Here is a 576,716-nt window from a genome sequence, read left to right as displayed (position 1 = left end):
GAAGCCATCGCTAAAGCCCAAGAGGACAGTAAAAGGGCATTCGACAGAAAGAGAAGAGGAGAATTACTGCTTCAACCAGGGGATCAGGTTTGGCTAGCAACAACCAACTTGAAGATGCTGTGTCCTTCAAGGAAGCTGGGACCCAAGTACATTGGCCCATTTCCGGTAAAACGAGTAGTTAACGAGGTGGCCTACGAACTCGAGCTTCCGCAGACCTTCAAGATACATCCTGTGTTCCATGTATCTCTCCTGAAGCCATCCAGACCGGATCCCTTCCCGGACCGTGAATCCAGACCTCCCGAGGCAGTCACCATAGGTGACCAGGAGGAATATGAAGTGGAGACTATCCTCAGTTGCCGACGGAGGGGGGGCCAGACACAGTTCCTGATAAAATGGAAGGGGTATGGTCCTGAGGAGAACTCATGGGAACCCGCCCAGAACGTCCACGCGCCCAGGCTCATCCGGGAATTTTGTCGTGCTCACCCGCGGTGGAGAGATCAGTGGGGCTCCCGGAGGGTGCCCATTGGGGGGGGGGCAATGTCAGGGATCGCGGCTCCGTGCTCCGTTTTTGGAAAATGAAGAAAAAAAAACATTTTTTCTTTTCTTTTTTATATTTCAAAGCCTTGTGAGAAAAAATGAGATCTGCAAAATACTCACTATGCCTCTTTTTAAATTCCTTGGGGTGTCTATTTTCCAAAAAGGGGTCATTTTGGGGGGTTTGGTGCTATTCTGGCATTTCAGGGCCTTCAAAACTGTGATAGGTAGTGAGGAAGTGAAATGGGGAAGTTACGCACCTTCAGGCTTTCAAAGTGGTCATTGGATTTCAGGCTTTGTCATTTTCCAGAAACTTGTAGAAAAAAAATAAATCTTCCATGGACTCAATATGGCTCTCAGCAGATAGCTTAGGGTGTCTACTTTATGAAAAGGGGTCATTTGGGGGTGTTTGTACTGTCCTGGTATTTTAGCACCTGTCAGGGATCGCGGCTCCGTGCTCCTCGATCGCGGCTCTGTCCCCCGCGCATGCGCATTGGCGGCAGATCGTGCCGGGACACAGGCACTAGGTCCCGGCGAGCCGCGGCTGACAGGACGCCGCGCATGCGCAGTAGGTGCCGGGGGCGCGCCTGAGGCGCCCAATGACAGCCGGGGGCTTGTCCTAGCCGGCCAATGACAGTGCAGGGCGCACTATTTAAAGATGCCCTGCACTGTCACAGATTGCCGCAAGGTCTTCCTGTGATCCCGAGTTCCTGCACCTGTCTAGTGACCCTGATTGACCCTGACTACGCTGCCTGCCCCTGTGATTGACCCGGATTGCCCTGACTATTCTGCCTGCTCCTGTGATTGACCCGGATTGTCCTGACTACTCTGCCTGCTCCTGCATTTGACCCGGATTGCCCTGACCATTCTACGGATTGACTTCCCTGCTGACCCTGCGTGTGACCCGACTACTCTTCGCCTACCGATTCTGTACCCCGCTTACCCTCACGGGCCCACGATCCGTTACTACCCTGCTGGGGCCGCCATCCTCTTCATATCTGGCTCTCCCGGTACCTGTCCCCAAAGGTCTCCTCAGCCACTGGTGGGCCTGCTCGGAGGTCGTGACCTGGCCCGGGACTGTTTCAAGTCCATCCCCACCATCAGGGGCTCTGGTGAAAGCACAGCCCGGGCTTAGGCCCCACGCTCTGAGTAGGTCTGTCAGTTGGCAGCCTGAGGCACCACCTGGCGGATCATAACAGCACCTCAAGAAATGTGATGAGCAGTCAGAAAGTAAAAGCTGTGTAAATTCCATTATCTATACCATAGTTTGTAGACGCTATAACTGTCACACAAAGCAATCAATATACAATTATTGGGATTTTTTTAACCAAAAACATGTAGTAGAATACATTTTGGCCTAAATTTATGACGAAATTTTAGGTTTTTTTTATATTTTTTATGATAGAAATGAGAAAATATTGTTTTAAAAAAAAAAAATTCTCAAACGTTTGTTTATAGCGCCAAAAATAAAAAGCGCTTTTTGATAGCCGAAAGTAAAAAATATAGTTTTTCTTCAAAATGTTTCTTTTTTTTATTGTTTATAGCGCGAAAAATAAAAAGTGCATAGGTGATCAAATACCAGCAAAAGAAAGCTCTATTTGTGTGAAAAAAGGACGTAAATTTCGTTTGGGTACAGCATTGCATGACAGCGCAATTATCGGTTGAAGTAGTGCAGCGCTGAGTAGCAAAAAGAGGCCTGGTCATGAAGGGGGGTAAATCCTCTAGAGGGCAAGTGTTTAACTGAGCAACAAAGCAAGCGGGGAGTGTTTAGGTTTGGACTGTACTAACTAGCACCAACAGGAGAGGGAACATAGCAAAGGCACAAAATTAAACAGACTGCTGTGGCAGCACACTCCCCACCTGGTGTCAGTAGATGCCACTATCAATTAAGATGCAATACCAATAATGAAGTCCATGCCTTGTAATAAAGCTGACCTCTGGACCTGAAATACATAAAAGTAAGAACATGCAGCATACTGTATATAAACATTTTCATAGGGGAGGGGTGAAGTCTCAATTATTATTTTTATTATACAGGATTTATTAAGCGCCAACAGTTTGCGCAGCGCTTTACAATATAAGGGAGACAGTACAATTACAATACATTTCAGTACAGAAGGAATATGAGGGCCCTGCTCGTGGAGCTTACAATCTAAAGGAAGGGGGAGATGATACAAAAGGTGATAGCTGCGGGGGATGATCTGGTGGAGGTGATTCAAGTACAGTTCTTAGGTGGAGGTTGGGTAGGCTTCCTTGAATAAGTGAGTTTTCAAAGATCGCCTAAAGGTAGACAGGGTGGGGGCTGACCGGACATACTATGGTAGGGAGTTCCAGAGGATGGGGGAGGCTCTGGAGAAGTCCTGGAGGCGAGCGTGGGAGGAGGTGATGAGGGAGCTAGAGAGGAAGATATCTTGGGAGGAGCGGAGTGGGCGATATCTGCGGATGAGGTTGGCAATGTAGCTAGGGGCAGTGTTGTGGATGGCTTCGTAAGCTGTGGTTAGTATTTTGAATTTTATACGTTGGGTTAGTGGAAGCCAGTGAAGGGATTGGCAGAGAGGGGCAGCAGTCGCTGATCGGTTGGTAAGGTGTATGAGTCTAGCAGCAGAATTCATAATAGACTGAAGGGGGGATAACCTGTGTAACGATAGACCAGTGAGGAGGGAGTTGCAGTAATCAAGGCGGGATATAACCAAGGTGTGGATAAGTTGTTTTGTGGTGTCACTGGTTAGGAAGGGGCGGATTTTGGAAATGTTCCGGAGGTTGAGGCGGCAGGATTTAGCCAGTGATTGGATGTGGGGCCCAAAGGAGAGGTCAGAGTCTAGTCAAGGTGCTAGGCGTACCTTGGCATAAGGGGAAGGACCAGTGGTTGTGCTGTTGATCTTAATGGTAAAGTCTTAAGTGGGGGGGTCGGGGAGGAGGAAATATTACAACCTCGGTTTTGGAAAGATTGAGTTTAATCTTTCAGATGAGTCTGAGATAAAGTTGGCACATCCTGGGACAGTCTATGAAGACACCAGGCCACTTCTAAAGATCCCCTGTGGGTGGATGTAGAATATTTCAACCACAGCACCATCCGCCTGGAGTTTGCATGTTCTCCCTGTGCTTGCGTGTGTTTCCTCCGGGTACTCCGGTTTCCTCCCACACGCCAAAGGCATGCTGGTAGATTAATTGGATCCGGTGTAAATTGGCCCTAGTATGTATATGAATGAATGTAAGTTAGGGACCTTAGATTGTGCACTCCTTGAGGGTTAGGGACTGATGTGAATGCACAATATATATGTAAAGCGGTGCATAAATTGACAGAGCTATATAAGTGCCTGTAATAAATAGTCTCTTTAGTTGGTTGAAGGAACTTCTTGACATATCCATTTTTAAGAGGCTCCACTTCCAGATTGGGAGGAAAAGGACCTTGCACGGTGACTGGTGAAGACAATTCTAATGAGCTTCTTAGGCCCCCTGGTGTGCTACCTGAGCTGTCAGTCATGTTAACTTGGGTCTTGATGGACAGTTCTGCAGCTGAATTAGAGTTTAGGTCAAGGCTACATCGCAGGAATGTAGGCTCAAAGTCTTTGGAGCTCTTGGGATATTTTTGGGATCGTTAACATTTTTCATTCAGGTCGCTGGCTGAATGAAAAACAAAAGAGAACAGATTCTTCCATCTACACAAATGAGGTGGATATAGGAGCGTCTTACCCTACTGTGACATAATATTCTGACAGTAGGATTCTGTCAGAATACACTCATTAGTGGATACAGCTGCTGATACACAAAGGTTTTCCAAATCCCTTTCCAATCCCCTTATCACTCTTCCCAATTTACAGGTGATGTTGGATCATTTCTTAGCCATCTCGGGACTCCATATTAACCTGTCCAAAACTATGACGTTGAATATCACTCTCCCTGATGACTTGGTCACGCACCTATAGACACAATTCCCTACTGTTAGGCACCCCATTCCATAGATTACTTGGGGATTAAATTTACATCTTACGCCACATTTTTCTCGGCCAACTACTATCCTCTGGTATGCTCTCTGACCTCTCTTCTTCACTCCCAGCAATTCCCTTCCCTCTCTTAGATATGCAGGATCTATGCAGTCAAAATTACAATTCTGCCCAAAGTCCTTAATTTCTTCTGGACCTTGCCTATCCACGTTCCCTCTTTCTTTTTGTCTCTTGCAGGCCAGAATCCTCTGGTTTATCTGGGCCAACAAATATCTGAGAGCACGTTCCCTTAAAGGGCCAGAACGAATGAAGTGGCTACTAAGGATCGGCAGTGGATAAGCCCAATCTGGTTTCATCCCTAAGCGTGTATGACCTATCTATTAGGTCAGGGAAGAAGGTGAGTGCATGGTGCACCTAGCTGGTGATGGGAACTACCACAGCATAGTCGGCACGGTGGAGCAATGCATATATGTTCACCATAACTCGGAGTCACATATAATTTGTCTAATGTGAGAGGATACTGTGACACGTTTCATTTTTGGTTATATAAAACAGTGTTGCACTGTGGTATGTTTTTGTTTTATTTTGCACGGATCTGGAGTTTAAAGAAGCATAATACGTGGAAGGAACACGTCACGGATCAGGAATTTGGAGACACGTTTCCTTATAAAGTGTGCTTTTGGCCTATTATAATTTATAGGTCAATGGTCAAAGTGAACAGGGAGTGGGGTCATAAGTCAAGCACGGTGTTGATTATGGCTTGATGATAACGCAACATATACTAGATTGGACATTTATTATCTGTTACATTTTATTTGGACTGTCACTTTATGTTTCCAAAGCACAAAATTTTTGAAAGTCTGGGAACTGTGGATAGGTTCATCCTTCCCATCCTTGCCCCTGACTAGTCCTGGTCGACTATAACCCTAGCTCTTACATTTCCCACATCTGTGGCACTTGCCCTTTCCTGGTTCTCCTCCCTCCTTCTCTCTCTTTCTTTTTCTTCTTGGTTTGCTCTCTCTCTTTTTCTTTTTCAATATGGAGTTTAGTTCTCTGTCCTCTAGGGAATGATGCAGTGTAATTTGTGATATTTATTTCTTTACCTGGCCCTTCCTGGACCTGGTAATGGTTCATTGTTTTGATACTCATTTACGTATATACTCTACCTTATGAACCTATTTGATGTTGCCCTTGCATGGGCAAAACTTGGCTTGTTATAACCTCTCAAAATTTCAATAAAAACATTGAAACAGAAAAGTTTTAACAGAAGTCAATAAGACAACTGACTTCTGTTGAACACGGTTAGCCATAGGGAATAATCTGTTTTGTTTTCATTCGGTAAGTAAATTGTTTTGTCATAATCATTATTGTTAGAATTATTTGTTTTCAGAATTTTTGTATATTTGGATTCAATTTGTACATTCGTTGTTCAGAACACGTCGAATTTTGAAGTTTCTGTCATTCCTTTGTTATTTCAGAAGATTAGATATATACCTGCTAGTCCAACCCACAAAGAAAAATGGAATGAGCCGATTGGATGATATTGATTGCAGTCGCGTGCATCCGAAAGTAATGAATGGAACTAAATTAATTTCAGATTCATTTGTTATGTTGTAATTCAGAGATTCTGATAGATCCACCTCCATCCAACCCAAACACAATAAGTAGGAATCATCTTAGTTCACGTTTATACCTTAATGTATTTATTGCATTATGTTTCCATTTCATATGTAGTACATTTTTTATAATAATGAAAAATGTAATGCAAAAAGAATTAGCTTGTTATACAAGAGTCAAAAACTACCACGCCACTCTCATCAAAATAAAACAAACACATCCAAATTAATTTGTTTTCATTCCCTATGATGTTAACCTCCCTAGCGGTCTGATTATGTGCTTAAAGCGGTACATTTTTTATGCATGGAAATATGTTGATTTTTTATTGTAGGTATGTAATTTTTAGGAATAATTCACTGAAATCTGTCCGAACTAGAGTCTAATATACATCCCGGGTATGATAAAACTTGAAACACGAAATCATAAATTATAATTTAATAAATAATCATAAAAAATAATAATAATATAATAATAATAATAATAAATTTATTTCAATAATATAATCCAACCAAAAACACTGAAATTTTAAATACAGCGCCAAGTTCGTACATCACTGAGCAAAGTCGCAAAATCATTTTCAGTGTCTGATGATGAATTTCCCCACAAATCATTATCACTCAATTCTGCAAGTAGTTCTGATTTACTATCGCTGTTCTCTAGCTGGTCTAAAATTGATTTTGACCTAAAAGGGACGCTTTTTGGACGCCATGGACGTTTCTCAGTTTCCAGGCAGAAAGAACAGTAAAATGCAGGCAGGGCACAGGACAAAGCACTCGGGACAAAATGTATATGAAATGGTTTGATACATTAATGTTTAACTATGTGATTTTAGTGGATTTATTGAATGTCACTTTTTGACATTTTCAAATTTCCCGCTGTTCCATCCCCCGTACGTCCTGACGCTCGCAGGGGATGGAACCCAGATGACAGATGCTGGCATCCGCTGGATTACATTGCCGGGGACACTGCAGGAGGGACATCACGGGCGTGAAGGACAAGGTAAGGGAAGAAAAGATCCCGGAGCAGCGCTGCAAGGTATTCCCGAGTGTAGCTCGGGGTTACCGCTTGTGGTACTGAAACTTTACCCAGAGCTACACTCGGAAATACCACCAGGGGGGTTAAGTTGAATTAATTTCCCCATTCCCAAATTACTTTGCTTTTTGGGCCGCATACATACAAATCAAATGAATGGTGTCTCAAGTTCAACCCCAATAAAAAAAGATTATTACAATATTCACGCTGCACTCACTGGAATAAAAATCAAACGGTTCCAAATCAATTTGGATCATTCTTTATAGCGTTACATTATTTGGGATGCATCAAACATGTAATCTGAATGAGACAAATTAATTAGTTGTCTTGTTATAATTTGTTTTGGATTCGCTGAAATTCATTACTATTGTGATTCGGATATACAGTTGTGTTCAAAATAATAACAGTCAGACATCACTAACCTGGTCAGTCACTGTTTTTGGTAGAAATGATATTTCTACATGGCAGATAATTTACTAGCAGGTGTAGTAGAGTAGTAGAAATCCAACAGACCCAACAGTCATGACATGCATGCTGCTGATTCTGTGTAATCGAATCACTAATTGAAAGGGGCACGTTCAAAATAATAGCAGTGTGGAGTTCTATTAGTGAGGTCATTCATTCTTTGAAAAACAGGTGGCAATTATTGCCCTTATTTAAGGAAGGAAGGCAGCAAATGTTGTACATGCTGGTTACAGTGCATTTCTCTCTGAAATTCTGAGGAAAATGGGTCGTTCCAGACATTGTTCAGAAGAACAGCGTACCTTGATTAAAAAGTTGATTGGAGAGGGGAAAACATATAAAGAAGTGCAGAAAATGACAGGCTGCTCAGCTAAAATGATCGCAAATGCTTTAAAATGGCAACCAAAACCTGAAGGACGTGGAAGAAAGCGAAAAACTACCATTCGAATGGATAGAAGAATAGCCAAAATGGCAAGGACTCAGCCAACAATCAGCTCCAGGAAGATCAAAGAAGGTCTAAAGTTACCTGTGAGTAATGTTACAATTAGAAGATGCCTATGTGAAGCCAAGCTATCTGCAAAAAGCCCCCACAAAGTCCCACTGTTGAAAAAAAGACGCGCTGAAGAGGTTACAATTTGCCAAAGAGCACATTGACTGGCCTAAAGAGAAATGGCGCAACATTTTGTGGACTGATGAAAGTAAGATTGTTCTTTTTGGGTCTAGTGGCCAGAGACAGTTTGTCAGGCGACCCCCAAACACTGAATTCAAGCCACAGTACACTGTGAAGACAGTGAAGCATGGTTGTGCAAGCATCATGTTATGGGGATTTTTCTCATACTACGGTGATGGGCCTATTTATCACATACCAGGGATTATGGATCAGTTTGAATACATCAGAATACTTGAAGAGGTCATGCTGCCTTATGCTGAAGAGGAAATGCCCTTGAAATGGGTGTTCCAACAAGACAACGACCCCAAACACACCAGTAAACGTGCAACATCTTGGTTCCAGACCAACAAGATTGACGTTATGGAGTGGCCAGCCCAATTTCTGGATCTTAATCCAATAGAAACCTTGTGGGGCGACATAAAAAATGCAGTTTCTGAGGCAAAACCAAGAAATAGAGAACTGTGGAATGTAGTCCAATCATCCTGGGCTGGAACACCTGTTCACAGGTGCCAGAAGTTGGTTGACTCCATGCAACACAGATGTACAGCAGTTCTCAGAAACAGTGCTTATACAATGAAATATACATTAAGTGACTCAAAGGAAAGCAAAATCTACAAACAGTTTTCAGTTTATATAGTGAATGTTTGAGTTTGTAAAGAAGAATACAAACACTATTATTTTTTTGAACAGTCTAATATTCACTTTTCTTCAATTTTTTTAGAGGAACAACACAAATTTGATATATTTTTCTTCATGTTTTGATTTGGAATAGAATGTGCAGTGTTCCCAATGCATTTGTGTGTATGGAAATAAAGGCTATTAGAAGGATTTTGAGCTTTATTCACTTTTACCAGCAGACTGCTTTTATTTTGAACACAACTGTATCTGCAAATTTGGTCTGACTTTTGATTCGTAATAAAATGAATTGCACATGTCTAGTTAGCCACACATTGATCAAAATTCTGCTGGTAACTGCTAAATTAGCTGAATTTGATCTATCTATGGCCACCTGTAGGGTCGCTAGTTACACAGCCATAGACACAATATTAGATTCTTGGTGATCTATTGAAGGTTCAGTCCTACTGCTGTCAGAAGTTGGAGTTGTTGTTTCACTGACACGACTGTAAGATAATTCTCCCCTTTAGACATGATTGCTCACAAGAAGTCCCATAGTTGACCTCCTGGCAGTGGTGTACTTAGGTTTTGTGCTGCCCTAGGCAACACAAAAATTATGCGCCCCCCCAATGAGAGAGCGCAATGAGTGTGTTTGTATATATATGATTTTCTCTCTCTCCCCTCTCTCTCTCCCTCTCCCCTCTCTTTCCTTGCTCTTCTCTCTCTTTTTCTCTCTCGCTTTTCCCCTACTAGCACATATTTCCCCCATTCCTCCTAGCAAATACCACCCCCCTTCCCAAAATCCACAACTAGAAAAAGTGGAGAGGAAAGAGCCGGGAGGAGGTGAGCTGTGTTGTGTTCTCTGGGCTCTCCCTCCTGTCATCCATCCAGCACATGATACACAATCACTGATAGATTGTGTGTGTGTGTGTGTGTGTGTGTGTGTGTAAAGTCCCATACACACACACTGATTACCTCACCTTCTCCAAGGGCTGCTGATCTCTGGGCAGCAGGATATGTGGGCAGGGGATGGTAATCATACTGTGTGTGCAGTCCCATACGATCTATCAGCAATCCTGTCTCATGTACTGGATGGACGACAGGAGGGAGAGCCCAGAGAACACAACACAGCTCACCTCCTCCTGGCTCTTTCCTCTCTGCCACTTCTTCTTTCCCTGCTCCAGGCTTTCCCCTTGTGCCAGCTCTGAGTGAGGGCAGGGGAAGGAGCTCAGCAGAGAGCGGCCACTCAGGGACACCAAGGCACCCCCTCCATCCAGCCATGTCTGTGTCTCCCTCCAGCAGCAGAAAGCTGGCAGGAGGGAGAGGGGGAGACACCTCAAACCGGCTTTCAGCTGCTGGAGGGAGAGATACACAGTACATCCTTCTGCAACTGCTCTCCCCTGACCCACCAATCCTCCTGCTGTCTGGGCCACCTATAGGAGTACTTAGATGGCAGCTCTGCATGGCTCTGTCCACTAGTGCTTACGGGGTCCCTTTTTCCGGGGGGGGGCAGTGCTGCCCCCCTAAAAATTGCCACTCATAGGCAAATGCCTTGTTTGCCTCGCGGTAGATATGCCCCTGCCTCCAGGAGTACTGAAGTATTATTGTTAGGGTTGCCACCTCATCCCTTTAAAAGTGAACACATATTAAAGTGTTACTAAACCCAGGACCCTGCATTCACTATATCTGGTCTCTCACAGTACACAGAACATGGAAATGCAATTATTTTAGTAAATATAAACTGCTAAATACCTTTTTTTCCATTGGCAATTAGAGCAGTCTGGTGACTTCTATCAGCGCCCAGCAGAGCACCACTTGTAAGGGGAGTTTTCATTCTCCCGATTGTCCTATGAGGCTGCATAGCCTCTGACCCTCTGTCTGGACAGCACTGATTGGCCCTGTGCTGATCACATGCACTCTCCCATAGGAAAAAAAAAACTCTCTAACAATACACATGAAACTAAGCGTGTGCAGAGGGTCTCCTAGGGCTCTGTACTATCAGCAGTTGGATTGGGGACAGTAGAAGGGGAGGATCAGAGAAGACAGGATGAAACAGCCTCTTTACACAATGCAGAGGATTAACCCCTTAGGTTCCACAGTGAGTATAACAAGCATGCTTTACTGCAAATACAGACTGATTTTACTTCTAATTTATTGCAGATAAGGCACTGAGTTTAATTACCACCTTAATCAGCCACAGAAACTGTGTAATTAATATGTGTTTGATAGGTGGCAAACTTAATTATTGTTTGTCCCTAGGTTGACTGTATACACACACATACCTCTCCTGCCCACCTCTGTCTGGGACCCCAACCACACTGCTTCTTCCCATTGACCAAACACTGCCCCACTTTCCCCCTGATATCACCTCTCCATTGATTGGCTGACAATGTGGAAAGCTCAGGGGTTGACTGTCCGGATAGGCCGATAAATAGACCTCTGAACCAACAAACAGGGAAAAGAACAAGCTTGCGTACCATGCTACAGTGGTCAGGGGGACCTGATAGGTGATAGAGATTAGACATGTGCAGATGATCCTTTTGTTATTTGGAGAATTGGATGAATTTCCAAATTACAACTTGTCAGGGATCGCGGCTCCGGAGTCCTGTGTCACGACGCCGTCCCCCGCGCATGCGCACTGGCGGCGGATCGCGCCGGGACACGGGCACTAGGTCCCGGCGAGCCGCGGCTGACAGGGAGCCGCGCATGCGCAGTAGAGAGCCGCGGGCGTGCCTCAGGCGTCCAATGACAGCCGGGGGCGCATCCTAGCTAGCCAATGACAGTGCAGGGCGCACTATTTAAAGATGCCCTGCACTGTCACCAATTGCCGCAAGGTCTTCCTGAGTTCCTGCACCCGGTTTGTGACCCTGTTTTTGACCCTGACTACGCTGCCTGCCCCTGTAATTGACCCGGCTTGCCCTGACTATTCTACCCGCTCCTGTGATTGACCCGGCTTGTCCTGACTATTCTGCCCGCGCCTGTGTTTTGACTCGGATAATCCTGACTATTCTACGGACTGATTTACCTGGCTGACCCTGCATGTGACCCGACTACTCCTTGCCCGCCGATTCGGTACCCCGCTTACCCCCACGGGACCACTATCCGTACCACCCTGCTGGGGCCGCCATCCTCTTCATATCTGGCTCTCCCGGTACCTACACACATCCCCGGAGGCCTCCTCAGCCGCTGGTGGGCCCGCTCAGAGGTCGTGACCTGGCCCGGGACTGTTTCAAGTCCATCCCCACCATCAGGGGCCCTGGTGAAGGCACAGCCCGGGCTTAGACCCCACGCTCTGGGTTGGTCTGTCAGTTGGCAGCCGGAAGGCTCCGCCTGGCGGATCATAACAGTACCTTGCGGCCATGACAGAGCCAGGAAGTGGACCGGCGTCCCTAGAGGACATTTGCCAGCACCTGGCAACTTTGACCCAGGCTTTCCAGAACTTCCACAGTCGCTGCGCCCGACTGGAGGACCGCATGGAGACGTTAGCCCCCCAGACTCCCCCTGCTCAGAGTCCTCCATCTGGGGAACCTCCCGCTACCCCGGCATCCGGAGCGGTTGCCACACCCTTAGCTCCTGAGCCCCGCGTTCCCCTGCCGGAACGGTTCCGTGGTGACCGGAGCCGCTTCCGAGCCTTCCGAAACGCTTGCACCCTGTATTTTGACTTGCAGCCCCGCACGTTCTCCACCGAGACCGTCAAGGTGGGGTTTATAGTCTCTCTCCTTCAGGATGAGCCCCAGGATTGGGCTCACCGTCTGATGGAGAGGCGCGACCCCCAGCTTGACTCCATGACCGAGTTCTTTCAGACCATGGCGGTATTGTATGACGACCCTCAGCGGGCTGCCTCCGCAGAGGCTACCCTATACTCTCTGTGGCAAGGCCGCCGGGCAGCCGAAGAATACGCATCCGATTTTAGGCGATGCATGGGAGACACCAGATGGAACGATGCGGCCTTATGTCACCAGTTCCGCATCGGACTGTCTGAATCTCTCAAGGACGAACTTGCACGAGTAGGCCTACCTGACTCCCTGGAAAAACTGATTGAGTTGGCCATCCAGATTGACCGTAGGTTAAGGGAACGTCGGCTGGAAAGGTGCAGCCAGGGTCAAAGGGTGGCATGGATCCCACCAAGAGACACAGCTCCAACCCCAGGGAACCATCCCCGAAGCACGGAATCGGGGGACAACCCGGAACCCATGCAACTGGGACTGGCCCGTTCCCACTTATCGGTCGAGGAACGTCAAAGGAGACGATCGCTGAACCTATGCCTGTACTGCGGGGAAGCTGGTCATCAGGTGCGCTCCTGTCCTGCAAAAATGAGTAAGTCCGCTTCCTTTTCTTTTACCTTACCTGCAGGAAGGGATGATCAGTCAAATTACCTGGCCATACCTGTGTCTTTACAGCTCCCGGGAAGAACACTGTCGGTGACCGCAATCGTTGACTCAGGAGCTTGTAGTTGTTTTATCGACCTGACTTTTGCCCACCGGCAAAAAATACCACTTCAGACCAAAGAAAGGGCGTTCAACATCTTCTTGGAAGACGGGTCCAGTATAAAATCAGGGGTGGTGGACCAGGAGACACCACCCATTTTCACCACAATGGCAGACCATCACCAGGAGTTCCTCCGTTTGGATGCCATCGCATCTCCCCTATTTCCAGTCATTCTGGGGCTCCCTTGGCTGCGGGCCCATAACCCCCAGATTGACTGGGAAAGGGGAACGATTCAATTTAGGTCACCTTACTGTTTGAATCACTGCCACGTCGCAGGATCCGTGGGTCCCCGGTTCCTCCTGTGCGTGGATGGCGATGTCAATCTATCCCAGACTATTCCCCCGGCCTACCATGACTTCTTAGACGTTTTCAGTAAGCGAGGAGCTGACGTTCTTCCCCCGCACCGTTCATACGATTGCCCCATAGACCTCCTACCCGGATCTGAAATCTCATTCGGCCGTATCTTTCCTTTGTCAGAAACGGAATCGGGAGTACTGAGGGAATATATTGACGAGAACCTTAGGAAGGGATTTATTCGTCCATCCACATCCCCAGCCGGGGCCGGGTTGTTCTTCGTAGAGAAGAAGGACAAATCGTTACGGCCCTGCATAGACTACCGTGATCTGAACAAGATAACGGTAAAAAATCGTTATCCCTTACCACTAGTCCCCGAGCTCCTCCAGAGATTAAGATCAGCAATGATATTTACTAAACTAGACCTGCGGGGGGCCTATAACCTTGTCCGTATCAGGGAGGGGGATGAGTGGAAGACGGCCTTCCGTACGAGATTCGGTCACTATGAATATTTAGTGATGCCGTTCGGGCTCTGTAATGCACCGGCAACTTTCCAGCATTTTATTAACGATGTTTTTCGCAATTTCCTCGATGTTTTTGTGGTGGTTTATTTGGATGACATCCTAATTTTCTCCCCTTCACTGGAGGTTCATCGAGGTCACGTATTACGGGTATTAGAACGGTTGCGTCAACACGGGCTATACGCCAAGGCAGAAAAGTGCTGTTTCGAGCAGCGCGAAATCACGTTCTTGGGACTGGTTCTCTCTTCCGCGGGGGTCGCGATGGATCCCCAGAAGGTCACGGCGATCTTAGATTGGCCAATACCCGCCGATAAAAAGGGGGTACAGCGTTTCATCGGCTTTTCTAACTTTTATAGAAAGTTTGTTAGGAACTTCTCCGGTCTTGTCTCCCCGATCACGCAACTGACGAAACAAGGGGTCCGCTTTAAGTGGACTTCCGAAGCTCAGACGGCATTCGAGAAGCTCAAGAAATTGTTCACTTCTGCTCCTATTCTCTGCCACCCGGATTCTTCTCTCCCATATGTCTTGGAAGTGGACGCCTCCAAGAACGCGGTAGGAGCGGTTCTGTCCTAAAGAAATGGAACCAAGGAGCTACTGCACCCCGTGGCGTTCTTCTCCAGGAAGTTGACACCGGCAGAACGTAACTATGATATTGGAGATCGGGAGCTCCTGGCCATCAAATCCGCTCTAGAAGAATGGAGGTACTTACTGGAAGGAGCCACACACCCAATCCTAATATTCACAGATCACAAAAACCTTGAATATTTAAGAACAGCAAAACGACTGAGACCTCGCCAGGCAAGATGGGCTCTTTTCTTCTCGCGATTCACATTCCATATAACGTACCGACCCCGTACTAAGAACACAAAACCAGACGCTCTGTCCCGCATGTTTGAGGACCCCAACGACGCAGTGGTACCTGACACCATCTTACCTTCCGGAAGTTTCCTCGCTCTACAAACGGAACTTCGTTCCAGACTTCTCGACGCTTCTATAGGACTACCAGTTCCGTCTGGGTCACCCCTCCTGAACCACGGTGGGCTGTTTTGGAAGGAAGACCAGATCATGGCCCCAGAAGAAGTGCGAACCTTGGTCCTAGGGCACTGCCACGACCATCAAATGGCAGGTCACTTCGGGGTTGCAAAAACTCTGGAACTACTACGGCGCTCGTTCTGGTGGCAGAACATGAATAAGGACTGCGAGCGTTACGTCCAGACCTGCTCCACCTGTCAAAGGAACAAGCCCTCCAGGAGCCGGGCATGGGGATTGTTATGTCCATTACCAATACCCAAGCGGGCCTGGCAAATGATAGCCATGGATTTTGTGGTCGAACTCCCACCATCCCAAGGCTACACAGCAATAATGGTGGTCGTGGACCGCTTCTCAAAGATGGCACATTTTATACCCCTGGAGAAGACCCCATCGGCACCAGAAACGGCACGAATCTTCATTAAGGAAGTAGTGAGGCTTCATGGGGTTCCCGAAGATATAGTGTCAGATCGGGGAGTCCAATTCACCTCCAGGTTCTGGAACGCCTTGTGTAAAGCACTGGGAATCAAGCTGTCGCTTTCATCCGCCTACCATCCACAGACCAACGGCCAAACCGAGAGGACCAACCAAACGCTGGAACAATACTTACGATGTTACACGTCCTACCTTCAGGATGACTGGCTGACGTTGTTGCCATCCGCAGAATTCTCGTACAACAACTCAAGTCACTCAGCAACGGGGCAATCCCCGTTCTTCTCCAATTACGGGTATCATCCCACGTTTCTCCCTGATCTGATGCCTGAAAATCCGGTACTGGCGTCTCAAGACGTCTTGAACTTCTTTTCTGTCAATAACAAAACAATTCAGGAAGCCATCGCTAAAGCCCAAGAGGACAGTAAGAGGGCGTTCGACAGGAAAAGAAGAGGAGAATTACTGCTTCAACCAGGGGATCAGGTGTGGCTGGCAACGACCAACTTGAAGATGCTGTGTCCTTCAAGGAAGCTGGGACCCAAGTACATTGGCCCATTTCCGGTAAAGCGTGTAGTCAACAAGGTGGCCTACGAACTTGAGCTTCCGCGGACCTTCAAGATACATCCTGTGTTCCATGTATCTCTCCTGAAGCCATCCAGACCGGATTCCTTCCCGGACCGTGAATCCAGACCTCCCAAGGCAGTCACCATAGGTGACCAGGAGGAATACGAAGTGGAGACTATCCTCAGTTGCCGAAAGAGGGGGGGCCAGACACAGTTCCTGATAAAATGGAAGGGTTATGGCCCTGAGGAGAACTCATGGGAACCCGCCCAGAACATCCACGCACCCAGACTCATCCGGGAGTTTTTTCGTGGTCACCCGCGGTGGAGAGATCAGTGGGGCTCCCGGAGGGTGCCCATTGGGGGGGGCAATGTCAGGGATCGCGGCTCCGGAGTCCTGTGTCACGACGCCGTCCCCCGCACATGCGCACTGGCGGCGGATCGCGCCGGGACACGGGCACTAGGTCCCGGCGAGCCGTGGCTGACAGGGAGCCGCGCATGCGCAGTAGAGAGCCGCGGGCGCGCCTCAGGCGTCCAATGACAGCCGGGGGCGCGTCCTAGCTAGCCAATGACAGTGCAGGATGCACTATTTAAAGATGCCCTGCACTGTCACCAATTGCCGCAAGGTCTTCCTGTGATCCTGAGTTCCTGCACCCGGTTTGTGACCCTGTTTTTGACCCTGACTATGCTGCCTGCCCCTGTAATTGACCCGGCTTGCCCTGACTACTCTACCCGCTCCTGTGATTGACCCGGCTTGTCCTGACTATTCTGCCCGCTCCTGTGTTTTGACTCGGATAATCCTGACTATTCTACGGACTGATTTACCTGGCTGATCCTGCATGTGACCCGACTACTCCTTGCCCGCCGATTCGGTACCCTGCTTACCCCCACGGGACCACTATCCGTACCACCCTGCTGGGGCCACCATCCTCTTCATATCTGGCTCTCCCGGTACCTACACACATCCCCGGAGGCCTCCTCAGCCGCTGGTGGGCCCGCTCAGAGGTCGTGACCTGGCCCGGGACTGTTTCAAGTCCATCCCCACCATCAGGGGCCCTGGTGAAGGCACAGCCCGGGCTTAGACCCCACGCTCTGGGTTGGTCTGTCAGTTGGCAGCCGGAAGGCTCCGCCTGGCGGATCATAACACAACTGTAATGAATTTCTACGAGTCTGAAATATAGTTTAACAAAAAAACTAAATTAATTTGTTTTATTTGGAAGTTTGAAGCATCGGAATGAAACAAATGATCTGAATTGATTCAATAAGAGCTGTTGTTGAGGATCAGGGTGACCAGCCTGGTTGTCCTTGACAACCGTAACTCATATGCTGTCAGGGGTAATAAATGAACAAAACAAATGCTGGTTTAAAAAAAAAAAAAAAGAAAGAAAAAAAATGGCGTGGAATCCACGCATTATCCTTACCAGACACCTATCCGTACATGCAACCTGGAGCGCCCTCACCCTCCCCCCGAACCATAACAGGCCATCTGCCCTCAAAATTGAGAGGGTGCTTTAGGATAGGGGGAAACCTGCTAGGGCCTACAGTCTCACATTTAAAAAATGGCACCTTTTTTCACCACACAGACATGGGAAGATCCAGGAAGAACCCTCTGCACACTGCTATATATCCTTTCCAGCAAACTTTGCCATAAACGTATAGATTTTTACTTCACACATATTGCAATACATGCTTAAGCTGGCCAACTGCATCAAAGTAAACCTTTCTGGCCAGTCCTACTCTACCAATGCAAATGCTACTGTAGACACAATGCCAACATGGGGCAAACACACAAAGTGGGGAGAGAGCTACTAGGTTTAGGCCTAGCTACTGACCTGCAAAACAGTAGGGGATCTGAGAAGCATGCTTCACTAAGGCATCCTGCGCTGTTTGGCAGCAGCTTCTGGCCGGTCGGTTTGCCATTAATCTGGATGAGACACTGGGCTCATACCCCATATTCAGGGCTTGGCACTCCTCTGTATCTGTGGGCCTACGACATTAGAGTGGAGTTCATTCCTTATTTCAAGGCCTCTCACACTATCTTTTGGGGCCTCCAACATTAGCGTTTAGTTCATCCCCTATTTCAGGGTCTCGGACGCTGCTGTCTTGGACACTGGTGTTGAGCTAGTTCCCTGTCTCAGACATTGGCTTTGGTACCAAGCTCTCCTCCTCTCTAGAACAGATTATCCAGAGAAACATCCAACCTTTAGAGCACCTCTAGAGGCTACAAACGAAAACTTGACTTTCATCTTCAAGGAATCCCAACAAGTAGCCCAAAGAGGACTCTGTCAGAGCTCCACTAGGGCCTACAGTGCAACCGATGTCACATTTGTAAAATAGCACCTTTGTGCGCCACACAGACACGGGAAGATCCAGGAAGAACCCTCTGCACACTGCTATATATCCTTTCCAGCAAACTTTGCCATAAACATAGAGATTTTTAGTTCACACATATTGCAATACATGTTTAAGCTGGCCAACTGCATCAAAGTAATACCTTCTGGCCAGTCCTACTCTACCAATGCAAATGCTACTGTAGACACAATGCCAACATGGGGCAAAAAGACAAAGTGGGGAGAGAGCTGCTAGGTTTAAACCTGGCTATTGACCTTCAAAGCTGTAGAGGATGTGAGAAGCATGCTTCACTAGGGCATCCCACGCTCTTTGGCTGCAGCTCATGGCCGGTCAGTTTGCCATTAATCTGGACCAGATACTGGGCTCGTACCCCATATTCAGGGCTTGGCACTCCTCTGTCTCTGCGGGGCCTCCGACATTAGAGTGGAGTTTATCCCCTGTTTCAGGGCCTCTCACTCTTGTCTTTTGGAGCCTCCGACATTAGTTCATCCCCTATTTCAGGGCCTCGGACGCTACTGTCTTGGACACTGGTGCTGAGCTGGTTCCCTGTCTCAGACATTGAATTTGGTACCAAGCTCTCCTCCTCTCTATAACAGATTATCCATAGAAACATCCAACCTTTAGAGCACCTCTAGAGGCTACAGGTGAAAGCTTGACTTTCACCTTCAGGAAATCCCAACAAGTAGCCCAAAGAGGACTCTGTCAGAGCTCCACTAGGGCCTACAGTGCAACCGTTGTCACATTTGTAAAATGGCACCTTTGTGTGCCACACAGACACAGGAAGATCCAGGAAGAACCCTCCGCACACTGATATATATCCTTTCTAGCAAACATTGCCATAAAAATAGGGATTTTTAGTTCACACATATTGCAATACATGTTTAAGCTGGCCAACTGCATCAAAGTAATCCCTTCTGGCCAGTCCTACTCTACCAATGCAAATGCTACTGTAGACACAATGCCAACATGGGGCAAACACACAAAGTGGGGAGAGAGCTACTAGGTTTAGGCCTAGCTACTGACCTGCAAAACAGTAGGGGATCTGAGAAGCATGCTTCACTAAGGCATCCTGCACTCTTTGGCAGCAGCTTCTGGCCAGTCGGTTTGCCATTAATCTGGATGAGACACTGGGCTCATATCCCATATTCAGGGCTTGGCACTCCTCTGTATCTGTGGGCCTATGACATTAGAGTGGAGTTCATTCCTTATTTCAAGGCCTTTCACACTTGTCTTTTGGGGCCTCCAACATTAGTTCATCCCCTATTTCAGGGTCTCAGACGCTACTGTCTTGGACACTGACGCTGAGCTAGTTCCCTGTCTCAGACATTGGCTTTAGTACCAAGCTCTCCTCCTCTCTAGAACAGATTATCCAGAGAAACATCCAACCTTTAGAGCACCTCTAGAGGCTACAGCTGAAAGCTTGACTTTCACCTTCAGGAAATCCCAACAAGTAGCCAAAAGACGACTCTGTCAGTGCTCCACTAGGGCCTACAGTGCAACCGTTGTCAAATTTGTAAAATGGCACCTTTGTGCGCCACACAGACACGGGAAGATCCAGGAAGAACCCTCCGCACACTGCTATATATCCTTTCTAGCAAACTTTGCCATAAACAGAGAGATTTTCAGTTCACACATATTGCAATACACGTTTAAGCTGGCCAACTGCATCAAAGTAATCCCTTCTGGCCAGTTCTACTCTACCAATGCAAATTCTACTGTAGACACAATGCCAACATGGGGCAAACACACAAAGTGGGGAGAGAGCTACTAGGTTTAGGCCTAGCTACTGACCTGCAAAACAGTAGGGGATCTGAGAAGCATGCTTCACTAAGGCATCCTGCGCTCTTTGGCAGCAGCTTCTGCCCAGTCGGTTTGCCATTAATCTGGGCAGAAGCTGGGTCTAAGTCTGGTTCCTCAGGGTGCGGGGTCTAAGTCCCAATCTGCTTATTCACCAGGGCCCCTGATGGTGGGGATGGACTTGGAGCAGACTGAGACCAGGTCGCGACCCCTGAGTACGTCCGGCAGTGGTAGAGGGTACCGACAGAGGTGTGCCGGGAATAAAGCCTGATGTGAAGAGGCTGGCAGGCTTGGCAGCAGGGACTGATCAATGCGGGATGGATGGATGGACGGTCAAAGTAAGGTAAGGCATAGTCAGGCAGAGCGGGTCAACAAACTGCGGGAAGCAAGGTACCAGAGGAGCAGACAGAGAATGGTCAGGGTCATGAGTCAGGTTCAGCAACTAACGGGCAGGTAGGTACCAGAGGAGCAGGCAGAAGAGTGGTCAGGTCAAGCCAGGGGTCAAGCAGGAGACAATCAGCAGGGTCAGGATCAAGCAGAGGTCGGCAACAGGAAGCTTCACTAATCAGGTCACAGGAACAGATAACAAGACCAAACGGCAATGCACATACCTTCTGTCCCGTTTAAATAGCGCACCCTGCGCTGTCATCGGTGCAAGGCGCGTGTCCATGATCACGAGTGCGTGGCCGTCGCTGTTGCCGTGATCGCCCAGGTCCTGCTGCCCGCCAGCTAGAGCGTGTCGGTATTCTGCGCATGCGCCGCCCGGCGTATCGCTGCAGAACACTGGATCCCTGACACCTTCACTCAAAAAGCTGAAGTGAGAAGTTGATTGCTTACGATGCACAACTACTCCGGATCCTGTCTGCACCCATTTTAAGTAAATTCCCCTCGAAGTAGTCCAAAGGAGGACTGTCTACAAGCTCTCTTTAGCCCATTGCACAGTAAGTCCATGAACTTTACAAGCTATTTAACCACGGTAACCTACGGAAAAAATCAACAGTAGGGATCGAAAGTTTGGGCACCCCAGCTAAAAATGTGTATTAATGTGCATAAAGAAGGCAAGGAAAGATGGAAAAATCTCCAAAAGGCATCAAATTACAGATTAGACATTCTTATAATATGTAAAGAAAAGTTAGATTTTATTTCCATCATTTACACTTTCAAAATAACAGAAAACAAAAAAATGGCGTCTGCAAAAGTTTGGGCACCCTGCAGAATTTATAGCATGCACTGCCCCCTTTGCAAAGCTGAGACCTGCCAGTGTCATGGATTGTTCTCAATCATCCTCTGGGAAGACCAGGTGATGTCAATCTCAAAGGTTTTAAAGGCCCAGACTCATCTGACCTTGCCCCAATATTCAGCACCATGGGTTCTTCTAAGCCAGTGATGGCGAACCCGTGGCACGCGTGCCACAGCCGACATGCCGAGCCTTATCTGTGGGCACGCCAGGAGAATACCGTATTTTTCGCTCCATAAGACGCACTTTTTTTCCCCCAAAAAAGGGGGGAAAATGTCAGTGCGTCTTATGGAGCGAATATAGAGCGGCCGGTCCGGTATTTCCACCGCCGCCGTGTCAGAATACCGGGCCGGCCGCTCAGCTCTGCAGTGGGACCTCACCTGTCCCTCTATCCAGCGGCGCACTGTCTTCCCGGCTTCTGTAGTGTGCATGACAGCCGGGTCCCAAGTGCGCATGCGCAAGAAGCAGTGCTCTTTGTGAATGGTAAGGCGGTACCTGGGACACATGACAGATCCCAGAAGCCGCCGGACCAATCACAAAGCGCAGCGCTTCTCGCGCATGCGCACTGGGCATCCGGCTGTCCGACGAGCACCCACACTACAGAAGCCGGGAAGACAGCGCGCGGCTGGATAAAGGAACAGGTAAGATAAAAAAAAAACTCTGCGGAAGTAAGAGCGGGTACCTGTCAAATTCAGGTACCCGCTCCCCCTCCCTCCCCAAAGGTCAGCAGTCATCTGTACTGTCCGCAGTCTCTGGTCATCTCCTGTACTATGTCCGCAGTCTCTGGTCATCTCCTGTACTATGTCCGCAGTCTCTGGTCATCCCCTGTACTGTGTCCACAGTCTCTGGTCATCTCCTGTACTGTGTCCGCAGTCTCCGGTCATCTCCTGTACTGTGTCCGCAGTCTCCGGTCATCTCCTGTACTGTGTCCGCAGTCTCTGGTCATCCCCTGTACTATGTCTGCAGTCTCTGGTCGTCTCCTGTACTGTGTCCGCAGTCTCTGGTCATCCCCTGTACTGTGTCCGCAGTCTCTGGTCATCCCCTGTACTGTGTCCGCAGTCTCTGGTCGTCCCCTGTACTGTGTCCGCAGTCTCTGGTCATCTCCTGTACTGTGTCCGCAGTCTCTGGTCATCTCCTGTACTGTGTCCGCAGTCTCTGGTCATCCCCTGTACTGTGTCCGCAGTCTCTGGTCATCTCCTGTACTGTGTCCGCAGTCTCTGGTCATCCCCTGTACTGTGTCCGCAGTCTCTGGTCATCTCCTGTACTATGTCCGCAGTCTCTGGTCATCTCCTGTACTGTGTCCGCAGTCTCTGGTCATCTCCTGTACTGTGTCTGCAGTCTCTGGTCATCTCCTGTACTGTGTCCGCAGTCTCTGGTCATCTCCTGTACTGTGTCCGCAGTCTCTGGTCATCCCTGTACTGTCCGCAGTCTCCGGTCATCCCCTGTATTGTGTCCGCAGTCTCTGGTCATCTCCTGTACTGTGTCCGCAGTCTCTGGTCATCCCTGTACTGTGTCCGCAGTCTCTGGTCATCCCTGTACTGTGTCCGCAGTCTCCGGTCATCCCCTGTACTGTGTCTGCAGTCTCTGGTCATCCCTGTACTGTGTCCGCAGTCTCTGGTCATCCCTGTACTGTTAATTAGTTTGCACTACTGTACGAGTTGTTTTTTCTAAACCAAAAGCTCGATATTCAGGTTTCATTGCAGTGTTGGCACTTTGAAAGAAATAAGTTGGTTTTGGGTTGCAGTTTGGGCACTCGGGCTCAAAAAGGTTCGCCATCACTGTTCTAAGCAGTTGTCTAGAAAACTGAAACTGAAAATAGTTGACGCTCACAAAGCTGGAAAAGGCTATAAGAAGATAGCAAAGCGTTTTCAGATGTCAATATCCTCTGTTCGGAATGTAATTAAGAAATGGCAGTCATCAGGAACAGTGGAAGTTAAAGCAAGATCTGGAAGACCAAGAAAAATATCAGACAGAACAGCTCGCAGGATTGTGAGAAAAACAATTCAAAACCCACGTTTGACTGCACGATCCCTCCAGAAAGATCTGGCAGACACTGGAGTTGTGGTACACTATTCCACTATAAAGAGATACTTGTACAAATATGGTCTTCATGGAAGAGTCATCAGAAGAAAACCTCTTCTACGTTCTCACCACAAAAATCATCGTTTGAACTTTGCAAATGAACATATAGACAAGCCTGATGCATTTTGGAAACAAGTTCTGTGGACCGATGAGGTTAAAATTGAACTTTTTGGCCGGAATGAGCAAAGGTACGTTTGGAAAAGAAGGGGCACAGAATTTAATGAAAAGAACCTCTGTCCAACTGTTAAGCATGGGGTTGGATCAATCATGCTTTGGGGTTGTGTTGCAGCCAGTGGCACAAGGAACATCTCACGAGTAGAAGGAAAAATAGATTCAATAAAATTTCAGCAAATTTTGGATGGTAACTTGATGCCATCTGTGAAAAAGCTGAAGTTAAAGAGAGGATGGCTTCTACAAATGGATAATGATCCTAAACACACCTCGAAATCCACGGGGGATTACATCAAGAGGCGTAAACGGAAGGTTTTGCCATGGCCTTCACAATCTCCTGACCTCAACATAATTGAAAATCTATGGATAGACCTTAGTAGAGCAGTGCGTGACAGACAGCCCAGAAATCTCAAAGAACTGGAAGACTTTTGTAAGGAAGAATGGGCAAAGATACCTCAAACAAGAATTGAAAGACTCTTGGCTGGCTACAAAAAGCGTTTACAAGCTGTGATACTTGCCAAAGGGGGCAGTACAAGATATTAACTCTGCAGGGTGCCCAAACTTTTGCAGACGCCATTTTTTTGTTTTCTGTTATTTTGAAAGGGTAAATGATAAAAATAAAATCTAACTTTTGTTGACATATTATAAGAATGTCTAATCTGTAATTTGATGCCTTTTGGAGATTTTTCCATCTTTCCTTGCCTTCTTTATGCACATTAATACAAATTTTTAGCTGGGGTGCCCAAACTTTCGATCCCCACTGTATATCTGCTCATATAGATTTTAGTTGCAGACATTTGCAAATGTATGTGGAAGCCGCACTGCTTTACCAAGGCTCCTCTGTAAAGTGTGGTCCAACTCATTATTATTTATTTCAGGTACTTATATAGCGCCGTCAATTTACGCAGCGCTTTACACATATATATATTGAACATTCACATCAGTCCCTGACCCGCAAGGGGTGTACAATCTAAGGTCCCTAACTCACATTCATACATACACATATTAGTTCCAATTTAGACAGGATCCAATTAACCTACCAGCATGTCTTTGGAGTGTGGGAGGAAACCGGAGCACCCGGAGGAAACCCACGCAGGCACAGGGAGAACATGCAAACTCCATGCAGGAGGCGCCACGGTCGGGAATCGAACCCATGACCCATTTTTACTGCAAGGCAGATGTGCTAACCATGTGAGAGTCTTCCTGTTGGAACGTTCACAACAGAAGAAAAAATGGAACCAAATGGAGCGATATAATCACGTTTCCGCCAACAATCCTGTCCTGCATGTTCTCCATCTTCATTGGCTGGCGTGAGATGACATCACTTCTGCGCATGCACAGGAGCTATTCATTCTGACACACAGAGACTGGCCCGGAGCTGTAGGCTGAACTGTGCATTTGCAGATCAGGTTACAGAGCTGGAGATGACATCGAGAAGGCAGGTAGGGGCATTTAACTGCTTGCCATCCAGCCACTGTGGAAAAACAGCCACAAGGTGGCACCGCTGGGCAAAATCATGTTTAAAACATGATATTGCAAAATAAGTAGAGGGCACGTGTGAGGCACGCACCCGTGCTTCAATAAAACAGCCAGCGGTTTGTCGCTTGTCTGGCAAACTTTGACCACCCACTTCTCTAACAACAGTGGCTGTTGTGTAAAGAACAATGGGTTGACCACGCCCATGGGGAAACCACACTTTAGGCAAACAGGTCCTTCTGTCTATCCTCCTTAAAGGGGTACACCTTCTTCCAGATCTTGGGTGGAGTTTCCTCGTCCCCGGTGTCCCGCAAAGATAAACCGCTAATCACCGTTGTCCTCTCTTGGGCGGAAGGCTCGGTGACGGCCCAGGCGTTGGTAGACTCTGGTGCTGGCGGGTTGTTTATGGATAGTTCGTTTGCTGCTCAGTACTCCATTCCTCTGCAGACTCGAGTTACTCCACTGGTTCTCGAGGCGATAGATGGCAGACTCCTGCAACCGCCGCAGGTTACCCACGAGACCCTGCCGGTTGAAGTAGCTATTGGGGGTGTTCACAGGGAGTTGGCCTTTTTCCAGGTAATTTCTTCTCCGCACTACTCCGTGGTTTTGGGATATCCCTGGCTTCAGAAGCACAATCTGACCTTTAATTGGCGGTCGGCCGAGATTCTCTTGTGGTCTCCACAGTGTGGGTCCGGTTGCATCCGTGGACCTGTTAAGGTGTTGTGTGCCTCCTCGGACTCTGTGTTGCCCACTGACTATGGGGAGTACCTGAAAGTGTTTGACAAGGTGCGCGCCGGTGCTCTGCCTCCTCATCGTCCATACGATTGTGCCATAGCCTTGCAAACCGGTGCCACTCCTCCTCGTGGCAGGGTGTATCCTCTTTCAGTTGCGGAGAATCAGGCCATGGAGGAGTATGTTGCGGATGCGCTTTCCCGGGGGCACATTGACAAGTCTACTTCCCCAGCAGGAGCTGGCTTTTTCTTCGTGAAAAAGAAGGACGGTGAATTGAGGCCTTGCATTGATTACAGGGGTCTCAATCGAATCACGATTAAGAATGCTTACCCAATTCCATTGATTACCGAGTTGTTCGACCGCCTCAAGGGAGCAACAGTCTTTACTAAACTCGACCTTAGGGCTGCGTACAACCTCGTACGGATCAAGGAGGGCGACGAGTGGAAGACCGCGTTCAACACCAGAACCGGCCACTATGAATCCCTGGTTATGCCCTTCGGGTTGTGTAACGAGCCCGCGGTCATTCAGGAGTTTATTAATGATGTCTTTCGGGACTTGTTGCAGCAGTGCGTGGTGGTTTACTTGGACGACATCCTGGTTTACTCTGCGTCTATGAAGTGTCATATCCAGGATGTCAAGCGGGTGCTGCAACGGTTACGTGAGAACAAGCTTTTCTGTAAGCTCGAGAAGTGTGAAATTCACCGATCCCAGGTTGCCTTTTTGGGCTATATCATTTCCGCTGTAGGATTCTCCATGGACCCTCAAAAGGTTTCGGTGGTTCTGCAGTGGCCTCGTCCCAGTGGTCTTCGGTCCATTCAGCTCTTTTTGGGATTCGCCAACTATTATGGGAAGTTTATCAGGAACATCTCCACACTGGCCAAGCCTCTCTCAGATCTGACCAAGAAGGGAAGTAATCCCCATGAGTGGTCATCCGAGGCCAACTTAGCTTTCGAAGCTCTGAAATCCGCCTTCGCTTCGGCTCCGATACTCTCTCATCCCAATCCTGGGTTGCCCTTTGTCCTCGAGGTCGATGCATCTGAGACGGGAGTAGGCGCCCTCCTGTCTCAGCGTTGGTCGCCCGATGGACCCCTACTTCCCTGTGGGTTCTACTCCAGGAAGCTTTCCTCCGCAGAATGCAACTACCAGATTGGAGACAGGGAGTTGTTGGCCATTATTCAGGCTCTCAAGGAATGGAGGCACCTGCTCGAGGGTTCTGTGGTTCCGGTTCTCATTCTCACTGTCCACAAGAACCTGACGTATCTCTCGGAGGCTAAGAGGTTGACGCCCCGTCAGGCCAGATGGGCTCTGTTCTTGTCGCGTTTTAACTATGTGGTCTCCTAGTTGCCTGGCTCCAAGAATGTCAGGGCTGATGCCTTGTCACGGCAATACTCTGAGTTGTCCAGGGAGGACTCTGAGCCGACCTCGGTCATTCCTCCAGATCAGAACCTGGCTGCCATTCATACCAGCCTGACTTCTCCCCTTGGGGAGCAGATATTGGCGGCTCAAACTGATGCTCCCGGTCATCTGGGGAGGAACCAGTTGTCCTGGGTCGTTTCTCGTCTATTCTGGTGGCCATCTCTCCATTACGACATTGCCTCATATGTAGCGGCATGTTCTGTCTGTGTCATCTGGCCTGACGGGGCGTCAACCTCTTAGCCTCCGAGAGATACGTCAGGTTCTTGTGGTCAGTGAGAATGAGAACCGGAACCGCAGAACCCTCGAGCAGGTGCCTCCATTCCTTGAGAGCCTGAATAATGGCCAACAACTCCCTGTCTCCAATCTGGTAGTTGCATTCTGTGGAGGAAAGCTTCCTGGAGTAGAACCCACAGGGAAGTAGGGGTCCATCGGGCAACCGACGCTGAGACAGGAGGGCGCCTACTCCCGTCTCAGATGCATCAACCTCCGGATCAGATCCTGGCTGCCATTCGTACCAGCCTGACTTCTGCCCTTGGGGAGCAGATTTTGGCGGCTCAAACTGATGCTCCCGGTCATCCGGGGAGGAACCAGTTGTCCTGGGTTGTTTCTCGTCTATTCTGGTGGCCATCTCTCTCCGTTCCGACATTGCCTCATATGTAGCGGCATGTTCTGTCTGTGCCCAGAATAAATCTCCTCGGCATCTTCCATTTGGCCTTCTGCAACCCATTCCCAATGGGGAGCGTCCCTGGTCACACCTGGGCATGGATTTCATTGTGGACCTCCTTGCGTCTCAATGCCATACGGTCATTCTTATGGTCATTGATGATTTCTCCAAGATGTGCCATTGTGTTCCCTTCAAGAAAATTGCCGACTGCGCAAGAACTGGCTACGGTTTTCGCCAGGGAGATCTTTCGCTTGCATGGGTTGCCTAAGGTGATTGTCGCGGACCGGTGGAGCCAGTTTGTGTCCAGGTTCTGGCACGCCTTCTGCTACCTGTTGGGTATCAGGCTCTCCTTCTCTTCGGCCTACCACCCGCAGTCCAATGGGGCTGCGGAGCGTTCCAACCAGGCCCTGGAACAATTCCTTCGCTGCTATATCTCAGACCATCAAGACAATTGGGTCGATCTCCTGCCATGGGCAGAGTTTGCGAGGAACTCGGCTGTCAACTCCTCCTCCGGGATGTCTCCCTTCATGGCCAACTATGGGTTCCAACCCGCTCTATTGCCTGAGTTGTTCTCGCCACAGGACATTCCGGCTGTGGAGAACCATCTTGCTGCCCTGCGTTCTTCATGGAGGCAGATCCAGAGGTCCTTGAAGGACTCAGCACAGTGCCAGAAGCTCCAGGCTGATCGTAGACGGTTGCCCGCTTCTTTCATACCAGGTCGGAGATCGGGTGTGGTTGTCCACTCGTAACCTCAATCTTCGGGTGCCCGCACCGAAACTGGCTCCTCCTTTTGTTGGTCCTTTCCCCATCCTCCGCAGGGTGAACCCGGTTGCCTATGCCCTTGCTCTATCTCCAACATCTTCCACGTATCCCTGTTGAAGCCTCTGGTCTGCAATCGCTTTACTGCCTCGGCCCCCGTCCTATCCGGGTGGACAGTCATGAGGAGTATGAGGTGAGCCGCATTCTGGAATCTCGGTTGGTCCACATGCGCATGCACAGGAGCTATTCATTCTGACACACAGAGACTGGCCCGGAGCTGTAGGCTGAGCTGTGCATGTGAAGATCAGGTTACAGAGCTGGAGATGACATCGAGCAGGTAGGTAGGGGCATTTAACTGCTTGCCATTCAGCCACCGTGGAAAAAACGGCCACAAGGTGGCCCCCGCTGGGCAAAATCACGTTTAAAACGTGATATTGCAAAACAAGTAGGGGGCGCGCGCGAGGCACGCAACTGCCCTACCCGTTCTGCAATAAAACAGCCAGCGGTTTGTCGCTTGTCTGGCAAACTTTAACCACCCACCTCTCTCACAACAGTGGCTGTTGTGTAAAGAACGGTGGGTTGACCACGCCCATGGGAAAACCACACTTTAGGCGAACAGGTCCTGCTGTCTATCCTCCATAAAGGGGTACACCTTCTTCCCCGTTTTACAGTCGAGCGTGCACACACAGACGGGACAGCAGTAAAGAGCTTTGTAGTATTTTGAGGGGGAGTTTACTTAAAAGGGAGAAGACAGAATCTGGAGCCACTGAGTATGGCAACCACTCAGCTCCTTGTGTCCATTTCAAACCTTCACTCAACAAGCTGAAGTGAGAAGTTGATTGCTTACGATGCACAACTATTCCGGATCCTGTCTGCACCCATTTTAAGTAAATTCCCCTCGAGGTAGCCCAAAGGAGGACTGTCTACAAGCTCTCTTTAGCCCATTGCACAGTAAGTCCATGAACTTTACAAGCTATTTAACCATGGTAACCTACGGAAAAAAATCTATATCTGCTCATACAGATTTTAGTTGCAGACATTTGCAAATGTATGTGGAAGTATCAAGGTCCTACCTTTCCTCAGGGCTTGTGCTGCTCCATGTGCGAGCAGCACAAGATTGCAGCCAAAGAACTGCCTGTGGAGCTCGAAGCACTCATTTCCTTCCTAATCCTGATTGACACCAGGCTCAGGGTGAGGCCTTCACTTAAGGAGCGTCTGCGGAGGTCTCCTAACCGATTGGCGCCTACGTTTTCTGTCCCACCCGTTCCTCCCACGCCTCCTGGGGATGGCTTGTCTGGCGGTGAGCCCAAGCAGCTAGGGTTTGCTCGCCTTTCCGAGGTGGAGCGGGCCTCTCGGCGTCGGGAGGGTCGCTGCCTGTACTGTGGTCTCGGTGGGCATTTTCGGCAGTCCTGTCCGGTCCGTCCGGGAAACGCTCACACCTGAGATCCTGTCGGGGGCAGATCCTGGGTGGAGTTTCCTCGTCCCCGGTGTCCCACAAAGATAAACCGCTAATCACCGTTGTCCTCTCTTGGGCGGAAGGCTCGTTGGCGGCCCAGGCGTTGGTAGACTCTGGTGCTGGAGGGTTGTTTATGGATAGTTCGTTTGCTGCTCAGTACTCCATTCCTCTGCAGACTCGAGTTACTCCATTGGTTCTCGAGGCGATAGATGGCAGGTTACCCACGAGACCCTACCGGTTGAAGTAGCTATTGGGGCTGTTCACAGGGAGTTGGCCTGTTTCCAGGTAATTTCTTCTCTGCACTACTCCGTGGTTTTGGGATATCCCTGGCTTCAGAAGCACAATCCGACCTTTAATTGGCAGGCCGCGTAATCCTTCAGCTATGAAACATCTACCAGCCGGTCTCTCAGAGGGAGCATCAGTTTGAGCCGCCAAAATCTGCTCCCCAAGGGGAGAAGTCAGGCTGGTACGAATGGCAGCCAGGATCTGATCCGGAGGAATGACTGAGGTCGGCTCAGAGTCCTCCCTGGACAGCTCAGAGTATTGCTGCGACAAGGCATCAGCCCTGACATTCTTGGAGCCAGGCAAATAGGACACCACATAGTTAAAACGCGACAAGAACAGAGACCATCTGGCCTGACGGGGCGTCAACCTCTTAGCCTCCGAGAGATACGTCAGTTTCTTGTGGTCAGTGAGAACGAGATCCGGAACCGCAGAACCCTCGAGCAGGTGCCTCCATTCCTTGAGAGCCTGAATAATGGCCAACAACTCCCTGTCTCCAATATGGTAGTTGCATTCTGCGGAGGAAAGCTTCCTGGAGTAGAACCCACAGGGAAGTAGGGGTCCATCGGGCAACCGACGCTGAGACAGGAGGGCGCCTACTCCCGTCTCAGATGCATCAACCTCCGGATCAAATCCTGGCTGCCATTCGTACCAGCCTGACTTCTGCCCTTGGGGAGCAGATTTTGGCGGCTCAAACTGATGCTCCCGGTCATCCGGGGAGGAACCAGTTGTCCTGGGTCGTTTCTCGTCTATTCTGGTGGCCATCTCTCTCCGTTCCGACATTGCCTCATATGTAGCGGCATGTTCTGTCTGTGCCCAGAATAAATCTCCTCGGCATCTTCCATTTGGCCTTCTGCAACCCATTCCCAATGGGGAGCGTCCCTGGTCACACCTGGGCATGGATTTCATTGTGGACCTCCTTGCGTCTCAATGCCATACGGTCATTCTTATGGTCATTGATGATTTCTCCAAGATGTGCCATTGTGTTCCGTTCAAGAAAATTGCCAACTGCGCAAGAACTGGCTACGGTTTTCGCCAGGGAGATCTTTCGCTTGCATGGGTTGCCTAAGGTGATTGTCGCGGACCGGTGGAGCCAGTTTGTGTCCAGGTTCTGGCACGCCTTCTGCTACCTGTTGGGTATCAGGCTCTCCTTCTCTTCGGCCTACCACCCGCAGTCCAATGGGGCTGCGGAGCGTTCCAACCAGGCCCTGGAACAATTCCTTCGCTGCTATATCTCAGACCATCAAGACAATTGGGTCGATCTCCTGCCATGGGCAGAGTTTGCGAGGAACTCGGCTGTCAACTCCTCCTCCGGGATGTCTCCCTTCATGGCCAACTATGGGTTCCAACCCGCTCTATTGCCCGAGTTGTTCTCGCCACAGGACATTCCGGCTGTGGAGAACCATCTTGCTGCCCTGCGTTCTTCATGGAGGCAGATCCAGAGGTCCTTGAAGGACTCAGCACAGCGCCAGAAGCTCCAGGCTGATCGTAGACGGTTGCCCGCTCCTTCATACCAGGTCGGAGATCGGGTGTGGTTGTCCACTCGTAACCTCAATCTTCGGGTGCCCGCACCGAAACTGGCTCCTCCTTTTGTTGGTCCTTTCCCCATCCTCCGCAGGGTGAACCCGGTTGCCTATGCCCTTGCTCTATCTCCAACATCTTCCACGTATCCCTGTTGAAGCCTCTGGTCTGCAATCGCTTTACTGCCTCGGCCCCCGTCCTATCCGGGTGGACAGTCATGAGGAGTATGAGGTGAGCCGCATTCTGGAATCTCGGTTGGTCCACATGCGCATGCACAGGAGCTATTCATTCTGACACACAGAGACTGGCCCGGAGCTGTAGGCTGAGCTGTGCATGTGCAGATCAGGTTACAGAGCTGGAGATGACATCGAGCAGGTAGGTAGGGGCATTTAACTGCTTGCCATTCAGCCACCGTGGAAAAAACGGCCACAAGGTGGCCCCCGCTGGGCAAAATCACGTTTAAAACGTGATATTGCAAAACAAGTAGGGGGCGCGCGCGAGGCACGCAACTGCCCTACCCGTTCTGCAATAAAACAGCCAGCGGTTTGTCGCTTGTCTGGCAAACTTTAACCACCCACCTCTCTCACAACAGTGGCTGTTGTGTAAAGAACGGTGGGTTGACCACGCCCATGGGAAAACCACACTTTAGGCGAACAGGTCCTGCTGTCTATCCTCCGTAAAGGGGTACACCTTCTTCCCCGTTTTACAGTCGAGCGTGCACACACAGACGGGACAGCAGTAAAGAGCTTTGTAGTATTTTGAGGGGGAGTTTACTTAAAAGGGAGAAGACAGAATCTGGAGCCACTGAGTATGGCAACCACTCAGCTCCTTGTGTCCATTTCAAACCTTCACTCAACAAGCTGAAGTGAGAAGTTGATTGCTTACGATGCACAACTATTCCGGATCCTGTCTGCACCCATTTTAAGTAAATTCCCCTTGAGGTAGCCCAAAGGAGGACTGTCTACAAGCTCTCTTTAGCCCATTGCACAGTAAGTCCATGAACTTTACAAGCTATTTAACCACGGTAACCTACGGAAAAAAATCTATATCTGCTCATACAGATTTTAGTTGCAGATATTTGCAAATGTATGTGGAAGTATCAAGGTCCTACCTTTCCTCAGGGCTTGTGCTGCTCCATGTGCGAGCAGCACAAGATTGCAGCCAAAGAACTGCCTGTGGAGCTCGAAGCACTCATTTCCTTCCTAATCCTGATTGACACCAGGCTCAGGGAGAGGCCTTCACTTAAGGAGCGTCTGCGGAGGTCTCCTAACCGATTGGCGCCTATGTTTTCTGTCCCACCCGTTCCTCCCACGCCTCCTGGGGTTGGCTTGTCTGGCGGTGAGCCCATGCAGCTAGGGTTTGCTCGCCTTTCCGAGGTGGAGCGGGCCTCTCGGCGTCGGGAGGGTCGCTGCCTGTACTGTGGTCTCGGTGGGCATTTTCGGCAGTCCTGTCCGGTCCGTCCGGGAAACGCTCACACCTGAGATCCTGTCGGGGGCAGATCCTGGGTGGAGTTTCCTCGTCCCCGGTGTCCCACAAAGATAAACCGCTAATCACCGTTGTCCTCTCTTGGGCGGAAGGCTCGGTGGCGGCCCAGGCGTTGGTAGACTCTGGTGCTGGAGGGTTGTTTATGGATAGTTCGTTTAATGCTCAGTACTCCATTCCTCTGCAGACTCGAGTTACTCCATTGGTTCTCGAGGCGATAGATGGCAGGTTACCCACGAGACCCTGCCGGTTGAAGTAGCTATTGGGGCTGTTCACAGGGAGTTGGCCTGTTTCCAGGTAATTTCTTCTCTGCACTACTCCGTGGTTTTGGGATATCCCTGGCTTCAGAAGCACAATCCGACCTTTAATTGGCAGGCCGCTGTCATGGAAATTTTGTATTGTTGGTCGAACTTTAAATGTGTCATATATTCGTGTTATTCATATGTCTCTCGTGTGGCTTAATTAAAGCTCTGAAGGCTGCAATTGGGCCATGCGCATGTACAATGTATGTATTACAGTACTCAGCTTGGTAATGGATGAGATGGCAGATCTGCGCTTATAGACCGGCGGGTATACCACCACAGCATTCGATGCGAATGCTGCTGTCAGTAGACCGTGGGCCTGTATCCACATATCAGCAGCATAGTACCACGTGGGCTTCATAACGCAAGGCGCAAGCGGTGTGAACTCCACGTGTAGGCTTATGCATATCTTACAACCCATTACTAATCTGAACTGTATCTTGGATGGATGTGTTTTAATAAAGATCGTATCGGGCCCATCCAGGTACAGACTGATATTTTTAGGAGATGCTTGTGCAGAGAATTTACATACCAATAGAAGCTAGTAGGACAGGAAATATGACCTCAGATGGCTCATGGGGGGGAATGGGAGGAAGTCTGCTGACCTCAGAAGACTCATGGGGGAGGATCAGTGATAGATAATAGGAAAGGCTATGCTCCAATTGGAATGTACATCCTGTGTATAGGCAATCCCCATTGCATTGTTCGGTGGGAGGGGATTGACTTTATTCATGTGGGGGGCATGTGTGTATTTTTAATAAAACAGAGAGCTGAGCCTGAAGCCGGCCCTTATGTGGATTGCAACCAGCCTTAGAGTGTCGTGTGATCATTCTAGGGTAACGGAGCTCCAATCACCTACATTTCAACAGAACCAAAGTATTTGGATGGGCAGGAATCGTGTAGTTTAGCTGCAGTCGTGGTAAGCGAGATTCGCACAGCTTTATGGGGGATTTCTGCGCATCCAACTGCAAGTACTCACGGTAAGGAGAAATTCGTTAAAGCGAATTTCCAAGACAGTTTGGCGAGCCTGGTGGATACTAACGCGTATTCTTGCGTAGCTAACCAAGAACGAGGGGGGAATGAACTATCATGAACTAGCAAAAAGTATGCCGGCACATTTCAGGTCTCTCTGCCATTAAGAGGATCGCTTTTTGCGTGTTCGTGTGGCTGATTTCGCTCTCTGTTAGCTAACAAGAAATACCGCTTAACAAGGACCTCGTTTTTTGTCCTAAACTCTTGATTTGTGGGTGAAAGACAAGGGTTTGTCTCTGCGGAGAGCAGCAGAGGGGTGGGTTTGGTTGGCTGGATTTGGTCAAGTTTAAAAATCTTCCAACCAAAAATTAAACGGGTATATGTTTTAGCGGGTAAAAGTTGTTGCATAGTGTTAGGTAAGTATTTGTGGGCTGTAGGTACTGTGGTAATTGCTTTACCCCCCTCCACGTGAGGTCATTATTACAGTGCTGAAAGGTTTAGGTTAATTGTTAACTGCTGTAAGATCTCTGTATGTAGTCTGTGCAATGTTTTGTGGTACTACTGCTCCCAGCAAGCATGCAGCAGTGGGTCCTTTCTGTTACATGTGCATGTTAGTGTGATATGTTGGTGTTTTATGTCCGTTCTGTGATTGTGCCCAAATTGTGTTGTATGTGTGCTGTATATTGTTGTGTAATTGTCCAGTGTATGTTCTGTCTAAAAGTCTGTTTTATGTAAGGGGTTAGAGGCAATTTTGAGGCTAGAGTCTGCCGTGTGCTTCCCTGTGGGGGGCCATTCTAGTGTTACCATGTGCTTCCCTGTGGGGGGTCATTCTAGTAATGACCATGTGCTTTCCCTGTTGGTGGCCATTTTGTTGGCTACCATGTGCTTTCCCTGTTGGTGGCCATTTTGTTGACTACCATATGTGCAGTAATCTCTATGCAATGTGTATGAAGTTTCCTATATGCATTTGACCCATATTGTGTTTTTAATCCAAATTTTTTACAGTTTCATTTGTTTGCTTTTAGCTTTAAATTTGCGTATTGCCAGCCAATTTAAAGTGTGTTAAGCGAGTTTTACCTTCACGTGTTCCACATTTAGTGAGCGCAGTGAAGTCTGGGTTTTTGCACATAGATTTCTTGTATAGTGATTATGTTTTTCTTGTGTTTTTCCTGTTAAAAGTAGTTCCTTATTGTAAAGCGGGTTTGTTTTAAGCTGCTGTGTCGCGTGTTTCACGTCCAGCAGACTTTTTGTGTAAACGGTTCTAGGTGGTTGCAGTGAAGATTGCGTGTGTAGCGCAGATCGTTTAGCGGCGCTGATAGGAGTGATTTTTGCGTCAGCAACAAGGTTACTTTTGGCGCAGTTTTTCGGTTTACCTCTGTGTAATTGTTTTACTGTGAAACGTCCCGTGTTTTTCATAAGGATCCACTTTGTCCTTTTTAACAGTTTTTCAGGTTGAAAAGAGTTTTTTTCTGTGTGTATTAGGAAAGTTTTTTTCTTTACACAAATTTCCTAAAGGTCAGTTAGCAGGTTTCTGCCCAACCAGTGACCCCTAAGTAACATCCAAGAACCCCTCTTTTTGTTTTGACTTGTGTTAGCTACTGTGTGCAGGGAGAGAAAAGCCACTTTCATCATTGTGCGGTGTGGCCTGCCAAACACAGTGGGTGATGAGAACCACATAAATTACGCTGTGGGAGTGGGCGGTCCAGGGAAGTAACACTTAGCCTGGTCACCACAAACACTTCGGGTGGTCAGGATCGCATAAATTGCGCTGTGGGAGTGGGAGGTGTGCTCTCAGTCTGACCGCCACTTGATGCGCTTCGGGTGATCGATAAGTATCACATAAATTACGCTGTGCTGGGAAAGTGGTGGAATCAGGCCTCTCGGTAGGATCCCACCGAGTGCTCCAGGGGGTAAACAGGTACCCGGACGCGGGATATATACCAGTGACTAGTCACGATGGGCAGTAGTCAGTCCATGAAGAGAGAGGGGGAACCAGCCCTCTTCAGGGTAAGGACAGCTGCACAACTGATGAAGGTGAGTTTGGGGGGGAAGTCTACAGAACCCCTCAAAAGGTGGAATAAATGGTCGAAGGGTACCAGATGGGAAATTCCCCGGGAAGGTACATTTGACGCATGGAGGTGGGAAAAATTCATCTCTGAATTTGAACCACGGATGCAGGCGTCAGAACTAGAGATCGCACAGCTATGGCTTCACAGGTCAATCCGATTAGGGAAGCAGGGCATACATAAACTGGTGTCTGTCCGGAAGAACCAGGTGATGTATACCTGGCCTCCAGAGGGAATAAAACAGGAGGATCCAGTGTCAGAGGTGGAGGAAGCTCTTTCAGGGCTGACTCTACTAAGGCAGGCAGGATCAGGGTCTGCTGGGGTTCCCCAACAACCAACAGTGGCTGAGATAAGTATAACTGCACCTGTCTCTTCTGTTAGTGACGTCACTCTTGATGTACCTTCTGTGTCTTCTGTATCTATGCCTCAGCCTCTGCCTCTACCTCTCCCTTCTCCCTGCTTCACCCTAGCTCCTTCTGTTTCCAACTATGAAGCCTACTCAACAACCGATTTGCAGACTATCTGTGAATCAAGGGGAATAGACACCCGGTTAAGAAACAGGGCGGATTGCATCAAAGCGCTACGAACCACTGATCAGACCCCTGCCCCCCAGCTATACCCTGATCTGAGGGACCTCAAACCTGAAGGTGCAGTAAGCGAGGTGGTTAATCTAAGCCCACCGATGATGCTGGGTCAGCCCTTGCACTCTTCCCGGACCGAGGCCTATCCAGTCAGGGTGCAGCAATTTGAAGGCCCTCCCAATGCACAGGGGGAACGGACTTTAGGGGAACGGGTAGTTTGGCATGTCCCCTTCACCCCGGCAGAGATCCGCACTATTCTGGCTGAGCTCCCGGACTATCGAGTCAATCCGAGAGGATTTGCTCGAATGTTTGGACAAAACCAGTTCAGCTATGGTATGAGCGGGTCAGATTGTGCACAGATCCTACGGGCAAAGGTGGGCATGGAAGTGGCCAGTACAGTGATTGCAGGGTGCTCTATAACCACGCATGAGGAGATGACTTCAGGGGGCAAAGAGTTCTGTACACAGCTAAAGGCAAAGCTTCCAGAAATGTATGGTGCTACCTCTACTATGGACATGATGAAGCTCACCCAGGGTCCTAATGAGGAAAGCGCCTGCTTCTGGCGCCGTCTCAAGCAGACGGCACTGGATGCGGATCTGGAAGTTGGACCTGATGCTCCAACTGAAGGGGTAAAGGTGACCGCGACGCACATTCTGTTGCGGGCCAAATTTTTGGAAGGCATCAATATTAAAATTCGGGAAAGGCTGGTTCTGGCCCGACCCGAATATAATGAGATGTCTATCCCTGCTATCCTTTCCACTCTTGCGGCAATAGAGAGGGAAATGGATAGAAGAAAACAAGACAAGGCCAAAGTTCTTATGTCCCAGACCCCACACGAAAAACCAAGGGATCTTGGTCACAGGAAGGATAGGCCCCCACCCAGGTGCTTCCAGTGCCACCAAACGGGGCACATGAGGAGGAGCTGTCCCCAATTACCTAAAGGTCGGTGGCAGTTCATTCCTGATGAGTCCTCCGCCCCTATGACCACCATGGTAAGTAACTCCTATGAATCCTCATAGGAAGTTGGCAAATCGGTGTCGGCCCAGATCCATCTTTTTCTAGAGGAATTAAAATATCCCCTCCCTTGCCTCACCGACACCGGTGCAGCAAGAACGGTCCTGCGAAAACAGGACATCCAAGGCAAGGTACCCCTCTCAGGGGAAAGCCCTCCTAACCCCTACTAACCTCACTATCAAACGATGCACTATTCTTAACCCAGCTTCTATTCTTCCTGTGTTGGAAGATGAGAAGGGGGGGGAGGACAGCAATGACAGTGCTGAATTTTGCAACACGACTAACAATACTAACACCTCTTCTGCTAACATGTCTTCTTTGTCCACTACTAACCTCTCTTCCAAAGGACACGACTGCATTTCTTTGGTGGAACTGGAGTCAGCGGCGACACACCCCATATCACCCCGAGAGTAGCGGTAAGGTTGAACGTCTTCCGATACCCAAAAACCTTGGCCTGAGTGTCTCCCCATTGCCCCCTATTCCATCTGGAATGCCCCTCGGCAACCACATGGGCTGTCACCCTACGAGGTGTTGTTTGGGGGACCTCCCAAAACAGGGTTGTACTTTCCTCAACAGTTGTCGTCTTTGCATTCACAGCTTACAGGTTATGTGCAATCTCTGCAACGGGAGCTGCAGAAGATACACCATCGGGTTCGCGAATCGCTCCCCGATCCAAATACAATAACAGGTGTTCTTTCTATTGAGCCAGGTGATTGGGTCCAGCTGACGACACCTACCTCACTCAAACTCGAGGGACGAGACAACTGGGTGCACGCAAGCCACTGCAAGAAGCTTTTCAGCTACACCAGAGAATGAGGGGTGTCATTTTCCTTTTTCTTTTTGTTTGTATGTCTTACATGTGTGTGAATGGAGGAAAAGACGGCAGATACCCCAACCTTTTATTTAAAATGCACCTGCGTTTAGCCAGAACCGCCAACAAAACCAACTGTTGGGTATGCTCTAAGCCCCCACCCAGTCATCACATGTCCGCAATGGCCGCTGTTCATGCCCTATATGACATCCGCGTCGGCATGAAAAAGCAAGGGACCCCTGGTCAGCCCCCACGTAGACATTTGTCGGTAGAACTTAATGACACATTTTTAGCAGGTAACATCAGTTTCAGCACCAATATTAGCTCTAGCTCCTGTAGGACCCTCGTCAGTCCATTATGGGTAACTGGGCAGCTAGGCAGCCCTCAGGTGTGCTTTAACATCAGCTTTGGCACAGGTAACAAGTTTGTTGGGACTACCACCTGTGAGGGAAGTATAACTGTCAATCTGACTAACCAGACTTCCTTTCTGAGTAACCACACTGACCGACCAGACCACGTGTGTTGGAAGGACGGATGTGATGTGCAGACTGAGGGAGCAATCCCCCAGTCTGTGCAACTGTTGCTCAGTGCCAGAGGCCGAACGAGGAACTCCTCCTGTTCTGCTCTGACAGGTCCATACTATTTTCTGTGTGGTTCGGCAGCCTATAGAACATTTCCCCAGAACGCGAAAGGTTTGTGTGCCCTCATAAAGCTAGTCCCCGCATCCTATGTAGTGATGGATCATGAAGAGTTGATGGTCCACAAGAAGGTAAGGATGGCAGGGAGAGTTCGCAGGGAGCTGTTCTCTGAGGGCGACCAAGCATGGGCTTGGTTCCCCTCATGGACAGGATGGGGAATAGAACTTATGAAGCGCCTGAACAATTTTTCTGTCATCGTGGATAGTATGTTTAACGAGACCGTAGAGGCTGTCAGAGAAATTGCCCAAGAACAACGGCAGATGGGAATTTTTGTGCTTCAGGAGAAGATGGCCCTTGATTATCTTTTAGCCGCCAAAGGGGGGTTCTGTGAGTTCATCGGAGAGGATTGTTGTACTTGGATAGAAGACACCGATGACAAGGTCCAGGCCCATATGGACAAAGTTAGTGAACTACAGGGAAAAGCTAGAGCTATAGCTAGTGAGGGTTGGAATCCGTTCAAGGGTTTGGGAGGATTGGGAGATTTCCTGTTCTCCATCGGATCTTGGTTGAAGGAAGTGGGAGTGTATATCCTGATGCTTCTCTTTTTCATCTGCCTTTTATATGCCGCGGTGAGATGTTCCTGTTGCCTCATCGACCGTGTAAGCCAAGCTCGGGCAGACGACCACATCTCCATGCCCGCTCCGGGGATCCCACTCCAACCACTGATCGGAGGAAGACCTCACCAACCAACCACCTTCTCTACAGATTACGTCCTGGCTTCCCTCTAATTTATCTCTCTGAAGACCACATTCTCCAAGACCTTCAAGCAAGCTTCAGGCCTCATCATGGTTTGTGTCTGCGATTTGGAAAACCGTCTGGGTTGAGACCAGCCTTGTGTGGCCCCGTCTGCAGGGGCAATTTGAGAATCTATTGCTGGATCTCCCCAGACCACCGTGGGATCACAAGCTTTATTCATACCACAAGTCTGTTTGTGGTTTTTGCAAGAGCCTTCCTGTAGTGAAGGTTCCAACGCTCTTGAGGATCATCGCTTCAATCAAGCCTGTTTGCGTCGAGTCTTGTTGTTTCAGGTACCCCGTGGAGCTTTTATTCTCAGGGACAACTACAGGAACTCTTTGAAGTTTGAGACTACACCCATCAAGCTGAAGAAGATCAAGAAGGGACACGAGGAAAATATGATAAAACAGGAGGGAATGTCATGGAAATTTTGTATTGTTGGTCGAACTTTAAATGTGTCATATATTCGTGTTATTCATATGTCTCTCGTGTGGCTTAATTAAAGCTCTGAAGGCTGCAATTGGGCCATGCGCATGTACAATGTATGTATTACAGTACTCAGCTTGGTAATGGATGAGATGGCAGATCTGCGCTTATAGACCGGCGTGTATACCACCACAGCATTCGATGCGAATGCTGCTGTCAGTAGACCGTGGGCCTGTATCCACATATCAGCAGCATAGTACCACGTGGGCTTCATAACGCAAGGCGCAAGCGGTGTGAACTCCACGTGTAGGCTTATGCATATCTTACAACCCATTACTAATCTGAACTGTATCTTGGATGGATGTGTTTTAATAAAGATCGTATCGGGCCCATCCAGGTACAGACTGATATTTTTAGGAGATGCTTGTGCAGAGAATTTACATACCAATAGAAGCTAGTAGGACAGGAAATATGACCTCAGATGGCTCATGGGGGGGAATGGGAGGAAGTCTGCTGACCTCAGAAGACTCATGGGGGAGGATCAGTGATAGATAATAGGAAAGGCTATGCTCCAATTGGAATGTACATCCTGTGTATAGGCAATCCCCATTGCATTGTTCGGTGGGAGGGGATTGACTTTATTCATGTGGGGGGCATGTGTGTATTTTTAATAAAACAGAGAGCTGAGCCTGAAGCCGGCCCTTATGTGGATTGCAACCAGCCTTAGAGTGTCGTGTGATCATTCTAGGGTAACGGAGCTCCAATCACCTACATTTCAACAGAACCAAAGTATTTGGATGGGCAGGAATCGTGTAGTTTAGCTGCAGTCGTGGTAAGCGAGATTCGCACAGCTTTATGGGGGATTTCTGCGCATCCAACTGCAAGTACTCACGGTAAGGAGAAATTCGTTAAAGCGAATTTCCAAGACACCGCGCAATCCCTCAGCTACGAAACATCTACCAGCCGGTCTCTCAGAGGGAGCATCAGTTTGAGCCGCCAAAATCTGCTCCCCAAGGGGAGAAGTCAGGCTGGTACGAATGGCAGCCAGGATCTGATCCGGAGGAATGACCGAGGTCGGCTCAGAGTCCTCCCTGGACAGCTCAGAGTATTGCCGCGACAAGGCATCAGCCCTGACATTCTTGGAGCCAGGCAAATAGGACACCACATAGTTAAAATGCGACAAGAACAGAGACCATCTGGCCTGACGGGGCGTCAACCTCTTAGCCTCCGAGAGATACGTCAGGTTCTTGTGGTCAGTGAGAATGAGAACCGGAACCGCAGAACCCTCGAGCAGGTGCCTCCATTCCTTGAGAGCCTGAATAATGGCCAACAACTCCCTGTCTCCAATCTGGTAGTTGCATTCTGCGGAGGAAAGCTTCCTGGAGTAGAACCCACAGGGAAGTAGGGGTCCATCGGGCAACCGACGCTGAGACAGGAGGGCGCCTACTCCCGTCTCAGATGCATCAACCTCCGGATCAGATCCTGGCTGCCATTCGTACCAGCCTGACTTCTGCCCTTGGGGAGCAGATTTTGGCGGCTCAAACTGATGCTCCCGGTCATCCGGGGAGGAACCAGTTGTCCTGGGTCGTTTCTCGTCTATTCTGGTGGCCATCTCTCTCCGTTCCGACATTGCCTCATATGTAGCGGCATGTTCTGTCTGTGCCCAGAATAAATCTCCTCGGCATCTTCCATTTGGCCTTCTGCAACCCATTCCCAATGGGGAGCGTCCCTGGTCACACCTGGGCATGGATTTCATTGTGGACCTCCTTGCGTCTCAATGCCATACGGTCATTCTTATGGTCATTGATGATTTCTCCAAGATGTGCCATTGTGTTCCGTTCAAGAAAATTGCCGACTGCGCAAGAACTGGCTACGGTTTTCGCCAGGGAGATCTTTCGCTTGCATGGGTTGCCTAAGGTGATTGTCGCGGACCGGTGGAGCCAGTTTGTGTCCAGGTTCTGGCACGCCTTCTGCTACCTGTTGGGTATCAGGCTCTCCTTCTCTTCGGCCTACCACCCGCAGTCCAATGGGGCTGCGGAGCGTTCCAACCAGGCCCTGGAACAATTCCTTCGCTGCTATATCTCAGACCATCAAGACAATTGGGTCGATCTCCTGCCATGGGCAGAGTTTGCGAGGAACTCGGCTGTCAACTCCTCCTCCGGGATGTCTCCCTTCATGGCCAACTATGGGTTCCAACCCGCTCTATTGCCTGAGTTGTTCTCGCCACAGGACATTCCGGCTGTGGAGAACCATCTTGCTGCCCTGCATTCTTCATGGAGGCAGATCCAGAGGTCCTTGAAGGACTCAGCACAGCGCCAGAAGCTCCAGGCTGATCGTAGACGGTTGCCCGCTCCTTCATACCAGGTCGGAGATCGGGTGTGGTTGTCCACTCGTAACCTCAATCTTCGGGTGCCCGCACCGAAACTGGCTCCTCCTTTTGTTGGTCCTTTCCCCATCCTCCGCAGGGTGAACCCGGTTGCCTATGCCCTTGCTCTATCTCCAACATCTTCCACGTATCCCTGTTGAAGCCTCTGGTCTGCAATCGCTTTACTGCCTCACTGCCTCGGCCCCCGTCCTATCCGGGTGGACAGTCATGAGGAGTATGAGGTGAGCCGCATTCTGGAATCTCGGTTGGTCCACATGCGCATGCACAGGAGCTATTCATTCTGACACACAGAGACTGGCCCGGAGCTGTAGGCTGAGCTGTGCATGTGCAGATCAGGTTACAGAGCTGGAGATGACATCGAGCAGGTAGGTAGGGGCATTTAACTGCTTGCCATTCAGCCACCGTGGAAAAAACGGCCACAAGGTGGCCCCCGCTGGGCAAAATCACGTTTAAAACGTGATATTGCAAAACAAGTAGGGGGCGCGCGCGAGGCACGCAACCGCCCTACCCGTTCTGCAATAAAACAGCCAGCGGTTTGTCGCTTGTCTGGCAAACTTTAACCACCCACCTCTCTCACAACAGTGGCTGTTGTGTAAAGAACGGTGGGTTGACCACGCCCATGGGAAAACCACACTTTAGGCGAACAGGTCCTGCTGTCTATCCTCCGTAAAGGGGTACACCTTCTTCCCCGTTTTACAGTCGAGCGTGCACACACAGACGGGACAGCAGTAAAGAGCTTTGTAGTATTTTGAGGGGGAGTTTACTTAAAAGGGAGAAGACAGAATCTGGAGCCACTGAGTATGGCAACCACTCAGCTCCTTGTGTCCATTTCAAACCTTCACTCAACAAGCTGAAGTGAGAAGTTGATTGCTTACGATGCACAACTATTCCGGATCCTGTCTGCACCCATTTTAAGTAAATTCCCCTCGAGGTAGCCCAAAGGAGGACTGTCTACAAGCTCTCTTTAGCCCATTGCACAGTAAGTCCATGAACTTTACAAGCTATTTAACCACGGTAACCTACGGAAAAAAATCTATATCTGCTCATACAGATTTTAGTTGCAGACATTTGCAAATGTATGTGGCAGTATCAAGGTCCTACCTTTCCTCAGGGCTTGTGCTGCTCCATGTGCGAGCAGCACAAGATTGCAGCCAAAGAACTGCCTGTGGAGCTCGAAGCACTCATTTCCTTCCTAATCCTGATTGACACCAGGCTCAGGGAGAGGCCTTCACTTAAGGAGCGTCTGCGGAGGTCTCCTAACCGATTGGCGCCTACGTTTTCTGTCCCACCCGTTCCTCCCACGCCTCCTGGGGTTGGCTTGTCTGGCGGTGAGCCCATGCAGCTAGGGTTTGCTCGCCTTTCCGAGGTGGAGCGGGCCTCTCGGCGTCGGGAGGGTCGCTGCCTGTACTGTGGTCTCGGTGGGCATTTTCGGCAGTCCTGTCCGGTCCGTCCGGGAAACGCTCACACCTGAGATCCTGTCGGGGGCAGATCCTGGGTGGAGTTTCCTCATCCCCGGTGTCCCACAAAGATAAACCGCTAATCACCGTTGTCCTCTCTTGGGCAGAAGGCTCGGTGGCGGCCCAGGCGTTGGTAGACTCTGGTGCTAGAGGGTTGTTTATGGATAGTTCGTTTGCTGCTCAGTACTCCATTCCTCTGCAGACTCGAGTTACTCCATTGGTTCTCGAGGCGATAGATGGCAGGTTATCCACGAGACCCTGCCGGTTGAAGTAGCTATTGGGGCTGTTCACAGGGAGTTGGCCTGTTTCCAGGTAATTTCATCTCTGCACTACTCCGTGGTTTTGGGATATCCCTGGCTTCAGAAGCACAATCCAACCTTTAATTGGCAGGCCGCGCAATCCCTCAGCTACGAAACATCTACCAGCCGGTCTATCAGAGGGAGCATCAGTTTGAGCCGCCAAAATCTGCTCCCCAAGGGGAGAAGTCAGGCTGGTACGAATAGCAGCCAGGATCTGATCCGGAGGAATGACCGAGGTCGGCTCAGAGTCCTCCCTGGACAGCTCAGAGTATTGCCGCGACAAGGCATCAGCCCTGACATTCTTGGAGCCAGGCAAATAGGACACCACATAGTTAAAACGCGACAAGAACAGAGACCATCTGGCCTGACGGGGCGTCAACCTCTTAGCCTCCGAGAGATACGTCAGGTTCTTGTGGTCAGTGAGAATGAGAACCGGAACCGCAGAACCCTCGAGCAGGTGCCTCCATTCCTTGAGAGCCTGAATAATGGCCAACAACTCCCTATCTCCAATCTGGTAGTTGCATTCTGCGGAGGAAAGCTTCCTGGAGTAGAACCCACAGGGAAGTAGGGGTCCATCGGGCAACCGACGCTGAGACAGGAGGGCGCCTACTCCCGTCTCAGATGCATCAACCTCCGGATCAGATCCTGGCTGCCATTCGTACCAGCCTGACTTCTGCCCTTGGGGAGCAGATTTTGGCGGCTCAAACTGATGCTCCCGGTCATCCGGGGAGGAACCAGTTGTCCTGGGTCGTTTCTCGTCTATTCTGGTGGCCATCTCTCTCCGTTCCGACATTGCCTCATATGTAGCGGCATGTTCTGTCTGTGCCCAGAATAAATCTCCTCGGCATCTTCCATTTGGCCTTCTGCAACCCATTCCCAATGGGGAGCGTCCCTGGTCACACCTGGGCATGGATTTCATTGTGGACCTCCTTGCGTCTCAATGCCATACGGTCATTCTTATGGTCATTGATGATTTCTCCAAGATGTGCCATTGTGTTCCGTTCAAGAAAATTGCCGACTGCGCAAGAACTGGCTACGGTTTTCGCCAGGGAGATCTTTCGCTTGCATGGGTTGCCTAAGGTGATTGTCGCGGACCGTGGGAGCCAATTTGTGTCCAGGTTCTGGCACGCCTTCTGCTACTTGTTGGGTATCAGGCTCTCCTTCTCTTCGGCCTACCACCCGCAGTCCAATGGGGCTGCGGAGCGTTCCAACCAGGCCCTGGAACAATTCCTTCGCTGCTATATCTCAGACCATCAAGACAATTGGGTCGATCTCCTGCCATGGGCAGAGTTTGCGAGGAACTCGGCTGTCAACTCCTCCTCCGGGATGTCTCCCTTCATGGCCAACTATGGGTTCCAACCCGCTCTATTGCCCGAGTTGTTCTCGCCACAGGACATTCCGGCTGTGGAGAACCATCTTGCTGCCCTGCGTTCTTCATGGAGGCAGATCCAGAGGTCCTTGAAGGACTCAGCACAGCGCCAGAAGCTCCAGGCTGATCGTAGACGGTTGCCCGCTCCTTCATACCAGGTCGGAGATCGGGTGTGGTTGTCCACTCGTAACCTCAATCTTCGGGTGCCCGCACCGAAACTGGCTCCTCCTTTTGTTGGTCCTTTTCCCATCCTCCGCAGGGTGAACCCGGTTGCCTATGCCCTTGCTCTATCTCCAACATCTTCCACGTATCCCTGTTGAAGCCTCTGGTCTGCAATCGCTTTACTGCCTCACTGCCTCGGCCCCCGTCCTATCCGGGTGGACAGTCATGAGGAGTATGAGGTGAGCCGCATTCTGGAATCTCGGTTGGTCCACATGCGCATGCACAGGAGCTATTCATTCTGACACACAGAGACTGGCCCGGAGCTGTAGGCTGAGCTGTGCATGTGCAGATCAGGTTACAGAGCTAGAGATGACATCGAGCAGGTAGGTAGGGGCATTTAACTGCTTGCCATTCAGCCACCGTGGAAAAAATGGCCACAAGGTGGCCCCCGCTGGGCAAAATCACGTTTAAAACGTGATATTGCAAAACAAGTAGGGGGCGCGCGCGAGGCACGCAACTGCCCTACCCGTTCTGCAATAAAACAGCCAGCGGTTTGTCGCTTGTCTGGCAAACTTTAACCACCCACCTCTCTCACAACAGTGGCTGTTGTGTAAAGAACGGTGGGTTGACCACGCCCATGGGAAAACCACACTTTAGGCGAACAGGTCCTGCTGTCTATCCTCCGTAAAGGGGTACACCTTCTTCCCCGTTTTACAGTCGAGCGTGCACACACAGACGGGACAGCAGTAAAGAGCTTTGTAGTATTTTGAGGGGGAGTTTACTTAAAAGGGAGAAGACAGAATCTGGAGCCACTGAGTATGGCAACCACTCAGCTCCTTGTGTCCATTTCAAACCTTCACTCAACAAGCTGAAGTGAGAAGTTGATTGCTTACGATGCACAACTATTCCGGATCCTGTCTGCACCCATTTTAAGTAAATTCCCCTCGAGGTAGCCCAAAGGAGGACTGTCTACAAGCTCTCTTTAGCCCATTGCACAGTAAGTCCATGAACTTTACAAGCTATTTAACCACGGTAACCTACGGAAAAAAATCTATATCTGCTCATACAGATTTTAGTTGCAGATATTTGCAAATGTATGTGGAAGTATCAAGGTCCTACCTTTCCTCAGGGCTTGTGCTGCTCCATGTGCGAGCAGCACAAGATTGCAGCCAAAGAATTGCCTGTGGAGCTCGAAGCACTCATTTCCTTCCTAATCCTGATTGACACCAGGCTCAGGGAGAGGCCTTCACTTAAGGAGCGTCTGCGGAGGTCTCCTAACCGATTGGCGCCTACATTTTCTGTCCCACCCGTTCCTCCCACGCCTCCTGGGGTTGGCTTGTCTGGCGATGAGCCCATATAGCTAGGGTTTGCTCGCCTTTCCGAGGTGGAGCGGGCCTCTCGGCGTCGGGAGGGTCGCTGCCTGTACTGTGGTCTCGGTGGGCATTTTCGGCAGTCCTGTCCGGTCCGTCCGGGAAACACTCACACCTGAGATCCTGTCGGGGGCAGATCCTGGGTGGAGTTTCCTCGTCCCCGGTGTCCCACAAAGATAAACCGCTAATCACCGTTGTCCTCTCTTGGGCGGAAGGCTCGTGGCGGCCCAGGCGTTGGTAGACTCTGGTGCTGGAGGGTTGTTTATGGATAGTTCGTTTGCTGCTCAGTACTCCATTCCTCTGCAGACTCGAGTTACTCCATTGGTTCTCGAGGCGATAGATGGCAGGTTATCCACGAGACCCTGCCGGTTGAAGTAGCTATTGGGGCTGTTCACAGGGAGTTGGCCTGTTTCCAGGTAATTTCTTCTCTGCACTACTCCGTGGTTTTGGGATATCCCTGGCTTCAGAAGCACAATCCGACCTTTAATTGGCAGGCCGCGCAATCCCTCAGCTACGAAACATGTACCAGCCGGTCTATCAGAGGGAGCATCAGTTTGAGCCGCCAAAATCTGCTCCCCAAGGGGAGAAGTCAGGCTGGTACGAATGGCAGCCAGGATCTGATCCGGAGGAATGACCGAGGTCGGCTCAGAGTCCTCCCTGGACAGCTCAGAGTATTGCCGCGACAAGGCATCAGCCCTGACATTCTTGGAGCCAGGCAAATAGGACACCACATAGTTAAAACGCGACAAGAACAGAGACCATCTGGCCTGACGGGGCGTCAACCTCTTAGCCTCCGAGAGATACGTCAGGTTCTTGTGGTCAGTGAGAATGAGAACCGGAACCGCAGAACCCTCGAGCAGGTGCCTCCATTCCTTGAGAGCCTGAATAATGGCCAACAACTCCCTATCTCCAATCTGGTAGTTGCATTCTGCGGAGGAAAGCTTCCTGGAGTAGAACCCACAGGGAAGTAGGGGTCCATCGGGCAACCGACGCTGAGACAGGAGGGCGCCTACTCCCGTCTCAGATGCATCAACCTCCGGATCAGATCCTGGCTGCCATTCGTACCAGCCTGACTTCTGCCCTTGGGGAGCAGATTTTGGCGGCTCAAACTGATGCTCCCGGTCATCCGGGGAGGAACCAGTTGTCCTGGGTCGTTTCTCGTCTATTCTGGTGGCCATCTCTCTCCGTTCCGACATTGCCTCATATGTAGCGGCATGTTCTGTCTGTGCCCAGAATAAATCTCCTCGGCATCTTCCATTTGGCCTTCTGCAACCCATTCCCAATGGGGAGCGTCCCTGGTCACACCTGGGCATGGATTTCATTGTGGACCTCCTTGCGTCTCAATGCCATACGGTCATTCTTATGGTCATTGATGATTTCTCCAAGATGTGCCATTGTGTTCCGTTCAAGAAAATTGCCGACTGCGCAAGAACTGGCTACGGTTTTCGCCAGGGAGATCTTTCGCTTGCATGGGTTGCCTAAGGTGATTGTCGCGGACCGGTGGAGCCAGTTTGTGTCCAGGTTCTGGCACGCCTTCTGCTACCTGTTGGGTATCAGGCTCTCCTTCTCTTCGGCCTACCACCCGCAGTCCAATGGGGCTGCGGAGCGTTCCAACCAGGCCCTGGAACAATTCCTTCGCTGCTATATCTCAGACCATCAAGACAATTGGGTCGATCTCCTGCCATGGGCAGAGTTTGCGAGGAACTCGGCTGTCAACTCCTCCTCCGGGATGTCTCCCTTCATGGCCAACTATGGGTTCCAACCCGCTCTATTGCCTGAGCTGTTCTCGCCACAGGACATTCCGGCTGTGGAGAACCATCTTGCTGCCCTGCGTTCTTCATGGAGGCAGATCCAGAGGTCCTTGAAGGACTCAGCACAGCGCCAGAAGCTCCAGGCTGATCGTAGACGGTTGCCCGCTCCTTCATACCAGGTCGGAGATCGGGTGTGGTTGTCCACTCGTAACCTCAATCTTCGGGTGCCCGCACCGAAACTGGCTCCTCCTTTTGTTGGTCCTTTCCCCATCCTCCGCAGGGTGAACCCGGTTGCCTATGCCCTTGCTCTATCTCCAACATCTTCCACGTATCCCTGTTGAAGCCTCTGGTCTGCAATCGCTTTACTGCCTCGGCCCCCGTCCTATCCGGGTGGACAGTCATGAGGAGTATGAGGTGAGCCGCATTCTGGAATCTCGGTTGGTCCACATGCGCATGCACAGGAGCTATTCATTCTGACACACAGAGACTGGCCCGGAGCTGTAGGCTGAGCTGTGCATGTGCAGATCAGGTTACAGAGCTGGAGATGACATCGAGCAGGTAGGTAGGGGCATTTAACTGCTTGCCATTCAGCCACCGTGGAAAAAACGGCCACAAGGTGGCCCCCGCTGGGCAAAATCACGTTTAAAACGTGATATTGCAAAACAAGTAGGGGGCGCGCGAGGCACGCAACTGCCCTACCCGTTCTGCAATAAAACAGCCAGCGGTTTGTCGCTTGTCTGGCAAACTTTAACCACCCACCTCTCTCACAACAGTGGCTGTTGTGTAAAGAACGGTGGGTTGACCACGCCCATGGGAAAACCACACTTTAGGCGAACAGGTCCTGCTGTCTGTCCTCCGTAAAGGGGTACACCTTCTTCCCCGTTTTACAGTCGAGCGTGCACACACAGACGGGACAGCAGTAAAGAGCTTTGTAGTATTTTGAGGGGGAGTTTACTTAAAAGGGAGAAGACAGAATCTGGAGCCACTGAGTATGGCAACCACTCAGCTCCTTGTGTCCATTTCAAACCTTCACTCAACAAGCTGAAGTGAGAAGTTGATTGCTTACGATGCACAACTATTCCGGATCCTGTCTGCACCCATTTTAAGTAAATTCCCCTCGAGGTAGCCCAAAGGAGGACTGTCTACAAGCTCTCTTTAGCCCATTGCACAGTAAGTCCATGAACTTTACAAGCTATTTAACCACGGTAACCTACGGAAAAAAATCTATATCTGCTCATACAGATTTTAGTTGCAGATATTTGCAAATGTATGTGGAAGTATCAAGGTCCTACCTTTCCTCAGGGCTTGTGCTGCTCCATGTGCGAGCAGCACAAGATTGCAGCCAAAGAACTGCCTGTGGAGCTCGAAGCACTCATTTCCTTCCTAATCCTGATTGACACCAGGCTCAGGGAGAGGCCTTCACTTAAGGAGCGTCTGCGGAGGTCTCCTAACCGATTGGCGCCTACGTTTTCTGTCCCACCCGTTCCTCCCACGCCTCCTGGGGTTGGCTTGTCTGGCGGTGAGCCCATGCAGCTAGGGTTTGCTCGCCTTTCCGAGGTGGAGCGGGCCTCTCGGCGTCGGGAGGGTCGCTGCCTGTACTGTGGTCTCGGTGGGCATTTTCGGCAGTCCTGTCCAGTCCGTCCGGGAAACGCTCACACCTGAGATCCTGTCGGGGGCAGATCCTGGGTGGAGTTTCCTCGTCCCCGGTGTCCCACAAAGATAAACCGCTAATCACCGTTGTCCTCTCTTGGGCGGAAGGCTCGGTGGCGGCCCAGGCGTTGGTAGACTCTGGTGCTGGAGGGTTGTTTATGGATAGTTCGTTTGCTGCTCAGTACTCCATTCCTCTGCAGACTCGAGTTACTCCATTGGTTCTCGAGGCGATAGATGGCAGGTTACCCACGAGACCCTGCCGGTTGAAGTAGCTATTGGGGCTGTTCACAGGGAGTTGGCCTGTTTCCAGGTAATTTCTTCTCTGCACTACTCCGTGGTTTTGGGATATCCCTGGCTTCAGAAGCACAATCCGACCTTTAATTGGCAGGCCGCGCAATCCCTCAGCTACGAAACATCTACCAGCCGGTCTCTCAGAGGGAGCATCAGTTTGAGCCGCCAAAATCTGCTCCCCAAGGGGAGAAGTCAGGCTGGTACGAATGGCAGCCAGGATCTGATCCGGAGGAATGACCGAGGTCGGCTCAGAGTCCTCCCTGGACAGCTCAGAGTATTGCCGCGACAAGGCATCAGCCCTGACATTCTTGGAGCCAGGCAAATAGGACACCACATAGTTAAAACGCGACAAGAACAGAGACCATCTGGCCTGACGGGGCGTCAACCTCTTAGCCTCCGAGAGATACGTCAGTTTCTTGTGGTCAGTGAGAATGAGAACCGGAACCGCAGAACCCTCGAGCAGGTGCCTCCATTCCTTGAGAGCCTGAATAATGGCCAACAACTCCCTGTCTCCAATCTGGTAGTTGCATTCTGCGGAGGAAAGCTTCCTGGAGTAGAACCCACAGGGAAGTAGGGGTCCATCGGGCAACCGACGCTGAGACAGGAGGGCGCCTACTCCCGTCTCAGATGCATCAACCTCCGGATCAAATCCTGGCTGCCATTCGTACCAGCCTGACTTCTGCCCTTGGGGAGCAGATTTTGGCGGCTCAAACTGATGCTCCCGGTCATCTGGGGAGGAACCAGTTGTCCTGGGTCGTTTCTCGTCTATTCTGGTGGCCATCTCTCTCCGTTCCGACATTGCCTCATATGTAGCGGCATGTTCTGTCTGTGCCCAGAATAAATCTCCTCGGCATCTTCCATTTGGCCTTCTGCAACCCATTCCCAATGGGGAGCGTCCCTGGTCACACCTGGGCATGGATTTCATTGTGGACCTCCTTGCGTCTCAATGCCATACGGTCATTCTTATGGTCATTGATGATTTCTCCAAGATGTGCCATTGTGTTCCGTTCAAGAAAATTGCCGACTGCGCAAGAACTGGCTACGGTTTTCGCCAGGGAGATCTTTCGCTTGCATGGGTTGCCTAAGGTGATTGTCGCGGACCGGTGGAGCCAGTTTGTGTCCAGGTTCTGGCACGCCTTCTGCTACCTGTTGGGTATCAGGCTCTCCTTCTCTTCGGCCTACCACCCGCAGTCCAATGGGGCTGCGGAGCGTTCCAACCAGGCCCTGGAACAATTCCTTCGCTGCTATATCTCAGACCATCAAGACAATTGGGTCGATCTCCTGCCATGGGCAGAGTTTGCGAGGAACTCGGCTGTCAACTCCTCCTCCGGGATGTCTCCCTTCATGGCCAACTATGGGTTCCAACCCGCTCTATTGCCCGAGTTGTTCTCGCCACAGGACATTCCGGCTGTGGAGAACCATCTTGCTGCCCTGCGTTCTTCATGGAGGCAGATCCAGAGGTCCTTGAAGGACTCAGCACAGCGCCAGAAGCTCCAGGCTGATCGTAGACGGTTGCCCGCTCCTTCATACCAGGTCGGAGATCGGGTGTGGTTGTCCACTCGTAACCTCAATCTTCGGGTGCCCGCACCGAAACTGGCTCCTCCTTTTGTTGGTCCTTTCCCCATCCTCCGCAGGGTGAACCCGGTTGCCTATGCCCTTGCTCTATCTCCAACATCTTCCACGTATCCCTGTTGAAGCCTCTGGTCTGCAATCGCTTTACTGCCTCGGCCCCCGTCCTATCCGGGTGGACAGTCATGAGGAGTATGAGGTGAGCCGCATTCTGGAATCTCGGTTGGTCCACATGCGCATGCACAGGAGCTATTCATTCTGACACACAGAGACTGGCCCGGAGCTGTAGGCTGAGCTGTGCATGTGCAGATCAGGTTACAGAGCTGGAGATGACATCGAGCAGGTAGGTAGGGGCATTTAACTGCTTGCCATTCAGCCACCGTGGAAAAAACGGCCACAAGGTGGCCCCCGCTGGGCAAAATCACGTTTAAAACGTGATATTGCAAAACAAGTAGGGGGCGCGCGCAAGGCACGCAACTGCCCTACCCGTTCTGCAATAAAACAGCCAGCGGTTTGTCGCTTGTCTGGCAAACTTTAACCACCCACCTCTCTCACAACAGTGGCTGTTGTGTAAAGAACGGTGGGTTGACCACGCCCATGGGAAAACCACACTTTAGGCGAACAGGTCCTGCTGTCTATCCTCCGTAAAGGGGTACACCTTCTTCCCCGTTTTACAGTCGAGCGTGCACACACAGACGGGACAGCAGTAAAGAGCTTTGTAGTATTTTGAGGGGGAGTTTACTTAAAAGGGAGAAGACAGAATCTGGAGCCACTGAGTATGGCAACCACTCAGCTCCTTGTGTCCATTTCAAACCTTCACTCAACAAGCTGAAGTGAGAAGTTGATTGCTTACGATGCACAACTATTCCGGATCCTGTCTGCACCCATTTTAAGTAAATTCCCCTCGAGGTAGCCCAAAGGAGGACTGTCTACAAGCTCTCTTTAGCCCATTGCACAGTAAGTCCATGAACTTTACAAGCTATTTAACCACGGTAACCTACGGAAAAAAATCTATATCTGCTCATACAGATTTTAGTTGCAGATATTTGCAAATGTATGTGGAAGTATCAAGGTCCTACCTTTCCTCAGGGCTTGTGCTGCTCCATGTGCGAGCAGCACAAGATTGCAGCCAAAGAATTGCCTGTGGAGCTCGAAGCACTCATTTCCTTCCTAATCCTGATTGACACCAGGCTCAGGGAGAGGCCTTCACTTAAGGAGCGTCTGCGGAGGTCTCCTAACCGATTGGCGCCTACGTTTTCTGTCCCACCCGTTCCTCCCACGCCTCCTGGGGTTGGCTTGTCTGGCGGTGAGCCCATGCAGCTAGGGTTTGCTCGCCTTTCCGAGGTGGAGCGGGCCTCTCGGCGTCGGGAGGGTTGCTGCCTGTACTGTGGTCTCGGTGGGCATTTTCGGCAGTCCTGTCCGGTCCGTCCGGGAAACGCTCACACCTGAGATCCTGTCGGGGGCAGATCCTGGGTGGAGTTTCCTCGTCCCCGGTGTCCCACAAAGATAAACCGCTAATCACCGTTGTCCTCTCTTGGGCGGAAGGCTCGGTGGCGGCCATGGCGTTGGTAGACTCTGGTGCTGGAGGGTTGTTTATGGATAGTTCGTTTGCTGCTCAGTACTCCATTCCTCTGCAGACTCGAGTTACTCCATTGGTTCTCGAGGCGATAGATGGCAGGTTATCCACGAGACCCTGCCGGTTGAAGTAGCTATTGGGGCTGTTCACAGGGAGTTGGCCTGTTTCCAGGTAATTTCTTCTCTGCACTACTCCGTGGTTTTGGGATATCCCTGGCTTCAGAAGCACAATCCGACCTTTAATTGGCAGGCCGCGCAATCCCTCAGCTACGAAACATCTACCAGCCGGTCTATCAGAGGGAGCATCAGTTTGAGCCGCCAAAATCTGCTCCCCAAGGGGAGAAGTCAGGCTGGTACGAATGGCAGCCAGGATCTGATCCGGAGGAATGACCGAGGTCGGCTCAGAGTCCTCCCTGGACAGCTCAGAGTATTGCCGCGACAAGGCATCAGCCCTGACATTCTTGGAGCCAGGCAAATAGGACACCACATAGTTAAAACGCGACAAGAACAGAGACCATCTGGCCTGACGGGGCGTCAACCTCTTAGCCTCCGAGAGATACGTCAGGTTCTTGTGGTCAGTGAGAATGAGAACCGGAACCGCAGAACCCTCGAGCAGGTGCCTCCATTCCTTGAGAGCCTGAATAATGGCCAACAACTCCCTGTCTCCAATCTGGTAGTTGCATTCTGCGGAGGAAAGCTTCCTGGAGTAGAACCCACAGGGAAGTAGGGGTCCATCGGGCAACCGACGCTGAGACAGGAGGGCGCCTACTCCCGTCTCAGATGCATCAACCTCCGGATCAGATCCTGGCTGCCATTCGTACCAGCCTGACTTCTGCCCTTGGGGAGCAGATTTTGGTGGCTCAAACTGATGCTCCCGGTCATCCGGGGAGGAACCAGTTGTCCTGGGTCGTTTCTCGTCTATTCTGGTGGCCATCTCTCTCCGTTCCGACATTGCCTCATATGTAGCGGCATGTTCTGTCTGTGCCCAGAATAAATCTCCTCGGCATCTTTCATTTGGCCTTCTGCAACCCATTCCCAATGGGGAGCGTCCCTGGTCACACCTGGGCATGGATTTCATTGTGGACCTCCTTGCGTCTCAATGCCATACGGTCATTCTTATGGTCATTGATGATTTCTCCAAGATGTGCCATTGTGTTCCGTTCAAGAAAATTGCCGACTGCGCAAGAACTGGCTACGGTTTTCGCCAGGGAGATCTTTCGCTTGCATGGGTTGCCTAAGGTGATTGTCGCGGACCGTGGGAGCCAGTTTGTGTCCAGGTTCTGGCACGCCTTCTGCTACCTGTTGGGTATCAGGCTCTCCTTCTCTTCGGCCTACCACCCGCAGTCCAATGGGGCTGCGGAGCGTTCCAACCAGGCCCTGGAACAATTCCTTCGCTGCTATATCTCAGACCATCAAGACAATTGGGTCGATCTCCTGCCATGGGCAGAGTTTGCGAGGAACTCGGCTGTCAACTCCTCCTCCGGGATGTCTCCCTTCATGGCCAACTATGGGTTCCAACCCGCTCTATTGCCTGAGTTGTTCTCGCCACAGGACATTCCGGCTGTGGAGAACCATCTTGCTGCCCTGCGTTCTTCATGGAGGCAGATCCAGAGGTCCTTGAAGGACTCAGCACAGCGCCAGAAGCTCCAGGCTGATCGTAGACGGTTGCCCGCTCCTTCATACCAGGTCGGAGATCGGGTGTGGTTGTCCACTCGTAACCTCAATCTTCGGGTGCCCGCACCGAAACTGGCTCCTCCTTTTGTTGGTCCTTTCCCCATCCTCCGCAGGGTGAACCCGGTTGCCTATGCCCTTGCTCTATCTCCAACATCTTCCACGTATCCCTGTTGAAGCCTCTGGTCTGCAATCGCTTTACTGCCTCGGCCCCCGTCCTATCCGGGTGGACAGTCATGAGGAGTATGAGGTGAGCCGCATTCTGGAATCTCGGTTGGTCCACATGCGCATGCACAGGAGCTATTCATTCTGACACACAGAGACTGGCCCGGAGCTGTAGGCTGAGCTGTGCATGTGCAGATCAGGTTACAGAGCTGGAGATGACATCGAGCAGGTAGGTAGGGGCATTTAACTGCTTGCCATTCAGCCACCGTGGAAAAAACGGCCACAAGGTGGCCCCCGCTGGGCAAAATCACGTTTAAAACGTGATATTGCAAAACAAGTAGGGGGCGCGCGCGAGGCACGCAACTGCCCTACCCGTTCTGCAATAAAACAGCCAGCGGTTTGTCGCTTGTCTGGCAAACTTTAACCACCCACCTCTCTCACAACAGTGGCTGTTGTGTAAAGAACGGTGGGTTGACCACGCCCATGGGAAAACCACACTTTAGGCGAACAGGTCCTGCTGTCTATCCTCCGTAAAGGGGTACACCTTCTTCCCCGTTTTACAGTCGAGCGTGCACACACAGACGGGACAGCAGTAAAGAGCTTTGTAGTATTTTGAGGGGGAGTTTACTTAAAAGGGAGAAGACAGAATCTGGAGCCACTGAGTATGGCAACCACTCAGCTCCTTGTGTCCATTTCAAACCTTCACTCAACAAGCTGAAGTGAGAAGTTGATTGCTTACGATGCACAACTATTCCGGATCCTGTCTGCACCCATTTTAAGTAAATTCCCCTCGAGGTAGCCCAAAGGAGGACTGTCTACAAGCTCTCTTTAGCCCATTGCACAGTAAGTCCATGAACTTTACAAGCTATTTAACCACGGTAACCTACGGAAAAAAATCTATATCTGCTCATACAGATTTTAGTTGCAGATATTTGCAAATGTATGTGGAAGTATCAAGGTCCTACCTTTCCTCAGGGCTTGTGCTGCTCCATGTGCGAGCAGCACAAGATTGCAGCCAAAGAACTGCCTGTGGAGCTCGAAGCACTCATTTCCTTCCTAATCCTGATTGACACCAGGCTCAGGGAGAGGCCTTCACTTAAGGAGCGTCTGCGGAGGTCTCCTAACCGATTGGCGCCTACGTTTTCTGTCCCACCCGTTCCTCCCACGCCTCCTGGGGTTGGCTTGTCTGGCGGTGAGCCCATGCAGCTAGGGTTTGCTCGCCTTTCCGAGGTGGAGCGGGCCTCTCGGCGTCGGGAGGGTCGCTGCCTGTACTGTGGTCTCGGTGGGCATTTTTGGCAGTCCTGTCCGGTCCTTCCGGGAAACGCTCACACCTGAGATCCTGTCGGGGGCAGATCCTGGGTGGAGTTTCCTCGTCCCCGGTGTCCCACAAAGATAAACCGCTAATCACCGTTGTCCTCTCTTGGGCGGAAGGCTCGGTGGCGGCCCAGGCGTTGGTAGACTCTGGTGCTGGAGGGTTGTTTATGGATAGTTCGTTTGCTGCTCAGTACTCCATTCCTCTGCAGACTCGAGTTACTCCATTGGTTCTCGAGGCGATAGATGGCAGGTTACCCACGAGACCCTGCCGGTTGAAGTAGCTATTGGGGCTGTTCACAGGGAGTTGGCCTGTTTCCAGGTAATTTCTTCTCTGCACTACTCCGTGGTTTTGGGATATCCCTGGCTTCAGAAGCACAATCCGACCTTTAATTGGCAGGCCGCGCAATCCCTCAGCTACGAAACATCTACCAGCCGGTCTCTCAGAGGGAGCATCAGTTTGAGCCGCCAAAATCTGCTCCCCAAGGGGAGAAGTCAGGCTGGTACGAATGGCAGCCAGGATCTGATCCGGAGGAATGACCGAGGTCGGCTCAGAGTCCTCCCTGGACAGCTCAGAGTATTGCCGCGACAAGGCATCAGCCCTGACATTCTTGGAGCCAGGCAAATAGGACACCACATAGTTAAAACGCGACAAGAACAGAGACCATCTGGCCTGACGGGGCGTCAACCTCTTAGCCTCCGAGAGATACGTCAGTTTCTTGTGGTCAGTGAGAACGAGAACCGGAACCGCAGAACCCTCGAGCAGGTGCCTCCATTCCTTGAGAGCCTGAATAATGGCCAACAACTCCCTGTCTCCAATCTGGTAGTTGCATTCTGTGGAGGAAAGCTTCCTGGAGTAGAACCCACAGGGAAGTAGGGGTCCATCGGGCAACCGACGCTGAGACAGGAGGGCGCCTACTCCCGTCTCAGATGCATCAACCTCCGGATCAGATCCTGGCTGCCATTCGTACCAGCCTGACTTCTGCCCTTGGGGAGCAGATTTTGGCGGCTCAAACTGATGCTCCCGGTCATCCGGGGAGGAACCAGTTGTCCTGGGTCGTTTCTCGTCTATTCTGGTGGCCATCTCTCTCCGTTCCGACATTGCCTCATATGTAGCGGCATGTTCTGTCTGTGCCCAGAATAAATCTCCTCGGCATCTTCCATTTGGCCTTCTGCAACCCATTCCCAATGGGGAGCGTCCCTGGTCACACCTGGGCATGGATTTCATTGTGGACCTCCTTGCGTCTCAATGCCATACGGTCATTCTTATGGTCATTGATGATTTCTCCAAGATGTGCCATTGTGTTCCGTTCAAGAAAATTGCCGACTGCGCAAGAACTGGCTACGGTTTTCGCCAGGGAGATCTTTCGCTTGCATGGGTTGCCTAAGGTGATTGTCGCGGACCGGTGGAGCCAGTTTGTGTCCAGGTTCTGGCACGCCTTCTGCTACCTGTTGGGTATCAGGCTCTCCTTCTCTTCGGCCTACCACCCGCAGTCCAATGGGGCTGCGGAGCGTTCCAACCAGGCCCTGGAACAATTCCTTCGCTGCTATATCTCAGACCATCAAGACAATTGGGTCGATCTCCTGCCATGGGCAGAGTTTGCGAGGAACTCGGCTGTCAACTCCTCCTCCGGGATGTCTCCCTTCATGGCCAACTATGGGTTCCAACCCGCTCTATTGCCTGAGTTGTTCTCGCCACAGGACATTCCGGCTGTGGAGAACCATCTTGCTGCCCTGCGTTCTTCATGGAGGCAGATCCAGAGGTCCTTGAAGGACTCAGCACAGCGCCAGAAGCTCCAGGCTGATCGTAGACGGTTGCCCGCTCCTTCATACCAGGTCGGAGATCGGGTGTGGTTGTCCACTCGTAACCTCAATCTTCGGGTGCCCGCACCGAAACTGGCTCCTCCTTTTGTTGGTCCTTTCCCCATCCTCCGCAGGGTGAACCCGGTTGCCTATGCCCTTGCTCTATCTCCAACATCTTCCACGTATCCCTGTTGAAGCCTCTGGTCTGCAATCGCTTTACTGCCTCACTGCCTCGGCCCCCGTCCTATCCGGGTGGACAGTCATGAGGAGTATGAGGTGAGCCGCATTCTGGAATCTCGGTTGGTCCACATGCGCATGCACAGGAGCTATTCATTCTGACACACAGAGACTGGCCCGGAGCTGTAGGCTGAGCTCTGCATGTGCAGATCAGGTTACAGAGCTGGAGATGACATCGAGCAGGTAGGTAGGGGCATTTAACTGCTTGCCATTCAGCCACCGTGGAAAAAACGGCCACAAGGTGGCCCCCGCTGGGCAAAATCACGTTTAAAACGTGATATTGCAAAACAAGTAGGGGGCGCGCGCGAGGCACGCAACCGCCCTACCCGTTCTGCAATAAAACAGCCAGCGGTTTGTCGCTTGTCTGGCAAACTTTAACCACCCACCTCTCTCACAACAGTGGCTGTTGTGTAAAGAACGGTGGGTTGACCACGCCCATGGGAAAACCACACTTTAGGCGAACAGGCCCTGCTGTCTATCCTCCATAAAGGGGTACACCTTCTTCCCCGTTTTACAGTCGAGCGTGCACACACAGACGGGACAGCAGTAAAGAGCTTTGTAGTATTTTGAGGGGGAGTTTACTTAAAAGGGAGAAGACAGAATCTGGAGCCACTGAGTATGGCAACCACTCAGCTCCTTGTGTCCATTTCAAACCTTCACTCAACAAGCTGAAGTGAGAAGTTGATTGCTTACGATGCACAACTATTCCGGATCCTGTCTGCACCCATTTTAAGTAAATTCCCCTCGAGGTAGCCCAAAGGAGGACTGTCTACAAGCTCTCTTTAGCCCATTGCACAGTAAGTCCATGAACTTTACAAGCTATTTAACCACGGTAACCTACGGAAAAAAATCTATATCTGCTCATACAGATTTTAGTTGCAGATATTTGCAAATGTATGTGGAAGTATCAAGGTCCTACCTTTCCTCAGGGCTTGTGCTGCTCCATGTGCGAGCAGCACAAGATTGCAGCCAAAGAACTGCCTGTGGAGCTCGAAGCACTCATTTCCTTCCTAATCCTGATTGACACCAGGCTCAGGGAGAGGCCTTCACTTAAGGAGCGTCTGCGGAGGTCTCCTAACCGATTGGCGCCTACGTTTTCTGTCCCACCCGTTCCTCCCACGCCTCCTGGGGTTGGCTTGTCTGGCGGTGAGCCCATGCAGCTAGGGTTTGCTCGCCTTTCCGAGGTGGAGCGGGCCTCTCGGCGTCGGGAGGGTCGCTGCCTGTACTGTGGTCTCGGTGGGCATTTTCGGCAGTCCTGTCCAGTCCTTCCGGGAAACGCTCACACCTGAGATCCTGTCGGGGGCAGATCCTGGGTGGAGTTTCCTCGTCCCCGGTGTCCCACAAAGATAAACCGCTAATCACCGTTGTCCTCTCTTGGGCGGAAGGCTCGGTGGCGGCCCAGGCGTTGGTAGACTCTGGTGCTGGAGGGTTGTTTATGGATAGTTCGTTTGCTGCTCAGTACTCCATTCCTCTGCAGACTCGAGTTACTCCATTGGTTCTCGAGGCGATAGATGGCAGGTTACCCACGAGACCCTGCCGGTTGAAGTAGCTATTGGGGCTGTTCACAGGGAGTTGGCCTGTTTCCAGGTAATTTCTTCTCTGCACTACTCCGTGGTTTTGGGATATCCCTGGCTTCAGAAGCACAATCCGACCTTTAATTGGCAGGCCGCGCAATCCCTCAGCTACGAAACATCTACCAGCCGGTCTCTCAGAGGGAGCATCAGTTTGAGCCGCCAAAATCTGCTCCCCAAGGGGAGAAGTCAGGCTGGTACGAATGGCAGCCAGGATCTGATCCGGAGGAATGACCGAGGTCGGCTCAGAGTCCTCCCTGGACAGCTCAGAGTATTGCCGCGACAAGGCATCAGCCCTGACATTCTTGGAGCCAGGCAAATAGGACACCACATAGTTAAAACGCGACAAGAACAGAGACCATCTGGCCTGACGGGGCGTCAACCTCTTAGCCTCCGAGAGATACGTCAGGTTCTTGTGGTCAGTGAGAATGAGAACCGGAACCGCAGAACCCTCGAGCAGGTGCCTCCATTCCTTGAGAGCCTGAATAATGGCCAACAACTCCCTGTCTCCAATCTGGTAGTTGCATTCTGCGGAGGAAAGCTTCCTGGAGTAGAACCCACAGGGAAGTAGGGGTCCATCGGGCAACCGACGCTGAGACAGGAGGGCGCCTACTCCCGTCTCAGATGCATCAACCTCCGGATCAGATCCTGGCTGCCATTCGTACCAGCCTGACTTCTGCCCTTGGGGAGCAGATTTTGGCGGCTCAAACTGATGCTCCCGGTCATCCGGGGAGGAACCAGTTGTCCTGGGTCGTTTCTCGTCTATTCTGGTGGCCATCTCTCTCCGTTCCGACATTGCCTCATATGTAGCGGCATGTTCTGTCTGTGCCCAGAATAAATCTCCTCGGCATCTTCCATTTGGCCTTCTGCAACCCATTCCCAATGGGGAGCGTCCCTGGTCACACCTGGGCATGGATTTCATTGTGGACCTCCTTGCGTCTCAATGCCATACGGTCATTCTTATGGTCATTGATGATTTCTCCAAGATGTGCCATTGTGTTCCGTTCAAGAAAATTGCCGACTGCGCAAGAACTGGCTACGGTTTTCGCCAGGGAGATCTTTCGCTTGCATGGGTTGCCTAAGGTGATTGTCGCGGACCGGTGGAGCCAGTTTGTGTCCAGGTTCTGGCACGCCTTCTGCTACCTGTTGGGTATCAGGCTCTCCTTCTCTTCGGCCTACCACCCGCAGTCCAATGGGGCTGCGGAGCGTTCCAACCAGGCCCTGGAACAATTCCTTCGCTGCTAAATCTCAGACCATCAAGACAATTGGGTCGATCTCCTGCCATGGGCAGAGTTTGCGAGGAACTCGGCTGTCAACTCCTCCTCCGGGATGTCTCCCTTCATGGCCAACTATGGGTTCCAACCCGCTCTATTGCCCGAGTTGTTCTCGCCACAGGACATTCCGGCTGTGGAGAACCATCTTGCTGCCCTGCGTTCTTCATGGAGGCAGATCCAGAGGTCCTTGAAGGACTCAGCACAGCGCCAGAAGCTCCAGGCTGATCGTAGACGGTTGCCCGCTCCTTCATACCAGGTCGGAGATCGGGTGTGGTTGTCCACTCGTAACCTCAATCTTCGGGTGCCCGCACCGAAACTGGCTCCTCCTTTTGTTGGTCCTTTCCCCATCCTCCGCAGGGTGAACCCGGTTGCCTATGCCCTTGCTCTATCTCCAACATCTTCCACGTATCCCTGTTGAAGCCTCTGGTCTGCAATCGCTTTACTGCCTCGGCCCCCGTCCTATCCGGGTGGACAGTCATGAGGAGTATGAGGTGAGCCGCATTCTGGAATCTCAGTTGGTCCACATGCGCATGCACAGGAGCTATTCATTCTGACACACAGAGACTGGCCCGGAGCTGTAGGCTGAGCTGTGCATGTGCAGATCAGGTTACAGAGCTGGAGATGACATCGAGTAGGTAGGTAGGGGCATTTAACTGCTTGCCATTCAGCCACCGTGGAAAAAACGGCCACAAGGTGGCCCCCGCTGGGCAAAATCACGTTTAAAACGTGATATTGCAAAACAAGTAGGGGGCGCGCGCGAGGCACGCAACCGCCCTACCCGTTCTGCAATAAAACAGCCAGCGGTTTGTCGCTTGTCTGGCAAACTTTAACCACCCACCTCTCTCACAACAGTGGCTGTTGTGTAAAGAACGGTGGGTTGACCACGCCCATGGGAAAACCACACTTTAGGCGAACAGGCCCTGCTGTCTATCCTCCGTAAAGGGGTACACCTTCTTCCCCGTTTTACAGTCGAGCGTGCACACACAGACGGGACAGCAGTAAAGAGCTTTGTAGTATTTTGAGGGGGAGTTTACTTAAAAGGGAGAAGACAGAATCTGGAGCCACTGAGTATGGCAACCACTCAGCTCCTTGTGTCCATTTCAAACCTTCACTCAACAAGCTGAAGTGAGAAGTTGATTGCTTACGATGCACAACTATTCCGGATCCTGTCTGCACCCATTTTAAGTAAATTCCCCTCGAGGTAGCCCAAAGGAGGACTGTCTACAAGCTCTCTTTAGCCCATTGCACAGTAAGTCCATGAACTTTACAAGCTATTTAACCACGGTAACCTACGGAAAAAAATCTATATCTGCTCATACAGATTTTAGTTGCAGATATTTGCAAATGTATGTGGAAGTATCAAGGTCCTACCTTTCCTCAGGGCTTGTGCTGCTCCATGTGCGAGCAGCACAAGATTGCAGCCAAAGAACTGCCTGTGGAGCTCGAAGCACTCATTTCCTTCCTAATCCTGATTGACACCAGGCTCAGGGAGAGGCCTTCACTTAAGGAGCGTCTGCGGAGGTCTCCTAACCGATTGGCGCCTACGTTTTCTGTCCCACCCGTTCCTCCCACGCCTCCTGGGGTTGGCTTGTCTGGCGGTGAGCCCATGCAGCTAGGGTTTGCTCGCCTTTCCGAGGTGGAGCGGGCCTCTCGGCGTCGGGAGGGTCGCTGCCTGTACTGTGGTCTCGGTGGGCATTTTCGGCAGTCCTGTCCAGTCCTTCCGGGAAACGCTCACACCTGAGATCCTGTCGGGGGCAGATCCTGGGTGGAGTTTCCTCGTCCCCGGTGTCCCACAAAGATAAACCGCTAATCACCGTTGTCCTCTCTTGGGCGGAAGGCTCGGTGGCGGCCCAGGCGTTGGTAGACTCTGGTGCTGGAGGGTTGTTTATGGATAGTTCGTTTGCTGCTCAGTACTCCATTCCTCTGCAGACTCGAGTTACTCCATTGGTTCTCGAAGCGATAGATGGCAGGTTACCCACGAGACCCTGCCGGTTGAAGTAGCTATTGGGGCTGTTCACAGGGAGTTGGCCTGTTTCCAGGTAATTTCTTCTCTGCACTACTCCGTGGTTTTGGGATATCCCTGGCTTCAGAAGCACAATCCGACCTTTAATTGGCAGGCCGCGCAATCCCTCAGCTACGAAACATCTACCAGCCGGTCTCTCAGAGGGAGCATCAGTTTGAGCCGCCAAAATCTGCTCCCCAAGGGGAGAAGTCAGGCTGGTACGAATGGCAGCCAGGATCTGATCCGGAGGAATGACCGAGGTCGGCTCAGAGTCCTCCCTGGACAGCTCAGAGTATTGCCGCGACAAGGCATCAGCCCTGACATTCTTGGAGCCAGGCAAATAGGACACCACATAGTTAAAACGCGACAAGAACAGAGACCATCTGGCCTGACGGGGCGTCAACCTCTTAGCCTCCGAGAGATACGTCAGGTTCTTGTGGTCAGTGAGAATGAGAACCGGAACCGCAGAACCCTCGAGCAGGTGCCTCCATTCCTTGAGAGCCTGAATAATGGCCAACAACTCCCTGTCTCCAATCTGGTAGTTGCATTCTGCGGAGGAAAGCTTCCTGGAGTAGAACCCACAGGGAAGTAGGGGTCCATCGGGCAACCGACGCTGAGACAGGAGGGCGCCTACTCCCGTCTCAGATGCATCAACCTCCGGATCAGATCCTGGCTGCCATTCGTACCAGCCTGACTTCTGCCCTTGGGGAGCAGATTTTGGCGGCTCAAACTGATGCTCCCGGTCATCCGGGGAGGAACCAGTTGTCCTGGGTCGTTTCTCGTCTATTCTGGTGGCCATCTCTCTCCGTTCCGACATTGCCTCATATGTAGCGGCATGTTCTGTCTGTGCCCAGAATAAATCTCCTCGGCATCTTCCATTTGGCCTTCTGCAACCCATTCCCAATGGGGAGCGTCCCTGGTCACACCTGGGCATGGATTTCATTGTGGACCTCCTTGCGTCTCAATGCCATACGGTCATTCTTATGGTCATTGATGATTTCTCCAAGATGTGCCATTGTGTTCCGTTCAAGAAAATTGCCGACTGCGCAAGAACTGGCTACGGTTTTCGCCAGGGAGTTCTTTCGCTTGCATGGGTTGCCTAAGGTGATTGTCGCGGACCGGTGGAGCCAGTTTGTGTCCAGGTTCTGGCACGCCTTCTGCTACCTGTTGGGTATCAGGCTCTCCTTCTCTTCGGCCTACCACCCGCAGTCCAATGGGGCTGCGGAGCGTTCCAACCAGGCCCTGGAACAATTCCTTCGCTGCTAAATCTCAGACCATCAAGACAATTGGGTCGATCTCCTGCCATGGGCAGAGTTTGCGAGGAACTCGGCTGTCAACTCCTCCTCCGGGATGTCTCCCTTCATGGCCAACTATGGGTTCCAACCCGCTCTATTGCCCGAGTTGTTCTCGCCACAGGACATTCCGGCTGTGGAGAACCATCTTGCTGCCCTGCGTTCTTCATGGAGGCAGATCCAGAGGTCCTTGAAGGACTCAGCACAGCGCCAGAAGCTCCAGGCTGATCGTAGACGGTTGCCCGCTCCTTCATACCAGGTCGGAGATCGGGTGTGGTTGTCCACTCGTAACCTCAATCTTCGGGTGCCCGCACCGAAACTGGCTCCTCCTTTTGTTGGTCCTTTCCCCATCCTCCGCAGGGTGAACCCGGTTGCCTATGCCCTTGCTCTATCTCCAACATCTTCCACGTATCCCTGTTGAAGCCTCTGGTCTGCAATCGCTTTACTGCCTCGGCCCCCGTCCTATCCGGGTGGACAGTCATGAGGAGTATGAGGTGAGCCGCATTCTGGAATCTCAGTTGGTCCACATGCGCATGCACAGGAGCTATTCATTCTGACACACAGAGACTGGCCCGGAGCTGTAGGCTGAGCTGTGCATGTGCAGATCAGGTTACAGAGCTGGAGATGACATCGAGTAGGTAGGTAGGGGCATTTAACTGCTTGCCATTCAGCCACCGTGGAAAAAACGGCCACAAGGTGGCCCCCGCTGGGCAAAATCACGTTTAAAACGTGATATTGCAAAACAAGTAGGGGGCGCGCGCGAGGCACGCAACCGCCCTACCCGTTCTGCAATAAAACAGCCAGCGGTTTGTCGCTTGTCTGGCAAACTTTAACCACCCACCTCTCTCACAACAGTGGCTGTTGTGTAAAGAACGGTGGGTTGACCACGCCCATGGGAAAACCACACTTTAGGCGAACAGGCCCTGCTGTCTATCCTCCGTAAAGGGGTACACCTTCTTCCCCGTTTTACAGTCGAGCGTGCACACACAGACGGGACAGCAGTAAAGAGCTTTGTAGTATTTTGAGGGGGAGTTTACTTAAAAGGGAGAAGACAGAATCTGGAGCCACTGAGTATGGCAACCACTCAGCTCCTTGTGTCCATTTCAAACCTTCACTCAACAAGCTGAAGTGAGAAGTTGATTGCTTACGATGCACAACTATTCCGGATCCTGTCTGCACCCATTTTAAGTAAATTCCCCTCGAGGTAGCCCAAAGGAGGACTGTCTACAAGCTCTCTTTAGCCCATTGCACAGTAAGTCCATGAACTTTACAAGCTATTTAACCACGGTAACCTACGGAAAAAAATCTATATCTGCTCATACAGATTTTAGTTGCAGATATTTGCAAATGTATGTGGAAGTATCAAGGTCCTACCTTTCCTCAGGGCTTGTGCTGCTCCATGTGCGAGCAGCACAAGATTGCAGCCAAAGAACTGCCTGTGGAGCTCGAAGCACTCATTTCCTTCCTAATCCTGATTGACACCAGGCTCAGGGAGAGGCCTTCACTTAAGGAGCGTCTGCGGAGGTCTCCTAACCGATTGGCGCCTACGTTTTCTGTCCCACCCGTTCCTCCCACGCCTCCTGGGGTTGGCTTGTCTGGCGGTGAGCCCATGCAGCTAGGGTTTGCTCGCCTTTCCGAGGTGGAGCGGGCCTCTCGGCGTCGGGAGGGTCGCTGCCTGTACTGTGGTCTCGGTGGGCATTTTCGGCAGTCCTGTCCAGTCCGTCCGGGAAACGCTCACACCTGAGATCGTGTCGGGGGCAGATCCTGGGTGGAGTTTCCTCGTGCCCGGTGTCCCACAAAGATAAACCGCTAATCACCGTTGTCCTCTCTTGGGCGGAAGGCTCGGTGGCGGCCCAGGCGTTGGTAGACTCTGGTGCTGGAGGGTTGTTTATGGATAGTTCGTTTGCTGCTCAGTACTCCATTCCTCTGCAGACTCGAGTTACTCCATTGGTTCTCGAGGCGATAGATGGCAGGTTACCCACGAGACCCTGCCGGTTGAAGTAGCTATTGGGGCTGTTCACAGGGAGTTGGTCTGTTTCCAGGTAATTTCTTCTCTGCACTACTCCGTGGTTTTGGGATATCCCTGGCTTCAGAAGCACAATCCGACCTTTAATTGGCAGGCCGCGCAATCCCTCAGCTACGAAACATCTACCAGCCGGTCTATCAGAGGGAGCATCAGTTTGAGCCGCCAAAATCTGCTCCCCAAGGGGAGAAGTCAGGCTGGTACGAATGGCAGCCAGGATCTGATCCGGAGGAATGACCGAGGTCGGCTCAGAGTCCTCCCTGGACAGCTCAGAGTATTGCCGCGACAAGGCATCAGCCCTGACATTCTTGGAGCCAGGCAAATAGGACACCACATAGTTAAAACGCGACAAGAACAGAGACCATCTGGCCTGACGGGGCGTCAACCTCTTAGCCTCCGAGAGATACGTCAGTTTCTTGTGGTCAGTGAGAATGAGAACCGGAACCGCAGAACCCTCGAGCAGGTGCCTCCATTCCTTGAGAGCCTGAATAATGGCCAACAACTCCCTGTCTCCAATCTGGTAGTTGCATTCTGCGGAGGAAAGCTTCCTGGAGTAGAACCCACAGGGAAGTAGGGGTCCATCGGGCAACCGACGCTGAGACAGGAGGGCGCCTACTCCCGTCTCAGATGCATCAACCTCCGGATCAAATCCTGGCTGCCATTCGTACCAGCCTGACTTCTGCCCTTGGGGAGCAGATTTTGGCGGCTCAAACTGATGCTCCCGGTCATCTGGGGAGGAACCAGTTGTCCTGGGTCGTTTCTCGTCTATTCTGGTGGCCATCTCTCTCCGTTCCGACATTGCCTCATATGTAGCGGCATGTTCTGTCTGTGCCCAGAATAAATCTCCTCGGCATCTTCCATTTGGCCTTCTGCAACCCATTCCCAATGGGGAGCGTCCCTGGTCACACCTGGGCATGGATTTCATTGTGGACCTCCTTGCGTCTCAATGCCATACGGTCATTCTTATGGTCATTGATGATTTCTCCAAGATGTGCCATTGTGTTCCGTTCAAGAAAATTGCCGACTGCGCAAGAACTGGCTACGGTTTTCGCCAGGGAGATCTTTCGCTTGCATGGGTTGCCTAAGGTGATTGTCGCGGACCGGTGGAGCCAGTTTGTGTCCAGGTTCTGGCACGCCTTCTGCTACCTGTTGGGTATCAGGCTCTCCTTCTCTTCGGCCTACCACCCGCAGTCCAATGGGGCTGCGGAGCGTTCCAACCAGGCCCTGGAACAATTCCTTCGCTGCTATATCTCAGACCATCAAGACAATTGGGTCGATCTCCTGCCATGGGCAGAGTTTGCGAGGAACTCGGCTGTCAACTCCTCCTCCGGGATGTCTCCCTTCATGGCCAACTATGGGTTCCAACCCGCTCTATTGCCCGAGTTGTTCTCGCCACAGGACATTCCGGCTGTGGAGAACCATCTTGCTGCCCTGCGTTCTTCATGGAGGCAGATCCAGAGGTCCTTGAAGGACTCAGCACAGCGCCAGAAGCTCCAGGCTGATCGTAGACGGTTGCCCGCTCCTTCATACCAGGTCGGAGATCGGGTGTGGTTGTCCACTCGTAACCTCAATCTTCGGGTGCCCGCACCGAAACTGGCTCCTCCTTTTGTTGGTCCTTTCCCCATCCTCCGCAGGGTGAACCCGGTTGCCTATGCCCTTGCTCTATCTCCAACATCTTCCACGTATCCCTGTTGAAGCCTCTGGTCTGCAATCGCTTTACTGCCTCGGCCCCCGTCCTATCCGGGTGGACAGTCATGAGGAGTATGAGGTGAGCCGCATTCTGGAATCTCGGTTGGTCCACATGCGCATGCACAGGAGCTATTCATTCTGACACACAGAGACTGGCCCGGAGCTGTAGGCTGAGCTGTGCATGTGCAGATCAGGTTACAGAGCTGGAGATGACATCGAGCAGGTAGGTAGGGGCATTTAACTGCTTGCCATTCAGCCACCGTGGAAAAAACGGCCACAAGGTGGCCCCCGCTGGGCAAAATCACGTTTAAAACGTGATATTGCAAAACAAGTAGGGGGCGCGCGCAAGGCACGCAACTGCCCTACCCGTTCTGCAATAAAACAGCCAGCGGTTTGTCGCTTGTCTGGCAAACTTTAACCACCCACCTCTCTCACAACAGTGGCTGTTGTGTAAAGAACGGTGGGTTGACCACGCCCATGGGAAAACCACACTTTAGGCGAACAGGTCCTGCTGTCTATCCTCCGTAAAGGGGTACACCTTCTTCCCCGTTTTACAGTCGAGCGTGCACACACAGACGGGACAGCAGTAAAGAGCTTTGTAGTATTTTGAGGGGGAGTTTACTTAAAAGGGAGAAGACAGAATCTGGAGCCACTGAGTATGGCAACCACTCAGCTCCTTGTGTCCATTTCAAACCTTCACTCAACAAGCTGAAGTGAGAAGTTGATTGCTTACGATGCACAACTATTCCGGATCCTGTCTGCACCCATTTTAAGTAAATTCCCCTCGAGGTAGCCCAAAGGAGGACTGTCTACAAGCTCTCTTTAGCCCATTGCACAGTAAGTCCATGAACTTTACAAGCTATTTAACCACGGTAACCTACGGAAAAAAATCTATATCTGCTCATACAGATTTTAGTTGCAGATATTTGCAAATGTATGTGGAAGTATCAAGGTCCTACCTTTCCTCAGGGCTTGTGCTGCTCCATGTGCGAGCAGCACAAGATTGCAGCCAAAGAATTGCCTGTGGAGCTCGAAGCACTCATTTCCTTCCTAATCCTGATTGACACCAGGCTCAGGGAGAGGCCTTCACTTAAGGAGCGTCTGCGGAGGTCTCCTAACCGATTGGCGCCTACGTTTTCTGTCCCACCCGTTCCTCCCACGCCTCCTGGGGTTGGCTTGTCTGGCGGTGAGCCCATGCAGCTAGGGTTTGCTCGCCTTTCCGAGGTGGAGCGGGCCTCTCGGCGTCGGGAGGGTTGCTGCCTGTACTGTGGTCTCGGTGGGCATTTTCGGCAGTCCTGTCCGGTCCGTCCGGGAAACGCTCACACCTGAGATCCTGTCGGGGGCAGATCCTGGGTGGAGTTTCCTCGTCCCCGGTGTCCCACAAAGATAAACCGCTAATCACCGTTGTCCTCTCTTGGGCGGAAGGCTCGGTGGCGGCCATGGCGTTGGTAGACTCTGGTGCTGGAGGGTTGTTTATGGATAGTTCGTTTGCTGCTCAGTACTCCATTCCTCTGCAGACTCGAGTTACTCCATTGGTTCTCGAGGCGATAGATGGCAGGTTATCCACGAGACCCTGCCGGTTGAAGTAGCTATTGGGGCTGTTCACAGGGAGTTGGCCTGTTTCCAGGTAATTTCTTCTCTGCACTACTCCGTGGTTTTGGGATATCCCTGGCTTCAGAAGCACAATCCGACCTTTAATTGGCAGGCCGCGCAATCCCTCAGCTACGAAACATCTACCAGCCGGTCTATCAGAGGGAGCATCAGTTTGAGCCGCCAAAATCTGCTCCCCAAGGGGAGAAGTCAGGCTGGTACGAATGGCAGCCAGGATCTGATCCGGAGGAATGACCGAGGTCGGCTCAGAGTCCTCCCTGGACAGCTCAGAGTATTGCCGCGACAAGGCATCAGCCCTGACATTCTTGGAGCCAGGCAAATAGGACACCACATAGTTAAAACGCGACAAGAACAGAGACCATCTGGCCTGACGGGGCGTCAACCTCTTAGCCTCCGAGAGATACGTCAGGTTCTTGTGGTCAGTGAGAATGAGAACCGGAACCGCAGAACCCTCGAGCAGGTGCCTCCATTCCTTGAGAGCCTGAATAATGGCCAACAACTCCCTGTCTCCAATCTGGTAGTTGCATTCTGCGGAGGAAAGCTTCCTGGAGTAGAACCCACAGGGAAGTAGGGGTCCATCGGGCAACCGACGCTGAGACAGGAGGGCGCCTACTCCCGTCTCAGATGCATCAACCTCCGGATCAGATCCTGGCTGCCATTCGTACCAGCCTGACTTCTGCCCTTGGGGAGCAGATTTTGGTGGCTCAAACTGATGCTCCCGGTCATCCGGGGAGGAACCAGTTGTCCTGGGTCGTTTCTCGTCTATTCTGGTGGCCATCTCTCTCCGTTCCGACATTGCCTCATATGTAGCGGCATGTTCTGTCTGTGCCCAGAATAAATCTCCTCGGCATCTTTCATTTGGCCTTCTGCAACCCATTCCCAATGGGGAGCGTCCCTGGTCACACCTGGGCATGGATTTCATTGTGGACCTCCTTGCGTCTCAATGCCATACGGTCATTCTTATGGTCATTGATGATTTCTCCAAGATGTGCCATTGTGTTCCGTTCAAGAAAATTGCCGACTGCGCAAGAACTGGCTACGGTTTTCGCCAGGGAGATCTTTCGCTTGCATGGGTTGCCTAAGGTGATTGTCGCGGACCGTGGGAGCCAGTTTGTGTCCAGGTTCTGGCACGCCTTCTGCTACCTGTTGGGTATCAGGCTCTCCTTCTCTTCGGCCTACCACCCGCAGTCCAATGGGGCTGCGGAGCGTTCCAACCAGGCCCTGGAACAATTCCTTCGCTGCTATATCTCAGACCATCAAGACAATTGGGTCGATCTCCTGCCATGGGCAGAGTTTGCGAGGAACTCGGCTGTCAACTCCTCCTCCGGGATGTCTCCCTTCATGGCCAACTATGGGTTCCAACCCGCTCTATTGCCTGAGTTGTTCTCGCCACAGGACATTCCGGCTGTGGAGAACCATCTTGCTGCCCTGCGTTCTTCATGGAGGCAGATCCAGAGGTCCTTGAAGGACTCAGCACAGCGCCAGAAGCTCCAGGCTGATCGTAGACGGTTGCCCGCTCCTTCATACCAGGTCGGAGATCGGGTGTGGTTGTCCACTCGTAACCTCAATCTTCGGGTGCCCGCACCGAAACTGGCTCCTCCTTTTGTTGGTCCTTTCCCCATCCTCCGCAGGGTGAACCCGGTTGCCTATGCCCTTGCTCTATCTCCAACATCTTCCACGTATCCCTGTTGAAGCCTCTGGTCTGCAATCGCTTTACTGCCTCGGCCCCCGTCCTATCCGGGTGGACAGTCATGAGGAGTATGAGGTGAGCCGCATTCTGGAATCTCGGTTGGTCCACATGCGCATGCACAGGAGCTATTCATTCTGACACACAGAGACTGGCCCGGAGCTGTAGGCTGAGCTGTGCATGTGCAGATCAGGTTACAGAGCTGGAGATGACATCGAGCAGGTAGGTAGGGGCATTTAACTGCTTGCCATTCAGCCACCGTGGAAAAAACGGCCACAAGGTGGCCCCCGCTGGGCAAAATCACGTTTAAAACGTGATATTGCAAAACAAGTAGGGGGCGCGCGCGAGGCACGCAACTGCCCTACCCGTTCTGCAATAAAACAGCCAGCGGTTTGTCGCTTGTCTGGCAAACTTTAACCACCCACCTCTCTCACAACAGTGGCTGTTGTGTAAAGAACGGTGGGTTGACCACGCCCATGGGAAAACCACACTTTAGGCGAACAGGTCCTGCTGTCTATCCTCCGTAAAGGGGTACACCTTCTTCCCCGTTTTACAGTCGAGCGTGCACACACAGACGGGACAGCAGTAAAGAGCTTTGTAGTATTTTGAGGGGGAGTTTACTTAAAAGGGAGAAGACAGAATCTGGAGCCACTGAGTATGGCAACCACTCAGCTCCTTGTGTCCATTTCAAACCTTCACTCAACAAGCTGAAGTGAGAAGTTGATTGCTTACGATGCACAACTATTCCGGATCCTGTCTGCACCCATTTTAAGTAAATTCCCCTCGAGGTAGCCCAAAGGAGGACTGTCTACAAGCTCTCTTTAGCCCATTGCACAGTAAGTCCATGAACTTTACAAGCTATTTAACCACGGTAACCTACGGAAAAAAATCTATATCTGCTCATACAGATTTTAGTTGCAGATATTTGCAAATGTATGTGGAAGTATCAAGGTCCTACCTTTCCTCAGGGCTTGTGCTGCTCCATGTGCGAGCAGCACAAGATTGCAGCCAAAGAACTGCCTGTGGAGCTCGAAGCACTCATTTCCTTCCTAATCCTGATTGACACCAGGCTCAGGGAGAGGCCTTCACTTAAGGAGCGTCTGCGGAGGTCTCCTAACCGATTGGCGCCTACGTTTTCTGTCCCACCCGTTCCTCCCACGCCTCCTGGGGTTGGCTTGTCTGGCGGTGAGCCCATGCAGCTAGGGTTTGCTCGCCTTTCCGAGGTGGAGCGGGCCTCTCGGCGTCGGGAGGGTCGCTGCCTGTACTGTGGTCTCGGTGGGCATTTTTGGCAGTCCTGTCCGGTCCTTCCGGGAAACGCTCACACCTGAGATCCTGTCGGGGGCAGATCCTGGGTGGAGTTTCCTCGTCCCCGGTGTCCCACAAAGATAAACCGCTAATCACCGTTGTCCTCTCTTGGGCGGAAGGCTCGGTGGCGGCCCAGGCGTTGGTAGACTCTGGTGCTGGAGGGTTGTTTATGGATAGTTCGTTTGCTGCTCAGTACTCCATTCCTCTGCAGACTCGAGTTACTCCATTGGTTCTCGAGGCGATAGATGGCAGGTTACCCACGAGACCCTGCCGGTTGAAGTAGCTATTGGGGCTGTTCACAGGGAGTTGGCCTGTTTCCAGGTAATTTCTTCTCTGCACTACTCCGTGGTTTTGGGATATCCCTGGCTTCAGAAGCACAATCCGACCTTTAATTGGCAGGCCGCGCAATCCCTCAGCTACGAAACATCTACCAGCCGGTCTCTCAGAGGGAGCATCAGTTTGAGCCGCCAAAATCTGCTCCCCAAGGGGAGAAGTCAGGCTGGTACGAATGGCAGCCAGGATCTGATCCGGAGGAATGACCGAGGTCGGCTCAGAGTCCTCCCTGGACAGCTCAGAGTATTGCCGCGACAAGGCATCAGCCCTGACATTCTTGGAGCCAGGCAAATAGGACACCACATAGTTAAAACGCGACAAGAACAGAGACCATCTGGCCTGACGGGGCGTCAACCTCTTAGCCTCCGAGAGATACGTCAGTTTCTTGTGGTCAGTGAGAACGAGAACCGGAACCGCAGAACCCTCGAGCAGGTGCCTCCATTCCTTGAGAGCCTGAATAATGGCCAACAACTCCCTGTCTCCAATCTGGTAGTTGCATTCTGTGGAGGAAAGCTTCCTGGAGTAGAACCCACAGGGAAGTAGGGGTCCATCGGGCAACCGACGCTGAGACAGGAGGGCGCCTACTCCCGTCTCAGATGCATCAACCTCCGGATCAGATCCTGGCTGCCATTCGTACCAGCCTGACTTCTGCCCTTGGGGAGCAGATTTTGGCGGCTCAAACTGATGCTCCCGGTCATCCGGGGAGGAACCAGTTGTCCTGGGTCGTTTCTCGTCTATTCTGGTGGCCATCTCTCTCCGTTCCGACATTGCCTCATATGTAGCGGCATGTTCTGTCTGTGCCCAGAATAAATCTCCTCGGCATCTTCCATTTGGCCTTCTGCAACCCATTCCCAATGGGGAGCGTCCCTGGTCACACCTGGGCATGGATTTCATTGTGGACCTCCTTGCGTCTCAATGCCATACGGTCATTCTTATGGTCATTGATGATTTCTCCAAGATGTGCCATTGTGTTCCGTTCAAGAAAATTGCCGACTGCGCAAGAACTGGCTACGGTTTTCGCCAGGGAGATCTTTCGCTTGCATGGGTTGCCTAAGGTGATTGTCGCGGACCGGTGGAGCCAGTTTGTGTCCAGGTTCTGGCACGCCTTCTGCTACCTGTTGGGTATCAGGCTCTCCTTCTCTTCGGCCTACCACCCGCAGTCCAATGGGGCTGCGGAGCGTTCCAACCAGGCCCTGGAACAATTCCTTCGCTGCTATATCTCAGACCATCAAGACAATTGGGTCGATCTCCTGCCATGGGCAGAGTTTGCGAGGAACTCGGCTGTCAACTCCTCCTCCGGGATGTCTCCCTTCATGGCCAACTATGGGTTCCAACCCGCTCTATTGCCTGAGTTGTTCTCGCCACAGGACATTCCGGCTGTGGAGAACCATCTTGCTGCCCTGCGTTCTTCATGGAGGCAGATCCAGAGGTCCTTGAAGGACTCAGCACAGCGCCAGAAGCTCCAGGCTGATCGTAGACGGTTGCCCGCTCCTTCATACCAGGTCGGAGATCGGGTGTGGTTGTCCACTCGTAACCTCAATCTTCGGGTGCCCGCACCGAAACTGGCTCCTCCTTTTGTTGGTCCTTTCCCCATCCTCCGCAGGGTGAACCCGGTTGCCTATGCCCTTGCTCTATCTCCAACATCTTCCACGTATCCCTGTTGAAGCCTCTGGTCTGCAATCGCTTTACTGCCTCACTGCCTCGGCCCCCGTCCTATCCGGGTGGACAGTCATGAGGAGTATGAGGTGAGCCGCATTCTGGAATCTCGGTTGGTCCACATGCGCATGCACAGGAGCTATTCATTCTGACACACAGAGACTGGCCCGGAGCTGTAGGCTGAGCTCTGCATGTGCAGATCAGGTTACAGAGCTGGAGATGACATCGAGCAGGTAGGTAGGGGCATTTAACTGCTTGCCATTCAGCCACCGTGGAAAAAACGGCCACAAGGTGGCCCCCGCTGGGCAAAATCACGTTTAAAACGTGATATTGCAAAACAAGTAGGGGGCGCGCGCGAGGCACGCAACCGCCCTACCCGTTCTGCAATAAAACAGCCAGCGGTTTGTCGCTTGTCTGGCAAACTTTAACCACCCACCTCTCTCACAACAGTGGCTGTTGTGTAAAGAACGGTGGGTTGACCACGCCCATGGGAAAACCACACTTTAGGCGAACAGGCCCTGCTGTCTATCCTCCATAAAGGGGTACACCTTCTTCCCCGTTTTACAGTCGAGCGTGCACACACAGACGGGACAGCAGTAAAGAGCTTTGTAGTATTTTGAGGGGGAGTTTACTTAAAAGGGAGAAGACAGAATCTGGAGCCACTGAGTATGGCAACCACTCAGCTCCTTGTGTCCATTTCAAACCTTCACTCAACAAGCTGAAGTGAGAAGTTGATTGCTTACGATGCACAACTATTCCGGATCCTGTCTGCACCCATTTTAAGTAAATTCCCCTCGAGGTAGCCCAAAGGAGGACTGTCTACAAGCTCTCTTTAGCCCATTGCACAGTAAGTCCATGAACTTTACAAGCTATTTAACCACGGTAACCTACGGAAAAAAATCTATATCTGCTCATACAGATTTTAGTTGCAGATATTTGCAAATGTATGTGGAAGTATCAAGGTCCTACCTTTCCTCAGGGCTTGTGCTGCTCCATGTGCGAGCAGCACAAGATTGCAGCCAAAGAACTGCCTGTGGAGCTCGAAGCACTCATTTCCTTCCTAATCCTGATTGACACCAGGCTCAGGGAGAGGCCTTCACTTAAGGAGCGTCTGCGGAGGTCTCCTAACCGATTGGCGCCTACGTTTTCTGTCCCACCCGTTCCTCCCACGCCTCCTGGGGTTGGCTTGTCTGGCGGTGAGCCCATGCAGCTAGGGTTTGCTCGCCTTTCCGAGGTGGAGCGGGCCTCTCGGCGTCGGGAGGGTCGCTGCCTGTACTGTGGTCTCGGTGGGCATTTTCGGCAGTCCTGTCCAGTCCTTCCGGGAAACGCTCACACCTGAGATCCTGTCGGGGGCAGATCCTGGGTGGAGTTTCCTCGTCCCCGGTGTCCCACAAAGATAAACCGCTAATCACCGTTGTCCTCTCTTGGGCGGAAGGCTCGGTGGCGGCCCAGGCGTTGGTAGACTCTGGTGCTGGAGGGTTGTTTATGGATAGTTCGTTTGCTGCTCAGTACTCCATTCCTCTGCAGACTCGAGTTACTCCATTGGTTCTCGAGGCGATAGATGGCAGGTTACCCACGAGACCCTGCCGGTTGAAGTAGCTATTGGGGCTGTTCACAGGGAGTTGGCCTGTTTCCAGGTAATTTCTTCTCTGCACTACTCCGTGGTTTTGGGATATCCCTGGCTTCAGAAGCACAATCCGACCTTTAATTGGCAGGCCGCGCAATCCCTCAGCTACGAAACATCTACCAGCCGGTCTCTCAGAGGGAGCATCAGTTTGAGCCGCCAAAATCTGCTCCCCAAGGGGAGAAGTCAGGCTGGTACGAATGGCAGCCAGGATCTGATCCGGAGGAATGACCGAGGTCGGCTCAGAGTCCTCCCTGGACAGCTCAGAGTATTGCCGCGACAAGGCATCAGCCCTGACATTCTTGGAGCCAGGCAAATAGGACACCACATAGTTAAAACGCGACAAGAACAGAGACCATCTGGCCTGACGGGGCGTCAACCTCTTAGCCTCCGAGAGATACGTCAGGTTCTTGTGGTCAGTGAGAATGAGAACCGGAACCGCAGAACCCTCGAGCAGGTGCCTCCATTCCTTGAGAGCCTGAATAATGGCCAACAACTCCCTGTCTCCAATCTGGTAGTTGCATTCTGCGGAGGAAAGCTTCCTGGAGTAGAACCCACAGGGAAGTAGGGGTCCATCGGGCAACCGACGCTGAGACAGGAGGGCGCCTACTCCCGTCTCAGATGCATCAACCTCCGGATCAGATCCTGGCTGCCATTCGTACCAGCCTGACTTCTGCCCTTGGGGAGCAGATTTTGGCGGCTCAAACTGATGCTCCCGGTCATCCGGGGAGGAACCAGTTGTCCTGGGTCGTTTCTCGTCTATTCTGGTGGCCATCTCTCTCCGTTCCGACATTGCCTCATATGTAGCGGCATGTTCTGTCTGTGCCCAGAATAAATCTCCTCGGCATCTTCCATTTGGCCTTCTGCAACCCATTCCCAATGGGGAGCGTCCCTGGTCACACCTGGGCATGGATTTCATTGTGGACCTCCTTGCGTCTCAATGCCATACGGTCATTCTTATGGTCATTGATGATTTCTCCAAGATGTGCCATTGTGTTCCGTTCAAGAAAATTGCCGACTGCGCAAGAACTGGCTACGGTTTTCGCCAGGGAGATCTTTCGCTTGCATGGGTTGCCTAAGGTGATTGTCGCGGACCGGTGGAGCCAGTTTGTGTCCAGGTTCTGGCACGCCTTCTGCTACCTGTTGGGTATCAGGCTCTCCTTCTCTTCGGCCTACCACCCGCAGTCCAATGGGGCTGCGGAGCGTTCCAACCAGGCCCTGGAACAATTCCTTCGCTGCTAAATCTCAGACCATCAAGACAATTGGGTCGATCTCCTGCCATGGGCAGAGTTTGCGAGGAACTCGGCTGTCAACTCCTCCTCCGGGATGTCTCCCTTCATGGCCAACTATGGGTTCCAACCCGCTCTATTGCCCGAGTTGTTCTCGCCACAGGACATTCCGGCTGTGGAGAACCATCTTGCTGCCCTGCGTTCTTCATGGAGGCAGATCCAGAGGTCCTTGAAGGACTCAGCACAGCGCCAGAAGCTCCAGGCTGATCGTAGACGGTTGCCCGCTCCTTCATACCAGGTCGGAGATCGGGTGTGGTTGTCCACTCGTAACCTCAATCTTCGGGTGCCCGCACCGAAACTGGCTCCTCCTTTTGTTGGTCCTTTCCCCATCCTCCGCAGGGTGAACCCGGTTGCCTATGCCCTTGCTCTATCTCCAACATCTTCCACGTATCCCTGTTGAAGCCTCTGGTCTGCAATCGCTTTACTGCCTCGGCCCCCGTCCTATCCGGGTGGACAGTCATGAGGAGTATGAGGTGAGCCGCATTCTGGAATCTCAGTTGGTCCACATGCGCATGCACAGGAGCTATTCATTCTGACACACAGAGACTGGCCCGGAGCTGTAGGCTGAGCTGTGCATGTGCAGATCAGGTTACAGAGCTGGAGATGACATCGAGTAGGTAGGTAGGGGCATTTAACTGCTTGCCATTCAGCCACCGTGGAAAAAACGGCCACAAGGTGGCCCCCGCTGGGCAAAATCACGTTTAAAACGTGATATTGCAAAACAAGTAGGGGGCGCGCGCGAGGCACGCAACCGCCCTACCCGTTCTGCAATAAAACAGCCAGCGGTTTGTCGCTTGTCTGGCAAACTTTAACCACCCACCTCTCTCACAACAGTGGCTGTTGTGTAAAGAACGGTGGGTTGACCACGCCCATGGGAAAACCACACTTTAGGCGAACAGGCCCTGCTGTCTATCCTCCGTAAAGGGGTACACCTTCTTCCCCGTTTTACAGTCGAGCGTGCACACACAGACGGGACAGCAGTAAAGAGCTTTGTAGTATTTTGAGGGGGAGTTTACTTAAAAGGGAGAAGACAGAATCTGGAGCCACTGAGTATGGCAACCACTCAGCTCCTTGTGTCCATTTCAAACCTTCACTCAACAAGCTGAAGTGAGAAGTTGATTGCTTACGATGCACAACTATTCCGGATCCTGTCTGCACCCATTTTAAGTAAATTCCCCTCGAGGTAGCCCAAAGGAGGACTGTCTACAAGCTCTCTTTAGCCCATTGCACAGTAAGTCCATGAACTTTACAAGCTATTTAACCACGGTAACCTACGGAAAAAAATCTATATCTGCTCATACAGATTTTAGTTGCAGATATTTGCAAATGTATGTGGAAGTATCAAGGTCCTACCTTTCCTCAGGGCTTGTGCTGCTCCATGTGCGAGCAGCACAAGATTGCAGCCAAAGAACTGCCTGTGGAGCTCGAAGCACTCATTTCCTTCCTAATCCTGATTGACACCAGGCTCAGGGAGAGGCCTTCACTTAAGGAGCGTCTGCGGAGGTCTCCTAACCGATTGGCGCCTACGTTTTCTGTCCCACCCGTTCCTCCCACGCCTCCTGGGGTTGGCTTGTCTGGCGGTGAGCCCATGCAGCTAGGGTTTGCTCGCCTTTCCGAGGTGGAGCGGGCCTCTCGGCGTCGGGAGGGTCGCTGCCTGTACTGTGGTCTCGGTGGGCATTTTCGGCAGTCCTGTCCAGTCCTTCCGGGAAACGCTCACACCTGAGATCCTGTCGGGGGCAGATCCTGGGTGGAGTTTCCTCGTCCCCGGTGTCCCACAAAGATAAACCGCTAATCACCGTTGTCCTCTCTTGGGCGGAAGGCTCGGTGGCGGCCCAGGCGTTGGTAGACTCTGGTGCTGGAGGGTTGTTTATGGATAGTTCGTTTGCTGCTCAGTACTCCATTCCTCTGCAGACTCGAGTTACTCCATTGGTTCTCGAAGCGATAGATGGCAGGTTACCCACGAGACCCTGCCGGTTGAAGTAGCTATTGGGGCTGTTCACAGGGAGTTGGCCTGTTTCCAGGTAATTTCTTCTCTGCACTACTCCGTGGTTTTGGGATATCCCTGGCTTCAGAAGCACAATCCGACCTTTAATTGGCAGGCCGCGCAATCCCTCAGCTACGAAACATCTACCAGCCGGTCTCTCAGAGGGAGCATCAGTTTGAGCCGCCAAAATCTGCTCCCCAAGGGGAGAAGTCAGGCTGGTACGAATGGCAGCCAGGATCTGATCCGGAGGAATGACCGAGGTCGGCTCAGAGTCCTCCCTGGACAGCTCAGAGTATTGCCGCGACAAGGCATCAGCCCTGACATTCTTGGAGCCAGGCAAATAGGACACCACATAGTTAAAACGCGACAAGAACAGAGACCATCTGGCCTGACGGGGCGTCAACCTCTTAGCCTCCGAGAGATACGTCAGGTTCTTGTGGTCAGTGAGAATGAGAACCGGAACCGCAGAACCCTCGAGCAGGTGCCTCCATTCCTTGAGAGCCTGAATAATGGCCAACAACTCCCTGTCTCCAATCTGGTAGTTGCATTCTGCGGAGGAAAGCTTCCTGGAGTAGAACCCACAGGGAAGTAGGGGTCCATCGGGCAACCGACGCTGAGACAGGAGGGCGCCTACTCCCGTCTCAGATGCATCAACCTCCGGATCAGATCCTGGCTGCCATTCGTACCAGCCTGACTTCTGCCCTTGGGGAGCAGATTTTGGCGGCTCAAACTGATGCTCCCGGTCATCCGGGGAGGAACCAGTTGTCCTGGGTCGTTTCTCGTCTATTCTGGTGGCCATCTCTCTCCGTTCCGACATTGCCTCATATGTAGCGGCATGTTCTGTCTGTGCCCAGAATAAATCTCCTCGGCATCTTCCATTTGGCCTTCTGCAACCCATTCCCAATGGGGAGCGTCCCTGGTCACACCTGGGCATGGATTTCATTGTGGACCTCCTTGCGTCTCAATGCCATACGGTCATTCTTATGGTCATTGATGATTTCTCCAAGATGTGCCATTGTGTTCCGTTCAAGAAAATTGCCGACTGCGCAAGAACTGGCTACGGTTTTCGCCAGGGAGTTCTTTCGCTTGCATGGGTTGCCTAAGGTGATTGTCGCGGACCGGTGGAGCCAGTTTGTGTCCAGGTTCTGGCACGCCTTCTGCTACCTGTTGGGTATCAGGCTCTCCTTCTCTTCGGCCTACCACCCGCAGTCCAATGGGGCTGCGGAGCGTTCCAACCAGGCCCTGGAACAATTCCTTCGCTGCTAAATCTCAGACCATCAAGACAATTGGGTCGATCTCCTGCCATGGGCAGAGTTTGCGAGGAACTCGGCTGTCAACTCCTCCTCCGGGATGTCTCCCTTCATGGCCAACTATGGGTTCCAACCCGCTCTATTGCCCGAGTTGTTCTCGCCACAGGACATTCCGGCTGTGGAGAACCATCTTGCTGCCCTGCGTTCTTCATGGAGGCAGATCCAGAGGTCCTTGAAGGACTCAGCACAGCGCCAGAAGCTCCAGGCTGATCGTAGACGGTTGCCCGCTCCTTCATACCAGGTCGGAGATCGGGTGTGGTTGTCCACTCGTAACCTCAATCTTCGGGTGCCCGCACCGAAACTGGCTCCTCCTTTTGTTGGTCCTTTCCCCATCCTCCGCAGGGTGAACCCGGTTGCCTATGCCCTTGCTCTATCTCCAACATCTTCCACGTATCCCTGTTGAAGCCTCTGGTCTGCAATCGCTTTACTGCCTCGGCCCCCGTCCTATCCGGGTGGACAGTCATGAGGAGTATGAGGTGAGCCGCATTCTGGAATCTCAGTTGGTCCACATGCGCATGCACAGGAGCTATTCATTCTGACACACAGAGACTGGCCCGGAGCTGTAGGCTGAGCTGTGCATGTGCAGATCAGGTTACAGAGCTGGAGATGACATCGAGTAGGTAGGTAGGGGCATTTAACTGCTTGCCATTCAGCCACCGTGGAAAAAACGGCCACAAGGTGGCCCCCGCTGGGCAAAATCACGTTTAAAACGTGATATTGCAAAACAAGTAGGGGGCGCGCGCGAGGCACGCAACCGCCCTACCCGTTCTGCAATAAAACAGCCAGCGGTTTGTCGCTTGTCTGGCAAACTTTAACCACCCACCTCTCTCACAACAGTGGCTGTTGTGTAAAGAACGGTGGGTTGACCACGCCCATGGGAAAACCACACTTTAGGCGAACAGGCCCTGCTGTCTATCCTCCGTAAAGGGGTACACCTTCTTCCCCGTTTTACAGTCGAGCGTGCACACACAGACGGGACAGCAGTAAAGAGCTTTGTAGTATTTTGAGGGGGAGTTTACTTAAAAGGGAGAAGACAGAATCTGGAGCCACTGAGTATGGCAACCACTCAGCTCCTTGTGTCCATTTCAAACCTTCACTCAACAAGCTGAAGTGAGAAGTTGATTGCTTACGATGCACAACTATTCCGGATCCTGTCTGCACCCATTTTAAGTAAATTCCCCTCGAGGTAGCCCAAAGGAGGACTGTCTACAAGCTCTCTTTAGCCCATTGCACAGTAAGTCCATGAACTTTACAAGCTATTTAACCACGGTAACCTACGGAAAAAAATCTATATCTGCTCATACAGATTTTAGTTGCAGATATTTGCAAATGTATGTGGAAGTATCAAGGTCCTACCTTTCCTCAGGGCTTGTGCTGCTCCATGTGCGAGCAGCACAAGATTGCAGCCAAAGAACTGCCTGTGGAGCTCGAAGCACTCATTTCCTTCCTAATCCTGATTGACACCAGGCTCAGGGAGAGGCCTTCACTTAAGGAGCGTCTGCGGAGGTCTCCTAACCGATTGGCGCCTACGTTTTCTGTCCCACCCGTTCCTCCCACGCCTCCTGGGGTTGGCTTGTCTGGCGGTGAGCCCATGCAGCTAGGGTTTGCTCGCCTTTCCGAGGTGGAGCGGGCCTCTCGGCGTCGGGAGGGTCGCTGCCTGTACTGTGGTCTCGGTGGGCATTTTCGGCAGTCCTGTCCAGTCCGTCCGGGAAACGCTCACACCTGAGATCGTGTCGGGGGCAGATCCTGGGTGGAGTTTCCTCGTGCCCGGTGTCCCACAAAGATAAACCGCTAATCACCGTTGTCCTCTCTTGGGCGGAAGGCTCGGTGGCGGCCCAGGCGTTGGTAGACTCTGGTGCTGGAGGGTTGTTTATGGATAGTTCGTTTGCTGCTCAGTACTCCATTCCTCTGCAGACTCGAGTTACTCCATTGGTTCTCGAGGCGATAGATGGCAGGTTACCCACGAGACCCTGCCGGTTGAAGTAGCTATTGGGGCTGTTCACAGGGAGTTGGTCTGTTTCCAGGTAATTTCTTCTCTGCACTACTCCGTGGTTTTGGGATATCCCTGGCTTCAGAAGCACAATCCGACCTTTAATTGGCAGGCCGCGCAATCCCTCAGCTACGAAACATCTACCAGCCGGTCTATCAGAGGGAGCATCAGTTTGAGCCGCCAAAATCTGCTCCCCAAGGGGAGAAGTCAGGCTGGTACGAATGGCAGCCAGGATCTGATCCGGAGGAATGACCGAGGTCGGCTCAGAGTCCTCCCTGGACAGCTCAGAGTATTGCCGCGACAAGGCATCAGCCCTGACATTCTTGGAGCCAGGCAAATAGGACACCACATAGTTAAAACGCGACAAGAACAGAGACCATCTGGCCTGACGGGGCGTCAACCTCTTAGCCTCCGAGAGATACGTCAGGTTCTTGTGGTCAGTGAGAATGAGAACCGGAACCGCAGAACCCTCGAGCAGGTGCCTCCATTCCTTGAGAGCCTGAATAATGGCCAACAACTCCCTGTCTCCAATCTGGTAGTTGCATTCTGCGGAGGAAAGCTTCCTGGAGTAGAACCCACAGGGAAGTAGGGGTCCATCGGGCAACCGACGCTGAGACAGGAGGGCGCCTACTCCCGTCTCAGATGCATCAACCTCCGGATCAGATCCTGGCTGCCATTCGTACCAGCCTGACTTCTGCCCTTGGGGAGCAGATTTTGGCGGCTCAAACTGATGCTCCCGGTCATCCGGGGAGGAACCAGTTGTCCTGGGTCGTTTCTCGTCTATTCTGGTGGCCATCTCTCTCCGTTCCGACATTGCCTCATATGTAGCGGCATGTTCTGTCTGTGCCCAGAATAAATCTCCTCGGCATCTTTCATTTGGCCTTCTGCAACCCATTCCCAATGGGGAGCGTCCCTGGTCACACCTGGGCATGGATTTCATTGTGGACCTCCTTGCGTCTCAATGCCATACGGTCATTCTTATGGTCATTGATGATTTCTCCAAGATGTGCCATTGTGTTCCGTTCAAGAAAATTGCCGACTGCGCAAGAACTGGCTACGGTTTTCGCCAGGGAGATCTTTCGCTTGCATGGGTTGCCTAAGGTGATTGTCGCGGACCGTGGGAGCCAGTTTGTGTCCAGGTTCTGGCACGCCTTCTGCTACCTGTTGGGTATCAGGCTCTCCTTCTCTTCGGCCTACCACCCGCAGTCCAATGGGGCTGCGGAGCGTTCCAACCAGGCCCTGGAACAATTCCTTCGCTGCTATATCTCAGACCATCAAGACAATTGGGTCGATCTCCTGCCATGGGCAGAGTTTGCGAGGAACTCGGCTGTCAACTCCTCCTCCGGGATGTCTCCCTTCATGGCCAACTATGGGTTCCAACCCGCTCTATTGCCTGAGTTGTTCTCGCCACAGGACATTCCGGCTGTGGAGAACCATCTTGCTGCCCTGCGTTCTTCATGGAGGCAGATCCAGAGGTCCTTGAAGGACTCAGCACAGCGCCAGAAGCTCCAGGCTGATCGTAAACGGTTGCCCGCTCCTTCATACCAGGTCGGAGATCGGGTGTGGTTGTCCACTCGTAACCTCAATCTTCGGGTGCCCGCACCGAAACTGGCTCCTCCTTTTGTTGGTCCTTTCCCCATCCTCCGCAGGGTGAACCCGGTTGCCTATGCCCTTGCTCTATCTCCAACATCTTCCACGTATCCCTGTTGAAGCCTCTGGTCTGCAATCGCTTTACTGCCTCGGCCCCCGTCCTATCCGGGTGGACAGTCATGAGGAGTATGAGGTGAGCCACATTCTGGAATCTCAGTTGGTCCACATGCGCATGCACAGGAGCTATTCATTCTGACACACAGAGACTGGCCCGGAGCTGTAGGCTGAGCTGTGCATGTGCAGATCAGGTTACAGAGCTGGAGATGACATCGAGTAGGTAGGTAGGGGCATTTAACTGCTTGCCATTCAGCCACCGTGGAAAAAACGGCCACAAGGTGGCCCCCGCTGGGCAAAATCACGTTTAAAACGTGATATTGCAAAACAAGTAGGGGGCGCGCGCGAGGCACGCAACCGCCCTACCCGTTCTGCAATAAAACAGCCAGCGGTTTGTCGCTTGTCTGGCAAACTTTAACCACCCACCTCTCTCACAACAGTGGCTGTTGTGTAAAGAACGGTGGGTTGACCACGCCCATGGGAAAACCACACTTTAGGCGAACAGGCCCTGCTGTCTATCCTCCGTAAAGGGGTACACCTTCTTCCCCGTTTTACAGTCGAGCGTGCACACACAGACGGGACAGCAGTAAAGAGCTTTGTAGTATTTTGAGGGGGAGTTTACTTAAAAGGGAGAAGACAGAATCTGGAGCCACTGAGTATGGCAACCACTCAGCTCCTTGTGTCCATTTCAAACCTTCACTCAACAAGCTGAAGTGAGAAGTTGATTGCTTACGATGCACAACTATTCCGGATCCTGTCTGCACCCATTTTAAGTAAATTCCCCTCGAGGTAGCCCAAAGGAGGACTGTCTACAAGCTCTCTTTAGCCCATTGCACAGTAAGTCCATGAACTTTACAAGCTATTTAACCACGGTAACCTACGGAAAAAAATCTATATCTGCTCATACAGATTTTAGTTGCAGATATTTGCAAATGTATGTGGAAGTATCAAGGTCCTACCTTTCCTCAGGGCTTGTGCTGCTCCATGTGCGAGCAGCACAAGATTGCAGCCAAAGAACTGCCTGTGGAGCTCGAAGCACTCATTTCCTTCCTAATCCTGATTGACACCAGGCTCAGGGAGAGGCCTTCACTTAAGGAGCGTCTGCGGAGGTCTCCTAACCGATTGGCGCCTACGTTTTCTGTCCCACCCGTTCCTCCCACGCCTCCTGGGGTTGGCTTGTCTGGCGGTGAGCCCATGCAGCTAGGGTTTGCTCGCCTTTCCGAGGTGGAGCGGGCCTCTCGGCGTCGGGAGGGTCGCTGCCTGTACTGTGGTCTCGGTGGGCATTTTCGGCAGTCCTGTCCGGTCCTTCCGGGAAACGCTCACACCTGAGATCCTGTCGGGGGCAGATCCTGGGTGGAGTTTCCTCGTCCCCGGTGTCCCACAAAGATAAACCGCTAATCACCGTTGTCCTCTCTTGGGCGGAAGGCTCGGTGGCGGCCCAGGCGTTGGTAGACTCTGGTGCTGGAGGGTTGTTTATGGATAGTTCGTTTGCTGCTCAGTACTCCATTCCTCTGCAGACTCGAGTTACTCCATTGGTTCTCGAGGCGATAGATGGCAGGTTACCCACGAGACCCTGCCGGTTGAATTAGCTATTGGGGCTGTTCACAGGGAGTTGGCCTGTTTCCAGGTAATTTCTTCTCTGCACTACTCCGTGGTTTTGGGATATCCCTGGCTTCAGAAGCACAATCCGACCTTTAATTGGCAGGCCGCACAATCCCTCAGCTACGAAACATCTACCAGCCGGTCTCTCAGAGGGAGCATCAGTTTGAGCCGCCAAAATCTGCTCCCCAAGGGGAGAAGTCAGGCTGGTACGAATGGCAGCCAGGATCTGATCCGGAGGAATGACCGAGGTCGGCTCAGAGTCCTCCCTGGACAGCTCAGAGTATTGCCGCGACAAGGCATCAGCCCTGACATTCTTGGAGCCAGGCAAATAGGACACCACATAGTTAAAACGCGACAAGAACAGAGACCATCTGGCCTGACGGGGCGTCAACTTCTTAGCCTCCGAGAGATACGTCAGGTTCTTGTGGTCAGTGAGAATGAGAACCGGAACCGCAGAACCCTCGAGCAGGTGCCTCCATTCCTTGAGAGCCTGAATAATGGCCAACAACTCCCTGTCTCCAATCTGGTAGTTGCATTCTGCGGAGGAAAGCTTCCTGGAGTAGAACCCACAGGGAAGTAGGGGTCCATCGGGCAACCGACGCTGAGACAGGAGGGCGCCTACTCCCGTCTCAGATGCATCAACCTCCGGATCAGATCCTGGCTGCCATTCGTACCAGCCTGACTTCTGCCCTTGGGGAGCAGATTTTGGCGGCTCAAACTGATGCTCCCGGTCATCCGGGGAGGAACCAGTTGTCCTGGGTCGTTTCTCGTCTATTCTGGTGGCCATCTCTCTCCGTTCCGACATTGCCTCATATGTAGCGGCATGTTCTGTCTGTGCCCAGAATAAATCTCCTCGGCATCTTCCATTTGGCCTTCTGCAACCCATTCCCAATGGGGAGCGTCCCTGGTCACACCTGGGCATGGATTTCATTGTGGACCTCCTTGCGTCTCAATGCCATACGGTCATTCTTATGGTCATTGATGATTTCTCCAAGATGTGCCATTGTGTTCCGTTCAAGAAAATTGCCGACTGCGCAAGAACTGGCTACGGTTTTCGCCAGGGAGATCTTTCGCTTGCATGGGTTGCCTAAGGTGATTGTCGCGGACCGGTGGAGCCAGTTTGTGTCCAGGTTCTGGCACGCCTTCTGCTACCTGTTGGGTATCAGGCTCTCCTTCTCTTCGGCCTACCACCCGCAGTCCAATGGGGCTGCGGAGCGTTCCAACCAGGCCCTGGAACAATTCCTTCGCTGCTATATCTCAGACCATCAAGACAATTGGGTCGATCTCCTGCCATGGGCAGAGTTTGCGAGGAACTCGGCTGTCAACTCCTCCTCCGGGATGTCTCCCTTCATGGCCAACTATGGGTTCCAACCCGCTCTATTGCCTGAGTTGTTCTCGCCACAGGACATTCCGGCTGTGGAGAACCATCTTGCTGCCCTGCGTTCTTCATGGAGGCAGATCCAGAGGTCCTTGAAGGACTCAGCACAGCGCCAGAAGCTCCAGGCTGATCGTAGACGGTTGCCCGCTCCTTCATACCAGGTCGGAGATCGGGTGTGGTTGTCCACTCATAACCTCAATCTTCGGGTGCCCGCACCGAAACTGGCTCCTCCTTTTGTTGGTCCTTTCCCCATCCTCCGCAGGGTGAACCCGGTTGCCTATGCCCTTGCTCTATCTCCAACATCTTCCACGTATCCCTGTTGAAGCCTCTGGTCTGCAATCGCTTTACTGCCTCACTGCCTCGGCCCCCGTCCTATCCGGGTGGACAGTCATGAGGAGTATGAGGTGAGCCGCATTCTGGAATCTCGGTTGGTCCACATGCGCATGCACAGGAGCTATTCATTCTGACACACAGAGACTGGCCCGGAGCTGTAGGCTGAGCTGTGCATGTGCAGATCAGGTTACAGAGCTGGAGATGACATCGAGCAGGTAGGTAGGGGCATTTAACTGCTTGCCATTCAGCCACCGTGGAAAAAACGGCCACAAGGTGGCCCCCGCTGGGCAAAATCACGTTTAAAACGTGATATTGCAAAACAAGTAGGGGGCGCGCGAGGCACGCAACCGCCCTACCCGTTCTGCAATAAAACAGCCAGCGGTTTGTCGCTTGTCTGGCAAACTTTAACCACCCACCTCTCTCACAACAGTGGCTGTTGTGTAAAGAACGGTGGGTTGACCACGCCCATGGGAAAACCACACTTTAGGCGAACAGGCCCTGCTGTCTATCCTCCGTAAAGGGGTTCACCTTCTTCCCCGTTTTACAGTCGAGCGTGCACACACAGACGGGACAGCAGTAAAGAGCTTTGTAGTATTTTGAGGGGGAGTTTACTTAAAAGGGAGAAGACAGAATCTGGAGCCACTGAGTATGGCAACCACTCAGCTCCTTGTGTCCATTTCAAACCTTCACTCAACAAGCTGAAGTGAGAAGTTGATTGCTTACGATGCACAACTATTCCGGATCCTGTCTGCACCCATTTTAAGTAAATTCCCCTCGAGGTAGCCCAAAGGACGACTGTCTACAAGCTCTCTTTAGCCCATTGCACAGTAAGTCCATGAACTTTACAAGCTATTTAACCACGGTAACCTACGGAAAAAAATCTATATCTGCTCATACAGATTTTAGTTGCAGACATTTGCAAATGTATGTGGCAGTATCAAGGTCCTACCTTTCCTCAGGGCTTGTGCTGCTCCATGTGCGAGCAGCACAAGATTGCAGCCAAAGAACTGCCTGTGGAGCTCGAAGCACTCATTTCCTTCCTAATCCTGATTGACACCAGGCTCAGGGAGAGGCCTTCACTTAAGGAGCGTCTGCGGAGGTCTCCTAATCGATTGGCGCCTACGTTTTCTGCCCACCCATTCCTCCCACGCCTCCTGGGGATGGCTTGTCTGGCGGTGAGCCCATGCAGCTAGGGTTTGCTCACCTTTCCGAGGTGGAGCGGGCCTCTCGGCGTCGGGAGGGTCGCTGCCTGTACTGTGGTCTCGGTGGGCATTTTCGGCAGTCCTGTCCGGTCCGTCCGGGAAACGCTCACACCTGAGATCCTGTCGGGGGCAGATCCTGGGTGGAGTTTCCTCGTCCCCGGTGTCCCGCAAAGATAAACCGCTAATCACCGTTGTCCTCTCTTGGGCGGAAGGCTCGGTGGCGGCCCAGGCGTTGGTAGACTCTGGTGCTGGAGGGTTGTTTATGGATAGTTCGTTTGCTGCTCAGTACTTCATTCCTCTGCAGACTCGAGTTACTCCATTGGTTCTCGAGGCGATAGATGGCAGGTTACCCACGAGACCCTGCCGGTTGAAGTAGCTATTGGGGCTGTTCACAGGGAGTTGGCCTGTTTCCAGGTAATTTCTTCTCTGCACTACTCCGTGGTTTTGGGATATCCCTGGCTTCAGAAGCACAATCCAACCTTTAATTGGCAGGCCGCTCAATCCCTCAGCTACGAAACATCTACCAGCCGGTCTCTCAGAGGGAGCATCAGTTTGAGCCGCCAAAATCTGCTCCCCAAGGGGAGAAGTCAGGCTGGTACGAATGGCAGCCAGGATCTGATCCGGAGGAATGACCGAGGTCGGCTCAGAGTCCTCCCTGGACAGCTCAGAGTATTGCCGCGACAAGGCATCAGCCCTGACATTCTTGGAGCCAGGCAAATAGGACACCACATAGTTAAAACGCGACAAGAACAGAGACCATCTGGCCTGACGGGGCGTCAACCTCTTAGCCTCCGAGAGATACGTCAGGTTCTTGTGGTCAGTGAGAATGAGAACCGGAACCGCAGAACCCTCGAGCAGGTGCCTCCATTCCTTGAGAGCCTGAATAATGGCCAACAACTCCCTGTCTCCAATCTGGTAGTTGCATTCTGCGGAGGAAAGCTTCCTGGAGTAGAACCCACAGGGAAGTAGGGGTCCATCGGGCAACCGACGCTGAGACAGGAGGGCGCCTACTCCCGTCTCAGATGCATCAACCTCCGGATCAGATCCTGGCTGCCATTCGTACCAGCCTGACTTCTGCCCTTGGGGAGCAGATTTTGGTGGCTCAAACTGATGCTCCCGGTCATCCGGGGAGGAACCAGTTGTCCTGGGTCGTTTCTCGTCTATTCTGGTGGCCATCTCTCTCCGTTCCGACATTGCCTCATATGTAGCGGCATGTTCTGTCTGTGCCCAGAATAAATCTCCTCGGCATCTTTCATTTGGCCTTCTGCAACCCATTCCCAATGGGGAGCGTCCCTGGTCACACCTGGGCATGGATTTCATTGTGGACCTCCTTGCGTCTCAATGCCATACGGTCATTCTTATGGTCATTGATGATTTCTCCAAGATGTGCCATTGTGTTCCGTTCAAGAAAATTGCCGACTGCGCAAGAACTGGCTACGGTTTTCGCCAGGGAGATCTTTCGCTTGCATGGGTTGCCTAAGGTGATTGTCGCGGACCGGTGGAGCCAGTTTGTGTCCAGGTTCTGGCACGCCTTCTGCTACCTGTTGGGTATCAGGCTCTCCTTCTCTTCGGCCTACCACCCGCAGTCCAATGGGGCTGCGGAGCGTTCCAACCAGGCCCTGGAACAATTCCTTCGCTGCTATATCTCAGACCATCAAGACAATTGGGTCGATCTCCTGCCATGGGCAGAGTTTGCGAGGAACTCGGCTGTCAACTCCTCCTCCGGGATGTCTCCCTTCATGGCCAACTATGGGTTCCAACCCGCTCTATTGCCCGAGTTGTTCTCGCCACAGGACATTCCGGCTGTGGAGAACCATCTTGCTGCCCTGCGTTCTTCATGGAGGCAGATCCAGAGGTCCTTGAAGGACTCAGCACAGCGCCAGAAGCTCCAGGCTGATCGTAGACGGTTGCCCGCTCCTTCATACCAGGTCGGAGATCGGGTGTGGTTGTCCACTCGTAACCTCAATCTTCGGGTGCCCGCACCGAAACTGGCTCCTCCTTTTGTTGGTCCTTTCCCCATCCTCCGCAGGGTGAACCCGGTTGCCTATGCCCTTGCTCTATCTCCAACATCTTCCACGTATCCCTGTTGAAGCCTCTGGTCTGCAATCGCTTTACTGCCTCGGCCCCCGTCCTATCCGGGTGGACAGTCATGAGGAGTATGAGGTGAGCCGCATTCTGGAATCTCGGTTGGTCCACATGCGCATGCACAGGAGCTATTCATTCTGACACACAGAGACTGGCCCGGAGCTGTAGGCTGAGCTGTGCATGTGCAGATCAGGTTACAGAGCTGGAGATGACATCGAGCAGGTAGGTAGGGGCATTTAACTGCTTGCCATTCAGCCACCGTGGAAAAAACGGCCACAAGGTGGCCCCCGCTGGGCAAAATCACGTTTAAAACGTGATATTGCAAAACAAGTAGGGGGCGCGCGAGGCACGCAACTGCCCTACCCGTTCTACAATAAAACAGCCAGCGGTTTGTCGCTTGTCTGGCAAACTTTAACCACCCACCTCTCTCACAACAGTGGCTGTTGTGTAAAGAACGGTGGGTTGACCACGCCCATGGGAAAACCACACTTTAGGCGAACAGGTCCGGCTGTCTGTCCTCCGTAAAGGGGTACACCTTCTTCCCCGTTTTACAGTCGAGCGTGCACACACAGACGGGACAGCAGTAAAGAGCTTTGTAGTATTTTGAGGGGGAGTTTACTTAAAAGGGAGAAGACAGAATCTGGAGCCACTGAGTATGGCAACCACTCAGCTCCTTGTGTCCATTTCAAACCTTCACTCAACAAGCTGAAGTGAGAAGTTGATTGCTTACGATGCACAACTATTCCGGATCCTGTCTGCACCCATTTTAAGTAAATTCCCCTCGAGGTAGCCCAAAGGAGGACTGTCTACAAGCTCTCTTTAGCCCATTGCACAGTAAGTCCATGAACTTTACAAGCTATTTAACCACGGTAACCTACGGAAAAAAATCTATATCTGCTCATACAGATTTTAGTTGCAGATATTTGCAAATGTATGTGGAAGTATCAAGGTCCTACCTTTCCTCAGGGCTTGTGCTGCTCCATGTGCGAGCAGCACAAGATTGCAGCCAAAGAACTGCCTGTGGAGCTCGAAGCACTCATTTCCTTCCTAATCCTGATTGACACCAGGCTCAGGGAGAGGCCTTCACTTAAGGAGCGTCTGCGGAGGTCTCCTAACCGATTGGCGCCTACGTTTTCTGTCCCACCCGTTCCTCCCACGCCTCCTGGGGTTGGCTTGTCTGGCGGTGAGCCCATGCAGCTAGGGTTTGCTCACCTTTCCGAGGTGGAGCGGGCCTCTCGGCGTCGGGAGGGTCGCTGCCTGTACTGTGGTCTCGGTGGGCATTTTCGGCAGTCCTGTCCGGTCCGTCCGGGAAACGCTCACACCTGAGATCCTGTCGGGGGCAGATCCTGGGTGGAGTTTCCTCGTCCCCGGTGTCCCACAAAGATAAACCGCTAATCACCGTTGTCCTCTCTTGGGCGGAAGGCTCGGTGGCGGCCCAGGCGTTGGTAGACTCTGGTGCTGGAGGGTTGTTTATGGATAGTTCGTTTGCTGCTCAGTACTCCATTCCTCTGCAGACTCGAGTTACTCCATTGGTTCTCGAGGCGATAGATGGCAGGTTATCCACGAGACCCTGCTGGTTGAAGTAGCTATTGGGGCTGTTCACAGGGAGTTGGCCTGTTTCCAGGTAATTTCTTCTCTGCACTACTCCGTGGTTTTGGGATATCCCTGGCTTCAGAAGCACAATCCGACCTTTAATTGGCAGGCCGCGCAATCCCTCAGCTACGAAACATCTACCAGCCGGTCTATCAGAGGGAGCATCAGTTTGAGCCGCCAAAATCTGCTCCCCAAGGGGAGAAGTCAGGCTGGTACGAATGGCAGCCAGGATCTGATCCGGAGGAATGACCGAGGTCGGCTCAGAGTCCTCCCTGGACAGCTCAGAGTATTGCCGCGACAAGGCATCAGCCCTGACATTCTTGGAGCCAGGCAAATAGGACACCACATAGTTAAAACGCGACAAGAACAGAGACCATCTGGCCTGACGGGGCGTCAACCTCTTAGCCTACGAGAGATACGTCAGGTTCTTGTGGTCAGTGAGAATAAGAACCGGAACCGCAGAACCCTCGAGCAGGTGCCTCCATTCCTTGAGAGCCTGAATAATGGCCAACAACTCCCTGTCTCCAATCTGGTAGTTGCATTCTGCGGAGGAAAGCTTCCTGGAGTAGAACCCACAGGGAAGTAGGGGTCCATCGGGCAACCGACGCTGAGACAGGAGGGCGCCTACTCCCGTCTCAGATGCATCAACCTCCGGATCAGATCCTGGCTGCCATTCGTACCAGCCTGACTTCTGCCCTTGGGGAGCAGATTTTGGTGGCTCAAACTGATGCTCCCGGTCATCCGGGGAGGAACCAGTTGTCCTGGGTCATTTCTCGTCTATTCTGGTGGCCATCTCTCTCCGTTCCGACATTGCCTCATATGTAGCGGCATGTTCTGTCTGTGCCCAGAATAAATCTCCTCGGCATCTTTCATTTGGCCTTCTGCAACCCATTCCCAATGGGGAGCGTCCCTGGTCACACCTGGGCATGGATTTCATTGTGGACCTCCTTGCGTCTCAATGCCATACGGTCATTCTTATGGTCATTGATGATTTCTCCAAGATGTGCCATTGTGTTCCGTTCAAGAAAATTGCCGACTGCGCAAGAACTGGCTACGGTTTTCGCCAGGGAGATCTTTCGCTTGCATGGGTTGCCTAAGGTGATTGTCGCGGACAGTGGGAGCCAGTTTGTGTCCAGGTTCTGGCACGCCTTCTGCTACCTGTTGGGTATCAGGCTCTCCTTCTCTTCGGCCTACCACCCGCAGTCCAATGGGGCTGCGGAGCGTTCCAACCAGGCCCTGGAACAATTCCTTCGCTGCTATATCTCAGACCATCAAGACAATTGGGTCGATCTCCTGCCATGGGCAGAGTTTGCGAGGAACTCGGCTGTCAACTCCTCCTCCGGGATGTCTCCCTTCATGGCCAACTATGGGTTCCAACCCGCTCTATTGCCTGAGTTGTTCTCGCCACAGGACATTCCGGCTGTGGAGAACCATCTTGCTGCCCTGCGTTCTTCATGGAGGCAGATCCAGAGGTCCTTGAAGGACTCAGCACAGCGCCAGAAGCTCCAGGCTGATCGTAAACGGTTGCCCGCTCCTTCATACCAGGTCGGAGATCGGGTGTGGTTGTCCACTCGTAACCTCAATCTTCGGGTGCCCGCACCGAAACTGGCTCCTCCTTTTGTTGGTCCTTTCCCCATCCTCCGCAGGGTGAACCCGGTTGCCTATGCCCTTGCTCTATCTCCAACATCTTCCACGTATCCCTGTTGAAGCCTCTGGTCTGCAATCGCTTTACTGCCTCGGCCCCCGTCCTATCCGGGTGGACAGTCATGAGGAGTATGAGGTGAGCCGCATTCTGGAATCTCGGTTGGTCCACATGCGCATGCACAGGAGCTATTCATTCTGACACACAGAGACTGGCCTGGAGCTGTAGGCTGAGCTGTGCATGTGCAGATCAGGTTACAGAGCTGGAGATGACATCGAGCAGGTAGGTAGGGGCATTTAACTGCTTGCCATTCAGCCACCGTGGAAAAAACGGCCACAAGGTGGCCCCCGCTGGGCAAAATCACGTTTAAAACGTGATATTGCAAAACAAGTAGGGGGCGCGCGCGAGGCACGCAACCGCCCTACCCGTTCTGCAATAAAACAGCCAGCGGTTTGTCGCTTGTCTGGCAAACTTTAACCACCCACCTCTCTCACAACAGTGGCTGTTGTGTAAAGAACGGTGGGTTGACCACGCCCATGGGAAAACCACACTTTAGGCGAACAGGCCCTGTTGTCTATCCTCCGTAAAGGGGTACACCTTCTTCCCCGTTTTACAGTCGAGCGTGCACACACAGACGGGACAGCAGTAAAGAGCTTTGTAGTATTTTGAGGGGGAGTTTACTTAAAAGGGAGAAGACAGAATCTGGAGCCACTGAGTATGGCAACCACTCAGCTCCTTGTGTCCATTTCAAACCTTCACTCAACAAGCTGAAGTGAGAAGTTGATTGCTTACGATGCACAACTATTCCGGATCCTGTCTGCACCCATTTTAAGTAAATTCCCCTCGAGGTAGCCCAAAGGAGGACTGTCTACAAGCTCTCTTTAGCCCATTGCACAGTAAGTCCATGAACTTTACAAGCTATTTAACCACGGTAACCTACGGAAAAAAATCTATATCTGCTCATACAGATTTTAGTTGCAGATATTTGCAAATGTATGTGGAAGTATCAAGGTCCTACCTTTCCTCAGGGCTTGTGCTGCTCCATGTGCGAGCAGCACAAGATTGCAGCCAAAGAACTGCCTGTGGAGCTCGAAGCACTCATTTCCTTCCTAATCCTGATTGACACCAGGCTCAGGGAGAGGCCTTCACTTAAGGAGCGTCTGCGGAGGTCTCCTAACCGATTGGCGCCTACGTTTTCTGTCCCACCCGTTCCTCCCACGCCTCCTGGGGTTGGCTTGTCTGGCGGTGAGCCCATGCAGCTAGGGTTTGCTCGCCTTTCCGAGGTGGAGCGGGCCTCTCGGCGTCGGGAGGCTCGCTGCCTGTACTGTGGTCTCGGTGGGCATTTTCGGCAGTCCTGTCCGGTCCGTCCGGGAAACGCTCACACCTGAGATCGTGTCGGGGGCAGATCCTGGGTGGAGTTTCCTCGTGCCCGGTGTCCCGCAAAGATAAACCGCTAATCACCGTTGTCCTCTCTTGGGCGGAAGGCTCGGTGGCGGCCCAGGCGTTGGTAGACTCTGGTGCTGGAGGGTTGTTTATGGATAGTTCGTTTGCTGCTCAGTACTCCATTCCTCTGCAGACTCGAGTTACTCCATTGGTTCTCGAGGCGATAGATGGCAGGTTACCCACGAGACCCTGCCGGTTGAAGTAGCTATTGGGGCTGTTCACAGGGAGTTGACCTGTTTCCAGGTAATTTCTTCTCTGCACTACTCCGTGGTTTTGGGATATCCCTGGCTTCAGAAGCACAATCCGACCTTTAATTGGCAGGCCGCGCAATCCCTCAGCTACGAAACATCTACCAGCCGGTCTATCAGAGGGAGCATCAGTTTGAGCCGCCAAAATCTGCTCCCCAAGGGGAGAAGTCAGGCTGGTACGAATGGCAGCCAGGATCTGATCCGGAGGAATGACCGAGGTCGGCTCAGAGTCCTCCCTGGACAGCTCAGAGTATTGCCGCGACAAGGCATCAGCCCTGACATTCTTGGAGCCAGGCAAATAGGACACCACATAGTTAAAACGCGAGAAGAACAGAGACCATCTGGCCTGACAGGGCGTCAACCTCTTAGCCTCCGAGAGATACGTCAGGTTCTTGTGGTCAGTGAGAATGAGAACCGGAACCGCAGAACCCTCGAGCAGGTGCCTCCATTCCTTGAGAGCCTGAATAATGGCCAACAACTCCCTGTCTCCAATCTGGTAGTTGCATTCTGCGGAGGAAAGCTTCCTGGAGTAGAACCCACAGGGAAGTAGGGGTCCATCGGGCAACCGACGCTGAGACAGGAGGGCGCCTACTCCCGTCTCAGATGCATCAACCTCCGGATCAGATCCTGGCTGCCATTCGTACCAGCCTGACTTCTGCCCTTGGGGAGCAGATTTTGGTGGCTCAAACTGATGCTCCCGGTCATCCGGGGAGGAACCAGTTGTCCTGGGTCGTTTCTCGTCTATTCTGGTGGCCATCTCTCTCCGTTCCGACATTGCCTCATATGTAGCGGCATGTTCTGTCTGTGCCCAGAATAAATCTCCTCGGCATCTTTCATTTGGCCTTCTGCAACCCATTCCCAATGGGGAGCGTCCCTGGTCACACCTGGGCATGGATTTCATTGTGGACCTCCTTGCGTCTCAATGCCATACGGTCATTCTTATGGTCATTGATGATTTCTCCAAGATGTGCCATTGTGTTCCGTTCAAGAAAATTGCCGACTGCGCAAGAACTGGCTACGGTTTTCGCCAGGGAGATCTTTCGCTTGCATGGGTTGCCTAAGGTGATTGTCGCGGACCGTGGGAGTCAGTTTGTGTCCAGGTTCTGGCACGCCTTCTGCTACCTGTTGGGTATCAGGCTCTCCTTCTCTTCGGCCTACCACCCGCAGTCCAATGGGGCTGCGGAGCGTTCCAACCAGGCCCTGGAACAATTCCTTCGCTGCTATATCTCAGACCATCAAGACAATTGGGTCGATCTCCTGCCATGGGCAGAGTTTGCGAGGAACTCGGCTGTCAACTCCTCCTCCGGGATGTCTCCCTTCATGGCCAACTATGGGTTCCAACCCGCTCTATTGCCTGAGTTGTTCTCGCCACAGGACATTCCGGCTGTGGAGAACCATCTTGCTGCCCTGCGTTCTTCATGGAGGCAGATCCAGAGGTCCTTGAAGGACTCAGCACAGCGCCAGAAGCTCCAGGCTGATCGTAAACGGTTGCCCGCTCCTTCATACCAGGTCGGAGATCGGGTGTGGTTGTCCACTCGTAACCTCAATCTTCGGGTGCCCGCACCGAAACTGGCTCCTCCTTTTGTTGGTCCTTTCCCCATCCTCCGCAGGGTGAACCCGGTTGCCTATGCCCTTGCTCTATCTCCAACATCTTCCACGTATCCCTGTTGAAGCCTCTGGTCTGCAATCGCTTTACTGCCTCGGCCCCCGTCCTATCCGGGTGGACAGTCATGAGGAGTATGAGGTGAGCCGCATTCTGGAATCTCGGTTGGTCCACATGCGCATGCACAGGAGCTATTCATTCTGACACACAGAGACTGGCCTGGAGCTGTAGGCTGAGCTGTGCATGTGCAGATCAGGTTACAGAGCTGGAGATGACATCGAGCAGGTAGGTAGGGGCATTTAACTGCTTGCCATTCAGCCACCGTGGAAAAAACGGCCACAAGGTGGCCCCCGCTGGGCAAAATCACGTTTAAAACGTGATATTGCAAAACAAGTAGGGGGCGCGCGCGAGGCACGCAACCGCCCTACCCGTTCTGCAATAAAACAGCCAGCGGTTTGTCGCTTGTCTGGCAAACTTTAACCACCCACCTCTCTCACAACAGTGGCTGTTGTGTAAAGAACGGTGGGTTGACCACGCCCATGGGAAAACCACACTTTAGGCGAACAGGCCCTGCTGTCTATCCTCCGTAAAGGGGTACACCTTCTTCCCCGTTTTACAGTCGAGCGTGCACACACAGACGGGACAGCAGTAAAGAGCTTTGTAGTATTTTGAGGGGGAGTTTACTTAAAAGGGAGAAGACAGAATCTGGAGCCACTGAGTATGGCAACCACTCAGCTCCTTGTGTCCATTTCAAACCTTCACTCAACAAGCTGAAGTGAGAAGTTGATTGCTTACGATGCACAACTATTCCGGATCCTGTCTGCACCCATTTTAAGTAAATTCCCCTCGAGGTAGCCCAAAGGAGGACTGTCTACAAGCTCTCTTTAGCCCATTGCACAGTAAGTCCATGAACTTTACAAGCTATTTAACCACGGTAACCTACGGAAAAAAATCTATATCTGCTCATACAGATTTTAGTTGCAGATATTTGCAAATGTATGTGGAAGTATCAAGGTCCTACCTTTCCTCAGGGCTTGTGCTGCTCCATGTGCGAGCAGCACAAGATTGCAGCCAAAGAACTGCCTGTGGAGCTCGAAGCACTCATTTCCTTCCTAATCCTGATTGACACCAGGCTCAGGGAGAGGCCTTCACTTAAGGAGCGTCTGCGGAGGTCTCCTAACCGATTGGCGCCTACGTTTTCTGTCCCACCCGTTCCTCCCACGCCTCCTGGGGTTGGCTTGTCTGGCGGTGAGCCCATGCAGCTAGGGTTTGCTCGCCTTTCCGAGGTGGAGCGGGCCTCTCGGCGTCGGGAGGGTCGCTGCCTGTACTGTGGTCTCGGTGGGCATTTTCGGCAGTCTTGTCCGGTCCGTCCGGGAAACGCTCACACCTGAGATCGTGTCGGGGGCAGATCCTGGGTGGAGTTTCCTCGTGCCCGGTGTCCCGCAAAGATAAACCGCTAATCACCGTTGTCCTCTCTTGGGCGGAAGGCTCGGTGGCGGCCCAGGCGTTGGTAGACTCTGGTGCTGGAGGGTTGTTTATGGATAGTTCGTTTGCTGCTCAGTACTCCATTCCTCTGCAGACTCGAGTTACTCCATTGGTTCTCGAGGCGATAGATGGCAGGTTACCCACGAGACCCTGCCGGTTGAAGTAGCTATTGGGGCTGTTCACAGGGAGTTGGCCTGTTTCCAGGTAATTTCTTCTCTGCACTACTCCGTGGTTTTGGGATATCCCTGGCTTCAGAAGCACAATCCGACCTTTAATTGGCAGGCCGCGCAATCCCTCAGCTACGAAACATCTACCAGCCGGTCTCTCAGAGGGAGCATCAGTTTGAGCCGCCAAAATCTGCTCCCCAAGGGGAGAAGTCAGGCTGGTACGAATGGCAGCCAGGATCTGATCCGGAGGAATGACCGAGGTCGGCTCAGAGTCCTCCCTGGACAGCTCAGAGTATTGCCGCGACAAGGCATCAGCCCTGACATTCTTGGAGCCAGGCAAATAGGACACCACATAGTTAAAACGCGACAAGAACAGAGACCATCTGGCCTGACGGGGCGTCAACCTCTTAGCCTCCGAGAGATACGTCAGGTTCTTGTGGTCAGTGAGAATGAGAACCGGAACCGCAGAACCCTCGAGCAGGTGCCTCCATTCCTTGAGAGCCTGAATAATGGCCAACAACTCCCTGTCTCCAATCTGGTATTTGCATTCTGCGGAGGAAAGCTTCCTGGAGTAGAACCCACAGGGAAGTAGGGGTCCATCGGGCAACCGACGCTGAGACAGGAGGGCGCCTACTCCCGTCTCAGATGCATCAACCTCCGGATCAGATCCTGGCTGCCATTCGTACCAGCCTGACTTCTGCCCTTGGGGAGCAGATTTTGGCGGCTCAAACTGATGCTCCCGGTCATCCGGGGAGGAACCAGTTGTCCTGGGTCGTTTCTCGTCTATTCTGGTGGCCATCTCTCTCCGTTCCGACATTGCCTCATATGTAGCGGCATGTTCTGTCTGTGCCCAGAATAAATCTCCTCGGCATCTTCCATTTGGCCTTCTGCAACCCATTCCCAATGGGGAGCGTCCCTGGTCACACCTGGGCATGGATTTCATTGTGGACCTCCTTGCGTCTCAATGCCATACGGTCATTCTTATGGTCATTGATGATTTCTCCAAGATGTGCCATTGTGTTCCGTTCAAGAAAATTGCCGACTGCGCAAGAACTGGCTACGGTTTTCGCCAGGGAGATCTTTCACTTGCATGGGTTGCCTAAGGTGATTGTCGCGGACCGGTGGAGCCAGTTTGTGTCCAGGTTCTGGCACGCCTTCTGCTACCTGTTGGGTATCAGGCTCTCCTTCTCTTCGGCCTACCACCCGCAGTCCAATGGGGCTGCGGAGCGTTCCAACCAGGCCCTGGAACAATTCCTTCGCTGCTATATCTCAGACCATCAAGACAATTGGGTCGATCTCCTGCCATGCGCAGAGTTTGCGAGGAACTCGGCTGTCAACTCCTCCTCCGGGATGTCTCCCTTCATGGCCAACTATGGGTTCCAACCCGCTCTATTGCCTGAGTTGTTCTCGCCACAGGACATTCCGGCTGTGGAGAACCATCTTGCTGCCCTGCGTTCTTCATGGAGGCAGATCCAGAGGTCCTTGAAGGACTCAGCACAGCGCCAGAAGCTCCAGGCTGATCGTAGACGGTTGCCCGCTCCTTCATACCAGGTCGGAGATCGGGTGTGGTTGTCCACTCGTAACCTCAATCTTCGGGTGCCCGCACCGAAACTGGCTCCTCCTTTTGTTGGTCCTTTCCCCATCCTCCGCAGGGTGAACCCGGTTGCCTATGCCCTTGCTCTATCTCCAACATCTTCCACGTATCCCTGTTGAAGCCTCTGGTCTGCAATCGCTTTACTGCCTCACTGCCTCGGCCCCCGTCCTATCCGGGTGGACAGTCATGAGGAGTATGAGGTGAGCCGCATTCTGGAATCTCGGTTGGTCCACATGCGCATGCACAGGAGCTATTCATTCTGACACACAGAGACTGGCCCGGAGCTGTAGGCTGAGCTGTGCATGTGCAGATCAGGTTACAGAGCTGGAGATGACATCGAGCAGGTAGGTAGGGGCATTTAACTGCTTGCCATTCAGCCACCGTGGAAAAAACGGCCACAAGGTGGCCCCCGCTGGGCAAAATCACGTTTAAAACGTGATATTGCAAAACAAGTAGGGGGCGCGCGCGAGGCACGCAACTGCCCTACCCGTTCTGCAATAAAACAGCCAGCGGTTTGTCGCTTGTCTGGCAAACTTTAACCACCCACCTCTCTCACAACAGTGGCTGTTGTGTAAAGAACGGTGGGTTGACCACGCCCATGGGAAAACCACACTTTAGGCGAACAGGTCCTGCTGTCTATCCTCCGTAAAGGGGTACACCTTCTTCCCCGTTTTACAGTCGAGCGTGCACACACAGACGGGACAGCAGTAAAGAGCTTTGTAGTATTTTGAGGGGGAGTTTACTTAAAAGGGAGAAGACAGAATCTGGAGCCACTGAGTATGGCAACCACTCAGCTCCTTGTGTCCATTTCAAACCTTCACTCAACAAGCTGAAGTGAGAAGTTGATTGCTTACGATGCACAACTATTCTGGATCCTGTCTGCACCCATTTTAAGTAAATTCCCCTCGAGGTAGCCCAAAGGAGGACTGTCTACAAGCTCTCTTTAGCCCATTGCACAGTAAGTCCATGAACTTTACAAGCTATTTAACCACGGTAACCTACGGAAAAAAATCTATATCTGCTCATACAGATTTTAGTTGCAGATATTTGCAAATGTATGTGGAAGTATCAAGGTCCTACCTTTCCTCAGGGCTTGTGCTGCTCCATGTGCGAGCAGCACAAGATTGCAGCCAAAGAACTGCCTGTGGAGCTCGAAGCACTCATTTCCTTCCTAATCCTGATTGACACCAGGCTCAGGGAGAGGCCTTCACTTAAGGAGCGTCTGCGGAGGTCTCCTAACCGATTGGCGCCTACGTTTTCTGTCCCACCCGTTCCTCCCACGCCTCCTGGGGTTGGCTTGTCTGGCGGTGAGCCCATGCAGCTAGGGTTTGCTCGCCTTTCCGAGGTGGAGCGGGCCTCTCGGCGTCGGGAGGGTCGCTGCCTGTACTGTGGTCTTGGTGGGCATTTTCGGCAGTCCTGTCCGGGCCGTCCGGGAAACGCTCACACCTGAGATCCTGTCGGGGGCAGATCCTGGGTGGAGTTTCCTCGTCCCCGGTGTCCCACAAAGATAAACCGCTAATCACCGTTGTCCTCTCTTGGGCGGAAGGCTCGGTGGCGGCCCAGGCGTTGGTAGACTCTGGTGCTGGAGGGTTGTTTATGGATAGTTCGTTTGCTGCTCAGTACTCCATTCCTCTGCAGACTCGAGTTACTCCATTGGTTCTCGAGGCGATAGATGGCAGGTTACCCACGAGACCCTGCCGGTTGAAGTAGCTATTGGGGCTGTTCACAGGGAGTTGGCCTGTTTCCAGGTAATTTCTTCTCTGCACTACTCCGTGGTTTTGGGATATCCCTGGCTTCAGAAGCACAATCCGACCTTTAATTGGCAGGCCGCGCAATCCCTCAGCTACGAAACATCTACCAGCCGGTCTCTCAGAGGGAGCATCAGTTTGAGCCGCCAAAATCTGCTTCCCAAGGGGAGAAGTCAGGCTGGTACGAATGGCAGCCAGGATCTGATCCGGAGGAATGACCGAGGTCGGCTCAGAGTCCTCCCTGGACAGCTCAGAGTATTGCCGTGACAAGGCATCAGCCCTGACATTCTTGGAGCCAGGCAAATAGGACACCACATAGTTAAAACGCGACAAGTACAGAGACCATCTGGCCTGATGGGGCGTCAACCTCTTAGCCTCCGAGAGATACGTCAGGTTCTTGTGGTCAGTGAGAATGAGAACCGGAACCGCAGAACCCTCGAGCAGGTGCCTCCATTCCTTGAGAGCCTGAATAATGGCCAACAACTCCCTGTCTCCAATCTGGTAGTTGCATTCTGCGGAGGAAAGCTTCCTGGAGTAGAACCCACAGGGAAGTAGGGGTCCATCGGGCAACCGACGCTGAGACAGGAGGGCGCCTACTCCCGTCTCAGATGCATCAACCTCCGGATCAGATCCTGGCTGCCATTCGTACCAGCCTGACTTCTGCCCTTGGGGAGCAGATTTTGGTGGCTCAAACTGATGCTCCCGGTCATCCGGGGAGGAACCAGTTGTCCTGGGTCGTTTCTCGTCTATTCTGGTGGCCATCTCTCTCCGTTCCGACATTGCCTCATATGTAGCGGCATGTTCTGTCTGTGCCCAGAATAAATCTCCTCGGCATCTTCCATTTGGCCTTCTGCAACCCATTCCCAATGGGGAGCGTCCCTGGTCACACCTGGGCATGGATTTCATTGTGGACCTCCTTGCGTCTCAATGCCATACGGTCATTCTTATGGTCATTGATGATTTCTCCAAGATGTGCCATTGTGTTCCGTTCAAGAAAATTGCCGACTGCGCAAGAACTGGCTACGGTTTTCGCCAGGGAGATCTTTCGCTTGCATGGGTTGCCTAAGGTGATTGTCGCGGACCGGTGGAGCCAGTTTGTGTCCAGGTTCTGGCACGCCTTCTGCTACCTGTTGGGTATCAGGCTCTCCTTCTCTTCGGCCTACCACCCGCAGTCCAATGGGGCTGCGGAGCGTTCCAACCAGGCCCTGGAACAATTCCTTCGCTGCTATATCTCAGACCATCAAGACAATTGGGTCGATCTCCTGCCATGGGCAGAGTTTGCGAGGAACTCGGCTGTCAACTCCTCCTCCGGGATGTCTCCCTTCATGGCCAACTATGGGTTCCAACCCGCTCTATTGCCTGAGTTGTTCTCGCCACAGGACATTCCGGCTGTGGAGAACCATCTTGCTGCCCTGCGTTCTTCATGGAGGCAGATCCAGAGGTCCTTGAAGGACTCAGCACAGCGCCAGAAGCTCCAGGCTGATCGTAGACGGTTGCCCGCTCCTTCATACCAGGTCGGAGATCGGGTGTGGTTGTCCACTCGTAACCTCAATCTTCGGGTGCCCGCACCGAAACTGGCTCCTCCTTTTGTTGGTCCTTTCCCCATCCTCCGCAGGGTGAACCCGGTTGCCTATGCCCTTGCTCTATCTCCAACATCTTCCACGTATCCCTGTTGAAGCCTCTGGTCTGCAATCGCTTTACTGCCTCACTGCCTCGGCCCCCGTCCTATCCGGGTGGACAGTCATGAGGAGTATGAGGTGAGCCGCATTCTGGAATCTCGGTTGGTCCACATGCGCATGCACAGGAGCTATTCATTCTGACACACAGAGACTGGCCCGGAGCTGTAGGCTGAGCTGTGCATGTGCAGATCAGGTTACAGAGCTGGAGATGACATCGAGCAGGTAGGTAGGGGCATTTAACTGCTTGCCATTCAGCCACCGTGGAAAAAACGGCCACAAGGTGGCCCCCGCTGGGCAAAATCACGTTTAAAACGTGATATTGCAAAACAAGTAGGGGGCGCGCGAGGCACGCAACTGCCCTACCCGTTCTACAATAAAACAGCCAGCGGTTTGTCGCTTGTCTGGCAAACTTTAACCACCCACCTCTCTCACAACAGTGGCTGTTGTGTAAAGAACGGTGGGTTGACCACGCCCATGGGAAAACCACACTTTAGGCGAACAGGTCCTGCTGTCTGTCCTCCGTAAAGGGGTACACCTTCTTCCCCGTTTTACAGTCGAGCGTGCACACACAGACGGGACAGCAGTAAAGAGCTTTGTAGTATTTTGAGGGGGAGTTTACTTAAAAGGGAGAAGACAGAATCTGGAGCCACTGAGTATGGCAACCACTCAGCTCCTTGTGTCCATTTCAAACCTTCACTCAACAAGCTGAAGTGAGAAGTTGATTGCTTACGATGCACAACTATTCTGGATCCTGTCTGCACCCATTTTAAGTAAATTCCCCTCGAGGTAGCCCAAAGGAGGACTGTCTACAAGCTCTCTTTAGCCCATTGCACAGTAAGTCCATGAACTTTACAAGCTATTTAACCACGGTAACCTACGGAAAAAAATCTATATCTGCTCATACAGATTTTAGTTGCAGATATTTGCAAATGTATGTGGAAGTATCAAGGTCCTACCTTTCCTCAGGGCTTGTGCTGCTCCATGTGCGAGCAGCACAAGATTGCAGCCAAAGAACTGCCTGTGGAGCTCGAAGCACTCATTTCCTTCCTAATCCTGATTGACACCAGGCTCAGGGAGAGGCCTTCACTTAAGGAGCGTCTGCGGAGGTCTCCTAACCGATTGGCGCCTACGTTTTCTGTCCCACCCGTTCCTCCCACGCCTCCTGGGGTTGGCTTGTCTGGCGGTGAGCCCATGCAGCTAGGGTTTGCTCGCCTTTCCGAGGTGGAGCGGGCCTCTCGGCGTCGGGAGGGTCGCTGCCTGTACTGTGGTCTTGGTGGGCATTTTCGGCAGTCCTGTCCGGGCCGTCCGGGAAACGCTCACACCTGAGATCCTGTCGGGGGCAGATCCTGGGTGGAGTTTCCTCGTCCCCGGTGTCCCACAAAGATAAACCGCTAATCACCGTTGTCCTCTCTTGGGCGGAAGGCTCGGTGGCGGCCCAGGCGTTGGTAGACTCTGGTGCTGGAGGGTTGTTTATGGATAGTTCGTTTGCTGCTCAGTACTCCATTCCTCTGCAGACTCGAGTTACTCCATTGGTTCTCGAGGCGATAGATGGCAGGTTACCCACGAGACCCTGCCGGTTGAAGTAGCTATTGGGGCTGTTCACAGGGAGTTGGCCTGTTTCCAGGTAATTTCTTCTCTGCACTACTCCGTGGTTTTGGGATATCCCTGGCTTCAGAAGCACAATCCGACCTTTAATTGGCAGGCCGCGCAATCCCTCAGCTACGAAACATCTACCAGCCGGTCTCTCAGAGGGAGCATCAGTTTGAGCCGCCAAAATCTGCTTCCCAAGGGGAGAAGTCAGGCTGGTACGAATGGCAGCCAGGATCTGATCCGGAGGAATGACCGAGGTCGGCTCAGAGTCCTCCCTGGACAGCTCAGAGTATTGCCGTGACAAGGCATCAGCCCTGACATTCTTGGAGCCAGGCAAATAGGACACCACATAGTTAAAACGCGACAAGTACAGAGACCATCTGGCCTGATGGGGCGTCAACCTCTTAGCCTCCGAGAGATACGTCAGGTTCTTGTGGTCAGTGAGAATGAGAACCGGAACCGCAGAACCCTCGAGCAGGTGCCTCCATTCCTTGAGAGCCTGAATAATGGCCAACAACTCCCTGTCTCCAATCTGGTAGTTGCATTCTGCGGAGGAAAGCTTCCTGGAGTAGAACCCACAGGGAAGTAGGGGTCCATCGGGCAACCGACGCTGAGACAGGAGGGCGCCTACTCCCGTCTCAGATGCATCAACCTCCGGATCAGATCCTGGCTGCCATTCGTACCAGCCTGACTTCTGCCCTTGGGGAGCAGATTTTGGTGGCTCAAACTGATGCTCCCGGTCATCCGGGGAGGAACCAGTTGTCCTGGGTCGTTTCTCGTCTATTCTGGTGGCCATCTCTCTCCGTTCCGACATTGCCTCATATGTAGCGGCATGTTCTGTCTGTGCCCAGAATAAATCTCCTCGGCATCTTCCATTTGGCCTTCTGCAACCCATTCCCAATGGGGAGCGTCCCTGGTCACACCTGGGCATGGATTTCATTGTGGACCTCCTTGCGTCTCAATGCCATACGGTCATTCTTATGGTCATTGATGATTTCTCCAAGATGTGCCATTGTGTTCCGTTCAAGAAAATTGCCGACTGCGCAAGAACTGGCTACGGTTTTCGCCAGGGAGATCTTTCGCTTGCATGGGTTGCCTAAGGTGATTGTCGCGGACCGGTGGAGCCAGTTTGTGTCCAGGTTCTGGCACGCCTTCTGCTACCTGTTGGGTATCAGGCTCTCCTTCTCTTCGGCCTACCACCCGCAGTCCAATGGGGCTGCGGAGCGTTCCAACCAGGCCCTGGAACAATTCCTTCGCTGCTATATCTCAGACCATCAAGACAATTGGGTCGATCTCCTGCCATGGGCAGAGTTTGCGAGGAACTCGGCTGTCAACTCCTCCTCCGGGATGTCTCCCTTCATGGCCAACTATGGGTTCCAACCCGCTCTATTGCCTGAGTTGTTCTCGCCACAGGACATTCCGGCTGTGGAGAACCATCTTGCTGCCCTGCGTTCTTCATGGAGGCAGATCCAGAGGTCCTTGAAGGACTCAGCACAGCGCCAGAAGCTCCAGGCTGATCGTAGACGGTTGCCCGCTCCTTCATACCAGGTCGGAGATCGGGTGTGGTTGTCCACTCGTAACCTCAATCTTCGGGTGCCCGCACCGAAACTGGCTCCTCCTTTTGTTGGTCCTTTCCCCATCCTCCGCAGGGTGAACCCGGTTGCCTATGCCCTTGCTCTATCTCCAACATCTTCCACGTATCCCTGTTGAAGCCTCTGGTCTGCAATCGCTTTACTGCCTCACTGCCTCGGCCCCCGTCCTATCCGGGTGGACAGTCATGAGGAGTATGAGGTGAGCCGCATTCTGGAATCTCGGTTGGTCCACATGCGCATGCACAGGAGCTATTCATTCTGACACACAGAGACTGGCCCGGAGCTGTAGGCTGAGCTGTGCATGTGCAGATCAGGTTACAGAGCTGGAGATGACATCGAGCAGGTAGGTAGGGGCATTTAACTGCTTGCCATTCAGCCACCGTGGAAAAAACGGCCACAAGGTGGCCCCCGCTGGGCAAAATCACGTTTAAAACGTGATATTGCAAAACAAGTAGGGGGCGCGCGCGAGGCACGCAACTGCCCTACCCGTTCTGCAATAAAACAGCCAGCGGTTTGTCGCTTGTCTGGCAAACTTTAACCACCCACCTCTCTCACAACAGTGGCTGTTGTGTAAAGAACGGTGGGTTGACCATGCCCATGGGAAAACCACACTTTAGGCAAACAGGCCCTGCTGTCTATCCTCCGTAAAGGGGTACACCTTCTTCCCCGTTTTACAGTCGAGCGTGCACACACAGACGGGACAGCAGTAAAGAGCTTTGTAGTATTTTGAGGGGGAGTTTACTTAAAAGGGAGAAGACAGAATCTGGAGCCACTGAGTATGGCAACCACTCAGCTCCTTGTGTCCATTTCAAACCTTCACTCAACAAGCTGAAGTGAGAAGTTGATTGCTTACGATGCACAACTATTCCGGATCCTGTCTGCACCCATTTTAAGTAAATTCCCCTCGAGGTAGCCCAAAGGAGGACTGTCTACAAGCTCTCTTTAGCCCATTGCACAGTAAGTCCATGAACTTTACAAGCTATTTAACCACGGTAACCTACGGAAAAGAATCTATATCTGCTCATACAGATTTTAGTTGCAGACATTTGCAAATGTATGTGGCAGTATCAAGGTCCTACCTTTCCTCAGGGCTTGTGCTGCTCCATGTGCGAGCAGCACAAGATTGCAGCCAAAGAACTGCCTGTGGAGCTCGAAGCACTCATTTCCTTCCTAATCCTGATTGACACCAGGCTCAGGGAGAGGCCTTCACTTAAGGAGCGTCTGCGGAGGTCTCCTAACCGATTGGCGCCTACGTTTTCTGCCCACCCGTTCCTCCCACGCCTCCTGGGGATGGCTTGTCTGGCGGTGAGCCCATGCAGCTAGGGTTTGCTCGCCTTTCCGAGGTGGAGCGGGCCTCTCGGCGTCGGGAGGGTCGCTGCCTGTACTGTGGTCTCGGTGGGCATTTTCGGCAGTCCTGTCCGGTCCGTCCGGGAAACGCTCACACCTGAGATCCTGTCGGGGGCAGATCCTGGGTGGAGTTTCCTCGTCCCCGGTGTCCCGCAAAGATAAACCGCTAATCACCGTTGTCCTCTCTTGGGCGGCAGGCTCGGTGGCGGCCCAGGCGTTGGTAGACTCTGGTGCTGGAGGGTTGTTTATGGATAGTTCGTTTGCTGCTCAGTACTCCATTCCTCTGCAGACTCGAGTTACTCCATTGGTTCTCGAGGTGATAGATGGCAGGTTACCCACGAGACCCTGCCGGTTGAAGTAGCTATTGGGGCTGTTCACAGGGAGTTGGCCTGTTTCCAGGTAATTTCTTCTCTGCACTACTCCGTGGTTTTGGGATATCCCTGGCTTCAGAAGCACAATCCAACCTTTAATTGGCAGGCCGCGCAATCCCTCAGCTACGAAACATCTATCAGCCGGTCTCTCAGAGGGAGCATCAGTTTGAGCCGCCAAAATCTGCTCCCCAAGGGGAGAAGTCAGGCTGGTACGAATGGCAGCCAGGATCTGATCCGGAGGAATGACCGAGGTCGGCTCAGAGTCCTCCCTGGACAGCTCAGAGTATTGCCGCGACAAGGCATCAGCCCTGACATTCTTGGAGCCAGGCAAATAGGACACCACATAGTTAAAACGCGACAAGAACAGAGACCATCTGGCCTGACGGGGCGTCAACCTCTTAGCCTCCGAGAGATACGTCAGGTTCTTGTGGTCAGTGAGAATGAGAACCGGAACCGCAGAACCCTCGAGCAGGTGCCTCCATTCCTTGAGAGCCTGAATAATGGCCAACAACTCCCTGTCTCCAATCTGGTAGTTGCATTCTGCGGAGGAAAGCTTCCTGGAGTAGAACCCACAGGGAAGTAGGGGTCCATCGGGCAACCGACGCTGAGACAGGAGGGCGCCTACTCCCGTCTCAGATGCATCAACCTCCGGATCAGATCCTGGCTGCCATTCGTACCAGCCTGACTTCTGCCCTTGGGGAGCAGATTTTGGTGGCTCAAACTGATGCTCCCGGTCATCCGGGGAGGAACCAGTTGTCCTGGGTCGTTTCTCGTCTATTCTGGTGGCCATCTCTCTCCGTTCCGACATTGCCTCATATGTAGCGGCATGTTCTGTCTGTGCCCAGAATAAATCTCCTCGGCATCTTCCATTTGGCCTTCTGCAACCCATTCCCAATGGGGAGCGTCCCTGGTCACACCTGGGCATGGATTTCATTGTGGACCTCCTTGCGTCTCAATGCCATACGGTCATTCTTATGGTCATTGATGATTTCTCCAAGATGTGCCATTGTGTTCCGTTCAAGAAAATTGCCGACTGCGCAAGAACTGGCTACGGTTTTCGCCAGGGAGATCTTTCGCTTGCATGGGTTGCCTAAGGTGATTGTCGCGGACCGGTGGAGCCAGTTTGTGTCCAGGTTCTGGCACGCCTTCTGCTACCTGTTGGGTATCAGGCTCTCCTTCTCTTCGGCCTACCACCCGCAGTCCAATGGGGCTGCGGAGCGTTCCAACCAGGCCCTGGAACAATTCCTTCGCTGCTATATCTCAGACCATCAAGACAATTGGGTCGATCTCCTGCCATGGGCAGAGTTTGCGAGGAACTCGGCTGTCAACTCCTCCTCCGGGATGTCTCCCTTCATGGCCAACTATGGGTTCCAACCCGCTCTATTGCCTGAGTTGTTCTCGCCACAGGACATTCCGGCTGTGGAGAACCATCTTGCTGCCCTGCGTTCTTCATGGAGGCAGATCCAGAGGTCCTTGAAGGACTCAGCACAGCGCCAGAAGCTCCAGGCTGATCGTAGACGGTTGCCCGCTCCTTCATACCAGGTCGGAGATCGGGTGTGGTTGTCCACTCGTAACCTCAATCTTCGGGTGCCCGCACCGAAACTGGCTCCTCCTTTTGTTGGTCCTTTCCCCATCCTCCGCAGGGTGAACCCGGTTGCCTATGCCCTTGCTCTATCTCCAACATCTTCCACGTATCCCTGTTGAAGCCTCTGGTCTGCAATCGCTTTACTGCCTCACTGCCTCGGCCCCCGTCCTATCCGGGTGGACAGTCATGAGGAGTATGAGGTGAGCCGCATTCTGGAATCTCGGTTGGTCCACATGCGCATGCACAGGAGCTATTCATTCTGACACACAGAGACTGGCCCGGAGCTGTAGGCTGAGCTGTGCATGTGCAGATCAGGTTACAGAGCTGGAGATGACATCGAGCAGGTAGGTAGGGGCATTTAACTGCTTGCCATTCAGCCACCGTGGAAAAAACGGCCACAAGGTGGCCCCCGCTGGGCAAAATCACGTTTAAAACGTGATATTGCAAAACAAGTAGGGGGCGCGCGCGAGGCACGCAACCGCCCTACCCGTTCTGCAATAAAACAGCCAGCGGTTTGTCGCTTGTCTGGCAAACTTTAACCACCCACCTCTCTCACAACAGTGGCTGTTGTGTAAAGAACGGTGGGTTGACCACGCCCATGGGAAAACCACACTTTAGGCGAACAGGCCCTGCTGTCTATCCTCCATAAAGGGGTACACCTTCTTCCCCGTTTTACAGTCGAGCGTGCACACACAGACGGGACAGCAGTAAAGAGCTTTGTAGTATTTTGAGGGGGAGTTTACTTAAAAGGGAGAAGACAGAATCTGGAGCCACTGAGTATGGCAACCACTCAGCTCCTTGTGTCCATTTCAAACCTTCACTCAACAAGCTGAAGTGAGAAGTTGATTGCTTACGATGCACAACTATTCCGGATCCTGTCTGCACCCATTTTAAGTAAATTCCCCTCGAGGTAGCCCAAAGGAGGACTGTCTACAAGCTCTCTTTAGCCCATTGCACAGTAAGTCCATGAACTTTACAAGCTATTTAACCACGGTAACCTACGGAAAAAAATCTATATCTGCTCATACAGATTTTAGTTGCAGACATTTGCAAATGTATGTGGCAGTATCAAGGTCCTACCTTTCCTCAGGGCTTGTGCTGCTCCATGTGCGAGCAGCACAAGATTGCAGCCAAAGAACTGCCTGTGGAGCTCGAAGCACTCATTTCCTTCCTAATCCTGATTGACACCAGGCTCAGGGAGAGGCCTTCACTTAAGGAGCGTCTGCGGAGGTCTCCTAACCGATTGGCGCCTACGTTTTCTGCCCACCCGTTCCTCCCACGCCTCCTGGGGATGGCTTGTCTGGCGGTGAGCCCATGCAGCTAGGGTTTGCTCGCCTTTCCGAGGTGGAGCGGGCCTCTCGGCGTCGGGAGGGTCGCTGCCTGTACTGTGGTCTCGGTGGGCATTTTCGGCAGTCCTGTCCGGTCCTTCCGGGAAACGCTCACACCTGAGATCCTGTCGGGGGCAGATCCTGGGTGGAGTTTCCTCGTCCCCGGTGTCCCGCAAAGATAAACCGCTAATCACCGTTGTCCTCTCTTGGGCGGCAGGCTCGGTGGCGGCCCAGGCGTTGGTAGACTCTGGTGCTGGAGGGTTGTTTATGGATAGTTCGTTTGCTGCTCAGTACTCCATTCCTCTGCAGACTCGAGTTACTCCATTGGTTCTCGAGGTGATAGATGGCAGGTTACCCACGAGACCCTGCCGGTTGAAGTAGCTATTGGGGCTGTTCACAGGGAGTTGGCCTGTTTCCAGGTAATTTCTTCTCTGCACTACTCCGTGGTTTTGGGATATCCCTGGCTTCAGAAGCACAATCCAACCTTTAATTGGCAGGCCGCGCAATCCCTCAGCTACGAAACATCTACCAGCCGGTCTCTCAGAGGGAGCATCAGTTTGAGCCGCCAAAATCTGCTCCCCAAGGGGAGAAGTCAGGCTGGTACGAATGGCAGCCAGGATCTGATCCGGAGGAATGACCGAGGTCGGCTCAGAGTCCTCCCTGGACAGCTCAGAGTATTGCCGCGACAAGGCATCAGCCCTGACATTCTTGGAGCCAGGCAAATAGGACACCACATAGTTAAAACGCGACAAGAACAGAGACCATCTGGCCTGACGGGGCGTCAACCTCTTAGCCTCCCAGAGATACGTCAGGTTCTTGTGGTCAGTGAGAATGAGAACCGGAACCGCAGAACCCTCGAGCAGGTGCCTCCATTCCTTGAGAGCCTGAATAATGGCCAACAACTCCCTGTCTCCAATCTGGTAGTTGCATTCTGCGGAGGAAAGCTTCCTGGAGTAGAACCCACAGGGAAGTAGGGGTCCATCGGGCAACCGACGCTGAGACAGGAGGGCGCCTACTCCCGTCTCAGATGCATCAACCTCCGGATCAGATCCTGGCTGCCATTCGTACCAGCCTGACTTCTGCCCTTGGGGAGCAGATTTTGGCGGCTCAAACTGATGCTCCCGGTCATCCGGGGAGGAACCAGTTGTCCTGGGTCGTTTCTCGTCTATTCTGGTGGCCATCTCTCTCCGTTCCGACATTGCCTCATATGTAGCGGCATGTTCTGTCTGTGCCCAGAATAAATCTCCTCGGCATCTTCCATTTGGCCTTCTGCAACCCATTCCCAATGGGGAGCGTCCCTGGTCACACCTGGGCATGGATTTCATTGTGGACCTCCTTGCGTCTCAATGCCATACGGTCATTCTTATGGTCATTGATGATTTCTCCAAGATGTGCCATTGTGTTCCGTTCAAGAAAATTGCCGACTGCGCAAGAACTGGCTACGGTTTTCGCCAGGGAGATCTTTCGCTTGCATGGGTTGCCTAAGGTGATTGTCGCGGACCGGTGGAGCCAGTTTGTGTCCAGGTTCTGGCACGCCTTCTGCTACCTGTTGGGTATCAGGCTCTCCTTCTCTTCGGCCTACCACCCGCAGTCCAATGGGGCTGCGGAGCGTTCCAACCAGGCCCTGGAACAAGTCCTTCGCTGCTATATCTCAGACCATCAAGACAATTGGGTCGATCTCCTGCCATGGGCAGAGTTTGCGAGGAACTCGGCTGTCAACTCCTCCTCCGGGATGTCTCCCTTCATGGCCAACTATGGGTTCCAACCCGCTCTATTGCCTGAGTTGTTCTCGCCACAGGACATTCCGGCTGTGGAGAACCATCTTGCTGCCCTGCGTTCTTCATGGAGGCAGATCCAGAGGTCCTTGAAGGACTCAGCACAGCGCCAGAAGCTCCAGGCTGATCGTAGACGGTTGCCCGCTCCTTCATACCAGGTCGGAGATCGGGTGTGGTTGTCCACTCGTAACCTCAATCTTCGGGTGCCCGCACCGAAACTGGCTCCTCCTTTTGTTGGTCCTTTCCCCATCCTCCGCAGGGTGAACCCGGTTGCCTATGCCCTTGCTCTATCTCCAACATCTTCCACGTATCCCTGTTGAAGCCTCTGGTCTGCAATCGCTTTACTGCCTCGGCCCCCGTCCTATCCGGGTGGACAGTCATGAGGAGTATGAGGTGAGCCGCATTCTGGAATCTCGGTTGGTCCACATGGGCATGCACAGGAGCTATTCATTCTGACACACAGAGACTGGCCCGGAGCTGTAGGCTGAGCTGTGCATGTGCAGATCAGGTTACAGAGCTGGAGATGACATCGAGCAGGTAGGTAGGGGCATTTAACTGCTTGCCATTCAGCCACCGTGGAAAAAACGGCCACAAGGTGGCCCCCGCTGGGCAAAATCACGTTTAAAACGTGATATTGCAAAACAAGTAGGGGGCGCGCGCGAGGCACGCAACTGCCCTACCCGTTCTGCAATAAAACAGCCAGCGGTTTGTCGCTTGTCTGGCAAACTTTAACCACCCACCTCTCTCACAACAGTGGCTGTTGTGTAAAGAACGGTGGGTTGACCATGCCCATGGGAAAACCACACTTTAGGCAAACAGGCCCTGCTGTCTATCCTCCGTAAAGGGGTACACCTTCTTCCCCGTTTTACAGTCGAGCGTGCACACACAGACGGGACAGCAGTAAAGAGCTTTGTAGTATTTTGAGGGGGAGTTTACTTAAAAGGGAGAAGACAGAATCTGGAGCCACTGAGTATGGCAACCACTCAGCTCCTTGTGTCCATTTCAAACCTTCACTCAACAAGCTGAAGTGAGAAGTTGATTGCTTACGATGCACAACTATTCCGGATCCTGTCTGCACCCATTTTAAGTAAATTCCCCTCGAGGTAGCCCAAAGGAGGACTGTCTACAAGCTCTCTTTAGCCCATTGCACAGTAAGTCCATGAACTTTACAAGCTATTTAACCACGGTAACCTACGGAAAAAAATCTATATCTGCTCATACAGATTTTAGTTGCAGACATTTGCAAATGTATGTGGCAGTATCAAGGTCCTACCTTTCCTCAGGGCTTGTGCTGCTCCATGTGCGAGCAGCACAAGATTGCAGCCAAAGAACTGCCTGTGGAGCTCGAAGCACTCATTTCCTTCCTAATCCTGATTGACACCAGGCTCAGGGAGAGGCCTTCACTTAAGGAGCGTCTGCGGAGGTCTCCTAACCGATTGGCGCCTACGTTTTCTGCCCACCCGTTCCTCCCACGCCTCCTGGGGATGGCTTGTCTGGCGGTGAGCCCATGCAGCTAGGGTTTGCTCGCCTTTCCGAGGTGGAGCGGGCCTCTCGGCGTCGGGAGGGTCGCTGCCTGTACTGTGGTCTCGGTGGGCATTTTCGGCAGTCCTGTCCGGTCCGTCCGGGAAACGCTCACACCTGAGATCCTGTCGGGGGCAGATCCTGGGTGGAGTTTCCTCGTCCCCGGTGTCCCGCAAAGATAAACCGCTAATCACCGTTGTCCTCTCTTGGGCGGCAGGCTCGGTGGCGGCCCAGGCGTTGGTAGACTCTGGTGCTGGAGGGTTGTTTATGGATAGTTCGTTTGCTGCTCAGTACTCCATTCCTCTGCAGACTCGAGTTACTCCATTGGTTCTCGAGGTGATAGATGGCAGGTTACCCACGAGACCCTGCCGGTTGAAGTAGCTATTGGGGCTGTTCACAGGGAGTTGGCCTGTTTCCAGGTAATTTCTTCTCTGCACTACTCCGTGGTTTTGGGATATCCCTGGCTTCAGAAGCACAATCCAACCTTTAATTGGCAGGCCGCGCAATCCCTCAGCTACGAAACATCTACCAGCCGGTCTCTCAGAGGGAGCATCAGTTTGAGCCGCCAAAATCTGCTCCCCAAGGGGAGAAGTCAGGCTGGTACGAATGGCAGCCAGGATCTGATCCGGAGGAATGACCGAGGTCGGCTCAGAGTCCTCCCTGGACAGCTCAGAGTATTGCCGCGACAAGGCATCAGCCCTGACATTCTTGGAGCCAGGCAAATAGGACACCACATAGTTAAAACGCGACAAGAACAGAGACCATCTGGCCTGACGGGGCGTCAACCTCTTAGCCTCCGAGAGATACGTCAGGTTCTTGTGGTCAGTGAGAATGAGAACCGGAACCGCAGAACCCTCGAGCAGGTGCCTCCATTCCTTGAGAGCCTGAATAATGGCCAACAACTCCCTGTCTCCAATCTGGTAGTTGCATTCTGCGGAGGAAAGCTTCCTGGAGTAGAACCCACAGGGAAGTAGGGGTCCATCGGGCAACCGACGCTGAGACAGGAGGGCGCCTACTCCCGTCTCAGATGCATCAACCTCCGGATCAGATCCTGGCTGCCATTCGTACCAGCCTGACTTCTGCCCTTGGGGAGCAGATTTTGGCGGCTCAAACTGATGCTCCCGGTCATCCGGGGAGGAACCAGTTGTCCTGGGTCGTTTCTCGTCTATTCTGGTGGCCATCTCTCTCCGTTCCGACATTGCCTCATATGTAGCGGCATGTTCTGTCTGTGCCCAGAATAAATCTCCTTGGCATCTTCCATTTGGCCTTCTGCAACCCATTCCCAATGGGGAGCGTCCCTGGTCACACCTGGGCATGGATTTCATTGTGGACCTCCTTGCGTCTCAATGCCATACGGTCATTCTTATGGTCATTGATGATTTCTCCAAGATGTGCCATTGTGTTCCGTTCAAGAAAATTGCCGACTGCGCAAGAACTGGCTACGGTTTTCGCCAGGGAGATCTTTCGCTTGCATGGGTTGCCTAAGGTGATTGTCGCGGACCGGTGGAGCCAGTTTGTGTCCAGGTTCTGGCACGCCTTCTGCTACCTGTTGGGTATCAGGCTCTCCTTCTCTTTGGCCTACCACCCGCAGTCCAATGGGGCTGCGGAGCGTTCCAACCAGGCCCTGGAACAATTCCTTCGCTGCTATATCTCAGACCATCAAGACAATTGGGTCGATCTCCTGCCATGGGCAGAGTTTGCGAGGAACTCGGCTGTCAACTCCTCCTCCGGGATGTCTCCCTTCATGGCCAACTATGGGTTCCAACCCGCTCTATTGCCTGAGTTGTTCTCGCCACAGGACATTCCGGCTGTGGAGAACCATCTTGCTGCCCTGCGTTCTTCATGGAGGCAGATCCAGAGGTCCTTGAAGGACTCAGCACAGCGCCAGAAGCTCCAGGCTGATCGTAGACGGTTGCCCGCTCCTTCATACCAGGTCGGAGATCGGGTGTGGTTGTCCACTCGTAACCTCAATCTTCGGGTGCCCGCACCGAAACTGGCTCCTCCTTTTGTTGGTCCTTTCCCCATCCTCCGCAGGGTGAACCCGGTTGCCTATGCCCTTGCTCTATCTCCAACATCTTCCACGTATCCCTGTTGAAGCCTCTGGTCTGCAATCGCTTTACTGCCTCGGCCCCCGTCCTATCCGGGTGGACAGTCATGAGGAGTATGAGGTGAGCCGCATTCTGGAATCTCGGTTGGTCCACATGCGCATGCACAGGAGCTATTCATTCTGACACACAGAGACTGGCCCGGAGCTGTAGGCTGAGCTGTGCATGTGCAGATCAGGTTACAGAGCTGGAGATGACATCGAGCAGGTAGGTAGGGGCATTTAACTGCTTGCCATTCAGCCACCGTGGAAAAAACGGCCACAAGGTGGCCCCCGCTGGGCAAAATCACGTTTAAAACGTGATATTGCAAAACAAGTAGGGGGCGCGCGAGGCACGCAACCGCCCTACCCGTTCTACAATAAAACAGCCAGCGGTTTGTCGCTTGTCTGGCAAACTTTAACCACCCACCTCTCTCACAACAGTGGCTGTTGTGTAAAGAACGGTGGGTTGACCACGCCCATGGGAAAACCACACTTTAGGCGAACAGGTCCTGCTGTCTGTCCTCCGTAAAGGGGTACACCTTCTTCCCCGTTTTACAGTCGAGCGTGCACACACAGACGGGACAGCAGTAAAGAGCTTTGTAGTATTTTGAGGGGGAGTTTACTTAAAAGGGAGAAGACAGAATCTGGAGCCACTGAGTATGGCAACCACTCAGCTCCTTGTGTCCATTTCAAACCTTCACTCAACAAGCTGAAGTGAGAAGTTGATTGCTTACGATGCACAACTATTCCGGATCCTGTCTGCACCCATTTTAAGTAAATTCCCCTCGAGGTAGCCCAAAGGAGGACTGTCTACAAGCTCTCTTTAGCCCATTGCACAGTAAGTCCATGAACTTTACAAGCTATTTAACCACGGTAACCTACGGAAAAAAATCTATATCTGCTCATACAGATTTTAGTTGCAGATATTTGCAAATGTATGTGGAAGTATCAAGGTCCTACCTTTCCTCAGGGCTTGTGCTGCTCCATGTGCGAGCAGCACAAGATTGCAGCCAAAGAACTGCCTGTGGAGCTCGAAGCACTCATTTCCTTCCTAATCCTGATTGACACCAGGCTCAGGGAGAGGCCTTCACTTAAGGAGCGTCTGCGGAGGTCTCCTAACCGATTGGCGCCTACGTTTTCTGTCCCACCCGTTCCTCCCACGCCTCCTGGGGTTGGCTTGTCTGGCGGTGAGCCCATGCAGCTAGGGTTTGCTCGCCTTTCCGAGGTGGAGCGGGCCTCTCGGCGTCGGGAGGGTCGCTGCCTGTACTGTGGTCTCGGTGGGCATTTTCGGCAGTCCTGTCCGGTCCTTCCGGGAAACGCTCACACCTGAGATCCTGTCGGGGGCAGATACTGGGTGGAGTTTCCTCGTCCCCGGTGTCCCACAAAGATAAACCGCTAATCACCGTTGTCCTCTCTTGGGCGGAAGGCTCGGTGGCGGCCCAGGCGTTGGTAGACTCTGGTGCTGGAGGGTTGTTTATGGATAGTTCGTTTGCTGCTCAGTACTCCATTCCTCTGCAGACTCGAGTTACTCCATTGGTTCTCGAGGCGATAGATGGCAGGTTACCCACGAGACCCTGCCGGTTGAAGTAGCTATTGGGGCTGTTCACAGGGAGTTGGCCTGTTTCCAGGTAATTTCTTCTCTGCACTACTCCGTGGTTTTGGGATATCCCTGGCTTCAGAAGCACAATCCGACCTTTAATTGGCAGGCCGCGCAATCCCTCAGCTACGAAACATCTACCAGCCGGTCTCTCAGAGGGAGCATCAGTTTGAGCCGCCAAAATCTGCTCCCCAAGGGGAGAAGTCAGGCTGGTACGAATGGCAGCCAGGATCTGATCCGGAGGAATGACCGAGGTCGGCTCAGAGTCCTCCCTGGACAGCTCAGAGTATTGCTGTGACAAGGCATCAGCCCTGACATTCTTGGAGCCAGGCAAATAGGACACCACATAGTTAAAACGCGACAAGAACAGAGACCATCTGGCCTGACGGGGCGTCAACCTCTTAGCCTCCCAGAGATACGTCAGGTTCTTGTGGTCAGTGAGAATGAGAACCGGAACCGCAGAACCCTCGAGCAGGTGCCTCCATTCCTTGAGAGCCTGAATAATGGCCAACAACTCCCTGTCTCCAATCTGGTAGTTGCATTCTGCGGAGGAAAGCTTCCTGGAGTAGAACCCACAGGGAAGTAGGGGTCCATCGGGCAACCGACGCTGAGACAGGAGGGCGCCTACTCCCGTCTCAGATGCATCAACCTCCGGATCAGATCCTGGCTGCCATTCGTACCAGCCTGACTTCTGCCCTTGGGGAGCAGATTTTGGCGGCTCAAACTGATGCTCCCGGTCATCCGGGGAGGAACCAGTTGTCCTGGGTCGTTTCTCGTCTATTCTGGTGGCCATCTCTCTCCGTTCCGACATTGCCTCATATGTAGCGGCATGTTCTGTCTGTGCCCAGAATAAATCTCCTCGGCATCTTCCATTTGGCCTTCTGCAACCCATTCCCAATGGGGAGCGTCCCTGGTCACACCTGGGCATGGATTTCATTGTGGACCTCCTTGCGTCTCAATGCCATACGGTCATTCTTATGGTCATTGATGATTTCTCCAAGATGTGCCATTGTGTTCCGTTCAAGAAAATTGCCGACTGCGCAAGAACTGGCTACGGTTTTCGCCAGGGAGATCTTTCGCTTGCATGGGTTGCCTAAGGTGATTGTCGCGGACCGGTGGAGCCAGTTTGTGTCCAGGTTCTGGCACGCCTTCTGCTACCTGTTGGGTATCAGGCTCTCCTTCTCTTCGGCCTACCACCCACAGTCCAATGGGGCTGCGGAGCGTTCCAACCAGGCCCTGGAACAATTCCTTCGCTGCTATATCTCAGACCATCAAGACAATTGGGTCGATCTCCTGCCATGGGCAGAGTTTGCGAGGAACTCGGCTGTCGACTCCTCCTCTGGGATGTCTCCCTTCATGGCCAACTATGGGTTCCAACCCGCTCTATTGCCTGAGTTGTTCTCGCCACAGGACATTCTGGCTGTGGAGAACCATCTTGCTGCCCTGCGTTCTTCATGGAGGCAGATCCAGAGGTCCTTGAAGGACTCAGCACAGCGCCAGAAGCTCCAGGCTGATCGTAGACGGTTGCCCGCTCCTTCATACCAGGTCGGAGATCGGGTGTGGTTGTCCACTCGTAACCTCAATCTTCGGGTGCCCGCACAAAAACTGGCTCCTCCTTTTGTTGGTCCTTTCCCCATCCTCCGCAGGGTGAACCCGGTTGCCTATGCCCTTGCTCTATCTCCAACATCTTCCACGTATCCCTGTTGAAGCCTCTGGTCTGCAATCGCTTTACTGCCTCACTGCCTCGGCCCCCGTCCTATCCGGGTGGACAGTCATGAGGAGTATGAGGTGAGCCGCATTCTGGAATCTCGGTTGGTCCACATGCGCATGCACAGGAGCTATTCATTCTGACACACAGAGACTGGCCCGGAGCTGTAGGCTGAGCTGTGCATGTGCAGATCAGGTTACAGAGCTGGAGATGACATCGAGCAGGTAGGTAGGGGCATTTAACTGCTTGCCATTCAGCCACCGTGGAAAAAACGGCCACAAGGTGGCCCCCGCTGGGCAAAATCACGTTTAAAACGTGATATTGCAAAACAAGTAGGGGGCGCGCGCGAGGCACGCAACCGCCCTACCCGTTCTGCAATAAAACAGCCAGCGGTTTGTCGCTTGTCTGGCAAACTTTAACCACCCACCTCTCTCACAACAGTGGCTGTTGTGTAAAGAACGGTGGGTTGACCACGCCCATGGGAAAACCACACTTTAGGCGAACAGGCCCTGCTGTCTATCCTCCATAAAGGGGTACACCTTCTTCCCCGTTTTACAGTCGAGCGTGCACACACAGACGGGACAGCAGTAAAGAGCTTTGTAGTATTTTGAGGGGGAGTTTACTTAAAAGGGAGAAGACAGAATCTGGAGCCACTGAGTATGGCAACCACTCAGCTCCTTGTGTCCATTTCAAACCTTCACTCAACAAGCTGAAGTGAGAAGTTGATTGCTTACGATGCACAACTATTCCGGATCCTGTCTGCACCCATTTTAAGTAAATTCCCCTCGAGGTAGCCCAAAGGAGGACTGTCTACAAGCTCTCTTTAGCCCATTGCACAGTAAGTCCATGAACTTTACAAGCTATTTAACCACGGTAACCTACGGAAAAAAATCTATATCTGCTCATACAGATTTTAGTTGCAGACATTTGCAAATGTATGTGGCAGTATCAAGGTCCTACCTTTCCTCAGGGCTTGTGCTGCTCCATGTGCGAGCAGCACAAGATTGCAGCCAAAGAACTGCCTGTGGAGCTCGAAGCACTCATTTCCTTCCTAATCCTGATTGACACCAGGCTCAGGGAGAGGCCTTCACTTAAGGAGCGTCTGCGGAGGTCTCCTAACCGATTGGCGCCTACGTTTTCTGTCCCACCCGTTCCTCCCACGCCTCCTGGGGATGGCTTGTCTGGCGGTGAGCCCATGCAGCTAGGGTTTGCTCGCCTTTCCGAGGTGGAGCGGGCCTCTCGGCGTCGGGAGGGTCGCTGCCTGTACTGTGGTCTCGGTGGGCATTTTCGGCAGTCCTGTCCGGTCCGTCCGGGAAACGCTCACACCTGAGATCCTGTCGGGGGCAGATCCTGGGTGGAGTTTCCTCGTCCCCGGTGTCCCGCAAAGATAAACCGCTAATCACCGTTGTCCTCTCTTGGGCGGCAGGCTCGGTGGCGGCCCAGGCGTTGGTAGACTCTGGTGCTGGAGGGTTGTTTATGGATAGTTCGTTTGCTGCTCAGTACTCCATTCCTCTGCAGACTCGAGTTACTCCATTGGTTCTCGAGGTGATAGATGGCAGGTTACCCACGAGACCCTGCCGGTTGAAGTAGCTATTGGGGCTGTTCACAGGGAGTTGGCCTGTTTCCAGGTAATTTCTTCTCTGCACTACTCCGTGGTTTTGGGATATCCCTGGCTTCAGAAGCACAATCCAACCTTTAATTGGCAGGCCGCGCAATCCCTCAGCTACGAAACATCTACCAGCCGGTCTCTCAGAGGGAGCATCAGTTTGAGCCGCCAAAATCTGCTCCCCAAGGGGAGAAGTCAGGCTGGTACGAATGGCAGCCAGGATCTGATCCGGAGGAATGACCGAGGTCGGCTCAGAGTCCTCCCTGGACAGCTCAGAGTATTGCCGCGACAAGGCATCAGCCCTGACATTCTTGGAGCCAGGCAAATAGGACACCACATAGTTAAAACGCGACAAGAACAGAGACCATCTGGCCTGACGGGGCGTCAACCTCTTAGCCTCCGAGAGATACGTCAGGTTCTTGTGGTCAGTGAGAATGAGAACCGGAACCGCAGAACCCTCGAGCAGGTGCCTCCATTCCTTGAGAGCCTGAATAATGGCCAACAACTCCCTGTCTCCAATCTGGTAGTTGCATTCTGCGGAGGAAAGCTTCCTGGAGTAGAACCCACAGGGAAGTAGGGGTCCATCGGGCAACCGACGCTGAGACAGGAGGGCGCCTACTCCCGTCTCAGATGCATCAACCTCCGGATCAGATCCTGGCTGCCATTCGTACCAGCCTGACTTCTGCCCTTGGGGAGCAGATTTTGGCGGCTCAAACTGATGCTCCCGGTCATCCGGGGAGGAACCAGTTGTCCTGGGTCGTTTCTCGTCTATTCTGGTGGCCATCTCTCTCCGTTCCGACATTGCCTCATATGTAGCGGCATGTTCTGTCTGTGCCCAGAATAAATCTCCTCGGCATCTTCCATTTGGCCTTCTGCAACCCATTCCCAATGGGGAGCGTCCCTGGTCACACCTGGGCATGGATTTCATTGTGGACCTCCTTGCGTCTCAATGCCATACGGTCATTCTTATGGTCATTGATGATTTCTCCAAGATGTGCCATTGTGTTCCGTTCAAGAAAATTGCCGACTGCGCAAGAACTGGCTACGGTTTTCGCCAGGGAGATCTTTCGCTTGCATGGGTTGCCTAAGGTGATTGTCGCGGACCGGTGGAGCCAGTTTGTGTCCAGGTTCTGGCACGCCTTCTGCTACCTGTTGGGTATCAGGCTCTCCTTCTCTTCGGCCTACCACCCGCAGTCCAATGGGGCTGCGGAGCGTTCCAACCAGGCCCTGGAACAAGTCCTTCGCTGCTATATCTCAGACCATCAAGACAATTGGGTCGATCTCCTGCCATGGGCAGAGTTTGCGAGGAACTCGGCTGTCAACTCCTCCTCCGGGATGTCTCCCTTCATGGCCAACTATGGGTTCCAACCCGCTCTATTGCCTGAGTTGTTCTCGCCACAGGACATTCCGGCTGTGGAGAACCATCTTGCTGCCCTGCGTTCTTCATGGAGGCAGATCCAGAGGTCCTTGAAGGACTCAGCACAGCGCCAGAAGCTCCAGGCTGATCGTAGACGGTTGCCCGCTCCTTCATACCAGGTCGGAGATCGGGTGTGGTTGTCCACTCGTAACCTCAATCTTCGGGTGCCCGCACCGAAACTGGCTCCTCCTTTTGTTGGTCCTTTCCCCATCCTCCGCAGGGTGAACCCGGTTGCCTATGCCCTTGCTCTATCTCCAACATCTTCCACGTATCCCTGTTGAAGCCTCTGGTCTGCAATCGCTTTACTGCCTCGGCCCCCGTCCTATCCGGGTGGACAGTCATGAGGAGTATGAGGTGAGCCGCATTCTGGAATCTCGGTTGGTCCACATGGGCATGCACAGGAGCTATTCATTCTGACACACAGAGACTGGCCCGGAGCTGTAGGCTGAGCTGTGCATGTGCAGATCAGGTTACAGAGCTGGAGATGACATCGAGCAGGTAGGTAGGGGCATTTAACTGCTTGCCATTCAGCCACCGTGGAAAAAACGGCCACAAGGTGGCCCCCGCTGGGCAAAATCACGTTTAAAACGTGATATTGCAAAACAAGTAGGGGGCGCGCGCGAGGCACGCAACTGCCCTACCCGTTCTGCAATAAAACAGCCAGCGGTTTGTCGCTTGTCTGGCAAACTTTAACCACCCACCTCTCTCACAACAGTGGCTGTTGTGTAAAGAACGGTGGGTTGACCACGCCCATGGGAAAACCACACTTTAGGCGAACAGGCCCTGCTGTCTATCCTCCATAAAGGGGTACACCTTCTTCCCCATTTTACAGTCGAGCGTGCACACACAGACGGGACAGCAGTAAAGAGCTTTGTAGTATTTTGAGGGGGAGTTTACTTAAAAGGGAGAAGACAGAATCTGGAGCCACTGAGTATGGCAACCACTCAGCTCCTTGTGTCCATTTCAAACCTTCACTCAACAAGCTGAAGTGAGAAGTTGATTGCTTACGATGCACAACTATTCCGGATCCTGTCTGCACCCATTTTAAGTAAATTCCCCTCGAGGTAGCCCAAAGGAGGACTGTCTACAAGCTCTCTTTAGCCCATTGCACAGTAAGTCCATGAACTTTACAAGCTATTTAACCACGGTAACCTACGGAAAAAAATCTATATCTGCTCATACAGATTTTAGTTGCAGATATTTGCAAATGTATGTGGCAGTATCAAGGTCCTACCTTTCCTCAGGGCTTGTGCTGCTCCATGTGCGAGCAGCACAAGATTGCAGCCAAAGAACTGCCTGTGGAGCTCGAAGCACTCATTTCCTTCCTAATCCTGATTGACACCAGGCTCAGGGAGAGGCCTTCACTTAAGGAGCGTCTGCGGAGGTCTCCTAACCGATTGGCGCCTACGTTTTCTGTCCCACCCGTTCCTCCCACGCCTCCTGGGGATGGCTTGTCTGGCGGTGAGCCCATGCAGCTAGGGTTTGCTCGCCTTTCCGAGGTGGAGCGGGCCTCTCGGCGTCGGGAGGGTCGCTGCCTGTACTGTGGTCTCGGTGGGCATTTTCGGCAGTCCTGTCCGGTCCGTCCGGGAAACGCTCACACCTGAGATCCTGTCGGGGGCAGATCCTGGGTGGAGTTTCCTCGTCCCCGGTGTCCCGCAAAGATAAACCGCTAATCACCGTTGTCCTCTCTTGGGCGGCAGGCTCGGTGGCGGCCCAGGCGTTGGTAGACTCTGGTGCTGGAGGGTTGTTTATGGATAGTTCGTTTGCTGCTCAGTACTCCATTCCTCTGCAGACTCGAGTTACTCCATTGGTTCTCGAGGTGATAGATGGCAGGTTACCCACGAGACCCTGCCGGTTGAAGTAGCTATTGGGGCTGTTCACAGGGAGTTGGCCTGTTTCCAGGTAATTTCTTCTCTGCACTACTCCGTGGTTTTGGGATATCCCTGGCTTCAGAAGCACAATCCAACCTTTAATTGGCAGGCCGCGCAATCCCTCAGCTACGAAACATCTACCAGCCGGTCTCTCAGAGGGAGCATCAGTTTGAGCCGCCAAAATCTGCTCCCCAAGGGGAGAAGTCAGGCTGGTACGAATGGCAGCCAGGATCTGATCCGGAGGAATGACCGAGGTCGGCTCAGAGTCCTCCCTGGACAGCTCAGAGTATTGCCGCGACAAGGCATCAGCCCTGACATTCTTGGAGCCAGGCAAATAGGACACCACATAGTTAAAACGCGACAAGAACAGAGACCATCTGGCCTGACGGGGCGTCAACCTCTTAGCCTCCGAGAGATACGTCAGGTTCTTGTGGTCAGTGAGAATGAGAACCGGAACCGCAGAACCCTCGAGCAGGTGCCTCCATTCCTTGAGAGCCTGAATAATGGCCAACAACTCCCTGTCTCCAATCTGGTAGTTGCATTCTGCGGAGGAAAGCTTCCTGGAGTAGAACCCACAGGGAAGTAGGGGTCCATCGGGCAACCGACGCTGAGACAGGAGGGCGCCTACTCCCGTCTCAGATGCATCAACCTCCGGATCAGATCCTGGCTGCCATTCGTACCAGCCTGACTTCTGCCCTTGGGGAGCAGATTTTGGCGGCTCAAACTGATGCTCCCGGTCATCCGGGGAGGAACCAGTTGTCCTGGGTCGTTTCTCGTCTATTCTGGTGGCCATCTCTCTCCGTTCCGACATTGCCTCATATGTAGCGGCATGTTCTGTCTGTGCCCAGAATAAATCTCCTCGGCATCTTCCATTTGGCCTTCTGCAACCCATTCCCAATGGGGAGCGTCCCTGGTCACACCTGGGCATGGATTTCATTGTGGACCTCCTTGCGTCTCAATGCCATACGGTCATTCTTATGGTCATTGATGATTTCTCCAAGATGTGCCATTGTGTTCCGTTCAAGAAAATTGCCAACTGCGCAAGAACTGGCTACGGTTTTCGCCAGGGAGATCTTTCGCTTGCATGGGTTGCCTAAGGTGATTGTCGCGGACCGGTGGAGCCAGTTTGTGTCCAGGTTCTGGCACGCCTTCTGCTACCTGTTGGGTATCAGGCTCTCCTTCTCTTCGGCCTACCACCCGCAGTCCAATGGGGCTGCGGAGCGTTCCAACCAGGCCCTGGAACAAGTCCTTCGCTGCTATATCTCAGACCATCAAGACAATTGGGTCGATCTCCTGCCATGGGCAGAGTTTGCGAGGAACTCGGCTGTCAACTCCTCCTCCGGGATGTCTCCCTTCATGGCCAACTATGGGTTCCAACCCGCTCTATTGCCTGAGTTGTTCTCGCCACAGGACATTCCGGCTGTGGAGAACCATCTTGCTGCCCTGCGTTCTTCATGGAGGCAGATCCAGAGGTCCTTGAAGGACTCAGCACAGCGCCAGAAGCTCCAGGCTGATCGTAGACGGTTGCCCGCTCCTTCATACCAGGTCGGAGATCGGGTGTGGTTGTCCACTCGTAACCTCAATCTTCGGGTGCCCGAACCGAAACTGGCTCCTCCTTTTGTTGGTCCTTTCCCCATCCTCCGCAGGGTGAACCCGGTTGCCTATGCCCTTGCTCTATCTCCAACATCTTCCACGTATCCCTGTTGAAGCCTCTGGTCTGCAATCGCTTTACTGCCTCGGCCCCCGTCCTATCCGGGTGGACAGTCATGAGGAGTATGAGGTGAGCCGCATTCTGGAATCTCGGTTGGTCCACATGCGCATGCACAGGAGCTATTCATTCTGACACACAGAGACTGGCCCGGAGCTGTAGGCTGAGCTGTGCATGTGCAGATCAGGTTACAGAGCTGGAGATGACATCGAGCAGGTAGGTAGGGGCATTTAACTGCTTGCCATTCAGCCACCGTGGAAAAAACGGCCACAAGGTGGCCCCCGCTGGGCAAAATCACGTTTAAAACGTGATATTGCAAAACAAGTAGGGGGCGCGCGAGGCACGCAACTGCCCTACCCGTTCTACAATAAAACAGCCAGCGGTTTGTCGCTTGTCTGGCAAACTTTAACCACCCACCTCTCTCACAACAGTGGCTGTTGTGTAAAGAACGGTGGGTTGACCACGCCCATGGGAAAACCACACTTTAGGCGAACAGGTCCTGCTGTCTGTCCTCCGTAAAGGGGTACACCTTCTTCCCCGTTTTACAGTCGAGCGTGCACACACAGACGGGACAGCAGTAAAGAGCTTTGTAGTATTTTGAGGGGGAGTTTACTTAAAAGGGAGAAGACAGAATCTGGAGCCACTGAGTATGGCAACCACTCAGCTCCTTGTGTCCATTTCAAACCTTCACTCAACAAGCTGAAGTGAGAAGTTGATTGCTTACGATGCACAACTATTCCGGATCCTGTCTGCACCCATTTTAAGTAAATTCCCCTCGAGGTAGCCCAAAGGAGGACTGTCTACAAGCTCTCTTTAGCCCATTGCACAGTAAGTCCATGAACTTTACAAGCTATTTAACCACGGTAACCTACGGAAAAAAATCTATATCTGCTCATACAGATTTTAGTTGCAGATATTTGCAAATGTATGTGGAAGTATCAAGGTCCTACCTTTCCTCAGGGCTTGTGCTGCTCCATGTGCGAGCAGCACAAGATTGCAGCCAAAGAACTGCCTGTGGAGCTCGAAGCACTCATTTCCTTCCTAATCCTGATTGACACCAGGCTCAGGGAGAGGCCTTCACTTAAGGAGCGTCTGCGGAGGTCTCCTAACCGATTGGCGCCTACGTTTTCTGTCCCACCCGTTCCTCCCACGCCTCCTGGGGTTGGCTTGTCTGGCGGTGAGCCCATGCAGCTAGGGTTTGCTCGCCTTTCCGAGGTGGAGCGGGCCTCTCGGCGTCGGGAGGGTCGCTGCCTGTACTGTGGTCTCGGTGGGCATTTTCGGCAGTCCTGTCCAGTCCTTCCGGGAAACGCTCACACCTGAGATCCTGTCGGGGGCAGATACTGGGTGGAGTTTCCTCGTCCCCGGTGTCCCACAAAGATAAACCGCTAATCACCGTTGTCCTCTCTTGGGCGGAAGGCTCGGTGGCGGCCCAGGCGTTGGTAGACTCTGGTGCTGGAGGGTTGTTTATGGATAGTTCGTTTGCTGCTCAGTACTCCATTCCTCTGCAGACTCGAGTTACTCCATTGGTTCTCGAGGCGATAGATGGCAGGTTACCCACGAGACCCTGCCGGTTGAAGTAGCTATTGGGGCTGTTCACAGGGAGTTGGCCTGTTTCCAGGTAATTTCTTCTCTGCACTACTCCGTGGTTTTGGGATATCCCTGGCTTCAGAAGCACAATCCGACCTTTAATTGGCAGGCCGCGCAATCCCTCAGCTACGAAACATCTACCAGCCGGTCTCTCAGAGGGAGCATCAGTTTGAGCCGCCAAAATCTGCTCCCCAAGGGGAGAAGTCAGGCTGGTACGAATGGCAGCCAGGATCTGATCCGGAGGAATGACCGAGGTCGGCTCAGAGTCCTCCCTGGACAGCTCAGAGTATTGCTGTGACAAGGCATCAGCCCTGACATTCTTGGAGCCAGGCAAATAGGACACCACATAGTTAAAACGCGACAAGAACAGAGACCATCTGGCCTGACGGGGCGTCAACCTCTTAGCCTCCGAGAGATACGTCAGGTTCTTGTGGTCAGTGAGAATGAGAACCGGAACCGCAGAACCCTCGAGCAGGTGCCTCCATTCCTTGAGAGCCTGAATAATGGCCAACAACTCCCTGTCTCCAATCTGGTAGTTGCATTCTGCGGAGGAAAGCTTCCTGGAGTAGAACCCACAGGGAAGTAGGGGTCCATCGGGCAACCGACGCTGAGACAGGAGGGCGCCTACTCCCGTCTCAGATGCATCAACCTCCGGATCAGATCCTGGCTGCCATTCGTACCAGCCTGACTTCTGCCCTTGGGGAGCAGATTTTGGCGGCTCAAACTGATGCTCCCGGTCATCCGGGGAGGAACCAGTTGTCCTGGGTCGTTTCTCGTCTATTCTGGTGGCCATCTCTCTCCGTTCCGACATTGCCTCATATGTAGCGGCATGTTCTGTCTGTGCCCAGAATAAATCTCCTCGGCATCTTCCATTTGGCCTTCTGCAACCCATTCCCAATGGGGAGCGTCCCTGGTCACACCTGGGCATGGATTTCATTGTGGACCTCCTTGCGTCTCAATGCCATACGGTCATTCTTATGGTCATTGATGATTTCTCCAAGATGTGCCATTGTGTTCCGTTCAAGAAAATTGCCGACTGCGCAAGAACTGGCTACGGTTTTCGCCAGGGAGATCTTTCGCTTGCATGGGTTGCCTAAGGTGATTGTCGCGGACTGGTGGAGCCAGTTTGTGTCCAGGTTCTGGCACGCCTTCTGCTACCTGTTGGGTATCAGGCTCTCCTTCTCTTCGGCCTACCACCCACAGTCCAATGGGGCTGCGGAGCGTTCCAACCAGGCCCTGGAACAATTCCTTCGCTGCTATATCTCAGACCATCAAGACAATTGGGTCGATCTCCTGCCATGGGCAGAGTTTGCGAGGAACTCGGCTGTCGACTCCTCCTCTGGGATGTCTCCCTTCATGGCCAACTATGGGTTCCAACCCGCTCTATTGCCTGAGTTGTTCTCGCCACAGGACATTCCGGCTGTGGAGAACCATCTTGCTGCCCTGCGTTCTTCATGGAGGCAGATCCAGAGGTCCTTGAAGGACTCAGCACAGCGCCAGAAGCTCCAGGCTGATCGTAGACGGTTGCCCGCTCCTTCATACCAGGTCGGAGATCGGGTGTGGTTGTCCACTCGTAACCTCAATCTTCGGGTGCCCGCACAAAAACTGGCTCCTCCTTTTGTTGGTCCTTTCCCCATCCTCCGCAGGGTGAACCCGGTTGCCTATGCCCTTGCTCTATCTCCAACATCTTCCACGTATCCCTGTTGAAGCCTCTGGTCTGCAATCGCTTTACTGCCTCACTGCCTCGGCCCCCGTCCTATCCGGGTGGACAGTCATGAGGAGTATGAGGTGAGCCGCATTCTGGAATCTCGGTTGGTCCACATGCGCATGCACAGGAGCTATTCATTCTGACACACAGAGACTGGCCCGGAGCTGTAGGCTGAGCTGTGCATGTGCAGATCAGGTTACAGAGCTGGAGATGACATCGAGCAGGTAGGTAGGGGCATTTAACTGCTTGCCATTCAGCCACCGTGGAAAAAACGGCCACAAGGTGGCCCCCGCTGGGCAAAATCACGTTTAAAACGTGATATTGCAAAACAAGTAGGGGGCGCGCGCGAGGCACGCAACCGCCCTACCCGTTCTGCAATAAAACAGCCAGCGGTTTGTCGCTTGTCTGGCAAACTTTAACCACCCACCTCTCTCACAACAGTGGCTGTTGTGTAAAGAATGGTGGGTTGACCACGCCCATGGGAAAACCACACTTTAGGCGAACAGGCCCTGCTGTCTATCCTCCATAAAGGGGTACACCTTCTTCCCCGTTTTACAGTCGAGCGTGCACACACAGACGGGACAGCAGTAAAGAGCTTTGTAGTATTTTGAGGGGGAGTTTACTTAAAAGGGAGAAGACAGAATCTGGAGCCACTGAGTATGGCAACCACTCAGCTCCTTGTGTCCATTTCAAACCTTCACTCAACAAGCTGAAGTGAGAAGTTGATTGCTTACGATGCACAACTATTCCGGATCCTGTCTGCACCCATTTTAAGTAAATTCCCCTCGAGGTAGCCCAAAGGAGGACTGTCTACAAGCTCTCTTTAGCCCATTGCACAGTAAGTCCATGAACTTTACAAGCTATTTAACCACGGTAACCTACGGAAAAAAATCTATATCTGCTCATACAGATTTTAGTTGCAGACATTTGCAAATGTATGTGGCAGTATCAAGGTCCTACCTTTCCTCAGGGCTTGTGCTGCTCCATGTGCGAGCAGCACAAGATTGCAGCCAAAGAACTGCCTGTGGAGCTCGAAGCACTCATTTCCTTCCTAATCCTGATTGACACCAGGCTCAGGGAGAGGCCTTCACTTAAGGAGCGTCTGCGGAGGTCTCCTAACCGATTGGCGCCTACGTTTTCTGTCCCACCCGTTCCTCCCACGCCTCCTGGGGATGGCTTGTCTGGCGGTGAGCCCATGCAGCTAGGGTTTGCTCGCCTTTCCGAGGTGGAGCGGGCCTCTCGGCGTCGGGAGGGTCGCTGCCTGTACTGTGGTCTCGGTGGGCATTTTCGGCAGTCCTGTCCGGTCCGTCCGGGAAACGCTCACACCTGAGATCCTGTCGGGGGCAGATCCTGGGTGGAGTTTCCTCGTCCCCGGTGTCCCGCAAAGATAAACCGCTAATCACCGTTGTCCTCTCTTGGGCGGCAGGCTCGGTGGCGGCCCAGGCGTTGGTAGACTCTGGTGCTGGAGGGTTGTTTATGGATAGTTCGTTTGCTGCTCAGTACTCCATTCCTCTGCAGACTCGAGTTACTCCATTGGTTCTCGAGGTGATAGATGGCAGGTTACCCACGAGACCCTGCCGGTTGAAGTAGCTATTGGGGCTGTTCACAGGGAGTTGGCCTGTTTCCAGGTAATTTCTTCTCTGCACTACTCCGTGGTTTTGGGATATCCCTGGCTTCAGAAGCACAATCCAACCTTTAATTGGCAGGCCGCGCAATCCCTCAGCTACGAAACATCTACCAGCCGGTCTCTCAGAGGGAGCATCAGTTTGAGCCGCCAAAATCTGCTCCCCAAGGGGAGAAGTCAGGCTGGTACGAATGGCAGCCAGGATCTGATCCGGAGGAATGACCGAGGTCGGCTCAGAGTCCTCCCTGGACAGCTCAGAGTATTGCCGCGACAAGGCATCAGCCCTGACATTCTTGGAGCCAGGCAAATAGGACACCACATAGTTAAAACGCGACAAGAACAGAGACCATCTGGCCTGACGGGGCGTCAACCTCTTAGCCTCCGAGAGATACGTCAGGTTCTTGTGGTCAGTGAGAATGAGAACCGGAACCGCAGAACCCTCGAGCAGGTGCCTCCATTCCTTGAGAGCCTGAATAATGGCCAACAACTCCCTGTCTCCAATCTGGTAGTTGCATTCTGCGGAGGAAAGCTTCCTGGAGTAGAACCCACAGGGAAGTAGGGGTCCATCGGGCAACCGACGCTGAGACAGGAGGGCGCCTACTCCCGTCTCAGATGCATCAACCTCCGGATCAGATCCTGGCTGCCATTCGTACCAGCCTGACTTCTGCCCTTGGGGAGCAGATTTTGGCGGCTCAAACTGATGCTCCCGGTCATCCGGGGAGGAACCAGTTGTCCTGGGTCGTTTCTCGTCTATTCTGGTGGCCATCTCTCTCCGTTCCGACATTGCCTCATATGTAGCGGCATGTTCTGTCTGTGCCCAGAATAAATCTCCTCGGCATCTTCCATTTGGCCTTCTGCAACCCATTCCCAATGGGGAGCGTCCCTGGTCACACCTGGGCATGGATTTCATTGTGGACCTCCTTGCGTCTCAATGCCATACGGTCATTCTTATGGTCATTGATGATTTCTCCAAGATGTGCCATTGTGTTCCGTTCAAGAAAATTGCCGACTGCGCAAGAACTGGCTACGGTTTTCGCCAGGGAGATCTTTCGCTTGCATGGGTTGCCTAAGGTGATTGTCGCGGACCGGTGGAGCCAGTTTGTGTCCAGGTTCTGGCACGCCTTCTGCTACCTGTTGGGTATCAGGCTCTCCTTCTCTTCGGCCTACCACCCGCAGTCCAATGGGGCTGCGGAGCGTTCCAACCAGGCCCTGGAACAAGTCCTTCGCTGCTATATCTCAGACCATCAAGACAATTGGGTCGATCTCCTGCCATGGGCAGAGTTTGCGAGGAACTCGGCTGTCAACTCCTCCTCCGGGATGTCTCCCTTCATGGCCAACTATGGGTTCCAACCCGCTCTATTGCCTGAGTTGTTCTCGCCACAGGACATTCCGGCTGTGGAGAACCATCTTGCTGCCCTGCGTTCTTCATGGAGGCAGATCCAGAGGTCCTTGAAGGACTCAGCACAGCGCCAGAAGCTCCAGGCTGATCGTAGACGGTTGCCCGCTCCTTCATACCAGGTCGGAGATCGGGTGTGGTTGTCCACTCGTAACCTCAATCTTCGGGTGCCCGAACCGAAACTGGCTCCTCCTTTTGTTGGTCCTTTCCCCATCCTCCGCAGGGTGAACCCGGTTGCCTATGCCCTTGCTCTATCTCCAACATCTTCCACGTATCCCTGTTGAAGCCTCTGGTCTGCAATCGCTTTACTGCCTCGGCCCCCGTCCTATCCGGGTGGACAGTCATGAGGAGTATGAGGTGAGCCGCATTCTGGAATCTCGGTTGGTCCACATGCGCATGCACAGGAGCTATTCATTCTGACACACAGAGACTGGCCTGGAGCTGTAGGCTGAGCTGTGCATATGCAGATCAGGTTACAGAGCTGGAGATGACATCGAGCAGGTAGGTAGGGGCATTTAACTGCTTGCCATTCAGCCACCGTAGAAAAAACGGGCACAAGGTGGCCCCCGCTGGGAAAAATCACGTTTAAAACGTGATATTGCAAAACAAGTAGGGGGCGCGCGTGAGGCACGCAACCGCCCTACCCGTTCTGCAATAAAACAGCCAGCGGTTTGTCGCTTGTCTGGCAAACTTTAACCACCCACCTCTCTCACAACAGTGGCTGTTGTGTAAAGAACGGTGGGTTGACCACGCCCATGGGAAAACCACACTTTAGGCAAACAGGCCCTGCTGTCTATCCTCCGTAAAGGGGTACACCTTCTTCCCCGTTTTACAGTCGAGCGTGCACACACAGACGGGACAGCAGTAAAGAGCTTTGTAGTATTTTGAGGGGGAGTTTACTTAAAAGGGAGAAGACAGAATCTGGAGCCACTGAGTATGGCAACCACTCAGCTCCTTGTGTCCATTTCAAACCTTCACTCAACAAGCTGAAGTGAGAAGTTGATTGCTTACGATGCACAACTATTCCGGATCCTGTCTGCACCCATTTTAAGTAAATTCCCCTCGAGGTAGCCCAAAGGAGGACTGTCTACAAGCTCTCTTTAGCCCATTGCACAGTAAGTCCATGAACTTTACAAGCTATTTAACCACGGTAACCTACGGAAAAAAATCTATATCTGCTCATACAGATTTTAGTTGCAGACATTTGCAAATGTATGTGGAAGTATCAAGGTCCTACCTTTCCTCAGGGCTTGTGCTGCTCCATGTGCGAGCAGCACAAGATTGCAGCCAAAGAACTGCCTGTGGAGCTCGAAGCACTCATTTCCTTCCTAATCCTGATTGACACCAGGCTCAGGGAGAGGCCTTCACTTAAGGAGCGTCTGCGGAGGTCTCCTAACCGATTGGCGCCTACGTTTTCTGTCCCACCCGTTCCTCCCACGCCTCCTGGGGATGGCTTGTCTGGCGGTGAGCCCATGCAGCTAGGGTTTGCTCGCCTTTCCGAGGTGGAGCGGGCCTCTCGGCGTCGGGAAGGTCGCTGCCTGTACTGTGGTCTCGGTGGGCATTTTCGGCAGTCCTGTCCGGTCCGTCCGGGAAACGCTCACACCTGAGATCCTGTCGGGGGCAGATCCTGGGTGGAGTTTCCTCGTCCCCGGTGTCCCGCAAAGATAAACCGCTAATCACCGTTGTCCTCTCTTAGGCGGAAGGCTCGGTGGCGGCCCAGGCGTTGGTAGACTCTGGTGCTGGAGGGTTGTTTATGGATAGTTCGTTTGCTGCTCAGTACTCCATTCCTCTGCAGACTCGAGTTACTCCATTGGTTCTCGAGGCGATAGATGGCAGGTTACCCACGAGACCCTGCCGGTTGAAGTAGCTATTGGGGCTGTTCACAGGGAGTTGGCCTGTTTCCAGGTAATTTCTTCTCTGCACTACTCCGTGGTTTTGGGATATCCCTGGCTTCAGAAGCACAATCCGACCTTTAATTGGCAGGCCGCGCAATCCCTCAGCTACGAAACATCTACCAGCCGGTCTATCAGAGGGAGCATCAGTTTGAGCCGCCAAAATCTGCTCCCCAAGGGGAGAAGTCAGGCTGGTACGAATGGCAGCCAGGATCTGATCCGGAGGAATGACCGAGGTCGGCTCAGAGTCCTCCCTGGACAGCTCAGAGTATTGCCGCGACAAGGCATCAGCCCTGACATTCTTGGAGCCAGGCAAATAGGACACCACATAGTTAAAACGCGACAAGAACAGAGACCATCTGGCCTGACGGGGCGTCAACCTCTTAGCCTCCGAGAGATACGTCAGGTTCTTGTGGTCAGTGAGAATGAGAACCGGAACCGCAGAACCCTCGAGCAGGTGCCTCCATTCCTTGAGAGCCTGAATAATGGCCAACAACTCCCTGTCTCCAATCTGGTAGTTGCATTCTGCGGAGGAAAGCTTCCTGGAGTAGAACCCACAGGGAAGTAGGGGTCCATCGGGCAACCGACGCTGAGACAGGAGGGCGCCTACTCCCGTCTCAGATGCATCAACCTCCGGATCAGATCCTGGCTGCCATTCGTACCAGCCTGACTTCTGCCCTTGGGGAGCAGATTTTGGCGGCTCAAACTGATGCTCCCGGTCATCCGGGGAGGAACCAGTTGTCCTGGGTCGTTTCTCGTCTATTCTGGTGGCCATCTCTCTCCGTTCCGACATTGCCTCATATGTAGCGGCATGTTCTGTCTGTGCCCAGAATAAATCTCCTCGGCATCTTCCATTTGGCCTTCTGCAACCCATTCCCAATGGGGAGCGTCCCTGGTCACACCTGGGCATGGATTTCATTGTGGACCTCCTTGCGTCTCAATGCCATACGGTCATTCTTATGGTCATTGATGATTTCTCCAAGATGTGCCATTGTGTTCCGTTCAAGAAAATTGCCGACTGCGCAAGAACTGGCTACGGTTTTCGCCAGGGAGATCTTTCGCTTGCATGGGTTGCCTAAGGTGATTGTCGCGGACCGGTGGAGCCAGTTTGTGTCCAGGTTCTGGCACGCCTTCTGCTACCTGTTGGGTATCAGGCTCTCCTTCTCTTCGGCCTACCACCCGCAGTCCAATGGGGCTGCGGAGCGTTCCAACCAGGCCCTGGAACAATTCCTTCGCTGCTATATCTCAGACCATCAAGACAATTGGGTCGATCTCCTGCCATGGGCAGAGTTTGCGAGGAACTCGGCTGTCAACTCCTCCTCCGGGATGTCTCCCTTCATGGCCAACTATGGGTTCCAACCCGCTCTATTGCCTGAGTTGTTCTCGCCACAGGACATTCCGGCTGTGGAGAACCATCTTGCTGCCCTGCGTTCTTCATGGAGGCAGATCCAGAGGTCCTTGAAGGACTCAGCACAGCGCCAGAAGCTCCAGGCTGATCGTAGACGGTTGCCCGCTCCTTCATACCAGGTCGGAGATCGGGTGTGGTTGTCCACTCGTAACCTCAATCTTCGGGTGCCCGCACCGAAACTGGCTCCTCCTTTTGTTGGTCCTTTCCCCATCCTCCGCAGGGTGAACCCGGTTGCCTATGCCCTTGCTCTATCTCCAACATCTTCCACGTATCCCTGTTGAAGCCTCTGGTCTGCAATCGCTTTACTGCCTCGGCCCCCATTCTGGAATCTCGGTTGGTCCACATGCGCATGCACAGGAGCTATTCATTCTGACACACAGAGACTGGCCCGGAGCTGTAGGCTGAGCTGTGCATGTGCAGATCAGGTTACAGAGCTGGAGATGACATCGAGCAGGTAGGTAGGGGCATTTAACTGCTTGCCATTCAGCCACCGTGGAAAAAACGGCCACAAGGTGGCCCCCGCTGGGCAAAATCACGTTTAAAACGTGATATTGCAAAACAAGTAGGGGGCGCGCGCGAGGCACGCAACTGCCCTACCCGTTCTGCAATAAAACAGCCAGCGGTTTGTCGCTTGTCTGGCAAACTTTAACCACCCACCTCTCTCACAACAGTGGCTGTTGTGTAAAGAACGGTGGGTTGACCACGCCCATGGGAAAACCACACTTTAGGCGAACAGGTCCTGCTGTCTATCCTCCGTAAAGGGGTACATCTTCTTCCCCGTTTTACAGTCGAGCGTGCACACACAGACGGGACAGCAGTAAAGAGCTTTGTAGTATTTTGAGGGGGAGTTTACTTAAAAGGGAGAAGACAGAATCTGGAGCCACTGAGTATGGCAACCACTCAGCTCCTTGCGTCCATTTCAAACCTTCACTCAACAAGCTGAAGTGAAAAGTTGATTGCTTACGATGCACAACTATTCCGGATCCTGTCTGCACCCATTTTAAGTAAATTCCCCTCGAGGTAGCCCAAAGGAGGACTGTCTACAAGCTCTCTTTAGCCCATTGCACAGTAAGTCCATGAACTTTACAAGCTATTTAACCACGGTAACCTACGGAAAAAAATCTATATCTGCTCATACAGATTTTAGTTGCAGATATTTGCAAATGTATGTGGAAGTATCAAGGTCCTACCTTTCCTCAGGGCTTGTGCTGCTCCATGTGCGAGCAGCACAAGATTGCAGCCAAAGAACTGCCTGTGGAGCTCAAAGCACTCATTTCCTTCCTAATCCTGATTGACACCAGGCTCAGGGAGAGGCCTTCACTTAAGGAGCGTCTGCGGAGGTCTCCTAACCGATTGGCGCCTACGTTTTCTGTCCCACCCGTTCCTCCCACGCCTCCTGGGGTTGGCTTGTCTGGCGGTGAGCCCATGCAGCTAGGGTTTGCTCGCCTTTCCGAGGTGGAGCGGGCCTCTCGGCGTCGGGAGGGTCGCTGCCTGTACTGTGGTCTCGGTGGGCATTTTCGGCAGTCCTGTCCGGTCCGTCCGGGAAACGCTCACACCTGAGATCCTGTCGGGGGCAGATCCTGGGTGGAGTTTCCTCGTCCCCGGTGTCCCACAAAGATAAACCGCTAATCACCGTTGTCCTCTCTTGGGCGGAAGGCTCGGTGGCGGCCCAGGCGTTGGTAGACTCTGGTGCTGGAGGGTTGTTTATGGATAGTTCGTTTGCTGCTCAGTACTCCATTCCTCTGCAGACTCGAGTTACTCCATTGGTTCTCGAGGCGATAGATGGCAGGTTATCCACGAGACCCTGCCGGTTGAAGTAGCTATTGGGGCTGTTCACAGGGAGTTGGCCTGTTTCCAGGTAATTTCTTCTCTGCACTACTCCGTGGTTTTGGGATATCCCTGGCTTCAGAAGCACAATCCGACCTTTAATTGGCAGGCCGCGCAATCCCTCAGCTACGAAACATCTACCAGCCGGTCTATCAGAGGGAGCATCAGTTTGAGCCGCCAAAATCTGCTCCCCAAGGGGAGAAGTCAGGCTGGTACGAATGGCAGCCAGGATCTGATCCGGAGGAATGACCGAGGTCGGCTCAGAGTCCTCCCTGGACAGCTCAGAGTATTTCCGCGACAAGGCATCAGCCCTCACATTCTTGGAGCCAGGCAAATAGGACACCACATAGTTAAAATGCAACAAGAACAGAGACCATCTGGCCTGACGGGGCGTCAATCTCTTAGCCTCCGAGAGATACGTCAGGTTCTTGTGGTCAGTGAGAATGAGAACCGGAACCGCAGAACCCTCGAGCAGGTGCCTCCATTCCTTGAGAGCCTGAATAATGGCCAACAACTCCCTGTCTCCAATCTGGTAGTTGCATTCTGCGGAGGAAAGCTTCCTGGAGTAGAACCCAAAGGGAAGTAGGGGTCCATCGGGCAACCGACGCTGAGACAGGAGGGCGCCTACTCCCGTCTCAGATGCATCAACCTCCGGATCAGATCCTGGCTGCCATTCGTACCAGCCTGACTTCTGCCCTTGGGGAGCAGATTTTGGCGGCTCAAACTGATGCTCCCGGTCATCCGGGGAGGAACCAGTTGTCCTGGGTCGTTTCTCGTCTATTCTGGTGGCCATCTCTCTCCGTTCCGACATTGCCTCATATGTAGCGGCATGTTCTGTCTGTGCCCAGAATAAATCTCCTCAGCATCTTCCATTTGGCCTTCTGCAACCCATTCCCAATGGGGAGCGTCCCTGGTCACACCTGGGCATGGATTTCATTGTGGACCTCCTTGCGTCTCAATGCCATACGGTCATTCTTATGGTCATTGATGATTTCTCCAAGATGTGCCATTGTGTTCCGTTCAAGAAAATTGCCGACTGCGCAAGAACTGGCTACGGTTTTCGCCAGGGAGATCTTTCGCTTGCATGGGTTGCCTAAGGTGATTGTCGCGGACCGGTGGAGCCAGTTTGTGTCCAGGTTCTGGCACGCCTTCTGCTACCTGTTGGGTATCAGGCTCTCCTTCTCTTCGGCCTACCACCCGCAGTCCAATGGGGCTGCGGAGCGTTCCAACCAGGCCCTGGAACAATTCCTTCGCTGCTATATCTCAGACCATCAAGACAATTGGGTCGATCTCCTGCCATGGGCAGAGTTTGCGAGGAACTCGGCTGTCAACTCCTCCTCCGGGATGTCTCCCTTCATGGCCAACTATGGGTTCCAACCCGCTCTATTGCCTGAGTTGTTCTCGCCACAGGACATTCCGGCTGTGGAGAACCATCTTGCTGCCCTGCGTTCTTCATGGAGGCAGATCCAGAGGTCCTTGAAGGACTCAGCACAGCGCCAGAAGCTCCAGGCTGATCGTAGACGGTTGCCCGCTCCTTCATACCAGGTCGGAGATCGGGTGTGGTTGTCCACTCGTAACCTCAATCTTCGGGTGCCCGAACCGAAACTGGCTCCTCCTTTTGTTGGTCCTTTCCCCATCCTCCGCAGGGTGAACCCGGTTGCCTATGCCCTTGCTCTATCTCCAACATCTTCCACGTATCCCTGTTGAAGCCTCTGGTCTGCAATCGCTTTACTGCCTCACTGCCTCGGCCCCCGTCCTATCCGGGTGGACAGTCATGAGGAGTATGAGGTGAGCCGCATTCTGGAATCTCGGTTGGTTCACATGCGCATGCACAGGAGCTATTCATTCTGACACACAGAGACTGGCCCGGAGCTGTAGGCTGAGCTGTGCATGTGCAGATCAGGGGTACAGAGCTGGAGATGACATCGAGCAGGTAGGTAGGGGCATTTAACTGCTTGCCATTCAGCCACCGTGGAAAAAACGGCCACAAGGTGGCCCCCGCTGGGCAAAATCACGTTTAAAACGTGATATTGCAAAACAAGTAGGGGGCGCGCGCGAGGCACGCAACCGCCCTACCCGTTCTGCAATAAAACAGCCAGCGGTTTGTCGCTTGTCTGGCAAACTTTAACCACCCACCTCTCTCACAACAGTGGCTGTTGTGTAAAGAACGGTGGGTTGACCACGCCCATGGGAAAACCACACTTTAGGCGAACAGGTCCTGCTGTCTATCCTCCGTAAAGGGGTACACCTTCTTCCCCGTTTTACAGTCGAGCGTGCACACACAGACGGGACAGCAGTAAAGAGCTTTGTAGTATTTTGAGGGGGAGTTTACTTAAAAGGGAGAAGACAGAATCTGGAGCCACTGAGTATGGCAACCACTCAGCTCCTTGTGTCCATTTCAAACCTTCACTCAACAAGCTGAAGTGAGAAGTTGATTGCTTACGATGCACAACTATTCCGGATCCTGTCTGCACCCATTTTAAGTAAATTCCCCTCGAGGTAGCCCAAAGGAGGACTGTCTACAAGCTCTCTTTAGCCCATTGCACAGTAAGTCCATGAACTTTACAAGCTATTTAACCACGGTAACCTACGGAAAAAAATCTATATCTGTTCATACAGATTTTAGTTGCAGATATTTGCAAATGTATGTGGAAGTATCAAGGTCCTACCTTTCCTCAGGGCTTGTGCTGCTCCATGTGCGAGCAGCACAAGATTGCAGCCAAAGAACTGCCTGTGGAGCTCGAAGCACTCATTTCCTTCCTAATCCTGATTGACACCATGCTCAGGGAGAGGCCTTCACTTAAGGAGCGTCTGCGGAGGTCTCCTAACCGATTGGCGCCTACGTTTTCTGTCCCACCCGTTCCTCCCACGCCTCCTGGGGTTGGCTTGTCTGGCGGTGAGCCCATGCAGCTAGGGTTTGCTCGCCTTTCCGAGGTGGAGCGGGCCTCTCGGCGTCGGGAGGGTCGCTGCCTGTACTGTGGTCTCGGTGGGCATTTTCGGCAGTCCTGTCCAGTCCGTCCGGGAAACGCTCACACCTGAGATCCTGTCGGGGGCAGATCCTGGGTGGAGTTTCCTCGTCCCCGGTGTCCCACAAAGATAAACCGCTAATCACCGTTGTCCTCTCTTGGGCGGAAGGCTCGGTGGCGGCCCAGGCGTTGGTAGACTCTGCTGCTGGAGGGTTGTTTATGGATAGTTCGTTTGCTGCTCAGTACTCCATTCCTCTGCAGACTCGAGTTACTCCATTGGTTCTCGAGGCGATAGATGGCAGGTTACCCACGAGACCCTGCCGGTTGAAGTAGCTATTGGGGCTGTTCACAGGGAGTTGGCCTGTTTCCAGGTAATTTCTTCTCTGCACTACTCCGTGGTTTTGGGATATCCCTGGCTTCAGAAGCACAATCCGACCTTTAATTGGCAGGCCGCGCAATCCCTCAGCTACGAAACATCTACCAGCCGGTCTCTCAGAGGGAGCATCAGTTTGAGCCGCCAAAATCTGCTCCCCAAGGGGAGAAGTCAGGCTGGTACGAATGGCAGCCAGGATCTGATCCGGAGGAATGACCGAGGTCGGCTCAGAGTCCTCCCTGGACAGCTCAGAGTATTGCCGCGACAAGGCATCAGCCCTGACATTCTTGGAGCCAGGCAAATAGGAGACCACATAGTTAAAACGCGACAAGAACAGAGACCATCTGGCCTGACGGGGCGTCAACCTCTTAGCCTCCGAGAGATACGTCAGTTTCTTGTGGTCAGTGAGAACGAGAACCAGAACCGCAGAACCCTCGAGCAGGTGCCTCCATTCCTTGAGAGCCTGAATAATGGCCAACAACTCCCTGTCTCCAATCTGGTAGTTGCATTCTGTGGAGGAAAGCTTCCTGGAGTAGAACCCACAGGGAAGTAGGGGTCCATCGGGCAACCGACGCTGAGACAGGAGGGCGCCTACTCCCGTCTCAGATGCATCAACCTCCGGATCAAATCCTGGCTGCCATTCGTACCAGCCTGACTTCTGCCCTTGGGGAGCAGATTTTGGCGGCTCAAACTGATGCTCCCGGTCATCCGGGGAGGAACCAGTTGTCCTGGGTCGTTTCTCGTCTATTCTGGTGGCCATCTCTCTCCGTTCCGACATTGCCTCATATGTAGCGGCATGTTCTGTCTGTGCCCAGAATAAATCTCCTCGGCATCTTCCATTTGGCCTTCTGCAACCCATTCCCAATGGGGAGCGTCCCTGGTCACACCTGGGCATGGATTTCATTGTGGACCTCCTTGCGTCTCAATGCCATACGGTCATTCTTATGGTCATTGATGATTTCTCCAAGATGTGCCATTGTGTTCCGTTCAAGAAAATTGCCGACTGCGCAAGAACTGGCTACGGTTTTTGCCAGGGAGATCTTTCGCTTGCATGGGTTGCCTAAGGTGATTGTCGCGGACCGGTGGAGCCAGTTTGTGTCCAGGTTCTGGCACGCCTTCTGCTACCTGTTGGGTATCAGGCTCTCCTTCTCTTCGGCCTACCACCCGCAGTCCAATGGGGCTGCGGAGCGTTCCAACCAGGCCCTGGAACAATTCCTTCGCTGCTATATCTCAGACCATCAAGACAATTGGGTCGATCTCCTGCCATGGGCAGAGTTTGCGAGGAACTCGACTGTCAACTCCTCCTCCGGGATGTCTCCCTTCATGGCCAACTATGGGTTCCAACCCGCTCTATTGCCCGAGTTGTTCTCGCCACAGGACATTCCGGCTGTGGAGAACCATCTTGCTGCCCTGCGTTCTTCATGGAGGCAGATCCAGAGGTCCTTGAAGGACTCAGCACAGCGCCAGAAGCTCCAGGCTGATCGTAGACGGTTGCCCGCTCCTTCATACCAGGTCGGAGATCGGGTGTGGTTGTCCACTCGTAACCTCAATCTTCGGGTGCCCGCACCGAAACTGGCTCCTCCTTTTGTTGGTCCTTTCCCCATCCTCCGCAGGGTGAACCCGGTTGCCTATGCCCTTGCTCTATCTCCAACATCTTCCACGTATCCCTGTTGAAGCCTCTGGTCTGCAATCGCTTTACTGCCTCGGCCCCCATTCTGGAATCTCGGTTGGTCCACATGCGCATGCACAGGAGCTATTCATTCTGACACACAGAGACTGGCCCGGAGCTGTAGGCTGAGCTGTGCATGTGCAGATCAGGTTACAGAGCTGGAGATGACATCGAGCAGGTAGGTAGGGGCATTTAACTGCTTGCCATTCAGCCACCGTGGAAAAAACGGCCACAAGGTGGCCCCCGCTGGGCAAAATCACGTTTAAAACGTGATATTGCAAAACAAGTAGGGGGCGCGCGCGAGGCACGCAACTGCCCTACCCGTTCTGCAATAAAACAGCCAGCGGTTTGTCGCTTGTCTGGCAAACTTTAACCACCCACCTCTCTCACAACAGTGGCTGTTGTGTAAAGAACGGTGGGTTGACCACGCCCATGGGAAAACCACACTTTAGGTGAACAGGTCCTGCTGTCTATCCTCCGTAAAGGGGTACACCTTCTTCCCCGTTTTACAGTCGAGCGTGCACACACAGACGGGACAGCAGTAAAGAGCTTTGTAGTATTTTGAGGGGGCGTTTACTTAAAAGGGAGAAGACAGAATCTGGAGCCACTGAGTATGGCAACCACTCAGCTCCTTGTGTCCATTTCAAACCTTCACTCAACAAGCGGAAGTGAGAAGTTGATTGCTTACGATGCACAACTATTCCGGATCCTGTCTGCACCCATTTTAAGTAAATTCCCCTCGAGGTAGCCCAAAGGAGGACTGTCTACAAGCTCTCTTTAGCCCATTGCACAGTAAGTCCATGAACTTTACAAGCTATTTAACCACGGTAACCTACGGAAAAAAATCTATATCTGCTCATACAGATTTTAGTTGCAGATATTTGCAAATGTATGTGGAAGTATCAAGGTCCTACCTTTCCTCAGGGCTTGTGCTGCTCCATGTGCGAGCAGCACAAGATTGCAGCCAAAGAACTGCCTGTGGAGCTCAAAGCACTCATTTCCTTCCTAATCCTGATTGACACCAGGCTCAGGGAGAGGCCTTCACTTAAGGAGCGTCTGCGGAGGTCTCCTAACCGATTGGCGCCTACGTTTTCTGTCCCACCTGTTCCTCCCACGCCTCCTGGGGTTGGCTTGTCTGGCGGTGAGCCCATGCAGCTAGGGTTTGCTCGCCTTTCCGAGGTGGAGCGGGCCTCTCGGCGTCGGGAGGGTCGCTGCCTGTACTGTGGTCTCGGTGGGCATTTTCGGACGTCCTGTCCGGTCCGTCCGGGAAACGCTCACACCTGAGATCCTGTCGGGGGCAGATCCTGGGTGGAGTTTCCTCGTCCCCGGTGTCCCACAAAGATAAACCGCTAATCACCGTTGTCCTCTCTTGGGCGGAAGGCTCGGTGGTGGCCCAGGCGTTGGTAGACTCTGGTGCTGGAGGGTTGTTTATGGATAGTTCGTTTGCTGCTCAGTACTCCATTCCTCTGCAGACTCGAGTTACTCCATTGGTTCTCGAGGCGATAGATGGCAGGTTATCCACGAGACCCTGCCGGTTGAAGTAGCTATTGGGGCTGTTCACAGGGAGTTGGCCTGTTTCCAGGTAATTTCTTCTCTGCACTACTCCGTGGTTTTGGGATATCCCTGGCTTCAGAAGCACAATCCGACCTTTAATTGGCAGGCCGCGCAATCCCTCAGCTACGAAACATCTACCAGCCGGTCTATCAGAGGGAGCATCAGTTTGAGCCACCAAAATCTGCTCCCCAAGGGGAGAAGTCAGGCTGGTACGAATGGCAGCCAGGATCTGATCCGGAGGAATGACCGAGGTCGGCTCAGAGTCCTCCCTGGACAGCTCAGAGTATTGCCGCGACAAGGCATCAGCCCTGACATTCTTGGAGCCAGGCAAATAGGACACCACATAGTTAAAATGCAACAAGAACAGAGACCATCTGGCCTGACGGGGCGTCAACCTCTTAGCCTCCGAGAGATACGTCAGGTTCTTGTGGTCAGTGAGAATGAGAACCGGAACCGCAGAACCCTCGAGCAGGTGCCTCCATTCCTTGAGAGCCTGAATAATGGCCAACAACTCCCTGTCTCCAATCTGGTAGTTGCATTCTGCGGAGGAAAGCTTCCTGGAGTAGAACCCACAGGGAAGTAGGGGTCCATCGGGCAACCGACGCTGAGACAGGAGGGCGCCTACTCCCGTCTCAGATGCATCAACCTCCGGATCAGATCCTGGCTGCCATTCGTACCAGCATGACTTCTGCCCTTGGGGAGCAGATTTTGGCGGCTCAAACTGATGCTCCCGGTCATCCGGGGAGGAACCAGTTGTCCTGGGTCGTTTCTCGTCTATTCTGGTGGCCATCTCTCTCCGTTCCGACATTGCCTCATATGTAGCGGCATGTTCTGTCTGTGCCCAGAATAAATCTCCTCGGCATCTTTCATTTGGCCTTCTGCAACCCATTCCCAATGGGGAGCGTCCCTGGTCACACCTGGGCATGGATTTCATTGTGGACCTCCTTGCGTCTCAATGCCATACGGTCATTCTTATGGTCATTGATGATTTCTCCAAGATGTGCCATTGTGTTCCGTTCAAGAAAATTGCCGACTACGCAAGAACTGGCTACGGTTTTCGCCAGGGAGATCTTTCGCTTGCATGGGTTGCCTAAGGTGATTGTCGCGGACCGGTGGAGCCAGTTTGTGTCCAGGTTCTGGCACGCCTTCTGCTACCTGTTGGGTATCAGGCTCTCCTTCTCTTCGGCCTACCACCCGCAGTCCAATGGGGCTGCGGAGCGTTCCAACCAGGCCCTGGAACAATTCCTTCGCTGCTATATCTCAGACCATCAAGACAATTGGGTCGATCTCCTGCCATGGGCAGAGTTTGCGAGGAACTCGGCTGTCAACTCCTCCTCCGGGATGTCTCCCTTCATGGCCAACTATGGGTTCCAACCCGCTCTATTGCCTAAGTTGTTCTCGCCACAGGACATTCCGGCTGTGGAGAACCATCTTGCTGCCCTGCGTTCTTCATGGAGGCAGATCCAGAGGTCCTTGAAGGACTCAGCACAGCGCCAGAAGCTCCAGGCTGATCGTAGACGGTTGCCCGCTCCTTCATACCAGGTCGGAGATCGGGTGTGGTTGTCCACTCGTAACCTCAATCTTCGGGTGCCCGCACCGAAACTGGCTCCTCCTTTTGTTGGTCCTTTCCCCATCCTCCGCAGGGTGAACCCGGTTGCCTATGCCCTTGCTCTATCTCCAACATCTTCCACGTATCCCTGTTGAAGCCTCTGGTCTGCAATCGCTTTACTGCCTCGGCCCCCGTCCTATCCGGGTGGACAGTCATGAGGAGTATGAGGTGAGCCGCATTCTGGAATCTCGGTTGGTCCACATGCGCATGCACAGGAGCTATTCATTCTGACACACAGAGACTGGCCCGGAGCTGTAGGCTGAGCTGTGCATGTGCAGATCAGGTTACAGAGCTGGAGATGACATCGAGCAGGTAGGTAGGGGCATTTAACTGCTTGCCATTCAGCCACCGTGGAAAAAACGGCCACAAGGTGGCCCCCGCTGGGCAAAATCACGTTTAAAACGTGATATTGCAAAACAAGTAGGGGGCGCGCGAGGCACGCAACTGCCCTACCCGTTCTGCAATAAAACAGCCAGCGGTTTGTCGCTTGTCTGGCAAACTTTAACCACCCACCTCTCTCACAACAGTGGCTGTTGTGTAAAGAACGGTGGGTTGACCACGCCCATGGGAAAACCACACTTTAGGCGAACAGGTCCTGCTGTCTGTCCTCCGTAAAGGGGTACACCTTCTTCCCCGTTTTACAGTCGAGCGTGCACACACAGACGGGACAGCAGTAAAGAGCTTTGTAGTATTTTGAGGGGGAGTTTACTTAAAAGGGAGAAGACAGAATCTGGAGCCACTGAGTATGGCAACCACTCAGCTCCTTGTGTCCATTTCAAACCTTCACTCAACAAGCTGAAGTGAGAAGTTGATTGCTTACGATGCACAACTATTCCAGATCCTGTCTGCACCCATTTTAAGTAAATTCCCCTCGAGGTAGCCCAAAGGAGGACTGTCTACAAGCTCTCTTTAGCCCATTGCACAGTAAGTCCATGAACTTTACAAGCTATTTAACCACGGTAACCTACGGAAAAAAATCTATATCTGCTCATACAGATTTTAGTTGCAGATATTTGCAAATGTATGTGGAAGTATCAAGGTCCTACCTTTCCTCAGGGCTTGTGCTGCTCCATGTGCGAGCAGCACAAGATTGCAGCCAAAGAACTGCCTGTGGAGCTCGAAGCACTCATTTCCTTCCTAATCCTGATTGACACCAGGCTCAGGGAGAGGCCTTCACTTAAGGAGCGTCTGCGGAGGTCTCCTAACCGATTGGCGCCTACGTTTTCTGTCCCACCCGTTCCTCCCACGCCTCCTGGGGTTGGCTTGTCTGGCGGTGAGCCCATGCAGCTAGGGTTTGCTCGCCTTTCCGAGGTGGAGCGGGCCTCTCGGCGTCGGGAGGGTCGCTGCCTGTACTGTGGTCTCGGTGGGCATTTTCGGCAGTCCTGTCCGGTCCGTCCGGGAAACGCTCACACCTGAGATCCTGTCGGGGGCAGATCCTGGGTGGAGTTTCCTCGTCCCCGGTGTCCCACAAAGATAAACCGCTAATCACCGTTGTCCTCTCTTGGGCGGAAGGCTCGGTGGCGGCCCAGGCGTTGGTAGACTCTGCTGCTGGAGGGTTGTTTATGGATAGTTCGTTTGCTGCTCAGTACTCCATTCCTCTGCAGACTCGAGTTACTCCATTGGTTCTCGAGGCGATAGATGGCAGGTTACCCACGAGACCCTGCCGGTTGAAGTAGCTATTGGGGCTGTTCACAGGGAGTTGGCCTGTTTCCAGGTAATTTCTTCTCTGCACTACTCCGTGGTTTTGGGATATCCCTGGCTTCAGAAGCACAATCCGACCTTTAATTGGCAGGCCGCGCAATCCCTCAGCTACGAAACATCTACCAGCCGGTCTCTCAGAGGGAGCATCAGTTTGAGCCGCCAAAATCTGCTCCCCAAGGGGAGAAGTCAGGCTGGTACGAATGGCAGCCAGGATCTGATCCGGAGGAATGACCGAGGTCGGCTCAGAGTCCTCCCTGGACAGCTCAGAGTATTGCCGCGACAAGGCATCAGCCCTGACATTCTTGGAGCCAGGCAAATAGGACACCACATAGTTAAAACGCGACAAGAACAGAGACCATCTGGCCTGACGGGGCGTCAACCTCTTAGCCTCCGAGAGATACGTCAGGTTCTTGTGGTCAGTGAGAATGAGAACCGGAACCGCAGAACCCTCGAGCAGGTGCCTCCATTCCTTGAGAGCCTGAATAATGGCCAACAACTCCCTGTCTCCAATCTGGTAGTTGCATTCTGCGGAGGAAAGCTTCCTGGAGTAGAACCCACAGGGAAGTAGGGGTCCATCGGGCAACCGACGCTGAGACAGGAGGGCGCCTACTCCCGTCTCAGATGCATCAACCTCCGGATCAGATCCTGGCTGCCATTCGTACCAGCCTGACTTCTGCCCTTGGGGAGCAGATTTTGGCGGCTCAAACTGATGCTCCCGGTCATCCGGGGAGGAACCAGTTGTCCTGGGTCGTTTCTCGTCTATTCTGGTGGCCATCTCTCTCCGTTCCGACATTGCCTCATATGTAGCGGCATGTTCTGTCTGTGCCCAGAATAAATCTCCTCGGCATCTTCCATTTGGCCTTCTGCAACCCATTCCCAATGGGGAGCGTCCCTGGTCACACCTGGGCATGGATTTCATTGTGGACCTCCTTGCGTCTCAATGCCATACGGTCATTCTTATGGTCATTGATGATTTCTCCAAGATGTGCCATTGTGTTCCGTTCAAGAAAATTGCCGACTGCGCAAGAACTGGCTACGGTTTTTGCCAGGGAGATCTTTCACTTGCATGGGTTGCCTAAGGTGATTGTCGCGGACCGTGGGAGCCAGTTTGTGTCCAGGTTCTGGCACGCCTTCTGCTACCTGTTGGGTATCAGGCTCTCCTTCTCTTCGGCCTACCACCCGCAGTCCAATGGGGCTGCGGAGCGTTCCAACCAGGCCCTGGAACAATTCCTTCGCTGCTATATCTCAGACCATCAAGACAATTGGGTCGATCTCCTGCCATGGGCAGAGTTTGCGAGGAACTCGGCTGTCAACTCCTCCTCCGGGATGTCTCCCTTCATGGCCAACTATGGGTTCCAACCCGCTCTATTGCCTGAGTTGTTCTCGCCACAGGACATTCCGGCTGTGGAGAACCATCTTGCTGCCCTGCGTTCTTCATGGAGGCAGATCCAGAGGTCCTTGAAGGACTCAGCACAGCGCCAGAAGCTCCAGGCTGATCGTAGACGGTTGCCCGCTCCTTCATACCAGGTCGGAGATCGGGTGTGGTTGTCCACTCGTAACCTCAATCTTCGGGTGCCCGCACCGAAACTGGCTCCTCCTTTTGTTGGTCCTTTCCCCATCCTCCGCAGGGTGAACCCGGTTGCCTATGCCCTTGCTCTATCTCCAACATCTTCCACGTATCCCTGTTGAAGCCTCTGGTCTGCAATCGCTTTACTGCCTCACTGCCTCGGCCCCCGTCCTACCCGGGTGGACAGTCATGAGGAGTATGAGGTGAGCCGCATTCTGGAATCTCGGTTGGTTCACATGCACATGCACAGGAGCTATTCATTCTGACACACAGAGACTGGCCCGGAGCTGTAGGCTGAGCTGTGCATGTGCAGATCAGGTTACAGAGCTGGAGATGACATCGAGCAGGTAGGTAGGGGCATTTAACTGGTTGCCATTCAGCCACCGTGGAAAAAACGGCCACAAGGTGGCCCCCGCTGGGCAAAATCACGTTTAAAACGTGATATTGCAAAACAAGTAGGGGGCGCGCGCGAGGCACGCAACTGCCCTACCCGTTCTGCAATAAAACAGCCAGCGGTTTGTCGCTTGTCTGGCAAACTTTAACCACCCACCTCTCTCACAACAGTGGCTGTTGTGTAAAGAACGGTGGGTTGACCACGCCCATGGGAAAACCACACTTTAGGCGAACAGGTCCTGCTGTCTATCCTCCGTAAAGGGGTACACCTTCTTCCCCGTTTTACAGTCGAGCGTGCACACACAGACGGGACAGCAGTAAAGAGCTTTGTAGTATTTTGAGGGGGAGTTTACTTAAAAGGGAGAAGACAGAATCTGGAGCCACTGAGTATGGCAACCACTCAGCTCCTTGTGTCCATTTCAAACCTTCACTCAACAAGCTGAAGTGAGAAGTTGATTGCTTACGATGCACAACTATTCCGGATCCTGTCTGCACCCATTTTAAGTAAATTCCCCTCGAGGTAGCCCAAAGGAGGACTGTCTACAAGCTCTCTTTAGCCCATTGCACAGTAAGTCCATGAACTTTACAAGCTATTTAACCACGGTAACCTACGGAAAAAAATCTATATCTGCTCATACAGATTTTAGTTGCAGATATTTGCAAATGTATGTGGAAGTATCAAGGTCCTACCTTTCCTCAGGGCTTGTGCTGCTCCATGTGTGAGCAGCACAAGATTGCAGCCAAAGAACTGCCTGTGGAGCTCAAAGCACTCATTTCCTTCCTAATCCTGATTGACACCAGGCTCAGGGAGAGGCCTTCACTTAAGGAGCGTCTGCGGAGGTCTCCTAACCGATTGGCGCCTACGTTTTCTGTCCCACCCGTTCCTCCCACGCCTCCTGGGGTTGGCTTGTCTGGCGGTGAGCCCATGCAGCTAGGGTTTGCTCGCCTTTCCGAGGTGGAGCGGGCCTCTCGGCGTCGGGAGGGTCGCTGCCTGTACTGTGGTCTCGGTGGGCATTTTCGGCAGTCCTGTCCGGTCCGTCCGGGAAACGCTCACACCTGAGATCCTGTCGGGGGCAGATCCTGGGTGGAGTTTCCTCGTCCCCGGTGTCCCACAAAGATAAACCGCTAATCACCGTTGTCCTCTCTTGGGCGGAAGGCTCGGTGGTGGCCCAGGCGTTGGTAGACTCTGGTGCTGGAGGGTTGTTTATGGATAGTTCGTTTGCTGCTCAGTACTCCATTCCTCTGCAGACTCGAGTTACTCCATTGGTTCTCGAGGCGATAGATGGCAGGTTATCCACGAGACCCTGCCGGTTGAAGTAGCTATTGGGGCTGTTCACAGGGAGTTGGCCTGTTTCCAGGTAATTTCTTCTCTGCACTACTCCGTGGTTTTGGGATATCCCTGGCTTCAGAAGCACAATCCGACCTTTAATTGGCAGGCCGCGCAATCCCTCAGCTACGAAACATCTACCAGCCGGTCTATCAGAGGGAGCATCAGTTTGAGCCGCCAAAATCTGCTCCCCAAGGGGAGAAGTCAGGCTGGTACGAATGGCAGCCAGGATCTGATCCGGAGGAATGACCGAGGTCGGCTCAGAGTCCTCCCTGGACAGCTCAGAGTATTGCCGCGACAAGGCATCAGCCCTGACATTCTTGGAGCCAGGCAAATAGGACACCACATAGTTAAAATGCAACAAGAACAGAGACCATCTGGCCTGACGGGGCGTCAACCTCTTAGCCTCCGAGAGATACGTCAGGTTCTTGTGGTCAGTGAGAATGAGAACCGGAACCGCAGAACCCTCGAGCAGGTGCCTCCATTCCTTGAGAGCCTGAATAATGGCCAACAACTCCCTGTCTCCAATCTGGTAGTTGCATTCTGCGGAGGAAAGCTTCCTGGAGTAGAACCCACAGGGAAGTAGGGGTCCATCGGGCAACCGACGCTGAGACAGGAGGGCGCCTACTCCCGTCTCAGATGCATCAACCTCCGGATCAGATCCTGGCTGCCATTCGTACCAGCCTGACTTCTGCCCTTGGGGAGCAGATTTTGGCGGCTCAAACTGATGCTCCCGGTCATCCGGGGAGGAACCAGTTGTCCTGGGTCGTTTCTCGTCTATTCTGGTGGCCATCTCTCTCCGTTCCGACATTGCCTCATATGTAGCGGCATGTTCTGTCTTTGCCCAGAATAAATCTCTTCGGCATCTTTCATTTGGCCTTCTGCAACCCATTCCCAATGGGGAGCGTCCCTGGTCACACCTGGGCATGGATTTCATTGTGGACCTCCTTGCGTCTCAATGCCATACGGTCATTCTTATGGTCATTGATGATTTCTCCAAGATGTGCCATTGTGTTCCGTTCAAGAAAATTGCCGACTGCGCAAGAACTGGCTACGGTTTTCGCCAGGGAGATCTTTCGCTTGCATGGGTTGCCTAAGGTGATTGTCGTGGACCGGTGGAGCCAGTTTGTGTCCAGGTTCTGGCACGCCTTCTGCTACCTGTTGGGTATCAGGCTCTCCTTCTCTTCGGCCTACCACCCGCAGTCCAATGGGGCTGCGGAGCGTTCCAACCAGGCCCTGGAACAATTCCTTCGCTGCTATATCTCAGACCATCAAGACAATTGGGTCGATCTCCTGCCATGGGCAGAGTTTGCGAGGAACTCGGCTGTCAACTCCTCCTCCGGGATGTCTCCCTTCATGGCCAACTATGGGTTCCAACCCGCTCTATTGCCCGAGTTGTTCTCGCCACAGGACATTCCGGCTGTGGAGAACCATCTTGCTGCCCTGCGTTCTTCATGGAGGCAGATCCAGAGGTCCTTGAAGGACTCAGCACAGCGCCAGAAGCTCCAGGCTGATCGTAGACGGTTGCCCGCTCCTTCATACCAGGTCGGAGATCGGGTGTGGTTGTCCACTCGTAACCTCAAGCTTCGGGTGCCCGCACCGAAACTGGCTCCTCCTTTTGTTGGTCCTTTCCCCATCCTCCGCAGGGTGAACCCGGTTGCCTATGCCCTTGCTCTATCTCCAACATCTTCCACGCATCCCTGTTGAAGCCTCTGGTCTGCAATCGCTTTACTGCCTCGGCCCCCGTCCTATCCGGGTGGACAGTCATGAGGAGTATGAGGTGAGCCGCATTCTGGAATCTCGGTTGGTCCACATGCGCATGCACAGGAGCTATTCATTCTGACACACAGAGACTGGCCCGGAGCTGTAGGCTGAGCTGTGCATGTGCAGATCAGGTTACAGAGCTGGAGATGACATCGAGCAGGTAGGTAGGGGCATTTAACTGCTTGCCATTCAGCCACCGTGGAAAAAACGGCCACAAGGTGGCCCCGCTGGGCAAAATCACGTTTAAAACGTGATATTGCAAAACAAGTAGGGGGCGCGCGCGAGGCACGCAACTGCCCTACCCGTTCTGCAATAAAACAGCCAGCGGTTTGTCGCTTGTCTGGCAAACTTTAACCACCCACCTCTCTCACAACAGTGGCTGTTGTGTAAAGAACGGTGGGTTGACCACGCCCATGGGAAAACCACACTTTAGGCGAACAGGTCCTGCTGTCTATCCTCCGTAAAGGGGTACACCTTCTTCCCCGTTTTACAGTCGAGCGTGCACACACAGACGGGACAGCAGTAAAGAGCTTTGTAGTATTTTGAGGGGGAGTTTACTTAAAAGGGAGAAGACAGAATCTGGAGCCACTGAGTATGGCAACCACTCAGCTCCTTGTGTCCATTTCAAACCTTCACTCAACAAGCTGAAGTGAGAAGTTGATTGCTTACGATGCACAACTATTCCGGATCCTGTCTGCACCCATTTTAAGTAAATTCCCCTCGAGGTAGCCCAAAGGAGGACTATCTACAAGCTCTCTTTAGCCCATTGCACAGTAAGTCCATGAACTTTACAAGCTATTTAACCACGGTAACCTACGGAAAAAAATCTATATCTGCTCATACAGATTTTAGTTGCAGATATTTGCAAATGTATGTGGAAGTATCAAGGTCCTACCTTTCCTCAGGGCTTGTGCTGCTCCATGTGCGAGCAGCACAAGATTGCAGCCAAAGAACTGCCTGTGGAGCTCAAAGCACTCATTTCCTTCCTAATCCTGATTGACACCAGGCTCAGGGAGAGGCCTTCACTTAAGGAGCGTCTGCGGAGGTCTCCTAACCGATTGGCGCCTACGTTTTCTGTCCCACCCGTTCCTCCCACGCCTCCTGGGGTTGGCTTGTCTGGCGGTGAGCCCATGCAGCTAGGGTTTGCTCGCCTTTCCGAGGTGGAGCGGGCCTCTCGGCGTCGGGAGGGTCGCTGCCTGTACTGTGGTCTCGGTGGTCATTTTCGGCAGTCCTGTCCGGTCCGTCCGGGAAACGCTCACACCTGAGATCCTGTCGGGGGCAGATCCTGGGTGGAGTTTCCTCGTCCCCGGTGTCCCACAAAGATAAACCGCTAATCACCGTTGTCCTCTCTTGGGCGGAAGGCTCGGTGGCGGCCCAGGCGTTGGTAGACTCTGGTGCTGGAGGGTTGTTTATGGATAGTTCGTTTGCTGCTCAGTACTCCATTCCTCTGCAGACTCGAGTTACTCCATTGGTTCTCGAGGCGATAGATGGCAGGTTATCCATGAGACCCTGCCGGTTGAAGTAGCTATTGGGGCTGTTCACAGGGAGTTGGCCTGTTTCCAGGTAATTTCTTCTCTGCACTACTCCGTGGTTTTGGGATATCCCTGGCTTCAGAAGCACAATCCGACCTTTAATTGGCAGGCCGCGCAATCCCTCAGCTACGAAACATCTACCAGCCGGTCTATCAGAGGGAGCATCAGTTTGAGCCGCCAAAATCTGCTCCCCAAGGGGAGAAGTCAGGCTGGTACGAATGGCAGCCAGGATCTGATCCGGAGGAATGACCGAGGTCGGCTCAGAGTCCTCCCTGGACAGCTCAGAGTATTGCCGCGACAAGGCATCAGCCCTGACATTCTTGGAGCCAGGCAAATAGGACACCACATAGTTAAAATGCAACAAGAACAGAGACCATCTGGCCTGAGGGGGCGTCAACCTCTTAGCCTCCGAGAGATACGTCAGGTTCTTGTGGTCAGTGAGAATGAGAACCGGAACTGCAGAACCCTCGAGCAGGTGCCTCCATTCCTTGAGAGCCTGAATAATGGCCAACAACTCCCTGTCTCCAATCTGGTAGTTGCATTCTGCGGAGGAAAGCTTCCTGGAGTAGAACCCACAGGGAAGTAGGGGTCCATCGGGCAACCGACGCTGAGACAGGAGGGCGCCTACACCCATCTCAGATGCATCAACCTCCGGATCAGATCCTGGCTGCCATTCGTACCAGCCTGACTTCTGCCCTTGGGGAGCAGATTTTGGCGGCTCAAACTGATGCTCCCGGTCATCCGGGGAGGAACCAGTTGTCCTGGGTCGTTTCTCGTCTATTCTGGTGGCCATCTCTCTCCGTTCCGACATTGCCTCATATGTAGCGGCATGTTCTGTCTGTGCCCAGAATAAATCTCCTCGGCATCTTTCATTTGGCCTTCTGCAACCCATTCCCAATGGGGAGCGTCCCTGGTCACACCTGGGCATGGATTTCATTGTGGACCTCCTTGCGTCTCAATGCCATACGGTCATTCTTATGGTCATTGATGATTTCTCCAAGATGTGCCATTGTGTTCCGTTCAAGAAAATTGCCGACTGCGCAAGAACTGGCTACGGTTTTCGCCAGGGAGATCTTTCGCTTGCATGGGTTGCCTAAGGTGATTGTCGCGGACCGGTGGAGCCAGTTTGTGTCCAGGTTCTGGCACGCCTTCTGCTACCTGTTGGGTATCAGGCTCTCCTTCTCTTCGGCCTACCACCCGCAGTCCAATGGGGCTGCGGAGCGTTCCAACCAGGCCCTGGAACAATTCCTTCGCTGCTATATCTCCGACCATCAAGACAATTGGGTCGATCTCCTGCCATGGGCAGAGTTTGCGAGGAACTCGGCTGTCAACTCCTCCTCCGGGATGTCTCCCTTCATGGCCAACTATGGGTTCCAACCCGCTCTATTGCCTGAGTTGTTCTCGCCACAGGACATTCCGGCTGTGGAGAACCATCTTGCTGCCCTGCGTTCTTCATGGAGGCAGATCCAGAGGTCCTTGAAGGACTCAGCACAGCGCCAGAAGCTCCAGGCTGATCGTAGACGGTTGCCCGCTCCTTCATACCAGGTCGGAGATCGGGTGTGGTTGTCCACTCGTAACCTCAATCTTCGGGTGCCCGCACCGAAACTGGCTCCTCCTTTTGTTGGTCCTTTCCCCATCCTCCGCAGGGTGAACCCGGTTGCCTATGCCCTTGCTCTATCTCCAACATCTTCCACGTATCCCTGTTGAAGCCTCTGGTCTGCAATCGCTTTACTGCCTCACTGCCTCAGCCCCCGTCCTACCCGGGTGGACAGTCATGAGGAGTATGAGGTGAGCCGCATTCTGGAATCTCGGTTGGTCCACATGCGCATGCACAGGAGCTATTCATTCTGACACACAGAGACTGGCCCGGAGCTGTAGGCTGAGCTGTGCATGTGCAGATCAGGTTACAGAGCTGGAGATGACATCGAGCAGGTAGGTAGGGGCATTTAACTGCTTGCCATTCAGCCACCGTGGAAAAAACGGCCACAAGGTGGCCCCGCTGGGCAAAATCACGTTTAAAACGTGATATTGCAAAACAAGTAGGGGGCGCGCGCGAGGCACGCAACCGCCCTACCCGTTCTGCAATAAAACAGCCAGCGGTTTGTCGCTTGTCTGGCAAACTTTAACCACCCACCTCTCTCACAACAGTGGCTGTTGTGTAAAGAACGGTGGGTTGACCACGCCCATGGGAAAACCACACTTTAGGCGAACAGGCCCTGCTGTCTATCCTCCGTAAAGGGGTACACCTTCTTCACCGTTTTACAGTCGAGCGTGCACACACAGACGGGACAGCAGTAAAGAGCTTTGTAGTATTTTGAGGGGGAGTTTACTTAAAAGGGAGAAGACAGAATCTGGAGCCACTGAGTATGGCAACCACTCAGCTCCTTGTGTCCATTTCAAACCTTCACTCAACAAGCTGAAGTGAGAAGTTGATTGCTTACGATGCACAACTATTCCGGATCCTGTCTGCACCCATTTTAAGTAAATTCCCCTCGAGGTAGCCCAAAGGAGGACTGTCTACAAGCTCTCTTTAGCCCATTGCACAGTAAGTCCATGAACTTTACAAGCTATTTAACCACGGTAACCTACGGAAAAAAATCTATATCTGCTCATACAGATTTTAGTTGCAGACATTTGCAAATGTATGTGGAAGTATCAAGGTCCTACCTTTCCTCAGGGCTTGTGCTGCTCCATGTGCGAGCAGCACAAGATTGCAGCCAAAGAACTGCCTGTGGAGCTCGAAGCACTCATTTCCTTCCTAATCCTGATTGACACCAGGCTCAGGGAGAGGCCTTCACTTAAGGAGCGTCTGCGGAGGTCTCCTAACCGATTGGCGCCTACGTTTTCTGTCCCACCCGTTCCTCCCACGCCTCCTGGGGATGGCTTGTCTGGCGGTGAGCCCATGCAGCTAGGGTTTGCTCGCCTTTCCGAGGTGGAGCGGGCCTCTCGGCGTCGGGAGGGTCGCTGCCTGTACTGTGGTCTCGGTGGGCATTTTCGGCAGTCCTGTCCGGTCCGTCCGGGAAACGCTCACACCTGAGATCCTGTCGGGGGCAGATCCTGGGTGGAGTTTCCTCGTCCCCGGTGTCCCGCAAAGATAAACCGCTAATCACCGTTGTTCTCTCTTGGGCGGAAGGCTCGGTGGCGGCCCAGGCGTTGGTAGACTCTGGTGCTGGAGGGTTGTTTATGGATAGTTCGTTTGCTGCTCAGTACTCCATTCCTCTGCAGACTCGAGTTACTCCATTGGTTCTCGAGGCGATAGATGGCAGGTTACCCACGAGACCCTGCCGGTTGAAGTAGCTATTGGGGCTGTTCACAGGGAGTTGGCCTGTTTCCAGGTAATTTCTTCTCTGCACTACTCCGTGGTTTTGGGATATCCCTGGCTTCAGAAGCACAATCCGACCTTTAATTGGCAGGCCGCGCAATCCCTCAGCTACGAAACATCTACCAGCCGGTCTCTCAGAGGGAGCATCAGTTTGAGCCGCCAAAATCTGCTCCCCAAGGGGAGAAGTCAGGCTGGTACGAATGGCAGCCAGGATCTGATCCGGAGGAATGACCGAGGTCGGCTCAGAGTCCTCCCTGGACAGCTCAGAGTATTGCCGCGACAAGGCATCAGCCCTGACATTCTTGGAGCCAGGCAAATAGGACACCACATAGTTAAAACGCGACAAGAACAGAGACCATCTGGCCTGACGGGGCGTCAACCTCTTAGCCTCCGAGAGATACGTCAGGTTCTTGTGGTCAGTGAGAATGAGAACCGGAACCGCAGAACCCTCGAGCAGGTGCCTCCATTCCTTGAGAGCCTGAATAATGGCCAACAACTCCCTGTCTCCAATCTGGTAGTTGCATTCTGCGGAGGAAAGCTTCCTGGAGTAGAACCCACAGGGAAGTAGGGGTCCATCGGGCAACCGACGCTGAGACAGGAGGGCGCCTACTCCCGTCTCAGATGCATCAACCTCCGGATCAGATCCTGGCTGCCATTCGTACCAGCCTGACTTCTGCCCTCGGGGAGCAGATTTTGGCGGCTCAAACTGATGCTCCCGGTCATCCGGGGAGGAACCAGTTGTCCTGGGTCGTTTCTCGTCTATTCTGGTGGCCATCTCTCTCCGTTCCGACATTGCCTCATATGTAGCGGCATGTTCTGTCTGTGCCCAGAATAAATCTCCTCGGCATCTTCCATTTGGCCTTCTGCAACCCATTCCCAATGGGGAGCGTCCCTGGTCACACCTGGGCATGGATTTCATTGTGGACCTCCTTGCGTCTCAATGCCATACGGTCATTCTTATGGTCATTGATGATTTCTCCAAGATGTGCCATTGTGTTCCGTTCAAGAAAATTGCCGACTGCGCAAGAACTGGCTACGGTTTTCGCCAGGGAGATCTTTCGCTTGCATGGGTTGCCTAAGGTGATTGTCGCGGACCGGTGGAGCCAGTTTGTGTCCAGGTTCTGGCACGCCTTCTGCTACCTGTTGGGTATCAGGCTCTCCTTCTCTTTGGCCTACCACCCGCAGTCCAATGGGGCTGCGGAGCGTTCCAACCAGGCCCTGGAACAATTCCTTCGCTGCTATATCTCAGACCATCAAGACAATTGGGTCGATCTCCTGCCATGGGCAGAGTTTGCGAGGAACTCGGCTGTCAACTCCTCCTCCGGGATGTCTCCCTTCATGGCCAACTATGGGTTCCAACCCGCTCTATTGCCTGAGTTGTTCTCGCCACAGGACATTCCGGCTGTGGAGAACCATCTTGCTGCCCTGCGTTCTTCATGGAGGCAGATCCAGAGGTCCTTGAAGGACTCAGCACAGCGCCAGAAGCTCCAGGCTGATCGTAGACGGTTGCCCGCTCCTTCATACCAGGTCGGAGATCGGGTGTGGTTGTCCACTCGTAACCTCAATCTTCGGGTGCCCGCACCGAAACTGGCTCCTCCTTTTGTTGGTCCTTTCCCCATCCTCCGCAGGGTGAACCCGGTTGCCTATGCCCTTGCTCTATCTCCAACATCTTCCACGTATCCCTGTTGAAGCCTCTGGTCTGCAATCGCTTTACTGCCTCACTGCCTCGGCCCCCGTCCTATCCGGGTGGACAGTCATGAGGAGTATGAGGTGAGCCGCATTCTGGAATCTCGGTTGGTCCACATGCGCATGCACAGGAGCTATTCATTCTGACACACAGAGACTGGCCCGGAGCTGTAGGCTGAGCTGTGCATGTGCAGATCAGGTTACAGAGCTGGAGATGACATCGAGCAGGTAGGTAGGGGCATTTAACTGCTTGCCATTCAGCCACCGTGGAAAAAACGGCCACAAGGTGGCCCCCGCTGGGCAAAATCACGTTTAAAACGTGATATTGCAAAACAAGTAGGGGGCGCGCGCGAGGCACGCAACTGCCCTACCCATTCTGCAATAAAACAGCCAGCGGTTTGTCGCTTGTCTGGCAAACTTTAACCACCCACCTCTCTCACAACAGTGGCTGTTGTGTAAAGAACGGTGGGTTGACCACGCCCATGGGAAAACCACACTTTAGGCGAACAGGTCCTGCTGTCTATCCTCCGTAAAGGGGTACACCTTCTTCCCCGTTTTACAGTCGAGCGTGCACACACAGACGGGACAGCAGTAAAGAGCTTTGTAGTATTTTGAGGGGGAGTTTACTTAAAAGGGAGAAGACAGAATCTGGAGCCACTGAGTATGGCAACCACTCAGCTCCTTGTGTCCATTTCAAACCTTCACTCAACAAGCTGAAGTGAGAAGTTGATTGCTTACGATGCACAACTATTCCGGATCCTGTCTGCACCCATTTTAAGTAAATTCCCCTCGAGGTAGCCCAAAGGAGGACTGTCTACAAGCTCTCTTTAGCCCATTGCACAGTAAGTCCATGAACTTTACAAGCTATTTAACCACGGTAACCTACGGAAAAAAATCTATATCTGCTCATACAGATTTTAGTTGCAGATATTTGCAAATGTATGTGGAAGTATCAAGGTCCTACCTTTCCTCAGGGCTTGTGCTGCTCCATGTGCGAGCAGCACAAGATTGCAGCCAAAGAACTGCCTGTGGAGCTCAAAGCACTCATTTCCTTCCTAATCCTGATTGACACCAGGCTCAGGGAGAGGCCTTCACTTAAGGAGCGTCTGCGGAGGTCTCCTAACCGATTGGCGCCTACGTTTTCTGTCCCACCCGTTCCTCCCACGCCTCCTGGGGTTGGCTTGTCTGGCGGTGAGCCCATGCAGCTAGGGTTTGCTCGCCTTTCCGAGGTGGAGCGGGCCTCTCGGCGTCGGGAGGGTCGCTGCCTGTACTGTGGTCTCGGTGGGCATTTTCGGCAGTCCTGTCCGGTCCGTCCGGGAAACGCTCACACCTGAGATCCTGTCGGGGGCAGATCCTGGGTGGAGTTTCCTCGTCCCCGGTGTCCCACAAAGATAAACCGCTAATCACCGTTGTCCTCTCTTGGGCGGAAGGCTCGGTGGTGGCCCAGGCGTTGGTAGACTCTGGTGCTGGAGGGTTGTTTATGGATAGTTCGTTTGCTGCTCAGTACTCCATTCCTCTGCAGACTCGAGTTACTCCATTGGTTCTCGAGGCGATAGATGGCAGGTTATCCACGAGACCCTGCCGGTTGAAGTAGCTATTGGGGCTGTTCACAGGGAGTTGGCCTGTTTCCAGGTAATTTCTTCTCTGCACTACTCCGTGGTTTTGGGATATCCCTGGCTTCAGAAGCACAATCCGACCTTTAATTGGCAGGCCGCGCAATCCCTCAGCTACGAAACATCTACCAGCCGGTCTATCAGAGGGTGCATCAGTTTGAGCCGCCAAAATCTGCTCCCCAAGGGGAGAAGTCAGGCTGGTACGAATGGCAGCCAGGATCTGATCCGGAGGAATGACCGAGGTCGGCTCAGAGTCCTCCCTGGACAGCTCAGAGTATTGCCGCGACAAGGCATCAGCCCTGACATTCTTGGAGCCAGGCAAATAGGACACCACATAGTTAAAATGCAACAAGAACAGAGACCATCTGGCCTGACGGGGCGTCAACCTCTTAGCCTCCGAGAGATACGTCAGGTTCTTGTGGTCAGTGAGAATGAGAACCGGAACCGCAGAACCCTCGAGCAGGTGCCTCCATTCCTTGAGAGCCTGAATAATGGCCAACAACTCCCTGTCTCCAATCTGGTAGTTGCATTCTGCGGAGGAAAGCTTCCTGGAGTAGAACCCACAGGGAAGTAGGGGTCCATCGGGCAACCGACGCTGAGACAGGAGGGCGCCTACTCCCGTCTCAGATGCATCAACCTCCGGATCAGATCCTGGCTGCCATTCGTACCAGCCTGACTTCTGCCCTTGGGGAGCAGATTTTGGCGGCTCAAACTGATGCTCCCGGTCATCCGGGGAGGAACCAGTTGTCCTGGGTCGTTTCTCGTCTATTCTGGTGGCCATCTCTCTCCGTTCCGACATTGCCTCATATGTAGCGGCATGTTCTGTCTGTGCCCAGAATAAATCTCTTCGGCATCTTTCATTTGGCCTTCTGCAACCCATTCCCAATGGGGAGCGTCCCTGGTCACACCTGGGCATGGATTTCATTGTGGACCTCCTTGCGTCTCAATGCCATACGGTCATTCTTATGGTCATTGATGATTTCTCCAAGATGTGCCATTGTGTTCCGTTCAAGAAAATTGCCAACTGCGCAAGAACTGGCTACGGTTTTCGCCAGGGAGATCTTTCGCTTGCATGGGTTGCCTAAGGTGATTGTCGCAGACCGGTGGAGCCAGTTTGTGTCCAGGTTCTGGCACGCCTTCTGCTACCTGTTGGGTATCAGGCTCTCCTTCTCTTCGGCCTACCACCCGCAGTCCAATGGGGCTGCGGAGCGTTCCAACCAGGCCCTGGAACAATTCCTTCGCTGCTATATCTCAGACCATCAAGACAATTGGGTCGATCTCCTGCCATGGGCAGAGTTTGCGAGGAACTCGGCTGTCAACTCCTCCTCCGGGATGTCTCCCTTCATGGCCAACTATGGGTTCCAACCCGCTCTATTGCCCGAGTTGTTCTCGCCACAGGACATTCCGGCTGTGGAGAACCATCTTGCTGCCCTGCGTTCTTCATGGAGGCAGATCCAGAGGTCCTTGAAGGACTCAGCACAGCGCCAGAAGCTCCAGGCTGATCGTAGACGGTTGCCCGCTCCTTCATACCAGGTCGGAGATCGGGTGTGGTTGTCCACTCGTAACCTCAAGCTTCGGGTGCCCGCACTGAAACTGGCTCCTCCTTTTGTTGGTCCTTTCCCCATCCTCCGCAGGGTGAACCCGGTTGCCTATGCCCTTGCTCTATCTCCAACATCTTCCACGTATCCCTGTTGAAGCCTCTGGTCTGCAATCGCTTTACTGCCTCGGCCCCCGTCCTATCCGGGTGGACAGTCATGAGGAGTATGAGGTGAGCCGCATTCTGGAATCTCGGTTGGTCCACATGCGCATGCACAGGAGCTATTCATTCTGACACACAGAGACTGGCCCGGAGCTGTAGGCTGAGCTGTGCATGTGCAGATCAGGTTACAGAGCTGGAGATGACATCGAGCAGGTAGGTAGGGGCATTTAACTGCTTGCCATTCAGCCACCGTGGAAAAAACGGCCACAAGGTGGCCCCGCTGGGCAAAATCACGTTTAAAACGTGATATTGCAAAACAAGTAGGGGGCGCGCGCGAGGCACGCAACTGCCCTACCCGTTCTGCAATAAAACAGCCAGCGGTTTGTCGCTTGTCTGGCAAACTTTAACCACCCACCTCTCTCACAACAGTGGCTGCTGTGTAAAGAACGGTGGGTTGACCACGCCCATGGGAAAACCACACTTTAGGCGAACAGGTCCTGCTGTCTATCCTCCGTAAAGGGGTACACCTTCTTCCCCGTTTTACAGTCGAGCGTGCACACACAGACGGGACAGCAGTAAAGAGCTTTATAGTATTTTGAGGGGGAGTTTACTTAAAAGGGAGAAGACAGAATCTGGAGCCACTGAGTATGGCAACCACTCAGCTCCTTGTGTCCATTTCAAACCTTCACTCAACAAGCTGAAGTGAGAAGTTGATTGCTTACGATGCACAACTATTCCGGATCCTGTCTGCACCCATTTTAAGTAAATTCCCCTCGAGGTAGCCCAAAGGAGGACTATCTACAAGCTCTCTTTAGCCCATTGCACAGTAAGTCCATGAACTTTACAAGCTATTTAACCACGGTAACCTACGGAAAAAAATCTATATCTGCTCATACAGATTTTAGTTGCAGATATTTGCAAATGTATGTGGAAGTATCAAGGTCCTACCTTTCCTCAGGGCTTGTGCTGCTCCATGTGCGAGCAGCACAAGATTGCAGCCAAAGAACTGCCTGTGGAGCTCAAAGCACTCATTTCCTTCCTAATCCTGATTGACACCAGGCTCAGGGAGAGGCCTTCACTTAAGGAGCGTCTGCGGAGGTCTCCTAACCGATTGGCGCCTACGTTTTCTGTCCCACCCGTTCCTCCCACGCCTCCTGGGGTTGGCTTGTCTGGCGGTGAGCCCATGCAGCTAGGGTTTGCTCGCCTTTCCGAGGTGGAGCGGGCCTCTCGGCGTCGGGAGGGTCGCTGCCTGTACTGTGGTCTCGGTGGGCATTTTCGGCAGTCCTGTCCGGTCCGTCCGGGAAACGCTCACACCTGAGATCCTGTCGGGGGCAGATCCTGGGTGGAGTTTCCTCGTCCCCGGTGTCCCACAAAGATAAACCGCTAATCACCGTTGTCCTCTCTTGGGCGGAAGGCTCGGTGGCGGCCCAGGCGTTGGTAGACTCTGGTGCTGGAGGGTTGTTTATGGATAGTTCGTTTGCTGCTCAGTACTCCATTCCTCTGCAGACTCGAGTTACTCCATTGGTTCTCGAGGCGATAGATGGCAGGTTATCCACGAGACCCTGCCGGTTGAAGTAGCTATTGGGGCTGTTCACAGGGAGTTGGCCTGTTTCCAGGTAATTTCTTCTCTGCACTACTCCGTGGTTTTGGGATATCCCTGGCTTCAGAAGCACAATCCGACCTTTAATTGGCAGGCCGCGCAATCCCTCAGCTACGAAACATCTACCAGCCGGTCTATCAGAGGGAGCATCAGTTTGAGCCGCCAAAATCTGCTCCCCAAGGGGAGAAGTCAGGCTGGTACGAATGGCAGCCAGGATCTGATCCGGAGGAATGACCGAGGTCGGCTCAGAGTCCTCCCTGGACAGCTCAGAGTATTGCCGCGACAAGGCATCAGCCCTGACATTCTTGGAGCCAGGCAAATAGGACACCACATAGTTAAAATGCAACAAGAACAGAGACCATCTGGCCTGAGGGGGCGTCAACCTCTTAGCCTCCGAGAGATACGTCAGGTTCTTGTGGTCAGTGAGAATGAGAACCGGAACCGCAGAACCCTCGAGCAGGTGCCTCCATTCCTTGAGAGCCTGAATAATGGCCAACAACTCCCTGTCTCCAATCTGGTAGTTGCATTCTGCGGAGGAAAGCTTCCTGGAGTAGAACCCACAGGGAAGTAGGGGTCCATCGGGCAACCGACGCTGAGACAGGAGGGCGCCTACTCCCGTCTCAGATGCATCAACCTCCGGATCAGATCCTGGCTGCCATTCGTACCAGCCTGACTTCTGCCCTTGGGGAGCAGATTTTGGCGGCTCAAACTGATGCTCCCGGTCATCCGGGGAGGAACCAGTTGTCCTGGGTCGTTTCTCGTCTATTCTGGTGGCCATCTCTCTCCGTTCCGACATTGCCTCATATGTAGCGGCATGTTCTGTCTGTGCCCAGAATAAATCTCCTCGGCATCTTTCATTTGGCCTTCTGCAACCCATTCCCAATGGGGAGCTTCCCTGGTCACACCTGGGCATGGATTTCATTGTGGACCTCCTTGCGTCTCAATGCCATACGGTCATTCTTATGGTCATTGATGATTTCTCCAAGATGTGCCATTGTGTTCCGTTCAAGAAAATTGCCGACTGCGCAAGAACTGGCTACGGTTTTCGCCAGGGAGATCTTTCGCTTGCATGGGTTGCCTAAGGTGATTGTCGCGGACCGGTGGAGCCAGTTTGTGTCCAGGTTCTGGCACGCCTTCTGCTACCTGTTGGGTATCAGGCTCTCCTTCTCTTCGGCCTACCACCCGCAGTCCAATGGGGCTGCGGAGCGTTCCAACCAGGCCCTGGAACAATTCCTTCGCTGCTATATCTCCGACCATCAAGACAATTGGGTCGATCTCCTGCCATGGGCAGAGTTTGCGAGGAACTCGGCTGTCAACTCCTCCTCCGGGATGTCTCCCTTCATGGCCAACTATGGGTTCCAACCCGCTCTATTGCCTGAGTTGTTCTCGCCACAGGACATTCCGGCTGTGGAGAACCATCTTGCTGCCCTGCGTTCTTCATGGAGGCAGATCCAGAGGTCCTTGAAGGACTCAGCACAGCGCCAGAAGCTCCAGGCTGATCGTAGACGGTTGCCCGCTCCTTCATACCAGGTCGGAGATCGGGTGTGGTTGTCCACTCGTAACCTCAATCTTCGGGTGCCCGCACCGAAACTGGCTCCTCCTTTTGTTGGTCCTTTCCCCATCCTCCGCAGAGTGAACCCGGTTGCCTATGCCCTTGCTCTATCTCCAACATCTTCCACGTATCCCTGTTGAAGCCTCTGGTCTGCAATCGCTTTACTGCCTCACTGCCTCGGCCCCCGTCCTACCCGGGTGGACAGTCATGAGGAGTATGAGGTGAGCCGCATTCTGGAATCTCGGTTGGTCCACATGCGCATGCACAGGAGCTATTCATTCTGACACACAGAGACTGGCCTGGAGCTGTAGGCTGAGCTGTGCATGTGCAGATCAGGTTACAGAGCTGGAGATGACATCGAGCAGGTAGGTAGGGGCATTTAACTGCTTGCCATTCAGCCACCGTGGAAAAAACGGCCACAAGGTGGCCCCCGCTGGGCAAAATCACATTTAAAACGTGATATTGCAAAACAAGTAGGGGGCGCGCGCGAGGCACGCAACCGCCCTACCCGTTCTGCAATAAAACAGCCAGCGGTTTGTCGCTTGTCTGGCAAACTTTAACCACCCACCTCTCTCACAACAGTGGCTGTTGTGTAAAGAACGGTGGGTTGACCACGCCCATGGGAAAACCACACTTTAGGCGAACAGGCCCTGCTGTCTATCCTCCGTAAAGGGGTACACCTTCTTCCCCGTTTTACAGTCGAGCGTGCACACACAGACGGGACAGCAGTAAAGAGCTTTGTAGTATTTTGAGGGGGAGTTTACTTAAAAGGGAGAAGACAGAATCTGGAGCCACTGAGTATGGCAACCACTCAGCTCCTTGTGTCCATTTCAAACCTTCACTCAACAAGCTGAAGTGAGAAGTTGATTGCTTACGATGCACAACTATTCCGGATCCTGTCTGCACCCATTTTAAGTAAATTCCCCTCGAGGTAGCCCAAAGGAGGACTGTCTACAAGCTCTCTTTAGCCCATTGCACAGTAAGTCCATGAACTTTACAAGCTATTTAACCACGGTAACCTACGGAAAAAAATCTATATCTGCTCATACAGATTTTAGTTGCAGACATTTGCAAATGTATGTGGAAGTATCAAGGTCCTACCTTTCCTCAGGGCTTGTGCTGCTCCATGTGCGAGCAGCACAAGATTGCAGCCAAAGAACTGCCTGTGGAGCTCGAAGCACTCATTTCCTTCCTAATCCTGATTGACACCAGGCTCAGGGAGAGGCCTTCACTTAAGGAGCGTCTGCGGAGGTCTCCTAACCGATTGGCGCCTACGTTTTCTGTCCCACCCGTTCCTCCCACGCCTCCTGGGGATGGCTTGTCTGGCGGTGAGCCCATGCAGCTAGGGTTTGCTCGCCTTTCCGAGGTGGAGCGGGCCTCTCGGCGTCGGGAGGGTCGCTGCCTGTACTGTGGTCTCGGTGGGCATTTTCGGCAGTCCTGTCCGGTCCGTCCGGGAAACGCTCACACCTGAGATCCTGTCGGGGGCAGATCCTGGGTGGAGTTTCCTCGTCCCCGGTGTCCCGCAAAGATAAACCGCTAATCACCGTTGTCCTCTCTTGGGCGGAAGGCTCGGTGGCGGCCCAGGCGTTGGTAGACTCTGGTGCTGGAGGGTTGTTTATGGATAGTTCGTTTGCTGCTCAGTACTCCATTCCTCTGCAGACTCGAGTTACTCCATTGGTTCTCGAGGCGATAGATGGCAGGTTACCCACGAGACCCTGCCGGTTGAAGTAGCTATTGGGGCTGTTCACAGGGAGTTGGCCTGTTTCCAGGTAATTTCTTCTCTGCACTACTCCGTGGTTTTGGGATATCCCTGGCTTCAGAAGCACAATCCGACCTTTAATTGGCAGGCCGCGCAATCCCTCAGCTACGAAACATCTACCAGCCGGTCTCTCAGAGGGAGCATCAGTTTGAGCCGCCAAAATCTGCTCCCCAAGGGGAGAAGTCAGGCTGGTACGAATGGCAGCCAGGATCTGATCCGGAGGAATGACCGAGGTCGGCTCAGAGTCCTCCCTGGACAGCTCAGAGTATTGCCGCGACAAGGCATCAGCCCTGACATTCTTGGAGCCAGGCAAATAGGACACCACATAGTTAAAACGCGACAAGAACAGAGACCATCTGGCCTGATGGGGCGTCAACCTCTTAGCCTCCGAGAGATACGTCAGGTTCTTGTGGTCAGTGAGAATGAGAACCGGAACCGCAGAACCCTCGAGCAGGTGCCTCCATTCCTTGAGAGCCTGAATAATGGCCAACAACTCCCTGTCTCCAATCTGGTAGTTGCATTCTGCGGAGGAAAGCTTCCTGGAGTAGAACCCACAGGGAAGTAGGGGTCCATCGGGCAACCGACGCTGAGACAGGAGGGCGCCTACTCCCGTCTCAGATGCATCAACCTCCGGATCAGATCCTGGCTGCCATTCGTACCAGCCTGACTTCTGCCCTTGGGGAGCAGATTTTGGCGGCTCAAACTGATGCTCCCGGTCATCCGGGGAGGAACCAGTTGTCCTGGGTCGTTTCTCGTCTGTTCTGGTGGCCATCTCTCTCCGTTCCGACATTGCCTCATATGTAGCGGCATGTTCTGTCTGTGCCCAGAATAAATCTCCTCGGCATCTTCCATTTGGCCTTCTGCAACCCATTCCCAATGGGGAGCGTCCCTGGTCACACCTGGGCATGGATTTCATTGTGGACCTCCTTGCGTCTCAATGCCATACGGTCATTCTTATGGTCATTGATGATTTCTCCAAGATGTGCCATTGTGTTCCGTTCAAGAAAATTGCCGACTGCGCAAGAACTGGCTACGGTTTTCGCCAGGGAGATCTTTCGCTTGCATGGGTTGCCTAAGGTGATTGTCGCGGACCGGTGGAGCCAGTTTGTGTCCAGGTTCTGGCACGCCTTCTGCTACCTGTTGGGTATCAGGCTCTCCTTCTCTTTGGCCTACCACCCGCAGTCCAATGGGGCTGCGGAGCGTTCCAACCAGGCCCTGGAACAATTCCTTCGCTGCTATATCTCAGACCATCAAGACAATTGGGTCGATCTCCTGCCATGGGCAGAGTTTGCGAGGAACTCGGCTGTCAACTCCTCCTCCGGGATGTCTCCCTTCATGGCCAACTATGGGTTCCAACCCGCTCTATTGCCTGAGTTGTTCTCGCCACAGGACATTCCGGCTGTGGAGAACCATCTTGCTGCCCTGCGTTCTTCATGGAGGCAGATCCAGAGGTCCTTGAAGGACTCAGCACAGCGCCAGAAGCTCCAGGCTGATCGTAGACGGTTGCCCGCTCCTTCATACCAGGTCGGAGATCGGGTGTGGTTGTCCACTCGTAACCTCAATCTTCGGGTGCCCGCACCGAAACTGGCTCCTCCTTTTGTTGGTCCTTTCCCCATCCTCCGCAGGGTGAACCCGGTTGCCTATGCCCTTGCTCTATCTCCAACATCTTCCACGTATCCCTGTTGAAGCCTCTGGTCTGCAATCGCTTTACTGCCTCACTGCCTCGGCCCCCGTCCTATCCGGGTGGACAGTCATGAGGAGTATGAGGTGAGCCGCATTCTGGAATCTCGGTTGGTCCACATGCGCATGCACAGGAGCTATTCATTCTGACACACAGAGACTGGCCCGGAGCTGTAGGCTGAGCTGTGCATGTGCAGATCAGGTTACAGAGCTGGAGATGACATCGAGCAGGTAGGTAGGGGCATTTAACTGCTTGCCATTCAGCCACCGTGGAAAAAACGGCCACAAGGTGGCCCCCGCTGGGCAAAATCACGTTTAAAACGTGATATTGCAAAACAAGTAGGGGGCGCGCGCGAGGCACGCAACTGCCCTACCCATTCTGCAATAAAACAGCCAGCGGTTTGTCGCTTGTCTGGCAAACTTTAACCACCCACCTCTCTCACAACAGTGGCTGTTGTGTAAAGAACGGTGGGTTGACCACGCCCATGGGAAAACCACACTTTAGGCGAACAGGTCCTGCTGTCTATCCTCCGTAAAGGGGTACACCTTCTTCCCCGTTTTACAGTCGAGCGTGCACACACAGACGGGACAGCAGTAAAGAGCTTTGTAGTATTTTGAGGGGGAGTTTACTTAAAAGGGAGAAGACAGAATCTGGAGCCACTGAGTATGGCAACCACTCAGCTCCTTGTGTCCATTTCAAACCTTCACTCAACAAGCTGAAGTGAGAAGTTGATTGCTTACGATGCACAACTATTCCGGATCCTGTCTGCACCCATTTTAAGTAAATTCCCCTCGAGGTAGCCCAAAGGAGGACTGTCTACAAGCTCTCTTTAGCCCATTGCACAGTAAGTCCATGAACTTTACAAGCTATTTAACCACGGTAACCTACGGAAAAAAATCTATATCTGCTCATACAGATTTTAGTTGCAGATATTTGCAAATGTATGTGGAAGTATCAAGGTCCTACCTTTCCTCAGGGCTTGTGCTGCTCCATGTGCGAGCAGCACAAGATTGCAGCCAAAGAACTGCCTGTGGAGCTCAAAGCACTCATTTCCTTCCTAATCCTGATTGACACCAGGCTCAGGGAGAGGCCTTCACTTAAGGAGCGTCTGCGGAGGTCTCCTAACCGATTGGCGCCTACGTTTTCTGTCCCACCCGTTCCTCCCACGCCTCCTGGGGTTGGCTTGTCTGGCGGTGAGCCCATGCAGCTAGGGTTTGCTCGCCTTTCCGAGGTGGAGCGGGCCTCTCGGCGTCGGGAGGGTCGCTGCCTGTACTGTGGTCTCGGTGGGCATTTTCGGCAGTCCTGTCCGGTCCGTCCGGGAAACGCTCACACCTGAGATCCTGTCGGGGGCAGATCCTGGGTGGAGTTTCCTCGTCCCCGGTGTCCCACAAAGATAAACCGCTAATCACCGTTGTCCTCTCTTGGGCGGAAGGCTCGGTGGTGGCCCAGGCGTTGGTAGACTCTGGTGCTGGAGGGTTGTTTATGGATAGTTCGTTTGCTGCTCAGTACTCCATTCCTCTGCAGACTCGAGTTACTCCATTGGTTCTCGAGGCGATAGATGGCAGGTTATCCACGAGACCCTGCCGGTTGAAGTAGCTATTGGGGCTGTTCACAGGGAGTTGGCCTGTTTCCAGGTAATTTCTTCTCTGCACTACTCCGTGGTTTTGGGATATCCCTGGCTTCAGAAGCACAATCCGACCTTTAATTGGCAGGCCGCGCAATCCCTCAGCTACGAAACATCTACCAGCCGGTCTATCAGAGGGTGCATCAGTTTGAGCCGCCAAAATCTGCTCCCCAAGGGGAGAAGTCAGGCTGGTACGAATGGCAGCCAGGATCTGATCCGGAGGAATGACCGAGGTCGGCTCAGAGTCCTCCCTGGACAGCTCAGAGTATTGCCGCGACAAGGCATCAGCCCTGACATTCTTGGAGCCAGGCAAATAGGACACCACATAGTTAAAATGCAACAAGAACAGAGACCATCTGGCCTGACGGGGCGTCAACCTCTTAGCCTCCGAGAGATACGTCAGGTTCTTGTGGTCAGTGAGAATGAGAACCGGAACCGCAGAACCCTCGAGCAGGTGCCTCCATTCCTTGAGAGCCTGAATAATGGCCAACAACTCCCTGTCTCCAATCTGGTAGTTGCATTCTGCGGAGGAAAGCTTCCTGGAGTAGAACCCACAGGGAAGTAGGGGTCCATCGGGCAACCGACGCTGAGACAGGAGGGCGCCTACTCCCGTCTCAGATGCATCAACCTCCGGATCAGATCCTGGCTGCCATTCGTACCAGCCTGACTTCTGCCCTTGGGGAGCAGATTTTGGCGGCTCAAACTGATGCTCCCGGTCATCCGGGGAGGAACCAGTTGTCCTGGGTCGTTTCTCGTCTATTCTGGTGGCCATCTCTCTCCGTTCCGACATTGCCTCATATGTAGCGGCATGTTCTGTCTGTGCCCAGAATAAATCTCTTCGGCATCTTTCATTTGGCCTTCTGCAACCCATTCCCAATGGGGAGCGTCCCTGGTCACACCTGGGCATGGATTTCATTGTGGACCTCCTTGCGTCTCAATGCCATACGGTCATTCTTATGGTCATTGATGATTTCTCCAAGATGTGCCATTGTGTTCCGTTCAAGAAAATTGCCGACTGCGCAAGAACTGGCTACGGTTTTCGCCAGGGAGATCTTTCGCTTGCATGGGTTGCCTAAGGTGATTGTCGCAGACCGGTGGAGCCAGTTTGTGTCCAGGTTCTGGCACGCCTTCTGCTACCTGTTGGGTATCAGGCTCTCCTTCTCTTCGGCCTACCACCCGCAGTCCAATGGGGCTGCGGAGCGTTCCAACCAGGCCCTGGAACAATTCCTTCGCTGCTATATCTCAGACCATCAAGACAATTGGGTCGATCTCCTGCCATGGGCAGAGTTTGCGAGGAACTCGGCTGTCAACTCCTCCTCCGGGATGTCTCCCTTCATGGCCAACTATGGGTTCCAACCCGCTCTATTGCCCGAGTTGTTCTCGCCACAGGACATTCCGGCTGTGGAGAACCATCTTGCTGCCCTGCGTTCTTCATGGAGGCAGATCCAGAGGTCCTTGAAGGACTCAGCACAGCGCCAGAAGCTCCAGGCTGATCGTAGACGGTTGCCCGCTCCTTCATACCAGGTCGGAGATCGGGTGTGGTTGTCCACTCGTAACCTCAAGCTTCGGGTGCCCGCACTGAAACTGGCTCCTCCTTTTGTTGGTCCTTTCCCCATCCTCCGCAGGGTGAACCCGGTTGCCTATGCCCTTGCTCTATCTCCAACATCTTCCACGTATCCCTGTTGAAGCCTCTGGTCTGCAATCGCTTTACTGCCTCGGCCCCCGTCCTATCCGGGTGGACAGTCATGAGGAGTATGAGGTGAGCCGCATTCTGGAATCTCGGTTGGTCCACATGCGCATGCACAGGAGCTATTCATTCTGACACACAGAGACTGGCCCGGAGCTGTAGGCTGAGCTGTGCATGTGCAGATCAGGTTACAGAGCTGGAGATGACATCGAGCAGGTAGGTAGGGGCATTTAACTGCTTGCCATTCAGCCACCGTGGAAAAAACGGCCACAAGGTGGCCCCGCTGGGCAAAATCACGTTTAAAACGTGATATTGCAAAACAAGTAGGGGGCGCGCGCGAGGCACGCAACTGCCCTACCCGTTCTGCAATAAAACAGCCAGCGGTTTGTCGCTTGTCTGGCAAACTTTAACCACCCACCTCTCTCACAACAGTGGCTGCTGTGTAAAGAACGGTGGGTTGACCACGCCCATGGGAAAACCACACTTTAGGCGAACAGGTCCTGCTGTCTATCCTCCGTAAAGGGGTACACCTTCTTCCCCGTTTTACAGTCGAGCGTGCACACACAGACGGGACAGCAGTAAAGAGCTTTATAGTATTTTGAGGGGGAGTTTACTTAAAAGGGAGAAGACAGAATCTGGAGCCACTGAGTATGGCAACCACTCAGCTCCTTGTGTCCATTTCAAACCTTCACTCAACAAGCTGAAGTGAGAAGTTGATTGCTTACGATGCACAACTATTCCGGATCCTGTCTGCACCCATTTTAAGTAAATTCCCCTCGAGGTAGCCCAAAGGAGGACTATCTACAAGCTCTCTTTAGCCCATTGCACAGTAAGTCCATGAACTTTACAAACTATTTAACCACGGTAACCTACGGAAAAAAATCTATATCTGCTCATACAGATTTTAGTTGCAGATATTTGCAAATGTATGTGGAAGTATCAAGGTCCTACCTTTCCTCAGGGCTTGTGCTGCTCCATGTGCGAGCAGCACAAGATTGCAGCCAAAGAACTGCCTGTGGAGCTCAAAGCACTCATTTCCTTCCTAATCCTGATTGACACCAGGCTCAGGGAGAGGCCTTCACTTAAGGAGCGTCTGCGGAGGTCTCCTAACCGATTGGCGCCTACGTTTTCTGTCCCACCCGTTCCTCCCACGCCTCCTGGGGTTGGCTTGTCTGGCGGTGAGCCCATGCAGCTAGGGTTTGCTCGCCTTTCCGAGGTGGAGCGGGCCTCTCGGCGTCGGGAGGGTCGCTGCCTGTACTGTGGTCTCGGTGGGCATTTTCGGCAGTCCTGTCCGGTCCGTCCGGGAAACGCTCACACCTGAGATCCTGTCGGGGGCAGATCCTGGGTGGAGTTTCCTCGTCCCCGGTGTCCCACAAAGATAAACCGCTAATCACCGTTGTCCTCTCTTAGGCGGAAGGCTCGGTGGCGGCCCAGGCGTTGGTAGACTCTGGTGCTGGAGGGTTGTTTATGGATAGTTCGTTTGCTGCTCAGTACTCCATTCCTCTGCAGACTCGAGTTACTCCATTGGTTCTCGAGGCGATAGATGGCAGGTTATCCACGAGACCCTGCCGGTTGAAGTAGCTATTGGGGCTGTTCACAGGGAGTTGGCCTGTTTCCAGGTAATTTCTTCTCTGCACTACTCCGTGGTTTTGGGATATCCCTGGCTTCAGAAGCACAATCCGACCTTTAATTGGCAGGCCGCGCAATCCCTCAGCTACGAAACATCTACCAGCCGGTCTATCAGAGGGAGCATCAGTTTGAGCCGCCAAAATCTGCTCCCCAAGGGGAGAAGTCAGGCTGGTACGAATGGCAGCCAGGATCTGATCCGGAGGAATGACCGAGGTCGGCTCAGAGTCCTCCCTGGACAGCTCAGAGTATTGCCGCGACAAGGCATCAGCCCTGACATTCTTGGAGCCAGGCAAATAGGACACCACATAGTTAAAATGCAACAAGAACAGAGACCATCTGGCCTGAGGGGGCGTCAACCTCTTAGCCTCCGAGAGATACGTCAGGTTCTTGTGGTCAGTGAGAATGAGAACCGGAACCGCAGAACCCTCGAGCAGGTGCCTCCATTCCTTGAGAGCCTGAATAATGGCCAACAACTCCCTGTCTCCAATCTGGTAGTTGCATTCTGCGGAGGAAAGCTTCCTGGAGTAGAACCCACAGGGAAGTAGGGGTCCATCGGGCAACCGACGCTGAGACAGGAGGGCGCCTACTCCCGTCTCAGATGCATCAACCTCCGGATCAGATCCTGGCTGCCATTCGTACCAGCCTGACTTCTGCCCTTGGGGAGCAGATTTTGGCGGCTCAAACTGATGCTCCCGGTCATCCGGGGAGGAACCAGTTGTCCTGGGTCGTTTCTCGTCTATTCTGGTGGCCATCTCTCTCCGTTCCGACATTGCCTCATATGTAGCGGCATGTTCTGTCTGTGCCCAGAATAAATCTCCTCGGCATCTTTCATTTGGCCTTCTGCAACCCATTCCCAATGGGGAGCTTCCCTGGTCACACCTGGGCATGGATTTCATTGTGGACCTCCTTGCGTCTCAATGCCATACGGTCATTCTTATGGTCATTGATGATTTCTCCAAGATGTGCCATTGTGTTCCGTTCAAGAAAATTGCCGACTGCGCAAGAACTGGCTACGGTTTTCGCCAGGGAGATCTTTCGCTTGCATGGGTTGCCTAAGGTGATTGTCGCGGACCGGTGGAGCCAGTTTGTGTCCAGGTTCTGGCACGCCTTCTGCTACCTGTTGGGTATCAGGCTCTCCTTCTCTTCGGCCTACCACCCGCAGTCCAATGGGGCTGCGGAGCGTTCCAACCAGGCCCTGGAACAATTCCTTCGCTGCTATATCTCCGACCATCAAGACAATTGGGTCGATCTCCTGCCATGGGCAGAGTTTGCGAGGAACTCGGCTGTCAACTCCTCCTCCGGGATGTCTCCCTTCATGGCCAACTATGGGTTCCAACCCGCTCTATTGCCTGAGTTGTTCTCGCCACAGGACATTCCGGCTGTGGAGAACCATCTTGCTGCCCTGCGTTCTTCATGGAGGCAGATCCAGAGGTCCTTGAAGGACTCAGCACAGCGCCAGAAGCTCCAGGCTGATCGTAGACGGTTGCCCGCTCCTTCATACCAGGTCGGAGATCGGGTGTGGTTGTCCACTCGTAACCTCAATCTTCGGGTGCCCGCACCGAAACTGGCTCCTCCTTTTGTTGGTCCTTTCCCCATCCTCCGCAGAGTGAACCCGGTTGCCTATGCCCTTGCTCTATCTCCAACATCTTCCACGTATCCCTGTTGAAGCCTCTGGTCTGCAATCGCTTTACTGCCTCACTGCCTCGGCCCCCGTCCTACCCGGGTGGACAGTCATGAGGAGTATGAGGTGAGCCGCATTCTGGAATCTCGGTTGGTCCACATGCGCATGCACAGGAGCTATTCATTCTGACACACAGAGACTGGCCTGGAGCTGTAGGCTGAGCTGTGCATGTGCAGATCAGGTTACAGAGCTGGAGATGACATCGAGCAGGTAGGTAGGGGCATTTAACTGCTTGCCATTCAGCCACCGTGGAAAAAACGGCCACAAGGTGGCCCCCGCTGGGCAAAATCACATTTAAAACGTGATATTGCAAAACAAGTAGGGGGCGCGCGCGAGGCACGCAACCGCCCTACCCGTTCTGCAATAAAACAGCCAGCGGTTTGTCGCTTGTCTGGCAAACTTTAACCACCCACCTCTCTCACAACAGTGGCTGTTGTGTAAAGAACGGTGGGTTGACCACGCCCATGGGAAAACCACACTTTAGGCGAACAGGCCCTGCTGTCTATCCTCCGTAAAGGGGTACACCTTCTTCCCCGTTTTACAGTCGAGCGTGCACACACAGACGGGACAGCAGTAAAGAGCTTTGTAGTATTTTGAGGGGGAGTTTACTTAAAAGGGAGAAGACAGAATCTGGAGCCACTGAGTATGGCAACCACTCAGCTCCTTGTGTCCATTTCAAACCTTCACTCAACAAGCTGAAGTGAGAAGTTGATTGCTTACGATGCACAACTATTCCGGATCCTGTCTGCACCCATTTTAAGTAAATTCCCCTCGAGGTAGCCCAAAGGAGGACTGTCTACAAGCTCTCTTTAGCCCATTGCACAGTAAGTCCATGAACTTTACAAGCTATTTAACCACGGTAACCTACGGAAAAAAATCTATATCTGCTCATACAGATTTTAGTTGCAGACATTTGCAAATGTATGTGGAAGTATCAAGGTCCTACCTTTCCTCAGGGCTTGTGCTGCTCCATGTGCGAGCAGCACAAGATTGCAGCCAAAGAACTGCCTGTGGAGCTCGAAGCACTCATTTCCTTCCTAATCCTGATTGACACCAGGCTCAGGGAGAGGCCTTCACTTAAGGAGCGTCTGCGGAGGTCTCCTAACCGATTGGCGCCTACGTTTTCTGTCCCACCCGTTCCTCCCACGCCTCCTGGGGATGGCTTGTCTGGCGGTGAGCCCATGCAGCTAGGGTTTGCTCGCCTTTCCGAGGTGGAGCGGGCCTCTCGGCGTCGGGAGGGTCGCTGCCTGTACTGTGGTCTCGGTGGGCATTTTCGGCAGTCCTGTCCGGTCCGTCCGGGAAACGCTCACACCTGAGATCCTGTCGGGGGCAGATCCTGGGTGGAGTTTCCTCGTCCCCGGTGTCCCGCAAAGATAAACCGCTAATCACCGTTGTCCTCTCTTGGGCGGAAGGCTCGGTGGCGGCCCAGGCGTTGGTAGACTCTGGTGCTGGAGGGTTGTTTATGGATAGTTCGTTTGCTGCTCAGTACTCCATTCCTCTGCAGACTCGAGTTACTCCATTGGTTCTCGAGGCGATAGATGGCAGGTTACCCACGAGACCCTGCCGGTTGAAGTAGCTATTGGGGCTGTTCACAGGGAGTTGGCCTGTTTCCAGGTAATTTCTTCTCTGCACTACTCCGTGGTTTTGGGATATCCCTGGCTTCAGAAGCACAATCCGACCTTTAATTGGCAGGCCGCGCAATCCCTCAGCTACGAAACATCTACCAGCCGGTCTCTCAGAGGGAGCATCAGTTTGAGCCGCCAAAATCTGCTCCCCAAGGGGAGAAGTCAGGCTGGTACGAATGGCAGCCAGGATCTGATCCGGAGGAATGACCGAGGTCGGCTCAGAGTCCTCCCTGGACAGCTCAGAGTATTGCCGCGACAAGGCATCAGCCCTGACATTCTTGGAGCCAGGCAAATAGGACACCACATAGTTAAAACGCGACAAGAACAGAGACCATCTGGCCTGATGGGGCGTCAACCTCTTAGCCTCCGAGAGATACGTCAGGTTCTTGTGGTCAGTGAGAATGAGAACCGGAACCGCAGAACCCTCGAGCAGGTGCCTCCATTCCTTGAGAGCCTGAATAATGGCCAACAACTCCCTGTCTCCAATCTGGTAGTTGCATTCTGCGGAGGAAAGCTTCCTGGAGTAGAACCCACAGGGAAGTAGGGGTCCATCGGGCAACCGACGCTGAGACAGGAGGGCGCCTACTCCCGTCTCAGATGCATCAACCTCCGGATCAGATCCTGGCTGCCATTCGTACCAGCCTGACTTCTGCCCTTGGGGAGCAGATTTTGGCGGCTCAAACTGATGCTCCCGGTCATCCGGGGAGGAACCAGTTGTCCTGGGTCGTTTCTCGTCTGTTCTGGTGGCCATCTCTCTCCGTTCCGACATTGCCTCATATGTAGCGGCATGTTCTGTCTGTGCCCAGAATAAATCTCCTCGGCATCTTCCATTTGGCCTTCTGCAACCCATTCCCAATGGGGAGCGTCCCTGGTCACACCTGGGCATGGATTTCATTGTGGACCTCCTTGCGTCTCAATGCCATACGGTCATTCTTATGGTCATTGATGATTTCTCCAAGATGTGCCATTGTGTTCCGTTCAAGAAAATTGCCGACTGCGCAAGAACTGGCTACGGTTTTCGCCAGGGAGATCTTTCGCTTGCATGGGTTGCCTAAGGTGATTGTCGCGGACCGGTGGAGCCAGTTTGTGTCCAGGTTCTGGCACGCCTTCTGCTACCTGTTGGGTATCAGGCTCTCCTTCTCTTTGGCCTACCACCCGCAGTCCAATGGGGCTGCGGAGCGTTCCAACCAGGCCCTGGAACAATTCCTTCGCTGCTATATCTCAGACCATCAAGACAATTGGGTCGATCTCCTGCCATGGGCAGAGTTTGCGAGGAACTCGGCTGTCAACTCCTCCTCCGGGATGTCTCCCTTCATGGCCAACTATGGGTTCCAACCCGCTCTATTGCCTGAGTTGTTCTCGCCACAGGACATTCCGGCTGTGGAGAACCATCTTGCTGCCCTGCGTTCTTCATGGAGGCAGATCCAGAGGTCCTTGAAGGACTCAGCACAGCGCCAGAAGCTCCAGGCTGATCGTAGACGGTTGCCCGCTCCTTCATACCAGGTCGGAGATCGGGTGTGGTTGTCCACTCGTAACCTCAATCTTCGGGTGCCCGCACCGAAACTGGCTCCTCCTTTTGTTGGTCCTTTCCCCATCCTCCGCAGGGTGAACCCGGTTGCCTATGCCCTTGCTCTATCTCCAACATCTTCCACGTATCCCTGTTGAAGCCTCTGGTCTGCAATCGCTTTACTGCCTCACTGCCTCGGCCCCCGTCCTATCCGGGTGGACAGTCATGAGGAGTATGAGGTGAGCCGCATTCTGGAATCTCGGTTGGTCCACATGCGCATGCACAGGAGCTATTCATTCTGACACACAGAGACTGGCCCGGAGCTGTAGGCTGAGCTGTGCATGTGCAGATCAGGTTACAGAGCTGGAGATGACATCGAGCAGGTAGGTAGGGGCATTTAACTGCTTGCCATTCAGCCACCGTGGAAAAAACGGCCACAAGGTGGCCCCCGCTGGGCAAAATCACGTTTAAAACGTGATATTGCAAAACAAGTAGGGGGCGCGCGCGAGGCACGCAACTGCCCTACCCATTCTGCAATAAAACAGCCAGCGGTTTGTCGCTTGTCTGGCAAACTTTAACCACCCACCTCTCTCACAACAGTGGCTGTTGTGTAAAGAACGGTGGGTTGACCACGCCCATGGGAAAACCACACTTTAGGCGAACAGGTCCTGCTGTCTATCCTCCGTAAAGGGGTACACCTTCTTCCCCGTTTTACAGTCGAGCGTGCACACACAGACGGGACAGCAGTAAAGAGCTTTGTAGTATTTTGAGGGGGAGTTTACTTAAAAGGGAGAAGACAGAATCTGGAGCCACTGAGTATGGCAACCACTCAGCTCCTTGTGTCCATTTCAAACCTTCACTCAACAAGCTGAAGTGAGAAGTTGATTGCTTACGATGCACAACTATTCCGGATCCTGTCTGCACCCATTTTAAGTAAATTCCCCTCGAGGTAGCCCAAAGGAGGACTGTCTACAAGCTCTCTTTAGCCCATTGCACAGTAAGTCCATGAACTTTACAAGCTATTTAACCACGGTAACCTACGGAAAAAAATCTATATCTGCTCATACAGATTTTAGTTGCAGATATTTGCAAATGTATGTGGAAGTATCAAGGTCCTACCTTTCCTCAGGGCTTGTGCTGCTCCATGTGCGAGCAGCACAAGATTGCAGCCAAAGAACTGCCTGTGGAGCTCAAAGCACTCATTTCCTTCCTAATCCTGATTGACACCAGGCTCAGGGAGAGGCCTTCACTTAAGGAGCGTCTGCGGAGGTCTCCTAACCGATTGGCGCCTACGTTTTCTGTCCCACCCGTTCCTCCCACGCCTCCTGGGGTTGGCTTGTCTGGCGGTGAGCCCATGCAGCTAGGGTTTGCTCGCCTTTCCGAGGTGGAGCGGGCCTCTCGGCGTCGGGAGGGTCGCTGCCTGTACTGTGGTCTCGGTGGGCATTTTCGGCAGTCCTGTCCGGTCCGTCCGGGAAACGCTCACACCTGAGATCCTGTCGGGGGCAGATCCTGGGTGGAGTTTCCTCGTCCCCGGTGTCCCACAAAGATAAACCGCTAATCACCGTTGTCCTCTCTTGGGCGGAAGGCTCGGTGGTGGCCCAGGCGTTGGTAGACTCTGGTGCTGGAGGGTTGTTTATGGATAGTTCGTTTGCTGCTCAGTACTCCATTCCTCTGCAGACTCGAGTTACTCCATTGGTTCTCGAGGCGATAGATGGCAGGTTATCCACGAGACCCTGCCGGTTGAAGTAGCTATTGGGGCTGTTCACAGGGAGTTGGCCTGTTTCCAGGTAATTTCTTCTCTGCACTACTCCGTGGTTTTGGGATATCCCTGGCTTCAGAAGCACAATCCGACCTTTAATTGGCAGGCCGCGCAATCCCTCAGCTACGAAACATCTACCAGCCGGTCTATCAGAGGGTGCATCAGTTTGAGCCGCCAAAATCTGCTCCCCAAGGGGAGAAGTCAGGCTGGTACGAATGGCAGCCAGGATCTGATCCGGAGGAATGACCGAGGTCGGCTCAGAGTCCTCCCTGGACAGCTCAGAGTATTGCCGCGACAAGGCATCAGCCCTGACATTCTTGGAGCCAGGCAAATAGGACACCACATAGTTAAAATGCAACAAGAACAGAGACCATCTGGCCTGACGGGGCGTCAACCTCTTAGCCTCCGAGAGATACGTCAGGTTCTTGTGGTCAGTGAGAATGAGAACCGGAACCGCAGAACCCTCGAGCAGGTGCCTCCATTCCTTGAGAGCCTGAATAATGGCCAACAACTCCCTGTCTCCAATCTGGTAGTTGCATTCTGCGGAGGAAAGCTTCCTGGAGTAGAACCCACAGGGAAGTAGGGGTCCATCGGGCAACCGACGCTGAGACAGGAGGGCGCCTACTCCCGTCTCAGATGCATCAACCTCCGGATCAGATCCTGGCTGCCATTCGTACCAGCCTGACTTCTGCCCTTGGGGAGCAGATTTTGGCGGCTCAAACTGATGCTCCCGGTCATCCGGGGAGGAACCAGTTGTCCTGGGTCGTTTCTCGTCTATTCTGGTGGCCATCTCTCTCCGTTCCGACATTGCCTCATATGTAGCGGCATGTTCTGTCTGTGCCCAGAATAAATCTCTTCGGCATCTTTCATTTGGCCTTCTGCAACCCATTCCCAATGGGGAGCGTCCCTGGTCACACCTGGGCATGGATTTCATTGTGGACCTCCTTGCGTCTCAATGCCATACGGTCATTCTTATGGTCATTGATGATTTCTCCAAGATGTGCCATTGTGTTCCGTTCAAGAAAATTGCCGACTGCGCAAGAACTGGCTACGGTTTTCGCCAGGGAGATCTTTCGCTTGCATGGGTTGCCTAAGGTGATTGTCGCAGACCGGTGGAGCCAGTTTGTGTCCAGGTTCTGGCACGCCTTCTGCTACCTGTTGGGTATCAGGCTCTCCTTCTCTTCGGCCTACCACCCGCAGTCCAATGGGGCTGCGGAGCGTTCCAACCAGGCCCTGGAACAATTCCTTCGCTGCTATATCTCAGACCATCAAGACAATTGGGTCGATCTCCTGCCATGGGCAGAGTTTGCGAGGAACTCGGCTGTCAACTCCTCCTCCGGGATGTCTCCCTTCATGGCCAACTATGGGTTCCAACCCGCTCTATTGCCCGAGTTGTTCTCGCCACAGGACATTCCGGCTGTGGAGAACCATCTTGCTGCCCTGCGTTCTTCATGGAGGCAGATCCAGAGGTCCTTGAAGGACTCAGCACAGCGCCAGAAGCTCCAGGCTGATCGTAGACGGTTGCCCGCTCCTTCATACCAGGTCGGAGATCGGGTGTGGTTGTCCACTCGTAACCTCAAGCTTCGGGTGCCCGCACTGAAACTGGCTCCTCCTTTTGTTGGTCCTTTCCCCATCCTCCGCAGGGTGAACCCGGTTGCCTATGCCCTTGCTCTATCTCCAACATCTTCCACGTATCCCTGTTGAAGCCTCTGGTCTGCAATCGCTTTACTGCCTCGGCCCCCGTCCTATCCGGGTGGACAGTCATGAGGAGTATGAGGTGAGCCGCATTCTGGAATCTCGGTTGGTCCACATGCGCATGCACAGGAGCTATTCATTCTGACACACAGAGACTGGCCCGGAGCTGTAGGCTGAGCTGTGCATGTGCAGATCAGGTTACAGAGCTGGAGATGACATCGAGCAGGTAGGTAGGGGCATTTAACTGCTTGCCATTCAGCCACCGTGGAAAAAACGGCCACAAGGTGGCCCCGCTGGGCAAAATCACGTTTAAAACGTGATATTGCAAAACAAGTAGGGGGCGCGCGCGAGGCACGCAACTGCCCTACCCGTTCTGCAATAAAACAGCCAGCGGTTTGTCGCTTGTCTGGCAAACTTTAACCACCCACCTCTCTCACAACAGTGGCTGCTGTGTAAAGAACGGTGGGTTGACCACGCCCATGGGAAAACCACACTTTAGGCGAACAGGTCCTGCTGTCTATCCTCCGTAAAGGGGTACACCTTCTTCCCCGTTTTACAGTCGAGCGTGCACACACAGACGGGACAGCAGTAAAGAGCTTTATAGTATTTTGAGGGGGAGTTTACTTAAAAGGGAGAAGACAGAATCTGGAGCCACTGAGTATGGCAACCACTCAGCTCCTTGTGTCCATTTCAAACCTTCACTCAACAAGCTGAAGTGAGAAGTTGATTGCTTACGATGCACAACTATTCCGGATCCTGTCTGCACCCATTTTAAGTAAATTCCCCTCGAGGTAGCCCAAAGGAGGACTATCTACAAGCTCTCTTTAGCCCATTGCACAGTAAGTCCATGAACTTTACAAGCTATTTAACCACGGTAACCTACGGAAAAAAATCTATATCTGCTCATACAGATTTTAGTTGCAGATATTTGCAAATGTATGTGGAAGTATCAAGGTCCTACCTTTCCTCAGGGCTTGTGCTGCTCCATGTGCGAGCAGCACAAGATTGCAGCCAAAGAACTGCCTGTGGAGCTCAAAGCACTCATTTCCTTCCTAATCCTGATTGACACCAGGCTCAGGGAGAGGCCTTCACTTAAGGAGCGTCTGCGGAGGTCTCCTAACCGATTGGCGCCTACGTTTTCTGTCCCACCCGTTCCTCCCACGCCTCCTGGGGTTGGCTTGTCTGGCGGTGAGCCCATGCAGCTAGGGTTTGCTCGCCTTTCCGAGGTGGAGCGGGCCTCTCGGCGTCGGGAGGGTCGCTGCCTGTACTGTGGTCTCGGTGGGCATTTTCGGCAGTCCTGTCCGGTCCGTCCGGGAAACGCTCACACCTGAGATCCTGTCGGGGGCAGATCCTGGGTGGAGTTTCCTCGTCCCCGGTGTCCCACAAAGATAAACCGCTAATCACCGTTGTCCTCTCTTGGGCGGAAGGCTCGGTGGCGGCCCAGGCGTTGGTAGACTCTGGTGCTGGAGGGTTGTTTATGGATAGTTCGTTTGCTGCTCAGTACTCCATTCCTCTGCAGACTCGAGTTACTCCATTGGTTCTCGAGGCGATAGATGGCAGGTTATCCACGAGACCCTGCCGGTTGAAGTAGCTATTGGGGCTGTTCACAGGGAGTTGGCCTGTTTCCAGGTAATTTCTTCTCTGCACTACTCCGTGGTTTTGGGATATCCCTGGCTTCAGAAGCACAATCCGACCTTTAATTGGCAGGCCGCGCAATCCCTCAGCTACGAAACATCTACCAGCCGGTCTATCAGAGGGTGCATCAGTTTGAGCCGCCAAAATCTGCTCCCCAAGGGGAGAAGTCAGGCTGGTACGAATGGCAGCCAGGATCTGATCCGGAGGAATGACCGAGGTCGGCTCAGAGTCCTCCCTGGACAGCTCAGAGTATTGCCGCGACAAGGCATCAGCCCTGACATTCTTGGAGCCAGGCAAATAGGACACCACATAGTTAAAATGCAACAAGAACAGAGACCATCTGGCCTGAGGGGGCGTCAACCTCTTAGCCTCCGAGAGATACGTCAGGTTCTTGTGGTCAGTGAGAATGAGAACCGGAACCGCAGAACCCTCGAGCAGGTGCCTCCATTCCTTGAGAGCCTGAATAATGGCCAACAACTCCCTGTCTCCAATCTGGTAGTTGCATTCTGCGGAGGAAAGCTTCCTGGAGTAGAACCCACAGGGAAGTAGGGGTCCATCGGGCAACCGACGCTGAGACAGGAGGGCGCCTACTCCCGTCTCAGATGCATCAACCTCCGGATCAGATCCTGGCTGCCATTCGTACCAGCCTGACTTCTGCCCTTGGGGAGCAGATTTTGGCGGCTCAAACTGATGCTCCCGGTCATCCGGGGAGGAACCAGTTGTCCTGGGTCGTTTCTCGTCTATTCTGGTGGCCATCTCTCTCCGTTCCGACATTGCCTCATATGTAGCGGCATGTTCTGTCTGTGCCCAGAATAAATCTCTTCGGCATCTTTCATTTGGCCTTCTGCAACCCATTCCCAATGGGGAGCGTCCCTGGTCACACCTGGGCATGGATTTCATTGTGGACCTCCTTGCGTCTCAATGCCATACGGTCATTCTTATGGTCATTGATGATTTCTCCAAGATGTGCCATTGTGTTCCGTTCAAGAAAATTGCCGACTGCGCAAGAACTGGCTACGGTTTTCGCCAGGGAGATCTTTCGCTTGCATGGGTTGCCTAAGGTGATTGTCGCAGACCGGTGGAGCCAGTTTGTGTCCAGGTTCTGGCACGCCTTCTGCTACCTGTTGGGTATCAGGCTCTCCTTCTCTTCGGCCTACCACCCGCAGTCCAATGGGGCTGCGGAGCGTTCCAACCAGGCCCTGGAACAATTCCTTCGCTGCTATATCTCAGACCATCAAGACAATTGGGTCGATCTCCTGCCATGGGCAGAGTTTGCGAGGAACTCGGCTGTCAACTCCTCCTCCGGGATGTCTCCCTTCATGGCCAACTATGGGTTCCAACCCGCTCTATTGCCCGAGTTGTTCTCGCCACAGGACATTCCGGCTGTGGAGAACCATCTTGCTGCCCTGCGTTCTTCATGGAGGCAGATCCAGAGGTCCTTGAAGGACTCAGCACAGCGCCAGAAGCTCCAGGCTGATCGTAGACGGTTGCCCGCTCCTTCATACCAGGTCGGAGATCGGGTGTGGTTGTCCACTCGTAACCTCAAGCTTCGGGTGCCCGCACTGAAACTGGCTCCTCCTTTTGTTGGTCCTTTCCCCATCCTCCGCAGGGTGAACCCGGTTGCCTATGCCCTTGCTCTATCTCCAACATCTTCCACGTATCCCTGTTGAAGCCTCTGGTCTGCAATCGCTTTACTGCCTCGGCCCCCGTCCTATCCGGGTGGACAGTCATGAGGAGTATGAGGTGAGCCGCATTCTGGAATCTCGGTTGGTCCACATGCGCATGCACAGGAGCTATTCATTCTGACACACAGAGACTGGCCCGGAGCTGTAGGCTGAGCTGTGCATGTGCAGATCAGGTTACAGAGCTGGAGATGACATCGAGCAGGTAGGTAGGGGCATTTAACTGCTTGCCATTCAGCCACCGTGGAAAAAACGGCCACAAGGTGGCCCCGCTGGGCAAAATCACGTTTAAAACGTGATATTGCAAAACAAGTAGGGGGCGCGCGCGAGGCACGCAACTGCCCTACCCGTTCTGCAATAAAACAGCCAGCGGTTTGTCGCTTGTCTGGCAAACTTTAACCACCCACCTCTCTCACAACAGTGGCTGCTGTGTAAAGAACGGTGGGTTGACCACGCCCATGGGAAAACCACACTTTAGGCGAACAGGTCCTGCTGTCTATCCTCCGTAAAGGGGTACACCTTCTTCCCCGTTTTACAGTCGAGCGTGCACACACAGACGGGACAGCAGTAAAGAGCTTTATAGTATTTTGAGGGGGAGTTTACTTAAAAGGGAGAAGACAGAATCTGGAGCCACTGAGTATGGCAACCACTCAGCTCCTTGTGTCCATTTCAAACCTTCACTCAACAAGCTGAAGTGAGAAGTTGATTGCTTACGATGCACAACTATTCCGGATCCTGTCTGCACCCATTTTAAGTAAATTCCCCTCGAGGTAGCCCAAAGGAGGACTATCTACAAGCTCTCTTTAGCCCATTGCACAGTAAGTCCATGAACTTTACAAGCTATTTAACCACGGTAACCTACGGAAAAAAATCTATATCTGCTCATACAGATTTTAGTTGCAGATATTTGCAAATGTATGTGGAAGTATCAAGGTCCTACCTTTCCTCAGGGCTTGTGCTGCTCCATGTGCGAGCAGCACAAGATTGCAGCCAAAGAACTGCCTGTGGAGCTCAAAGCACTCATTTCCTTCCTAATCCTGATTGACACCAGGCTCAGGGAGAGGCCTTCACTTAAGGAGCGTCTGCGGAGGTCTCCTAACCGATTGGCGCCTACGTTTTCTGTCCCACCCGTTCCTCCCACGCCTCCTGGGGTTGGCTTGTCTGGCGGTGAGCCCATGCAGCTAGGGTTTGCTCGCCTTTCCGAGGTGGAGCGGGCCTCTCGGCGTCGGGAGGGTCGCTGCCTGTACTGTGGTCTCGGTGGGCATTTTCGGCAGTCCTGTCCGGTCCGTCCGGGAAACGCTCACACCTGAGATCCTGTCGGGGGCAGATCCTGGGTGGAGTTTCCTCGTCCCCGGTGTCCCACAAAGATAAACCGCTAATCACCGTTGTCCTCTCTTGGGCGGAAGGCTCGGTGGCGGCCCAGGCGTTGGTAGACTCTGGTGCTGGAGGGTTGTTTATGGATAGTTCGTTTGCTGCTCAGTACTCCATTCCTCTGCAGACTCGAGTTACTCCATTGGTTCTCGAGGCGATAGATGGCAGGTTATCCACGAGACCCTGCCGGTTGAAGTAGCTATTGGGGCTGTTCACAGGGAGTTGGCCTGTTTCCAGGTAATTTCTTCTCTGCACTACTCCGTGGTTTTGGGATATCCCTGGCTTCAGAAGCACAATCCGACCTTTAATTGGCAGGCCGCGCAATCCCTCAGCTACGAAACATCTACCAGCCGGTCTATCAGAGGGAGCATCAGTTTGAGCCGCCAAAATCTGCTCCCCAAGGGGAGAAGTCAGGCTGGTACGAATGGCAGCCAGGATCTGATCCGGAGGAATGACCGAGGTCGGCTCAGAGTCCTCCCTGGACAGCTCAGAGTATTGCCGCGACAAGGCATCAGCCCTGACATTCTTGGAGCCAGGCAAATAGGACACCACATAGTTAAAATGCAACAAGAACAGAGACCATCTGGCCTGAGGGGGCGTCAACCTCTTAGCCTCCGAGAGATACGTCAGGTTCTTGTGGTCAGTGAGAATGAGAACCGGAACCGCAGAACCCTCGAGCAGGTGCCTCCATTCCTTGAGAGCCTGAATAATGGCCAACAACTCCCTGTCTCCAATCTGGTAGTTGCATTCTGCGGAGGAAAGCTTCCTGGAGTAGAACCCACAGGGAAGTAGGGGTCCATCGGGCAACCGACGCTGAGACAGGAGGGCGCCTACTCCCGTCTCAGATGCATCAACCTCCGGATCAGATCCTGGCTGCCATTCGTACCAGCCTGACTTCTGCCCTTGGGGAGCAGATTTTGGCGGCTCAAACTGATGCTCCCGGTCATCCGGGGAGGAACCAGTTGTCCTGGGTCGTTTCTCGTCTATTCTGGTGGCCATCTCTCTCCGTTCCGACATTGCCTCATATGTAGCGGCATGTTCTGTCTGTGCCCAGAATAAATCTCCTCGGCATCTTTCATTTGGCCTTCTGCAACCCATTCCCAATGGGGAGCTTCCCTGGTCACACCTGGGCATGGATTTCATTGTGGACCTCCTTGCGTCTCAATGCCATACGGTCATTCTTATGGTCATTGATGATTTCTCCAAGATGTGCCATTGTGTTCCGTTCAAGAAAATTGCCGACTGCGCAAGAACTGGCTACGGTTTTCGCCAGGGAGATCTTTCGCTTGCATGGGTTGCCTAAGGTGATTGTCGCGGACCGGTGGAGCCAGTTTGTGTCCAGGTTCTGGCACGCCTTCTGCTACCTGTTGGGTATCAGGCTCTCCTTCTCTTCGGCCTACCACCCGCAGTCCAATGGGGCTGCGGAGCGTTCCAACCAGGCCCTGGAACAATTCCTTCGCTGCTATATCTCCGACCATCAAGACAATTGGGTCGATCTCCTGCCATGGGCAGAGTTTGCGAGGAACTCGGCTGTCAACTCCTCCTCCGGGATGTCTCCCTTCATGGCCAACTATGGGTTCCAACCCGCTCTATTGCCTGAGTTGTTCTCGCCACAGGACATTCCGGCTGTGGAGAACCATCTTGCTGCCCTGCGTTCTTCATGGAGGCAGATCCAGAGGTCCTTGAAGGACTCAGCACAGCGCCAGAAGCTCCAGGCTGATCGTAGACGGTTGCCCGCTCCTTCATACCAGGTCGGAGATCGGGTGTGGTTGTCCACTCGTAACCTCAATCTTCGGGTGCCCGCACCGAAACTGGCTCCTCCTTTTGTTGGTCCTTTCCCCATCCTCCGCAGAGTGAACCCGGTTGCCTATGCCCTTGCTCTATCTCCAACATCTTCCACGTATCCCTGTTGAAGCCTCTGGTCTGCAATCGCTTTACTGCCTCACTGCCTCGGCCCCCGTCCTACCCGGGTGGACAGTCATGAGGAGTATGAGGTGAGCCGCATTCTGGAATCTCGGTTGGTCCACATGCGCATGCACAGGAGCTATTCATTCTGACACACAGAGACTGGCCTGGAGCTGTAGGCTGAGCTGTGCATGTGCAGATCAGGTTACAGAGCTGGAGATGACATCGAGCAGGTAGGTAGGGGCATTTAACTGCTTGCCATTCAGCCACCGTGGAAAAAACGGCCACAAGGTGGCCCCCGCTGGGCAAAATCACATTTAAAACGTGATATTGCAAAACAAGTAGGGGGCGCGCGCGAGGCACGCAACCGCCCTACCCGTTCTGCAATAAAACAGCCAGCGGTTTGTCGCTTGTCTGGCAAACTTTAACCACCCACCTCTCTCACAACAGTGGCTGTTGTGTAAAGAACGGTGGGTTGACCACGCCCATGGGAAAACCACACTTTAGGCGAACAGGCCCTGCTGTCTATCCTCCGTAAAGGGGTACACCTTCTTCCCCGTTTTACAGTCGAGCGTGCACACACAGACGGGACAGCAGTAAAGAGCTTTGTAGTATTTTGAGGGGGAGTTTACTTAAAAGGGAGAAGACAGAATCTGGAGCCACTGAGTATGGCAACCACTCAGCTCCTTGTGTCCATTTCAAACCTTCACTCAACAAGCTGAAGTGAGAAGTTGATTGCTTACGATGCACAACTATTCCGGATCCTGTCTGCACCCATTTTAAGTAAATTCCCCTCGAGGTAGCCCAAAGGAGGACTGTCTACAAGCTCTCTTTAGCCCATTGCACAGTAAGTCCATGAACTTTACAAGCTATTTAACCACGGTAACCTACGGAAAAAAATCTATATCTGCTCATACAGATTTTAGTTGCAGACATTTGCAAATGTATGTGGAAGTATCAAGGTCCTACCTTTCCTCAGGGCTTGTGCTGCTCCATGTGCGAGCAGCACAAGATTGCAGCCAAAGAACTGCCTGTGGAGCTCGAAGCACTCATTTCCTTCCTAATCCTGATTGACACCAGGCTCAGGGAGAGGCCTTCACTTAAGGAGCGTCTGCGGAGGTCTCCTAACCGATTGGCGCCTACGTTTTCTGTCCCACCCGTTCCTCCCACGCCTCCTGGGGATGGCTTGTCTGGCGGTGAGCCCATGCAGCTAGGGTTTGCTCGCCTTTCCGAGGTGGAGCGGGCCTCTCGGCGTCGGGAGGGTCGCTGCCTGTACTGTGGTCTCGGTGGGCATTTTCGGCAGTCCTGTCCGGTCCGTCCGGGAAACGCTCACACCTGAGATCCTGTCGGGGGCAGATCCTGGGTGGAGTTTCCTCGTCCCCGGTGTCCCGCAAAGATAAACCGCTAATCACCGTTGTCCTCTCTTGGGCGGAAGGCTCGGTGGCGGCCCAGGCGTTGGTAGACTCTGGTGCTGGAGGGTTGTTTATGGATAGTTCGTTTGCTGCTCAGTACTCCATTCCTCTGCAGACTCGAGTTACTCCATTGGTTCTCGAGGCGATAGATGGCAGGTTACCCACGAGACCCTGCCGGTTGAAGTACCTATTGGGGCTGTTCACAGGGAGTTGGCCTGTTTCCAGGTAATTTCTTCTCTGCACTACTCCGTGGTTTTGGGATATCCCTGGCTTCAGAAGCACAATCCGACCTTTAATTGGCAGGCCGCGCAATCCCTCAGCTACGAAACATCTACCAGCCGGTCTCTCAGAGGGAGCATCAGTTTGAGCCGCCAAAATCTGCTCCCCAAGGGGAGAAGTCAGGCTGGTACGAATGGCAGCCAGGATCTGATCCGGAGGAATGACCGAGGTCGGCTCAGAGTCCTCCCTGGACAGCTCAGAGTATTGCCGCGACAAGGCATCAGCCCTGACATTCTTGGAGCCAGGCAAATAGGACACCACATAGTTAAAACGCGACAAGAACAGAGACCATCTGGCCTGACGGGGCGTCAACCTCTTAGCCTCCGAGAGATACGTCAGGTTCTTGTGGTCAGTGAGAATGAGAACCGGAACCGCAGAACCCTCGAGCAGGTGCCTCCATTCCTTGAGAGCCTGAATAATGGCCAACAACTCCCTGTCTCCAATCTGGTAGTTGCATTCTGCGGAGGAAAGCTTCCTGGAGTAGAACCCACAGGGAAGTAGGGGTCCATCGGGCAACCGACGCTGAGACAGGAGGGCGCCTACTCCCGTCTCAGATGCATCAACCTCCGGATCAGATCCTGGCTGCCATTCGTACCAGCCTGACTTCTGCCCTTGGGGAGCAGATTTTGGCGGCTCAAACTGATGCTCCCGGTCATCCGGGGAGGAACCAGTTGTCCTGGGTCGTTTCTCGTCTATTCTGGTGGCCATCTCTCTCCGTTCCGACATTGCCTCATATGTAGCGGCATGTTCTGTCTGTGCCCAGAATAAATCTCTTCGGCATCTTTCATTTGGCCTTCTGCAACCCATTCCCAATGGGGAGCGTCCCTGGTCACACCTGGGCATGGATTTCATTGTGGACCTCCTTGCGTCTCAATGCCATACGGTCATTCTTATGGTCATTGATGATTTCTCCAAGATGTGCCATTGTGTTCCGTTCAAGAAAATTGCCGACTGCGCAAGAACTGGCTACGGTTTTCGCCAGGGAGATCTTTCGCTTGCATGGGTTGCCTAAGGTGATTGTCGCAGACCGGTGGAGCCAGTTTGTGTCCAGGTTCTGGCACGCCTTCTGCTACCTGTTGGGTATCAGGCTCTCCTTCTCTTCGGCCTACCACCCGCAGTCCAATGGGGCTGCGGAGCGTTCCAACCAGGCCCTGGAACAATTCCTTCGCTGCTATATCTCAGACCATCAAGACAATTGGGTCGATCTCCTGCCATGGGCAGAGTTTGCGAGGAACTCGGCTGTCAACTCCTCCTCCGGGATGTCTCCCTTCATGGCCAACTATGGGTTCCAACCCGCTCTATTGCCCGAGTTGTTCTCGCCACAGGACATTCCGGCTGTGGAGAACCATCTTGCTGCCCTGCGTTCTTCATGGAGGCAGATCCAGAGGTCCTTGAAGGACTCAGCACAGCGCCAGAAGCTCCAGGCTGATCGTAGACGGTTGCCCGCTCCTTCATACCAGGTCGGAGATCGGGTGTGGTTGTCCACTCGTAACCTCAAGCTTCGGGTGCCCGCACTGAAACTGGCTCCTCCTTTTGTTGGTCCTTTCCCCATCCTCCGCAGGGTGAACCCGGTTGCCTATGCCCTTGCTCTATCTCCAACATCTTCCACGTATCCCTGTTGAAGCCTCTGGTCTGCAATCGCTTTACTGCCTCGGCCCCCGTCCTATCCGGGTGGACAGTCATGAGGAGTATGAGGTGAGCCGCATTCTGGAATCTCGGTTGGTCCACATGCGCATGCACAGGAGCTATTCATTCTGACACACAGAGACTGGCCCGGAGCTGTAGGCTGAGCTGTGCATGTGCAGATCAGGTTACAGAGCTGGAGATGACATCGAGCAGGTAGGTAGGGGCATTTAACTGCTTGCCATTCAGCCACCGTGGAAAAAACGGCCACAAGGTGGCCCCGCTGGGCAAAATCACGTTTAAAACGTGATATTGCAAAACAAGTAGGGGGCGCGCGCGAGGCACGCAACTGCCCTACCCGTTCTGCAATAAAACAGCCAGCGGTTTGTCGCTTGTCTGGCAAACTTTAACCACCCACCTCTCTCACAACAGTGGCTGCTGTGTAAAGAACGGTGGGTTGACCACGCCCATGGGAAAACCACACTTTAGGCGAACAGGTCCTGCTGTCTATCCTCCGTAAAGGGGTACACCTTCTTCCCCGTTTTACAGTCGAGCGTGCACACACAGACGGGACAGCAGTAAAGAGCTTTATAGTATTTTGAGGGGGAGTTTACTTAAAAGGGAGAAGACAGAATCTGGAGCCACTGAGTATGGCAACCACTCAGCTCCTTGTGTCCATTTCAAACCTTCACTCAACAAGCTGAAGTGAGAAGTTGATTGCTTACGATGCACAACTATTCCGGATCCTGTCTGCACCCATTTTAAGTAAATTCCCCTCGAGGTAGCCCAAAGGAGGACTATCTACAAGCTCTCTTTAGCCCATTGCACAGTAAGTCCATGAACTTTACAAGCTATTTAACCACGGTAACCTACGGAAAAAAATCTATATCTGCTCATACAGATTTTAGTTGCAGATATTTGCAAATGTATGTGGAAGTATCAAGGTCCTACCTTTCCTCAGGGCTTGTGCTGCTCCATGTGCGAGCAGCACAAGATTGCAGCCAAAGAACTGCCTGTGGAGCTCAAAGCACTCATTTCCTTCCTAATCCTGATTGACACCAGGCTCAGGGAGAGGCCTTCACTTAAGGAGCGTCTGCGGAGGTCTCCTAACCGATTGGCGCCTACGTTTTCTGTCCCACCCGTTCCTCCCACGCCTCCTGGGGTTGGCTTGTCTGGCGGTGAGCCCATGCAGCTAGGGTTTGCTCGCCTTTCCGAGGTGGAGCGGGCCTCTCGGCGTCGGGAGGGTCGCTGCCTGTACTGTGGTCTCGGTGGGCATTTTCGGCAGTCCTGTCCGGTCCGTCCGGGAAACGCTCACACCTGAGATCCTGTCGGGGGCAGATCCTGGGTGGAGTTTCCTCGTCCCCGGTGTCCCACAAAGATAAACCGCTAATCACCGTTGTCCTCTCTTGGGCGGAAGGCTCGGTGGCGGCCCAGGCGTTGGTAGACTCTGGTGCTGGAGGGTTGTTTATGGATAGTTCGTTTGCTGCTCAGTACTCCATTCCTCTGCAGACTCGAGTTACTCCATTGGTTCTCGAGGCGATAGATGGCAGGTTATCCACGAGACCCTGCCGGTTGAAGTAGCTATTGGGGCTGTTCACAGGGAGTTGGCCTGTTTCCAGGTAATTTCTTCTCTGCACTACTCCGTGGTTTTGGGATATCCCTGGCTTCAGAAGCACAATCCGACCTTTAATTGGCAGGCCGCGCAATCCCTCAGCTACGAAACATCTACCAGCCGGTCTATCAGAGGGAGCATCAGTTTGAGCCGCCAAAATCTGCTCCCCAAGGGGAGAAGTCAGGCTGGTACGAATGGCAGCCAGGATCTGATCCGGAGGAATGACCGAGGTCGGCTCAGAGTCCTCCCTGGACAGCTCAGAGTATTGCCGCGACAAGGCATCAGCCCTGACATTCTTGGAGCCAGGCAAATAGGACACCACATAGTTAAAATGCAACAAGAACAGAGACCATCTGGCCTGAGGGGGCGTCAACCTCTTAGCCTCCGAGAGATACGTCAGGTTCTTGTGGTCAGTGAGAATGAGAACCGGAACCGCAGAACCCTCGAGCAGGTGCCTCCATTCCTTGAGAGCCTGAATAATGGCCAACAACTCCCTGTCTCCAATCTGGTAGTTGCATTCTGCGGAGGAAAGCTTCCTGGAGTAGAACCCACAGGGAAGTAGGGGTCCATCGGGCAACCGACGCTGAGACAGGAGGGCGCCTACTCCCGTCTCAGATGCATCAACCTCCGGATCAGATCCTGGCTGCCATTCGTACCAGCCTGACTTCTGCCCTTGGGGAGCAGATTTTGGCGGCTCAAACTGATGCTCCCGGTCATCCGGGGAGGAACCAGTTGTCCTGGGTCGTTTCTCGTCTATTCTGGTGGCCATCTCTCTCCGTTCCGACATTGCCTCATATGTAGCGGCATGTTCTGTCTGTGCCCAGAATAAATCTCCTCGGCATCTTTCATTTGGCCTTCTGCAACCCATTCCCAATGGGGAGCTTCCCTGGTCACACCTGGGCATGGATTTCATTGTGGACCTCCTTGCGTCTCAATGCCATACGGTCATTCTTATGGTCATTGATGATTTCTCCAAGATGTGCCATTGTGTTCCGTTCAAGAAAATTGCCGACTGCGCAAGAACTGGCTACGGTTTTCGCCAGGGAGATCTTTCGCTTGCATGGGTTGCCTAAGGTGATTGTCGCGGACCGGTGGAGCCAGTTTGTGTCCAGGTTCTGGCACGCCTTCTGCTACCTGTTGGGTATCAGGCTCTCCTTCTCTTCGGCCTACCACCCGCAGTCCAATGGGGCTGCGGAGTGTTCCAACCAGGCCCTGGAACAATTCCTTCGCTGCTATATCTCCGACCATCAAGACAATTGGGTCGATCTCCTGCCATGGGCAGAGTTTGCGAGGAACTCGGCTGTCAACTCCTCCTCCGGGATGTCTCCCTTCATGGCCAACTATGGGTTCCAACCCGCTCTATTGCCTGAGTTGTTCTCGCCACAGGACATTCCGGCTGTGGAGAACCATCTTGCTGCCCTGCGTTCTTCATGGAGGCAGATCCAGAGGTCCTTGAAGGACTCAGCACAGCGCCAGAAGCTCCAGGCTGATCGTAGACGGTTGCCCGCTCCTTCATACCAGGTCGGAGATCGGGTGTGGTTGTCCACTCGTAACCTCAATCTTCGGGTGCCCGCACCGAAACTGGCTCCTCCTTTTGTTGGTCCTTTCCCCATCCTCCGCAGAGTGAACCCGGTTGCCTATGCCCTTGCTCTATCTCCAACATCTTCCACGTATCCCTGTTGAAGCCTCTGGTCTGCAATCGCTTTACTGCCTCACTGCCTCGGCCCCCGTCCTACCCGGGTGGACAGTCATGAGGAGTATGAGGTGAGCCGCATTCTGGAATCTCGGTTGGTCCACATGCGCATGCACAGGAGCTATTCATTCTGACACACAGAGACTGGCCTGGAGCTGTAGGCTGAGCTGTGCATGTGCAGATCAGGTTACAGAGCTGGAGATGACATCGAGCAGGTAGGTAGGGGCATTTAACTGCTTGCCATTCAGCCACCGTGGAAAAAACGGCCACAAGGTGGCCCCCGCTGGGCAAAATCACATTTAAAACGTGATATTGCAAAACAAGTAGGGGGCGCGCGCGAGGCACGCAACCGCCCTACCCGTTCTGCAATAAAACAGCCAGCGGTTTGTCGCTTGTCTGGCAAACTTTAACCACCCACCTCTCTCACAACAGTGGCTGTTGTGTAAAGAACGGTGGGTTGACCACGCCCATGGGAAAACCACACTTTAGGCGAACAGGCCCTGCTGTCTATCCTCCGTAAAGGGGTACACCTTCTTCCCCGTTTTACAGTCGAGCGTGCACACACAGACGGGACAGCAGTAAAGAGCTTTGTAGTATTTTGAGGGGGAGTTTACTTAAAAGGGAGAAGACAGAATCTGGAGCCACTGAGTATGGCAACCACTCAGCTCCTTGTGTCCATTTCAAACCTTCACTCAACAAGCTGAAGTGAGAAGTTGATTGCTTACGATGCACAACTATTCCGGATCCTGTCTGCACCCATTTTAAGTAAATTCCCCTCGAGGTAGCCCAAAGGAGGACTGTCTACAAGCTCTCTTTAGCCCATTGCACAGTAAGTCCATGAACTTTACAAGCTATTTAACCACGGTAACCTACGGAAAAAAATCTATATCTGCTCATACAGATTTTAGTTGCAGACATTTGCAAATGTATGTGGAAGTATCAAGGTCCTACCTTTCCTCAGGGCTTGTGCTGCTCCATGTGCGAGCAGCACAAGATTGCAGCCAAAGAACTGCCTGTGGAGCTCGAAGCACTCATTTCCTTCCTAATCCTGATTGACACCAGGCTCAGGGAGAGGCCTTCACTTAAGGAGCGTCTGCGGAGGTCTCCTAACCGATTGGCGCCTACGTTTTCTGTCCCACCCGTTCCTCCCACGCCTCCTGGGGATGGCTTGTCTGGCGGTGAGCCCATGCAGCTAGGGTTTGCTCGCCTTTCCGAGGTGGAGCGGGCCTCTCGGCGTCGGGAGGGTCGCTGCCTGTACTGTGGTCTCGGTGGGCATTTTCGGCAGTCCTGTCCGGTCCGTCCGGGAAACGCTCACACCTGAGATCCTGTCGGGGGCAGATCCTGGGTGGAGTTTCCTCGTCCCCGGTGTCCCGCAAAGATAAACCGCTAATCACCGTTGTCCTCTCTTGGGCGGAAGGCTCGGTGGCGGCCCAGGCGTTGGTAGACTCTGGTGCTGGAGGGTTGTTTATGGATAGTTCGTTTGCTGCTCAGTACTCCATTCCTCTGCAGACTCGAGTTACTCCATTGGTTCTCGAGGCGATAGATGGCAGGTTACCCACGAGACCCTGCCGGTTGAAGTACCTATTGGGGCTGTTCACAGGGAGTTGGCCTGTTTCCAGGTAATTTCTTCTCTGCACTACTCCGTGGTTTTGGGATATCCCTGGCTTCAGAAGCACAATCCGACCTTTAATTGGCAGGCCGCGCAATCCCTCAGCTACGAAACATCTACCAGCCGGTCTCTCAGAGGGAGCATCAGTTTGAGCCGCCAAAATCTGCTCCCCAAGGGGAGAAGTCAGGCTGGTACGAATGGCAGCCAGGATCTGATCCGGAGGAATGACCGAGGTCGGCTCAGAGTCCTCCCTGGACAGCTCAGAGTATTGCCGCGACAAGGCATCAGCCCTGACATTCTTGGAGCCAGGCAAATAGGACACCACATAGTTAAAACGCGACAAGAACAGAGACCATCTGGCCTGACGGGGCGTCAACCTCTTAGCCTCCGAGAGATACGTCAGGTTCTTGTGGTCAGTGAGAATGAGAACCGGAACCGCAGAACCCTCGAGCAGGTGCCTCCATTCCTTGAGAGCCTGAATAATGGCCAACAACTCCCTGTCTCCAATCTGGTAGTTGCATTCTGCGGAGGAAAGCTTCCTGGAGTAGAACCCACAGGGAAGTAGGGGTCCATCGGGCAACCGACGCTGAGACAGGAGGGCGCCTACTCCCGTCTCAGATGCATCAACCTCCGGATCAGATCCTGGCTGCCATTCGTACCAGCCTGACTTCTGCCCTTGGGGAGCAGATTTTGGCGGCTCAAACTGATGCTCCCGGTCATCCGGGGAGGAACCAGTTGTCCTGGGTCGTTTCTCGTCTGTTCTGGTGGCCATCTCTCTCCGTTCCGACATTGCCTCATATGTAGCGGCATGTTCTGTCTGTGCCCAGAATAAATCTCCTCGGCATCTTCCATTTGGCCTTCTGCAACCCATTCCCAATGGGGAGCGTCCCTGGTCACACCTGGGCATGGATTTCATTGTGGACCTCCTTGCGTCTCAATGCCATACGGTCATTCTTATGGTCATTGATGATTTCTCCAAGATGTGCCATTGTGTTCCGTTCAAGAAAATTGCCGACTGCGCAAGAACTGGCTACGGTTTTCGCCAGGGAGATCTTTCGCTTGCATGGGTTGCCTAAGGTGATTGTCGCGGACCGGTGGAGCCAGTTTGTGTCCAGGTTCTGGCACGCCTTCTGCTACCTGTTGGGTATCAGGCTCTCCTTCTCTTTGGCCTACCACCCGCAGTCCAATGGGGCTGCGGAGCGTTCCAACCAGGCCCTGGAACAATTCCTTCGCTGCTATATCTCAGACCATCAAGACAATTGGGTCGATCTCCTGCCATGGGCAGAGTTTGCGAGGAACTCGGCTGTCAACTCCTCCTCCGGGATGTCTCCCTTCATGGCCAACTATGGGTTCCAACCCGCTCTATTGCCTGAGTTGTTCTCGCCACAGGACATTCCGGCTGTGGAGAACCATCTTGCTGCCCTGCGTTCTTCATGGAGGCAGATCCAGAGGTCCTTGAAGGACTCAGCACAGCGCCAGAAGCTCCAGGCTGATCGTAGACGGTTGCCCGCTCCTTCATACCAGGTCGGAGATCGGGTGTGGTTGTCCACTCGTAACCTCAATCTTCGGGTGCCCGCACCGAAACTGGCTCCTCCTTTTGTTGGTCCTTTCCCCATCCTCCGCAGAGTGAACCCGGTTGCCTATGCCCTTGCTCTATCTCCAACATCTTCCACGTATCCCTGTTGAAGCCTCTGGTCTGCAATCGCTTTACTGCCTCACTGCCTCGGCCCCCGTCCTACCCGGGTGGACAGTCATGAGGAGTATGAGGTGAGCCGCATTCTGGAATCTCGGTTGGTCCACATGCGCATGCACAGGAGCTATTCATTCTGACACACAGAGACTGGCCTGGAGCTGTAGGCTGAGCTGTGCATGTGCAGATCAGGTTACAGAGCTGGAGATGACATCGAGCAGGTAGGTAGGGGCATTTAACTGCTTGCCATTCAGCCACCGTGGAAAAAACGGCCACAAGGTGGCCCCCGCTGGGCAAAATCACATTTAAAACGTGATATTGCAAAACAAGTAGGGGGCGCGCGCGAGGCACGCAACCGCCCTACCCGTTCTGCAATAAAACAGCCAGCGGTTTGTCGCTTGTCTGGCAAACTTTAACCACCCACCTCTCTCACAACAGTGGCTGTTGTGTAAAGAACGGTGGGTTGACCACGCCCATGGGAAAACCACACTTTAGGCGAACAGGCCCTGCTGTCTATCCTCCGTAAAGGGGTACACCTTCTTCCCCGTTTTACAGTCGAGCGTGCACACACAGACGGGACAGCAGTAAAGAGCTTTGTAGTATTTTGAGGGGGAGTTTACTTAAAAGGGAGAAGACAGAATCTGGAGCCACTGAGTATGGCAACCACTCAGCTCCTTGTGTCCATTTCAAACCTTCACTCAACAAGCTGAAGTGAGAAGTTGATTGCTTACGATGCACAACTATTCCGGATCCTGTCTGCACCCATTTTAAGTAAATTCCCCTCGAGGTAGCCCAAAGGAGGACTGTCTACAAGCTCTCTTTAGCCCATTGCACAGTAAGTCCATGAACTTTACAAGCTATTTAACCACGGTAACCTACGGAAAAAAATCTATATCTGCTCATACAGATTTTAGTTGCAGACATTTGCAAATGTATGTGGAAGTATCAAGGTCCTACCTTTCCTCAGGGCTTGTGCTGCTCCATGTGCGAGCAGCACAAGATTGCAGCCAAAGAACTGCCTGTGGAGCTCGAAGCACTCATTTCCTTCCTAATCCTGATTGACACCAGGCTCAGGGAGAGGCCTTCACTTAAGGAGCGTCTGCGGAGGTCTCCTAACCGATTGGCGCCTACGTTTTCTGTCCCACCCGTTCCTCCCACGCCTCCTGGGGATGGCTTGTCTGGCGGTGAGCCCATGCAGCTAGGGTTTGCTCGCCTTTCCGAGGTGGAGCGGGCCTCTCGGCGTCGGGAGGGTCGCTGCCTGTACTGTGGTCTCGGTGGGCATTTTCGGCAGTCCTGTCCGGTCCGTCCGGGAAACGCTCACACCTGAGATCCTGTCGGGGGCAGATCCTGGGTGGAGTTTCCTCGTCCCCGGTGTCCCGCAAAGATAAACCGCTAATCACCGTTGTCCTCTCTTGGGCGGAAGGCTCGGTGGCGGCCCAGGCGTTGGTAGACTCTGGTGCTGGAGGGTTGTTTATGGATAGTTCGTTTGCTGCTCAGTACTCCATTCCTCTGCAGACTCGAGTTACTCCATTGGTTCTCGAGGCGATAGATGGCAGGTTACCCACGAGACCCTGCCGGTTGAAGTACCTATTGGGGCTGTTCACAGGGAGTTGGCCTGTTTCCAGGTAATTTCTTCTCTGCACTACTCCGTGGTTTTGGGATATCCCTGGCTTCAGAAGCACAATCCGACCTTTAATTGGCAGGCCGCGCAATCCCTCAGCTACGAAACATCTACCAGCCGGTCTCTCAGAGGGAGCATCAGTTTGAGCCGCCAAAATCTGCTCCCCAAGGGGAGAAGTCAGGCTGGTACGAATGGCAGCCAGGATCTGATCCGGAGGAATGACCGAGGTCGGCTCAGAGTCCTCCCTGGACAGCTCAGAGTATTGCCGCGACAAGGCATCAGCCCTGACATTCTTGGAGCCAGGCAAATAGGACACCACATAGTTAAAACGCGACAAGAACAGAGACCATCTGGCCTGACGGGGCGTCAACCTCTTAGCCTCCGAGAGATACGTCAGGTTCTTGTGGTCAGTGAGAATGAGAACCGGAACCGCAGAACCCTCGAGCAGGTGCCTCCATTCCTTGAGAGCCTGAATAATGGCCAACAACTCCCTGTCTCCAATCTGGTAGTTGCATTCTGCGGAGGAAAGCTTCCTGGAGTAGAACCCACAGGGAAGTAGGGGTCCATCGGGCAACCGACGCTGAGACAGGAGGGCGCCTACTCCCGTCTCAGATGCATCAACCTCCGGATCAGATCCTGGCTGCCATTCGTACCAGCCTGACTTCTGCCCTTGGGGAGCAGATTTTGGCGGCTCAAACTGATGCTCCCGGTCATCCGGGGAGGAACCAGTTGTCCTGGGTCGTTTCTCGTCTGTTCTGGTGGCCATCTCTCTCCGTTCCGACATTGCCTCATATGTAGCGGCATGTTCTGTCTGTGCCCAGAATAAATCTCCTCGGCATCTTCCATTTGGCCTTCTGCAACCCATTCCCAATGGGGAGCGTCCCTGGTCACACCTGGGCATGGATTTCATTGTGGACCTCCTTGCGTCTCAATGCCATACGGTCATTCTTATGGTCATTGATGATTTCTCCAAGATGTGCCATTGTGTTCCGTTCAAGAAAATTGCCGACTGCGCAAGAACTGGCTACGGTTTTCGCCAGGGAGATCTTTCGCTTGCATGGGTTGCCTAAGGTGATTGTCGCGGACCGGTGGAGCCAGTTTGTGTCCAGGTTCTGGCACGCCTTCTGCTACCTGTTGGGTATCAGGCTCTCCTTCTCTTTGGCCTACCACCCGCAGTCCAATGGGGCTGCGGAGCGTTCCAACCAGGCCCTGGAACAATTCCTTCGCTGCTATATCTCAGACCATCAAGACAATTGGGTCGATCTCCTGCCATGGGCAGAGTTTGCGAGGAACTCGGCTGTCAACTCCTCCTCCGGGATGTCTCCCTTCATGGCCAACTATGGGTTCCAACCCGCTCTATTGCCTGAGTTGTTCTCGCCACAGGACATTCCGGCTGTGGAGAACCATCTTGCTGCCCTGCGTTCTTCATGGAGGCAGATCCAGAGGTCCTTGAAGGACTCAGCACAGCGCCAGAAGCTCCAGGCTGATCGTAGACGGTTGCCCGCTCCTTCATACCAGGTCGGAGATCGGGTGTGGTTGTCCACTCGTAACCTCAATCTTCGGGTGCCCGCACCGAAACTGGCTCCTCCTTTTGTTGGTCCTTTCCCCATCCTCCGCAGGGTGAACCCGGTTGCCTATGCCCTTGCTCTATCTCCAACATCTTCCACGTATCCCTGTTGAAGCCTCTGGTCTGCAATCGCTTTACTGCCTCACTGCCTCGGCCCCCGTCCTATCCGGGTGGACAGTCATGAGGAGTATGAGGTGAGCCGCATTCTGGAATCTCGGTTGGTCCACATGCGCATGCACAGGAGCTATTCATTCTGACACACAGAGACTGGCCCGGAGCTGTAGGCTGAGCTGTGCATGTGCAGATCAGGTTACAGAGCTGGAGATGACATCGAGCAGGTAGGTAGGGGCATTTAACTGCTTGCCATTCAGCCACCGTGGAAAAAACGGCCACAAGGTGGCCCCCGCTGGGCAAAATCACGTTTAAAACGTGATATTGCAAAACAAGTAGGGGGCGCGCGCGAGGCACGCAACTGCCCTACCCATTCTGCAATAAAACAGCCAGCGGTTTGTCGCTTGTCTGGCAAACTTTAACCACCCACCTCTCTCACAACAGTGGCTGTTGTGTAAAGAACGGTGGGTTGACCACGCCCATGGGAAAACCACACTTTAGGCGAACAGGTCCTGCTGTCTATCCTCCGTAAAGGGGTACACCTTCTTCCCCGTTTTACAGTCGAGCGTGCACACACAGACGGGACAGCAGTAAAGAGCTTTGTAGTATTTTGAGGGGGAGTTTACTTAAAAGGGAGAAGACAGAATCTGGAGCCACTGAGTATGGCAACCACTCAGCTCCTTGTGTCCATTTCAAACCTTCACTCAACAAGCTGAAGTGAGAAGTTGATTGCTTACGATGCACAACTATTCCGGATCCTGTCTGCACCCATTTTAAGTAAATTCCCCTCGAGGTAGCCCAAAGGAGGACTGTCTACAAGCTCTCTTTAGCCCATTGCACAGTAAGTCCATGAACTTTACAAGCTATTTAACCACGGTAACCTACGGAAAAAAATCTATATCTGCTCATACAGATTTTAGTTGCAGATATTTGCAAATGTATGTGGAAGTATCAAGGTCCTACCTTTCCTCAGGGCTTGTGCTGCTCCATGTGCGAGCAGCACAAGATTGCAGCCAAAGAACTGCCTGTGGAGCTCAAAGCACTCATTTCCTTCCTAATCCTGATTGACACCAGGCTCAGGGAGAGGCCTTCACTTAAGGAGCGTCTGCGGAGGTCTCCTAACCGATTGGCGCCTACGTTTTCTGTCCCACCCGTTCCTCCCACGCCTCCTGGGGTTGGCTTGTCTGGCGGTGAGCCCATGCAGCTAGGGTTTGCTCGCCTTTCCGAGGTGGAGCGGGCCTCTCGGCGTCGGGAGGGTCGCTGCCTGTACTGTGGTCTCGGTGGGCATTTTCGGCAGTCCTGTCCGGTCCGTCCGGGAAACGCTCACACCTGAGATCCTGTCGGGGGCAGATCCTGGGTGGAGTTTCCTCGTCCCCGGTGTCCCACAAAGATAAACCGCTAATCACCGTTGTCCTCTCTTGGGCGGAAGGCTCGGTGGTGGCCCAGGCGTTGGTAGACTCTGGTGCTGGAGGGTTGTTTATGGATAGTTCGTTTGCTGCTCAGTACTCCATTCCTCTGCAGACTCGAGTTACTCCATTGGTTCTCGAGGCGATAGATGGCAGGTTATCCACGAGACCCTGCCGGTTGAAGTAGCTATTGGGGCTGTTCACAGGGAGTTGGCCTGTTTCCAGGTAATTTCTTCTCTGCACTACTCCGTGGTTTTGGGATATCCCTGGCTTCAGAAGCACAATCCGACCTTTAATTGGCAGGCCGCGCAATCCCTCAGCTACGAAACATCTACCAGCCGGTCTATCAGAGGGTGCATCAGTTTGAGCCGCCAAAATCTGCTCCCCAAGGGGAGAAGTCAGGCTGGTACGAATGGCAGCCAGGATCTGATCCGGAGGAATGACCGAGGTCGGCTCAGAGTCCTCCCTGGACAGCTCAGAGTATTGCCGCGACAAGGCATCAGCCCTGACATTCTTGGAGCCAGGCAAATAGGACACCACATAGTTAAAATGCAACAAGAACAGAGACCATCTGGCCTGACGGGGCGTCAACCTCTTAGCCTCCGAGAGATACGTCAGGTTCTTGTGGTCAGTGAGAATGAGAACCGGAACCGCAGAACCCTCGAGCAGGTGCCTCCATTCCTTGAGAGCCTGAATAATGGCCAACAACTCCCTGTCTCCAATCTGGTAGTTGCATTCTGCGGAGGAAAGCTTCCTGGAGTAGAACCCACAGGGAAGTAGGGGTCCATCGGGCAACCGACGCTGAGACAGGAGGGCGCCTACTCCCGTCTCAGATGCATCAACCTCCGGATCAGATCCTGGCTGCCATTCGTACCAGCCTGACTTCTGCCCTTGGGGAGCAGATTTTGGCGGCTCAAACTGATGCTCCCGGTCATCCGGGGAGGAACCAGTTGTCCTGGGTCGTTTCTCGTCTATTCTGGTGGCCATCTCTCTCCGTTCCGACATTGCCTCATATGTAGCGGCATGTTCTGTCTGTGCCCAGAATAAATCTCTTCGGCATCTTTCATTTGGCCTTCTGCAACCCATTCCCAATGGGGAGCGTCCCTGGTCACACCTGGGCATGGATTTCATTGTGGACCTCCTTGCGTCTCAATGCCATACGGTCATTCTTATGGTCATTGATGATTTCTCCAAGATGTGCCATTGTGTTCCGTTCAAGAAAATTGCCGACTGCGCAAGAACTGGCTACGGTTTTCGCCAGGGAGATCTTTCGCTTGCATGGGTTGCCTAAGGTGATTGTCGCAGACCGGTGGAGCCAGTTTGTGTCCAGGTTCTGGCACGCCTTCTGCTACCTGTTGGGTATCAGGCTCTCCTTCTCTTCGGCCTACCACCCGCAGTCCAATGGGGCTGCGGAGCGTTCCAACCAGGCCCTGGAACAATTCCTTCGCTGCTATATCTCAGACCATCAAGACAATTGGGTCGATCTCCTGCCATGGGCAGAGTTTGCGAGGAACTCGGCTGTCAACTCCTCCTCCGGGATGTCTCCCTTCATGGCCAACTATGGGTTCCAACCCGCTCTATTGCCCGAGTTGTTCTCGCCACAGGACATTCCGGCTGTGGAGAACCATCTTGCTGCCCTGCGTTCTTCATGGAGGCAGATCCAGAGGTCCTTGAAGGACTCAGCACAGCGCCAGAAGCTCCAGGCTGATCGTAGACGGTTGCCCGCTCCTTCATACCAGGTCGGAGATCGGGTGTGGTTGTCCACTCGTAACCTCAAGCTTCGGGTGCCCGCACTGAAACTGGCTCCTCCTTTTGTTGGTCCTTTCCCCATCCTCCGCAGGGTGAACCCGGTTGCCTATGCCCTTGCTCTATCTCCAACATCTTCCACGTATCCCTGTTGAAGCCTCTGGTCTGCAATCGCTTTACTGCCTCGGCCCCCGTCCTATCCGGGTGGACAGTCATGAGGAGTATGAGGTGAGCCGCATTCTGGAATCTCGGTTGGTCCACATGCGCATGCACAGGAGCTATTCATTCTGACACACAGAGACTGGCCCGGAGCTGTAGGCTGAGCTGTGCATGTGCAGATCAGGTTACAGAGCTGGAGATGACATCGAGCAGGTAGGTAGGGGCATTTAACTGCTTGCCATTCAGCCACCGTGGAAAAAACGGCCACAAGGTGGCCCCGCTGGGCAAAATCACGTTTAAAACGTGATATTGCAAAACAAGTAGGGGGCGCGCGCGAGGCACGCAACTGCCCTACCCGTTCTGCAATAAAACAGCCAGCGGTTTGTCGCTTGTCTGGCAAACTTTAACCACCCACCTCTCTCACAACAGTGGCTGCTGTGTAAAGAACGGTGGGTTGACCACGCCCATGGGAAAACCACACTTTAGGCGAACAGGTCCTGCTGTCTATCCTCCGTAAAGGGGTACACCTTCTTCCCCGTTTTACAGTCGAGCGTGCACACACAGACGGGACAGCAGTAAAGAGCTTTATAGTATTTTGAGGGGGAGTTTACTTAAAAGGGAGAAGACAGAATCTGGAGCCACTGAGTATGGCAACCACTCAGCTCCTTGTGTCCATTTCAAACCTTCACTCAACAAGCTGAAGTGAGAAGTTGATTGCTTACGATGCACAACTATTCCGGATCCTGTCTGCACCCATTTTAAGTAAATTCCCCTCGAGGTAGCCCAAAGGAGGACTATCTACAAGCTCTCTTTAGCCCATTGCACAGTAAGTCCATGAACTTTACAAGCTATTTAACCACGGTAACCTACGGAAAAAAATCTATATCTGCTCATACAGATTTTAGTTGCAGATATTTGCAAATGTATGTGGAAGTATCAAGGTCCTACCTTTCCTCAGGGCTTGTGCTGCTCCATGTGCGAGCAGCACAAGATTGCAGCCAAAGAACTGCCTGTGGAGCTCAAAGCACTCATTTCCTTCCTAATCCTGATTGACACCAGGCTCAGGGAGAGGCCTTCACTTAAGGAGCGTCTGCGGAGGTCTCCTAACCGATTGGCGCCTACGTTTTCTGTCCCACCCGTTCCTCCCACGCCTCCTGGGGTTGGCTTGTCTGGCGGTGAGCCCATGCAGCTAGGGTTTGCTCGCCTTTCCGAGGTGGAGCGGGCCTCTCGGCGTCGGGAGGGTCGCTGCCTGTACTGTGGTCTCGGTGGGCATTTTCGGCAGTCCTGTCCGGTCCGTCCGGGAAACGCTCACACCTGAGATCCTGTCGGGGGCAGATCCTGGGTGGAGTTTCCTCGTCCCCGGTGTCCCACAAAGATAAACCGCTAATCACCGTTGTCCTCTCTTGGGCGGAAGGCTCGGTGGCGGCCCAGGCGTTGGTAGACTCTGGTGCTGGAGGGTTGTTTATGGATAGTTCGTTTGCTGCTCAGTACTCCATTCCTCTGCAGACTCGAGTTACTCCATTGGTTCTCGAGGCGATAGATGGCAGGTTATCCACGAGACCCTGCCGGTTGAAGTAGCTATTGGGGCTGTTCACAGGGAGTTGGCCTGTTTCCAGGTAATTTCTTCTCTGCACTACTCCGTGGTTTTGGGATATCCCTGGCTTCAGAAGCACAATCCGACCTTTAATTGGCAGGCCGCGCAATCCCTCAGCTACGAAACATCTACCAGCCGGTCTATCAGAGGGAGCATCAGTTTGAGCCGCCAAAATCTGCTCCCCAAGGGGAGAAGTCAGGCTGGTACGAATGGCAGCCAGGATCTGATCCGGAGGAATGACCGAGGTCGGCTCAGAGTCCTCCCTGGACAGCTCAGAGTATTGCCGCGACAAGGCATCAACCCTGACATTCTTGGAGCCAGGCAAATAGGACACCACATAGTTAAAATGCAACAAGAACAGAGACCATCTGGCCTGAGGGGGCGTCAACCTCTTAGCCTCCGAGAGATACGTCAGGTTCTTGTGGTCAGTGAGAATGAGAACCGGAACCGCAGAACCCTCGAGCAGGTGCCTCCATTCCTTGAGAGCCTGAATAATGGCCAACAACTCCCTGTCTCCAATCTGGTAGTTGCATTCTGCGGAGGAAAGCTTCCTGGAGTAGAACCCACAGGGAAGTAGGGGTCCATCGGGCAACCGACGCTGAGACAGGAGGGCGCCTACTCCCGTCTCAGATGCATCAACCTCCGGATCAGATCCTGGCTGCCATTCGTACCAGCCTGACTTCTGCCCTTGGGGAGCAGATTTTGGCGGCTCAAACTGATGCTCCCGGTCATCCGGGGAGGAACCAGTTGTCCTGGGTCGTTTCTCGTCTATTCTGGTGGCCATCTCTCTCCGTTCCGACATTGCCTCATATGTAGCGGCATGTTCTGTCTGTGCCCAGAATAAATCTCCTCGGCATCTTTCATTTGGCCTTCTGCAACCCATTCCCAATGGGGAGCTTCCCTGGTCACACCTGGGCATGGATTTCATTGTGGACCTCCTTGCGTCTCAATGCCATACGGTCATTCTTATGGTCATTGATGATTTCTCCAAGATGTGCCATTGTGTTCCGTTCAAGAAAATTGCCGACTGCGCAAGAACTGGCTACGGTTTTCGCCAGGGAGATCTTTCGCTTGCATGGGTTGCCTAAGGTGATTGTCGCGGACCGGTGGAGCCAGTTTGTGTCCAGGTTCTGGCACGCCTTCTGCTACCTGTTGGGTATCAGGCTCTCCTTCTCTTCGGCCTACCACCCGCAGTCCAATGGGGCTGCGGAGCGTTCCAACCAGGCCCTGGAACAATTCCTTCGCTGCTATATCTCCGACCATCAAGACAATTGGGTCGATCTCCTGCCATGGGCAGAGTTTGCGAGGAACTCGGCTGTCAACTCCTCCTCCGGGATGTCTCCCTTCATGGCCAACTATGGGTTCCAACCCGCTCTATTGCCTGAGTTGTTCTCGCCACAGGACATTCCGGCTTTGGAGAACCATCTTGCTGCCCTGCGTTCTTCATGGAGGCAGATCCAGAGGTCCTTGAAGGACTCAGCACAGCGCCAGAAGCTCCAGGCTGATCGTAGACGGTTGCCCGCTCCTTCATACCAGGTCGGAGATCGGGTGTGGTTGTCCACTCGTAACCTCAATCTTCGGGTGCCCGCACCGAAACTGGCTCCTCCTTTTGTTGGTCCTTTCCCCATCCTCCGCAGAGTGAACCCGGTTGCCTATGCCCTTGCTCTATCTCCAACATCTTCCACGTATCCCTGTTGAAGCCTCTGGTCTGCAATCGCTTTACTGCCTCACTGCCTCGGCCCCCGTCCTACCCGGGTGGACAGTCATGAGGAGTATGAGGTGAGCCGCATTCTGGAATCTCGGTTGGTCCACATGCGCATGCACAGGAGCTATTCATTCTGACACACAGAGACTGGCCTGGAGCTGTAGGCTGAGCTGTGCATGTGCAGATCAGGTTACAGAGCTGGAGATGACATCGAGCAGGTAGGTAGGGGCATTTAACTGCTTGCCATTCAGCCACCGTGGAAAAAACGGCCACAAGGTGGCCCCCGCTGGGCAAAATCACATTTAAAACATGATATTGCAAAACAAGTAGGGGGCGCGCGCGAGGCACGCAACCGCCCTACCCGTTCTGCAATAAAACAGCCAGCGGTTTGTCGCTTGTCTGGCAAACTTTAACCACCCACCTCTCTCACAACAGTGGCTGTTGTGTAAAGAACGGTGGGTTGACCACGCCCATGGGAAAACCACACTTTAGGCGAACAGGCCCTGCTGTCTATCCTCCGTAAAGGGGTACACCTTCTTCCCCGTTTTACAGTCGAGCGTGCACACACAGACGGGACAGCAGTAAAGAGCTTTGTAGTATTTTGAGGGGGAGTTTACTTAAAAGGGAGAAGACAGAATCTGGAGCCACTGAGTATGGCAACCACTCAGCTCCTTGTGTCCATTTCAAACCTTCACTCAACAAGCTGAAGTGAGAAGTTGATTGCTTACGATGCACAACTATTCCGGATCCTGTCTGCACCCATTTTAAGTAAATTCCCCTCGAGGTAGCCCAAAGGAGGACTGTCTACAAGCTCTCTTTAGCCCATTGCACAGTAAGTCCATGAACTTTACAAGCTATTTAACCACGGTAACCTACGGAAAAAAATCTATATCTGCTCATACAGATTTTAGTTGCAGACATTTGCAAATGTATGTGGAAGTATCAAGGTCCTACCTTTCCTCAGGGCTTGTGCTGCTCCATGTGCGAGCAGCACAAGATTGCAGCCAAAGAACTGCCTGTGGAGCTCGAAGCACTCATTTCCTTCCTAATCCTGATTGACACCAGGCTCAGGGAGAGGCCTTCACTTAAGGAGCGTCTGCGGAGGTCTCCTAACCGATTGGCGCCTACGTTTTCTGTCCCACCCGTTCCTCCCACGCCTCCTGGGGATGGCTTGTCTGGCGGTGAGCCCATGCAGCTAGGGTTTGCTCGCCTTTCCGAGGTGGAGCGGGCCTCTCGGCGTCGGGAGGGTCGCTGCCTGTACTGTGGTCTCGGTGGGCATTTTCGGCAGTCCTGTCCGGTCCTTCCGGGAAACGCTCACACCTGAGATCCTGTCGGGGGCAGATCCTGGGTGGAGTTTCCTCGTCCCCGGTGTCCCGCAAAGATAAACCGCTAATCACCGTTGTCCTCTCTTGGGCGGAAGGCTCGGTGGCGGCCCAGGCGTTGGTAGACTCTGGTGCTGGAGGGTTGTTTATGGATAGTTCGTTTGCTGCTCAGTACTCCATTCCTCTGCAGACTCGAGTTACTCCATTGGTTCTCGAGGCGATAGATGGCAGGTTACCCACGAGACCCTGCCGGTTGAAGTACCTATTGGGGCTGTTCACAGGGAGTTGGCCTGTTTCCAGGTAATTTCTTCTCTGCACTACTCCGTGGTTTTGGGATATCCCTGGCTTCAGAAGCACAATCCGACCTTTAATTGGCAGGCCGCGCAATCCCTCAGCTACGAAACATCTACCAGCCGGTCTCTCAGAGGGAGCATCAGTTTGAGCCGCCAAAATCTGCTCCCCAAGGGGAGAAGTCAGGCTGGTACGAATGGCAGCCAGGATCTGATCCGGAGGAATGACCGAGGTCGGCTCAGAGTCCTCCCTGGACAGCTCAGAGTATTGCCGCGACAAGGCATCAGCCCTGACATTCTTGGAGCCAGGCAAATAGGACACCACATAGTTAAAACGCGACAAGAACAGAGACCATCTGGCCTGACGGGGCGTCAACCTCTTAGCCTCCGAGAGATACGTCAGGTTCTTGTGGTCAGTGAGAATGAGAACCGGAACCGCAGAACCCTCGAGCAGGTGCCTCCATTCCTTGAGAGCCTGAATAATGGCCAACAACTCCCTGTCTCCAATCTGGTAGTTGCATTCTGCGGAGGAAAGCTTCCTGGAGTAGAACCCACAGGGAAGTAGGGGTCCATCGGGCAACCGACGCTGAGACAGGAGGGCGCCTACTCCCGTCTCAGATGCATCAACCTCCGGATCAGATCCTGGCTGCCATTCGTACCAGCCTGACTTCTGCCCTTGGGGAGCAGATTTTGGCGGCTCAAACTGATGCTCCCGGTCATCCGGGGAGGAACCAGTTGTCCTGGGTCGTTTCTCGTCTATTCTGGTGGCCATCTCTCTCCGTTCCGACATTGCCTCATATGTAGCGGCATGTTCTGTCTGTGCCCAGAATAAATCTCCTCGGCATCTTTCATTTGGCCTTCTGCAACCCATTCCCAATGGGGAGCTTCCCTGGTCACACCTGGGCATGGATTTCATTGTGGACCTCCTTGCGTCTCAATGCCATACGGTCATTCTTATGGTCATTGATGATTTCTCCAAGATGTGCCATTGTGTTCCGTTCAAGAAAATTGCCGACTGCGCAAGAACTGGCTACGGTTTTCGCCAGGGAGATCTTTCGCTTGCATGGGTTGCCTAAGGTGATTGTCGCGGACCGGTGGAGCCAGTTTGTGTCCAGGTTCTGGCACGCCTTCTGCTACCTGTTGGGTATCAGGCTCTCCTTCTCTTCGGCCTACCACCCGCAGTCCAATGGGGCTGCGGAGCGTTCCAACCAGGCCCTGGAACAATTCCTTCGCTGCTATATCTCCGACCATCAAGACAATTGGGTCGATCTCCTGCCATGGGCAGAGTTTGCGAGGAACTCGGCTGTCAACTCCTCCTCCGGGATGTCTCCCTTCATGGCCAACTATGGGTTCCAACCCGCTCTATTGCCTGAGTTGTTCTCGCCACAGGACATTCCGGCTGTGGAGAACCATCTTGCTGCCCTGCGTTCTTCATGGAGGCAGATCCAGAGGTCCTTGAAGGACTCAGCACAGCGCCAGAAGCTCCAGGCTGATCGTAGACGGTTGCCCGCTCCTTCATACCAGGTCGGAGATCGGGTGTGGTTGTCCACTCGTAACCTCAATCTTCGGGTGCCCGCACCGAAACTGGCTCCTCCTTTTGTTGGTCCTTTCCCCATCCTCCGCAGAGTGAACCCGGTTGCCTATGCCCTTGCTCTATCTCCAACATCTTCCACGTATCCCTGTTGAAGCCTCTGGTCTGCAATCGCTTTACTGCCTCACTGCCTCGGCCCCCGTCCTACCCGGGTGGACAGTCATGAGGAGTATGAGGTGAGCCGCATTCTGGAATCTCGGTTGGTCCACATGCGCATGCACAGGAGCTATTCATTCTGACACACAGAGACTGGCCTGGAGCTGTAGGCTGAGCTGTGCATGTGCAGATCAGGTTACAGAGCTGGAGATGACATCGAGCAGGTAGGTAGGGGCATTTAACTGCTTGCCATTCAGCCACCGTGGAAAAAACGGCCACAAGGTGGCCCCCGCTGGGCAAAATCACATTTAAAATGTGATATTGCAAAACAAGTAGGGGGCGCGCGCGAGGCACGCAACCGCCCTACCCGTTCTGCAATAAAACAGCCAGCGGTTTGTCGCTTGTCTGGCAAACTTTAACCACCCACCTCTCTCACAACAGTGGCTGTTGTGTAAAGAACGGTGGGTTGACCACGCCCATGGGAAAACCACACTTTAGGCGAACAGGCCCTGCTGTCTATCCTCCGTAAAGGGGTACACCTTCTTCCCCGTTTTACAGTCGAGCGTGCACACACAGACGGGACAGCAGTAAAGAGCTTTGTAGTATTTTGAGGGGGAGTTTACTTAAAAGGGAGAAGACAGAATCTGGAGCCACTGAGTATGGCAACCACTCAGCTCCTTGTGTCCATTTCAAACCTTCACTCAACAAGCTGAAGTGAGAAGTTGATTGCTTACGATGCACAACTATTCCGGATCCTGTCTGCACCCATTTTAAGTAAATTCCCCTCGAGGTAGCCCAAAGGAGGACTGTCTACAAGCTCTCTTTAGCCCATTGCACAGTAAGTCCATGAACTTTACAAGCTATTTAACCACGGTAACCTACGGAAAAAAATCTATATCTGCTCATACAGATTTTAGTTGCAGACATTTGCAAATGTATGTGGAAGTATCAAGGTCCTACCTTTCCTCAGGGCTTGTGCTGCTCCATGTGCGAGCAGCACAAGATTGCAGCCAAAGAACTGCCTGTGGAGCTCGAAGCACTCATTTCCTTCCTAATCCTGATTGACACCAGGCTCAGGGAGAGGCCTTCACTTAAGGAGCGTCTGCGGAGGTCTCCTAACCGATTGGCGCCTACGTTTTCTGTCCCACCCGTTCCTCCCACGCCTCCTGGGGATGGCTTGTCTGGCGGTGAGCCCATGCAGCTAGGGTTTGCTCGCCTTTCCGAGGTGGAGCGGGCCTCTCGGCGTCGGGAGGGTCGCTGCCTGTACTGTGGTCTCGGTGGGCATTTTCGGCAGTCCTGTCCGGTCCGTCCGGGAAACGCTCACACCTGAGATCCTGTCGGGGGCAGATCCTGGGTGGAGTTTCCTCGTCCCCGGTGTCCCGCAAAGATAAACCGCTAATCACCGTTGTCCTCTCTTGGGCGGAAGGCTCGGTGGCGGCCCAGGCGTTGGTAGACTCTGGTGCTGGAGGGTTGTTTATGGATAGTTCGTTTGCTGCTCAGTACTCCATTCCTCTGCAGACTCGAGTTACTCCATTGGTTCTCGAGGCGATAGATGGCAGGTTACCCACGAGACCCTGCCGGTTGAAGTACCTATTGGGGCTGTTCACAGGGAGTTGGCCTGTTTCCAGGTAATTTCTTCTCTGCACTACTCCGTGGTTTTGGGATATCCCTGGCTTCAGAAGCACAATCCGACCTTTAATTGGCAGGCCGCGCAATCCCTCAGCTACGAAACATCTACCAGCCGGTCTCTCAGAGGGAGCATCAGTTTGAGCCGCCAAAATCTGCTCCCCAAGGGGAGAAGTCAGGCTGGTACGAATGGCAGCCAGGATCTGATCCGGAGGAATGACCGAGGTCGGCTCAGAGTCCTCCCTGGACAGCTCAGAGTATTGCCGCGACAAGGCATCAGCCCTGACATTCTTGGAGCCAGGCAAATAGGACACCACATAGTTAAAACGCGACAAGAACAGAGACCATCTGGCCTGACGGGGCGTCAACCTCTTAGCCTCCGAGAGATACGTCAGGTTCTTGTGGTCAGTGAGAATGAGAACCGGAACCGCAGAACCCTCGAGCAGGTGCCTCCATTCCTTGAGAGCCTGAATAATGGCCAACAACTCCCTGTCTCCAATCTGGTAGTTGCATTCTGCGGAGGAAAGCTTCCTGGAGTAGAACCCACAGGGAAGTAGGGGTCCATCGGGCAACCGACGCTGAGACAGGAGGGCGCCTACTCCCGTCTCAGATGCATCAACCTCCGGATCAGATCCTGGCTGCCATTCGTACCAGCCTGACTTCTGCCCTTGGGGAGCAGATTTTGGCGGCTCAAACTGATGCTCCCGGTCATCCGGGGAGGAACCAGTTGTCCTGGGTCGTTTCTCGTCTGTTCTGGTGGCCATCTCTCTCCGTTCCGACATTGCCTCATATGTAGCGGCATGTTCTGTCTGTGCCCAGAATAAATCTCCTCGGCATCTTCCATTTGGCCTTCTGCAACCCATTCCCAATGGGGAGCGTCCCTGGTCACACCTGGGCATGGATTTCATTGTGGACCTCCTTGCGTCTCAAAGCCATACGGTCATTCTTATGGTCATTGATGATTTCTCCAAGATGTGCCATTGTGTTCCGTTCAAGAAAATTGCCGACTGCGCAAGAACTGGCTACGGTTTTCGCCAGGGAGATCTTTCGCTTGCATGGGTTGCCTAAGGTGATTGTCGCGGACCGGTGGAGCCAGTTTGTGTCCAGGTTCTGGCACGCCTTCTGCTACCTGTTGGGTATCAGGCTCTCCTTCTCTTTGGCCTACCACCCGCAGTCCAATGGGGCTGCGGAGCGTTCCAACCAGGCCCTGGAACAATTCCTTCGCTGCTATATCTCAGACCATCAAGACAATTGGGTCGATCTCCTGCCATGGGCAGAGTTTGCGAGGAACTCGGCTGTCAACTCCTCCTCCGGGATGTCTCCCTTCATGGCCAACTATGGGTTCCAACCCGCTCTATTGCCTGAGTTGTTCTCGCCACAGGACATTCCGGCTGTGGAGAACCATCTTGCTGCCCTGCGTTCTTCATGGAGGCAGATCCAGAGGTCCTTGAAGGACTCAGCACAGCGCCAGAAGCTCCAGGCTGATCGTAGACGGTTGCCCGCTCCTTCATACCAGGTCGGAGATCGGGTGTGGTTGTCCACTCGTAACCTCAATCTTCGGGTGCCCGCACCGAAACTGGCTCCTCCTTTTGTTGGTCCTTTCCCCATCCTCCGCAGGGTGAACCCGGTTGCCTATGCCCTTGCTCTATCTCCAACATCTTCCACGTATCCCTGTTGAAGCCTCTGGTCTGCAATCGCTTTACTGCCTCACTGCCTCGGCCCCCGTCCTATCCGGGTGGACAGTCATGAGGAGTATGAGGTGAGCCGCATTCTGGAATCTCGGTTGGTCCACATGCGCATGCACAGGAGCTATTCATTCTGACACACAGAGACTGGCCCGGAGCTGTAGGCTGAGCTGTGCATGTGCAGATCAGGTTACAGAGCTGGAGATGACATCGAGCAGGTAGGTAGGGGCATTTAACTGCTTGCCATTCAGCCACCGTGGAAAAAACGGCCACAAGGTGGCCCCCGCTGAGCAAAATCACGTTTAAAACATGATATTGCAAAACAAGTAGGGGGCGCGCGCGAGGCACGCAACTGCCCTACCCATTCTGCAATAAAACAGCCAGCGGTTTGTCGCTTGTCTGGCAAACTTTAACCACCCACCTCTCTCACAACAGTGGCTGTTGTGTAAAGAACGGTGGGTTGACCACGCCCATGGGAAAACCACACTTTAGGCGAACAGGTCCTGCTGTCTATCCTCCGTAAAGGGGTACACCTTCTTCCCCGTTTTACAGTCGAGCGTGCACACACAGACGGGACAGCAGTAAAGAGCTTTGTAGTATTTTGAGGGGGAGTTTACTTAAAAGGGAGAAGACAGAATCTGGAGCCACTGAGTATGGCAACCACTCAGCTCCTTGTGTCCATTTCAAACCTTCACTCAACAAGCTGAAGTGAGAAGTTGATTGCTTACGATGCACAACTATTCCGGATCCTGTCTGCACCCATTTTAAGTAAATTCCCCTCGAGGTAGCCCAAAGGAGGACTGTCTACAAGCTCTCTTTAGCCCATTGCACAGTAAGTCCATGAACTTTACAAGCTATTTAACCACGGTAACCTACGGAAAAAAATCTATATCTGCTCATACAGATTTTAGTTGCAGATATTTGCAAATGTATGTGGAAGTATCAAGGTCCTACCTTTCCTCAGGGCTTGTGCTGCTCCATGTGCGAGCAGCACAAGATTGCAGCCAAAGAACTGCCTGTGGAGCTCAAAGCACTCATTTCCTTCCTAATCCTGATTGACACCAGGCTCAGGGAGAGGCCTTCACTTAAGGAGCGTCTGCGGAGGTCTCCTAACCGATTGGCGCCTACGTTTTCTGTCCCACCCGTTCCTCCCACGCCTCCTGGGGTTGGCTTGTCTGGCGGTGAGCCCATGCAGCTAGGGTTTGCTCGCCTTTCCGAGGTGGAGCGGGCCTCTCGGCGTCGGGAGGGTCGCTGCCTGTACTGTGGTCTCGGTGGGCATTTTCGGCAGTCCTGTCCGGTCCGTCCGGGAAACGCTCACACCTGAGATCCTGTCGGGGGCAGATCCTGGGTGGAGTTTCCTCGTCCCCGGTGTCCCACAAAGATAAACCGCTAATCACCGTTGTCCTCTCTTGGGCGGAAGGCTCGGTGGTGGCCCAGGCGTTGGTAGACTCTGGTGCTGGAGGGTTGTTTATGGATAGTTCGTTTGCTGCTCAGTACTCCATTCCTCTGCAGACTCGAGTTACTCCATTGGTTCTCGAGGCGATAGATGGCAGGTTATCCACGAGACCCTGCCGGTTGAAGTAGCTATTGGGGCTGTTCACAGGGAGTTGGCCTGTTTCCAGGTAATTTCTTCTCTGCACTACTCCGTGGTTTTGGGATATCCCTGGCTTCAGAAGCACAATCCGACCTTTAATTGGCAGGCCGCGCAATCCCTCAGCTACGAAACATCTACCAGCCGGTCTATCAGAGGGTGCATCAGTTTGAGCCGCCAAAATCTGCTCCCCAAGGGGAGAAGTCAGGCTGGTACGAATGGCAGCCAGGATCTGATCCGGAGGAATGACCGAGGTCGGCTCAGAGTCCTCCCTGGACAGCTCAGAGTATTGCCGCGACAAGGCATCAGCCCTGACATTCTTGGAGCCAGGCAAATAGGACACCACATAGTTAAAATGCAACAAGAACAGAGACCATCTGGCCTGACGGGGCGTCAACCTCTTAGCCTCCGAGAGATACGTCAGGTTCTTGTGGTCAGTGAGAATGAGAACCGGAACCGCAGAACCCTCGAGCAGGTGCCTCCATTCCTTGAGAGCCTGAATAATGGCCAACAACTCCCTGTCTCCAATCTGGTAGTTGCATTCTGCGGAGGAAAGCTTCCTGGAGTAGAACCCACAGGGAAGTAGGGGTCCATCGGGCAACCGACGCTGAGACAGGAGGGCGCCTACTCCCGTCTCAGATGCATCAACCTCCGGATCAGATCCTGGCTGCCATTCGTACCAGCCTGACTTCTGCCCTTGGGGAGCAGATTTTGGCGGCTCAAACTGATGCTCCCGGTCATCCGGGGAGGAACCAGTTGTCCTGGGTCGTTTCTCGTCTATTCTGGTGGCCATCTCTCTCCGTTCCGACATTGCCTCATATGTAGCGGCATGTTCTGTCTGTGCCCAGAATAAATCTCTTCGGCATCTTTCATTTGGCCTTCTGCAACCCATTCCCAATGGGGAGCGTCCCTGGTCACACCTGGGCATGGATTTCATTGTGGACCTCCTTGCGTCTCAATGCCATACGGTCATTCTTATGGTCATTGATGATTTCTCCAAGATGTGCCATTGTGTTCCGTTCAAGAAAATTGCCGACTGCGCAAGAACTGGCTACGGTTTTCGCCAGGGAGATCTTTCGCTTGCATGGGTTGCCTAAGGTGATTGTCGCAGACCGGTGGAGCCAGTTTGTGTCCAGGTTCTGGCACGCCTTCTGCTACCTGTTGGGTATCAGGCTCTCCTTCTCTTCGGCCTACCACCCGCAGTCCAATGGGGCTGCGGAGCGTTCCAACCAGGCCCTGGAACAATTCCTTCGCTGCTATATCTCAGACCATCAAGACAATTGGGTCGATCTCCTGCCATGGGCAGAGTTTGCGAGGAACTCGGCTGTCAACTCCTCCTCCGGGATGTCTCCCTTCATGGCCAACTATGGGTTCCAACCCGCTCTATTGCCCGAGTTGTTCTCGCCACAGGACATTCCGGCTGTGGAGAACCATCTTGCTGCCCTGCGTTCTTCATGGAGGCAGATCCAGAGGTCCTTGAAGGACTCAGCACAGCGCCAGAAGCTCCAGGCTGATCGTAGACGGTTGCCCGCTCCTTCATACCAGGTCGGAGATCGGGTGTGGTTGTCCACTCGTAACCTCAAGCTTCGGGTGCCCGCACTGAAACTGGCTCCTCCTTTTGTTGGTCCTTTCCCCATCCTCCGCAGGGTGAACCCGGTTGCCTATGCCCTTGCTCTATCTCCAACATCTTCCACGTATCCCTGTTGAAGCCTCTGGTCTGCAATCGCTTTACTGCCTCGGCCCCCGTCCTATCCGGGTGGACAGTCATGAGGAGTATGAGGTGAGCCGCATTCTGGAATCTCGGTTGGTCCACATGCGCATGCACAGGAGCTATTCATTCTGACACACAGAGACTGGCCCGGAGCTGTAGGCTGAGCTGTGCATGTGCAGATCAGGTTACAGAGCTGGAGATGACATCGAGCAGGTAGGTAGGGGCATTTAACTGCTTGCCATTCAGCCACCGTGGAAAAAACGGCCACAAGGTGGCCCCGCTGGGCAAAATCACGTTTAAAACGTGATATTGCAAAACAAGTAGGGGGCGCGCGCGAGGCACGCAACTGCCCTACCCGTTCTGCAATAAAACAGCCAGCGGTTTGTCGCTTGTCTGGCAAACTTTAACCACCCACCTCTCTCACAACAGTGGCTGCTGTGTAAAGAACGGTGGGTTGACCACGCCCATGGGAAAACCACACTTTAGGCGAACAGGTCCTGCTGTCTATCCTCCGTAAAGGGGTACACCTTCTTCCCCGTTTTACAGTCGAGCGTGCACACACAGACGGGACAGCAGTAAAGAGCTTTATAGTATTTTGAGGGGGAGTTTACTTAAAAGGGAGAAGACAGAATCTGGAGCCACTGAGTATGGCAACCACTCAGCTCCTTGTGTCCATTTCAAACCTTCACTCAACAAGCTGAAGTGAGAAGTTGATTGCTTACGATGCACAACTATTCCGGATCCTGTCTGCACCCATTTTAAGTAAATTCCCCTCGAGGTAGCCCAAAGGAGGACTATCTACAAGCTCTCTTTAGCCCATTGCACAGTAAGTCCATGAACTTTACAAGCTATTTAACCACGGTAACCTACGGAAAAAAATCTATATCTGCTCATACAGATTTTAGTTGCAGATATTTGCAAATGTATGTGGAAGTATCAAGGTCCTACCTTTCCTCAGGGCTTGTGCTGCTCCATGTGCGAGCAGCACAAGATTGCAGCCAAAGAACTGCCTGTGGAGCTCAAAGCACTCATTTCCTTCCTAATCCTGATTGACACCAGGCTCAGGGAGAGGCCTTCACTTAAGGAGCGTCTGCGGAGGTCTCCTAACCGATTGGCGCCTACGTTTTCTGTCCCACCCGTTCCTCCCACGCCTCCTGGGGTTGGCTTGTCTGGCGGTGAGCCCATGCAGCTAGGGTTTGCTCGCCTTTCCGAGGTGGAGCGGGCCTCTCGGCGTCGGGAGGGTCGCTGCCTGTACTGTGGTCTCGGTGGGCATTTTCGGCAGTCCTGTCCGGTCCGTCCGGGAAACGCTCACACCTGAGATCCTGTCGGGGGCAGATCCTGGGTGGAGTTTCCTCGTCCCCGGTGTCCCACAAAGATAAACCGCTAATCACCGTTGTCCTCTCTTGGGCGGAAGGCTCGGTGGCGGCCCAGGCGTTGGTAGACTCTGGTGCTGGAGTATTGTTTATGGATAGTTCGTTTGCTGCTCAGTACTCCATTCCTCTGCAGACTCGAGTTACTCCATTGGTTCTCGAGGCGATAGATGGCAGGTTATCCACGAGACCCTGCCGGTTGAAGTAGCTATTGGGGCTGTTCACAGGGAGTTGGCCTGTTTCCAGGTAATTTCTTCTCTGCACTACTCCGTGGTTTTGGGATATCCCTGGCTTCAGAAGCACAATCCGACCTTTAATTGGCAGGCCGCGCAATCCCTCAGCTACGAAACATCTACCAGCCGGTCTATCAGAGGGAGCATCAGTTTGAGCCGCCAAAATCTGCTCCCCAAGGGGAGAAGTCAGGCTGGTACGAATGGCAGCCAGGATCTGATCCGGAGGAATGACCGAGGTCGGCTCAGAGTCCTCCCTGGACAGCTCAGAGTATTGCCGCGACAAGGCATCAGCCCTGACATTCTTGGAGCCAGGCAAATAGGACACCACATAGTTAAAATGCAACAAGAACAGAGACCATCTGGCCTGAGGGGGCGTCAACCTCTTAGCCTCCGAGAGATACGTCAGGTTCTTGTGGTCAGTGAGAATGAGAACCGGAACTGCAGAACCCTCGAGCAGGTGCCTCCATTCCTTGAGAGCCTGAATAATGGCCAACAACTCCCTGTCTCCAATCTGGTAGTTGCATTCTGCGGAGGAAAGCTTCCTGGAGTAGAACCCACAGGGAAGTAGGGGTCCATCGGGCAACCGACGCTGAGACAGGAGGGCGCCTACTCCCGTCTCAGATGCATCAACCTCCGGATCAGATCCTGGCTGCCATTCGTACCAGCCTGACTTCTGCCCTTGGGGAGCAGATTTTGGCGGCTCAAACTGATGCTCCCGGTCATCCGGGGAGGAACCAGTTGTCCTGGGTCGTTTCTCGTCTATTCTGGTGGCCATCTCTCTCCGTTCCGACATTGCCTCATATGTAGCGGCATGTTCTGTCTGTGCCCAGAATAAATCTCCTCGGCATCTTTCATTTGGCCTTCTGCAACCCATTCCCAATGGGGAGCGTCCCTGGTCACACCTGGGCATGGATTTCATTGTGGACCTCCTTGCGTCTCAATGCCATACGGTCATTCTTATGGTCATTGATGATTTCTCCAAGATGTGCCATTGTGTTCCGTTCAAGAAAATTGCCGACTGCGCAAGAACTGGCTACGGTTTTCGCCAGGGAGATCTTTCGCTTGCATGGGTTGCCTAAGGTGATTGTCGCGGACCGGTGGAGCCAGTTTGTGTCCAGGTTCTGGCACGCCTTCTGCTACCTGTTGGGTATCAGGCTCTCCTTCTCTTCGGCCTACCACCCGCAGTCCAATGGGGCTGCGGAGCGTTCCAACCAGGCCCTGGAACAATTCCTTCGCTGCTATATCTCCGACCATCAAGACAATTGGGTCGATCTCCTGCCATGGGCAGAGTTTGCGAGGAACTCGGCTGTCAACTCCTCCTCCGGGATGTCTCCCTTCATGGCCAACTATGGGTTCCAACCCGCTCTATTGCCTGAGTTGTTCTCGCCACAGGACATTCCGGCTGTGGAGAACCATCTTGCTGCCCTGCGTTCTTCATGGAGGCAGATCCAGAGGTCCTTGAAGGACTCAGCACAGCGCCAGAAGCTCCAGGCTGATCGTAGACGGTTGCCCGCTCCTTCATACCAGGTTGGAGATCGGGTGTGGTTGTCCACTCGTAACCTCAATCTTCGGGTGCCCGCACCGAAACTGGCTCCTCCTTTTGTTGGTCCTTTCCCCATCCTCCGCAGAGTGAACCCGGTTGCCTATGCCCTTGCTCTATCTCCAACATCTTCCACGTATCCCTGTTGAAGCCTCTGGTCTGCAATCGCTTTACTGCCTCACTGCCTCGGCCCCCGTCCTACCCGGGTGGACAGTCATGAGGAGTATGAGGTGAGCCGCATTCTGGAATCTCGGTTGGTCCACATGCGCATGCACAGGAGCTATTCATTCTGACACACAGAGACTGGCCTGGAGCTGTAGGCTGAGCTGTGCATGTGCAGATCAGGTTACAGAGCTGGAGATGACATCGAGCAGGTAGGTAGGGGCATTTAACTGCTTGCCATTCAGCCACCGTGGAAAAAACGGCCACAAGGTGGCCCCCGCTGGGCAAAATCACATTTAAAACGTGATATTGCAAAACAAGTAGGGGGCGCGCGCGAGGCACGCAACCGCCCTACCCGTTCTGCAATAAAACAGCCAGCGGTTTGTCGCTTGTCTGGCAAACTTTAACCACCCACCTCTCTCACAACAGTGGCTGTTGTGTAAAGAACGGTGGGTTGACCACGCCCATGGGAAAACCACACTTTAGGCGAACAGGCCCTGCTGTCTATCCTCCGTAAAGGGGTACACCTTCTTCCCCGTTTTACAGTCGAGCGTGCACACACAGACGGGACAGCAGTAAAGAGCTTTGTAGTATTTTGAGGGGGAGTTTACTTAAAAGGGAGAAGACAGAATCTGGAGCCACTGAGTATGGCAACCACTCAGCTCCTTGTGTCCATTTCAAACCTTCACTCAACAAGCTGAAGTGAGAAGTTGATTGCTTACGATGCACAACTATTCCGGATCCTGTCTGCACCCATTTTAAGTAAATTCCCCTCGAGGTAGCCCAAAGGAGGACTGTCTACAAGCTCTCTTTAGCCCATTGCACAGTAAGTCCATGAACTTTACAAGCTATTTAACCACGGTAACCTACGGAAAAAAATCTATATCTGCTCATACAGATTTTAGTTGCAGACATTTGCAAATGTATGTGGAAGTATCAAGGTCCTACCTTTCCTCAGGGCTTGTGCTGCTCCATGTGCGAGCAGCACAAGATTGCAGCCAAAGAACTGCCTGTGGAGCTCGAAGCACTCATTTCCTTCCTAATCCTGATTGACACCAGGCTCAGGGAGAGGCCTTCACTTAAGGAGCGTCTGCGGAGGTCTCCTAACCGATTGGCGCCTACGTTTTCTGTCCCACCCGTTCCTCCCACGCCTCCTGGGGATGGCTTGTCTGGCGGTGAGCCCATGCAGCTAGGGTTTGCTCGCCTTTCCGAGGTGGAGCGGGCCTCTCGGCGTCGGGAGGGTCGCTGCCTGTACTGTGGTCTCGGTGGGCATTTTCGGCAGTCCTGTCCGGTCCGTCCGGGAAACGCTCACACCTGAGATCCTGTCGGGGGCAGATCCTGGGTGGAGTTTCCTCGTCCCCGGTGTCCCGCAAAGATAAACCGCTAATCACCGTTGTCCTCTCTTGGGCGGAAGGCTCGGTGGCGGCCCAGGCGTTGGTAGACTCTGGTGCTGGAGGGTTGTTTATGGATAGTTCGTTTGCTGCTCAGTACTCCATTCCTCTGCAGACTCGAGTTACTCCATTGGTTCTCGAGGCGATAGATGGCAGGTTACCCACGAGACCCTGCCGGTTGAAGTACCTATTGGGGCTGTTCACAGGGAGTTGGCCTGTTTCCAGGTAATTTCTTCTCTGCACTACTCCGTGGTTTTGGGATATCCCTGGCTTCAGAAGCACAATCCGACCTTTAATTGGCAGGCCGCGCAATCCCTCAGCTACGAAACATCTACCAGCCGGTCTCTCAGAGGGAGCATCAGTTTGAGCCGCCAAAATCTGCTCCCCAAGGGGAGAAGTCAGGCTGGTACGAATGGCAGCCAGGATCTGATCCGGAGGAATGACCGAGGTCGGCTCAGAGTCCTCCCTGGACAGCTCAGAGTATTGCCGCGACAAGGCATCAGCCCTGACATTCTTGGAGCCAGGCAAATAGGACACCACATAGTTAAAACGCGACAAGAACAGAGACCATCTGGCCTGACGGGGCGTCAACCTCTTAGCCTCCGAGAGATACGTCAGGTTCTTGTGGTCAGTGAGAATGAGAACCGGAACCGCAGAACCCTCGAGCAGGTGCCTCCATTCCTTGAGAGCCTGAATAATGGCCAACAACTCCCTGTCTCCAATCTGGTAGTTGCATTCTGCGGAGGAAAGCTTCCTGGAGTAGAACCCACAGGGAAGTAGGGGTCCATCGGGCAACCGACGCTGAGACAGGAGGGCGCCTACTCCCGTCTCAGATGCATCAACCTCCGGATCAGATCCTGGCTGCCATTCGTACCAGCCTGACTTCTGCCCTTGGGGAGCAGATTTTGGCGGCTCAAACTGATGCTCCCGGTCATCCGGGGAGGAACCAGTTGTCCTGGGTCGTTTCTCGTCTGTTCTGGTGGCCATCTCTCTCCGTTCCGACATTGCCTCATATGTAGCGGCATGTTCTGTCTGTGCCCAGAATAAATCTCCTCGGCATCTTCCATTTGGCCTTCTGCAACCCATTCCCAATGGGGAGCGTCCCTGGTCACACCTGGGCATGGATTTCATTGTGGACCTCCTTGCGTCTCAATGCCATACGGTCATTCTTATGGTCATTGATGATTTCTCCAAGATGTGCCATTGTGTTCCGTTCAAGAAAATTGCCGACTGCGCAAGAACTGGCTACGGTTTTCGCCAGGGAGATCTTTCGCTTGCATGGGTTGCCTAAGGTGATTGTCGCGGACCGGTGGAGCCAGTTTGTGTCCAGGTTCTGGCACGCCTTCTGCTACCTGTTGGGTATCAGGCTCTCCTTCTCTTTGGCCTACCACCCGCAGTCCAATGGGGCTGCGGAGCGTTCCAACCAGGCCCTGGAACAATTCCTTCGCTGCTATATCTCAGACCATCAAGACAATTGGGTCGATCTCCTGCCATGGGCAGAGTTTGCGAGGAACTCGGCTGTCAACTCCTCCTCCGGGATGTCTCCCTTCATGGCCAACTATGGGTTCCAACCCGCTCTATTGCCTGAGTTGTTCTCGCCACAGGACATTCCGGCTGTGGAGAACCATCTTGCTGCCCTGCGTTCTTCATGGAGGCAGATCCAGAGGTCCTTGAAGGACTCAGCACAGCGCCAGAAGCTCCAGGCTGATCGTAGACGGTTGCCCGCTCCTTCATACCAGGTCGGAGATCGGGTGTGGTTGTCCACTCGTAACCTCAATCTTCGGGTGCCCGCACCGAAACTGGCTCCTCCTTTTGTTGGTCCTTTCCCCATCCTCCGCAGGGTGAACCCGGTTGCCTATGCCCTTGCTCTATCTCCAACATCTTCCACGTATCCCTGTTGAAGCCTCTGGTCTGCAATCGCTTTACTGCCTCACTGCCTCGGCCCCCGTCCTACCCGGGTGGACAGTCATGAGGAGTATGAGGTGAGCCGCATTCTGGAATCTCGGTTGGTCCACATGCGCATGCACAGGAGCTATTCATTCTGACACACAGAGACTGGCCCGGAGCTGTAGGCTGAGCTGTGCATGTGCAGATCAGGTTACAGAGCTGGAGATGACATCGAGCAGGTAGGTAGGGGCATTTAACTGCTTGCCATTCAGCCACCGTGGAAAAAACGGCCACAAGGTGGCCCCGCTGGGCAAAATCACGTTTAAAACGTGATATTGCAAAACAAGTAGGGGGCGCGCGCGAGGCACGCAACTGCCCTACCCGTTCTGCAATAAAACAGCCAGCGGTTTGTCGCTTGTCTGGCAAACTTTAACCACCCACCTCTCTCACAACAGTGGCTGTTGTGTAAAGAACGGTGGGTTGACCACGCCCATGGGAAAACCACACTTTAGGCGAACAGGTCCTGCTGTCTATCCTCCGTAAAGGGGTACACCTTCTTCCCCGTTTTACAGTCGAGCGTGCACACACAGACGGGACAGCAGTAAAGAGCTTTGTAGTATTTTGAGGGGGAGTTTACTTAAAAGGGAGAAGACAGAATCTGGAGCCACTGAGTATGGCAACCACTCAGCTCCTTGTGTCCATTTCAAACCTTCACTCAACAAGCTGAAGTGAGAAGTTGATTGCTTACGATGCACAACTATTCCGGATCCTGTCTGCACCCATTTTAAGTAAATTCCCCTCGAGGTAGCCCAAAGGAGGACTATCTACAAGCTCTCTTTAGCCCATTGCACAGTAAGTCCATGAACTTTACAAGCTATTTAACCACGGTAACCTACGGAAAAAAATCTATATCTGCTCATACAGATTTTAGTTGCAGATATTTGCAAATGTATGTGGAAGTATCAAGGTCCTACCTTTCCTCAGGGCTTGTGCTGCTCCATGTGCGAGCAGCACAAGATTGCAGCCAAAGAACTGCCTGTGGAGCTCAAAGCACTCATTTCCTTCCTAATCCTGATTGACACCAGGCTCAGGGAGAGGCCTTCACTTAAGGAGCGTCTGCGGAGGTCTCCTAACCGATTGGCGCCTACGTTTTCTGTCCCACCCGTTCCTCCCACGCCTCCTGGGGTTGGCTTGTCTGGCGGTGAGCCCATGCAGCTAGGGTTTGCTCGCCTTTCCGAGGTGGAGCGGGCCTCTCGGCGTCGGGAGGGTCGCTGCCTGTACTGTGGTCTCGGTGGGCATTTTCGGCAGTCCTGTCCGGTCCGTCCGGGAAACGCTCACACCTGAGATCCTGTCGGGGGCAGATCCTGGGTGGAGTTTCCTCGTCCCCGGTGTCCCACAAAGATAAACCGCTAATCACCGTTGTCCTCTCTTGGGCGGAAGGCTCGGTGGCGGCCCAGGCGTTGGTAGACTCTGGTGCTGGAGGGTTGTTTATGGATAGTTCGTTTGCTGCTCAGTACTCCATTCCTCTGCAGACTCGAGTTACTCCATTGGTTCTCGAGGCGATAGATGGCAGGTTATCCACGAGACCCTGCCGGTTGAAGTAGCTATTGGGGCTGTTCACAGGGAGTTGGCCTGTTTCCAGGTAATTTCTTCTCTGCACTACTCCGTGGTTTTGGGATATCCCTGGCTTCAGAAGCACAATCCGACCTTTAATTGGCAGGCCGCGCAATCCCTCAGCTACGAAACATCTACCAGCCGGTCTATCAGAGGGAGCATCAGTTTGAGCCGCCAAAATCTGCTCCCCAAGGGGAGAAGTCAGGCTGGTACGAATGGCAGCCAGGATCTGATCCGGAGGAATGACCGAGGTCGGCTCAGAGTCCTCCCTGGACAGCTCAGAGTATTGCCGCGACAAGGCATCAGCCCTGACATTCTTGGAGCCAGGCAAATAGGACACCACATAGTTAAAATGCAACAAGAACAGAGACCATCTGGCCTGAGGGGGCGTCAACCTCTTAGCCTCCGAGAGATACGTCAGGTTCTTGTGGTCAGTGAGAATGAGAACCGGAACTGCAGAACCCTCGAGCAGGTGCCTCCATTCCTTGAGAGCCTGAATAATGGCCAACAACTCCCTGTCTCCAATCTGGTAGTTGCATTCTGCGGAGGAAAGCTTCCTGGAGTAGAACCCACAGGGAAGTAGGGGTCCATCGGGCAACCGACGCTGAGACAGGAGGGCGCCTACTCCCGTCTCAGATGCATCAACCTCCGGATCAGATCCTGGCTGCCATTCGTACCAGCCTGACTTCTGCCCTTGGGGAGCAGATTTTGGCGGCTCAAACTGATGCTCCCGGTCATCCGGGGAGGAACCAGTTGTCCTGGGTCGTTTCTCGTCTATTCTGGTGGCCATCTCTCTCCGTTCCGACATTGCCTCATATGTAGCGGCATGTTCTGTCTGTGCCCAGAATAAATCTCCTCGGCATCTTTCATTTGGCCTTCTGCAACCCATTCCCAATGGGGAGCGTCCCTGGTCACACCTGGGCATGGATTTCATTGTGGACCTCCTTGCGTCTCAATGCCATACGGTCATTCTTATGGTCATTGATGATTTCTCCAAGATGTGCCATTGTGTTCCGTTCAAGAAAATTGCCGACTGCGCAAGAACTGGCTACGGTTTTCGCCAGGGAGATCTTTCGCTTGCATGGGTTGCCTAAGGTGATTGTCGCGGACCGGTGGAGCCAGTTTGTGTCCAGGTTCTGGCACGCCTTCTGCTACCTGTTGGGTATCAGGCTCTCCTTCTCTTCGGCCTACCACCCGCAGTCCAATGGGGCTGCGGAGCGTTCCAACCAGGCCCTGGAACAATTCCTTCGCTGCTATATCTCCGACCATCAAGACAATTGGGTCGATCTCCTGCCATGGGCAGAGTTTGCGAGGAACTCGGCTGTCAACTCCTCCTCCGGGATGTCTCCCTTCATGGCCAACTATGGGTTCCAACCCGCTCTATTGCCTGAGTTGTTCTCGCCACAGGACATTCCGGCTGTGGAGAACCATCTTGCTGCCCTGCGTTCTTCATGGAGGCAGATCCAGAGGTCCTTGAAGGACTCAGCACAGCGCCAGAAGCTCCAGGCTGATCGTAGACGGTTGCCCGCTCCTTCATACCAGGTTGGAGATCGGGTGTGGTTGTCCACTCGTAACCTCAATCTTCGGGTGCCCGCACCGAAACTGGCTCCTCCTTTTGTTGGTCCTTTCCCCATCCTCCGCAGGGTGAACCCGGTTGCCTATGCCCTTGCTCTATCTCCAACATCTTCCACGTATCCCTGTTGAAGCCTCTGGTCTGCAATCGCTTTACTGCCTCACTGCCTCGGCCCCCGTCCTACCCGGGTGGACAGTCATGAGGAGTATGAGGTGAGCCGCATTCTGGAATCTCGGTTGGTCCACATGCGCATGCACAGGAGCTATTCATTCTGACACACAGAGACTGGCCCGGAGCTGTAGGCTGAGCTGTGCATGTGCAGATCAGGTTACAGAGCTGGAGATGACATCGAGCAGGTAGGTAGGGGCATTTAACTGCTTGCCATTCAGCCACCGTGGAAAAAACGGCCACAAGGTGGCCCCGCTGGGCAAAATCACGTTTAAAACGTGATATTGCAAAACAAGTAGGGGGCGCGCGCGAGGCACGCAACTGCCCTACCCGTTCTGCAATAAAACAGCCAGCGGTTTGTCGCTTGTCTGGCAAACTTTAACCACCCACCTCTCTCACAACAGTGGCTGTTGTGTAAAGAACGGTGGGTTGACCACGCCCATGGGAAAACCACACTTTAGGCGAACAGGTCCTGCTGTCTATCCTCCGTAAAGGGGTACACCTTCTTCCCCGTTTTACAGTCGAGCGTGCACACACAGACGGGACAGCAGTAAAGAGCTTTGTAGTATTTTGAGGGGGAGTTTACTTAAAAGGGAGAAGACAGAATCTGGAGCCACTGAGTATGGCAACCACTCAGCTCCTTGTGTCCATTTCAAACCTTCACTCAACAAGCTGAAGTGAGAAGTTGATTGCTTACGATGCACAACTATTCCGGATCCTGTCTGCACCCATTTTAAGTAAATTCCCCTCGAGGTAGCCCAAAGGAGGACTATCTACAAGCTCTCTTTAGCCCATTGCACAGTAAGTCCATGAACTTTACAAGCTATTTAACCACGGTAACCTACGGAAAAAAATCTATATCTGCTCATACAGATTTTAGTTGCAGATATTTGCAAATGTATGTGGAAGTATCAAGGTCCTACCTTTCCTCAGGGCTTGTGCTGCTCCATGTGCGAGCAGCACAAGATTGCAGCCAAAGAACTGCCTGTGGAGCTCAAAGCACTCATTTCCTTCCTAATCCTGATTGACACCAGGCTCAGGGAGAGGCCTTCACTTAAGGAGCGTCTGCGGAGGTCTCCTAACCGATTGGCGCCTACGTTTTCTGTCCCACCCGTTCCTCCCACGCCTCCTGGGGTTGGCTTGTCTGGCGGTGAGCCCATGCAGCTAGGGTTTGCTCGCCTTTCCGAGGTGGAGCGGGCCTCTCGGCGTCGGGAGGGTCGCTGCCTGTACTGTGGTCTCGGTGGGCATTTTCGGCAGTCCTGTCCGGTCCGTCCGGGAAACGCTCACACCTGAGATCCTGTCGGGGGCAGATCCTGGGTGGAGTTTCCTCGTCCCCGGTGTCCCACAAAGATAAACCGCTAATCACCGTTGTCCTCTCTTGGGCGGAAGGCTCGGTGGCGGCCCAGGCGTTGGTAGACTCTGGTGCTGGAGGGTTGTTTATGGATAGTTCGTTTGCTGCTCAGTACTCCATTCCTCTGCAGACTCGAGTTACTCCATTGGTTCTCGAGGCGATAGATGGCAGGTTATCCACGAGACCCTGCCGGTTGAAGTAGCTATTGGGGCTGTTCACAGGGAGTTGGCCTGTTTCCAGGTAATTTCTTCTCTGCACTACTCCGTGGTTTTGGGATATCCCTGGCTTCAGAAGCACAATCCGACCTTTAATTGGCAGGCCGCGCAATCCCTCAGCTACGAAACATCTACCAGCCGGTCTATCAGAGGGAGCATCAGTTTGAGCCGCCAAAATCTGCTCCCCAAGGGGAGAAGTCAGGCTGGTACGAATGGCAGCCAGGATCTGATCCGGAGGAATGACCGAGGTCGGCTCAGAGTCCTCCCTGGACAGCTCAGAGTATTGCCGCGACAAGGCATCAGCCCTGACATTCTTGGAGCCAGGCAAATAGGACACCACATAGTTAAAATGCAACAAGAACAGAGACCATCTGGCCTGACGGGGCGTCAACCTCTTAGCCTCCGAGAGATACGTCAGGTTCTTGTGGTCAGTGAGAATGAGAACCGGAACCGCAGAACCCTCGAGCAGGTGCCTCCATTCCTTGAGAGCCTGAATAATGGCCAACAACTCCCTGTCTCCAATCTGGTAGTTGCATTCTGCGGAGGAAAGCTTCCTGGAGTAGAACCCACAGGGAAGTAGGGGTCCATCGGGCAACCGACGCTGAGACAGGAGGGCGCCTACTCCCGTCTCAGATGCATCAACCTCCGGATCAGATCCTGGCTGCCATTCGTACCAGCCTGACTTCTGCCCTTGGGGAGCAGATTTTGGCGGCTCAAACTGATGCTCCCGGTCATCCGGGGAGGAACCAGTTGTCCTGGGTCGTTTCTCGTCTATTCTGGTGGCCATCTCTCTCCGTTCCGACATTGCCTCATATGTAGCGGCATGTTCTGTCTGTGCCCAGAATAAATCTCTTCGGCATCTTTCATTTGGCCTTCTGCAACCCATTCCCAATGGGGAGCGTCCCTGGTCACACCTGGGCATGGATTTCATTGTGGACCTCCTTGCGTCTCAATGCCATACGGTCATTCTTATGGTCATTGATGATTTCTCCAAGATGTGCCATTGTGTTCCGTTCAAGAAAATTGCCGACTGCGCAAGAACTGGCTACGGTTTTCGCCAGGGAGATCTTTCGCTTGCATGGGTTGCCTAAGGTGATTGTCGCGGACCGGTGGAGCCAGTTTGTGTCCAGGTTCTGGCACGCCTTCTGCTACCTGTTGGGTATCAGGCTCTCCTTCTCTTCGGCCTACCACCCGCAGTCCAATGGGGCTGCGGAGCGTTCCAACCAGGCCCTGGAACAATTCCTTCGCTGCTATATCTCCGACCATCAAGACAATTGGGTCGATCTCCTGCCATGGGCAGAGTTTGCGAGGAACTCGGCTGTCAACTCCTCCTCCGGGATGTCTCCCTTCATGGCCAACTATGGGTTCCAACCCGCTCTATTGCCTGAGTTGTTCTCGCCACAGGACATTCCGGCTGTGGAGAACCATCTTGCTGCCCTGTGTTCTTCATGGAGGCAGATCCAGAGGTCCTTGAAGGACTCAGCACAGCGCCAGAAGCTCCAGGCTGATCGTAGACGGTTGCCCGCTCCTTCATAGCAGGTCGGAGATCGGGTGTGGTTGTCCACTCGTAACCTCAATCTTCGGGTGCCCGCACCGAAACTGGCTCCTCCTTTTGTTGGTCCTTTCCCCATCCTCCGCAGGGTGAACCCGGTTGCCTATGCCCTTGCTCTATCTCCAACATCTTCCACGTATCCCTGTTGAAGCCTCTGGTCTGCAATCGCTTTACTGCCTCACTGCCTCGGCCCCCGTCCTATCCGGGTGGACAGTCATGAGGAGTATGAGGTGAGCCGCATTCTGGAATCTCGGTTGGTCCACATGCACATGCACAGGAGCTATTCATTCTGACACACAGAGACTGGCCTGGAGCTGTAGGCTGAGCTGTGCATGTGCAGATCAGGTTACAGAGCTGGAGATGACATCGAGCAGGTAGGTAGGGGCATTTAACTGCTTGCCATTCAGCCACCGTGGAAAAAACGGCCACAAGGTGGCCCCCGCTGGGCAAAATCACATTTAAAACGTGATATTGCAAAACAAGTAGGGGGCGCGCGCGAGGCACGCAACCGCCCTACCCGTTCTGCAATAAAACAGCCAGCGGTTTGTCGCTTGTCTGGCAAACTTTAACCACCCACCTCTCTCACAACAGTGGCTGTTGTGTAAAGAACGGTGGGTTGACCACGCCCATGGGAAAACCACACTTTAGGCGAACAGGCCCTGCTGTCTATCCTCCGTAAAGGGGTACACCTTCTTCCCCGTTTTACAGTCGAGCGTGCACACACAGACGGGACAGCAGTAAAGAGCTTTGTAGTATTTTGAGGGGGAGTTTACTTAAAAGGGAGAAGACAGAATCTGGAGCCACTGAGTATGGCAACCACTCAGCTCCTTGTGTCCATTTCAAACCTTCACTCAACAAGCTGAAGTGAGAAGTTGATTGCTTACGATGCACAACTATTCCGGATCCTGTCTGCACCCATTTTAAGTAAATTCCCCTCGAGGTAGCCCAAAGGAGGACTGTCTACAAGCTCTCTTTAGCCCATTGCACAGTAAGTCCATGAACTTTACAAGCTATTTAACCACGGTAACCTACGGAAAAAAATCTATATCTGCTCATACAGATTTTAGTTGCAGACATTTGCAAATGTATGTGGAAGTATCAAGGTCCTACCTTTCCTCAGGGCTTGTGCTGCTCCATGTGCGAGCAGCACAAGATTGCAGCCAAAGAACTGCCTGTGGAGCTCGAAGCACTCATTTCCTTCCTAATCCTGATTGACACCAGGCTCAGGGAGAGGCCTTCACTTAAGGAGCGTCTGCGGAGGTCTCCTAACCGATTGGCGCCTACGTTTTCTGTCCCACCCGTTCCTCCCACGCCTCCTGGGGATGGCTTGTCTGGCGGTGAGCCCATGCAGCTAGGGTTTGCTCGCCTTTCCGAGGTGGAGCGGGCCTCTCGGCGTCGGGAGGGTCGCTGCCTGTACTGTGGTCTCGGTGGGCATTTTCGGCAGTCCTGTCCGGTCCGTCCGGGAAACGCTCACACCTGAGATCCTGTCGGGGGCAGATCCTGGGTGGAGTTTCCTCGTCCCCGGTGTCCCGCAAAGATAAACCGCTAATCACCGTTGTCCTCTCTTGGGCGGAAGGCTCGGTGGCGGCCCAGGCGTTGGTAGACTCTGGTGCTGGAGGGTTGTTTATGGATAGTTCGTTTGCTGCTCAGTACTCCATTCCTCTGCAGACTCGAGTTACTCCATTGGTTCTCGAGGCGATAGATGGCAGGTTACCCACGAGACCCTGCCGGTTGAAGTACCTATTGGGGCTGTTCACAGGGAGTTGGCCTGTTTCCAGGTAATTTCTTCTCTGCACTACTCCGTGGTTTTGGGATATCCCTGGCTTCAGAAGCACAATCCGACCTTTAATTGGCAGGCCGCGCAATCCCTCAGCTACGAAACATCTACCAGCCGGTCTCTCAGAGGGAGCATCAGTTTGAGCCGCCAAAATCTGCTCCCCAAGGGGAGAAGTCAGGCTGGTACGAATGGCAGCCAGGATCTGATCCGGAGGAATGACCGAGGTCGGCTCAGAGTCCTCCCTGGACAGCTCAGAGTATTGCCGCGACAAGGCATCAGCCCTGACATTCTTGGAGCCAGGCAAATAGGACACCACATAGTTAAAACGCGACAAGAACAGAGACCATCTGGCCTGACGGGGCGTCAACCTCTTAGCCTCCGAGAGATACGTCAGGTTCTTGTGGTCAGTGAGAATGAGAACCGGAACCGCAGAACCCTCGAGCAGGTGCCTCCATTCCTTGAGAGCCTGAATAATGGCCAACAACTCCCTGTCTCCAATCTGGTAGTTGCATTCTGCGGAGGAAAGCTTCCTGGAGTAGAACCCACAGGGAAGTAGGGGTCCATCGGGCAACCGACGCTGAGACAGGAGGGCGCCTACTCCCGTCTCAGATGCATCAACCTCCGGATCAGATCCTGGCTGCCATTCGTACCAGCCTGACTTCTGCCCTTGGGGAGCAGATTTTGGCGGCTCAAACTGATGCTCCCGGTCATCCGGGGAGGAACCAGTTGTCCTGGGTCGTTTCTCGTCTGTTCTGGTGGCCATCTCTCTCCGTTCCGACATTGCCTCATATGTAGCGGCATGTTCTGTCTGTGCCCAGAATAAATCTCCTCGGCATCTTCCATTTGGCCTTCTGCAACCCATTCCCAATGGGGAGCGTCCCTGGTCACACCTGGGCATGGATTTCATTGTGGACCTCCTTGCGTCTCAATGCCATACGGTCATTCTTATGGTCATTGATGATTTCTCCAAGATGTGCCATTGTGTTCCGTTCAAGAAAATTGCCGACTGCGCAAGAACTGGCTACGGTTTTCGCCAGGGAGATCTTTCGCTTGCATGGGTTGCCTAAGGTGATTGTCGCGGACCGGTGGAGCCAGTTTGTGTCCAGGTTCTGGCACGCCTTCTGCTACCTGTTGGGTATCAGGCTCTCCTTCTCTTTGGCCTACCACCCGCAGTCCAATGGGGCTGCGGAGCGTTCCAACCAGGCCCTGGAACAATTCCTTCGCTGCTATATCTCAGACCATCAAGACAATTGGGTCGATCTCCTGCCATGGGCAGAGTTTGCGAGGAACTCGGCTGTCAACTCCTCCTCCGGGATGTCTCCCTTCATGGCCAACTATGGGTTCCAACCCGCTCTATTGCCTGAGTTGTTCTCGCCACAGGACATTCCGGCTGTGGAGAACCATCTTGCTGCCCTGCGTTCTTCATGGAGGCAGATCCAGAGGTCCTTGAAGGACTCAGCACAGCGCCAGAAGCTCCAGGCTGATCGTAGACGGTTGCCCGCTCCTTCATAGCAGGTCGGAGATCGGGTGTGGTTGTCCACTCGTAACCTCAATCTTCGGGTGCCCGCACCGAAACTGGCTCCTCCTTTTGTTGGTCCTTTCCCCATCCTCCGCAGGGTGAACCCGGTTGCCTATGCCCTTGCTCTATCTCCAACATCTTCCACGTATCCCTGTTGAAGCCTCTGGTCTGCAATCGCTTTACTGCCTCACTGCCTCGGCCCCCGTCCTACCCGGGTGGACAGTCATGAGGAGTATGAGGTGAGCCGCATTCTGGAATCTCGGTTGGTCCACATGCGCATGCACAGGAGCTATTCATTCTGACACACAGAGACTGGCCCGGAGCTGTAGGCTGAGCTGTGCATGTGCAGATCAGGTTACAGAGCTGGAGATGACATCGAGCAGGTAGGTAGGGGCATTTAACTGCTTGCCATTCAGCCACCGTGGAAAAAACGGCCACAAGGTGGCCCCGCTGGGCAAAATCACGTTTAAAACGTGATATTGCAAAACAAGTAGGGGGCGCGCGCGAGGCACGCAACTGCCCTACCCGTTCTGCAATAAAACAGCCAGCGGTTTGTCGCTTGTCTGGCAAACTTTAACCACCCACCTCTCTCACAACAGTGGCTGTTGTGTAAAGAACGGTGGGTTGACCACGCCCATGGGAAAACCACACTTTAGGCGAACAGGTCCTGCTGTCTATCCTCCGTAAAGGGGTACACCTTCTTCCCCGTTTTACAGTCGAGCGTGCACACACAGACGGGACAGCAGTAAAGAGCTTTGTAGTATTTTGAGGGGGAGTTTACTTAAAAGGGAGAAGACAGAATCTGGAGCCACTGAGTATGGCAACCACTCAGCTCCTTGTGTCCATTTCAAACCTTCACTCAACAAGCTGAAGTGAGAAGTTGATTGCTTACGATGCACAACTATTCCGGATCCTGTCTGCACCCATTTTAAGTAAATTCCCCTCGAGGTAGCCCAAAGGAGGACTATCTACAAGCTCTCTTTAGCCCATTGCACAGTAAGTCCATGAACTTTACAAGCTATTTAACCACGGTAACCTACGGAAAAAAATCTATATCTGCTCATACAGATTTTAGTTGCAGATATTTGCAAATGTATGTGGAAGTATCAAGGTCCTACCTTTCCTCAGGGCTTGTGCTGCTCCATGTGCGAGCAGCACAAGATTGCAGCCAAAGAACTGCCTGTGGAGCTCAAAGCACTCATTTCCTTCCTAATCCTGATTGACACCAGGCTCAGGGAGAGGCCTTCACTTAAGGAGCGTCTGCGGAGGTCTCCTAACCGATTGGCGCCTACGTTTTCTGTCCCACCCGTTCCTCCCACGCCTCCTGGGGTTGGCTTGTCTGGCGGTGAGCCCATGCAGCTAGGGTTTGCTCGCCTTTCCGAGGTGGAGCGGGCCTCTCGGCGTCGGGAGGGTCGCTGCCTGTACTGTGGTCTCGGTGGGCATTTTCGGCAGTCCTGTCCGGTCCGTCCGGGAAACGCTCACACCTGAGATCCTGTCGGGGGCAGATCCTGGGTGGAGTTTCCTCGTCCCCGGTGTCCCACAAAGATAAACCGCTAATCACCGTTGTCCTCTCTTGGGCGGAAGGCTCGGTGGCGGCCCAGGCGTTGGTAGACTCTGGTGCTGGAGGGTTGTTTATGGATAGTTCGTTTGCTGCTCAGTACTCCATTCCTCTGCAGACTCGAGTTACTCCATTGGTTCTCGAGGCGATAGATGGCAGGTTATCCACGAGACCCTGCCGGTTGAAGTAGCTATTGGGGCTGTTCACAGGGAGTTGGCCTGTTTCCAGGTAATTTCTTCTCTGCACTACTCCGTGGTTTTGGGATATCCCTGGCTTCAGAAGCACAATCCGACCTTTAATTGGCAGGCCGCGCAATCCCTCAGCTACGAAACATCTACCAGCCGGTCTATCAGAGGGAGCATCAGTTTGAGCCGCCAAAATCTGCTCCCCAAGGGGAGAAGTCAGGCTGGTACGAATGGCAGCCAGGATCTGATCCGGAGGAATGACCGAGGTCGGCTCAGAGTCCTCCCTGGACAGCTCAGAGTATTGCCGCGACAAGGCATCAGCCCTGACATTCTTGGAGCCAGGCAAATAGGACACCACATAGTTAAAATGCAACAAGAACAGAGACCATCTGGCCTGAGGGGGCGTCAACCTCTTAGCCTCCGAGAGATACGTCAGGTTCTTGTGGTCAGTGAGAATGAGAACCGGAACTGCAGAACCCTCGAGCAGGTGCCTCCATTCCTTGAGAGCCTGAATAATGGCCAACAACTCCCTGTCTCCAATCTGGTAGTTGCATTCTGCGGAGGAAAGCTTCCTGGAGTAGAACCCACAGGGAAGTAGGGGTCCATCGGGCAACCGACGCTGAGACAGGAGGGCGCCTACTCCCGTCTCAGATGCATCAACCTCCGGATCAGATCCTGGCTGCCATTCGTACCAGCCTGACTTCTGCCCTTGGGGAGCAGATTTTGGCGGCTCAAACTGATGCTCCCGGTCATCCGGGGAGGAACCAGTTGTCCTGGGTCGTTTCTCGTCTATTCTGGTGGCCATCTCTCTCCGTTCCGACATTGCCTCATATGTAGCGGCATGTTCTGTCTGTGCCCAGAATAAATCTCCTCGGCATCTTTCATTTGGCCTTCTGCAACCCATTCCCAATGGGGAGCGTCCCTGGTCACACCTGGGCATGGATTTCATTGTGGACCTCCTTGCGTCTCAATGCCATACGGTCATTCTTATGGTCATTGATGATTTCTCCAAGATGTGCCATTGTGTTCCGTTCAAGAAAATTGCCGACTGCGCAAGAACTGGCTACGGTTTTCGCCAGGGAGATCTTTCGCTTGCATGGGTTGCCTAAGGTGATTGTCGCGGACCGGTGGAGCCAGTTTGTGTCCAGGTTCTGGCACGCCTTCTGCTACCTGTTGGGTATCAGGCTCTCCTTCTCTTCGGCCTACCACCCGCAGTCCAATGGGGCTGCGGAGCGTTCCAACCAGGCCCTGGAACAATTCCTTCGCTGCTATATCTCCGACCATCAAGACAATTGGGTCGATCTCCTGCCATGGGCAGAGTTTGCGAGGAACTCGGCTGTCAACTCCTCCTCCGGGATGTCTCCCTTCATGGCCAACTATGGGTTCCAACCCGCTCTATTGCCTGAGTTGTTCTCGCCACAGGACATTCCGGCTGTGGAGAACCATCTTGCTGCCCTGCGTTCTTCATGGAGGCAGATCCAGAGGTCCTTGAAGGACTCAGCACAGCGCCAGAAGCTCCAGGCTGATCGTAGACGGTTGCCCGCTCCTTCATACCAGGTTGGAGATCGGGTGTGGTTGTCCACTCGTAACCTCAATCTTCGGGTGCCCGCACCGAAACTGGCTCCTCCTTTTGTTGGTCCTTTCCCCATCCTCCGCAGGGTGAACCCGGTTGCCTATGCCCTTGCTCTATCTCCAACATCTTCCACGTATCCCTGTTGAAGCCTCTGGTCTGCAATCGCTTTACTGCCTCACTGCCTCGGCCCCCGTCCTACCCGGGTGGACAGTCATGAGGAGTATGAGGTGAGCCGCATTCTGGAATCTCGGTTGGTCCACATGCGCATGCACAGGAGCTATTCATTCTGACACACAGAGACTGGCCCGGAGCTGTAGGCTGAGCTGTGCATGTGCAGATCAGGTTACAGAGCTGGAGATGACATCGAGCAGGTAGGTAGGGGCATTTAACTGCTTGCCATTCAGCCACCGTGGAAAAAACGGCCACAAGGTGGCCCCGCTGGGCAAAATCACGTTTAAAACGTGATATTGCAAAACAAGTAGGGGGCGCGCGCGAGGCACGCAACTGCCCTACCCGTTCTGCAATAAAACAGCCAGCGGTTTGTCGCTTGTCTGGCAAACTTTAACCACCCACCTCTCTCACAACAGTGGCTGTTGTGTAAAGAACGGTGGGTTGACCACGCCCATGGGAAAACCACACTTTAGGCGAACAGGTCCTGCTGTCTATCCTCCGTAAAGGGGTACACCTTCTTCCCCGTTTTACAGTCGAGCGTGCACACACAGACGGGACAGCAGTAAAGAGCTTTGTAGTATTTTGAGGGGGAGTTTACTTAAAAGGGAGAAGACAGAATCTGGAGCCACTGAGTATGGCAACCACTCAGCTCCTTGTGTCCATTTCAAACCTTCACTCAACAAGCTGAAGTGAGAAGTTGATTGCTTACGATGCACAACTATTCCGGATCCTGTCTGCACCCATTTTAAGTAAATTCCCCTCGAGGTAGCCCAAAGGAGGACTATCTACAAGCTCTCTTTAGCCCATTGCACAGTAAGTCCATGAACTTTACAAGCTATTTAACCACGGTAACCTACGGAAAAAAATCTATATCTGCTCATACAGATTTTAGTTGCAGATATTTGCAAATGTATGTGGAAGTATCAAGGTCCTACCTTTCCTCAGGGCTTGTGCTGCTCCATGTGCGAGCAGCACAAGATTGCAGCCAAAGAACTGCCTGTGGAGCTCAAAGCACTCATTTCCTTCCTAATCCTGATTGACACCAGGCTCAGGGAGAGGCCTTCACTTAAGGAGCGTCTGCGGAGGTCTCCTAACCGATTGGCGCCTACGTTTTCTGTCCCACCCGTTCCTCCCACGCCTCCTGGGGTTGGCTTGTCTGGCGGTGAGCCCATGCAGCTAGGGTTTGCTCGCCTTTCCGAGGTGGAGCGGGCCTCTCGGCGTCGGGAGGGTCGCTGCCTGTACTGTGGTCTCGGTGGGCATTTTCGGCAGTCCTGTCCGGTCCGTCCGGGAAACGCTCACACCTGAGATCCTGTCGGGGGCAGATCCTGGGTGGAGTTTCCTCGTCCCCGGTGTCCCACAAAGATAAACCGCTAATCACCGTTGTCCTCTCTTGGGCGGAAGGCTCGGTGGCGGCCCAGGCGTTGGTAGACTCTGGTGCTGGAGGGTTGTTTATGGATAGTTCGTTTGCTGCTCAGTACTCCATTCCTCTGCAGACTCGAGTTACTCCATTGGTTCTCGAGGCGATAGATGGCAGGTTATCCACGAGACCCTGCCGGTTGAAGTAGCTATTGGGGCTGTTCACAGGGAGTTGGCCTGTTTCCAGGTAATTTCTTCTCTGCACTACTCCGTGGTTTTGGGATATCCCTGGCTTCAGAAGCACAATCCGACCTTTAATTGGCAGGCCGCGCAATCCCTCAGCTACGAAACATCTACCAGCCGGTCTATCAGAGGGAGCATCAGTTTGAGCCGCCAAAATCTGCTCCCCAAGGGGAGAAGTCAGGCTGGTACGAATGGCAGCCAGGATCTGATCCGGAGGAATGACCGAGGTCGGCTCAGAGTCCTCCCTGGACAGCTCAGAGTATTGCCGCGACAAGGCATCAGCCCTGACATTCTTGGAGCCAGGCAAATAGGACACCACATAGTTAAAATGCAACAAGAACAGAGACCATCTGGCCTGACGGGGCGTCAACCTCTTAGCCTCCGAGAGATACGTCAGGTTCTTGTGGTCAGTGAGAATGAGAACCGGAACCGCAGAACCCTCGAGCAGGTGCCTCCATTCCTTGAGAGCCTGAATAATGGCCAACAACTCCCTGTCTCCAATCTGGTAGTTGCATTCTGCGGAGGAAAGCTTCCTGGAGTAGAACCCACAGGGAAGTAGGGGTCCATCGGGCAACCGACGCTGAGACAGGAGGGCGCCTACTCCCGTCTCAGATGCATCAACCTCCGGATCAGATCCTGGCTGCCATTCGTACCAGCCTGACTTCTGCCCTTGGGGAGCAGATTTTGGCGGCTCAAACTGATGCTCCCGGTCATCCGGGGAGGAACCAGTTGTCCTGGGTCGTTTCTCGTCTATTCTGGTGGCCATCTCTCTCCGTTCCGACATTGCCTCATATGTAGCGGCATGTTCTGTCTGTGCCCAGAATAAATCTCTTCGGCATCTTTCATTTGGCCTTCTGCAACCCATTCCCAATGGGGAGCGTCCCTGGTCACACCTGGGCATGGATTTCATTGTGGACCTCCTTGCGTCTCAATGCCATACGGTCATTCTTATGGTCATTGATGATTTCTCCAAGATGTGCCATTGTGTTCCGTTCAAGAAAATTGCCGACTGCGCAAGAACTGGCTACGGTTTTCGCCAGGGAGATCTTTCGCTTGCATGGGTTGCCTAAGGTGATTGTCGCGGACCGGTGGAGCCAGTTTGTGTCCAGGTTCTGGCACGCCTTCTGCTACCTGTTGGGTATCAGGCTCTCCTTCTCTTCGGCCTACCACCCGCAGTCCAATGGGGCTGCGGAGCGTTCCAACCAGGCCCTGGAACAATTCCTTCGCTGCTATATCTCCGACCATCAAGACAATTGGGTCGATCTCCTGCCATGGGCAGAGTTTGCGAGGAACTCGGCTGTCAACTCCTCCTCCGGGATGTCTCCCTTCATGGCCAACTATGGGTTCCAACCCGCTCTATTGCCTGAGTTGTTCTCGCCACAGGACATTCCGGCTGTGGAGAACCATCTTGCTGCCCTGTGTTCTTCATGGAGGCAGATCCAGAGGTCCTTGAAGGACTCAGCACAGCGCCAGAAGCTCCAGGCTGATCGTAGACGGTTGCCCGCTCCTTCATAGCAGGTCGGAGATCGGGTGTGGTTGTCCACTCGTAACCTCAATCTTCGGGTGCCCGCACCGAAACTGGCTCCTCCTTTTGTTGGTCCTTTCCCCATCCTCCGCAGGGTGAACCCGGTTGCCTATGCCCTTGCTCTATCTCCAACATCTTCCACGTATCCCTGTTGAAGCCTCTGGTCTGCAATCGCTTTACTGCCTCACTGCCTCGGCCCCCGTCCTATCCGGGTGGACAGTCATGAGGAGTATGAGGTGAGCCGCATTCTGGAATCTCGGTTGGTCCACATGCACATGCACAGGAGCTATTCATTCTGACACACAGAGACTGGCCCGGAGCTGTAGGCTGAGCTGTGCATGTGCAGATCAGGTTACAGAGCTGGAGATGACATCGAGCAGGTAGGTAGGGGCATTTAACTGCTTGCCATTCAGCCACCGTGGAAAAAACGGCCACAAGGTGGCCCCGCTGGGCAAAATCACGTTTAAAACGTGATATTGCAAAACAAGTAGGGGGCGCGCGCGAGGCACGCAACTGCCCTACCCGTTCTGCAATAAAACAGCCAGCGGTTTGTCGCTTGTCTGGCAAACTTTAACCACCCACCTCTCTCACAACAGTGGCTGTTGTGTAAAGAACGGTGGGTTGACCACGCCCATGGGAAAACCACACTTTAGGCGAACAGGTCCTGCTGTCTATCCTCCGTAAAGGGGTACACCTTCTTCCCCGTTTTACAGTCGAGCGTGCACACACAGACGGGACAGCAGTAAAGAGCTTTGTAGTATTTTGAGGGGGAGTTTACTTAAAAGGGAGAAGACAGAATCTGGAGCCACTGAGTATGGCAACCACTCAGCTCCTTGTGTCCATTTCAAACCTTCACTCAACAAGCTGAAGTGAGAAGTTGATTGCTTACGATGCACAACTATTCCGGATCCTGTCTGCACCCATTTTAAGTAAATTCCCCTCGAGGTAGCCCAAAGGAGGACTATCTACAAGCTCTCTTTAGCCCATTGCACAGTAAGTCCATGAACTTTACAAGCTATTTAACCACGGTAACCTACGGAAAAAAATCTATATCTGCTCATACAGATTTTAGTTGCAGATATTTGCAAATGTATGTGGAAGTATCAAGGTCCTACCTTTCCTCAGGGCTTGTGCTGCTCCATGTGCGAGCAGCACAAGATTGCAGCCAAAGAACTGCCTGTGGAGCTCAAAGCACTCATTTCCTTCCTAATCCTGATTGACACCAGGCTCAGGGAGAGGCCTTCACTTAAGGAGCGTCTGCGGAGGTCTCCTAACCAATTGGCGCCTACGTTTTCTGTCCCACCCGTTCCTCCCACGCCTCCTGGGGTTGGCTTGTCTGGCGGTGAGCCCATGCAGCTAGGGTTTGCTCGCCTTTCCGAGGTGGAGCGGGCCTCTCGGCGTCGGGAGGGTCGCTGCCTGTACTGTGGTCTCGGTGGGCATTTTCGGCAGTCCTGTCCGGTCCGTCCGGGAAACGCTCACACCTGAGATCCTGTCGGGGGCAGATCCTGGGTGGAGTTTCCTCGTCCCCGGTGTCCCACAAAGATAAACCGCTAATCACCGTTGTCCTCTCTTGGGCGGAAGGCTCGGTGGCGGCCCAGGCGTTGGTAGACTCTGGTGCTGGAGGGTTGTTTATGGATAGTTCGTTTGCTGCTCAGTACTCCATTCCTCTGCAGACTCGAGTTACTCCATTGGTTCTCGAGGCGATAGATGGCAGGTTATCCACGAGACCCTGCCGGTTGAAGTAGCTATTGGGGCTGTTCACAGGGAGTTGGCCTGTTTCCAGGTAATTTCTTCTCTGCACTACTCCGTGGTTTTGGGATATCCCTGGCTTCAGAAGCACAATCCGACCTTTAATTGGCAGGCCGCGCAATCCCTCAGCTACGAAACATCTACCAGCCGGTCTATCAGAGGGAGCATCAGTTTGAGCCGCCAAAATCTGCTCCCCAAGGGGAGAAGTCAGGCTGGTACGAATGGCAGCCAGGATCTGATCCGGAGGAATGACCGAGGTCGGCTCAGAGTCCTCCCTGGACAGCTCAGAGTATTGCCGCGACAAGGCATCAGCCCTGACATTCTTGGAGCCAGGCAAATAGGACACCACATAGTTAAAATGCAACAAGAACAGAGACCATCTGGCCTGACGGGGCGTCAACCTCTTAGCCTCCGAGAGATACGTCAGGTTCTTGTGGTCAGTGAGAATGAGAACCGGAACCGCAGAACCCTCGAGCAGGTGCCTCCATTCCTTGAGAGCCTGAATAATGGCCAACAACTCCCTGTCTCCAATCTGGTAGTTGCATTCTGCGGAGGAAAGCTTCCTGGAGTAGAACCCACAGGGAAGTAGGGGTCCATCGGGCAACCGACGCTGAGACAGGAGGGCGCCTACTCCCGTCTCAGATGCATCAACCTCCGGATCAGATCCTGGCTGCCATTCGTACCAGCCTGACTTCTGCCCTTGGGGAGCAGATTTTGGCGGCTCAAACTGATGCTCCCGGTCATCCGGGGAGGAACCAGTTGTCCTGGGTCGTTTCTCGTCTATTCTGGTGGCCATCTCTCTCCGTTCCGACATTGCCTCATATGTAGCGGCATGTTCTGTCTGTGCCCAGAATAAATCTCTTCGGCATCTTTCATTTGGCCTTCTGCAACCCATTCCCAATGGGGAGCGTCCCTGGTCACACCTGGGCATGGATTTCATTGTGGACCTCCTTGCGTCTCAATGCCATACGGTCATTCTTATGGTCATTGATGATTTCTCCAAGATGTGCCATTGTGTTCCGTTCAAGAAAATTGCCGACTGCGCAAGAACTGGCTACGGTTTTCGCCAGGGAGATCTTTCGCTTGCATGGGTTGCCTAAGGTGATTGTCGCGGACCGGTGGAGCCAGTTTGTGTCCAGGTTCTGGCACGCCTTCTGCTACCTGTTGGGTATCAGGCTCTCCTTCTCTTCGGCCTACCACCCGCAGTCCAATGGGGCTGCAGAGCGTTCCAACCAGGCCCTGGAACAATTCCTTCGCTGCTATATCTCCGACCATCAAGACAATTGGGTCGATCTCCTGCCATGGGCAGAGTTTGCGAGGAACTCGGCTGTCAACTCCTCCTCCGGGATGTCTCCCTTCATGGCCAACTATGGGTTCCAACCCGCTCTATTGCCTGAGTTGTTCTCGCCACAGGACATTCCGGCTGTGGAGAACCATCTTGCTGCCCTGCGTTCTTCATGGAGGCAGATCCAGAGGTCCTTGAAGGACTCAGCACAGCGCCAGAAGCTCCAGGCTGATCGTAGACGGTTGCCCGCTCCTTCATACCAGGTTGGAGATCGGGTGTGGTTGTCCACTCGTAACCTCAATCTTCGGGTGCCCGCACCGAAACTGGCTCCTCCTTTTGTTGGTCCTTTCCCCATCCTCCGCAGGGTGAACCCGGTTGCCTATGCCCTTGCTCTATCTCCAACATCTTCCACGTATCCCTGTTGAAGCCTCTGGTCTGCAATCGCTTTACTGCCTCACTGCCTCGGCCCCCGTCCTACCCGGGTGGACAGTCATGAGGAGTATGAGGTGAGCCGCATTCTGGAATCTCGGTTGGTCCACATGCGCATGCACAGGAGCTATTCATTCTGACACAGAGACTGGCCCGGAGCTGTAGGCTGAGCTGTGCATGTGCAGATCAGGTTACAGAGCTGGAGATGACATCGAGCAGGTAGGTAGGGGCATTTAACTGCTTGCCATTCAGCCACCGTGGAAAAAACGGCCACAAGGTGGCCCCGCTGGGCAAAATCACGTTTAAAACGTGATATTGCAAAACAAGTAGGGGGCGCGCGCGAGGCACGCAACTGCCCTACCCGTTCTGCAATAAAACAGCCAGCGGTTTGTCGCTTGTCTGGCAAACTTTAACCACCCACCTCTCTCACAACAGTGGCTGTTGTGTAAAGAACGGTGGGTTGACCACGCCCATGGGAAAACCACACTTTAGGCGAACAGGTCCTGCTGTCTATCCTCCGTAAAGGGGTACACCTTCTTCCCCGTTTTACAGTCGAGCGTGCACACACAGACGGGACAGCAGTAAAGAGCTTTGTAGTATTTTGAGGGGGAGTTTACTTAAAAGGGAGAAGACAGAATCTGGAGCCACTGAGTATGGCAACCACTCAGCTCCTTGTGTCCATTTCAAACCTTCACTCAACAAGCTGAAGTGAGAAGTTGATTGCTTACGATGCACAACTATTCCGGATCCTGTCTGCACCCATTTTAAGTAAATTCCCCTCGAGGTAGCCCAAAGGAGGACTATCTACAAGCTCTCTTTAGCCCATTGCACAGTAAGTCCATGAACTTTACAAGCTATTTAACCACGGTAACCTACGGAAAAAAATCTATATCTGCTCATACAGATTTTAGTTGCAGATATTTGCAAATGTATGTGGAAGTATCAAGGTCCTACCTTTCCTCAGGGCTTGTGCTGCTCCATGTGCGAGCAGCACAAGATTGCAGCCAAAGAACTGCCTGTGGAGCTCAAAGCACTCATTTCCTTCTTAATCCTGATTGACACCAGGCTCAGGGAGAGGCCTTCACTTAAGGAGCGTCTGCGGAGGTCTCCTAACCGATTGGCGCCTACGTTTTCTGTCCCACCCGTTCCTCCCACGCCTCCTGGGGTTGGCTTGTCTGGCGGTGAGCCCATGCAGCTAGGGTTTGCTCGCCTTTCCGAGGTGGAGCGGGCCTCTCGGCGTCGGGAGGGTCGCTGCCTGTACTGTGGTCTCGGTGGGCATTTTCGGCAGTCCTGTCCGGTCCGTCCGGGAAACGCTCACACCTGAGATCCTGTCGGGGGCAGATCCTGGGTGGAGTTTCCTCGTCCCCGGTGTCCCACAAAGATAAACCGCTAATCACCGTTGTCCTCTCTTGGGCGGAAGGCTCGGTGGCGGCCCAGGCGTTGGTAGACTCTGGTGCTGGAGGGTTGTTTATGGATAGTTCGTTTGCTGCTCAGTACTCCATTCCTCTGCAGACTCGAGTTACTCCATTGGTTCTCGAGGCGATAGATGGCAGGTTATCCACGAGACCCTGCCGGTTGAAGTAGCTATTGGGGCTGTTTACAGGGAGTTGGCCTGTTTCCAGGTAATTTCTTCTCTGCACTACTCCGTGGTTTTGGGATATCCCTGGCTTCAGAAGCACAATCCGACCTTTAATTGGCAGGCCGCGCAATCCCTCAGCTACGAAACATCTACCAGCCGGTCTATCAGAGGGAGCATCAGTTTGAGCCGCCAAAATCTGCTCCCCAAGGGGAGAAGTCAGGCTGGTACGAATGGCAGCCAGGATCTGATCCGGAGGAATGACCGAGGTCGGCTCAGAGTCCTCCCTGGACAGCTCAGAGTATTGCCGCGACAAGGCATCAGCCCTGACATTCTTGGAGCCAGGCAAATAGGACACCACATAGTTAAAATGCAACAAGAACAGAGACCATCTGGCCTGAGGGGGCGTCAACCTCTTAGCCTCCGAGAGATACGTCAGGTTCTTGTGGTCAGTGAGAATGAGAACCGGAACTGCAGAACCCTCGAGCAGGTGCCTCCATTCCTTGAGAGCCTGAATAATGGCCAACAACTCCCTGTCTCCAATCTGGTAGTTGCATTCTGCGGAGGAAAGCTTCCTGGAGTAGAACCCACAGGGAAGTAGGGGTCCATCGGGCAACCGACGCTGAGACAGGAGGGCGCCTACTCCCGTCTCAGATGCATCAACCTCTGGATCAGATCCTGGCTGCCATTCGTACCAGCCTGACTTCTGCCCTTGGGGAGCAGATTTTGGCGGCTCAAACTGATGCTCCCGGTCATCCGGGGAGGAACCAGTTGTCCTGGGTCGTTTCTCGTCTATTCTGGTGGCCATCTCTCTCCGTTCCGACATTGCCTCATATGTAGCGGCATGTTCTGTCTGTGCCCAGAATAAATCTCCTCGGCATCTTCCATTTGGCCTTCTGCAACCCATTCCCAATGGGGAGCGTCCCTGGTCACACCTGGGCATGGATTTCATTGTGGACCTCCTTGCGTCTCAATGCCATACGGTCATTCTTATGGTCATTGATGATTTCTCCAAGATGTGCCATTGTGTTCCGTTCAAGAAAATTGCCGACTGCGCAAGAACTGGCTACGGTTTTCGCCAGGGAGATCTTTCGCTTGCATGGGTTGCCTAAGGTGATTGTCGCGGACCGGTGGAGCCAGTTTGTGTCCAGGTTCTGGCACGCCTTCTGCTACCTGTTGGGTATCAGGCTCTCCTTCTCTTCGGCCTACCACCCGCAGTCCAATGGGGCTGCGGAGCGTTCCAACCAGGCCCTGGAACAATTCCTTCGCTGCTATATCTCAGACCATCAAGACAATTGGGTCGATCTCCTGCCATGGGCAGAGTTTGCGAGGAACTCGGCTGTCAACTCCTCCTCCGGGATGTCTCCCTTCATGGCCAACTATGGGTTCCAACCCGCTCTATTGCCTGAGTTGTTCTCGCCACAGGACATTCCGGCTGTGGAGAACCATCTTGCTGCCCTGCGTTCTTCATGGAGGCAGATCCAGAGGTCCTTGAAGGACTCAGCACAGCGCCAGAAGCTCCAGGCTGATCGTAGACGGTTGCCCGCTCCTTCATACCAGGTCGGAGATCGGGTGTGGTTGTCCACTCGTAACCTCAATCTTCGGGTGCCCGCACCGAAACTGGCTCCTCCTTTTGTTGGTCCTTTCCCCATCCTCCGCAGGGTGAACCCGGTTGCCTATGCCCTTGCTCTATCTCCAACATCTTCCACGTATCCCTGTTGAAGCCTCTGGTCTGCAATCGCTTTACTGCCTCACTGCCTCGGCCCCCGTCCTATCCGGGTGGACAGTCATGAGGAGTATGAGGTGAGCCGCATTCTGGAATCTCGGTTGGTCCACATGCGCATGCACAGGAGCTATTCATTCTGACACACAGAGACTGGCCCGGAGCTGTAGGCTGAGCTGTGCATGTGCAGATCAGGTTACAGAGCTGGAGATGACATCGAGCAGGTAGGTAGGGGCATTTAACTGCTTGCCATTCAGCCACCGTGGAAAAAACGGCCACAAGGTGGCCCCCGCTGGGCAAAATCACGTTTAAAACGTGATATTGCAAAACAAGTAGGGGGCGCGCGCGAGGCACGCAACCGCCCTACCCGTTCTGCAATAAAACAGCCAGCGGTTTGTCGCTTGTCTGGCAAACTTTAACCACCCACCTCTCTCACAACAGTGGCTGTTGTGTAAAGAACGGTGGGTTGACCACGCCCATGGGAAAACCACACTTTAGGCGAACAGGCCCTGCTGTCTATCCTCCGTAAAGGGGTACACCTTCTTCCCCGTTTTACAGTCGAGCGTGCACACACAGACGGGACAGCAGTAAAGAGCTTTGTAGTATTTTGAGGGGGAGTTTACTTAAAAGGGAGAAGACAGAGTCTGGAGCCACTGAGTATGGCAACCACTCAGCTCCTTGTGTCCATTTCAAACCTTCACTCAACAAGCTGAAGTGAGAAGTTGATTGCTTACGATGCACAACTATTCCGGATCCTGTCTGCACCCATTTTAAGTAAATTCCCCTCGAGGTAGCCCAAAGGAGGACTGTCTACAAGCTCTCTTTAGCCCATTGCACAGTAAGTCCATGAACTTTACAAGCTATTTAACCACGGTAACCTACGGAAAAAAATCTATATCTGCTCATACAGATTTTAGTTGCAGACATTTGCAAATGTATGTGGCAGTATCAAGGTCCTACCTTTCCTCAGGGCTTGTGCTGCTCCATGTGCGAGCAGCACAAGATTGCAGCCAAAGAACTGCCTGTGGAGCTCGAAGCACTCATTTCCTTCCTAATCCTGATTGACACCAGGCTCAGGGAGAGGCCTTCACTTAAGGAGCGTCTGCGGAGGTCTCCTAACCGATTGGCGCCTACGTTTTCTGTCCCACCCGTTCCTCCCACGCCTCCTGGGGATGGCTTGTCTGGCGGTGAGCCCATGCAGCTAGGGTTTGCTCGCCTTTCCGAGGTGGAGCGGGCCTCTCGGCGTCGGGAGGGTCGCTGCCTGTACTGTGGTCTCGGTGGGCATTTTCGGCAGTCCTGTCCGGTCCGTCCGGGAAACGCTCACACCTGAGATCCTGTCGGGGGCAGATCCTGGGTGGAGTTTCCTCGTCCCCGGTGTCCCGCAAAGATAAACCGCTAATCACCGTTGTCCTCTCTTGGGCGGAAGGCTCGGTGGCGGCCCAGGCGTTGGTAGACTCTGGTGCTGGAGGGTTGTTTATGGATAGTTCGTTTGCTGCTCAGTACTCCATTCCTCTGCAGACTCGAGTTACTCCATTGGTTCTCGAGGCGATAGATGGCAGGTTACCCACGAGACCCTGCCGGTTGAAGTACCTATTGGGGCTGTTCACAGGGAGTTGGCCTGTTTCCAGGTAATTTCTTCTCTGCACTACTCCGTGGTTTTGGGATATCCCTGGCTTCAGAAGCACAATCCGACCTTTAATTGGCAGGCCGCGCAATCCCTCAGCTACGAAACATCTACCATCCGGTCTCTCAGAGGGAGCATCAGTTTGAGCCGCCAAAATCTGCTCCCCAAGGGGAGAAGTCAGGCTGGTACGAATGGCAGCCAGGATCTGATCCGGAGGAATGACCGAGGTCGGCTCAGAGTCCTCCCTGGACAGCTCAGAGTATTGCCGCGACAAGGCATCAGCCCTGACATTCTTGGAGCCAGGCAAATAGGACACCACATAGTTAAAACGCGACAAGAACAGAGACCATCTGGCCTGACGGGGCGTCAACCTCTTAGCCTCCGAGAGATACGTCAGTTTCTTGTGGTCAGTGAGAACGAGAACCGGAACCGCAGAACCCTTGAGCAGGTGCCTCCATTCCTTGAGAGCCTGAATAATGGCCAACAACTCCCTGTCTCCAATCTGGTAGTTGCATTCTGCGGAGGAAAGCTTCCTGGAGTAGAACCCACAGGGAAGTAGGGGTCCATCGGGCAAACGACGCTGAGACAGGAGGGCGCCTACTCCCGTCTCAGATGCATCAACCTCCGGATCAAATCCTGGCTGCCATTCGTACCAGCCTGACTTCTGCCCTTGGGGAGCAGATTTTGGCGGCTCAAACTGATGCTCCCGGTCATCCGGGGAGGAACCAGTTGTCCTGGGTCGTTTCTCGTCTATTCTGGTGGCCATCTCTCTCCGTTCCGACATTGCCTCATATGTAGCGGCATGTTCTGTCTGTGCCCAGAATAAATCTCCTCGGCATCTTCCATTTGGCCTTCTGCAACCCATTCCCAATGGGGAGCGTCCCTGGTCACACCTGGGCATGGATTTCATTGTGGACCTCCTTGCGTCTCAATGCCATACGGTCATTCTTATGGTCATTGATGATTTCTCCAAGATGTGCCATTGTGTTCCGTTCAAGAAAATTGCCGACTGCGCAAGAACTGGCTACGGTTTTCGCCAGGGAGATCTTTCGCTTGCATGGGTTGCCTAAGGTGATTGTCGCGGACCGGTGGAGCCAGTTTGTGTCCAGGTTCTGGCACGCCTTCTGCTACCTGTTGGGTATCAGGCTCTCCTTCTCTTCGGCCTACCACCCGCAGTCCAATGGGGCTGCGGAGCGTTCCAACCAGGCCCTGGAACAATTCCTTCGCTGCTATATCTCAGACCATCAAGACAATTGGGTCGATCTCCTGCCATGGGCAGAGTTTGCGAGGAACTCGGCTGTCAACTCCTCCTCCGGGATGTCTCCCTTCATGGCCAACTATGGGTTCCAACCCGCTCTATTGCCCGAGTTGTTCTCGCCACAGGACATTCCGGCTGTGGAGAACCATCTTGCTGCCCTGCGTTCTTCATGGAGGCAGATCCAGAGGTCCTTGAAGGACTCAGCACAGCGCCAGAAGCTCCAGGCTGATCGTAGACGGTTGCCCGCTCCTTCATACCAGGTCGGAGATCGGGTGTGGTTGTCCACTCGTGACCTCAATCTTCGGGTGCCCGCACCGAAACTGGCTCCTCCTTTTGTTGGTCCTTTCCCCATCCTCCGCAGGGTGAACCCGGTTGCCTATGCCCTTGCTCTATCTCCAACATCTTCCACGTATCCCTGTTGAAGCCTCTGGTCTGCAATCGCTTTACTGCCTCGGCCCCCGTCCTATCCGGGTGGACAGTCATGAGGAGTATGAGGTGAGCCGCATTCTGGAATCTCGGTTGGTCCACATGCGCATGCACAGGAGCTATTCATTCTGACACACAGAGACTGGCCCGGAGCTGTAGGCTGAGCTGTGCATGTGCAGATCAGGTTACAGAGCTGGAGATGACATCGAGCAGGTAGGTAGGGGCATTTAACTGCTTGCCATTCAGCCACCGTGGAAAAAACGGCCACAAGGTGGCCCCCGCTGGGCAAAATCACGTTTAAAACGTGATATTGCAAAACAAGTAGGGGGCGCGCGCGAGGCACGCAACCGCCCTACCCGTTCTGCAATAAAACAGCCAGCGGTTTGTCGCTTGTCTGGCAAACTTTAACCACCCACCTCTCTCACAACAGTGGCTGTTGTGTAAAGAACGGTGGGTTGACCACGCCCATGGGAAAACCACACTTTAGGCGAACAGGTCCTGCTGTCTATCCTCCGTAAAGGGGTACACCTTCTTCCCCGTTTTACAGTCGAGCGTGCACACACAGACGGGACAGCAGTAAAGAGCTTTGTAGTATTTTGAGGGGGAGTTTACTTAAAAGGGAGAAGACAGAATCTGGAGCCACTGAGTATGGCAACCACTCAGCTCCTTGTGTCCATTTCAAACCTTCACTCAACAAGCTGAAGTGAGAAGTTGATTGCTTACGATGCACAACTATTCCGGATCCTGTCTGCACCCATTTTAAGTAAATTCCCCTCGAGGTAGCCCAAAGGAGGACTGTCTACAAGCTCTCTTTAGCCCATTGCACAGTAAGTCCATGAACTTTACAAGCTATTTAACCACGGTAACCTACGGAAAAAAATCTATATCTGCTCATACAGATTTTAGTTGCAGACATTTGCAAATGTATGTGGAAGTATCAAGGTCCTACCTTTCCTCAGGGCTTGTGCTGCTCCATGTGCGAGCAGCACAAGATTGCAGCCAAAGAACTGCCTGTGGAGCTCGAAGCACTCATTTCCTTCCTAATCCTGATTGACACCAGGCTCAGGGAGAGGCCTTCACTTAAGGAGCGTCTGCGGAGGTCTCCTAACCGATTGGCGCCTACGTTTTCTGTCCCACCCGTTCCTCCCACGCCTCCTGGGGATGGCTTGTCTGGCGGTGAGCCCATGCAGCTAGGGTTTGCTCGCCTTTCCGAGGTGGAGCGGGCCTCTCGGCGTCGGGAGGGTCGCTGCCTGTACTGTGGTCTCGGTGGGCATTTTCGGCAGTCCTGTCCGGTCCGTCCGGGAAACGCTCACACCTGAGATCCTGTCGGGGGCAGATCCTGGGTGGAGTTTCCTCGTCCCCGGTGTCCCGCAAAGATAAACCGCTAATCACCGTTGTCCTCTCTTGGGCGGAAGGCTCGGTGGCGGCCCAGGCGTTGGTAGACTCTGGTGCTGGAGGGTTGTTTATGGATAGTTCGTTTGCTGCTCAGTACTCCATTCCTCTGCAGACTCGAGTTACTCCATTGGTTCTCGAGGCGATAGATGGCAGGTTACCCACGAGACCCTGCCGGTTGAAGTAGCTATTGGGGCTGTTCACAGGGAGTTGGCCTGTTTCCAGGTAATTTCTTCTCTGCACTACTCCGTGGTTTTGGGATATCCCTGGCTTCAGAAGCACAATCCGACCTTTAATTGGCAGGCCGCGCAATCCCTCAGCTACGAAACATCTACCAGCCGGTCTCTCAGAGGGAGCATCAGTTTGAGCCGCCAAAATCTGCTCCCCAAGGGGAGAAGTCAGGCTGGTACGAATGGCAGCCAGGATCTGATCCGGAGGAATGACCGAGGTCGGCTCAGAGTCCTCCCTGGACAGCTCAGAGTATTGCCGCGACAAGGCATCAGCCCTGACATTCTTGGAGCCAGGCAAATAGGAGACCACATAGTTAAAACGCGACAAGAACAGAGACCATCTGGCCTGACGGGGCGTCAACCTCTTAGCCTCCGAGAGATACGTCAGTTTCTTGTGGTCAGTGAGAACGAGAATCGGAACCACAGAACCCTCGAGCGGGTGCCTCCATTCCTTGAGAGCCTGAATAATGGCCAACAACTCCCTGTCTCCAATCTGGTAGTTGCATTCTGCGGAGGAAAGCTTCCTGGAGTAGAACCCACAGGGAAGTAGGGGTCCATCGGGCAACCGACGCTGAGACAGGAGGGCGCCTACTCCCGTCTCAGATGCATCAACCTCCGGATCAAATCCTGGCTGCCATTCGTACCAGCCTGACTTCTGCCCTTGGGGAGCAGATTTTGGCGGCTCAAACTGATGCTCCCGGTCATCCGGGGAGGAACCAGTTGTCCTGGGTCGTTTCTCGTCTATTCTGGTGGCCATCTCTCTCCGTTCCGACATTGCCTCATATGTAGCGGCATGTTCTGTCTGTGCCCAGAATAAATCTCCTCGGCATCTTCCATTTGGCCTTCTGCAACCCATTCCCAATGGGGAGCGTCCCTGGTCACACCTGGGCATGGATTTCATTGTGGACCTCCTTGCGTCTCAATGCCATACGGTCATTCTTATGGTCATTGATGATTTCTCCAAGATGTGCCATTGTGTTCCCTTCAAGAAAATTGCCGACTGCGCAAGAACTGGCTACGGTTTTCGCCAGGGAGATCTTTCGCTTGCATGGGTTGCCTAAGGTGATTGTCGCGGACCGGTGGAGCCAGTTTGTGTCCAGGTTCTGGCACGCCTTCTGCTACCTGTTGGGTATCAGGCTCTCCTTCTCTTCGGCCTACCACCCGCAGTCCAATGGGGCTGCGGAGCGTTCCAACCAGGCCCTGGAACAATTCCTTCGCTGCTATATCTCAGACCATCAAGACAATTGGGTCGATCTCCTGCCATGGGCAGAGTTTGCGAGGAACTCGGCTGTCAACTCCTCCTCCGGGATGTCTCCCTTCATGGCCAACTATGGGTTCCAACCCGCTCTATTGCCTGAGTTGTTCTCGCCACAGGACATTCCGGCTGTGGAGAACCATCTTGCTGCCCTGCGTTCTTCATGGAGGCAGATCCAGAGGTCCTTGAAGGACTCAGCACAGCGCCAGAAGCTCCAGGCTGATCGTAGACGGTTGCCCGCTCCTTCATACCAGGTCGGAGATCGGGTGTGGTTGTCCACTCGTAACCTCAATCTTCGGGTGCCCGCACCGAAACTGGCTCCTCCTTTTGTTGGTCCTTTCCCCATCCTCCGCAGGGTGAACCCGGTTGCCTATGCCCTTGCTCTATCTCCAACATCTTCCACGTATCCCTGTCGAAGCCTCTGGTCTGCAATCGCTTTACTGCCTCGGCCCCCGTCCTATCCGGGTGGACAGTCATGAGGAGTATGAGGTGAGCCGCATTCTGGAATCTCGGTTGGTCCACATGCGCATGCACAGGAGCTATTCATTCTGACACACAGAGACTGGCCCGGAGCTGTAGGCTGAGCTGTGCATGTGCAGATCAGGTTACAGAGCTGGAGATGACATCGAGCAGGTAGGTAGGGGCATTTAACTGCTTGCCATTCAGCCACCGTGGAAAAAACGGCCACAAGGTGGCCCCCGCTGGGCAAAATCACGTTTAAAACGTGATATTGCAAAACAAGTAGGGGGCGCGCGCGAGGCACGCAACCGCCCTACCCGTTCTGCAATAAAACAGCCAGCGGTTTGTCGCTTGTCTGGCAAACTTTAACCACCCACCTCTCTCACAACAGTGGCTGTTGTGTAAAGAACGGTGGGTTGACCACGCCCATGGGAAAACCACACTTTAGGCGAACAGGTCCTGCTGTCTATCCTCCGTAAAAGGGTACACCTTCTTCCCCGTTTTACAGTCGAGCGTGCACACACAGACGGGACAGCAGTAAAGAGCTTTGTAGTATTTTGAGGGGGAGTTTACTTAAAAGGGAGAAGACAGAATCTGGAGCCACTGAGTATGGCAACCACTCAGCTCCTTGTGTCCATTTCAAACCTTCACTCAACAAGCTGAAGTGAGAAGTTGATTGCTTACGATGCACAACTATTCCGGATCCTGTCTGCACCCATTTTAAGTAAATTCCCCTCGAGGTAGCCCAAAGGAGGACTGTCTACAAGCTCTCTTTAGCCAATTGCACAGTAAGTCCATGAACTTTACAAGCTATTTAACCACGGTAACCTACGGAAAAAATCTATATCTGCGCATATAGATTTTAGTTGCAGACATTTGCAAATGTATGTGGAAGCCGCACTGCCTCACCAATGCTCCTCTGTAAACTGCGGTCCAACTCATTATTATTTATTTCAGGTACTTATATAGCGCCGTCAATTTACGCAGCGCTTTACACATATATATATTGAACATTCACATCAGTCCCTTACCCTCAAGGGGTGTACAATCTAAGGACCCTAACTCATACATACACATATTAGAGCCAATTTAGACAGGATCCAATTAACCTATCAGCATGTCTTTGGAGTGTGGGAGGAAACCGGAGCACCCGGAGGAAACCCACGCAGGCAAAGGGAGAACATGCAAACTCCATGCAGGAGACGCCATGGTCGGGAATCGAACCCATGACCCATTTTTACTGCAAGGCAGATGTGCTAACCATACGAGAGTCTTTCTATTGGAACATTCACAACAGAAATAAAAATGGAACTAAATGGAGCGATATATTTTGGACTTTTTGCTATAAAACATGTCCAGTAAAAAAATGTAAAAATCTAATTTTGTCATAAAATTTGGCCAAAATGTATTCTGCTACATGTCTTTGCTGAAAAAATCCCAATACGTGTAAATTAATTGGTATACGTGAAAGTTATAGCATTTACAAATGGCGGGAAAGATACTGGGATTTTTTTTTATACTAATAATGGCGGCTATCAGAGATTTATGGCGGCGATCAGCGACTTATGGCAGGACTGCGGCAGACATTCTGACACTTGGGGAAAACTGACTTGGGGTCACTGACATCCCCAGTGACACCAATACATTGATCAGTGCAAAAAAAAAGCACTGACACTGTACTAATGGCATTGGTGAGGAAAGGGTTAACATTTTTAGGCAATCAAAGGGTTAACTGTGTGAGGGGAGTGTATTACTAGTGGGAGGGGTTGTGCTTCACAGCAACACGCTGTCCCGGAAAGTTAATCTCTGCTCTCTGGAACAGTGTGCTGGAAACTGACAGGGAGCAGAGCTGCATTGTAAGCGCCTCGTACCCGATATGCAAACTCACGTCCTAGATTGTAAGCTCCAAGGAGCAGGGCCCTCAAATCCCTCTTGAATTGAAATGTATTGTTGCTGTATTGTCTCCTGTTATACTGTAAAGCGCTGAGCAAACTGTTGGCGCTATATAAATCCTGTATAATAATAATAATCACGCATATATATATATATACGTGATTTTGCGCATCGGTGCCGCCCTGCCGCTGTATATGTACTGTGGCTGGTCAACAACTGGTTAAAATTGGATCTAAAAATGTTGTTTTTCTGTTTTAATAAAAAAATGTCAAACTGAACTTCTCTGTGCAATGGTTTTGCACAGAGCAGTCTCAAGCCTCTTCTGGAGTCCCCCACCGATGAGGTGTAGAGTCTATGGAACCACCTTGTGTTCTCCAGGGCTCTTTTAGGTGAAGATGGGTTGTGCTACAGACAATGTTTCCCAAGTTGGGCTTCTCTAAATCTCTATGGTGCTAAACAAACACATAGAAATGGATTGAAGATTCAAAAAACATTGGTCCTAGGAAGACTAAAGGAATAAATGTTGATTTTGATGTAAACTGTTTTGCAAGTTTTGCTGATCCTACTCCTTTCCTCCCTACTCTGCCACTAATGCAAAGCTGTTTTATTTTGGAAGGTAAAGGGGGAGTGGGTACTTTGTTTTGACAGGTAACCACTCTCACTTCTGCTGCCATCGCCTGGGTGATCCCAGAGGAAATTTGTCCCGCTCCTCACCGCCTGCAGTCTCCTGGGACAGTTCAAAGGTCCTAGGAAGCTGCAGGACCACTCACAGATCACAGTGCAGCTCATGCATTCGTGGTGGGGAGCCAGCTGTGAAGCCGTAAGGAGTCACAGCAGGCTTAAAACAGTCAACCTGGCAGCACTTGGGACCCAAAGACTGGCAAACAATCGGCCTGGGTGAGGACAGTGCTGGAACCCTGGACAGGGAGATATCCGTTTTTAAAATTTGTCAGCTGCAGTATTTGTAGATGCTGACTTTTTTCTTTTTATGGCTGTAGATCATCTTTGAGCAGTTTACAAACTATAAGCCCCATCTATTTTGCATGCATATCACATACGATACCATATCATATCATACCATACCGCTTTTCGGCACTTTGGGTGAACATCTCCTGCTGTCTGTTTCCCATAAAGGAGTATGGAGATCTTTGGAGCTTGCTGCAATAGAACAGCCAGTGGTTTGTCGCTTGTCTGGCCAACTTTGACCATCCACCTCTCTAACAACAGTGGCTGTTGTGTAAAGAACGATGGGTTGACCACGCCCATGGGAAACCACGCTTTAGGCGAACAGGTCCTGCTGTCTATCCTCCGTAAAGGGGTACACCTTCTTCCCCATTTTACAGTCGAGCGTGCACACACAGACGGGACAGCAGTAAAGAGCTTTGCAGTATTTTGAGGGGGAGTTTGCTAAAAAGGGAGAAGACAGAATCTGGAGCCACTGAGTATGGCAACCACTCAGCTCCTTGTGTCCATTTCAAACCTTCACTCAACAAGCTGAAGTGAGAAGTTGATTGCTTACGATGCACAACTACTCTGGATCCTGTCTGCACCCATTTTAAGTAAATTCCCCTCGAGGTAGCCCAAAGGAAGACTATCTACAAGCTCTCTTTAGCCCATTGCACAGTAAGTCCATGAACTTTACAAGCTATATAACCACGGTAACCTACGGAAAAATCTATATCTGCTCATATAGATTTTAGTTGCAGTTATTTGCAAATGTATGTGGAAGCCGCACTGCCTCACCAAGGCTCCTCTGTAAACTGCGGTCCAACTCATTATTATTTATTTCAGGTACTTATATAGCGCCGTCAATTTACGCAGCGCTTTACACATATATATATTGAACATTCACATCAGTCCCTTACCCTCAAGGGGTGTACAATCTAAGGACCCTAACTCATACATACACATATTAGGGCCAATTTAGACAGGATCCAATTAACCTATCAGCATGTCTTTAGAGTGTGGGAGGAAACCGGAGCACCCGGAGGAAACCCACGCAGGCACAGGGAGAACATGCAAACTCCATGCAGGAGACGCCATGGTCGGGAATCGTACCCATGACCCATTTTTACTGCAAGGCAGATGTGCTAACCATACGAGAGTCTTCCTGTTGGAACATTCACAACAGAAATAAAAATGGAACTAAATGGAGCGATATAATCACGTTTCCGCTAACAATCCTGCCCTGCATCTTCTCCATCTTCATTGGCTGGCACGAGAGGACAGCCCTTTGCACAGTAAGTCCATGAACTTTACAAGCTATATAACCACGGTAACCTACGGAAAAAAATCTATATCTGCTCATATAGGAAAAGAATTGTGTTTGTGACTTTTCATCTTAAGAACATTCCTTTCATTTACGAATTGGTCAATTTGATGCTTGTTTTGAAATGCAGTGAGGAGAAAATTCAAGGGAGCAAGATGACAATTTTCAAATGAAACTCATTTCTAACAGTGTATGTAGTTTTCCATCAGGAAAGCCAGAGTTAGGCTTACCGGTAACTCCTTTTCTTGGAGTCTTCTAGGACAGCCCCTTGAGATGTAGAGCTCCTCCCTCCGGGTCAGGAAACACGCCATCCCCCACGCCTTTAAAGGCGGACCTCCATGCCTCCATCCCCAGTTTTTTTTTGAGAACTAGCGGAAGACACTGAAAGACACAAATATATATACATATAGATAACCCCATATACAACACTTGTACATTTGAAGGGTGGGACATTGCGGCTGTCCTGGAAGAAATCTTCCAGGACAGCCCCTTTAGATGATAATCAAGAACCTACCCCTTAGGGCGGGCCCACTGCCTGGAGGACCCTGCGTCCGAATGCCAGCTCCCTATTTGACAGGACATCTAGGTGTTAATGCTTGACGAAGGTAGAGAACTTTGACCAGGTGCCTGCCTTACAGATCTCCTCCAGCGAAGTCCCGGCCCTCTCTGCCCAAGAAGCTGCTAAGGATCTCGTCGAGTGGGCTTTAACAAAGGGGGGAGGAATACCTAAAACTTTGTAAGACTCCAGGCCTCCCTCCCCAGTTTTAATTCGAAAACTAGCGGAAGACACCGAAAGACACAAATATATATACATATAGATAACCCCATATACAACACTTGTACATTTGAAGGGTGGGACATTGCGGCTGTCCTGGAAGACTTGAAGAAAAGGAGTTACCGGTAAGCCTAACTCTGGTTTTCTCCTTACGTCTTCCAGGACAGCCCCTTGAGATGATAGTCAAGAACTTACCCCATAGGGCGGGCCCACTGCCTGGAGGACCCTGTGTCCGAATGCCCACTCCCTATTTGACAGGACAACTAGGCGTTAATGCTTGACGAAAGGTAGAGAACTTTGACAAGGTGGCTGCCTTACAGATCTCCTCCAGCGAAGCCCCGGCCCTCTCTGCCCAAGAAGCTGCTAAGGATCTCGTCGAGTGGGCTTTAACGAAGGGGGGAGGAATACCTAAAACTTTGTAGGACTCCCGATAGCTAATCTAATCCATCTACCTATAGTGGATTTGGACGCTGTGGAACCCTACTTTTGACCAGAAAACAAAACAAATAGGGAATCTGACTTTCTAAATTCCCGGGATTTATCAAGATATATCATAAGACTCCTCCTTACATCTAGCAAACTTAGCCTTCTTCCTTACCTTCAGGAGAAGAGTAAAAGGTCGGCAGGACTATATCCTGAGACCTGTGAAAGGAGGAGGATACTTTAGGGATAAAACCTGGATCCGTCTTGAGGACGACCCTGTCCTCAAAAAAGGTCAGATAAGGCCCCCTAAAAGAAAGAGCTTGTAATTCACTCACCCTACGGGCTGACGTGATAGCTATCAAAAACACCACTTTTAAAGTCAAAATCCTAACCGTAGATTCTTCCAAAGGCTCAAAAGGCTTGCGAATGAAAGCCTTCAGGACTAAGGACAGGTCCCAAACTGGACAAGTCTTGACCCTCATTGGTCTAGACTTGGAAAGAGACCTGAAGAAGTCCACAACAAAAGGATTCTGCTGCAGGGGGACCTGCAGAAAAATGTTTAGGGCCGAAGCCTGTACCTTCCTGAAAAAAATCCAAGACTGCCGGAATGTCTGGGAGCCCCTGCCGCTGACCCGAAAAAACCATGAACTAAACTTTTTCCAGACTTTCGAATAAATGGCTCTGGTAACTGGCTTACGGCAGTTAACCAATATTTTTACTACTGTGTCCGAAAACCCCCTGGTTTTGAGGAGCTGCTCCTCAAGAACCAAGCCGTCAACTTCAAGGTCCTGATCCGCGGATGCAGAAGAGGGCCTTGAGAAATCAGATCTTCCCTCTCTGGGAGAGGAAACGGGCGAACTGAGGTAAGACTGTTCAGTAGGGAGAACCAGGGCCTCTTTGGCCAAAAGGATGCTATTAGGACTAGATACGTCTTTTCCCTCCAAAACTTTTGCAGAACCGCCAGGATTAGTCTCACCGGAGGAAATGCATAAGCCAAGTTGAAGTCCCAAGGGGTCGACAGGGCGTTTATCCCTAAGGCCTGCTCTCTTGGATTCAGGGAAAAAAATTGACCGACTTTTTTGTTCTCTTGGGATGCAAAAAGATGGATCTCTGGAACCCCCCATTTGTGGACTATGTCTTGAAAAGCCTCCTGGTTGAGAGACCAATCGTCGTGACTGATTGCTCCGTATACCTCCCTGCTTGTTTATGAGGCCACTGTCGCTATGTTGTCCGACCGAACCTGCAAGTGACGGTTATCTAACTTTGCTCCAAAGGCCTCCAATGACCTCTGAACTGCCATAAGCTCCCTCTGATTTGAAGGCCTTAAAGACTCCGCTCGAGACCATTTCCCCTGAGCTGTCAACTCGTCTAGATGGGATCCCCAACCATAACTGCTGGCATCCGTTGTCACAATGAGCGGAGCTAACTGAGCCCACTCTAGTCCTTTGGTCAGATTTGCCTCCTTCCGCCACCACCAAAGAGACCTCTTGACTTTGGACGGGAGCTGGACCGCTTGCTCTAATGTAGAGCTGTCCCCGTCCCATACCCTCAACTGAAATGCCTGAAGCGGCCTTTGGTGGAGTCTTGCCCACGGAACCGCTGGAAAACAAGACCTCATCAGACCTACCACTCTTGAGACTTCTCTTACAGACACAGACAGATTGCTTTGCAATCTTGCCAGTCTCTGGTCCATCTTTACGACCTTCTCCCAAGGAAGGAAAATCTTCCTCTCCAGTGATGAAATCTCATATCCCAGGTACACTACTCTTTGGGAGGGTGTAAGTGCCGATTTGTCCCCGTTGAGGAGCCAACCCAGATAATGCAAAAATAATACATAACCCAATTTTGTGGGGCAAAATATAAAAGATGATGTTACGCCAAGCCAATAGATACCAAACATGTCACGCTTTAAAATTTGCATGCCTGTGTGACAAACAATGAAAATTTTACTGTCCATAGGCTAGAATTAGTGCCTGACGTTCGCACTGATACCTCACGTGTGGGACAATCACTGCCTGAGTGCGTGACTGAAGAGTGCATTTGCCTTTGCGCACAAGCACAACGGAACGAGAGCACTTGAATGGTTTTTTTTTTTAATTAATTTTTATTTTTACACTGTCACTTTCATTTCTTTTTATCAATTTTATCGCGGACTGGTTGATTGGGTGTCTCGGTTGGGGTGTCCCCTCCAGCTCCTTGTTTTTAGACTGTCAGCTCTAAAAAACGGTATTGGGATGATGCCTCCATGAAGATACATGTATCATCCTAGTACAACCACTTAACACCAAATGGCATACATGTACGTGATTTGGCATCAAGCGGTTAAAGGCAAGTATACCTGGAGGGAGCCCATATGTGGAAGCTGCACTGCCTCACCAAGTATCCTCTGTAAAGTGCAGTCCAACTCATAAATGTGAGAGTCTTCCTGTTGGAGCATTCACAACAGAAATAAAAATGGAGCGATATACTCATGTTTCCGCCAACAATCCGGTCCTGCATCTTCTCCATCTTCATTGGCTGGCATGAGATGACATCACTTCTGCACATGCACAGGAGCTGGTCATTCTGACACACAGACTGGCCCGGAGCCATAGGCTGAGCTGTGCATGTGCAGATCAGGTTACAGAGCTGGAGATGACATCGAGCAGGCAGGTAGGGGCATTTAACTGCTTGCCATCCAGCCACTGTGGAAAAATGGCCACAAGGTGGTACCGCTGGGCAAAATCACGTTTAAAACGTGATATTGCAAAACAAGTAAGGGGTGCGCACGAGGCACGCAACCGCCCTACCCGTGCTGCAATAAAACGGCCAGCGGTTTGTCGCTTGTCTGGCCAACTTTGACCATCCACCTCTCTAACAACAGTGGCTGTTGTGTAAAGAACCAGGTTGACCACGCCAATGGGAAAACCACACTTTAGGCGAACAGGTCCTGCTGTCTATCCTCCGTAAAGGTGTACACCTACTTCCCCGTGCACACACAGACGGGACAGCATAAAGAGCTTTGTAGTAATTTGAGGGGGAGTTTACTAAAAAGGGAGAAGACAGAATCTGGAGCCAATGAGTATGGCAACCACTCAGCTCCTTGTGTCCATTTCAAACCTTCACTCAACAAGCTGAAGTGAGAAGCTGATTGCTTACGATGCACAACTACTCCGGATCCTGTCTGCACCCATTTTAAGTAAATTCCCCTCGAGGTAGCCCAAAGGAGGACTGTCTACAAGCTCTCTTTAGCCCATCGCATTAAAAGTCCATGAACTTTTTTCCTGGTGACAGGTACTCTTTAATGAAATATCTGATCTCTCCCTTGTGCTCCACTTAATGGAATCCAGTGCAGATCGCATTGCATTAGTCTTTCCCGGCTATACTGGTATACTTGTCAGATATACAGACGCCCCCATCCACAGACCTAGCAGTGAAAGGGTTAAAGGTGTCCAGTATGTCCCCCACACCAAATCCAGTGAACAAGCTATACAGGAATTTGAAGCACCTCTAATAATAACTAGCTTTTGAAGTAAGGTGCACATGGTAGGGTATATCACTGTACAAACAAACTGAAATTTCCCAGCACGCTTACCAGCTAGCCTGAAAACAAAACACAATTTGACCCTAACAATATACATTACAAAACAGAGGTTTTAGTTGTACACGTATGTGGAAGCTTCTCCTGTGTCAGGCTATCTTCGTTGGTCAGCTTGGGATGAGGCTAGTCATTCTGGCATACAGAGACAGGCCCAGTGCTGTAAGCTGAGCGGAGTATGTGCAGCTCAGGTGACAGGACAGTGAGCAGGTAGGGAGGGGCATTGCATAAGAATGTGCAGGGGGGTGGGGTGATGGTAAACACATCAGGATTACCAGCCCCTTCCTTTCTTGAATGAAGACAGTGAGCAATCTCTGCTGTGTTTATTCATCACTGAAGCATAGTTTTTACTTTACTATGCTTTAGTTTATAAATAAATAGAAAGCAGATGCTTCCTAATTATCTGCAGTGCACCTGAGGCTGCAGAGAAAAAAAAGTAAAGACTCCATCCTCAGTCCCTTTTTCTGTGTCTCAAAAATGATTTTGGTGGTCTATTTGGACCCCTGATATCTCACCAAAGATCCCCCAACAGGGCTGTAATAATAACATTGCAACACAAAAAAAAAATGGCCTTATTCACATGGGGCATCAAACAGCAAATACCCATGAGAAGCTGTTTTAACCTGCTTGGGGATGCACAGATGTTCCATGCAGGCAGTCCGACTGATGTCAGTTGGGACACAGAAGCTACTCCCAATGTGACATCCATGAGGGATCCATAATAGATAGAACAAGTAATAAATCAAATAACAATAATAGATAATACATAAAATATTGACGGTATCAATAAAAATTATAGGTAAAATACAAAAAAAATCTAAAAATAGATAAAACAATAAAAGATAATAATAAACAATATTAATAATAAAATATTAACCACTTGAGCTCCAGAGGATTTACCCCCCTTAATGACCAGGCCTCTTTTTGCTACTCGGCGCTGCACTAATTCAACTGATAATTGCGCAGTCATGCAATGCTGCACCCAACGAAATTTACGTCCTTTTTTTCCACACAAATAGAGCTTTCTCTCGGTGTAATTTGATCACCTGTGCGCTTTTTATTTTTCACGCTATAAACAAAAAAGGCCAAAAATTTTGAAGAAAAACAATATTTTTTACTTTCAGCTATAAAAAATATATAGTAAACTCAAAGTTGGTTATACATTTAGGCCAAAATGTATTCTGCTACATGTTTTTGGTAAAAAAATCCCAATAAGTGTATATTGATTGCTTTGTGTGAAAGTTATAGCGTCTACAAACTATGGTATAAATACTGCAATTTATGCCATTTTTCTTCTATACAGCGCTGCGCTAGTTTAACGGACAATTGCGCGGTCATGCAATATGGTACATAAATGAAATTAACATCCTTTTTTTCCCCACAAATTGAGCTTTCTTTCAGTGGTATTTGATCGCCTGTGCGGTTTTTGTTTTTTGCGCTATAAAAAAAAAGGCTGACAATTTTGAGGAAAAAAAAAACAATATTTTGGACATTTTGCTATAAAACATGTCCAGTAAAAAAAATGCAAAAATCAAATTTAGTCATAAATTTCTGCCAAAATGCATTCTGCGACATGTCTTTGCTAAAAAAAAAAACCCCAATATGTGTAAATTAATTGGTTTACGTGAAAGTTATAGCGTTTACAAATGGCTGGAAAGATACTGGGATTTTTAGGGGTTTTTTTATACTAATAATGGCGGCGATCAGCGAATTATGGCGGCGATCAGGGACTTACAGCAGCGACCAGCGACTTATGGCGGGACTGCGGCGGACATTCTGACATTGGGGGGTACTGACTTGGGGTCACTGACATCCCCAAAAACACTAATACAGTGATCAGTGCAAAAAAAAAAACACTGACACTGTACTAATGGCAATGGGGAGGAAGTGGTTAACTTTATTTTTCAGGGAAGGGTTATCTGAGTGAGGGGAGTGTTTTACTAGGGGGCGGGGGTGTGTACTGGACGGGACAAGGCTGATCGAGAAAGAGAAACTGTTCTTTCTCGATCAGCTCATCCTCGAGCTGACAGGGAAGTGACAGACAGCACAGCTACTGCAGCTGTGCTCTCTGTCACTGTTTGCCGCCGATCGCCGGGAAACAGCCGCTAAGGAGCGGCTGTGACCCGGCGACTGACATCTGCGGCGGTGATCCTGGGACAGATAGGGCGGCGGCGCGCCTTGCGCACGCCCCCTATTTGTTTACAAAACACATGTTTTAAATTGTGGTTTTGCCTGCGAGTGCTGCCCTGCCGCCATATATGTACAGTGGCTGGGCGGCATGTACTTAACAACATATATAATAATCAATAAACTAAGACAATAATAACAGATATAATAGTAATAATATAGTAATCAATACTACATTAATAGATATCAATAATAATAAAAAATAAAATTATAAATAAACGTCAATAATAACACCAGATATAATCAATAATAATGGATAATAAATAAATAATAGCAATAATAAATAATCAATACAATAAATATTGATCAATAAGCTAGATATTGATATGTCTATGTGTAATATTGTTAATTTATTTTTATGCTTTATAATAAAAAAATAGATATAAATATATTCAATAATAAAAATACATTAAATCAATAATAAAATAACAATACCAGATCTCATCAATGATAATAACCAATAAAATAATAGAAATATTAGTTAATCAATAAACAATAATAAAATATTAGCAACAGATAAAATCAATAATAGTATTGAAAAAATATAATAAAATAATCATAAGTATAATCAATATTATTATTTATATCTTATTATTTTATGTATTGTTTCATCTCTATTTCTTGTTTAAATCTATATTGTTATTTTATGTTTTATATAAATAGCAGTTATCGCTATAATCAATATTAATAAACAATAAATAGAATAGTATTACATATAACGAAGAATAATAAAAGAATAATAGATATAAATAATAATCATCCCAATAGAAATAAACAATAATAATAGTACATCAAATATTAGCAGTAGATAGAATCGCTAATAACAGACAATAATAAAATCCCCCCAATCACAGATAGAATAGGAGATAGAAGGGGATTTCTTACCTGCCTCCGCGCTCCTGGCTTTCCGTCCTCCCCTCAGCCCGGCTCTCAGAGGACGGTCCTGTGCGGCGCTGTGTACGGACATCGGGGGGTCCATCCAGCAGCAGAAGTCCTCTTCTTGGCTAAGCTGGACATGTTGGGACTTGTCGTAGTTGTGGGCTCGCTCTTGTCATCGGAGAAGGGAGAGATGTGATTGGACGGCACACATGGCAAGAAAACTTTCCCTCGCCCCGCCCACTGAACAGAAATCCCGTCCATTGGTGGAGAGGGATCTGTTCTGAGGCAGAAATAGTCTTTCACTATGAAAAGTGGGTGTGCCTATTATGGGAGTCCGCCCCTGTCAGTGATTTCTCTGGGAGTTGCTTTTCTCGTTGTTCCAGGGAGAAAAGCAACTCCCAGAGAAATCACTGAGAGTTTTCTCCCAGTGACTCACTATTTCCAGAGTCGCCGCTGGAAATCTATTTCCAGCGGTGACTCTGGAAATAGATTTACATTAATTGGTAGTGGCCGGGGGTGTGTCGCTCCTCCGGACTCCTCCCACTCTCCATCCTACATCCTCCTCTGAGCTCAGCCTGGCTCTGACTGACACGCAGGTCCTGTGTGCGCAGGTGCCTCAGCTAGGACTCCGCCCCTTTTTCGTGTGCAGACGGTGGGCGTGGCTAAGCTGGACATGTTGGGACTTGTCCTAGTCGTGGGCTCGCTCTTGTCATCGAAGGGAGAGATGTGGTTGGACGGCACACATTGCAAGAAAGCTTTCCCTCGCCCCGCCCACCGAACAGAAATCCCGTCCATTGGTGGAGAGGGATCTGTTCTGAGGCAGAAACAGTCTTTCACTATGAAAAGTGGGTGTGCCTATTATGGGAGTCCGCCCCTGTCAGTGATTTCTCTGGGAGTTGCTTTTCTCGTTCTTCCAGGGAGAAAAGCAACTCCCAGAGAAATCACTGAGAGTTTTCTCCCAGTGACTCACTATTTCCAGCGGTGACTCTGGAAATAGATTTACATTAATTGGTAGTGGCCAGGGGTGTGTCGCTCGTCCGGACTCCTCCCACTCTCCATCCTGCGTCCTCCTCCGAGCTCAGCTTGGCTCTGACTGACACGCAGGTCCTGTGTGCGCAGGTGCCTCAGCTAGGACTCCGCCCCTTTTTCGTGTGCAGACGGTGGGCGTGGCTTAACCCTGTTCCCGGAAGTGCTGTGGGAGGTTATCAGACAGGGGACATGTGCTTCTATCTGGGAGGACAGAGCCTCGGCCAGGGAGATGAGATCTGGCTTCATGGGGTAAGGAGAAGCTCGGCGGGTGGACTGCAAGTCTCAGCATGGACCACAGGGGGACTGAGAGGCACAAGGGGGCCAGATTGACAGGGAGGCCGGTGCAGAGGTAATTTGTGTATCCCACAAATGGGGGCTGTTACATGCCTTATTCTCTGCAGGGACATTGGACAGTGTCAGTGATATGGGGGGAGAGGAATGTCAGTGACATGGGGGGAGCACTGAAGTGACATGGAGGGGAGGACAGTGCTGGTGACATGGGGGGGCAGCAGTGGCAGTGATATGGAGGTTGCAGTGTCAGTGTAGTGACATGGGGGGGGGCAGTGTCAGTGATATGGGGATGACAGTGTGAGTGACACTGCCCCCCCCATGTCACTGACCCCCTCACTTGTCACTGTCCTCCCCATGTCACTGACCCCATCACTTGTCACTGTCCTCCCCATGTCACTGTCCTCATGTCAATACCCCCTCCCTATGTCACTGTCCTCCCCATTTCATGCCCCCCCCATGTCACTGTCCTCCGCATGTCACGCCTCCCAATGTCACTGTCCTCCGCATGTCACGCCCCCCAATGTCACTGTCCTCTGCATGCCACGCCCCCAATGTCAATGCCCTCCCCATGTCAGCCCCCCCATGTCTCTCATCCCCCCCATGTCACTCCCCCCCATGTCAGTGTTCTCTTCCATGTCACAGCCCCCCCATGTCACCGTCATCTCCATGTCACTTCTCCACGTCACTATCCTCCCATGTCACTGTCCCCTCCCACATTTCACAGTCCTCCCCATGTCACTGTGCCCCCCCCCCCCACATTTCACAGTCCTCCTCATGTCACTGTCCTCTCTCCGATCCAGTACGCAGCTTGGATCCATCTTACGGGAGCGGCGGCGGCGGCTAGTGATCCGCGGAATCAGCTTCAGCAGTGCAGCCTGTAAGGGGTTAACTGTGGCAGCTCTGTGCTAAAGATGGCGATCGGCTTCTTCTGTCTAAAACCGGCACGTGCGCAGTTGCTTCAGGGGAGACATTTCTTCATAGGATACACATCTTGCCACTACACTGGGCTGCTTCTACAAGGACCTCCCTCCCCCCACAGTGGCGGGGTACAGGGAGGGGTAGTTAGTAGGATAGCAGGCACTCAGTGGTTGGTTACAGGGAGGGGTAGTTAGTAGGATAGCAGGCACTCAGTGGCACAGTACAGGGAGGGGTAGTTAGTAGGATAGCAGGCATTCAGTGGCAGGGACAGGTAGTAGGATAGCAGGCATTCAATGGCAGGGTACAGGGAGGGGTAGTTAGTAGGATAGCAGGCACTCAGTGGCACAGTACAGGGAGGGGTAGTTAGTAGGATAGCAGGCATTCAGTGGCACGGTACAGGGAGGGGTAGTTAGTAGGATAGCAGGCACTCAGTGGTGGGGTACAGGGAGGAGTGGTTAGTAAGATAGCGGGCACTTGGGGTACAGGGAAGGGTAGTTAGTAGGATAGCAGGCATTCAGTGGCAGGGTGCAGGGACAGGTAGTAGGATAGTAGGCATTCAGTGGCGGGGTACAAGGAGGGGTAGTTAGTAGAATAGCAGGCACTCAGCGGCGCTTTACAGGGAGGGGTAGTTAGTAGGATAGCAGGCACTCAGTGAAGGGGTACAGGGAAGGGTAGTTAGTAGGATAGCAGGCACTCAGTGGAGGGGTACAGGGAGGGGTAGTTAGTAGGATAGGATGTTACGGTGCCCGGATGGAGAGGGGCTCACCTACAGGCACAGGACCCTGTAAGATAATTTGGGACTTCTCCTGTCCCCTGAGAGAGGCCCACCTGTACAGCAGGGAAGGAGCGGCCCAGCTAGAAGGCCTGGTAGCAGTCACTGGCAGCACAGGAGGGGACCAAGTGAAGAAGCCTGCACCCTGCCAGTAAGGGAAGAGGAGCCCTCTGGAGGGAAGCTGGATTTGTTCTCTTACCCGGGACTGTACACTCTGCAGTGGCAAGCATTGGATTCCCTGCCCAATGATGCACCCAGTACATGTGGATGAGGAGAGGAGTCCTCGGGGGCGGTACTACAGGGGACGCTGGCTAGCTCTCCAGAAGAGACATTTTGCTGTATAGACTTGTACATCATTGCTAAGGAATTTGCCTTCTGTTGCTGTTCCCCCGGCCATCCTATACGCCCCTCACCCCATCCAAGTTCTGAACCCCCTAATAAAACTTCAAAACAAAGCTCAAGGACTGGTCACTGCCTCCTGATGCAAGTCTGAGTGAAAAATGTGTGTTGCTCGGCTGTGCAGAACTATAGGGGGACCCAAATCTATTGCAACTCCTAAGGGGGTAGTGCTACATTAGGTACAAGTCAGAATGTTGAAGCCCAATGCTGGGTATGAGCTGAAGAGAAGGACCTTTGTTCTATGTGTGGAAGCAGTTGTCTCTCTGCAGTGGTCCAACACACAGGGCCCCTGCTGTGCCAGATACTGTATATGGCTCTGCAATCAGGGAAGCATGAGTGTCCTGCTGATTGGAGAGTACTGGTTCTGACTCAGCAGGGGGTGTGTCACACCCCAGGAGAGAGACCACTGCTTCCACACACAGAGCAAAGGTCCTTTTATAGGACTGCTACTCCACTCAGGCTGTGGCAGCTTTGACAGGAAATGGAACTGTAAGATTTTGCACACCTTTGTTTTCTATGAATGTACTTTCCATCTTTTTAAACTGAATGTTCAGAACAGTGTGTGCGTTTGGAGACCCGCCACCACATGTCATATAGGGCCACAGCAGCTGTGTCCATGCAGCCGTGTGTCCCAATAGACTAAAATGGGACGCTGGCATGGGGATGGATGCAACACCTGTGCACCCTCATGCCTGTAAAAGATGGGACATTGAGTCATTTACCTAAACCCCGGTCACATCGGGTGCGATTTGCATGCCAGGCGACTTGTAGATCGTAGGCCAAGTCACACTCTATTGTCTGCTATTAGAGCGGTCATATCGGTGCGGTTCTGACTTGGTCAGAGATGTTCCAATTTCTACAGTACTACATGCACTACGTTTGGTGTGATTTACATCTGTGTCAGACGTCTTGCAAATCGCAATGAAATCAGCAGGTCACCTTCACTGTAAGTCGCATAAATTCAAAATCTGCTTTTATGTGACCGGGGGGGGGGGCCTCTTTCCACTAATGCGCTTTTTTTGTAATAAAACGCATCTGTCCAGCACAACAAAAGAACATGAAAATGATGCCCCTTTAACCACTTCCAGTCTGAACACTTTCACCCCCTTCCTGTCCAGGCCAATTTTCAGCTTTCAGTGCTATCACACTTTGAAATGACAGTTGCGCAGTCATGCAACACTGTACCCATATTAATTTTATAGCATTTTTTTTTGGAGACAGACAAAACTTTATTTTGCTGGTATTTATTCATCACTGGGATTTTTTTTTTGCTATGTAAATGAAAAAGTCCAAACATTTTGAAAAAAAGTGCTTTTCTTATAAGATTTTGAAGATAAATAATCTTTCTTTGTAAATCTTGGCCAAAATGTATTCATCTATCTTTTTAGTTAAAACAATTATCCAAATTAGTTTATAACCAAAAATTATATTTTTTCTAAATTTTTATTTTATTTTTTTTATATTTTTTTATGGGTTTTTTCATTTTACATACTGTCACGCTAGCAGTACAGTGTCACCATAGTGACACAGTACTACTTGTGGGGGGGTGATGAAGATTTTTTTTTTACACTGATTGCTTTTATAGCCATAAAGGCTATAAAAGCAATCATTTCTCCTTCTCTCTGGCTGCATTCTTGCAGCCATTGAGAAATACTGTGAGAGCTGTGATTGGTCACAGCTTGTCACATGGTACAAGGCTGTTGTGAATAGCCCTGTACCATGTGATCTCTGTGATCATTCACAGATTTCACTAGTAGTAAGGAATGATGTCAGAAAGGGACATTTTGCTTACTACTATTCATGTGGTCACTGATTGGCCAATCGGTGATTACGACCTCACACAGAGGTCCCGCACAGCGATCGGTGTTCTGGATCGCCTTCCCAGGGAGCGCGCACAGGCTTAAATGGTGGGTGCCATTTATGAATGGCAACCCGCCCCTGCACTGCCACCGTCCGGCCGTTTATATACATGGGCCGGACGGGAAGTGGTTACATCGTATGTAGCTGTTCACATTAGTGTGCTGCATTTGTGCTTCGGTTTGAAAAGTCCTGCACCTTCCATAGAATTCAGTGGTAACACAACAAAAAACATTGAAAATGCACTGCGTTTTTGGGGTCACATGTTCAGGCTTCATGGGTGCATTGCTGGGAGTCAGGAAATCCTGTTTTGTACAGTGGAGAGAGAGAGAAAGCCATGAGCCAGCGCAGGACCATGGAGCGCGGCACAGCTAGTCACCGTAACATTGAGCATGGGGAATATGAGTACTGAGCATGGGCACCCCGAGCGCTACAATACATTCTTTCATCATTCTATGTAATATTGTGCCTAGGTATGTCCCTTCCAAGTTTGCCAGTAGGCACATGTATATACCGTATTTGCCAGCGTATAAGACGACTTTTTACCCCTTGAAAATCTTCTCTGAAGTCGGGGGTCGTCTTATACGCCGGTATACGGCATACTGACACTTTTTAGGGGAAGGGACACTAAGCACAGGGGTGGGCAGGGGCTGTCTCTTACCTGGCTCCGGTCCCATGACGATCCGGTCCAGGAAGCTCGGCTGCTCCCTCAGTTCAGCCACTGGATGTTCGGGCGGCTGCTCGGCTCCGCCTCCTCACCAGTGATTGGCCGCCAGAACTGTAGCTCAGGAAAGGCACACAGGCGGCCAATCACCGGCGAGGGGGCGGAGCCGAGCGGCCCCGCGAAAATCGAGTGCAGTAGCAGCAGGTAAGTGTTCAGTGTAGAGGTGCTGCTGCAACCACATATGCTGGCTGCAGCAGCACCATACTCGAACAGGGTCAGCAAGTGTAATTGGTGTCAGTGGGAGGAATAGTGCCCCGTCATTGGTGTCATTGATACCAATGATGGGGCATTATTCCTCCCACTGACACCAACGATGTGGCACTATTCCTCTCCCCCATTAACCAATGATGGGACATTATTCCTCCCACTGACACCAACGATGGGGCACTATTACTCCCCCCCCCCACTGACACCAATGATGGGGCACTATTCCCCCCCCCCCCCCACTGACACCAATGATGGGGCACTATTCCACCCCCCACTGACACCAATGATGGGACACCATTCCTCCCACTGACACCAATGATGGGACACCATTCCTCCCACTGACACCAATGATGGGACACCATTCCTCCCACTGACACCGATGATGGGACACCATTCCTGCCACTGACACCGATGATGGGACACCATTCCTGCCACTGACACCGATGATGGGACACCATTCCTGCCACTGACACCGATGATGGGACACCATTCCTCCCACTGACACCGATGATGGGACACCATTCCTGCCACTGACACCGATGATGGGGCACCATTCCCCCCACTGATACCAATGATGGGGCATTATTCCCCCCACTGATACCAATGATGGGGCATTATTCCCCCCACTGATACCAATGATGGGGCACTATTCCTCCCACTGATACCAATGATGGGGCACTATTCCTCCCACTGATACCAATGATGGGGCACTATTCCTCCCACTGATACCAATGATGAGGCACCTATTCCCCCCACTGATACCAATGATGGGGCACTATTCCCGCCACTAATGCCAATGATGGGGCACTATTCCTCCCACTGACACCGATGATGGGGCACTATTCCTCCCACTGTTTTGCATTGGAAGAGGGGTAGTCTTATACGGCGAGTATAGCCCAAACACTACATTTTAGCAGGAAATGTAGGGGGTCGTCTTATACGCCCAGTCGTCTTATACGCCGGCAAATACGGTACTGATGCTTTTTTCAAGTGTCTCATTCTTGCATTTGCTTTTAATTTGCACTGAACTTTGACCTCTGTACATCTTGCATTTGCTGTGCCAGTGTAAAGATCTGCTGCCCTCTAGCATCTGAATTTGTAAATACAGTGGGGAAAATAATGATTTGATCCCCTGCAGATTTTGAAAGTTTGCCCACTTACAAAGAAATGAAAAGTCTGTCATTTAAAATACACCTCTGATAAAAAAAATTACAGAGACAGAATATTAACCAAAAATCCAGAAAAAACATGATACAAATGATATAAATTGAGTTGCAGTTCTGTGATCAAAATAAGTATTTGATCCGCAAACAAAACATACTTGGTGGAGAAACCCTTGTTGGCAAGCACAGAAGAGGTAAGATGTTTCTTGTAGTTGGTTCCCAGGTTTGTACACATCTCAGGGGGGATTTTGGTCCATGCTAATCTAATGATCTCTAAATCCTTCAGGTTTCTTGGCTGTCACGTGGCAACTGGAAGTTTCATCTCCGTCCATAAATTTTCCATAGGATTAAGGTCTGGAGGCTGGCTAGGCTATTCCAGGACCTTAACTCCTTGGTGCCGGCACCTCCCGATCCTTTAAGGGTTTCAGAAGTCGGGAGGCGGGTGGGGTTTTTGGGTCATGTGACTGCCGTGATTTGCTGTCACATGATCGGGAAAGGTTCCGATCACAAGAGGAGATCAGGACCTTTCCGTGAGTATCGGACATGTGTGCTGGGGGCGCACGCACTCAGCACGTTTTTTTAAATTGCACGCAAATGTGCAGCCACATATATAAATCCTGTATAATAATAATAATCACGTATATATATACGTGATTTTGCCGCTGTATATGTACTGTGGCTGGTCGGCAACTGGTTAAAATTGGATCTAAAAATGTTGTTTTTGTTTGTTTTAATAAAGAAAAGTCAAACTGAACTTCTCTGTGCAATGGTTTTGCACAGAGCAGTCTCAAGCCTCTTCTGGAGTCCCCCACCGATGAGGTGCAGAGTCTATGGAACCACCTTGTGTTCTCCAGGGCTCTTTTAGGTGGAGATGGGTTGTGCTACAGACAATGTTTCCCAAGTTGGGCTTATCTAAATCTCTATGGTGCTAAACAAACACATAGAAATGGATTGAAGATTCAAAAAACATTGGTCCTAGGAAGACTAAAGGAATAAATGTTGATTTTGATGTAAACTGTTTTGCAAGTTTTTCTGTTCCTACTCCTTTCCTCCCTACTCTGCCACTAATGCAAAGCTGTTTTATTTTGGAAGGGGGAGTGGGTACTTGGTTTTGACAAGTACTCACTCTCACTTCTGCTGCCATTGCCTGGGTGATCCCAGAGGAAATTTGTCCCGCTCGTCACCGCCTGCAGTCTCCTGGGACAGTTCAAAGGTCCTAGGAAGCTGCAGGACCACTCACAGATCACAGTGCAGCTCATGCATTTGTGGTGGGGAGCCAGCTGTGAAGCCGCAAGGAGTCAGCAGGCTTAAAACAGTCTTCCATCTATGATTGTTGAAATCAGATGATCGGTCCCTGTCCTATCCTGTCCTGTGTTGACATTTACACAGGGCAGGATATGATGTCATTCTTCTCTGCCTGGACACATTCCGTTCCAGACAGAGAAGAAGAAACAGTAAAAGTGAGTAAAACAGCACACTGACAGAACACACTAGAGGACACATTTAACCCCCTGATCGCCCCCCCTCCCCCCCCCCCCCAGTTAACCCCTTCACTGCCCTGTCACCAGTGTCACTGATCAGTGAACCAATTTTTACTGATCACTGTATCAGTGTCGCTGGCGACTTCCGATAGTGTTAGCGCCAGATTGCCCACCAGTAATCCCGTTTAACCCCTTGATCGCCCCCCCCCCCCCCGAGTTAACCCCTTCACTGCCCTGTCACCAGTGTCACTGATCAGTGAACCAATTTTTACTGATCACTGTATCAGTGTCGCTGGCGAATTCCGATAGTGTTAGCGCCCCTCCCAGATAGCGCCAGTTTGCTGCTAGTGCACCAGAAATCCCATTTAACCCCTTGATCGCCCACCTCCCCACCTCAGTTAACCCCTTCACTGCCCTGTCACCAGTGTCATTGATTACAGTGAACAGATTTTTACTGATCACTGTATTAGTGTCACTGGTGACTTCCGATAGTGTTAGCGCCCCTCCCAGATAGCGCCAGTTTGCCCGCTAATGCACGGGATTTTTTTTACCAAAAACATGTAGCAGAATACATTTTGGCTTAAATTTATGACTAACTTTGAGTTTACAATATATTTTTTATAGCTGAAAGTAGAAAATATTGTTTTTTTAAAACATTTTCGTGTTTTTTTTGTTTATAGTGCAAAAAATAAAAAGCACACAGGTGATCAAATACCACCAAAAGAAAGCTCTATTTGTGTGAAAAAAAGGATGTAAATTTTGTATGGGTACAGCATTGCATGACCGCGCAATTATCATTTGAATTAGTGCAGCGCCAAACAGCAAAAAAAGGCCTGGTCATTAAGGGGGGTAAATCCTCAGGAGCTCAAGTGGTTAATAAAGTGATCGTGATGAAAATCAAATAATTAATTCCATTTTTCAAAAAAGTTCAAATTAGTGATGAATTATTTGATTTTCATCACAATCATTTTTTTAATTAAAAACTTTTTTTGTACCTTTTATAATATATTTGTTACACTTTATATAATTGGATAATAGGAACACAACAATCATAGATGGAAGGTTTAATTTGCACAATTGGAGTATGTGTTAATTGTTAGCGATCCAATAAGTTTTTGGTTTTTTTGGCTCGCAAGTTATAAACACTTATATTAGGCTTAAAACAGTCAACATAACAGCACTTGGGACCCAAAGACTGGCAAAGAACCGACCTGGGTGAGGACAGTGCTGGAACCCTGGACAGGGAGATATCCGTTTTTAAAATCTGTCAGCTGCAGTATTTGTAGATGCTGATTTTTTCTTTTTATGGCTGTAGATCCTCTTTGAGCAGTTTACAAACTATAAGCCCCATCTATTTTGCATGCATATCACATACGATACCATATCATACCATACCGCTTTTCGGCACTTTGGGTGAACATCTCCTGCTGTCTGTTTCCCATAAAGGAGTATGGAGATCTTTGGAGCTTGCTGCAATAGAACGGCCAGTGGTTTGTTCCTTGTCTGGAGATTGCATCGATCAGGCAGGTAGGGGCATATACCGTATTTTCCGGCGTATAAGGCGACTGGGTGTATAAGACGACCCCCTCATTTTCCAGTTAAAACATAGGTTTTGGGCTATACTCACCGTATAAGACTACCCCCCTTCCGAGGTAACACCATTTAAAAACATCAGATTTTTTAATTGAAATGGTTATGACTTACCGGTACTTAAAATCCTTCAAAATCCTCATGTTCTTCCTCTGACATCATAAGTTCATGAATGACATCTTGTGATACATTTGTAAGACAGTCATCATATGGATCAAATTCCAAATCAGATGGTTACTGCTGGATGTGCGGTAATACGGTAGCTTTGGCTACATACAGTATACAGTATATATACAGCCTGCTGGATGTGTGGCTCAAAACAAATGTCCCTATGACCGATTAATCTGTCAGCCCGCTGGATGTGCAGTATATACAGTATACTGAGCCAAGCGGTTTCAAAACGTACCGGTATGTCCCTACTGTAATCAGCCCGCTGGATGTGTGTATGTACGGTAGCTCGGATTGGCTGAGGTTGTGACATCATCAGCCCACCTCTCTGACTCAGCCAATCCGAGCAGGCTTTGTATTCATTAGTAAAATACATCACTCGCCGTGATTGGCCCAGTGTATACTGTATGTAGCCGCAGCTACCGTACATACACGCATCCAGCGGGCTGTTTACAGTAGGGACGTACCGGTACGTTTTGAAACCGCTTGGCTCAGCGCAGTATACTGTATATACCGCACATCCAGCGGGCTGACAGATTAATCTGTCATAGGGACATTTGTTTTGAGCCAGCTTGGCTCAGCACGGTATACTGTATGTACAGTATTACCACACATCCAGCCAGCTTGACCCAAACAAACTCAAGGTTCACATTTTATACCCCGTGTATAAGACGACCCCCAATTTTTGGGGTATATTTTTAAGTATAAAAAGTAGTCTTATACGCCAGTGAGAGGTGGAGAAAGAAAAGCACACTGATCTTCCTAGTGAATGGCTGTGCAGGGGGGAGGGCTTGTCAGGACAAGTCTGATCATTGGAGGAGAGCACACTGAGTTCCCAGCACAGTCAGATAACTGAGCACACTGTGCTCTCATGCCTAGTGTGGTCAGTTTTGTATCAGGAAAGCAGAGGGATTGGCAGGAACAGTAGGGATTTCACATAAAAGAAGCAATACAAAGAGAACGTTTACATGCAAGTACATGGTACAGCAGGCACATATCAGGGATATGATAGGAGGGTTCCTGTCTAGTGAATGCACATATCCTTGCTGAGACTTGTTGCTGTAAATGTGAGCAGTGTAGCTGTATCTTGTTTGCAGTCACGAGTTACTCAGAGAAATAGGTGTTTGTGCAGAATAGAAATCAAACATTCTAGCCATCACAACAATTCTAGCAGTGGGGACAATTCTAGAAACAGTTATTGTAGTTCCACTAGCAAGGTTCAATACACAGAAAGCTCCAATACACACACAAATTTCTCAAGTGTAGAGAGATTTGCATATAATGAGTGAGTTCAGAAGCATCAAACAGGCAATAGAGGATCATGGGGCCCCTGTGTCCTTGCTCACACTCAAAGCACACCCAAAAAAGCCTATAAAAAGTACCAGGGGCATTTCATGGGGCCCCCTACTGCCCTTGGGCAGTGCCCAACTGCTTGAATGGTCAGTCCGCCCCTGGCCCTAGCTCTGCAGCAGAAAGTGAAACTAAACTTAGCAGGATAAGGGAGCAGGGAGTGTCTAGCTAATGACTGTACTATCTAGTACCAAACAGGAGGGGGTACAAGTTACCATAAGGGCACAAATTAAAACACTGCTATCTCTATGCTAACACCTCTTTAGTGCCACTTCCATACTGCCAAATACTGACACTTACAGATTCCTTACTAATTTTCTGTTATTATTTATTCATAGCATATGTTTCCAGTTTTTTTTATTATTTGCCAGGGCAATAACTGTGGTTTCTGGTTAGTGGCTGTTTTTCCTGCCACATTCCTGTAATTGATTCTAATATTATAGAATTAAACAATAAAGATTTTTTTTTCCAGGGCAAAGCTGACAATGCTGGCAGAGCATTACCAGATGAGGAGGAAAGCAGCCTTTCTGTGTAATATTGTTGCACAGAGCAGGTAAGTATTACCTCTATTTTATTAAAGTGATTCTAAATGTGATTTACTTTCTTTAAAATAACAAACACGTCACACTTAACTGCTCAATGGTTTCGCACAGAGCAACCCTGATCCTCCTCTTCTGGGGTCCTCTGCTGGTGCTCCTAGCTCCCCCCCCAAGTCACTTGCTATGGGGGCACTCGTGCAGGCTTGCTCCTGAGGCTCACTATCTGTGTCTATACACTTTGACAGCGGGACTCAGCCCCATCCCCCCACTCTCTTGTCACTAGCTGTGATTGACAGCAGCAGGAACCAATGGCTCATGCTGCTGTCTCTGAGCCAACGAGCAAGGAGAGAGCCGGGAAAACTGCTGCTCTCGGGCACAGTGTTCGATTGAGATTGGGCTCAGGTAAGTATAAGAGGGGGGAACTGCATGGAGAAGATTTTGTTTTACCTTAATGGAGAGAATAAAGTAAGGTAAAAAAAAACCTTGTGTGTCTTTATAAAAATACACCTTTCATACCACTTTAAAAACATAAAATGTATAGTTTGTTATTCCGTGTATGAATGTGTGAAGCCATATTTGAGTGTGCTTTGTCCAAAATGGCATCGCCCAATCCTGGCTCAAAGCCTCATTTACTGGTTCAAAAGTAGCCAGGAAACTAACCCAGGAATGAATTAAAAATAAGAGTGCTAATGCAAATGAACACTAGATGGCAGTAAATTATTTTAAAAAATCCTACCCACACTACTTGCAATGAAATGTAAATGTCCAAATGTTACAAGCAGGTTGGAATTATATATATATATATATATATATATATATATATACACACACTATATTGCCATAAGTATTGGGACCCCACTCCAAATCATTGGATTCAAGTTTTCCAATCACCTCCATGGCCACAAGTGTATACAGTCAAGCACCTAGGCATGCAGACTGCTTCTACAAACATTTGTGAAAGAATGGGTCGCTCTTAGGATCTCAATGACTTCAACCGTGGTTCTGTGATAGGTTGCCATCTATGCAGTAAGTCCATGCGTGAAATTTCCTTGCTACTAAATATTCCACGGTTAACTATTAGTGGTATTATAACTAAGTGAAAGCAACTGGGAACAACAGAAACTCAGCCACGAAGTGGTAGGCCACGTAAAATGGCAGAGCGGGGTCAGCGCATGCCGAAGGGTACAGTGCGCAGAAGTCGCCGACTGTCTGTAGAGTCAATAACTAAAGACCTCCAAACTTTGTGTAGTCTTCAGATTAGCACAGCAACAGTGCGTAGAGAGCTTCATGGAATGGGTTTCCAGGGCCAATCAGCTGCATCCAATCCTTTCATCACCAAGTGCAATGCAAAGCATCAGATGCAGTGGTGTAAAGCACACCGTCTCTGGACTCTGGAGCAGTGGAAATGTGTTCTCTGGAGTGACCAATCATTCTCTGGCAATCTGATGGACGTGTCTGGGTTTGGCGGTTGCCAGGACAATGGTTCTTGCCTGACTGCATTGTGCCAAGTGTAACGTTTAGTAGAGGGGGGATTATGGTGTGGGGTTGTTTTTCAGGGGTTGGGCTTGGCCCCTTAGTTCCAGTGAAGGGAACTCTTAAGGCATCAGCATACCAAGACATTTTGGACAATTTCATGCTCCCAACTTTGTAGGAACAGTTTGGGGATGACTCCCGCTTCCGAACTGCCGCCAGCTGTATAACATGACCCCACACCGTGGCTTTATGCGCCTCCCATGGGGGCATTGCCGAAGAGACAGATCCCAAGTTTTCCATAAAGTATGTACGTAAGAAAGATTCTATTTGTTGACAGGTACCCTGAATGGTCAATAGAGAATCATTAATGCACCAGTGAAAGGGGTGCCATACCGACCCAGAGAGGGCAAGGAGGAGTACCAGGAGATCATGGTCCAACCAGGGTGAGGAGTGAATAGATATCCGCTTGACCAAGGGAAGCTGCTGGACATGCATGAATATATGGTCAATTCTACAAAAACTGTCATGAGGATTGGAATAGAATGTACCGTCGCGCTTAGTTGGGTGAAGTTCCCTCTAGACGTCTGCCAGCCCTGCTGTCTGCAAAAGAGAGCGCATACGTTCCTCTAGCATGAAGTCGTGAGAAGAGGCCGCCCCCCCGTGCATAGCACCTATCCAATGTGCAATCCAAGGTAACATTTGAATCTCCCAAAAGAAGAAGACCCTTGGAGTGTCAGGAAACGGTGGTGCAAAGATGAGAAAAGAATTTATGCTGAAAGCGATTGGGCACGTAGTAAGAGACAAAAGTAACCTCCTGATCCCAGAGAGTGCCCGGCAGGAGCAAATATTTGCCCGATGGGTCCGCTATATTCCGAGCACAGACAATGGGAAGATTGCGTTGAAAGCTATCAGTACGACCTGGCGTTTCTCAGGAGCCAAGGCAATGTAAAAAGTGGGATAATGAGGCGAAAGATACCATGGGGCGGAGGACTGAGAAAACCTGGACTCCTGTAAACATACCATGTGATTTTGTGTGCAATGTATCAAGTGACAGTGACCTACTGACACTGCACTTGCTGGGGGAGAAGGGAGGGGAGTAACCGTAGGGGGTAAATGCAGGTGTTGGCAGGTGCCGGGGCTGATCCCACTAACGCTGCGTTTTTGGGGATGCTATACTAATGTGAACGCTGGTATAGTACTGATCTGATCAAAGATATTGATCTGTTCAGACATTATACTAGCAATGAAAGTTTACAGTGTATGAGCATCTTCCTGGCAATCAAGGGGTTAAATGTGATGACTGGTGTATTGAAGGGCAATCTGACGATATCTGGGAGGGGCGTGAAAACCAAGGGAGCGTGAATCACGTATAGATATGTGATTTTGCGCACCCATGCCGCCCTGTAGCAGTATTTCTGCTATAGGGCGGTCAAGAAGCAGTTACATAAGCGGCTTGTGTTACGGCACATTACTATAACTGACAATTGTGCGATCATGCAACACTGCACCAAAATTAAATTTACATTTTTTTTTCCCCCATGAATTGAGCTTTCTTTCGGTTGTATTTGATCACCTGTGCTTTTTTTATTTTTTTGCGCTATATAAAAAAAAAGGCAGACCATTTTGAGAAAAAAAAATATTTTGGACTTTTTGCTACAAAACATGTCCAGTAAAAAAATGTAAAAATCTAATTTTGTCATAAATTTTGGCCAAAATGTATTCTGCTACATGTCTTTGTTGAAAAATCCCAATACGTGTAAATTAATTGGTATATGTGAAAGTTATAGCATTTACAAATGGCGGGAACGATACTGGGATTTTTTTTTTATACTAATAATGGCGGCTATCAGAGATTTATGGCGGCAATCAGCGACTTATGGCAGGACTGCGGCAGACATTCTGACACTTGGGGAAAACTGACTTGGGGTCACTGACATCCCCAGTGACACCAATACATTGATCAGTGCAAAAAAAAAGCACTGACACTGTACTAATGGCATTGGGGAGGAAAGGGTTAACATTTTTAGGCAATCAAAGGGTTAACTGTGTGAGGGGAGTGTATTATAAGTGGGGGGGGGGGGGTTGTGCTTCACAGGAACACGCTGTCCCGGAAAGTTAATCTCTGCTCTCCGCAACAGTGTGCTGGAAATTGACAGGGAGCAGAGCTGCATTGTAAGCGCCTCGTACCCAATATGCAAAATCACGTCCTAGATTGTAAGCTCCAAGGAGCAGGGCCCTCAAATCCCTCTTGAATTGAAATGTATTGTTGCTGTATTGTCTCCTGTTATATTGTAAAGCGCTGAGCAAACTGTTGGCGCTATATAAATCCTGTATAATAATAATAATCACGTATATATATACGTGATTTTGCGCATCGGTGCCGCCCTGCCACTGTATATGTACTGTGGCTGGTCGGCAACTGGTTAAAATTGAGTCTAAAAATTTTATTTTTCTTTGTTTTAATAAAAAAATGTCAAACTGAACTTCTCTGTGCAATGGTTTTGCACAGAGCAGTCTCAAGCCTCTTCTGGAGTCCCCCACCGATGAGGTGTAGAGTCTATGGAACCACCTTGTGTTCTCCAGGGCTCTTTTAGGTGGAGATGGGTTGTGCTACAGACAATGTTTCCCAAGTTGGGCTTCTCTAAATCTCTATGGTGCTAAACAAACACATAGAAATGGATTGAAGATTCAAAAAACATTGGTCCTAGGAAGACTAAAGGAATAAATGTTGATTTTGATGTAAACTGATTTGCAAGTTTTTCTGTTCCTACTCCTTTCCTCCCTACTCTGCCACTAATGCAAAGCTGTTTTATTTTGGAAGGGGAAGGGGGAGTGGGTACTTGGTTTTGACAAGTACCCACTCTCACTTCTGCTGCCATTGCCTGGGTGATCCCAGAGGAAATTTGTCCTGCTCCTCATCGCCTGCAGTCTCCTGGGACAGTTCAAAGGTCCTAGGAAGCTGCAGGACCACTCACAGATCACAGTGCAGCTCATGCATTCGTGGTGGGGAGCCAGCTGTGAAGCCGCAAGGAGTCACAGCAGGCTTAAAACAGTCAACATGGCAGCACTTGGGACCCAAAGACTGGCAAAGAACCAGCCTGGGTGAGGACAGTGCTGGAACCCTGGACAGGGAGATATCCGTTTTTAAAATTTTTCAGCTGCAGTATTTGTAGATGCTGACTTTTTTCTTTTTATGGCTGTAGATCCTCTTTGAGCAGTTTACAAACTATAAGCCCCTTCTATTTTGCATGCATATCACATACGATACCATATCATACAATACCGCTTTTCGGCACTTTGGGTGAACATCTCCTGCTGTCTGTTTCCCATAAAGGAGTATGGAGATCTTTGGAGCTTGCTGCAATAGAACGGCCAGTGGTTTGTCGCTTGTCTGGCCAACTTTGACCATCCACCTCTCTAACAACAGTGGCTGTTGTGTAAAGAACGATGGGTTGACCACGCCCATGGGAAACCACGCTTTAGGCGAACAGGTCCTGCTGTCTATCCTCCGTAAAGGGGTACACCTTCTTCCCCATTTTACAGTCGAGCGTGCACACACAGACGGGACAGCAGTAAAGAGCTTTGTAGTATTTTGAGGGGGAGTTTACTAAAAAGGGAGAAGACAGAATCTGGAGCCACTGAGTATGGCAACCACTCAGCTCCTTGTGTCCATTTCAAACCTTCACTCAACAAGCTGAAGTGAGAAGTTGATTGCTTACGATGCACAACAACTCCGGATCCTGTCTGCACCCATTTTAAGTAAATTCCCCTCGAGTTAGCCCAAAGGAGGACTGTCTACAAGCTCTCTTTAGCCCATTGACAGTAAGTCCATGAACTTTACAAGCTATATAATCACGGTAACCTACGGAAAAATCTATATCTGCTCATATAGATTTTAGTTGCAGACATTTGCAAATGTATGTGGAAGCCGCACTGCCTCACCAAGGCTCCTCTGTAAAGTGCGGTCCAACTCATTATTATTTATTTCAGGTACTTATATAGCGCCGCCAATTTACGCAGCGCTTTACACATTTATATATTGAACATTCACATCGGTCCCTTACCCTCAAGGGGTGTACAATCTAAGGACCCTAACTCACATTCATACATGCACATATTAGGGCCAATTTAGGCAGGATCCAGTTAACCTATCAGCATGTCTTTGGAGTGTGGGAGGAAACCGGAGCACCCGGAGGAAACCCACGCAGGCACAGGGAGAACATGCAAACTCCATGCAGGAGACGCCATGGTCGGGAATCGAACCCATGACCCATTTTTATTGCAAGGCACATGTACTAACCATACAAGAGTCTTCCTGTTGGAACATTCACAACAGAAATAAAAATGGAACCAAATGGAGCGATATAATCACGTTTCTGCCAACAATCCTGTCCTGCATCTTCTCCATCTTCATTGGCTGGCACGAGATGACATCACTTCTGCGCATGCACAGGAGCTATTAATTCTGACACACAGAGACTGGCCCGGAGATGTAGGCTGAGCTGTGCATGTGCAGATCAGGTTACAGAGCTGGAGATGACATTGAGCAGGTAGGTAGGGGTATTTAACTGCTTGCCATCCAGCCACTGTGGAAAAACGGCCACAAGGTGGCACCGCTGGGCAAAATCATGTTTAAAACGTGATATTGCAAAACAAGTGGGCGCGCGAGAGGTACGCAACCGCCCTACCCGTTCTGCAATAAAACAGCCAGCGGTTTGTCGCTTGTCTGGCAAATTTAACCACCCACCTCTCTCACAACAGTGTTGTGTAAAGAACGGTGGGTTGACCACGCCCATGGGAAAACCACACTTTAGGCGAACAGGTCCTGCTGTCTATCCTCCGTAAAGGGGTACACCTTCTTCCCCGTTTTACAGTCGAGCGTGCACACACAGATGGGACAGCAGTAAAGAGCTTTGTAGTATTTTGAGGGGGAGTTTACTTAAAAGGGAGAAGACAGAATCTGGAGCCACTGAGTATAGCAACCACTCAGCTCCTTGTGTCCATTTCAAACCTTCACTCAACAAGCTGAAGTGAGAAGTTGATTGCTTACGATGCACAACAACTCCGGATCCTGTCTGCACCCATTTTAAGTAAATTCCCCTCGAGGTAGCCCAAAGGAGGACTGTCTACAAGCTCTCTTTAGCCCATTGCACAGTAAGTCCATGAACTTTACAAGCTATATAACCACGGTAACCTACGAAAAAATCTATATCTGCTCATATAGATTTTAGTGGCAGAGATTTGCAAATGTATGTGGAAGCCGCACTGCCTCACCAAGGCTCCTCTGTAAAGTGCGGTCCAACTCATTATTATTTATTTCAGGTACTTATATAGCGCCGTCAATTTACACAGCGCTTTACACATATATATATTGAACATTCACATCGGTCCCTTACCCTCAAGGGGTGTACAATCTAAGGACCCTAAATCAAAGAAAAATAGAAGTGAGCGCTAGATAAGGAGCTGCTGTACGCCAAAAGGTACCAAAAAACCTACAAAGAACATGTGAAAAGTGGGCGCAGCGCTAAGAGAAATAACAATTATCTCTGATAATTATACATATAGCAACCAAATATAAGGATGTGTGACTATTATGTGCAAAACATCGTGAAAAAAAAGGTTTTAAAAAGTCCTTAAAAATAACAAAACGGTGATTCAAAAACGTGCGTCTTCCGGTGATCAAAATCAATTGAATCATACACTCACCAGATGCATAATTCAAATATGCATATAGATGATATCTCGATATCCAAGCGAAGTTATCTCAAAATCGGATATGGCATCATAGGATCATCGTCTAGGCACATCTATCCGTCCGAGTTCTCCTTATGGATCGTGTGTTTCCACACTAAAACACCTCTCAGCTGTCTTCCCAGATGGCTCTGCGGGTGGTGGACTCAACGGGGTCAATGTAGTAGTACAAACAGGCTCTAATGTAATCCGTCAATAGCACGGCTCTGTCCTCTGAGCGATGGAGCAGCTGTGCCAGCCAGCAGCTGCAGGGGGAGCTTGAGGAGAGGTGTTAAAGATTGCCGCCGCTCTGTCTGGACCACTGGAGCACACGCTGGAACGCTCCTTGTCCACGGACCGGAAGTGACGTGAGCATGGAGTGGTGATGTGTTTTAGAGCATGAGCAGAGCTTCTTCAATACCAATCTAGTAAACTCAAAGTTGGTTATAAATTTAGGCCAAAATGTATTCTGCTCCATGTTTTTGGTAAAAAAATCCCAATAAGTGTATATTGATTGCTTTGTGTGGAAGTTATAGCGTCTACAAACTATGGTATAAATACTGCAATTTACGCCATTTTTCTGCTATATAGCGCTGCGCTAGTTTAACGGACAATTGCGCGGTCATGCAATATGGTACATAAATGAAATTAACATCCTTTTTTTCTCCACAAATTGAGCTTTCTTTCAGTGGTATTTGATCGCCTGTGCGGTTTTTGTTTTTTGCGCTATAAAAAAAAGGCTGACAAGTTTGAGGAAAAAAAACAATATTTTGGACTTTTTGCTATAAAACATGTCCAGTAAAAAAAAATGCAAAAATCAAATTTAGTCATAAATTTCTGCCAAAATGCATTCTGCGACATGTCTTTGCTAAAAAAAAACCCCAGTATGTGTAAATTAATTGGTTTACGTGAAAGTTATAGCGTTTACAAATGGCGGGAAAGATACTGGGATTTTTAGGGTTTTTTTTATACTAATAATGGCGGCGATCAGGGACTTATGGCAGCGACCAGCGACTTATGGCGGGACTGCGGCGGACATTCTGACATTGGGGGGTACTGACTTGGGGTCACTGACATCCCCAAAAACACTAATACAGTGATCAGTGCAAAAAAAAACACTGACACTGTACTAATGGCAATGGGGAGGAAGGGGTTAACTTTATTTTGCAGGGAAGGGTTATAGGAGTGAGGGGAGTGTTTTACTAGGGGGCGGGGGTGTGTACTGGACGGGACAAGGCTGATCGAGAAAGAGAAACTGTTCTTTCTCGATTAGCTCATCCTCGAGCTGACAGGGAAGTGACAGACAGCACAGCTACTGCAGCTGTGCTCTCTGTCACTGTTTGCCGGGAAACAGCCGCTAAGGAGCGGCTGTGACCCGGCGACTGACATCTGCGGCGGTGATCCTGGGACAGATAGGGCAGCGGCGCGCCTTGCGCACGTCCCCTATTTGTTTACAAAACACATGTTTTAAAACGTGGTTTTGCCTGCGAGTGCCGCCCTGCCGCCATATATGTACAGTGGCTGGGCGGCATGTACTTAACAACATATATAATAATCAATAAACTAAGACAATAATAACATATATAATAGTAATAAAATAGTAATCAATACTACATTAATAGATATCAATATAATAAAAAATAAAATTATAAATAAACGTCAATAATAACACCAGATATAATCAATAATAATGGATAATAAATAAATAATAGCAATAATAAATAATCAATACAATAAATATTGATCAATAAGCTAGATATTGATATGTCTACGTGTAATATTGTTAATTTATTTTTATGCTTTATAATAAAAAAATAGATATAAATATATTCAATAATAAAAATACATTAAATCAATAATAAAATAACAATACCAGATCTCATCAATGCTAATAACCAATAAAATAATAGAAATATTAGTTAATCAATAAACAATAATAAAATATTAGCAACAGATAAAATCAATAATAGTATTGAAAAAATATAATAAAATAATCATAATAAGTATAATCAATATTATTATTTATATCTTATTATTTTATGTATTGTTTCATCTCTATTTCTTGTTTAAATCTATATTGTTATTTTATGTTTTATATAAATAGCAGTTATCGCTATAATCAATATTAATAAACAATAAATAGAATAGTATTACATATAACGAAGAATAATAAAAGAATAATAGATATAAATAATAATCATCCCAATAGAAATAAACAATAATAATAGTACATCAAATATTAGCAGTAGATAGAATCGCTAATAACAGACAATAATAAAATCCCCCCAATCACAGATAGAAGAATAATAGGAGATAGAAGGGGATTTCTTACCGGGCTCCCCGCTCCTGGCTCAGGTAGCTCTGGCTCTCCGTCCTCCCCTCAGCCCGGCTCTCAGAGGACGGTCCTGTGTGGCGCTGTGTACGGACATCAGGGGGTCCATCCAGCGGTAGAAGTCCTCTTCTTGGCTAAGCGGGACATGTGGGACTTGTCGTAGTTGTGGGCTCGCTCTTGTCATCAGAGAAGGGAGAGATGTGATTGGACGGAGAAGGGAGAGATGTGATCAGACAGCACACATGGCAAGAAAACTTTCCCTCGCCCCGCCCACTGAACAGAAATCCCGTCCATTGGTGGAGAGGGATCTGTTCTGAGGCAGAAATAGTCTTTCACTATGAAAAGTGGGCGTGCCTATTATGGGAGTCCGCCCCTGTCAGTGATTTCTCTGGGAGTTGCTTTTCTCGTTGTTCCAGGGAGAAAAGCAACTCCCAGAGAAATCACTGAGAGTTTTCTCCCAGTGACTCACTATTTCCAGCGGTGACTCTGGAAATAGATTTACATTAATGGTAGTGGCCGGGGGTGTGTCGCTTCTCCGGACTCCTCCCACTCTCCATCCTGCGTCCTCCTCTGAGCTCAGGTTGGCTCTCACTGACACGCAGGTCCTGTGAGCGCAGGTGCCTCAGCTAGGACTCCGCCCCTTTTTCCTATGCAGTGGGCGTGGCTAAGCTGGACATGTTGGGACTTGTCGCAGTTGTGGGCTCGCTCTTGTCATTGGAGAAGGGAGAGATGTGATTGGACGGAGAAGGGAGAGATGTGATTGGACAGCACACATGGCAAGAAAACTTTCCCTCGCCCCGCCCACTGAACAGAAATCCCGTCCATTGGTGGAGAGGGATCTGTTCTGAGGCAGAAATAGTCTTTCACTATGAAAAGTGGGTGTGCCTATTATGGGAGTCCGCCCCTGTCAGTGATTTCTCTGGGAGTTGCTTTTCTCGTTGTTCCAGGGAGAAAAGCAACTCCCAGAGAAATCACTGAGAGTTTTCTCCCAGTGACTCACTATTTCCAGAGTCACCGCTGGAAATCTATTTCCAGCGGTGACTCTGGAAATAGACTTACATTAATTGGTAGTGGCCGGGGGTGTGTCGCTCCTCCGGACTCCTCCCACTCTCCATCCTGCGTCCTCCTCTGAGCTCAGCTTGGCTCTGACTGACAAGCAGGTCCTGTGTGCGCAGGTGCCTCAGCTAGGACTCCGCCCCTTTTTCGTGTGCAGACGGTGGGCGTGGCTTAACACTGTTCCCGGAAGTGCTGTGAGAGTGGGAGGTTACCAGACAGGGGACATGTGCTTCTATCTGGGAGGACAGAGCCTCGGCCAGGGAGATGAGATCTGGCTTCATGGGGTAAGGAGAAGCTCGGCGGGTGGACTGCAAGTCTCAGCATGGACCACAGGGGGACTGAGAGGCACAAGGGGGCCAGATTGACAGGGAGGCCGGTGCAGAGGTAATTTGTGTATCCTACAAATGGGGGCTGTTACATGCCTTATTCTCTGCAGGGACATCGGACAGTGTCAGTGATATGGGGGGAGAGGAATGTCAGTGACATGGGGGGAGCACTGAAGTGACATGGAGGGGAGGACAGTGCTGGTGACATGGGGGGGGAGCAGTGGCAGTGATATGGAGGTTGCAGTGTCAGTGTAGTGACATGGGGGGGCAGTGTCAGTGACATGGGGATGACAGTGTGACACTGCCCCCCCATGTCACTGACCCCCTCACTTGTCACTGTCCTCCCCATGTCACTGACCCCATCACTTGTCACTGTCCTCCCTATGTCACTGTCCTCCCCATGTCACTGTCCTCCCCATTTCATGCCCCCCCCCCATATGTCACTGTCCTCTGCATGTCATGCCCCCCCCAATGTCACTGTCCTCCGCATGTCACGCCCCCCAATGTCACTGCCCTCCCCATGTCAGTGTTCTCTTCCATGTCACAGCCCCCCATGTCACCGTCCTCTCCATGTCACTTCTCCACGTCACTATCCTCCCATGTCACTGTCCCCTCCCACATTTCACAGTCCTCCCCATGTCACTGCCCCCCCCCATTTCACAGTCCTCATGTCACTGTCCTCTCTCCGATCCATTATGCTCCCCAGTACGCAGCTTGGATCCATCTTACGGGAGCGGCGGCGGCTAGTGATCCGCGGAATCAGCTTCAGCGGTGCAGCCTGTAAGGGGTTAACTGTGGCAGCTCTGTGCTAAAGATGGCGATCGGCTTCTTCTGTCTAAAACCGGCACGTGCGCAGTTGCTTCAGGGGAGACATTTCTTCATAGGATACACATCTTGCCACTACACTGGGCTGCTTCTACAAGGACCTCCCTCCCCCCACAGTGGCGGGGTACAGGGAGGGGTAGTTAGTAGGATAGCAGGCACTCAGTGGTTGGTTACAGGGAGGGGTAGTAGGATAGCAGGCACTCAGTGGCACAGTACAGGGAGGGGTAGTTAGTAGGATAGCAGGCACTCAGTGGCACAGTACAGGGAGGGGTAGTTAGTAGGATAGCAGGCACTCAGTGGTGGGGTACAAGGATGAGTGGTTAGTAAGATAGCAGGCACTTGGGGTACAGGGAAGGGTAGTTAGTAGGATAGCAGGCATTCAGTGGCAGGGTGCAGGGACAGGTAGTAGGATAGCAGGCATTCAGTGGCAGGGTGCAGGGACAGGTAGTAGGATAGCAGGCATTCAGTAGCGGGGTACAAGGAGGGGCAGTTAGTAGGATAGCAGGCATTCAGTGGCGGGGTACAGGGAGGGGTAGTTAGTAGGATAGCAGGCACTCAGTGGCGCTTTACAGGGAGGGGTAGTTAGTAGGATAGCAGGCACTCAGTGGAGGGGTACAGGGAAGGGTAGTTAGTAGGATAGCAGGCACTCAGTGGAGGGGTACAGGGAGGGGTAGTTAGTAGGATAGGATGTTACGGTGCCCGGATGGAGAGGGGCTCACCTACAGGCACAGGACCCTGTAAGATAATTTGGGACTTCTCCTGTCCCCTGAGAGAGGCCCACCTGTACAGCAGGGAAGGAGCGGCCCAGCTAGAAGGCCTGGTAGCAGTCACTGGCAGCACAGGAGGGGACCAAGTGAAGAAGCCTGCACCCTGCCAGTAAGGGAAGAGGAGCCCTCTGGAGGGAAGCTGGATTTGTTCTCTTACCCGGGACTGTACACTCTGCAGTGGCAAGCATTGGATTCCCTGCCCAGTGATGCACCCAGTACATGTGGATGAGGAGAGGAGTCCTCGGGGGCGGTCCTCGGGGGCGCTGGCTAGCTCTCCAGAAGAGACATTTTGCTGTATAGACTTTGCTAGACTTTGTACATCATTGCTAAGGAATTTGCCTTCTGTTGCCGTTCCCCCGGCCATCCTATACGCCCCTCACCCCATCCAAGTTCTGAACCCCCTAATAAAACTTCAAAACGAAGCTCAAGGACTGGTCACTGCCTCCTGATGCAAGTCTGAGTGGAAAATGTGTGTTGCTTGGCTGTGCAGAACTATAGGGGGACCCAAATCTATTGCAACTCCTAAGGGGGTAGTGCTACATTAGGTACAGGTCAGAATGTTGAAGCCCAATGCTGGGTATGAGCTGAAGAGAAGGACCTTTGTTCTATGTGTGGAAGCAGTGGTCTCTCTGCAGTGGTCCAACACACAGGGCCCCTGCTGTGCCAGATACTGTATATGGCTCTGCAATCAGTGAAGCAATCAATGAGTGTCCTGCTGATTGGAGAGTACTGGTTCTGACTCAGCAGGGGGTGTGTCACACCCCAGGAGAGAGACCACTGCTTCCACACACAGAGCAAAGGTCCTTTTATAGGACTGCTACTCCACTCAGGCTGTGGCAGCTTTGAAAGGAAATGGAACTGTAAGATTTTGCACACCTTTGTTTTCTATGAATGTACTTTCCATCTTTTTAAACTGAATGTTCAGAACAGTGTGTGTGTTTGGGGACCCGCCACCACATGTCATATAGGGCCACAGCAGCTGTGTCCATGCAGCAGTGTGTCCCAATAGACTAAAATGGGACGCTGGCATGGGGATGGATGCAACACCTGTGCACCCTCATGCCTGTAAAAGACGGGACATTGAGTCATTTACCTAAACCCCGGTCACATCGGGTGCGATTTGCATGCCAGGCGACTTGCAGATCGTAGGCCAAGTCACACTCTATTGTCTGCTATTAGAGCGGTCATATCGGTGCGGTTCTGACTTGGTCAGAGATGTTCCAATTTCTACAGTACTACATGCACTACGTTTGATGTGATTTACATCTGTGTCAGACGTCTTGCAAATCGCAATGAAATCAGCAGGTCACCCGACTTTGAAACCGTGCGACTTCACTGTAAGTCGCATAAATTCAAAATCTGCTTTTATGTGACGGGGGGGGGGAAAGGCCTCTTTCCACTAATGCACTTTTTTTGTGATAAAACGCATCTGTCCAGCACAACAAAAGCACATGAAAATGATGCCCCTTTAACCACTTCAAGTCCAGACACTTTCACCCCCTTCCTGTCCAGGCCAATTCTCAGCTTTCAGTGCTATCACACTTTGAAATGACAGTTGCGCAGTCATGCAACACTGTACCCATATTAATTTTATAGCATTTTTTTTGGAGACAGACAAAACTTTATTTTGCTGGTATTTATTCATCACTGGGATTTTTTTTTTGCTATGTAAATTAAAAAGTCCAAACATTTTGAAAAAAAGTGCTTTTCTTATAAGATTTTGCAGATAAATAATCTTTCTTCGTAAATCTTGGCCAAAATGTATTCATCTATCTTTTTAGTTAAAACAATTATCCAAATTAGTCTATAACCAAAAATTATATTTTTTCTAAATTTTTATTTTATTTTTTTGTATTTTTTATGTTTTTTTTCTTTTTACATACTGTCACGCTAGCAGTACAGTGTCACCATAGTGACACAGTACTACTTGTGGGGGTGTGATGAAGATTTTTTTTTACACTGATTGCTTTTATAGCAATAAAGGCTATAAAAGCAATCATTTCTCCTCTCTGGCAGCATTCTTGCAGCCATTGAGAAATACTGTGAGAGCTGTGATTGGTCACAGCTTGTCACATGGTACATGGCTGTTGTGAATAGCCCTGTACCATGTGATCTCTGTGATCATTCACAGATTTCACTAGTAGTAAGGAATGATATCAGAAAGGGACATATTGCTTACTACTATTCATGTGGTCACTGATTGGCCAATCAGTGATCACGACCTCACACAGAGGTCCCGCACAGCGATCGGTGTTCTGGATCGCCTTCCCAGGGAGCGCGCACAGGCTTAAATGGTGGGTGCCATTTATGAATGGCAACCCGCCCCTGCACTGCCACCGTCCGGCCGTTTATATACATGGGCCGGACGGGAAGTGGTTACATCGTATGTAGCTGTTCACATTAGTGTGCTGCATTTGTGCTTCAGTTTGAAAAGTCCTGCACCTTCCATAGAATTCAGTGGTAACACAACAAAAAACATTGAAAATGCACTGCGTTTTTGGGGTCACATGTTCAGGCTTAGGTATGTCTCTTCCAAGTTTGCCAGTAGGCACATGTATATACCGTATTTGCCGGCGTATAAGACGACTTTTTACCCCTTGAAAATCTTCTCTGAAGTCGGGGGTCGTCTTATACGCCGGTATACGGCATACTGACACTTTTTAGGGGGGCGGCGCGGTGCCGCCCCCCCCTTCCAACGGAAGGGACACTAAGTACAGGGGTGGGCAGGGGCTGTCTCTTACCTGGCTCCGGTCCCAGGACGATCTGGTCCAGGAAGCTCGGCTGCTCCCTCAGTTCGGCCAGTGGATGTTCGGGCGGCTACTCGGCTCCGCCTCCTCACCGGTGATTGGCCGCCAGAACTGTAGCTCAGGAAAGGCACACAGGCGGCCAATCACCGGTGAGGGGGCGGAGCCGAGCGGCCCCGCGAAAATCGAGTGCAGTAGCAGCAGGTAAGTGTTCAGTGTAGAGGTGCTGCTGCAACCACATATGCTGGCTGCAGCAGCACCATACTAGAACAGGGTCAGCAAGTGTAATTGGTGTCAGTGGGAGGAATAGTGCCCCATCATTGGTGTCATTGATACCAATGATGGGGCATTATTCCTCCCACTGACACCAACGATGGGGCACTATTCCTCCCCCCCACTGACACCAACGATGGGGCATTATTCCTCCCACTGACACAAACGACGGGGCACTATTACTCCCCCCCCCCCCACTGACACCAACGACGGGGCACTATTCCTCCCCTCCCCCCACTGACACCAATGATGGGGCACTATTCCACCCCCCGCTGACACCAATGATGGGACACCATTCCTCCCACTGACACCAATGATGGGACACCATTCCTCCCACTGACACCAATGATGGGACACCATTCCTCCCACTGACACCAATGATGGGACACCATTCCTCCCACTGACACCAAAGATGGGACACCATTCCTCCCACTGACACCAATGTTGGGACACTATTCCTCCCACTAATACTAATGATGGGGCACTATTCCCCTCACTGATACCAATGATGGGGCACTATTCCTCCCACTGACACCAATGATGGGGCACTATTCCTCCCACTGACACCAATGATGGGGCACTATTCCTCCCACTGACACCGATGATGGGGCACTATTCCCGCCACTGACACCAATGATGGGGCACTATTCCCGCCACTGATACCAATGATGGGGCACTATTCCCCCCACTGATACCAATGATGGGGCACTATTCCCCCCACTGATACCAATGATGGGGCACTATTCCCCCCACTGATACCAATGATGGGGCACTATTCCCCCCACTGATACCAATGATGGGGCACTATTCCCCCCACTGATACCAATGATGGGGCACTATTCCCCCCACTGATACCAATGATGGGGCACTATTCCCCCCACTGATACCAATGATGGGGCACTATTCCCCCCACTGATACCAATGATGGGGCACTATTCCCCCCACTGATACCAATGATGGGGCACTATTCCCCCCACTGATACCAATGATGGGGCACTATTCCCCCCACTGATACCAATGATGGGGCACTATTCCCCCCACTGATACCAATGATGGGGCACTATTCCCCCCACTGATACCAAGGATGGGGCACTATTCCCCCCACTGATACCAAGGATGGGGCACTATTCCCCCCACTGATACCAAGGATGGGGCACTATTCCCCCCACTGATACCAAGGATGGGGCACTATTCCCCCCACTGATACCGATGATGGGGCACTATTCCCCCCACTGATACCGATGATGGGGCACTATTCCCCCCACTGACACCGATGATGGGGCACTATTCCCCCCACTGATACTAATGATGGGGCACCTATTCCCCCCACTGACACCAATGATGGGGCACTATTCCCGCCACTGATACCAATGATGGGGCACCTATTCCCCCCACTGATACTAATGATGGGGCACCTATTCCCCCCACTGATACTAATGATGGGGCACCTATTCCCCCCACTGATACTAATGATGGGGCACCTATTCCCCCCACTGATACTAATGATGGGGCACCTATTCCCCCCACTGATACTAATGATGGGGCACCTATTCCCCCCACTGATACTAATGATGGGGCACCTATTCCCCCCACTGATACTAATGATGGGGCACCTATTCCCCCCACTGATACTAATGATGGGGCACCTATTCCCCCCACTGATACTAATGATGGGGCACCTATTCCCCCCACTGATACTGATGATGGGGCACTATTCCCGCCACTGATACCGATGATGGGGCACTATTCCCCCCACTGACACCGATGATGGAGCACTATTCCCCCCACTGATACTAATGATGGGGCATTATTCCCGCCACTGATACCAATGATGGGGCACCTATTCCCCCCACTGATACCAATGATGGGGCACTATTCCCGCCACTAATGCCAATGATGGGGCACTATTCCTGCCACTAATGCCAATGATGGGGCACTATTCCTGCCACTGATAGTAATGATGGGGCACTATTCCCCCCACTGATACCGATGATGGGGCACTATTCCCCCCACTGATACCGATGATGGGGCACTATTCCCCCCACTGATACCGATGATGGGGCATTATTCCTGCCACTGACACCGATGATGGGGCACTATTCCCCCCACTGATACCGATGATGGGGCACTATTCCCCCCACTGATACTAATGATGGGGCACTATTCCTGCCACTGATACCGATGATGGGGCACTATTCCTGCCACTGACACCGATGATGGGGCACTATTCCCCCCACTGATACTAATGATGGGGCATTATTCCCACCACTGATACCAATGATGGGGCACCTATTCCCCCCACTGATACCAATGATGGGGCACTATTCCCGCCACTGATACCAATGATGGGGCACCTATTCCCCCCACTGATACTAATGATGGGGCACTATTCCTGCCACTAATGCCAATGATGGGGCACCTATTCCCCCCCACTGATACTAATGATGGGGCACTATTCCTGCTACTAATACCAATGATGGGGCACTATTCCTGCCACTAATGCCAATGATGGGGCACTATTCCTGCCACTAATGCCAATGATGTGGCACTATTCCTCCCATTGACACCGATGATGGGGCACTATTCCTCCCACTGTTTTGCATTGGAAGAGGGGTAGTCTTATACGGCGAGTATAGCCCAAACACTACATTTTAGCAGGAAATGTAGGGGGTCGTCTTATACGCCCAGTCGTCTTATACGCCGGCAAATACGGTACTGATGCTTTTTTCAAGTGTCTCATTCTTGCATTTGCTTTTAATTTGCACTGAACTTTGACCTCTGTACATCTTGCATTTGCTGTGCCAGTGTAAAGATCTGCTGCCCTCTAGCATCTGAATTTGTAAATACAGTGGGGAAAATAATGATTTGATCCCCTGCAGATTTTGAAAGTTTGCCCACTTACAAAGAAATGAAAAGTCTGAAATTTTTTTATCAGAGGTGTATTTTAAATGACAGAGACAGAATATTAACCAAAAATCCAGAAAAAAACATGATACAAATGATATAAATTGAGTTGCAGTTCTGTGATCAAAATAAGTATTTGATCTGCAAACAAAACATACTTGGTGGAGAAACCCTTGTTGGCAAGCACAGAAGAGGTAAGATGTTTCTTGTAGTTGGTTCCCAGGTTTGTACACATCTCGGGGGATTTTGGTCCACGCTAATCTAATGATCTCTAAATCCTTCAGGTTTCTTGGCTGTCACGTGGCAACTGGAAGTTTCATCTCCGTCCATAAATTTTCCATAGGATTAAGGTCTGGAGACTGGCTAGGCTATTCCAGGACCTTAACTCCTTGGTGCCGGCACCTCCCGATCCTTTAAGGGTTTCAGAAGCCGGGAGGCGGGTGGGGTTTTTGGGTCATGTGACTGCCGTGATTTGCTGTCACATGATCGGGAAAGGTTCCGATCACAAGAGGAGATCAGGACCTTTCCGTGAGTATCGGACATGTGTGCTGGGGGCGCATGCACTCAGCACGTTTTTTTAAATTGCACGCAAATGTGCAGCCACATATATAAATCCTGTATAATAATAATAATCACGTATATATATATACGTGATTTTGCCGCTGTATATGTACTGAGGCTGGTCGGCAACTGGTTAAAATTGGATCTAAAAATGTTGTTTTTGTTTGTTTTAATAAAGAAAAGTCAAACTGAACTTCTCTGTGCAATGGTTTTGCACAGAGCAGTCTCAAGCCTCTTCTGGAGTCCCCCACCGATGAGGTGCAGAGTCTATGGAACCACCTTGTGTTCTCCAGGGCTCTTTTAGGTGGAGATGGGTTGTGCTACAGACAATGTTTCCCAAGTTGGGCTTATCTAAATCTCTATGGTGCTAAACAAACACATAGAAATGGATTGAAGATTCAAAAAACATTGGTCCTAGGAAGACTAAAGGAATAAATGTTGATTTTGATGTAAACTGTTTTGCAAGTTTTTCTGTTCCTACTCCTTTCCTTCCTACTCTGCCACTAATGCAAAGCTGTTTTATTTTTGAAGGGGGAGTGGGTACTTGGTTTTGACAAGTACTCACTCTCACTTCTGCTGCCATTGCCTGGGTGATCCCAGAGGAAATTTGTCCTGCTCGTCACCGCCTGCAGTCTCCTGGGACAGTTCAAAGGTCCTAGGAAGCTGCAGGACCACTCACAGATCACAGTGCAGCTCATGCATTTGTGGTGGGGAGCCAGCTGTGAAGCCGCAAGGAGTCAGCAGGCTTAAAACAGTCTTCCATCTATGATTGTTGCGCTCCTATTATCCAATTATATAAAGTGTAACATATATTATAGGTACAAAAATTTTTTTTACAATTAACCGCTTGCCGCCCTGCCACTGTATATATACGTGTGCAGGGCGGCAGTGGAGCGCAAAACCACGTTTTAAAACGGGCTCCGCGCTCCCGACACTGTCGCGGGTAGGGGGCGCGTGCGCTCCCGCCGACCCGCGGGTGACACGATTCGATCCAGGAGGGATCAATCATTAGATTTCAGCCAGTGATTTCTGGCTGAAATCAGATGATCGGTCCCTGTCCTATCCTGTCCTGTGTTGACATTTACACAGGGCAGGATATGATGTCATTCTTCTCTGCCTGGACACATTCCGTTCCAGACAGAGAAGAAGAAACAGTAAAAGTGAGTAAAACAGCACACTGACAGAACACACTAGAGGACACATTTAACCCCCTGATCGCCCCCCCTCCCCCCCCCAGTTAACCCCTTCACTGCCCTGTCACCAGTGTCACTGATCAGTGAACCAATTTTTACTGATCACTGTATCAGTGTCGCTGGCGACTTCCGATAGTGTTAGCGCCCCTCCCAGATAGCGCCAGATTGCCCGCTAATACACCAATAATCCCGTCTAACCCCTTAATCTCCCCCCCCCCCCAGTTAACCCCTTCACTGCCCTGTCACCAGTGTCACTGATCAGTGAACCGATTTTTACTGATCACTGTATCAGTGTCGCTGGCGAATTCCGATAGTGTTAGCGCCCCTCCCAGATAGCGCCAGTTTGCTGCTAGTGCACCAGAAATCCCATTTAACCCCTTGATCGCCCCCCTCCCCACCCCAGTTAACCCCTTCACTGCCCTGTCACCAGTGTCATTGATTACAGTGAACAGATTTTTACTGATCACTGTATTAGTGTCACTGGTGACTTCCGATAGTGTTAGCGCCCCTCCCAGATAGCGCCAGTTTGCCTGCTAATGCACGGGATTTTTTTTACCAAAAACATGTAGCAGAATACATTTTGGCTTAAATTTATGACTAACTTTGAGTTTACAATATATTTTTTATAGCTGAAAGTAGAAAATATTGTTTTTTTAAAACATTTTCGTGTTTTTTTTGTGTATAGTGCAAAAAATAAAAAGCACACAGGTGATCAAATACCACCAAAAGAAAGCTCTATTTGTGTAAATTTTGTATGGGTACAGCATTGCATGACCGCGCAATTATTTGAATTAGTGCAGCGCCAAACAGCAAAAAAAGGCCTGGTCATTAAGGGGGGTAAATCCTCAGGAGCTCAAGTGGTTAATAAAGTGATCGTGATGAAAATCGAATAATTAATTCCATTTTTCAAAAAAGTTCAAATTAGTGATGAATTATTTGATTTTCATCACAATCATTTTTTTAATTGAAAAAACTTTTTTTGTACCTTTTATAATATATTTGTTACACTTTATATAATTGGATAATAGGAACACAACAATCATAGATGGAAGGTTTAATTTGCACAATTGGAGTATGTGTTAATTGTTAGCGATCCAATAAGTTTTTGGTTTTTTTGGCTCGCAAGTTATAAACACTTATATTAGGCTTAAAACAGTCAACATAACAGCACTTGGGACCCCAAGACTGGCAAAGAACCGACCTGGGTGAGGACAGTGCTGGAACCCTGGACAGGGAGATATCCGTTTTTAAAATCTGTCAGCTGCAGTATTTGTAGATGCTGATTTTTTCTTTTTATGGCTGTAGATCCTCTTTGAGCAGTTTACAAACTATAAGCCCCATCTATTTTGCATGCATATCACATACGATACCATATCATACCATACCGCTTTTCGGCACTTTGGGTGAACATCTCATGCTGTCTGTTTCCCATAAAGGAGTATGGAGATCTTTGGAGCTTGCTGCAATAGAACGGCCAGTGGTTTGTCCCTTGTCTGGAGATTACATCGATCAGGCAGGTAGGGGCATATACCGTATTTTCCGGCGTATAAGGCGACTGGGTGTATAAGACGACCCCCTAATTTTCCAGTTATAACATAGGTTTTGGGCTATACTCACCGTATAAGACTACCCCCCTTCCGAGGTAACACCATTTAAAAACATCAGATTTTTTAATTGAAATGGTTATGACTTACCGGTACTTAAAATCCTTCAAAATCCTCATGTTCTTCCTCTGACATCATAAGTTCATGAATGACATCTTGTGATACATTTGTAAGACAGTCATCATATGGATCAAATTCCAAATCAGATGGTTACCGCTGGATGTGCGGTAATACGGTAGCTTCGGCTACATACAGTATACAGTATATATACAGCCTGCTGGATGTGTGGTAATACTGTACTTACAGTATACTGCGCTGAGCCAAGCTGGCTCAAAACAAATGTCCCTATGACAGATTAATCTGTCAGCCCGCTGGATGTGCGGTATATACAGTATACTGAGCCAAGCGGTTTCAAAACGTACCGGTATGTCCCTACTGTAATCAGCCCGCTGGATGTGTGTATGTACGGTAGCTCGGATTGGCTGAGGTTGTGACATCATCAGCCCACCTCTCTGACTCAGCCAATCCGAGCAGGCTTTGTATTCATTAGTAAAATACATCACTCGCCGTGATTGGCCCAGTGTATACTGTATGTAGCCGCAGCTACCGTACATACACGCATCCAGCGGGCTGATTACAGTAGGGACGTACCGGTACGTTTTGAAACCGCTTGGCTCAGCGCAGTATACTGTATATACCGCACATCCAGCGGGCTGACAGATTAATCTGTCATAGGGACATTTGTTTTGAGCCAGCTTGGCTCAGCACGGTATACTGTATGTACAGTATTACCACACATCCAGCCAGCTTGACCCAAACAAACTCAAGGTTCACATTTTATACCCCGTGTATAAGACAACCCCCAATTTTTGGGGTATATTTTTAAGTATAAAAAGTAGTCTTATACGCCAGTGAGAGGTGGAGAAAGAAAAGCACACTGATCTTCCTAGTGAATGGCTGTGCAGGGGGGAGGGCTTGTCAGGACAAGTCTGATCATTGGAGGAGAGCACACTGAGTTCCCAGCACAGTCAGATAACTGAGCACACTGTGCTCTCATGCCTAGTGTGGTCAGTTTTGTATCAGGAAAGCAGAGGGATTGGCAGGAACAGTAGGGATTTCACATAAAAGAAGCAATACAAAGAAAACGTTTACATGCAAGTACATGGTACAGCGGCACATATCAGGGATATGATAGGAGAGTTCCTGTCTAGTGAATGCACATATCCTTGCTGAGACTTGTTGCTGTAAATGTGAGCAGTGTAGCTGTATCTTGTTTGCAGTCACGAGTTACCCAGAGAAATAGGTGTTTGTGCAGAATAGAAATCAAACATTCTAGCCATCACAGCAATTCTAGCAGTGGGGACAATTCTAGAAACAGTTATTGTAGTTCCACTAGCAAGGTTCAATACACAGAAAGCTCCAATACACACACGAATTTCTCAAGTGTAGAGAGATTTGCATCTAATGAGTGAGTTCAGAAGCATCAAACAGGCAATAGAGGATCATGGGGCCCCTGTGTCCTTGCTCACACTCAAAGCACACCCAAAAAAGCCTATAAAAAGTACCAGGGGCATTTCATGGGGCCCCCTACTGACCCTGGGCCCTTGGGCAGTGCCCAACTGCTTGAATGGTCAGTCCGCCTCTGGCCCTAGCTCTGCAGCAGAAAGTGAAACTAAACTTAGCAGGATAAGGGAGCAGGGAGTGTCTAGCTAATGACTGTACTATCTAGTACCAAACAGGAGGGGGTACAAGTTACCATAAGGGCACAAATTAAAACACTGCTATCTCTATGCTAACACCTCTTTAGTGCCACTTCCATACTGCCAAATACTGACACTTCCAGATTCCTTACTAATTTTCTGTTATTATTTATTCATAGCATATGTTTCCAGTTTTTTTTATTATTTGCCAGGGCAATAACTGTGGTTTCTGGTTAGTGGCTGTTTTTCCTGCCACATTCCTGTAATTGATTCTAATATTATAGAATTAAACAATAAAGATTTTTTTTTTCAGGGCAAAGCTGACAATGCTGGCAGAGCATTACCAGATGAGGAGGAAAGCAACCTTTCTGTGTAATATTGTTGCACAGAGCAGGTAAGTATTACCTCTATTTTATTAAAGTGATTCTAAATGTGATTTACTTTCTTTAAAATAACAAACACGTCACACTTAACTGCTCAATGGTTTCGCACAGAGCAACCCTGATCCTCCTCTTCTGGGGTCCTCTGCTGGTGCTCCTAGCTCCCCCCCCAAGTCACTTGCTATGGGGGCACTCGTGCAGGCTTGCTCCTGAGGCTCACTATCTGTGTCTATACACTCAGACAGCGGGACTCAGCCCCATCCCCCCACTCTCTTGCCACTAGCTGTGATTGACAGCAGCAGGAACCAATGGCTCATGCTGCTGTCTCTGAGCCAACGAGCAAGGAGAGAGTCGGGAGAACTGCTGCTCTCGGGCACAGTGCTCGATTGAGATTGGGCTCAAGTAAGTATAAGAGGGGGGAACTGCATGGAGAAGATTTTGTTTTACCTTAATGGAGAGAATAAAGTAAGGTAAAAAAAAACCTTGTGTGTCTTTATAAAAATACACCTTTCATACCACTTTAAAAACATAAAATGTATAGTTTGTTATTCTGTGTATGAATGTGTGAAGCCATATTTGAGTGTGCTTTGTCCACAATGGCATCGCCCAATCCTGGCTCAAAGCCTCATTTACTGGTTCAAAAGTAGCCAGGAAACTAACCCAGGAATGAATTAAAAATAAGCGTGCTAATGCAAATGAACACTAGATGGCAGTAAATTATTATTTTAAAAAATCCTACCCACACTACTCCTTGCAATGAAATGTAAATGTCCAAATGTTACAAGCAGGTTGGAATTGTATGTATATATATATATATATATATATATATACATACACACACACACTATATTGCCATAAGTATTGGGACCCCACTCCAAATCATTGGATTCAGGTGTTCCAATCACCTCCATGGCCACAGGTGTATAAAATCAAGCACCTAGGCATGCAGACTGCTTCTACAAACATTTGTGAAAGAATGGGTCGCTCTTAGGATCTCAATGACTTCAACCATGGTTCTGTGATAGGTTGCCATCTATGCAATAAGTCCATCCGTGAAATTTCCTTGCTACTAAATATTCCACGGTCAACTATTAGTGGTATTATAACTAAGTGAAAGCAACTGGGAACAACAGAAACTCAGCCACGAAGTGGTAGGCCACGTAAAATGGCAGAGCGGGGTCAGCTCATGCCGAAGCGTACAGTGCGCAGAAGTCGCCGACTGTCTGTAGCGTCAGTAACTAAAGACCTCAAAACTTTGTGTAGTCTTCAGATTAGCACAGCAACAGTGCGTAGAGAGCTTCATGGAATGGGTTTCCAGGGCCAATCAGCTGCATCCAATCCTTACATCACCAAGTGCAATGCAAAGCATCAGATGCAGTGGTGTAAAGCACACCGTCACTGGACTCTGGAGCAGTGGAAATGTGTTCTCTGGAGTGACCAATCACAATTCTCTGGCAATCTGATGGACATGTCTGGGTTTGGAGGTTGCCAGGACAATGGTTCTTGCCTGACTGCATTGTGCCAAGTGTAAAGTTTAGTAGAGAGGGGATTATGGTGTGGGGTTGTTTTTCAGGGGTTGGGCTTGGCCCCTTAGTTCCAGTGAAGGGAACTCTTAAGGCATCAGCATACCAAGACATTTTGGACAATTTCATGCTCCCAACTTTGTAGGAACAGTTTGGGGATGACTCCCGCTTCCGAACTGCCGCCAGCTGCATAACATGACCCCACACCATGGGTGCATTGCCGAAGAGACAGATCCCAAGTTTTCCGTAAAGTATGTGCGTAAGAAAGATTCTATTTGTTGACAGGTACCCTGAATGGTCAGTAGAGAATCATTAATGCACCAGTGAAAGGGGTGCCATACCGACCCAGAGAGGTCAAGGAGGAGTACCAGGAGATCATGGTCCAACCAGGGTGAGGAGGGAATAGATATCCGCTTGACCAAGGGAAGCTGCTGGACATGCATGAATATATGGTCAATTCTACAAAAACTGTCATGAGGATTGGAATAGAATGTAACGTCGCGCTTAGTTGGGTGAAGTTCCCTCTAGACGTCTGCCAGCCCTGCTGTCTGCAAAAGAGAGCGCATACGTTCCTCTAGCATGAAGTCGTGAGAAGTGGCCGCCCCCCGTGCATAGCACCTATCCAATGTGCAATCCAAGGTAACATTTGAATCTCCCAAAAGAAGAAGACCCTTGGAGTGTCAGGAAACGGTGGTGCAAAGATGAGAAAAGAATTTATGCTGAAAGCGATTGGGCACCTAGTAAGAGACAAAAGTAACCTCCAGGTCCCAGAGGGTGCCCGTCAGGAGCAAATACCTGCCCGATGGGTCCGCTATATTCCGAGCACAGACAATGGGAAGATTGCGTTGAAAGCTATAAGTATGTGATAGAGAGAAAACAGGTGGCGCACACACCTAGTGCATTATCCAAGGTTTATTGTAGGAATTAAATCATAAAAACATATTCACAGACGAAGCATGTATCTAAAAAGCATAGAAAAATGACAATGGCCACAACGGCGGGCAAGGTGTTCTCACTGTCAGTGCGGTCAAATGGCTGACGCGTTTCGGGGACGAATCCCTTTCCTCAGAGCTGATGACCAACCTCTGATGCTGATGTATGATGAATGGAAAGTAAAGTAAGAGCCTCACTGTTGAGTGGCATCAACAGCGAGGCTCTTACTTTACTTTCCATTCATCATACATCAGCATCAGAGGTTGGTCATCAGCTCTGAGGAAAGGGATTCGTCCCCGAAACGCGTCAGGCATTTGACCGCACTGACAGTGAGAACACCTTGCCCGCCGTTGTGGCCATTGTCATTTTTCTATGCTTTTTAGATACATGCTTCGTCTGTGAGTATGTTTTTATGATTTAATTCCTACAATAAACCTTGGATAATGCACTAGGTGTGTGCGCCACCTGTTTTCTCTCTATCCAGTGGCTGATTTCCCCGTCTGAGGAGGGCTGCACCCCTGGAACATTTCCTTTTGGTTGTCGCTGTCCTGGTACCCTTGGCTTCCCTTTTGGCTGTGCATATCCTGAGGCGCTGGAGAGTACATACGCAAAGCTATCAGTACGACCTGGCGTTTCTCAGGAGCCAAGGCCATGTAAAAAGTGGGATAATGAGGCGAAAGATACCGTGGGGTGGAGGACTGAGAAAACCTGGACTCCGGTAAACATACCATGTCAATTTGTTGCGATTTGAGGTGATGAAAAACTTTAGCCCGCTTCTGAGGCGAATTGAAGCCTTGAACATTTTGTGAATGTATTTTCAAAAGTTGTGGTGGCATAAGCACAACACGCTCAGCAGAAAAAATATAAGTCAGCCAACAATTTCCACTCCCAATGGCGATCTGACCATGGCGTCCCGAAACCCTGCTTAAAACAAAAACAGAAGAACCAGAGAAGAAAAGAAGAAAACGACACAAGAAGTATGCACAACAGTACAATCGTATCACACCAATGGTAACGTGCATCCTACACTTGAAGGATACTAGTTGGGGTGGCTCTACCACCGAATACATAGCTGCAAATGAAAACATCAAAAACATAAGCTCTCAGTGGGCAAAAAGGCAATAAACACTATGTAACGGGGTACCAAAGTAATACAAATGAGTCCCAGAAGTGATAACATCCGCGGTGACCTCTCCATGGAACCCCAACTAAATTTGGGGGCCAACCCCCTCCAGGAGGACCACTACAGGCCACCATGGTACCTCACAACACAGCCCAAGTGGTCCCCCACCAACCTTCCAGTAGGACCGACACCCAACCTCCAACCCCGGAGCCTGAGGGAACCATCAGCCCATTCCACCAACGGGAACCCGAACAATGTCACCCGGATCCGTGGTAGGCCGCAACAGAAAAAAGCCATAATCCTCAAGTCCAGGAGGAGACCCCCCCCCCCCCCCATTCAAGGATGGAACCCAAGGGATCAGGCCCAACCTGGAACACTAACAAACTGGGAATGCCCTAAGGGCCAAACTCACGGTCCCGTCAGGAGAGTCCAACGGCGGGAGGTCCAAGATACATCTTCAGCCCGGAGAAAAGCAGGACGGAGTTGATCGTAGAGTGGTCTGAGGGAGGGCCCTCCTCCTGTTGGACAACTGCTCCTAGAGGCGGCCCAGAGGGAGCGGCCTCTCCGGGGATCCGGATGAATGAGTTGGGCTCTGAGTAGCCCCTTCCGGCGACAAGTGCAAAGATTCCAGGAGAGAGTGGGCCTCCTCCGGCATGGCAACAGAATGGCTGCGGCCCTGGTAGTTGAAGGTGAGGCAGAACGGAAAGCCCCAGGCGTATTTAATTCTGCGATTCACCAGGACCAAAGTAAAGGGCTTCAACTGGCGGCGCTTCTGAAGAGTGGTCTGGGAGAGGTCTGCAAAGAGCTGGTAGCGATGCCCCTGGAATCTGAGGTCTGGGTTGTTTTTGGCCGCCAAGAGGATAGTTTCCTTAGAGCGATAGTAAGTGAACTTGATGATAATGTTCCTCGGGGACCCATCCGTTCGTCTGGGGCCCAATGCACGGTGCATGCGGTCAAATTCGAGCCGGTCAATGGGAATGGCGGGCGTCAGCTCCTGAAACAGAGCGGTGGCGGTTGAGGTGAGATCTGTGGCCGTTTCTGGGATACCCCTTAATTGCAAATTGCTGCGGCGGGAATGGTTTTCGAAATCCACAAGCCGGAGCAGCGCATCCGCCAATTCTTTCTTGAGGTCACACAGATCCTCTTCATGGCTTTCAATGACCGTGGCCGCTGCGTCCATTTTATCTTCAAGATCGTTTGTCCAACTGCCTAACTCCCGAATTTCTCGTGAAAGACGCTGACCAGCTTGGAAGTAGCGGAGGATAATTCTGACTGCAGCATGGACTTGAAGCAGCGCAGGAGCTCAGCATCCCTCAGAGCTGGGGTTGGAGACTACAGGGATGCCTCTGATGCATGGTCGTCATCACCGCTGGGATCTGGCCCACTCGTGGATAGCTGCGGAGTGGGACCTGAAATCGAGGCCTTGGGCTTCAGTTGCAGCCTTCAGCTGGAGACCCGAACTCGAGGCCGGGGCTTCGGATGCGGCCTCCGGCGTCGTACTCGAAATTGAGGCCGCGGACTCTGGCGGGTAGGCCGTTTGGAGGTGTGGGTGGTCGTTGATTTCTTGCCCATTGGGGCAGCAGAGGACTGGGGGCTAGGAGGGGCAGGAGGGATGACCAGTAACCCCCCGAGGGCTGGAAAATGTGCCGATGTGTCTGGCGGCCAAGTAGCAGGTATACAATGTGGCCATCCAGTCTGCTGCTCACAAGTGCCCCCCCAGGCATCATATGCCTTTTTATAATGTTTTATAATACCCTTTCTACAACAAATTATGATAATTTTTTTCCACTTGATCTAATAATAGATCATCCTGATTATTATGTCTTGTAGCTTGCTAAACTGGCTCCTCTGACTGTATTTTACCATAGTGGATTATGGTAGTTTTCTAGTGGAATAAATAAAGTCAATATGTGTGCGCTGTACATTGCGGTTGTGTATTCACTTTTATTATATACCTTTCTATATTTTCGAGGAAATTGGTAGCCACTGGGCCTATATTAAAAAAGGTGGTGTAATGTTTTACCTGCATGTTAAAAAAAAATAAATGTCTTCCTCAACAGACAAATGCACACATGAGTAGACCCTAAAAAGGTCTATAGACCACCTTCAAAGAGAATTTGTCAAAAAGCAAAACACATGGGGCTCCACTTCCACTTCACTAAAGCAGACAGCATGCGGTATTAGGTGATCTGACACATTTTTCACAAATATCACATGCAATCCCAAATATGTCAATTTACCTTTTATGTGGTATTTACCTCAAAAAACAGAAACGCTTGGTAAATACTGCGTTGAAGTCAGTTCACTAATTTTAACAGCCAGGAAATAGCTGGTTAAGGAGCTTGCACACGCTGTGTCCTCAAGGACTATGGTTCATCTGCTGTCAGCGGAATGTAAACAAAAGAAGAGCCGGCATTCACCAGTTCCACAACGGCCTATAACATAAATACTGCTACAGGGCGACACGTGTGCGCAAAATCACGTGTATATATACGTGATTTTGCAGTTCTGGGTAGGGGGCGTGCGCAGCCTCGTCTGTCAATCACCGGGTCCCGGCCGGTGATTCCCCGCCGGCACCCGGCGATCGCCGAGAACTACCGAAGGGGAAGAGACCTGTGTATAAACAACACAGATCTCTCCCCTGTGAGCTCCTGCACACTGCTTTGTTTGGCTCTGCATAGCAGAGCCATACAGATCAGCGTGCTTACAGTGAAACACAGCACACTCAATAAAACGCACACAGTTAACCCTCTAATCGCCCCACATGTTAACCCCTTCCTGCCCAGTGTCATTAGAGTGTCAGTGCTTTTTATTAGCACTGATCACTGTATTGGGGATGTCAGTGACACCAAATCAGTTCCCCCCCAAGTGTCAGAATGCCCGCCGCAGTCCCTCAAGTCACTGATCGCCGCCATTACTAGTATAAAAAAAAACCAAAACATTTCAGTGTATATACCGCCATTTGTAGACGATATAACTTTTACGTAAACCAATTAATTTGCACCTATTGGGATTTTTTCTAGCAAAGACATGTAGCAGAATACATTTTGGCCTAAATTTATGACAAAATTTGATTTTTTAAAATTTTTTACTAGACATGTTTAATAGCAAAAAGTCAAAAATATATTTTTTTTTTTCAAAATTGTCTTTTTTTTGTTTATAGCGCAAAAAATAAAAACCGCACATCCTGCCCAGGTCCATAGTGTCATAAGGGGGGCTGGGCTGCATGCTCAGATAAGGGTCTGTAATAGATTTTGGAGGAGACCCCATGCAGTTATTAAAATATGTTGTCATGGGGTCCTCCTCCAAATCTACCAGACCCAAAAGGCCTAGTATGGATTGGGAGGGGGGACCCCCATGCTGTTTTTTGCATTTTTATTTTACAGCAGGCTCTTCTTTTGCTTACATTCTGCTGTCAGTGGGGAATCCCAATGACAGCAGATGAGTCATAGTTGTTATGGACACAGTGGGTGCTGGCTCCTTAACCATTAACTGCCCGGCCAATGGCCGTTTGGCGGTCGTAAGAATGCACTACGTTTCCGGGTGGACGCCCTATGGTGTACTCCCGCACATGCGCAGTTTTCACGCTTGCAGAGCCGCGCAGCGGCGAGATCTGTCACAAGCCGTGTCCGAGGTACACAGATCTGAGTACCGGCCCCGTTGCCAGTACCATGTGACCTGCTGTGAGCAATCACAGCAGGTCACATGACAGTTGTATACAATGGATGGCTTCATTCATGCCATCCATTGTATACTAGTGTCTAGCTGTGAATGGTCACAGTGATCACATGCACATGGCGACCCCAACTGAAGACGTACATGCGTACGAAACGCGTTTTGGAAGAGCCTGCAAGTCTTGACGTTACGCCGCCGGATCAAAGAGGCCCGGCGGCCCCTATCACCAAACCAGCTGGTTAGTGCTCATAGCAACCCTATGGTTGTTATTTGATTGTTCATGGTTGTCGCAAGATTTCCGATGTTCACATGTATGAAAATACCTTTTTATTTTATTTCTACTTTTCATTAAACATCATTTGAATCTACTACACTATGGGTTTTTCCATCTTTTGCTCTCCACCGAGCACTTAAATTTATGAAGAATAATTATTTATTTGTAAACTTTTATAACAGAAACAAACGTGTTGTGTTTTTTTGGTTTTTTTTTTTTACAAAATTTTCGGTCTTTTTTTGTTAATTTAGCAAAGAATAAAAACCCCGGCGGTGATTAAATACCACCAAAAGAAAGCCCCTAGTTTTGTGAAGAAAATTATAAAATTTTAGTTTGGGTACAATGTTGTATGACCGCGCAATTGTCATTCAAAGTGTGAGAGCGCAGAAACCTGAAAAATGGCCTGGGCAGGAAGGTGTAAAAGTGCCCGGTATTGAATTGGTTAATAATCAGCTATTCACTGGTTGTTGCGGCTGCTGCACCTTGATTAAAGGTCAATTTTATTATTTATCTTGGCAGTATCACACTATTTTGTCCCTTATATGCTTATACTTATATGTTTGATGGGGACATATGGGGGTTTATTTACTAAAGCTGGAGAGTCCAAAATCAGACTCCCTTCTGCATAGAAACCAATCAGCTTCTAACCTCAGCTTGTTCAATGAAGCTTTGGCAATGAAACCTGGAAGCTGATTGGTTTCTATGCAGAAGTGAGTCTGATTTTGGACTCTCCAGCTTTAGTAAATAAACCCCATGGAGTCTCAAGGCTTTTGGATCCTGATAGTATTATGAAGGCGGATTAAACTGGGTAAAGATCCACAGGAGGACTATCTCCCACCTATCTTTTTGAAAGATATAAAAGCTTCTGTTTTTTGGAATATTGGTAAGGGTATGCATTCCTTACTGCATTTAGAAGTGTCACAGTGTTTGTTTGAGTATGAGCACTGAAGAGTGATTCACATTCACAGTGGTATTTCACTGTTTGGATTCACAGTTTTTTTACTTTGTTCACTTTTTCACTGATTATTAATGTGATTGGGTTTTCACTGGAATGAAGTCACTATAATTTATAATTGTTTAATTTAAAAGATAATACACTATGTGATATTTTCCTTTTTTTGAGGAATATTACCGGGGAAAGTTTCTGAAAGATTTTTTTGAACACATTATCACTCGAGAAGGATTTGATCTAATTTTGGACTTATAGGGTTTGGACTGCACGGATTTATTTATTATTGAGAGCTATATAAATCCTGTATAATAATAATAATAATAATAATGGAAGCAGTCTTCTCCTACTCATTTAGCTCATAATAGCTCCTGGGCAGTGAAGTCTGTTTCTCTTTACTCCGAGTGAAGTTGCTGCCCCAAAATCAGAATGTGATCCTTGTTTCTGGTAACCGCTGCTTCCATCAGACCTCACTCATACAGGCACATTGGTTTGTGATTAGATTTTCTTACAAATACTAAAATGGTGCATTTCCAGGCCGTGACAGGTAAGGGGCACTGTTGTGCTTCCAGTAAAAAAGGAGTTGTGAAAGGATGGATGTCAAGCACACTATATTTCTCCTTATTACAATATTATGTGTGGTGTTAAGAATGCCCTCTGGCTTATTTCTCCAAGAGTAGCTCATACTGAGCCTTAACAAAGACAAATGTGACTTGCTGAGGAGAAAGGTTGAATTATGGGAAACCACACTCCATCACTTCCTATTTTTGTGCATTGAGATCTTCTAGTGACCCATGCTGGCTTTCTGCATAGATTGCAGAGCATTGCTAATTATTCTTGATTATCGGATGTGCTAGAAAATAAATACTTGTCCATACTGAGTTATGTGATAGCTTTGGACATGTGGGCAGATTGAAAGATTTTTATGACATGCATGCTTGGATCACCTAATATTTATGTCAATGCAGACAGGGGGAGGGGGTCGGCCTATCAGGAGAAACAAAATAAATCATCCATAAATGACCAATGTGACTCATTAATAGTATCATCCACTTACCCCTTGGAGGTGGATGAGGACCCCCAGATGGCTCAGTGGGCAAGCATTTCAAACCCCAGGGTGGGATCCTTGAATATTGATGGAGTTGAAGAAACTGAGCTCCAGTCTGAACATTTAGGAGTTTATTAGGGCTTGTAGGCAGGGGCAATCTGTTTCCTCCACTGCAGGTGGTGCTTGACCAGAGGTTAAGGTGGAACTATGCAAGGACCCCGTAACACCAGGGGAGTGCCCAAGCCCAGACACACCACCTCGGCTGACCTCTACACGGTACCTCCTCACTGCATCTCCAAGGCACAACCTGGTATGTGCCCCTCTACAGGAAGCTATAGCATCCTGGGATGAGACCCAAGACAGTTCACTAATGGAACAGCTGGCCATCTCCTTCAAAGATTTTTACTACCCCAACAAAGATTGCGAGAGGTACTGTCACATTGCCCCAGCTCTGTGCCAAGAGGTCAAGATTTGCTCCAAAATTTGTTGTCCTGGTGCGAAAGAAGGATGACAGTCTATAGTTATGTGTGGACTATTGTAAACTCAACACATGCACCTGCCAGGTTCCCTACCCACTGCCTCGATTTGAGGAATTCCTAATGGCCCTTGGACAAACCAGGTTCTTCTCCACCCTGGACCTAGCCAGCAGCTACTGGAAAGTCCCAGTGAGGAACCAAGACCATGAGAAGACTGCCTTTATCACACCCCTGGGACTGTTTGATTTTAATTGTATGCCTTTCAGCCTAAGCAACATCCCCAACAGCTTCAATTTCAAAACTGTGATGGTTTACCTCAATGATATCATCATACATTCGAAGAGCATGTAAAACATCTGGACCAGGTGTTGATAAAGAATACCAAATATGAAGAAGTGACTGAACCAAAATATGCTGAGACTTTGTGTACTGGGGGTGACTGCTCCAAGAAGCCTGCCAATGACCTGGAGGAATTTGACTCCACGGATATTCCTCCAGTACAAGAAGCCCCTGCTGCATGGTTCCACTCTTGCTTGAGCCTCCGACCTCCACTAACTCAGAGACTGGCAGATCTGGTGACGGGAGCCCAGGAGGCCCAACAACCCCATCCATGCTCTTCTTGTACTTTCTGTTGTTGTGTGATGCTGAGGACAGCATCTGTCAAAGTGGGGTGAGTGTAGGCAGGCGCACCAAGGTGGATCTCAACATTATTTTCAGGATCCTACCAGAGTCTGGAGCATCTCTATAAAGTCATCCAAAAACGGGCTTTAGCTCACTGTCAGCTGATTGTGGGTCACAGTGGAGCACACATATTAGTATGGCCAATGGTGTGGCACTTCTCCTCTTATGTTTTCATTGACAGCTAGCATCATTTGACCTACTTTCTGAGTCCAGGGTGTCAAGACTCTGACCCCCCCATGTGAGAATGCTGCAATATTTGGGTTTAGTTCACACTGGTAGCCTAGGGGCAGTAAAACAGGTGGTTGATCTGCGTTTTTACTGTCCCCTGACTGCCCACCTCCAAATATACATGGCAGCCAAAGGGGTGAGTTCACATTGTTGCTACTGTGATGCTTCATGGTTCCTAATTTTGACTCAGCATGTCAGTGGGACTGTCCTGCAACCATGGCTATGGCAGTTGCGGTGCTGTAGGTCAATGTACAATCCACCGTGGGATATAGACATTCCCCCTGGGGATTGGAAAAAAAAGAAAGATGGGCAGGATGTGGCAGTATCGCCTCCTCAGCAAACCTGTAAACCTGCTGTCAACCAAGATCTGAAAAGTGATCCACCGCTGACTGCTTTTTAGAAGGTAGTAAAATCCATGCTGTGGACGTGAGACTGTGGCTTACACATGTATTTGAAAATGTGTGCAAACAAAACCCTCTGTTCTTAACGCAAACTGTTAGGCAGGGCCAAATTGGTTGTTTCGCAGGCTGGCTGGTGAGTGCTGCTGGGAAATCCTTTGTTTGTTTGTGATGTGCATTGCTTTCCATTTGCACCTTAGTGTTAAGGCTCGCTATAGGTTGGGACGGTTGCCATTTTTAATGTAGTTGGCTAATTTGGATTTAGAGACGCACTGGATGCCTTTGCTCTCATTTTGTTATAGCTGGGCGTCATGTGCGTCCCTCTGCCTTTAAGGAGGGATAGGCATCGCCGGGCACACTTGCCCTTAACTTATCCATTGATAAATGTGCTCCTACTTTGGAAGCTTTGGAAATTTTAGTTAGGTCCACAGTATACAGAGGACCCTTGACGTGGGACTGTGGCTTATGCATGTATTTGCAAATGTGTGCAAATAAAACCCTCTGTTTTTAACGCAAATTGTTAGACAGGAACAAATTGGTTGTTTCTCAGGCTGGTCGGTAAGTGTTGCTGGGAAATCCTGTGTTTGCGATGTGCATTGCCCTTCCATGTGCACCTTACTGCTAAGGTTAGCTATAAGTATGGATGGATGACATTTTTTGTAAAGTCCATGCTGTCCATGTGAAAGAAGCCTTAGAATCTGCCCAGCTCCAGAGGGTGAAGAGCACCTATGATGTCACCATACTGGACTGACAGGACTTGCAAAAGACGTATGCATATACATTTTTTGTGAAGGGGTGGGAGGAAAAAGTTGGTGGAATAACCACTTAAGGACCACCCACCTGACACATACTATGGATGGGCGGTCCATAAGGCACAGCGACGTACCTGTACTTTGCTGTGTGTTTCTGGGTACAGGTCTTGCGCGCCCCTGCCTGCCTCCTCCCCTGTGATTTGACACACCGGGAGTTTGTCGGTAGATCCTGGCCAATGATTCATGGCTGGGACCTGCTGAATTTCTGTTTCGAATCACAGCTCAAAGCATTGTGTTCACAAATACAGGGCTCTGTCCAGAGGGAACAATCTCTTTGATTCTTTTCCCTGCAAAGCAAGGAAAAGTAATAATTCGATCTGTAGTAAAAAGCAGCACATATTTCACACATTAACACTAGTTAGGCACACAATTAACCCCTTGATTACCCCTAGATGTTAACCCCTTCCCAGCCAATGTCATTAGTTCAGGGACAGTGTACAGTATTAGCACTGATCACTGTATTAGTGTCACTGGAGATGTCTGTTCCCAAAAAGTGTCAGTTAGTGTCAGATTGCCTGGCGCACTATCACAGTCCCACTATAAGTCGTTGATAGCCACCATTACTAGTATAAAAAAAAATACAGGATATATACAATCATTTGTAGATGCTATAACTTTCATACAAACAAATTAATATACACTTATTGGGATTTTCTTTAACAAAGACATGTAACAGAATACAGTTTGGCCTAAATGTATGAAAAAGTTTGATTCTTTTACTATTTTTTTATTAAATGTTTAACAGAAAGTTTTTTTTTTTAGTGTTTTTCGTTTATATAAAATTAAAAAAAAACCAGCGGTGATCAAATACCATCAAAAGAAAGCTCTATTTATGTGAAAATTGTTATAAATTTCATTTGGGTACAGAGTTGCATGACAGCGTCATTGCCAGTTAAAGTAATATAGTGCTCAATAGTAAAAAATGGCAGGTCATGAAGGGGGTAAAATCTTCCGGAGCTCAAGTGGATAATGAGTCCAGAATTAGTTTAACCACTTTACAACCATGCTATATCCGAATGACGGCTACAGCATGGTTGTCCAGTTCTGGGAGGGCGTCATATGACATCCTTCCAGAACAAGCCCCCACCGGCGCACACCCGGCGGTCTCCATGATCGCTGTGTCCTATGCACACAGCTGATCACATGGTGAGGTAAAAGGCCAGTCACAATGGCATTTTACCACATGATCAGCTGTGTCCAATAACACAGCAGATCACCAAGTAAATACAGTTGCTGTCACAGCGTGAAGAAAGTACTGCCATTACCCGCCAAATGTCACAGAGCAGATCGGCACTGATCATCAGGGCACTGATGATCAGTGCCCTGCAATGCCACCCAGAAGTGCCGCCCGTCAGTGACGTCCATCAGTGCTCATCCTTGCTACATATTAGTGCAGCCTATCCACGCCACCTCATCAGTGCTGCCTATCAGTGCAGCCTTATCAACGCATAGCAGTGAAGGAAAAAATGTACCTGTTTGCAAAATTTTATAATAAAAACAAAGAAATACTTTTTTTTTTCTTTCAAATTTTTTGCTCTTTTTTTGTTTATAGTGCAAAAAATAAAACACCCAGTGGCAATTAAATACCACCAAAAGAAAGCTCTGTTTATGTGAAAAAAATTATACAGATTTCACATGTGTACAATGTTGCAGGACCGCGCAATTGTCATTCAAAGTGCGACAGAACTGAATGCTGAAAATTGGCGTTTGCACGAAGGGGGTAAGTGCAAGTAGTTAAACGTGCATTTTTTAAAAAAAAATTTTGTCTGTATATTTCACAAATAGAGTGAGCTATGTAGAAATATAAACATTATTATGTAATTATTTTTTAAATTGTTGTTTTTTAATTGAGAACATTATTCATCAGAATTTCTTGCAGCATAAGCTTTTCGGTTCATAGTTTCTCAGACAAAAATTCCTTTCATTTTTAGCACAGTCAGTAAAATTAAATTGTAATGTTTCAAGTTTGATGCTGCAAACCCCTGTAAAATAGAGTCTGATTAGATTTTATGATATTTTCTTTCCTTTGTATTTTTATATTCATTGTGTCATTTTACATTTGTTACTTTGTGCATAGTTAAGGAGGGCTGGGACTGCTAATTAAGTCCATGATGATTTTCAGGTGGTGCCGTCATGTCTACGATTCATTGTGAGATGTATACATCTAATCAAATCCAGATGGTTCCATGTATTAAGTTATAATGCTGATATGTGTGTATACTGTGCTGTACTCCGTCAACCATCAGAATTTCACTAATATTACCTACAATATAAACAATTAGGGAATGTTTTTGCCTTGATGAAATGTGTGAGTTGACTTTTGTCAGGAGAGGGGTCACTGGCAGAATTGACCGTAGTGTCTCATATCCCAACATCACCACAATCTCCAACCTCTTTACTGTTATGTATTGTATATGTATTGTTTATTTTATGTATTTCTCGGTGCAGGGAATATACTGGGAATCCATAAAGATTCCATACAACACTCTTTAGTCCTCACTTGACGTTTTTACAGTGGCTGTTTTTGGCTTTTGACGTTTTTTTCTACAGCCAGTAAACCCCCCAGCATGTTATCCTATGTGTTCATGCACACATAGACTGTAATCAGCGTTTTTTGGCAGGGGCGTTTTTTGGCTGGAAAAAAACCCAGGACTAGTGGGTTTATAGAGTTTTTTTAGCTGTAAAAACGCTCTAATGCTGCAAAACGTGGTAAATAACGGCAAACCGGCGTTTTTGGACTTTTATTTTTACCCCAAAAAAAAAACACTAAAAACCGCAAACGTGAAAAAACGTGGCTAAGCACTAAGGAAAAAAATGCTAAGAAATGCTGAAAAACTCAAGTTTTTAACGTGACTTTACACAGCTAACGTTACCAGCATTATTAAAACGCCCAGTGTGCAATGGAGCCTTAGAATCCTTTTCAGCCTCCACGCAACAAATGTTGGTCTATGTGACAAATTTGTACCCGTTGGAGACATGAATTATTTATTGGAGGCATGGTTAGGGGCGGCACTGGGGTCAGAGTGTCTATCTTGCAAATACTCCTGTCCTCGGGACATGTTTATCCCCAGTCCACAGTGTCGTTGGTTGCTAAGACGCTCTCAATTGTGCAGCCAACAGCGTCATAGCAACCAATATTTCATCTGCTACTGGCCAGGAGATTCCTGTCATTATTCAAATATGGGGATTGCCATATTTGGGTAACAATGTCAGCAATTATCTCCTACCCCTTTATTTACATTCGGCCATGAGTCAGGGAATCTTCCAGCCGGCAGCTGAATGGGGCCTGGGATGAGTTTTTGGTTGCTAGGAAGTAAGTGACAATCAGCATCCTAGCAACCACTAGTTCTGTGCTGGAAACTGTCACATTCATGATAGCTTTCCAGCACACAATGCCCCACTCGCAGCACTGACGTCTCTCTGTACACCACACAGAGTTGGTCTTTATTACCGGTCTGCCTATCTGCAAACTGACAGTAATTATTTTTGAAGCTTTTGTGACCATAGCAAAAACTGCCTGAATCTGTCTCACGTGTCTGTTCCAAGACTTCTCTGAATTAGGTGCAGGCCATATAGCCAAAAAATTGTTGTAACTGCTTTATTGAATTTCCTCCACAGAGATTAAAGTGAGAGGTGTGCAGATAGCCCACTCCCACTTCCACTGTCTGTTGGATTTACTGAGCCACGTTTTCACGCCACATCCTCACTAACTGAATGGGTCATCTCGGTATGGGGGAACATGTGACCTCCCCATGTGACAGTGCCTAGGCCCAGTCACCAGGCTCAGACACTATCACAAATGGGGATTCCTAATATTATCCCCCTCCAGGTGTGACTGCAGGAGAAATCTGAAAATGAAATTCTTGGTATTGGAAAAACTGAGGAACTCTCAAATAAATCTCAAATAATAACTAAATAAATTTATATTCTATAAATAATAAAAAAATAAACCTTTTGAATAAATTGCATAGAATATAAAGTTGATCAAATCTAATTCGTTACAGAACCTGTTATTGTATAACAGTACTAAAAAGTATATTTTTTGACAACCCTGTGCACTAAGCAGGTTCGCAGAGGCATTGGAGAGATCTTCTCTATTTGACTATTTTCACTGGAAAAAAGTAATCTGAAAATCCAACATTGTGTTAGAACTGGAATTTTAAGGGAAGTCTTCCAATAGGCACATTTGTTGCAGGACAACTATTTGAGAGGACATTTTGCTCACTTTGTAGAGTTTTTCTCTTACTAACCTGTTGGGGCTACAGAACAGGAACTGAAAGGAAATCTCATTAATAGTATACTATAGATAGCAATAAATAAAGGGAAAAAAAATGAAAAATAAAACCCCAAAATATTTGGACTTTAAATATACTATGTGGTGTATTTAAAAAAAGATCTCACAGCAGTCAGCATCAATAGACCTAGTAGATCCCTTCCAGAAACAACTGAGCAAACAACAGAAGAAACCCCCCAACACCAATATTTTCCCCATGCAAAAATAGTTCCCCTTCAGCAACAATAGATCCCCCACAGCCACCATCAATAGACCCTCGAGCACACACCAGCACCTCTTACCATTATATACATTCAGAACTGTTTGCGTTCCTCGATGTTCCTACTGAAAAAAAGCCCTGGTTACATCCAACCAGGAAAAAAATAGTCTGGTAACATTTGATTTTGACAGCATTCACACAGAACAAATGTCACAGGACAATTAGCTGTGACACCCTTTAAACTTACCTCTTTGCACCAAGAAGGAGATCCTATGGTGCCAACTAGGGCACGTGACTTAATGCCATGACATGTGTACTGGGGTGTTGACATCAGCACCATCTTCAGTCCAAGAGCATAAGCCAAACTGAAATATACATAATGTATACAAAAGTATTACAAACATTTAGTTCAATAAACAGGAAATCCTTTTCAGTTCACATTATCTGTGAAACCATTTTATTTGAATATTTTATTAGGTTTGGCTATAAAGCAGAAAGCGAGGTTTCCAGGGGCTGAGAAATAATAAAGGTTTGCTGTGTAATGAATTTAACATAGTTGATTCGTGAGCCATAACGATCAAAACACACCGGGAGTCCAAGAGCCGAGTCTGAGGGATGATCTGACCACACTGAGCCATAATGGGAATTTAAAATAGGTTATTAACATGGAAGTGTGGGGTGTGGGTTGGGGATAACGCAGTGCGGCTGCTTTATGACAGAAACAGATTACCGAAACCAAAACTATTTAAGAATCACATTATGCAAATTTAATAGCCCCTTTTTAGATCAGACAGTGGAGTGCTGGGGGGGAAGTAGACTGTTGGTGATAATCACTCAGTTTACATGTCCCTGACAAGGAAGACTTATTACATGCTGTACGTTTAGTCTGGGTAACATGCACCTTGTTTTACTTTCTGTGCAACGATGAATCTTTTAATAGTGTTATGCTCCAAAAGTGTCCCAAACTAACTCCTACTGAAGTATATTGATTTTTTTGCTTGTGAAAGTTTGTGTGGCTGATTTTTTTGGGAAAGGACCATTGGGGGAAAAAAGTGTTTCAGAAAATAGTGGGGGGTTTTTACATGGTGCTGAGCGGAGCAGTGAAGGAGGAGAGTGCTGCTTTATGTTTATGCTTATTTATGTGGTTATGTATTCATTTGGTCATTACACTAGCGAATGTATTTGAATTGTTGGCGCTATATAAATCCTGTATAATAATAATAATTGTACCTACCAGGGCTTTTTTTCTCAGAGAATAGGTGCAGGAACTCCCCTCTTCAGGGTCACCCCTTCTTTCAACCTCCCTACCCACCTCTGAGCATTGTCCCTTGGTTCCACCCCAGACTCACCTCCCAGTACTGCTCCTTTTATAGAATACAGCGCCAAGTATTTTGTATGGAATTAATGATAACAAGAAAAGCAGTGAAATAGATCCCCTTCAGCCAACAACAATACACCCGCCTCAGCAACAATAGATCCCCCCTGCAACAATAGCCCCCCCCAGCAGTAATAAATTCCCCTAGCAACAATGGACCCCCACAACAAAATCCCACACTAGCAACATAAGACTCCCAACAGCAACAACAGATCTCCCATCAGCAAGCAGTACTAGACCCCTCCCTCAACAGTAGATCCCTTCCAGCAACAATTGACCTCCCCGCAACAATAGACCTCCACAGCAACAATAGACCACCATGAAAAAATAGATCCCCTCCAGTGACAATGGATGAGCCAGCAGCAAGCATCAGTAGACCCTCCAGCCTCCCTTTCCATTACATACATTCAGTGCTGGAGGTGCCAGAACTGCGTTCCCCCCCGCTGCAAAAAAACTTTGGTACCTACTTTACATTTGTTACATGTTCCTATTCACAGCGTAACTTTTTAAGCGCTTTTTACTTCAAAATTCTTACATGCTCTGACGGCACAGTCATGGCACCTTCTCTAAAGGGTAAGAAATATTTTTGTAGGTATGCTGTTTGAATGGGAACACATGGCAAACATAGAGGGGTTTTATCAAACTTGGCTACAAAAGGGGAAGTATTCTTCAAGTATCTTATTGTGCATGCACAGTAATCCCACCAGTAGTGGCTCCCTGCAATTAATTAAAAGTTTCCTGGGACTCATCAGTTTAGCAGCCAGGGCAGGGATAGAGTGAGGATTTCTGGGATAAGGCGGAGTAATCCCCTTATGCTGTGGTTTCCAACAATTACGATGAAGAAGTGGTCTGAACTAATTTGTCAGCAGCCCCAAGATGGAGGGTTACTCCACTTGCTACTGAAAATGAGTAAATAGTCCGTTCTCTGTCCCTAACCCCTGCTGCTGAATTAATTGCTGGGAGCCATGGCCCGTGGGATTGCTGTACATGCGGCCAAAGGTATTTAAGGAGTCCCCTCTCTGCCACCTGCTGAACTGATAGGGCCCAGGTCCAATACAGGAGGGCGGTTCTACCCCCTATCAGGGTCCTGTGTTGTGGGAATGAAGTTTGGAGACTAATAAACTATGCATGAGTTAATTTGTGTTGCTGAATTGTCTTCAGTTTGAAGATTTTCTGGTACATAAATACTGAATGTGCAAGAAGCTTTGAAACCAAACTGCAAATGGCTAAATGCACAGGTGATATACATAGAAGGGAGCTATTTATACCTGTCAAAGGAGTTGCATTTCTGTCTATCCAATACTAAGATTTACACAGCTCTGTAACACAGCACAGTTAAATATTGTTGTGGTGTATGGTTATATTATCTTTATTTATATAGTTATTGGTAGTTGTAATTATATAGGTACATAAGGGCAACCATATATGCTCATTACATATGCAGTTTATACTTTTTGTCTTATTGTATCGGACAATAATTGTGCCTTTATAATGCCTTTGTTTGATCTGACTGTGCCTAGGCACTCCTGTTCTGTACTCTTATTGCTTTATATCTGCAAAATGACATCATCTAAGGCACACATAGAAAAAGACAGTTGCAGACCCGTGACATCATCTTAGAAGACTTTATTGAAAGCTGAACATAGGAACAGGGAATACAACAGTCTTGTCTATGAACTGTCCTCTCTGACATATTTTGCCCCTCCCATTGGGTGTGGTGAAATGCGTCAGAGGGAAAGTCTATGGGTGGGACTGTTGTGTTCTCTGAATCCATGTTCAGTTTTTAAGAGAACTTTTTAAAGATGTCATCAGAGTGCGAATGTATTTTTTCATGGCTTTTTTTCAGTGGGAACATCAGGGAATGCAGTTTCAGCACCTCCAGCTCTGGATGTACGTAATGGCAAGGGGTGCTGGGGTGTGCTGGAGGGAGACTCAGAAGGGGGGGGGCATTGTTGCACCTATTCTCTTAGGGAAAAAAAGCCCTGGTCTTTTTCAATAGGCAATCCAAGCATGGTGGAGTCTTTGCAGCTTGTACCCAAATTCCTATGGTGTGGGAACTCTGGGGACCCTTATGTAATGTGGGGGGACTCTGGGCACCCTGATGTAATGTGGGTAACATTTTACAGTGTCATTTCATGAGATCATTTATGAGGGCATGTTTAGGGGCAGAATTAGGGGCGGGACAGGGTAGGAATTAGGTGGGGCAACTGGTGGCTAGTAGCTCAGGACTTGAAATTTTGAGCCCTGATCCTAAGGCCTCTGCCTCTGACTGCATTAGATTTGGAGTGACATTTGGTGATGTACTGCTCACTGTTCTTGCTGGAGATACAGTGCAAGGATCTCCTTGCTTCTGGATCTGGGATCCAGGCTTCCTCCACCTCTCCTTTTCCTCCTTGATGATTCCCCCACCCATAGTCAGAGGGCAGCTCTGACATGAGGAAGCAAAGCCTAATATGTCACCTCCACATACAGCCATAGTATAGAACAAGGTATGATAAGTCGATGTTAGAAAAAGAAAATCAGCTGCAAGGAGCCTACAGGCAACACAGGTAACTAATTATTTGCCATTCACTTGCCTATTTTTGGGACAGCCTCCACAGTACAAGTCCTCTTCAGAGTGCCAATAGGGTGCAGGGACAAGCTTGAATTTTTACAAGTTTAGTTGAGATTTTCAGTTAAGTGTAGCCACCTATATCTCTGGATCTACTAACTGCTTCAACTGCCTTAATTATTATTATTATTATTATTATACAGGATTTATATAGCGCCAACGGTTTGCTCAGCGCTGTACATTATAATGAAGGTAACCTCTTCTTCTGACAATTTTACATCTTATACTTACATTGAATTGTCCAGGTTTGCTTTGACACAACGCTCTGCTGGTAGGGTTTATCAAGTTACTGGGGAAATGGCTTCTAGTAGACCTAGCTTTGGAATTTGGTCTCTAGAGGTGAGCAAATCACAGAACAGATTGCCTATCCCCCGTGAATCTCATTCACATGCCTAAGCCCATCAGGCACCAGCAGTGAAGTAAACTGAAAACCTATGACTACAGTTATCATTACTACTGAGACCTAAGTATGGTTGGATACACAGGCCACAGACCTAATTTTGCATTGTATGGATCAGATTCCCCAGTACGAATTGTGATTGAACAGAGGGATTCCATGCCACAATTCCCTCACCCTTAATTATTCCTTTTCTCCTTATTGGATTTGTGGAAACATCATTATTATGTCATCTTTAGAATAAGCTTTTATGTGTATTGTTGGTTTTCTACTTTGTGAGCCCTCTGAGTAAGGCCTCATGTACACATGAACTCCCCTAAACATTTCTCCTGGTGGCAGAAAAACGCAAAACGTGGCAAAAACGCCTGTGAACGCGGTACCACATTTGACGCTTGGGTGCTTCCTTTGATTGGCCACAGTATTTTCAATTGACATGGATTTATGCCCAAGCGCTAATCGCGGCTAGACGTGTTCACGTGTTTTTGCCACATTTAGTGGCTTTTGACGAAAACGTTCCTTTCCTGAACACGATTCTTCTACGTTTAGGAGAGGAACGTCTAACTGACCCTAAACTCTGCTGCTCCTAAACTCTGGTAAAAGCCTATGTGTACATGGGTATATAGGCTTTTCTTGAGACGAGTACAGGGGCTTTGGCAAATGGTTACATTTATTTGCAAAATGCCTCTATAATTGTTACTTTGTATCTCCTGTTACACAGAAGTATGTGTTTCTTATGCTCTTTAGCCCCAGCTAGTGGCCATAATGCATAATGTATTTTACTAAAAACATTCGTTCACAAGAGAAAATAGCCTAAAGAACATTTGTTTTTTGCCCAATTCTCACAGAAAAAATGTACAGACATACTGTATTCACTGAACATATGACTATGCAAATTTGTAATCAATAGACCGCTAAATAATTATTAATAGCAATTTTTAAATATTTAAATCTACAGCTTTTATTAAAATAATTGGTAATACTGCCATGGAGGTCCTTGTTCAGTTGCTTCCTGTTATGGGGTGACAATGTTCAGTCCCTGTCTTCCAACTGTTCTGCATTGTCACACTGGCTTTAAGTGGAGACTACATGTGGCCATTTCACCACATGTTACACATGCATGACCCACTGTTGTTACCACCATGAAACCCACTCTAAGTGCAATATGTCACTTCCTCACTGTCTGCGTTACCCATTGAAAGCCAGTCAAACCAGAACCACTTGTATTGCAGAGAGGTTATGGCACGGTCCTATTTGCTTGAATAGGTTGCATTTGGCAGCAGTACAACCACACTCAGATACGTTCCCTGCTAACCGCTACACTCAGATGTGTCCTCTGCTAACCACTACACTCAGATGTGTCCTCTGCTAACCACTACACTCAGATGTGTCCTCTGCTAACCACTACACTCAGATGTGCCCTCTGCTAACCACTACACTCAGATGTGTCCTCTGCTAACCGCTACACTCAGATGTGTCCTCTGCTAACCACTACACTCAGATGTGTCCTCTGCTAACCACTACACTCAGATGTGTCCTCTGCTAACCACTACACTCAGATGTGCCCTCTGCTAACCACTACACTCAGATGTGCCCTCTGCTAACCACTACACTCAGATGTGCCCTCTGCTAACCACTACACTCAGATGTGTCCTCTGCTAACCACTACACTCAGATGTGTCCTCTGCTAACCGCTACACTCAGATGTGTCCTCTGCTAACCGCTACACTCAGATGTGTCCTCTGCTAACCACTACACTCAGATGCGTCCTCTGCTAACCACTACACTCAGATGCGTCCTCTGCTAACCACTACACTCAGATGCGTCCTCTGCTAACCACTACACTCAGATGCGTCCTCTGCTAACCACTACACTCAGATGCGTCCTCTGCTAACCACTACACTCAGATGCGTCCTCTGCTAACCACTACACTCAGATGTGCCCTCTGCTAACCACTACACTCAGATGCGTCCTCTGCTAACCACTACACTCAGATGTGTCCTCTGCTAACCACTACACTCAGATGTGTCCTCTGCTAACCACTACACTCAGATGTGCCCTCTGCTAACCACTACACTCAGATGTGCCCTCTGCTAACCACTACACTCAGATGTGCCCTCTGCCAACCACTACACTCAGATGCGTCCTCTGCCAACCACTACACTCAGATGTGCCCTCTGCCAACCACTACACTCAGATGTGCCCTCTGCTAACCACTACACTCAGATGCGTCCTCTGCTGTCCATATCTTTGATAGTGGTACTGCCTGCCTGAATGGGACCTGTGACATAAATTTTTCTTTGCTGCTATTGCAGCAGTGTATACCAACATGGCTGCTGGCTATGTTAAATTGGAAAAAAAGCCTAATTTATCTATGCTTAAAAATGCTTCTCCCCCCCTCCTCTTACCCGCCCTGCCTAACCTGTATAAAAAAAATCTTACCATTTTTTTTCCCCACTTTGGTCTGTTCATGTGATCCTGTAGCTCCTCTGTGTTAGTGAGCAGGGGAGAGGAGGGAGTGATGTCAATGGCTGGGCAATGGGAGCCTTTGGGTGATGTCACCACTCCCAGAATTCAGAGCCGATTTTGAGTGCTCACTTACACAGAGCTGCAGGATTATACAACCAGACCACAGCAAATTACAAATAGGTATTTACACAGATCGTTTCATAAATGTTAGGCAGGATAGGTAGGAAAAGGGGGAAGGAACATTTTTAGGAATAAATCTTTGGTTTTCTTCCACTTTAACATGCGGTTGAGGAGCGGTAAAACTGGGCCATTCTTTCCCTCTCTTTCTTTTGTCTCCTTTTTATATTTCTTTCTCTCTCACTCTCATTTTTGTAAGGCCCTATGCACACAGGATGTTTTTTTTCCTCCCCTGGACACCTATGCTGCAAGAGAGGAAAAAGCAGCATCAAAAACATGCCTAAAACCCTGTTTTGCAAATGTGTTTAGGTACGTAAATCACTTGGGCATTCATTCGTTCCATTGGCAAGAATAATAATTTATTCTGGCCATTGGAATGCATGAACGCCCAAGCACTTGATGCACCTAGCGATAAAGCAAATTTAGATGTGTTTACATCCATTTACACATGTTTATGCACATCAAGCATTTTTTGAAACTGGAACACTCTTCTGCTGAACGCGTTGGTCCTGTGGTTTTTTTTCTGCCTCTAAATGCCTGTAAATGCGTATGTGTGCATGGACACATAGGAGAAGATATACTAAAACTGGAGAATGCAAAATCTGGTGCAGCTCTGCAAAGCCAACCAACCAAATTCCAGGTTTTATTGTCCAATCTTAACTATAAAAGCTAGAAGCTGATTGGCTACCATGCACAGCAACTCCAGATTCTGAGTGTTCCAGTTTTAATAAATCTCTCCCATAGGCTAACATTGACAGACGTTTAGAGGTTCATCTCTTCTTTCCTTTTGTCCCATTTTTCTCCCCATCTCTCAATTTTTACCTCTTTAAAACCACTTTACATTTACTAAATACACCTTGGACAGAAAACACCTCTAGTCTATTGATCTTCAAACTGGATGTGAACATCACAGGCATTAGTCATGTACAGGAACACAGGAATGTCACCAGCTAATTGAAGTGGTGGTAGTAAATGACTAATAATGAGATTTCGGTGAACCGAACATCCATCACACAGCGGACAACACAGGATGTGTGCGCTAAACACACAGGACGCAGAGAGACATTAAAGACAGAGGAGTTATGCTGAATCAAGGCCACTGGTGGAGCCGCTTTCTGATATCTTCTCAGGGAATTGAAAAGGCTTTTTCGGTGAATGATGTTCCGAGTAACTCACTAAAGGAATCTGAAAAATCAATGTCAGCCTTCTATATAGAAGGTAGCGGCCTCCTCTGAGGCTCTTCATTATTCTGTTCTGTATAATTGAACAGATGGCCAGTTCAGAGGAGATGGGTTTATTTTGGCTTGGTACATATGTACGGCATATGCAATATTTAAGCTGGGTGTGTCCAGAGTCCGCTCCCCCGGGAGGAACATTACTTTCACGCACTGCACTCAGCACTAGAATTTCATGTCATTTAGGGCCCATACATACAATATGTTCAAATCTGTACTGTGTGTAGTTTTATACAGATCTGAACTCGGCAGTATTGTATGCTATGGGCTCATTTACACAGCTTTGTTTTGGTCTATAGTGTTGATTTGCGTAAACCTAAACTGCATCCCGCTCCAATTTTGACTGCATTTTACGCAGTGTGTTTGTAAATATTTATGTGAAATGAGTAAAAGGACACGGTCATATTCACTGCCTCTGCTGCCTAGTACTTCACAGCCTGGGGGAAGATGTAAACAAAAACAATTTGTGGCAGCAGCGGCACAGAACGACCTTGGCCTTCAGTTATTTAGATTGGCTGAACATCAAAGTTGCATATGAAATGAGTCTAGTAAATAAAGGCCAGGAGGGAGATGTAAACATAAACAATGTGTAGGCAGCAGCACAGGATGACCTTAGCATTCACTCATTCAGAATGACTGAAATATGTGAAATAAGTGAATGAACATGGTCATATTCACTACTGCCACTGCCTAGTAAATCAAGGCCAGGGGGAAATGCAAATATAAATAGGCAGCAGGTGTGTAGCTAGCAGCATTGCAGAATGACCTTGGCTTTCAGTTATTCAGAATAAGATCATGCTTTGCCTGCACATTTTTTGATGTTTAGATCTTCCTTCTGTCTGCAAACGAGCTGTTCACTATGTGGCAGCACAGAATGATCCAACCTTCAGTCATTCAGAGGTCAGTCTGCATGTGCTGCTTCTGCCGGCTAGTGAATGATAACAGTGGAGCAGCCTGACCTTTGCCTTTTAGTCATTTGGAATGAATTAACATTGAGGTCATTCTGTGCCTGTGCTGCCACTGCTGCCTATACATTGTTGACGTTTACATCTCCCCTGGCCCAGAATGAGCCATTCACTAGGCGACATTGGCAGCGCAGAATGGTTTTGACCTCTAGTCGTTTAGAATGCCTGCAGGCTGAGGTCACTCTGCATCTGCCGCCAGTGAATAATTCATTTGGGGCCAGTGCAGATGTAAACCTTTAACAATGTGTAGGCAACAGTGGCACAGAATGACCTCGGCCTTCAGTCATTTAGAATCATAGAGGTTACATGTGAAATGAGCAAATGGACATGGTCATATTCACCACTACCGCTGCCAAGTAAATAAAGGACAGGGGGAGATGTAAATATAAACAGGCAGCAGGTGTGTAGGCAGCAGAGCTGTAGAATGACCTTGCCCTTCAGTCATTCAGAATGAGGTCATTCTGTGTCAGCATTGACACTGCTGAACGAGCCATCCACTAGGTGGTGCCACAGAATGACCCAACCTTCAGTCATTCAGAATGACTGTAGACCAAGGTCATGCTGCATTTGCTGGTTCTGCCGGCTAGTGAATGATAGCAGCACAGCAGCATGACCCCGGCTTTCAATTATTTGGAATGACTGAACGTTGAGGACATTCTACACCTGTGGTGCTACTGCTGCCTATACATTGTTGACGTTTACATCTACCCAGAATGATCCATTCACATTCACTAGGCGATGTTGACAGCTCAGAATGATTTTGGTCTTCAGTCATTCAGAATGACTGCAGGTTGAGGTCATTCTGCATCTGCCGCAATACCCGCCTAGTAAGTGATTCATTTAGGGCCAGGCGGAGATGTACACATTACCAATGTGTAGACAGCAGTGGCACAGATTGACCTTCTGTCATTTAGAACGAACCGTTCACTAAGCAGCGGTTCAGAAAGACCCAACCTTCAGTTATTCAGAATGACTGTAGACCAAGGGCGTTGTGCATCTACAGTTTCCGCTGGCTAGTGAATGACAACAGTGGAGCAGAGTGGCCTTTAGTCATTTGGAATGAGTGAACGTTGAGGTCATTCTGCTTCTGTCCTGCCACCCCTGCCTACACATTGTTGATGTTCACATCTCCCCTTGGCCCAGAAAGAGCCATTCACTGGGCTGCGGCACAGAATGACTTGGCCTTCAGTCATTCAGAATGACTTAACACGGAGGTCATCCTGTATCTGCTGCCACCCCCACCTAGTGAAGGATTCATTTAGGGCCAGGGGAAGATGCAAACATCAACAATGTGTAGGCAGCAGTGACTGTGCTAAATGACCCTGGCTTTCAGCCACTCTGAATGAACGTTTGTATACAGAATGCACATTAAGTCTATACAACATGTATGTCCATATGGGTTTAGACACACTATGAGCCACTTTCTTCCAGCAACATCCTTCACAAATGTATATGCCTGTATGCATGAGCCCTTATTTATCTCTGTTGTCCATGATCCATGGCTGGGTTGACTGGGTCGTGTTTGGCTCCCAAAGACAAAGTGCCATGAAGATACAAATATAATAGGAAACCAATATATTAAAGCTAACAGATATACATTTCCCTGTTTAATGCATAAGGTATATTTTAAAAATCATTACATATAATTTTAGGTTTAGCTGTTTTAAGTAGGGGAATTTGATGCAAGATGATTGCTTTTTGCAAGCCCCTATACAGTATAATTCAGATTGAGAGAGAGGGTCAGTAGTGATAGCCAGTTAGGCTCTACTACATACAGTCATGGGCAAAAATATTGGCACCCCTGAATTTGTGTTAGATAATGCACCACTTTGCCCATAAAATTGTTGCAATTACATATTGTTTAGGCATTTTCAGATTTATTTATTTTGTTTGTATTGGTATGACACAAAAAAGTAGAGTAACAAAAAGCCAAATCTGACACATTCAACGCAAAAACTCCAAAAATGGATTGTACAAAATTAACCACTTCAAGTCTGGACACTTTTACCTCCTTCCTGTCCAATCCAATTTTCAGCTTTTGGTGCTATCACACTTTGAATGACAATTGCGCGGTCATGCAACACTGTACCCATATGAATTTTTTAGCATTTTTTTGAGACAGAAAAAGCTTTATTTTGGTGGTATTTATTCACACTGGAATTTTTATTTTTTTTGCTATGTAAATGAAAAAGTCCAACAATTTTGGAAAAAAAGTGTTTTTCTTATAAAATTTTGCAAATAAATAGTATTTCATCATAAATCTTGGCCAAAATGTATTCTGTTATCTTTTTAGTAAAAAAAAAAAAAATAACCCAAATTCGCTTACAACCAAAAATTATAATTTTTAAACATTTTTTTTTGTTTTACATTTTTATTTTATTTTTTTATATTATTTGTTTTTTGTTTTTTTTGTTTTACATACTGTCACCCTAGCAGTACAGTGTCACCATGGTGACACTGTACTACTTGTGGGGGGTGATGAAGATTTTTTTTTTTTACACTGATTGCATTTACACCCATAAAGGCTGTAAAAGCAATCATTTATCCTTCTCTCTGGCTACATTCTTGCAGCCATTGAGAACTACTGCGTGAGCTGTGATTGGTCACAGCTTGTCACATGGTACAAGGCTGTTGTGAATAGCCTTGTACCATGTGACCTCTGTGATCATTCACAGATTTGACACGCAGTAATCAATGATGTCAGAAGTGACATCTTGCTTACTACTCTGCATGTGATCACTGATTGGCCAATCAGTGATCACATGATCGGGACCTCGCACAGAGGTCCCGTCCGACGTAAGGTGTTCCACTGTGTCCGGAGGACACAGCGGTCACCGGATTGCGGTGCTGCGCGCTCCAAGGGAGCGCACACAAGCAGGATGCAGGTAGGCCGTTTATAAACGGCCACCCGACCCTGCACTGCCACCATCCAGCCGTTTATATGCAACGGCCGGACGGGAGGTGGTTAATGGCACCCTCAATTTCTGATGTGATATTGGGAAGATTTACCTTCACTTTCTGTCTCATAGCCAAAATTGGAAGTGAGAGGAAATCCCTGAAAATTAAGGAAATCCAGAACTAATTTCCCCACTGCTAGATTTCACCTCTATTACTTTTCTGAGAACAACCCAAAATTTGTGAATTTTATTTACTTTCAGTTTCAGTGATAATGGTAAACAGGACAAATAGAGAGGGCGAATCACACTAATGGGGACAGCAATAAAACCTCATTGGTGTTCTAATCCCTCTCCACTCTGTCCAAAAAAAAAAAAAAAAGTTTTAATAGTTTTTAAAACCAGATTTTAGTGTCAGTTTAACTGCAGTAGAATAAAATTAGGTCATTAGCCTCTCTCGCTGTGTAACACTCACTGAACTGTATATATATATATATATATATTTATATATATATATATATATATCACTGAACTGTATTTATGGAGGAGGGGGAAGTGATCAGCCATCTGGATTTCTGGCAGGATCAACAGGTAATTGTTTGCACCAATCAAATATAACTAAACACTTTCAATGGTATATTTACCAAAAGAACAAATAATATGCTATTATGTTTACATTCACTTTAATAGAAATGCTTCATTTTATGTACTTTCTGTAGTAGCAAAATATAAGTAGAAATTATTAACACAAGCATATTTTCACCACTAAAAATGCTCTAGTATGAAGAAAGGAAAGCCTATACATACAAGTTAATTTATAAGCAACATTTGTTCTGTGACCATATTGATGGAATGTCACAATGATCACATGACCAAGTATTGGTATTGATCAGATTCTTGTGTTTACTGGTTCTATTGTATTTCCACTTTCTAAGAGAAATCATTAGCCAGAGAAAAGCAGACCTGTTGGAATATGAAGACAAAAGTAACCGGGTTCATATATTTCAATGTTTCTTAAATAATAGGCATGCTCTATGAATCTGAAGGATAAACCACTCACTATGTTCTGCAGATACTACTGGTGTGAATAATCTCAGAAACGTCGCTGAAAAGATCACCGTAATGGATGATCATTAGTGTGTAAAAAGATCTTTTGTGAAAGTGTTGTTTCCGAAGACAGATCTTTAGCCCCATCTAATGTCTGTGATTAGCCTAAAGGTGGTCATCCTTAATTCCTTGCAACTTCTAAAAGCTAAAATATGTTGAGTGTACTGCGCTTAATGTTCAGTAGTTATAAATTGAAAAGCCTTTCCAGCTGAATTTCCATCAAAGTTTTTCCACCATGAACTAATGTTTAAAGCTTACAGCTGGTCATACAGAGTTCTTTTTTTTTTTTTGTTCAGCCAGTTGGCTGAACGAAAAAACTGAACCAATGCACACATTCGAGGATTCAGAATACACTGATGATTGGTTGCATGTGCTGGTTGAAGCCAAAATTTCCAACAAATCGGTTCGTGAGAAGGTGTTCGATAGAATAGAAATGGCCATACATGGATCAAAATTTTGTCAGTTCAGCAGAAACTGGCTGAATTCCATCCATGTGTCGCTAACTTTTGGCTTACCTAAAAAAAAAAATCAGCACAAGGGACATAACTTACCTTCAGTGAGATGTCTCTTGTACTGTTGTGTGCTTTCACTAAAATCTTCCTCCTCAGATTTCCCCCTTATTTCTACCACCTTAATCTTCTAGTGCGTCCGGGGTTAATAGATCTAAAGGGCTGTCACAGGCTCTCGTCAAGCATGCCGGGTTATGCCTGCCCTTTTCGCTTAGCTCCTCCATTCATAGAAGTCGTTACTAAAGCTTCTATGAATGAAAAATGATCTGTAAATACAGGGGGTGGACCATTCAATCATCCACCTGTCCTCCATTCATAGATCTTGTTTCATTCATAAAAGTTATAGTAACGGCTTCTATGAATAATAGGTGGGAGGAAAGGGTGGGCATATTTGGGGTCACAGTCATCTAAATAATATTCCTCATGCTGACTTTTTATTCCTTTGTTTTAGGTAAACGCAGGCTTTAAATTCTGTTTGGCCATTGTATAGATGAATCGCCCATTGGTATTATTTGTGTCTGGGTAATTCATCTCAGATCCCTTATACCATGGAGTCTCACTTTTTCTGCTGTTGTAGAAAGAGTCTCAACACTGCTGAGACATGTGGCATAATGTAATAAAAAACTAAACAGAAACACTGAGGCCACCACATTGTGTGGGTGGACTTGGGAGCACAGAGGCAGATGCTTTGGCACTTGGGCTGGGTAATTTGTTTTCAAGCCAAAATGTATTTTAGTTTTGCACAGATTGGTGGATGGATTGAACCTCTGTGTTAGAAAGCGGCTGAGTAACAACCTTTGATGAGTCATCCTCAGAGTATGGCAGGAGTTCACATCAGGACAGGCTGAAAGGTTCTACAGGTTAGGGCTTCTGGAGCCCTCCTACCTTTCCAAAAACGTGCAAACTTTCTGGAACACTGCATGTTTGAAGAAACTTGGCCAATCCCTTGGCAGGAGGCTGGGCATAGTGACCAGGGAAACCCTCAAATATGAAAGTGCCTGGGGAGAGAGGGGAGTCGAGTGCAAGATGGACTGACAGAAGGCTGGAGTGTGGAGCCTGGGAGGTCAGCCTACCTACAGTTTGGTTGCTGGACAGGAGAATCTCCACTGCCTAAAGTCTCCTAGGGATGACATCCTGAACTGCAGGAAAGGAGCCCAGCGAAAAAGGCCTGAAAGCAGCTACCAACCCACCATGCTGACAGGACAAGACAGTGTGAGTATTCCTACACCCCATGGGCCAGATAAGAAGAGAGAATGCAGGGGTGTGGAATTTTTTTTAAAAACTATTTGTCCAGGGACTAAATCGGTGTGCCAATCTACTTCTCCCTCATGACAATCTAATTGTCCTGTTAAAAAAAATATTTTTTTAACCAAAACCGTATTTAAATCTACTTTAATGTCTCAGGCTTTTAAAAACAAAAGGGGCTTTATGGTGACTTAAACATTTAATATTTTTAACATTGTGCTATTTATCTCCTCCTCACCCCCTTGCCTGTCTCCAGCACCGCACTTGGGGACTAGTAGGGAGGAGAGAGACCTTGCAGTGTAATGAACACTGATTGGGTGCTTGTCAGGAAAGGGGAGTGTCGGGCTTATCCTTTATCCCTTTCACTGCCAGAGCTGTTTTTGTGGGTTTTTTAGTACACGTTTAAAAAATAAAAGATTACACAAAACCCCCAAACATGATATATTTTTTGAAATCAGAGATCTTAGAGAATAGAATAGCGGTAGTCCCAATTTTTTATGTCACATGATATTATCACATAGGTCTAGGAAACGCAGTAAAAAATACCCTTAAGTTAATTTTAGGGCACAAAAAGCAATCAAATATGCCTTTTTTTAATAAAATATAAAAGACAAGGTTGCATCAAGTAAATAGATATCCAACATGCCAAACCTTAAATTTGCGTGCACTCTTGAAACAAAAGAAGCAGAAGTTTCCTGATACATAGCCGCCATCCCCGAAGTATAAAATTAAACATGAAAAAGGGAACCCCCTAAATTGATTGGGACTTTGAAGGCATAGATACATAAATTGAATTAAAAGATGTGAATTCTTTATTCAGTCAAATTTACACACATAAGAATTATAACGTAACAGACCATCTGAGATTATATTATGATATCACCATCAAGGCTATTTGTTTGGTAACAACAATAATTTGTATAGCTGTACATAATAAACCATTTCTAATGATATTAGAACATCACCGTCAAAACATATATTGTTTTAAATTACAGAGCAATTTACATAAATCCAACGCGTTTTCCTCAGGGAAAAGAGAACTCTGCATAGCGGTGATATGACCTACAAAATTGAAAATATATTTGTTTAGAACATTACTAATGCAGGGAGCAGAAACCGACGAGAGACTTGCCGGTTTCCTGGCTCACAGGCTCCTATCAGGCATAATAACATATGGCATTTTAAAAGATGGCGGTGGACCACAAGGGCACTTTCCAAAAAACCTTCCTTAGACCAGACATCTGAAATGGGCAAATCCACAGCCAGATTTTCAACTACAATCTTGTCAGGTAACTCAGTGTGGTGGTACACGCTCCTCCTCTTCCTTTTATAGATGAAACATCGGGTGATGTTTCAGTTTCTGATGTGGACGGAAACATCTCTATTGAACCCACTATAACTTCACACATACAATCTAGTAACTCCCATTTTTTTTTAAGCACAAACTCCCAATCTTTCCAATATAAACAAAGGACATAGAAACATACATGAAAAACAAATGGAGAAATAGGTTTAAACATTGTTAATCTATCCACTTATTCTTTGTCTATAGAGGAAAAAAATGTGCTGGCCAAAGGTCTAAGTTTCTGCCCTGTAGAGAATTTGTGTAAATTCTCAGCGATCAAGGATTTACAACTGTTTGCTCAAAATCTGATTCTAAAAAGTATGTAAGATAAATATAGGAATATTCCCCTAAATAGGGAGGATCAAAAAGTTCTGGATGATCTTCTGTCCTTATTGGAGGAGAATGATCCCTCAGATCTGATTGATCTTACTAATATTGTCCAACTTCTTCAACAAATTGATTCAGATGAGCAACAATCTTCTACATATACATCCACTTTAAAGAAAAAATTGCAGCTGTTCCCTTCTCCAAGCTCCAATTCTCATGTAGCAGCCTTTTTGAAATTAATGTTGGAGAAATTGAAAAATTAAAAATTAATCAGAAAGGAAAGAAGAATATAAACTCCAGTGAAAAACAGGCCTTGAAACATTTAGCGGCCAATACGTCTTCTCATTATACCTTCTGACAAAGGAGGTAACATTGTCATAATGAACAATGACCAATATGTGTAATAAGATTCTTACCAACAGAGATTGGTATCGCCAAATCTAATCAGATGAGATTGACAAATTCAATAATAAATTTTATGAGTTGGTCGATACTGCATTTCTGAATGGCATTATTTCCAAAATTACTTGGGACTTTATTAAAACTAGTTTCCCAAGGATTCCAACTTTTTATTTTCTTCCAAAAATTCACAAGAATCCCCCAGGGAGACCAATAATATCTGGCAATGGAGCCTTAACTGTAAATCTAGGCCAATTGGTCCATGGGCATCTCAGACCACATGTAGCAAGTCTTCCTTTCATATGTAAAGGATACTATAGATCTATTGACAATTATTGACAATTTACATATACCCGAAGGGGCTCTTCTTGTCACGATAGATGTAGAAGCATTATATAGCTCCATTCCCCACGACAGGGGAGTAGTGGCAATTCAACACATCCTAGCACAGAGAAAGCACCAAGAGTGGGCCTACAATGAATTTATTGTTTCAGCATTAGAATTTATTCTTCAACATAATGTATTTATGTTTAATGGATCCCACTACCTCCAGGTGCAGGAGATGGCAATGGGGACATCTTGTGTCCCATTGTACGCCAACCTGTACCTAGGGGAGTGGGAACAGATGTTTTTGGCTGATGAGGATCTATCGGTGTATACAGACCACATTTTTATGTGGAGCTGATACATCGATGATATCCTCCTTGGTGTGGGATGTCCCGGAGGACTTGCTAAGTGGTTGTCTGGAGAGAATGAATAAAAATGAATTTAATCTCACATTTATTATGACTTATGACAAAAGGGAAGTTACTTTCTTGGATGTCAGTATTCAAGTAAAAGATGATCGTAGTCTGGCCAGTAGACTATACCAAAATTACCTATGGCTGGTAATACCATATTGCATGCTTCTAGTTTTCATCCTAAGGCACTATTCTTATCCATTCCCTATAGTCAGTATTTGAGAACAAGGAGGAATTGCTCTGATGAGCAAGCCTTTAAGGAGGAGGCAGATGCACTCCGTAACAGACTGTTGGAGAGAGGATACACCAAGTCTTGCTTAAAGAAAGCTTATAAACGTGCCTGTAGTAATCTGAGAAATGATCTTCTCTATAAAGATCCTAAAAAGAAAGCACTAGATGGTCAGACCAGGATTATCATGAAATTCTCTAATCAACACAACCAAATTAGAAATATCATTCAAATATATTGGCATTTATTAACTATAGATCCTCTGATAGGTAAATTCGTTCCTCCCACCCCTTTAATCACTTTTTGAAGGGAAATGTCTATAAAAGATCGCAGTATACAAAGTGAATACAAGGGTGACTCTCTTAGAGATCCATGCAAAGTAAAAGGTACTTTCTGTTGTGCTTGTAATTATTGCAGGCATATGTATACAGAAGCACAACCTAGACTACCAAATGGGGTTCTGTTCAAACCCAAACATTTTGCCAGTTGTCAAACTGTGGGAGTGATATATCTACTTCTCTGTGAATGTGGCTGTTTTTACGTGGGCAAGACAAAGTTGGAATTTTGGAGGCGAGCATATAGACACATTAAAAGCATGCGGATGGGTGATCCCAAATTACCTTTGGGACGCAATGCCCTTATAGTATATAATGGTCATTTTCCCAAAATTACATTTCTTATTCTTGACCGGGTACACCCAGGTCATAGTAGGGGTGACTGGAATAAGCTGTTGTTGCAGTTGGCGATTAGATGGATTTTCCATCTACAGGCTACTTTCCCCCTGGCCTGAACGAAACGGTCAACTTCAGGCCTTTTTTTTTTTTTTTACAAGGGTTTGTCTCTGGTGGTATGGAAAAATAAGTTCCACTATATGCCTCCTCATATCCACGCGTCTTGTCCATTTATACTGCTGTGTTTGACATTTCACTTTATACAATATAGTGCTGCGTTAATGCCTTTATATGTGTAGTGTATACCTTTCATTATTTTGTAACCATGTGTAACGGACATGTAAAATTTAATGTAACGGACATGTAAGATTTATTGTAACGGACATGTAAGATTTGAGTGGAAATATGGTATCATAGCCATGACAGGTTGAGTAGATTAGATTATGTCAGGCCCTTTCATTACAAAGGTGTGTGCAGGAACAGTCTGGTCATTAAGGATGTACATTGAGCCCCTGGGCAGTAGGGAAATGAATAGAAGGTACAAACAATTGATCTGGGATCAGATGTGTATGTATACACAATTCCTCAATAGGCCTTACAGACCCAATCATCATTTAGCATTAATTAGTCTAAAGCCAGGTTCCTGGATGTGACAACTTTTGTGTTTCAATCAGGTTATCACCTTCTAGGAAAACCAGTGACAGCAGACAGACTGTCTGCCTTAAGTGGAAAGCTCTATAGGTAATATTCACATCAAAGAAGTATGTTTAATCTCTTATAAAAGCCAAAATATTAGTTGGAGAGAGATGGAAATGCTTCCTTTGTGGAGGCCATTCTGTACACTACATTTACATATAAGAATCATATTTGTGGCTTGGGGAGGAAGCCAGGGAAATGCATGGAATGATTAGGTGACGCGGGGGTGCGACAGTCGGCTGGTGTTTGGTACTGTTGCGATCAGGCTGATGCGCTGGTGTCAGAAATCCAATCCCCGACTTGGTGTTCAGGCCAGTCTCGGCCCAATTGAACTTGGGCAGGTCCATACACAGTACCTCTTGTGGGCAGGTCAGGACCACCTCCCCCAGAGTCAATTGGCCGAAGACTAATGTCCCGCCCATGTCCAAATCGCCATAAATTGAACGCACGGACATTTGGACAGGGTGATCCGTACGGAGCTGGTTCGATTGACCAATGGATTGCTAAGTTTCTGGCTTGCTCCAGCCGCAGGGTAAAGTGTTATTCTGTCTTTTTATTCCCTTTTATTTTATAGTAATTAGTCATTTGTGTGTCTTCTTATATCTTTTGTATTTTATGTAACTTGTTATATTTTGTACATATTTTATGCACTGCCCACTTTGGGAAATTAAATCTTAAAATTAATTAGTGAACTTCTGTGTACTTAAGCACGTGCTCATATCTTCGGAGAGACTAGATCGGTGAGACTAGATTGGGTTATATTGTATTGTATTTTAGTGCCTTTAAAACGCTCGGTTAAGCTCATTGCCAATCTGTATGCAACTGCACTGTGAGTGGGCAGATTGCACGCAGATTGCAAAGGTAACAGATCTGCCAGACGGAGATCTGTGTGTGTGTGGTGTCTCAACAGACCATTCTGCGGATAAACTGTTGGGTGGTGGCAGGCTACCTTTGTGGTGCGTCTGGTGTGGGGGTGTGATGACAGTGGAAGGGTTATCAACACCGGGGTTCAAGCTAGGATAGCTGAAGGGACCTTTAGAAGGGTGTGTGATTACTAAGCTGGTCCTCAACTCTAATCAGGGCATCAGGTTGTATGTAAGATCGTATCTGCCAGTGTGTGGCCGACCAGCTGGATTGGAGTGGAGTCTCCATCTGGTGGTGGCCAGAGGTAGTGCGGGCTGTGAAAAGGTATCACGGCTGATCTTATATACGGTTTGAGATATTTAAGTGTAAATCCTTTATTATCCCCTCTTTACCACCCTGTCGCGGCCGCACGCGTGCGTCGCGGTTAGCTAGTCGCTGTGGGCGTGGCGTGTGGTGGACACGTGACAGGGTGATCGTTTTTAACGGAATCCTTGACACCATGTTTGAGATTTTTCTGGCTTTTATTTTCTGATTTTGTGCCTTTATGTATTTTTGTATGTTTTTATATAGCCTTGATATCTACGATGTGCACAATATAGAATTGATGATGTGGATGGCTCTGTCTTGGCTGCCTCTCCGGTCAGGGGATTTGGTGGGAGTTGAACTCGGGTGCTTGGGCCTTCTATCTCAGAGCCCGGCATGCTGGGACTGCACCTCCCGGCCCTTTCTGGCCTAGTCAGTGTAGCTTTGTGTGACCACTGTGGGGTGGGGTTTTAGCTTTTGCTGCTCCTCCTGAACCCGGCAGACATGCTCTATTTCAGCATGTTGGCGGTCCGCCAATATGTGACATCACTCCACACTATGTTGCGTGGTGACGCCGCGCACCGGTGTTCCGGGGAGGGAGGGGCGTTTTCCAGCGGCACTCACTATGGAGGCAGCATGGGTAAGGAAGCCACTTTTTGTCCCTTGGTCTGCCTCCTTGGAGGCTGTTAGTCACTGCCTGAGGATTGAATGGACCTCTTAATGAGGTCCCAATATTATTGAGGTCCGTTTTTTACACCTGAATAATTCCTGCTTCTGTGGGCTAGTGCAGACTTTTCCGGATTGCCTTATAATGGTTTCCCAACCTTTTTTTTCATGGTGAGCATTATGCAGACTTTTTGTACTTACTAGAAAGCTTTCCCTTTTTCCCAGTTTTTTCTTTCGGAATTAGTATTTGTGTACTTTTTTCCATTTTCTGTCAGCTTAAGGATATACATACTGATAAAAATGTTTTATCGGGTTTCCCAGCGACAGTACCTGTAAAGGATTATGTGGTCTAATTGGACATATACCTCTGAAGACTCATATCCGTACATTCTTCAGTGTACCTGGCTAGATGTGGATGAGACCTCTAAATACCTAGATGCTCACAAATATGATGGTGGGTTTCACCCAGAGGGGCTATAACGGTCTCTTTTACTGTGTAAATTCTTTTTTGGAGATGTTTTTTATTACTCAAACTCTCTGTTGCAGTGATCTGGGTGGCCTTTGCACTCGTGAAATGGAAATAAACGTTAGTAACCCTATATTTTCTATAGGTGATCCTTTTAAAGCCCCTTATAGGTCATCAGTTTAACATTATGGGGGAGGTCTGGTGCTAGAATTATTGCTCTCATTCTGGAGTGCGCAGCGATATGTAACGTGTATCAAAATCGTTTTCATGCGTAGGTGCCCCAGCGTGTGTTGTTATGTTTGTACATGCGTACATATTTGGGTGTGGGGGGCCTTGGAAAAAATTTTTGGGGCGGTTATATGCGTGGGTGTAACTTTAATTTTTTCAAAAATAAAAAAACCCTTTTTTTTCACATAGGGGACAAAAAGTCCCCTATGTGATGATTTTTTGGTGACAGGTTCTCTTTTTGAGACATCCAGGGTCTAAAAAACTCTACATGTCACCCCTGTGCTCCACTGAATGTAATGCAATGCACATCACACCGCATTGCATTCTTTCCCAGCCTCTAAGGCCGGGAATCTGTCAACGGGGCCCCGGAAGTGACGTCACATCACTTCTGGGTCAGGACAAGAAGGGGAGCAATGTGTCCGCTCTCCTCCCTCCCCTATACCCGCCGGCACCCACTGACTAGTCCCAGGCCCGCAGATGGGCAAGCGGAGCCCGGGACATATAACGGGCAGAGGGGCGGAGGCTGGCACCATAGTGGGCTGTGTGGAAGTAATCGGACAGCAGCGTTGTTTCCCGAATATTTCCACCTGACGAATGAGCCCTGCTGCTTCCCCGCAGCAGGGCTAGAAGTAAATAAAAAAACTACCTGACCAGCGCCTGGGACTACATGTTCCCAGCCACACATGTGTTTTTCTATTTTTGTTTATTTTTGACTTTTTGATTTTTTATTTCAAATGGATTATCCATTGGGCTTGGATCTATGTTGTCTTCCAGACCTTGAATTTCCACATAGGACTTTCCTGGAGAGAACACTAGCTCATAACTGCTTCCTATATACTGTATGTAATAAAAGGCAGATGGTTTAACTCCAGTTTCTTCATGTGATACCTGGGTGACGTGTAAGTATACACTGCAATCTATGACCATGTACAATGAGAAGAGACATACTTGATCTGAAGATACATTTGATGTTTGTAGCAGGGACATTTGACTTGAAGTAGTCAAGTCCATCTCCTGCCAAAGGTCTACAGAAAGTTTTCTGTAGTATTACTTATACTGAACATTCTTTGCTGCCCTCTGTTGATGTCAAGGGTCTCAGTTGAGACTTATACTTACTTTATTTTGTAAGTTGACAACCACAGTTCTAAGCTTTCAACACTATCCAAAACCAAAAAAAATGGGTCTGGTTGGGCATCAGGCATCCTCTCAAGACTGATAAAACTGTAATTGCACTTCTTTTTAATTAGCTCCCAGTTTCTTTCCCCCCAGATCCGATACCACTGCCTCAAGCTGCCCCATAAATGTCTCTGTTTCTCGGAACCAGTCAGTTAGGGATAATTCTGTTGTAATTTTTCTCATACGTTAGAACGTCACTTCAAGGGGAAATAGCTGAGTTAATAAATGAGAAACATATTTTCTTGAGCAGACGAATGTTCTTTCCTACCCCCAGCGTAGGTAAAACTGCATGAGGCCCTCCTATCATGTTCTACAGAGCTGAGTGACAAATGCGCCCCCTTCCCTGCCTCCATAGCCAGTCAAAGCACAAAACCACATGTGTGTACTTTTCTGGATGGTGCTGAAATCACCCTTCGTCCCCCTCGGGCAGAGGGTTTCCATTTCACAACCTGAGCTGTCTAGGTACATTGTTTTTGGAAGGCGTCCTTCAGTTCTCCTTATATTTTTTTTCTCTCCTCCCAATCTCCTGGGTGTTGATGAAATATGTGAGGCTGGAAATATGCGCTGAGTTCTAAAGAATGTACCGCAGACCCGTGACTGTGTTTTATGTGTTGTCAAAGTGATTAAACATCATTGTAGAGAACTTCTCCACCCTGATATGTGTGTCCTTAAACAGTGCGTCTGATTCCCATACAAACTGACAGAGCGCTGCGCTGCATTCTAATACTGTCAGCACAAAGGTATGATAACGCATTACAGATAAGGGAGGAAAAACGGTTTTGATCAGATCCTTGTGTCTTTTCTTTTTGTATTTCCACTTCGGGAGAGACATTTCTGCCTGGAGATAAGAAAGCCTGCTGAAATCTGAAACCAAAGCTATTAGGAGAGATGCTTCCCAAATAATGGCCATTATGCAGGAATGAAATATACATTAAAGTGTATCTTAATCCAAAACCAAAAATGTAACGTATATAATAAAGTGCAGCGCTAAAATAAAACAGTCGGTAATAAGATCACGATGAAATCCAAATATAAATAAGTCCATAGGTATATGGTGAGGTAAGATCCAGAAATGAGCAGAAATCAATATGCTGGTGCTCTGAAGGAATGATAAAATTGCGCACTTACCAGATGCGCATAGGGTATACGCATTAATATATCCACCTCCATGGGCCCTGCTGACCCCTTTACACTGCCCTGCTGACCCCTGTCCTCAATTCTGCTGATTCTATAACCCCTTTTCTCCACCCTGCTGATCCCTGTCATATGCTTTGTTGACTCCTATCCTCTGCTCTTCTGACCCCCTGTACACTGCCCTACTGACTCTTGTACACTCCCCTGCTGACCCCCTGCACACTGTCCTCTGCTTTGATAACCCACTGTGTACTAACACTACACTACAAACTAATGGCTTCTATAGACTGCCCTATAAACTGCTGACCATATCCTTCCCCCTCCCCCTCCCCAAACATTTTTTACCGCACCTCATCTGACAGGCAAGATCTGGCCCTGCTCAACACTCCCTTTCCTCCTCAATGCTTTGCATGGAAGGCTATGGGCTTGCTTGACTTTAGCTCACTCCCTAGCTGGCCGGAGGAGAATGGTGCAGTATTACATCAGTTTCTCAGTAGAGGAAAAGAAGAATAAAAGGCAAAAACTGAGGAGTGCAAAATCAGATGCAACTCTGCATAGAAACCAATCAGCTTCCAGGTGTTTTTGTCAAAGCTTAATCAAACAAGCTGAAGTTAGAAGCTGATTGTCTGCCATGCACAGCTGCACCAGATTTTGCACTCTGCAGTTTTGGTAAATCGACCCCAATGTCTCCTTCTCTGCATTGTGGTAGCTCAGAACCAGGCTAGAATACCCTCAGCTACATCCAGTGGCATACAGTGTACAGCGCTGTGTTCCAGCAGTAGGATGAGAACTTCCCATCTCACTCCCGAAACAAGAGTCAGGTTGAGCATTCATCAGCCATTCATGGGAAGCTTTGTATTCTACAAATAAATACAAAGCTTCCTCTGACTGGTTGAAGCATAGATCATCATGTCATCTGCCCATCTCTCTGCCTCAGGCAACCAGAAGCCTGAATCTGTTTTGTTTTAAGAGTGGGATGGGAGGTTCTCAACCCACTGCTAGTCCACAGTTCTGTATACTGCATGTAGCTGAGGCTTCCAACAGGTAGTACAGCGTACCCAGCAAGCACACTTGTTGTTGCAGTAAATAGTTTGTTTGGGACAACTTGGCACAACCCGCTCCAAATTACTCTTCCCAGCACAAATCCTCTTTCCCCTCCCAAATCCCCCCAAATTCCCCTTCCTAGCACAAATCCTCCCCAGCCCTCTCCTCCTAACTCAAATCCCCCACCCTCTCTTAGCAAAACTTCCCACACCAATTCCCCCTCCTTGCACATGATACCCCCCCCCCCCCAATACCCCCTCCTAACATATATTTCCTAAACCCACTTCTTCCACATAACCTCCTACCCCCCTCCCTTGCACATATCCCCCAATCCCACCTCCTAACACATTTCCCCCCTGTGGGTGCTGTGTGGAGGAGCATTCCACTGAAAGGAGGGGGAGGGCACAGCACAGCTCAGCTTCTTTCCTGTCTACCGCTGCCGTCTATCCTGAACATGGTTCACCGCACCATGCTGCCCACTTGTGTCCTGGCCCTGAGTGGGGGAAGGAACTCCACTGGGGGGGTGCACAACAGAAATCTGGGGGGCACAGTTCTACCCCAGCACACCCTTAGATCTGGTTATGATGGTGAGATGGCTTTTATTAAACTTCCCAGGAAACTTCTTCCTCTTGGTGCTGTGGGAGCTGAGAATAGCGCATCTGCTGCACACTGATCGAACTGCTGAGAGGCCAGACCAGCAGAGATGGAGCCCGAGACCTGAGAAGAGAGATACCTGGAGCAGTGCAACACAGACTGAAGTGATTATATTTGTACTGTTGCCAAGAGGAGACCCAGAGCATCCTCTCATCACTGATCATCAGAGGAATCCTGTGCAGAGACAAAGGCCCCCCCCCTTCTACAGTGAAAAGTCACTGTGACATCCCGAGGACTGCTGAGAGGGCTATTCGTCCATTGCCGCCGATACAGCTAGCATGGACTGAGCCACTGAGATCAATCCATGCCACACCCATACTTCTGTATACTGCACTTATTCCAAGCCTAGACTACATCTATACTGCATTTTACCAAACCTTTACCACATCAGAACTACGTTAACACTTGCAGCTGAGCTGAGACTATACTGTGCCTATACTGTGTGCAGGTTAATTGAGCCAGTTGTTTAGTGCGCTGATGCTCTTAAAGGGCCCCAATGATAGCCAGCAGAAGAACATTTAAAAAAAACTGCCCCTCCCGTAATAATTAATCTACAATTGTTATTGCAATACTTGCTCCCCTGCCCCCTCCAATACCATCCTTCTTTCTTTTGGACAGTGCATACCCAGTTGGTCTAGGGCTAGCACTGCTAACATAAATGCACTCTGGCAGTATAGTGCCAGCACTTGCTAGATTAAAAATGACTGCTGCACTTGAAGTGGCCTTGCTTCTGTTTATGCTGGTCTGGATGCTATATATCATCTTATGCCTTATTCCTTATTGTTAATCACTTTGTATGCTAAATTCTGTAATTACCATTGTTAATCCATTTTTTGCTTGCCTAGTTACCAAACATATTGGGTGACGATATATTGAGTTTGCCTTAGTACCTGGTTTGGTGCCTGTTTTCTTTGATATAGCACTACTATTGGGTACTACCGTAAGTATTACTTTCAGTAATTTCTTGTGATGTTGCATGTTTGTATACACAACCTGGTGTGTCAGAGGGACTGAGGTTCTTGAGAAGGTCAAAGCAAACAACAGAGGATGCATCCTATCCAGCAGCTCCTACAGGGGTAGCACTACACTACACATACAGTTTATATCGTGCACCCAGCAAGCACACCTGTTAGTGCAGTAATTAGTTTGTTTGGGCCAGATTGGTCCAAACAAACTATTTAAACGGATATTAAATTTAAAGTTAGGCTTTAAATCAACTTTTGTCGAGACAATTTGTGCTTGCAAGGCCACCTAAGGCTCGAATTTAGGACAATTGTGTGGTAATCGGCTGAAATTTTAGACTTCTATGGGAACTTTTATCCAGTAAGCTCCTTTCTAGCCAGGGGCTGATGAGAATGGTTCTCTGTAATTCTTAATGTATTCAGCCATTTATTGGCTCTATATAAATACAGAAATCTAAGATTTCATAAGTGAACTATTACTTCTTCTAAGAGAAGATTTAGAAAAGTTTTTTCTGTTTGTTTTTTATATAAGAGACATCTGTTATTCAGTAAAAGTATCTGACATTCCACGGTCCTTTGTGCATTTTGAAGTTAACCTATTTTCTCAAGTTATTGAAGTCTGCCCTTCTAACGTTACAGTGTTTGGATTTTTGATGGTATTAGAGGCACAAAAAGGAAAAGGGAGAGGAAAAGCTTGAGACGTGGCCCTTTCTGTGACATCCTTTGAATCTGGGAGATGTAGAAACATTAAGAGTCGGTGTCTGGGGAGCCCTGCCGTGCCTGTCATTGCCTGCTTCAGAGGTGAAGCTCCTGTGTATACTAACTGTGCTGTGCATGCTGTAGACAGGTGAGAGGACAACTGCTCTGCTTTCCTCTACTCAATAATAGGTATGGTAGTCTGTGTTTACTTTATGCTGTCTGTATATCTATTTATCTAGAGCTTTTTTTCTCAGACAATAGGAACTCAACCATGCCCCCCACTGCACCCCCACATCTCTTCCCCTGGGGGAAAGCATGCTGCATCAAGTGGTGTGTGTGGGAGGGTCCTAAAGGGGCATTGTTTAATACTAGGAGTGTGTTATACACAAGGTGCCGGATTCAGGAGTGTGCTATGCACAGAGTGAAGAATCACTGAAGTGAAGAGTGCGCTGCATACAGAAAGCTGGGTTCAGGAGTGTGCTACATTCAGAGTGCAGAGTTCAGGAGTGAGCTACATACAGAGTGAAGGTTTGACGAGTAAGCTACTTTCAGAGTGCAGGATTCAGGAGTGTGCTATGCACACAGTACAGAGTTCAGGAGTGTGTTGCATACACAGGGTGCAGGGTCAGCAATGCATTATGCATGGGTTGCAGGGTTCAGCACTGCACTACATACAGAGTGCAAAGTTCAGGAGTGTGCTACACTTAGGGTACATAGATCAGCAGTGCGTTATGCACAGGCTGTAGGGGTCAGCAGTGATTTATGCACAGGCTGCAGGGCTCAGCAGTGAGTTACGCACAGGGTGCAGGGTCAAGGAGTGCACTACAGAGGGCAAGGTTCAGAAGTGCGCTATGCACAGAGTGCAGAGTTTAGAAGTACATATCTCACAGGCCAGTTTACAACTAAAAGTGGTTCACCTCCATATTCTCCCCAACCCCTTTCCCAGTACAGAGCTCTACAGTACAGAGTTCTCCTCCCAGGCCTAAATCCTCTCTCTCCCACATAGAGAGTACCAGAGACAAGGGCTGCTGCAGAAGAGCAGCTACAATTTACAGTAATATTATAAGTGACAGTATTGAGCAGCAAACAAGGAGCTGCCATGTTCTGGCTGAAAAATGTTACATTAAAGTGTATGTAAACCCTAATAATAGACTAGACTTCTCTTATTTTCTCCCTTTTGGTCTGTTAAATATAACATTAAAACAGTTTTGTTATATCTGTTCAGTCAGGGCAAAAAAAAAAGAAAACCTGTTGATCTTTTCATTTGTTAACTTCCTGTACTCTCTGTCTGCACTGCATTTTTTTCTAGCTATTTCTAAGGACTACAGAATATGTCCCTCTCTGTTATGGTGAAGAAGGGAAGTATCAGTAGCCCTGTCCTGGCATTATCCCCCTAGTGTGTTACTGGGATAGTCACCGGGTGAAAATAAAGAAACAGGAAAGCCACAAAATGAAAACTAGTGCAGCCCAACATCTAAGCTATGTTCACATCTCGTGATTTGTGATGGCAATTCTGCCCGTGATCCCAAATCGCATGGCAATTGGCAGCACAATGCCCTGCTTGCAATGGAACCCCAAAAGTGATGCAATTCTGCTGCAGTTGACGTGCAACAGGATTGCATGGGAAACAATGCCTTCACAAGTTGCGTGAAGCTTGTCACCGGAAAGGAGAAGGAGCTTCTTTTCAGGCTACAAACGCTCATAGGACAGCCTATTCAGCTGAATAAGCTGCCTTATGCAACACATAGAAATGCATGAAAATCACGATGTCAAAATCGCGCAGTGGGAACGCTCGTTCCCACTACGTGATGACGTGAACAGGGCCTAAGTACTGAAAAGCTTCAATTTTACATTATTATATTTTAGTTCTTTAGTTTACATATGCTTAAGCCTATATAAGATTTTCAGTGATTGGATTTTGATCAACAGCTGTTGAAATAAGACATCAGGCACACAGTCCATGTTTTAGTACTTTGACTCTTAGGGCCCATTTGTTCTGTTGTGTTTTAGCACCCACATTTCAATGCACTAAAACGCATGTGTACATGTTCCCCAGAATAAAAATAGGGCTTGTTTCCATCTTATCGCTGCAGTGCATTGTGGTTTGATAAATTCAACATGTCTATTTTTTTTTTTGTTGTTTTTTTGTGGATTGGAACAATGACAATGCATCGAAATGCAAATAACACGCATTTTGATGCATTTTTCTTGCGTTGGAAACAGGTGATCAACAAGCCTTGGCCAATAGCTGTTGTCCACTTCTAGAACTAAAATCGAAAAGGCACGTCAACACACAAGAATACCTACCTAAAGCTACAAAAAAATGCATCCTTAGACGTTTATTGGGAAAAGGAGCTGTAAAGTGCAACCACTGTGTAGCACTGCAGAGGAGGAAGCAGAGCCTGCGAATGTAATAAGAAAATATGGCTACCCTATTGTACCTTTATAATTTCGTAATATACCTGGAAGCAAGGCTTTAAAAACATATCGATGAGATAAACTACACTATATTGCTAAAACTATTGGGACACCTCTCCAAATCATTGGATTCAGGTGTTTCAATCACCTCCATGGCCACAGGTGTATGAAATCAAGCACCTAGGCATGCAGACTTCTTCTTGAAACATTTTTGAAAGAATGGGTCGCTCTCAGGAGGTCAGTGAATTCAAGCGTGGTACCGCAATAGGTTGCCACCTGTGCAATAAGTCCATCCGTGACATTTCCTTGCTGCTAAATATTCCACGGTCAACTGTTAGTGATATTATAACAAAGCGGAAGCAACTGGGAACAACAGCAACCCAGCCACAAAGTGGTAGGCCACATAAAATGACAGAGCGGGGCCAGCGCATGCTGAAGCACACAGTGAGCAGAAGTCGCCAAACTTTGTTTGGCCTTCAGATTAGCACAACAACAGTGCATAGAGAGCTTCATGGAATGGATTTCCATGGCCAAGCAGCTGCATCCAAGCCTTACATCACCAAGTACAATGCAAAGCATCAGATGCAGTGATGTGAAGAACGCCACCACTGGACTCTAACAGGGAAGATGTGTTCTCTGGAATGACGAATCACGCTTCTCTGGCAATCCGATGGATGTGTTTGGGTTTGGCACAATGCAATCAGGCAAGTACCGTACTCCTGACAATCCCCAAGTATATAGTTTGGTGGAGGGAGGATTTTGGTGTGGGGTTTTTTTTCAGGGGTTGGGCTTGGCCCCTTAGTTTCAGTGAAGGCAACTCTTGAGGCATAATTATACCAAGACGTTTTGGACAATGTCATGCTCCCAACTTTGTGGGAACAGTTTGGGGATAGCCCCTTTCTGTTCCAACATGACTGCGCACCAGTGCACAAAGCAAGGTCCATGAAGACATGGATGAGCGAGTTTGGAGTAGAGGAACTTGAGACTGCGAGCCGGGCCTTCTTGTCCAACATCTGTGCCTGACCTCACAAATGTGCTTCTGGAAGAATGGTCAAACCTTCCCATAGACACGCTCCTAAACCTTCTGGACAGCCTTCCCAGAAGAGCTGAAGCTGCTATAGCTGAAAAGGGTGGGCCAACTCAATATTGAGCCCTACGGACTAAGATTGAGATGCCATTAAAGTTCATGTGCGTGTAAAAGCAGGCGTCCCAATACTTTTGGCAATATTGTGTATGTCAAGCCATTCTCTTGACATCTTTATCTATATAGAATGGAAAAAACTATCCATTCCCTTTCTTACCTTATTGGGCATGTTTTCCTTCAGCCCTGTGTCCCCAGGGTTCTCATTACAATGTATCTGTATCCCATCCTGACTGAGGCTCACATTCTGTTCACGATCCATGCCTGCTGGCCATCACATAATGTTCCATTGTCAGAGGAGCCGCTCAGGTCTGTGTTAAATTCCGAGCTCTGTATGAAAGAAATTACGTTTGTGTTTCCCAGTTTGTTCTTCCCGCAGCCCCAGCATTGTCTGCAATGAACAATAGACTGTGTTACATAGCACTCTATACAGAAGGACTGGGTTTCACTCTAGGCATGCTAGTAAAATCTCAACAGCAGCCAGGCAAATCTAACACAGTATTGTATATATGCATCAACACATTGCTAATGGTATTTACATGGTGCTATATGTAATCTACCTGCTAATGTCCCTTCATTTTCCCTATGCCAGCTGGAAGATCAGGTTCACACTGGGAGTGTCTCCCTGCCTGTAAAAATGACTGTTATGCAGGCCATACATGGTTCGAATTCTGAACAATTTTCGTACGAAAATCGGACCTAAGAATAATCGGCTGATTTTCGCTCTGTTAGTGGAGCAATGGCATCGACCAACTTTCGTGGTTCCTCCTCATTTATTGGGCATGCTGGAAAATTTGTGAAAAACGACCGATTTTCTAAATCATTGGTGGCACATAGGATTACAGAACGAATGACGTTTCAATTTTCGGACGAAAAATCGTTCGGAATTCGAACCATGTATGGCCTGCATAATAGGACGAAAAAGGGGTGATTGATACCAAATGCCTATCTGCATTTTTTCTGCAGTTTTGGCAGTATCATGTTTCATATCCTTGGGAAAGAGATTAGGGAGTATTCAGTGCTCAGGCTTGGTGTCATAGCTAGGGAGGAAACTATGAATAAGAATAGAGCTGGGAATTAGTCTAAATCTACCTTTGCAGTAGAGCTCCATGCATGGCAACTGTTCACTGCTCGATCAGTCTAGGGGGTGCTGTCTACTTATTTCACGCTCCAGTAGGGTCTCTCCAGCAGAGAGGGAATACGGGCCTCGTTCACACGAGGTGTACTACAGCATCCAATGGAAAAACAGAATGGTTGGCTGCATAAACACCAATGTGATGGATGAAATCTTTTATTGGAATCCTTTACATGCAAAATGCTAAGAACATGACAGCTCCAAGACAGGACTATGACTAACACCGTCTTGAGAGCTGTTTTGAGTCATGTTGAACAATAATCCATATATGTAAGGGAAAACAGGGTAATTTGTCACTCTCTGAGCAGGAACAATCCACGGAACCAAGACCAACTGAAAGAGCAAAAGATCCGCTCCAGATGAGTGCCGAATCTGCATAACCCCTCCACAGACACGCAGGTGCTGGCCTGATCCGTGATCACAGATGCAATGCAAAAACAGAATGGTTGGCCGCACAAACAGCAATGTGGTGGATGAAATCCTTTATTGGAATCCTTTACATGCAATATGATAAGAACATGACAGCTCCAAGACAGGAAGGTACTACAGAGTACACCCATGCAAAGGCCATGTTTACCCGAACAGGGATGCACAGGTGTCCAATGCATCCCCCCGTGCAGGCAGTCCCATTGATGCCAATTGGGATGCAGTGGCTGCATGGATGCAGCCATTGCTCCCAATTTAACATCCATATTGGTGCCAGTGTATATCTCAAAACACAGACAGTGTGCATTCAAGGAAAGGCTCCAGTATGGATGTCACATTGGTAGCAGCGGCTGTGTCTGTACAGCCACTGTGTCCTAATTGACATCATTGGACTGCCTGCACGGGGATTCTTGAAATATCTGTGTATCCCCGTGCAGGTGAACACAACCCTCACATGGGTGTACACTGTAGTACATCTCTGTAAATGATGCCTAAGTGTTACAGCCTTTTCATTTCCACTAGACAAAATTAGCTTTTAACTCGTGCAGTGCAGGGGACCCCCCCCCCCACTGCAAGGCTAGATTTTGCCTATTTTCTGAATTTGGTGTTTAAATCATGTGACATTTGCTAAACATTCATTACAGGTGGATTATTCACTGTAATTTAAACCCAAGCACTAGGAAGTTACACCTATAGTGAATGTTTGGTGAATATCAAAATCACTGCTTTACAAAAATACCCTAGAAATAAATTTCAGATGTCAGGAAAACGTGATGAAATCAAAGGTGCACAGTAGAAATGTGGAAAAGCCAGCCAAACATGTGTAGCACCCTACTAGATAGCCAGGGGGAGCTAGTTGTTCATTTTTAGTTAGCAAGGATGTGCAGCAGCCTGGGAATGGTCTGCAGGATCAAATTTGGGTCAGGGCTCAGAGGCTCTGCAGATCAGCTCCTTGATACATCCTGTGCTCTAGAATATTGGAAAATATTCTAGAAGTGGTGGGCAGGGGTGAGGAAGGGCCAATCTGTATACTTTGCATGGGGTCAGGACAGCCCTTAAGTATGACTGAGCCTGCTCAGCAGCAGGAGAGTTCGGGTAGAAGATGGAGTGAGAGGAAGAGATGCAGGAGCCTGGGAGGGGGCCCAGTGGGAAGGGGCCTACCTACAGGCTGGATCTTAGACAAGAGGATCGCTCGGCCTCACCAGTCCCCAAAGGGAGGACTACCTGTGGAGCCAGGAAAGGAGCCAGCCAAGTAGAAGGCCTGAAGGCAGATGCCTACCTAAACCAGCTCACAGGAAAGAGACTGAGTGAGTAATCCTACACCCCCTGGACCAACATTCTGGTGGGAAACCTGACTAGCTCTTTACACAGGACTGTTCATCTTAAAGTAACAGGCACTGGATCCCCTTGCCCAGGGATAACTCCAGGCAGCTGGGTAAAGAAAAGGATTTATCTGGGGTCTGGGTTGGTACACCAGGAGAGGCTGTAGAGCTCAGTAAGAGACTTGTATATAGTTGCCAGGAAGTGGTCCTCCGTTTACTCTTGGGCATCCGATACACCCCTCAACCCCATCCAAGTTTAAAACCCCCTAATAAAACTAAAAAACAAACAAAAAACTCAGGAAAAAAAAAAGCTCAAGGATTGTTTACTGTCTCTGGAATGCAAGTCTGTGGAAAATGCATGTTGCCTGGCTCTGCAGGACTGTGCAGGACTATATGGGGACCTAAAACTTAAGCAACTCCTAAATCGGGTAGTGTTATACATGGATCGAAATTTGGCTGGTTTAACAGGGACCAGATGAATTTCAATCCATGTATGGGCAGGCCGGTTGAACAGAAGTCAGATTTTTGACACTCGATTAGCACCACCAGCTGTAGCCAGCAGTGCTAATCAGTGTATTCTGACAGTAGCAAAGTCCCCCTGCCATCACAATACAATAGCGCAGTGGGGAGGATTCCCCCATCCACCTCGAATGTATGGATAGGGAAATCAGGTAATTTTTGCACCTCTGATCACTAGTCTAGTGAATAGATTGTAAGCTCTAACGAGCAGGGCCCTCTGTTTCCTCTTGTACCAAATTGTATTGTAACTGTAATGTCTACCTTCATTTTGTACAGCGCTGTGCAAACTGTTGGCGCTATATATATCCTGTATAATATTAATACTGTGCCTTATAAAAGACATGTATACTAAAAGAAGTTGGTATTCAAAAAGAAAGAAAGAAAATGTTATTTGGCAACGCAAAGGAGTGGATTTACTAAAGGCAAATAGGCAAATAGACTATGCACTTTGGAAGTGCAGTTGCTCCAGAGCTTAGTAAATAAGGTGAAGCTCTGCTGACTTCCATCATTCAATCATCTGCAAGCAAAATGCTGTTATTTTCCTTGCATGTGACTGGGTATTCTTCACCTCATTTACTAAGCTCTGGAGCAATTGCACTTGCAAAGTGAACAGTCTATTTGCCTTTAGTAAATCCACTCCAAACATTTTTTTTTTATATTAAAAAGACCCGCTGTGTTTGTTGGGTGGCCAGCGTGAATGGATGCATGTTGTCAATGGCAGTCTAGTGGGTGCTCCATCTTGCTTCCCATTTGTATTCCAGGAACTGTTTTTGACCCGTAGAGATGAATGTAAACACGCCTGATAAAAGGAGTTGTTAGTATAATTGCAGTGAGTCATTCTCCTGCTCAGCCCCATCCATACTAAACGTTCAAAGTAATTATCATTCCAATCTGTTGCCGAGACGGCCTTGTACCGTGGGGAGACCTGTCCTTGCAAAGTGCACTTTCTTCAGGGCCAAAAATGTGAAAGTCACGTGCGTAATTAAGGTTAATGAAGTCGCTGAGCTCATATATCCATCGGCTGCATGCACAACCAGGGCCAGCTTTGTGTCACAGGCCAACATATTTAATTGTTGATTAGTATCGCGCAACATTGATGTACTTCTGTACAAGCCAGTGCATGCCACCTCACATGGTCCTGTCGCATGCTGCGTGACTGTATCTACCAGTATAACAGTATCAGGAAACTGATAGCTTACCCTGTGAACTGGTTGTCATAATAATGCTGCATTATGTTTTGTCGTAAGTCCTCAGAATCTTCTCCACCCTACACTGAGGGAGGAGCAAGCAAATCGATTGATAAATTACAGAAAACTGGATGGGTTAAAAGGGAGCCTGTGAAAAGAGAATAATAGAAGCTGGCATTTAACCTCTTTTTCAGGAGGCTAGTTCCCTAGCTGTCATGCCGATGCTATGAGTAGTTGAACTGGAACAAATATGGAGATGAAGAATTGCAACAGTTTTTTTGACACTTATTTACACCATGTTTGTTCTGGGCTGTAACTCTTAAAGTGATAATAAAGTTTTTGGTTTTTCTTTTTTTATAAAAAAAGATGTTATACTTGCTTGCTCTGTGCAACAATATTGCACGGAAAGCTTCTTCTTCAGATCTTCTGGCAGTCCCCAGTCCTCCCTCATTTGGGTGCCTCCTTAGTAAGCTGAGTGTTAGAGGCATCTGTGCATGTGTGAGTGCCCCGAGCTGGGCTATGTGTGTACATGGATACCCATAGCGCCCATAAGCCGTGCCCTCACTCTCTTCTCACAGGAGTTTGACTGACAGCAGCAGAAGCCTATGGTTCCACCACCCTCGGTTTCTCCTTAAAAAGCACAAAGTAATAGGAGCATTGCTGGAGCCAGAGATGGGTAAGTGTTAAAAGACAGCAGCGGGAAGTACAATTAGTGAGGCGTTTTGTGAAGAGAATGCGTTAAGGTAAAAAAAAGTATAGACTTTAGAACCTCTTTAAGTACACAGCCAGTCATTTAGCATTGTCAGGAGACCAGCAATGGCAGCACTTGTACTTCTCTAATCATAAGTTCATTTTACAGCACAACTCTGGGCAAAAATAACATTCAGATCCTACCTGCACCTTCCCAATTTTACTAAGCCTTTAAAAACCATAAAAACATAACTGAATCCTCTGTCAAGTAATCTTCTATGGCAACAAGTGATTGAAAGCTTTCCTCCATTCACTCTCTGCTGCTCAACTAACCAGTCGTGGTCCTGTTTCTCATGTTTCAGGACCCTTTAAGGACCCTGTGACAGTATCTTCAAACACACAATGGGCAACATCCATGTTACCAGGAATGGAAACCACAATATAGATTAAAAGAACAAAGACCTGGGATCCAGTCTATCATGTGACCAGAGTCTCAGGTAAATAATTGGGCCATTTAGGGCTGGGCAAAGCATGAGGTTCACTTTAATGCTGACCTATCCAGCAGCTTCTTTCGCTCTTGAGTTGCTGGAGTCATAGTTTATACAGGGTTTAGGACGGTCCATGTCTCAGCATTGTCACATGGAATGAGAGACAAGTTGCATTATATTGTATATAACAACTCGCTGTCAGCCGCTCTATACTCGCTAGCACCCCCAACACGAAACATTAGGCCCCGACCGCTACAACCCTGGCAGACGAACCACACCAAAAATCTCAAAGGACGTAGTCATGCGCTGGAGCGACTATAGCGCAAAACCAAATCCCAACAAGCGTTCACCCAATATAAATCTGCCTTCCTAACATACACTTCCTCCCTTTACGCTGCCAAGCAAGCCTACTTTGTTACCCTCATTGATACCTTCTCCTGCAGTCCTCGCCAGCTCTTCTCTACTTTTAACTCTCTACTCTCTCCGCCCCCACCTCCACCCAGTACCTCACTGCCCACGAGATTGCTAACCACTTCAAAAACAAGATTGACGCAATTCGTAGGGACATCGCCACTGCTCTGACTTTCACCCCACCTAGCATTCCTCACACTAAAATCCCCTCAACACTCCACTCCTTCGACCTCACTACTACTGAAGAGGTCACTAAGGTCTTCTCAGAAGCCCACCTCACCACCTGCCCCCTTGACCCTGTCCCCTCACAACTCCTACGATCACCCTCTTCTTCCATCCTACGCTCCCTCACTCACATCTTTAATCTTTCCCTCTCTACTGGCACCTTCCCCTCCCCTCTGAAGCACACGCACATCACTTCCATACTTAAAAAACCCTCCCTGGATCCCACTGATTTGAACAACCTAAGACCCATCTCCCTGCTGACATTTAAATCCAAACTCCTAGAGCGCTTAGTCTATAATCGCCTGAGTTCCCACCTCACCGACAACAACCTCCTCGACCCCCTACAGTCTGGCTTCTGTCCCCTACACTCCACCGAAACTGCCCTACTCAAACTCACCAATGACCTGCTAACTGCCAAAACTAATGGCCACTATTCAGTACTCCTACTCCTCAACCCCTCTGCGGCTTTTGACACGGTTGACCACCCCCTCCTCAAAAAAAAACTACACGCTTTTGGCCTCAGAGACTCCGCTCTCTCCTGGCTCTCCTCCTATCTATCACAGCACTCCTTCAGTGTTGCCTATAACGCTGCCACCTCCTCTTCACTCACCCTCTCTGTTGGGGTCCCTCAAGGTTCGGTCCTCGGGCCCCTTCTCTTCTCCATCTACACCTCCTCCCTTGGTCAATTGATACATTCCCACGGCTTCAATTACCATCTCTATGCCGACAACACGCAAATCTATCTCTCTACCACTCACCTCACCCCTTCAGTCTCCGCTCATATCACAAGCCTACTAAGTGACATATCGGATTGGATGTCACTCCACTTCCTCAATCTAAATCTTTCCAAAACCGAGCTCCTAGTTTTCCCCCCAGCCCGTGCCCCCCCCCCGACTTCTCCATAAGACCAAATACACTATCATCAGTCCCACCCCTCAAGCCACAGTACTAGGTGTCATCCTAGACTCCAATCTGTCCTTCCAGCCCCAGGTCCAATAGCTGACAAACTCATGTAGACTTCACCTCTGCAACATCTCCAAGATACAACCATTCCTAACCTCCAAAACCACTAAGCAACTCATTCACTCCCTTATTATATCATGCCTCGACTACTGTAACTGCCTCCTCATTGGCCGACCTCATCGCAGGCTATCCTCTCATCAGTCTATCATGAATGCTGCGGCCAGACTCATCCACCTTACTAACCATTCCGTATCTGCCACCCCCCTCTGCCAATCCCTCCACTGGCTTCCAATTGCCCAACAGATAAAATTCAAAACGCTAACACTGACGTATAAAGCCGTTCATAACACTGCCCCTAACTACATCACCGATCTTGTCTCCAAATATCACCCAAACCGTACTCTCTACTCCTCACAAGACCTCCTACTCTCTAGCTCCCTTGTCTCCTCCTCCCATGCTCGTCTCCAGGGCTTCCCCCATCCTCTGGAACTCCCTACTCCAATTCGTCAGACTATCACCTACTCTGCTTACCTTTAGGCGCACTCTGAAAACTTATCTCTTCAGGGAATCCTACCCCGCCCTCAGCTAATACTGAACTCTACTCTTACAACCACTCCATCCCCCACAGCTATTTCCTCCTGTACCACTATCCCCTCCCTCCTAGGTTGTAGGCTCCAAGGAGCAGAGCCCTCGAACCCTTCTTGTATTGAATCGTATTGCTACTGTACTGTCTTGTGTACTGTCTCCCACCATAATATAAAGCGCTGAGCAAGCTGTCGGCGCTATATAAATCCTGTATAATAATAATAATAACCTGGAAGCATTAGGTATTTTCTATGGCAGAACAAGGGGGACGGGTGGTTGGTGAAGTATATGCTGCAGGGAACCTGGGATTATTATTATTAGTATACAGGATTTATAAAGCGCCAACAGTTTGCTCAGGGCTTTACAATATAACGGGAGACAATACAGCAACAATACAGTTCAATACAAGAGGGATAGGAGGGCCCTGCTCCTTGGAGCTTACAAACTAAGAGATTAGGGAAGGGAATAAAGTGTAGCACTACGCCTACAGGAGCCGCTTGGTAGATTGGGTTCTCTGTTCTTCTGCCTCAACTCTGAGGACAAATGGATACTGCACTGCTGCAGGGAGCATACATATCAATACTCTGCATACAACTAAGGTTCAGTGTCAAAAGGCAAACATCTGACTGGCTAGTGGCAAATCAACCCAATATATTGTCAAGGGTTACATATAAAAGCAGTATGCACATAAATGAGTAAGAAAAGGATTAGATCAATCAGAGTTCACTAGACAATATAACAGTAAAAAATGGAGTCCTATGCAGCTAAATTAGAGTAAACCTGGTAATCCACAAAATCAGTAAAATAATGCCATTAGAAAACAGTAACAGCAATGATAATCAATACTGCGATAACTTGTCTGTGAACAATAGGCAATATCCACTTTAGAGAGCACTCTATGATAGGCAGCAATTTAATTTAACACTCCCTAAAGAGGTACTGTACCTCTTACTATGAGCAATGGGCAATATGTTCATGTAAAACAGCTATCTGAGTGAGCAGTCTTTAGTCCTAGTTCTTCAGCCAGCTAGCACTGGGGCCCAATCTTTATGGCGGTGCACATGAGTACAGTCGCAGTAAAGTCTGCATGCAGTAATAAAAAAGCTGTTAGTGAGATAACAAGTCCCTATGTGCTCAGTCTTTGCTAGCAGCAACAGGTTAATAGTGGCAGTGTCCTCTTACCAGTCTCAGTGATACAGCAACAGGGGTTCCACTGTTCAGATGTCAGCTCACTTCTGGATCTGCCTGGAGTAACTCTAGTTCTTAGCAGATGGCCGAAGGCTTGTAGCAAGTTGGTGTGCACATAGAAGCAGCAATAGGCATGCCTCGGTCTTCTTGCAGCAAGGAGGAAATATATATACAGTATACAGCCTGTCAAAATACAGCTCTTTCTCGGTCAACTTGCAGGTGTGCTTTAAAGCAAACCTTCAGTTCATTTGTCAGGTGAGTCCATCCTCCCTCCATTGTCACCATATGTGCTGAAGGGCTCTGCTCGGTCTTCGGGTCCTGGAAGAGCCCTTTGGCACATGTGCACACATGCAGGTTATTTCTTGTGCATCCACACAGAGGGAGAAGGTTTGTGACTTCCTTAATAGCCCAATAGCACATGCACTGGAAACCCCGAAGATGGTCTGGAAAACCAGTGTCTGTACAACTGTGCCACAGGACTTGCTCGGGACCCAAAGCTCTGTGGCATGTGCATGGAGCGGGGGGAAACATAATTCTCATCTAGGTGAGAGACATTTGTGGATGGGGCCACTGTCCCCACACATCAGGGTACCTTTTTCCATGCATGCACTCACCAATACCCCAGACAATGCGGGGGCTGCGTCCATGTGAAAGTCAAACATTATGGCGGGACCCCCAGCTTGAGCCGAGCCAGCTTGAGAGGAGCCGTGCACTGTATGTAGTTGTGTGAAATGTAGAGTTTCTCTGTAAATCCTTCCGTCCCATGTCAATACATACCTTGTTTGTGACATGTTGCATTTGGAGGGACACTACTGAGCCTATGCCCTCTCCACCTGTCCAGCATACCTCTGCCACTTCACTCCCAGTGACAGAGCACATACGTGCTCTCATTTAACTCCTTCAGCTCTCCTGTACCATGCAACTAGGCTGTGAGCATCTGTAATGCAGATTCAATCCCGATACTTTTAGGGGGAGGAAGCCAGATCACCAGCCCCCTTGCTACCGGAGAACCCTTCACCATGCCAGGTCCCATACTTCACGACAGGCTGCTGTACACTTCACGCCATTACTTGGTTTCCCATAGCAACTGAATTCCTCCTCTACTTGTCTTGCCAAGTAAACCCTTTTTGTAGTTGCCTTGCTTTACACTCCATGTGTGATTTACTGACACTGTTCTTCATATGCCAGAAACCATCATGTATCCCTTTAGAATACCTTCAGAACAGGCTTGAAACAGTTTGGTAACTTTACTGCAACGTTTCATGGCCGAACAAATAACAAGCATAACAAAATCCCAACTCTAAACAGACTAACAGAGGTGGCTGCCCAGGCATACCTTTACAGTTGCAAGTCTATAGCTGGCAAGCTCCAATGGCTGGTAGTGTCCTCTGGAACACTGGTATCTTGTGCGAATCACATGCTGGTTCTTGGTCCACATACTGGTATGTTTCTTCTTTCTCAAGCTCCCGTTTCTCTCTGGAAGTGTACCTTCCCCCTATTTATGTATCACACAGGGTGGAAAGCTGGCCCAGGACAAAAAGCCCGGGAACTGAAGTGCTGGAATTTAACTCTTACCCCAGCCTGGGCAAGCTGAACTACCTGGCTAATGCAAAAAACACACACACACACTGTAGGCAACCTGCCTACATGCAGAACATAATAAAAGATAATAGTTAAAAAATATGTCCAGTTTTAAGAGAGGGAGGGGTAGGAGGCAGGGCAAAATGACACGACCTGAAGGTCTGAAAATTTCAGTTTTTGTTTGAAAATGTATTTATATTTTAGCAACTGTCTAAATTCCAATTTGTGGTTCATAGTGACCAAAAACATCTATTGCATTCATTTTGTATATCAGGGTTTGTATGATCACTAAAAATGTATGAATTTTGATTCCCCTTTGCAAAGCCAAATTTGCTACATAAGTATACTCATGAAAATTATGGCAAATGTGTGCCCTATGATGATGTGGTCAACTTTATGACAGGTTCACTATAGGAAATGCTTGTTAAAAAGTTAACCATAGGTGTGAGATGATCATTACTGCTCTGGTATAGGTTCTGCCCCATTGCCACTGAGCAGATGATCTTGTGTCTTCTGCATCTGAATGGATGTAGTTGGTACCTCTTTGCGAGGAGTACATTTCTGACATATTTTTGACAGGAGTAATTTTATCACTCAATGTCTTGAATTGGGAACAGTGATAAGGACTGTGTAATACTTTGTAGTTTGTCATGCGGATTGTCTTGTATACACAAATTGCTGGTAATAGAATCCCTTCTAAGCGACAGACAATCCTGCTTCTATGCCTGTTCTCAGAACTACAGCCCTACAAATACAAGGCACTTCACTCAGAGAACAGGCAGTCTCATGGCAGTATTAGGTCACAGTCCTTGAACTACCTGACATATAACTCTTACTGTTGACAGTTGAACTTTTCTCTCTTTTGAGGTGAGGGGGGACATCTGGCACTATTTGGAGAAGTCTGACTCAGCATCACTAGAACATCCGACAAGTGAAGCACACTTTAAGATGCACCTACTATTCACTTCAATGTGGGAACCTTCTCTGGCTTGACACATCACCACTACACAAGGTATTGCACTGAGCTCCTCCACAGCAACTGCTGTCAGGTTGTTCCTTCATGGGGAGAGTTCAGTACTGGTTCCATTATAGATCTGTGAAGTCACTGTTTTCTCTGAGTTCATCCATGGTTTATCCTGTATGAAGTCCTGAAGAAGGGCTTGGATGAAGTGGTGTTGCCTCCAAAACAAGTTGGCTATTTTTATATGACTGTTACCAACAATTAAAATAATCTTAAACTCTTTCATCTGATTTTGGTCCTTTTTGTAATTCTATGGTTTGTGCTACTGTTGGGTGCCCATTGAGGGATGCCTTGCCGTTTGGGAGCCCCCTCACCAGAACTATTGAGCCTAGTTTCCCTTCATCTGACTACACATGCAAGTGTAAAAATTCCTAGCACCTCTTTAAGTATGTTGATCTAGTGATCAAATCCAAGGTGGTGGTGCCAAGCAGAAGTCTCAGGGCTATTGCATGTCTACACAAGGGAGGATTTTACATGTAAATAACATGCATAAAATATGACAAATGCACATTTTATGAGAAGTAATCAGTGGTCTGGGAACAGGCTCTCTCTAAAGGTACAGCAACACCAGAAGCCTAGCCCTGCTCAAGCCAGCAGAAGACTGTCCACTATGTGTCTGCAACAAATATGACATTGTAAATATGGCATCTGCCCAGATCCGGAAGGCTAGTACCGGAGGGACAGAAACCGGGGAGCGCCACGAGTTAAGCTGGGGCCCCGGGAGTAATTCCTCTGGGAAGACTGGAAAGACCCAGTGCCTCCTGATTTGGACGGATCTACCTTGGTCTGGCCAGGGGTTGGGGACGCAGGAGGTCCGCAAACTCAGTGCCCCCTGGGGAAGACGCTCTCAGGGGTGTCACTAGTAACACTTGGGTGTGGGACCCCACGGTGTGAAGATGACACATGGCCACTGTTTTTCACCTCTTTTTGCACAGCGCCCTAAGGACCAGGTCTTTTGGCTAAGTCCAGGGCAATTTTTGCTACAGGCCTCAGGGCCTGGTCTGTGCACTATTTGGCACGGTACCACTTTTTTATTTTTTATTTATTTAATTTAACCACTCCCACGTTTGTCACTTTTTTCTTTGCCTTATGTGTGTGTTTTTCACGGATGGAGGGTGTGGGTCCTCGGGCCTACCCTGAAGTCTAGGGGGAGGATATGTGGCCATACGGTTCCTTCCTCCCCTGATCCCTAGAGGACTCTTCTTCGGGAGAGTCCCCTTGCCTAGTACTGAATGTCCGGCTTCGGCTGGGCATAGGGAACGGTGGTCCACAAGGCCTTTTGGCCAGGAGGACCAAGTGGGGACCTTGTCCCCGTCAGGAGCTTCGTGCCCCGGGGGATCAGGGTAAGCGGTCCAAGCCCCTTTAGGGGTAGGACACAGCACACCCCTAAGTGCACTTTTTGTGTGGTGTTTTTGCACTTGCACTTTTTTGTGAAACACTTACGGGTTTTTTCGTTATAGTTGCACGTTTGCGGACTTAAAAAAAATCTGCCCAGATCAGTGTATAACTAGCAAACAAATGATAAGCATAAACAGGGCAATACACAGATCAATTGTAGGACAGACCCAGGTGGTATGTTTTCCATTTTCCTGACAATCTGCCAAGACCCAACATCACTACATAACTACTCAAATCACATGACAACCAGGGTGGTGAGTTGACCCTGCAGAGGAGGCAAGATCCAGCAGGAGGGTTGTGTTCTCTCCAGTTTGCCAGCAGGTTGCCACATCTGCCAGTGTGTTGTCTGCAAATTGCCTTATTTGCCACAGTTTTACCAAAGTTTACGTTTATAATACCTTGTTTTTTTAAGTAGCACCAAGACAACAGTGTTTCTTTTGAGGACTTTATTACAGTGATTTAAAGCAGCCCATAGATGATGTGATTTTCTTTCTTTCCACTGTGGGTGAATTACTGCTAGTTGCTATAGCTGCTGGCAATAATTGTATGTAAAACAAAAACCAACAGGCTTGTTGTACACAAGTCAATTAATAGATTGATTTTTGATACAATCAGCCTGCCCATACATCAGTTGAAATTGGCCGGCTTAATTCCAGGCTGAGTTAAAAAATTATAGGACAGCTTTTGTGTAGGAGTGCCACTATATTCCCATCACGACTGCAGGGACACCTGAACTAAAGTAAAGGCTTTATGGTCAGTGCAACTGTAAATAACAGGCAGCGGTCCAGAAGGTGCACCTCCTAAGATTTAACAATTTGTAACCCAACAGATGTTTTAAAAAACTTGTTTCCAAGATGTAACGGAGCCGACCCAGTCTGCGCTGAGTACTTCCGTTAGAATACCGCTTCCCAGTCCGAACACTGACCACGGACCCCATAGCCAACCAAACAAGACTAGACGACACCAGTCTGTCTGAACATGGAGCTCTTTATTTGAAACTCAAACTGGCTTTTTATACACTCAGGGGAGGACACAGGGCAGGGCAATCTACACTTAGCAACAAGAGACACACAGATATTCAAACTTTACACCAACAGACAGTCCCATCAGGAGGGAGGGCTGCTGGAGACAGCCCCCACTAAGCTAATACACATAAACACATACATCCCCTAATAGTTTGCTCCCAAGCAAGACACACAATAGAACAAAGGGATGCAGCAACATGACATTAAACAATCAACAACCCCCCACCCCAATATTAGGACAGATCACCCTGTACCTCTAACAGGCACAGGGTGACTTACACATAAGAGGGATATGGGGAGCTGAGACAGGGGTCTCCCCACTTCTCCAAAGTGAGCTGGGTTCCATGGGCCCCCCACCGAAAGTGACTCCCGTCACACAAGAGTTCTTCTGTAAGAATATAATGCTTGTTTTTCTAGGAGAATGGAGAGTATTGCTTACCCTAACACTTGCACAGTCTTCCTCCTCACAAGTTCTGAATGTGATAACCCCCAAGCATTTATTCTGGTCACCAAACGGTCATATCATGTTCCCTCTTGCCAATTTTGTATATTTTTTTTATATGCCAGAGAGGAGGAAATGTTTTTATGTTTTTTTGCCAGCTTTGAGTTCCACTTTAATCTCCTGCAAACCTATAAATATCAAACCACACCCCTATAAATATTATGCTCTAATTTGCCACCTTGCAAGCCTGGACAGAATATCAGGCTCCTGGGGGTTACAAAAGACTCTAGAAACAGTATGGGGTGTATTATTATTATTATACAGTATTTATAAAGCGCCAATAGTTCGCTCAGCGCTGTACATTACAAAGGGGGACAAAACATGTGACAGAACAATACCAATACAGTGCAAAACACGAGGGGTTCGAGGGCCCTGCTCTTTCGAGCTTACAATCTAGGAGGGAGGGGATGGTGGCACAGGAGGAGATAGCTGTGGGGGATGGAGTGGTAGGAAGAGTGGAGGAGGTCGGCAAGTTAGCAGGGGGTGGGGTAGGCTTCCCTGAAAAGATGGGTTTTCAGGGTGCGCCTAAAGGAGAGGAGAGTAGGTGATAATCTGATGGGTTGGGGCAGGGAGTTCCAGAGGATGGGTGACACCCTGGAGAAGTCCTGGAGGCGGGCATGGGAGGAGGAGACCAGGGAACTAGAGAGAAGGAGGTCTTGTGAGGAGCGGAGTGTGCGTGCTGGGCGGTACTTGGATATTAGGTCAGTAATGTAGTTCGGGGCAGTATAGTGGACAGCTTTGTACGTCAGCGTTAGGATTTTGAATTTGATCCGTTGCGCAATCGGAAGCCAGTGGAGGGATTGGCAGAGGGGGGTGGCGGAGACAGAGCAGTTGGAAAGGTGAATGAGTCTGGCAGCTGTATTCAGGATCGACTGAAGCGGGGATAGCCAGCGGCGAGGCAGGCCAGTGAGGAGGGAGTTGCAGTAATCGAGTCGTGATATGATGAGGGAGTGGATGAGCTGTTTAGTGGTTTCTGGGGTTAGGAACGTGCGTATTTTGGCGATGTTGTGGAGGTGGAGTCTGCACGAGTTTGTTAAAGATTGGACTTGGGGTTGGAAGGATAGGTTGGAGTCCAGAATGACACCAAGTACTCTGGCCTGCGGGGCGGGTTTGATGGTAGCGTTGTTGGATGTGACGGAGAAGTCAGTGGGGGGTGGTGTCCGAGCTGGGGGGAAGACAAGAAACTCGGTTTTGGAGAGGTTCAATTTAAGGAAGTGGAGTGACATCCAGTCTGATATGTCGCTCAGTAGGTGTGTGATTCGGGCTGAGACCAAGGGGGTGAGGTGGGGGGTTGAGAGATAGATTTGTGTGTCGTCAGCATAGAGGTGGTAGTTGAAGCCGTGAGAGAATTATGTGTATACATAATTTGCATAGGAATTTGCCCAGTGAAGCTACATGTACATTCATTCTGTGAAAATGGGGGTAAAAACACAGCATTTGACCACTAGATGGGGCTAAATATCTCAGAAATTTCCTGTGATGCTTAGCGCTATCTAGTAGGCAAATGGGGTATTTTCCATTTTAAATCAATGAAAAACATTCAAGCAGCACAGGAAATAACCTAATAAAATTAGTTTTTTGCCCCCATTTACATAGAATGATTGTAGATGCATTTAACTAATTGATATGCAAATGTTTTATAATTACACCCATAAGTGTTGATGGCTATCCTGGCTCTCTAGCATGCCAGCAGGGTTAACACTGCACTGAACATTGAGATTTAATATTACAGCATTTGAAATCTAGGTCGTGACACTTTTCTTTTTTAAAAGCTGCAAAATGCAATTTACACGTGAGGCTGTGTAAAACAGGCGTTGCGCAGGAGAGAAGATGGGTAGACCTGTCTGAGACACGACAAGAGCGTTATGTAATCAATACAATTATCTCTCCAGGAGGGGGAACGCGTGATGATGTGGAACAGAAATTGCAATTATGATCTCGGTGGGAAACCTCCCCGCCAACTGACAGGGAAAAGAAACTTTTTGTTTTTCTTTCAATTTACTTTTTTTTTTCTGATAATTGCTCCAATTTCTCTCGTCATGTCTCGATCCCAGGAAATAGTCATTCACGGTGGCTGTGCATACCTCATAGGAGGTGTTTTTCTATGGCTGCCCCTGGGTCACATCAATGTCACAACCACAGGAAGGAGAAGTGGCGGGTCTGGCCAGGGGCCCTAATGGCTCCTTCTTTGAAGTGAAATGTTTTGTGTCAAAATAAAAGTTTATTTAAAGTGTAACTCTAGCTTTTCAGACTCTTTATTATTTGTTTAAGATTTCAAGCCAGGCTTTGAAGGTTTTTGCGTCAAACAGACCAACTGCCCTGAAACCTGTTTTTAAAGTAAACGCAATAACTACAATCTCATATACTTCTTAACATGGTAAAAATTTCAAAAAACCTCCTGCGCTTAAATGGAATCCTACCCTCAAAAGCTGCTAACACTAAACTTATACCCAAATAAGTGAATACCGTATATACTCGAGTATAAGCCGAGTTTTTCAGCACATTTTTTGTGCTGAAAAACGGCCCCCTCGGCTTATAGTCGAGTCAACGTCTGCAGGGGGGGCGCGTACAGGGGTGGGCAGAGGGCTGCTGTCTCTTACCTGGCTCCCACGATGATCCATCCAGGAAGCGCTGCTCCTTCCGTCACTCCGGCCACTCCCTCACTCCTGCCGCTCGGCTCCGCCTCCTCACCGGTGATTGGCCGCCAGAACTGTAGCTCAGGAAAGGTACACAGGCGGCCAATCAAGGGCGAGGAGGCGGAGCCGAGCGGACCCGTGAAAATCGAGTGAGGGAAAAGCCGGTAAGTGTGCAGTGCAGAGGTGCTGCTGCAACCACATATGCTGGCTGCAGCAGCACCATACTGCAACAGGGGTCAGCAAGTGTCATTGGTGTCAGTGGGAGGAATAGTGCCGCATCATTGGTGTCACTGATACTAATGATGGGGCATTATTCCTCCCACTGACACCAATGATGGGGCACTATTCCTCCCACTGACACCAATGATGGGGCACTATTCCTCCCACTGACACCAACGATGGGGCACTATTCCTCCCAGTGATACCAATGATGGGGCACTATTCCTCCCACTGACACCAACGATGGGGCACTATTCCTCCCAGTGATACCAATGATGGGACACTATTCCTCCCACTGACACCAATGATGGGGCACTATTCCTCCCACTGACACCAATGATGGGGCACTATTCCTCCCACTGACACCAATGATGGGGCACTATTCCTCCCACTGATACCAATGATGGGGCACTATTCCTCCCACTGACACCAATGATGGGGCACTATTCCTCCCACTGATACCCTCAGCTTATACTCGAGTCAATAGTTTTCCCAGTTTTTTGTGGTAAAATTAGGTACCTCGGCTTATATTCAGGTCGGCTTATACTCGAGTATATACGGTAGTCAATTAAAATAAACAGTGTAGCGCTAATAAATAATATATATATATATGAATATCCAGTGAATAAGTGATTACAATAAACAAACTCAATATTGAGTTTGTTTATTGTAATCACTTATTCACTGGATATTCATATATATATATTATTTATTAGCGCTACACTGTTTATTTTAATTAACATGGTATTGTCATTTCAAAAGGTTTTTTTTGTTATTGTTAAATCTGCAGCTTACAGTAAAATATTAGCTGGTGATCCTGACATGAGGGTCTTTGTTGGGATACTTTCTGTTATAGGGTGACAACATTGTGTTCTAGTCTCCCCATTAAGCCCTGTTACATAGGCTACAAGTAGCCCTTTTAACACACTATGAAGATACAGTCCACTGTTGTCACCTTTAAGCCTCGTTTAAACAGGCATACTACAGGATACGCCCATGCGAGGGCTATGTCTACCCACATGGGGATGCTCAGGCGTTCTGTGCTTCCCCAACGCGGGCAGTCCCATTCAGCCTGGTTCACACTATTGCAGGTTGCATATGCGTGAAACGCACCTGTTCCTGCACCCGCAACCACCTGCAGCTAAAATGCGCTGCTTTTTAAAAATGTGTGGGGCTGCCATTCATTCTTGACCACTTCAGCTCTAAAAGATTTTACCTCCTTTTTGACCCGGACATTTTTTCCTATTTAGCACTGCACTACTTTTACTGGTAATTACGTGGTCATGCAACGCTGTACCCAAACTAAATTTATATAATTATTTCACACAAACAAAGCTTTCTTTTGATGGTATATTTGAGAATCCTGTGCACCGGAAAACAAGAGAGATTGGAAACTGCGGGCTGCTGCTAGCAATTAACACAAATATGTGTGGTAATTAGACGACTGGAATGCTGCGCTGCCACTCCTACAACTGTGAAACACTGGTTGGAGAAGTAATATATGTGATTTAAAGAATCAGTGATTGTGTAAGTATACAATGCACCTCCCTCTTCAGTGTATAAGTGTGTGAACTAAACAAGAATGCCAGTGATGAGTACCGTGTTGCAATGCACCTGTCTTCTTAATAAGTGCAATCCTACAAACAATTGTATTGCACCGTACTACAATACACAGGTGTTTTTCTATGGCTGCCCCTGGGTCACATGCACCGTACTACAATACACCTCTGTTAGATGAAAGTTCTTGTGCAACACTTTAATCCTCATGCATATAGGACGTTTTTACAGCAGCTGTTTTTGGCTTTTGAAAAATGTTTCTGCAGCTAGTAAACTCCCAGCATGCTATCCTATGTGTCCATGCACACATAGACTGTAATCAGCGGTTTTGTTTTGTTTTTTTAGCTGTAAGAACGCTTTTAACGCTGAAAAATGCAGTAAATTGTGGCAAACTGGACATTTTTTGACCGAAAATTTTTTTGTTTTGGTAAAAAAAAACGCAAAAGAAAAAATGCGGAAAAACGCTACTAAATGCTAATGCAAAATGCTGAAAAACTCACATTTTTAATGTGACTTTACAGAGCTAACATTACCAGCGTTATTAAAACGCCCCGTGTGCATGCAGCCTTATAGTAAAAAATGGCAGATGAGATACTTATGATGTAAATTATAAACCATAAATGAGAACACCTGTATATCAAGCTATAAATGTAGCGGGGACTACAAAACACCTTCCCCAAAAAGTACCGCACTTAATTGTGTAATCTTAATTGTGCTGGAAATAATGCTTTTAAAAGAATGTGTCCTTAAAAAATCAATACATTAATATAATAAATGTACCAGTTCATATTATGAAGTCCTGGTGCTACAAAACGCCTTCGACAATTTTATTGACATAGTGACTTGGTGATATGTTGGTGATCTTGACAAAAAATTGTTGATAAGTGCTGTCACTCGTACTCCCCTTCCAGAGCCTCACTCACCGCAAGGTGTGGACCCCCTAAGTTTAAGTCCTTAAGCCCCTGCAATGGACCAGCCTTCTATGATCTCCTAAGACCGCTGTCCACTGGACCAGGATCCTCCCGGCCAGAAGGAAACACTCCAATACTCCAAACAACTACTTCTCCTCCTCCACCGCAGTAGGAATAATCAAAGGGAACGTTTTGAACATTCACATCAGGCATCTGAGGGTAATATGGAAAATATAGGATTGAGAGATATGATATGGCATCCACTACATAAGAATAATAAAAGAGGCCCTAACAAGAAATCCAAAAAAGATCCCAAAATTGGAATACTTACCACTCCAATGGCCGTACCCCCAATTATAACTACAACCAGGATCAATATAGGTCCTATCATCACACACCAAAGAAAAACTGGGGAACTCCTCGCAATGTCCATTATGACAGGTCTCCATATAATCCTCCATATCATCATGGAAAGAATAGACAAGATTATTATTATTATTATACAGTATTTATAAAGCGCCAACAGTTCGCCCAGCGCTGTACATTGCAATGGGAGACAATACAGTACAATAGCAATACAATGCGATACACGAGGGGTTTGAGGGCCCTGCTCCTTGGAGCTTACAATCTAAGAGGGAGGGGATAGTGGTACAGGAGGAAATAGCTGTGGGGGATGGAGTGGTAGGAAGAGTGGAGGAGGTCGGCAATTAGCAGGGGGTGGGGTAGGCTTCCCTGAAGAGGTGGGTTATCATGAAGAGGTCCATTATCATGAATATTCATCTTACAATATTCAGTCTGAATCAGGTCAACAGCCCCGTTTTTTAGGGGAAGGAAAAATATGGAAAAGAAGTACCCGCGCAGAGGAGGGAAGAGGGTCAATAGATCCCAAAGAGAGGAAATTGTAACGCATAAGGGAATTTTTAATTTAAGTGGTACCACCTTATCCCATCAAGAACTAAATGTTCTAAACAAAGGCTTAAAGTATGCTCCTAAGGCTAAATTAAATAAATTTCAAATGTATATAGATATACATAAGTTCACCAGGAGACTGGCAATAAAAAGATTTTTCCTAAATAAAACATTAGCTACCGACCATAGAGCCATCCAACCATCTGCTTCCAACCTGAGGAATGCTTCCCTCTTTAACCCCCCTCCCCAATCTCAATCACACATAAATATCTTTAAAGAAATGGTACTTAAAGATATGGAATCCATTAAAATAAAGAGCCCATATATCCAAATGGACGTAGATACAGGATTAAAATCTCTACTTGAAAAGAAAGACTTAGTCATAAGACCCGCCGACAAAGGAGGAGGGGTAGTGGTACTTCAAAAGACAGAATATATAAAAGAAGTTCAGCAAATTTTGGATGATAAGGATACCTATCAATTATTCCCAAAGACCCACTTACCGCATATAAACGGTCTTTAAAGCAATTGATCAATAAAGAATAATATTATTATTAAGAAAGAAAGGGATTTCTTATGCCCAAAGGCCCCTAAACTCCCAGTCATTTTGTCAGGAATGGACTCAGCACTGGTGGTGGGACTCACCTGCCGTGTGGGCTGCAGTACCAGAGCTGCCCAGCGGGTGCTCTCAGCAATGGACTCAGCACTGGTGGTGGGACTCACCTGCCGTGTGGGCTGCAGTACCAGAGCTGACCAGCGGGTGCTCTCAGCAATGGACTCAGCACTGGTGGTGGGACTCACCTGCCGTGTGGGCTGCAGTACCAGTGCTGACCAGCGGGTGCTCTTAGCAGCCAGAAGCTCACAATCAGCCAAACCTGGGGCTGATTGCAGAAAGGTGTATTTAAGCCATGACCAGGCCTGTGCTCTGGGCCTTGGTGTATGTTTTCCCATGAGCCTCTGTACCTGGTATCCTGTGTTCCTGCTTCGTTGCTGACCCGGCTTGATTCTGACCTCTGCTGACCATCTCCTGTTGAACCCCTGGCTTGCCTGACCATCCTTCTGTCTGATCCCCTGTACCGCGCTGTCCGTGAGTTACTGAACCCGGCTTGTGACCTTGACTATTCTCTGCCTGCTCCTTTGGTACCTTGCTGCCCGCACGTTGCTGACTTGGCCCGTCTGACCACGCTAACTACTCTGCCATCCATCCATCCTGCACGGATCCAGCCGTACCTGCACATACCTCTGGCGGATCCCTCTACCACTAGCAGGTGTACTCCGGGGCCGCGACCTGGTTCCTGTCTGCTCCAAGTCCATCCCCACCATCAGGGGCCCTGGTGAATAAGCAGGCTGGGACTTAGACTCCGCGCCCTGGGGAATCCTGTCCTGGGGACCACTAGAGGTACCACCAAACGGTCATTACAGAACCCTACGGCCGGCCTGACCGTTCCACCTCTCCAGCCCTGACTGCTCCTGTGTTCCTGCACCTACTAAGATTAGTGAAAGGTTGGTTTGTTCACTGTGCGTTTATATATATATATATCTGGGTGGCTAATAATAACCTGTATTATTATACTATACCTGAAACCTGCGTTTCCCTGTGTCAGTCCACACCTTTCTGGTCATTCCTTGATTCCTGACACATTTATTGTCTCCCTAAGGTACACAAAGACCCTGTCCATCCACCAGGGAGATGGAAGCGGAATAGAGTCTTTGTGCTCCAGGATAAGTCAATACTTAGACCATTACTTGCAACCCTTAGTCTCAACCACACCTTCCAACCTCAAGGATACGAAGCAGGTTTTAAATGAAATTAAGAACCTTACATGGGATCCTAGGCATGTGACCTTTTTAGTAACTGCAGATGTTGCCTCTTTGTACAGCAACATAAACCATGAAGATGACAGATCCGCAGTTGAATACTATCTCAACACCACTACTAATATCCCTAGAAAGCTCAAATCCTACATTTTAGAACTACTTGAGTTCACTATGCATACCAATTATTTTTGGTTTAGCAATAAATTCTACCTGCAGAAAAGGGACGTAGCAATGGGAGCAAAGTTTGCTCCCAGCCTGGCCTACCTTTTTATGGCCAGGTGGGAGGATGATATGATATATTCTCAAGATTGGCCAGAGCTTTTATTTTAGAAAAGATATATTGATGACATCCTCCTCCTATGGCAAGGAGAAGAACAGTCACTGATTAATTTTTTTGGGTCTTTTAACAATAACAATCTCAATATCCAACTTACATTTAATTATAGTGTTAATAAAATTGACTTTCTTGATGTAACATTGATTAACAAAGGAGGCTCTCTGATATCAGAGGCCTTCTTTAAGAGCACAGATAGAAATAGTTTCATCCCGGTGGATAGCTGTCACCACCCCTCATGGCTGGCCAACATTCCCAAAGGCCAGTTCATGAGGGTAAGGAGAATATGTACAGACATTAATACTTACCACCAGAAAGCCACTATCCTCAAAGATAGATTTATAGAGAAAGGATATAACACTGAAATACTTGATACCGAGATGACCCGTGTAGCAGATATAAATCGTGAAACTATGTTGACTGCCTCTGCCACACGCAAGAATGAGAAATTTTGTCCCTTTATTACCGTATTTTTCGCCATATAAGACGCTCCGGAATATAAGACGCACCCAATTTTAAAGGAGGAAAATCTAGAAAAAAAAGATTCTGAACCCAATACATATAGTAATTCATCCCCCATATAGTAATTCATCCCCCATATAGTAATTCATCCCCCATATAGTAATTCATCCCCCATAGTAATTCATCCCCCATATAGTAATTCATCCCCCATAGTAATTCATCCCCCATATAGTAATTCATCCCCCATATAGTAATTCATCCCCCATATAGTAATTCATCCCCCATAGTAATTCATCCCCCATATAGTAATTCATCCCCCATAGTAATTCATCCCCCCTATAGTAATTCATCCCCCATATAGTAATTAATACCCCCCATAGTAATTCATCCCCCCTATAGTAATTCATCCCCCCTATAGTAATTCATTCCCCATATTGTGTCAATTCACTTACCTTTGCTCCGCGCGTTCCTCTTGCCGTGTTCCCGCGCCGTTCCGGTCTTCAGGGCGGACTGTGAGAGGAGAGGAGTTCATCACGCTGCCCTGCCTACATCCTGTCCGCCCCGTAGTTTGCCCATTGCTGATCCACGAGCAGAGGGGTTGATGACGTCAGCGCGCACCGCCGGGTGTACCAAGATGGCCGACCGCTCCAGAGATAGGCCAAAGCCGCGGCCTTTCCTACGGCCGTGGCCGCGCCTCACGGATTCTCTCTCTATTCGTCGTATAAGACGCACCAACTTTTCCCCCCCAGTTTTGGGGAAGAAAAAGTGCGTCTTATACGGCGAAAAATACGGTACTGCCTTTTCTATTCAGTACAAGAAAGTCAGTAAAATTATCAAAAAGAATTGGGACATCCTCATGGCTGACCCAGTCCTAGCCAAAGCCCTACCAGATAAGCCAGAAAAAGTTATAGCATCTACAAACAATGGTATATAAGGACTGTGATAGTGCGGCAGGCAATCTGACACTAATGCTGAGGGGAACTTACTAACTGCCACTGACATCACCAGTGACATTAATAAAGTGATCAGTGTTAATATACACTGTCGCTGTGTTAATGACACTGGCTGGGAAGGGGGTTAACATCTCGGGCAATCAAGCGGTTAAACATGTGCCTAACTATGTGTAATGTGTATTATTTTTACTAAGATTTTGCAGGGATGTGAAACAGTGAAATCATTCCCTTTGTTTAGTGCCCTGTCTCTATTGTCAACACAGAGCTCAGGGCTGTGATTGGATACAGCCGATCAGCAAGTCCCGCCCATAAATCATTGGCCAGGACTTGCTGACAGACTCCCACTGTGTACAATCACAACAGGTGCCAGTGGGAGGCCCACGTGTGCACTCTGCACAAGTAGGTAGAGTCGTACTAGTATGTCCACCCATCTGAAGTAGATTGCGGGTGGGCAGTCTGGAAGTGGTTAATGGCACCCCCAGACATCTATAAATGTAATGCATTTGTGGGTGCGGCAACCACAGGGAAATTTTATGATGTAAAAGCTCCATGTGATCTCCATAACACTGTTCAGGGGCCATGCACCCCCACAGATGTCAAATTAGGAGCAGCAGCTGTGTCTGTGCAGCCATTACATCCCAGTTGACATGAATGGGACTGCCAGTTGCATGGGGGTGCCTGGCTGCCTGAATGCAATATCCGGCAGTGGAGCTTCAGACATCTATGCTGTTAGCTTGGATAGGGTATTGATTTTTGGGTCATGCATAGGGGCCTTATAAATTAAAGTGGGCCTTTCACCAAAAAAAAAAACACTTTGCGTGAGAGCGACCCTCCTCTGCTATGCATTATTAAGAGTGAAGAGGGACAGTCCACTGCTGGAACATAGGGGAACAAAAAGCACTGGCCGCCAGGGAGGGAGCAGAGGATTGGGTAAGTATAGATGCCCCTTCCTCTAGACCAGGGATCTCCAAACTTTCTAAACAAAGGACCGATTTACTGTCCATCAAACTTTAGGGGGGCCAGACTGTAGCCAGCGGGACTAAAAAATGTCAGTGGCAGGAATAGTGCCCCATCACTTGTGTCAGTGGAAGGAACTGTGACCCACCACTTGGGTCAGTGGAAGCAACTGTGACCCACCACTGGTGTCAGTGGAAGCAACAGTGACCCATCATTTGTGTCACTTGGAGGAATAGTGTCTCTTCGTTGGTGTCAGTGGAAGGAATAGTGCCCCATCACTGGTGTCAGTGGAAGAAATAGTGCCCCATCACTGGTGTCAGTGGGAATAATAGTGCCCCATCGTCTGTGTCAGTAGAAGGAATAGTGCCCCATCATCGATGTCAGTGGGAGGAATAGTGCCCCATCATTGATGTCAGTGGAAGGAATAGTGCCCCATCGTCGGTGCTAGTGGGATGAATAGTGCCCCATTGTTGGTGTCAGTGGAAGGAATAGTGCCGTGTTGTCAGTGGCAGGTAATATGTCCCACTGTTGTGGACAGTAGGTGGAATAATGCTCCAAGGGCCAGATAAAAGCAAGCAAAGGGCTAAATCGGGCCCAGGGCCGCAGGGACAAGGAGCTTTGGGGGGGGCCCCAAAACAAACTCCCATGTTGAGGGCATGTGGCCTGGTATGGTTCAGGAGGTGGGGGCGCTCGCTCGTCCCCCCCTTTCCTGACCTTTCCTGACCTGCCGAGCTGCATGCTCGGATAAGGGTCTAGTATGGATCTTGGGGGGACCCCACACCATTTGTTTTACATTTTGGCATGGGGATACCCCACAAAGCCCATAACAGACCCAAAAGGCTTGGTATGAATGGAGGGGGACCCCACGACGTTGTTTTATTATTTTGTAATGCCCTTTCTATGCAGCTGAGCTGCGATATGTAGGTCGGGTGTTGGCTTGAGTGTAGGCAGAGATACAGGGGGCCCCATTATCTCTTATTGCCCAGGGGCCCCATGAGTTATCAGTCTGTCCCTGGTGTGGGAATCTTCACAAAGTTAACAAACTTTAAGATTGTTTAAACTGAGGCTGAATTCACTCTGCAACGGAGAGCTGCCGAAGCAATTCACTGCTCTGGCAGCTCTCTGTTGCTGGCTGCAGTAGTGGATAGTATGGTGTGTGATTCAGCGCATCGCATCATACAGCTCCCTTTTTTATTGCGGTTTTGTACAAATTTAAGTGTACAAAACATATACTTCAATCACGGCAATGTGCAGCAGTGTGATGCACTTATATATTGCCATGCGATTCGACATGGTGTGCTGTGAAAAAAATTAATTTTATTGCAGCATGCTGCAGCCCTGCCATGTTCTGTGTTGCAGTGTAAATGGGACACACAGGAAACAATTATTTCCTGTGTGTCCTTGTGGTGACAGATGGTTTACATTGCAGTAAACCGTCTGTCACTGCACATAGGGGATGATACACTAAAACTGGAGAGTGCAAAATCTAGTGCAGCTGTGCATGGTAACCAATCAGCTTCTAATGTCAGCTTGTTCAATTAAGCTTTGGCAATAAAACCTGGAAGCCGATTGGTTTCTATGCAGAGCTGCACCAGATTTTGCACTCTCCAGTTTTAGTAAATCAACCCCGTAGTGTGAATTAGCCCTAATAGGAGTAGGATGCAAATAATTGAAATAAAATATAGAAATGAATATATGATTGTACATTTTGACAATAGATATACTTTAACCCTTGCAGTGTGGGAGCATTTTCCTTTCCCCAGGGATGAGCTTTAAAAATTGAATTCCCTGCAAAGAATGAAAGAAAGAGAATGAGGGAAAGTATAAAATAATTGAATTACACTGCACAGTCCCTTTTTAAATATCAATAGTCCATCTTTGTCTTTGAACATTGGTGTCGTTCTTTACTGTACAAGGTAGAGAATTTTCTGAAACTCGAATCTTCTCTGACCGGTAACGGTGAATTGCAGGAATGTGCTGGTCAATAAACAGAGGAGAATCAGGTGGAGGAAAGATCCAGATTCTGGAATGTTGTGATATGATCGGTCCCAGGAAATGTAGAGTTCAGCGGTTGAAAGAGATGTTTCTAGATAGCGCAGCACAAAATAAATGCCAGTCGTGGGATATTCAGCATCTCTGTGAAATGTGATCTGAAGCCAGGAGGAATGTGACTCTTGGATGAGGAACAGAAAGTATTTAAAGGGAGGACAAGACATCTCATACACACAAAGCACAGAGCCAGCACCTCCATCCTCCTTATGTATCTGTTACCTTATTAATGGGAGAGGAAGAAACTTACACTTGTGAGAATCTGCTCATAAAACACAAATGTGTCTGTGACCACCATCCAATGTATACGGATAGTCTTCTCTTATACAATTCCAATAAGTATTTGCAATATGAGCAGGACAAAAAAAAAACATTTATTCAAATAGGCATGGATGTAAGATTGCCAAATATTGTCTGTGTTACCCCAATTTCAAAGTTGGGGACTACAGGGCACCTCCCCCCAATGCTTTGAGGATGGAGAAGGTCAGTGTGACCTCAGTGGGACGTCAGTGTGATGACAGAGCGGTTGGTGCCCCAGTAACAGGGACCAAACCCTTGTGGTGGAGTCTCTAGGGATCTAGCTGCAGGTACAGGATGAGTTAATCAAATTGTGCAAGCAAGTGGGTTCTCCCAGGTACATGTAGAACCACAGGCTATCACTGGGAGTGAGGTGATAGAGTAGCTCAGCTCTGAGGAAGAGGCAAGTCCTCGAAACATGTCAGCCATTTGGAGGTCTAGGAGTCCCATTACGGATATCATCAAGTGTGACTGGACCTTGCTGCACTTTACATGATGTGCCCTTGATATTTGTTCCTTTGTGAGTATATTACCACTTTTTTACATAATAAATGATCTTTTTAAAGGTTATGCACTAGGCCTGTGCACCCTCTGTTTGTTTCCTGACCAAACATATGCTGAGGCCCGACAACAGCAGCTCTCCAGTATCACCAGAGGTGTATTTACCACAAGGCAAACAAGGCATTTGCCTAGGGCAGCAGTTTTCAGGAGGGGCAGCACTGCCCCTCGGAAGAAGCGATGGAAGAAGGGACACACGTGGCATGGGGACCTGGTGGGTTCCGAGAGAGGCTGTGGGTTTCATGACGGTGTATGCACAGTCTGACTCTCGTTCCTGGGGATGTCCGGAGCTGTGAAGGTGAGTGTCTTTCTCTCTCTCTCTCACCGCAGGCGATGGTGGCTGGTGTATGGGGGCAGTGGTAGTGGAAGGTTTTCTTGAGTGGGGGCAGGGTTGTTGTTGGCCAGGCTCTGTCTGCAGGGGGGCGCTGATTTTTGTGTTACCAAGCGCAGCGTAAAACCTAAATACACCACTGGGTATCACAGGTGGTCCCCCAGTCCAGAGACTCCAGGAGAAGGAGAGATCTCTGATCAGACCCTCCCAAACATTTATCTTCTCCCCAGCCACACCTTTTGGATACCTGTTACCAGAGATTGGATGAGGTCAGATTCATAGCCCACAGATTGATCCTCCTATTTTATTTCTAGATGCTTTTTCCATCAAATGCCATCAAAGCATTTTTAAAGTCATAAAACACTTGACAAAATGCATTTTTCTGCATCTTATGTGCATAGGGCAGCCCATTGAAATTAATGGGCTTCCTTAAAATGCAACGCGCGTTAATGCTCAAAAAAGCGCACATGCTCAGATGCACCTGCTATCTAAATCTAGGTCGAAGAATGTTAGTAGCTCAGTCACAGGTTGTCACAGGTCCTATTTTATTTCTAAAAGCTTCTTCCAGAGGCAGGTAGGAGCAATCACCCTCAGGTTTGGGGATAATCCTAACCAGATCTGAAAAGTAAATTGCTGCTCAACTGAGTACAGTAGAGCTAAAAGCTAAATCTGACCTGTCAGGAGCAGGGTGCAACATACACATTATCTTTAAATAGGACCTATACAATTACATTACATTTATTTACCTAACAACCAACTTAAATTGTATATCGTGTGCAGTAAAAAATTAAATTTTGAGTCACACCTGTGTTGGTCACATGACTATAGCTGAGCTCTTGGCCGTATGGTCTCTGCAAAACAGTTGGATCAGTTTTCAGGCTGAGCCATTGACTGATAGAAGAGTCACTATTAAAATAAATGGTCTTTCATTTTACAGTTTGAGTCTCTTTTTAAATACTCATGATAGCTTTTTAGTCACAAGGTTTCTTAATTGTATTTTATACATTTATAGTGAAATACCTTGTGGAAAAGGATCCATTTTTTAATGAAAGTGTCTAATGAAATACTATAGTAAAAACATGCACTCGGAATACATAATTGCATTATGGAAAGGCAGGAGACTTATCGGCCAGATGGGCGCAGCGTTGTAATTGCCAATCCCACATCTCTTGTACTTAAAAGGCCTTTTTTTAGATCACAGTTTAACAGATTAGAGTGTAGCAGTCTAATGGAATTAGATACAGTTTCCAGGCTACAGGAGGTCACATTCCTTTCTGCCTCACAGGCCGCATCTAATTTCACACCAAGCTCTGGGTTCACCACTGTTTATTATGAAGGTGAGATGGGATAGGTTACCGGATTAAAAGGGAACCACTTGGTATAATTTTTGTTTATTATGAAAACTATAACTGCAATAAAGGAAAGACCATTTGGTGACATCGACCAGTGTAAATGTTTCCATATGTCAACTGGACTAATGATATTTCTAATTATAAAATAAACATGTCCAATCACAGGGCAGCTAAAGGTGGCTACAGACAGTATATGGTGCTTGGCCAAGCATGCACAGTCTGGTCAACAATGAATGATTAATATTAAAAATAATTGATGTACAGACTTGCAATTTTGCCTTGGGCACGATTTCAGATTTGTGCTTATGGAGAAGTCAAGGGGACAATGACAGGTCCTGACTGGGGGCTCTTATGTGTTTGGGCGAGAAAATCTATCCCTAAGAAGACTCAGGCTTCAATTATTCCCCAGTCTAACTGTAAAGGCTGGAACTAAACATTCTTTAATGTCTGTAAGAACCTCACAGTGAAATTATAAGTTGTGTTCTTAAACTGATGTTTTATGTTGTATTTTATTATATAAAATATTTGTTTTATCATGGACAGTTAATACATGACAGAGGAATGCAGCACTATGAGTTAGCAAGGCAGAACTTTTCAAGGATATGACTAATTGGAACCTTGTGCTAAGCGGCTAAAAGAAGGTGGAGAGAGTGGGGATGAGTCATTGCTCTAACCTATTGTATAAATTCCTGTTCGAGTTACTGAGCTCTGTAAACAACAGGCATTTTATACCATGACATAACGAGAACTGTATTTATATTGAACCTCATGTGCTACTATGGCGTATCAAATGTACTTTTTAAAATGCAGAAGCTCACACTTATTTACACTGTCATATGTGTTGCTCGCGGGGCCCTGTGGGGCCAAAGTTGATGATGTCATCACGCATGGAACAAAGAGGAGAAATGACAGAGCAAAATCTGTATATAACTCTGTGGCTCTGTATATATTAAATGCTGTCTATATGGTAGTGCACTGGAGCACATTTTAATGTGAGAGGCATGAGTGTGTTGGGTAGGTGCAGCAAGGTGCAGTGACAGAAAACACAACAGTACAACAGCCCAGTGGGGAATCACACCCAGTCATGGAACTCACGCCAGTGGAGTGTCAGCGGCGAGCAGGCCCAAGCAGGAGACAGCTCCTGTCAAGGAGAGCCGAGTGTAGCCTGGCCAGTCCAACCCAAAGGGAAGCTTGCTAAGTTACAGAAGAAGGCCCTACGCATTCTCTAAGCCTCTGGAACCTCTCCCTACCAATAGTGCTGTCCCTGACAGATGAATGTCCTGTCGCTGCACTAACCAAAATGCACGCCAAAACCCAGGGGCAGGAACTTAAAAAGACTCTGTATGACCCAAGATGGCCACCAGGGTCACCTGGAATCAGTGTAGCCATTGGAACGCTGGAATCATAGAGAAACTCTTGACTTTCTCCCCCAGCTGCATTGCTGTTCCGGATGAATGCCACCAGCAGTGGAGAATGTAGACTGCACCTGTCTACAAGTGTATAATTAAATAAAAGGTGAAGCACTATGCACTGTTTTCTCTTTGTATGATATTGAGCAGTGACATCAGGGAAGTGGGTGGGCCTTGGGCAGATCAAGCTTTATGATTGGCCGCCTAGTGAGCTGTCAGTTACAGCCAGATGCCAGTAAAAAAAAGCATTGCACATGTACTGTGGGTTGCCGAGCCGTGCCCTATAATGTACAATAATCAGGAAATACAGCTAGAAAGAGTCCACTTCTATAATACACGCAACTTGTGCCAATACTAAACATGCAGGGGAATTCAATGAGATCTGAGAATTCGATTCTGGCTATCTTTCTACAGCATGTTTGAAAATGTAATAATGAATCGGTATAGTGCTGGCTCAGTAGTTTTGCTAGCAACATGTGTACGTTGTGTGAGCTCATTCCAGTAATGTTATGCAATTCCCAGAATGGGAAATTGGAGATGGGGCTTGTATTTTTTCAAAACTGTTTTCACAGCAAACTAATGAAATTTAGAATAATTACTTCCATAAACTTTTTTTTTTCATGCTAATCTAGCTGTCAGTTGTTAAATGCAAACTCAAGTTTTTTTTCCTGTTGTTCAATTTGCATCTGAAATTCGACAGACATTTGCATTGTGTTTTGTAATTTATACATCCATAGCTGTCTGCACGTCAAAACAGTTAGATGTGAATGAGGCGACACAGCAAGGCGGGCAAGCATGCTATGCTAAGGGTGGAAGCCTTTTAACCCTTTCTTGCCCTGCACCTGATTACAAAACCAAGCATAAAATATAGATGAGGGCCATCATGTATTGGGGATAATCAGCATCTGCACACAAAGCCATATTTTCCAGAAGGCAGGGCTAAACCCCAAAGAGGTGGAGTCAGAAAGGGTAACATTCGTTATTCATTTTTAATTTTTGCTAATTATTTTCCTTAAGATATGTGTGAAGATGGGAGTGCTGAATGTTGTGAAAAAGCATATGTGAACCAACTTAAATACTCTAAAAGAAGTGACTAAATACAAAGGCTATAAAGAATTACTAAAAGTGTTTGTTCACTCCGGAACAAAAAAAATTAAAAGTCAGCAGCTACAAATCCTGTAACTGATGACTTATAATAAAAGGACACTTACCTGTACAGGTAATCAGCGCGATCCTCACCGGGGCTAGTTCTTCGCTAGCCTACGGGTTCCCAAAACCGGCATCCTAGCTGTGGACAGTCGGCTATGCTGCTCTCTGAGCAGAAGTGGGAGCAGGTACCTGTCAAAACTAGGTTACCCCCCCCCCAAATGATATACCAAATATGGTAGTTTAGGGGAAGGAGAACTTAAAGCAGAATTTCCCCTTTTGGGTGATGTTTTACTTTAACGCACAACAAAAATGATGATGAAATTTCACACAAAATTAATTTAAAAAAATTATTAATAAATGAAATGCATTTTAAAGTCCCATGTGAATGGCTGTGCATAAACCAGTCTCTGGTATATAATTGTAGCGCCACTCCCAAAGGAGCCGTGGCCTAAGAGACACACTCCCCTCTGTCAGTCTCCAACTCCCCACACGGCTGCTGAAAAGGAAATGATGTGATTACTCTGTGCTGAACACCAGAGGGGGAAGAAACTGGGTCTCAGTCTATGCAGCAGATGTCCCTGAATTGAAGAATGACCCAGCCTGAACCTGGCTACATAATCAGTATTTCCAAGTGATGTTGTAAACAAAGAGCAGTTTAGACTTGCCACTTGTCCTCCACCACAGCATGCATGTAAATCCAATGAATCCACACTGAACAGATAGATGTGACCCCTTTACTTAAAAAGTAGGTAAAATAGCACTTTAATGCATATCCACGGAATCCTCCCCTTGCTCCAAGGTAGCCCAGACTTTATATGGTTAACACTAAGCATCAACTCCAGCACACCTCATTTCCTCCAAAATGCCATCATACACCATGAAGACCCAAAGAATAAAAGAGCTCATAGTGCAGTAAGTTTATTAAGTGACAATATGACAAAAGAGAAATAAAAATACTCTTACATTAAAAAGTGCGCCATCTCGGTACTAAAACAGCTAGCTGGAGAGATGGGAAAGAGTAGTAGGAATAAAGATAGAGGAAGACAAACAAAAAAAAGATTTATAAGTTAACACACGGTAATGTGAGTTTGAAAGATGTAGAGATGAACTACAAATGTTTGGCCAGGTGGTATATGACACCAAATATAGTACACAAGCAAAATAGGGATAAATCACCTTTATGTTGGAGGGGTTGTGGGGAACAGGGCACAGTAGGTCACATATGGTGGGAGTGTTACAAAATTCAAAAATATTGGGAAGAAATAATCCATCAGATACAAGAAATAACTGGGATAAAAATATTAAAGGAACCAGGGATATGTCTTCTACATGGAACAGAATTAACAATTTAAAGGTATAAAAATTCTGGGTTACTGCACTATATTAACGCAGCAAAGAGTTTGATTACTAAATTTTGGATGGAACAGGAAGTACCAAAAATAACGGATTGGATTAGAAGGGTGGATCAGACATATAGAATGGAGGATAAATGGAAAAAGTGGGAGGAGTTTAAGAAGATCAAACTAATTGAAAGTATATAGGAATGGACAAAAACTCTAGGACCCCAAAAGAGAGAGGAATGATGCTGAGTGGAGGGGGGGGGGGGGAGTGGGAAGGGAAGGTATTGATTGGGATAGGGTGGGGGGAAGGAGAAATTTAGTAATTTTGTATTTTGAGTGAAAATAGTTGAATAAGTGGTATTGAATTCTTTTTTTTTTTATTATGGATGAAATAGATGAAATGTAAAACTTAATAAAATATTAATATAAAAAAAAAAAAAAAAACAACAAAACAGCTAGCCTCTGTAAGTGAATGAGAGCACTGCCATTCCACTGTATCCTGGAGCCAATATGCAGTCCAATTACTGGATGGTACATACTGGAAGTGATGTAAAGGGAGCTGGATGTAGAGACCTGAAGTCCCACCTAGACGCATTTCGTCAGAATGACATCATTAGGAACAGTAACCACTGTTCCTGAGGATGTCTTTAGACAATAGCTTCTATGACACAGGGCTTGGGGACCAATGGGAAAGTGTAACCAGACAGGTTATCGTGAGATCGTCCAACAATTAAGGGACAAAAAAGCTCTTAGCTGAGCAGTGCGCAGCACAATATAGCCATCTGGAACAGTACATGTTTACATGTCCTAATGCATCACGTAAGGAGATTATTTCTCATTCATTACTTTTGGGATTGGCGATGGAATGAAACATGTAGATACCTTGTGTTATAAGAAAGCCTTACTGTGCTTTGTGCTGGAGCAGTGGGGCTTGATTCCTTATTGGGCCAGCTCACCATATCTTGTTTGCCTTTATCTTTAAAGTATACAATGCTAAACTAAAAGAGGCCTAAATAAAGGCAAAACACTTCCTCAGATAGCACCTTTTTTCTACTTTTTCAGGGTTACTGTATATTGGAGATACTATGTTGTTGTTAAAGCAAGCTGTTCATTTTCTCCATTGTAAAAAGGAACAAGACTTTCACAACCTGTGCCCCAAACTGGAACATTGCCTGAGTTTTGGATAGAAGAAGTAGCAGGTCTTTGTGTTGCTGTGATACAAATGATCAATGGCGGATCTCTCCGTCTGTTATTCTCAGTAGAAATTATGTCTGGCCACCTGTGATGTCTTTGAAGATGGTTATACACGGAGAGGTGTAATCAGTCTTTATTAAGACGCTAAATCAATTAATGTGAGTTTAAGGGCAAATCTGAAGCTGTCAGTCCTCGAAAGCTATAATATCAAAGCAAAAATATGCAAAGAAATGATACAATCACTTGCTAGAACAAAGCACATAAATGTCAAACTTCCAAAAGTATTTTAACAATTTGAAAGTAATTTCAATTGTTACTGAATGCAGAGGACCCTGACAGTTTCTTATATCTCTGAGACTTGGTGAGAGTTGGTTTCTGGTAGTGATGAACCAAACTGCCCTGGGTTAAGTTTTGCAGGGGTTACCGAACCCAAACCCCATTGAAAACAGTGGGAGCCGAATCTGTTTATTCATTATAGGTTGCAAAAGTAAAAAAAAAAAGAAATGTTTTTAATATTTTTTAAATACTGTAACTGTATATTACCATTGCAATAAATAGACACTCTGCCATCTTTGTAACATACCTGACAGCTTGCATGTGATTACTATGTAATAGCTCTCATAGGAAGCATGATGATTGGTCAGCCCCTTGTTAGTGGAAGTTGGAGCTGTCACAAACAGAACAGTTTGACACTTAGTAGTGGACTCCTGGTAAATGCAGGAACAAGGAACTTGTATTAAAGTTGCCCCATCATGGGCATTGTTCTAAAGAATGTTAATGTACACATTAGAATCAGGAAGGGGTTAAATTTTAATTTAGATATGTAGATGAATGGTAATAATTACCTCAAGAAATTATAAAAATATATTACTATCTGCCTATATTTTGTGTTTGTATATAATTTGCAATAAAATGTGCACATGTTGGCAGCCATAAATGCTTATCACACACACACATATCTTAATAAATTCTGGTTTGTGGCCTGGAGCCCGGAGGCTTTGTTGAGGTTTTGGTGGGATAAAGTCTCCATCCCTAGGTCTACATGTTATCTGTTAGCCAGATCATTAATTAGGCTCTGCTGTTCCATGCTCTAATTTAGATGTTTTGTTTGTTTTTTATGCTATGGACCTGTTGTACAAAGCCTTCCTGCACTGAATCTATGTTTACATGCTGCATTGCTGCATTTTTGCAGGATAAATCTGCTTTGACTGTTCCTGGATGTTTCTGTCTTGTGCATGGCTTTACTAGTGCTACTACCAGTTGAGCCTGTCCCCTTTGAATATGTATTAGCATCTGACATTTAGCAACAGATGGAAAATCTAGAATCCTAAATATTATGTACCAACATGGACCTTTGGAACAGATGGTATTGAAAAATGAAACATCTCATCAAAAATTACTTTCAGCTAATCTATATAAAATGACACAAAATATATTTTCAGTGAAAATACACTATAAACTAAAAAGAGAGAGAGAGAGATAGAAAGAGAGTGTTGGCTAGAGTTGGTGCTTTAGAGTTAAAGAAAATGACAATCACATTTTTCCATTTTAAGATGCTTTTATTTCTTTGTCTTCTCACACCTGAATTTGATTTTACCATCATTAAACACTAGGTCATCATACATATCTCTAGGATAATTACTACTCCATCTATACACAGCGTCTCTCGTCTAGAGGTCACATTCAAGTTAATTGCAATTTTGACACCAATTAGATCACTTCTGATTCAGTGACTGCATTTACTGCAAATCTGTCGCCCCCTTTATATGGCACTGAATATGGAAGCAAAACTTGGAAAAGTTTGGTAGCATTTAAATGTACATTTTAATCCAACATTAGCATTTCACATTTAAACTGACTCAGGATGCACAGGTTATCTCCTTAGTGTGTGCATTGTTCATGGATTGCACCTAACTGCCCAGTTAGATAATTCAATATGTTCAGATGGGCTCAGATGGAAGAAATATTTTCCATGCCCATATGAACAAGACAAGGAGGAGATATATATCAGGCATGAAAAACTGTCCTTTTTTTGGGCCACATATGGCCCTGTTACTCCATCTTTAAGTGTTATGAACCTGTATGGACTCTTGCACAGTTCCCATCTGAGCACCCTTGGAAGCTGAGGCAGGATCTGTGGGGGAGATGGAAAGGAACTGGTCGCCAACACTGTGGGTTGGAAGTTGAGAGTGCTGATATTAGGTGAACAGGTGTACAGTTGGTAGGATGCCTCAAGTGGGATGTGTCAAGTTCAGGTTAAAGCGGAGTCAGGTCCCAAGCCTGGTCTAGTAATAACCAAGGCCAGATTTCCCATTAGACACTGTAAGCATGTGTTTACAGATGCCCTTTCTAGCGGGGTGCCCATCTGGAGAGAGAGAGTCCCCTAGCACCCCACAGACCTCTGTGGACCCTGATGTAAAGGGGAACTTAGATGTAAGAGGGAACACTGCGGATCCTGATGTAAAGGGAACTTTGGTGCCCAGACACCACCTTACATCAGGGTTCCCCTTTACATCACAGTCTGCAGTGTCCACCTTACTTTAGAGTTCCCCTTCACATCAGGGTCTGCAGAAGTCCCCCTTGCACTGTAAGGAGGAACCCTACAGATTCTGATGTAAAGGAGAACTCTGAGGACTCTAATGTAAGGGGAACTCTGAGGACTCTTGTGTAAGGGGGGCTCTGGTGACCAGAGACCCCCTTACATCAGAATTCCCCTCTACATCACAGTCTGCAGTGTTCCCCATTACATCAAAGTCCGCAACATTCCCCTTTACACATGCACAAATATTTATATCTTTGTTTTGTTTTTTTTTGGGGGGGGGGGGGCACTTCAGAATTCTCTATAGGCTCCTGAAATGTAAATCTGGCCCTGGTAACAGCTGAGCAGGGAGACACCAAGTCAAAGGCAGGATCAGGAGACAGAGATAGGCAAAGGTCTGAAATGTAAGGGCAATGTGGCACGAATTTGATGGGCAGAAGCATGGTCAGTAGTCAAGACCAAGGTTAGCCAAGCAGACAAGGGTAATCCAGAAGTAGGTCAGGAGGAAGCCAAGCCGATAACAGGATCAGGATGAGTATCAGGAACACAATAGCAAGACTGAGGACCGTTGAGCAAGGAGCTTGAACAGAGTTTAGGTTTAACTAGCCTGCTTGCCAGCAGTCAGCAGTGTCAATAGAATTCAAAAGTTGTTTTTAACCTTTCTACTTTGTAGCTTTCATTTAAATAATAATAATGTCATGAAGGTCATTGTTCAGTCACTTCCTGTTGTAGGTTGACAACACTTTGTATCTCCCTCCCAGTTGCACTCTTGCATTGTCACCCTGAAACATGGGCTTCTGATGAAGACTACCAGTTGCCATTCCAAGATACAGTATATTAGAGAAGCATGGTCAACTGTTATCTCCATCAGTATGTGGGCAGTGTGCAGCGCGGTGTAGCAGCATTAAGGAACACACAGAGAGTGTTGGACTGAAATATATTGCAAATGTTCCAACAAGGTACAACCAGGCCCAGCAGGTGAGCACAGCTGACCGGAACCCTTACGAGACTCACAGCAGTGATCCTGTCGCTTTGAGTGATACTGACCGCATCTGCAACGAGGAGTGGAAGTGCGATCTGGCTGGTCCAACAAAATTGTTGAGCTTCCCCAAGGAGGAAGACGTAGTTCCTGCACTTTGCCTACTCCTCCCAAACCTTTCCCTGCAACTAAGTGCTGTCCCTGACAGGCGGGGAACCTGTCCCTACTCTAGCCACTCACAAAATGCGCACCCAAGATGCCCACTAAGGTTACAAGGGGCCCAGAATCCATCATGCAGCTGCTCCTAGGTGGCCATAGAAACCCACAAAGGAACGAAGTTCTCCATGACTTCCTTCCCCTTCTATATTTCAGCTTTAATTTAGCGCCACCTACAGTGTGGAGTACGGACTGCACCTACCTACAAGTACATTTATCTTGAGAAATGCCATGCAGCCATCACTAGAGATCTGCACTAGATACAACAAAGGATGGAAAAAGGTTGAAAACAGGTATTTTATTACAAAAAAAATGGTAACTACTTTTAATACACAGTGCTTTAGCAAACTAAATGCCATTGCTGAGGGTTTACATCAATTTTAAAGAATTCTTGCAGATATTACAATTTTCTGCAGCTTTTATTTCTCAGTGTCACAATAAACGACTTCAGTTCCTCAAGAGTTAATTATTTCTGTCAGTCAGTTATGTTCTCATTAGTATTTATATGCTTATTGTCATGGCAGGACATGGGGGCTCTTCTGCTGTGTCTTTTAAACGGCCTTTACACCCAGATGCCTCCTCCAGACAAGAATTGAGGTGACATCTTGCATGGCAATGTAGTTTTGCCACCAGAATAAAGAGACGCAAAGTGACAATCTGCAGGGCTGAAGTGTGAGGCTGCCGTTCGATCATCTTCAACCCGCGCTCCCGGGCTCCAGAGGATGACAGAGAAGGACCTGGAGTAAAGTGTGTGCACAACACCGAGCTAATCCTCAATGACAGCTAGTGTGCCAGTTGCTGAGACTGCAACGTGACAGGCGGCCAGATGTAATAAGGCCCATATGGATGCACCAACACGTCCCAATTTCGAAGTGTTATTTGTTGACTGCAAGGGTTGGAACAGGGTACCGTGTCCTAGATATTTGGTGCCGTCTTTGGAACCCAACCAACATTTGTACAGAGAAGGTATTCTAGTGAATATCTCCTTGGTCCATTACTTTATTTGGACATTTAAATCCTGGAACATGGAACACGAAGGAAAACTCTGGCTAGCAAAAAAAAGTGTTATATAAGCTTGTTATACAAGGCATATTTTTATTAAGAAAATTTACTTTTTACCAGGTTGAGGCAGAGTTGATAAGAGGGCTTTCCTTAAAGGATAAGTTCGCCTTTTAGAAAAAAATAATAAATGCACATTTTTTTGCAGGTAAAAAAATGTGCATTTATTATTTTTGTCTGCAGGAGCCTTTAAAGCATTGCACCAGAGATCAGTAGATTGCTGATTCCATGCAGGTCTCCTGCAGACCTGTCAGGATATCTGCTTGCCGTACGTGATGTATGAGCAAGCAGATATTCTGTCAGGAAGAGTGAATAAACTACCATGTGCTTCACAACGCTGTGGTAGTTAATTGAGGACTACAAGCTGACAGCCGCTAAAGCTGTTGGGACTTGTAGTCTCTCATTCACAGATGACTGTGAAAGTGATGCGGGACAGAGATCCTCCGCTAGCTATCAAAGCGGGGATCGGGGGCCGGTTTGAACGTAAATTGTTACATGTTACACCCTGTATATGGGTGTAACATACAACATGTTACGAAAGGTGAACTTATCTTTTAAGCTGACCATGGATGGATGGAAAGTCCCTGCTGAACTAGACGAATCTTGATCCATCTGTGGCCATACCTGCTCAAATCTAATGTTTAGCTTCTTATGAACGAAAATGATTCGATCAGTTCCTGTAGCCAATCAGTGTATTCTGACAGCAGAGTCATCCCCCACTGTTAGAATACAGTAGCACAATTGGGAGGATTCCTTTATCCACCTTGTTTGTGTGGATGGGGGAATGTGTTCTTTTTTTTTTTTTCAATTTGATCACCGGCTGATGAAAAAAATAATCCATGTGTGGCCAGCTTTACGCCTCCTGTTCGATGTCTCCTGGAGTTGGTGACAGGGTGTAGCCAGACAATGAGTGGCATAGGTTACCGGAGGTGGTTCCAGATGCAGCTGGTGATCTGAAGACAGTTTGGATACTGCTGTCATGCTCAGGCTCATTGCAGTGCCGGAGGCTAGTATGCAGGTGGGGCACAGGAACCTATAGGTGCAGGAAGCAGAGAAGTGGTCAGGATGAGCAGAAGTCACCAACAGCCTGGCAGCAGAGATATCAATTCATAAAACAGTAGCACAGGCCAAGGTCAGTATCAGATGGGCAGCAAAGGTATCGAAACAGCAAGCAGAAGGCAAAGTCAGGACACGAGCCAAGGTCAGCAGCAGAAGATCTGAGTGTAGCAGAATGAGGAAGCAAGCCAGGTCAAAAACAGAAGGGGTTATTTACTAAAACTACAGTGTGGAAATTCTGGTACAGCTGTGCATAGAAACCAATCAGCTTCCAGGATTGCCAATGCTTAACTGAACTAGCTGAAATTAGAAGTTGACTGGATACCATGTACAGCTGCACCAGATTCTGAGTGTACCAGATTTAGTAGATCTTCCCATAGTAATTTCAAGAGAAAATGGTGTATATATCAATTATCAGTTATGTGTGTTATATCAGTTTTTATTAAAATTCTATTTTTTTCCTTTGAGAATATAAAGCAATGCTTAATGATTAATATTTCTATTAAATATTTTACTTAATATTTATATGAAATATTTATTAAGCCTCTTTGCTGTTTAGTGGGGCTGAGCACTGAGAAATTTTGAATTTGCATCAACCCTCCCATTACTCTCCTCCATAGCAGGTAATAAGTTGATTAAGCGGCTTCCCTTTTTCTCTTTTTGCTGTTTAAAGTTTACACAGAAGAGTACATCAACTGACTTGTACACATCTGAATGTGGTACAACCCCCAAGTTGTATTATTTTACTATTACTCTAGACATTATTTTAAGATGTTTTTTCCCTACTGTGGGAACTCGCTTCAACGTGGTAGAGCTTTTAAACGCAAACAGCTACTCGCTTTCTTTTTCAGGGCCTTTTTAGCCCACTTTTATTTACAGAAAATGTCCCATAACATAATGCTTCCCACGCAGGGGTATCCACCAACAAAACAACGATTCAGCCTCCTGGCTTACACACAGTTCAATGTCTGTCTCCTGCAGACTCTTCCCAAATTATAGCCACTAGCACACAGCTAGTCTGGCTTCCACCTGACTCCAAGGCAGAGACCTCCTGTCTTCCAAGTGGAGCCCTCCTGACTCCTATCTGCCGGGGTGGAGCCCAGAACCCTGGTCCTGACTCTATGAAAAGGCCCGCACACACCTGTGCAATCAGTCTCCTGGCCATTCCCAAAACCTGGTCCCAGGATTGGAGATTTCATCCCTCCCAGATCGCTTTGAAATCTCCAGGCTCCAGCTTCCAAAATGGACCTTACAAACAAAGCAGGAAGGTGAAAAGCCACTTTCCTCCGTATCAAACACTTACCCTGGAGCCCCTCAACCTGCCTTGTTGAGAATCCTGGGTGACAGATCGCCACACTGTCACACTACATACAGTAGATTTGCAAATGTATATTGGAGACCTCTTTTTTTTGTAAATTAGATATTTTTCTACTAACAGTGGTGACTTTTTTTAATGTTTTTTTTTTTACAGTATAAGATGATGCTACTGAGGAATACCATTCTTTGTGGGGCAGTTCTTTCACTTTGCACATAAGTTCCCAGGTTTGCCACATTGTTCTGTTGAGCATCACAAAGAATGCTTAAGTAAATAAAAAGTGAGGTTCCATTGGGACTCGGCAGAGGCAGGATCTGTATTAAGGAAAAATGGCAGCAGTAACTCAATAAAAATAAAGGGAGTGATTTGGCCAATTAACAAGCATATCAAAACTAGCCAACTGAGGTTCAGCTGCTATGTGAACATCTAATACAAATGTATAATTGAGCCTGGGGAACCCCCTTAAAGCAGATCTCCATGTGAATGGCTATGTCACAGCGTTTGTTGGAACAGATACTTGTTAAATACTCAGATGTTCACAGCAGACAGTGGCAAGTCAACAGTTTAATGGTCAGATAGGGCACAGACAAACAGAGTCCAGAAAAAAGACTGATAATACTAGAGGTAACGAACTGATGTTCAGGATAACCATAGAGAAGCTGAGCACAAACACAGTTCAAACAGTCACAGGAATTGTTCAGGGCAAGATGTTTTTGTCATCAAGCCTCTCTCCAGAGTATGAGCAGACAGACTAACATATTGATCAGGCACAGGCTCACTGTCCAGCAGTCCACTTAAACTTTCATTTTAGGGCACGTGTGCATGCAGAAGCAACAAGAAGATAGCAAAGACTGAAGGTTGATCATTAAAGTCTGAACTAGATACACCCAAATAAAAATGCTTTTACATATTAAAAGATTTTGTAATTTTGTTCTGCAAATCGTATTATGCAGGTACCTACCAGATAGCACAGCCAGGTCAGGTATTGCTATTCAAGTACATGGCCTGCTGTTTGTACTATTAGGTAACAATACTACACTAATAGTTTAGTCATTCTGTTCTATCCTTCCATACACAAGCTCCCAGAATTATATTGACAGCACTGTGTAATGCAATAAAGCCTCACTGTCCTGCCCTGCCCCACACTTTCACAGTCTATAAGAGTGATAGCAGAAAAAAGAACAAGTGGTCCATCGAGGATGCCCACTTTTTTTAAATGTGTGTGTGTGTATATATATATATATATATATATATATATATATATTCACAGGGGCGGACTGACAACTCATGGGGCCCTCGGGCAATAGGGGTCATGGGGCCCCTGCGTCCTTGCCCAAACTCAAAAAAGCCTATGAAAAAGGTACCAGGGGCATCTCATGGGGCCCCCTACTGACCCCGGGCCCTCGGGCACTGCCCGAGTTTCCAAATGGTCAGTCCGCCCCTGTATATACAGTATCTCACAGAAGTAAGTACACCGCTCACATTTTTGTAAATATTTTTTCATGTGACAACACTGAAGAAATGACACTTTGCTACAATGTAAAGCAGTGAGTGTACAGCTTGTATACCAGTGTAAATTTGCTGTCCCCTCAATATAACCCAACACAGGTGCACAAGCAACATGGACAACTGCAGCCTTGAGAAGATTGTGAACCAAAGGCCATTCAAAAATTTGGGGGAGGTTCACAAGGAGCGGACTACGGCTGGCGTCAGTGCTTCAAGAACCCCCACACACAGACGTATCCAGGACATGGGCTACAACTGTCGCATTCCTTGTATCAAGTCACTCCTGAACTAGAGACAATATATATACACTATATTACCAAAAGTATTGGGACACCCCTCCAAATCATTGGATTCAGGTGTTCCAATCACCTCCATGGTCACAGGTGTATAAAATCAAGCACCTAGGCATGCAGACTGCTTCTACAAACATTTCTGAAAGAATGTTTTGCTCTCAGGAGCTCTGAATTCAAGCATGGTACCATGATAGGTTGCCACCTGTGCAATAAGTCCATCCATGAAATTTCCTTGCTACTAAATATTCCACGGTCAAAGTGGAAGCAACTAGGAACAACAGCAGCTCAGCCACGAAGTGGTAGACCACGTAAAATGACAGAGCGGGGTCAGCGCACGCTGAAGCACACAATGCGCAGAAGTCACCAACTGTCTGTAGAGTCATTAACTAAAGACCTCCAAACTTCATGTGGACTTCGGATTAGCACAACAACAGTGCGTAGAGAGCTTCATGGAATGGGTTTCAGCTGTATCCAAGCCTTACATCACCAAGTGCAATACAGAGCGTCGGATGCAGTGGTGTAAAGAACGCCATCACTGGACTCTAGAGCAGTGGAGATGTGTTCTCTGGAGTGGCAGTCCCATGGACATGTCTGGGTTTGGTGGTTGCCAGGAAAATGGCACTTGCCTGACTGCATTGTGCCAAGTGTAAAGTTTGGTTGAGGGGAGATTATGGTGTGGGATTGTTTTTCAGGGGTTGGACTTTGCCCCTTAGTTCCAGTGAAGGGAACTCTTAAGGCATCAGCATACACAGACATTTTGGGCAATTTCATGCTCCCAACTTTGTGGGAACAGTTTGGGGATTGCCCCTTCCTGTTCCAACATAACTGCACACCAGTGGTGCACAAAGCAAGGTCCATAGATATGGATTAGCAAGTTTGTGATGGAGAAACTTGACTGGCCTGCACAGATCCTGACCTCAACCCGACAGAACACTTTTGGGATAAATTAGAGCGGAGACTATGAGCCTTCTCATCTGTCATCAGTGCCTGACCTCAAAAATGCGCTTTTGGAAGAATGGTCAAACATTCCCATAGACACACTCCCAAACCTTGTGGACAGCCTGCCTAGAAGAGTTGAAGCTCTTATAGCTGCAAAGGGTTGGCCAACTCAATATTGAACCCTACGGACTAAGACTAAGACTGGGATACAGTTAATGTTCATGTGCATGAAAAGGTAGGCGTCCCAATACTTTTGGCAATATAATGTGTGTGTGTGTGTGTATATATATATATATATATATATATATATATATATATACAGTATATATGACTTTTTGTCAGTGTAATAATCTATGTTTGTCCCAGGCATGTTTAAACCTAAGTACTGTTGACTAATTCACTACCTCTGCTGGGAGTTAGCATTGTACAAAGAACTACTGTACAAAAGGCTAACATAAAGAAGGAAGGCAGGCACTTATAGTAACTGTATTTAATAAACTTTGTTATATATATATATACATAAAACACTGTTAAAGGGATCCTAAACCCAGGACTCTGCATGTACTATATCTGGTCTCCCACAGTACACACAACATGGAAATGCAATTTTTTTAGTAACTATAAACAGCTAAATACCATGTTCAGCAGTTAGAGCAGTCTTGTGACTTCAGCAGAGTACTAGTTAAAGCTTGTAAGAGGAGTTTTCTTTCTGCTCTAGGAGGTTGTGAAACCCATGACCCTCTGTCTGGGCAGTGCTGATTGGCCCTGTGCTGATCACATGCACCCTCCCAAGAAAAAAAAAACCTCTCTAGCAATACACACCAAACCGAGCATGTGCATGTGACCACAGGTTCAGTCTGTATCAGGTGGTCATTTCAACAAGAGGAGGGGCAGAGAAAGTATCAAACAGTCTTTTTACACAATGCAGAGGATTAACCCCTTAGGTTCCACAGTGAGTATAACAAGCATGCTTTACTGCATATACAGACTGATTTTACTATTGTGGGTTTAGTAACACTTTAAATAGGAGCTATTTAAATCTGCCTTGAATTTAACTTGTCAACATTTTAGTTATCCTGTTCTTTTCATGTCAAAATGCCAGATGGATATTGATCCGTAGGGGAAATAATTTTGTTCACAAAAGATAGGGTGATTATTGGAAGATTAGGTCTAAAATGTCAAGAATATTCACGCTGTGTATGGACACATCCAGTACTGCGCACATGGCAGATTTCCCTAAGTTAAAACCCTTTTTTGTGTTTTTGGAGCTTGTTAATTAAATTTTACTAGTCCACAGTGAGTATTCCTAAATAAGAACCCAGACGAACAGTCATCATTAGAATGCGGGGGTGACAGGACAGTATGCGTGTACGTACATAAAGACTCTAATTATATGGAATCACCACAGGCAAGGTAACAGCTGTCAGGAAATCTTTTTAGCCAAGTGTCAAAAAACTTGACATGTTTCTGAAAGATCAGATGACAAAACAAAAACTGTGACAGGTGACCCTCAATTTAACCAAATCATGTGCAATTACTGATAATCACTTCACACAATGTGGATCGTTTATATAGAATATTACAGTTATGTTAACCTAACATATGGAGACGGTGTGTTTATAAGGATTTTTTTTCAGTAAATCAAGATTTGTGATTGCATTTCTCATTTTATAACATTATTTTACAACTGTAACATGGTAACTTGGCTACATAAGCAAACAATGTCTAAGCAGTCAGCAATATTTCCTTGCATTGTTGAGGTCCTGATCAAGTTCCCACCATGGACGCTATCCATATGTAGTTTGTATGTTCTTCCTGTGTTTTAATTTCTAGTGCAGCTTTTCTCAACCTTTTTATCCCAGAGGAACCCTTAAAATAATTTTCAGGTCTCGGGGCACCTTTACTAAATCCAACTCATCGGGGTTCAATGGGAAAATGCCCCTTACATTAGTGGCCAGGAAGAATGCAACCATTCAAGTGGTGGTCAGAATGCCACCCTTAACTACTTGTTCTCCTGAGGATTTACCCACCTTCCTGACCAGGCCATTTTTTTGAGTTACGACACTGTGTTATTTTAACTGATAATTGCACGGTCATGCAATACTGCACCCAAATCAAATTTACATTCTTTTTTCCCCACAAGTTGAGCTTTCTTTTGGTGGTATTTGATTGCCTGTGCGTTTTTTTTTTTTTTTGCGCTATAAGCAAAAAGAAAACCTGACAATTTTGAGAAAAAACCTATATTTTGGACTTTTTGCTATTAAACATGTCCAGTAAAAAAATTTTAAAAATCAAATTTCATCATAAATTTAGGCCAAAATGAATTCTGCAACATGTCTTTGGTAAAAAAAATCCCAATACGTGTAAATTAATTGGTTTACGTCAAAATTATAGCGACTTTTAGCGGGACTGCGGAGGACATTCTGACGCTGGGGGGAACTAACTTGGTGTCACTGACCTCTCCAGTGACACCAATACAGTGATCAGTGCTAAAAAAAAAGCACTGACACTGTACTAATAGAACTGGGCAGGAAGGTGTTAATGTGAGGGGCGATCAATGGGTTAACTGTGTGCTGTGTGTGTTACTAGGGGGCGGGGTGTGTGTTATATAGTTAGCCTGGCTGAAAAAAGACAAAAGTCCATCCAGTTCAACCATAGAAAAAAAAACAAAACTTATAATCCTATACCCACAGTTGATCCAGAGGAAGGCAAAAAACCCCCAGCAAAGCATGATCCAATTTGCTCCTGCTGGGAAAAGAATTCCTTTCTGATCCCCTGAGAGGCAATTGGATATTCCCTGCATCAACTTTACCTATAAATATTAGTATCCCCTTATATTCTGTGTATCTAGGAAAGAATCCAGGCCTTTTTTGAAGCAATCCACTGAGCTGGCCAGAACAAACTCTTGAGGGAGTCTATTCCACATTTTCACAGCTCTCACTGTGAAGAAACCTTTCCGTGTTTGGAGATTAAATTTCTTTTCCTCCAGACATAAAGAGTGCCCCCTTGTCCTCTGTGATGACCTCAGAGTGAATAGCTCTACACCGAGTTCACAATATGAACCACTGATGTATTTATACATGGTGATCATATCCCCCCTTATGTATTATACATGGAGATCATATCCCCCCTTAATCTCCTCTTCTCAAGAGAGAATTCAGTTCCTCTAATCTTTCCTCATAGCTGAGCTCCTCAATGCCCCGTATCAGTTTGGTTGCCCTTCTCTGTACTTTCTCCAGTTCCCCAATGTTTTTTGTGAATTGGTGCCCAAAACTGAACTGCATATTCCAGATGAGGTGTTACTAATGATTTGTACCGGGGTAATATGATATCTCTCTCTCTGGAGTCTATACCTCTTTTAATACAAGAGAGGATTTTGCTCGCTTTAGAAGCCGCAGCTTGGCATTGCATGCCATTATTAAGCTTGTGATCTACCAGAACCCCCAGATCCTTCTCCACCATTGATTCCCCCAGTTGACTGTAAGCACACTGATTGGGATGGCTGTACTGTGCACAGCCATCCCGAGCAGTGTGCTCGAGATGACAGGGAGGAAGACTGTTTGTACACAAAACAATCTTTCTCCCCGTCAGAGATGCTCGTTAATCACGGGGCGCCGGTGGGTAATTACTGTCCAGGACCTGGTGATTGACATCCACGGCCACAAATGGCCGCGCCCCCTACCTGGAAATGCAAAATCGCGTATAAATATATGTGATTTTGCGCACATGTGCCGCCCTGTAGCAATATATCTGTTATAGGGCGGTCCTTAAGCGGTTAAAGACATCTAAACTCTGCCTAGTGATGTTGGCCCTGGAAATATGTAGGCACAATCAAATAGGAAGTCAGTCAGCTACAGCTTAAGGAATCCCTAGCAACATCTGGAGGAACCTTAGGGTTCCATGGAACCCTGGTTGAGAATGGCTGGTCTAGTGTGTATGAGTATTGTAGGAATTGAAGTTAATGGTTCAAAGTTCAATGTAAACCATTGGAGTAACAGTATCAGAGTTATATGAATGAATAAATAGATGAAGGGCTATTAATAAACAATATCATTAGATAACTCCAGTCTCATTGGGTTGCTCCTCTTGCCAATCACTATGAACATTATGTCACTAACATGTTCTATTGTGTTGTCGAGGTCAGCAAGAGGAACCACTGACCAATATGTGGTACCAGAAGAATGACACTTGAAAATGTTGGTTTCTGAAGAACCTTCAACTAATGACTTCTCAACAGCAGACCGGTGTTTTTCAACAAAGTTTAGAGATGCAGGAAGTGATGAGAAATTAATATCAATATTGGCATATTCCTAGGCAAGCCATTCCAGGCTTGGTCCAGATGCTGCATTGTAGGGACTATGCATGTTTATCCTACACTTAGCATTTTGGGTATTTCAGTATCTACCACAGCCAATCTGGACAGGAACAAGGCACATGAGTGGTGGCTAACTGGGCCTTAACTTTAGCTGTGGATGATTGTTCCTTATGTGTTCTGACAGCTTTATTTAAAAGTAAATCCAAATTCATACTAAAATCTCTTATCAACTTTAACGTTGATATCATACCAAAAGTTGCTTTTAATCTTCATCTGCAGCTTTTATTACAAGAATACCTGATGACCAAATATCTTCGCTTAGTCGCTTTCTGTTATAGGGTGATCCTGTATTGTCATTCTGTCACAAGCACCCTATGTTAAGAGTGAGAGGAGCCTTACCAGTGTTGTGTAGTGGCCCAGCTATGAGCTAGGCTACATGTCCTCCTTGGTGGAGGAGAACCGGATCTTTAAGGAATTCCTGCCTGGTGTAGGTTGATCCTCTTAGACTTTCCAGGTATCACGGACACAGTATCCTCCCCTGAGCACTATTAGATGAGCACCCCAGAAGGCCCCTGGCCTGGACTAACCAGCACCACCAGTAGTCCCAAATTTACATCCTTTAAAGTTGCAAATGTGAGTAGTCCCCAAAATCCTACACCTCTCCTAAAGAGAAGCTTCCAAAATCTGAGTCTTGAAGACTGCATATTTACCAACTCCTGGTTCTTGCAATGCTTTCCATGATGACCAGAACCTGGACTGCCCACGATGACTGGACTCCTGCCAGACTATTTATACTGAGCCCTCTTTTTCAATATGCTCCAGTCAGGGTTAGGGCTGGTAATACCTCGCTATGATAACACCCCACTCATTACTCTGGGGACCTCTAGCGGCGACCCAAACAACTACTACAAGGGTTCCTGATCATAACTATGGCAATACCCAGTGGCCAATTTGAGGAACTACACTGAGCACTCATGTGCCTCTACCCTGCACCAACGTGCAATGTACAGTATGGTCCACCATTGTCACTTTCAGAAAGCCAGTCTGGAACAACCTTGTGCAGGCAATGCTGTAGAGAGTAAATGTAGACAGCAAGTGCCTGAAAAGGCTGGAGTACATCAGCAGCACTGAGATGAAAAAATGGTGAATAGGTATTTATGAAAAAAAGAATATGACTTTTTTATGATACACAGTAGTTTAGCCTGTCATCCACTTAGAGTTTATATCTAATTTTTTATTGTTGCCTGTGCGGAAGAACCGTTTAAGATTTCTGCTTTGCAGTACCGGTATATCCAGACTTTCTTTTTTTTCAGCATTTAGACATATTAGCAAATCAAGCACAGACTTTTCAAAGGACCTCTGAGCACACCCAGCACTCATAAGGTATGTATTAGGCTGCATGTTAGTTACCTGTCACAGGAAAGACAGGGGCAATGTAAATTCTGGGAGGCATCATGCTCTCGTTAACAGAACGTGGTCATGCTCATTAGAAACACATTTATAAAATGAGTGGTAGGCTTTAGCTTTTGAAAGTGTTCCTGACACTGATTAATTAGTGCCCCAGATAGCTCACTGATTGTGGAACCTGAGTCTAATTCCTCCTGTTACTCATTCCTGTCCAGGGAGGATAATCAGCACCAGGTGACTTCTGGGACTGATTGATGATATATGCCTATGGTAGGAATTTTACAAGGCAATCACTGATATATATATATATATATATATATATATATATATATATATATATATATAAAATCAGCAAAAGAAAGCACTACTAGCCTGAATGCCTGTATATACCCCTTCATTACCCTGTATGTAGATACATTTTATACCATTGTGTGTGACAAAGAGTTTTCTTCTGATGGTATTTAATAACTGCATTTTACTATGTTTTTACCATGGAAACAGAAAAAAGACCAAACATTTAGAAAAAAAAACCTTTTCCTATACTTTCTGTTATATAGCATATGAAAATATAAGAATTCCACGACATTAGAAACACCCCCAAAACGACCCCTTTTTTTGTAATGTAGACACCTAAAAGTGATCTCATTTTTATCACATATTTTTGGAAATGAAGAGACATACTGCTATTGAGTGCAATCTGACACTAACTGACGCTGGGGGGAACTGTTTAATTGCCACTGATATCACTGGTGACACTAATACAGTGATTAGTGATAATACTATACACTGTTACTGTACTAATGACACTGGCTGGGAAAGGGTTAACATCTAGGTAGATCAAGGGGTTAAATGTGTGTCTAACAATGTGTAATGTGTGTAAAGTGTGCTGCTTTTACTAACAGATTGTCAAGGTCCTACCTTTCCCCAGAGGTTATGCTGCTCCATGTGCTGGCATCCATCTTAGGTTTCTGCAAAGCATGGTGGGAGCCTTTTATGCTTTCAGGCCTCTACGGTCCATCCCCCAGAGGGGCATGGTTGATCACATTTAAGCCTGTTGTCTGCACTTGCTCTTTGCATTTGTGTCCTGTATGATTGTGTTGCAACAAGTTCTTGTTCTACTCTCCTGGCTCTCCTGGAAACCGACTCGGCTTTGACTAAGACTATTCTCAGCCTTATCCCTTTATCTGACCTTCCGTTGCTGAACCCGGCTCGTGACCTGTGTATTCTTGCCTACCGTCCGCTACTGTCTGTCCCGCTATTATCGACCCGGCCTGTCCGAATATGCTATTGTTTCCCATCTGGTTCCCACCAGCTATACGCCATTGGCGGCGGCCATTACTGCAGCTTGGGTTACTCGGGGGCCGCGACCTGGTCCCTGGCTGCGTCAAGTCCATCCCCATCATCAGGGGCCCTAGTGAAAGGCAGCCTGGGGCTTAGACTCCGCGCCCTGAGGGACTCCGGTCTGTCTGTGGTGGTTGTCGTCAGTCAGTGCGTGACCCGACCATTAGGCCTGCCTGTCCATTCCACCGCTCCTGCCCTGACACAGATCTCTTTGTTTTGTTGATCAGTCATCTCTGTATAGAGCCCTGTGTTGATTGTCAACACAGGGCTCTAGGCTGTGATTGGACACAGCAGAACAGCAGGTCCCAGCCATGAATCATTGACATTGCTGACAGACTCCTACTGTGTACAATCACAGTGGATGTTGGCGGGGGAGGGCACATACGCGCACCCTAAACCAAGGCGCTCATTCCTAACCCCAGACACTACTAAACAACTCGTTCACTCCCTTATTATCTCACGACTCGACTATTGCAACTCCCTCCTCACTGGCCTACCCCAACACAGGCTATCCCCGCTTCAGTCTATCCTGAACTCAGCGGCCAGACTTATCCACCTTACTAACCGCTCCGCATCTGCCACCCCCCTCTGTCATTCCGTCCACTGGCTTCCGATTGCCCAACGCATTCAATTCAAACTACTAACACTGACATACAAAGCCATTCATAACACTGCCCCAAACTACCTCACCGACCTGATACCCAAATATCACCCAACCCGTACTCTTCGCTCCTTACAAGACCTCCTACTTTCTAGCTCCCTGGTCTCCTCCTCCCACGCCCGACTGCAGGACTTCTCCAGGACTTCCCCCATCCTCTGTAACTCACTACCCCAATCCATCATACTGTCACCTACCCTTCTCACCTTCAGACGCACCCTGAAAACCCATCTCTTCAGGGAAGCCTCCCCACCCTCACCTAACAGCCGATTTTCTCCACTCCTCCCACTACTCCATCCCCCACAGCCACTTCCTCCTGTGCCACTATCCCCTTCCTCCTAGATTGTAAGCTCGAAAGAGCAGGGCCCTCGAACCCCTCGTATACTGTTTTGTTACTGTATTGTCTCATGTACTGTCCCCCACTACTCTGTACAGCGCTGAGCAAACTTTCTGGCGCTATATAAATACTGTATAATAATAATAAGAAACACGCAGCAACATACCAGTACAATGCTTTGCCTGCCCAGGCTGCCCATCTGCAGTACATTGCGGGCGGCGGTCTGGAAGTCGTTATAAGAAAACTATTCCAATCAAATTAGTTAAATCCCCTCAACTTGAATCTGCTGATTCCCTTCATTCGGTAAATTTGATTCCTTCATTTAAAAATCCTTCTTTCCCCCCTTCCTTCACTGGGAGAGGAAGCTGAAAACTGTCAAATTGACCATCACAGTGATCACAAGACAAGAAGCAGACTGATAGGAGGAAAAAGCAGAGTGTCAGAGACATGCAGGGGCGGACTGACCATTTGGAAACACTGGCACTGCCCGAGGGCCTGGGGTCAGTAGGGGGCCCATGAGATGCCCCTGGTACCTTTTTCATAGGCTTTTTGAGTTTGGGCAAGGACACAGGGACCCCATGAGTTGTCAGTCCACCCCTGGAGAGATGAGCTTATTACTGTGCTGCTTCTCCTTTCATTGTCCAGTCACAGACTAGGGCGGGTCTATGATGACCTGGGCTCAGAGGAATTGGGTGGAATGATGCTGTCCACAGGTGTGTATTGGCAGAAAAAAGTATGGCAGAGGAAATCTCTGGGTTAAAGGTGAGTATTGCAGCAAAAGTGATTAATTTTCACCTAGTTTGTTTTGGCTGAAGGTCTACTTCAAAGAACAAGCTCACTAAAAGTAAAGTTTTCTTTAACCTGTTCCCACCTGGCCAATAGCAGAATAATGGGACTCTCGGGGATCCGGGTGGGCATCATATGACTTCCTTCCTGCATCAAGCCTCGCGCGTGCCCACGGGGCTGCACTGTGGCGAGGTCTGTCACCAACTGTGTATCTTGGGCACAGCCGATGACAGATCTGTGTACCAGCCCATTGCCAGTACCATGTGACCCACTGTGACCAATCACAGCAGATCACATAACAATTGTCAACAATGCATGGCTTCCTTTCATGCTATCCATTGTATATAATTGTGTCACTAGCCCTTTGCTATAAGCAATCATAATGTATAAAAAAAACAAAAAATGATCACCTCCCCAAAGTAGTACAATATTACTATGGTAACAGTATACTACTCTAGCCACAGTGTATTATGAAAAAAATCTTAAAAAAAGTAATAAAAAATAATTAAAAAATTGAAAAAAATATCTACATTTTCTTTTTCGTACTGTCACCAGTCAGTGTCCCTGATCACCACCACACCAGTTATATGATAATGCTGTACTGCACTGGTGACTAATTTGTTTGTCATAGTTTTTTGGAAAATGAAGAAATTCAAATTTTTTTGTACATACTGTCACCAGTACAGTTCAGCATTATCATATAACTGGTGTGGTGGTGATCAGGGACACTGACTGGTGACAGTATGTAAAAAAAGTAAATAAATTGTGGAAAAAAATGTGCCATGTTTCTTACTAAATGCCTCAGACTGTCTACTTTGGCAAAAAGGGGTTATTTGAGGGATATCTGTACTGTTCTGACATTTTTGGGCCTCAAGAAAATAAATTGGCCATCAGTACTTCAGACTGATCGATTTTCAGATATATCCCATAGTTTGTGAACTCTATAACTTTCCTACAAACTACATAGTAAATACTGATTTGGATTGTTTTCACCAAAGAAAAGTAGCAGAATACATCTTGGCCTAAATTTATGAAGAATTATTTATTTGCAAAATTTTATAACAGAAACAAAGAAAAACATGGGTTTTTTTCTAAATTCTCAGTCTTTTTTCATTAATTTAGCAAAAAATAAAAACCCCAGTGGTGATTAGAGCGGAGTTCCAATGATTTTTGTGTTTGTTAAAAGTCGGCAGCTAGTAAACACACACTCACCTGTCCCAGGGTCCAGTGATGTGCTCGCCTGCGCTGTTCCTTCTCTCCTTTTGTCCCTGACGCTGGCATCTCAACTGCGCGCACCAGGTTGTGACAGCTTGCGGCTTCGCAGTCGGGTGCCCACTGCGCATGAGCAAGTCCGGCAGTCTTCTGGGACCTGTGAGGTGTCCCAGAAGACTGCAGGAGGAAGGAGGGGGGTGAACGTCTGTCTCACTTCACAGTGGCAAACTGAGCCAGAGGTGGGAGTGGGCACCTGTCAAAATCAGGTATCTGCTCCCCCCTTACCCCCAAAAAGTGCCAAATATGGCAATGGAAGGGGGAGGAGGCAAACAAGCACAGCTTCCACTTTTGGGTGGAACTCCACTTTAAATACCACCAAAAGAAAGCTCTAGTTGTGTGAACAAAATGATAAAAATTTAGTTTGGGTACAGCGTTGCATGACCACGCAATTGTCATTCAAAGTGTGAGAACTCTGAAAGCTGAACATTGGCATGGACAGGAAGGGGGTAAAAGTGCCCGGTATTGAACTGGTTAAGATGTACCTCTTTCTTGTTCTAAATGAGCAAAGAATATCTAGGTTCATTTCAAACAAGAAAAAATATTTAGAATTTTTTAAATTGTATGTACACTAGTTTTTGCTCTAAATAGTGACATTTTTGCAAAAATATAACAGGACTCTTTTTAACATCTTCATTTATATTTTGCAATTCTGTAAATTCACTAAAGTTGGAATGTGCACCCTTTACTCTTCATTATGGAGATATAGATCTTATCCAACATTTCATCTCCTCTCTGGAATATGAAGGCATTCTCTACATTTTTCTGCATGTCAATTAACTGGGTGTGAAATGTAAGAGTGTGTATTGTCCAGCATTTGGGTGCCGGCTTGGAAGATTTCTCTTAGCTGTGTCATGAAGGTGTGACATTAAACGGCATGGCAGCGTGTCTGCGGCGATAAGTGCAGTCCTACATATTGCACAGTCTTACAGTGGGATAAGCTGGGATTAGATCTAGAAATGTCAATGTACCACAGCCTGGCAGGCCATACATCTTTCCACTAAAATGCTTAACTATGACTGTGTGTATTTCAAGATCATTGCTGTAGTAAGCTCCATGGCTTTGATGTGCTGCAGGGACATTAATACATTCCTTAATATGCATGCCAAATATGATACAAAAAAGGAACACTCACAGATTCATTGGTTATGAAAAATATATGTTTGATGTGATTTTCCACGCGCATGGGTGAGATTAGGACATGGTTTTCTGGTAGAGTATGGCCGAGTCAAGGTAGGGTCTTATTTGAGATTTAATAAGAAAAATGTAACCCCTTTATTCATTCTTACAGTTTATTTATGATGTGTACTTCATTTCAGTCAATTAGAACTTTATTTAAAAAAAATAAATTGTACAGAAGTTTTAAAAATAGAAATACAGCTTTCACTACAATACTTACCTTGCCTTCCCCTGCAGAAAGTCTGCTCCACCACTTGCCACTGGTCTTCCTGTGAGCCCAGGCTGATGTGGACATTCCCCCTGGGGTGCATCATCACCTTGGCCTGGGCTCACAGAGAATGCTGCAGTGAGCAGGACCACCTGATGCCTAAACACAAGAGGAAGGACCCTGGAACATGATGAGAACATTACTAGAAGAATGATGAATTTCAGGGATTTTTCAAAAAATAAGTGTGATATGAGTTTTTGTAAATGTGGAGGTGTGCTTTAAACCACCTAACTGGTAGATGAACCCAACTCCTTTCACCATTCACAGGCCAGCCTGTATCCTCTTTGGTTACCTGCAGTCAGTCGAATGTCAATGCCCTGAAGGCCACTCTTGCTCCATTGTAGTACACCATCCAAATAACGGGCCACACACTGAAGATGTTCAACTCCAGACAAGATTTTTTGCAATCGCATATTAAGCCCTGATGTGGGTTAATCATATCGGGGGGCATGGCTTTGGGTGGAGTGAGTGGTGTGCTGTCATTGCAGTAAACCTTGACTGGAGTTGAGTGTCTTCGATGTGTAGCCTGGTATGTGGATGGTCATCTAACTGGTACTTATATTTCTGTATATCTACAGTGAGAAGACCTTTAAGCTTATATTCTGAGCTCTGCATACCTGCCATAGTATTTACAAGTGGGTGCTGTTCCTATGGATGATAGAAAAGAAATGTTAGGCCAACAATTATGTAGGGAAAAGCCACCTCTTTACCTCTGATGCCTAATGGTAAATCTGGCCCTAAGCAGGGGTGCTCCCACATGTCTGTCTATAGTTTTCATAATATAAAGAAATGCAGAATCCAGCTGGGAGGTTTGGACAGTGGTAGGTGTACCCAAACATACCCATCAGTAGATTTGAATACACCTGTACTCTGAATTAATATTAAGATTAGATACTCCAGGATAGTCAGTCATTAAATATCAGGGTACACCTGTATCATAGGTTTATCTACATTATCACCCTATTGATAGCACCATTGGAGCCAGCAGATGTTTCCGTGCAATTACTGACTTTATGAAAGTGTAGGTTTAGTTCTGCTCCCTATCTGACAATGTTTGAATCTGATAAGAGGTTGTTCACGCACCAACAATTGTTGGGCTCCAATGTCAGGAAGACCATAGTTCTTTACTTATCTCGCTGTCCAATGACTAATGCCTGGTACACATGCACTAAATAATGGCTGGTATCGGCCAATTCAACAGAAACCACCCAACATTCAGCCTGTGTGTACAGCAGCCTGTCTGACAGAAGCCAGTCGAATGTCCGGTTTCTATAGAATGGGCATGCCAGACAAACATCTGCTGATTGGCATCCGATCAGCACTCAAAACCAATGGTTGCAAGCGCTGACCGGTGTGTTCTGGCAGAGGGGACAGAACACAATAGCTCAGCGGTCAGAACACAATAGCTTAGTGAGGAGATTGCTGTACTAACATCGCATAGTTAGTACAGAGACATCCTTGTGAGCTCCTCAGTTTTTTTTTCATTCATTCATTCATTCATTTTTTCAGTGTCTGTGTGCCAGGCATTAGAAACTTAGATTTCTAGTTAGGTCATTCAACTGCATATGGTACTGTATTTTGAGATTGCTTCTGTCCTTATTGTGTCCACTGCTTTTGCTACTTTTACACTACCCAACTTCTCTTACAGAGATTTAAATTTTAATGAAGCCCATTTATTCTGTTTCCAAATGTATTGGTATTTCTCAGGTCCAGGTACATGGCTAGTCAATGGCAAGAGGACCTAAACAATCCAGCAGCTCCTCTGGGGGTAGAGCTTCCTATGTTTACCCAAAATAAAAATGTAATTAAAATAAAATTAATCCCAAATGATTCTTTTCTCACCAAACAATAAAATATCGGCTTTGAGTGGATTGGTTCCTAAATTTGCAAAGCCAGAGATTTCATATATCAGATGATGTAGTTTTAGTGGACAGTGCAAGCATTACCCAAAGTTACCCCCAGACCTCCCTTCCCCCTTATTTCACTACCAGGCTCATAAAACTCTTGTGGGGCAGCAAAGTTCTTGTTTACATGGACAGGAACCCTGAAACTATATCCCCTGAAATTTGTCCCTATACACTGTGTGTAAACAGGCTTTTGTGAGTCAAGGCAGCAGCATTGTGTTGCTGGGAAAATAATCAATATGTAAAACAGGACAGGGAGGAGTGGGGTTTTTGTAGCATAGATGACAAAGTTACTTGAAATTTATGTATCATGGAACTGTGTTGTCAGCCCAAACAGGGAACTAGGAGCTCAATTGATTTTTGACAGCTATTTTTCTGTATTTTTATAGTGATTTTAAAGGAAAAAAACAAGAGGAAATGTGCATGTATCTGTAGCACCCCTCTAGTTAGTCAGGGGGAGCTAGCTAGGTTTTTTTTTTTATTAGAGACTGAAAAGCAGCCTAGTATGAGTCAGCCAGGCTACTTTAGGTCAGGGCTGAGGGCTCTGCAGGTTGGTTCCCTGATACCTCCCCCTGCTCTAGAAGCTTTCTAAGTTTCTAGAAGGCAGTGGATGGGGGTAAGCAGGGTTGATTTGCATACTCAAGTGACTCTGACCAATCCCCAAGCAGGAGGCTTGGCATAACGTTAAGACAGCCCTTAAGTATGAGATTGCCTGATCAGGAGGTGGTCAGTGTTGGTTGGATGATGATGTGAGAAGGCTAGAGTGTGGAGCCTGGGAGGGGGCTCAGGGAGGGGCCTACCTGCAGGCAGGATCTTTCAGCCTCAGTCATCCCCTGAGAGAGGACAGCTTGGGAAGCAGGGAAGGAACCAGCCCAGTGTAAGGCCTGAAGTCAGCCACCAACCCACATGCTTAGAGGAGAGGACTAAGTAAGTAATCCTATACCCACTGGGCCGGATAAGGGGAGAGGGCAATCGGGTGGCAAACCCAACTAGCTCCTCGTCTGGGGCTGCTCTTCTACAGTGGCAGTTTCTGGGTCCCCTTGCTCAGGGATTCCCTCAGGCAGCTAGGTAAAGAGAAGGATTCATCTGTGGTCTAAGGAGGTACACCAGAAGGGCTGGAGAGCTCTTCAAGGAGAGACTATTTGTCTATGGAGATTTGTCCTCAAGTTTACAGTTCCTTGGGCATCCCATACACCCCTCAACCCCATCCAAAATCAATACCCCCTAATAAAATCATAAAAAAACAAGCTCAAGGACTGTTTACTATCTCTACTTGTTGAAGAAAATGTGTGTTGCCTGGCTGTGCAGGACTATAGGGGGACCGAAAACTCAGCGTCTCCTAAAGGGTAGTGCTACATATGGAAAGATGTGCTCTTGGAATTGGGAAGAATTACACCCTTAAAGATAGCTAGAAAGATCAATGGTTTCAGTGGGATCTTATCTGAGAGGCCAAAGATAAATGGACTCCGGGTCGGCATGACCAAGAGAGGAACAGGATAGAGAAGGGTTAAAAATAGGTAGGGAAAAGTAGGGATGAATTTCTTACCTAATTGGAAGCTGAGGGTCAGATGGGCTGGGTGGAGCTGCAAGGGTGATCCATTGCAAGGGTTTCTGGTTATTCATTCCCAAAGTTTAGGTGAAGAGGAAACTTCCCCTCTCCCTCCCTGGTTTCTGGGTTCCTGGTGTATTCATCATGGTGGGGGTGGTATTTTGATGGTTACGAATTTCTATTCCCCAACAACTTGGCAGGTCTGGAGTCTATCTAGGGCATGGTGTTCCCACTTTGTGGTTATTGGTGGTTCTCACAGTAGCTAGGTCGCCTGGGGGAAAATCTAAGAATGTGTGAGTAGTAATGTCTTCGAGCCGGTCGGGGTGCGGCTGAGGACATAGGCGATTATAGCCATAAAGTGTGCCTTAGGTACACCCAAAGAGCCCCTGCTGGTTAAATTGTAAAATTTGCATTATTGAAATTATTTTAAGTTATATTATTTATTCATTTGTTAATAAAAGGATTGCTAGGGTTGTTTAAACACATGTCACACAGTGATGTTATGAAAGGTTATGGACTGAAGTTGATGAATCCTTTAGTCACGCTTATTGCTCAAGGAACCCCTAGCAACCTCTGAAGGAACCCTAGTTGAGAAACTCTGGAGTACACAATGTCTGAACACTCTGTGATATCCATTGAAGAAAGAACTCACTGAGCCGAATAATATTCTGAGTTTCTTAAATAAAAATGCTAAGCATATATTTTCTCTCCTGCTTATTTTCACTAGAGATAACTTTCATTTTTGTATCTGGCTGCCAGTTAGGGTCATTTTCTGGTCACTATTATCGAGGAAAGCCACAAGGCGTAGGAATTCCTACAGCCAATGAAAATAAAAACATATCAAGTAGATGAAAGTTTCATGTGTGTGTGTTATTGATAACATAACATATAACTGTAGTGACTGTACTGTAAATATACAGAACCACATAAAAGGCTAGTTGTTGGGATCGTATGCGAATTATATAAAGTACACTAAAATAAATTTTTAGAGAGAATTCAAAATGTAAAAACAATGTAGTATGTTGTCATGTACCTGTACGAGTAACTCGTGAGGATGAGCCTGGCCCAGGGGCGGACTGACCATTTGGAAACTCGGGCACTGCCCGAGGGCCCGGGGTCAGTAGGGGGCCCCATGAGATGCCCCTGGTACCTTTTTCATAGGCTGTTTTGAGTTTGGGCAAGGACACAGGGGCCCCATGATCCCCTATTGCCGGGGGGCCCCATGAGTTGTCAGTCCGCCCCTGGCCTATTTGACAATGCCTGGCCAAGCACCCCTGAAGGTTGAAGAAAGGGCTGCTAGAACAATGCAAGGGCGTGGGTGCCAGGAAGCTGGAACTGCACACTTGAAAATGGAAGTTCTGGTGTCAGGTAAGCAAAAGCACAGCGATGAGGACACCTCAACTTCACCCAGACCAGAAGAAAACAGAGCTGGGTCACAAGCTGAGTTTGGTAACAGCCAGGTAGGATATCATGAGCAGGACAAAGGACAGAAGTGAGCAGAGATTGGCAAAGTGTAGGTAACAAAGTACCCAAATGATAGGCATAATACTGGTGAAGAGTCCAGGTTGAGTCTGGTAACATAGGTAGGCAGCAGACATAAACAGGCAAGGGTAATCCAGAGGTAGGGTAGATGGACGTCCGGTCAATAACAGAGTCAAGCAGACTCAGGATCAAGGATAACAGGGATACAAACTAAAAGCCTATCCAGCAATGATCCCATGCAGGGCTCAAATTTAAATAGGCCATTAGATGCTAGTATCTGTGATGAACGTGCCCGTGTGTCCACATGCACACTGTTGTGCAACTAACCCTGTGCATGAGCGTGAAAAAGTGAGCATGAGCACAAGCCTTACGGCTGGTACAATCTCTCTGATGGCTGACACGATGATCCTGACATGTTACTCTGGTACCCAATATAAACCTCTATATTCTGTAATCAATTGTTTTTAACTTAAAAGTGAGGACACAGTAAGAATTTATCTCCCATCAAGTGAAGTGATCATATGAATATGTAGCCATTTGATAGAGAATAGCAGCATTTATCTATATACGGAAATCTGATTCTAAACTAAGCTTCTAATCTGTCTGCCAGTATACACCTTGTCCATGAAGCTTCAGTGATCTCTAAAACTGACCAAAGAAGACAAGTAGCACATACAGTGCAGTACATTGTTTTGAGGCTTTTAAACCCTGCATTGTTGATGAATGGCTTTGTTTATCAACAAAGCCATAGATCACCATATTAGCAATAACATGATAATGACATGGCTTTGTTGATAAACAAACCCATATCAAATACATGGCTTTTGCATGTCATACAGAAATGGGGGCTTAAAAATAAACACAAATACTCCTGTGCTTGGGGGTGAACTCAGTGTAGCTGTGGATCCGTGATGGAGATCCTGAATGTTGCAAGCCTTGCTGCCCTCTGGAGAAGGGGCAAGTCCCGAAACGCATTTGCCTATTGGAGGTCCTGTATTCCTGTGGGTATTACCACATCAGGCAGACCGAACATTGCTTTTCTGTATGATGAGCCTTTTTACCATTGTTATTTGGAGTATATCACTATCTGATACTTTTGTCAATAAATGTTATTTAGGTAATACACTAGGCCGGTGCACCCTCTGTTTGTTTTCTTTGTAGAAATGGGGGCTAACATGGCTTTGCTGGTGCCTCATACTGTATGCTCCTAGCTATAAAACTGATTTTTCTTTTCATTTAAAGTGTATTTCCATTTTTGTAACCAAATTGGGATAACACCTACTATATTTGTTACATACCACAATTCACATAACGTATAAAAAAAATTAAAAATTGCAGCTTACTTTTCTTAGATGCTCTATTATGGACCCTCCAACAAGAAAAAATCTTGGTAGTTCTGTTTGTTAATGAGGGGGTGGGCAGTTGTGTTTGTCATAATTAACTCTGTGTGTACTGTGCGGGAAGATGTTCATTATCTGGGATTAAAAATCCCATTTCAATCTTTTCAGATGACACCAAGCTGTGCAGTGGAATGTACAGGATGTCTTCAATTTACAAGCCGACCTCAATGCACTATTTAATTGGGCAACTATGTGCCAAATGAGGTTTAATGTTGATAAATGTAAGGTTATGCACTTCGGGGCTAAGAATATGCATGCATCATACATACTAGGGGGGGTACAACTGGGGGAATCAATGGTGGAGAAGGATCTGGGAGTTCTGGTAGATCACAAGCTTAATTATGGCATGCAATGCCAAGCCGCGGCTTCTAAAGCGATCAAAATCCTCTCTTGTATTAAAAGAGGTATAGACTCCAGAGAGAGAGATATCATTTTACCCCTGTACAAATCATTAGTAAATTTCATCTGGAATATGCAGTTCAGTTTTGGGCACCAATTCACAAAAAGAACATTGGGGAACTGGAGAAAGTACAGAGAAGGGCAACCAAACTGATAAGAGGCACGGAGGAGCTCAGCTATGAGAAAAGATTAGAGGAAGTGAATGTATTCTCTCTTGAGAAGAGGAGATTAAGGGGGGATATGATCACCAGGTATAAATACATCAGTGGTTCATATAGTGAACTTGGTGTAGAGTTATTCACCCTGAGATCATCACAGAGGACAAGGGGGCACTCTTTACATCTGGAGGAAAATAAAGTTAAACTCCAAATACAGAATGGTTTCTTAACAGTGAGAGCTGTGAAAATGTGGAATAGACTCCCTCAAGAGTTGGTTCTGGCCACCTCAGTGGATTGCTTTAAAAAATGCCTGGATTCTTTCTTAGATACACAGAATATTACTGGATACTAACATTTATAGGTAAAGTTGATCTGATTGCCTCTCAGGGGATCAGGAAGGAATTGCATGAGCAAATTGGATCATGTTTTGCTGGGTTTTTTTCCTTCCTCTAGATCAACTGTGGGTATAGGATTATAATTTTTTTTTTTCTTTTTTTAATGGTTGAACTGGATGGATTTTTGTCTTTTTTCAGCCAGATTAACTATGCAATTATACAGCTCAGTGGCAGGCACATCCACCTAGCAGCATTAGGGTCATCAGTTTTAATCCCAACCACGGCACCACCTGCCTGTACTTTGCATGTTCTCCCTGTGCCTGCGTGGGTTTCCTCTGGGCACTCCAGTTTCCTAACACACTACAAAAACATGCTGGTAGGATAATTGGCTCCTGTCTAAATTGGCCCTAGTATGTGTATGTATGAATGTGAGTTAGGGACCTTAGATTGTAAGCTCCTTGAGGGCAGGAATTGATGTGAATGTACAATATATATATATATATATATATATATATATATATATATATATATATATATATATGTGTAAAGCACTGCGAAAATTGACAGTGCAATAAAAGTGCCTGTAATAAATAATATTAATTTTAACTAGATTTGAACACTGTCTGTCCTAACAAAGGGTTAAAGGTGTAGAGGCTGGGCTTCTTTCATTGTATATTATTGAGGACAGACATGGGACAGGCTTACTCTAATATTGTTCAAAAAAACCTTGCCGTTAGCCATGACATCTCCTTCTGAGAAACAGATGTAGCACTCTCTTCTAGATAGGTTGTTAAGTAAATTTAGCTTTTGGCTCCATTGTAGTGAATAGATCAATAATTTATTGTGTAGGTCTGTTCAGGGTTTCCTTAACTGAGATTTCGATTACTTCCACCTGTCCCTTAAATAATCACCAGAGCATAGGGCAGGGAGATTCAAATGATCAGTTGAATAATTATTATGCCCCAGCCAATCCCTGGAAGGAGGAATCCAGAAAATGGCTGGGGAGGTGATAATGTACAGGAAACCTGAGCAGATTGTTCTTTTCCCTCAAAGGTGGGTTCCAGTTCTCCTCAAGGGCTATTGCCCCTGAGGGATAGCAAGACAGACAAGAATCTGCAGTCTATGCCTTAGTTGCAGCTGGCCTGAGGGCCTGGGGAAGACTGCCAGAGGATTACATTTGCCATAGGGCGCTACACTGACGTCCTGGGTCTTGAGAAGGAACTTGTTATCCTCAATAAGGATCTACTTGTGGATGCTGGGTGGCAGACGGCTCCTGGGACACTGTGAGTAAAGACCTTGTTGAGGACCATTAGCTGTTTGAGTGTTATAAGAAAACTTGTGGCTTTGTGGACTGCTTCTGTAGGGTCCTATATTTATACTGGCCATTCCCTGCTACCCCAAAAACTGCTATTGAAGGATTAGAGAGGTTTGTCCTACTGTTGTTATTGATCATTTTGGAGTATCCTGTGAGCCTAAACCACTCTCCTATTAAAGGTCTTCAGCAATAAATACTAAAAAGACACCCATAGACTGAGCCTGAATTGTTTGTGTGTATGGGACTGTGCTAGTGTGAATGGCAGCCTCTGTACTTACGGGAGAACCTGGGTATATTCTCAGCAGCCCCTACAGGGGTAGGAGCTACACATCTAAAATGTAAGAATTTTTTTTAATCAGCCAAGCTGTGTGAATAGGAACATATAACAAACATATGGTGAAGTTTTCTCAAATTTGACTGCAAAAGGAGAAATATGCTTTAAAATAGTGCATGCAGCTATGCATAACTATGTCTTCTGACTTTTTAGTAGGGTTCCCAGATGCTGTGCAGGCATAGCAACAGAACTAAGGATTCACTATGACCAATTGGCTTGATCTTTGCTGGCGTTCTGCTGGGCTGCTCTTTCCCTGCTGCACAGGTGGTCCTTGCTCTGGGGGCCGATGAGGTCCTGGGATTTCCTCCTCTTCTGCTCTACTGTCTGTAGGTGAGACCTTTCCCAACTGGGTCCCCTCCCAGGCTCCTGCTCCTCAGCCTTCACTCTCTATCTTCAATCTGAACTCTCCTACTGATGAGCAGGCTCTTTCACATTTACGGGCTGCCTCGGCCCTATGCCAAGCCTTCTGCTTGGGAATTTGCCAGGGTCCCCTAAGTGTGCAGGCCAGCCCCTCTTCACCCCCACCCACTGCTTCTAGAATATTCTCCAAGATTCTACAGCAGGGGGAGGTATCAGGGAACTGATCTACAGAGCCTCTCAGCCCTGACTTAAAATAACCCTCTAGCTTAACCCAGGCTGCTATTCAGCCTTTCTAGCTGAAAAAAACTAACTCCCCCTAGCTATCTAGGAGGGTGCTACAAATGATAGGGGAACATTTTATACAGCTAATTTCATCTAGCAGTGCAACATGGTGAAATTATAAGCGATTAAAAAAAAAATTAGGGGAAGATTATTTTGTAAATTTCATTGCAACATCACATCACTCATTCTTATTCCTGGAAGTTTGGCCTTATACTGCCACACCTGAAAAAAGGTCACAAAGGCTTTGCACATCTTCCTCTTGGTACATCATTATGCTATATTTACATGGGAGGCAGAGACCATCACTGCACAGAACAATATAGCTCCTCCCATTCTGCCTTTATTATGCCTACTCATTTGATTGACAGCTGCATTCAGTAAACAAGAACTAAGTGGTTGATAAAAGAACAGGAGAGAGGGAGGACCAGGGTGGGGAAACAACTTATTACATGCCTTATTACAGGAAAAGAATGAAAATAGCTCCTACAGCAGTGATTACATCACCTCCCTCAGATGATAGCACTGCTTTCATCACTTACTAACTAAAGTAACTAACTAATAAAACAGACTCTGCAAGATGGAATATGGATAATAGTAAAAAAAAACAAAAACTGAAAAAATAATTATGAATGATAATTATAAAATGTGTAGCACTAACCCTTTAGGAGTCGCTAGAGATTTGGGTCCCCCTATAGTCCCGCACAGCCAGGCAACACACATTTTCCTCATAGACTTGCATCCAGGAGACAGTAACCGGTGCTTGAGCTTGTTTTTTTTTTTTGTTTTATTAAAGGGTATTTAAACCTGTAATAATGACACTGTCTGGGAAGGGGTTAACATCTAGGGCAATCAAAGGGTTAAATGTGTGCATAACTATGTGTAATGTATGTAATGCTGCTTTTTACTAAATAGCTCTTTGTTTCTTACCCCTGCTTTGATCAGCTATGAATCATTGGCCAGGACCTGCTGACAGACTCCTGCTGTGTACAATCACAGTGGGAGTCGGGAAATGGGCAGAGACGTACCAGTACGTCACTGTGCCTGTAAGGACAGCCCATCCGTAGTACATTACGGAGTGCCTGGAAGTGGTTAAAGTGCATCTAATGCCAAATAGTTAGATCCCCTGTCAGTTTTTTTTTCAGTCGATATCTATTTGTTCTGTTATCCACTTTCACTTAAACTGGAGGAAAATCTAAAATTCTTTGTTGTCACTGGAACAGGATGAAAGGAAAAATCTTCCATTGGGGGTAGCCGTTTTGTTAACAACTGTCTAAAAAGGCATTTCCCTTACTTTGGAGATGTCTCCTCTGATTTCTTATTTTACCTTGAGACAAGAAGTGAAGGAAAATAAAAAAACAAAAATTGTTGGATTTAGATATACTTTAACTCATTTAATGGGTTTCAGATGCCGGGAGGCAGGCGGGGTTTATGATCATGTGACTGCTTTGATTGGCTCTCACATCGGTCACATGATCGGAAAGCTTTCCGTTATCTGTCGGTAGTTGTGTTTACATTTTGGTATGTATATATGCGGCCTCTCTGCATTAAAGCCCAAGAGGCTGCATATATGCAAATTGTTGGCGCCGAGTAGTTAGAGTCATTTGAAATTTCCGTCTGTAGCCACTATGGCTTTTTAAAACTGTCAAAAGATGCTCACTGGCAACCATGGTCATCCAAGTGGTCTTCTATATAGATCACCCTTAGACATCTCATTCATCTCCATTTGGCCTATTGGTCTTCTGCATCAAACATGTATTCAAATTATAAACCAATATGAGTCAACTGGAGATTCAGTTTTTGAGGAATACCTTAAAAAAAACTAGAAGCAGAATCTCAGGCTTTTCCTTTTTTTATTAAACACTGAGATTGATCAGGTGGTGATAATGAAGAAGAAGCCTCCTGTTTAGCCATAAGTTTAAGAAATCCATGGTATGGTGTGCACCAATTTCTTTAGATCAGGAGCAACTAAGAACCTGCAGTGTTTTTTTCTTAAATCACTGCAATGTGTATAGTTCATCCTGCCCACAGTGCTTTGTCATAGAGGTCATGCCCTTTGGGCAGGGTGAAACGTGTCAGTGGCTTGACCTGGATGGAGCGGGGCTGAATCCACTTTCCATCTGTTTTTTCAACTGGGCTTTTTCTGGTGTGGCATTTTGGATCTCTATTTGCTTTGTGAGTGTGTACACAGCCAGGACGCTCAGCATTGTTTTCAGTGTGAATTACCAGAGCTTGGGATGGAGACACCATATAGTCTAGTTATGCAATTATTAAAAATAATGTAATTTAACTAGCATACATACAAGAATTTGAGTTCAGCTTCTTGTAATCCATTGTGCAACAGACTGGGAAAGGGTGGGACAATAGTGAGGAGGAAGTCCTACATTCACATGTGCTAACAAGAAACATGACAGAAGAAGAGAGCAGAGAGATCGCCTAATGAATCTGGGGGGCAGAGAGGTGACCTCATTGTGTTGCCTGCAGCAGAAAAAAGTCAGGTCACCAGGTTGGCTATACTGTCATTACTTTCTGGAACAGGGTCCCTATATAGTTGAAATTGAGGTTTAGCAGAATTATTTAAATTCTTTTACTGTGATCGCAAAATAGCTGCTTGGCATCTGAAAAATGAGCTTAAATAATAAATTAGCAGAAATCATTTCTCATGAGAGAAAACTGATGTAGTGGAAAAAAACAGAATTTCTCAGTTGCACAATTCACCTACTTGGCAAGACTGAATCGAATGTAAATTAAACAAAAAAAAAAGGAAAATAAAAGTCAGAAGAAAAAGCAGATCAAGTGAGAATACAACAAAGGATGGAAAATCGACACATTCGGCCACAACGGAAGAGTTCTGTCTCGCCGGCAGTTTGGCGCTGAGGCCTTCTGTGACCGCCCGCCTCCCGAAAGCTCTGACTTTTATACTAATCAATCTGCAGTCTGAGCTTCAAACGCGCCAACGGAAAACAAGCAAAATTGTGTGTCAGCAGGTGTAGACTTCAATAGCAAACAAAAAGGTCACTGATCCGTTTGAGACCTGCGCTTTAATTAAGATGGATCCCAGCGTGGGCGAACACTTTCATATGCATATTAATGAATGTGTTAACTTCCCTGCAAGGCTAAAACTGGATTATGAGAGTTGTACTTTCAAACAAAATACAATGGTTTGGGAAATTCAGCAGCAAATTGAGATACAGTATCAGGGATGATATATTGGACTGGGAATCAGCTGGGAAAATGCGTATAATTACAATTCAGCAGTTCAAGGACGCCAAGAACATTAACAGGGAGTTCCAGGTGAAAAGCAAAATCAATCAGGAAATGTTTTGTCAATAATCAGAAAGTCCTCTCACCATGCTTGCAGTAAGAAAAAAAAACGTAAACCAATATGTGCATGCACCTTCCTTAATATTTTGGCCCTTCATTGCATTTTCGGAGCCTCTCATGGTGTGTATGCAAATGGTATGCAGAACATACTGTAGGTACTTCCACCCCTCTAACAGTATTCTACAATGCAATGTCTGGGGGAATTTTCTGCCAATCCTATGACAAGATGCCCAATACTTTCTACAAGAAGAAAATATTAAAATATTTCAAGGGGATAACTTAGAGGTTAGGTTATAATGAGGATTAAAACTGTAAATAGATCAAAACTCAGTCATTAACCACTTGCCCCCCAGAGGATTTACCCCCCTTCCTGACCAGGCCATTTTTTGCATTAAGGCGCTGTGTTACTTTAACTGGCAATTGCACGGTCATGCAACGCTGCACTAAAATGAAATTTATGTCCTTTTTTTCCCCACTAATTGAGCTTTCTTTTGGTGGCATTTTATTGCCTGTGTGCTTTTTAGTTTTTGTGCTATAAAAAAAAGACTGACAATTTTGAGAAAAAAAACAATATTTTTGACATTTTGCTATTAAACATGTCCAGTAAAAAAAATTTAAAAATAAAATTTTGTCATAAATTTAGGCCAAAATGTATTCTGCTACATGTCTTTGCTAAAAAAAAAATCCCAATACGCGTAAATTAATTGGTTTATGTGAACGTTTTAGCGTTTACAAATGGCGGTATATATACTGGAATGTTTTAATTACACAGCTATCTCCTCCTGTACCACTATCCCCTCCCTCCTAGATTGTAAGCTCGAAAGAGCAGGGCCCTCAATCCCCTCATGTTTTGCATTGTATTGGTATTGTTCTGTCACATGTTCTGTCCCCCTTTGTAATGTACAGCGCTGAGTGAACTATTGGCGCTTTATAAATACTGTATAATAATAATAATAATAATAATTTTTTATTTTTACTTGTAATGGTGGCAATCAGCGACTTATAGCGGGACTGCGGGACTGCAGCGGGCATTCTGATACTGGAGGGAACTGACTTGGTGTCACTGACATCCCCAGTGACAAAAATACAGTGATCAGTGCTAAAAAAAAAGCACTAACACTGTCAGGAATGGACTGGCCAGCAATAGTGGGACTCACCTGCCTTGTGAGCTGCAGTACCAGGGCTGGCCAGCGGGTGCTCCCAGCAATCAGAGACTCAACCTTGCAGCCAGTCAAACACCTGGAACTAATTATACTGATGTATTTAAGGGACATTCAGACCTGCAGACTCTGCCTTGGTGTTGTGTTTCTCTTGGGCCCTGTATCCTGTTCCTGCTCTCTGTTCCTGTCTGATTCTCTGCCTGACCCTGCTCTGATCCCTGGCTTGTCTGACCATTCTCCTCTGCCTGACCCTCTGTACCACGCTGCCCGCTACCTGCTGAACCTGGCCTGTGACCCCGACCATTCTCCGCTTGCTCCCCCTGTATCTACCTGCCCGACTGATATTGACCCGGCCTGCCTGACGACGCTTGCATTGTATGTACTGTTATCTGTGGGTGGTTGGTTGGTTTGTTTGCACTGTGTTATGTTTTAGTATTGCACTGCGTTTATGTTTGTATGGTTAGTGTTAATAAATTACATTGTTTATAACATATCTGAAGTCTGCGTTTCCCTGCGTCAGTCACACACCTCTGGTCATACCCGGGAGCCCTGACATTACACCAAGGCCAATCCTGACCAGAAGTGGCTGCACAGGGAAGCCATCTTGGCTTGTTGATGGGAAGGATGGATCTGGATGAGGTTGCGTATTTATATCTGCTAGTGTTTGATGACAGGGAGTATGCTTATCAAACTCTGAAGGAGTATCCCAGGGATCAACTACTAGAATGTATACGGCTCGCTCATGTTCTAGTAGATCAGGGCACAGAGTTCTCTGAGGTGCAGCCTTTGATTGAGGTTTGTGCTGAGTTGGTTTCATCTGGTACCCCCGAATGCAGGGATGAATTTTTGCCACCATTTAGTGCCGACCAGGTAGAGTCCCTGGTATGGTTATTAGAGGATGATGTGGGTTACTTTCTGGAGCGTTATTCCACATGTTCACCACAGGTACAAAGAGATTGTATAAACGCAGTGCAGTCATTGACCAGACAGGCTTTGTGTAAGCTCAGCTTTGTTCAACCCATACTGCAGACATGGTCAGACTTGTTGCACCCAGCCTCAGTCAGCTTACAAAAACCCAGTCCTGCTTCTAATCTATTTCCTCAAAACTCTATTCCTGCATTCCCAACAGCTCCTCCTGCCCTGCTATCTACCGCATGTCAGTACCCTGTTCCCACTCGCTGCACCTATCCTGCCTTTAACCCTGTAAAAAAGCCCTCTGTAGCAACTGTTCCCTCCCCTGTTCCATCCTCCAGTTCTTCTCTGTCTCCAGCTGCTCCATTCGTTTGCAGACCTGCGTTTACTTGCAGTGCTCCAGTAGTTAAAACCAGAAAAAAGCGAAAATTCTTTCCAACCAATACCATCCTGCCAGTATCCAAACCGGTGAACCTGCCTTCCGTGGTTCAGCCTGAAGCCTCTACTCAGCCTGAATCCTCTACTCAGCCTGATGCCTGTACTCAGCCTGATGCCTGTACGCAGCCTGATGCCTCTCTTCAGCCTGAAGCCTCTACTCGGCCTGAAGCCTCTACTCGGCCTGAAGCCTCTACTCGGCCTGATGCCTCTACTCGGCCTGATGCCTCTACTCGGCCGGACGCCGGCATTCAACCTGATGCCTCTACCCAGCATGATGAACTGATCCAGCCTGACGATCCTATTAGGCCAGTTGACTCGATGCCCGCTGTCGTGCCAATTGACTCAGAGCCCGCTGTCGTACCTGGTGACTCGGTGCCCACTGCCTTGCCAGATGACGCGGTGCCCGCTGGCGAGCCAAATGACCTGATGCCTGGTGACCCAGGGCCCGCTGTCATACCTGGTGACCCGATGCCCGCTGTCGAGCCAGACGATCCAATGCCTGGTGACCCGGTGCCCACTGCCTTGCCAGATGACGCGGTGCCCGCTGGCAAGCCAAATGACCTGATGCCTGGTGACCCAGTGCCCGCTGTCATACCTGGTGACTCGATGCCCGCTGTCGAGCCAGACAATCCGGTACCTGATGACCCGGTGCCCACTGTCGTGCCTGTTGACTCGGAGCCCACTGCCTTGCCAGATGACGCGGTGCCCGCTGTCGAGCCAAATGACCTGATGCCTGGTGACCCGATGCCCGCTGTCCAGTCAGACGATCCAATGTCTGACCCAGTGCCCGCGGTCATACCAGTTGACTCGGAGCCCACTGCCTTGCCAGATGACGCGGTGCCCGCTGTCGAGCCAAATGACCTGATGCCTGGTGACCCAGTGCCCGCTGTCATACCTGGTGACCCGATGCCCGCTGTCGAGCCAGACAATCCGGTACCTGATGACCCGGTGCCCACTGTCGTGCCTGTTGACTCGGAGCCCACTGCCTTGCCAGATGACGCGGTGCCCGCTGTCGAGCCAAATGACCTGATGCCTGTTGACCCGATGCCCGCTGTCCAGCCAGACGATTCAATGTCTGCCCCAGTGCCCGCGGTCATGCCAGTTGACTCGGAGCCCACTGCCTTGCCAGATGACGCGGTGCTCGCTGTCGAGCCAAATGACTTGATGCCTGGTGACCCGATGCCCGCTGTCCAGTCAGACGATCCAATGTCTGACCCAGTGCCCACGGTCATACCAGTTGACTCGGAGCCCACTGCCTTGCCAGATGACGCGGTGCCCGCTGTCGAGCCAAATGACCTGATGCCTGGTGACCCGATGCCCGCTGTCCAGTCAGACGATCCAATGTCTGACCCAGTGCCCGCGGTCATGCCAGTTGACTCGGAGCCCACTGCCTTGCCAGATGACGCGGTGCTCGCTGTCGAACCAAATGACTTGATGCCTGGTGACCCGATGCCCGCTGTCCAGCCAGACGATCCAATGTCTGACCCAGTGCCAGCGGTCATGCCAGTTGACTCGGAGCCCACTGTCATGCCTGGTGACTCGGTGCCCGCCGCTTCGCCTGGGGGCCCGAGACCTGTCGCTCCGCCTGGGGGTCCAAGGCCCGCCGCTCCACCTGGGGGCCCGGTGCCGGTCGCCCCGCCCGGGGGCCCGGTGCCTGTTGCCCCGCCCGGGGGCCCGGTGCCTGCTGCTCCGCCCGGGGGCCCGGTGCCTGCTGCTCCGCCCGGGGGCCCGCTGCCTGCTGCTCTGCCCGAGGGCCCGCTGCCTGCTGCTCCGCCTGGTGGCCCGGTGCCTGCTGCTCCGCCTGGTGGCCCGGTGCCTGCTGCTCCTCCTGGGGGCCCGGTGCCTGCTGCTCCGCCTGGTGGCCCGCTGCCTGCTGCTCCGCCCGGGGGCCCGGTGCCTGCTGCTCCGCCCGGGGGCCCGCTGCCTGCTGCTCCGCCCGAGGGCCGCTGCCTGCTGCTCCTCCTGGGGGCCCGGTGCCTGCTGCTCCTCCTGGGGGCCCGGTGCCTGCTGCTCCTCCTGGGGGCCCGGTGCCTGCTGCTCTGCCTGGTGGCCCGCTGCCTGCTGCTTTGCCTGGTAATCCAATGTGCCTCTGCCCGGAGTCCTGCCCGATGTGCCTCTGCCCGGAGTCCTGCCCGATGTGCCTCTGCCCGGAGTCGTGCCCGATGTGCCTCTGCCCGGAGTCCTGCCCGATGTGCCTCTGCCCGATGTGCCTCTGCCCGGAGTCCTGCCCGATGTGCCTCTGCCCAGAGTCCTGCCCGATGTGCCTCTGCCCGGTGTGCCTCTGCCCGGTGTGCCTCTGCCCGGTGTGCCTCTGCCCGGTGTGCCTCTGCCCGGAGTCCAGCCCGATGTGCCTCTGCCCAGAGTCCAGCCCAATGTGCCTCTGCCCGGAGTCCAGCCCGATGTGCCTCTGCCCGGAGTCCAGCCCGATGTGCCTCTGCCCGGAGTCCAGCCCGATGTGCCTCTGCCCGGAGTCCTGCCCGGTGTGCCGCTGCCCGGAGTCCTGCCCGGTGTGCCAGTCTTTGATATCCCGCCAGTTACCAGACCCGGGCGGTGGAACATTTTGCCCAGCTAGGACTGTTTGGAGCGTCCTGAGGCCGCTCCTTGAGGGGGGGGTACTGTCAGGAATGGACTGGCCAGCAATAGTGGGACTCACCTGCCTTGTGAGCTGCAGTACCAGGGCTGGCCAGCGGGTGCTCCCAGCAATCAGAGACTCAACCTTGCAGCCAGTCAAACACCTGGAACTAATTATACTGATGTATTTAAGGGACATTCAGACCTGCAGACTCTGCCTTGGTGTTGTGTTTCTCTTGGGCCCTGTATCCTGTTCCTGCTCTCTGTTCCTGTCTGATTCTCTGCCTGACCCTGCTCTGATCCCTGGCTTGTCTGACCATTCTCCTCTGCCTGACCCTCTGTACCACGCTGCCCGCTACCTGCTGAACCTGGCCTGTGACCCCGACCATTCTCCGCTTGCTCCCCCTGTACCTACCTGCCCGACTGATATCGACCCGGCCTGCCTGACGACGCTTGCATTGTATGTACTATTATCTGTGGGTGGTTGGTTGGTTTGTTTGCACTGTGTTATGTTTTAGTATTGCACTGCGTTTATGTTTGTATGGTTAGTGTTAATAAATTACATTGTTTATAACATATCTGAAGTCTGCGTTTCCCTGCGTCAGTCACACACCTCTGGTCATACCCGGGAGCCCTGACACACTGTACTAATGGCACTGGGCAGGAAGGGGTTAACATGAGGGTGATCAATGGGTTAACTGTGTGCTGGGAATGGTTTACATAGGGGGTTGTGTCTGTGTGCTTCACTGTAAGCACACTGCTTTGGATGGCTGTGCTGTGCACAGCCATCCAAAGCAGTGTCCCCAAGCTGACAGGGAGGAGAACTGTTAGTAAACAGTTTTCCTCCACGTGAGAGATCATCGGAAATCACTGGGCACTGGCGAGTAATCACCAGTCAGGACCCAGTGATTGACAGCCGTGGGCGCGAATGGCGGCACGGGTAGTGCATGTGCGCCCTCTACCCGGAAATTAAAAATAACCTGTATATATGTAATTTTGCGCACCCGTGCCGCCCTGTAGCAGTATTTCTGCTATAGAGAGGTCGGGAAGCGGTTAAAATCCTATATACATTTTAACATGTCAATAAATTTTAAAATGTGTTTTCAATCTTTGAATTAAACGTGCAGCACACACACATATATATATATATATATATATATATTTGTTTTTTTCTGCAAATAATGCATATGACAATGGTTTCTCTGAGAACTGTGTTTTCCAAAGAGTGAAAACATAAACCAAGAATGTCTGTTTTCAGTCTTTCTCTCTCTAATTAAATCTCCATAGGTATAAACAGAGCAGCCAAAGGAAAAAGAAGATTTTGTTAGTAAAGCAGGTAGTGTCATCAGGTAGACTTAGTAACTTGCCCTCTACCTGCTGGCCATAATGAATAAAGATGAAGAAAATATTTATAAAACCATGACACGTGCTCTTTACACTGAGACTGGTACAAATCCAACACTGCCAGATTTGGCAAGCTTTCCACAGTACTTCGATGTAGGACTGCAGCATCAAGTCACAGGACTTTGTGCTTTACAACCTGCCATTTCTGCATTTAATGTGAGCAAGGAAGTAGCTGTGAATGTGGGTGTTGCTTGTGGATACACCAGTTTGCAATTTATCAGGCAATTTAGTTGCAATGTGACTTTTCAATTGAGCAATGCTTCCTAAAGGTGAGCTATAACTATATGTTACATAATTATAGATACTTACCTTCTTATGTTCTCCTGATGAAGTGGACTTTTAGTTCACAAAAGGCATCAAGATTTCATCACTCCAAATCACACCTTTACATGCATGGATTCCTTTTTTGATGCAATGAATTACATACACTTGTTGAAGCATTGAAAACAGATTTAAAAAATTAGATCACTTAGTTGATGGGTCAGAGGTGTTGATTGCTGTTCATTACTTACAAGTTTAGACTTATACCAGATTTTACACATATGTATATTTATAAAATTGGATAATCTTAGCAGCATAATATTTGTATGACATTGTTTCTGGACCTTGAGCCCGGATTCACACTGATGCGGTGCGGAATTTGCAACAGTTTCTGTGTGAATTCCGCACCGCATAACAATCGTACCCTGTTCATGCGAGCCGCTGCGGGTATGTATGTTAACAACACCCCGAAATCAGTCTGCAAAACGCGGTGTGATTCTACTGCGGACCAAAAAAAAGTTTCCTGCACCTTTTTTGGTGCGGATGTGGTGCGATTTGAGCCATACAAGATGTATGGCTCGTATTGCACCGCACAGAATTCGCATGTGATTTTCACATCAATGCGGTGCGGTTCCTGTGCGAATCACATGCAATATGCCGCACCTCAAAAGTGTGAACCCAAGCTGAAAGTCCCACTAAATTACTTTTCTCCTGTTTGTTGCTCTATGTATCAGGGTAAGATTTCTCATAATCCATATTTATATTAATATCCAACATCTAACAAGGCTACCATACACCCTAGGGTTCATCGAGAGATTGCTGGGGGTTCCCTGAGCAATGGATAGGTTACCCCTTACACCAGTGATCTTTTCAGCTATCTTTGAAAGAGATATTCTTCCTACTGACCACCAATATAAGGAGCATTCTTTCCGGTGACCACCAATATATAAAGCATTCTTCTTACTAGCTACCCGTGTAATGGGACCCTAGCAGGGGCTGACTGGCAACTTTTGGCCCAGCGGGCAGGTACAAACCAGAGGCCCATTGTGCAGTGACTCAGCCCCCCCCCCCCCACTCTCCCTCTTTTTTGCCTCCTTCAGACCCCCATCCCAAGCTAAAACTCTGCTCCAGATACTCTCTGATCACCGGACAGGTCGGGCTGGACAGCACTCGCTGCACCGACTCCAAGTTCCTGAGTTGGTCTGCTGGGGAATGCAAGGGGGAGCTGGTGTGGCCAGGGGAGGAGAGCCTCCAGTAGGGCATGGAGCCGACCTCTGCTCATACACCATCCATGCCGGCGGGGGCAGCCTGCGCTCTATTCTTGCCCTCATCCTGCACTCAGTAGGACACTGGTGGGGACTTTTTACTGCTCTTCACCAGGAAGCCTTTAGGCATGTCTGCAGCAAAAAGCAGTGAGGCATTTTTACGGGGCATCATAGTGGCCTGGGGGACAATTTCTCACTGGCCCAGTCTGCCCCCGGACCCTACATCACCAACCATTAATGTAAAGAAGTCCTTCTCCACTGTCCACCAATGTAAGGGGCACTATACTGGCCACTAGCATAAATGGGGACTTCACTGACTACTGGTGTATTGGGATCCTACATCACCAACCACCAAAAAAAGGGGGGTGGAACTTTGGCCCCTCTCTATTGATCACAATGTAATGGGCACTACCCTGAACACCAATGTAAGGGGCACTAAATTGACCACTAGTGTAGTTGGGGACATCACTGACTACCAGTGTAAGGGGTACAATTTTCACTCATCACCAATGTAAAGTAACATTGCAGTTTTCATGGTTTGAGGTTTTTTCTGGCCATTATTCTTTTTCCATATAGATTATATTTTTGTCATGTAGACAATTCTCCTATAATTAATGTCATTTAGACATTATAACGTCATATAGGGCAGCCTTGGGTGACAAATTCACTAAGTACATCACTTTCCTTATTCTTTTATTTATTCCTATATCCACAGCTTGATGTTCATGTTACTGTCCTGTGAGCTGTAGATATACTAAATATGAGTAGGTGTTTCTTGAGACCTGAAAGTTAATTTAAGGGTTCCTCCATGTCAAAAAAGGTTTAGAAAGGCTGACCTATACTATTGGATCTAGCAGGTTCATTAATTCTGTTCAGTTTTATTCTATGGACTGTATTGTTAGTCCACTGTTTTGTATAATGTTTTAATAATCCCAGTCCAGGCCCATTCTGGAAATGTGCTTTTCCAGAATGTTTATAAAACCTAGTGAAGAAATGAATAATTATCCCACTTGTGAAATGCAGGCCTTTACCATTTAATTATTAAAACGCAATTTAAAAGCAATAAACTGGTGCAGATCCGTACATAACAACCTTTAATAGCATTATCATTCAAATCTAATTGTAAAGGATTTGCCCATCCCTCCCAATAAATCTAACCAGCAAACTCCCTGGTACCACAATAGGCTTCGTTGTTTGCCGAAGGGCTTTAATCTCACCGCTGTCTCACCCGGCGAACCCGGCGCAGGAGGGGAAATTTCTGTATTGAAAAGGAAATATTTCGGTTCATACACTGAACTAAGTGCTCATTATTTATCTTGAAATAAGCTATTATTTTCAGCTGACTGCCTCCATTGTTGGGATTTATTTGTCTCGAAGTGACAGTCTGCAATTCGGCAGACGTGAAGATTTTTGACCTGCAGTTACCTAGCGCTTATACAAAGCGGAGCCTGAACATGAAAACACGATATATTGAAGCCGGTGCACTCGTCCCACACACTCCTCATCACTTCCGAATGCTACTTTATACAGCACGAACAAAAGCTGTAATTGAATTGCAATAATAGGCGACACCTTGTGACACTTAGCAGAGAGTCTATTGACGTTCAGACATTGCAGCGGTCCTCGCAATATTTCCCTGAGATGTTTGCTGTCATTAATCACAATAAGGAACAATAATGGCCTCCCACAGAATGACATCATTTGTCTTTCTTGTTGGGTGGATGTTGGGAGGAAGTGAGCGATCTTTTCCAGAAACACAACACCTTGCAAAAATTCACATTTTAGAATTGTTATTGCCAATCATTTCAATTACATTTATATTAATTTATATTTTTTTTATTAAAGCGAAAATCCAGGCACAACCAATACTAGCTAAATACCAGAGGCATGTCTATTCTTATTTGAATCTTTGTGCATCTCTTTCAGATCTCTGCAGTAATCTAGTATGAAACAATTCTTGAACATTCTGCAGGAGTTTCTTGACACAGACCAGTCACTGCTGCTTTCTCTCCTTGTGCAGGGTGACTGGTCTTGTCTCCGCCCCTCCTGTAGTTTTCTGTATGCAGTTTGCGGGTGGGGTCTGCTGGGTCCCTCCCACGGTTCTTCTCTCTGCATAGGCTATGTACAGCACAGTGATGATGTCACTACTTCTTTTACAATTTAATATACATGGATTTGCAAAGACATTTTGATTTACAAATGTATATCCTTTGTAGCGTATGAGAAATATATACTTAAATACATATTTTTTCCCAGAGTACAACATTAAAGTGGAGCTGCAGCTAAACATTTCTTTACATTTAGATATCCATTCACACTTGTGACTTTGGAGGGCAGCTTTGGTGCAACTTTGATGTAACTTTGACGAAACTTTGGAATAGTGTACCTTGTTTTACCTCTGCAAAGTTGGACCCACTGTTGCATGTAAAACATTTAGGTACGACTTTCATGCAACTTGTGAAGGTTAACATTGAAGTCTATGGCTCTCAAATTTCATGAAAGTCAGATCAAAGTAGTGCATGAACTACTCTGAAGTTGCTGCGACTTTAAGCTGCATATACACTATATTGCCAAAAGTATTGGGACGCCTGTCTTTACACGCACATGAACTTTAATGGCATCCCAGTCTTAGTCCATAGGGTTCAATATTGAGTTGACCCACCCTTTGCAGCTATAGCAGCTTCAACTCTTCTGTTTGACCATTCTTCCAGAAGCACATTTGTGAGGTCTTGCACTGATGTTGGACGAGATGGCCTGGCTCGCAGTCTCCGCTCAAATTCATCCCAAAGGTGTTCTATCAGGTTGAGGTCAGGACTCTTAAGTTCCTCCACCCCAAACTTGCTCAATCATGTCCTATAGTGCCTTGCTTTGTGCACTGTTGCACAGTCATGTTGGAACAGAAGGGGCCATCCTCAAACTGTTCCAACAAAGTTCAGAGCATGAAATTGTCCAAAATGTCTTGGTATGCTGATGCCTTAAGAGTTCCCTTCACTGGAACTAAGGGGCCAAGCCCAACTCCTGAAAAACAACCCCACACCATAATCCCTCCTCCACCAAACTTTACACTTGGCACAATGCAGTCAGGCAAGTACTGTTCTCGTAGCAACCACCAAACTCAGACACGTCCATCAAATTGCCAGACAGAGAAGCGTGATTCGTTACTCCAGAGAACACATCTCAACTGCTCTAGAGTCCAGTGGCGGCGTGCTTTTCATCACTGCATCCAACGCTTTGCATTGCACTTGGTGATGTAAGGCTTGGATGCAGCTGCTCGGCCATGGAAACCCATTCCATGAAGCTCTCTACACACTGTTGTTGTGCTAATCTGAAGGCCACATGAAGTTTGGAGGTCTTTAGCTATTGACTCTGCAGACAGTTGGTGACTTCTGCGCACTGTGTGCTTCAACATGCGCTAACCCCGCTCTGCCATTTTCTGTGGCCTGCCACTTTATGGATGAGTTGCGGTTATAAGTTGCGGATAATATCACTAACAGTTGACTGTGGAATATTTAGTAGTAAGGAAATTTCATGGATGGACTTATTGCACAGGTGGCAACCTATCACGGGACCACGCTTGAATTCACTGAGCGCCTGAGAGCGACCCATTCTTTCACAAATGTTTGTAAAACCAGTCTGCATGCCTAGGTGCTTGATTTTATACATCTGTGGCCATGGAGGTGATTGGAACACCTGAATCCAATGATTTGGAGGACTGGCCCAATACTTTAGGCAATATGGTGTATATGAATGGTTATCAATGGAAAATATGGGATACGACTTGTCATGCGATTTTGATGTCCAAATTCAAATGGAAAGTGTCACAAGTGTAAATTGGGTATAAAGAACACTTGGGTTATGCAAATATTTATTAAATGCTGATATTGTAATGTACTTGTGCTGTCTCCCTTTATTGTAAATCACTAAGCAAACTGTTAGCGCTATATAAATCCTGTAAAATAATAACATATAAATAATGTTTAACCCAAACTCCTATTACAATCCATACCGATAATGGAACTCCTAATATAATATATAACCATAAGGGTTATACAGGGAAATCCTATTATAATGTATAACCATAAATGTCCCATAAATTGGAGATACTCTGCTTGGGTCACTTACAAATTCACTTACTAGATCAAAAATATAAATCTTTTAGTTACTTTTAATCATTTGCTATATATCAAAAAATGACACATGCATACATAATACAACAGACATTTAAAAACTCTTAAAAGTCTTCCCTGCAGGGCATGTATTTATAGCTCATTTATGGACTAAATTAGTACTATGCAGTACATAACTAATTCCCAGTTAATTATCTTGCATATACAAATGGTTGGTGGTATTTCAAATAATCTAAAAGGATACAGAGTATATCCATGCTAGCAATGACTGAGTGTGCTTTAGTGTGCTAATATGATGTAGAATAATCAGGACTAGCTCCAGATTAAATATGTCAAAAATAGGTACAATGGTCCTCCTTATAAGAGACCACATATCAAGCCCTTTGATTATCGGCTTTGCTGGTGGTTATTTATTGTCCTTCTTTACCCTGAAAATGGTTCTTAATGACATTGGCTGTATGTTTAGAGTTGTCGTGCAGCAGAATAAATTTGGGTGCAGTCACAAGCCTCCCTAATGTTATGGTATGATGGATAAGTATCTGCCTGTATTTCTCAGCATTGAGGACACCATTGATCCTGACCAAATCTCCAACTCCATTTGCAGAAATGCAGCCCCAAACTTGCAAGGAACCTCCACCATGCTGCACTGTTGCCTGCAGACACTCATTATGGTACCACTCACCAGCCCTTCATGAACAAACTGCCTCCTGCAACAGCCAAAGATTTCAAATTTGGACTCATCAGTCTAGAGCACCTGCTGCCATTCTTCTGCATCCCAGTTCCTTTGTTTTTGTGCATAGTTGGATTGCTTAGACTTTATTCCATGTCAAAGGTATGGCTTTTTGGCCCCAATTCTTCCATGAAGACTTCTCTGGACAGTAAATGGGTGTTCCACCAATTACGTGCTGATGGCATTGCTGGACATCTTTTGATGTTGAAGGGAAGTAAGTATGATGCGTCTTTCATCTGCTGCATTAAATTTTCTTGGCCGACCACTGCGTCCATGGTCCTCAGCTTTGCCTGCTTCTTTAGAAGAGCCATCTTGAAACTCCAGTCTGTTTTGAAATCTTTACCTCGGAGAGATCTTGCTGATGCAATATAACTACCTTGTATGCTCAGTCTTGCCATGGTGTATGACCTGTGGCATGAAACTGTCTTCTGCAACTTCACCTTAGTAGCAGAGTTTGGCTGTTCCTCACCCAGTTTTAAGCCTCCTGCATAGCTGTTTCTGTTTCAGTTAATTACGTGTTTGAACCTACATATGAAGTTGATGATCATTGGCACCTGCTTGGTATAATTGGTTAATCACACACTTGACTCTAATCCTACAAATTCCCTGACTATGTGCAAGTATACAAAGTGTGAAAGTATAAGAATTGATGCTGGTTTGAAGCCAAAGGGTAGTCACAACAAATATTGATTTGATTTAGATTTTTCTTTTGTTTGCCCACTTCGCATTTTGTAAATTGCTAACAATAAACAATTCAAATATATATTTGTGAAAGCATTAATACTTTACAGCATTTCTTTACACCTGCCTAAAACTTTTGCGCAGTACTGTAGATAGATAGAAACATACCCATGTCCACAGCTTCCCATGTATTTGTTAAAACTACAGTATTTCACTCACTTGGCTCTACTACAGGAACTACACCCCTTATATCACCCTTATATCGCGGTATATAACTCAATAGATGGAAAAACGCGCTTTACATATGCTTGTACAGCATATGCACTTACTGTGTTCAACCATTGAAGTCAGTAGTTGTATATATGATGATGCTTTCCTGAGCTGTCCATTGCTTAGCATATCAGCCAAAATACCCACATGAAGAGTATATACTCTCTAACCATTACTTTAGCAGAGGAACTCTAGATGTTCCATCAAGCTGACAGACTTGGAATCCTGGGGGAAGGTATGGTGAATGAGTAGCCTGGTCATCTATCTGGAGGTAATGAAATGTTGCCACTGCAGTATTGTTGCTAGATTGTGGTATCACTGTATCCGCCTGCATATAGCTGCAGAACCACTTAATCCGTCTTGTTTCTATTGCTATCTGATTCTTCATTGGAGAATTTCACCCTCCGGTCCTGCTTACCAGACAGGTGAATCTGCAATAGGGCCATAGAAATATAAATCTGACAAGGGTTCTATCATCTTACTGTGCTCTATCATAAAAAATGGTCCATGTTGCTGTTTGAGTTTTCCTCAATTCCTATGTGGTAAAATATTGTCAACACGCAAATTGAGGGAAACTCTCACACAGTAACACAGAGGGTAAATCCCTGTAACACAGAAGGGAAATCCCTGTAACAGAGCCCCAGATATCAGCCCTAAGGGTTGGGCTCAGTTTTAGAGTTTGAAGTGTTACTAAACCCACAACAGTAAAATCAGTCTGTATATGCAGTAAAGCATGCTTGTTATACTCACTGTGGAACCTAAGGGGTTAATCCTGTGCATTGTTTAAAAATGCTGTTTGATCCTGACTCCTCCGATCCTCCCCTTCTTCCAGTGTCTCCCTCTTGTCTCCTGATAAGACATATGGTGTGGAGACACCCTGCACATGCTCAGTTTAGTGTGTATTGCTAGAGAGGTTTTCTTTTTTTCCTTGGGAGAGTGCATGTGATCAGCACAGCACCAATCAGCACTGTCCAGACAGAGGTCAGGGTTTTGCATCCTCCTAGAGCAGAAAGAAAACTCCTTCTGCAAGCTTTAACTAGTACTCTGCTGGACACTTATAGAAATTACAAAACTGCTATATACTGCAGATAAGAAAAATTATTTAGCAGTTTATATTTACTAAAATAATTGCATTTCCATGTTCTGTGTACTGTAGGAGACAAGAGTTTAGTAACATTTTAAATTGGGGTTAGGTTAAGTGAAAAGTTAGATTTGAAGTTAGATTTAAAAGTTAATTTCAGTTTAAGAGTTAGGTCTGGGGTTAGTTTAAGGTTAAAGGGAAACAGCTTACTTAGTGTATGTCAGGGAAAATTACAAGATACATATTCAGTACATCTCTGCAGAACATACACATTTCCCCATGATTTATCTCTGTAAAGCCCTCAAGTACAGAAAAATACCTGCCAATCTGCTGTAAATGCATTAAGCTCCTAAATCCTGTTGTGGGCTGACAACACAGAGCATTTTTGTGGACTGAGTGTTGTAAGCCCTGCCCAGTATCTTTTGCTAAACTACTCAAACCCTCCCACTCTTTCATCTCCACAATATTAAGGCTAATCGTTCCATAGGCCAAGGATAAGAAATAGAAGGCCTAATTACTCTCCTTGAGAAAACATAAGGTGCACAAGATACAGGACAGGTCTAAATTTCTGGCAGGAGAACAGGTATTTTTGCTCTTATCAAACAGATATAATACACCTTTTCTATAGAAAATGTAATGGGAAATAGGGAGTAGAGATTAGGGTTTACATCAAGGGTGGGAAAATAATTTTCTCAAGGAGTCACTTGAAAAACTAGGACTGTTGTGGAGTGCTGAACCAATAAGGTAAACTTAATTCTGCTCAATTAAATATCCCAAGGATATGCGTGTACATAACTAGACATGATATCCTCCCAAAACAGATATGAAATACAAATCCAATTAGGAAACCAACCTTATGTAATATGGTAAACTATATATAAAGGATAATAAAGCGAGCGCTATCTTAAAGGAAAAATAGCTGCTGAAACACCAAAAAGGCAACCAAACTAACCTTCCAAGGGGGCTACAGCAACTGGACGTCTAGCCACCGCTGGTGGCCATCCTGAATACTATATGGGCAGTGTTTTTTACTCACTTCTACTCATTTTACCGAATTTGATGGAATAAAGTTCCCTACAGTGTCACACTATGTGGTCTCCTTTATTGGCCTCTCTTTATGAGTGCCATTCGCAGAGTCTGCTTTAACCTCCCTAGCGGTATGATTATTTCAGATTTTTGGTGCTGAAAGCGGTACCATTATTTTGCATGGAAATATGTAGTTTTTTATTGTAGGCTGTAATATTTAGGAATAACTGACTGAAATCTGTCCGAACAAGAGTCTATTAAACATCCCAGGTATGATAAAATCTGAAACACAAAATCATAAATTATAATTTAATAAATAATCATAAAAAATAATAATATAATAATAATACATTTAATTCAATAATATAATCAAAAACCAAAAACACTGAAATTTGAAATATAGCGCCAAGTTCGCACATTGCTGAGCAAAGTCGCAAAATTGTTTTCAGTGTCTGATGACGAATTTCCCCACGAATCATTATCACTGAATTCTGCAAGTGGTTCTGATTTACTATCGCTGTTCTCTAGCTGATCTAAACCCGCTTTTGACCTAAAGGGACACTTTTTGGACGCCGTGGACTTTTCTAAGTTTCCAAGAAGAAGGAACAGTCAAAATGCAGACAGGGAACAGGACAGAGCACTCGGGACAAAATGTATGTGAAATGGGTTGAAACAGCAATATTTTACTATGTAAAATCGTTTTGAAAAAAATGACATTTTTTTTAAATTTTCAAATTTCCCGCCGCCGCCCGTACGTCCCGACGTCACAGGGACCGGAACACAGGAGCCGGATGCCGGCATCGGCCGGAGGAGATGGCCAGGGACGCTGCAGGGGACACATCGCGGGAGAGAAGGACAAGGTAAGCTCTGCAGGGACTCCCTATGCAGCGCTGCATGGTAAGCCGGAGTGTAGCTCGGGGTTACCGCTTTTGGTACAGACATTTTACCCCGAGCTACACTCAGGAATACCGCTAGAGAGGTTAAAGGTGACCCTAGAAGGTGACACTTTTCAAGGACCCCTGAACACCCCATGCAGATGTGACCAGATGGTGTATAGGATCCTGACCTGACCTTGGGAAGCAGTTGACCTGATTAATACCTGATGAGACAGGCTATATCTCAAATGCGCGTTTTTGCTCACTTCTGGTGAGTGCGCAATTTACTTATTTTGGATTATCATCTACCACCTAGGATCAGCTTTCCCCGCATGCTTATCTGGATCATATGGGATCCTCACGTGGGCAATTACATTTGGGACATTTATACACTGAGTTCACCGAATGGTGACACCTCAATTTATCACTATAATATGCTTATTTTATGACATCTATTTATTTTTATTTTTAGTTTATGTTGCATATTTCGTTTTTTAGCACTGCACCTTTGTATTGTTGTAATATGGTAAACTAGCACCTCTTTGGGTCAAAACCCTCCTTGGGCTCTACCTCTTACCTGTGGGATGGAGAGTGGGACCTGGCAACACCTACCCACATCATATTCTTGTTGCCCACCTCCCATGGTCTACCCCAGTCTTTCAAGTGGCAGAATCACCCCTCCTACATGGCTGGAGCCACTCAGAAAGGGTGGAAGTGCAACCGCTGCCATCTTGGTAACCAGCAGACCAACAAGGGCAGAAGCACAGCCACTATCTTGTTGTTTCAAATAGGAAACCATCCTTATGTAATATGGTAAGCCAGCACCTAATTGGGCCAAACACCTCTGTGGGCTCCACTTCTTACTTGTGGGGTGGACAGTGGGACCTGGCAATACCTACCCACATCATATCCTTGTTGACCACCTACCATGGTCTATCCTAGTCTTTCGAGGGGCGATGTCACCCCTCATACATGGCCAGAGCCACTCAGAAAGAGAGGAAGTGCAACCACTGCCATCTTTGTAATCGGCAGACCAACAAGGGCAGAAGCACAGCCACCATCCTGTTGTTCCAAATAGAAAACCATCCTTATGTAATATAGTAAGCTAGCACCTCCTTGGGCCAAACACCTCTGTGGGCTCCACCTCTTACCTGTGGGGTGGACAGTGGGACCTGGCAACACCTTCCCACATCATATCCTTGTTGCCCACCTCCCATGGCCTGCCTCAGTCTTTCAATGTCTTTCTTGTCATCCCTCGTATACTGTCAGAGCTATTCAGAAAGGATGGAAATGCAACTGCTGCCATTTTGGCAACCGGCGGGGAGAAGCACAGCCACCATCTTGTTGACTGCCCAGCCTGGATCCAGAGAACTCAAACTCCTCCCCCTGAACCATGGAGCATTGGCAAACACAAAAAAAAATAGAGGTTGCTTTCAAAATAAAAGCAATGCAGATATATTGTGTGCATGGCATACACTTATTTACACTTGTATTTTAATTTCCTCACATGCACCAATCAGGGACAGCCAAAGGGCCGGATGTGGACTGGGGGGGGGCATAAAATGCCCAAGTGCAGTTTACATATACTTTATTGTTAGTTCTTTTTTTGAAGTGCAAGCAGCATAGGCTAAAATATCACATGCATTACAAACATCAGTGCCAAATATGTGTCAGCGGCACTTACTTGTGTAAAGGTTAACAGGGACAAATACTAATTTGCTAAAAGTTTTCACACCAAACCTCCCCGTTTCCACAAGTACCGGTCCTGATTATACATTGCTGTACACCTTTTACTCAAGAGCCATTATTTTTTAAAAACCTTAGAAACACAGTAAAATATGACTCATTTTAAACTAAATGTCCAACAACTGCGTAATTTAGAAATCGGCTTAATGTTCTTGATAAGAAGCCCCATTGAGATTTATAATTCTTTAAGCATTGAAGTGCGCAATGGCGGTAGTACGGAAAGACTTATCGCTATAGGAATCTTAGCTGCCACCTATTTACAAATCTGCTTAAACACTTGTTCTCTTGTGGGTGGTGTAACCCTGGGTCAAGTGCACAGAGTTTACAATTGTTGTCATGTGGGTGGTGATCTCTGGGGGTCTGTATGTCTTCAAATATGAAGTCATTTCTTCAGCTTGTAACAAGCCTTTCTCAGTCGTGGCTTTGGCACAGTCCGGGGACGGGTGATTCATGGAATTCCCGGCAGATTACAATGACTTTGCAAACAACGCACTCTGCAGTTTTACTCTATGCGGAACCAGCAAAATGCTGCATTGTGTTAAGGGGACTGTAGAGATATTTGTATACAAGTCATCAGCTTGACTAAAAAATAATATTATCAATGCATATATAAAAAAAAAAAAAAAAGATTTGTTTCTATATATAGCTTGTTATTATAAATCTATTTGGGGGCAGACATATCTGTTGATTACATACTGTATGCAGGCTCTGCTTAGCAGTGCTCCACAAGGGTTGTGTGTTACTGCTCATTCTCACAGTACAGTATAAGTCAATAAGGACTCTTTCAGATTGGCAGCAGTATCTAAAGCTCTCCGAAACGTGATCATTGCTGGATTGCATTCCAGGGGGCAGTAGAGCAGCAGTTGGCAGGTGTTCAGAAGGTGATCATGCAGCCTCCTTTTTTTGTAATTCCTGGGGATTTTGTATTAAAATACCACATCACAACCACAGGTCACATTTGTGGCTCACAGTTGTGGCATGCTCCCATTGACCTTCACGATCACATTTGACAGGCAACCTGTCAATTTCTTCAAGCCGAGTTAATATTAACCACGGCATGTTCACAACCCCATCCGCCTGATTTTATCACCCTCTGGCCGTCCAAATGCAAGAGCCCTTAGTGGCTGACCCACTGAAAGCAATGCACTGTCTGTGTTGCTGATATCTTACCATAATGGTTGTCAAAGCTTATCTAAACCCAAAAACAAAAATGGAATAGATTGCAGTTTATCAATCATTAATGCTGGTGGATGCATTCATTTTTTTTTCAAGCTTCTCCACTTTATTTTCACCTGGTGACACTGCTAGTAACACACTTCCTGTCCTAGGATGACAACATACTCTCGCCCTTCTGTGTCAGGGCAATAGAACCAAGATAGGACTACAGAACCATGCCCTTTTTTTTTATTTTAAATACGATAGAGGGGAGTGGTTCTGTTAAATCACTCTATTTAACCCAATAAGAAACATTTGGAAGAAGGAGCATGTGTTAATCAGAGAGGCAGCAGCCTAGGCCTTGAACTGGTGGCTTACATTTACCATATGCTTAATACACTTTATTCTTTACAAAAGATTCAAATCATTTATTTGTGCGTAATAACCAATGTCTGTATTCTGGTGTTCTATGTGTTTTCAACAATCATCAATTAATTGAAAAAACTAACAACCAATCAAGAACAATAAAACAGTGAAAGTCCATATAATCGTGAATGTAGTAGTCCCATACAACTTGTGATATACAGTATATCACTCCCAGGTAAGTAGAAAACACCTCTACCATGGTGAATCCCTTATGGGAAATATCCCACCTCTCTGTATTAACCCCCACAACAAGGGTGAATATGCACTCCAACACCAGAGGGACATATTTACATGCTAAAAGACAATGGGAGACTATATAGCGCTTACTGTTATTTTATTAAAAATAAATAAAATAGAAAGCCACTCACATGTATTAAGACCAGACAAGAGCCTACATGGCATTAAAAAGTTCCCATCTGCAACCATCAGGGCGGATGGCAATGAATTGGATCCTTCAATGTAAGACTGTATTGTCAGTCAGCTCTCTCTCAGCGTCGTGAAGCCTTGCCTTGACAGCACCACCAGGCCTTTTGTTCTAATGGCCTCTCATCACCTGAAGCCCTGATGACGGTGTTAGAAATATTTGAACAATTCATTTAAACTTGAAAAATTAATCTATAACGATCATTTAAATGATCAATGTATAACAGTGCCTCCAATACAAAGTAATTTTCTAAAATTTAGCTAAAAGTAATTATTCCTGAGATTCTTTGCCCTATGCAGATATTCTTTAAACACAATAAAATTGGGTGAAAGTACGGCCTGCAAAACTATAAAAATAAACTAGAATTTATTTACAATAAGTTGCTTTACAAACACCATTAATAGTCATATTGAGAGGCTTACACAGACACTGAAATTCCTAAATCTATCTGTATCTTATATTATATCAAACAATTAGTTCCCCCTTATAGATACCCTAACTAATTGTACTAAATTTGGCAGACAACAATCTGCGTTTGACCAACCATATCCTTTAGGTCTACTGGATCAAAGGGTGTAGTCTATCTACAAATTATGCCAATATGGCAAAATATCATAACCGAATCTCGAAGTGTTAGGGTAGCACATCAGCTAGCACAAAACATTTGCAAACAGAAAATTAATAAAATCATTGAGAAAATCTGAATCTATAGTTACCCTTCAGAAAACTGGAAAAGCAGAACAGGAGTGGATTGCTTGTTTAAAATGATAGGGCCCTAAGATGGCTGCTGACCAAACCCTCAAGATGGCTGCCAACCAAACCCTCAGGATGGCTGCCGACCAAACCCCCAGGATGGCAGCTGACCAAATCCTCAAGATGGCTGCCGACCAAACCCTCAAGATGGCTGCCGACCAAACCCTTAAGATGGCTGCCGACCAAACTCTGGAGATGGCTGCCAACCAAACCCTCGAGATGGCTGCTGACCAAACCCTCAAGATGGCTGCCAACTAAACCTTCAAGATGGCTGCCAACCAAACCCTCAAGATGGCTGCCGACTAAACCCACAAGAGGGTTGCTGACTAAACCCTTAAGATGGCTGTCAACCAAACCCTCAAGATGGCTGCCGACCAACCCTCAAGATGGCATCTGATGGGTTGGAGATGAGCTGAGCTTAAGGTGGAATCTGCCTTTTAAAATGGCATCTTCAATATGGAAGTTGTGGGATGATGTCTCTGATCGACAGAGTGTCAGTGATGATGAGTGTGTGTCTCTTCCTGTGGATGATGAGTGTATCTCCCCTGTCGATGGAGGATTTGCTTGTTAAAATTTGCTCTGCCTTACTTTGACACTTGTCCTATCTGAAAATCTTTTATAGTTCACATGCTCTGCTTTATAGTTTAAAATAAAAGCAAGTATATATATTTTTTTATTCTGAGAAACTCTAACAACGGGCAGGGGGGCCTTGGTGTCTCGTGGCTCGAAGCTTGTTGCTCAAAAAAATACATGAGCTTCTTCAGGGCAAGGTCATGCATTTTTGGTCCCAATAGACTTCAATAGGAATGCCTGAAAATTGCCTGCAAACGTAACTAGCTTTCCATTGGCTAAACCAAAAATGCTAAGGCTTAAAAAACACATGTACATAGGAGCATAAAAAACGCTTGAAGAACTCAAGCCCACAAGTGAATCCAGACCCTGTGTTTGTAGCAGCAGCCTTTTTGTCATGCGTTTCGCAAATTTGTACAAGCCGCAATGCCTCTTGTTTCAACGAGAACCTTCCAGCAGACGCTACCAGAAATGCTTTTTAATACAAACATTAAAAAAAAATCTTTTGGAAGCAAGAAAAAGCAGTGTGACACTTTTCATAATTATGAGCTTTTTGAAATATTAATTTTCATACAGCTTTCAATGTAGGCAGCAAGATGACTTCAAGGGAGAGCTCAGATAATGATAGCTGTGTGATGAAATGTTATTCAGAAATCATTTCATCCCTGGAATGAGCAGGAGAAACATTTCTGAAAAGCATCGCTACCCCGAAATACATCTCCCGTGGCAGACACGCTAATAATCGCCCAATGATTCATCTACCGTGAACTGGGTGTTACATCGCTATTATACACACTTTTATTTCCAAATGTCAAGCCAAGAGCAGTCATGCATGATAACCCCTAGCAACCAATCAGATATCAGATCTCGGCTGATCATGGGAAAGAAGCAGCAATTTTTGGTTCAAGCGTCTAGTTTATCTAAAGGCAATTTTCTATTTTTTAGTTTTAGATAGAGTGGGCAGATGTTGGAACCCTTGCCATGTTTTTATTAAAACAGAACTCCATGTGAAATTGTTTTTGTCCCATGCAGTGGAGCTGTGCCCTCACTGCATGGGTTAATTGCTAGTTTTGTCCAGGGGCCCCCCAAAAGGCTATAGTTACCCAGTCCTTCGAACCTACCAAAAACGGTGCTCCCCCAGGTCCAGTGGTGGACTGTTCCTGCTGTCCTCACACCCGGAGCGTGATGACGTCAGGAACAGTCCAATCATAAGACCGCTAGCATGCAGAAGTGGCAGGGACCGGCCTTGCGTTCAGAGGATTGACGAATTAGATCGAGCAGTTAGCCCATGCAGTGCGGGAACAGCCCCACTGCATGATACAAAATAATTTTTGCCCGGAATTCTGCTTTAATGTCCCTTAGGTAATTTCACCCTTCTATTTGTTCTGATCACCACTGTCACTGGTCTGTCAGTGAGTGAAAATCCAAAGATGTCACTGCAACAGGAATAGAGAGGAATTCTTCCAAGGGGGGCACTTGGTCTGATGATGCTGTCTAAGGCTCGGTTCACACTGCTGCAACCCCAAAGTCGTGCAATTTCCAATGTGACTTTGCATTGCGACTTGATTCGACTTTATTACAACTTTAATGAGACTTTCATTCAACTTTGATGGTTTTTGTGACTTTGGCTGTAAAATCCTTCTGATGTTGCAGCCAGAGTCTCAAAGATACAACTACCTTGTGACTTTTACATTGCAGTATATGGCACTCATGCAGCACCAAAGTAATGCAGGTTTTTTTTGTTGCTGTGACTTGAGTCACAGCAATTGACACAGCAGTCATTGAAATTAATATTTTTACTTGTTATTATTACAGGTACTTATATAGCACTGTCAGTTTACACAGTGCTTTACATATACAGGCATACCTCGGTTCACGAACGCCTCTGTTAATGTAATTTTCAGTTTACGAATGAAAATCCATTGAAAATAATGTTTACAAATTTTTTAAGAAAAGGAAAAGGCCTAAAAAAAACTAATACAGCCACCACATGTAAGAAATGGTAAGCTGCAATTTAATACATTTTCGTTTTGGGGTTTAATATTGCTGTAAGACAGATGCAGTACAGGGGATGTTTTTCCAGTCTATAGAATTGTAAGAAGTTGTTGACTTTCTTAAACCCTGTCTCTGTGAAGAACAAGCACTGACTGAGGGAACATGGAGTAAACATGAAGGGGCTAGCTAGGAAAGAACTAACTAGCACTAAACAGGAGAGGAGACCACAAATCCACCGCTAGATGTCAGCATACATCACAACAACAGTAACCTGAAACAGCTCAATACAATAGAAAAAAATACATATACTGTAGGTAGGACAGATAACTTTGTAATTTCACCTGGCTCATTTGGGATTTTGAGTTCCAGTTCTTTTAGGTTTGGCCCTCCCATTGCTACGGCTGCATATTTATGTGCATAATTTGTAAGCAGGGGGAGTGTTATTATATTTTCTGCTCTTTTATGTTACAGCCATGCTAGTTTAGAGAAATTCCATGTTTGAAAAGTTTATACATAGTTGCATTGTTCCAGTTTGGAGCAATGTAATTATGTACGGTATATACCATACCTGGCCCCTGGAAGCTGGAAGTCACTGAAGTAGAAACCGCTACTCCTGTGATCTCCTCTGGCTTCTGGATCCAGTGCTGAGCAGCTGCTGTGTTGCATTCTGAACACAGGAGGTTGACCTCCCGACATGGGCTCCATTCAGAGGATGCTGTGCAATTTCTGAATGAATGAGGTGGAGATGTCAGTGCCCTGCCTTATCCATTCAGAGAATGCTTTGCATTTATTTTGCCTGCAGCACTTTCTTCCCCACTCTGCTGCAAGTGATGGAATCACAAATGTGACATGGCCCAAGGCAGCTACTCTGTACTCTGTAAACTACAAACCCCCCCCCCCCATGTTATACAAAAGAGGAGATAAGGTGTTCTGTTCTCCTAACACACTTCTCCCTTGGGGTGACAATGCTACATCTTCATTGATACATGACTAAGGCCTCGCGTACACATGAGCTCACCTAGTTGTTAAACTCTCCTGGCAACTGAAAAACAATAAACGCGGCAAAAACGTGTGTAAACGTGCTACTGCATTTAGCCACGTTTAGTGCTTGGATGTTTATTTATTTGATTGACCAGAATATTTTCTATTGACATAGATAAACGCGTAAGCGCTAAACACGGCTAGCGTTTAGCCACGTTTACATGTGTTTTTGCCGCATGTAGCATTTTGTGGCCAAAACGTCCTCTTCTGAACGCGATTATTCTGCATTCAGAAGAGCAATGCTTAACTTCCCCTAAACACCGCTGCTCCTAAACTCTGGTAAAAGCCTATGTGTACATGGACACATACAGTCAGGTCCATAAATATTGGGACATGGACACAATTCTAACATTTTTGGCTCTATACACCACCAAGATGTGCTTTAACTGCAGACTGTCAGCTTTAATTTGAGGCTATTTACATCCAAATCAGGTGAACGGTGTAGGAATTACAACAGTTTGCATATGTGCCTCCCACTTGTTAAGGAAGCAAAAGTAGTGGGGCAATTGGCTTCTCAGCTGTTCCATGGCCAAGTGTGTGTTATTCCCTCATTATCCCAATTACAATGAGCAGATAAAAGGTCCAGAGTTCATTTCAAGTGTGCTATTTGCATTTGGAATCTGTTGCTGTCAACTCTCAAGGTGAGATCCAAAGAGCTGTCACTATCAGTGAAGCAAGCCATCATTAGGCTGAAAAAACAAAACAAACCCATCAGAGAGATAGCAAAAACATTAGGCGTGGCCAAAAACAACTGTTTGGAACATTCTTAAAAAGAAGAAATGCACCGGTGAGCTCAGCAACACCAAAAGACCCGGAAGACCACGGAAAACAACTGTGGTGGATGACCGAAGAATTCTTTCCCTAGTGAAGAAAACACCCTTTACAACAGTTGGCCAGATCAAGAACACTCTCCAGGAGGTAGGTGTATGTGTGTCAAAGTCAACAATCAAGAGAAGACTTCACCAGAGTGAATACAGAGGGTTCACCGCAAGATGGAAACCATTGGTGAGCCTCAAAAACAGGAAGGCCAGATTAGAGTTTGCCAAACGACATCTAAAAAAGCCTTCACAGTTCTGGAACAACATCCTATGGACAGATGAGACCAAGATCCACTTGTACCAGAGTGATGGGAAGAGAAGAGTATGGAGAAGGAAAGGAACTGCTCATGATCCTAAGCATACCACCTCATCAGTGAAGCATGGTGGTGGTAGTGTCATGGCGTGGGCATGTATGGCTGCCAATGGAACTGGTTCTCTTGTATTTATTGATGATGTGACTGCTGACAAAAGCAGTAATTGACTGTAATTGACTGCAAAGGATTTGCAACCAAGTATTAAAAAGTGAAAGTTTGATTTATGATTATTATTCTGTCCCATTACTTTTGGTCCCTTAACAAGTGGGAGACACATATGCAAACTGTTGTAATTCCTACACCGTTCACCTGATTTGGATGTAAATACCCTCAAATTAAAGCTGACAGTCTGCAGTTAAAGCACATCTAGATTGTTTCATTTCAAATCCATTGTGGTGGTGTATAGAGCCAAAAATGTTAGAATTGTGTCGATGTCTCAGTATTTATGAACCTGACTGTAGGCTTTTTATTTAGTTGAGGTCAGGGGCATTGGCAAAAAAAAAAAAAGCCAAAAGCTCCTAAACTCACGTTTAGGAGCAGCAGTGTACAAGAGGCCTAAGGCACAACAGATGTCATCACCCCAGTGTGATAATGACCACCAACACAACTTTGAAGTAGAAATTGGCCATAGAGACCATTTATTAACAAATAACCAAATAGAATAAACATTCTTTAACCATTTGCCCCCCCTTCCTGGCCAGGTCAATTTTTGCAATACGGCGCTGCGTTACTTTAACTGACAATTGCGCGGTCATGCAATGCTGCACCCAACTGATATTAACGTTCTTTTTTTCCCACAAATTGTGCTTTCTTTTGGTGGTATTTGATCGCCTGTGCTTTTTTTATTTTTGCGCTATAAAAAAACAAAAGACCGACAATTGTGAAAAAAAACAATATTTTTGACTTTTAAACATGTTCAGTAAAAAATTTTAAAAAATCAAATTTCATTATAAATTTAGGCCAAAATGTATTCTGCTCAGGGTCAGACTGACCATTTGGAAACTCGGGCACTGCCCGAGGGCCCGGGGTCAGTAGGGGGCCCCATGAGATGCCCCTGGTACCTTTTTCATAGGCTTTTTTAAGTTTGGGCAAGGACACAGGGGCCCCATGATCCCCTATTTTCCGGGGGCCCCATGAGTTGTCAGTCCGTTCCTGATTCTGCTACGTCTTTGCTAAAGAAAATCGTAATATGTGTAAATTAATTGGTTTACGTGAAAGTTATAGCATTTACAAATGGCGGTATTTATACTAGGATTTGTTTTTTTACTAGTAATGACGGTAATCAGCGACTTATAGCGGGACTGCAGCGGGCATTCTGACACTGGAGGGAACTGACTTGGTGTCACTGACATCCCCAGTGACACTAATACAGTGATCAGTGCTAATAAAAAGCACTGAAACTGTACTAATGGCACTGGGCAGACAGGGGGTAACATCTGTGGCGATCAAAGGGTTACCTGTGTGCTGTTTTCCAAGGGGCTGTGTCTGTGTGCTTCACTGTATGCACACTGCTGTGCATGGCTGTACTACACAGCAGTGTGCATGAGGTGACAGGGAGGAGAACTGTGTTGTTTACAAACAATTCCCCCCCCCCCCCCGTCGGAGATGCTTGGCAATCACTGGGCGCCGGTGAGTAACCACCGGCTGGGACCTAATGAATGACAGCCGCGGCACGCCCCTACCCGGAAATGCAAAATCACGTATATATATATTTCTGCTATGGGGCAGACGGGAAAGTGGTTAATAAAACAGAAACAATAATAACAATAACCATAAGGTTGTCTATCTTTGGAGGCACAAAGTATTACAAACTATTAAAACATTCACTTTGTATCTGGCTAACTACTTTCATGGTCCCCAGCCACATCACACCGACTTGGGGACAATCCCAACTCTCTGCAGATACCTTCCTGTTCAACTTCCAAGTTAACCACCATTAAGTGGTATACCACAGAGGACTCCATACCTTAGATGGGTCCCAAATCTGATAATCACAGCAAATTTTAAATGCCTCCAAAGACCCCAACTGCCATGCCACTGCGACAATAAAGAATTGATCCAATGCAAGGGCAGGAGGGCGGGAGCTTTCTTCCTGAACGGTTCTCCTCCAAATGCCTGGAAACTCTAAGATTCCGCCTTCCAGATCCCCTGATGCTCCTCCTCTCACTGAGAACCAACCAATCTATGTAAGTGCCTGTCCTGCACTCTGTTTTAAAATTAACCTTCTAATTCCCTCATTCCCCTGTTTCCCAGTCATGCTAGCCCTGTGCAATTTTTGTTTTTTGCTTTGGGCTTCCCTTTACAGTGAGTGTGTTAAAGAATATGTAAACCCAAAATTTCATATTCCTGATATATGAAAAAATGTTCTCTTGGTTCTCTTGCTTCCTTTGTGTCAAATCTCTGGTTTTCCTGCCAGTCCCTCTGCTTTCCTATTAAAAAACTGACCACACTAGACATGAGAGCACAGCGTGGTCAGTTCTCTAACTGTGCTGGGAGCTAATTCAATAATTAGGCTTAGGGCTCATGTACACTGCAGCTGCTAAACTCACGTTTAGGAGCTGTTCAATGTTTTTTTTCAGCAGCCCCTGAACTCACCCTAATGTTTTCCTATGTGTCCATGTACACATCTTCATTTACAGTCGTTTGCAGGCAGTTGAGTTTACAGTCATTTTTTTGAAGTTCAGATGTCAATTTTATCAGTGTTTCAAACGTAAAATGTGGCAAAGGCTAAATGCGGCAAATCGCGTTTATAAGCGCTTGACATTTTTTTTTAACTCTTCCAGTTCCCGATGCTGTTCAGAGCCTTTTTTCATCATGAAAAATGCATTCAAAGTGTTTTCAGGGTGCTCAGATGGACAAAACACTTAACACAGGATGTCCCTACCAAGCATATCACACATTGTAATGACCAATTCACACCTCAGACCTCTCCCACCCTTGGAAACAAAAGATATGTTAATACAATTCACACCTCAATTTCCTCCTGAAGACCACCTGCCAGTGGCCTTAATGACTCCCTCCACCAGACACCTTTCCCACCCTTGGAAACCAAAGAAATGTTAATGAGCAACTCACACCTAATTATCTCAACAAATACTGCTGTCTCTGCTTCTACTGTGTATATTTCTCTGAAACAGTCTGAAATAGGTAATAATTTACCACTTTTCAGTGCATTCTGGGCATTTGGGAGGTTCTCCTGTGCTTATCTTTAAAAAACGCTTCTAAATGCAAACGCACATAAACGCACATACACGCATTATGCAAACACGGCTAAACAAACGTTTTTTAACCTACGTTTTCCAGCAGTCAGTTTCCATCGTTCAGAAATGTCCCGTGTATATGGGGCCTTATGCTGACAACCATTCACTGCGAAGTTCAGTATGCTGCTGTTTCTCCTCTCCTAGTTACCCATGCAGCTGAGAATAGAGATTATGTGATCACTTATATTAAAGAGGAAAAAAAAGGGTATTTATGATGTTTTTACATGTATACATAAATGTTTTGCGTTTCGTTTCTATGTTAAACTGAATAGGTTGTTTCCCATGCACTTTAATGGCAGCATCACATGTGAACATAAAGGGGAAAATCCTGGAAAGGAGGACTTGCCATCTGCAATATATTACATGTTTGGTTTTGGGTTTAGATAGGCTTTAATTAATATCCAATAGTCATTAAGCACTGGAACCACATAAGCGTGGAATCCTATTTATTTCTGAAGAAATGATGAAATTGACCTTTCTGCAGCTTGTACATTCTCCGTCACTTAATGCCAGTAATAATGGTTAGACTTTATGTGACTGTGGATATGTTATATATTATTATTGAAAGAGAACGCCGGTTCCCTGGATACTCCCTATAAATAGCACACTGTGTCTGTGCGCCGTGTATGTGCTCTGCTTATTACCTGTGATAATGATAATGAGTTCCATGTCACCTCGTCCTAATCTCAGCATTACATTTTCATTAATGGGAAATTCTATATGCGATGCATAATGGAACCTAATTGAAACTGAATAATGGCCAGCTACTATATTCAGCCAGTGATTGCTGTTTTCATACGTCTCATTTCATACAGAAAAGGATATGTGAGGGAAATCAGCAGAGATTTATGACTGTCTACCAAGGCAATGGCTAGTCTTGGATCAGATGACATGATCATCATTCAGTTCTAAAGTAGATGTAAACTCTACGTGGATGACATTTGGTTCTCTAAAGCATTGTCTATTGTACACAATTGCCATTTTTACTGCTGATCTTCTCCAGCCTCTTTCAGCCACCTTCTATCTACATGAAGTCACTCCAGTGATGGCTAAATGTCATTGTTCAACGTATATATTCCCTGTCAACTGCAGAACTCCCCCTTTCAATGCATGTTGGCATGGCCTCTCCGAGGTTCCTTTGGAAGTACTTGTCACAAGCATAGCAACCAATTGTCCTGGATCCTGTTGGACATTCCTAGGAATCTGGACTCCTTCTTGCAGTGTTTGCATCCTGTAGAACCCAGAGAACTGCAGGTGTTGGCAGGATACATTGTTAGGTGCCGTGATTTCCTGCTGAATAGTCAACATATTAAAATACTGAGCTCCAGTGTCTATTATTTCTTCCACTAACACCAATGTAAGACCTAATTTACTCCCACTGACACCAACGATGGGGCTCATTTTACTTCTACTGGCACCAACCATATGGGGCTTACTTTACTCAAATTGACATCAACAATGGAGAATTGTTCCTCCCTTTGACATCAACAATATAGAGCTTAATTTTCACCCAGTCATACCAATAATTGGAATTAATTTCCTACCACTGACACCATTGATGGGGCTTAATTTACTCCCACTGACAACCAATGATTTCACTTAATATACCTACACTGACACCAAAGAAGCGGGGCTCATTTTACTCTACTAAAACCAATGATTGGGCTTGTTTTAGTTCCACTGATATCAACGATATGGGGTATTCTTTTACTACTAATAACCCCACAATATGGGGCTTATTTTACTCCTAGTGACAACGATCATGGGATTTATTTGATTCCCTTTGATACCAACAATATTGCTTGTTTTACTCCCACTGACACTAATGGTGGGGCTTATTTTATCCCACTGACACCAGTGATTGGGTCTAATTTTACTCCCACAGATACCAACGATGGGACTTATTTTACTCAAACTGACTCCATTGATGGGATGTATTTTAATCTCATTGACACCAATGATGAGACTTATTTTACTCACACTGACTCCAATGATGAGACATACACTCACCAGCCACTTTATTAGGTACATCTTGCTAGTACCAGGTTGGACCCCCTTCTGCCTTCAGAACTGCCTTAATTCTTTAATTCTTTGTGGTATAGATTCAACAAGGTGTTGGAAACATTCCTCAGAGATTTTAGTCCATATTGACATGAGTTACTGTTGCCCTTCAATCATCTCCAACCAGTCTGCCCATTCTCCTCTGACCTCTGACACCAACAAGGCATTTTCGTCCACACAACTGCCGCTCACTGAATATTTTCTCTTTTTTTTGGACTATTCTCTGTAAACCCTATAGAGGGTTGTGCGGGAAAATCCCAGTAGATCAGCAGTTTTTGAAATACTCAGAACAGCCCGTCTGGCATCAACAACCTTGCCACATTCAAAGTCACTTAAATCCCCTTTCTTTCCCATTCTGATGCTCGGTTTGCAGTTCAGCAAGTCATCTTCACCATGTCTACATGCTAAAATGCATTGAGATGCTGCCATGTGATTGGCTGGTTAGCAATTTGTGATACCAAGTGATTGAACAGGTGTACCTAATAAGGTGGCCGGTGAGTGTATTTTATTCCCATTGACACCAAAGAAGGAACTTATTTTACTCACACTGACTCCTGTGATGGGATGTATTGAATTCCCATTGATTTCAATGATGGGATTTAGGTCATTTTGGTGTACCCCCCGGCCCTATTTTGTCTAAAACCAAGCTAAAGCCTAGTATTTATTTACTTTTATTTATTTTAGGTACTTCTATAGCACTATCAATTTACGCAGCACGTTACATATATATTGTACATTCACATCAGTCCCTAACCCTCAAACAGTGTACAATCTAAGGTCCCTAACTCACATTCATACATACACGCACTAGGGCCAATTTAGACAGGAGCCAATTAACCTACCAGAATGTCTTTGGAGTGTAGGAGGAAACCGGAGTACCCGGAGGAAACCCACGCAGGCACAGGGAGAACATACAAACACATGATCAGAAAATCATACAAAAAATACCCCTTTTGAAGCAATCGCACCATAATCTGGTTGTTAGTACACACTGTGCTAGCTCCTTTGGTTTTGTAAAGTGCTGTGCAGACTATTGGAGCTTTATAAATACTGTATAATAACCAGGGGCAGACTGACCATTTGGAAACTCGGGCACTGCCCGAGGGCCCGGGGTCAGTAGGGGGCCCCAAGAGATGCCCCTGGTACTTTTTTCATAGGCTTTTTTGAGTTTGGGCAAGGACACAGGGGCCCCATGATCCCCTATTGCCCGGGGGCCCCCTGAGTTGTCAGTCCGCCCCTGATAATAACATAATAATAATAATTGAACACTAGACGTTCAATGCACACTGCAAACTAGGACCACATTAAATATTAAATCTCAGTTCAGGGGTTGTGACCACTAAGTATGCGGACATCTAATGAATGTTCAGGCCATAATAATTATCCCTGATCTTGTTCATTTGCTTTAGTAAATCAGCCCCATTAACTCCGCAGACTGGCATTCCTGATGCCTTAAGGATGTGCTATAATTCACAGTATTCTTAGCATGTATTGTCTGTTTCAATGAATCTTGTAGCAATTTAATTTAGGTGTATATCTGTAATAGAAAGTCACACAGAGACCCTGTCATTACACTGGAAACATAGCAGGCGATGTCTTGTCTTTCACACATGAAAGGTTTTCACATCAGCAGTGTACTGAAGCGCTGTCATTCCAGTTAATGTGAAACTGAATTATGTAAATAGCTGTAAAGTACATTTTGAATTGTTAATGTTTCGGCAACCAGCAGATTTCATCATTGTAATTTGGGCAATAGATACAAAAACATAAAAACAACGCTCTGTTGTTCAGTTAAAATGTTTGTAAAATAATTGCATATGAAAGGCACTATGGTTTTGTTGTTGGGCATTGGGCATCACATATGGCACCAAACTGCTGGAACAAGATTAGGCTCTATACAAGATGAGGTCTGCGTTTTAATTACGTCAGCAGATTGAGGTGCTGCAGTGTCATCCTGGGACTAATACCTGTGAATGGCACTGGCATGATAATTAACATCCTTGCTAAACTCTATGGACAATTATTCTTTATTTTTTATACCTGTCAGTAAGATTGGGGGCTTCTTATGCATTGCAGAATATGCATTGGTAGCACTGAATACAAATTTAGTTTTAAAAAAATCTATTATATTTGAAATAATCATATTTATCATTTTGAAGCATGTTAAAAAAAACTTAATATAATTATTTTCCTTAAAAGATTATATTTGCAAAATCACATCTTTCTATAGTAAGTATCATAAAACCTGAAGTCATGATACCAGTGATGGGACCTTTTTTCTCACACTGACTCCAATGATGGGACTTATTTTTCTCACACTGACTCCAATGATGGAACTTATTTTTTCATACTGACTCCAATGATGGGACTTATTTTCTCCCACTGACTCCAATGATGGGACTTATTTTCTCCCACTGACTCCAATGATGGGACTTATTTTTTCATACTGACTCCAATGATGGGACTTATTTTCTCCCACTGACTCCAATGATGGGACTTATTTTCTCCCACTGACTCCAATGATGGGACTTATTTGTTCATACTGACTCCAATGATGGGACTTATTTTCCTCACACTGACTCCAATGATGGGACTTATTTTCCTCACACTGACTCCAATGATGGGACTTATTTTACTTCCACATTCTCTTTGGTATACCCCCAGGCCCTCTTTTGTCTAACACTAAGCTATGCCTAAGGGGAAAGGTGTAACACTACAATCTATACACAGTAAAGCCAAACTCACTTTGATGTCCACAAACACTTTTCAGCCATGCTCCCATGTGTCTTGCAGATGCCCACTTGAGTCCTTTAACGTGTCTCTCCAATTTATTTTCCATTGTTGGAAATACAATGACAGTACACCAGTACACTACTGTTCAACCTCTCTACACTTCCTACAAATGTCCATTTATTATCAGGTTAAGTACACATTAGGTTTGTTTTATTCAACCCAGCGTGCTGAACACAGAAGTCGCCGCACTAACTAAACAATGTTAGTGCGGTGGTCTTCCCCGCTATACTATTGTGTTCTGCACCCCCAACAGAATACATTGATCAGCACTGGTAGCCAACGGTTTCCAGCATACCCGTTCGATAGAAGCCGGGCGTGAGACTGGCTTCTTTTGGACAGGCAGCTATATACACTGTCCAAATGTCGGATGGTTCCTGCTGATCCGGCCAATGTTGGGGTTGTGTGTACCCAGCTTAATTCCTGGCTGTAAGCCATGGCTATATGCTACTGCTCAACCTCTGCACCCTTTCCCTGTGTGACTCCTCTACCTCATGACTGAGGTCCATGCCACAATGTCTATGTTCAGCCTCTTCACTCCTACCTCAATTATTCCTCAAAACTTGTAGCTGAAAGTCATGATAATACATTACTGTTTATCCTCTCCACTCTTCCTTCAACTAACAATATTAACTTCTGGCTGAAATTAATGTTATACTTTACTGTTCAACCTTTTGACCCTCAACTTATCCTCCTAACTCATGATTTTTGACAGTATGTTTATGTTCAGCTTATCCACTCTTCCTCCGTGTCTCCTGTTCACTTTTGCCCTATTTGACCCCGCTACCTAAAAGTCATGACAGTACATTACTGTTCAGCCTTTCCATTTTTCTCCATCTGATGCTCCTAACTCCTGGCTGAAAGTCATGACAAACCATTAATATTAGGCCTCTCTGCTCTTCCCCATCTGACTCTGCTAACTACCGACTGAAAGACTTGACAATACGGAACTGCTGAGCATCTTCTACTGACCCTTAAAGTTCCTGGCTGAAAGGCATGACAATACATTATGGCTCAACCTTTCCACTCTCCGCTGATCCTCCTATCTCTTGGCTAAGAGTCCTTAAGATAGGTCACTGTCCAACTTATCCACTTTTCTCCATTTGACATTCCTAAAGCCTCATACACAGGATGAGAATATCGGACGAATGATTGTCCGTTTGTCTTTGCATACTATTCTCATATCAAAAATGAAGCGGTTACTAAAGTTACGCTATTCCTGTACGACAGACTACAACTTTGGAAGTGATGTGATGCGTTGTATTGTATTGTAATGCATTCTGACGTTTCTGAGCATGCGTGGTCTTGCTCTTCCGATTTGTTTTGGACAAATACTGTACGACGAAAATCGCATGATCTGGTATCGCAAAAAAAAGTTTTTTGCGTTTGTCTCTTCAAATAATTTCAGATGAAAGCTGTGTGCTAATGATCAGATTATCTTAGGATTGCTTCGAAATCGGTATTTTCCATCCAATTTTCTGATCGTGTGTACTAGGCTTAATTCCAAGTTTCTCATTTAATTTTCCTATCTATTGACTAAAAGTCATGGCAATACCTTGCTGGTCAGCTTGTGAGCAGTGTGCAGCGTGGTGTGTTGGTGGGCAGTGATCACACAGAGGCCAAGGTGAGCGAGAACAATGTATTACAGAAAGTTTCAAAGTACAACCAGGCCCGGTGGGTAGGCACAGCCGTCCGGAGCCACTTATGGAACTGTAGCAGGGGTCTGTTAACTTCTGACAGCTTCTGCAACGAACAATGGGAATGCTGCTCACAGCCAAATGCAAGGCTTCTTAAAGCAGAGGATAGGCGTAATCCCTATGCTGTCCCTACTCTTCCAGAACCCCTCCCTAACCCTTAACAGTCTGCCTGACGGACAAGGAACCTGTCCCTGTACTAATCACCCAGAAGAATGCATGCCAACCCAGCGAATCAGTGATATAAACAAGCACTGTCCTCACTAAAGATGGCTGCAGAGGCCAGCCAATCAGACAATGCTTCACTGATGACGACAGGAAGTTGCAGACAAGCTAAGTTCCTCTCACCTTCCTTCCCTTTCTGTATTGCTGCTGTAATTCAGCGCCACCTACAGATGGGAGGACAGATTGCACCTGCCTACTACAAGCTTCTCTACTCTCCCCTCAACTGACCCTATTAGTTCCTGGCTAAAAGTCAGGACAATGCATTCTTGGTCAGCCTCTTTCCTATGTGACTCTTCTAGTGACTGACTGAAGATCATAGCATTACATTGCTGTTCAGCTTCTCCACTCTCCCCTCAACTGACCCTCCTATCTCTTGGCCAAGAGTAATGACAATACAGTACTGTTTAACCCAGTGTTTCTCAACCTTTTTTCAGTCAAGGCACCCTTTAAAATTATGCACAATCTCAAAACACCCCAATCTAAAATGTAAAGACCTATTCTTCACACATCCAGTACACCCAATGTTAGAAGCAAATACACCTTTGCACACTGGTACTGACTAATATTCCATTGTGTCTCTCTCATTTTCTCTTCCTTACTCTGCTAATGTGACCCCAGTGCTCCCGAAGAGGGGCAGGGCCAGACAAGGATGATATGCATGCACCTGACGTGCTCCTTATCAACTGATGATGTCATTGGTTGTTAGGATGCTGGCAGCTATAAGGTTATAAAAGTGCACAATGAATGTGGCTTTGTGTACTAAAAGGCAGATTGATCCACCTGCTGGCTTGTATACAATTTTTGGGCATTTTGCCAAGGCACCCCTGAAAAAGGCTGAAGGTACCCTGGTTGAGAAAGGCTGGTTTAACCTACCCAAGTAATGCCATCCTATCTGAATAACCTGTTTGCAGTTACATGCTTCCAATGCAGGTGGCACTGTAGGCAAAATCAGAATTTGCACAGAAACAGTGCAGGAATGTTTGATTTAGGAGCAGATTTAGAAGGAGAAATCTATTTTTCTTGTATAATAGAAAACCCATTTAAATTGAGGGATTGCTCTCTAGAACTTAACAAGGCAAAATTGCAATAAAGATGGATGTAAAGAATAGTGTTTTATAGAAGATCGGTGGAGAATATAACAGAGAGAATTATAGTCCGAGTCTTTGTCATGTATCCAGTGACATTTTCCCAGCTAAGGGTGACTGGGCAGACTCACTGAGCTGAGCTATTGCCAAGTCACAGTAATGCACAAGGATGACTCAGACAGCGGAGAGCCACAATGTTAACTAAGGATAATGGCTTGGGGAAGAGCAGGGTGAAATGTATGACAACCTCTGTCCCAGCAAGCAAAAAATCTCTGATTCATGAATTTCAAACCCAACTTCAGCCAAAAGTCTCTTTTGTTTGATTTTGAATAGAGCGGATGAAGGATTAAAACTTGTAAAGGATATCTGAGTGCTTAAAGCGGCATATCAGTCTTTTTTTTATACTTCTTTCCAACAGCATTGTCTCCATCACTTTAATTACGAATGGATGACAAAAATTAAATTTTCTAGCTGCAAATACCTTTTTTCGCCATAGTTGCTGCCCACTTCCTGCTTCCTCCCTTTAGGCGAATGACATCAAACATCTGCTCCTATTGACTCCTGGGATATTTTTGTCATAAATTCCAGGAGTCTCCACGCTCTTTGTTTTTTTTGTGAGATGGAGGCGGGCAGAGGATAGCTGAATGAGGGCGGAGAACAACTGGTAAGAGGGTGGAGGACAGGCAGAGATGGGTGAGGAATAGGCAGACTCGGGCGCATGCGTGGACTCACTATGTGCCACTGTACTGCGCATGCCCGGACTTGTTATCTACTGCACATGTGCAGACTCATATTGTGGACAGTGGGGAGACAGGGCTTTGGAAAGTCATTATGAGGAGAATGACAGGCATATGGTTTGGCAGTCCATGTATGTTGTAATAAGTTCCAAGTGGGCAGGGATAGTCCAGTAGACATTAAGGGCAAGTTGTGATGGAGCAAAGCATAACTGCTATAGAAGAAAGAACAAATTATAAAGGCACGGATCAAGCACACATTATGGACTTTTAAGTTGTACTCAATGTATTCAACGTTGTTGCATAATCACATGGTCTGGATGCTTTAATTCATATATGAGGTTATAGAGATAAATGCGCGTCACTATTATATATATTATATAGTCTTTGTGAAAGTTATAGAGTCTTCAAACTATATATTAGTGATGGGCTGAACACCTCCGTGTTCGGTTTGCGGTTGAATATTCGAACCTAACGAAAGTTTGACCACGAACTGCGAACTCAATGCAAGTCTATGGGACTCGAACTTGTAAATTCAAAAGTGCCTATTTTGAAGGCTTATATGTTATTGACCATAAAAGGGGTATGGGGACTCGGGTACTTCCCTGAGGGACATGAATCAGTGAAAACATTTTTTCAAAAAGTACAATTTTTAAAGGGGCAGTCATTTTCATTGCTTAAAGTAAAAAAAAAAAACAAAAAATAAAAGAGAAAAATTCCTTTAAATATCATGCATGGGGGGTCCCCCTAAACTACCTGCAAAGTTGCACATCTGTACAGTGTATAAAACCTACTGCAGCAGGACTGACTTTTTTTTTTTAATAGAGTGGATGAAGGATAGGAAGTTTTTTAAAGTGTGTGGGATTCTCCCTAAAAGCCTTACCAGGCCCTTTAGGTCTGGTAGGACTTTTAAGGGGAACCCCACCTCAAAAAAATGGGGGGAAGCGTGTGATCCCCCCTAAATTCCTACCAGACCCTTCACTGAACACCAGAGTTGGCAGGTCCACCACTGGCACCCTGTGCTTTCCACAGATGAGAGCAGGTTCACCCCGAGCAGACATGAAAGGGTCTGGAGAAGCCGTGGAGAATGTTATGCTGCCTATAACATCGTTCAGCATGACCGTTTTGGTGGTGGGTCAGTGATGGTCTGGGGAGGCATATTCATGGAAGGACGCACAGACCTCTAAGGGCTAGACAATGGCACCCTGACTGCCATTAGGTATCGGGATGAAATCCTTGGGCCCATTGTCAGACCCTACACTGGTGCAGTGGGCCCTGGGTTCCTCCTAGTGCACAACAATGCCCGGCCTCATGTAGTGAGAGTATGCAGGCAGTTCCTGGAGGATGAAGGAGTTGCTGCAATGAAATTTCAGCAAAATGCACTAGCCTGTTGCATCATTTTTTCACTTTGATTTTTGGGGGGCCTTTGAATTCAGCCCTCTGTAGGTTGATAATTTTCATTTCCATCAAACGATGGGGCATCCTTACATTCCTATCACATTACCCAGTCCATATCAGTATAGAAATCCAGCAGGAGATTTTTCCCCATTGAGATCTGATGTGTTTTCAAAGTGTTCCTTTAATTTTTTTTTAGCAGTGTACACACTCGGTATCTTTCTGATACTCTAAGAACTGAAGAATTGGTTTGGATAAGCACAGTGGCTAAATGGTTAGCACTTCCTGCTGGCAGTACTAGGGTCGTTGGTTCAAATCCCAGCCATGGCACCACCTGCCTAGCGTTTGCATGTTCTCCCTGTGCCTGCGTGGGTTTCCTCCAGGTACTCCGGTTTCCTCCCACACTCCAAAGACATGCTGGTAGGTTAATTGGATCCTGTCTAAATTGGCCCTAATTTGTGTATGTATGAATGTGAGTTAGGGACCTTAGATTGTACAGGGACTGATGTGAATGTACAATATATATGTGTAAAGCACTGCGTAAATTGACAGCGCTATATAAGTACCTGAAATAAATAAATAAGCTATGAAACGTCTTTAACATTGCAGTCCAGAGGAATGTGACTAACTACTACTACCTATCATCAGGTATTAGTTTACTGAGCCTAAAGATTTAACAAAATTGAAAATGACTTAAAATTACATTACCATGTTAAAGCTTATATGAAATTTTAGTGATTTGGTGTATATATTTGATCTAATTTAAAAATCGATTCTCAAATTCCAAGCACATTGGAAACCTGTCAGAATTCTCTTATTTTCAGCTATAAAGTACTCCCATCACTTTGAAACCGTCACTTTAGTAATATTTTCCACACCGGCGTTTATAAATGTTCCCGATCATCGTCTTATAAACATGTTTACCTGTCTGCCACTAATTGCATTACCCGCAGCGCTTCTGAAATATCATCTGTGCATCCAAATTACTCAAGCGCAATTGATTGCATATTCTGTAGCTAATGATTTCTTTCTGAAAGCAATCAGGCCCAGCCAGCGGGCAGGAACGTGCATCTTTCACAAGAGGCAGGATAAAAAATGTTGCCGTTATACACATGTCCTATTAAGGTCTACTGTATGTTTACACTGGCAACCAAATGTTAATAGAATTCAGCCGATCCCCCCTCCAATCTTGTGTAAATGTTACATTGTCTTCTGAAAAGCGTGTCGTTTGTTCCTTTTTGTACCATGTTCTCAGCTCGCCTTCTACTATAAAGGAGACATATTGACATTTTGATAACAAATGAAATGTTGTTTGCTGGCTGGTTTTATCTTTGTAGTGATGGCACACAGTACATTGTGGACATGAGCAGGGGCGGACTGACCATTCGAGCACTCGGGCACTGCCCAATGGCCCAGGGTCAGTAGGGGGCCCCATGAAATGCCCCTGATACCCTTTTTTATAGGCTTTTTTGAGTGTGGGCAAGGACACAGGGGCCCCATGATCCCCTATTGCCCTGGGGCCCCATGAGTTGTCAGTCCACCCCTGGACATGAGTATATTTATGGCACAATCCAACAAGGAGCTTCTTAAGACCTAGAAAATAAAATATTCCCCCAACTGGTAATTTAAGCAAAAAAGATGTTCAGACTGTGATACTCACCTTCAGTCCATGGCTGTCCCCTGCAGTAATATGTAGTCAATACAAGATGTTCTTAGTCTTCAGGGTTGAACAACACTCATCCTGATAGACTGAGAAAGTCCTGTGAGTCCAGGGTGCCATGGGGAAACCCCCTGAAGCCGTGTCATCATGGCGTTTATTACTCCTAGTGTTATATTGGAGAGAGTGGCACTGATGTCATCATGTCAGCTCCACTTTTTGCATCATCAAAAAAAAATCTGAAGAGGATGCCACTTGGTTAGACTGAAGACATCTGGAAAACACACTGCAGAACAGGATGGTCTGAAGGGGGTTAGAGTCCATAGGCTAGCTTTAAATACATGCTAAGAGCCCTTTCATACATATGCATATGCATTGATGTTCTTTTTTTATGTGCATTACTACATGCCTGGAAGAGGCACCTGGTACAATGGGGCCAAAAGACGGTGGCATGTGACCCGGGCTCTGGCAGCAGCACAACCGATGACAGTAGGCCAATGCTGGATCCACTGGGCAGGAGAATATGTCAATCGAACACATGATAGGTAAGGAAGGAGGGGGGAAACGCAAGGGGGGAGCAGACTGACTGAAGCTCCTTTTTAAATCTTTATTTAAACACTGCCACAGATAAATATGATATACTTAAAGTGGTTGTAAAGGCTCAAGGTTTTTTGCCTTCATGCATTCTATGCATGAAGGTAAAAAACCTTCTGGGTGCAGCAGTGCCCCCAGCCCCCCCTAACACTTACCTGAGGCCCATCCTGATCCAGCGATGTCCACAAGACCCGGAGACTCTCACTCCTGATTGGCTGAGGCAGTAGTGGGAGCCATTGGCTTCCACTGCTGTCAATCACAGCCAGTGAGCCAATCAGGAGAGAGATGGCAGAGCCAAACCGCGGCTCTGTGCGTGAATGGCCAGGAGCGTGCCTGCCCCCATAGCAAGCTGCTTGCTATGGGGGCACCCAGCAAGAGGGAAGGGCCAGGAGTGCTGTCGGGAGACCCGAGAAGAGAATCGGGGCTGTTCTTTGCAAAACCACTCCATGCAGCAAGTAAATATGACATGTCTGTTATTAAAAAAAAAAAGACTTTTGTATCACTTTAAATAGGAACACAAAAATATATTGCCTTTTATTCATTCAACAAAAATATCATTAGATGTAATGATGTACTGTGGAAAAGGTAAGTACATCCTTGACATCAAAATCTGGTATTGCTTCTGGTAGCAGAAATGACTTCTTGAAAGCATTTAGTATAACTAGTAAATCACAAAAAAAGGAAGAGCAAATGTGACTCTACTGGCTATGAAGGGGAACAAAAAAATCATATCTAAAAAATCATCTTTTAAACTCACTCCCATATATACCATATGACTGAATATACATTATATCATTATATAACACACAGTCGAGAAGTCCTCATGTGTCAACACATTTCTCTTAAAGTTTCTTCAGGACACATGAGTTTGCAGCAATATATACTGAAATATAACAAAACATATAAGAAACACACACAAACCATATATTGTAGGGAATTATCTTCACATAGAACATTCTTATTAAAAGGCACCTTGGTCATGCACATTTAAACGGTCCACACATCCCCCTGGAATTTGCATACAGCAAAGTACCTCAGATGTTTCACTATGTGCTCCGGTGTCCGACCAGGGGATCCCAGCACATATGTCGGTATCTCACGGAAAGGTCCCGATCTCCCCTTGCAATCGGGACCTTTTCCGATCATGTGACATATAGAAAACATTGTCTGTTTATCAGGGGGTCCCCTGATGATGTCACGTGACGGTGACGCAATGTGTCGGGCGTAAGCAGAGGCAGATAAAGGAAGCACAGCCTGTGATTTCTTATCTGTAAAGCGAATCTCTTTTATTTTGAATGTAAGTGCAATTTTAATAAATATTGGAAGTTTTACTAATCTACTACACTATATGAGGCGTATTCTCTTTTGGGTGAGGCTACTGTGATTCAGTGAAACAGTGGATTCCTAAGGCTACCTTAACATCTACCATATGGGAGGAGGAGTTGATAGCCCCTAGTGGCTAAAGGAGATAGTGATCAACTGTGGAGATGTCATATTAAACATGCAGTTTTATATGCATTGGAGGTGAGAGTTCTGAGAGCACAGAAGTGGCACCAATTAATGCATGGAATTCACAATAAGCACGGATTGTCATTTTTTAGTATTAGTCTATAGTACTTCCACATGTACATTATGTTCATAAATAGTGTCTATCTTGTACACATTGCAGACACTGTATATTTTGTGCTGCTTATTGGTTAGATACTAAACTGCATTTCGTTGCCTCGTTTTTTTACATGTGTAATGACAATAAAGTAGAATCTAATCTAATCTAATCTACATTACCTCTGGGCTGTCGCAGTCTGTCGTAATTGGCTTGTACCTGAGTAGCTCAGCCCTGTAACTACTACTACTGAAAAAAGGGACTTTGCTCACTCCTAAATTAAATTACCAGCTGCTACATTTTAAAGAGAAGTCTGCTATCTGCTTGATATATTGCTATCTGCTTTCTATATTGCTCAACTAAGAGATCAGCTATTTGACCTCCATGTGAATAGTTCTAATTTTGGAGTATCCTACTACATCTCCTATCCCCATCCCCGGTTATACAATAAAACTCCAAAAACAAACATCCCTTTGACTGCTCATTGACGACAATGAGCAGAAGTGTGTGTTTTGGGCTGAAGAAATACACTGTGCCTGGCTGCGGGGTGAAGTAAGGGGGACCTGGGGCAAACATACAAGCAGCCCTCACGAGGGTAGCTCTACACAGATATTCAAGTGTACAGCTTTTGTACAATTTATTGACAAATTAGTTTTGGTAATGGCGGGGGGGTGTTGGGGGGTACAAAAGAAAATGAAGGGTCTGGAGGAGGATCAGAGAAGGGCTGGAGTCAGCTGCTGAAGTCTGCTGAATGCTGACCATAGCTGCAGAAGAGGTGCGAGGGCCTTTTGTTTGACATGTGTGGTTTAGGGGAAGTGGCTTGAATGATGACCTTCAAACTGAGAACAGAAAAGAAGTACTGCGAGGGACAGGATTACAGGTGTACAGTATATTGTAGCAAAAGCTGTAATTTAATGGGCTATTTCTGAAGATATGTAGACTCAGTGGGCTATTGCTCTTCTGGACACCAGCCAGTGTCCCCTCGAGTTTACACCCAGCAGCTGACAATATAGATCCCAAAGGGGGGGTAAACAGCACAAGTCCCAGAATCCATGTAGGACGGTCTGTACTCACAAGACCCTTGCTGCAGATTACCTTCCTCCATGATACCAGACAGGATCTGTAGACATGCCCCTCAGTCAGCTCCCAGAAGCACCCTGGGTTTCTGCATTCTGGTCTTCAAGTTGCCCACCCGAGGCCTCCTGGCTGCATGAGCCAGGGGAGGCAGGCGCCTCCCCTGGCTGGAACTCCCTTCTCACAGGAAGGGGAAGAACCCAGATCACTTGTGCTCTCTAAATATAAATACTAGTCCCTAGAATTCGCAGGGGCACCACTCCCTGTAATTGGCTGGAACTGTATCCATATTCATGCTGCTGATCTGCATGGGTCACTCCTGTTCATCCAGAACCTTCCAAGGATACAGAGGAGCCAATCATAGCAGCAGCACTGTGAGCCACACAGGATCTCTCACTAAACAATTGTAGCTTTCTGTTTTACCTATCAGTCTCCTATTAGGCAGGAGACCACACTATACTAAACTAGACTAGGTACATCCTAGCAACCTACCTAGGGGGGTGCTACAGTTATAAACACCATAAACTCTTTTCTTAAAGCGGAGCTCCACCCAAAAGGGGAAGTTCCGCTTTAAGGACTGTTTACCCACTCCCCATTAAGGATTGGGTAAATCACCTTTTGGGGAGTGGGTACCCGAATTTGACAGGTACCCGCTCCCACTTCCGGTCCTATCGCCTAGGCCGGGTGTCGGCAACCCGCGGCTCCAGAGCCGCATGCGGCTCTTTTTCACCTTTGCTGCGGCTCCGGAGCACACTGCCCACCAGGTGACAGGCAATAGGGTCTTCTGTGTGCCGGGCGCCCGCTCCCCTCCCTCCTCTCGGGCGGCCGCCCCAAAAGTCAGGACTCTGCAGCTAGCCCAGCAATGGGCAAACTACGGCCCCGCGGACCTTTTAATCCAGCCCGAGGAGCGTGGCAAACATTGGCTGTCAGGATGTAGGCGGGGCAGCGTGACGAACTCCTCTCCTCTCACAGTCCGCCCTGAAGACCGCAACGGCGCGGGAACACGGCGAGAGGAACGCGCGGAGCAAAGGTAAGTGAATTGACACAATATGGGGAATGAATTACTATAGGGGGGATGAATTACTATAGGGGGGATGAATTACTATATGGGGGATGAATTACTATACGGGGGATGAATTACTATAGGGGGGATGAATTACTATAGGGGGTATGAATTATTATATGGGGGATGAATTACTATGGGGGATGAATTACTATATGGGGGATGAATTACTATATGGGGGATGAATTACTATGGGGGATGAATTACTATATGGGGGATGAATTACTATGGGGGATGAATTACTATATGGGGGATGAATTACTATGGGGGATGAATTACTATATGGGGGATGAATTACTATGGGGGATGAATTACTATGGGGGATGAATCACTATGGGGGATGAATTACTATATGGGGGATGTATTTTCAGTTTTAAAAATGTGGCTCTCAAAATAAATTTCAATAGTGGTTTTGGCGAGATTTGGCTCAGTTGAAAAAAAAGGTTGCCCACCACTGACCTAAGGCTATGATTGTGATTATGACGATACACTGTGGCCCTGATTAACCCTTTGCTTACTGGGCCCTTAAACCCCCTTCATGACCAGAGCGCTTTTTGCAATATATGCAGTGTCGGATTTGTTTTAAATGTTGCAATGGTTTTGCGGCTCCCAGTCTTTTTTTCCCTCTCGGAAACGGGTCCAAGTAGCTCTTTATGTCTTAAAGGTTGCAGACCCCTGGCCTAGGCAATTGGAAAGATGTCCTCCCTCCCTCCCTGTAGTCTTTTGGGACATGTAACAGGTCCCAGAAGACTAAAGGACCATTCACGAACTGCAGCGCTACTCGCGCATGCGCAGTGGGTACCCGGCTGTGAAGCCACAAGCTATCACAGCCGGGTGCCCACACTGAAGATGCCGGCCACCTGGAATAGAGGACGGCTGGTGAAATGGGCTGCAGGGGACACACCATGGGACCGTGGAACAGGTAAGTGGCTGCAGTTTTTGTAGCTGCTGACTTTTATCTTTTGATAGGTTGAGTGGAACTCCGCTTTAACTTCTGACCAAGCTGGTCCAGCAGTGCAAAACCGGGGGGGGGGGGGTGAGCTGGGAAGATGTCACTGCCAGAGTATTCTAGCAAAAAAAAATAAATCTACTTGATTGCTTGACATATTAATTGCCATTTTCACAGTACCTGAAGATGGGTGCTAAAAAAGCACATTTAACCTTCAAGAAAAAAGTGTCACTTTAATGGAGCCATTACAGCACTACTCCTCACCACACTGATTACTTGAGTGGCTGAAGTTGTTAAAAAACTTTGGAAATTAATTTGCTTGTTAAGTGATTGCCTAGAGACATTACAGTGCAGCTGGGAATTAATTTAATTAGATTACAGCAACCTGATTAGATAGGCATATTCCGTACGTTATCTCCCTGGTTACCCCAGTTCCCCATAAAACAATGGAGTAGCTATAATTAATTTAGCAATCTAAAAATATGTTTTCTTTTAATTATTTCATAGATTAAACAATGAGAATTGTAATAATTACAAGGAACTTTATGGCTGGAATGTGATATTATATAGACAGACCTTTTTTTTGTTAGCAATTCCGTCATGGATGGCTTGCTGTTGGGTCCTGTATGCCTTGTTACTGATCCCAGACACAAGACCCAGCATACTCAGCTATAATGCATTGTCTTATTTCCCATAACGATTGTTATTCTCAGCCATGCGACTTTCATTGGTTCTCATTATTGAATATAAAGAATGTTATGGCAAATAACTTTTGGTATAAAATAATGAATTTTGCTTGCTGATGAGTACAGACAGACATACCATCATTTCCAAATCAAATCATTATCTGATAGTATAAGTATCAGTTTGTGAGCATGGGTAGCTTTACACAAGGCACCAGAGCAAAAATATTAGAGGGAGGCTCCTTTTGCACCATATTCCCCTGCATCAGACATGCACAGCTATGCCATGTTTAGGGCTCATGTGCACTGCAGCTCCTAAACTGATGTTCAGGAGCTGTTCAGCATATTTTCAGCAGTCCCTGCACTCTCCCTAATGTTTTCCTATGTGTCCATGTACACATAGTCGTTTACAGTCGTTTACAGGCAGTTGAGTTTACAGTCTTTTTTTTTTAACGCACCAAACTTGCATTCAGGAGTAGATTTTACCGCTGTTTCAAATGCCAAACGCTTGTAAACACTGTTAACCGTGTTTATAAGCGTTTGCTTTTAGAAGCGTTTTTTAACTGTTCCATGTCCAGATGCTGTCCAGAGCCTTTTTTCCATCATCAGAAATGCATGCAAAGTGTTTTGAATGTATTCAAATGGACCTAGTACACCAGCGCAGTCAGTTCCAGGTTTCGCGTGAAGAAAAAAATGGTAGAACGTGCTGCTTTATGCTCATGATGGGATCCATAGTGAATACATCCAGAAAAGACAGGTCATCTCAACACATACTGCTCTCTCTGCTTCTGCTGTCTCTATTCCTCTCAAAATGTCTGAAATAGTTAATTTTTACTATTTTTCAGTGCATTCTGGGCATTTGGGAAGGTCTCCTGAGGTTATCTTTTAAAAACTTTTCTAAACGCAAATGCGCATAAACGCGGTATGCAAACATGGCTAAACTTACTTTTTTTTAACCTACGTTTTCCAGCAGTCAGTTTTCATTGTTCAGAAGAGTTTTCCAAATGCCCTGTGTACATGAGCCCATAAGAGGAGCAGTAATGAAACCTAGGTTTACTATTCAAAATTCTTTCACAAGCTCAGTCATGCTGTTGGGGCTTGGAATCTGCTGTACTAGAAGAGACGGATGAAGTAGTCAGAGTGTGCAATGGCCCAGTACAATGCTGTATATGCTTAGATAGCACAACACTACAGTTTATAGTTTCTCAGTTGAATGAACTGTCTTTACATTGATCAACCTACAGAGAACTTGGCTCTTCCCCTCCCTTACTAAATTGTTCACCTAATCAGTCAACCTACATGTGGCTTGGCCTGTGGCCCCTTTAAGCTGCACTGCAGAATGTTTTTCCTGTTGCAGCTTGCTAGCCCCCTCTGCTATTGGTAGAGCGGAGTAAGTGTCCCTAGCATGGAGGAGTGATGGCCATTTTGGTGGAGTCCAAGGTTGTTTGAGAGGACTTTGGCTGATGCTGCAGCCAAGGAGGGAGTTTGCCCCTAACAAAAGGAAGGGAGGACTCTGGCTGCTGAACATTCAGGGACTGTAATCCTGCCCATTGCCCAATGAATGATAAGAAGAAGAAGAGCCCTACAAGGATCAAACAGCAGGGTGTGAGAGGGGCCATTGAGGTCCCGACTTTGCTAACTGAGGGGCCTATTCTGCAAAACTTTGCTGGAGCTGAGTGAGGGACTTTCTTTTTTGGGCATCTGGTCTGAAATAGTTCATTGGAGAGGTGTCTGGAGGATACTGGAAAGAGGCATCCAACTATCCAATGACATTAGCGAGTACAGACTGGTGTGTAAGATCCCAGTGACTGTTTGCTGTTATCCTTCTAGCATCACAGTCAGCTTGTACTAAGGAGTGGATATTGCATACAGTGTCCCTGTGTAGCTCAGCCCACTATTTGCTGTTGCAAGGACTGTGCTCAGAATATTTAAGAGGAAGATAGGAGTTCTCAAGTTGCTGGTTAATGTTCCTGGAGTATCTCATGGTTACCCTGCACCCATCTAAGTTCAATATTTTCAATAAAGCATCAAAAAGAATACCCCTAGACTGATCATTGAGCCAGATGAGTGTCGGGGGCTGCCTCTACAATGAATAGGATAGAACCTGAGCAAAATTCTAGCAGCTCTTTTTGAGTTAGTGTGAGGTAGTGTGAGGTAGTGTTCCCAAGGTGTGCAGTAGGGTTAAGGATAGGACCACTTGCTCTCCTCTCAAATTAATGAATTCATGTTTTTATGGAGCTGGCTTTGTGCACAGTCATATTGGAACAGAACAGGTCTTTCCCTAAACTCTTACTACAAGTCTGAATGCTCGCAATTGTCTAAAATGTCTTTAGCATTAACTTTCCCCTTTACTGGAGACACCTGAACCCAGTAATTTGGAGAGGTGTCCACATATATTGTAGCTTCTTCAGTAAATATCACTAAGCATCTTTATAACCAATGTTTATGGGCCCCGTTATAACCTAAAACACAGAAGATTTAATGAATTTGCAATCTCACTTCTAATAGATTTCAAGTCATCTAATAAGATGGGTTTCCACCGTACTTTTCACATTGCTTCATGGCAGCTTGTTCCATTTCCAAACAGGCTCTGTGCGTTATTGAAAATTATGAGACCATCTAAAATGTCTGGTAATCCTACCTGCAATGTTTATTGTGTTGTTTAAATGATAAACAGTAGAATTTTTATTTTCAACATTGCTGTGATGGGCCTTGATAGGGTTGTAAAATCTACCTCCTGAAGTAATCTTATCTATTGGCAGAGGGTAGAGGTGTTTCCACATTCCAGACAATTTTATTAGTTTAATCTCAAGAAACATTCCTCACCGTTATCAGTTGTATTGTAGCTGCCTGGTCTCTGCTTAATTATTTAAGTACATTAGGTAGTAAATTAGAGGGCTGTAGTATTGAGCTATGAACAGATGTCCGTTAAGCATTCATTCTATTTAGAGGAAACAGGGATTGCTAGGTTGCAGGACAGACAAAGACCCTTTTACACTTACGCATATTCAGTAAGCCGTATTTTTAACGTGCATTACTGCATGCATTTATGTTCATGCTTGTTTTTTTCCTAATCATGTATTACACAAAGTCAGGAAAAGACATCTAAAACAAATTTTTTCATGGTGGAGTTGCATTAAAAATGCACAAAACTCCATGATACATGGCTGGCTTTTGCCATTTCATATTCTTTTCAATGAACCTGAATAATAAATATAAATGCAGAAAATAGGAGCATGCCCACAATTGGTAAACTGTTCTAATATGCAGTGGCATAGAACTCTACTAGGGGTGAAATGTGTCAATGAGAGAAATCTTGGGTAGAGGGATGAGAGCTACTGGAACAATATACTTCATAGGATTAGCATAGCAGTGTGTGGCTTCACATTTCTCGACAGATGTGCCTAGCACATTTGACACACAGGGCAGAATATTTTTTAACCATACCCTCCTCTATAGGTCAAATTTATTTTCAGTAATAAATATAAAATGAAACAAAAATGATGGTCAGAGAAGAAACAGAGGCAGTGCAAAATGTCTTAATCTGACGGTCATATTTAAAATACATAGCCAGCTGAATGAAAGTGAATGAATAAAAGGTATCCTAGATTGTAAACTCCAAGGAGCAGGGCCCTCAAATCCTTCTTGTATTGAACTGTATTGTTGCTGTATTGTCTCCCGTTATATTGTAAAGTGCTGAGCAAACTGTTGGCGCTATATAAATCCTGTGTAATAATAATAGAGGTGAAACATGGGGATAGTAGGGCTGTCCTTTGATAATGACAGGCCTGCAGGGTCAGGGTCAAATTGATCTAACTAAATATTGGTTAGCCAAACAGCGGTAGCTTGACAACGTATAGACAAAATATGGCAATCCTGACAATACATGGGCAATTGTTTCCAACACACGGGCAGCAAACAGTCAAACAGTCAATTACTACAATATATGGATAACAAACGGGCAATCGTTGTAATACATGGGTAAGAACTGTAGTACATGGGCAACAAATGGGCAGTTGTGATAATTTAAAGGAAATGGCAAAAACAGTAACAACAGTGGCAATACATGGAGCCCAGTTAGTGGACATTACTACTTCTTTTAAGCATCAGGAGACTTGATCCACTGCACCACAGCTCTGCTAAGTGGCATTGGCATGAAACTTTGTGGGCACCTCTGGGCAGGTTATCGGGTAGTGCAGCTGTCAGTGCCTTTGGTGTTTTGCTGAGCTATACTGGGTGACACTTCTGGGTATGTCAGATTCCTGCATCTCTAGCTATGCTACAGTTTCACCTGATGACTGCTATGTTGCCATCACCTTTCTCTAGATCTGTAGTAATGTAGCAGCCGGAGGAACCATAATGTGCGAAAGGGGATGCAGCCATTCCATGGAAGTGTGGCAGATGCTAAAGATTTTTCTGCAAAAGAGCAGCAGGGAAAGGGAAGCTGGTCAGAGTTGATGGGAAGATGGATGGAGCCAAATACAGGGCAATCTTAGAAGAGACTCTGTTAGAGTCTACAAAAGACTTGAGACTGGAGTGGAGGTTCACCTTCCAGCAGGACAATGACCCGAAACATACAGCCAGAGCTACAATAGAATGGTTTAGATCAAAGCATATTCATGTGTTAGAATGGCCCAGTCAAAGTCCAGATCTAAATCCAATTGAGAATCTGCGGCAAGACTTGAAAATTGCTGTTCACAGACACTCTCCATCCAATCTGACAGAGCTTGAGCTATTTGTAAGGAAGAATGGGCAAAAATGTCCCTCTCCAGATGTGCAAAGCTGGTAGAGACATTCCCAAAAAGACTTGCAGCTGTAATTGCAGCAAAAGGGGGTTCTACAAAGTATTGACTCCGGGGAGCTGAATACAAATACACACCACACTTTTCAGATATTTATTTGAAAAAAATGCTGAGAATCTGAAAACCATTTATCATTTTCCTTTCACTTCACAATTATGTGCCACTTTGTGTTGGTCTATCACATAAAATCCCAATAAAATACATTTACATTTTTGGTTATAACATGACAAAATGTGGACAATTTCAAGGGGTATGAATATTTTTTTCAAGGCACTGTATCTATTGTTGTTGGGGTTATTTTGTTGTTGGGAGTATATTGTTTCTATGGGGGATCTACTGTTGCTTAGTCAGTCTATAATTGCTGCCTGCTGAGGATCTATTTTACTGCTTTTCTTGTTATCATTAACAAATTCCATAAAAAATTACTTAGCACCACAAAATGATATTTTCTAAAAGGGGTGGTACTGGTAGGTGGTTAGGGGGTGAAACTAAGGTGACTGAAGGTGGGTAGGGGACAAGGGAGAACTCAGAAGTGGGGAGGAAACTTTACCTATTCCCTGTGTCCTGAGGACAGGTAAACACAGTATATAAACCAAAGCTTGCAACACTTTACCATGACAACAATATAAGCTTGTTGGAATTTCTATTCCAAAACCGTGGGCATCAATATGCAATTTGCCCTTCTTTGCAGCTACTGTCAGGTCCATAAATATTGGGACATCGACACAATTCTAACATTTTTGGCTCTATACACAACCACAATGGATTTGAAATGAAACAAACAAGATGTGCTTTAACTGTAGACTGTCAGCTTTAATTTGAGGGTATTTACATCCAAATCAGGTGAACGGTGTAGGAATTACAACAGTTTGCATATGTGCCTCCCACTTGTTAAGGGGCCAAAAGTAATGGGACAGAATAAAAATCATAAATCAAACTTTCACTTTTTAATACTTGGTTGCAAATCCTTTGCAGTCAATTACAGCCTGAAGTCTGGAACGCATAGACATCACCAGTTGCTGGGTTTCATCCCTGGTGATGCTCTGCCAGGCCTCTACTGCAACTGTCTTCAGTTCCTGCTTGTTCTTGGGGCATTTTCCCTTCAGTGTTGTCTTCAGCAAGTGAAATGCATGCTCAATTGGATTCAGGTCAGGTGATTGACTTGGCCATTGCATAACATTCCACTTCTTTCCCGTAAAAAACTCTTTGGTTGCTTTTGCAGTAGGCTTTGGGTCATTGTCCATCTGCACTGTGAAGCAGCGACCAATGAGTTCTGAAGCATTTGGCTGAATACGAGCAGATAATATTGCCCGAAACATTTCAGAATTCATCCTGCTGCTTTTGTCAGCAGTCACATCATCAATAAATACAAGAGAACCAGTTCCATTGGCAGCCATACATGCCCACGCCATGACACTACCACCACCATGCTTCACTGATGAGGTGGTATGCTTAGGATCATGAGCAGTTCCTTTCCTTCTCCATACTCTTCTCTTCCCATCACTCTGGTACAAGTTGATCTTGGTCTCATCTGTCCATAGGATGTTGTTCCAGAACTGTGAAGGCTTTTTTAGATGTCGTTTGGCAAACTCTAATCTGGCCTTCCTGTTTTTGAGGCTCACCAATGGTTTACATCTTGTGGTGAACCCTCTGTATTCACTCTGGTGTAGTCTTCTTGATTGTTGACATTGACACACATACACCTACCTCCTGGAGAGTGTTCTTGATCTGGCCAACTGTTGTGAAGGGTGTTTTCTTCACCAGGGAAAGAATTCTTTGGTCATTCACCACAGTTGTTTTCCGTGGTCTTCCGGGTCTTTTGGTGTTGCTGAGCTCACCGGTGCGTTCCTTCTTTTTAAGAATATTCCAAACAGTTGTTTTGGCCACGCCTAATGTTTTTGCTATCTCTCTGATGAGTTTGTTTTGTTTTTTCAGCCTAATGATGGCTTGCTTTACTGATAGTGAGAGCTCTTTGGATATCATCTTGAGAGTTGACAGCAACAGATTCCAAATGCAAATAGCACACTTGAAATGAACTCTGGACCTGCTCATTGTAATTGGGATAATGAGGGAATAACACACACCTGGTCATGGAACAGCTGAAAAGCCAATTGTCCCATTACTTTTGGTCCCTTAACAAGTGGGAGGCACATATGCAAACTGTTGTAATTCCTACACCGTTCACCTGATTTGGATGTAAATACCCTCAAATTAAAGCTGACAGTCTGCAGTTGAAGCACATCTTGTTTGTTTCATTTCAAATCCATTGTGGTGGTGTATAGAGCCAAAAATATTAGAATTGTGTCGATGTCCCAATATTTATGGACCTGACTGTATAACAAGGTTTGGAATTTGTTTGTGGGGCTTTGTGCCCTTACAGCCAAAAGAGTACTTTTATGGTCAGGTATGATGTTAGAGGAGAAGACCTGGCTCATAATTGGTGTTCCAATTAATCCCAAAGGTCTTCAGTAGGATTGAAGTCAAAGATCTGTACAAACCACTTGAGTTCCTCCACACAAAACTCATTAGATCATGTCTTTATGGAACTGTCTATGTGCCCCATATAAGCCATGCTAGAAAACAAAAGGGCCTTATCTAAACTATTGCCACAAGGGTGGAAGGTCAAAATTTTCCAAATTGTCTTTGAGTGTCGTAGCATTAATAGTGCTCTTCAGTGGAAAGACCTTAACTCAATATTTGGAAGTGATGCTTTTGCTCATTTAGTGTAGGTATTATGGCCAGGTGTTCACAAATGTTTGACCATTTATTGTACAGAATTAGCTTTTTACAGTGTGTCCTGACAAAAAATAAAGGAAACACAACCATTATACATTTATCATAACTACCTATAACTTTTTTGGATTTATTCCAGCAGTATTGAGTAAATGTTGGATGTTAAACTGAACACACTAGAGATGACGAGGACCTGATTCTAAGTGACCTATTCTACTCACTGATAACTGCTGGCGAGACTGACATTTCAGTAAAGGTTACCGATACACAATTTGGTGTGGACGCAGGAAAGAGACAGGAAGGATTTCTGCACACCATCACGTTCATCTCGAGGGAGCTTGTCGGAAATGTAATTATCTCACATTTATCAAAAAAAAAGCCTGTGAAGCAAATACACCGCTGAACAACCTAATCAATTCCAAGAATGTTTTAAGAGCATTCAATTATTTGGACGGCTGAAAAAGCTGTGATTTCACAACAAACAAAATGTTGAATAAACTCTTCTGTTTGTTTAGATGGAAAGAGAAAAGATAGACGAGCAGATAAATTGAATTCTGATAAGATGATAAACTTTATTGCTGGGAGAAATTTTTAATAGATTTAAATGTTCTCTCCTTCACTACTTGAAAAGATTTGCATTATAGGTGTGTAGCACTAACCCCTTAGGAGTCCCTGAGTTTTTGGGTCCCCCTACAGTCCTGCATAGCCAGGCAATGCGCATTTTTCTTCCACATTTGCACTCAGAGTCAGTAAACAGTTCTTGAGCGTGGTTTATGTTTTATTAAAGGGTATTGAACTTAGATGGAGTTGAGGGCTGTATGGGATGCCCAAGGAACTGTATAAACTTGAGGACAAACTCTTTAGCAACTATGTACAAGTCCATAGACAAACAGTCTCTCCTTGAAGAGCTCTCCAGCCCTTCTGGTGTACCTCCTTAGACCCCAGATGAATATTCCTCTTTACCCAGCTGCCTGAGGGAATCCCTGCACAAGGGGACCCAGAAACTGCCACTGTAGTAAAGCAGCCCCAGATGAGGAGCTAGTTGGGTTTGCCACCTGACTGCCCTCTCCCCTTATCCAACCCAGGGCCCAGGGGGTGTAGGATTACTCACTCAGTTCTCTTCTGTAAGCATGTGGGCTGATGGCTGCCTTCAGGCCTTAAGCTGGGCTGGCTCCTTCCCTGCTTCCCATGCTGTCTTCTCTCAGGGGAGAGATCCTCCTTCCCAGCTTCTGCCTGCAGGTAGGTCCCTCCCTCTGCCCCCTCCCAGGCTCCACAGTCCAGTCATCTCACATCATCTTCTACCCGACACTGACCACTTCCTGATCAGACTCTCTCATACTTAAGGGCTGCCCTGACCCTATACCAAGCCTGTAGCATAAGGGATTAGTCAGAGTTCCCTGAGTATGCATATCACCTACTCTTTGCCCCCCACCCACTGCCTTCTAGAAACTTCTCAAGCTTCTAGAGCAGGGGGAGGTATCAGGGAACTGACCTGAAGAACCCTCAGCCCTGACCTAAAGTTATATTGAAGGGTTGGGGTGACCCTCAGGTGGTAGGAGGTCACACCCGATAGATAAAAAAAAGTGCCACATCCCAGTATAGACTATTGAAAGAAGGAATGTGGAAATAGACTTTTTAGACACAGAAACTCAGTACACAAAAAGATAAAATCAATGTTCCTTTAGTAGACATCATATCATCTCAAAAAAGTATTTTGTATGATATCATTGCACAAATTTGCCCACAGCTGATATCCCATAACCCACCGACCAGTTAGGATAATAGCAAAAGATGGTAACAATATGGAAAATACATACAAAGTAATCCTTCAAAGGGGTAGGGGATATTCAGGCTGTGCAGGCAACGCCTGACATGTTCTATATTACAAGGTAAAAGATTATCTAGGAAGCAAGGCTATATTTTAGCAATTGCCCCTGTTCAGAAGGATGTTTTCTCAGTCAATTTATATGTCTCTTTTAGGCCTTTTCTGGTCCTTTATTCCTAGCTTTTAGCTTTGCCATTTAACATGTGGAAATCTATTGCCTTTGAGGATCCCTACGGGTCCTTTGCCTGCCTTGTGCCCAGTTTTTGCACCCCCATATCTGACCTCTGGAGGTCCCTCCTCTTGTCTGCCACCTGAGGGGATCTGCCCCCTTTGCATCCCAAGGAGGTCATCATTGCCCAGTGCACACTGGTTTATTTTGTAAGTGAACATTACTATTTTATATACTATGTTGCTTTGTAACCTTTATGTGTATCTATATTGTCTAAGCATATTTATTCTTCCTAGATATATTGCTAGCCCCTGAGGAAGCGACGGTCATCGCGAAACATGTCGGGCGTTGCCTGCACAGCCTGAATATCCCCTATCCCCTACCCCTTTGAAGGATTACTGTGTTGGTATTTTCTATATTGTTACCATCTTTTGCTATTATCTTAACTGGTCCGTGGGTTATGGGATATCAGCTGTGGGTGAATTTGTGCAATGATATTATACAAGATACTTTTTAGAGATGATGCGATATCTAATAAAGGAACATTGATTTTTATCCTTTTGTGTACCACGTTTCTGTGCCTAAAAAAGTTAATTTCCACATTCCTTCTGACCTAAAGTTAACTTGGCTGACTCATCCCTGGCTGACTCATACCAGGCTGCTATCCAGCCTCTAACCTAGCTAGGTCCCCCTGGCTAACAAGAGGGGCGCTACAGGTGTATATCTGTCTTCTTCGGGTCTTTCTGTGCTACTGCTGTCACCTCTCTCAGCCACTTAATGCTGTCTGCAATGCTTTGGGGACCCTTCACACTCAAGGGTTCCATTATGGCTGCATTTTGTGGTTATGCTGCATTATCCAACCTCCCCAACATATAGCAATGCAGGTGAAATGCAGCTGCTGGTCCTGTTAACCACTTGACCTCCGGAAGAGTTACCCTCCTTCATGACCAGGCCTTTTTTTGCTTTCTGGCACTACGTTATTTTAACTGAGAAGTGCAATGTCATACAATGCTGTACACAAATGAAATTTATATAATTTTTTCTGACAAATAGAGCTTTGTTTTAGTGGTATTTGATCACCACTGGGTTTTTTTTTAATGAAAAAAAACTTAAAATTTTGAAAAACAAACAATATTTTTTACTTTCTGCTATAAAACATATCCAATAAAAAAATTCTTTATAAATTAAGGCCAATATGTATTCTGCTACATATTTTTGGTAAAAAATCCCAATCAGCATACATTGATTGGTTTAAGTGAGTGTTATAGCATCTACAAACTATGGTATGTATACTGCAATTTTTATTTTATTTTTTTTTATACACAAAAATGACAGCGATCAGCAACTTATAGTGGGACTGCAATATTGCGGTGGACAATCTGAAGCTAACTGACACTTTGTAGGAACTAGTGACACTAAAGTATAAGTAAAGTGCTAAAAGTATACACTGACACTATCCTAATGACACAGGCTGTTAAAGGAGTAAACATCTAGAGCGATCAAAGGGTTAACTGTGTGCCTAACCAATGTTCTTGTGTTTAATTTTAAGTGCTTTTACTAAGGCATGTGCTGGAGTTAGCAGGGAAACAAAATCCAGCACATCTTCCCTGACAGGACAGAGCTCTGCTTTGTTTACATACTTCATTCTTCTCACTGATCAGCGGGTGTCGGCAGACATCCATGAGCCGACACCCGCTGATTGTCTTGTGCTGTGCTTAATGACGTGAGCATGCCCCCTACCTCCAACTACTAGGTACATGATCCAGAGCAGGAGTGCCACTTCATCACCATATAACTAGGCTATGCAGTCAGCAAGTGGTTAAAAAAAAACCTGTCATGTTACCACTAATCTGTACACAGAAGCAGAAATTTTGGAAGTTTAGGAATGCCCTTTATTTGCCAAGTTAAATTTATTTTGAAAGATCAAGGTTTTTTACCTTCATGCATTCTATGCATGAAGGTAAAATAAATTCTGTGTTCAACAGTTCCCCCAACCCCTCTAAAACTTACCTGAGCCATATGCCAATCCAGCAATGTACACAAGAGCCTCGGCTCACCCGGATCTCTTCCTCCTCATTGGCTGAGCCATTGGCTCCCTCTACTGTCAACGACAGCCAGTGAGCCAATGAAGTGAGAGCTGGGGCTGAGCTACGCACCGTGTGTGAATGGACCCACAGAACAGTGGCTCGGGAGCTGCTTGCTATGGGGGCACTAGGCAGGAGGGAGGGGCCTGGACCACTGGCGGAGTACCCGAGAAGAGGAGGTTAGGGGATATTGTGTGCAAAACCATTACACAGACCTAGTAAGCGTAACATGTTTTTTATTTAAAAAAAAAAGAAAAAAAACTTTAATATCACTTTCAATTAATAAAGTTGCAAGTTTTAGGGATCTTTCTTAGGGTCTTTCCTCAGGAATTATACAATTAAATCATGCCTGAGAAAGGAATTCAATGCAGGCCATACATGAATGATTTATTTTTGTTCAAGCAAGGGGTTGAATAAAAAAGTGACCCAGTTTCCCCATCCACACATTCGATGTAGATGGGGGAATCACTTTCTTTGAGCTATTGTGTTATGCTGGCAGGGAGCCTTACCCGCTGGCAGAATACAATGATTGGTGTTGCTGGCTATAGCCAGGGGCACCTTTTTGCTCAGGAAAAACCCAACAGGCTGGTTGTACAAAAGTCAATCAATAAATTGACATGTGTACAATCAGCTAACCCATATGTGGATTGAAATTCATCTGGTCCAAGGGCGGACTGACCATTTGGAAACTTGCGCACTGCCCGAGGGCCCGGGGTCAGTAGGGGGCCCATGAGATGCCCCTGGTACCTTTTTCATAGGCTTTTTTTAGTTTGGGCAAGGACACAGGGGCCCCATGATACCCTATTGCCTTGGGGCCCCATGAGTTGTCAGTCCGCCCCTGATCTGGTCCCTGCTGAACTGGAAGAATTTTGATCCATGTATGGCCAGCTTAAGTAAGGTGTGGAAAACTTGCAACTTTATTAAGTTAAGGTAGACAATAAAGGGTATCACTTAAAGTGTTAGTAAAGTTAAAAAAAAAAAACAGAAACATTTCCCCCTGTAAGGTAATGGCAAAATGCGCTACTATGCATTACATACTAGCACATTATGAAAGACTTACCTTGAAACAAAGCCCTCCAGTGGCACGTTGTCACTGCTGTAGAGGCTTCCATCTTAACCCGGTCTTCCTTCTGGGTTCCCGGGCTGTGGCCACGACACAGAGCTCTGCAGGAAGGGCATCAGTATGCTGTTCATTCAGAGCGCATGCCCTGATAATGTCACCAGCTGCTGCTCACTAGAATATCTTCTAAACGGTGCACATTCAGGGATATTAATTTTACCTATTAATATAAAGCTTACCTGTAGGTAAAAAAAATTAAGTTTACTACCACTTTAAACTTCAAACCGTGTGCATTAATTGATGGTTAATATGGTACAAGACACTAAGGAGTTGATCTGGCTCAGCTGTCCTTTGTAGCTAATCAGCTTATAATTTCAGCTTGTTCAATTAAGCTTTTTGCAAAAAAAACTGGAAGCTGATTGGTATCTATGCATTGGAGCACCAGATTTTGCACTCTCCAGTTTTAGTAAACCAACCCAGAAGATTGCTATAAAAGGAATATGCAGAAGCTAATAGTGCTTAGACTTGACAACACTTTTTGTCTGGGAGAGGCCCAAAAATCCAGACCAAATGTATACAAATGAGGGGGGTGACTTTGAAGTGGTTTGCTCCATTGCTAATGAAGCCTCCCATTCATTTCCCTCCGTTCTTCCAGGAATAGGGTGAGTCTATAGCTGGCTATACATTATTAGATTTTTAAATGAAAATTCAAATGAAAATGTTCAGTACATTCGATGGTTCGACAAATGTCGTTCGAAAGTAGTTCAAAGCTTCGTTTGCGTTCATGATTATGATTTTGGAACTAATGGACTTTACCGAACAAAGATCAAATATGCTGTTAGAAATTTGTTCAATCAGGAAAATTTGCCATCCTGCTCCTCTGAGTTAATAGAAAATTGAATGAACATTCTTGAATGAAAAATGAAACATTGTGAAGGAAATTCTACAAGTGTATATACCCCCCCTTAAATCCATTCTCATTTAAATACATGATGTAGGGACTCTGCAGATTTCCAAATTGGCAAAAATGGACTCTGAATATGGACTGGGCTGCATTTGAGCACCATAGATATTGAATACTCTACAAGTTAGTGAGAATTTTCCAAGTTATTTATTTATTTCAGGTGTTTATATAGCGCCATCAATTTACGCAGGACTTTACATATATACATATTGTACATTCCCATCAGTCCCTAACCCTCAAGGGGCGTACAATCTAAGGTCCCTAACTTACATTCATACGTACACATACTAGAGCCAATTTAGACAGGAGCCAATTAACCTACCAGCATGTCTTTGGAGTGTGGGAGGAAAACGGAGTAACCGGAGGAAACTGGAGGCACAGGGAGAACATGCAAACTAGTACCCTAGTACTGCCAGGCGGAAGTGCTAACCATTTAGCCACTGTGCTGCCCAAGTTCTATTGTAATCTCAAGAACTGCTGGAGAGAGGGGTCCCCTACATAAAGGGGTCCCAAGCAGCTTGGCTATAAATGGGTAAATGATCAAGATCTGAATGCTTGACTTTCTTTTTCCATAGATCATTGTTCAGGTACCTGCGTTTGGCAGACAGAGACACAGATAACTGTTTTGTGTGTAACTGGCCCACAAAGACAGACACATTTGCTGTGCTGGAGAATTTTTTTACAGGTTTTGGAATGATACAACCATACTGGAACCCTCCTAAGTGACATCACTAGCTCCATTATGTATCATGCATTCATATGACCTTGTTCAAATAGATATTGATCATCTATTATTGGACTAATTAACAACAAGGGACAGTTCATGCAGCATATGAAGTTAATGGAAAGCTGGTATGGGAGAAATATGTAAGCCGCCATTTCTGAGCTCCTTTTGAAAATGTTAATTGCATGGATGTCATTATAATATTCTGGTCACCTATAGTTTTGAATCATTGACCTGAACCATAACAGAGATGAGGAATTATGATTTTATTTAAACTTTTATTTGCCACATGCTTGCTCTAGTTGCGTCAACCAGAAGTTCTGAAGGCATACAAGCCCTATGGTTCCTCCACAGGTTGTTGGGGTTCCTTGAGCAAGGAGAAATTTCTGCCTCTCAGATAAGTTCCCACTGACCAGCAATGTAAGGAACATTCTTCTCAATAACTGGAAATATTTCTGAGCCAAGCTAAATTGCTAATTGCAATCAGCTGTCACATGCTATTTAAAGCTGCTTTTGACAAATGAAAATCAGTAATGACTAAGCACGTGTTCATGTGAAATGCATCTACTGTTTCTCTGTCCAGTCTTGGAGCTGTAATGTTCTTACCACATGGTTTGTGAAGGATTCCAATAAAGGATTTTATTTGCTACATCGTTGCTTGTGCGGCCAACCTTTGTGTCTTGACATTGTACCTGCAATCACGGATTGGGCCAGCACCGATGTGTATGTGGAGGGGCCGTACATCCATGGCACTCACCTGGAGCAGTTCACTTGTCTCACCAGTATTTTTTTCTCACTATCTGTATTATTATTATTATTATTATTATACAGTATTTATAAAGCGCCAATAGTTCACTCAGCGCTGTACATTACAAAGGGGGACAGAACATGTGACAGAACAATACCAATACAATGCAAAACATGAGGGGATCGAGGGCCCTGCTCTTTCGAGCTTACAATCTAGAAGGGATGGGGCAGTGGTACAGGAGGAGATAGCTGTGGGGGATGGAGTGGTAGGAAGAGTGGAGGAGGTCAGCAAGTTAGCAGGGGATGAGGTAGGCTTCCCTGAAGAGATGGGTTTTCAGGGTGCGCCTAAAGGAGAGGAGAGTAGGTGATAATCTGATGGGTTGGGGCAGGGAGTTCCAGAGGATGGGTGACACCCTGGAGAAGTCCTGGAGGCGGGCATGGGAGGAGGAGACCAGGGAACTAGAGAGAAGGAGGTCTTGTGAGGAGCGGAGTGTGCGTGCTGGGCGGTACTTGGATATTAGGTCAGTGATGTAGTTCGGGGCAGTATGGTGGACAGCTTTGTACGTCAGTGTTAGGATTTTAAATTTGATCCGTTGCGCAATCGGAAGCCAGTGGAGGGATTGGCAGAGGGGGGTGGCGGAAATGGAGCGGTTGGAAAGGTGAATGAGTCTGGCAGCCGTATTCAGGATCGACTGAAGCGGGGATAGCCAGCGGCGAGGCAGGCCAGTGAGGAGGGAGTTGCAGTAGTCGAGTCGTGATATGATGAGGGAGTGGATGAGCTGTTTAGTGGTTTCTGGGGTTAGGAACGTGCGGATTTTGGCGATGTTGCGGAGGTGGAGTCTGCACGAGTTTGTTAAAGATTGGACTTGGGGCTGGAAGGATAGGTTGGAGTCCAGAATGACACCAAGTACTCTGGCCTGCAGAGCGGGTTTGATATTGGCGTTGTTGGATGTGATGTAGAAGTCAATGGGGGGTGGGGTTCGGGCTGGGGGGAAGACAAGGAGCTCGGTTTTGGAGAGATTCAGTTTAAGGAAGTGGAGCGACATCCAATCTGATATGTCGCTCAGTAGGTGTGTGATTTGGGCAGAGACCGAGGGGGTGAGGTGGGGGGTTGAGAGATAGATTTGTGTGTCGTCGGCATAGAGGTGGTAGTTGAAGCCGTGAGAGTGTATGAGTTGGCCAAGGGAGGAGGTGTAGATGGAGAAGAGAAGGGGCCCAAGGACAGAGCCTTGAGGGACCCCAACAGAGAGGGGGAGTGAGGGGGAGGTGGTAGCATTATAGGTAACGCTGAAAGAGCGTTGTGACAGGTAGGATGAGAGCCAGGAGAGAGCAGAATCTTTGAGGCCGAGGGAGTGTAGTATTTTGAGGAGGAGGGGGTGGTCAACTGTGTCGAAGGCCGCAGAGAGGTCAAGGAGTAGGAGCACTGAATAGTGGCCATTAGCTTTGGCGGTTAGAAGGTCGTTGGAGAGTTTGAGTAAGGCGGTTTCGGTGGAGTGTAGGGGGCGGAAGCCAGACTGTAGGGGATCGAGGAGGTTGTTGTCGTTGAGGTGAGAGCATAGGCGGGTGTAGACGAGACGCTCGAGGAGTTTAGATGTAAGTGGGAGCAGGGAGATGGGTCTGAGGTTGTTCGGGTCATTGGGGTCCAGGGAGGGCTTTTTAAGTATGGGGGTGATGTGTGCATGCTTCAGTGGGGAGGGGAAAGTGCCGGAGGAGAGGGAGAGATTAAAGATGTGGGTGAGGGAGCGTAGGATGGAGGGGGAGGGAGGTCGTAGGAATTGTGAGGGGATAGGGTCGAGGGGGCAGGTGGTGAGGCGGGCATCAGAGAGGATCTTGGAGACTTCCTCGATGGTAGTAAGGTCAAAGGCGTGGAGTGTTGGGGGAGCTTCAGTATGAGGAATGTAGGGTGGGGTGGGAGTGGAGGTCAGAGCAGTGGTGGGGCCGTGGGAGAGGGGTGATGAGGGGGTAGCTGAGTGAGGGGGAACGGGGTTGGAGGGAGTTTGAGCAGTGACGAAGTCCCTGCGGGTAATGTCGAGGGGGAGGGGGGATGAGGGGGTAGCTGTGTGAGAGGGGACAGGTTGAGAGGGCGTGTGAGTTGCGGCAATGTCCTTGCGAATTGTGTCAATCTTGTTTTTGAAGTGATTGGCAATCTCAAGGGCGGTGAGTGAGGTGCTGGGTGGAGGTGGGGGTGGAGAGAGTAGAGAGTTGAAGGTGGAGAAGAGTCGGCGAGGATTGGAGGAGAGGGCCTTGATGAGGGTCAGGAAGTAGGCTTGTTTGGCTGCGTGGAGGGAGGAGGTGTAGGTGCGGAAGGCAGATTTGTAGCAGGTGAAAGCTTGTTGGGATTTTGTAAAAGGGAGATTATTTCTATTGACCAGTAATGTAAGGAACATTCTTCTCAATAACCAGAAATGTAAGGAGCATTCTTCCCATTGATCACCAGTGTAAGAAGCATTCTTCCAACTGACCATCACACTAATGTATCATGAGTTGTACATATAGTAATTATTAGCAGGGGTTCCCGGAGATCAGAAAGGTATTTCAAGGGTTCCTCCATGTTAACAAGTTTGAAAAAGGCTGGCCTAGAGAAATATTTATGATCTCAGAGACTGACAGTCTCAGCCTTTAGGACAAAACAGCCATATTTCATAACAAAAGAACTCTTCTGTTGACCAAATAGAAAAGGTAAACGGTTTAGTAGTAGGAGAGGTCATGGTAACATTTGCACACTGTGTATGTAATGAGCAAATCAAGGCCATATTTCTATGTATGGTGCAGTGCAGAGTAACCACAGACGACACTTAGGGCTTGTTCAGAGGTGTGGCTATCATTGCTGTACCTTTGAAAAGTGTTCTCTCTTGAATTGCATTTCAAAGGCAGTTTGACAGGTGACAAGAGATGAGCAGGTAATATGTTGCCTTCTCACAGTCTGTTTTAATGCTGAAAATGCCAACTTACTACACCCCAACACGGCGGTTGCAACTCATCGTTTGAATAGGTCCCATTCGCAGGTGGCACCACCTACCAAACATGACGTCATTTATTTTTGCATCTTCGTGTTTATTTGGGTGGTTGGGGGATGGTAAAAACGCAAATCAACTGTCTGCTTTTACCAACCCTTATTTACCCATATGAACAATCCCCTAGACACATACACACTCACTCTCTCTCTCTCTCTCTCTCTCTCTCTCTCTCTCTCTCTCTCTCTTTCTCTCTCTCTGTATGTATATATATATATATACAGTCATGGCCGAAATTGTTGGCACCCTTGATATTTCTCCAGGAAATCATGTATTTCTCACGAAACGTATTGCATTAACACATGTTTTGCTATACACATGTTTATTCCCTTTGTGTGTATTGGGACAAAACAAAAAAAGGGAGGAAAGAAAGCAAATTCGACATAATGTCACACAAACCTCCAAAAATGGGCTGGACAAAAGTATTGGCACCCTTTCACAACTGCGGATAAATAAGAATGTTACAAGCATGTGATGCTCCTGTAAACTCACCTGGGGCAAGTAACAGGTGTGGGCAATATAGAAATCACACCTGAAAGCAGATAAAAAGGAGAGACGTTCACTTAACCTTTGCATTGTGTGTCTGTCTGTGCCACACTAAGCATGGACAACAGAAAGAGGAGACGAGAACTGTCTGAGGACCTGAGAACCAAAATTGTGGCAAAATATCAACAATCTCAAGGTTACAAGTCCATCTCCAGAGAACTAGATTTGCCTTTGTCCACAGTGCGCAACATTATCAAGAAGTTTGCAACCCATGGCACTGTAGCTAATCTCCCTGGTCGTGGACGGATGAGGAAAATTGATGAAAGATTGCAACGCAGAATAGTCCGGATGGTGGATAAGCAGCCCCAAACATGTTCCAAAGACATTCAAGCTGTCCTGCAGGCTCAGGGAGCATCAGTGTCAGCGCGAACTATCCGTCGACATTTAAATGAAATGAAACGCTATGGCAGGAGACCCAGGAGGACCCCACTGCTGACACAGAGACATAAAAAAGCAAGACTACAGTTTGCCAAAATGTACTTGAGTAAGCCAAAAGCCTTCTGGGAAAACGTCTTGTGGACAGATGAGACCAAGATAGAGCTTTTCGGTAAAGCACATCATTCTACTGTTTACCGAAAACGGAATGAGGCCTACAAAGAACAAAACACAGTACCTACGGTAAAATATGGTGGAGGTTCAATGATGTTTTGGGGTTGTTTTGCTGCCTCTGGCACTGGGTGCCTTGACTGTGTGCAAGGCATCATGAAATCTGAGGATTACCAAAGGATTTTGGGTCGCACTGTAGGGCCCAGTGTCAGAAAGCTGGGTTTGCGTCCAAGATCCTGGGTCTTCCAGCAGGACAATGACCCCAAACATACGTCAAAAAGCACTCAGAAATGGATGGCAAAGAAGCGCTGGAGAGTTCTGAAGTGGCCAGCAATGAGCCCAGATCTAAATCCCATTGAACACCTGTGGAGAGATCTTAAAATTGCTGTTGGGAAAAGGTGTCCTTCCAATAAGAGAGACCTGGAGCTGTTTGCAAAGGAAGAGTGGTCCAAAATTCCGGGTGAGAGGTGTCAGAAGCTTATTGATGGTTATAGGAAGCGACTGATTTCAGTTATGTTTTCCAAAGGGTGTGCAACCAAATATTAAGTTAAGGGTGCCAATACTTTTGTCCAGCCCATTTTTGGGGTTTTGTGTGACATTATGTCATATTTGCTTTTCTGCCTCTGTTTTATATTTGTTCCAATACATACAAAGGGAATAAACATGTGTATAGCAAAACATGTGTTAATGCAATACCTTTTTTGTGTGAAATACTTGATTTTCAGGAAAAATATCAAGGGTGCCAACAATTTCGGCCATGACTGTATATATATATATATTTACAGTGCTCAGCATAAATGAGTACACCCCTTTGAAAAGTAGGATTTTAATCAATATCTCAAAGAAACACAAGAACAATTTCCACAATTTTGACAAAACTGAGTTTTACAGAACATTTGTTTAGCTCATTACATGAAAGTAAGATTAATAATATAACTTAGAGTACACAATCTTCAGTTTTACTCAAATTAATTGATGCAAAAATGAATACACCACACAACAAAAACTACTATATCTAGTATTTTGTATGACCTCCATGATTTGTAAGGATAGCACCAAGTCTTCTAGGCATGGAACATCGATCTTTTTCCATTCTTCAAGAACGACCTCTTTTAGAGCCTGGATGCTGGATGGAGAGTGATGCTCAACTTTTCTCTTCAGAATTCCCCATAGGTGTTCGATTGGGTTCAGATCAGGAGACATACTTGGCCACTGAATCCCTTTCGACCTGTTCTTCTTCAGAAATGCACCAGTGGCCTTAGATGTGTGTTTTGGGTCATTGTCATGTTGGAAAAGTGCACGACAACCAAGGGCATGGAGTCATGGTAGCATCCTCTCTTTCAATATAGAGCAGTACATCTGTGAATTCATGATACCATAAATGAAATGCAGCTCCCCGACACCAGCAGCACTCATGCAACCCCACAGAAGGACACTGCCACCACCATGTTTCACTGTAGGCACCATGCATTTTTCTTTGTACTCCTCACCTTTGCAACGCCATACAGTTTTGAAGCCATCAGTTCCAAAAACATTTATCTTGGTCTCATCACTCCAGAGTCCTGTTGGGGTGTTAACTACTATGGACAGGCTGGACGTCTCTGTGAGATGGTTGCAGTTACATCTTAAAAATTTGTATCACTTTTGCTTCAGTATTCTGAATGATAAGTAAAGCTTTGCTGAACTTCTTGTAGCCTTCACCCTTCTTGTATAAAGAAATTAAGAATATAGTTTTCCTGTTTTTGCTATGGCATATTGATCTGTATTAAGAAAAGTAGATAAAAATAGCAGAGAAACCAAGATGCCAGAAACCGCACAGCATAGCCATTCTGTTACACCACTTTAATACTCTAAGATGCCTTTATAAATCCTTAGGCATAACATAGATTTCCTTTACTGCAGTTCAACTGCAAACAATGAATTTTGATTACATTTTATGTGTTACCGCATTTTTTCTTTGCTTTATCAAATAAGCCCGTGAGACTCGTCCAAGTGGAAATATGACATGCAATGCTTCTACAATGATTGTGTGCATTTATGTTTCATCCAGCAGCAAAATGGACAACATTCTGTATTTTACATTTAATTTTGCCACATAAAGGACCCATCATCTTCTGCCATTTTACATTACTTTAGGTTGGCAGGAGGCATTGTGAGAAAATGTAAGACGACCTGACATGACAGTGGCCTATTGAAAGTAACCTGTCAAGGCCTGAAAGACCCGGAGAAAAAAAACTTCCAGAAAATCATTTGTTTTGCGGTAAGAGATTTTCGCTAAAAATCACTGTGATGGAAAGATTGGAGGTATTCCCAGCGGCCAGCAAGGCTGTCATTGTGCTGGCAGTGGATCTAAGAGAATATCCCTAATGGATGACTGCTCAGCTTGCAGGTATCTTATGATTGGGGAAGAAGAAGGGGGGGGGGGGTTAAAACGTGACCTCAGCTGTGGCTGTTAAGTTGGAAAAAAAAAATTGTACCAGCAATATGCTCTCTAGTAATTCACTTAGGAAAGGTACTGGGGACACAAAAAAAACTGATTATAATCAGTTTTATATATAACAATAATTGTTTAGTTTCAATATTTATTACAGGTACTTATATAGTACCATCAATGTATTAAGCAGTTTGCATATTTATTATTTATTCACATCAGTCCCTGCCCCCAAGAAGCTTACAATCTAAAACCCCTGAATCACATTCATCCGTACACATACTAGGGCCAATTAAACATGCGCCAATTAACCTACCAGCATGTCTTTGGAGTTGCGGAGCAAACTGGAGTAACCAGAGGAAACTTCTTTTTCTGTGATTTTACCTGCAATTTGTAGGTAGGTAACAAAGCTTGTTGGTTTACTCACCGGTCACACTGGTGCAATTTCAAATCATGAGAGTTGTGTGCAATTTCAGCGAGATTTCAGGTGCAATTTCTGAAGAATTTATTGCTACTTGTGAAGATTTTCAGTGCGATTTCCATTATATTCTATGCGAAATTGCAACAAAATTGCAGAAAAAGTAATGCAAGAACTACTTTAGAAATTGCGCTGCAGCAAATCGCACATGTTAAGACACTGATATTCACATTCATTAGATGCGATTTCAGGTGCTATTTCAATTTGGAAATTGCATCTGAAATCGCACCGGGCACTTAGTGTTGAGTCTTGCTCTCCCACTCTAAGCAAGTGTAAAATGGCCCTTAGTGTTAGGAATTAGTTTGAAGGTTAGATTGGTACTATAGTCACGAATTAGGAGATTAAATTTGGCTTTTAAGGCCCATTCACACTAGAAACTGCATGTCTACTGCGTGTTTTCTCATAAACATTTGCATTTATTTGGTGCCCATTTTTATGCACGTTTATATGCAGTTGATACTTGTTTTTCCATTCATGTTTGTCCTTTGATGTCACTTTCTTCTTCATTCTTTTTTTTGCTATTATGTGCACTGCGATACATTACATGTTTTCTCATGTTTGCGGTGTGGATAAATGCAGCTTGCTGTACTTTTTTTTTCATTGCACTGCACTGTAATGGCTTGAACTATGCCCATAGAATAGCCTGCATTCTGGACTGCCTATGCAGTTGGAACACTGTCAAAAATGCATCCAACTGCATCTGGTGTGAATGGGCCCTTGGGGTTAATATGAGTAGGGGTGTCCGAGACTCAACCCCATCCTTTACAGGCATGCATCGGCTTTCACTCACAGGCTGCATGACTGACTTGCTAGTTTACTATGGTGGACTTCGAAGCACATTTGGTAGGAGAGAGCAAACTGATGTTAATGGTGTGGAGGTGGCTAAAGATGTCAGGGTGACATCATCAACCAGGTGTTCCGCCACCATGGGGGGGCCCACTGTGACCCCAAAGTCACTTGTGATTTCCTTGCAATTTCCTTGGGACTTGCTTGAAACTTTTGTGTTTATGACATTGCAGTTTATGGCACTCAAATCACACCAAAGTTGCAGAAAAGAAGTGCAGGGACCTTTTTTTTGTAGCTGCCACTTAAGTCGCGTTGAATAAGAGGGCACCCATTGAAATGAAAGTGTTTTGACTTGTCATGATTTATAAATGGCCCTGCAATGTGAGTAAAGGGCCAGTGAGTAAAGGATCAGTGGGAAGGGCCCTTGACTTTGAGGGAAGAACCACGAAACCGATGAAAAGTGCCCCGGTGGTCAAGGAAGGCCCTTCATGGTTTCTTTTTCTTGCACCAGGGGTTCATGAAGGTTCTAGCTATGCCTCTGTAAGGATGCCAACCTAATAAAGTTCCAATGCATTTGGCCAGTGTCTGATGAGTATGAGGAGAGTACAGGGGGAAGGTAAAAACATTCTACTAAAACTTTGTTGAACATTGTTTTTCTCTTTGTATTCAAAGCCAAACACAAACATGTATAAATAGCTATTTGCTTTGCATAACAAAGACTATTTTGTGTGCCTTGCCTGGTGCTTAAAAGTGAATCAACAAAGTATAGCTTCTTGTTTATTTAAATTTATATGGCTTTGTCAACCACCCTCTGTTTTCCCAGTATTGCACTTTATAACTCATACAGCTTTGCTGATCTTAATGAGAGCTGGACAATTATCGTTAGCTGGAGGTCAGTCTGCATACAAAACTTCAGCTTATTAAAACAGAACTACTTTACTGAGAGGGCCTAAATCCACAAAGAAACCAAAGATTTTGCACTTTTACTACTTGGCACAAAATCATTTTGCGGACAATGTGGAATGTATGTGGAATGTTCTCGGAATGTCTGGGTGTGTCTCCATAATACATCAAAATATTTGGGGAAGGTTTTGTTTCACGTAAAAGTAAAATGATGTATATTTTATATTTCAGAGACAGTTTTAGACGCTTTCAAGGTCTGAACTTTGCAAGTCCTTCAGTATATTTGCTTATGGTGGCTGGGTAGAGATTAGGCTGTGAGTAAGCTCCATTCCTGAAGAATGGGAGATGTGAAGTGAAGGGTGGATTTATTTTAATTTATATACTCCTTGAAAGCCTGGTCCACAACCAACTGAGCTACCATCACTAAGAATAACCTTCTTGATCCCCTTTAGTCTGGATTTCATACTCAACAGCCCACAGAAACTGCTCTCCTTAACTCACAAACCATTTACTAACAACGTAAACGAGTGGTCTCCAAACTGTGGCTCGCGGGCTGGATATGCACCCTTGCTTGCCCTTATCTGGCCCTTGGAACACCATTACGTCTACCGTCACCAATGATGGGGCACCATTCCTCCCGCCACCACTAATGATGGGGCACCATTCCTCACACCACGACTAATGATGGGGTACCATTCCTCCTACCAACACTAATGATGGGACATCATTCCTGCCACTGACAGCAATGATGGGGTAGCATTCCTTTTACTGACCCTAATAATGGGGCACAAATCCTTCCACTGACATTAATGATGGGACACCATTCCTCCCTTGAATACCAATAATAGGGTGCCATTCCTTGCACTGATACCAACAATGGGGCACTATTTCTCCCACTGATACCAATGATGACCCTTTGTTTAAAGTTTGGAGACCCCTGGCTTAAACCAATGTACACTATTCTGTACTCCTGCTTGTGGATCTTCCAACTCACTTTGATTCAGTTGACCACCACCTCCTCAAAAAACACCATTCCTTTGGTCTCCATAACTGCATTCTTAATTGCTTCTCACCCTACCTACCCCACCGCACCTTCACTGTCACAATTCTACATCCTCTTCCTTTTTCTGTCGGGATCTCCCAAGGTTGTGTTCTTGAACCTCTCCTATTCTCGATATAAACCACCTTCCATGGCTTTCAATACCATATCTACCCTGATGACACCCAAAGCTATCACTCTACCCCTCAGTTCACTCCATCAGTTTCTTCATGCATTTCTAATTTACTAATAGACGCATCAGTCTAGATATTACACCGCTTCCTCAATGCAATCTATTCAAGACAGAACCCATATTTTCTTCCCCATGTGCCCCTTCCTCTGACTTCTCTGCCACGATTGATGGCTAAACCATCAACCTGTCCCCACATGCCAGGGTGCTAGGTGTAATCCTAGACTCTGAACTATCTTTTTGGACCCACATCCAATCACTTTCCAAAGCTTGCTGCCTCAAGCTGCACAACATCTCCAAAATTTGCCCATTCTTAACCAATGACACCACAAAGCTTCTAATTCACTCCCTGGTCACCTCTTGCCTTGATTACAGCAACTCCCTCTTCATTGGATTACCTTTATATAAGCTATCCCCCCTTCAATACATCATAGATCACTGTATTCATCTATTCTCTCAAGCTTCTTTAAGAATTTCTGTGATCTATCTGCCTCCTCGACCAGTATCAACCTTTCTCAATGATTTATCTGCCTGGTTACCTTACTTTCGCTCTTCTGAAATTCCCACAATTATTCTCGGTGACTTCAACATCCCCGTTAACCTTAACACTCCTGCTACTTCTAAACTTCTGAGCCTAACCACTTCTTTTGACATAAAACATCCCGTTCTCTATCTCCCTTGTCGCCACCTCCCATGCTCACATCCACGGCTTCTCCTGAGCCTCTCCCATTATCTGTAACTCCCTACCTCAATCTATCCAACTGGCTCCTACTTTGTTTACTTTTAGGAAATCTCTGAAAATCCGTCTCTTCATGGAAGAGTATCCCACCTCCACCTAGCAACTGAATTTTCACTTTCTCCATCAGCTCATCCTCCATAGTTTTTACCTTTTGTATCACTTGATCCTCCTTTTTAGATTGTAAGCTCTAATGAGTAGGGCCTTCTGATTCCTCCTGTATCAAATTGTATTGTAACTGTACTTTCTGCCCTCGTTGTAAAGCTCTGCGCAAACTGTTGGCACTATATAAATCCTATATAATAATACTATAGTGTTTCCTTTTTTTTGGAAACACCACTGGGAGATTCCATATTGAAAATTCAGCCAGTTCTGGCCATGTCTTGCAGCAATCATAAATCCAAATCGGAGCAGTGCTCTACAGCCAAAATTCTACTGCGTGTCTTAAAAATACAAACTGCAGAACCAATAAAAATTCCAGGATGAAATCTTGTTAAATGCAATAAATCAAATAACATGTGCAGCAATTGATAAAAAAAACTGTGCAACAAAACAAGTGCTATTATAACTCCATCCAATGATAAGCGCTTTGTGTGCCCTTAGGATAATCACAATGTGCTCTTCCATACTCTCCCACCAGGGTTCTCACTCATCAGCAAGAATTGACCACTTACTATTCATAAGTAGGTCACCAATGTTCTCAAATGCTTATTTTCGTCTCCTCTTCCTCAGCCTCTTTTTTTTTCTTTTCAAAGTGCCTCCAGGAAACTCAGGGATAGATTCGGATATAATGTTTAAAGAAAAAGCAAACCAGAGAAACAGGCATAGCACAACATGTTTATAAATTAAAACACCCAGTAACAGTAAAAACTAGTGCACTCACATAAATGAATGTCCCCCTGGCACCCAGAATGACCTACCGATACTTCCTTTGGAAGCGCAGCTGCTCTGTACTGCTATGGAGTCAGCATGCACTCCAAATGGTGAAAGTGAAGTCACAACTGGAAGTCCCACCTCAGGCCATGGATGGACTTATAGCACTGTTTTCTAATAATAGTATCACCCTGATCAGCAAATAAGGCACTCATGGCACACATTTGAACAGGAACAGTGTTACCCAGATCTGACTGATGCATCTGATGCTATGCACAAGTCCTTCTCTGCAAGAGCTTCTTAAACTTCCACTGATTTAGGGAATCCCTGAAGGAACACAGTTCCTGAATTTCCTCTAGTGCCAGAAAAGCACTGAATGATCATGTGGCAGGTCTTGGTGTTTCTAGTGCACAGAATGACCTTTACCATCAAGCAATCTGTACCCATAAAGCAGTAATAGGGATGGTTGCACCTCATCTTTTCAGGCATGGTGTGTTGATTCAGGAGCTACGAGTCACATGATAAATGACAGAAATGTCTTTATTTACCTTGAACAGAGTAATACAGAAAAAATTCACCACAGGTAATGGACAAATAATGGAATCAGAAGGAATAGGAGACGGTTTTCTTTATTGTCCTATTTCTCAGAGTGTCAACCAGAAAGATTCCTGTGAAAAATGTCCTGTATGTCCCTGCTCTTGAAACTAATCTTTTGTCAGTGAAGAAACTCACAAAACAAGGCAATGTAGTGACCTTCCAAGATGGTAGAAGTGCCATCACAAAAGGGGATAACTTACTTGCAAAGGCTAAAATTACGGATGAACTGTATCAGCTAAAGTGCAATGAGGCAGTTAATATTGCCAAAGAAGAATAACATTCAAACTGCATTCACACATGGCACAGGCACGTTAGGCAAAGAAATCTTGACATAATAAAAAAAATTAACTGAGAATGATTATGCACGTGGAATAAAAATTAGTCCTTGTGATCAAACAATGAAATGCACCAGCTGTATAAAAGGAAAAATGACAAGAAAAGCCTTTCCAAAGCAGAGTAGCAGCAGAGCTAAAAAAAAACCTCTGGACTTAATTCATTCAGATCTTTGTGGTCCAATGGAATAATTCACTCCAGGAAAGAAGAGGTATTTTCTCACTTTTAGAGATGTTTACTCCAGATATACTACACTATATTTGTTACACAGCAAAAATTAAGTACCAGAGAAACTTGAAGAGTATTTGGCTCAAGTAAGCAACAAATTTGGCAAAATGCCAAGTGTATTGCGCACAGACAATGGAACTGAATATACAGATGATAACACACAGGCGATTCTCACAAAGCATGCCATATTTTTTAAAACTACTGTAACATACAACATAGTACAGAATGGGGTTGCAGAAACAATGAACCATACTCTATGCGAGAGTGAAAGAACTACACTGTTTGATGTAGATATGCCAACCACATACTTGACAGAGGCAATTATGACCGCATGGTATCACCAAAATCGACTACCAGGAAAATCAACTGAGAAAACTCCATATGAACTGTGAACAGAAAGGCCCCGAATTTGAACCATCTAAAAATTTTTGGAGGCAAAGCCTATGTGCACATTTCAAAAGAATAATGTACAAAATGGGATGCTTGCACAAAAACAAGGTGTACTTGTGGGGTACAGTGAATCTCAAAAAGGATACAGAATTCTACAGCAAGATGCAATCAAGGTAACCATCAGTAGAAGTGTAATTGTTGATGAAACTTCAGTGTTCAAAATTTCATGAACTAACACAAACGCTTCAAACTGAGGGAAATTCCATATTAGTTTCACATGAAAATAAGCAATAAAGTGACACAGAAATGGAAATTAACAGACAATCCAAATACTGTAAAAGAAGAAACCAGGCCACAAGAGGCTTCAAGCAGGAAATCCACCAGAAGCTATAAAGGCATCCTAGCCAAACGTCTGTCTTATGTTGCTCGTGTAACATTAAAACTAGAGCCAGATTCATGGGATGAGATGCAAAGAGGAACAAAAGTGGATCAAGGCTGCTGATGAAGAGATGATATCTCTTAGTAAACTGCATACATGGACACTTTCAGACCTAGCTCATGGTAACAAGACACAGATTTATAGAGCTGAGATCCCAAATGGGACTAATTATAAGGAGTAGTTGTTGAGTGGGGATCTTGGAACACAGTGTTCATGTATTTTGTGCAACAACCACATCAGTATTCAGTAGAGATATATTCTTCAACCAGTAGATGGCAGTATTTATAAGTTTGTAGCTGCATCTATGGTAATACACTGTCTTTTTTTTATGACTAAAGCTTCCTGTTTTCCTTGTTGCAGTGAAGTAGAAAAGCACATGGGGACTATGAACTATGTACTCAGTAGGGCTATATACAGAATTTCTAACACTTATAAAGTCCACACTTTTCATACATGAAATGACATGAAAGTTACAATTTTGATCTGCATATGTGGTCTTGTTTACTAAACTAAAAAATAATGAATCCAGTAGATGAGATCTAGGCAACTAACATTTTCAGAACCAGAGTTTAGAACTACATCCTCTTTATCAGCCATTCTTAAAGAACGCTTAAAATCATTTTCAGATCTTTGGAAACCATTTCTAAAACCAAAAAAAAAGCACTTTACATTGGTGGTCAGCAGAAAAAATACCACCTTACAGGGGTGGTCAGATTGCAAACTAGACAGCTAAATGCAACCTAGACACTGGCTCTGCCAAATGGCGTTGACCCCCTGAACTATGCAGGCACCATCAAATGGAAGGCCAATAAAACACAGCTCAACGGACCCCTATCAATTTCTGGAGGAACCCTAGGGTTGAGAATGGCTACTCTGTGTAAAGCAAACTTGTACCTGCATAAGCACTAGTAAAGTACGAAAAGGACCATATTGCTCCATGTTGGTCTGTATAGCGCCTAGTATCTTTTAAAACCGGTAGCTCTGTTATACAAATATGACCTTCAGCTCCCAGTACATATCTTTGAGTGAAATTGCTCAGTGAATACACATGGGCCAAAAAGACATTTTTACATCGCCTCGGATTTGTCTTAATGAACCCAGCTTTTCTCTGGATATAAAGGCCTCTTTCCTTTAACCTATCTCTGCCCCTCTCCTGAAAATGTGTAAAAGTAAGAATAGAACTGAAGGGAAGAAAAGAGAATGTTTTCTATTAGCATTTCATGAATGCGATACTTTGAAATCTTCACAACCACGGATCTGTATTGTTACTGGACCCAATAGTCCAAATGTTTATGAATGCCGCTCTCAGCGAATAAACCCTTCCGCTAGAAAATGAAATTCTGTTGTTGCAGTTGTGTCAATAAGTCCCCAGTCACATGCTGTAAAGAGCTCAGACATCACAGGACACAATACTGTTTCCTTTGGCTGCCGTTCAGAACAGACTGCCAGCACAGAAGAAAATAAGGAGCAAAGAAAGGCAAACTTTCTCTTGCTGTTTTGAAGTCAAAGTTCTCTAGTCATGTTTTCTGAAATGTTAATGTATCCTTCCAAATTAAAGAGGAACTCCAGCCAAAATATACATTAAAAAAATCTGCCATGGCCACTCTGTGAAGCAAGTGTCTCCATGTGTAGCGGCAACTTTGGGGATATCAGGTAAACTCCAGACACGAACGTGAGGAAAACAAACCTTTTATTTAACCAGCGCTGGTTGAGACTTAGCCAGACTCATGTCCGCAAAGCTAAGTGGCTTCAAAAACATCTCACAGAGTATACATATTAACAATGAAGTCACAATGAATATTTTTCCTCTTTCCCTTTCTGTACATCCAAAAGGCTTTCTAAACTGCAGTATATAGCCTTGAATGCCAGCTGCAGATAAGGATACCAGCTACAAGCTGGAACACATTACTACACAGAAAATAAGGGATGGGGGAAGTGAGCTGGTGACCTTGCTTTTACAAACAGAGGCTGCTAGAAGTGTTAGCAATTAAAGGGGAACTCTGCAATATTTGGGTGCTGCCACACATGCTGTAAAGCTGTTTTGTTTTTATACTACTTTTTGTAAGCATGTAGGCAGGTGCAGTTTATACTCCCTGCTGTAGGTGGCACTGTTCAGCTGGCCACTATGCAGAAGGGAATTGAGTTTGACAGGAGCTTTGGTCCTCTGAAGTCTCTCTAGGTGTCATCGGGGGGAGCATTCGGCTTCGGCCACCTTTAGTGATGGCAGTAGTAATAAAACAGCATTGTCCGACTGCGGTCGGTGCACATTTGTGAAGTGGATAGTGTAGAAACAAGATCCCCACTGACTTGGGACAAGGCATTTAGCACTAAAGAGAGGTTCTGGTCTAGGAAGAACAGTGCAGGGATGTCACGCCTAGTTCCTCTATTTAGGAACTCTAAAGAGTTGGGACAGGGCCTTCCTATCAGTTTACCAAGGGGGGCTGCACTGCTGTTCTGCCTATCAGACACCCCCTTCATCAGATGATGCTTCAGTTGTAGGCAGGTGGAGGTTGACCTATTGACTAAAGATAGTTTTTTTGGAGGTTACAAAATAAATTACTGTATCACCCAATATATGGCTTCCATTCAGTAGCCCAAAGAGGCATACAAAAAAGAAGGGTTTGTGAAAAGGAATTCACAGAAAGCGGCTACATTATGAACAGAATGTGATACTCAGAAAAATTTCCAAAAATTATGCTTTATTACATATAAATATTTGACATATGGGCAATCGCCCTGGTTTACCATCACCTCAGTATGAGACAATACACACAGACCTAAAACCATATAAAATAACACCAAGACCGGTCTGGATAGATGTGCTGCAAAGACAATGACCACTAAAGTCTAAAGTCCTTGTAGCACTGGCACATAGGTTAACACTTCCCAAAGGAGGTGTACACAAAAATTATACCATAGGTATATAGTGTCACATGTAATAAATATAAAGACATGTGTCATAACCAAATAGGTTCTATCCCATAGAGGGGAATTCCCAAAAATGATACCAAAGGTATGAAATATCACATGTATAGAATGCAGCGAGCACAGTGTGCGTCAAAAGAGAGGCATAACCATAAGCCTATGTTAGGCAGCAAAAAGGATATCACAAATAAAATGCAGTACAGTCCCATGCCGGCACATGTGGTTGGGGCCCATTCATCTGTAATATAAGTGACTGATTCTTAGGACTTTTAGATATAAATAACGCCCCAGTTGTTGCCTGGATGGAGAAACAGATGCAAGTAGCAGAACACTGCTTCAAGTGATTTCTTCACCACAGCATGTGGACTACACACCACTTTTTGTTGAAAACAAGATAAGGCCCAGCGGCTCCTCCGCCCGTTGAAATATATGTGGCATGCCTTGTTTCCTATATAAGGCACCATAATGTCCCCATCCTGTAGTAAGACAAACAATATGAGGGAAGTCACTGTAAGAGCTTTCACTCGATAATAGACGTTTATGCCATATAGGTCACAAGGGACCTTTAATCTAATGTCCTGTAACAGTCCACTCACCACCTGTGCAATGGGTAGTAAGAACGAAAAGGATATCCTTCATAAGTACTGCTGTATGGAACCAAGGAACCACCGCTAACATCAGCCGACATACCGCGGGTTCCGACCTCTCCATGGCGCCTGTGCCGCCTAAGTATGCCTCATGGCATGTGAAGATGGTTACCTCCTTGTAGGTCAGCGTGCGTTCCACCTAGTGCGCATGACCGGAAGTGACGTATCTGACGTATGATGTCAACGCGTTTCGCCGATGGGCGTATCTCACTCAGCTTCGTCAGGACCAATGGGATTCCTGCATTTCAACCTTCTATTTATAGTGGATTAAGACCCACCCACATATGCAAAAAATTACATTGCAGTTATCCCCAATGGAAGAAAAGGGGCTAAATACTTAGCACAACCGCTGGTCATAGTTAAATTAAAAAGACAGGCGACTGGAAATATCAAAGGGAGGAAAGATTTGACAATTACAGCAATGCACACAAAAGTAAAAAGCAAAAATTATATTCAATTGAAAATTACCACACCTTCACCAGAAGATGGCAGTGTTATTGAAAGGATCTCCAAACCTATTTATTAGGTCAAAAATACACAAGGACACAGTAAAAATTACTGCAAAACCACCACAAGATGGCGATGTTAATTAATAAATCCCTCTATAGGTTATTTTGCCCAGGGTTCCTAAATTTCAAATTAACCACTTATAAGTGTACATTTATTCTCAAAGGAGAAGAAAATAGTTCAAAGATTAGTCCCTTCTACACTTCTAGACCTATATTTCAATGTGTACCATCAGGTTATTAGATATCTCCCCAAAGAAGGTTTACCTTAATTATTTAGTTAACATATTGTCCTCAATAATTCAATTAACGCATTAACCAGCCATTGACAGGAGTGAGGAATTACCACAGATTGACCAACATATGGCAATATAAGAACATATATCCATACAGATCTATTTATCCAAAAATACTTGGAGATCACATTCCACATTTAACCCCTTTGGGTACAATGTATCAAGTTTATATATCCAATATTTCTCCTTTTTTAGCAGTTCTCTATCAAAGTCACCTCTCCTTTGAGGGAAATGCAATGCATAGAAACCTTTCACTTTTGTGAGTGGACTGTTACAGGACATTAGATTAAAGGTCCCTTGTAACCTATATGGCATAAACGTCTATTATCGAGTGAAAGCTCTTACAGTGACTTCCCTCATATTGTTTGTCTTACTACAGGATGGGGACATTATGGTGCTTTATATAGGAAACAAGGCATGCCACATATATTTCAACGGGCGGAGGAGCCGCTGGGCCTTATCTTGTTTTCAACAAAAAGTGATGTGTAGTCCACATGCTGTGGTGAAGAAATCACTTGAAGCAGTGTTCTGCTACTTGCATCTGTTTCTCCATCCAGGCAACAACTGGGGCGTTATTTATATCTAAAAGTCCTAAGAATCAGTCACTTATATTACAGATGAATGGGCCCCAACCACATGTGCCGGCATGGGACTGTACTGCATTTTATTTGTGATATCCTTTTTGCTGCCTAACATAGGCTTATGGTTATGCCTCTCTTTTGACGCACACTGTGCTCGCTGCATTCTATACATGTGATATTTCATACCTTTGGTATAATTTTTGGGAATTCCCCTCTATGGGATAGAACCTATTTGGTTATGACACATGTCTTTATATTTATTACATGTGACACTATATACCTATGGTATAATTTTTGTGTACACCTCCTTTGGGAAGTGTTAACCTATGTGCCAGTGCTACAAGCACTTTAGACTTTAGTGGTCATTGTCTTTGCAGCACATCTATCCAGACCGGTCCTGGTGTTATTTTATATGGTTTTAGGTCTGTGTGTATTGTCTCATACTGAGGTGATGGTAAACCAGGGCAATTGCCCATATGTCAAATATTTATATGTAATAAAGCATAATTTTTGGAAATTTTTCTGAGTATCACATTCTGTTCATAATGTAGCCGCTTTCTGTGAATTCCTTTTCACAAACCCTTCTTTTTTGTAGGTGGAGGTTGACCTCCCTACACTGGTGGCACTGTCACAACCACCAAACAGAGAGAGTGGAGAAAAAGCTGGAGGCAGATTACTCTGTGTCATCGCACTGCTGCCACGGATGATGTCTGTGGCCATCTTTAGTGAGGGCAGTGCTTATAAAAAGCACTGGCTTGCTGTATTTGGCGTGAATGTTCTTAAAGTGTTACTAAACCCAGGACCCTGCATTCACTATATCTGGTCTCCCACAGTACACAGAACATGGAAATGCAATTATTTTAGTAAATACAAACTGCTACATACCTTTTCTCATCAGCAGTATTCAGCAGTATTCTGACTTCTATGACTGTCCAGCATTGGTTAAAGCTTGTAGGAGGAGTTTTCATTTTGCTCTAGGAGGATCCAGAACCCCTGACCTCTGTCTAGACAGTGCTGATTGGCCCTGTACTGATTACATGTACTCTACCAAGGAAAAAAAAATAAAACTCTAGCAATACACACCAAACTGAGCATGTGCAGAGTGACTCCATACGATATGTCTTATTAGGAGATAAAAAGGGGCACTGGAAAAAGGGGAGGATCAGAGAAGTCATGATCAAACGGCCTTTTTACACAATGCAGAGGATTAACTCCTTAGGTTCCACAGTGAGTATAATAAGCATGCTTTACTGAATATACAGACTGATTTTACTGTTGTGGGATTATTAACACTTTAACAATACATTTTCTGCAACTCCAACAACTGTGTGTGCCTTTCCTTTCCCCGAGGTACCTACCACCTGGCCTCCCTCTCACACACATGGTAATGTAAGCCTACCAAAGTGTTCTCTCAAGTGCAGGCACTGTGTTAAAGAGCCACCAACATTTTTTGAGAGCTATTGTCTCGGGTTGCCTGAGATATTAAGGCTCCATTGTCATATTGTTTGGAACTGTGAAGTGAGCCCTTGCCGCTATCTTCCACATGTTATATGTTACATCTATTTTTCCTAATAATAATTGTACCACCTTCCTTGGTTTCTTTGTACCGTTACTTTATCTTGGGTACTAATTAACTGACCCCTCCCACAACTAGGCATTATTTTTATTCTATGATGCCTTGACCCTCCTTCATTAAATGTGGCTGTACTCTTGCTGAACTGTGAATTCTATGTAATCTCTTCCCAATCTTTCTCATACTGCAAGTTAAAGGGGCTACAAATAGGTTCAATCACCCACTTTTCCTTCAGCAGCTAGCTCAGCCACTTTGGTTGAAGCCTGGATTGAAATTTCAGCTGCTGTAAGCTGAAGGTGGTAACGTAAGCTGGACATCCACATAAAGATTTGGGCTGAAAAAGAAGAGTCTATAGACTACCCCATTCACACCAAACTGCATGAATGGACGAATCTCACACTGACAAGTATTGTATTCTGCTTGTTAGCACCTGCGACTTGCAGAATACCTGAGCAGTGACTGTACCTGATTGGCTTCAGTCACTGTTCAGGTTCCGTTAGACGTGAAAAGAATTTAAGCGCCCATTACATTAACTCACCTACTGCATTGAGACGTGTTAACAGAGCATTTTCAGCAAGCTTTTGGCTCATTTGCGTTGGGTTAAAAAAATGCTTGGCAGTCACCCCCTGTGTGTTGGTTTTCAAGTGTATGGATTTTTGTGTAATCATCTTGGCTAGTAATGCTTTATAAACATGTAGCACTACCCCCTTAGGAGTCGCTGAAAATTTGGGCCCCTCCTATAGTCCTGAACAGCTGGGCAACAAACATTCTCTTCAAGCTTGCACACAGGAGGCAGTAAACAGTCTCTGGGATTGTTTGTTTTTTTTTCTTAATAAAAGCGTATTTAATAAAATTAAAATAAAATAAAATTAATAAAGCAAAGATTTCTTCCTGAAGAGCTCTCCAGTCCTTCTGGTATACCACCCCAAACCCCAGATGAATCCTCTTCTCATCCAGCTGCCTGAGGGAATCCCTGGTCAAGAGGATCCAGAATCTGTCACTTTAAATCAACAGTCCCATGTGCAGGTGAGTCAGGTTTCCCACCAGAATGCTGTCTCCCCTTACCAGGGGGTGTAGGACTACTCACTCATCCTCTCCTGCAAGCTTGTGGGTTGGTGGCTGCCTTCAGGCCTTCTGTTGGGCTGGCTCCTTCCCTGCTACACAGGTGGTCCTCTCTCAGAGGACTGCTGAGGTTGAGAGATCCTCCTTTTAGATCCAGCCTGGAGGTAGGCCTCTTAACACTGGGCCCCCTCCCAGGCTCCTGCATCCCAGCTTCTCTCCTGCTGCTGAGCAGGCTCAGTCATACTTAAGGGCTGCCCAGGCCCCATGCCAAGCATCCTGCTTGGGGAATGGCTAGAGTCCCCTAAGTGTGCAGATCAGCCCCTCCTCACCTCCACCCACTGCCTTCTAGAAACTTCTCAAATCTCTAGAGCAGGGGGAAGTATCAGGGAACTGATCTGCAGAGCCCTCAGCCCTGACCCGAAATGACCTGGCTGACTCACACCCAGGCTGCTATCCAGCTGACTCACACCCAGGCTTCTATCTAACAAAAACTAGCTAGCTCTCCCTAGTTAACTAGAGGGGTACTACAAATATATCTCAAACACACTGTAAACGCCATAGGGGCGTCTGTGGAGCATTTGCAGCACGTTTACATTGACATCAATGGAAGCATTTGGGGAGCAGTAAAGCTTGGCAAATTATACATGTGGGGTCAATTTTAATAAGACGTAACACTAATGTGACCATGTTAACAACACTGGGTGCTGCAACACACATAATTTTTACATTCTTGAAGCTTCAAAAAAACTTGTGAAATGCCTGCTTTTGTAGCTAGTGTAAACTTAGCCTTTGGCTGACTTTTTTCTGCCTGGCTTCTTTCATTTCTCATTTGAGGTGTCTTAAGCTGGGTAGAGTTGACAGTGCTTGACTTTCAGATGATTCACAAGAATCGGCCAAAATCTGAGCTGGGTATGGCCAGTTTAACAAAAAAATGCAAGTTTTTTTGTAACTTGTGTCCCTTTTAGGGAGAGTTTTCCTTGCTTCCTGCCTTTGTGACACCATGTCAATTAATATCATGCAGGGTGTCACCAGGAGAATAAGTAAGGGGAAATCTTCCAATGGTATGAAGAACGTGACGGAGATTGTGATTAATCAGTGTCACGATCGCGGCATCAGACCCCAGACCTTCTCACCAAACTCGTGACCGAAGGACTAGCCGATCTAGAACCGCAACGTGACGTGCGTAACAATGCCACACCCAGCTGCACCCTGCACAATGATTTTCCAGCTAATGGACCACAATCGATGTACCGGCAGCCTGGGTGATTGTTACTGGGTCAGGTTAATTACGCAATTAACCCTTCACACTGCCACCACCTCTTTTTGTACAGAGAAAGAGGAAACTCGGCATTATCAGCTATAACACTATAATGATTGAGATAATCGTCTGTATAAAACGGTCTGCAGGCCGGTTATACAGAGGTTTAAACAAACACAGTAGCGTTCTCTTTAGAGGCAGGAATTCGTAAATTGCAATAAAGCGCTATAGAAACAGTTGAACACTTTCAGAAGGAAAGATTTATTACTAAAAGGTCAAACGGGTGCAATAAAAATATTTACAGAAAAAGATGTACCTAAGATATATATATACATATACAGAGAACAACAGCACAGCAAAGAGATAGAGAGAGGTGAAAGGGTTAAAGTACATGCCAAAGTCCTGGGTTAGCAGATCCAAATTTCAGAGCAGAAGGGTGCTTTGATCTCCTTATGTTACAATGGTCAATGGGAGAATTCTTCAACTCTGTCTCTTAGGCCTGACAGCCCAATTTGTAGTTCCCCAGCAGGGGGTGTCTCTGACGCCATGGACCAATACCCTGTGTAGGCGTGGAGGTCTGGGTGTCGACCTAAACTAGAGCCAAAATCTTGTGTTGTTCATATTTGGGCTCATAACTTTTCCTATGCAAAAGTGACATTCACCCCGCTGGTAGATTATTATGCAGACAAGTCTGAGGATTGATTAGATATGAATTATGAAAGTGTACACTGAACGGTTCACGAGATCTATTTTTCTGCTTTCCTGTGTATCCGAGACAAGGCGAGTGACCCCTCAAACTGTTCACCTGCTCATCGTCCACCTGACGATATGTCCAGTTTTTATGTAAGTCCCTCATATTCCAAGATATGAGACATAGGGGAAAAATGGATTTTAACAAAAGGTTATCTGGTCATGTTTCCTTGGAATGTTCTTTGAACTCCAGGGAAAGCTTGCCTTATCTTATACGAGGTGTGATATGGTAAAGCTCGCCCAGACAGCTAGGAACCTAGCTCAGAGATGTTTTATGGCTCTGGGGTTCCCTGCTACCTTGGCCTGCCAGTGACCCACAGCTAACACACACACACTGGCCAAATGTCTCCTCTCAGAGAGGGAGGGGGAGGGAGTGAGGGGAGAAAAGTGGATACTCTTAACAAAATGGTGGGGGGGAATTAAGGCTAACGCGTTTCGAAGGGTGCTCCCTTCTTCAGTATTACAGCAGTTCAGCCTGATTAGTCTAGTCTAGTCTAGTAATACAGACACTCAGTGGCTGAATATCTCCTTGCCATGGGAACTCTGCCATACTGAAGTCTCTATCTGCTCAACCCAGCTCTGATGAAGAAGGGAGCACCCTTCGAAACGTGTTAGCCTTCATTCCCCCCCCGTTTTGGATTTACCTGTAACCCTGTTTGGATTATGGTTACTTATGCCTGTTATACCATCACTTTGTGAGTATATTTCCTTAATAATAAAAGTAGTCACTATTTATTGAGGTAATGCGCAAGATTTGTGCGCTCTTTCTTTCATCTTCTTCTATAGTGTCTGCAGGGGCCCTGAGGGCCACAGGAAAAGTGCCAAAGAGCCACAGGTTGGGCACAAGGGCATTAACCTGTTAATTTGATTTTAAAGAAATAGAGAGTTAGGCTGGCCATAGATGGATCAAATCTCAGCTGGTTCAGCAAGGCCTGGTTGAGATTAGATTAATCTATGGTCAGGCTGGTTCAATGTATTGACTTCAGTACAACCATCCTGTCAGATTTTCAGCTATAGCCGCTATCAGTGATCATTGTGTTCTGCAGGCTCCTCACCGGCAGAACACAATAGCTCTGCGGGAGGAACTGTGTTAATGGGAGAATTGAGCAATTTTCTTTCCTTCCTAGTATAATCTATGGCTTGCTTTAGCATGAATGTTCCCTATGGTAGACACTGGTGGAAATCGAAAACTTAAAGCAAGACCACAATGCCAACCATTTAGCAGCTACACAGACATTAAATTTGAGTTCTCTAACAATAGAGGAAATTCAGGAGAAAAGTTTCATCCACATTCTTTTGCTCAGCTGAACTTCCTCTTTGTTTTATGTGAACACAAGCAGGCTTGGCGCTATGAAATCACCGGAGCCGGCAGTCTCAGGGGCGGATTCTGCAAATCTCCAGTACACATTTAATAGAAAACATGTTGACGTTTATGAGAAGACAAAATCCAATAACATATTAATCAGCTGCAGATGTGGCTTTTTCTTTCTTACTGCGAAGCAATGTAATCTACATATGAAAGGACGTAACGGAAGCCTTTTTCCAAAAGTGCCAAATGTTTATATCATAAATATCAGGTGTATATATTATATTTTTTATATTATGAAGCTACAACAACAGCCAAAATGCTATACATTAGCTTTCAGAATCCAGAGATCGGTGCTGGTAGTTTTCCTTTCAAAGCTTCAGAGCGTAGTGCCCTATCCTAGCCCCCCACTTTCCCCCACAAACTGAGTCAGGCAAATGTGTGCTTTGCTATGTGTGCCTTGCTTATGCAGGACAAAGTCCAAGGTTCACTTAGGGGGTTTCTTTATAAAAGATTGCTCTGTGAATGTGTCAGTCATTTGCACAGCTGTCACAAATCTTCACCATAATTTGCCTACTACATTTATTTGCTAGGATAGTCAGCGCCTTCTAGTGGCATTAATGCAGTATTTTCCTGATTAAAGTATTTTAGGAAAATATTGCATAATGGCCACTAGATAGAGCTGACGGTCCTAGGAAAAAAAAACATTAGGCAAATTGCCATGAAGATTCACGATGGCTGTGAGAATGATTGACATATAAATAGACCCCTTAAATGTATCTAAAGTCAACATATTTACAATATGAACAGAGCAGGGAAAGGGTATAAGCCCTGGCTGGTTTTTTAAGCCATCTGTCCAAGTAAGGGGATTTCCCTTCACTTCCTATCCTGTAGACACAACAGGAAGTAAGTGGAAATCTCTCCAGTGATGGAAATTACCTATTAGACAACTGCCACTGGAACAAGTGTCCCCATTGGAAAATTTCCCCTCTGATCCTATTCTGGTAACAACTAAAAATGTAATTCCCAGGGACAGATGACACCAGGACAAAAAGAAAACATGCAACCAGAAAGAATTAAGCCTCCTTCACACGGGCATTCTTAAAGTGGTTGTAAACCTCAGACATGAAATATTAACAAGGCATATCCCTCTGTAGTGTGTACATGTCTCAATCCAGAGCACTAAGTGTCATTTCTGTCTGCTGCTTCATTTCTCTGCTATCAGCACAAGTCTCTTCTGACGTGTTTTCCTGACACCAAGAGAAAAATGGTGACAGGGAGGGCACAGTCTGTGATTGACAGCCTCGGTTCTGTTCCTGTGTGCAGTGTCCCTTTCCTCCAATCAGCTCTCCAAGCTCTATTCACTGATATTAACTGCAGTTAACCCACCCCCTGCTTTACAGAGCTGAGCGGTCCTGTGTAAATTCTGCACTTTGAATGGATGTAGGGGACAGATTTCTGTAGATGAATAAGTACAACTTATGTAGGAGGATTTGCTTCATCTCTCTGTATCACCTGAGGCCAGCCACTTCACTGGGTATATGTAAGGGATTATAACCACTTTAACTGCACACCTGTGCAGGGCTGTGTTTGCCCACATGGGCTGCATAGGTGTTCCATGCATCCGTGTGCAGGCTCATTAATCTAGTCTCATTACTGTCTCATTAATGTCCATTGGAATATAGCAGCTGCATGGACACAGCCGCTGCTCCCAATTTGACATCCATGTGGTTGTGGGTGCATATCCCCGAACGCAGACTGAACACTGTATCAAGAGACAACATAAGGATTAGAGAAGAAAGAGTAGAAGTGTTGGAATAACGTAGCGAATCTTCACTTTTTGTGTTCAGGTCCACATTACCACTGACAACTCATGGGGCCCCTGGGCAATAAGGGATCATGGGGCCCCTGTGTCCTTGCCCAAACTCAAAAAAGCCTATGAAAAAGGTACCAGGGGCATCCTATGGGGCCCCCTACTGACCCCGGGCCCTCGGGCAGTGCCCGGGTTTCCAAATGGTCAGTCCGCCCCTGCACATTACGTTCCATAAAAAGTGATGTCATAAATTACTTTTCCAATGCCTGTATACCACAGATCTTCAGAAAGATATTAGAGCATCAACACGTTCCATTTGGCATACACAAGGTCATAAAACAGAGCTGTCCAAAAACGTCAATAACCCCAGACTGGGCAATCTGCAGTAGAACGGTTAATTTATAGAGTGGTGTCTTTAAGCCTTATCTATTTAGCGCTTTTCAAACTTGCAACCAATAGCCAAAAAATGTGAACCTGAGAAACAAAAAAGCATCTCCACAAAAGCCTCTAGATAGAAGAATTATGTATAGGAAAAACATTCCATAGCCGAGGATTTGTATGTCTTTCACGCTCTTAAATTCTGAATGTGGAAAACTATAAGAAATCCCTCAGCATTTTAATATGGAACAAGAGCGGCGAGCATGAAAGCAAGGCTAGGGGATTAATGTACCCTTGGGAGATCTTTATGGAAGCCAAGTGCTTAAAATTAGCATGCACCTCTCACTCCCGCCAGCCAATGGGAACTCAGCATTATTGATTTACCCTGCCAAAAGTGGCTTATCAGGTTTGAGAATAAATAATTTCAGGCAAAGAAATACCAGTGAACACGAACAAGGAAGATGTTTCACAACAGAAAATGAAAATAAAAAAGACATTTTCATTTTTGGAAATATTTTATTGTTTACCTTTCTCCATAAAGCATAAAACAATTCTACTATTTATTGGCTGCATTTTCAATGTGGTAACTATGTATCATACATTTCCACCTACAATACCTCTTGGTACCTAATGCCCCCTCCTCAACAGTAGAGCAGAACCAGAAAAATTGTCTGCCATTATTCAGTGGCAATATTTCTAGCTCTACTCCTGATTAAAACAGTCTGCTTGGGGCCATAGTCATTGATTACAGCTAGAAATTTCTACTATCTCTCGGGGAATCTATTAGTGAGATATCTGAGCTTTAATTCCCAAGTCTACACACCTCCTGTGGGCATCATGGGGGCTTTGAGGTTTATCTGCTGGACTTATTTCTTTTATACTACAGAGAATTTAACAAGGAGAGAAGGAGCACACAAAGGGGATATCATTTTTGGAACATCCAAAGTATAAAAGAGACCTGAGGTTGAACTGTAACATCACTATAATTGGGTAAAATCCAGGTGTCATTAATTTCTTGGTGTATAACAATATACTGTCTGAATTTGCACTTACGTTGCCTAAGATGAGAAGTTATTTTCACACAGTAATAACAATCATGACATTATTTTATCTTGCATTTTATGCAAGTATTTGCATTTGTGCTGCAAGAGATCTGGTGAATTGGCAAAATATGGCCATTTTTTAATTCTATTCATCCTTTTTTTTAACAGGTGAAAGTTTAATTGACTATAACAAATTGTTTGCAGCATGCCTATTCTATTCAACTTTAGAGACAATGCTCTTAAATGTACCACATTTGGGAGGATTTTTACTTTTTTGAACCTTAGTCCCCCTGCCCCTAATTCCTCTTCAGTTGTGCCTCTTATTGGACTGACATATAGATCTCTATAAAAATAAACTATTGTAACACTACCCCCTTAGGAGTTGTTGAGTTTTTGGGTACCCCTATAGTCCTGCACTGCCAGGCAACACACATTTTTTTTCAGACTTGCAATCTGGAGACAGTAAACAGTTGTTGAGCTTGATTGTTTAGGTTTTATTAGGAGTATTAAACTTGGATGGGGTCAAGGGATGTATGGGATGCCCGAGGAAACTGCAACTGAGGGCAAGTCCTTAGGAACTATGTACAAGTCTCTATACAGCAAATATTTTTTCTTGGAGAGCTCTCCAGCCTTTCCTGGTGTACCACCCCGGACCCCAATCATCTTCCCATCCAGCTGCCTGAGAGATTCCCTGGGCAAAGGGGACCCAGAATCTGTCCCTTTAAATCAAAGAGTCCCAGATGGGGACTAGTCCGTTTTCCCATTCGAATGCCCTTTGCCCAGGAGGTGTAGAACTACCTACTCTTACTCTCCTGCAAGCTCCTGCTGCACAGGTAGTCCTCTTTCAGAGGACTACTGAGGTTGAAAGATCCTCCTTTCAGATCCAGCCTGGAGGAAGGCCCCTTCCCACTGGACCCCCCTCCCAGGCTCCTGCATCTCAGCCGCTGCCTCCATCTTCCACCTGAACTCTCCGACTGCTGAGCAGGCTCAGTCATACTTAAGGGCTGTCCCGATCCCATGCCAAGCCTCCTGCTTGGGGACTAGTCAGAATCCCTTAAGTATGCAGATCAGCCCCTCCTCACCCCCACAAACTGACTTTTAGAAACTTCTCTAGTCTCTAGGGCAGTTATCAGGTATCTGATCTGCAGAGCCTTCAGCCCTGACCTAAGATGACCTGGCTGACTTACACACAGGCTGACTCATGCCCAGGCTGCTATTCAGCCTTCCTCTCTAAAAAAATAACTAGCTCCCCCTGGCTAACTAGCTCCCCTGGTCATAAACTAAAAGCCATTTATACCTGTGGATTAAAGGGTTAGCAGTCTACCACTTTAAGAATGCACTGGAATGAAGCCACAACAGCTTGGCAGTAAATAAAATGAATGTATTAAGGCAATTTAATGCAATACGATGTAAATCAACAAACAGATAAATAAGTAGACATAAGAGCACTATAATAGAAAAATGAGCAGTGAACTTCACACTATGCCAAAGTCAACTTGAACTATGTTGGATACAGCTAGGGTCTCTGTAATGGCATCTACTAACTCAAAAGAGTGACATGGTCCATGTGTACACACTTTGCATATAACCTCTGCAGCAGTTTTGATTATGCATTCCTAATGTATGGGATATAGAATGGCTAGAATTCAGGGGGTCTCTCTCCTGGTTGCAGTAGTCCACTTTCAGCCTCATCATTCTTGCCAAATGCCCCTCTCTTCCTACTTTCAGCCTGGGAAAATTGCAAAGCAACCCCACAAAAGAACACAATGCAGCTCGCGAATGCACCCTTATAGAACTTGGGCAAGTAGCCAAAGACTGCAGATTCTAATGGCTGTGCATTGTGCCATGTCTGGAGTCCTTCACTATGCAAAGCAAAATAGCGGGAGTTGGCACTTACAGTATAGCTTCACTAAGACCACACATTCAAAGAAAATTAGGGTCAATTCTAAGTCTTGGCAGCTTTAGTCAGGGTAACATGTCTACACAGCAAAAATGTTCAACATCTGTGTGCTAAGCCTGCACATATTTTATGTCCAAGGCTGTAATAGTAGCATATCATAGCATTTAGTACATTAAATGAAATCCAGGGAATGAAAATATATATACTGTTCTTACTGTAGCCTTACACAAAAATGTGAGCTTTCATAGAAATGGGCTTCGGCAAATGTAGGTGTATAGTATGAATTTATGTAACTGCTGTATGCGCCACTGAGTATGTCTCAGAGCTGGGAAAACATTGCTGAAAGCTGCCAGGAGCACAGCAGACACAGCTTCCTGGAATAAAAGGCATGGAAGGCAAGCACCTAATTAAAATGCCCAAAGGAGAAGACTTTTATCACCATTTTTTCAAGAGTTGATGCAGAAATATTAAATGTTTCAGGACAGGACCCCCTATTGTGTGTAATAGGGCCACACAGCAAAACTATTAAAGCTGAACTCCGCATAGCTATAAAATGGCACAAATTAATGCAGCTAGGTATTCATTGAAAACTTGTTAATGTATGTTTTACATCTAAATTAAGTACATGAAATGTGATTGATATCGGTCCTTCCAATCACCTTTACATTAGGCCTTGGGCTGAGAGAGTGAGGGGTAAATATGTGGATAAGGAACACTTTGATAGAAAGAGAGCGCAGAATGAGCAGAGCTAAGATAATATCCAAATCCTGCTGCTCTTTCACTGTACAGTTAGCAGGCTTGGGGTGGATAGAGGACACCATTGTATCCCTTTCAGAGTTTATAAATTTAGGAGACAATGAGGTGGTATCTGCCTAACTGTGCTGTGTGGAAAGGATATGTAAATCTCAGGGCTGGAGAGAGCAGAAATACATTCATATTTCCAAAATGCTATTGCTACATGCCTCTTGTTTTGAGCAATGCTGCAGTCCATCAAGGTATGTGGGATCCTCTTGCTAAAGCCAGGGATGATGGATCCCACCTCCAAGCACAGCTGGATACCATTTAATGGTCATTGTCTCTGTGGGGAAAACTTTATACAGCAATAAACTGCATTACTATGGATAAATTGGGCCTATACCTAAGAATAGTCATCTCAGAATGTCCAGATATCCTTCCAACAGGCAACAGACTTCATCTAGATCCAGAGATTCCAGATTCCAGGCAAAGAGAGAGGCTTACAGGCATCATTCTAAATGTCATCTAAATCAAAGCAGACTCTGACATTGTAAGAAACCCCAAAACTAGGTGGTGGAGGCAAGGCTGAAAACCTTTGCGTAGGGTGGAACACTGTAGGGACCCTTGAGTTGTATCTAGTGTTAGCCTAGGTGGACTCTATCCATTCAAGAATGACCCTGAACATAATTTTCTTATCCCTATTTTGCTTTTCAGATTCTGTTAAAAGGTGTAGGTCATCAGGCAGAAAAGGGATATTACTCCCCTTTATTTTTTGTCAAAAATAAATCAGAAGGATAGAGGCTGGTGAAAGATCTGAAAGAGGCTGAACAAACAGATCAAATTGGAGAAGTTCAACATGGAATTGTTACATTCCATCATTCTTACCATCCAACTGGATCATTCAATGCTGTCCTTGGATTTCCAGGATGCATAAATTCCAATTCAACCAGAATACCAGTGCTACCTCTAGTTTGTGGTAGGAGAGATTCAACTCCAGTTAGCCTGTCGACATCCAGAAGGATCTTTATCAAAGTCCTAACCTCCAACCTTGCTGCTCTGCCAGATCAAGGACTACATGTGTTCTACTACCAGCAACTGATCTACCTAAATGTTCCATCTCCAACAGCACAGGTGCTCTACTGAAAAACAAGATCATGTCAGTCCAAGAATAGGTTCAACCAGCTCTGTTCAGGAGCCTCCTCTCAGCCTCTCATTCCTTAAAAGTTTTAGCGGCACTCTCATCCTGCATCCCTATGGTAAAATGGGCACATTGGCACCTGTGGCCATTCCAGAGAGCGTGTTAACCCAATGGGGCTGATTGTCCCTGTATCAAGACATCCAGATATCCCCAGCCATGTGAAAGACTCTATAGTCCTGGAAAAAGACATAGAACCCCTGCTGGTGCCTTGCCATAGATCCCACACATTGCACAATTTTTACCACAGAAAACTGAAAAAGGGCAAAGTAGCCCCTAAAAGAACCCTAGCAAGTTGCTTGGCAGAGAGTATAATGATAACGGGTTTGAGCCACCTCCAGCTCCTATTACACATTCAATCAGAAGAATGGCAGCATTATAGGCACCTTTGCCTGCATGTCTTCTAAGATTATCTGTCAGGTGGTTAATTGGTCTTGCATATATTACAGGAGTATTACAGCATGATCCTTGCAGTATGGACACCCACAGATTATGGCAGCAGAGCTGTCATTGCTTCTCTTTGTTCTGTTTCCAGCTAAATCATTCTGTATTATGTTCCTCCATTTGGCTAGGTATTTACCATATGTATGCTGTCATGATGGCCTCCAGAAAACTGTATCAATACTCACCCAATTTTTCTTTCCTAGTGCCTAAATAAGGCAGCATACTGTCCCACCTTATTATGTTGATGCTATGAGAATGCGGGCACTCTGTCTAAAGGAAATATTTAAAGACATTAATAGTCCTGTAAGTAGTTAGGGGTAGAGCCACTAACAGATGTATGTTGCCATGTTTAGGCAGCAGGAAAGGAAAATTATGGTAAGTAATGATACAGTTTTCCATTTTATATCTCTGCTGCAGTTGAAGAGCTTCCTTCACTTGGTGACATGTGGTCAGCAAGACAGGAAGTGAGGGGAAAACTTTTTAACATTGTCCAAGATAATAGTAAAAACCTTGCAGGTTCTAATTTTTCCATCCCGATTATATCCAAAACTAATAATAAAACTTTTGCCTGGACAAACACTTTTATTTTCCTGTAATTACTTGCTACCATTCTACTTCTAATGTCAACTGCCAGATAAATTCTTCTTGGTTGGCAGGGTTGGTGAAAAAATTTGCCAATCAGAAAGTCTTGTAAAAATAAGTAAATAAAATGTTATCCATATTATAGCACACATACTATCGTACCATAACATTTTATAGATAGAGCAGGTTTGAAAGTTTAGGTCTACTGCTCTACAGTCTGTAGCATTTACACTATATGAATTTTGCAATATCCGTGCTCTAAACAAAATCCCTTCTATATATAGATATTAAAGATGTGTTGGACGTGCACAGGTCAGCAACTGTAATATGGGAGAACAGCATGTCCCCAGCCTGGGGACTTTATGTTACGGGATATTGGGAGTGTCCAATGCAGACTAAACAAAATATATTTTTTTGTGTCTTACAGGGAAAATCTGTCTCTTACCAGACATTCAGCCACAGAACAACATTTCACAAGAAATTCTTCTGCAAAGCAAACGCAATATTCTAAGCAAAGTGGAAATAAAATATTTTTATGCCTGTGTCGTTACATTGGGGAAGAATTATGAAACCTGCAGGCCATGGATGCTTCTGTATTAAACTGAATCTATACTTTGTCCATTCAGGGAAAAATAACAGATTAGACTGGTACATTGCTCCCTTCTCTATAGACACTTATCTTTCCCTGTTTTCTATTGCCCAATAACACATTGGTGTCTGGTAAAATACTCAACATGCAATATTCCCATCACGCACATTCCTGAAAAAGGCTGTAAGGTAAGCGGGTGCTGTAGCAGATACCAGCTGTAGATTGGTGGCACCTTAGATAACAGTGGATTGTCATAATTAATGTCCAAACTTTATTTTGGAAGGTCACATCACAGTAGTAAGGTGTAACATTTTGGGGCCATGCAGGACCTCTTTGTCAGTCATGTGATCATGTGGTCATCACATGCTTGATAAAGGGGTCCTGAGTGGCCCCTAAACTTTGCACCTTACTGCTGCGATGTGACCTTCTCAAATAAACCTTTGGATTTATATTTGACAGTCCACAGTGTCCTGGCGATATACACTCACTGGCCACTTTATTAGGTACACTTTGCTAGTGCTAAGAAAATATCCCGCACACCATTACACCACCACCACCAGCCTGATCCATTGATACAAAGCAGGATGGATCCATGCTTTCATGTAGTTTACACCAAACTTTGACCTTACCATCTTAATGTCACAGAAACCAGTTGTCCCATTCTCCTCTGACATGAACAAGGCATTTTCATCCACACTACAGCTCACTGGATAGTTGCTCTTTTTGGACCATTCTTTGTAATCCCTAGAGATGGTTGTGAGTGAAAATCCCAGTAGATCAGCAGTTTTTGAAATACTCAGATCAGCCCGTCTGGCATCATCAACCATGCCACCTTCAAAGTCAATAAAATCGTCTTTCTTCCCCATTCTGGTTATGCATTGAGTAGCTGCCATGTGATTGGCTGATTAACAATTATTATTACCAAGCAATTTAACAGGTGTACCTAGTAAAGTGGCCAGTGAGTGTATACTTTGAATCATGGTAAAATACCCAGGTATTGGGATGTATTGTGTTGATGCGTTTCACTCACTGGTATGTCCCTAATGTGTGCAGTGTGTGTAGTGCACACGGGCAAGGGGGATTTTGGAAAGTTCTCTTCATCGCAACACTATCCTTTGAGCTGCAGTTGTGTCTGCCAATAGCAGCTACATCTTGAAGGAGATCCACATATGGCGGTATCACACCCACTAGTAGTGCCAGCAGACGCACTAGCCAGGCTTTTCCTCACCAGTCCCACAGGCAATTACAAATAATAAACTTTGTAAAACCTAGTATACCAAGTAATAGTATACAGTCTAAAGGTCTGAGGGATGAGGGGCATCAGTGTTTATTGGGTGCAAATCATGGAGGGAGCTATTTGCATGCATCACTAGTGTTTACATGCCATCAGTGCCCATCAACTTGGACACAGATGGTTTGTGTCCAGAGTTGATGACTTTAGCCTTATGCATGTTGGATATTGCTAAGTGCCAATGTGTATGGGCTCATAGCCCAGAGTTGTACCATGTCCAGATCCATGGGGTTTACAAATCTGAACATGGCACCACAAAAGCCAGTATGAATGATACTTCAGTTTTTCATTTCATGAGGAACGGGGCCTGGCTTCTGATCTTGCAAATAGGCCCACTGCATTCAGGAAATACTCCTGTTTTCACTTGAATGGTAGTTCAGTATTCATTTGCGTAGTAAAAATATCTGGTTACACCAGACAAATGGTTACCTTCAGGTGGTTGCATACCATCCTCTCCCCTTAATCCCACAATGCTACACTCAGCATCTGCGTATCATTATCCAGGAACGTAGTCATGTGAGAGGTGGAGGTGGAGGGGTCGTAGTGTTGTGCAATCTCCAATCCAAACCAACCTGGATCTTGAGCTACATTCAGATTGCCAAATAGCTGCAGTCAAGGGTGACTCAGCAGATTTTTTCCAGCAGTTGTAAACGCTGCTTGCTCAGACTGTGCGTGAATGGCTGCAGCTGTCAGCAATGGCTGTCAGATTTGTGCTTTGTGCGTTTACATGCAAATAGAGCCCTTGTCTGACCCTGAATGCCACCAGTATGCATCCAGCACTGGTACAGTTGTGTTCAAGATAAAAGCAGTCAGACATCTCTAACCTGATCAATCACTGTTTTTGGTAGAAATGATATTTCTACATGACAAATAATTTACTAGCAGGTGTAGTAGAGTAATAGAAATCCTACAGACCCAACAGTCATGACATGCACACTGCTGATTCTGTGTAATTGAATCACTAATTGAAAGGGGCATGTTCAAAATAATAGCAGTGTGGAGTTCTATTAGTGAGGTCATTCATTCTTTGAAAAACAGATGGCAATTATTGCTCTTATTTAAGGAAGGAAGGCAGCAAATGTTGTACATGCTGGTTACAGTGCATTTCTCTCTGAAATTCTGTGGAAAATGGGTCGTTCCAGACATTGTTCAGAGGAACAGCGTACCTTGATTAAAAAGTTGATTGGAGAGGGGAAAACATATAAAGAAGTGCAGAAAATGATAGGCTGCTCAGCTAAAATGATCGCAAATGCTTTAAAATGGCAACCAAAACCTGAAAGACGTGGAAGAAAGTGAGAAACTACCATTCAAATGGATAGAAGAATAGCCGGAATGGCAAGGACTCAGCCAACAATCAGCTCCAGGAAGATGAAAGAAGGTGTAAAGTTACCTGTGAGTTCTGTTACAGTTAGAGGATGCCTATGTGAAGCCAAGCTATCTGCAAGAAGCCCCCGCAAAGTCCCACTGTTGAAAAAAAGACGTGCTGAAGAGGTTACAATTTGCCAAAGAGCACATTGACTGGCCTAAAGAGAAATGGTGCAACATTTTGTGGACTGATGAAAGTAAGATTGTTTTTTTTGGATCTAGTGGCTGGAGACAGTTTGTCAGACGACCCCCAAACACTGAATTCAAGCCACAGTACACTGTGAAGACAGTGAAGCATGGTTGCACAAGCATCATGATATGGGGATGTTTCTCATACTACGGTGTTGGGCCTATTTATCGCATACCAGGGATTATGGATCAGTTTGAATACATCAGAATACTTGAAGAGGTCATGCTGCCTTATGGTGAAGAGGAAATGCCCTTGAAATGGGTGTTCCAACAAGACAACGACCCCAAACACACCAGTAAACGTGCAACATCTTGGTTCCAGACCAACAAGATTGACATTATGGAGTGGCCAGCCCAATCCCCGGATCTTAATCCAATAGAAAACTTGTGGGTGACATAAAAAATGCAGTTTCTGAGGCAAAACCAAGAAATAGAGAAGAACTGTGGAATGTAGTCCAATCATCCTGGGCTGGAATACCTGTTCACAGGGGCCAGAAGTTGGTTGACTCCATGCAACACAGATGTACAGCAGTTCTCAGAAACAGTGCTTATACAACTAAATATTCATTAAGTGATTCAAAGGAAAGCAAAATCTTCAAACATTTTTCAGTTTATATAGTGAATGTTTGACTGTGTAAAGAAGAATACAAACACTGCTATATTTTTGAACAGTGTAATATTCACTTTTCTTCAATTTTTTTTAGAGGAACAACACAATTTGTGTGTATGGAAATAAAAGCTATTAGAAGGATTTTGAGCTTTATGCACTATTTTCAACACACTGCTATTATTTTGAACACAACTGTACATCTGCAGGGTTTTGGCCGCACACACACTGGCCACAGCCAATGATCCAGTTTGTATGCGGCCATAGCACAGAGTGTGGCTACATCCATAGGTGGCATTTAGCCGCTTCTGAACACAGCAAACGCTCCACACCCCATCACTTGTGTGAGCATTTTTTCTCAGGGCTGCAACAGGTGAAAGAGGCTCTGGGAAGAGAATTATATTCAGTGGAGGGAACTGGCTATCATGCAAAACAATCACTAGTTCATTTTAACTATAGCTACCAATTAGAATATTGCTTTTCTTCCAACTTATTCTGAAAAAAATTACAGCTGAAATTTGGTTGGTGGTTAAGGGCAACATAGATTCACATAATTTTAAAAGTTGGCCTGAATGTGTTCTTCACTAACAGTGATGAGCTGATTATTTTGTTCAGTTTGGGATTCACAGGGAATCAAGCAAATCTATAGTAAGCAGGTGATAATAATAGACAGCTGATGTGCCATTGGGCAGAAAAACACACTGTAGCCCTTATCAGCACATGTGTAGGTGGCATTTACAAAAAGTTGAAGCAAGTCACAAGTCAATCTGTATACTGTATATTCTATGGCATAGTACCTCCTTGTGTACTGTAGATAGATAGATAGATAGATAGATAGATAGATAGATAGATAGATAGATGGATAGATTCATACATTTACCAAATTATTCACCAAACTATCTATCTATCTATCTATCTATCTATCTATCTATCTATTTTTATGTAAACTCTACAAAAAAACAGAATGCAATGATTTGCAAATCTCAGAAACCCATATTTTAATCACAATAGAAAATAGAGAACATATCAAATGTTTAAACTAAGAAAATGTACAAATTTAATGTGATTCTAAAGGATTTTTTTAAATAACATACATGTCTATACTATCCTGCTGTGTGCAGTGGTTTTTCACAGAGCAGCCCGGATCCTCATCTTCTTGGGTCCCTTGCTGGCGCTCCTGGCCCCTCCCTCCTGTCATGTGCCCCCACAGCAAGCAGCTCACTATGGGGGCACCCGAGCTTGTGCACTCCCCAGCCGCTGCTCCGTGTGTCCATTCACACATGGAGCCATGGCTCAGCGCCACCCCCACTCTTTTCTCATTGGCTCACTGTTTGTGACTGACAGCATCTCTCAGACAATGAGAAGAGGGAGTCCCGGGATAGCCGAGACTCCAGTGCACATCGCTGGATCGAGAGAGGGGAATAGGTGAGCATTGGGGGGGTTGGAATGATGCTGCACAGAGAAGGTTTTACCTTCATGCATAGAATGCATGAAGGTGAAAAACCTTCAGCCTTTACAACCACTTTAAGAATAAAATAAAGTAATTTTGAAATTATTGGCAGCAACACATCTTTAAAAAGTTGGGACAGGGCAACAAAAAACTGGCAAAGTAGGAGATACTTACAAGGAAGAGCCAGAAGAACATTTTGCAATTAATTAGATTCGTTGCCAACAGGTTAATAACATGATTAGGTATAAAAAGAGCATCTTAGAGAGTCAAAGTGTCTCTGAAGTAAAGATGGGCAAAGATTGTTGACCTGTTTCAGAATAATGTTCCTCAAAGTAAAATTGCAAAGACTTGAAATATATCATTATCACAGCACATAATATCATCAGCAGCATGGGCCGTTCACTTTATGTGAATAAGGTTCATCATGCCATCCAAAAATGCAAGGTAAAGCTCTATAATGCAAAGAAGAAGACATATCTGAACATGATCCAGAAATGCCGTCTACTCTTGGCTAAAGCTCATTTAAAAGGGCTTGGTACAAGGTGGAAGACTGTTCTGTGGTCAGATAAATCAAAATTTGACATTTTTTTTTTGGCAACCATAGGCACAGTGTTCTCCGGACTAAAGGGGAGAAGGACCTTCTGGCTTGTTATCAGCATAGGGGTGCATTAATGCATATGGAATGGGCAGCTTGCACATCTGGAAAGACACCATCAGTGCCGAAAGATATATCCAGGTTTTAAAGCAGCATATTCTTCCATCCAGACACCGTTTTCAGGAAAGACCATGTATATTTCAACAGGATAATGCTAAACCGCATAGTGCATCTATGACAGCAGCATGGCTTCATTATTATTATTATTATTATTATTATACAGGATTTATATAGCGCCAATTGTTTGCTCAGCGCTTTACAATATGGTGGGAGACAATACAGCAACAATACAGTTCAATATAAAAGGGATTTGAGGGCCCTGCTCCTTGAAGCTTACAATCTAGGATAGTAGAAGAGTCCAGGTGCTTAACTTGCCTGCCTGCTGTCCAGACCTTTCACCATTTGAAAATATTTGCCGCATCTTGAAACTAAAAATATGGCAAAGAAGGCCCTGAACTGTTGAGCAGTTAGAAATATATCAGACAAAAATGAGACAAAATTCCTCTCCCAAAACTCCAGCAACTAGTCTAATCAGTTCCCAGACATTTACAGAGTGTTGTTAACCACTTCCCGACTGCCCTATAGCAGATATACTGCTACAGGGCGGCAAGGGTGTGCAAAATCATGTATTTCCAGGTAGGGCGCGCCACCATTCGCAGCCGCAGCTGTCAATCACCGGGTCCCAGTTGGTGATTACTTGCCGGTGCCCGGTGATTGCCGAGCATCTCCAATGGGGAGGAGAACTATATGTAAACAATACAGTTCTCCTCCCTATAAGCGCGGCTACACTGCTTTGGGTGGCTGTGCAAAGCAGTGTGATTACAATGAAGCACAGATACAACTAAAACAGCACACAGTTAACCCTTTGATCGCCTCTCATGTTAACCCCTTCCTGCCCAGTGCCAGTAGTACAGTGTCAGTGCTTTTTATAAGAGGGTACCACCAGTCCTCCTGTATGGGGCCCAGGCCAGCAGGGGGGCCCTGGCAGCTGGGTGATTTGGAATTGGGCAGGGAGGGTGATTGGCACGGTGGGGGGTGCAATTTCTGGAACCGATCCCCTGTATGGTTCTCTCTGCAGCAGCTGAAAGCTGGTTTCTTCTCCTCTCCCTGCAACTGGCTTTCAGCTGCTGCAGAGAGGGCCATACAGGGGATCGATTCCTGTAATTGCCCCCCCCCCACACACCCATCACTCTCCTTGTGCACCATACATTTCTCCATTCAGCCCCCACCCCCGCAGTGCTGCCGGCTTCCCTCCTCTCTTTCCCATCGCCACAATAGGATCCTTCAGGATGTAAAGTGGGGGAAGAGTCTGGTAAATATCTCACATTCCTTTCCTAAATGAACACAATGAGTGATTGGTACCAATTACTTACTGTGTTCATTCATAACTGAAGCATAGTAAACTGTTGTTTTTTTTGAGAGGGGCCCTGTCAGGTTTGCTGTATGGGGCCCCATGGCTTCTAACAGTAGCCCTGACTGTATTGGTGTCACTGGGGATGTCAGTGACACCAAGTCAGTTCCCCCCAGTGTCAGAATGCCTGCCGCAGTCCCGCAGCCCAGTATGAGTCGCTGATCATTGCCATTACTAAAAGACATTTTAAAAAATTCCAGTATCTATACCACCATTTGTAAACACTAAAACAATCACATAAACTATTTAATTTACGCGTATTGGGATTTTTTTTTAGCAAAGACATGTAGCAGAATACATTTTGGCCTAAATTTATGACAAAATTTGATTTTTACATTTTTTTTACTGGACATGTTTAATGGCAAAAAGTCAAAAATATAGTTTTTTTTCTCAAAATTGTCAGTCTTTTTTTAGCGCAAAAAAATAAAAACTGCACAGGCGATCAAATACCACCAAAGGAAGCTCAATTTGTGGGAAAAAAGGACGTAAATTTCATTTGGGTGCAGCGTTACATGACCTTTTAATTGTCTGTTAAAATTAATGCAGCGCCATAACACAAAAAATGGCCTGGTCAGGAAGGGGGGGGGGGCAAATCCTTTGGAGGGCAAGTGGTTAAAAGAAGAGGGGACACTACACAATGGTAAACATGGCCCTGTCTCATGTTTTTGAGATGTGTTGCTACCATCAATTTCAACATTACAAAATTTGATGTTTTCTCTTTTCTATTGTGAATAAAATAAAAGTTTATGAGATTTGCATTCTGTATTATGTAGAGTCCATACTTTTGGGGAATTGGGGTTGTAGGTCAATGAATAGATAGATAGATAGAGAGATAGAGAGATAGATAGATAGATAGATAGATAGATAGATAGATAGATAGATAGATAGATAGATAGATAGATAGATAGATAGATAGATAGATAGTTTGGTGAATAATTTGGTAAATGTATGAATCTATAGATAGATACTGTAGACACACTGAAAAGTAGAATGATTTTTATCCGAATTCTTTATCATTCGTAAATCCCATGTCAAGCCTTCTTAATTACTAAGATCTCTAAAATACAGCTTCCGGTCTATATTTAGTACAATGAAAAACTTTCCAGCTTTACAAAGGAGAACATTTCTCTCCAATTTACTGGGACTGTGCAAACTCCTTTCTTTTCTCTCCGTCTCAGACCGTTCTACGTCTAATTGTAGTGAAATAATAACATGTTCTCTATGTATAGACTACCTCTGGAAAAATGTCATTTGTTTTATTTTCTCTAATCCTCCCTCCTTGTCTCTGGAAGTTGCTACACAACCCTCGATGACATGAAGAATAATGACAGTTTAGGAACTTTCTGTACTGTGTGCAGGTGGCTGATAGCATGGATTATGTACATTAAACTGACAGCGGAGGCTGGGCGAGACTCCCCCTCTAAACGGATATACTGTGGACGGCTGAACAGAACAGGATTAGAGCATACAATCCCAACTGTTTTCTTAGAGGAAGAATCCCCATTATAGTATGTTCACTCATCAACAGACAGGAAATGTTGCATTGTGAAGTCTTTGCAGGGCAAGTGAGGTTTTGTAATGTATCCATATGAGATTATTATATTGGCTGGAGGCGATGGGCCGCGCCTTTTTGTGGTAGCAGGTAATTTTAGGAAAGCTGTTGCCACAAATGAGTCTTATGTCATTGAGATTGTATGTACTACACTGTAGCAACTGTGCTAAGTTACCAAAATGCATTTCACCAAAAATGGTTTTAAAGTTGAGCGGAAACCCTCATGTTTAGTAAACTTCCATTCTTAAAAAAAAATTTTCAGCCAAAACTATTTTTGTAACTTTTTTATTGAGTTTTTTTATGCAGAAAGATCATACAAAGGTTGAAGAGCTTAGCTGTCCGGTAGTGTGTTGGTGCGCAGTACCAGAAAATACTACAGGAACATATAAAATGAAATAAAATAGGTTTGGGTGTGTGTCGGCTTGTGCCAGTATTGGAAGATCCAAGGGAGGATAATGTTCCCATCAGGCCTTAACAGATGAAGGAACCATGTCTAGTGCCTTAACATTCATGTCTCTATTGTTGGCTTAAATGCTAAGCTGTAGAAGGGTCCGCTAGCCATGCCACCCAAACTTTCTTGAATTTTGTATGACAGCCTAAGTATCTTATTATAACAGTAGGTTGGACATGACCATCTTTTTCCATAATTGGACAGAAGGGGCAGTGGACTGTTTCCAAAACAATGTAGTTGCCTTGAAATGTAATGTAGGTGCCCCTAGCTGCTCCATATGGCTAAACCATGCTGCTGGTGTTCTACAGAAAGTCACCCTGGAAGTGAATTCTAATCCTGGTGCTCAACATGGTCCTCCATGTCTACCACACATGTGTACAATGGTGGATCCTAGATCCTCTTCACTCAGTTACCTATATCCACATCCATGTCTTCCCCTCCACATGCCTGGAGCATACTCTAATGCAACGCCCTGTGATTTATTCATGGTACAGTTTAGGGCTCCATAGGTCTAGCTGAGTGCCCGAGGTCCATGAGACATGGAGGCCCAAGCCACCTTTAGTCAGGATTTATGAAGTACAGTATTACATATCAGTAGTTTGCATTGTAATTTTTCATATGGTAACCAGGCTAGCCTTTTTCTAAAAAGGCCTGTGGTTTACAGAGCTCAGTATCTCAAGCTTCAGTTTACTCCTACACGAAATGCATAGCAAGTAGGTATGCCCATGCATAAAGTAGCATTTGAAACTGAACAATTGTCTATGGGAATGCAGCGGATGCACAGAGACAGTGGCTCCTCCTTATGTGAAAGGTGAGTGGGTGAGTGGCCCCATATACACACTGTCTGTATTTTGGGGCTGCTCACCTGCACACTTGTCATCAGGGCTGTTTTTCAGTGGGAATGCAGTTCTGGCACCTCCAGCACTGAATGTGTGTAATGGCAAGGGGTGCTGGATGATCCATTGTTGCTGGCTGCTGTGGGATCTATTGTCACTTAAGGGATCTATTTTTGTGTGATCTATTTTTGCTTGGGAGGTCTATTGTTGCTGGTGGGGGGTTCTATAGTTGGTGGAGGTCAATTGTTGCTGGAAGGGATCTACTGTTGATAGAGGGGTCTACTCTCTATTGTTGTTAGCTGCTAGAGAGTCTATTGATGCTGGCTACTTGAAGAACCTTTGTAACTGCTGGGGGTCTAATATTGCTAGGGTGGTATTTTGTTTTGGGGCCCAATGGTTGCTGGGGTGATCTATTGTTGCTGGGAGGGCCTATTGCTGCTGGCATTAACAAATTCCATACAAAATATTTAGCACCACAAAATTATACTTGGCTTTGTATTCTCTAAAAGGAGAGGTACTGGGAAGTGGAGGGAGGGGAACCAAGTGACGTTGCTCGGAGGTGGGTAGGGGGCGGAGACAAGAAGTGACTCAGAAGGGGGGAGTTCCTGCACCTATATTATGAGGGGAAAAAAAAACTGTTTTTCACATTATTACAAGTAGCTGTGTCCGTGCAAATGCCATATCCTCATAGAGTTTAATTGGGCTGCCTGCAGACAGAACCTGTCGTCATAAACAAATGATTATGGCTTTACGGACCTCAGCACCCATGCGCACAAGGCTTTAAATTCTTATTCAAGAGAAAAAAGTTTTAGATAAATAAAACAAAAAGATATAACAGACCACTTCAGAACCTATAACCTTTTAAAGTAAAATTTTAACTAAAATTGAATCAAATATATTATAGTTTACCTTTAAAAAGCTGAAAAAAATCTCCTTATATTCCTGTGCTGATTTATGAACAATTAAGGGTTTTGATGCTATAAGTACCTTTCATGGAGCAATTATATGATGTTTCCTGCTTGGTTGAAAGCCAAGTAGACGTTTTCACAAATGAGTTTGTCTTACTGCATTTAGAAATTGGTTTGTAAGATTGTGTTCAGGGACTTATCCTAGTGAGCTGACTTATCACTGTGAGCTCATTTGGGTTCAATTTCATTTGATGTATATCATTGTGGGGTTTTTTAGGCATTGTTGCTTTATGGAGAATAAAAACCTGACAGAGCCCCCTTTCCTAAACCTAAAAACAAAAGTATAAGATGTGTTTTAAGGCATTTAGACTTTATTGGTTTGGATCTGGATATGTTGCTGTATTCTGGAGAAGCCTAATTATGCTCAATGTGATGTATCTGTGTGTCTCCAAACTGTATGTTCAGTATTTGAATGGTAAGTAGAGTACATGCTATAATACATACAGGATGATAGTCCGAGGACCATACATATGATCATGTATAAGACAAAACTAAGCCTTCTTCAATCATATACGTTGTGTGGGAATCTGTATTCCAGGTGTATCACAACTTGTGTTCACCAGTCAAGCAAATGCAGCTTGTCAACATATGGCACGCCGTACATGCATCTGTCAGCACAGTTATATTTCTCCAACACTGGATGGGGCGATGAATCTGCAGAGATGCCACAAATCCATGCATAGGACACTTAGGAATAAACAGGACATAATTTTGTTAAAGGTTTGTTATTAATGGGGCTTGAGAAAGAATAAATTAGTATGAATCCCTCAGTGTTTTTTTTTTAGTTTAACAAAATGAGCACAAAAAAATATCATTGCCCAGTAAACTATTTGTGAATATTCTTATCCCAACACTTGCAGTTTATGACTTCAATGCTACTGGCTCTTGCTCTCTCAGTGATACTTCCCTGAACTTCCAGTATTCACAGGAAACCTTAACAGTGGACCCTGCAGTCTCCAATGAAAGCAGAAGTAGATATGACGCTCAGCGTGACACTGCAGTCTCCAGTCAGTCTGTTAGCTTGGAGAAGGGGGGGAGGAGGGAGGAGCATGGTGGTGCCTTGCCATCCTAGGCTGCAGGGATGTGTGTTTCTATTGATGCACACAGTGTAGGGAGACACAGGGGCACAATTAGAACCTTCAAGGCCTCGGTGCAAGAAGCCATGAAGGACTTCCCTGATCCCATCCCAGGGCCCTTTCCATAGTTACCTGGGCCCTTGCCATTGGTCCCAGGTTTCTTCCCACTGGTCCCAGGACCCTTTCCATCAGTCCCAGGGCCTTTTACTCCCATTGTGGGGGTCCTTTATTATGGTCTTGCAGCGGGCCTACTTTCTCATACTGAGAGAGGAAGCATTAAGAGCCATGCATGTGTACTGCAAGAACCTCTGCTGACAGGGATCATTCTGATAAGAGGAGAGAGCAGAGTGAAGGAGGGTTGTACAAGCCATTGTGCTCCTATTCTTTCATTGTCCAATCACAGGCTGTGTGCAGCAAGGAGTTCATTTGCCTTAATAGAACAGCCAATTCACCAACCTGGCTACATTATGTGGCAGAGCTGTGTAACTTTCAGGACTGGGTGGACAGAAATACAAATACTTTGGCAGGTAAAACAGTTTTCTTTGTGTAATTTAACAGCATATTTAGCAGTTTGCCTGGATGCCTCTTTAAGACCCTATTCATGATTGCAAATAGGACTGCTTACGTTTATGTTAGACTCAGCATGGATCCATGTGAATAGGTGCAGACAAGGAGGTCACTTTGAAGGTAATGGGAGTCTGACAAAGCCCGCAGCTACTCATGGCTGGCTGCATGTAATCACTCATGCAGCAATTACCTGCAAATGATCAACTCTGGACGCAGAATGTAAGGGCCCAATCCACACCTTAAACTTGATGCACATCATTCTTTTTTTCAACTTTATTAGGGGTTCATTCATACATACGTCCTGCATGATTTAGTGCTTTTCAGTGCAATTTATTTTTAATGGCATCACAATGCACTAAAGCAGTGGTTCTTAACCTTTTTGGAGGTACTGAACCCCACCAGTTTCATGTGCGCATTCACCGAACCCTTCTTAATTGGAAAAATAAAATATGATTTTTAAAATTCAAAACATAGGTATATATTTATACATAGGTGCACAAAATGAACAAAACCATTAAGAACAAAGAACAAAACCATTAAAACATGATTTTCACACAAAAACAAAATAATGAATATTTACCGCAAATCAGTGTGACTTCTGCTGTTGTCTTTCAGAGGCCAGTTCAGAAATGCGCGGCATTACCTTGGCAAGTGCCACTCTCATGTCATTTTCGCAACAAAGTCTGTTCCTTTTCTTCGTCTTTATGTCCAGCATCCTCGAAAAGGATTGCTCGCAAAGATATGTTGTAACAAACGGTATGAAAATTCATCCCCCATAGTAATTCATCCCCCATATAGTAATTCATCCCCCATATAGTAATTCATCCCCCATAGTAATTCATCCCCCATATAGTAATTCATCCCCCATATAGTAATTCATCCCCCATAGTAATTCATCCCTCATAGTAATTCATCCCCCATATAGTAATTCATCCCCCATAGTAATTCATCCCCCCATATAGTAATTCATCCCCCATATAGTAATTCATCCCCCCTATAGTAATTCCTTCCCCATATAGTAATTCATCCCCCATATAGTAATTCATCCCCCATAGTAATTCATCCCCCATATAGTAATTCATCCCCCATAGTAATACATCCCCCATATAGTAATTCATCCCCCATATAGTAATTCATCCCCCATATAGTAATACATCCCCCATATAGTAATACATCCCCCATATAATAATTCATCCCCCATATAGTAATTCATCCCCCATAGTAATACATCCCCCATATAGTAATTCATCCCCCATATAGTAATTCATCCCCCATATAGTAATACATCCCCCATATAGTAATACATCCCCCATATAGTAATTCATCCCCCATATAATAATTCATCCCCCATATAGTAATTCATCCCCCATATAGTAATTCATCCCCCCTATAGTAATTCATTCCCCATATTAATTCATCCCCCATATTAAGTCCCCAAGTCCCCCCTGTGTCAATTCACTTACCTTTGCTCCGCGCGTTCCTCTCGCTGTATTCCCGTGCCGTTCCGGTCTTCAGGGCGGACTGTGAGAGGAGCCTAGCTCCTCTCACGTTCGTCACGCTGCCCCGCCTACACACATCCTGACAGCCAATCACTGGCTATCAGGATGTGAGTGGCAGCGAGACTGGCCAATCATTGCATTTGAGTCCCTGCCGCCCGAGAGGAGGGAGGGGAGCGGGCGCCCGGCACACAAGAGCCGCGGCTTGCCGACCACTGGGCTAAGCGATGTTGCGTGACCACCTGCAGCCAATGATGGACAAGTGGGGCATGTCATCACAAATCATATGAGTCGGGTGTGGGTCACCTCCGCCGAACCCCCGAGACTGACTCACCGAACCCCTGGGGTTCGATCGAACCCAGGTTAAGAACCACTGCACTAAAGCAATGCCCCTCCGATGCACAGGTGTTGCAGGCAAGCTTTACATTCCTCAGGGTAAGTCTATGGCTTACTGTGACTCTATGAGAATAGTCACAAGCTATTGTTAAAGGTCAAATGTTCTTCTTTTTTCATTTAAGCAGAACTTCAGGCAAAAACATCTTTACATGTCCTTGTTGCTGATTCCCTACCTTCACTGATTATGTCATGCATCTTCTGGTTCACTCAGTAGTTGCTCTGAAATAGACTATTCATTTTCATATCAAACCTTTAATCCTCTTTGATTTTGTCATGTACCTTACTTGTGAGCCTGACAGCAGGAGGAAGGCCTCTCGTACAGCTCCGGTTCAAGGGCCACTGAAGGTGGAACAGCAACCACAAGAGCACGGCGGGGTATGAGTGCCTGTTCAGCCCTGTAGTTTGTGCAGGAATTGCTGGCACTTCGCTGGGAGATGGGATGGTTGGACCGGCTGGCGGCAGAGCAGGCTGGCAGGCAGGCAATGAAGCAGGCTGGTAGCAGACTGTATGCAGGGTCAGACAAGTCGGGTCGGTAACAGATAAGTGGATCAGACATGGACGGTAAACAGAAGAATAGTCGGGTCACAAGCCAGGGTCAGTGTTGGTGGGAGCAGATCAGGCAGAGTCAGAAGGCAGAGGCAAAGTCCAAGAAACAAGCTGGGGTAAATCACAGGTAATCACTCACAGGAACAGGAATACAGGAGGGGGAACTGCAGATCAGACAGCACAGGCTAATAGTGCTGCTGGGTTTAAATAGTCTGATTGGCGCCGACATTAGAAAAGGGCTGTCGCGTGTGTGCGTGTGCGTACGCATGAAGGCAATTACACAAGACTATGTGCAGCAGAACAGGCCCTCGCACATCTGCGCCTGTGCCGCTGTGCACTATGGCGAGCATCTTCCTGACAGGTTTCCTGTTCTTGGCACATCCCTTCTGTAGTTTTTTCTCCAGGAAGCAGTGATGAAATCCAGCCCCACTTGCTATGGTGGGCCCGAGTCTCTCAGACACATTCAACATGTACAAGCCTAGTGTACTCACCCACATTCATTATAATTTCCTGTGGATGATGGGAACTGTAGTTTACTTACTGCAGAGAGAAAAGAGAGGATGATGTAATCCCGGCTGTTACACCTCCTCCTTGGCAGACAAGATGCTGTTATCTTTTGAATTACGGAGATGAGGTCATGAAAATTCAATTAGACTTTTCTCCTTAACCGCATGCCACCCAGCCACTGTACATATACGGCGGCAGGGCGGCACTCACAGGCAAAACCACGTTTTAAGACGTGTGTTTTGTAAACAAATAGGGGGCGCGCGCGAGGCGCGCCGCCACCTTATTTGTCCCGCGGTTCTCTATTGGGATTTTTTTTACCAAAAACATGTAGCAGAATACATATTGGCCTAAATTTATAACCAACTTTGAGTTTACTATATATTTTTTATAACTGAAAATAAAAAATATTGTTTTTCTTCAAAATTTTTGGCCTTTTTTTGTTTATAGCGTGAAAAATAAAAAGCGCACAGGTGATCAAATACCACCGAAAGAAAGCTCTATTTGTGTGAAAAAAAAGGAGTAAATTTTGTTTGGGTGCAGCATTGCATGACCGTGCAATTATCAGTTGAATTAGTGCAGCGCCGAGTAGCAAAAAGAGGCCTGGTCATTAAGGGGGGTAAATCCTCTGGAGCTCAAGTGGTTAATGGTAAGGATTTTAAAACTTTTATTAACTCTTTAGTGTTTGTGTGTACTAATGGGTGATTGTTTTGCCTATCTGGGAGTTCTTCTTTAAGTGGATCTTAGGCCATTGACCCTATGCAAGCAGTTTCAGGTATCTTAAAGTGTTGAGCAGTGAAACCTACATGCAGTGTCCAAGCAGCTTCCCCAAGCTCTCCTGGACATTCTTCAGCATTGAATAGAGAAAAAAACAAACAGAGGGTGCACCGGCCTTGTGCATTACCTTAAAAATATGTTTATTAAGTAATAAAAAAAGTATTCTACTTACAGTAGTCAATGAATATAAGGCACATCATGAAGGAACTGCTCTGTCCAATTTGCACTGTATGTCTGTCTTATGATGGGAATTATGGACATCCAAAGGCTGACGTGTTTCAAGGACTAGCCTCTTCCTCAGAGCCTCATGATGTGCCTTATATTCATTGACTATTGTGAGTAGAATACATTTTTTAATATTTAATAAACATAGTTTTGAGGTAATGCACAAGGCCGGTGCGCCCTCTGTTTTTTTCTCTATTCAGTACTTTTGGACTCCCCGGTCCTTTGAGGGCAGCAAGGCGTGCATATCCCAAGAATTTCATTATGTGGTCTCTATGATATAGAGTCCATAACCAAGCACAGGAGTATCTGGGTTTTTCCACTTCTACATTCTTCAGCATAACAGACTTTTCTGAAGATGCTCTCTCTTGGTAGCCATCTTCATGTTCTTTTTTCTTGAGATGCTCCCAATGGATAGTCACCTCTCTCTTCCTTTAGGTCCTAACACAGGCCAATTCAGATTTCTAGGCCGTTGCACAGACCCCTAGCAGGGGCCAGTCCTCAAGAATAGGAGCCCTTCTCACTGTGACATCCTCTCCAGGCAGTAGCCTGGAAGGACAAGAACCTTACTAGAAGGTTATTCGAAATAACTAGTATAACTCTTCCTCAATAGTAACTTTTCTTCTTTTTCATTGGAGGCAAATAATAGATTCCAAGCAGAAGCAATGTGCCGTCATTAAGTTCTTGACAAAGGAAGGGGTGCGGGCTGTCCGACATTCACAGATAGCTACAGAATGTATAGGTTGATGACACCATTGACAAGAACAATGTTTGTCATTGAGGACTCTTGTCAATAGTGTCATCTCTGTAAAAATTCTAAATAAATGTATTTAAAACCCACATTTATGTAATGTTCTTAGTCGAACTTATGTAATGTTCTATTTAATCTAAATGTTCTTTCTCTTAACCTTCAAGAAAGTGTTATACAGTAGACATTGAGAGCTATACAGTATGTATTTTCTAGTCACACATTCAACAATCTATGTTTGCTTCAAGTTGTTACATGTGATTCTAATTTGGATATTTAGCTATCGCAGCCACAGGAAACTGATACACTCCTGCATCAATGGTTATTCAAGCGTGAACGAATGAGATTAGCTACATGGCAACTGGCGCTACCAGCCTGCTGATTGAAGCATTCTGGGAACTCGATGAGATCTAATGTTGCTTGGCTGGAATTTTGGGGCTGAAATGGCTTAGGATGGTGAGAATTTCTGCAAGCAAAATTTGATATGATGTATATGCAGCAACAGCTCACATGATGGTCTTTATCTAGAAAGGATGTGACACCTTAGACACTAAAACAGGTCCGATAATTATACCTTGCCAAAACAATCAAACAAACCCTACAATGTTATAATGGTAATGGTAAAGCCACAGCTTTATAGATTTACAGGACACGTCCGTACAACAAAAATGTCAAATCCAGTATTAAAGTCACATTTATGAAAAGCAGAAACGCTAGTAAGCTGAGCTCCCTTTATGCAACACAGTCCTTTGTTTTCAGATTTGACTGCATGACTATTGCACCAGAGATAGGCTCGTCCACTTCCCCATTACCACCATTACCGTTCCGCACCAACCCCCTTCCCCTTACCCAATTATACTAACAAAAGACATAACACCAATTTTGGAGTAAATGGCCAACATGGCCTTTTATTAAAAACTCAAGTTACAATACACCAACCATTCCTTATAACAGAAACCCACAGAATTGTTGTTGGTCTTTGAAGGCACCCCAAAACGATCCGAAATGCACCTGCGGACAACCATATACACTAGGCCTCCAGCCGCAACCAACCAGCTCGGAGACAACCATACCGTCCGCAGTGCAGCACCACCACCTTCCAGTTAAACCTTGGTTAACTGGGAATGTCCCCGGGCATCCCATACCACGGATGGGTCCCACACCATTGTTGTTTACCTTCCAAATAAGAACCGCCTCCAAAGACCAACAACCGCCACCAACCATTCCTTATACCAGAAACCCACAGAATTGTTGTTAGTCATCAAAGGCACCCCAAAACGATCCGAAATGCACCTGCGGACAACCATATACACTAGGCCTCCAGCCGCAACCAACCAGCTCGGAGACAACAATACCGTTCGCAGTGCAGCACCACCACCTTCCAGTTAAACCTTGGTTAACTGGGAATGTCCCCGGGCATCCCATACCACGGATGGCTTCCACACCATTGTTGTTTACCTTCCAAATAAGAACTGCCTCCAAAGACCAACAACCGCCCATGAACCAACATAATCCCCCCCTCTACCTGGAGGGACCCAAAACTCACCCAAACAGGGAGGGCGGGAGGGAAGCTCACACTCTTGCCGTCCAGCTAACTGACGCCCCCTCACAGAACCTCCCACCCTAAGGTGCAGCAAAACCCCAACTACACCAACCTCTACCAATCAGCTACCCCCCACTAACAATAACAAATCCCCCTGGAGCTACCTTAACCCTTTCTGCTCTTCCTTCCCCCACTCTGGGCCTAGTCATGTATGCCCTGTGCTATTTCTTCTTTATTTCGCTACAGGCATTTCTGTATCTATTCATTATAGGTTTGCATTGGCCCCTTGTCCTATTAGGATTATTTATTTATTTCAAGTACTTATATAGTGCTGTCAATTTACACAGTGCTTTACACATATATATTGAACATTCACATCAGTCCTAACCCTCAAGGGGTGTACAATCTAAGGTCCCTAACTCACATTCATACATACACATATTAGGGCCAATTTAAACAGGATCCAATTAACCTACCAGCATGTCTTTGGAGTGTGGGAGGAAACCAGAGGAAACCCAAACAAGCACAGGGAGACCATGCAAACTCCATGCAGGAGGCGCCATGGTTGGGAATCAAACCCATGACCCATTTACTGCAAGGCAGATGTGCTAACCACTAAGCCACTGTGCTGCCTATGGCTTAGGTCTTTTAGTCTGTGAAGGTAAAAGGTAACGGATTGCCTTCAAAGAAAAGACATTGCACAGAGCAGGTAAGTATGACATATTTGTTTTTTTTTAAACTTTAACCTTTAATATCACTTTAAATTGTTGGTGGGGTGCGCCATGCTGCGCTGTAAAAACGTTTAACATGTTGTACTCTTTTTCAGCCCACATTACTGCAGTGCAGTGGTGTGAACTGGTCTTATAGGTAACACGGCTGTTTGCCTTGTCTTGCATTGGGACTGTGCTGTGAAAGGGTGCTGAGTGCAGTCCCAGAGTACCTGGTGTGAAAGGGTCCTTATTTGCTCTATTTTGGTAGTTTAATGCACTGTACCATTTTGTGACAATTTTTTCTTAAGATCAAAAAAGACCTGTTGATCCTGCCATAAATGTTTTGAATGATCACTGCCTCTGCTTTATTGTTATCATCTCTCTTTGTAGACTACAAATACCCACCCTTGTGTTATGGAGAAGAGGAGGGGTGGTGTTCTGTTGTCCTAACAAACGTCTTGTACTAAGGTGACAATGCTGCTCTTTTATAGATACAGTATGGTGAGTGAGTGGTGTCGCTCTAGGACAGGAAGTGTGTTTCTGGCAGGATCACCATACAAGCTGCAAATGCAGCTTAAAGAAAATTGTTGTAGCTTAGAAGGAGGTCAAGTGCAGGTTCAAAGTGGGTCACACACAGGTGAAGTTCACATGTCAATTAATAGTACATGAATTCAAAAGTGTCTCAAAATTATTTCAAATGCAGGCTAAATGCACCTAAATGCAAACAGCATTTGCTGATTGACTAATGCCCCTTTCCATAGACATTAGATAACTGTCTCCCAATCCAATTCACTTTGGATGAGGCAGGAACTTCAGTACTAGTCCCCTTTTAGTGCTAGCAGAGACCAACCCTGACATAAGGAGAAAAGCCAATTTCCAGACATTTCTGTTGAATTATTATTGCAGCCACATGAATAGGAATGTTTGGCGGTTGAATCATCTACAGTCTAATGCCGGAAGCCAGCTTTACGGCCTATGTGTATGCCATGACTTCCAACCATACAGAATTAACTTCCAACCATATAGAATGAACTTCCAACCATATAGAATTATTAATTACTGTTTCAGAAAATGAGATCTGATTGGGTTGTTGATTTTAATACCTTATGAATGAACTTGCAAAACAAAGCAGCCATTCATACAGCCATGGCACACTACATGCACAGAATCCCCCCTTTTTTCTCTATTGCTCATGGTTTGGCAATCCCATTTATAACATTGTTCTTCTTTACAGGACACTTCTTGTGTCATCCTTACCATCAGGGTTTCCAGGACAGAAGCTGCATTTAGTGGTTAGCCTTGGTGGCTTCTTTTCAACGTCCTTGGTAGAAGGTCATTTTGTACAGAGGTCGGCCTATGCCTTGATAGTTTTAAAATAGAAAGAATAACATGGAAGCCAGTTGTTCCTAGTTTTGTCCTTTTTGTATCGTTTTTTGTTTCGCTTTATCTGTGTATCCTGTTTACCAACCCAAACTAAAGTAAGTGCTCCATACTACGTACGTCTAAATTCTGTGTTAGAGAGAAGTTTTAAGATTGATGGTCATGTGCGCTTTTCCAATATCAGAAAAGATATTATTTCATGTAATGCCTAAGCTTGCTCATGGGGGGAGGAATCCAATATTGAGGATGGGTCATTGGGCTTGTTGTGTATACTTACTCATTTTCCATTGATTATTGTGTCTTCATATTTATACACTTTACCACATTAGTGGTAGCATTTGTCATTATGTGATGGAACAAACATTATAAATAATAAATGCTTTATTAAAAAAACAACAGTGGCTTTAATCAATATGGTCCTTTGTTCATGTGTGAGCTTTGGAAAGGCAGGAAGGAGCAATGTGTAGAACAAAGAGAGACTAGAATGTCATTATCTTCTGAAAGACAGTGTATAGAGAAAGTAGTACCACATCCCCATTAGATGGATAGATAGATTATAAATAGGTGAATTGGTTGGTAAATTGATGAATAGAATTGAATATATAGATATAAAAGAGAGATAGAAAGATAGGTGAATAGACTGGTAAATAGATGATTAGAAAAGACAGGTAAATGGGTGAATAATTTGGTAAATGTATGAATGAATTAGATAGATAGATAGATAGATAGATAGATAGATAGATAGATAAATACAATATATGTTCAACTCACATTAAAATGTGTCCTTCTCTGTGCAGAGTGAGGCTAATACACATTTACTATGTATTTATCCACAAGAAAATGGCACCCGATACCATGTGACGGTCTATAACAAAATGGCGCTGGCACAGATGCATTGCATTATAATCAATGAATGGATATAAATGGAAGGCTTGACATCCAATCAACTACTCCTGATGAAGTCACGCGATGTGACGTAACACGTAGGGTACGCCGATGACATCAAGCCGTTAACCGGAAGCCCACATGCAGCCATTTTTAAAGAGGGATTTCCATATACATTGGGCAGAAAACACAGTATAGTGAGTTTTTAATCCTGTAGTGTCCCAGAAGTACACATTTTAATGTGAGTTGAACATATATTGTTTTAATAAAGGCTGATTTTAGCAGAATATACTACACTATATTGAGCATTTTTTTTAAATGGATATGGAGCGATCTGGATCTGCTCTGTGTACCATTATACCCTCCTGGGTTAAAGGGGAAAGCGCAGTTTGACCTGTCATACTGGGTCAAACTTGTAGGTGAGCGCAATAGTGTGTTGGAAGTGGAAGAGCACTAAGGGGTGACACAGGAGTACAGTACACGTTTATACATCAGTGTGATTACACTGGTTCACTTTAAGTACAGTGGATTTAAAGGAATGGTCCATCACTATTAAGACTGTATTCAGTTGACACTTTTTGTTGGTGTATATGTATCACGACATACAGGAAGTGTACCACACAGGTGTAAGCACTAGTGTAAGCACTATTATAATTTTTTTTGTTGCGCTGCATTTTTTAACTTTATTTATTACACTACTCCAGTTAACTCTCTTAGGCTCCGCATCAATGTACACCTTACTGTCAGTTGTTGCATTTTGGAGGGACATGCTGAGCTGATGCCCACTCCACCTGTCCAGCATATCTCCACTATCTTGCTCCCAGTAATGGAATGGAGTCCTGCCAAGCACCTAGTGTGGACTCCATGCATGCTATGTTAACGCTTCCTCTTCTATACCTATGGCCAAGTCGGGAACCTCTGCGATGCTGATCTGCTCCCATTGCTAATAGGGCCAGATTTATACCTTGAGGGTCTGGGACACTTAAGGTTTGGAGGGCCTCTTATCCACAGCGTTGGTTTACATTCTCAATGACAGTCACACAATTTTAAAATGTATGACACAATGTTATTCTGGTCACGTGGTCACACACACAGTCATAGTGCTCTATGTGTGTTTCCCGTAAGCCACCAAAGTTTGTTTTTATACTGTACACCATACCGACAGTATACCAGTCCAGAGTAAAAACCTTTATAGATGATGGCTGACAAAATATTACTTCCCAAGACACATTTAATAAAAATAAAGTAATCATTTTATATCATACACTTTTTTATTATTTTTCTGTTATTTTATATTTTTTTATATAATTTTATATAATTTTTGTATAGTGGGGGACCCCTTTTGTCAGTGCGGCCCAGTGCAATTGCCCCCTTATAAATCGGGGACTGGTTTCTATGGGAGATGGATTGCTCAGGGAGCAAGCTGACAACATCTCCTTCACTGCTAGAGGGCATCCCACCTGGCACAGGCACAGGCTTCACAGGCTTCGATTATTTTCTGTGTCTCTGCCCGTTCCATCGCCTTATTAGCCTTTTTGGTCTTTATTATATCTGGGATGGTGAGGATAGGACAGAGACTTTGTTATTGATCTGAGACATATCTATTTTAATAAATTGTATATCTTCTTATTTGGGATGGATTCAATATACATACGTGATGTGATGTTTTCTTCATGGTATGTTATTTTTTGTTTCTACTTCCCATACATTCTTTACAGCTTTATTTTCATTTTTGTTTTTGCAATCTCCATTGTGCAACGTGGGAATTCTTGCACATATCCAGTGATTGGTGCATTGGATTTTATGCGTTGCACTTTGGGGATGTTAAAATTGTTAGTTGCAGAACTGTCTTTACCTTTAAATCAGTTTGGTGTAGCAGGAGGTGGACCCATGGTTGATTAGGAGGAACAGCTGTTACTGGTGCTTAAAACCAACACTTTGTACATGGGTCCACTGGGTAATTACCTGCCAGTCCCCCACTGTATTTCCACTCTCTGTATTGGTTTTATCTTGGTTCAATAAAGTGGAATGTTTGGAGTGCAGCTGATTGGATGTCCTTTGTTCTTTTCACAACAGGCTGCTTGTATTGGCAGTAGACTTCCATTACCCCTGGTAGCCATTTGCTTATCCTCCACACAGTGTTAACTCTTATGGAGCTGTCTTCATACGCCAATGTGCTTTACTGACCCCACTGTAGTGTAGTACCGTAAACTTCCATACATCCCTTTAATAACCTCAGACCAGGAAAGGCAAAGTTTCAATGCTTTACAGGAGGTGATTGTAGCCGTATTAGTGCACTTGCGACAGAACAATTGAGTACTGTCCGTGATACTTTTTTTATTTGCACTTACATACAATTTTGAGGATAAGCTTTCGGGGAGTGTCCCCTTCTTCAAGGTCCAGGCAGTACTACTCTGGACCATGAAGAAGGGGATATACCCCGAAAGCTTGTCCTCAAAATTGTATGTTAATGCAAATAAAAAAAGTGTCACGTCAGTACTCAATTGTTTCTGAATGCTTTACAGGGAACCTTGGTCAGTACAGGTGACAAAATAACAGGGAGAACCTTAATAAAGGCTTGATAAAGGAGGCAGGACCTTGGAAACACGTTGCGGTCTGCCCCCTCCCCCCCTCCCCAGCCTGTCACGCTCTCCTGTCTGCCTTTCTTTTAGTGCTGTGAGTGAGAGGAGAGATGCTGCCGATTTACCATCTTACCCTGCTTGTGTCCTGCAGCCCTATCAGTCCATCCAGATTGCTGTGAGCTGTATATCGCACCACCACTCTGCCACCCAGAGCAGTCTACAGGTCTTTCAGATGTAAGTGAGAAATGGAATTAAAATGTTGTTTCTAACCATAGACTAATCTGGCGCCCTGCTCTGTTTCCTTTGTATGCTATGAGGGATTACCCAGATCGGCTGACTAGGAGCTGCCAGACAGAGTGTGTTTCTCTCATCCATCTTTCCAGCCATCCATCCACCTGCTTTGTGAACTCTATGGAATACTCAGTGTGGACTTGACCGCTGATTGTGCTTGTTTACCGTATTTTTCACCCCATAAGATGCACCTAGGTTTTAGAGGAGGAAAACCAGAACAAACAAATTCTGAACCAACGCACTGCAGACATAGTACAGGAGATGACCAGAGACTGCGGACATAGTACAGGAGATGACCGGAGACTGCGGACATAGTACAGGAGATGACCAGAGACTGCGGACATAGTACAGGAGATGACCAGAGACTGCGGACACAGTACAGGAGATGACCAGAGACTGCGGACATAGTACAGGAGATGATCAGAGACTGCGGACACAGTACAGGAGATGACCAGAGACTGCGGACATAGTACAGGAGATGACCAGAGACTGCGGACACAGTACAGGAGATGACCAGAGACTGCGGACATAGTACAGGAGATGATCAGAGACTGCGGACATAGTACAGGAGATGACCAGAGACTGCGGACACAGTACAGGAGATGACCAGAGACTACGGACATAGTACAGGAGATGACCAGAGACTGCGGACACAGTACAGGAGAAGACCAGAGACTGCGGACAGAGTACAGGAGATGACCAGAGACTGCGGACACAGTACAGGAGATGACCAGAGACTGCGGACATAGTACAGGAGATGACCAGAGACTGCGGACACAGTACAGGAGATGACCAGAGACTGCGGACATAGTACAGGAGAGGACCAGAGACTGCGGACATAGCACAGGAGATGACCAGAGACTGCGGACATAGTACAGGAGATGACCAGAGACTGCGGACACAGTACAGGAGATGACCAGAGACTGCGGACACAGTACAGGAGATGACCAGAGACTGCGGACATAAAACAGGAGAGGACCAGAGACTGCGGACATAGTACAGGAGAGGACCAGAGACTGGGGACATAGTACAGGAGATGACCAGAGACTGCGGACACAGTACAGGAGATGAACAGAGACTGCGGACACAGTACAGGAGATGAACAGAGACTGCGGACATAGTACAGGAGAGGACCGGAGACTGCGGACACAGTACAGGAGATGACCGGAGACTGCAGACATAGTACAGGAGATGACCGGAGATTGCGGACACAGTACAGGAGATGACCAGAGACTGCGGACACAGTACAGGAGATGACCAGAGACTGCGGACACAGTACAGGAGATGACCAGAGACTGTGGACATAGTACAGGAGATGACCAGAGACTGAAGACATAGTACAGGAGATGACCAGAGACTGCGGACACAGTACAGGAGATGACCAGAGACTGCGGACATAGTACAGGAGATGACCGGAGACTGCGGACATAGTACAGGAGATGACCGGAGACTGCGGACATAGTACAGGAGATGACCAGAGATTGCGGACATAGTACAGGAGATGACCAGAGACTGTGGACATAGTACAGGAGATGACAATTGGACAGAGCGGTCTCATATGATGTGCTTATATTCATGTACTTTTGTGAGTAGAATACCTTCTTTTAAATTTAATAAACATATTTTTAAAGGTAATGCACAAGACCGATGCGCCCTCTGTTTTGTTTTTCTCTATTAGTACTTTTGGACTCCCCGGTTCTTTGACGGCAGCAAGACGTGCATATTCCAAGACATTCGTTGTGTGATCCCTATGACATAGAGCCATCCCTAAGCGCAGGAGTATTTCGGTTTTCCACTTTCACATCATGAGATGAAAAGATACTGCGGACATTCTACAGGAGATGACCGGAGACTGCAGACACAGTACAGGAGATGACCACAGACTGCGGACATAGTACAGGAGATGACCAGAGACTGCGGACATAGTACAGGAGATGACCAGAGACTGCGGACACAGTACAGGAGATGACCACAGACTGCGGACACAGTACAGGAGATGACCAGAGACTGCGGACATAGTACAGGAGATGACCAGAGACTGCGGACATAGTACAGGAGATGACCAGAGACTGTGGACACAGTACAGGAGATGACCAGAGACTGCGGACATAGTACAGGAGATGATCAGAGACTGCGGACATAGTACAGGAGATGACCAGAGACTGCGGACATAGTACAGGAGATGACCAGAGACTGCGGACATAGTACAGGAGATGACCAGAGATTGCGGACATAGTACAGGAGATGACCAGAGACTGTGGACATAGTACAGGAGATGACAATTGGACAGAGCGGTCTCATATGATGTGCTTATATTCATGTACTTTTGTGAGTAGAATACCTTCTTTTAAATTTAATAAACATATTTTTAAAGGTAATGCACAAGACCGGTGCGCCCTCTGTTTTGTTTTTCTCTATTAGTACTTTTGGACTCCCCGGTTCTTTGACGGCAGCAAGACGTGCATATTCCAAGACATTCGTTGTGTGATCCCTATGACATAGAGCCATCCCTAAGCGCAGGAGTATTTCGGTTTTCCACTTTCACATCATGAGATGAAAAGATACTGCGGACATTCTACAGGAGATGACCGGAGACTGCAGACACAGTACAGGAGATGACCACAGACTGCGGACATAGTACAGGAGATGACCAGAGACTGCGGACATAGTACAGGAGATGACCAGAGACTGCGGACATAGTACAGGAGATGACCAGAGACTGCAGACATAGTACAGGAGATGACCAGAGACTGCAGACATAGTACAGGAGATGATCAGAGACTGCGGACATACTACAGGAGATGACCAGAGACTGCAGACCTTTGGGGAGGGGGGGTACCCAAATTTGACAGGTACCCACTCCCACGTCTGTGGAGTTGTCCCCCCCCTCTCTCCCCATAGTCTTGTGGGACACGTGACAAAAAAGTGCGTCTTATGGAGCAAAAAATACGGTAATCACAAGTTGAACTGGTTATTGCTGTTTCTCCCCTACATGTTGAAAGCTCCGAGTCACAGGCCCAGGAAGAAGAGTACAGCAAGAATGGCATAGAGCGAGGCAAGACCCCGGGATCCAGACCCATGTCCCTCTTAAAGGTTACAGGACCAGTGATTCGGATCCAAAAACCCGCCAAGAGAAAGCCCAGAAAACAGTGCATAACATATTAACTCTTTCCCAACTGGGGAAGCACTTCTAGCTAGCTAACAATAGGCAGCCTGCCTACAACCCCCAGGAGCCATTGAAGCTGAACTCCAACCTTACTTTCAGTCTTGCACAGTTGTACCGGCTCCTTTCCTGTACTGAAATTGCTTACTCTGATTTTGCAGCACATTGTGAGCTTCTCAAAGTGTGCATTAGAAACTGCAGCAAGTTGTAAAGAAACGGCCTCACTTCCTTGCTTAAGGATGTTCAAAATTATCTTGCCCTATTTCTCCCCAGTCCAACTCTTCTATTCATTGCATTTAATTTCTTTCAACTATAGAGCCTCAGTACCACTTGATGGCATGCAATTGCACCCTAACTAGGATCTCTCACTGACATTCACCCATTAATATTTTCATAACTCCACCCAAGAGCCAGACCACTGCTTACATCAGAGCTGAGGGCTCTTGAGAGGAGTACTGAGACAAGATGTTGTGATGTTTTTAGAAAGCTATGTACTGTACAGAGCCCTGCTGGTCCCATCCACCAAGTATGATCTGCCTGCATTACATAAAGAAGCATAGAGAGACAGTGATTATGTTACTGGGTCTAAAATAAGGCATATAACCAAACAAAAAGTTTGTATTTAATATTTTCTTTAGCTTGTTGATTCGGGGGAAATGGGCAACCAGGAAAGGCAAAATAAAGGCAGATTAAACTTAGCTTTGAAGACCATTCCATCTTTAAAATCAGCCTTCCCTATTGACTCCAAAATGGTAAAATTTTACCAAAATTTAGGGAAATTAAAACTCCATTTCACTCATCCCTACCAGTATTGATACATTATGGACATATTCAATTCTTAATCCAATGAACATTCTCCAAAGTGCAATACATTACAGCTAGTAAGAATTCCCATTACTGAGTTAAGACCATATAGAATGCATTTTAATTGGTTGCTATGGTTGCTGCATTTTGTTCTTTGTGTTGGATGTATTGGAAATACAGGGAGGGAAGGTCACAGCTTTTTTATTTCTGTTAAGAAAAACATGGCATGCAAAAAGGATTGTGTACCATCAGGCTTAGGATGGCTAAATAGGGCAACAAAAATGATCCCAGATTCATCTGAAACCTTGATGAATACATTTGGGAGCCATTGTGGCGGCAGCACTGGAGGCACCAGGTGGCAGCTTATATCCTAGCTAAGTTAAGAGGATCCAACGTGATATTTACACTGGATGTGAAACCTTGGAGTTGTGCTGCCAATAAGCCTGTTTTGGAATGAAATTGCCAATTAACATCTACAAAGTCTCCTTTGAAGATCCTACCAAACAGCAAAACGTTAGTTGACATAAAAATAAGACGAGAGATGTAAAATCTTTGTCACAATCGCTGCAAGTTTTTTTTCTTGCACATTTAAGTGCTTTGTGCTTCAAGATTTCGATTACGAGGGAGCCATTTATCTGAATGCAAGCCTCTCTGTGTTATAAGCAAACATCTGGCCCTGTTCTGTGGATGAGGTTTTCATGGACTGAAACCAATTATGTCTTTCAGGAATTGCTCAATTAATCACATCCATAGTGAGGGAATGAAGCCCAGACATTAGCGATTATATATCTGGCATATGATGTGTTGGCTTGCTGGGGTCCTGATGGATTCTGAGAGCTCAGCAACTGCGGGGAGCTTTCCCAGTTCCAGGGGAGTTTCAGAACATTAACGGAACAGAATACAGAAACATAAATTTAAAGGGGAACGCCATCCGATGGGCTACAGTAACAGCTGAAACACCAATAGTTTTCTTTTAAAGTAAACTTGTGATGGCAGAAACATGGAGGATAAAATTGCTCTCCTTCTAAAATTGATTGTTGCTTGGCTGTTATGTTGATCCTAAAGCCTAACTTTAGTTCACTTTTTTTTTAATCAGCACAAGTGATGCTACTTACATTCATAGAGAAGTGTCCCTTGTGCTGGTAGCTGCTGATTTAGTTGAAGTCCTCTGCCAACCACACCATACCCACACAGTGGTACACTTTCATAATAACAACTTAACATGCAGGCAGGTGCTTTCTCTACTGCAGGTGGTGCTTGACTGGATCAGTATTACAGCCTGGAGAGGAAATCAAGAGAAACCTAGTTTCTCTATAGTTTACTGGATCCTGGAGGCAGTGTTCATTGGATTTGCTGCATCCAGGTGACTTCTGGCAGCCATCTTGGGTCAGCAGAGTCTTTATCCCTGCCCCCAGGTCTTGGCGAGCATTTTGCGAAGTGGCTAGTGTAGGGAAAGAGCACCCATCTGTCAGGTAAAGTGATAGTGACAGGGAAATGTTCCAGATGAGTAGAGACAGGCTAGGGACTCACAATCCTTCTCAGAAGCCTCCCCTTTGGGACCGGACTGACCACACTGCATTCCTTCCTCTGAAGATAGATGCTGTCAGTGCATCTTTACCCACTGCATCTTTGCATTGATTTGAACTATGAATGTTACCCCAAGCAGCACTATCCTGCTGGGGTTGTTTGTAATTTGCCTATCCTGCAATACAAGTTCTGAGTTTATCTGCAACCGGACTCTGTGTATTTACTGCCTCAGCACCACACTGCACCTACCCACATACGTGCCAACTATGCCCATCATTTCATTCCCACTCCTCCATCTAATTGATCTACCCATTCTCCATTCATAGAGCACTGTTCATATATTATGGCTTCTATAAATGGAGGAGGGATAGAAAGGGTAGGCATAGTCAGCACTCTTGATGACACCCAGTGGATATATTAGTGGGGTGGGGATGCTTGTGACATCATTGACCTAATATGGCCACATGACCATATTTGGACAATGTAATTGGCTAAATATGGCCACGTGGCCATATTAGGTCATTGATGTCATGAGCATCCCCACCACTTTGTTACATGTGGCTGGACATGGCTGGCTGGGCACTGATTTGGCAAGAGTGACAGTTAGCTTCTAAACCCATGCTCATACCTACTCTAGACCAGCTTCCTAATAGTGGCAACAGTGGACCATACTTGTACTCTCCATTGGGGGGGGGGGTTGCATGTGACCAGGTAACAATGCACAAGCACATCTGGAAGATAGTTGCCACCCCATAACAGGAAGTGCCTAAACAAGAACCTTCACAGCAGGATCAGCTTTTATTATTTTAATCAAAGCAGCTTTCAATAAGATTGAAATATACATGGTAACACTTATATGAGATTGTAATAAGTTTAGACCTACTTAAGCTGTCAAGCAATGTGTAAACACACATCCGGGCTCTTGTAATTCTCCATTCCAGTTCAACTATTGAGTTAAGAAAGGATTATATAATATTTCCTAGCCTCCAATCATGCTATTATACAGACTTTAAGGCAGCCATTCTTACCCCTGGTTCACATATGTGCAGCAGTGCGGGCCGCATTTTGCATGGGCACGAGAGCCCATTCATTTGAATGGACTCTGATGCCCCAGAACATGCAGGGAAGAGGTCCCTGCACTTCTTCCGAAAATGCAGCCCACACGGGAACTGAGGTTCCCAGTACGGTTGCGATTTCCAGTGCTGGTGGTGTGCCATTAGAATTAATGGCACCTGCCCGCGGATCAACATTCCTCTGTGCAGGTGGTGCGGCTGCACGTATTTTTGTGTGGATCCGCAGCAGCACCACCCACACAGATGTGAACCTAGTCTTAACCGGGGTTATGTAGCACCCTGGGGTTTCTTCAGGTGGTTGTAAGGGTTTCATTGAGATGTGACTGATTGACTTCCCATCTGATGGCGCTTGCATAGATTCAGGGCCAACACCACTTGGCGAAACCCAGCAGCATTACCCAGTTATCCTTTTGGCTGTATGTAGGGGTGGCATTCTGACCATTGTGTGGATTGAATTCTTCTTACTAACCACCAATGCAGGGGGAATTTTCCCCACTGACTTCTGCTAAATTGGTTTTAGTGAGTGTTCCCTGAAAATTATTTTATTGGGTCCTCTGCGGGAAAAGGTTAAGAAAGGATGCCCTAAGGGCTTTTGCAGAAGCCCTTGCCACCCCTCTGAAAATTGTGTTCAGTTCTCGCATTGCCAAACATGCTGTTGAATTTTTCCCATGGCGGCAAAGCACAGCATCGCGGCCATGGCACATGTATAGTCCTGATGGCTGCATGCCCTTGTTTATGTGGACAACTGGCGGGAGGTAAAACCATGCCCCAACTACTTGATTTTACCACCCCCTGGCAACACATCTAAATAAGCCCTAAGGGACTATTAATACATGCATTCACCAATATTTATACCTGGAACTAACACATTTTTCTAATTAGGCCCAATTGAACAAGTGTGAATTGGTGAAAGTTCTGTGAATCTTTTGTGAAGACCTTTATAAAGAGATCCTTGAGGTCTAGGGACCTCTAAAAAGAAACCCAGATGAACTGCCATTTTTACACCCTTCTGAAAATGCACATTGTATAGCTATAATCCAAATCTCTTGGTGTCAATGCTTTGAGTCACTGGCATGGGACAAATATGTAAGTCACGAATACCTACAACACTCTGACTTCAGTTGAGGTCAGAGGACCAGCATGGCAGCCAGGCATTGTCAGGAGGTTGGTAATTGGTGCCCACATTTTTTCTTGGCATAGTAAATAGCATGTAGCCATACAACACTAAGCCATCTGTGCAACATGGCCTATAAGCATGCCTCATTCAATGCCTATAGATAAAGCCAAGGAGACCATGTTAGTTTCCTCCAGTTGGAAGCACATTGATACCCTAAAGAGCTCAGTGCTACAACACCATGACAAATCACATTTCCCTATTTGTGGTGACACAGTGAAAATACAGTTATTAAATCCTTCTACCCTCCAAAACTGCAGTTCAGCTTCCTCTTATACAAAATGCAGATGATTATCAACAGCAGCAATCGCTGGGCCTCCTTCACCGGAGCTGCAAGGTCGAATGATTTAGATACAATGGGATTCCTGTAGACAGGGTTGGAAAGTGTTTGTCTTACGGGATGAGCTTTGCTGGCGAAGTCTTTGCTGCGCGGTCCGCACAATCAAATTGTTTGCAAGCACAGAAATTGAGGTCAAAGTTGTTTTGTTCCCATAATGTCACCTCACATCAAGGGACAAGTCACCGGTTCCTACTGTGATCAGGAACAAAAGCCGCTGAGGAATCTCGTACTAGCTATATGAGGTAGAATACAGACCTATGGACAGCCATCATTCCATTAACCCATAGTGATCGTACCTGTGTATATTTATTGAATGGTATTGTTGAATTCAACGCAAGCAGTTTGTATATGGTGTCAATGGGGCAATCCAAAAATACAATTTCATTCTATTCATTCTCTGCACAACAACTACATTTTCAGATCTAACTGTAGGAGTTTCCTTGCTATTTAGAGTAAAGTAAAAGGTTAAGCACAGGTTGGATGACATGCATTCTCTTCTATTTCTATAATAGCATCCTATTACACAGACTAATATTGAGGGAGCAGGCTAATAAACAGAACACTAAAAGATCCATTTATATCACTGTGTAATTAGTTCCCGTAATGTGTCTAATGTGTTTATTTCCTATGATAATCAGCTCCATCTAATGGCTATAATGCAATATTTTCCTGATAGCGCTAACGATCATAGAAAATGGACATTTTAGATACATTACAGGGATAATTTTTAACAGCTGTGCAAATTCTTTAACGTTTGTACACAATTTTTCTTTATTAATGTAGCACTACCCCCCTAGGGATTGCTTATGAATTTGGGTCCCCCTATAGTCCTGCACAGCCAGTCAGTTAGCATTTTCCACACCGCTTTCATCCATAGACAGAAATCAGTCCTTGAGCGTTGGTTTTGTTCTTTTATTGAGGGGATTAAACTTGGATAGGGTTTAGGGATGTATAGGATGCCCAAGGGAACTGAAGTCTGAGGACAACTTCCTGAACTATTCTCCACTTCTTCTTTCTCTGATACGCAGTCTCTGTTGGAGTGCCAGCCAGCAGCTCCAGTTGTACTACCCCAGACCCTAGATGACTCTTCTTCACCCAGCAATCTGAAGCGATTTTTCCTGAGGAGGGGATCTGGTTCCTGTTCCCTTAAACAAGGTGCACAGTCACTGGCAGAGGGCTAATCTGGTTTTTCACCAGAGTGCTCCTTCCTCTATCCGCCCAGGGGGTGCAGATGTACTCACTCAGATCCTCTTCTGTACAGCTTGCGGAATGGCTACTGCTGTCAGGCCTATCAACTGGGCTGCTCCTTCCCTGCCACATAGTTGGTTATCTCTCAAGGGACCAGTGAGTCCTGAGGGTTCCTCCTTTCCAGCTCCAGGCTCTCAGGCAGGCACCATCCCAGCAGGCATTCTGGCAGCTGTCTTCCTCCAGCCTCACATGTTCCTGACTCCCACTCCCACCACACTCCAACTCCTGCTACTGAGCAGACTCTAACACCTCTTAAGGAAGTCGAGCCCCTTGCCAAGCTTCCTGTTGGAGATTGGCTGAGGTTCCTCAAAGGTGCAGCCTACCACTCCTCAGATCCACTCACTGCCACCAAGCCCTCCTCCGAAAGCCTCAGAGCAGGGGGAACTTCCAGAGGGGCTGGCCTGCAGAGTTTCTCAGACCTGACATGAATTTGATCCCTCTGGCTATTGCACCTGAGCTGCTATTTACCTCCTGTCTAACCATTAGGGATGTAGCTCCACCCAATGTAACTAGGAGGGTGCTACATTAATAAATAGACTCCTTAATCATAGTTAAAGTGTAAGTCTAGTTTTTTCAGGAAGATAACAATTCTGCCTAGGTAAACCATACATTTTAAGCATTTTAAAAGGTCTTATAGATGTATGTGGCTAAATGGTTAGCAATTCTGCCTGGCAATACTAGGCTCGTTGGTTCAAATCCCAACCACAGCACCACCTGTCTGGAGTTTGCATGTTCTCCCTGTGCCAGCGTAGGTGTACTCTGGTTTCCTTCCACACTCCACTCTAGGTGAATTAGCTCCTGTCTAAATTGACCCTAGTATGTGTATGTATGAATATAAGTTAGGAATGTTAGACTGTACACCCCTTGAGGGTTAGGGACTGATGTGAATGTACAATATATATGTAAAGGTGCTGCGTAAATTGATGGTGCTATAAAAGTACTTGTAATAAAAAAATGTATTCCATGTATTTATTTATTTTCTTTCTCAAATTGATTTCTAAAATTGAAGCTCAGCCTACGTTATCACCAACTGCTCAGTCGTAGTGGTGTAATCAGAAAAGCTGCAGCATCTTCTTCCATTTAGGTTAGGAGTTAAAATGCATTTCAGCATTAGGAATGCCTCCAGTGTGCCATATTCCGAGGAAGCAAATGAAATGAGAATGCAATTATTAATAGTATTACAGTACAAAATGGTTAGTTGTGAAATCATATGTCCCACAGCGGCGGTTCTTGCCCTGTCTACAGTGCCTGGCTACAGCGGCTCTGGTATAGCAGCCACAGAGAGAGCTACACTCTGGTCTTCCATTTCCACAGATTGCCGAACTGCACACTGATTTAAGAGGCACACTTTGATGGTCGGACTGCACACTGATTTAAGAGGCACACTTTGATGGTCGGACTGCACACTGATTTAAGAGGTACACTTTGATGGTCGGACTGCACACTGATTTAAGAGGTACACTTTGATGGTCGGACTGCACACTGATTTAAGAGGCACACTTTGATGGCCGGACTGCACACTGATTTAAGAGGTACACTTTGATGGCCGGACTGCACACTGATTTAAGAGGCACACTTTGATGGCCGGACTGCACACTGATTTAAGAGGCACACTTTGATGGCCGGACTGCACACTGATTTAAGAGGCACACTTTGATGGTCGGACTGCACACTGATTTAAGAGGCACACTTTGATGGCCGGACTGCACACTGATTTAAGAGGTACACTTTGATGGTCGGACTGCACACTGATTTAAGAGGCACACTTTGATGGCCGGACTGCACACTGATTTAAGAGGCACACTTTGATGGCCGGACTGCACACTGATTTAAGAGGTACACTTTGATGGCCGGACTGCACACTGATTTAAGAGGCACACTTTGATGGCCGGACTGCACACTGATTTAAGAGGCACACTTTGATGGCTGGACTGCACACTGATTTAAGAGGCACGTTTTGATGGCCAGACTGCACACTGATTTAAGAGGCACGCTTTGATGGCCGGACAGCACACTGATTTAAGAGGCACACTTTGATGGCCGGACTGCACACTGATTTAAGAGGCACACTTTGATGGCTGGACTGCACACTGATTTAAGAGGCACGTTTTGATGGCCAGACTGCACACTGATTTAAGAGGCACGCTTTGATGGCCGGACAGCACACTGATTTAAGATGCACGGTTTGATGACCGGACTGCACTTTAATTTAAGAGGCACGCTTTTATCTGCTTTTGTTTGTGAGTGCAACTTTTATATTTTCTGATCTCCACAATAAACTTGCTTACTGCACTATGGTCGACTTGGTGCCCCTCATCTTTTCTTCTCTATAAAATACAGGCAGCTGTATAAAGTAATACTACATTGTCCAGCAGAGAGCAGATTGCGGTATACTGCTTTTGTTTTAATTGGCCCCTAATTGAGATTTGATATCTGCATGTACATACGCTGTAATCCAGCATGACGGTGACCATTGTGACCCATACTGAATCCTCACTTGTGTTCCTGCAGGGAAAAAAATCTGGATATCTTTAGGTTAATTTCAGGATCTTTGATCAGCCACTACAGTTGTAATAAAGCCCTCCATGGTATTGATCTCTAGTAGATAATGACAATAATATCCTAGTATTAGGTATGATGCTGAATGCACATGTTCCCTCGTTCTGGAACCCACTTGTTTCTCTCATGCCGGCTTTCAGCATTGTCCTATGGCTCTACCTGTTGGCCACAAGCCATTCCACTCTATTCCAGCTCTATGGTTCGCTCTCCAGCAGAACCTATACATTGAATACACAGCAGTCACACAGAGAATTCATGTACTGCAGGCTCTGGTGATTACAGCTTGACCCTAATACAATAAAGTTGCCCGCATGACAAAAATACATTTAGACGTGAGAGCCTTGGAAGGATAAAAACACACGCAGACACAGTAAAAACAAGCTGATGGAAAATTGACAGATGAGGGGACAATGACAACTGTCAGCGTATGTAGAAGCATCAAATCTACATTGTCAGCCCCTGGGAACCTACAGGCTCTTCCACCTAATGGAATTCCAACAACAGCCATCAGTTAAATCAATTTTTATATGTGATTTTTATGATATATATGTAAAAGTGAAGAGCTAAATGTAAGTAGTCTTACAAGGCTCAGTTCACACTATTGCGGGCCCTGCCCATATGGAAGAAAAATCTATTTGAAATATATTTTAAAAATATTCTTCCCAAATACAGTATATTGCCATATATTTGAAATGCTACAATTTTAGCCATATTGAATATATTTCAAAATATATTTCAATATATATATATACTGCATGTTGAATATTTTTAAAAATACATTTCAAATATACTGTATGTCTTTAAAAATAGAAATCTACATTTTTGAAATGCATTTACAAATATATGTAAAAATATACAAAAAGTAACTTTAACATATATGCTAAAATAAATATGAAGAATATATTTAAAAAATATATATTTAAAAATATATATTTTTAAAATATATTCTTCAGATTTTTTTAACATATAAAAAAGTCATTTTAACATATATTTTTACATATATTTGTAAATGCATTCCAAAAATGTAGATTTCTATTTTAAAGACATACAGTATATTTGAAATGTATTTTTAAAAATATTTTTCATATATTTTGTAATAAAAACGCATTTCAACATGCAGTATATATTTATTTATTTATTCAAATATATGTTGAAATATATTGAATATGGCCAAAATTGAAGCATTTCAAATATATGGCAATGTATTTGGGAAGAATATTTTTTAAATATATTTCAGATATTTTTTCCATGTGGGTGTTCCTCGCATTTTTTCTCGGGCACGGCAGCCTATTCATTTGAATGGGCTGGTGTGCCTGCGTTTCCGAACAAAAAAGGTGCATGTACCTTTTTTTTAAAACGGGGCTGCAGGGAAAACACATGGTCTTTTTGACCATGAGGTTCCCACACCCACAATTACGCTGCAGGCTGAAATGTGTGGGGAATGAATGAATGAATTAGGGGTGCCATTCAAAATGAATGGCACCCCCACACATCTCATAAGAGGAGCAAGATTCAGCTGCAAGTTGGGGAACAGATGAGATTCCCACATCCGTAACCTGCCTGAATAGTGTGAACCAGGGGTCAGTGTGTGTTGATGTCTTGTGTTTAGGTATGACTTGTAGTTACAGTATATGTGTGCATAGGGGCACCCATATTATCTCATGACATACCTAATGTACTGTTGCCATTAAAAATGTGCACTCCCCTTTACAAGGGAACTCCAGGACATATATACTAAAGAACTCCGATACACATGCTCCCCCCTTTATGATAGATCACCAGGGGCACACACACATATATATTTGGGGATGGGGTGGGGGATTCTCTTTTATTGGTGCAGATTGCGTAACTGCACAAGGGCCCTCTGAGATTGAGGGGTCCATTTTTACTAGATCAGAATGGTGCCTCTCTTGGCCCAAAAATTACTCTAGTCAAACTGGCTCTGAATCTTCTTGTATTAGTTTATTATATATGTTCTTTTGGAAATACCAGTATATGCTATGACATATATGACAGTATATACTGTGACATACCTTGACCCAGACTCTTCAGACAGTAAGGCCACTTGCTGACTTGATAGAATCCACAAGCAGCTTAACTCAGTAAGACACAGCATTTGAATCCAGTGTAGTTTTGCTTCAGATAAGTGCAATGCAAAGATTGAGGTTTAAGGCCTTATGCGCACTACAGCTGTCAAACACCCATTTTACACGCATTTGATATTTTTTTTTGCACCTAAATGCCCTCTATGTTACAACATGTGACCATGTACACATACTGTAGGAGTTTAGAGGCATTCAGAGGCAGGGGCGTTTAGGGATAGAAATCTGAATGCACCTAAATCGCATTCAGGAGAGGAGTGTTTGGGTAGAAAAAACACCAAATGTGCCCAAATGTGTGTAAACGCACCAAAATGCTAGGTGAGTTTAGTGCTTGATTCATTTCAATGGCCAAAATAAATTAATCTTCTGGCTGATTAAATTAACGATTGCCCAAATGCCTGATGAGCCTGAATGTGTCTGAACACGTCTAAACACATTTGAAAAACATGGCTTTTTTAATGCTGCTTTACTCCTGGCAGGAGAAACGTGTCCAAAAGAGCTTGAGGCCATAGAAGACAATGACTTTTCTAAGTCCTGTCCCTGCAGTGGGAAATGAAACCCACATAAGGAAGGAGGAAATGTAGAGCTTGGGACTATACTAACTAGAGTAAGAACGGAGGGGGGGGGGGGAACACACCAAGTACAAAAACAAGACAAAAAAATCAGGCTACTGTGGAAGCACAATATACAACAGTGGCAAGAGGAATGCAAACCCTGATATGTGGGGGAAGAGGATGGGGGACGGTTGGAGCTCATAACTATGGTTAGAAAGCACTGAGCAGCATGGGACAAAGGGCTACATGCACATAGGGGACAGAATTATCACAATTATATTGGTAGATCTTCTTTATAATTCCTTCCACCATGGGGCTCTAGTTCACTCAACCTTAAAAAAAGTCTCCATTAGCTTGATAGGTTTTTTTGCTTTGCTCTCTCTATTACGCAGAATTCTTCATTTCCTTTTGAAGATATGGTAGTCACCAAGACAGGAAGTGAGGAGAAGTCTGTCCAATGGGGATACATATAGCCATAGAAACATTGAGGTACCCAATGAAGCCTCTCCAATATTACAAGCAATGGAGAGTAAGACTGTGTCATGTGGAAAGGGGCAGAAGGCCTGCCTAGTTGCCCAATGAGAAGCTTGCTAATGTTGCCCAGTTTTTTTTTACTGCTGCCTATGACATCACCCAGGGAAAACATTCCAAACTGCGCCCCACAAGATGTATGAGCATTGTGTGTCAGCAAAATATTCCTACCCAACAAAAAAAATTGAGCAGTAATCTGCTCAGCCCCTAAGCATAAATTTCCACTCCTCACAGTCCTGTACCCTCAAATTTCCCCTTTGAGCACAAATCCCCCCCACCCACTTCAAAGTCCCCCTGACAGCACAACCCCCCCCAATCCCCCTGCGTAGCAGAAGTCATCCCCCTCAAATTCCCCTCCTAGCACAAATCCCCTCCAATCATACCAACTAGAACAAATCCCCCTCTCCCTCCTCTACCATATGACCCCTTCTAGCACAAACCTCCCAAATCCTCCTACTAGCACAAGTCATCTTCCTTCATGTCCCCTCCCAGCACAAATCCACCCAAATCACCACTCCTAGCATCCCCTCCCATATGTTCCCTTCTAGAACAATTCGTACCCCTTATCACAAACCTATAACTACCCTCTCCCACAATCTTATACTACTCATATAATGTCCAAACCATAGTCCATAGTCCAAAGTCAAAAATTAAAAATAAAAATAAACAACAATATTCCAAATGTGTCCAAAATCTTCCCGTTCAATCCAAAAGACCCTCAAAAAAACAAAAGTAGAATATAGTGCATTATCCTAGATACAAAATTACTACAAGTGATACCATGCAATCACACTCGTGATATAAATCATGTATATAAAAATTAAAGTGGATACACCATAACACTAGTGGTCCAGTGAGACAACACTGCAACCGTGAAAATATCACAAAAACACACAACGTGATCCGTGAGATAATGATCCGTGACATGACTAATGCACCATAGATAGGCTTGTCCACTCCGACTTCCACCTTTACTTAACCATACCACTCCACACCCCCTTCACCGACTAAACTTTACAAAAAACATGACACCATTTTGGAGTAAATGGCCAACATGGCCTTTTATTAACAACTTCACATTTTTAACATACATCAACCGTTCCTTAACAGAAACCAAAGAATTGTTGTTGGTCTTCAAAGGCACCCACAAACGATCCAAAATGCACCTGCGGACAACCCTATACACTAGGCCTCCAGCCGCAACCAACCAGCTCGGAGACAACCATACCGTCCGCAGTGCAGCACCACCACCTTCCAGTTAAACCTTGGTTAACTGGGAATATCCACCGGGCCCCCCATACCACGGATGGGGTCCCACACCATTGTTTTACCTTCCAAGATGAGAACCGCCTCCAAAGACCAACAACCGCCCACGAACCAACGGGAAAAACCCCCCTTTCCAACCCGGTTGCCATTATTTTTTTTTTTTTTTTGTATTCTCACCTGCCTCCGGACGAGACCCTATACCCAACCAAACAGGGAGGGCGGGAGGGAAGCTCTGTTCCTTGCTACGTCCAGCTCCACTGACGCCCCTTCCGCAGAACCCCCCACCCTAAGGTACCACAAACCCCACCTACACTCCACATCTGGCCAATGCTATAATTCCCCAATCAATCCCCACCCCCTGGAGCTAAATTTAACCCTTTCCGTTCCCTACACCACTCTGGGCCTAGTCATGTATGCCCTGCGCTATTTCCATTCTTCCCTATTCGCTACGGGCATTTCTGTAGTGCCAAATACAGTGCCACACTCTGTTAGGGGATAGAATGCAATTACCCTCTTGCTGTAAATCCAAGCATTTAGGATTCCTTTATGCCACAAGATAACATTCCTAGGAGGTGCGTCTTTCTCTCATTCATAAACAATGGGATTCCTTTTCCATATAGCCACAGGTCATAGGTACCGGGGTCCCCGTTCCTCACCGGAAAATAGGAGCAGACTCAGTGGAGTAAAAGGTAATTCACACTTTATTTAAACACTTACATCTTAGAATATACCGTCCATCCTCGCTCTAGTCCGTTCACTGTTTGTGAGTAATTCAAAAATGGCCGCCCTGCTCCTTCCGGCTCAACGTCCGACGTCACGACCCTGACGCGCTTCGTCACTTCCGACTTTTTCACAAGTTGGAAGTGACGAAACGCGTCAGGGTCGTGACGTCGGACGTTGAGCCGGAAGGAGCAGGGCGGCCATTTTTGAATTGACTAGAGCGAGGATGGACGGTATATTCTAAGATGTAAGTGTTTAAATAAAGTGTGAATTACCTTTTACTCCACTGAGTCTGCTCCTATTTTCCGGTGAGGAACGGGGACCCCGGTACCTATGACCTGTGGCTATATGGAAAAGGGATCCCATTGTTTATGAATGAGAGAAAGACGCACCTCCTAGGAATGTTATCTTGTGGCATAAAGGAATCCTAAATGCTTGGATTTACAGCAAGAGGGTAATTGCATTCTATCCCCTAACAGAGTGTGGCACTGTATTTGGCACTACTGTCACAGATCATTATCTCACGGATCACGTTGTGTGTTTTTGTGATATTTTCACGGTTGCAGTGTTGTCTCACTGGACCACTAGTGTTATGGTGTATCCACTTTAATTTTTATATACATGATTTATATCACGAGTGTGATTGCATAGTATCACTTGTAGTAATTTTGTATCTAGGATAATGCACTATATTCTACTTTTGTTTTTTTGAGGGTCTTTTGGATTGAACGGGAAGATTTTGGACACATTTGGAATATTGTTGTTTATTTTTATTTTTAATTTTTGACTTTGGACTATGGACTATGGTTTGGACATTATATGAGTAGTATAAGATTGTGGGAGAGGGTAGTTATAGGTTTGTGAAAAGGTTTATGTTGTTTAGACTTTCAAGGGTGGAAGTTTGACTTTTCTGTGGGAAGTTATAGAGTATTGATTTATTAATTCTTACCCCTTGCCATCCCCCAAATTCCTCTTCCCAACACAAATCCCCTCCACCAAATCTCCTCTCAGCACCCCTCCCCCCCCCACACCTCACATGATAACAGAGTGTCCAGGGCAGCCGCCCCTCCTGCCCACCCTTTGTCATGGTTCTGCATCACTGGATAGAGTTCTTCTAATTCATTATACTGTAGACATTGGAGCAGGAAGTGAAAGGAAATCTCCCCAAGCAGCACTAAAAACCTGACAAAGGGTCTAGTGGAAAGAAAGAGGAAGTGAAAACACATATGCCGTGTCGCTGTACAAACATGCTAATGGAATATTGATAGGACAAAGCCCTTCAAAGCACCTTGTCATCTGCCTCCATTAGCGGCACCGCGAGTCTGTCCCACGCCGCCATCACATTTCTCAGTGTAAATTGCCTTAGCTGTAGCTTTATTGGCACATCTGTCTTGTGGACTTAGACTATCACATCGGCTCAGCGCTCTACAGAGCTCAGCAATGGAGGATTGTCAGGAGCTCTGTATGACCGGCAGACAGTAATGAGACATGGCAGGGCGCTCTACCACCAAACCATCACATTTAATGTGCCTGCACCCAGCACATTCAGCAAACTTTTGTTACCTTCATATAATTTGTATGAGATACTTATTTAGGTCACCTAGACTTAAGAAAATTGTCTGGAAAAGTCTGAAAAGAGAAAAAGTTGAAACTGAGCAGATGTGACAATGCTTTTTACAGTTTACTGGCCTTTTAAAAGGGAAAGCATTGTCTATTTATTTTACATGCAAGTTGTGTGATATTTTACATGGTAGTATTTTATCTATGGTTTTAGAGCCCTGGTGCCCAACCTGCGGCCCAGTCACTGCATGAGGCTCCTTGACACTTTGTGTGCAGGCCCTGGTGCTCCTGCAGACACTAATCAGTGTTTCTCCTATAGCCCTGTTATTGCAGTGCTTTCTAGCAGTCTCATTTAATGTGTCTCCAGTTTATGTCTGTCTCCTGAAGCATGTCCCACTCCTCTAGCATGTTCAGTCTCTGAACATCTGTTTAATTTTTAATGTACCTGACCAACTCTTGTACCATGTACACAGTCTCTGACCATCTCTTGTATCATGTCTGCAGTCTCTGACCATCTCTTGTATTATACCTGCAGTCTCTGATCGTCTCTTGTAACATGTCTGCAGTCTCTGACCATCTCTTGTATCACATATGCAGTCTCTGCTTGTCTCTTGTATCATGTCCACAGTTTGTGACCATCTCCTGTATCATGTCTGCATTCTCTGACCATCTCCTGTATCATGTATGTAGTCTTTGACCATCTCCTGTATCATGCCTGCATCCTCTGACCATCTATTGTATCATGTCTGCAGTCTCTGGTCATCTCGTGTATCATTTCCACAGTCTCTGACCATCTCCTGTTTCATGTCTTCAGTCTCTGACCATATCCTGTATCATGTCTGCAGTCTCTGACCATCTCTTGTATCGTGTCTGCAGTCTCTAACCATCTCCTGTTTCATGTCCGCAGTCTCTGACCAACTCCTGTATAATGCCCACTGTCTCTGACCATCTCCTGTATCATGTCCACAGTCTCTGACCACCGCCTGTATAATGTCCACAGTCTGTGACCATCTCCTGTATCAAGCCTGCTTACTCTGACCATCTTTTGTATCATGTCTGCAGTCTCTGACCATCTCTTATACAGTATCATGTCTGCAGTCTTTGACCATCTTCTGTATTATTTTCACAGTCTCTAACCAGCAGCTGTATCATGTCTGCATTCTCTGACCATCTCTTGTATCATGTTTACAGTCTCCGACCATCTCTTGTATCATGTCTGCAGTCTCTGACCATCTCCTGTATAATGTCTACAGTCTGTGACCGTCTCTTGTATCATGCCTGCAGTCTCTGACCATCTCTTCTATCATGTCTACAGTCTCTGAACATCTCTTGTATAATGTACACAGTCTTTGACCATCTCTCGTATCATGTCTGCAGTCTCTGACCATCTCCTGTATCATGTCTACGGTCTCTGACCACCTCTGTATCATGTCCAGATTCTCTGACAATCACTATCAAGCCTGCTTTCTCTGACCATCTTTTGTATCATGTCTGCAATCTCTGACCAATCTGCCGTATTATATCTACAGTCTCTGACCATCTCTTATACAGTATCATGTCTGCAGTCTCTGACCATCTCCTATATCATCTCCACAGTCTCTGATCATCTCCTGTATAATGTACACAGTCTGTGATCATCTCCTGTATCATGTCCACTTTCTCTGACCATCTCTTGTATTATGTCTACAGTCTCTGACCAACTCCTACATCATGCTCATAGTCCTTGACTATATCCTGTTGATGTGTCCACAGTCTCTGACAGTGAATAATCACTGAATTTTACAGTATGTGTGGTCCTTTAGTGATGTCAAGGGCCAAACTTGAGGTCCTCCATATTAAGAGAGTTGATCACCACTGGTATAGAGCCATTGAAGGGTACATCTGCCTGTAGGGTACATTTCCAGCGTTCACTTCTGCAATGCAGCAGTAAAATATAAAGTACTTTTATTTTTATTGGCTGCTTTAGGCAGCAATAAGTATTTTTATTGGATGCTTTAGGCAGCAATAAGTAAACCTATCATGGCAATAGTAGAATTTTATACCATGTTAACCATCGATTAAAGCCAAAGTCCATTTTTTCTTTAACTTTGAATAGTTAATTTTGGCCAGCTTATTCCCACATGTACATCATTTGGTCGCCGTCAGCACTATGTCATACTGTAGTAGCATCAGCTACATAGAGTATACAGCACCTTGTTCCAGCAGCATCACCAGCAACTTCTCATCTGCTGCCAAAACAAAAATCGAGCCAGACTAAGTGTGCTGCCCCTGTGGTTTAAGGGGAGGAAGTTGGGGGGTGCTAAAAAATGCACCTCAATTGCATGTTTTTAGTGCCCCCCAACCACAAGTCTAAATGAGTTCTAAATTGTGCATAGCCTTACACTTAAAAAGGGACAGTAAGGCATATTGATTGCTCTATACCCCTAGGCAGACAACACAACATGCATATTTAACGAGCAAGTTTTGACTGCCCCCATCTGTATAGAGAATTAAAAGCTAGAGAGAGAGAACCAGATTTCAGTAGTTGTTGACAATATGTTCAATTGCCTAAATATCTACCTTTTAAATAAATAATTAAATAATCACATGATTTAAACACAAAAAGTACAATCTTTACATTTTTTAGACCAAGATTCCACAGTACTCCCCTTGACAATGTCTTTATCTGCCCTTTTCTCCCCAGAATGACGGAGCCACCTTTGTTCAGACATCATCCAGGGACACAATCATGTCAATTTTGGATACTGCAGCCTATCAACTTGTGACTTGTTATAAAGTTAAGCAGCCAGGTGCTTGGCTACAGTGATATGGAGATGGAGAGCTTACCCTCCATCCTTCTCTCCTTCTATTGAGATAATGATGTTATGTTGCACCATCCTCCTCCAGCCAGCAGGGGGAGAGAAATCAAGCCCATAGACTTTTACTCAGAGTGCTGAGACTCCTGGAAGTTGTTGTTTGAGACAGAAGCCATAGGATAGGACAAACAGATTCCTTGCACTACAGATCCCAATAGGCACTGTGCAGTAGGAGGAGCGAGAGATGATTTTTTTCAACTGGCCAGAAAAGTTCTTCTTGGCACTGAAGGAGTAAGAGAGAGAGAACACCTCTGTCTGAAAATTTGCCTGCCAGCTGGAGACCATACCAGTTGGGATCCAAACCTGAGCATGAGGACACCCAGGGGAAGAGCAACACCTCCCACATCACAGCACCTGCACCACTGCTGCAGGGAGACAGGAGAGTCCACTAACCCTCTACTTCCCACCAGTGATCACTGGAAACTTTTGGGCAGAGAATGAGGGTCAGACAGAGAGAGGTCACCACAACATCCCAGGTACTGGTGAGAGGGCTATCAGCCCATTATTGATACTGCTAGCAGGGATTGAGCCAATCAGAGCAGGACACCAAATGTACCCAATCAATACTGCACACATTCTGCACCCTATACCCCTCCTATTCCAAACTTAGACTACACCTATCCCAACCCTATACTGCATTATACTGAACCTTTTCTGCATCCGAACCAGATCTACCTTGCACCTGTGCTGGGACTATACTATACCTATACTGCATGCAGGTTAACTGGGACTGTCGTTAAGTGCACCAACACTCTTAAAGGGCCCCAATTATAGCTGGCAGAAGAACAACTCAAAGGACTGCTATTCCTATAATAATTATTTTGCAGGCCCCTTTTGTTCCCCTGCCCATTCCGCTACCATCCTCCTTTTCATTGGACAGTGTATGCCCAGTTTGTCTAAGACTAGCATCACCACCATAAATGTGCTCCGGCAATATAGTTCCAGTACTTGGTAGATTAAGCTTTACTACTGCCCATTGTTGCACATGAGGAGGCCTTGCTACTGTTTGCTGATCTGAACGCCAAATGTCATCTTATGCCTGGTCCTTACTGTTAATCACTTTGTATGCTGAATTGTGTTATTACCATTGTCAATCCATTTTATGCTTGCCTAGTTACCAAGCATATTAGGCGACAGTATATTAAATTTGCTTTTTCTACCTGGTTTGATGCCTGTTTTCTTTGATAAAAGGTTACTACTGGGTACTAAGTATTGCCTTCAGTGATTTCCTGTTATATTGTATATTTGTAAACTCAACCTGGTGTGTTGGAGGGTCTGAGGTTATTTTGGAAAAGATCAAGGCAAAGAACAGAGTACCCATCCTAATCAGCAGCTCCTATGGGGGTAGTGCTACACTTACAATGTTGCAGTCTGATCACTGGGGGAGAAGAGACTGAATAAATGCTTCCTACTGTAGGTAATGGACTGATAGCATCATCAGCCTAGGCAAAGTCACCTTACAGGAGCTTATGGACTTATTATTGCATATTGTATATTTGTATATTGTGGAATGTCAGGAATGGATTCATGCCAATATATATATAGATATATAGATATATATCTATATATAACAAAAAGCAGCGCTAATAAAGTGATAATAATACACAAACAATGTGAAATAAACTCTCACAAAGTGCCAAATTACAATTAAGTATTCATACATTAGATGAAATATCCTGAAAAAAATATAAATAAAAAATTACAGTGTCCTGCAATAGAACTCCTCTTTCCACAGATACATCAATCCATTAAGTGAAGGAGAGAAAATAACTTCTACCACTTGGTGCAATATAGTGTGTCAGCACTGAAGAGAGAGCCGCTACCTTTTACCACGATAAGAAGGGGCCCCCTTACCAGATCAGGTGGACCATCAGATTATAAATGGTCATGATACGCTCAGCACACCATAAACAGAAATGACTCTTCCACAGCAGACCAATATATTCAGTAGCCGATATCACTAGTGGATAAAGAAATAAGCAAAGTTCCATAGTGAAGTATATTTAATACTCTCTCTTTTATAAAAAAAAGTGTTCACATCCACAAATAAGCAAAACTGAAGTACTGGTAAACAGATTTTCTTACATAAAAATAGAAATCTGGGAGGCTGAAGGCTCCAACATATAGAATGAAGTAAGACCGGCAACAGCACAGACAAATGTTGCTACGTGATGATGTCACACACAAGCCACGCCCAACATGTTTCGTCACAACAACGTCTTCTGGGGATCAGACTGTGTATATATATATATATACACACACACATAAAGTACTGTGCAAGGCAGATGTAAAGAAATGCTTTAAAGTAAGTACGCTTTCAATTGTTTATTTTTGCCAATTTACAAAATGCAAAGTTAGAGAACAGAAGAAAAATATAACTCAAATCAATATTCGGCGTGACTACTTTGGCTTCAAACCAGCATTGATTCTTACACTTGCACACTTTGTACACTTGCACAAAATCAGAGATTTTGTATGATTAGAGTCAGGTGTATGAGTAACCAGTTAAACCAAGCAGATGCTAATGATCATCAATTTTTATATGTAGGGTTAAACACAGTCATTAATTGAAACAGAAATAGCTGTGAAGGAGACTTAAAATTGGGTGAGGAACAGCCAAACTCTGCTACTAAGGTGAAGTTGTGGAAGACAATTTCATGTCAAAGGTCATACAGTATGGCAAGACTGAGCACAGAGGGTGGTTATACTGCATCAGCAAGATCTCTCCCAGGCAAATATTTCAAAGCAGACTGGGATGTGCTATTCAAGCTCTTTTGAAGAAGCTCAAAGAAATGGGCAACGATGAGGAACGTAGATGCAGGGTCAGCCAGAGAAACTTAATGCAGCAGATGAAAAACACATCACGCTTACTTCCCTTTGACACCAAAAGATGTCCAGCAGTACTATCGGCACAGAAATAGCGGAAACGAGTGGGACCCAGGTACACCCATCTACTGTCTGGAGAGGTCTGGCCAGAAGTGGTATTCATGGAAGAATTGCAGCCAAAAAGCCATGCCTTCGGCGTGGAAAGAAGGCTAGGCGACTCAACTATACACAAAAACATAGGAATTGGGGCGCAGAAAAATGGCAGCAGGTGCTCTAGACCGATGAGTCAAAATTTTAAATATTTGGCTGTAGCAGGAGGCAGTTTGTTCACAAAGGGCTGGAGAGCAGTACAATAATGGGTGTCTGCAGGCAACAGTACCACAATTGAATTCACTGAGCTCCTGAGAGCGACCCATTCTTTCACAAATGTTTGTAGAAGCAGTCTGCATGCCTAGGTGCTTGATTTTATACACCTGTGACCATGGAGGTGAATTGGAACACCTGAATCCAATGATTTGGAGGGATGTCACAATACTTTTGGCAATATAGTGTGTGTGTATATATATATATATATATATATATATATATATACTAGGCTTCCATATGTTATTTGCTTATTATTTCATAGGCTGCCTGTGCTTTTCTACTCCCATTTGAATTAAATGATATCTATTTACAAAAGGGTGACAGATCTCATCTGACATTTCATTGCTTATCTGCTGAGTCACCTTTCACATTTTACATGTACACACTGACAGTTATGCGTTCACCTCCTCTGACATGCTGAATCCTATTTTTTACAATAGACATCTGTCCCCTGGAAATAAGGTGGATTCTCCATGTCAGCAGAGTTGCTGGACATTCACTACACATTTAGGTCAGATTCCCTGGGGACTATCATGCTACACGGCACACATTCACCAACATTCGCCTAGTCACACCTACACATTTCCATCGCTGCTAATCATCTTTCCTGATATACAAATAAGCACTAAAGGGAGTATTTACAAATCTGCATCTGAAATACAATGATTAGCAAAGAAATAAAAAATGAAAATCATAAAAAAATATTTTAACCAAGATGTAACAATTTTTTTTTAGTTTTCACAAAATAATGCTTCAGAAACTGCATCAGTTTGGTATTTTGTTTTGCTAGCAAGGCTGGATTTGCACTGTTGGGTGGTGTTAATGCACTAAAACAAATTTTAAAAAAGTGCATGCAGCATTTTCAGCGGTTCAGCACATGACATGTTGGGTGTCCAGTGGCCCCCTGTGCCTTTAATCAGGGGTGGGCTCCCTCAGGCTCACCTGCCCACAGTCTATCCATTATGATACATGTGTTTCCACGATGGAGGCTCTTAACATGTATAGAGTTACGAACTGCAGAATATTGGGGTGCCATGAAGAGGCTCTGCAGCTTACACATGTATTTGCAAATGTGTGCAAACGTAACCCATTTCTAACGCAAACTGTTAGACAGGACAATTCAGTTGGTTGCAGGCTGGTTGGTACATTGAGCTGAGAATGTTTTTCTTTTATTGTTTGACATGCCTCACCCTTCCATGTGTTCCTTGCTGTGAAGGTCAGTTATAGATTGGGGCAGTGGCTATTTGTTTGTACAGCCTGTGTGTGTTAGGCTGTGGGGAAATGCAAGTGTGTTGAGAGGTACCATCTGAATGAATGGCACTGCAGCACATCAATGTGCATAGCGCACTTTACAGCTTGAACGGGGCCTTAGGCTAGATTTGGACTGTTTGACTGTAGGGAACATACGCAAATTAGCACACTTTTCTGACATGCAGAGAAATATGCTGCACTTTAGCAGACACGGGGTTAATGGCACCCCCACACATCTGCAAACATACACAATTTGACATGTGCCAAACCACATTCACCAAGTGGTTCGGTTTGATGCATTTTTGGAAAAGAGTCAGGGACTTCTTTAATGCATTACTCACATGTAGGACAGCCCATTGAAATGATAGAGCTGCCCTACGCACAACACATGGGAACATGCAAAAAAGTGTGGAAGCACAGGCATGGTTGGTTGCACCTGTAGGTGTGAACCAAGCCTTAATGTGACCCTATTTTGTTTGAAGCCACAGTTTTACACAACCCTCCCAAATAAAAAAACAGAACTGTGACTGTCATAATGACTGATCATGTATCCTAGCCATTAGGTGGTAATTTACAAGCCAAGGCCTTGACTTAGCATAATTAGGCCTGAGGTTCCTTCTTTACCTTGAAAATATTTTCCTTTCTCTCGAACATATTGCAGCTATCACCAATAAATTGGACAGCGTCTTGTTTTTTTGTAATCCATAAAATTGAGTGGCCATTAAGAAGAATGTATGGTTTCTGATTTGTGAGACGGACGGGTCACTGCCTTGTAGCTGCCTTCTCATCCGCATTTCGGTGGCTGCTTGGAATGTCCTTTTTTTCATTTTTATTTCCACATCTGGAAAGTGTAACATTCACAGATGGTCTCCCTGCTGCTTAACATTATTGGTGTTTGTATTCCTTCTAGTGTGGCCCTCTAGCTAACCTCTATAACACATAATTAGAGGCATCTATAATGAGGCTTCTCCACTCCATGAAAATTAGAGGAATGCAGCAGCATAGCTAACAAATAAAGAAGCTGCCATGAATACAAAAGGATCCGGAGACCGGGATCTTAGAAAAAGAAAAGTCGGTGTCAACGTCTACAAAAAGAACTGTATGCAAGGGATATCTTTTCACATGGTAATGACCGAAAAACCTCACATCATCAAGGGCTTCCTATTACAGTGTATCTAAATCCAAAAACATAAACCAATTTGTTGCTAAAAAGGGAAAATCAAAAAGCTCCTGTAAAAGAAAAGTCTTTGTACATACCTGTCCTGGGGCCACTTCGTAGAAAGTTCGTTTCAGAGCAACGCTTCTTATCTGACACACTTGAAGGTATGTTGGGTGCTTGGATCCCCAGTAAAGCAGCTCTTCATTAAAATGAATGTGAACAATGGAGGGCTCACTGTAAAGAAAAAAAAAATGTTCCTGTAAGAGAAGAGACATTGAATTTACCTGTCCTGGTGCCTCTTCATAGAATTGTCGCTCTCTTGCAGAGCAGAGCTGCCTGAGCAATCTTGAGAGCAATAGAGAAAGGAGCACCAAACTGAAAACCATATGAAAAAAAGCCTAATATCTTTTTTAATTGCTGGTAAATGAGATATAAAAAAGAGCTAACACATTTTGGTGGAACCACCACTCCCCCTTCATCAAGGTTCAACATAGGATAAACCCTATGTGGAAGCAAAGTAAGCCATGACCTCACAGTTTTATACTGGAACCAGTAATAAGCTCTCTTTATGGAGTAACAATGTTACAAAAGTTACCCAGCAGCAATAGATTGGTCTGGCGCTCCTTTTTTCATTTCTATGGTTTGAGCTGCTGTTGAGTACCCATTGAGGGACACCTTAGTGCGGGAGAGCTGCCTTGCCAGAACTATTGAGAATGTTTGATGATATCCTTCATCTGACTACACATACAAGTTTAATAAGTTCCCAGCACCTCTTTAAATATGTTGTTCTGAAGAATCTTCATATCTGACATACTTTCAGTATGTTGGATGCTTGCATTCTTGGTAAAGCAACTCTAAATGTGCACAATAAGGGGCTCCCAATATAATAGGCATTGAATACCTCTCCTACTGCCTGCACTGCTGATTTCTGCTGTAGTAAAGTATAACCTTTGACTAAATAGGGGGAATTTGATGTATCTGGGAGTCTCAGAATCCTGGTTCCCCCCCATGCTTTGTGGCTTCATCTGCTGGCCCCTATTTCACTACTGTGTGCTATAGTAACGTAGGTGGACAGATAGTAGACAGGATGAACTACAGCATGCAGTGGGGTCCAGGGAATTGGATTCTGTAGATTTATTATTATTATTATTATTATTATTATACAGTATTTATAAAGCATCAATAGTTCACTCAGCGCTGTACATTACAAAGGAAGACAGAACATGCGACAGTACAATAACAATACAATGTGATACACAAGGGGTTCGAGGGCCCTACTCTTTCGAGCTTATAATGTAGGATCAACCGGTAGTTTCTCTTCAGTGTTTTCTGATAACATGCTACACTCATCTTGCCATCAATATTCACAAGATTCCTTGTGCCTTTAGAGCTCACACACCCCCAAAACATCAGTGAGCCACCACCATGCTTTACAGTTAGGATGATATTCTTCTCTCTATAGGCCTTGTTGACCCCTCTCCAAACCTAGATCTTATGGTTGTGATCATAAAGCTCTATTTTGCTCTTGTCACTCCAGATTACAGTATGTCAGAGGCTGAGGCGTGTCAAGGTGCTGTCGGGCATATTGTAACTGGGCTTTTTTGTGGCATTGGTGAGGTAAAATCTTTCTGGCAGCTCATTTTTGTTCAGATATCATTGTATTGTCCTCCTTTACAATAACCACACCGTCTTTTTCCAAAGCAGCCTGTATTTCTTCTGAGGTTATCTGTGGGTTTTTCTTTGTATCCCTAACAATTCTTCTGACAGTTATGGCTGCAATTTGTCTTGGTCTACCTGACCATGGCTTGATATTAGGAGATCCCGAAATGTTCCACTTCTTAATAAGTGATTGAACACTACTGATTGGCATATATAAGGCTTTGGATATCTTTTTATATCCTTTTCCATCTTTATAAAGTTCCATTACCTTCTTATGCAGGTCTTTTGACAGTTCTTTTCTGCTCACTATTTATTCACAGACACTAACTGCAAAAAAAAAGCCACAGATGATGTGGGAAATGAACCTTTCATTGACATTTCAACCCCAAACATTCCAGGGTATGTAAACTTGGAGAATGGCCATTTGGTTGATTTCTGTGATCATTATGATTTAAAAAGGAGCCAGACAACGATGTGATAATAATTGGCTTCATATAATCACTATCCTTTAATAAAATACAGTTTTTTTGGCATGATCAGTCATATTTTCAATATCAATGCCAACATTTCATGATTTCTGCCAGGATATGCAAACTTTTGAGCACAACTTTATGTAATAGGTGGGTTGACCATACATAGGTCCAATTTATAGTTGTTCATTTACAGGTATATTCAAATAAACAAACTACTAAACACATGCAGTGTGCTACATATACAAACAAGAACAAGTTGGTATCCCCCTGTCCTGCCCTGATGATAGGATGTTGCTATAACACTCCCAGGTGTTGCTCACCTCCACCATCACAGGAGCAATCTCTCAAAATACTGCACATGTGCAATTCTGCTCTGATGCAGCATCGCTGAGCTCAGAGCTACAGGGACATGGGAGAGAGAGTTCATTCAAACAAGGTGGAAAAGGAGATATAGCTCAATCCTGTAAAGATGAGGCAAGTAGTAATGGCTTAGAGTGTCCTAGTAACGTCCTAGTAACAAAGCAGGATGCCATCTCTGGGAGTTCTATGACCAAGCTTTTCGAGGTACATAAATAGCCTACACCTATAGCAAGGACTTTATTCAACTTTAGTTAAAGCTGAACAGTTTGTTGTTATCTACAGACACCCCTTACCTGCATAGGCAGTTTTTGGTAAAGGTGAACTAACCGTTTAACTCATTTAACCCCTTCACGCTGCGCGCTCCCTGCACATGTATCGGTGTCCCACGGAAAGGTCCCAATCTCTTCTTGTGAATGGGACCTTTTCCCATCATGTGACCACCGCCAATCACGGCGGTCACATGACCCTAAACCCCGCCCAGCCTCCTGGTGTCAGAAACCCTTTAAAGGGCTGGGGGCACCGGCGTGCAGGGGTTAAAGTGATAGTTCAGTCAAAAGCTAACTAAGGCTAAACCCACTCCCACCCCCATTCTATGCCTATTCTATCAACCCTGTAAAGAAAAGATCTATATACTTACCTATTTTCCAAAGAACAGAGGTATACCGCTCAGGCAAACAATCCAGATCAATCCACAACATGTGCAGGCTCTGGCCCACCACCACAGATGATGCAACAGGAAGAAGGGTCAGCCGCACACCGGAGGATAGATGAATATTGTAACGGAACCGGACCCTGACTGCACTAGGATATTTCCGTTAGACTCCTGCTTCCCTGTCCAAACACAGATCCACAGAGACCACTCGTGAACAAAACCAGGAAATAGACTCCTTTATTTTAACACAGACACAAGATATAAACATTCAAAGGAACAACCCACCTCCCTGCATATGAACACAGGGCGGGGCAAACCAAATCTAGCAACCAGAGACAGGTCACAGACACCCCCCACCAAGCCAATACACAAACACATACATCCCATAATAATTTGCTCCTAAGCAAGAAACACAATAGAACAATGGGATGCACCACATGGCAGTAAACAATGAACAACCCCCCACCCCACCTATACATGTCTACACAAAATCAGGACATTCCACCCTGTACCTCTAACAGGCACAGGGTGACTTACACATAGGAGGGATATGGGGAGCTGAGACAGGGGTCTCCCCACCCCTCCAAAGTGAGCTTTGTTCCATGGGCCCCCCACCCAAAGTCACTTCCGTCACAAATATAGTGTATATTTATCAGGGGCGGACTGACAACTCATGGGGCCCCTGGGCAACAGGGGATCATGGGGCCCCTGTGTCCTTGCCCAAACTCAAAAAAGCCTATGAAAAAGGTACCAGGGGCATCTCATGGGGCCCCCTACTGACCCCGGGCCCTCGGGCAGTGCCCGAGTTTCCAAATGGTCAGTCCGCTCCTGATATTTATTGATCCATAGGACACACAAAACACCAGGACATGAATACAGGAACTGTTAATGCATTTCACACGATCTAGTCTCTAGTGCTTAATCATAAGGTTACATTGGTTATGATTAGCACGAGATTGTGTGAAACACGTTAACAAGTCCTGTATTCATGTCCTGGTGTTTTGTGTGTCCTATGGATCAATAAAAATGCACACTATATTCATCAATCCTCCGGTGTGCGGCTGACCCTTCTTCCTGTTATTTACCTTTTTTGAAGCCGTTCCCATCCAGTCCCATGATCAGCTGCTAGCTTCAATGTAGAGGAGGGACAGCTGACAATGGATGCCGCATAGTAGGCTTATGGGGGACCTCATCACCCAGGCATTTTCAGCCACTGTCGCAATATTTTCCTCTGCACAGAAGCCGCCGTTGGAGAGATCATGTGACCAGACCAGATTAGGTAAGTATAAAGATCTTTTCTTTACAGTGTTAGATAGAAAAGGCTTAGAATGGGAGCCGGAGTAGGTTTAGCCATAGTAAGCATTTGATGGAACTTCCGCTTTAAATATAATAAGTAAAGGGACCTGAATAAAGGGCGAAGGGTTATTATTTTTCTACAATGACATCTGGGCTATGTTAGGTGGTCAGTTTAGATGTACACAGTGCCTATTGGTGTCTTCTGTAAAGAACAATGTATTTGTGAACATTGGGAGATTACTGTACTAAACAACACTCATCCCTATTATATGGCTGTTAAGAAAGCTCTGGAAATGACTGCATTGTACAGAATCCACGTCAGGATCATCTGCTTGGCTTTTTGTGATGCACAAACACAAAGATCATTGTTCCAAGCAACAACAACAAATCAAGGACTTAGTCTGTGTTCCTTCTCCAGGCCCAAGCTCCAACCTGCTCCATGGAAGGCCGGAACGTCTTGTGCTGTACTCAGCCCATCTCTATGAATCAGAAGAGCTCACAGCACAAAAAACCTCTCTATAGAACCAATATCAACACATAAATCAACAGCATTTACTGGTCCTGATCTGGAGAGAGAAAAAAAAAAGCCATAAACAGCTTTTCTTCTTTCCATTATGGCAATGTTATGTTCCTAAACACTGGCTTTCAACAAAAAAAATGTGAAAAAAAGGAAAAACATCTCACTCAGCATGATTAATTACCTGCTGAGAAAACAAAGATAAGAGGTGAAAGGAATGTGCACAGACAAAATCATATGAGCAGGGAAGTTATTTACTGAAGAACGTCCAAATTCTACAAAGCTGTGCTCACTGCAGGATCAGCTGATGGCCCGCCGATTACTCTGACTTTACAATGGGCCACTTTTCATGAGATTAAGGCTCCATGCACACTGGCTTAAAAAATACTGTTCCTAGAGGAGGTTAGTGTAGAATCAACTATCTTTTGTGTCCATGCACATTAGGCAGTCTAGAGGCGTTTTTTAAGCTCAGCTTTTAGAGCAGGGGCATAGCTAAAGGGGTCGCGATTGCAACCTGGCCCCATGTTGCAGGGGGCCCATGCGGCCATCCTGTATGTCTGGAGAGAAGGAGCCGTGGGAGTGGCTGCATATAGGTGTCCTTTTATCATGCAGTGGTAAATGATCGCTGCTCAGTTCTCCTTTGAATGCCTTTTTATGAAGCGGTGTAGATCGCTTCTCTGAATGAGGAGAGAAGTGATCTACAAATGCTTTGAACACTAGAAAACGGCTGCTGTTACTGCAATCTCGCGAGATTACAGTAAGAAATCAGTCAAACACAGTTTACTAAGCAGCTATAAATTACCCCTGCTTCGTTTGCGGTCCCTCCAGCTCTGGGCTGGAGAATCTGGAGGGAGAACACAGATCGCCAGTGAAGGGCTGACTTCACTCCTTCATATAGTGCCCATCTGTGTGCTGAAATGATCAGCGGAGAACATGTTCTCCGCTGATCATCTCTGTTTCCTAAACCACTAATGATCAGAGATCAGCAACGATCCTTAGGATCACCGCTGATCTCTGTTTCATAAAAGGACACCATAGAATCGATCTGTCCATTTCCTTCCTGTAGCCTCTGAGTACCAGCTTCTGCTCCTCTCCCTCCTGCAGACATTCAGGAAAATGAATTGATCCCTCTATATGCAGCCGCTCCTCCTATCCAGGCATACAGGGTGGTCGCTCGCCGGTCCCTGTTCTCAACTCCCCCCGTGCTCTCCGCTTCCTGTGCTCTCAGGCCCCCCTGAGCTGTGGGAGGGGTCCATAAGTCTCCATCCACTACAG

The 576,716-nt window shown here is 47.7% G+C and overlaps 1 protein-coding gene across 8 annotated transcripts; it reads left to right on the top strand.

The window, feature by feature from the left end:
* The first annotated feature begins 271,348 nt into the window (after positions 1-271,348).
* LOC149452461 (uncharacterized) lies at positions 271,349-518,975 on the top strand. 8 transcript variants are annotated; one of them, XR_016314864.1, is made up of 6 exons: positions 271,349-271,542; positions 282,686-282,766; positions 306,554-306,634; positions 360,018-360,152; positions 365,964-366,108; positions 370,935-371,278. XR_016314864.1 is itself a non-coding variant. In XM_089689366.1 (4 exons), exons 1-4 carry the CDS (start codon positions 271,523-271,525, stop codon positions 436,609-436,611), a joined length of 273 nt encoding a protein of 90 aa, XP_089545492.1. In that variant the 5' UTR covers positions 271,380-271,522; the 3' UTR covers positions 436,612-437,409. The 8 variants fall into 8 exon arrangements, 2 of the variants coding, with proteins under 2 accessions (XP_089545492.1, XP_089545491.1); XR_016314861.1 differs by lacking the exon at positions 370,935-371,278 and having other exon boundaries at positions 271,355-271,542; positions 365,964-366,340; XR_016314865.1 differs by lacking the exons at positions 360,018-360,152; positions 365,964-366,108; positions 370,935-371,278 and adding exons at positions 320,394-320,460; positions 518,747-518,869 and having other exon boundaries at positions 271,358-271,542.
* The last annotated feature ends 57,741 nt before the right edge of the window (positions 518,976-576,716 follow it).

The sequence above is a fragment of the Staurois parvus genome, unplaced genomic scaffold (assembly GCF_062004578.1).
Source record: "Staurois parvus isolate SC_StPar_1 unplaced genomic scaffold, SC_StPar_1.0 ptg000471l, whole genome shotgun sequence".
Classification (NCBI taxonomy): domain Eukaryota; kingdom Metazoa; phylum Chordata; class Amphibia; order Anura; family Ranidae; genus Staurois; species Staurois parvus.
The sequence above is the reverse complement of the archived record's forward strand: the minus strand, read 5'-3'. Positions and strand labels throughout refer to the sequence as shown.

Excerpts from the sequence above, each read along its gene's own strand:
- LOC149452461 (XM_089689365.1), top strand. The coding sequence starts at position 271,523 with ATGAGATCTGGCTTCATGGG. Across the intron at positions 271,543-282,685 it reads ATGAGATCTGGCTTCATGGG|GGCAAAGCTGACAATGCTGG; the intron begins GTAAGGAGAAGC and ends TTTTTTTTCCAG. Across the intron at positions 306,635-518,746 it reads AATATTGTTGCACAGAGCAG|GGAAAATCTGTCTCTTACCA; the intron begins GTAAGTATTACC and ends TGTGTCTTACAG.